The sequence below is a fragment of the Rhinatrema bivittatum genome, chromosome 6 (genome assembly GCF_901001135.1).
Source record: "Rhinatrema bivittatum chromosome 6, aRhiBiv1.1, whole genome shotgun sequence".
Lineage (NCBI taxonomy): Eukaryota > Metazoa > Chordata > Amphibia > Gymnophiona > Rhinatrematidae > Rhinatrema > Rhinatrema bivittatum.
The window spans coordinates 144,388,557-144,965,272 of NC_042620.1; the positions used below are offsets into that span (position 1 = coordinate 144,388,557).

The following is a 576,716-nucleotide window of genomic DNA, read 5'->3' on the forward strand; positions in this document are numbered from 1 at the left end:
GACACTGCCACACAGGCCTGATGTGCTGTGCTAGCAACGCCACTCAGCTGAACAGGGCATCCCTAGGTACGCACGCATGACTCTGGCACTTTTAAAGGGCCCATGGCGAGAAATCCTTCACGATGCCCCTGGATGATGTCACAGACTTCTCCCTATATAAAGCCTGTTCTGCTCTGCTTCAGATGCCTCAGCAATGGGTTGAACTCCTTGGAGTAGTTGTTTGCCACAGCTTTCCTGGTTCTTGATCCTGCTTCTGTTCCAGTGCCTTGTCTTCATGTTCCTGGTCCCTTCCTGATTCTTTGGAGTTCCTGTGTTCTCATCTGGTGGTCCCACATCTGTCTTTGGTGTCTACCTGTTGTTCTGCCTTGCCTTCCTTCCCTTGGATTGACTCCTTGGCTTGACCTCGGCTTGGACCTCCAGCTTCATCTTCATTTGGAGCTTAACTTCAGACCTCTTCTCGACCACATTGGATTTCTGCCTGCTTTGTGACCTCTGCTTGCTTCTCGTCCTGCTGAATGCTGCCCGCCCTGACCTCTGCTTGGACTGACTTTGTTCTCTTCCCGCTGGCCAACTGTCTATTTTGTAATTCATCTCTGCTCAGAGGCACGTACCTAAGTCCAGCTGGCCCCGCACCCAAGGGCTCAACCTAAGGGGAACAAGGGCTGGTATTGGTAAAGTTCCTGTTGAGTCTCTGCTCCAGTCAGCTCCACCTGCTGATGATGAGGACCTGCACAGGGCTCCTCCCTGTGGATAGCACCAACCTCATCTCAGTCCAAGGGTCCATTTCCGCAACAAATCCCAAATACTTATTACTACTAAGAGGACCACACAGCAAAAGACTTTACTGAATTCTTCATGGATATAATCCTAATTATATGCTCCTCCTTTGGTGTTTCCCCGTCCATCTCACTTCACATAGTTAACCCACCTCCAACCTTAGTTAGACTACTGTAACTTCCTTCTGACAGTATCCCACTGTTGGACTTCAGGACCATCACTCACCGAGAAGTGGAGAAGATCCTTTAGTCAATCCATGAGCCCTTTAGACCCAATTCCTCCAGATTCATCTGCAACCTAAAACAGGACAAAAGAAAAATAGATATTTGGAATAGAAATTTGTTTCAGCTAATTCCCTCCCCCCCCCCCCCCCCCCCCGTCCTTGATGGTAATCTCTTGTTAAAATTGGAATACTGAAAGTAAAATCATGTCTTTAAAAGGTTTTGTGCTGTAGCACCACATTTTGCTTAAATAAATTGCGATTGACTTTGAAATTCTCCTATGAATATAAATGTATTCTTCATACTTATCTACATTTGAATTATATGCATGGTGTGAGGTTTGGAATTTCCACTCTAACTTTTTGAGCTAGATAAGAGTCTGCCTTATTTAGGAGGTCAGCTGATTTATTAGCCAGTGGAAAGAGGATGTGCTGCTTTGCGAATGGGTGCATTCTCCCACAAAAAACAACAAACTTTAGGGTCATTCATCAAAATGCGTTAGGGTGTTATTATGGGCATTAGGGTCCTAACACACACGATATTGCCATAATGCATGCATTATTTTTCGCATCTTGTGATGCAAATGCAAATTTTGAAAATTTAGTCAAAGGAGAGGAGTTTGGGCGAAGTTTATGAAAATGAGGGTGTTGAACATTGCGTGCAATAGCATAATGCACATTTTAATGCCAGAAATAACAGAGAGAGAGAGCATCTCTGGGGTGGCATACATATTTGTCATCTATCTATACCACTATAGAAGGATCATCTAGTAACTTGAGGTGAAGTTTTAGTGATGGACTAGGGTTTGGGGGCCAGTTTTACATGCACAGTCAGACATACGAACAGCACAGTATGCATCAGTGAAGATTTGATGTGATTTGGAATGGGGAAAGATACACAAAGATGAGATTTCTACAATGTACTCTCGCCCTAGCTTGATGCACTCTGATGCGTACTGTGCTGTTTGTATGTCTGACTGTGCATGTGAAACTGGCCTCAAACCCTAGACCACTACCAAAACCTCACTTCGAGTTACTAGATGACCCTCCTATAGTGGTATAAATAGTTGACTAATATGAGAGACTTATGAAGATTCACCCTCTCATATGCACTCTCTCTTTCTCTCTCTCATGCCCCTTTTGTTTCCCACAGGCTCTATTCTTGCAAAATGATGAATCTAGGCCTTTGGTTGGGAGGCCCAACACTGGTGCTTTTTCCTGTAAAAGGACTTAAGTCTTGGTCTTTGACTCTTGTTGAATTTATTTGGTATAATTTATTTTATTACAGTTTTAAGTTTTTACCATATTTTTAATATTCATGCATTTACATTTTATCTTTGCAATAAACCTATTTACTTTTTGATTCTACATTCTATGAGCCATCATCTGGAATCGAATTACAACTTTATTTTGTTTTGTAATAAGCCCTCTGTGACCATTTCTGACTTAAGCATGAAAAACAATTCTTTTGAAATGAAGTCCTAAAATGAGTAATCCCCTTTCCTATCCATGGCTTCTGCTAGTTTCAAGTCATGCAGGCTCCTCAAACCCAGCCAGACAAGGAAGCTCAGGTTGCAACCAAACAACTGGGAGCATGGAGGAACATCTCCAATCTTAAAATTGAACACTGAGAGAGTAATTTTTTAACGGAAAACATAAATGTAACATACTATTGTAGCAATTTTCAAGCCCATTCCCTGTATTAAGTTTATATATTTATTTATTTATTTATTTATTTATTTAAAGGTTTTTTTATATACCGATTGCCGTTTGCACATCGTATCGGTTTAAAAGAAAACAGAGCAAATAGAATGGAGCATAAAAGATACAAGCATCGTTTCAGTTTACAACTAACATAGCAATTATAGTATGAGGCATAACAGTTGCCTGGAGCAGATTGACATAAAGTCAGTATAGTATAAGATTAACATAAAGTACATGTAGTATAAGATTGACATAAAATAAGTATAGTATAAGAAAGAAGTATTTAAGTCAGTCAACTTATGAAAATGTACAAATCAACGGGTTTACCAGGAGCATTGAGCTTATTATAATGAGGTATAAACGTACCATGGTGTGGTGGAATCATATGGAGATATCGTCAGAGAATGCGTATGGAGGTGGCATCAGGAAAGGTAAAAGAGAATAGAGATTGCATCAGAGATAGCATATAGAGGTTGCATCGGAAAAGGTGCATGAATCAGACATATAAATTAAAACAGATAAGAATAAATCAGACAGATAAATTAAAACAGGGGAGTATGGACAAGACGTGAGAGGGGGGCCAGAGATGTAAGCTAGTTAAATTAAATTCTTGACGGTCGGGAGGTGGCCGAGTATGAATAACATGTAGGCGAGTAACAACGAGGCGGAAAATCAAGGAAGGAGGTGGTAAAAAGAGTAGAGATGAATTTGCAGGGGGGAAAAGGGTGGGTGGTGTTAGTCGAAGGCTTGTTTGAAGAGCCATGTTTTTGATTTTTTTTTTTAATTTCTGTGTGCAAAGCTCTATGTGGAGGTCATGGGGCATTTTGTTCCACAATGGGGGACCAGCTATGGAGAATGCTCAGGCCCTTGTGGAGGAGAGATGTGTGAGTTTGGGAGAGGGTATGTATAGGATTCCTTGGTAAGCTGATCTAGTGGGCCTGTCAGATTTGAGAAAGCGGATAGAGTCATGTAGCCATTGTATATTTTCATTGAATAGAGTCTTGGGTATGAGAGTCAGGCTTTTGTATTGTATTCCCGAGGTGAAAGGGAGCCAGTGGAGGTCTTTCAGAATGGGAGTAATATGGTCTTTTTTGCGTGTATTAGTGAGAATTCTAGCTGTGGCATTCTGAAGAAGTTGGAGGGGTTTGATGGATGAGGTAGGTAGACCAAGGAGGAGGGAGTTACAATAGTCAATTTTGGAGAATATGATGATTTGTAGAACAGTTCGAAAATTGGAGAGATGAAGGAGCAGTCTCATTTTCTTTAGTACCTGAAGTTTGAAATAGCAATCTTTTAAGATGGTTTTAATGAATGGTTTTAAGCTCAATTAATTGTCAATCGTAGTGCCTTGGTTGCGTGCGTGTAGGGAGAAGGGTTTGGGGGGGGGGGGGGGGGGGGGAGGGAAGATGGAATATGTGTGGTTGTTCAGGGAAATGATGAGTTCTGTTTTACCCGGATTAAGTGCCAGATTCATGCTGGTGAGGAGATGGTTGTTGGCAGTGAGGCAAGTGTCCCATGTGTTTAGGGCCGAATGTAAAGAGTCAGAAAAGGGGATGAGGATTTGGACATCGTCCGCGTAGATGTAGTGGGTGATGCCTAGATTAGTTAGTAGTTTGCAGAGGGGTAACATGTAGATGTTAAAGAGGGTAGAGGATAGTGAGGAGCCTTGGGAAACACCGCAGGTAATGTTGATGGGATCAGATTTGTTGTTACCAAGCTTGACTTTGTAGTCTCTGTTTTCAAGGTAGGATTTAAGCCAAAGAAGGGCTATGTCAGTTATGCCGATATCCCCGAGTAATTTTAAGAGAGTTTTGTGGCTGATGGTGTCGAACGCAGATGAAATGTCGAGCATTGCCAGGAGATAAGAGTGACCTTTGTCCATACCTTTAAGAATGTTGTCGGTAAGTGATATTAGGAGAGTTTCTGTGCTTAGGTGTACTAAGTGCACTTAAGTACTTAGGTGCTTTAAGTGCACTTAAAAAGCTTTAGCATATATTGTAGCAATTTTCAATTTAATTGTCAATAGATTTTACCCACCGTAAGTGCACTTAGGGCCGGATTTTCAAAACTTACGCGAGTAAAAGCCCAGGGTTTATGCACGTGGCTGGGCCTTACATGCACCGGGCCAATTTTCAAAGGGCCTGGCCATGCGTGTAAAGCCTCGGGATGTGTGTAAGTCTCGGGGCTAGACAAAGGGGCAGTCCGGGGGGCAGGGCGGGGCTAGAGCCCCCGGCGCAGCAGCCATTTGCCACTGTGCCGGGGGAGCGCACGCTGGCAGGGTGCCTGCACTTGCAAGTTTCTCCTGCTGGGATGCAGGAGCAAAAGTTAAAATAATAAAATTGGGGGTATTTAGGATAGGGGGAGGGCAGGATAGGGAAAGGGGAAGGGAGGTTAGGCTAGGGGGTTGGGAAGTTCCTTCCCAGGCCTTAATTGGAGGGGACTGGGAGGGAACTGGGGAAAGCCCCGATGCGTCGCAGTGCGTACTTGCATTTCTCTACCTCCCTTGCGTGCGCTGACCTGAAATTTTATAATATGTGCGCGCTGGCGCACGCATGTTATAAAATCACACATCCATGTGCGCATGCCAGGTAGAGTGTGCACATGGACGCACGCGCGTACCTTTTGAAAATCTACCCCATAATGTGGGTAAATGGGCTTTTGAACATTGCTACAATAGTATGTTACATTTACATGTTCCCTTGAAAATTACCGTTGGGGTGTAATTTGGTAACATCGTGCATAAAAAATGTTGGCAAATATGCACATAAGTTACACCAATTTTGAAAAGGGGCTTAGCTGCAGGTCCATTTTGAAAATTATCCCACCAAATCTAGCTGCACAAGTTCCACTTCTTAAAACTATTTTTTTTGTGAAAATGGAAGCACATGTATGTAAATCCAACCCCCTCCCCAAGTCCATCTCCAGAAATGTCTCCACTCAGTCCAAGTAAACTAACATGCAAATATGATATTTGCATGTAAGCTTACCCCATATCAGGCAGGCAATTTTGTAAAAGGCCATTTCTGCCCATAAAATAGTTAATACTGCATTATGCCCAGAGGTCCATTAGAAAATTACCTTCTGAAAACAGTAACGAAAAAACTGCAACAGTGATTGGAAAAAAATAATTAACATGGTGAGAAATTGTTCAAACAACCGGACTAGACTGGTAGTCGTCAACAAAGTCCATGAAAAGAAAGGGCCCAACAGGTTGCCACAATAATTAGTGCTAGGCCTCCTCCTTTTCAATGTCTTTATAAGTGACATTGGGTAAGTTTTACAAGGAAAGGTGTACTTGTTTGCAGATGATATGAAAATTTGCCACAGAGCTGACATGCCAGAAAGGGATAAATACCATGAAATCTTACTTTAAAAATTTGGAAGAATGTTCAAAGGTATGGCATTGGCAACTACTATTTAATTTAAAGAAAAAGCTAAATGATGCGGAAAACCAAGGCCCAAATATCATTGAGGAGGTGAATAACCAGCATTTCTAAGCCTCTGCCCCTTTGGGGTATAATCGTAGTGACCCTCCTGCTGCAGTGGCTGAGGCAGTATTGAACAGCTAAGGGGTTTCAGGGGGTATCAGAGGAGTCAGAAGTTGTAAATACCCAGTGGGTGGAGGATAGAAAAGGAATCCTCCTTCCTGCGGGGTCTCCCAATATTAAGAATAGGGGTCTGGAACCCACCCAGCAAGTCTCCCAGGGGAAGAGAGGGAAGGCAGAACCCAAATAAAGAAAACAAAACAACAAACGCAAGCAGATGAATATAAGAACATAAGAAATTGCCATGCTGGGTCAGACCAAGGGTCCATCAAGCCCAGCATCCTGTTTCCAGCAGAGGCCAAAACCAGGCCACAAGAACCTGGCAATTACCCAAACACTAAGAAAATCCCATGCTACTGATGCAATTAATAGCAGTGGCTATTCCCTAAGTAAAATTGATTAATAGCCATTAATGGACTTCTCCTCCAAGAACTTATCCAAACCTTTTTTGAACCCAGCTACACTAACTGCACTAACCACATCCTCTGGCAACAAATTCCAGAGCTTTATTGTGCGTTGAGTGAAAAAGAATTTTCTCCGATTAGTCTTAAATGTGCTACTTGCTAACTTCATGGAATGCCCCCTAGTTCTATTAATCGAAAGTGAAAAGAACCGAGTCACATCTACTCGTTCAAGACCTCTCATGATCTTAAAGACCTCTATCATATCCCCCCTCAGCCGTCTCTTCTCCAAGCTGAACAGCCCTAATCTAATCTCTTCAGCCTTTCCTCATAGGGAAGCTGTTCCATCCCCTTTATCATTTTGGTTGCCCTTCTCTGTACCTTCTCCATCGCAACTATATCTTTTTTGAGATGCGGCGACCAGAATTGTACACAGTATTCCAGGTGCGGTCTCACCATGGAGCGATACAGAGGCATTATGACATTTTCCGTTCTATTAACCATTCCCTTCCTAATAATTCCTAACATTCTATTTGCTTTTTTGACTGCTGCAGTACACTGAGCTGACGATTTTAAAGTATTATCCACTATGATGCCTAGATCTTTTTCCTGGGTGGTAGCTCCTAATATGGAACCTAACATCGTGTAACTACAGCAAGGGTTATTTTTCCCTATATGCAATACCTTGCACTTGTCCACATTAAATTTCATCTGCCATTTGGATGCCCAATCTTCAATATTTTTACAGATTTATTAGAACAAGTTTAACTAGTGAAAAGCAAGCAATGAAAACTTTATAAATGCACTGTGAATTTTTCCCAATTAACACAATTTGTTTTTCTTTTGTTACAGCTAACAATTACTTTAGAAGAGAAGTGGTTCTCCTAACTTTACCAAAAAACAATCAGATAAGTATGGTTTGAACTGCTATACTTTCTATATCAAGGATTTAGTAATCAATGTTACTATGAAGAAAGTGAGCCTTTGTGTCACAATTCTGTCTTGCAGGTGCAGCAGTACAAAATCAACACTCTACTTATAGATAAGTAGATAACAAGTGTTTTGTGTTGTTTTTTTTCTGTATTGTTTGACTATGTAAGACTATTTAACCCTTTTTCTTTCTCTCTGCCTCTTTCCAGTGAGCTCTCCAGTCCCTGTGAATTCTGAGGCTTTTGTACCATGTGCTCCTCACTTATGTCTCTGGCACAATTACTTATGATAGCTTCTGCAGTGATTCTGTACTTTATTTCTTTGTGGTGCTGAAAAGTTTCAGTCTAACTACACTTTGTGAGAATCTTTGTACTCTCTGCCGCTGTTAGGGGGTGTGGCTTGCTGCAACATTGCTTGTGAACTTGGCTTGAGTGACAGAGGGTCCCGGATTTCGCTCCCCGACTGTGAATCCTCATGTTGTATTGGGTATGTTGTTTTTGGAGCAATCAGAAACCTATCTATACTCTTTAAATAACAAAATAGCGTGTTCCTCCACTACAGTAACCACATTTATCTTCCGGAGTGAACTAGGCGTGTCCCCTAAGTGTTTATTCGTGGAAACTAATAGGAACTGGCCTAGCTGATTGTGAAAAATAAAAGATATTTAAATATCCTTATTCTAGCTAGCACAGAGGAATTAAATTCAGATGCTCGCTTGTGTATGGTGAGGATTATTTTCACACTTTCTTTCACTCACCTCTTGTGTTCCGCGACCGTGGACGGCCACGACCGCAGTCCCCTACCTTACCCGCGGCGGCAACCTGCCACGGCAGCTTCTAATGAAACCTCTGAGCCTGTGCCCGTTGCTCCAGCGCGGGTCCCCAGGATGGCCGCTGGGTGGGGAGCCGTTCCTGCTCCTCCCTCGCGGCGTCCGGCAGTCTTTCCTCCGCAGAGGAAATCCAAGATGGCCACCGCCATCTTTAGGCGTGAGGCCGCGCCTCCTCTCTAGATTTAAAGGGGCCAGGCCCCTTTAACTACTTACAGCGGTTTTCAATCAGTTTGAGTAGAGGGAGTATAAAGGGAGGTTTCCTCTGCTCATTCCTTGATTTGGCAACATCTCTTGTAGCGCTGTTTAAGTCTGCTTGCTTCGGTGAGTCTTCTTGCGCTTTGGATCCTTGTTCCTAGTTCTGTCTCGTCTTGGTGTTCCTGGTTCCTGACTTTGGATTGGTTAGCAGTGATTCCTGGTGTGTGACTTCGGACTGGCAAGCGGTGATTCCTGGTGTGTGACTTCGGACTGGCAAGTGGAGATCCCTTGATGTAAGACCTCGGACTGATAAGCGACGACCCTCTGGCACTTGACCTTGGACTTCCTCTGGACCATTGTCTCCAAGGGCCCACCTAAGTCCCAGAGGCCCAGGTCCCTACGGGCTCCTCCCGGGGGGACCACGGGCCTCCAGAGGTGAAGCTCCAGTTAGCCCTTGCACCGACCTCGACTCCTTGACCTCTCAAAGGTCTACCTAAGTCCCAGCGGCCCGGGTCCCTACGGGCTCCTCCCGGGGGGACTGCGGGCTTCCAGTGGCAAAGACTCCATGCCTCTCCTTGACATCATGACTCTTCGCATGCTTCCATTGTCGCCTCAGTCTCCAGTGCCAAGGGTCAGCTGGTCGCATCTTCTGCTCCGCCTCACCACCCGACAGGAGAACCTACAGATTCACCTCCTCAGGTATACCATCCTCCCGTCGGTCCAAGGGTTCACAAGCCTGAGCATAACAACCTCTCACACTATTACTACAGTGCACTGAGTGCAGGTTCAGGTGCTCATCAATATGGAGTTAAGACCAGTGGCTGTATATTTATATACGCAATCTGAGAAGGTGCCACCAAGTAATTTCTCTCTGGGGATGTTACAAGTATTAAAGCACTATTATCTGTACTGTGCCTATATTCTCAACCTGGTGCAGAGTGATGACACACAGTGCCAGACTGTTTCCACTTAGGGTAAATAACAAAATGGTTCCTCTCACTTTAGCGGCAGCTCTGTTGTTTGTGACCCTTTTCTTTTCTTTTAGCTTTCTCAGTGGGTTATGTTATCAGCTTTGCTAAAAGCAAGCTTACACTTTCATATAACCAGGTTGTCTCTCACTGTAGCACACCACTTCAGTAAACTAAACCTTCTCCTGAGTTAGACTCTGGTTCTTCTAGATCAGTTCAATTGGATAGAACACACTTCTTTAGAAGATATGTGTATCCTCCTAGATTATGAGAGCTGCATCTCTCTCCTTGTTAGAGAAAGCCAAGATCATTATATATTCTTAAAAGCAAGCCATAACAACAAATATCACACTAACTTACAGCCCGATCCAGTAAAGTCCGTGGGAGAGCGGACTAACGCCCGCTCTCCCGGCGCGCGCGCCGGCCCCTCGCCGGTGCATGCGATCCAGTATTTAAATTAGGCGACGCGGTGCAAACGAGGAAAAGGAGGCGCTAGGGACACTACCGCGTCCCTAGCGCCTCCTTTTGGCCTGGAGCGGCGGCTGTCAGCGGGTTTGACAGCCGACGCTCAATTTTGCCGGCGTCGGTTCTCGAGCCCGCTGACAGCCACGGGCTCGGAAACCGGACGCCGGCAAAATTGAGCGTCCGGTTTTCGGCCCGACAGCCGCAGGCCGAATTCAAAATTTTTTTTTTTTTTTTTTACTTTTTTTTACTTTTGGGGACCTCCAACTTAATATCGCTATGATATTAAGTCGGAGGGTGCACAGAAAAGCAGTTTTTACTGCTTTTCTGTGCACTTCCCTGGCGCCGGAAGAAATTAGCGCCGACCTTTGGGCGGCGCTAATTTCTTAGAGTAAAATGTGCGGCTTGGCTGCACATTTTACTTACTGGATCGCTCGGGAATACCTAATAGGGCCATCAACATGCATTTGCATGTTGAGGGCGCTATTAGGTGCCGCGGGTGGGCCGCGTGTTTTCCTCCCCTTACTGAATAAGGGGTAAGGGAAAACATGCGTCCAGAGCAGGGTGACAGTGCGCTCCGACGGAGCACACTTTACTGGATCGACCTGATAGTCACATAAACTTCAAACAACCATACTGGAGATGTTTGTCATCCTCTCTGTGCTCCACTGTTGTGTATTTCTGGGATTTTAGAGCAGTCTCTGAAGAGAACTGGCAGGTGCCTTCTGCTCTCCCACTTAGTCAACCCAGACTAACTGAAATCTCCAACTGAAACACCCAGGAAGATCAATGCTCCTGTGATGACCTCAGCAAAACATAAGTCTAAGAGGCATTTAGGACCATTTAATATAATTTTGACCTTTGGACAACCCCCATCTTTGTATGAAGTTGTAGAAAATAAAATTTGGGAATTTTGAGACATATTTTGCAGCTGAGATAGAATCTGAATTTCTATATCAGTGAGAAACTTATATGTATCAGTCCACTAGCCCCTTCACATAATTTCCCTCCATCACTGGCTCACAAAATGGTATCACTGGCTCATTTGCATGGACAGACACTTTCCTCAGGATTCCAGTGACAAAATGGAGTTTGCTGGCATTTTAGTCCCAGACTTTTCACCCTTTTACACTGTTTTGGCTCCCTTTTCTCCATTTCTCTTCCTCTCCAGAGCATAGCCTCTGAAAACTCACAAAACTCCTCCAAAAACACATGATGTATTTAGTTAGGCATCTCTGAACTGGGCAATATGGATCTTCAGGTCCACTTTAGGCACTCTGGGGTATTTTTGACACATTCTGTGTTATGGTTATTGATGTTTAGATGGATCCTTGGACACTGTGGCAGCTGACCAAGCCCACGGGGGTCATTCCCATGAGGGACCACGGTGTCAGGCTAGACTCTGAACACACAAACACAGATTGAATCTTTATTTAAACAGTTTTGGAAACCACCAGATGTGGCAGTAGTGAGCAGCAGATGTTGAGCCCGGCTGGGCGAGTATCCCACAGGACGCTGGAACAGTGAATCCTCTGCTTGGCTGGGCTGTAGTGGAAAGAGTTATGAGTACACAGTGAGAAACATACAGAGTCCCAGGTAGAATAGGAGAAGCTCTGAGACAGGGAGAGCAGGCCCTCGAGGAGCGAGTACCTGATCCCTTAGAGTAGAGAGACTCAGTGGTATTGTACTCACACAGCGATTCCACTAGATGAGAGGTCTGGCTCTGGAACTTAGGGCAGGCCCTCGAAGAGCGAGTACCTGGTTCCAGGGAAGCGGTACTGTGGAATAGATGGTAGTTGTACTCACATATGGAAACTGTCAGTGAAGTCTTCCAAGTAGAAAGAGTTGTAGATGCAGGCAGCGACTCAGGGAACATGGGCACTCGGGGAGCGAGTACCGGTTTCCTGATAGCACCTGAAAGAAGCAGAAGAGGCCCCCGATGAGCGGGTACCCCGTTAGCAATAAGAGTTCCAGGAAACGCTGGAGTGGCAGAGTAGCTTCGGTACGGAGAGCAAATCCCATCCATAGTATTCTGGGGAGAGTTGCTAACTCAATTAGCTAGCAAAAGTAGTAGGCTTAAATTTCCGGGCAGCGTGACGTCATCTCAGGGGGATACCCCTGAGGTTCGCGCCAACAAGGAAATAAAGATGAGGGTGGCGTGCGTGCATGCGCCCTATGGTACCTTGGAGGAACGTGGTGGGAAGCAGCACCAAAGCCGGTCCAGGGACACCGGAGAGGTCGGCAAATAGAAGCCATGGCAGCCAGTAGTCCGAGGTGAGCGGGAGGAGCCGCAAGAAGAGTGAGGTAGGCGGGGCGAAGCCGTCACAGACAGACAGTCGCAACATTCTGAGACCCCAGACCACCTTTGGCTGCCAGGAGAAGCCCCGCCAACTTGGCCCCAATGCTTATTTTCTCACAATTTTAACTTTAAAGAGCTCTGGGACCCCCCTAAAATCGATTTTGGCAAAATTCAATTGAGACTATAAATCCAAGGTGGGAGCTCAGGCAGGCTTTCCTGAACTAGAATCTGCTTTTTAAAATTTTTCGTTGTTCAGATCCATTTTTATAAACTTTTAAAAGTTCTTCTGACCTCTATAAAACCAAGCAGTACCTCTTCCAGGTCACTTCCTGGTTGATGACTAACGTCAATTCTCCTGCAGCTTACACACTGCTTCACTGAATATAGAGATTTCATAGCATTTAGATAGAACCATAACAGCTCTCATTGACAGATTTCTAGCAGCTCTCTCTCCTTGCAGGAACTCAGGAAACAGTCATGTGTGCCATAACAACACTCCTAGCCATCAGACCTTTAGCAGCACAGGGACGGGGAGCAGGAGCTCTTACAGCTGCCTGCACATCTTCCCCATGCAGCAACATACCCAGTGAGAGAACTGTGGAAAAAACATGCCACATCCCAGCATCTCAGAGCCCAGGTTTCAGGTCACTAAAAAAAAATCTTTACCCCCTTATTTCTATATTTTAACCTCTGGTTTCAATAGGTTCAGGGGATTGTGTTAATTGTCATAGTTTTGATTGCCAGAGGGAGCAGGGCTTTTTTTTGGCAGTGGAACGGGAATTGGGACAGAGTGGAAGACTGACAGTTTCTATTGTACGCTGAATAACAGGAATCGGATAGCACCTTATAAACTAACCAACTTATTAAAGCATGAGCTTTTGAGGATAGTTCACTTCATCAGATGCACTGTGTGTGGGTTATTTGGAAAAACAAAAAATTTGTGTTAAAAAAAAGACCGGGGGTGGGGGGCAGCATAGCAATTTTTTGTACAGGGCAGCAAAAATGCTAGCACCAGCCCTGCTAGCTCAATTATATAAACAGATACACTTTCCTCAGAATTCCAGTCACAAAATGGAGTCTGTGTTGCAGTTGGGTGCTGCAGTCAGGGAGTGGACCCTTGGGCCGGTCTACCCAGGGAGGCAGGGTAGGCCAGGAGGCGGAGCCACAGGCTAGCGATGTTCACCCGGGAACCAGAAACCCCCCAGGAGGAGCCCGTAGGGTCCTGGAACCTTGGGACTTAGGAGAACGCTCAGAGTCTATATACAGAGGAAGCCTGGGCAGAGGGTGTAGCAATGCAAGTCCAAAGAGAACACAAAGTCAGTAGGCCAGCAATGCAGGATGCGGACCAGCTGATGCTAGGACTGCGGGCAGCAACAACACCAGCGGCAAGCTGGACCGTGAGGCAATGGTTGAAGACAGGCTGTGAACTGGAGCAGGCTGTAGACTGGAATGGAGTCTGTAGCTGGCTTGTGAACCGGAGCAGGCTGAAGACTGGGATGGAGTCTGTAGCTGGCTGTGAACCGGAGCAGGCTGAAGACTGGAATGGAGTCTGCAGCTGTGAACCGGAGCAGGCTGAGGCGGAGCCAGGAACGGACCAGGGTCTGAGGCAGGCGGCAAGCTGAAGCGAAGTCAGGAACGGACCAGGGTCTGAGGCAGGCGGCAAGCTGAAGCGAAGTCAGGAACGGACCAAGGGCAAGAGTTCGGACCAATTGTCCTGTCTCTCATTGATGAAAGCCCGAATGTAAGCCTTCAGTGTGCGTCCTCACGCGCGCGCGAGGCAGCGGGGAGACGGACAAGCAATGGCGGATGCCACGAGGAACCGGCAGAGCTGCAGGGGTCCCGGGCATACGGAACGCGGCATTTCCAGTAGTGGAGGTGAGCCCTGTTCAGATAAAGAGAAGGGGAAGCGGTGGAGACCGCAACAGTCTGGGGGGTTTTTCTGAGAAAATAGGCTTGGGAATCCACATTTTTTTCTCTTCCAGTTTGGAAAGGATTTGGAAATGGTTTACATTTTTTTTCTATGTCATACATTTTCATTTTAAAGTTAAATACTTCATATGCCCACTCAGTACAGTTCATGTCCTTTTCTTCCAAATTTTCTTAAAAATGAAATATTTAGAGGGTCCCCGTAAGCCTCCTGTTAAGGTCTATGTACCTTTGATCTCAGAGGTTCATTGCTTTTATCCCATTTTGAGACATCTTCCTCACTTTCCTAATCATCTCATTAGAGTTCTCAAAATTCCTTTAACAGCTTTTAAAACATAGGGTGAATGTACTGAGGCTCCTCTCCCCTCTCCTTTCTTACCAATCAAGTCCATCTTGGGCACATTGGGAAGCTGTGGGCGCCTGTTTGAAATGGGGTATTTTTGAAAAATTCTGAGACCCCAAACCACCTTTGGCTGCCAGGAGAGGTCCCCCCACCATGGACCCAATGATTATTTTGTCATAATTTTAACTTTAAAAAGAGTTCTGGGACCCCCCCCCCCCCCCCCCCCCCGAATCACTATTTTATTTATTTATTTTTGCCATTTAGTTCTTATTTTATAAGCTCTTGAATTTTGCCTCATTTCTGCCAAAACAGGAATTGCACTAGAGGGTCACTTCCAGTTCACAGCCTAGTCCCATTGCAACAGCAAGGACCTTGCTCAGAGTCCCTAGCACTTAAAAATCACTCTTACAGCATTAGGAGCCTCTCATATGCTGCTACTGCTGCACTGATAACTTTGGAGGGGGGGGGGTTCTCTTTTTTTTTTCTTTATCTGCAACAATGTGGCCAAAGACTCACCCCCTCCCCCGTCACTCATTCCTCCAGACCGGGACACACAGGCTGCTTGCTCTTCTTACCATGAAGCTTAGATCAGCTGATAGCTGCTTTTGATTTCCTCTCTCTCTCTTCCTTTTATCTACGGTATCCTGCTGCTAGATAATGTTGCTCTTTTTCTGATGCTGCCTCAGACCAAACAGTACAGCATGAGCCCCATAGCCAGGTAAATTTATTTTAAATTTGCTTTCCCAGCCTCTAACTTCTTCCTGCTACTTTTTCATGAGCCTGGCATTTCTCAGCATAACCTCTCTTCACTGAGTGAGCTATAATAACTCTCACTCTAGGCAGATAAATAAACTTTGTCTCTCTTTTTCCTTCCTGTTTTTACTGCAGTAAACTAGCTGCTTTTGATTTCTTAAATTTCCCCAGAGCTATGAAAGTCTCCCAGGGCACTGCAGTCCTCTAGAACCCTGCAGCTCCCCAGAGCCCAGGTCAGTCTTATTATTAAAAAGAAATATATGTATATCTCCCTGTTTTTATTTTTTTAACCTTGGAGTTACACAGTCATCAATCAAGAAAGAGGTTTGAGGAGCATCATTTCTAATAACCTCAAGATAATGTGTGTGCAAAGCAATTAGAAGATAAGAGTGCCATGTTGAGTCAGATCGAAAATGGATCAAGCCCAGAATCCTGCTTTCAGCAATGGCCAATCCAGATAACAAGTACCCGACAGATCCCAAAGAGTAGATCCATTCTTTGTTGCTCACTCCCAGAAATAAGTGGTGACTTTCTCCAAGTTTACCTAGCTAATAATGGTTTATGAACTTTTCTTCCAAGGACTTGCCCAAACCCTGTTTAAACCTAGCTGTACTAGATGTCTTGACAATATCTTCTGGCAACAGGCTAATAATTTATTTATTTATTTATTTAGCAGTTTTTTATACCGACCTTCATAGTAGATAACCATATCGGATCGGTTTACATTTTAACAAAGGGTAAAACTGAGGTAACAATTCTGGTAAATAATAGATAACAAAGGAAAAGGAATAAGTCAAAGTTACAATCAACAAGGTATGGAAAACTTGGAGGCTTAAAGACAAGCTGGAAGGAAGATAGAGGCAGGTAGAATAAATATAACATGATACGAATAATTTAACGGGTTAGAGCATATGCTTTAACCAGGAAATGCCAGTGTCCATTGTTCAGGAGGAAGTGTGTCAAAGTCCTTGTAAGAAGTGAGGCTCAAACTAGTGATTATCCGGTGGATCTGGGAAGGCTTGGTGAAAGAGCCACGTCTTTAGTCTTTTTCTGAAGGTTAAGAGGCAGGGTTCCAATCTGAGATTTGCTGGGATATTGTTCCAGATAGCTGGGCCTGCAATTGAAAAAGCTCTGTCTTTGGTCGTAGAGAGGCGAGTGGCTTTAGTAGGGGGAAATTTCAGAGTGCCTTTGTGGATATCTCTCGTTGGTCTGTTAGAGGAGTGGAGTTTGAAAGGGATATCCAGGTCGAGTTGGAGTTGCTGATGGATGGTTTTGTGTATTAGGGTAATAGATTTGTACAGGATTCTGAAATTTACTGGTAACCAATGTAGGTTTCTGAGGACGGGGGAGATGTGTTCACCGCGGCTGGTGTTGGTCAGCAGTCTCGCTGCCACATTTTGTAACATCTGCAGTGGTTTGGTGGTAGATTTAGGGAGGCCTAGAAAGAGGGCACTGCAGTAATCTATTTTGGCGAACAGAAGAGCCTGGAGGACTGTCCTGAAGTCTTGGAAAAATAAGAGTGGTCTCAGTCGTTTCAAAACCTGTAGTCTGAAGAAACTGTCTTTGGTAGTTGTGTTGACCATTTTTTTAAGGTTTAGACGATTGTCTATTATTACCCCAAGGTCTCTAACGTGCGTACAGGTGATGTGAGCATTGTGCGGTGAAGGTGGAGGAAGATTGTTTTCATTTGAAGAGATGAAGAGAAGTTCCGTCTTTGAGGCATTGAGGACCAAGTTTAAGCTGTTGAGTAGATTTAGTAATGGATAGAAGACAGTTATTCCAGTAGGTGAGAGCTTTTGAGATGGATTCTGTTATTGGGATTAGAATCTGTACATCATCTGCGTACAGATAGTGAATTAGGTTGAGGTCTGTCAGTAGTTGGCAGAGGGGGAGGAGATATATATTAAAGAGGGTTGGAGATAAGGAGGATCCTTGTGGTACGCCAAGGGAAGATTTTGTTAGAGGTGACTCCTTGTTATTGATTTTGACTTTAAAAGTCCTATTGCTGAGAAAGGACCTGAACCAGTTGTGGGCCGATCCGGAGATGCCGATATCCTCAAGGCGATCCAGGAGGATGGTGTGGTTGACTGTGTCAAATGCCGCCGAAATGTCTAACAGAACTAATAAGAAGGAATGTCCTTTGTCTAATCCCATTATAATATGGTCTGTAAGCGAAATGAGGAGGGTCTCCGTGTTGCGTGATTTCCGGAAGCCATATTGCGAGGGGTATAGGATCTTATGGTCCTCTAGATATTCTGAAAGCTGGGTGTTTACCAGTTTCTCTGTAAGTTTGGCAACGAATGGTAGATTGGAGATGGGTCTAAAGTTGGCTAGTACATTAGGGTCTAGATTGTGTTTCTTGAGGAGGGGCTTAAGAGAAGCAGTTTTTAGGCTGTCTGGGTAGCTTCCTTGAGTTAGAAGGCTGTTAATAATATTTGTTAGAGGTCCTGAGATCGTGTCTGGAATAAGCAGCAGGAGTCTTGATGGGATATTATCAGCCGGATGACTAGATGGTTTCTGTCTTTTTAGAATGGATTCAATCTCTTTGGTGGAGATTAATTCAAAGCTGTCCAACTTAGGTTTAGCGAACAAATTGAAATTCTCATCTGATTTGAGAGGTGTTGTATTAGGAGGAAGGAGGGCGAGAGTATTTAGGATCTTCAGTTGAAAAAATGAGGCGAGTTCATTAGCCTTGGATAGAGCTTGTTCGTCTGGAATAGGTGGCGGGGTTGATTTAGTTATTTGTGTTACGTAAGCAAATAGGGCCTGGGCGTCATACTGGTAGTGGTGTATTTTGTTGGCGTAATATTCCTTTTTTTTTTGTAGTATGCAGGTCCTATAGCGATGTAAGAAACCCTTGTATGCTGAAAGGGTAGTTGAGTTGGGGGTTTTTCGCCATCTATTTTCTTTATGGCGTAAGTCCTGTTTCATCTGTTTTAGTTCGGTGCTGAACCAAGGTTGATTCCCCCTTTTTTTTGGATTGATTGTTTTGGAGGTTATTGGGCACCATTTGTTTGCGACTGCTTCAGTAATTGTTTGCCAGGAAGATAGGGCTGAGTCGGGATTAGACAGGTCCAGGTTGGAGAGTTCCTTGGAGAGCTGCTCGCTGAGTATATCAGATGGACATGATTTCCTGAATTGAATGGTGGAAAGGTGCGGAGAGGTGTGAGTCTGTTTGTATGTGGAGAAGGATGATTCTATCAAGAAATGATCTGACCAAGGGATTGGGGTACATGTGGGATCAACCGTGCATGTGAATTTAGAGTTAATGAATATTAAATCCAGGATGTGACCAGCTTTGTGTGTGGGGCTGTTGATAGTCTGAGAGAATCCCATAGCAGTGAGGGTGGTGAGGAAGGCTTCGCAGTTCGCAGATCGCGGTATAGCGTCTGTATGGAGGTTGAAATCACCCATAATCATAGTTGGTAGGTCTAAGTTAATATGTTTTGCTATGGATTCTATGAGGGGTGAAGGGTCGGTTTCTAAAACTCCAGGAGGAGCGTAGACTAACAAAATTTGTAGAAGTTTTGACTTGACTAATCCTAGTTCCAATTTGGATTCAGTCTTGATGGTGTGAGCGGTCAGTCTGAGTTCTTTCTTGGAGGCTAGAAGAAGTCCGCCTCCTCTTTTTTTGTGTCTATGGAAGGTGAAGATGTCATATAACTGGATAGGTAGTTGGTTGGTTAAGGCAATGTCCGAGTTTTTTAACCAGGTTTCTGTGATGGCACAGATGTCTGGGTTGGAGTCCAGGAGGTAATCATTGAGGATGTGTGTCTTTTTAGTTAAAGATTGTGCATTGAGGAGTGTTACTGAGGGTAGCGTGAGGCCTAGAAGTTGGTTCAAAGGAGACGTCATGATTGGAATAATTCTTTTTTGTAAGACGTTTGTGGAGTTAGGTAAGGAGATTCTCCTCTGGTTGTAGATGATTGGGATGTTGTGTGTGAACATGATGAATGAGGTTCCGGAAGAGGTTTAGTCTGAGCAATATTTTGATTGTGACTGGATACAACTGGTGAGAGTCTGTATGAAGAAAAGATGTCTGTGGACGGATGAAAGAAGGTGTTTGTCTGAATGAAGGGCGGTTTGGATGATTGTTGAAAGGAAGTCTATAAGCTTGTTGGATTGATTGGAGGAGTGCTCAGTCCTCCTTAGGTGTGGGTGGTTGTTTGATCAAGTGGTGGTAGAGCTCCACTTCTGGAGGTCACTAAGTTTGAGTGCTGAAGTTGAGTGCTGGGGTGAAATGCTGGGGCGAATCTTGGTTGAGAGCTGATGTTGAGTGCTGAGATTTGTATGAATGTTTAAAGCTTGCTGGAGAGGCTGGATGAATGCTGGACGCTTGTTGAAGAGGCTGGATGAATGCTGGACGCTTGTTGGAGAGCTTGATGGAGAGGTGGACTTTTATTCTATACGTCTGAAACGGTTAATCTGAATCTTTGCTGGCTGTTGCCTTTGTTGAAGATATCGGTTGTTCCATGGGTAAGGCTCTGGGCCTCCTGGGGGCTCTACGAAGGGGCGAGACAAAGGGGCAGGCCCCTTTGTCGCGCTCCTTGACCACAATTTAGAATGACCACAATTCTAAAAACAAAACATCAGAAAGGACTATATTAAACAATGGGGCCAATGCCGTACATAACTTTTTTATACTGAACAATTTTCAACATACCTTCATCAAGCTTACAAGATGTGTGGCAGGGAGCGCGTACAAGAATCTCACCGAAATTTTTTTAAAGCTGTCAAAAAAGGCACCAAACAAGCGGACCAATCAGCTGTGTGAGAGAACTGACCAATGAGCGTTGAGATAATGTCTCCAATCAAAATTAAATAAAGTAATGCCATTCAATCTCTTTGTTAAGACCGAGTGGGGCAACTGTGTTTAAAATATGTATCCATCTTTGTTCTTTGCGGATTAAATATTCTGCATAGTTGCCTCTTCTACTCAGGGAAGTGACAACCTCCAAAACAAAGAAAAATAAATCTGAAATTGTGTGTGAACACTGGGTCCAATGTTCAACAAGGGGAGCATTTTCACGAGCATGTTTTATATTGGATCTGTGTTCAATTATTCTGGTTTTAATCTGCCTACTCGTTTTCCCTACATATAGTTTGGTACAAGGGCATCGGATAACATAAATAACTCCTTGGGAGTTACAGTCCAAGTGACAAAGTAAATTATATTGTTTCCCAGAACAGGGATGTGTAAATTGAGATAAAGTGGTCGTATGTGGGCAGACAGAGCAGTGCCCACAGGGTTTATGTATTCCAATGGCCAAATCGTTCATCTGTCTTATACTAGTTTCTGAATGTGTAAGCAAATCACGCAGATTTCTTCCTCTACGATATATGAACCGTAGCCCGCATTGAAACATCTGTTGAAGAGACAATGCCTGCCAATGTTTGCGTATAGACCGGGTAATGGGGGTACTTAATGGAGAAAAGGGTAAGATACAGTTTACAGTGTTATCAGAACTACTACATGCAGGTAAAAATAACAAATCTCAATTAATAAATAAAGCCCGTTTAAAAGCAGACTTTAGAACGTTACTAGGGTACCCTCTCAACCTAAACCGGGATGTCATCTCCTTAGCTTTAACAATAAAGTTGGTCTTAGATGAGGAGAGCTTACGTAGCCCAGGAACTGTCCAGTGGGTATATTCTCTTTCAGAGCTCTAGGGTGACAGCTGTCAAATCTTAATAGAGTGTTACGATCAGTGGCCTTTCTGAAAATAGTTGTCGAAAAAGTGAGATAGTCAAAAGATATAAGAAGGTCCAAAAATGTTATCTGGGAAGGGTATATGTTACAGCTAAACTGAAAATTAGGGTCACATTGGTTAAGCCAGTCAAAGAACATATAGAACTGTATCAAACTATATGTAGGGAAAATGAATAGACAGATTAAAATCAGAATAATTGAACACAGATCCAATATAAAACATGCTCGTGAAAATGCTCCGCTTGTTGAACACTAGACCCAGTGTTCACACACAATTTCAGATTTATTTTTCTTTGTTTTGGAGGTTGTCATTTCCCTGAGTAGAGGAGGCAACTATGCAGAATATTTAATCCGCAAAGAACAAAGATGGATACATATTTTAAACCCGGTTGCCCCACTCAGTCTTAACAAAGAGATTGAATGGCATTACTTTATTTAATTTTGATTGGACACATTATCTCAACGCTCATTGGTCAGTTCTCCCTCACAGCTAATTGGTCCGCTTGTTTGGCGCCTTTTTTGACAGCTTTAAAAATATTTCTGCGAGATTCTTGTACGCGCTCCCTGCCACACATCTTGTAAGCTTGATGAAGGTATGTTGAAACTTGTTCAGTATAAAATAATTATGTATGGCATTGGCCCCATTGTTTAATATATGTGATATTATATATATATGTGATATATATTGTTTAATGCATGATGTGATACCCTCACAAATGCCGGTATAGAAAAAATTAAAATAAATAAAATAAAATAAATAAATATAGTCCTTTCTGATGTTTTGTTTTTAGAATTGTGGTCATTATTAGCCTGTCCCTCCCAATGCAGCCTCGGCAAAACATGGGTCCATGTTGTGGGACCCAATGAATGTTACCATAACTACAGTTACAGTGGAGTTGCCATGTGAATAAAAATAAAGAAGAAATTTTGAAAATTATAACGGACTATATAAATGTTTTTCTGCATTCTTCGTGCTGTTACACTGAGAATAAATATGCCATTTTTCTTAGCTTGCTTGTAACAAGAAACAAGTCATGAGATCAGATATATTAACAAGCAATTACTCATGAGGCTAACTGAGAAGATATCAGGGAAAATAGGACATCAGCAATTTAACCACACCTAACTGTTACTGATATAATTAGCACAGATGGTTGAGGCCTCAAGAGATGACAAGAACATATGGGAGTAGCCCAGAGAAGAAACAGGGACAATAAAATTAGAATAGAAGACCTAAGTCAAGACAGTCTAGTTGGATCAAAAGAAAGAACAGCTCAGAGGAAAAGCTTGTTGGATATTCCAGTTACCAATGACCTGTTACTGTTCTCCAGTACTGTGTTTCCAATTTTCCAAGTTATATAAGACTCACACTGGAAACTTTGAGGGGAAGAATCTTTGTATATATTCTTAATGCAAAATCTAATCTTCTATACTTATTAAAAGTAAAACTTCTATACGTATAAATAAGTGTGCTGTGTATTCTATGACATAATAACCACCATTCAGCCTATCCACTACACTGGGTTGCTTTTGCCACATCAGGATAGATATCACCCCAATAGTTTAAAAAGGAATTTTGTCTGTTGCCGAAAAAATGTCTCAACACCAAATCTTGATTTGAATCCACCACTAATGTGGCAACTAAAGTTGAAGCACTTATTCCTTCAGTAGCAGAGCTTGATGGAATATCTGTGACTTTAAGGACATCCAAGGAAGTTTGCTAGTCAGGATCAGGATGAGGAATTTTCTTTTTTAAAGGGAAATGAGGGCTGATTGGGTGAAGTCAATAGCTCCAGAACATGGGGGAACTGCAGCATGGCATAGAAACTCTTCTTCAGGGCCAGCAATCCCTGCCTTTCAGTAAAGAATCTAATATAAGTACGAATTCAGCTGCAATCAGCTCGCATTACCAGATGCAAGGACCTGGAAAATGTTGACTGTGACATGCCCCCTACAGCCCCAACAGTTGTTTAAAATGAGCCCAAAGCCATGAAATGTAGGGAGCTCAAAACTTTCACAAGACCTGGTATGGCATGGGACCTCTCAGTGACAGGACTGAGGTCTGCTTTCAGGTCTTCATATAATTCTAATATGGCCTGAGAGCTTAAACAGTGCCTCAAGAAGACCTCTGCTCAGGAAAACCCAATAATGTGTGTGGGTTCAAAAGATGTGCTTCCTGCAGGCCCTGCTTGGTGATCCTGGACGTTGGCCCTGCTGCCCCACCTGTTCCTATTGCTGCTTTGCTCCCAGTGCTAGGACTTCCCTATGTGGCATCTCTGCCTCCCTTCCCTCTTGGCGCTGCTGAATAAGTGCCTGAACCATCTAGTATTCCAATACCTCTCTACAGCCGCTTAACATTGTGGCTCCTAGTATCCTGGCTTTGTAGTTTTGGGTTTTTTTTTCCATCGGGGCAAGTCTCTATAGGCATGTCTGGGAGAGACTGAATAAATAACAGGATATTGCCTGTTTTTGTGCACGATATTACCTGTTCTTTCAAAAAATTGACAACACAAAATGAAAAATTGTGTTATAATGCGAGAAGATAAAGAGGATCTTCATTTGCATGAAAATTATTTGCATGCTCACTTGCGATAGTTTATTTTTTATGTGTAATATTTATCATGAGAATTTCAATTATAGCATGTTAAAGGCCAAATATCATGCGATAAGGTCTTATTACATAGAAAAATAGAAACTTAGAAATGACTGCAGAAAAGGACCAATGTTCCATCTGGTCTGCCCAGCAAGCTTCCCATGGTAGTATCTGCCATGCCATGTATCGGTCATTTTTGCTTGATGTGCTTTGCTTATGGACTTGGCTGTAGAGGCAGTCCTCTGATTTTTCCCTTATGTCCGCATGGAAGTTGAGACCCTCGGTTGTCATCTGAATTCAGTCCCTCTTATCCCCCTGCTGTTTAAGCAGGGAGCAATGTTGCAGTTGCATTAAAAGCATCAATGTATATTGGTTAAGGGTAGTAATCTCCATGCCTTCTGCTAAGGGTAGTAACAGCCACACCAGCAAGTTAGCCCCCTGCACACTTATCTCGTTTCCATCCTCTAGCCTTTACAGATCCAGTGTTTATCCCATGCCTCTGAATTTTTTGACTGTTTTCTTCTTCACCACTTCCTCGGTAAGGACATTTGAAGCCTCCACCACCCTCTCTATGAATAAATATTTCCTGCACCATAGTAAATAACCCCCTAAGTTAGCTGGATTTCAGCCCACCCATAATTGCCCCCGAAACACCCCCTTTTTTTGTCTGGATACATTTTACTCAGGTAAGGACTTACCTACCTAGGTGAAATTTATCCAGTTAAAGAGGCAGAGTTTGTCCAGGGCTTGTCTGGGTGTCGAATGTTACCCAGACAAGCCCTTTTGAATATGAACCTCAAATGACGTTAATGGCAGAGGGAAAAAAAGATCACAGATCAAGTAAGACTGTGACAGCATAGTAGGTAGGCACCAGTGATCATTCAGGTGGATCAAATTGTTCTTTTCTGTCGACATCTTCTATGTTTCTATGTTACTTATCATAAGAACATAATTTTGTTCCTTTACCTTCCTGGATCTTCCTTTGCCAAACATTATTGAATATAATGTTCTATTTTAACAAGATAAATTCCAGATACACATTCTACAACATAAGCTGGATATGATTTTCAATATTGACAAAAGTCTGCTTCCATAAGAGAAGCGATTTTCATTGCTGTCGTTGATGTACAAGAGGAGGTGAATCCCCTTCTAAGGAAATGATTGAGACTGAAAAAGCAGAACTGTACCCTCTAGAAGAGAAAGGAGAAAATAGTTTCAAAATGTATAAGCTAAGCAAAGAAGTATTGGATTGTGGCATACCTTCAAGCAGAGTGTTACGACTTCAGCTGCTATGTACCTCATCGTACCCTGATCACAACACTTCCCCACCAGCAAAGGTCTCCTTGGAGCTCTGTTCCAAGCTATCCATGTCAAATCCTCACTACTCAGCCTGTGGTGCAGGCTCCTTGCTACCAGGAGTCCTCTCAGTATGCCTGCTCTCCAGCCTTGCAAAGCTCCTCCTCCTTGCCTGCACCACACCCAAGCCTTAAGAACATAAGAACATGCCATACTGGGTCAGACCAAGGGTCCATCAAGCCCAGCATCCTGTTTCCAACAGTGGCCAATCCAGGCCATAAGAACCTGGCAAGTACCCAAAAACTAAGTCTATTCCATGTTACCATTGCTAACGGCAGTGGCTATTCTCTAAGTGAACTTAATAGCAGGTAATGGACTTCTCCAAGAACTTATCCAATCCTTTTTTAAACACCGCTATACTAACTGCACTAACCACATCCTCTGGCAACAAATTCCAGAGTTTAATTGTGCGTTGAGTAAAAAAGAACTTTCTCCGATTAGTTTTAAATGTGCCCCATGCTAACTTCATGGAGTGCCCCCTAGTCTTTCTACTATCCAAAAGAGTAAATAACCGATTCACATCTACCCGTTCTAGACCTCTCATGATTTTAAACATCTCTATCATATCCTCCCTCAGCCGTCTCTTCTCCAAGCTGAAAAGTCCTAACCTCTTTAGTCTTTCCTCATAGGGGAGCTGTTCCATTCCCCTTATCATTTTGGTCGCCCTTCTCTGTACCTTCTCCATCGCAATTATATCTTTTTTGAGATGCGGCAACCAGAATTGTACACAGTATTCAAGGTGCGGTCTCACCATGGAGCGATACAGAGGCATTATGACATTTTCCGTTTTATTCACCATTCCCTTTCTAATAATTCCCAACATTCTGTTTGCTTTTTTGACTGCCGTAGCTCACTGAACCCTGTCTGTTCCCAGCTTTGATGTCTTCGCATCAAGTCTGCCTTGGTTCCTTGCCCTGACCCTTTGCTTTGCCTTGTGGCCATCCAGCCTTGCCTTGCCCTGTGGCCTCCCTAGGCCTTTTCTAGTTCTGTGGCTTATCTAGGCCTTCCCTGCTCTAGGGCCAGGGGCAGATTCCTGCTGTCGACCGGCCCAGGGATTCGCCGCCCAGGCTGGCCCAGGAGATACCACGTGGTCTGCCGAGCGCGGCACTGTCACAGCCGCGCTCAGCAGACCATGTGACTAGAGCGACCGGCCTACCGGGGGATGCCCGATCCCCCGATAGGGCAAACCGCCCCTGTCTATGGCCTATCTAGGCCTCCTTAGCCCAGTGTGCCTTTGGGACTTTATGTTCTATGTTCCTTGTTCTGTTTGTTCTGTCCTTGTCAGTGCTAACCTTGTTGTATCCTTCCTGCGTGCCAGCCCTTTCCTGCACTCCAGCCCCAGTTCCAATCTTTGCCTGCACTCAAGCTCCTGTTCCAGTCCTTACCAGCACTCTGCACCAGTATAACTCCTGCCCTTGCCAGCACTCCCCAAGATGCACCAATGCTGCCACAAAGCCGCACTGGCTCCTAGATCCCAAGGGCTCAAGCTGCGGGGGAGAGGGCTGGCTAGGTAGAAGACCAGCCCTAGTCCTGACCTGCTATCTCATCTCACTCCCTGGATGGTGTTCCCGCTGTCCAGGCCAGCAAACTGCAACACAAAGATATGAATTCCATTGGAAGATCAGAAAAGTGAAATCTATAAGAACTTGGAGTCACTAAATCCAGAAATATGTGAAACAATAGATTTAAATCAACATTTCTGTCTCTGGGAAATGGGTAACCAAATACTACTGATAACTACTACATACTACATAGCATTTTATAGCATTCCTAGACTTATGCAGCGCTGTATCAGTGGTATGACCAGGAAAAACCAGAGAATGGCCTAGAATATGAAATTATGACCAAATAAAGACCTAAGGAGGGTCAGTTAGAGGGTTAAGGATTCATTATTTTACTGATTGTTTCAGATTAGCTCCCAGGAAGTCCATTGATTTAAAATCAGAATAAAACAGCTTTCCTCTGGTTTGTAATGAGATTGCTTTTCCCCCCAATCCCTCCCCCCAGAACTGTCATTTCAGAAGGAGAATTAGAGATTTTACAGAAATGCATGATCTCTGCATGCAGTCACACTTAAAATAAATTGTCTTCAAAGCTCATACAGATATGGAGATTAACCCCCAAATCGCTGAAAAACTATCAAGAAGTAGCAGCAAAATAATATGTAAGAGGAGGAAGAAGAAGGCTATATTTCCCAACTGGGTAATCATCCTGAAATCCATCCTTTCCATGTTGTCTTTTGAATAGCTGTTCTCTAGGTGCTGTTCTAACCCCATGATGGAAAATATCTTTTATCTAAAGTCTATAATTACCCTCTGCCACTCTTACATCTCCTATGGTTTCTCAGTTACTTTAATAAGGGTGAACAGATAAATGGGAGTTAAAAATAAAGGCCTCACAGCAATTTAGCAAACCCGCACATAATGCACATGTAACAAGAGTTTGATTGCCGATGCCCATTATTTCCCGTTTCTTGCTATTTTCTGCTGCTGTGGCAGAGCCCCTGGTTTTAGAAGGCCTGTGCCGCCCTGTTCGGAAACAGTCAAATTATTCAAATGAATCATAGCCTGAAACTACCAGCACACACACACCCACACACGCAAAAACAACAAAGAAAGTAACTTTCAATCTGCAAATGTAGTTTTACTTTGCAAAATTGCATTTTTATCTCTCTATCTATCTTAGAGCTTGTGGCCTTAATAGATTCTCTTTTTACATTGTTTTAATGTGTGCAGTCAGCTTCTCAGCTAAACCTCCGCCCCTGCTATGCACCTCCACCCAGCGTCATATTTTCACCCTCTCCATGACATTCAGGACATTATTTTGCTGCATTTCTCAAGAATGTTTGGCATATTGTTCTGCCCATCACCCCCTTCACTATCTTTGCACAATGGACTGCTATGGCCAACCTACTCCACTGTCTCCACCAAATGTCCAGTGCTCTTGTTTGTTTGTTTATTTATTTATTGTCTCAGCAGGCTCTTCCTACTCCTTTGTCTTTCCAGCTCAGTCGGGACCAGGGCTGATATCTGGCACCTTAAGCCCTCATTCGCAACTACCCAGGGATTTTTCCCCTATTTCATAACCCTCCCCACCCCAACATGCCTACCCTGCTCATTGCAGCGATGGTTCTGGACCATGAGCCATGCACCAAACCTTCTTCCAGAACTCTGCAATCATGGACCCTGATCTAGACAACTAGTGTCACTCTTAGGCAATGATCATGAGCCTGTGAACACTGCTCCAGCAGCATCCTTGCCCCAGCGATGTGAGGAGTGGCGAAAACTGGCTTGGGGATCAAACCGAGGAGCTCCTACATGGCAGTGTGTGTATAGCACTTGCCATCTCAGCTACTGGGCCAGTCCATCCAGTGCTCTTGTGTGCCATCTTAAAAATTCAGATCCAGAAACTCAATCAGCGGTTTTCCTAAACTGCATGAGGGAAGACCACCAAACATGAAGTAGGGAGTTAAATTATTGTTTAAGAGGTGTCACTGTAACATCTTATATATATATACATCATAACATTCCCTCTGATTGGCAAATGTACAAAGAAAATACCACCAGACTACACTAGTCACTTACATCTTGCCGAGCTTAAAATAGACAGGAAAATGAGGTCTCATGTTCATTTCTATTTTTATCCTGAAAAAAATTAAAACGTGATGTGTTTCTCAAGACAGTTCTGGAGTACCCTGGAGTCCATCTGGTTTTCATACTACCCACAATGACTATGTAGGAGATATATTTGCATGCAGTTGAGGCAGTGCAGACCAGCACCAGTCTGAGAAACACTGATGTAGAAGAGTGTGGCTGAAAGGCAGAGTGGTGCTAGGTTTTTTGATGCCCTGTGCGAACAATTATGGTGCTGCCCTCCCCCCCCCCCCCCCCCCCCATTCATTTATTCTCTGTCTGGGGCCCACCCAAAAAAAGCCCAGCTCCCTTCAGTGATACAATCTTTAAAAACTGACACATACACCCCTCGTACCAATGGCTGGTGCAAGGGTATTAGGTGCCCCAGGCGATCCTTATAGCCTTATACAACACCCCCCACCGCATTCCACACACACAGTTAAGAGTTATGCATTTATATTTTACATAAAAAGTATCAAAGTACAGTATTCTGGGGTAAAAATATCATTTACATTATATTTACATGCACTGCTGTGATGCCAAAAAACCCTGCAAAAAAGACACTTGGAACCCATATGGTATTATTAAGCCTATTGTGATGTATGTTGGGTGTGGGCTTGACCCTTTGAAACCCTGAATACACTATTATACTTCCTATTAGGAGAATGCCTCACCTCAGTCACACTTCCAGAACATAAACAGATCCTCACCAAATACAGAATAGGGCAACCATAAAGTAGAAATACAAATGTGCAGACAAAAACTGAACTGGAAACCGCAAAAAGCCAAACAGTCTATGCAGTGCAACAATGAAAAAACAGAACCATTACAATTTCTCAAACATCAAACAATAAAATCAAGAAATAAAATCTACCTTATAAATGGGCTCTGACTGATGGCCCCCAAATGCGCATTAGAGAGCAGCTCTACTGGGCATGCGCGGGCGGGAGAGCACGTCGGTCAGAGCGGAACTAAGATGGCGCTGGGAGGAGCAACAGCGGCGGATCGGCGGCAACGATATCGGGCGGAGCAGCGGCGGTATGCGAGTGTCAGGCGGGCCGAGCTACAATAGGTGGGAGGAGCGGCGGCAGCGATATCAGCAGGAAATGTGGCGGCGGTGGCATGGAGCAGCTGAGGTGCGGGCTGGGGAGGGATCCCCAGAGACCTCCCGTCTCCATGAGCAGGCCACGCTGAAGAGCATAAGAGGGAGAGGGAAGGGAGTGGGGATTGAGAGTGAGGGAGGGGATTGAGAGTGGGTGGGGAATGACTGAGGGAGTGGGAGGGAGAATGAGGGGGAGGGGAGGGAGAGAGAATGAGGGGGGAGGGGGAGAGTGGGGGGAGGGAGAATGAGGGGGGAGAGTGAGGGGAGGGAGGAGGAGGGAGAATGAGGGGGGAGGAGAGAGTGAGGGGAGGGGAGGGAGTGGGAGGGAGAATGAGGGGGGAGGTGAGAATGAGGGGGGGAGGTGAGGGAAGGGGAGGGAGTGGGAGAGAGAATGATGGGGGAGGTGAGAATGAGGGAAGGGGGGAGGTGAGAGTGAGGGAAGGGAGTTTGAGTGGGGGCAGGGGAGGGAATGACTGAGGTGAATGAGCGAGGGGAAGGGGGAGTGAGGGATAAGAAGTGTAGACAGGTGCAGTGTCTGAAAACTGACCAAAATTTTTTTTTAATGTAGCCCATTTTAACGGGCTTAAAGGCCTGTAAATATATAATCATAATACTAAAACATACTAATAATATTATTTCAAAAAAAGCTGATGAATAAAAGATCAAATAATTAAAAACTCATATACAAGTTTTTTTAAATGTCCCAAACACCAATAAAATATTTCAAAACAGCAGACACAGCAAATAACACCTGAAAAATAAAACTAAAATGTATTTTAAAAATGTATATTCTCTAAGAATGGGAACTTTTGATTTCCAGTCACCCTGGGATTGTCATGGATTAGTGGGAGTGGGATGCATAAACTTTCTCCTCCCTTTCTTATTCACACGCAAACACACAAGCTCACACACACATATGTTCCCTCTCAGACAAACCCGCAGGTGTCTCCAGCTCTTCTTTGGTTGGGATATTTATTTATTTATTTATTTATTTTTATATACCGGTGTTCGATTTTACATATCACATCGGTTTACATTCCAACAAAAAATGCAGGAAATCAAGCTTTTCCTTTGTCAATACATTGAACAATAATAAACATGGAAATTGTTAACAAGGGAGATAAAAAACAAGGGAATGCTTAATACTAAGGGTTGCACGAAGGGGTGCGCAAAGGGCACTCATGTTCATTTCAGCTACTAGCAGGTTGGAATCCACCTGCAGCCCCCATTTTCTCTCTCTCTCTCTCACACATACAGCCACCCCACACAAAATCCTCTTTTATACGCACAAACCCCAGGCAGGCTCCCATTCACATTCACACAAATCCCAAGAAGGCTCCCATTCTCACACACACACACACACATACACACACACACACACATACACATACACACATACACACACCCTGCTCAACCCAGGAAGGCCCCCATACACACGTGCACCACACGGCAGGCTCCCATCACACGCACACCCATCCCAGGCAGCCTCACATTCACACACACATACACCCATCCCAGGCAACCTCCCATTCACACACATCCATCCCAGGCAGCCTCCCATACACACACAGACCCCCATCCCAGGCAGCCTCCCATACACACACACTCACACCCATCACAGACAGTCTCCCATTCACACACCCACTCATTCCAGGCAACCTCTCATTCTCACACACACACACACACACACACACACATACACATACACACACCCTGCTCATCCCAGGAAGGCCCCCATACACACATGTGCACCACACGGCAGGCTCCCATTCACACGCACACCCATCCCAGGCAGCCTCACATTCACACACACTCACACCCATCACAGGCAGCCTCCCATTCACACACCCACTCATTCCAGGCAGCCCCCCAGGCACACACACACACACACACACACACACATACGGACCAGGCAGTCAGGGTCCATGGGTCATTCCTCCTCTGCTGCTGCTGCCAGCCTGTTCCTTCTTTGCAGAGAAAAGCTGTTCTGCAGCTCCTCTTCCTGTGCTGACACCACGCTAATTCAGCATTCGGGGTGCTAGCACTTCCTATATTCTCATCTCGCAAGAATACAGGAAGTTCTAGCACTGTGAGAATTCGATAACATGGGGCCAGCACCAGAGGAGGCTCTGCCAGATGGGCTTCCTCTGCTGTGGCCTCCTGCTTCTTGTGCTGGACCTCTTCTGCCGCCGGTGGGATCGTGTCCACCAGCAGCAGCACGGGATTCTTCCTGCTCCTGATGCCTCCCTATCGAGTGTGTTGCCCTGTGCAATTGCACGGTTTGCACACCCGGTGGCTCCAGGATAGTAACTGCCAATCTGTGCAGGTTACTCCCATGCAGAAATGTTACACCATCCTTTCTTTATGGCTTTAGGGATCTGCAGTGTTTGTCCCATGCTCTTTTACTGTTCTCATCTTCACCACCTCTTCTGGGAGAGCATTCCAGGCATCCACCATCCTCTCCATGAAGAAATATTTCCTGATATTGGTTCTGAGTCTTCCTCCCGGGAGTTTCATATTATGATCCCTAGTTCTACTGTCTCCTTTCCAGCAGAAAAGGTTTGAAGTTTGTGCATCATTAATACCTATCAAGTATCTGAAGGTCTGTATCTTATTTCCCCTGCACCTACTCTCCTCCAGGAATACATATTTAGATCCTTTAGCCTCTCCTCATAAGTCTTCTAAAACAGACCCCCTCCCCCCAACCACCATTTTGGTTGCCTTCCTCTGGACTGTTTCCCATCATGTCTGTATTCTTTTTGAGATAAGGGCTCCAGAACTGAACACAGTACTCCAGGTGAGCCCTCACCAAGGATCTGTACAAAGACATTATCACGTCCCTTTTTCTGCTAGTTATTTATCTCTCTATGCAGCCCAGCATCTTTCTGGCTTTATCTGCCATCTTGTCATATTACTTTGCCACCTTCAGATCACCAGATACAAGCACCCCAAGGTCCATCTCCTGCTCCATGCACAATAGTCTTTCGCCTCCATCACATAAGGTTCTTTTGGATTTCTGTACTCCAAGTGCATGACTCTACACTTCTTGACATTGAATCATAGCTGCCAAATCTTAAACCACCCAAAAAAGAGATCTAAGCATCATAGTGGATAAGACATTGAAATCGTCGGTACAGTGTGCTGCGGCAGTCAAAAAAGCAAACAGAATGTTGGGAATTATTAGGAAGGGAATGGTGAATAAAACAGAAAATGTCATAATGCCTCTGTATCGCTCCATGGTGAGACCTCACCTTGAATACTGTGTACAATTCTGGTCGTCGCATCTCAAAAAAGATATAATTGCGATGGAGAATGTACAGAGAAGGGCGACCAAAATGATAAGGGGAATGGAACAGCTCCCCTATGAGGAAAGACTAAAGAGGTTAGGACTTTTCAGCTTGGAGAAGAGACGGTTGAGGGGAGATATGATAGAGGTGTTTAAAATCATGAGAGGTCTAGAACAGGTAGATGTGAATCAGTTATTTAGTCTTTCAGATAATAGAAAAACTAGGGGGCACTCCATGAAGTTAGCATGTGGCACATTTAAAACTAATCAGAGAAAGTTCTTTTTTACTCAACGCACAATTAAACTCTGGGATTTGTTGCCAGAGGATGTGGTTAGTGCAGTTAGTGTAGCTGTGTTTAAAAAAGAATTGGATAAGTTCTTGGAGGAGAAGTCCATTACCTGCTATTAATTAAGTTGACTTAAAAAATAGCCACTGCTAATACTAGCAACAGTAGCGTGGAATAGACTTATTTTGGGTACTCGCCAGGTTCTTATGGCCTGGATTGGCCACTGTTGGAAACAGGATGCTGGGCTTGATGGACCCTTGGTCTGACCCAGTATGGCATGTTCTTATGTTCTTAAGTTTACTTAAATCACTTTTCATTCTCTCTACTCCTTCAGGCATGTCCACTCTGTTGCAGATCTTAGTATCATCTGCAAAAAGGCAAACTTTTTTTTCTAACCCCTCCTCAATGTCGCTCACGAAGATATTGAACAGAACCAATCCGAAAACTGATCCTTGATACGCTACTTATATACAGGATGACCATATAGCTCCAGGTCTGTAGGGAGCAGGTGAGTCAATCCCAGTTTTCTACTTATTGCATGCATGGACTTGTGTTTTCTTTTTCTTAAAACACTGGAACCACAAGTCCATGCATGGAATAACAGAAAATCCAGAAATGACTCAGGATCTCTCCACAGACATAAAGCTACATGGTCTCACTTCCAGTGCTGGATTACTTTCTAGGCACAGTAGGCACATGCCTGGGGCCTTCCCAAGGTTAGCCAGCCTCCTGCCCCTGTAGGTTGACTTTTATATATGAAATTAAATAGAATAAATCCAATGTGGGACCTCTAAACCCAAGGGCACTCACAGCTCCTGTCTCGGCCCTGACCCTTCCTCCTCCAGTCCTGTTATCTAGGAAACACATGCAAGGAGCAAGGTCGCAGACGGGCCTGTCAGGGGGCTAGAGGTCAGAGGCCCCCATGCTGAATGTATGTGTTTCTTTTTATATCATTACAAATTATGAGGAAAGGTGCTGGGGAGTCCCAGAAGATTTTAATCTGCCGCTGCATCCTACTTATATGGAAAAGCAGTTAAAGCAACCCTATCATGCCAACAGAAAGGGTTTGGGACTTAGCTACATAGTGATGGAAGGCTTGTGCAGACGTTAGTGAGAATGATCTGTTACACAGCAAACACTGTAAAAACACTTAAGGAAAATAAAGTAAGAAAAGTTACTGTCCCATAATGGAAGCACTTGCTGTTGTGAATAGCCTTACCCAAAGAATCAAGGAAAAGAATAATTAAATGAAGCGCAATTCTTGAGTCATATTATTTAAGAAAACCAATGTGCAAGAAATGCATAAATGTATATCAAAAAATGAATGCAAAAACCATTCAGATGGGAAAGCATAAAGCATGCATACTCTTAAGCCAAGTAGCCTGTTTATAAGATATGGATTTACAATACTTCAAACATATAGGCATTTCACAGTTCTTCTGCATAAAGTAGGTGAAATATGGACTCAGTGTACATTTATTTTATCAAATATTTGTTGCCCACCTATTGAACTGGGGCTCGAAGCAGTAACTGATTCATTAAACCCATCACATAGAACAATAACTAGCAAAAAAACATAAAACAGCCAAAGTCAGGTACTAATTAACATAAAACAAACATAGTTCAGTACTCAATTGACATAAACCAGATGATGCTACAAGTAACACAGAAGGCAGCACAACAGTAGCATACTAAGTTGATATGTCACTGTCAAAACCTACAGCAAAAAGGCAGAATTTGTGGAGCTGCTACCAAAATATATGCAAAGTAAAAAAAAATCACACTTTGGTTCTCTGCATCCCCTTGCCCCTTCTTCCCTGTTGCATGACTATGCAAATGCAACAAAGGCTTTCTCCGTAGCCATTTCATGCAGTTCTCTAGCTTGGAATTTTCAGGCTGAGTGATCCGAGAGACAGATGGTTAGACTTTGCCAATACTGTACAATTTCAGCACCGCAATTTCACAAATATAACAAAATAAGCTTCCTCTCCTGTTATTATTGGCTGGTTCTACCATAAAACCGGGGCTTTTAAATGTGTTTCCGATAAGTTAGCACTGACAGAGGCTGCCAGAGATTCATTTGTTAAAAACAATAAAGTCTTTCAACGTATGGAAAACTCCTAAGGTCAGGGAGCTCTCTGTCTTAGAAACTGATGGCTGATAAGGATCTTCAGGCCCACTTATTTATTTATTTATTTTTAAATATTTCTTGCATGCCTTATTGTGAAAAGCACTCAGGGCGTGGTGCAGCCATTCTCCAGTTCTGATTATAAAACATATGTCACAGACATCAGTAACACCCTTCCACCACCTCCACAATATCTCATATTACAATACAATGAAGCCAATTCCACCCTGACCCCTCTCTAATCCAGCCACCTGCCCATCCCTCGCCACCACCATCACTAGCCTGCCCATTCCTGATGCCTACCTAATCTTAAGCTTTATCCGCACATCTAAGGATCCTCGACGCCAGGAGAGGATAGCTCTGGTGCTTGAGAACCACAAACAGGCCAGGTTTTCAAGATATCCACAAAGGGTAGTGATAAATGGAGTTTTCTCTGAGAAGGGGGTTCTTTCTAGCAGTGTGCCTCAGGGATTCCCCTTGGACTGGTTCTTTTCAACATTTTTGCGAGCAAAATATCGGAAGGTTTGTTGGGAAAGGTTTGTCTTTTTGCCAATTATACCAAAATCTGTAACAGGGTGAACAGCCAGGAAGGAATTGACAACATGAGGAGAGATCTAGCAAAGCTTAAGGAATGGTTTAAGGTCTGGCAGCTAAGATTTAATGCTGAAAAATGCAGGGTGATGCATTTAGGATGCAAAAACCCAAGGGAAAGGTACAGTATTGGAGATGAAATTCTTCTAAGCAAAAGGAAGGGTGGGATCTGGAGGTAATTGTATCTGATGACCTTAAGGTAGCCAAACAGATGGATAAAGCAATGGTAAAATCAAAAAAGATGTTTGGCTGTATAGGGAGAGGAATGAAATACAGTTCTAGAGACCGCACTTTCAAAAGGTTATAAACAGGATAGAGTCGGTCCAGAGGGTGGCTACTTAAATGGACAGTGGTCTTCTTTTTAAAACATATGGGGATAGACTTAAAGATCTAAACATGTATACCCTAGAGGAAAGATGAGATAGAGGAGATATGATAGAAACATTCAAATATCTCAAAGGTTTCCAAGCACAGGAGGTGAGCCTTTTATAATGGAAAGGGGGCTTGAGAACGAAGGGTCATGAGATAAGATTGAAAGAGGCAGATTTAGGCGTAATCTTAGGAAATATTTCTTTACAGAGAGGGTGGTGGATATGTGGAACAACCTTCCAATGGAAGTGGTGGAGACAAAACAGTATCTGAATTCAAGAAAGCATGGGATAAATACAGGGGATCTCTAAGGAATTGATGAGAATTATAATGCTAAATTAATTGGAAGGATGGGCCATATGGTCTTTTTCTGCCATCATGTTTTTATGTTTCTATGTTTCTATGAATATGCATGAGATAGATTTGCATGCACTGCCTCCATTGTATGCAAATTTATCTCATTCATATTTATTGTGAACATCCTGAAAACCTGGTCTGTTTGTGGCTCTTGAGGACTGGAGTTGGCCACCCTTGCTCTATGATTTCTTGTAATTTGGTAATGTTTTAGCCTTCACTGGTGGTTGTCCCATGTATCCACCCTAGAAACATTTGTAATAAATGTTCATTGTTTCCCTCTTGGGCTGATCTCTCCAAATGAGTTTGTTTTATTCATACTATAATAAGAATAAACCTCAGTCTTAAACCAGGGTATGCTAGGCATAATCTCGGTCTCTCAGATTTACTGCTAGTGCTCTTTTTAATACTTGCATTGTGCGAAAAGAACCTCCCTCTGGAACTCACAAGGTACAATATGTACAGGTAAAATAGCGGTAGTTAGAAGTTCCTTTTAATGAGGTAGTAACCTAAGGCAGCAGTTCCTAAAACTGTCTACAGACCCTACATCCAATTGGGTTTTCAGGATGGCCACAATAAATATGTATGAATACAGTGGCATATACTGGATGTCCAATGTATACAAATATATCTCATGCTTATTCTGTTACGGCTGTGGCTGCTGTGCTACCGCCTCACCACCAGGGGTCCCTCTAGTGCTGGCTTTCCTGACAGGCCCAGTCCATCTCCTATGTCCACTCTATGCTCTGGGTGTGCCCTCTTAACCCTGCCTGACAGTTGCCTCGGTGCTTCGGCATCGAGCTCACCTGGGCTCCCTGCTCTAGCCTGCCTTGCGTGGCCTTCGGGCCTATCCTTGCCTTGCCTTGCCTTGCGCGGCCTTCGGGCCCATCCTTGCCTTGCCTTGCCTTGCGTGGCCTTCGGGCCTATCCTTGCCTTGCCTTGCCTTGCGTGGCCTTCGGGCCTATCCTTGCCTTGCCTTGCCTTGCGTGGCCTTCGGGCCTATCCTATCCTTGCCTTGTGCGGCCTTCGGGCCTATCCTTGCCTTGCGTGGCCTTTGGGCCTTCTTCCTTGATTTCCATACCTGGCCTACGGGCCTTCCGTGTGTGTGTGTGTGGCCTACGGGCCTTCTGACCTGCCTTGCCCCGCTATTGGTGTGTGGCCTACGGGCCTTCCATGTGTGTGTGTGTGGCCTACGGGCCCTCTGACCTGCCTTGCCCCGCTATTGGTGTGTGGCCTACGGGCCTTCCGTGTGTGTGTGTGTGGCCTACGGGCCTTCTGACCTGCCTTGCCCCGCTATTGGTGTGTGGCCTACGGGCCTTCCGTGTGTGTGTGTGTGGCCTACGGGCCTTCTGACCTGCCTTGCCCCGCTATTGGTGTGTGGCCTACGGGCCTTCCGTGTGTGTGTGTGTGGCCTACGGGCCTTCTGACCTGCCTTGCCCCGCTATTGGTGTGTGGCCTACGGGCCTTCCGTGTGTGTGTGTGTGTGGCCTACGGGCCTTCTGACCTGCCCTGCCCTGCTTACTGTGCCCTGACCCAGCCTGGACCCAGACACTGCTGACTGCCGCCTGCCCTGACCCAGCCTGTACTTGACACTGCCACTTGCCGCCTGCCCTGACCCAGCCTGTACTTAGACACTGCCACTTGCCGCCTGCCCTGACCCAGCCTGAACCCAGACTCTGATTCTTGCTGCCTGCCCTGACCCAGCCTGGTACCTGACTCTGTTCGAGCTTCCTGTCTCTCTCCACCTGGAGCCACCCTGCTGGGTGGTGTGCACGACTCCTGTCCGGAGCCCAAGCGTAACAGTATGCCGAAGCCATCACATTTTCCAGGGGAAGAGATAGGTCTGTGTCCTGCCGGTGAGTCAACTTTTCACTAATTCAAGATGCCTCCTTCTTTAAAGTTTTATACCTGCCATTCCTGTCAGACTTTGAATTATCCAAGCTATCAGAACTGTCTAGCCTGTGAACTTGTTGGTCAGGAACACTGGTCATGCAATAACTGCAACAAGAAAAATGTCTCTGTCTATCAGGAGTGTTTGAACTGTCTGGCTCCTAAACCAGGGTGGTGGAAATGCTCCTGTCTCCCGTGTTTGTTACCTCCAGGCAAACCCTGCCCCTGTTGTTCTGCTCTAGGACCAGCTGTGCAATTAGAAAAAGCTATCAGCTCTCCTAACCAGTATTCTGTTTCTGGCTCAATTAAAACAGACATTTTTGCTGGCAGTTTGTGGGTAGAAAAACCCAGGACTTACCTGGCCAAGAAGGCTTCTGTGAGACCAGTGCTAGAGCCTCGGGAACAGGTTTCTCTACAACGGAGAGAGCTGATTAACTCTAGCAGGGCTCAGCTTCCCACAGCTGCCAAGTGGACACTAACGAGCACCTTCCCTAGACGTCCTAGAACTGCCTGTGCTTTCTCTAAACTGCTCCTCCAGAAACAAAATCAGGAGCATCAGACTTTGGCTCGAGGTATCAAGCCCACGGCAGTACAATCTGTGTCTTCCATGCACACTACCTTTAACCATGCTACTCTGCCATCTGAACCTGCTGCACTACCCCGAGAAGAGCCTGAGTCTGCTGAACCGGCCCTGCTGCCGTCCTCGGAGGGGTCCGCACCAGCCCTGCTGACAGACTTTCTAACTCTGCCATCTGAGCCTGCCGAACCGGCCCTGCTGCCGTCTTCAGAGGGGTCCGAACCAGTCCTACTGACAGACTTCCTGAGTCAGCCATCGGAGTCTGCTGACCTGGTCCTGCTGCCACCCCGGGAGGGGTCCATACCGGTCCTGCTGCCACCCCTGGAGGGGTCCATACCGGTCCTGCTGACGCCCCGAGAGGGGTCCGAGCCTGCTACAATGCCCCGAGAGGGGTCCGAGCCTGCTTCATCGCCCCGAGAGGGGTCCGAGCCTGCTACAACGCCCCGAGAGGGGTCCGAGTCTGCTACAATGCCCCGAGAGGGGTCCGAGCCTGCTTCATCGCCCCGAGAGGGGTTCCGAGCCTGTTACAAACGCCCCGAGAGGGGTCCGAGCCTGCTTCATCGCCCCGAGAGGGGTCCGAGCCTGCTTCATCGCCCCGAGAGGGGTCCGAGCCTGCTACAATGCCCCGAGAGGGGTCCGAGCCTGCTTCATCGCCCCGAGAGGGGTCCGAGCCTGCTTCATCGCCCCGAGAGGGGTCCGAGCCTGCTACAACGCCCCGAGAGGGGTCCGAGCCTGCTACAATGCCCCGAGAGGGGTCCGAGCCTGCTACAATGCCCCGAGAGGGGTCCGAGCCTGCTTCATCGCCCCGAGAGGGGTCCGAGCCTGCTACAATGCCCCGAGAGGGGTCCGAGCCTGCTTCATCGCCCCGAGAGGGGTCCGAGCCTGCTACAACGCCCCGAGAGGGGTCCGAGCCTGCTACAATGCCCCGAGAGGGGTCCGAGCCTGCTTCATCGCCCCGAGAGGGGTCCGAGCCTGCTTCATCGCCCCGAGAGGGGTCCGAGCCTGCTACAACGCCCCGAGAGGGGTCCGAGCCTGCCAACAATGCCCCGAGAGGGGTCCGAGCCTGCTACAATGCCCCGAGAGGGGTCCGAGCCTGCTTCATCGCCCCGAGAGGGGTCCGAGCCTGCTACAATGCCCCGAGAGGGGTCCGAGCCTGCTTCATCGCCCCGAGAGGGGTCCGAGCCTGCTACAACGCCCCGAGAGGGGTCCGAGCCTGCTACAATGCCCCGAGAGGGGTCCGAGCCTGCTTTCATCGCCCCGAGAGGGGTCCGAGCCTGCTACAACGCCCCGAGAGGGGTCCGAGCCTGCTACAATTGCCCCGAGTAGGATCCGAGCCTGCTGTACTGGCCCAGCTGCCGCCCCTGGAGGGGCCTGTACCGGTCTTAATGCCGACCTTGGAAGGGTCCGGACCGGTCCTACTATCGCCTCAAGAAGGGTTACGGACTATTTCTCTGCCCCAGGTGGGGTTTGTGTTCCCCTTGTCACCCCAGGAGGGGTTATGGAAATCTGCACCGCCTCTGCTACCCCAGGAGGGGTCTAACCCTGCCGCCTTGTCCCAGGAGGGGTTATGGACTGCCTTATTGCCTCGGAAAGGAGTTGAACCTGCCGCATCACCCCCGGAGTGGTCTCCCGTTATTCTTGATTACCTCCTGCACAGATGGGATCCAGGAGGAGGGGGAGGCCTTGAGGGGGGGGGTACTGTTACGGCTGTGGCTGCTGTGCTACCGCCTCACCACCAGGGGTCCCTCTAGTGCTGGCTTTCCTGACAGGCCCAGTCCATCTCCTATGTCCACTCTATGCTCTGGGTGTGCCCTCTTAACCCTGCCTGACAGTTGCCTCGGTGCTTCGGCATCGAGCCTCACCTGGGCTCCCTGCTCTAGCCTGCCTTGCGTGGCCTTCGGGCCTATCCTTGCCTTGCCTTGCCTTGCGCGGCCTTCGGGCCCATCCTTGCCTTGCCTTGCCTTGCGTGGCCTTCGGGCCCATCCTTGCCTTGCCTTGCCTTGCGTGGCCTTCGGGCCTATCCTTGCCTTGCCTTGCGTGGCCTTCGGGCCTATCCTATCCTTGCCTTGCCTTGTGCGGCCTTCGGGCCTATCCTTGCCTTGCGTGGCCTTTGGGCCTTCTTCCTTGATTTCCATACCTGGCCTACGGGCCTTCCGTGTGTGTGTGTGTGGCCTACGGGCCTTCTGACCTGCCTTGCCCCGCTATTGGTGTGTGGCCTACGGGCCTTCCATGTGTGTGTGTGTGGCCTACGGGCCCTCTGACCTGCCTTGCCCCGCTATTGGTGTGTGGCCCTACGGGCCTTCCGTGTGTGTGTGTGTGGCCTACGGGCCTTCTGACCTGCCTTGCCCCGCTATTGGTGTGTGGCCTACGGGCCTTCCGTGTGTGTGTGTGTGTGGCCTACGGGCCTTCTGACCTGCCTTGCCCCGCTATTGGTGTGTGGCCTACGGGCCTTCCGTGTGTGTGTGTGTGGCCTACGGGCCTTCTGACCTGCCTTGCCCCGCTATTGGTGTGTGGCCTACGGGCCTTCCGTGTGTGTGTGTGTGTGGCCTACGGGCCTTCTGACCTGCCCTGCCCTGCTTACTGTGCCCTGACCCAGCCTGGACCCAGACACTGCTGACTGCCGCCTGCCCTGACCCAGCCTGTACTTGACACTGCCACTTGCCGCCTGCCCTGACCCAGCCTGTACTTAGACACTGCCACTTGCCGCCTGCCCTGACCCAGCCTGAACCCAGACTCTGATTCTTGCTGCCTGCCCTGACCCAGCCTGGTACCTGACTCTGTTCGAGCTTCCTGTCTCTCTCCACCTGGAGCCACCCTGCTGGGTGGTGTGCACGACTCCTGTCCGGAGCCCAAGCGTAACATATTCTTTGTGAATGCTCTGAAAACCTGAATGACTGTGGGGGTCACACAGACAGGATTGGGAACCACTAGCCTAAGACAATTAGGACTATTTCTGTACCTTTCTGTCACATTTTCCTTGTCTCCAGTTGCATCTCTTGCTACTAGATACTTTTCTATCCTTCCATACATAGTACAGAAGTAGCCACTTAGTATTGGCACATCTATGAATGCTGTCTGCTGAGTTGTAGCTGTGCCTGATTCTATTATTGTTTTTGTATTTTTGTATATTTTGTTTGGTTTAATTATCTTTGTTATTGAATGCTGCATTTGTTTCAATAGTATTGTTCAGGTATATTTGTTGTTTGATATTTTATGGATGTACTCATGTTGTAATCCACTTTGTGCATAATTTTATGAAGAGGCTGGCTAGAAACATAACTAAATAAAAATTAGGAAACCTGTTTGTTTGGGGAGTTATCTCCTTTACCATTCTTTCTGGCATCAAACCTTTTATCTATTGTTATGGGATTGTCTCATGGATTCCCATGCTCATTCTCTCCAACCTGTTAGGATCCTGATCTCAGAGTTTCTCTGGCACTGTGATGTTTATTTATTTATTTTTAGCATTTATATTCCACCTACCACAAAGTTCTAAGTGACTTACATCCAATATATACATAGTTAGAACATAAAATTCATAAACTGCACTAAAAATTGGGCTATTAAATAAAAAGTTATGACATTTAAAATGTAAAGAGATAACATATTAGAACATACATTCAGACTTTTAAAAAATGTATTTATTTATTTATTTAAAATCTCTTCTATATAAGATTGTTAAATAAAAACAGAAGTTATAAAATAGATACTGCTGTTAGGATTTGTAAGTATGTGGGCCCTTTGGCCGAGGTAAGAGGTGGTACCGCCCAGTGGATGAGCCCCGCTGAGCCTCACCGTCGGGAGACAGAGTCTCGGCTGTGGGATGATATACAGCAGATGTATAGATGGAGAAAGAGAGGGTGACTCCAGGAGGCGGGCCACGGAGCGACAGCACCGATGCTGACATCAGACTCAGCTCGGAAGACTGGAGTCAGGCAATAGCTGCGGCACTACCCGAGGAGCGGGGGTGCTGGGAGGTAGTTACAGTCACTGTAGTTACACTGGGTCTGTAGAGATGGTACACAAGAGGGTTCCTTGGCGGGAGATCACGGTAGTGGTCCATAGAGCTGGGTACACCGGTGAGGGTTCCTCTAGTAATATCACGGCACAGGTCCGCAGAGCAGGGTAGACCCGGAGGTGGCCCTCTGATGAATCACGGCAATGGTCCGCAGAGCGGGATACACTGGAGAGGGTTCCCACGTAGAAATCACAACAAGTAGGTAGATACAGCAAGTGAACTCGTTGCCAAGTCACCAGCTGTCTGGGCTGGCGAGCTTAAATATCGGAATTGAGTGACGTCATCTGATAGGGATGCCCCTGCGGTTCCCGCCATGACGTGCTTAAAGGAGGTCAGGGAGCGCGCACGCACGCCTAGGAAACCCCGAGAGTAAGATGGCGGTCGGCAGCTTCCATGCTGCTCAGGTAGGCCCGGGAACGGAGGCTGGAAGGCCGGTGGTAGCTGGCAGAGGCCGCGAGTTCGCCCAACAGAGCCAAAGCAGGAAAAAGAGAGGTGAGCAGCAGCAGTCGCAGCCATCTGCGGCTACGGAGAGTAACAACTGCAAAAATAAAGCCTAGATTAATAAACTTCAAACTCAATCTGCATCAGAAAAAGCCAACAGAAATAGGTGTGTGTTTAAAAGCTTCTTTAAACTTTTTGTGCAGGTAGTGAGCCAGATCATTTCAGGCAGAGGATTTCAAATTATAGGACCTGTAACAGAAAAGGCTTTTTCTCTAGTTCAAAAAGATGAAAGTGACAATCCAATGGGATCTCTAGAAGACTTCTCTGTGAGGATCTAAGTGAATGAGTGGTAGTTACACAGCTTTCAGAGGATGAGCCCTGCTACTTTATTGAGCCTTTCTATATGCAAGCCTTCAGACATAAGCAAATCATAGTCAGCTTGGTCCTACAAAATCTGCATTTATCTGAATAACCCCTGGGCTGAGGTCCTCACTGAGAAGTCCACAGGTCACAGATGTAAGAGATTCAGAGTTTCGTGGACAATTGTTAAAGCTCCTCTCTCAGAGTTCCAAAATTCCCTGTCGAGGGGTGAAGGAGATTTCTCTCCAAGCGTCGAGCATTATTAAGACAGTCTATGCATGCAGTCAGTAAAGTAATAATCACACCGAAAGTTGATTGTAGTTTCCAGCTTAACTTTGCTGACAATTGATAGTGGAATAGTAAAAATGACTATTTACAAATACTCATATAAGCCAATCCATATACATGTTTGACTCTTCAATAAATCTGTGACTTTGTGATGCTTAATGCATCTTTTCTTTCCTTTCTGATCCTTGCTCATTATAAAGGTAATTTAGACGTTCCCTACTAAATTTCAGAATGCAGGCATAAGAACATAAGAACATGCCATACTGGGTCAGACCAAGGGTCCATCAAGCCCAGCATCCTGTTTCCAACAGTGGCCAATCCAGGCCATAAGAACCTGGCAAGTACCCAAAAGCTAAGTCTATTCCATGTTACTGTTGCTAGTAATAGCAGTGGTTATTATCCAAGTCAACCTAATTAATAGCAGGTAATGGACATCTTCTCCAAGAACTTATCCAATCCTTTTTTAAACATAGCTATACTAACTGCACTAACCACATCTTCTGGCAACAAATTCCAGAGTTTAATCGTGCGTTGAGTGAAAAAGAACTTTCTCCGATTAGTTTTAAATGTGCCACATGCTAACTTCATGGAGTGCCCCCTAGTCTTTCTATTATCCAAAAGAGTAAATAACCTATTCACATCTACCCGTTCTAGACCTCTCATGATTTTAAACACCTCTATCATGTCCCCCCTCAACCATCTCTTCTCCAAGCTGAAAAGTCCTAACCTCTTTAGTCTTTCCTCATAGGGGATCTGTTCCATTCCCCTTATCATTTTGGTAGCCCTTCTCTGTACCTTCTCCATCGCAATTATATCTTTTTTGAGATGCGGCAACCAGAATTGTACATAGTTTTCAAGGTGCAGTTTCACCATGGAGCGATACAGAAGCATTATGACATTTTCCGTTTTATTCACCATTCCTTTTCTAATAATTCCCAACATTCTGTTTGCTTTTTTGACTGCCGCAGCACACTGAATCGACGATTTCAATGTGTTATCCACTATGACGCCTAGATCTCTTTCTTGGGTAGTAGCACCTAATATGGAACCTAACATTGTGTAACTATAGCATGGGTTATTTTTCCCTATATGCATCACCTTGCACTTATCCACATTAAATTTCATCTGCCATTTGGATGCCCAATTTTCCAGTCTCACAAGGTCTTCCTGCAATTTATCACAATCTGCTTGTGATTTAACTACTCTGAACAGTTTGATTACCTCACTTGTCATATTTCTTTCCAGGTCATTTATAAATATATTGAAAAGTAAGGGTCCCAATACAGATTCCTGAGGCACTCCACTGCCCACTCCCTTCCACTGAGAAAATTGTCCATTTAATCCTACTCTCTGTTTCCTGTCTTTTAGCCAGTTTGTAATCCACGAAAAGACATCGCCACCTATCTCATGACTTTTTAGTTTTCTTAGAAGCCTCTGATGAGGGACTTTGTCAAATGCCTTCTGAAAATCCAAGTACACTACATCTACCGGTTCACCTTTATCCACATGTTTATTAACTCCTTCATAACTCCTTCAAAAAGGCAGATGTTACTCAGTTAATATGATACATCATATAGTCGCATATTGCATACCTTTTTCCAGATGAATAGAATATACTTCATACTTTCCAGTTCAATCTCCTCTCTTCACTACCATAGTGGTCCACCCCCCAAAAGGTGCCTCTGTTCTTCTTCTAAAGTCCACATCTCTTTCCCTGAAATGAATGAGAATTGAAGAGTTATCAAGTCTCTTTGGATAAGAAACTCCTACACTCTTTTAAGACGACATTCCCTGAGTTCCTGGATCCAAAAGGAACTCAGAACAGAGATAAAAATAAAACCAGTTTCAAAAGATAACCCTAAAATGAGGAAAAGAAGGGTAGATACACTTCTTCCCCATAAACAAGAGCCTCAACTGGATGAGAGACAGGCACCTCCTCTTCACGTGCATGCCCCAGGTCTCTTTCCAGGGAACCCAAAGGTCCTTCTCCTAAAAACTAAACAAATGCCAGGAGCAAGCAAAATGGCATGCTGCCTCTGAAAAGGGCAACTCCAAATCCACACCTGCAAAATGGTGCTTTCTCTTTTTATAGGCCAGGACTTCACAATTAAATTCTCCAACTACACCTAATTCTTTTCTCTATCCACTTAATGCCTCGGTATGCTCCATCAGTAGGAACCCAGTGGATCCTTCTGCATCTGTTTTTCCAGTCTTGTAATACTTGCTGTAAACCATCTTGTGTAGGCCCCTGTCATCTCCACCTCTCTACAGCCATTCTTATTTCAGATTTTGATCTATATGTAGTTGCTGAAGTCGTTTTGTTTTTTTGTATTTCCTGCTATATTTGTGCATTCAGCATATGTTTTTTTCTTGTTTGCAGTCCACATCTTTGAAGATTTGTTTTCTGTTGTCTTGCAAGTTAGTTGTTTGTTTGTAATAGCTTAGCTATGCTGACTTTCTGCAGTGCTGTGTAAACTAGTGGCACTATAAAATATCAACACTAATAGTAATAGTTGCTCCCCATGTCATTTGTTTTCCAAACCTGCCCATTAGAGCTATGTTGTCATTTTAAAATGACACAGAAACAACAATAAAAACTGTTGTCTTGCTTTGTCATTTTCAATCTGAAATGAGACAAAATTAAAAAATGTTTTGTTTCTGCTTCTTATAATTTACAATGTACCAAATGTTTTTATGTGTGCTGAAACCACTGTGTGTGTGTGTGATAAACAAACAAAAAAACAAAAAATCCTAAATAAATAGAAAATAAAACAAAAAAAGGAAATAAAACATTTTTTCCAGGCACATCCCTGGACCCCACAGCCAGTTGGGTTTTCAGGATATCCACAATGACTATGCATGAGATAAAATTTGCATACATTGGGAACCCAGCATATGCAAATGTATCTCATGCATATTCATTGTGGATATTCTAACAACTCAACTGGCTGGGGTCACCAGGATAGGTTTGGGAAGCCCTGTCCTGCAAGCTTATGATTCTTGATATGCCTGTTGCATGGAATGGAAGGATTATAATTTATGTGTACTATGGCAATATGATAGCAACCAGAAAATAACAGAAGCTTTCTTTTCAAACATACTTCCACTCACTGCAGCTGGATTTGAGCCCAGATAGTAACATAGTAATGACGACAGAAAAAGACCAAAATGGTCCATATAGTCTACCCAGCAAGCTTCCCAAGGTAGTAACTGCCACTCTGTGCAGGTTACCCCCATGTTTCTCTTAAGGGTAGTAATCATAGATCCATTCTGTTCCCATGAATTCTATGCACTGGAAAGCTAGAGCTGCCACATTATTCTATCCCAATGACTAGGCAGATACTGCCAGTCAGTTATGTGTCACTGTGATACAGTTGTGCTCATAGGTTTACATCCCCCTAGCAGAATTTGCAAGCTGTGTAGCATTTTAAGAAAACATGAGTGATCAGACAAAACCCATCTATTATTTTAGCACAATCATTAAATAAACTATAGCAATAAAGAGAATATTAAAATGGTCCTGTTCAAAAGTTTGCATACCCTTAGTTCTTAATACCATGTCATGTATTGCCCTCTTATGCATCAATGAAGGCTTGCAGTCTTTTGTGATAGTTGAGAATGAGGCCCTTTATTTTCTCATGGTAAAGCTGCCCATTCATCTTGACAAAATGCCTCCAGATCCTGTAAATTCTTTGGTGGCTCAATAATGTTGAGAGCAGGAGACTGTGATGGCCACTCCAGAACCTTCACTTTCTTCTGCTGCAGCTAGGGATGTGAATCGTTTTTTGACGATTTAAAATATCGTCCGATATATTTTAAATCGTCAAAAATCGTTAGGGCCACGATACAATACCAATTCCCCCGATTTATCGTCAAAAAATCGTAAATCGGGGGAAGGGGGAGGGCAGGAAAACCGGCACACTAAAACCCCCTAAAACCCACCCCCGACCCTTTAAATTAAATCCCCCACCCTCCCGAACCCCCCCAAATGCCTTAAATTACCTGGGGGTCCAGCGGCGGTCCGGAACGGCCTCCTGCAATTGAATCGTGTTGTCTTCAGCCGGCGCCATTCTGCGCCGCCATTTTGCAAAATGGCGGCGCAAAATGGCGGCGGCCATAGACCAGTTCCGGACCCCGGCTGAACGACCTCCTGCAGTCGATCTCCTGCCGGCGCCATTTTCCGTACGGAAAACGATTCGCGGCAGGAGATCGCTCCCGGACCCCCGCTGGACCCCCAGGGACTTTTGGCCAGCTTGGGGGGGCCTCCTGACCCCCACAAGACTTGCCAAAAGTCCAGCGGGGGTCCGGAACGACCTCCTGCAGTCGAATCGTGTTGGTCTATGGCCGCCGCCATTTTGCGCCGCCATTTTGCAAAATGGCGGCGCAGAATGGCGCCGGCTGAAGACAACACGATTCAATTGCAGGAGACCGTTCCGGACCGCCGCTGGACCCCCAGGTAATTTAAGGCATTTGGGGGGGGGGGTGTTCGGGGGGGGGGGGATTTAATTTAAAGGGTCGGGGGTGGGTTTTAGGGTGTTTTAGTGTGCCGGTTTTCCTGCCCTCCCCCTTCCCCCGATTTAGCTACGGACCGCCGCTGGACCCCCAGGTAATTTAAGGCATTTGGGGGGGGTTCGGGAGGGTGGGGGATTTAATTTAAAGGGTCGGGGGTGGGTTTTAGGGTGTTTTAGTGTGCCGGTTTTCCTGCCCTCCCCCTTCCCCCGATTTAGCTACGGACCGCCGCTGGACCCCCCAGGTAATTTAAGGCATTTGAGGGGGGTTCGGGAGGGTGGGGGATTTAATTTAAAGGGTCGGGGGTGGGTTTTAGGGGGTTTTAGTGTGCCGGTTCACGATTTTAACGATTTTCACGATACTCTAAACGCCCAAACGGCGACGATACGATTCCCTCCCCCTCCCAGCCGAAATCGATTGTTAAGACGATCGAGGACACGATTCACATCTCTAGCTGCAGCCACTGAACGGTCAACTTGGCCTTATGTTTTGGATCATTATCATGTTGGAAATTCCAAGTGCACCCCATGCACAGCTTCCTGACTACAGAATGCAAATTCTCCTCCAATATTTTCTGATAGAATGCTGCATTCATCCTGCCTTCAGTTTTGTCTAAATTTCCTGTGCCGCTGTAACTCACACACCTCTAAAACAGCAGAGATCCACCCCATGCTTCATGGTAAGGATGGTATGCTTCTCTTCATAGGCCTTGTTGACTCCTTTCTAAACACAGCGATTATGGATGTGACTGTAAAGTTAAATTTTGGTCTCATCACTATATTATTTTATTCCAGAAGTTTTGAGGCTTTTCTAAGTGCTGTTTGGCATATTGTAAGCGGGTTGTTTTGTGGTGTTAGTGCAGCAATGGCTTTTTTTCTGCAACTCTACCATGCAGCCCATTTTTGTTCAAGTATCTTCTTATTGTGCATGCTGAATCACCCATACCACTTTGTTTCAGAGAAGCCTGTATTTCAGTAGAAGCTGCTTGTAGGATTTTCTTTGCATCCCAACAAATTTTCCTGGCAGTTGTGTCTGAAATCCTTCTTGATCAAACTGACCATGGCTTGGTATTAACAGAACCCATAGTTCTCCACTTCTTGATCAGAGTTTGAACAGTACTGATTGGCATTTTCAAATCTTTGGATATCTTTTTATATCCTTTTCCTGATTTATTAAGTTGAACTACTTTTGCTCGCAGATCCTTTGACCATTCTTTTGTTTTCCCCATGTTTCAGTAGCCTTCAAAGTCAATGTAGCCCTGGATGAAATGAACAAGGGTTTCTCGAGAGCTAAGAAATTCATTGACTATTTATACATAAACACTAATTACAATCAAATAAGGCACAGGTGTGGATACCTATCCTTTATTGCCATCTCAACCTGTGTGTGTCAACTTGAGTGTATATTATCAGCTCAAATATTCAAAGGTATGCAAACTTTTGAACAGGACCATTTTATTATTTCCTTTATTGCTATGGCTTGATTGTGCCATTCTGTGATGCATTCTAGTTTAAACTGAAATACATTAAAAATAACAGACGTGTTTTGTCTGATCACTCATGTTTTCTTAAAATGCTACACATCTTACAAATTCTGCCAAGGGTTTGTAAACTTATGATCACAACTGTATATGTGTTGCGTCAGAGGTGGACCCATGGGCCGAGGTGGGGTTGACCAACCCGTAGGTAGGGACCTACAGGTCCCCACCGTTGGCAGGTGGAGTGGGCTGAAGATAGAGGCCGCTGGAGCTTCACCTATACCAGCCCTCGTTCCCTGCGGATTGAACCTTTGGGTGCCGGGGCCGGCAGGACTTAGGTGGGCCTCGAGGTTGGTTTGTGATGTAAGGCAGTTCAGCCCAGAGACAACAGTCAATAGGTGGCGTAGTCCTACCCTGGACAGGGTTCGGTACAGGAATTCAGGCACCAATGGAAGAGGAGGCAATTGGAGGCGTCTAAGCAAAGAAAGGCCGAAGCCTTGTAAGTCCACGTCCAGGAGGAGGCATCACTGACAGGCTGGAATCAGGGCTGGTGGCAAACGAAGGTCGTGGCAAGCAATGTAGAACTCTGGACATGGAGTAATCTGTAGTGTAGTCAATCAAGGCAACAGTCAGGGCACGGAGAAGGCAGGCGTAGTCGATCAAGGCAATGGTCAGGGCACAGAGAAGGCAGGCGTGGTCAAACGTAGCAAAGGTCCGGGGTTGGAGATAGGCTGAAGAGTAGTCCAACAAAGCCGAGTCGAATCCAGAAAGTCAGTCCAACACATAGTCAGGGCAGGAACAAGGAAGGCAGGAACCGAGAACCACAGGAGACAGGAACACAACGTAGAGATTATTCTCTATCAGCAACGAGTACGAGGAGACTTGTTGCAAAGGCAATGCTATGGAGCGAGACCTGAGCTTATATATGCTGAAGAGTCTGACGTCAGCATCTGGGGCCGCAGCCAGGTTCCTGTCATGGGCTCTTTAAAAGAATCAGTGATGCGCTCGCGCACGCCTAGGAAGGTGCACGGCGCCAATGGCGGCGACTGTCTGCAGGCCACGCGGAGAGGCCCGATGAGCAGGGATATCTTGGCTGGTAACACTGGGGACCATGGCAGAGCTGAAGGCACTGGAGGTGACCCGAGGTCGGAGCTGGCGGCCCACCACCGCCAGTGAAGAGGAACTAGGAGCTGGAGTCTGTACAAGAAGGTGAGAGGGCCGGGCCGCGAGTCTGCTGCGGATGGCATGCGTAACAATATTGTTGTTTTACCACACATTGATACAATCATTTAAGGAGATGTGATCATCTGACTCTGGAAAAGCGATTTGGATTAGCAATTCTTTGAAAGTATTGGTAGCTGTAATTTCAAATAAAAATAAGCAATTTGGTTTCATTTATGGCAATCTTCTAGCTAACCTTCAGAGGAACAAAAAGTAATTGGCTTTGCAATTCTAAATATTCAAAAATAATGACCTTTTTTTTTTGTGTGGTCTGTCATTTTTTGGTGTACGTTCCATAGCTTATAAGTGAGTCCACTGGGTAGCAGGCTATATATGAGACAACTGCCATCATCTTATCTGTAAACCGATCTGATATGAATTTTCTTTCATGAAGGTCGGTATATAAAAATGTTAAATAAATAAAATAAATCTTCAACTTCGAAACACCTTTTTTGGGCAAAGGCTCTCATCCCGTTCCTATGGGTCCCCCAACAGACTGATTGTCAGGATAACCACAAGATATATTTGTATATACTAGCCCCACTCTTATGTTCTATGTATGCAATTATATCTCATGCATATTCATTGTGGATATTCTGCAAACTAGACTGGTTGGGGTAGAGAGGGAGTTCCTGTAGGACTAGATTGAGAACCACTGATACTGAGGTCATGGGTAAGAGCAGAACCATCATTAAACACTTAAAATGTATTTGTTTGCTACAGTTTGATATTTCACATAACTACACTAGCGTGCCCTGAAGAGGATTACTATGTTATAAAAGCATTACACAAATAAATAGTACAAATATAATTCCTGTACTCAAGAGCCACAAACAAGCCTATTTTCCAGGATTTCAATAATGAATATACATGTGATATATATGCATACAATGGAGACAGTGCATGTAACTCTTTCTCATGCATGTTCATTGTGAATATTCTGAAAAAAAAGACCTGTTTATGGCTCTTGCGGACTGGAATTGGCCATCTTTGACAAACACCATATAACATAAAATTTAACAAAACAATAAAAACACCAGTGAGGGGTTAAGATGTTTCCTGTCCATGAGCACTGCCTTGTTAAAGCATGATTACTTCTCAATACCAGCCTTCCTGGCTCTCTGGCTTACCCTTTTGGCCTTGTTCCAAATACAGTTTATTACTTCTATTGGCGTGCGGTCTCTGGAATCAAAAATATGGCCTCCCGCACTGTTTTCCAAACCTCCTTCCCCAAGTCTGCCTGTCAGCTCTGTGCTGTCTTCTGGCTTTCCCCAGTACCCGGGTGATGCCTGCACGAGGTGATGAGAGGAGGGAGGGGTCGGCAGCAGAAGCAGCTCTGCTTTCAACTGGTAACAGAAACCCGCACAACAAAGTTGGGTGCTTTCACCAGACCACACATACAGTGCAGTCTGGAAGGATTGAAAAGATATTTTTACAAAAGGCTGAAAAGCTCTGGATCTGGTCTAGAGAATAGTAATGGTGTGTGTGTGTATACATATAGATAGATAGATAGATAGATAGATAGATAGACTGTATATAAATCTGGAATTTACTTTAAGAAAGATGAAGTAACTAAGAACAAGGAGACCATTCAACTACTTTTATTAGTTATGAAGAAAAAATATTTTTGAGTCCTGGGCCTATTAGTCTGAATCGCCTCCGTCGGCAGGAAAGCGAGTTTACAAGTGATTACTTAGCACTTAGACTCTGGCACTTCGCTAGGAACCATTTACTATGAAGCAATGGGGCTCTCCTGGTGGCTCATAGTATTAAGCTGCCCGTTTCTTGGCTCTTGCTTCCTTACTTGTCTCAAGCTAAGGGCTCCACTCTTTTCCTGTGTGGATTGCTGGAGGTTTCACCCTTTCTTGGAGTAAATGGTGCTCAGCTTGTATTACAGGATGCTCAAGCTCCCTCTTTGCCAGTCTTGCCTTCCTGGAACCCGTTCTCCAGCTGCCTATGCACTGTCCCTACTTTTTCTGGGCTGCATTCCATGCCCCAGGTCGCTCTTGAACATCCCAGTGCAGTACAAGTCCTTCTTTTTCCTGCAGACTGGGAGTTAGAAAATAAGGACAAGCCTAATATCTCACACTCATTTTCAGGCAGGTTGGCAGCTTTGTGGTGACAGAGAGCGTCACAACAGCACTCGGGCAGCTGCAGTCAAAAGAAGACAACCTAAAACAACACAGCTGTTATGCTCCTGCCCACAAGAAGCGTGTGCAGGTTCTTACCTCTCACAGCCACAGCCAGCCGGGCTGCTGACGCTGCTTCTTTCTCCTTGAATCAGCTGGGGCCGTTCCCACAGCTCTTGCCATGCGGTCTGCTCCTCGGCTGCTGTCTCTGCCTTTCCCCGACGCGCTGCTGCGATCCCGGGACCTTCAGCGAGCAGGCCGTCTCTCCCAGTGCCTGCCTTAGCCCGGGTCCTTGCCCAGCAGGGAAGCCGTCCCTGCTGGTGCCTGCAGTCTCTCACAGTTCCCTGCAGCCAGCACTTCTCTCTGCCGGTGCCTACAGCTCTCTACTCTCCCTGCAGTCTTACCTCTCCTCCTGGGGCTGTCCTCACGGCATGGAGCCGTTCCTGCAGTCAGCCCTTCCCCCGCAGCCAGCCTTGCCTCTCTCTGCTTCTGTCCGTGCAGCTGGGAGCTGCTCCAGTGACCTGCCTTCACCCAGCTCCAGTCCAGGGCTGCTCCGCGGCTTCCTTGGGCCCTCCACGTGGCTGAGGACGCCACCAGCTTCCAGCTCTTCTCTCCAGCCTCCTAGGGCGCGAGCGCGCGCTTCTCTACTGCTCTTCAAGGGCCAGCCAGGTGTGGCCCCCTGCTGACCCCTCCCTGGGCGTTGTCCACTTCAGCCCTACTAAAGGGCTCAGCTTTCAGTGTATCTTTGCCTTCGCAAGGAGTTGGTCACTCCTGAGATCCTCGTTCCAGGAGATGCCTTGTATTCCAGCCTTCTGCAAGGTCCAGTGTTCCATGTTGAAGCTTCTTGTCAAGTTGTTCCAGTCCTGATGTCTGCCTGCCATTCCAGTCCTGATGTCTTCAGTGTTCCAGTCCTGATGTTTGCCTGCCGTTCCAGTCTCAAGGTCTGTCTCTTGTTCCAGTCCTGATGTTCCTGATGTCCATGTTCCAGCCCAGAGGTGTGTCTCCTATTCCAGTATATGTGTTCCAGTCCTGATGTTCCTGCTGTTCCTGATGTCCATGTTCCAGCCCTGAGGTGTGTCTCCTATTCCAGTATATGTGTTCCAGTCCTGATGTTCCTGCTGGTCCAGATATCCTTGTTCCTAATCCTGAAGCCTAACCTGCCTTGTGCTGCCAGGAGAGCAGCGTATATCCTTGCCTTGTGCTGCCAGGAGAGCAGCGTATATCCTTGCCTCGTGCTGCCAGGAGAGCAGCGAACCTGCTTCCTCTTTCCTGTGCTCTCCCGCTCTCTGCGTGGTCCGCGACCAGCCTTCCAGGGCTGAGTAGGGCGCGCATGGGACAGGGTGGTCCGCGACTCAGTCCCGTGGGTGGCCTGAGTAGGGCGCCCTGAGGGTCAGTGCCCATGTCTCCTTCAGCCCTCGTTCCTGCATCCATGTCTATGCATCCTGCACCTCGTCCTGAGTCCACGTATTTGCCTAAGTCCACGTCTAAGGATCCTGCATCTATGCCTGAGTCCACGTCTATGGATCCTGCACCTCGTCCTGAGTCCACGTCTATGCCTGAGTCTACGTCGTTCCTGAGTCTCGTCTGAATCCATGTTCCAGTCTTCACTGTCCTGGCCTCCATCTGGCCTGCCGCTTCGTGCCGTACCCTGCGGCAGGTCCGAAAGGGCTGGGAACGGTCGGAGGACTGTTCACAAGACCAACATTGCGTTGTTGGGTCTTCCGAAGCGCGCAGGTCCAGAGGAGGGCCTGTCAGCCAGTCTTCACTCCAGCCCTGCTCCCGTCCAGCCCATGCTCGGGCATGCCACGCCTCCCACGGCACTTCTTCAGAGTCCTCTGGGGTCGAGCCGTGGCCCAAGGACACACATCACCCAGGAGTGGGATCGCTCTCCTAGCGCTCCACAACAACAGCATTCAGAAATAATTTATCACCTTTTTAAAATTTATCACCTGTAGAATTGCTCTTTAGATAAAAAATGTAATTCTTATTGTTGGCTCATAAGTGCAACAAGCAACAGTGAGATTAAATTCTAAAAATCATGTACAACTGTTATGTATTTAGTATTTTCCATATATATATATATTTATTTTTTTTATTTATTATTTTTTTTTTAAATAATAGTTAAAGTAACTAAAGGATGTTTTTTTCTTTTTTTTTTTTCATCTCAGTGCAACTGCCAACATGATGTCATTGACCCCTATGAAAATTTCTTTCTTGAGCTCCTGCCTTTCTGATGTCAGACACCTCTGATCCATCAGGGCCGTGCTGAGTGGTTCCAGGCATAAAGCTCTAAACTGAATATTTAAGATTTCCTGCTAGTTTATTATTTTGGGCCCGATATTCAGTGTCATTTGGCCAACTATGTTTAGACTTAGCCAGCCAGATGGCGAGATTTAGAAATCCTGCCACAATCAGCGGCTGCCATTTCGCCGGCTACAAGTGAGCCAGCTAAGGAAGGGGGAGTCAGGAAAGGGGCATGGCCATTTGTCTGGCTGACACAGCTGGATGAATGCAGATGTTCACCATTATCTGGCTTACTTGGTTGGATAAGTCTAAGATAGCTATTCGGCTTTCCTAAAGTTAGCTAAATAAACTTATCCAGCTAACTTTAAGCTAGACAGTGTGGCCACACCGCTGAATATCTCAGCCAAGTTAACCAGATAAGTTTATCCAGCTGACATAGGCAGCCAGATAACGGCTGAATATGGGCCCCACTATTATTCTTATTGTTATTAATATACCACTACCAGGTGTACCAACAATTTACAGACAAAGAGCAATACTATACTCTGATATCCTAAACTAACACAAGTTATGTTACGCTTGCTGGTGTGGCCCTCTCACCCCTCTATGCAAGTTTCAGGCTCCAGCTCCTCGGCACTGGCAGTGGTGGGCCGCCAGACTCGACCTCGGACTTCCACCAGCTCTTCCGGTCCTGCTCCGCTTCCCGGGACCTCCAGCCAGGATGCCTCCATCCGTCAGGCCTCTCCGCGGGGTTCGTGGAGAAATGCCGCTGTCAGCGCCGCGGCCCTCCCTAGGCGCGCGCGCACCAGTGAAACCTTTAAAGGGCCCGCGGCGGGAACCTGGCCGCAGACCCAGATGTTGACGTCAGTTCCCTCAACATATAAAAGCACAGGCAGTGCTCCTCAGCGTTCCTTTGCACAAGATTGCCTTGGTCTTCTGTTCTGGTTTCTGAGTTCTAGTTGCTTTGCGCTTGTCTTGTTCTTGTGATTCCTGGTTCCTGTTCCTTGTGTTCGTCTCATCTGTCTACTGGATCAACTACCTGGTTCTGACCTCCGCTACGCCTGCCTTCTCCAAGCCTGACCTCTTCTACGCCTGACTCCGCCTGCCTTCTCCAAGCCTGACCTCTGCTACGCCTGACTTCGCCTGCCTTCTCCAAGCCTGACCTTTGCTACAACTGACAATGCCTGCCTTCTCCGTGCCTTGACCATTGCTACGTCTGACCATGCCTGCCTTCTCTGTGCCTTGACCATTGCTACATCTGACCATGCCTAGCCTTCTACGTGCCTTGACCATTGCTATGAATGACTTTGCCTCAGACTTTCTTGAGTACAGAGTTCCACGTTGCTTGCTACACCTTCCAAGTGCTGCCAGCTTCCATTCAACCTTGACAGTGACGCCTCTGTCCCTATCCTTTGGATGCGGACTATTAAGGCTTTGGCCTTCCTTTACTTAGGCACCTTCAGTTACTTCTTGTCCCTTGGTGCTTGAGTTCCTGTTCCACATCTCGTCCAGGATAGGACCACGCCACCTGCTGGCTGCTGTCTCTGAGCTGAACCATCTCCTACCTATACTCAACCTTGAGGCCTGCCTAAGTCCTTCCGGCCCCGGCACCCGAAGCCTCAACCCGAGGGGAATGTGGACTGGTATAGATGAATCTCCAGTGGCCTCCAGCTTCAGCCCACTCTGCCTGCTGACAGTGGGGATCCGTAGGCCCTCGCCTATGGGTTGCATCAACCCCACCTCAGACCAAGAATCCACCTCCTACGCAACAGGTTGCAAAGGCCATGTATTCGGTGGAGCTGCATGCCCTCCAGGCCATCCCAGGCCTGGCTTCCAAGGTGCAAGAACAGCAGCAGTTTCTTGAGGCATTGGCCTCTTCCATGGATCATGCCCAGGTCGACGCCTTCGTCCATGACTTGGCCTCTCCTCCTCCACAGCCACCTCCATCTTCACCAGGTGCCTTGTTGGCACTTCCAGCGCCTCCACATTTCAACGGTGACTCCAAGCTCTGCAGAGGGTTCATAAACCAGTGCTATATGCAATTTGCTCTGCTGCCTTCTGTCTTCCAGGATAACTTGACCAATGTCACGTTTATCCTGTCTCGCCTCGAAGGGAAGGCTCTGACCTGGGCTTCCCCTCTGTGGGAACATTCAGACTTCTTGCTAAGAGAACTGGTTCAATTTGTGGCTGTATTCAAACGGACCTTTGATGATCCAGGGAGGCATGCTGTAGCAAGTACCAGTCTACTACATCTTCATCAAGGACAACAAAGTCTTTTTGATTATACAATAGAGTTTTGGACTTTGGCTACTGAGCTCGCTTTGCAAGAGGACTGCCTTCGTGCTATTTACTTGGATGATCTCTCCTCGCAGCTAAAAGATGAGCTGGCTGCTTGGGAGCTCCCTACTTCCATGGAGGACCTTATAGATTTGACAGGTCAAACTGACCATGATCTTCAAGAGCGTCACTGGGAGAGTTGAATACTCAAGAGGCCCTTGCAGGTTTGCTCCCGCTCACCACCCGTTATTAACTCCGCATCTAGTGACAGCAGAGTGGTGAAGGCGGAAGAACCCATGCAATTGGGGTCCTATACTTGGGTGCAACTTCTCCGGTCCCCAACTCTCAGTTCTAGTCACACTAATTTGGGACTCCTGGTCCTTTCCAGTTCTTGCTCTGGTAGGCTCCGGAGCAGGAGGTAATTTTAACCTCAAAGATCTTGTGCAACTCCTGGGTATTAAAACCCGTTCACTTAACTCTTCCTTGTATTTCGCCTCCATCTATGGAGAGCCACTTCATGGGTGTATCTCTTTGACCACTGAACCTCTCCAGTTACATACAGGGGCCTTACATCTTGAGGAACTCGAGTTACTGGTGTTGGATAAGTCAATCCATCCCATTGTGCTTGGACTTCCTTGGTTACAGAAGCATTCCCCCCAATTTAATTGGACTTCACTACAGCTGGTAGAGTGGGGCCCAACCTGTCACCAATCCTGTCTTCAGAAAATAACTCCATCTTCAACGATTCTTCTGGTAACCACCTCTTCTAGCATTCCTCCTCCATGCGCCGCCTATGAGGATGTATTTTCTAAACAAAGGGTCGATCTCCTCCCTCCTCTTCGTCAGTTCGACTGTCCATTCAACCTTCTTCCTGGAACCTTCTTCCTGGAACCAAGCTTCCTCGTGGATGCACCTATCCTCTGTCATTACCTGAGACAAAGGCCATGACCGAATATATTTGGGAGAATCTGGCAAAAGGGTTTATCCGTCCATCCATGTCACCCGCCGGAGCGGGATTCTTCTTTGTGACCAAGAAAGACGGATCACTCAGAATGTGCATCAGATTACCGCGGTCTAAATGCTATCACCCATAAGGACAAATATCTCTTGCCATTGATTTCTGAACTATTTGATCGTCTCCAAGGTGCTACCATCTTCACGAAGTTGGATTTACGTGGGGCGTATAACTTGGTGAGAATCCGCCCTGATGACATCTGGAAAACCACCTTTAATACAAGAGATGGCCACCATTCTTTTTATTTTTATTTAGTTTTTATATACCAATCACTGTTTTCACATCATATCAGTTTACAGGGAACAAGGAAACGGCCTAAATATATGGCAAAACAATTACACTGAATGCATATGAAACAACTATGAATACTTGGTGATGCCTTTTGGCCTTTCCAACGCACCAGCTGTATTCCAGCGGATGATGAATGAAATTTTCAGGGATCTGCTATATATCAAGGTCATGATCTATCTGGACGATATCCTCATATTCTCGAAGGACCTTGACACCCACCGAGCAAATGTACGAATGGTACTACAACGCCTACGAGAAAATCACTTGTTTGCAAAACTGGACAAGTGTTTGTTTGACAGGTCCAGTTTACCGTTCCTTGGCTACATAATCTCTCCTCAAGGCTTTTCCATGGACCCAGATAAATTGAGGGCAATCTGGGATTGGCCTCAACCAGTGGAACTTAAAGTGCTCCAGCGTTTCTTGGGATTCCTTAATTATTATCGCCACTTTATCCCGCATTAATCCACACTGGCTGCTCCTCTGATGGCCCTGACCCGGAAGGGCCAAAATACATGGAATTGGCCACCAGAGGCCGTTACCGCTTTTCATCATTTGAAAGAAGCCTTTGAAAAGGGATCCTGCTTACGTCGCCCTGACCCGACTCATCCATTTTTAGTCGAGGTGGATGTTTCCGCCATTGGGGCTGGAGCTGTTCTAAGTCAGCGCAGTGCTTCTGGTACCACAGCTCCATGCTCATTATTTTCTAGAAAATTTTCATTGGCAGAGCAGAACTACAGTATTGGGGACCGTGAACTGCTCGCCATTAAATTGGCTCTTGAAGAGTGGCGCCCGTGGCTTGAGGGCACACAGCATAAATTCATGGTGTTCACAGACCACCAAAACTTAGAACATCTAAGTCACGTCCAGCGCCTCAATGCCCGTCAAGCTCGATGGGCCTTATTTTTCTCAAGGTTCAATTCGAGCTCTGCTACCGCCCTGTGGATAAGAATCTCCAGGCAGACGCCTTATCCCGGTCTTTTGAACCTGAAGACATCCCCGAAGAGCCAACTCACATCATTGACCCAGCTTGTATTTCCTTGTCTGCTACCCATCCAGTTCCTACCGGAAAAACCATGGTGCCCTGACGACTCTGGGAAAGAGTTCTTCGCTGGGCACACGATTCCAAATTTGCCGGCCACCCAGGATGTGCGCGAACCGTGGCACTGCTCCAGAGGTTTTTCTGGTGGCCTACCTTGGTCTCCGATGCTAAGGTATTTATCGAATCCTGTAATGTGTGTGCACAACAAAAACCCCAGTCGGGCGACCTTGGGGATTTTACAACCACTTCCAGCACCTGAGGAACCTTGGTCTCACTTATCTACGGATTTCGTCGTGGATCTGCCCCCTTCTAAGGGTAATACCGTGATATGGGTCACCATAGACCTTTTTTCAAAAATGGCCCATTTTATACCTCTTCCGGGCCTACCATCTGCACCAGAGCTAGCACGTCTCATTTTTCATCATATTTTCAGATTGCATGGTCTACCAGTGGATATTGTTTCCGATTGAGGTCCAGATATTGGTGTTTCCTTTGCCGAAAGTTCGGTATTAACATCAGCCTCATGACTGCCTATCACCCCCAAGCCAATGGGCAAGCTGAATGGATGAACCACTCCCTTAAGGCATTCCTGTGGGCCTATATCAATGACCAACAAGACAACTGGTTGGGCCTCTTATCCTGGGCAGAGTTTTCCCACAACTCTCACATTGCCATAGCTACAGGAACATCACCATTCTCTATAGTCTATGGGAAACAACCTCAACCACCACTACCCATACCTCTCTCCGTGCCTTCTCCTGCAGCACGGGCTACTGCGGATACCCTTAAAACATTGTGGGAACAGACGAACCTTCGCCTGCGCCAGATCACTTCCCGGGCCAAGAAAAATGCTGACAGTCATCACCGCACAGCTCCTGAATTCCTTCCTGGCCAGAAAGTCTGGTTGAGTACCAAGTATATTAGACTCCGAATTCCTTCACAGAGATTTGCTCCAAGATTCATTGGACCGTTCCCGATTACCCGATGCATCGGACCTGTGACTTACCAGCTCCAGTTGCCTTGGGTATACATAATACCTTTCACATGTCATTGCTTAAGCCGGTAGTGTTGTCCTGGCCTACCCAGAAGGTCCCTGAGCCACCTGCATTGGTAGCAGAGACTGATACCACATATAAGGTCCATAAAGTGCTGGATGTCCCACAGTAGAGGCCACTGATGGGAGTACTTCCTTTCATGGGAGGGTTATAGACCAGAGGAAAATTTGTGGGAGCCTGCTCACAACATCTTGGACAAGACCCTCCTCTCAAGTTTCCATCATGCCCATCCGGGCAAACTCCGACCTCCAGGAGGGGGGCGTAAAGGGGGGGTACTGTTATGCTTGCTGCCCACGGCAGCCCCGCAGTGCGGCCCTCTCACCTTTCTATGCAAGCTCCAGCTCCTAGTCCCTGGTGGCAGTGGGCCACCAGTCTCGACCTCGGACTTCCACCAGCTCTTCCGGTCCTGCTCCGCTTCCCGGGACCTCCAGCCAGACTGCCTCCATCTGTCAGGCCTCTCCGCGGGGTTTGCAGAGAGACGTCGCCGGCAGCTCTGTGCCCGTCCCTAGGCATGCGTGCGCGCACCAGTGAAACCTTTAAAGGGCCCGCGGCGGGAACCTGGCTGCAGACCCAAATGTTGATGTCAGTTCCCTCAACATATAAAAGCTCAGGCAGTGCTCCTCAGCATTGCCTTTGCACCAGGTCGCCTTGGTCTCCTGTTCCGGTTTCCAAGTTCTAGTTGCCTTGCCCTTGTCTTGTTTCTGTGATTCCTGGTTCCTGTTCCTTGTGTTCGTCTCATCTGTCTACTGGATCGACTACCTTGTTCTGATCTCTGCTATGCCTGACTTCGCCTGACTTCTCCAAGCCTGACCTCTGCTACACCTGACTCCGCCTGACCTCTGTTACGCCTGACTCCGTCTGCCTTCTCCAAGCCTGATCTTTGCTACGTCTGTCCACTCCTGCCTTCTCCATGCCTTGACCATTGCTATGAATGACTTCGCCTCAGACTTTCTTGAGTCCAGAGTTCCACCTTGCTTGCTACACCTTCCAAGTGCCACCAGCATCCATTCAACCTTGACAGTGATGCCTCTGTCCCTATCCTCTGGACGCAGACTATTAAGGCTTCGGCATTCCTTTGCTCAGGCACCTTCAGTTCCTTCTTGTCCTTTGATGCATGAGTTCCTGTTCCACATCCCATCCAGGATAGAACCATGCCACCATCTGTCTCTGGGCTGAACCATCTCCTACCTATACTCAACCTTGAGGCCTGCCTAAGTCCTGCTGGCCTTGGCACCCGAAGGTTTAACCCAAGGGGAATGTGGGCTGGTATAGGTGAAGCTCCAGTGGCCTCCAGCTTCAGCCCATTCTGCCTGCTGACGGTGGGGACCCGTAGGCCCTCGCCTACAGGTTGCGTCAACCCCACCTCAGCCCAAGGATCCACCTCCTACGCAACGAGTTGTCTAAGGATTACATCATTAAATGTTAAAAACAGTTCTGTTTCTTGTGTTTGGCACATCTTCATTTTGGCTTATTCTTATTTCTGTTTTGCCTTAATATTTGGAGGCTCATTTACAAACTTGGCTGCAAAAATGACCAAGTGCTACTTTATTTAGTGCTGTTCTGGATCTAGGCGCTAAATTAGTGCCAGGACAATTTACTATTGAGGTGGTAATTAATGTGCAGCATTATTGAGGTGCTAATTATAGGGCTGTAAAAGAGTATTTGGCGCCTTAAGCGGATCTTGGGTCATGCACCCCCCATCCCCAACTTACTTATTGGTGGCAGCGCCAGCACAACACTCCCTTCTTTGGCAGTATTGGCTTTCCCCTCTGAGCTTCATGCTGGTGGGATTTTGCTGCCCCTACAATTTTGCCTCTTTAGGTGATCACCTAGTTTGCCTAATGGAAGCACCTGCCCTGGCTAATTACAATGAACAGGGCCAAGTGTCTGTCTATTAGTATCAGCCATACACATTCAAGAGCACTGGGAAAACACCTGGCTCTGATTTCTAACCAGGTGGAAAGTTTATCAAACTCTACCAAGGGCAGTTTTTAATCTTTCGGACTAAATTTTCCCCTTCTTTTTGGTAGCAGCAAATTTGGAAAGAGCTAGGCAGGCACAATTTATTTTGTAAATGCGTTTGTGCAGTCTTCCTGCTTGGTCCACCTTGATTTTGATAGTAAGATCAGGGTACAGTGAGGCCTTTTTAAATAGACTTTTATTCCTGGTGTTAGGTTGATCTGTTTTTGTGACAACTGAGTTTTGCATTTGCATAGGGGATCTTTCGATTATACACCTGGTTGGTGGTGATTTCTTATTTATTGTTAGGTTGATCATGCCATATATCTGCATGGGCCTGTGATAAAATAAGAAAACAGCTTGCCATCTCTCCAGTGCACTTAGTTTCAGAATAGAGGGCAGTGGTTTTCAGAAACTTTAACTGTTGCTACTGCCTCAGACAGGAAATAAACAGCAGAATGTAGAAAGGAGGGATCTTGATGATTTTTTTAACTGTCAACGTATTTACCTAATTAAAAAATGTTGGGTTTTTTGTTAGTATTGTTGCTTTAATCTGATAGTTATAAAGGTCTTTTGATCATGTTATCAAGGATCGTCATCATCGCTATCGTCAGAATGATATGCTGGTGGCATACGTTTCTCCAAAGAGGTTGCATAATGCCAGATTAATACAATATGATCCAAGTAAAAGGACGCTAGATCTGTGAATGAAATGCGTGTGCATGCGTGTGGGGTGACAGGTGTTTTCATGTCTGTAAACTATATCTGCTGTTCTCTTTCTCCTCACTGCTTCTCTGTTTTTTCTGTTTGGAACCCAGGCTAATTAGGAGAGTTCAAGCTCTCACATTAACAATTCCTTTCAAGGGTGCAAAAGAAGTTAATGAGAGCTTTTTCAGTAGGTAGAATAACTGCATTTAATTGTGGTGGACAGAGCCAGCACTGCATCACCAAACCGTGGATGGGAACCCACTTCTCGCTTCTTCATCTCCTCCTACCCTCAACCCTCCAAATACACATGCTCTTAAGGAACAGCCTAATTCGATAAAGATGCCGGGGGGGGGGGGGGGGAGTTGCCACCCTGTATGGAGGCCACAGACTCTAGGATAGGAATAAATTAGATTTTCTGACTGCAGTCAGAAAATCTGAAGCATGACCTGTATCCATCGAATACAGCACAGATAAAAGTTTGTTAGCGTACCGCAGACTCACACAAACACTGTGACACTGAAGCATGCTACTTCTGGATATTTGTATAAATGGATCACTTTACACCTCCAGGCTTTTTTTTTTCCCCCCATACATTTCTGGGTTTTGCCTCTCTGTTAAGTTTCTGTTGGTGCTGCAAATGTGGCAAAATATTAGAAAAACCACAGAGCTTACTCTCCTGCTATTTACTTTAGTCAGATTTGAAGTTAGTGAGAATACAGACTTCATGTTCCTTTTCTTTCCAATTGAAGGATGAAGATTTAGTGGAAAGCTACAATGCAGCAAATGGAGGTGGACAGGACAGGAGCTCACTCCAATGGAATTGAAGCAGCAGTGTTAGTTGGCTCAAAATATTAACATGCTTTTTGCTTGGTTCTGTTGCATCCTCTCTGGATCTAATTATTAGGTCATCTTTCTTTTTATCATGCTTTTTTAAAATCATATTTATTATGGCCAAACCCCCTGTTTTTATAAATCTGCTTGCTTGGGACCACCCTTCTGTGGTCTTATAGCAAAGGAGGGGTAGTTTGAAGAAAAAAAAAATAAAGATTAAATATTAATATCTCTCAGTCCTGAAATAATAAATCAGTGATAAATGGGAATCTTAATGATTTTTGTTTAACTGATTTTCTTTTTCCTAGCATTGCTGCTTTGTAGCTTCTTTTCACTGTCAAAGACCACACTATTTTCAGCCCAAGATTTCTGATTTTATGCGTATTTGTTAATGTGATTTAAATATCTGACACAACAAATAGTATATGATGCAACTGTGCTGTGTTTGTTTGACTTTCTGGGAGGGAGCCTACTCCAGCTATAAAGCTGGTTTGCATGTCAGTGGCTGACCCTTGAGCGGTGATCTAAAGTGACTCCTTTACAGCAGGTGAGCATCAGCGTCACAGCCAGAGCGCCGGCGCAAAAGGAGTGACTCTATTTACAGGTCTCGGCTTGGAACCAAGTAAGGAAAGAATTGCAGAGCGAATGATGTGAACATTTTATTATCTAGATCCGTAAATGTAATGCGAAAAAGTCTTTTTTTTTTTTTCATTTTTGGATTAGATTTATTTCTGGGAAAATCTAGTTGCTGGAAATTGAATAATTCAGGAGATAGTGTGTACACAGACAGCCAAAGCAAATATATATTAGTGATTTTCTTTTAGAAAAAAAAAGTCACCAATGGTAACTTTGCAGCATGTCTTACTAGTGTGCCTTGATTTTAATATTAACATCTTATATAATTTATATATTCTAATTATGTTTTTCTAATTTAATATACAAATCAGGGTGCAGTGAGCAGGCAGGCTGCATAAACATATTTACAAAAAATAATTGTGCGTGTCTGCTTCTTCTTTTGCCCACCATTGCAGATAAACAGGGGCAAAAGGGTTTGCAAAAGTTTTCAAAAAAGTCCTCCACTTTGAAAGAATTTTTAATCCCCATAAATGTGAGGTTTAATACACAAAACTATCCACTTGGGACAATTTTGTAGGATTTCTATCATTCTAGAAACTGTGGGGAGTGGGACACACGACCCCCTCTCTGTTTCCCCAACCCTCTCTAATCTGAAAGACCCAAGCCGATGCTACACTGCTGTTTATAAAACCAACATGCACCTAGCTCCCTTGCCACCCTTAGCTTTTAGCGCCTCCTTAGCGAATTGCCAGCTCTAAATTTAGCGGCTAAATACAAACCAGCACTAAATAGCTCTGCAATCCGCTACTTTTGCAGCTGTGTTTGAAAATGAGCCCCCGGTATACCTGGAAAAACGTACGAACTGGATAAAGTTAAGATAATACATAACAGCAGTGGAATGGAAATACGATGCTGTGCTGTAGCTGTGCCTAGCAGTTTTCTTCGCCCCTGGACACTGTGTTCCCTCCGCAATTGCCCGCTATTTTATTACAGGCATTGCAGCAAAATGCTGTAAATGATTCTGAAAGATTGGCTCGTATGATCCGTGCCAGACATAATCTCCGGTCCTCATGGGTCACAAAGCGATCTGGATTTCAGAGTAACCAAATTATGCAAATCCGTCTGGGTCCTCCACTCCAGTATCTGCAAATACAGCTCCTGACTTTTGGTTGCAGAAATCTTGAAACCCAGATCGGTTTGTGGGGGCTTTGAGAATAAGAGTTCACCACTGCCAAACATATGCCGTAAAATAAGAAATAATCATCTTTATTTAGGCAGAGGCAGAGCTGGTGCTTCCATTAGGCAAAGTGAGCAATCGCCTAGAGCACCAACATTTTGGGGGACAGCAAAATGGCACAGCACAAGACCCTGAAGGGTGCTGTGCCAGAGCCAGTACTGGCAGAGAAGGGGCGCACTGTACTGGAGCTGCTGCCAGTAGGTAAGTTGGGGGTGGGAAGCGCCTGACTGAAGGTTTGTCTAGGACAGCAAAGACTCTTGCACCGGCCCTGGGCGGAAGGGCAGTTTTTGTTCAGATTTTACATTGCTTTGGTTTGTTTTCAGTAGGAGACACCTTGCTATAGCGAGAAGGAGGAAGAAAGCATGAAGCAGTTGAGGGAGGAGAGAATAATATTAGGGCTAAGATTGGTCTGCTAAATTGTCAGCTGCAGCCTCAAATTGGGGTTTGGACAAAACTGTTCAATTGAAGACTTGCTAAGTCTTGGCTTATGAAATTGAAAATGGCGCGCACACGTCCATGCAGAGACGCACATCTACGCAGGAGAGATCGGGGGCGGGGGGGGGCAGCTATTTGGGTCCATTTTTCTGCTCCTTTCATACAGTTCCAGTCTACCGTTTTGGAATGAACCGCCTTCCTTGCAACCCCTGAGCTCTTTCCTTTCCGAGATGGACTGAGTAGTAGCGGAAGGTAAATAAATACCAGGGAGCAGGGACGCGCATCTCGTCGCGCTATGGAAAGAAGTAGTTCTTCTGATAACATCACCTCCCCTGTGACTAAGGCCAGCATGCACCACCTAGCCCTGGCAATAAACTCCTACGTGACCTCCAGGGTGGGTCCCTGCTCACTAAGGATTATTAGTGACCACAACGTTGGAAGAGGCAAAGACCAGAACTGTAAAAAGTCGAGGCCAGCAGTCCGCGTCTGCCTTCCTCTTGCATCTCTCTCTCTCTCGTGCACGATGGGGGCTCCTGCGAGAAAAGCCCTGCTCGAGGTGCAGACCCGCCCGGCCCCCCCTGCACGTCCGCTGAAAGGGGAGCCTGGCGAAAACGAGTCTGTGGGGGTCAAGCCTCCTGACAGCTGGCCAAAAACGGAAAGGGAGCCTCTAATTGACCCCAGATTTCGGTAACCTGCGCTTCCCATTTTACTGATTTGGCAGCAAAACGCAGCTCTGGCTGATGAAATAAAAGCTGGCATTTCAAGCTGGAGCTAGATCCCCCCCCCCCCCCCCTCCCCTCGCCAAGGACTCCGGAGGTGCAGAAATCAAGCTGACCTTTGTCAGACGTAGAAAGAAACCCTGCTCTGGCTGAAGGGCTCGGAGGCCAGGATTTCACCGATCCCGGGGGCTGGGGGCTGGCTCATCCTTCTTTCTCGGTTTCCTCCTGCGCCTTTATCCCTTTGCAGCTGAATATACCCTTCAATACCTTTACCAAAAAAAAAAAAGAAGAAATAAGAAGAATGCAGCGGAATTTGTTTTCGCATCTCGTAAACAAATTCCCAGTTTGATCTCATTTAAAACAAACAAACAAAATCCGGTATTGCCCATAGTTTAATTGTAGCCTTAGGTTGCATCATCCCCTCCCCCCATGGCACAATCCCATCCCAATGACTATTTTATTTCAGCAAAGAGTCCGTTAAAGAAATCGAGCCCGGGCAGTGCCCGACCTCAGAAGTCACCTCACTGTCACAGAGAGCTCCAGAGATCGTTGTGGAGCAAAAAAGAAAGGTCTCTTTACACCCGAAATTGCCTTTCTCTGGCTGGCTTAGAACAATTATGCCTCTTTGGGGAAAGTAATTCCAACAGCCAAAGGAAAAAAAAAAACAGAAGAGAGAGAGAGGGAGAGAAAGCTGATATTTCAAATGCCTCACAGTCAACACACACAAAAAAAATCATTCCCTGGGAGAAGAATTCCCTCGTGCAAAAAAAAAAAAGCAAAAAATGAAAATGCAAAAGCATGTACGAGAGAGGAGCTGATGCTATGGATTCAGATACCTATCGGCATGACAATTTCGCCAAAGTCATATAGAGGGTTATCCCCCTCATGCTTATTATTATCAATATCCTACTGTCTGCCAGGCAGAGCGCGACACAGATTCAAGGCTCTTAACGCCTTTCTCCTTTCCCCAGCCTGCATATGATCAACTCAGCCGAGGAAAGCGCCATCCTGGTGTCAGTTTTCTACCCACCAGGAGGTGTTTGTTGGTAGCAAACCTCTAGATCAGATTCCTGGGGCCTGGTTTAGTCATTCTCCATCCCCTCTCTAATGTTCTGTGCATTAAAAAACAAAAAAAAAGGTGTTGGCAAAAACCAGAGCTTTGCTTTATGTGTTGGGCGATGCAGAAGTTGTGTTGGGCGTGTAATGTGTTGCTTTTTTTTTTTTTTGAAGCGGTCACCGAAGGCGCAGGAGTGGTAAATAAATGAATATACTGCCTGCCTCTGCTACTGGTGCCTGGGTGGAAAGGCAGAGAGCCCCCGACGGCTGCCCTCAGCTCACCGCAGAGGGCCGAGATGTGGCGAGTGAGAGACGCGCCTCACGTCGCCAGCCCCGGGGCTACTGAGCTACCAGGAGATCCTTCCATTTCGTGGCTCTGCCTCGGACCACGCGGGCCTTTCGTGCTTCCTAGCTAAATCGATCCGTGTCATCATGAATGCGCTGCAATCAGAGCCCAGCCGTCAGGAGTCACAAAAATCTCTCACTATAAGGTTTCAGTGTTTACAGTCCCTCCCGATCCCCTCTTACCCCCACCGTGAAACTTGCCAGATTCTAACCTCAAGGCAAAAAAAAAAAAGTGTTTCATATACAAATCCACGGTGCGGTATTTACAGCTCATTGTGAATGTCAAATAGTTGAGCGTGATGACGAAGTGCAGATACCCCCCTCCCCCACCCCAGAATCGATAGCCGGGTGGGTTCGGGCTCCTTTGCTCCTGGGGGAGGCGCTGTGGACACAGGGCCTGAAAAAAAGAAAAAAAAGGGGGATTGCCTCAAACGAACCAGCCCCCCCCCCCTCCCCCCTTAGGAGAGCGCTGTCCTTCCTGCGCGCCGGATTAACGCACTCCAGCCGCACGCTTTACGGAGAAGTGCGCGACAGGGGACAGACTGGCGGGGGGGGGGGGGGGAGGAATGCAACTCGTCGGAAGGAAAAGAAAAGCAATTTGTTAACACGATGGCTTCCCCCTTGCTTGCTGCCCTGCTCCAGGATGATCACGTAGCTCCTTCCAAGCACAGTGCCACAAGGCGGGATGGTGCCCCCGGCTCTGCCAGGGCAAGTTCCCAGCTGGGCGTTAAGAGCTGGCAAGGTGAAGTAGCACGACTGCCAGTCCCATTCGCTGAGACAGTTTATCAGTGCTCGACAGTGAAAGTAGCCCCTACAAATGTATGCACCAAATAAAATAACGCAGGCTTCCGGTGAGCGATCAATACAAGCGGGTGACTGGGTGGTGGGGGCTGACCACGATGATTCCCTCTACTTTGAATCTTTCCTGAAGCCGCTGAAAGAAGAAGGCCTAGGAAAAAATGCCTGGAAAGTCCTGATGCCAAATCTAGGGAAAGGATAAAATGCGGATTTTTAGTACTTTCTTTTTGTAAGCCCCTAAGCGTGCACGCTTTCGGATGGTCAATGCTAAAGGTATACCGTATAAGACGTATGTACATTTATGTAATGTCCAATTAAAGTCACTTTTCTAAAAATAAGAAATTAAAAAAAAAAAGAAAGAAAAAGTCCTTAAGGAATCGAGCCGATCGTTTCTCGAAAAGAAAACACGCCCTGGAAGTATTTTTAATATGTCTAGTTGGACACTTCCCACTTAATAAAAGTCACGGTTATTAATGGTTGATTTTCTATGCATCTGAATCTATAGATAGATAGAAAGCACTTCATTGGTGCATGTAGTGTTATAATAGTGCACTCGGGAACTGAAAGCAAGCCGGCTCTTGGAAGTGCATCAGCAGGCCAAGCCTTCCGAATAAACTGGCATCTTTGCGTACTAGGCATACTTGAAAAGGGCTCAAAGCAAAGTTTATTAGTTAAACAGCCAGGATAATTATTACCTGCCTGGGCTCAATGACGCACTAATCAAGGTCCAAACGCTCTCAAAGCTCCCCGGCACATTTGTTATAAATTGCAGTGCCTCTCTGTGATTGTAGCAAAGCATGTGAAGTCTGATTCTGTTTGACTTTCCAAATCGAAGTGCACTGATTGGGGGCCCATCGTGTTTCTGGTGAATAGAGGCTTTAATTGAACCTCGTGTAAACAGACAAATCACCTTCCCCAGCCCCAAAGACAAAGGCTTGGCTAGGACTGTCTTATCGTTTGCTAAGAACCTGGATGCGGTCAAAATCAAACCAGGGAAAAAAAAAAAAAAAGACATTTAACTTTGGGGTAAAAATAAAAAGTCACCAGAGGCATAAATAGGTGATATTCAAGAAAAAAAAATCAATTACTGATCTTTTTTCTTTTTTTTTGTGTATGTATTAGTTGTAAATGTTACTCATAAAATAATATAATTACCGATTTGTTGTTAATATTGAGGCTTTTGTTTTGCAGCCCCATTCCCTTTGGAGTTTTATATATTCTGATCATTGTTTCCGATCCATGGTCTAATGCCGGCAAGAGCACCCTCTCCGCTTAGTGATTTCTGCTCTGCAAATATATTCATGAACCGGAGAACATTTTTTTTTTGTCTTGAACTTAAGTTTATTGTTAGTTCATCTTTTTATACATTTTCATACGGTTAGGATTCGACTCCCTGGCATCGCCCTGTATTTAAAGATGAATCCGGTTGCTTGATCTGTGGGCACCCCTGACGTTTTAAAGATGCGGTTTTCTTGCCTGTTGTTAGTAAATGCAGAGTAGCGAGGGACTGGATGAGAAAAAAAAATAAAAAATAATCTTTTCAGGCTCAAAATGAAAAAAAAAAAACCAAAACATGTTCTGTAGCTGTATTATGCAAAGTATCATGTAAGATTTTTCCGATCACCGGGCGCAGTAAAATATTAAAATCTTGGCATTGGGAAGAGGAGTGAGGCCGGGAGGGGAGAAGTATGATATGAGAGGAAAGGTAGGTTTTCAGATTTTACATCCTCAGGCGTTCTGATCGAGATTCGGCCAATAAGTACAAATATCGTATTTGTCTTTTCTGAAAATAATTTCACCGATTTCTTACGCAAACATTTACACAAGAAATGGGTTAATTTTTCTTTTTTTTAAGAAAAGTGTTGTTTTTTTTAAATAGACGAATGCTATCTTACAACACACTACATAAAAACGGATAGACTTGGGAGAGGAGGAAAGAGAACAATTAACTAAGTGTAGTTGCAAGCCCAAACAATTTCAGAAAAGTCTGGGTATTTTTTCTTCTTTTAATTGAGCAGTTCCCGTTTGCCCCATCCATCTTGCCCCCCAACACACACACACACACACACACACACACACACACACACACAACCACACTATTCATATTGGTCCATGACCTAAACAGATTTGGTATTTGGTGATCTTCAATCATTTTTTCATCGTGAATTAGATTTAACGCTTGAAAACGTTGTATATTAAAACTTTGAATGGAAAACTGGAAATTAAAAATGATTTCTTTCTAGACATTTTGGGGTGCGTGTATGTCCTGTGCATGACGGGGTGCATATGTCTACTATTTCGTGTCTATAGGCACCTAATGTGTGTTTATAATCTGTCTGTTCATGCCTCCTCTGTGCTTCCCTACAACTGATATCAGGATAGATCAGATTTAAAATGTCTTTAAATGCATCGCAATTCCGTTCCGCCAGCTTGACTTGAATTCCTGGCTGATTTCTGCAACAAAGGATTCAATGAAATGGTTGGTATTTATTTTGTAACACCGCCGATCAGGTAATCCACGTGGCATTTTTTTTTTTGTCCACCCAACATGAAGACAATGTTTTAACTCTATGAGGTGCATCCTTTTACAGGGAAACAGAGAGCGAGAGAGAGCACTGCTTAGATAAAAAATGACACATTTCTTAATGCTTCCTTATTTGAAAAGAAAACCTAGGCGTTTACAGTGTAAATTAAGGTAGGAGTCGAAATAAACAAAACCAGACATAATTGATCGTTTATAGGAAGCGTGAAAAGATCTACACGATTTTTAAATTTCAAATAGATAAACGTATGTGTGATATAATTCCTTTTAAACATAAAATCCATGCCATGTTCTTCCTATTATGACGGATTTGGTTTGCTTGCACGTTGATTTTACAAAAGCAATGAATGAACCACACAAAGCATTATGCGATGCAATATAATCAACTATAAATAGAATAATTCCTCTAACAATGCAATCTTCATTTTTAATGATAGAACCTAAAGGACAGAAATGGTGTTCATTTTCGAATATTCAGATTTAGATAATAGATGATGCTATCCATACTGCCTTTTTGTTGCCTTTTCGTTGTGTAACTCTTACTTTTTCGGTAGAGTTAAAGGAAACAAGGCTCACCGGCCCACATGCCTTAAAACGTCACTTTCAGTTTTAGTGTCTGATTAGATACTGACTTTAGAAATTAATTTTTTCCAGAAAAAGAAATGTGTTTTCATTAGTTTAAAATTGCATAACACCGATATATAATTGTATGATTTAGTTATGCTAGTAAGAGGCTCTGAGTCTTTTTGGGGAGCAGCGGGTTGTTATATACATTTATATAGAAAGGAAGAAAAGTGGTATACAACTTTTCTATGGAAATTATATATATATATATAGATAGATAGATAGATAGATAGATAGATAGATAGATATCAATATAGCTATAGCTATATCCTTCGATCTAGCTATATCTCTCTTTTATTATAAATAATTTCCGTAGAAAGTTGTTTACTCTTTCTCCCTTTTTTTTAAATCAGGGACTATGAAATCAAGCAGAACTGAAAGTGAAGGGGAAAGCAGAAAAACTCATTTACTGTTGAGAGAAAAGAATTTTAGCCGGAAATAAATAAATTGCTAGCTTACATTAAACGAAAAATAAATAGTGCAAACCCCAAATTACATCTGTGGCTGCGTAGCGCAGGAATGGCACGTTTTCTGATGCTAGAAAATACTTGTAAATCGTTTGTGGCCTTTCGGAGCTTGTAAACCTTATAGGCCGAATCTGTCGAAAATCGTTCACACTCAGTGCCTCAGGACGCGAAGAAACCTCTCTCTCTTTCCTCCATGTTTAATCTTATGGCTTAAGGTACTTTGGGTAGGAAAGACGTGAACGTTGTAATAAAAGGGATCTCGGGCAAGGCAAATCCCGTTTCATCTGATTGACGCTTGCTGGGTTCTGTTCCCAATTCGGCAACAGAATTTGGCAGGAGAGTAAAGAATATTTGAATTCCCTTCTTTTTGGGGCAAAGAACATTTGAATTCCTTTGTTAGGTCTATTGCAAATTGTCTCACCCACCGCCGCATTCTTAATTTCGGGCAAATTCCACTTCCCGTCCTTGAATTCAGCTAAATGATCATACAGGTAAGGAAGCTGTAGAAATCAAGTAGCTCCTAAACTCTGGCTGAAGACCAATGATGAACACTGAACGTGTGCTTGGACCTGCTCAAGGTGATTTCAAGGACAAGTTACCTTGGATGAACGTGAATGAACACGCAGCTTGCCATCCACTTGCACCAATTAATTTATCAGTTATAAATAATAACAATAAAAATACATTCAGATCAGAGGAGTGAGCGTAGGTGACCGCCTAGGACTGGATTTTACACACAGTCCATTTAATGAAGGCGGCGTGCTCGGCGCATTTTGTGTCCGCTTTGCATCGGACAGTGGCGAGTAAAAAGCTTCTTTCTGGCGACCCTCTGGGAGATCGTGCCCGAGGACCTGTCACGTGGGCTTCGTGGGGAGCCTGACACGGAAATGCCGTGGCACGAGTGGGTCTGGTTCTGGCCCCACGGTGGCATCTAGTCCTCTTTCCGTGCCTTCGCCCTTGAACGCTCTGTGTTTTTTTTTTCAGCTCAGCAAATGTTCCAGGTGCAGCCACATTATAAAATCATTTCATAATTCGAGTCAACATGCAGCTGTATCTATCTTACAACTTTGGTCCAATTAAGATGCAGTATGTTTTAAGGGTTCACACTGTTTTTTGTTTGTTTGTTTCTTTAACCTAGTTGGGTGATTGCAATGGGGCTTTTATCGTCTGATCCACTTGCAGAACCCTGGGATCCTCTAGGAGTGGTGGTGGTGGTGAGTGGGGGTTGTCCAGAGCTGTTATTTTGGGGGCAGCGGAGATCTAAGAGACGGTAACTGGCACTGTTCTGCACTATGTCGTTCGTTGCTGGTTTTTCTTTGATATTTTAGAAGTGTAACAAAATCTGGGTGTCAGAAAGGTGCGGGCAAGGGATCTCGTCGCCCATCTAGTCCAGTGTCAGTAACCAACAACTAATATTGCAAAACGTACCAAGAAATGATGGCCAGTCCCTAATAGGTTCTTCATGTAACAACTAATCCGTAACTATTTTCTAACTTAATGTTGAAATTAGATTATTTAAAAATGTGAGAAGATTGTCTGTTTTTTCGTGTCTTGGATCTGTTGTTGGAACGTGTAAGATTCAATTGTGGCTGGTGGTGATTTCTACTAAGGAAGTTGCTACGGGGATTTCAACCGCTTTCTTACAGAGAACTAGTCCTTCAAAAATGAAGGTTTTGTGGTTCTTTTGAGAAATATCACACAAGGGAACGGTAATATTTTTTGATGCAAAGTCGGGGAAAACTTGAGCCGTGGAAAGAAAGGTACACAGTACATGTAAGGTTACGGAGGAAGTAGGGAAATGTACCCACTGAAAACTATGTCTGTTACGGATAACGATCTGTCAAATAGTGAGGCAGCGGATGAGGTCCGAGCACCACACACAGATGCAGGACACCCCCCCCCCCCGCCCCCGCCTTTATAGACAGATGTTCAGATATCCAGTGCGCAAGGAAACACTGCAAGGAACCCGGTTTAACCGCAGTGCAGTTACATCCTACTCCACAAGATGGCGCTGCGACAGCCGCTGTCGCCGGTCAAGGAACGGTGGCGGATGATAGCCGGCAGTTTTCGCTTGCTTGCCACTGTCATCACCTTGTGCTGAGGCGAAAGCTGGCACTCTGTCCAGCTAGCTAAGTGTCACAAGCTGGACATTAGACCAGGGGATATTCAAAATTACCCTCAGCCAGATTATTTTATTTTATTTTTTAGACTACAAAGGCACTATAAATAATGTAGTTTTTTTCGCTTCATACAACGCCAGCTGTTGATAGACTATTAATCTTTCTTTCATAAATAAAGAATGAAATATAGCAGTCATAATCTTTTCCCATATTTCCTGTCCTTGTTCATACAGTATTTATGCGTGTGTGTGAGGTGGGGAGAGGAGAATACACTCAAGAGTTGACAGTACTTTTTTTTTTTTTTTAAATCTAATTAATATTCCCTTAATTTCAAACAGGCAATAGTCACCCACCAAGTCTGAACTTCTGGGATCCTCCTGCACCCTCCGCGAAGACTGCAGGTCGCACAATTGTCCAGAGATCTGTAACAACTATGAACTCAACGAAAAGTGGACGTTTAGGTCCTTGAAGGAATTGCAGCGTCTTAATTTGTGTAGTTTTCCATTTTGCATTAACCATTGCCAAACGTGTATTCGTACCTGTTTGCCTGCATGCCTGTATGTATGCGTAGATAAATAAATACCTTTCTTCCTCGATGTTTGAAAGTTTTGATTTCTAAGTAGACGTCAGAAACTGTTCAGAACTGTTGGCAGCCTTCACACCCAGCAATCGGTGTCTAAAGACGTGCTTCTTTGCTAATCACTCTCAGTAGCCACTTGGATGCACGGAAATAAAAGTCAGCAGCAACAACAAAAACTATTAGGTCATCCCCCTTTTTTTTTTAAACTAATTTCATATATTTCAGGACAGCTCCAAGAAAGGTATCTCACCAGTTTAATCTAAAGGGATCACCCTGTAGTTTTGTGTTCACCTTTATTAAATCGTGACTTGCCAGAACATAGGAGAAAGGAAACAGTAAAACATGGATTTGAGAAATCTCTCACGCCTCCCAACCCCACTCATTTGAATTTATCTCGTGAGCCATTTGTTGCTATTCAGATTTCATTTAATTATCAGATGAACGTCAACTCGTTTTGTTTGACTCTTGGGATAAAAAGAAAAGGAAAAATTACTCATATAATATTAACAATGTATAAAAACAGCAACAACAACAACAACAACAACAAAAAAAAAGAGAATAGAAAACCCTCCAGCTTTTAAAGGCAGAGTCCTGCGCTGCCCCGACCTGCAGGGTCAGCTTAAGGCCTAGCTCGGCGGGGGCTCCCTCCCCTAAGGGTACCCTGCTTCCCTGCGGGCCGGGGCTGGCTCAGAGGCTCGCTCTTCTCCCCTCTCTCGGCGAGACCCCGGCCGCAGACAGGCTCGGAGGCGCGAGTAGTGGGCCAGGCTGCCCAGCCAAGACAACAGGTGGGAAAGAAGACAGGACAATAGGGAGAGTGCCGGGGGGCAGAAAAATAGGTACAGGATCACTTGGGGGGGGGGGGGGGGGAGAAACAGCTGTTTTTAAAATCAGAAATAGCAGTGAAGCGCCTGCATTTAGAAGAAATAGCAATCCCTACCCTCTACCCCCCTGAACCAGAGAAAAAAAGAAGAGATTTTCATGTTAAGAATCAACGTGCAAAACTGTCTCCAAACCCCAAGAGAGAGAGAGAGAGAGACGTGTAACAAATGTCGCAGTGCCCAGCTGCTTACAAGCCGGCGCCACTTAATTATTAATACCTGCGAGATGTGAAATATTTATAATAACTGAACGTGCACGGCTCACACGAGTTTTGGTTGAAACACGAAGAAGGAAAAGTAAGCAATTTAGAATTCACCAAAAGAGAAACCGAAATCGAGTTTTTATTTACAGAGAAGTTATAAAGTTGTAGTTCAGTCGATCATATAAAAAAGAAAAGCACGGCTTTTACAATACAATAAGACAAAATGAAATTAGTTGAACAAAAATTTATATTTACTGATATTTAACTCTGGAAATTCTGCACTGAAATAAGTAGTTTCAAAAAGCAGATCTTAACTGATATTTCTACTGATAGATTAAATTAAAATTAATAATAATAATTTGGTTTTAGCAGAATCGAATCGCGCTTTATAATTTAAAGATTAAATATATTTACTAACCGCATGATATATCTACTTCCAAAGAGATGGATAAATATTACTATTTCTATGAATATTATCTAATTAGGATTGTAGACTTGATAGTATAAAGAATAAATATCTGACAAAAAACTTTCTAAATATCAGTTTGTTCAAATGCAATATTTAAAAAAAGACAGTCAGTTTTTAACAAAACTATTGTACCTGTGTTTGGTTCTTCCATGAAAAAAAACACCCCTATCAGCCTAAGCTTACTTGAATTATACATTTTTTCTCTCTCAGCAATTCGAAATTTTAAACTTTTATACATCCTAAAGTTTCCTGATCCTAAATATTTGAAGTAGGAACAGAAACATTTAACTCCCTTCCCAGATTAAAAGGGAATAAGTAGGCAGATACTAAGAATAAAACTGATTACTAATCATATTTCAATATATTAAATTGCAACCATTATTCAAATAATTACTTAACCGGTTTAATAATTTATAATCAAAAGTTTCCTCCTAAAAATAAACATTATTTATTCATTTTAAAGAAGCAACCAATTAACAAATCGGGTTATGTTCATTAGAGGGACGATACTAGAAGTGGTGCAGGAACCAGCCTCATGATCTGTGTTTGCATTTCTGATGTCAATGGAAGGATCAGCATTCAGCATCATTCATCAAAAATGTGAAAATTTCGAGATATTTGGTGTTTACAAATCACTTATACTTAGGTTTGACTCTATCTGTATATCCATCAACTTCTCTCTACCAATCTGTCTATCCATTTATCCATCATCCAATCAGACATAATAATAGTGACGAATCAGGCAGGAAAGATCCAGTCTGAGCCACAGACATTTATTTATTTATTCACATGCTCGGAAGACCAATATTATTACCAATTCTTCTCAACTCCCTGGACATTGATCCGGAAGGATGCAGACTTCTGCATAAGGTAAGAAAATATATATATATATATATTTGTAAATTCTGAAGCACAAAACCGCTTTAGAATATCGCTTTCTTTTCGTGGATTTTCTAGTAGCTTTGCAGGTTTTATTTCCTGGATTAAGTAGCCTAACTTTAGCACACTCTTCCTAGTTATCAAAGTGCCTCAGACTGTGCTGGGGCATCTGCATCTGAAGGTGAAGCAATTGTAAGTGACAATGTCTCCCCCCTCCTCCCCCCGGGCATTAGAGCATGGTCTTCTTCCTCCTCCTTCCGTGTCCGTGTCGCTTCATTTTCAGTCAATAAGGAACAGAGTACACTGAAGCTGAAACAGGATTTTTATGTCCTGATGGCCGCAGAGAGGCGAGTACAGCAGTTTGTACCTGGGTGGCGGCAGATCCAGATGCGCAGGAAGTCTGAAACCTGGCGAAAGATAAAAGAACCGCAGCCCGCGCACTGGCGACTCTCTGGGTCCAATCTCCCCCGAATCGGCCCAGTCAAGCCGCTGCTATCCGCCTTTCTAGCGCAACTCCCGCCCGCATTTCTTTTCCTTCCACCCTCCAACGGGACCTGCATGCCAGAGAGCATAAACCGTTTAGGAACGATTTCCCCCCCCGCTTCCTTTTAACAGAAATCCGTTTCTTGTTTACTGCTCACTTCTCCCACTCCCTGGGGCTGATTTATAACTAAAGCTTTAGCAATGCCTCCAGGCTGGAAAATCTCCCCACCCTCGAGTGCTTTTTTTTTTTTTTTCGGGCTAAGGCTTCGCATGTCCGCCCGGCGCCACCGTACCAACGGCTCATCTTAAGGAGTACCGGCCCCGACCCCCTTGCGAAGGAGGCGAGAGAGCGACGGGCTCGTCGCGGGCTTTTGCTACCCTGCTGCAAACTGTCACGGGGGCTCTACCATAATCTGCAGGCCCTTCCCTCTCCCCTCCCGCAGGTTTAGCTCAGGGCGATCCTCCCCGATCTCTCCTTAGAGCAACCCGGACATGGGGCAGAAGGGGCTGCGGGAGATGCTGGGAGCGGATCTGGACCAGAGCCCGAGGGGCCCTTTTCGTAACCTTCACCTGCGCGGGACTGGGTGGTACGGAGCAGGTAGCAGGGGGAGGGTTCGGTGCTTCCTCATGGTTTCGGAGCATTTAGGGCGAGGGAGCCCAGGAAAGCTGGGACTGAGGCAGCAGCAGCAGCAGCAGCGGACCCATCCCGTCCAGTCCACCTTAAGCAGCGCAGTCGATCCCCGCTGGGGATTCTCCCATTGGTGACGCAAGCAACCAGGGCTCCGCGGTGAAAGTTGCGTGTCGCGCGCTGGAAGGAGGGGTTCGCACGTGCACCTAGGCTAGGGCTGGCTCCGGGCACAGGGCGGAAAAGGGAGAAAGTTGAGCCCCGCGCACCATCTCTTTCCGCCAGCCGCGCTTCATTTGAAGGGAGGGCGCTTTCTGCGCATCCTACCCTGGACCCTCGCAAAAACGCTCAAAATAATCGTGCCCCCCCCCTCCCTTCAAGTCCCTAAGCAACGCGGCCTGATGCGTTGGCATCGAGCAAATGATGTGAAATCCGTTTTTTTTTTCCCAGCCAATCCCCAGCCCCGAGTCCAGGAAGAGCGAGCTAGCAGAACCTTGTACACGCTCGTGGGAAACTACAATAAACAATCCAATAAAACCTGCGTGCCACCAAATAATAACCGGGTGCGGCTCTCCGTCAGGCCCCAGAATAAGTTGGGGAAAGTTGGCCCCCGCTCTCAGGAGCAGATCGCACCACCACCGCCCCCCGCCAAGAACAGCGGGCCCCGGAGAGCGGGACTGCCCCCCCCGGCCCGGCCCAACCTGCCAGGATGGGAAGACCGGCGACGGCAGCTTGCAGTTACTGCCTTTCTCTCCACCTGACGGTGCGAAAAGCACGACCAGAAAACAAAAAGGGAAAGAGAAGCCGGGAAGTAACGAGTTCCCACCGCGATCCTTCATTAACGATGAGGCTGAATGAAAGCAACGCGGTATCCAGCCTTCCCTCTCCCAGCCCCCCCAAACAACATTTCCTCTTTCCGAAGGGGCGAAGTTTGCTGTCCGTCTGCCGCAGCTGCCAGCGTGCATTCTCCAGTGCCGGGACTTATTAGCGGATCATGTGGTGTTATTAGCTGCGATAAATGCCAAAGCGTCTTCCAGGCACCAGCGGCCCGATTAACGGCTCTAGCGCCCGGAGAGGGAGAGCCCCGTCTCCTGCTGCCGCCGCCTCCGTCCTCTCTTCTCCTTCATCCCAGTCCTGCTGCCGCTTTCGACGCCCGAAGATCTTCTTCCCGCGATCCGGCGCACGTTTTCCTTCCCGTCTCACTCCGTTTTGGGCCTTTCTTTCTTTCTCCCATTCTCGGTTTGCCTTCACCTGATGCAAGAAATCCCAGGACTTAAAAAAAAAAATATTCAAATGAGATCTGGTCGGGAAAAGGCAGAAATCAGGAATCCAAGGACAACCCAAAAGGACTTGTTTGATGACTCAACGCAACTAATAATCATCTCTCTCTCTCTCTCTCCCCCCCCACCCCTTCCCTTCTCTCTCTCTCTCTCTCTCTCTCTCTGTCGTGTCAGTTACTGCCGCTGGCAGGGAGAGAGATTGGGAGTGACACATCTGTAAGTCTCTTCCCGCTTTCAGAGGGGCACTAAATCAGCTTCTTCCTCCCAGCGCTTCTCCTTATCAGCCCTCCTTCCTGATTTCTTCTTTTTTTTTCTTCTGGTCAAGGTGTAAAGAAGAGTCTCGGCTCCCCCCCCCTCCCCCTCTCCCCGGCCACCAGCTTCTCTCCCTCCCTCGGACTTGGGATCGCAGCTGACCTCCCACCCACCCTGCGGCTCCCGTCTGGAGAGCAACTCGTCAGCACCCGGCTTCCCAGGACAAAAGAGGCTGGCAGTCTTGGACGATCGCGATAAGCCTGACCGTAAGCCTCCTACGCCGGACTCGACCGGGAGAGAGTGAGAGAGCTAGTGAGCAAACTTACGAGAGGAGAGCAGAAAACTTCTAACCCTGGATTCTTTACTTTTGATCCATGGACAGAGCCTTATCCCAGCTCAGCCAACTTACAGACAGATTTTAAGCAGTAAGTAGATAACACACGAGCCGTCGTTTATTGAGGAGCTAATAAAACGCTCGCTGGCTGCAAAATGCTCATTTTTAAAAAATTACATCTGTATTAATTGATAATAAAACAACCATGTCAGCAGTAGTCATTCCCCCCCCCACCTTTTTGCTAACATAATGCTACCAGAAAAATTGTTTTGCAGTACTGAAACATTTTTTTAAAGCACCGTGCAATAAACTTGTAGGCTCCAGGACTTTTAAATAGTACTTTGGTATGATTAGAGGTAATCTTTCCAGTGCACTGCTAAAAACATAACATGGAAAGATTTGCCGTGAATTGGAACTTTTTTAAAGCCCATTTACATTTTTTCTGTACAGTTAATGTCTAGTAGACCCACAGTGAAAAGTATATAATATGCAATAGAAGAAATTTAAAAAGAAAAATATTGATACAATTATTTTATCTGCATGCTTGTTTGTGGTCTGCATTTTATTAAATTCTTAAAAGCCTCGGGTGGCTATTGACATACAATTTATGGGCATTATAGGATGTATAGATCATTTTGGAATGACCTTCAAAGATGAAGGCAGATAAGTGGTGCATAGTTTATTCCTTCACATATTAATATGTGCCCTCAGAAGACTGTTGGTAATGCTGTTTTATAGATCAGCACTTTACTGAAACTTCTCAAACTGGCTCTTCTCTGCCAGTAGAAATGCAAGGTGTTAAGTGCAGGGAATAAGGAGGAATTTAGGGATCAGATTGGTTCAAGACACAAAAAGCAGGATTTCTCCTCTGGGTCCCACATTTACCTTGTGATGCAAATTGAAATTCCGAGACTCTCTTTTGAGCCTAGTTTTGGAAATTTTCATAACTATGGCTATAATGATTTTTGCTCAGTATTTGCATAGTAGTAGCTGTGATTTACTGTCTTTTGAACATTTGTTAAATATATATATATATTTTATTCCCTATCTATTTCTGTAGGTCCTTACCCGTTTTATTGTGAACTGCCAGGGGGGACTTTGTCTCCAAATCGGAGCAGCATGGAGAGGAAAAGTGAGAGCCCTTGTCTGAGGGATAGTCCAGACAGAAGGAGCAGCAGCCCTGATGTCAAAGGCCCTCCCTCAATGAAGGTGGCCAGGCTTGAGCAGAATGGTAGTCCTGCGGGAGCTAGAGGGAGGTCCAATGGCTCCATGACCAGATCAATGGGAGGTAACCATCCAGTCACATTAGTGTATACATAACAGACTGGCAGCAGAGGCAGAATGGCATAGAGTGGCAGGGTTCCTGTTGATTGATTTTTTTTTTTTACTTTTGCTTTTTGGTATAGAATTACAGGAAGTCTATTCCTGGTTGTTAACCCCCACTTGCTCTCCTCCTCCCACCGAGAGCTATCAGCCGCCTTTGCTGCTGCGCTGTATGGCGGTTTAACCAGACAGTGGCATTTCTTGGGCAACCTGCCACCTTGAGCTGAGGTGTTGGCAGCTTTATGTCACAGCTTGCTAACTGGTTTTAGCTTTTTCCTAGAGAGCCAGGCACTGGTTTTTAGCAGGTGTGTGTCAGGCTTGTGTTTTACTGTCTGTTGGAAAGTATTCACCCTGTAAAGATTGAACTGCCGGACACTGGTGGTCCCTTGCCTAGAGATGTATATGAAGACACAAGTTGCATGAAAAAACGCAGCAGCATAGAAATTAGTAAACTTAAAATTATAATTGTCGGTACCCTTTTATGAAATGAAGATATAGTAGACACCCTACGTATCACATGTTAAATGCAGTGCAGTGCACACAGAGGTATGTTTTTTTTTTCTCTTTATGGCCTTTTTAATAAACCTATCAAAAGTTCTGTTGGTAGATACATTTTTTTTTAAATTTGGCTTGAATAGTCGTGAATATATTTTTAACTACCCTTTCCTTCTGTTAAGAGAGGAGATTCTTTTCAGAAAAGGGCTTTGAGTTAAGTAGCTGAGATTTATAGTGTCATTAAAAATCTATTATTTTTGCTGCATTTCTAGAACTGTTCTCAAGATATTCCAAGCTCCTTTATTTCCCTCTTCCATTGTACATCTGTATTTGTACTCTTTTCAGTACTTGTTCTTTAAAAAAAAAAAAAAAAGTTTGCGAAATGTTATACTGTTTAAGATTATGGAAATGTTTTGCCTTTTTTACCTTTTTAGCACAAAGTAACATTAGACTGTATTCCATGGGGGAAAACATATTCATGATGTTATGCGCTGTAACATTTAACTAAAAAAAAAAAAACCCAAACAAACCCAAAAACATGTGTGTGTTCCAGAGTAGATTTTTCCCCCTCCCCTAATTTCTTTTGCTTTCAGTAATTAAATATTATGCATTGGTCTTTTTTTTTGTTTGTTTCTTTAAATGAAAAAATGAATTATAGTGAAGTACTCTGATTTTAAGGGGTCCGAGCCTTTAACACACTTTCCTGTTGTAGTGTGCTTGTTTTGTCAGCAGACTCCATTAAAAAGTTCCTTGGAATAGCTCTTTTTATTTATTTGTTTTTTTTAAAAAGATTTGTAATTACTGCCATGAATGGACAAGTTAGCCCAGTGCCTTTTGTGCTTCTGAGGTTTAGCGATCTGTACATTTATTTAACGAAGGACGAGTGCTTTGGAAAAGCTTTTTTTTTTTTTTTTTCTGTACAAACTTCGGAAGGCTGGGTGCGTGGGACTTGCGAGCTGGGAAAAATGGGAGATCTCCGAAAGGCGGCTTCTTCTTGCAAACGGTGGGCAATGTGTGAGTTCAGGTACCTGCAGTGCCCCTTTGAAGCCGGTCTTGCCTAAAAGAAAATTTTGGGGATAGTCGATCACAGCAGCGAAGTTTGGTCAGAAAATTCTTTTTGTTTTCCAGAAAGAATTGAAACTTGAAACTGAAGACTCTTGCCTGAAAGGGCTGCCCTGTTTTATTTGTGGAAAAGTTAGCTTAAAACATTTTAACTTCATCTCTTGCTTTCTGGTTGCAGTTATGCTCTGAAAAAGTACATTTCTAGGGGCTAGGAGATCTATTTTTGGCTATTTTTTTCTGTTTTTTTGCTCTGGCCTGCAAGGTACTAAGACTTATTTTCTGTTTTGAGAAAGCTACAATTTTTTTTGGGGGGGAATATAATTTATAGAATGAGTTGTAAGAAAGAAACATCCTTTACCAGAAAAATTAACAAGGGTTTGTACAGGCTGTTTTTGTTTTTATTGTGTCGGCTTTGTGATCTGTGAAGTTCTCTGAGCATTTTCAGTTTGCAAGTGAGTTGCAAAGTCAGCTTCCCTTTTTCCTGGATGCTAGTTCATTTTTCAGTTCCAAAGAGATTTAAAACAGAATGCAAAAGTAGTTATGGCAGACTTCCTGCCATGCCATTATGATGATGTTCACAATTTCTTTTCTTTCATTTTTTAAATAAAAAGATCAAGAAATTGTATTTATTATACAAACCTGTTGCATCCTTTTTTCAAAGATAAAGATTCCATGTTTTACTCATGTTAATCCCAGTGGGATACTCTGTCGGTAGCCTGAAGGACTTTGTGGAGACATAAGACATGTTAAAATTGATTTGTATTTTTTTTTTTTTTTAATTTTCAAGGAAGTAGCTTTCAGTGTTACTTTTAAGTCTGATTACTTAACAAGAGATTAACTCCCTATTCAGACTTTCATTTCTAATGCTGTAGAGCAAATAGTCTTGATTTATTGTAGTTGAATGTATAACAGTGTAATTCTTTTTAAATGGAAATAGTTTGTTTTGTGTGTTTGATTGGCTAGCAGTTTCACAGCATATGTAGCAAGCTGCAGCCATGGCTCAGGTAGGACTGGACAGGAGAGAGATTTGGATGGTATCAGGTCCATTTCTCCGCACAGCGTCTGTGAGCGCAGTCTGAAACGGCCACAGTAAGCGCACAAAGCATGAGAACTTTGTGCCGTGACCAGAGTTTGCTGCCTACCGTTTGATGCGCCATTTAGGAAAGCTCAGAGGAGATCTGGATTTTTTTTTAAATTTTGGAGAAATATATAGCACCAGGCACGAAAAATGTGGTTGCATGTGTGTGTGTGTGTGTATCTCCTTTATTAAAGGTTTGTTCTAGTGGGGTAAAAAAAAAAGTTGTATTGGATTGCTTGAAAAAAACATCCCTTTGTGGGAAAACATGAGCACAACATTTTTTAATAAATGAGTCCTAAGGTTTCCATCAGGTACTTTTTTTTTTGGATCTAATATGAATGTTAATGTTATAAAGAATTATTTTCAAATGGGATTTCTTTTGTGACAGAGCAGTTTATGCTGATATTATATTTGGGTCTGTGTATATAATATGAAAGTTATTTTGCGACATTATATTTGAGTATGTGCTAGGAATGTTTCCTCTGAATTCAGAACAGCCAGTGTCAGACACCTCCCTGACGAATGACCAGGTCAAAGAAAATGAACTGCAGTGACGGATGGCCTCGGCGAGTTACCAGAATGTACTGAATAGATTTTGCCTGTTCTGAATATCAGTTCCACGAGAGGCAGATAATGTTAAGCCTGGTAGCTGCTGCTATTTCTCGGAGCCTGGTAGAATGTGACACACGGAGATGAAGAATTTTGCAGGAAGTTTCATTCATTGATGCAACAAGAGCTTGAGTCTTGAGGGTTGAACTTTTTTTTTTTTCCCTGTCTTTTCTCACTCTGGAGTGAATGCACTCAAGTGGAGGGGGATCAACACTACATAGGTATCTTCTGGCAAAGCTGTGCACACCCACAGAAACCCAGGCTTCTATTTGGAAGTTTTGTGATTGTATGATAGAAAATATTGGGGAATTATTTCTCAGGGTCCTTTTGTTTTTGGAGAAGGGAGGAAAGCGAGCCTAGAGTGCATTCTTTTTTGTCTGGCACAGCACACTCTGAGATGTTTAGATGGTTACCTTTAGCAGACTTTCTGCAAGGATGTATGTAATAAAGCGTATCTGCTCCCAGGTTCACATGCAGCAGATTTGAGAGAGGTGCCTGGTGTGGGGTTGTGTGTGTGTGTGTGTGTGTGTGGGGGGGGGAGGGTGTCAAAAAAAGACAAATGTCTCTTTAAAAAGCCTGGGGAGACAGGCAGGGATGTTGGTGCAAGCACGAGTGCTATGCTGCTGACAGCTTTATATGCCTGCTGGGTAACATTCACTTACCAGAATTGGCATATCCTTGCATTTAGTAATTCACTCCATAAGAATTTAAAAAATAAAAGATGATTAACAGCCAGGAAATTCCTGTCGATGAAATTGTTGATTAGATTGTGCAAATCGGTCTGAGGATAGGTTTCAGGATATTGGAAAGAACAGTTCATTGTTGACTCGGAGCAATTTTTTTTTTTTTTTCTGTTTGTTCACAAAACGCGCCTTTGAGTGGGGTCTGAGAGAAGGGAGCTGGAGAGTTTGATTTCCGGACTGTGGCATAAAGGAGTGGAGTGTTTGTGTGGGGAGAGGTGCTGCCGCAGGCTGCTTACCGCTCCGAGCAGTGCCAATGGCCCGTCAGGACTCTGAAGGCAAACTGACTTTTTTAAGAATATGAAGAGATTTCTACCGCAGAAGCACGCTGTTGGTTAAAGCCGACTTTCCATGTTAAATGTTTAAAAGAAAAGGCAGCTGTTGCTCAGCTAACTAAACCCGCATTTTACCGTTCCAAAGGTGTTGGAAACCTTCGCTTGTTCCGGATCTTTTCGATACGCAGCGTTGCTGTTTGAGTTGGCTGACGGGTCTCACAACACATATTTCTGTCAGCTTGACCGAAAATAAAATGTAAGGCTTATGTAAAACAAAGCCAAATAACATTTGTTAATAAGGTACAAATTCAGATCCTCCTCACTCCGAAAATGGCTTCCTTTTTTTTTATTTATTTATTTATTTATTTATTTATTTATTTATTTATTTATTTATTTGCGCCTCATTGTAAAATATAGTCTGAATACAACTGGCCAAAATCTTTGCTTTGCAAAGGCTATAAGTTGACTCTTTGCCGACTCTGTTACCCTTTTTGGACCAACATGAGAATTACCCAAAGACTTATTATGTGCTTTTTCCTTTGGGTGGTCTGCTTGCTGGCATGCAGCCTTTCCAAACGAAGACCCTCTTCCTTGAAATAGAAAAAACTGCTTAGGAACGCCAGGGGCATGGGTGCCGGAATAGATTGATGAGGATGGTGGGACTGGTTTTCCAGTTGACCATTTTGTTTTTTTCATGGGCAGAAGTTGCACAGTACTTGTTCAAGTGTTTGCATGCCACAGACCCCCCTGGTAGGAGCAGACAAGAGCCCAGGTTTGACAATGACTGATTCGCTATTAGAAAGGGGTCCTTGGCATTCTGCTGTGTTAAAAGGCCGGAGCTCGTGTAATTATGGTTACTGATCTAGTTGAAAGCGTGCGGCTGTTGTAGAGGTAGAGCAGAGAGCCCTGTGCTGCCATTGTGCTGTGCCTTGCTTTGTGGTGTAGACCTTAACTATACAGAGCATAAACCGTGGCTTTGTATTAGTTGTTTATATACTTTGATTTTTTTTTCCCTCCATAACTGTAATGTAATGTTAAGCTAGCAGAACCTTTAAATTCTGAACATTCATGGATTACTGGGGAATCCCACTTAAACAGGTACACATTTAAAGGACAGATTTTCTGTGTGCCAAATCCAAATTGCAAGGCTGCTCTTGGCTGTAAGCATCACCTTAATAAAAGAAAAAAAAAAAAAGTAAAAAGCAACCTTCCAGAGTGAAACATGAAACAAAAAATACTTGATATGCTAAAAAAAATAACTCATCTATAATCCAAACTGGAACACGTTTTGTGTCTGTGAAATTGGATTGTGGAAGTCTTTTTTTTTTTTTTTTGCCTTTGGTAGATAGGGATTTTCTTGCAGAAGATGTCAGGGTTAATAAGGGATGAGTATTTTTTTTTTCTTTTTGGGCATAGAAAATGCATTAATAATGCATGTGCGGGACAGCTAGTCCCAAACCATTAATAGACCAATTTAGAATGCCGGGATCTCCCAAACACAGGATTTATGCGTCCCACAAAGTTCAGATTAGCCAATCCAGTGGGTCCTCTCAGCCACATCTGGTTGCATGAAGTTTCCTTTGGGCAGGAGAGGTGCAGGAGAGCTTTGCAGGAAACATAAGGTAAGCCAGTAAGGTTTCTCGTGAAATGCCAGGTTCTGATTGTCCCTGTTGATGGGATGCTATCTAGGGAGAAGTCTTTTCTTCGTTGCTTCCGCAGTGGACTGTTTTCTCTTTGCTCTGATTTGTACATTTTTTTTTTTTTTTTTAAAGCAGGATAAGAAAAGCAGTTCCATTCACTGGAGGTGGCTATCTCAGTTGGAGATTTTTGCTGAGGTGGAAGAGTAGCCCTTCTATGTGTTTTTAGCTACTGGGGTCTGTTATTAAAATAAAGACATCCTTGGTTAACACAAATATATACAATTGAAGCTCTGCCTTAAACAGAATACAGCGTATCCACCCATTCAGTGACCCAGGCATAATTTAATGGTAGTGTAATTTGGGAATGTTGGCTTCCGTTTAGAGAAACCCACTGACCAGTGTCTATTTCAGACCATAAAAGCACACTTTTTATTTTTCAAATTGTGAGTTTTTCTTCCCCTCTCCCCGCAAATGGTATAGTAGCTGAAATTAATACCAGCAGACCATTCATTGCCAATTATTTAGGCAATTTTTTTTTTTTTTAAAGGCCATACGGTGAAGGGTTGCCTCATTTCCGTGTCTGGACGGACTCTCTCCTAGACTTATTTTCACGTGACATGCAAGAGTGGCAGGTCCACAGCAGAAGTGCAGTGAGCAAGCTGGCCAGCGGTGTGGTGCAAGGTGTGTGAGCGGATCTGAATAGCCCCCGTGGCTCAAAAAAAGAAGACTTCAGAATTTCGATAGCCGTTAAGGAAGGAAAATTTGGTTTCAGTTTGTCTTGTTGTCGTTTTTCCAAACGAACTGAAAAAAAAAAATTTCTGTGCGTTGTGGCGCAAAGGCGTTCTGTTCTGCTCGCAAGTAATAATGCACAAGCTGGCTTGCGTTTGATCCTGTCCATTTGTTTGCTCTCTGCCGAAAAGCCGAGAGAGAGAGAGAGAGAGCGGCAGAGACAGAAAACACAGGTAGGATCTGTCTGAGCTTTCACTTATAGAACGGACTTGGATGATTTTGCTGTAGATACCTGAGGTCACCCAACAGCTATTCAGTCAGTAAAGGAGCTTACCAAATCTATGTTCTAGTTTTCTGAAAATAAAAAATCCAACATGAAGTTCCACCCAGACCTAATGCAGCCTACTTCCTGGGTTATGCATATGCTTCAAGCCGAAAGGAAAAAAAACACCCCGATTAGATTCCTCATGTCCCCTTTGACATAACCTCTAAATTTCGTGTTGATGGAGCCCCAAATAGGAAAGTTATTAGGACACACACAATTTCCCATCAGAAAGAAAGCTAAAAAATAAAGAAACAGAGTTTGATGTATTTTCATGCTTTGCAGTACCCCGATATGCTTTCAGCTTTCCTAACGGGATTCTGGATTTTAATGTGCTTTGGAGGCAGTTATTAATTGATTGGGTCCCTGGATTCCTTCGGTGTCTTTTTTTTTTTTTTTGCGCTCTCCCAGCACTGGGAGATTTGGGCTTTGCTCTGGCATCAGGCACTCGGTGGCTTCTGCCACGTAGCCATCTAGGAAGGGCAATCGGCTGCGGGGCAGGCGGTGTGAGAGGGGAGTGCAAAACACTGTGGCAAGTGGCAGGAACAGGGATGCTGGAAACCAAGGGGATTTTACGAAACCCTTCCCCAAAAGAAAACCAAGGTGACCATGAGACCACAAGATAGCTGTTTCATATTTTCTAGCATCGCTTCCCTTTTTTTTTGTTCACCCGGCAGGTTTCCTCCTGCTCAGTTGGCACCAGGGCTGGCGTCTGGCACCACGAGCGGCTGCGTAGGGATCTTTCTTCCTATTTTATGTCCCCTCCTGCCTTAACGTTTATTCTCAGTCATGGCAGTGACAGTCCTGGGCCAGGGGCCATGCTCCAGGGCCTCCTTCCATAAACCGTGCAATCTTGGGCCCTGAGTCTGGCCACTAGATGTCACCCTTGAGCAATAACCACGGTGGGGGGGGGGGGGGGGGGCTGTGAAAGCGGCCTCCTCAGCATTTTCAGACCCAGCCGAATCACAGAGCGAAAGACCCGAACTGGGGACCTTCTGCACGGCAGTGCACCATGCTAACCGCCTGAGCCACTGGGCTGGCTTTTATAGCTCCCCTTTTTGAAGGGAAAATAATAGGGCAGTTGGTAAAATCAGATTTGAGATACAGTGTGGCCTAAGAAGAGCTGCTGGAGTAGATTTTGTTGGAATTTTATAGCAGAATAGTCACGGCTCTTATGACAATATAGTATATGTGGCGGTGGTAAGTACCTTTTGTCTGATGCAGACTTGGCAGTCACAGTCCCAGCATGGCGACTGACCTTCCCGGTGGTGGTTTGTCATTGCCTTCTGCAGACCACTGCCCTCCGATCTTCCTCAGTAGTCTCCCGTTCATGTACTAGCTAGGCTCTGACCCTGCGATGCTTTCAAGGTCTGATGGGTTTGAGCTCTCCCAGAGCCGGGTTGCTGGGGATAGCATAGGTACATTTATTAAAAAAATAAAATAAAATAAAGTGGGCTGGTAGTGTATGCAATTCTGTGCAGATTGGCATGCATAATGCTGCAAACGTAACAGTAGTGTACTTCATTAACTCTGTTTGTTAAAATATTACCAAACTGATTCTAATGCTCTGTGTACATTTTTGAATTGAAAGGCAAGAGAAGGCAAGTTGATTCCGCGTTTTACACTGCAGTTTTTGCAGTTTTTGCTATTTCCGTTCCTTGTTGCACACCGCAGAGCACTTTTTTTTTGTAACGGGAGTGACCCCGTACGCTAGTTTCTTCTGATCTGGAGCCTGGGGGAGGGATCACTTGCTAGCTGGACACTTAATTTGTTCACATGAAGTGACAGAAATCAAGACGGCTCATCGGTATCTTAGTGAGGGTCTGATAGCTTTTGTTCTCCGTCGTACCTGTTTTGGGAGGCAGTGTAGGACCAGTCCCAGACAGGAAGCCTATTTATTCATTTGTACGTTTTTTATATACCGAAGTTTAGCTAGATGCCTTCACTCCGGTTTACATTTGAAGCTTGGTCTGCGTTGAGAACATTATAAGTGTGCAGGCCCTGACCAGGCCAGTCTGACCAAGTCAGGGTAAGCATCTGCGCAGATGTCCCTGGTGCGCCCCGTGTTTCCTCCCTGGAGTGAATTGGGGTCCTTGATTTTAATGCCTTCTGTATCCCAAAACAGGGATTTAAAACACATGCAGTTTGTCATACTTAGAGAGGTCGGCAGAGATTTAGCCTGTACCTGCAGTGACAGAATGTTGCAGAAGAACTAAATGACTTATTTAAAGAGAAGTTATTGAGTTGGAAATAATGGAAGTTTTTGTTTTCTTTTCGCCAATACTCACTGGAAAGAAACAGGAAAGGTGGATTATATAGGGACTCTCTGATCTCCATTTTATATACACTTGGACTAGATTTTATTCCAGTTTTTAGGAGCGTTTACCAAAGAATAACCCACCTAATTGAATGGGGCTGAGCAACTGGTTATAGTCCTGTAAAATCCAGAGATGTGCATAGGAGTAAATCCACTCCTCTGCTAAGTGTCCCCCACGCTGGCCTGAATAACAGCATGCATTTATTTTTTTCTCCGAAAGGGTTAAAAAAAACCTACGTGATTCAGGATTTTTTTTTATTTTTAGAATTTATTTATTTATTTATTTATTTAAGGCTTTTATATACCGACTTTCTTGATACAAATCAAATCAACTCGGTATTATTCACAACAGAATTGATATTATTGATATCGGTATTATTCACAACAGAATTGATATTATAACAGAATTGAGGCTGTTGTGAATAATATCTGGGAGGCACCTGTTTGTTTTATGTGGCTGCGTCGTGGTGCGCCATTCACTATTTCCAAACAACCAAATTCACCATTGCAGAATAATGTGAGCAGGGAGAACGTGGAGTGCCTGGACCTGTTCTTTGTTCTATGGTCCTTAATGTGTCATAACATTATTTTCATGCATTGGGCAGAAATTTGTGCCAAAAACCATTTAGATTCAAGGTCTCGGGGCTGGAAGTATATTTAGAAATTCCAGAAGCCAAGTTTAAAAATGTTTGCCTTACTTTTTTCTTGCATCTTCGCTCTTTGTTGCTGTTTTTCTTCTTTGTCTTTGTTTTCTTCTTTTACTCTTTTTTTTTTCCCCTCCCCCATTTGCTCCTCTCCCTTTATTTTTTTGCTTTCAAACTTTTAGGCCTTCTGGCAGGGACTGTTGGAAATAGAATTACGTTTGGACAGCTTTCTGCTGTCCAGACGTCCCCAGATTATTGGAACATGCCCGAGATACGGAACAGCGCAAGGTGTGCGTTTGACACATCCCGGCACTCGTTTAGAAATCTCCTTTGCTGATGCTGGCAGGCCAAACGGCCCTTTCTCTCTGCATTTGAATGTGCATTTGCTTGGAGAAAAACCTACTGCGGATGCAGCAAAGAGTTTTGCACCCAGAAAATGTGCGTTCCTAAACGGGAGGCACTGCTTAGCGCCCTGGCATGGAAATCCCACGCAAATGAGGGCCTTAAGCAGTACCCTCCGATGCAGAGCGGTGGCATCTGGCCAGCGCACTTTATTTTAGCGCTGGGAACTTAACCCCCTGGGTCAGGGCTGGAGTTAAGTTTCCAGCACTAGGAAGAAAATAGAAAAAAAAAAAGTCAGCCGGCAGCTGCTGCCACCACTTATCCGGATAAATACTGATTTATCTGTCTACACGGCAGCGGGAAGCAGCTGCCAGATCGCCGCATATGTCAGTACCTATCTGGCGCAGTTCCCACCAACCTCTGATCTGAAAGGCTATTTGCAACGCTGGCATCAGATCCAGCTCTGTGTAATTAGCGCCTTAGCACTGCGCATTTTCATTTACCTTCTCCCCTCTGAATACCTCAGGTGCTAAATTGAAGTGTTTTGACTCCGGTGCTAAATTGCGCTGCTTTTAGGGACAAGTTTGGTATGGAAGCCATCCCTCCTCCCCACCATTCACTCCATTTTCCTGTGTTGCTGGCATTATCTTAACACAGTGTAAGCACAATCTTAGCAGAATAATTAAATATTTGTCATAAAACGAGCACGGTGCCAAAATGATTCAGCGATTGCAGCTATAGAGTATGGTTGCATCTGATTTTTGGTAGTTGATAAGCCAGTGCAGGTGGTTACAATGCAGTTTTGTGCAAACAATCCAAAACTGAACTGTTGACAGAGTTTTCAGCTTAGCAAGGTCCTTGTCTATGTTAAAAATGTACTTTTTTAGGTGTATATATACCCATGGAAGCAAAAACACAATTTTAAACCAAAAGCAAAAGGGGTTATTGATGCTGTAATGATTTGTGTATTTAGCTCACAGCTTTTCATTGGTAGCTCAAGGTGAATTACATTCATTTTGATCATGTTCCAGGAGCTCTCTTCTCTGCTGGCCTTTGATCGCTCTCTGAGGCCAATCATGGAGGTGGGTGGGAGTGGAGATGGGGTCAGGCCTCTTAGTTAGGCCCAGAAGTGGCTGGGATAAAACCCTTTTTCTGCTTTGTAGGGCTTTTTTATGGCACTAATATTAAAGACCTGCATCTTTAGCCTGTGTCCTGTCTGCTGACGGCACACCGCCATGACAGCTCGTTCCAACGCTGCCTTGGGAGCACTCCTTTGACGTGCTCCTTGTATTCGAAGGGCTTATTGCTACAAGGAAGGTTTATTTTTTTATTTTCATGCAATTAACAATCATAAGGTTTTCAGTTTAGGTAAGAGCCCTTGGTGGATACAGTCTGGGCTCTGTTCCACAGGAATTCTTGCCTTGTTCACAAACTGGGAGCAAACGAGGTTGAAAGTTGCACGTTCTTGGCTGTAAGAGCCAGGCGTGGTTATAGTGAAGTGCTCCCAAACCGTGAGGAAGTCTCTGCTTTCTGCTAGGCCAATGAGTGATGCAGACATCCCCATTGCAGCGGCGAGCTGGTGCAGCAAACAAGTGGAGAAAATTCAGCCCAATTTTAGGCTTTCAAAGTTACAGAGAGCTTCCAGTTTTCAGCCATGACATCAAACAAAAGAACATTTCTACGTATTTTTGTTTCTGTTTCTTTTTTTTTTTCTTTTCATGTCTTGCATGGTCTCCTTAACACTAATCAATTAAAAATGTTTTACTAATTAGTGGGAAATGAGTTAAAATTGACTAGAAGATCAGAAATACAGTAACTGCATTAGCTAATCTATCTTTTTATCATTTGACTGCATTACATTTAAAAGATTTGCTCTGACAGGGGATGATGGGCCTTTGGAGGAAAGGACTGCCTCTGTCAGCAAAAAATATTCCTTCTGGTCCTGTATAAGAACATAAGTTGCCATACTGAGTCAGACCGAGGGTCCATCAAGCCGAGGATCCTGTTTCCAACCGTGGCCGATCCAGGATACAAGTATTTGGCAAGTACCCAAACATTAAATAAATCCCATGCTACTAATGCCAGTAATAGCAGTGGCTATTCCCTAAGTCAACTTGATTAATAGCAGTTTATGGACTTCTCCTCCAGGAACTTGTCTAAACCTTTTTTAAACCCAGCATTGAATTCCAGAGCTTAACTGTGCATTGAGTGAAATAATTTTTCCCCAATTTGTTTTAAATGTGCTACTTGCTAACTTCATGGCATACCCCTTAGTCCTTGTATTATCTGAATAACTGATTCACATTCACCCATTCTAGTCTCTTTATGATTTTTATAGACCTCTATCATATCCCCTCTCAGCTGTCTCGTGTCCAAGCTGAACAGCCCTAACCTCTCTAGCCTTTATTCATAAGGGAGCCGTTCCATCTCCTTTATCATTTTGGTCTCCTTTCTCTGTACATTTTCCATTGCAAGTACAGCTTTTTTGAGATGTGGCAGCCAGAACTGCACATAGTGCTCAAGGTACGGTCTCACCATAGAGTGATATGCAGCTGTTATCATCAGAAGGCTTGGGTCGGCTGTGGGTGATTTCTACCTGTGCAGTGTTTGTCTGCTTGAATATGTTAAAATAAAGGTCAGTTGAAAAATGTAAAGTGGTATGCTTTTGTTTTGTCTTTTTTTTTTTGTATTAAATTGGACAAATGCCACATATTTCTTGACTAGCGTTCAGAAGCAGATGTTCCCATTCTCATTTTGATCTGGTGATGGGAGCGTTCATTCTCGAAAAATGGTCAAGAAATGCAGAATTTCAGACAGGTTGAATTTATTGCAAGCGAACCTCTTACTGTATAAGAGTGCTGCCACATGCATGTTTTGGCAGGAAGAGCACTGCCTGAGTGGGTTGTTTTGAGCGCTAGCGCTCTTCTAGAGCACTTTTGGCAGAGGACCATCTTCAGTTTGGGCACTGTATGAAAACTTGGCTTTTTAAATGGGCTTTTATTAACTGGGCTTCGTATGCTTCTTTGTTTATACATTTTCACCTTTTGTGTTGCTAGTTTTAGCCTTGACTTTTGACTTTTTAATTATTCCTGTTTCTTATTAGTATAGTTTGATCATAGTAGAAGTCCTTTGGGAGGCGTTATCTCCCAGTGTTCATTCATATGGCATTCTTTTGGTTTTTAGAGTAGTCCTTTTTATGTGCAGATGCGGTGTTTTATTTGTGTGGGTCCAAGTATGTTATATTTTGGCATTATATTATGCCATATTCTATATGTTATTGTATTATGTGTCAGGGGTTTGTGTCACTGGTCACTTTCTCACCCAGTCGCAATCTGTCTGAAATCCTCCGAGTACGAAAGAAACTAAACCTCTGGTTAATTCTCTTGCTTGTTCTCGCCCTGTGCCTTCACAGCTATGGGTTCCAGTCCTCTCACCTCAGTTGGCCGGCGGGGCTTAAACAAACATAGTCCCAGATTATCCCGGTAGTTTAAAATATCTGTAGCTTTGCTTTTATCAAAACACAACAGTCTCCAAGTCATACAGTAGGAAAGCAACTCTAGCTTTAATCCTCCTGCGCGCTGCTCACAGTTGCTTCCTGGGCAGCTTGCGCTCTAGGGATCTGGCTCTTAGGGAACCAGGCCCTGCTGCCACCTCCCACCGTAGTCTGCAGCCAGAGGGGGCGGGGGGCAGGGGGAGAGTCATGGGCATTACTAAAGGGCCATTGGCAGATGGGGCAAGCCTGCCGTTGTGCAAACGTTTTCTTCTGCAAAGTGTAGCCGTTCCCTGCCTTGAACAGGCTGAGTTTCTTGAGCCTATCCACCGTATTAAAAAAAATGCTGCCCTCACTGCGGCACACGTGCCTTGAACAGGCGTATCTCCCTAAGCCCATTTGCTGCTCCTCTTGCCGTGGCGCGCACCGTGCTGGCCGACCTCTGGCGGTTTTGCCGTTTTAGGACCTTTTTGGTTGTCTACTAAAGATTCTGTTTGTGGGTCCCTGCTGACGCAGCCCCCACCGGCGAAACCCGGCTGTATGGGCTAAAGTTTCTGAGCAATTAGTTTGAAATCTGTTACTCTCTTTACTGAACGCTTAAGTTGTGAACAGGTTTTACTTAATTTCCCCACATCCATTTCCTGTTTCATTGCTTAAGGGTGACAGCTGTTGGCCCATGGTCCAGAGCTATCCTTGCAATGAGCAGAGTAGGTATGTTTTTCAAGGGGGGGGGGAGAGGAAGGGATATAAATGAAGGGAGAAATCCTGGAGAGTTGTGGATGCAGGCTCAGGGTGCTAGATCCCAGCCCTGGTTCCGATTTGAGCTGGAAGGCCACGCAGCAGAAGGAAACTGCCAGGTCAACCCCCATCCTCCCCCAAAAACAAAGACAAGGGCTGCACCTGTACGCTGGTTTCCTGTGGGCAGACGCTCTGAAAAGAATCACAGAGCAGCTTGGGAGGGCAGCTGGGGGTTAGAGAGAGGCTGAGGGGAGGCGCGATTCAGCCTCTTGTTTAATGCGGGATCGTTTCTGTAGCTTTGCTGAACTTCCGCTTTAATTGCATTCCGAAAATACATCTTTGCTCGTGCTCCTAAGGCGGTGTTGCTAGAGGTTTTTAAACAGCCATGAGGAATATGAGCATGACTCCCCCTGACCCCCCCCCCCCCATCTGGAAACCCTGAAATGTTACAGAACATTTGCATTGTCTCTGAGCCTTGCTGGAAGGCAGCTGCTCCAAATAGAGGTGCCAGCGCTGTCCATCTTAGCACTGATAGGATTGGAGCTCACTGTGCATAGGAGAATCATCAAAGCAATAACAAGATTCTAGTGTACAGAAGCAATCTGGCAAACTATTGCTCTTTAACCAGAGGCATCCCGTCTTCGAAGTTCACAAGTCCTGCATGTTCTAAGCAGTGCTAGAAAGGAATGATAGGAGTGCCTTAAAAAGTTAAGGCTGGACACTGCTTTGTTTTGGGAGGAGCCATGTTCCGTTAAACATTTTTGCAGGCAATATTGTGGGAAAGGTGTTGGGAAAGGTTTCGCTCCTTTGTGTGTGATTTTCAAATCTGCAACAGGGTAGACACGCTAGAAGGTGTGGAAAATAGGAGGAGGGATCTCATGCAGCTTGAGGAATGGCCTAGAGTTTAGAAGCTGAAACGTAATGCTAAAACAGTGCAAAGTCATGCATTTGGGCAGTAAAAACTGAAGGGAGTGATACAGGATAGGGGTGAGATTCTTTTGTGCACAAGAGTGGGATCTGAGATGATCATATCTGGTGATTGTAAGTGACCAAAAAGGTAGCTAAGCATTCTTCTGGTTTTTGCCCTTGTCTTAGGTGCATAGGAAGAGTTATAGCCAGCAGGAAGGAGGAGATGATATTGTGTTTGTGCACGTCTCTGGTGGGACCTCATTTGAAACACTCTGGACAATTCTGGAGGCTCCTCAGGGTGGCTACTAAAATAGTCAGCAGTCTTCATCATGAAGTATATGGGGACAGACTTAATGATCTAAACTTGTATATCCTAGAGGAAAGAAGAGATGCGATAGCGAGGGTTAAATGATTAGATGCCCAGGAGGCGGGATCCTTCGATGGAAAGAAGGCTTGAGAATGAGGAGGTCATGGGATGAAAGTGTAATCCAAGGAACAGGGAGGGTGGTGGGTGCAGGGAAGAGCCTCCCAGTGGAGGTGGTGGAGACGGGGACAGCGTCTGAGCTCAGGACGTCATGGGACAAGCCCAGAGGATTTCTGAGGGAGTGGAAAGAGCTATAAAACTTAGTAGGAACAGGGATGGGCAACATGGTCTTTATCTGCTGTCATATTCTGTGTTTGTCTTCCCAGCTGCTGCATTGTTGCCAGAGATGAGGTCAGATCAAGACCCCCCTTTTTGTGACTGAAAGGCAAACATGGGTATCTGTGAGGGTGGAGGCGGCATTTGTCTCCTCCCCCCACAAGACTTTAATGACTGATTGTTTTTGTTACTATTTTTCTTATTTATTATTATTATTATTTTTATTTATTTATTTATTTATTTATTTATTTATTTATTTGCATTGTGTTTACCTTGCCCGCTCCTGAAAAATTCTCTGAGGGCACCCCTGGAAGCACAAGCTCGCATTGGACGTCGGATAAGCCAAAACAGTGCAGTAGGTACCTGCCTCACGAAGGGTAGAGAATGCCACCCGGTGCCATGTTGAGTGAAGCTCGCGCCTGTTTCCTCCTGCCGCTGCCCGTCGGGTCTGTTCCTTTGTCCTGCTGACAACTAGCAAAGAGGTGTGAACTAAAATAAACGAGCAAAAGTCATCGAGACAGCCTTGGTGGCAACTGAGGCAGGCTTGTGAATGGTGTGCGCGCGCCCAGCTGTGCTCTGTACCGCTGCCCAGTTGTTTTTCCTTCCACTGTAGTAGCAGTTACACTGAAATAGTTGGGGGTTTGGGGCACTATCAGGCGTTATACCCATCCTTCTCAAGGGCTGTCCTCCTAGACTTTGCAGGGAGCGTGGACTCTGCAACGCTGCATAATATTCCCTTCGCAGCCACTTTTTACCTGCTGCTAATAACGAGTAATAATTCCATTTCTGTGGAGCTGGGCTGGTTTGTCAGATTGTGTTCTGCCATGCCGGGGCCCCTTGTGTGGAGACGAGGGTTTGGCTTTTGTAAATACCAACGCCCAGTTCTGATATGGTGGCCTCTTTGGTGCTTCCGTGTGGATACAGAAGACGAGCGTTACAATTGATGCCAGGCTGAGATCTGGACCTGTAAGCCACAGGGGTTATGTAGGAATTACAGCAGCACTCTCTCTCTCTCTCTTCCACAAACTGCTATTTTTATTTTAACTCTGTGGGATGCTGGGCAGGTGTTATCTCCTGTTGTCTCTCCCACTGACTCTGTGTGACCCTGGGCAAGTCATCATGGTGGTTTCTTTACCACTTCTTAAACCGTTTTCCTGACTCAAGAGTCATCCAAAGTGGTCAAACATTCATGATTATCACGTAACAAAATACAAACACACAAAAAACGCTGCTTACACATTCAGCACAGAAATCCTTAAAAAAATATAAATAGTAAGTAGTATTAGAGCCACTGGACTTACACAGCACTGTGCAATGGTGGTAAGTCTTCAGGTGTGGTAAGTCTCTTCTGCACAGGGCTACAATCTAAACATGTGGATGAAAGCTCTATTAGGTCTTGAACGGTAGTCTGCTGGGTAAGGGGCCAAAATACCTGCCTCCTGAGCCACGGGATGCTGCTGGCTTGTGTGTTCGTCTCTGACTCTGTGTGACCCTGGGTAGGTTATCCTGGGGTCTGTTTTCAGCTGCTGGGCAACTGGCAAAGTTAGCCGGATCAACTGATATGGTTGTGTTAGCTGGGCTGTTCAGCAGGCGTGCCACTAAATATAGCTGGTTATCTAAAAGGTAGCCAGATAAGTTTATCTGGCTAATGTAGCCAGATAATGCCACTCTGACCCAACTTTTCTGCCTGATCAGAGGCGGTCATACCAGTGGGATTTTTAAATCCTGCAGTTTATCTGACTAAGTCTGAACTGATGCTTTTTATCTCTGTATCTCTTCCGCTGATTCTCTTTGTGACCCTGGGCAGTTCACGTTACCATTTTGTGACTCCCTAGGCATGTCATGTTTTCTCTGTGAGTCTCTTCCATTGACTCCCTGTGTAATTGGCATATTATCTTCTGGTACTCTAATTTGCCCAATGGTAATGACGTGAGAATAACAGTAGCTGTGATCCATCTCCACTTATCTCCTTGGGAGCTTCCAAAGGTGGCTGCATTGTGTGAGTGACAGGCTGAAAGAGAGATATAGGGCATTATATGTGTTGGAATTTAGTTTTTAGCCTCCTTCTTTCCTCTGCTGATCTTATTCCTACTTTTCCTTTCTTTTTGTCTGAAAGGTTTATTTTCGTTCCAGCTGTTTACATGTGCTGATAATTGCCGGGCTGCGCTTCCAGTTACCGTGGCTTGACGCCCAGCTGCTCCAGTCTTTGATCAGGACAGTGTTCTTTGCTTTGCTGAGATCCACACCAGCAGACATGGCTAAGTATGCGGTGCCGTCTTGGAAATGGAAAACAGGAAAGAATAATTTCTGCTTGTCTTAAAGCTGACTGAATTATTAAACTATTTTGGTGGCACTGATGCCTGGAGTAACTGGGCTAGCTCCAGGCTGTGTGCATGCAGTACTGTGGCTACCCTTATCCGCTCCACCCATGCTTTTGGCTCCTGTGGCTGACTGTTCCACAAATTCACCTGCTCCAGTCATGGACTCTTCTGGCATGCTGAAACTGTACTTTGCAGCTCATTTTACCAGTTAGACTCTGACTTGTAGTGGATGATTGGCTCTGTTGGGAGAACCGTGGAGGCAGGCTCTCCTTGGAGTATCAATGACTGGATGCCATTTGTATAAGTTTTTCTTTTTTTTTAATAAAAAAAAAAGATAAAGAAAGCAAACATATTAGCTGAAGAACAGAGAAACCCAAGGGTCGTGCAGAGTCTGGAGCCGGGAGCATTGTTGTATCCTTCTGCCTCCACAGCTCAGTGTGGTGTCTTCCTGAACCCTGTCATGAGTTTTCACAATTGTCCTTTTTAGCTACCTGCAATTTAATTCATTCAAAAAAGTAGTTACTCAAACAGGACCCTTTCATTTAGTTATCTGACCTAAGGGCTTGAGAGGGCATGGTCCGTGTGCTGCTGTGCAGGGGATACGCTTAGTTTGGAGGGCCCAAGAAGCCCAGGACACTGGGCTCGACTTGATACAACTTAGCAGGAATGTCGCCGCAAGCCCACTCTTGCACCATGCAGTTCAATGCAAAAAACACCTGCGTATCACTGGGATCCCAAATCATCCCAGGATCCAGCCCCAGCAGGAGAATCACAAGGGGCCATCCTCCCTGACTTGGATCTGGTCTTTTCGGACAAGGAACAGATGTCAGTCTTGGGGTCCACAACTCCTCTCGCTCCTCGGACCAGGTCTACTCAGACCTATCTTTGGTCTCCCGGCACAAAAGATCGGCGCCACATCTGCAGGAGCCCCTCCGGAAGCACCATAGGTGAGCTGCTTCATCGAGAAGAGACGGCTGAGGGGGGATATGATAGAGGTCTTTAAGATCATGAGAGGTCTTGAACGAGTAGATGTGACTCGGTTATTTTCACTTTCGAATAATAGAAGGACTAGGGGGCATTCCATGAAGTTAGTAAGTAGCACATTTAAGACTAATCTGAGAAAATTCTTTTTCACTCAACGCACAATAAAGCTCTGGAATTTGTTGCCAGAAGATGTGGTTAGTGCAGTTAGTGTAGCTGGGTTCAAAAAAGGTTTGAATAAGTTCTTGGAGGAGAAGTCCATTAATGGCTATTAATCAATTTTACTTAGGGAATAGCCACTGCTATTAATTGCATCAGTAGCATGGGATCTTCTTAGTGTTTGGGTAATTGCCAGGTTCTTGTGGCCTGGTTTTGGCCTCTGTTGGAAACAGGATGCTGGGCTTGATGGACCCTTGGTCTGACCCAGCATGGCAATTTCTTATGTTATTATGAAATGGGTAAAGGTCCAGCCCTGAGGTTCCGATTTGGACATCCTTCTGGCAGTGCCACCAAGGAACCCACCAGCAGAGGACTTGTCACCGGTTTGGGGTAAAGGGACTTTGGCATCTCAAGCAATGTCTCAGATTTCTAAGATCTTAACCCAGTTCCTCGCCTCAGTAGAAGATCAAGGGAGCGTCAAGTCTTGTCCTTTTCCACAAGAGGACTCTCTCCCCCCCCCCCCCCCCCCCCAGGGTAGAACACCTTCACCTCCGCCAGAGGACATCAGTCCTGACTGCCAATCCAGCAGTCTAGCTCTGGGGTACTCCTTCCCCCCCACTTCTCTGGGTTCCTTGACAGGGTACCCTTCAGACCCTCCGGAAGGGCAGCCTGAGCCGGTTTCCCCACCAGAGGACTTTTCCTATTCAAAGTTTGTGGAGAAGGTGGGCTCAAAACTGAACATCAAAACACGAAAAGTGCCAGACCCCCGTGCAGAGATCTTGGGAATACTAAAGATCTTTGAAACACCAGCTGAGTCAACTGCCTTGCCTTAACCCAATGTTCTAGTTGTGATCATGAGAAAGGCTTGTGCTGCCGACCTCTCGCAAGACGGACCTTAAGTTCAGGATGTGGTAATCTCCATTCTACAGCACAGTCCAGTTACCACATGTATCTATGGTGGTCGAATCGACCATGAAGAAGGTAAAAAAAATCACACCTCCACTCAAATACTCCTCCAGGCCGCAACTGGAAATAATTGGATGACTTTGGCAGAAGGGCGTTCCAGGCGAGGATGCTGAATGCCAAGATCCAACAGCATCAGTTTTATATCACCCAGTACCTCTATCAGTTTCTTTAGTTGCTCAAGCCTTTCTTTACTGCCGCTTTGCAGGACGAGGCCCTGCCGCAACAATTCCATGACCTAGAGGAAGGTCTAAGGCATTTACTACACACAATCTACGAGGCTTTTGAAACATCGGCTCATACCACAGCAGGAGGCATAGCTGCTTGTCGAATGGCATGGCTTAGGGCCAGCGCCATTCGGGAAGAGATTCATGAAAAATTAGCAGACCTTCCTTGTCTCCCGGACAACCTCTTTGGGTACAAGCTCCATGAGACGGTGTCACAGTTAAAGGAGCAACACATTGCGGTGTTGTCACTGGCATTCCCGGCGGAGCAATCAGCGATGAAGAAGTACTACCCCGACGTACAGAAAGGCCTACTTCCAGAGACAGCCGTTTAGGCCATATTTCATGTACCACCCTCCTGCTTTACCCTCCGGCCCGGCCTCAACTGCCATAGCCGCAGCAGACCTGAGGCAGTCAAAGGAACCAAAGACAACAACATCTGCTGCCAACTACAACACAAAATCCCAGCAGGGTTTTTAGGGACACCAGGGTCGCTTTTATCACATTTATTTATTTATTTTTTATATACCGATATTCAAATAGAGTCATCACATCGGTGTACATATAACAAAAAGTTAGAAATGTTACATTGTAATAATCATTAACAGTGAGAAGACTAAATGTAAAAAGAGAAGAAAAAATAAAAAATGTAGGGGGGTGGATTTTCCACTTCTATCATTCTTGGGAAGCTATCACCTACGGCCATTGGGTTCTCTCTATTGTCAGGGAAGGCTATTCCCTCTATTTCAAGACCACACCGACTCTCCCTCACTGAGGGTAGATTTTCAAATAGCGCGAATTGGCCTACTTTTGCTGGCGCATCAGGCGCAAGCAAAAGTAAGCTGGATTTTAGTAGATACGTGCGGAGCCGCGCGTATCTGCTAAAAACCTGGATCGGCGCGCGCAAGGCTATTGATTTTGTATAGCCGGCGCGCGCCGAGCCGTGCAGCCTACCCCCATTCCCTCCGAGGCCGCTCCGAAATCGGAGCGGCCTCGGAGGGAACTTCCTTTTGCCCTCCCCTCACCTTCCCCTCCCTTCCCCTACCTAACCCACCCACCCGGCCCTGTCTAAGCCCCCCCTTACCTTTGTCGGGGGATTTACGCCTCCCTCTGGGAGGCGAGGGCGCGGCCACGCCCCCAGACCGCCCCGGGCCATAGCCACGCCCCCATACCCGCCCCCAAAACGCTGCCGACACGCCCCCTAAACGCCGCGACGACCGGGCCCGCCCACGGACACGCCCCCGACACGCCCCCCTCGGAGAACCCCGGGACTTACGCGAGTCCCGGGGCTCTGCGCGCGCCGGTAGGCCTATGTAAAATAGGCTCACCGGTGCGCAGGGCCCTGCTCGCCTAAATCCGCCCGGTTTTGGGCAGATTTAGGCGAGCAGGGCTCTGAAAATCCGCCCCTGAGTGAACCCATATTGGTCCACCTCGGGGAACCTTCACTGGCTGCAAGAAGATGTCTGTATCATGCTTCAGCAACATTCAATCCGACGGGTCCCCAGCTCACAGCTGAATCAGGGATACTACTCCCAATACTTCCTCATTCCCAAAAAATCGGGAGGACTCCGCCAAATATTGGAACTAAGAGCTCTCAACAATTTCCTTGAGAGAGAGAGAAATTCAAGATGACATCTCTCAAGTCCATCCTTCCTTTCTTTCATCCCAACAATTGGATGCACTCGTTGGACCTCAAGGATGCTTACTTCCATATTCCTTTACACCGTTCCTCCTGGCGATACTTGTGCTTTCAGGTCAACAGTCGCCACTATCAGTACAATTTACTCCCCTTTTGGTCTCTCGTCTACCCTGAGAGTCTTCACCAAATGTCTAGCAGTAGCAGTGGCCCACCTCAAGAAGCAGGGAATCCAATTGTTCCCATACCTTGATGACTGGTTGCTAGTGGCATCGATGTCAACCACCCGTCAGGTCAACCTACAGACTACGATCCAATGCCTGGAAGGGCTTGGATTAATAATCAACTACGAGAAGTCCAGCCTCCAACCAATGCAGAACCTGCAATTTATCGGTGCCTGCATAAGTACAGCTCAAGGAAGAGCCTTCCTTCTGGTGGACAGGGCCCACGTGCTGTGCACCCTGGCCATACAGCTGAAAGACTCTACTCATTCTTTGGCCCGCCAGCTCTTGACCCTCCTGGGTCACATGGCAGCAACCATCTATGTAGTGCCCCGTAAGCGATTGCACATATGAAACCTGCAATGGGGACTCAAGTCTCAATGGACACGGTTCTCACACCTGCTGTGTCAGTGAGTATGTCTGACCCCAAACATGACAACAGACCTGAACTGGTGGCTATACCCTGCTCTCTTCGTTGCCTCCCTGCTTCGCCCACCAATTCATCAGATGATCCTCACTATGGACGTGTCAAGCAAAGGCTGGGGAGCCCATCTGCATCACATGCGTACGCAAGGACTCTGGTCCTGCTGGGAGAGTTTCCAGCAGATAAACCTCCTAGAACTCTGAGCGATTGGAAATGCAGTGCGCACGTTCGAGAGGTTCATACGAGGAAAAACCGTAATGGTCCACACGGACAATCAGGTTGTGATGTTCTACATAAACAAAGAAGGCGGGTTTGATTCCTGGATGTTGTGCAGGGAAGCGGTGCGCATCCTGGAATGGGTGGAGTGGAGAACTCCAGAGTGGACAGGTTGAGCAGGATTTTCCATCCGCACGAGTGGAAACTTCGCCAAGACATAGTGAAGTCTCTCTTCTGAACCTGGGGCCTTCCATGCATAGATCTTTTCGCTATGAAGGAGAACAGGAAGGTGCAGATGTTCTATTTAATATAGCCCAGCCAGAAACATCTAGTGCCAGATGCGTTTCTCATATCATTTACCAGAAGCACTTCTCTATGCTTATCCTCCGATTCCACTCATCTCTAGAACCATTTAGTAGTGTATAGCGGACATCACTGACCTCATTCTAGTCGCGTTGGCATGACACATACACCTGCAGTACGCTTATCTTGTGCGTCTCTCTGTTGAGCCGCTCATTCCCCTGGGTCACAGTGCAGATCTACTGTCACAGGATGGGGGCTCCCTGCTTTATCTGATGCACTCCTCACTGCATCTCACAGCGTGGAGGTTGAAAGGACAGTATTAAATCACTTGTGCTTGTTTTTGGAAATCCAAGACATGCGGTTATCTTCCCGAAACTTCTCCCCCAGGCGTAACTATCAGGGCAAATGACTGAGATATGCGGCGTGGTGTGACAAATGCATAGACCCCTTCTCCTTATCACCAGAATGCCTTTTGGAGTACCTCCACTCCCTTTATCAGGTGGGTCTGGCTACAGCTTCGGTAAGGGTTCATGTCAGCGTGATTTCTGTCTATCATCATCCCCACAATGACCTACCGGTATCCAGTCATCCCCTGGTCTCCTGCTTCATGAAGGGCATTCTACAGCTTCGACCACTGGTGCACAAACCCCTGGTCCCGGTGGATCTCAACCTACTTCTGGAACAGCTAACACTTACACCCTTTGAGCCTCTGGAGACTACTCACATGAGATATTTCTCTTTAGTTGCCCTGACCTCTGCAAGAAGAGTCAACGAGTTACAGGTTCTGGTTTACTATTCACCATTCCTAGAATTTCATCACGACAAGGTAACCTTATGGACTCACCCTTCATTCTTGCCCAAGGTTGTCTTCATTTTCCACATAAGCCAAGCTATTACCCTGCCGACCTTCTTCCAGAAGCCACACACAAACGAGGGGGAGAGGCGGCTCCACATGCTGGGCTGCAAACGAGCCTTGGCCTACTATAAACATAGAATGCACTCCCAGACTAGACCCTCACAGCTCTTCGTTTCATTCAACCCGAATGCTCCAGTTCTACTGGTCTCTAAAAAGCTCTTTCAACTTGGATTTCACAATGCATTCAGTATTGCTACAGTAAAAGGCACTTCAAGTAAGAGCAATGGCAGCATCAGTAGCCCACCTACACGAGGTTCCAGTCATGGACATATCCAAGCTGCCGCATGGTCCTCACTCCACACTTTCACTTCCCATTACTGTCTCGACCAGCAAGCAGCTGCTGTTGCGGTGCTGGGCAGGTCCATCCTCCAGTCATGAACACAGTAAAGGAGACTGTCTGCAGCTCTGAACCAGGTTGAAGCTGAGATCTCGCTCATCCCTGGGAACTATGCCATGTTCTAGCAAGGACCCATCTTATTGCGCTTACAACATTCAGTTGGGGACTCCCAGATAGCATGGCTAATTCAGTCTGCTTATCTGCTGGGGGGGAGGGAAAGCAAGTTTGCTTACTGTAAACGTCTTTGGATAGGCTGAGCAGAAGATGGCGCCACGCAGGAAAGGATGCGCAGCCGTTCAGAGAGCAAAGTTCTGTCGGTTTGGTCAAGCTCCACCCAGCCATTCAGGAAGGACGTCTCCAGACAGCATGGCTAATTCAGTCTGCTATCTATGGAAAACATCGTTTACAGTAAGCAAACTTGCTTATCCTGGTTTTTTTTCTTCTTTATATCTATTTCAATTTCAGCCACTTCAAAGCAGATTACAGACACTGTAAGTATTTCCCCATCCCTCACAATCTAAGCCCTAGATTTATCATTTCGCTTTAATTTGCGAAAAAGTGCCCGTGATTAAAAAAAAAACAAAAAAAAAAAACCTCACAATATTTTCACATTGGGGGGGGAAGTAAGAGAGAGAGAAACTCTTTCTAAGGAGCACATCTAAGTAAACTATTTATACCACTGTAAGAGGGGCAACTAGTAACTCGGGGTGAGGTTTTGGTGGTGGGCTTGGTTTTGAGGGGCAATCAGAGGTACGATCAGCACAGTATGCATCTGTGAAGATTTTAAGTGATTTGGAGTGAGGAAAGGTACACAAAGCTGAGATTTTTTTTACCTAGCTTGATAGCAACTAGGTAGAGAGTGCATCAAGCTAGGTCAAGAATACATTGTACAAATCTTATCTTTTTATACCTTTAATCACTCCAAATTACATAATATTCATTGATGTCTACGGTGCTGTTTGTACTTCTGACTGTGCATGTAAAACTGCCCCCCAAAACCAAGCCCACCACCAAAACCTCACCCCGAGTTCAGAATAGATCCTCTTACAGTGGTACAAAAAGATGCCTAATATGTGTACTTCTCCAGAGGTGCTCTCTCTCAAAACGGGATTTGTGATAAATATCTCAAATCCTGTTTCAGGCATAATGGCCAGAAAAAAGGTGCAGTTATTTCCAGGGTTAAATCCTGTGATAGCATGCTTTACACTGTCACACACAATATTAAGCACCACTTGTTTTCATAAACTCCTCCCATTTGACTCCATTTTTCAAATTTGCATATGCATATCACAATGCATTATTTATTGCATGCGTTATGGTGTTATCGCGGGCAAAAGGCCCTAACACTCGCGATAACACCCTAATGTGATTTGAAAAATGACCCTCTAAGGTGGCCGATGCAATATTTTTGCGCAGAACGCGGGCGCTGAACAGTCAGCACCTGCTTTCTTAACATGCCCCCAGGCACCCCCCCTGGGGGTGCCATGCAATATTTAAATTAGGGGGTCGTGTTAGCAAGGAGAGCCCGAGTGCATTAGCTTTCCGCTGGCGTTTTCCGAAACGCTGCACAGCCAGGGGTTCAGGAAACGGATGCTTCTCAATTGAGCGTCCATTTCCTGCACCCAACTGCCGGCACTTTTTTTTAACTTTTTTTTTTTTGATTAAATTACTTTACTTTTTCCTCCTACTTAATATTACAACGATATTAAGTAGGAGGCAGTACAGAAAAGCATTTTTTTCTGCTTTTCTGTACTGGTTTACGGCGTGCTCAACTATTAATGCCTGCTCTAAGCAGGGGTTAATTTCTGATTGCTAAATGTGCTTCCTAGACGCACATTTTTTTTTTGCATAGGGAGTGAATAGCTAATGATTCACTCCACAATAAGGAGATTAGTGCCTCTACAATCTGCATCCAACTGCGGGTTAACAGTACACTCGGCTGAGCACACTGTATTGCTTCAACCCCTAAGTTTGTACTGAAAGTGTGTTTTCTTGGGACTTGTCTGCCATAGTCTTCGTGAGGTGTTCATGGCCCGGTATCTGGAGATTCCTTGTGCAGGGTGTGTGTTTTTTTTAATTTTTTCTCAGTTTCGAGCACATTTGGCTACATCCCTTGGAGATACTCCTGCATGTTTGGTTTTCATTTCTCTAAGATCTGGAGATTAGAGGAGGTGACCCTTGAGCACACGGAGCTGACATCTTGGAACAGCAATAGCAGGCGGTTGGGAGTTATCCCTCATCTCCCATTGGAAACTGCAGTTTTGGCTTTGTTCGTTTACAGACCACTTAAGGGATTTGACTTGTGAAATAATTTTTTGGTGCCCCAGGTTTGCTAGTTTGGGCTCCTTTTCAAGCTGTTCTGTGCGGTTGCAGATGTTAGTTCCAACTTGGTGAAACACTATAATTGCCTTTGCATTAGGTGTCTCCCCATAGGTTGACTTGCTGTCTTAGAAAACCCTTTGCTCTCTTGCCCAGCATATAGACGCTGTACGGATTTTAAGAGTTTTTCACAGCACTAATTAGAAATCTATTTGACTAGAAATAGTCTCTCTTTCTTTTTTTTTTTTCCCTTTAAAGTTTCTTTCCGTCTGCCTGATGGTCTGTAATGTAGGTACTTTGAAAAGGGGGTTGCAGTTGATGTGCTGACGCCTTCTTTCCACCAAGGTAATAGGCAGACTGACTTGTGAATAATATTTCTGTTACCCGAAGTACGTTAGAAACAGATTGCACAATTATCACCCAATTACAATGTGTGCTCATTTTATCCACCTCAGAAGGATGGAAAACTGAATTGACCATGCCAGGAACACAGATGTTAGACAGATGCCTTTGACTGCAGAATTATCCATCCAGCGTCATCCATCCGTCTGTCTATTTATCTATCTGTCTATTTATGTATTTGTCTGTCTCTTTCCTTCCTTTCCCTGCTCCCTTTTTCTGCCTGAGTTGTTTTTTTTTTTCCTCCCATCCCCACCTCTCTTCTGAATGTTTGTCCTCTCTCTTCCCTCACTATCTGTCTCGCACCATTGAAAATGTCGTCTTAGGTGGCACACATTGGAAAACAGATGGAGAGGCACGTGTCCCCCTTGTCTTTTGCTGAAGCTTTTTCCTCAGAAGCTGTGTGTGTATTTTGGGGAAGGCTCGTAGGTGGGTGTCCTAATCGGCCGTAGAGCTTCCAACCTGATATACAGCGTTCCAGGGAGCCTCCGGGTGCTCTGTTCACACGCTTCCAAATTGTGAGTAAAATACAAGCTGTGAAATCATTCCCCAGGCCCCTTGTAAAAAAAAAAAATTCCCGGCATAGAATCCTGTGCCTGGTAAAAGGACTGTTGTAGGCATGTGTTTTTTTTTTATACCTAGACTCCTGAAATCCAGCCTGGATACTTAAACCAGGCATTTATTGTAAGTGATGGGAATTATAAAGCTAAACTAATTGGGCAGATGGGCAATGCAGTCTTTTTCTGCCGTCATATTTCTATATAAAGTTATGTGCCTTCTTTCAGGCATAGGCATGCTGGAGGGATGTGGTGGGAAAGTGAGTCAGCTTTTGCTACATGCAACAGTGCACAGCCGCTGCAGCTTTTGAACTGTGAATACAGTCTCCTAATCCCTCTCTTCTTGGCGTGGTGATTGAGCCTGAACAAAGTGTCTCGCGCATGGCAGAGCTCGTGTGCACAGCACTAGGTGCTCTCTATACAGTGATTAGTGGACTCCTGCTTTAAAGTGGCTGTGACTTGATTGTGATCCACCTACTGCAGCTTCCTATTGTTATCCTTTTCGGAGCAGCTGACCAATCATGGAAGGCGGAATAGAAACCAAAAAACCTTAAATGACTGCCCGATGGCTCGGGAACGCTGGCTAATGGGCGACCTTGGTTCGGGTCCTAGGTCAGGCTTCTTCTGCTTGTCGGACCGGGGGGGATGCTGCAAAGACAGCATTCATGTACCCTGAGAAATGGAGAGGAAGGAGTAAGAGGAGGACTTCTAGCCGCTACACAACCGTGACAGGCATGGGTGGCATTCCGGGTGCCTTCAGACCAATCTATGTGCACAGTATGGGTGGTGGCGTCTGTCGGAGGCCGTGCGCTTTGTGCTGACGTCTCAGTGGCTGCTCTCTGCAGTCCCAATGCTCAGAGTTGGCAAAGAGCGGCCCCGGCAAGCACAGCCCGATGGAAGCAGGGGGCAAGAACCAAGGCGATGGGGTTGGCTGGGGGCAGTGGGGGAAAACTTCCTCTGGGGGATTTCACCGGGTGTCTAAGCCCCCTATTGAGGACTGCTGCTGTGATAGCTGAGTTGTGGATTCTAATTAGGGAAGAAGACTCTCAGAACCTATAGATTTGATTGAGATCCAGTTTTCCCTCCATCGAAAGCTGCATGGAACTTGTCTTTCTCACAGGAGCAGGTTTTCTGGCACCGATAAATATCCACTTTATAGTGTTTCATAATGCACTGTGTCGGAGCTCTTAAAGGCAGTGCAGCTGTACTCTCGATTTTGCTTTTAACTTCCAATATCACGCCGACTCTCCTGCTTTGTTATTTCTGATCTTTTATTTAATTTCCTGGTGTGGATTAAGTATCTGACCATTCTTTCTGCCTGGACCACATCCATCGCTGGTGGAGCAGGGAGCTCGGCTGCCGCTGGGCTGATCACCAGCAGACTCTTCTGTTAGCCTGAAGTGGAAGTACAGCCGGAGCAGCTGAAGAGTTGGTGTGGGGCGAAAGGTAAATTATTAAACACAATGGGTGTGTAGCCATAATAATAATAAAAAAAAAATCAGACACTGAACTTGCTGTGCACCAGCGAGGCTAGGAACCGAGACATGGAGGTTGGTGCTTCTTCAGTAAAATGTTATTTTTTTCTCTCTTTATTTATGGCATTTCAAGAAATATAATTACAAGCAGTAATGCTTGAACAGAAATAAGATATTACAAGATGCACAGAAATTAAAAGGAAACATATACAATACAAAGAAACAATTTAAATTGCAATGTCAGAATACATAACCACAAAATTGGTGAGGTGGAGGACCCAGTGGAACATTTCTTTTCAAAGGAAATATAACAGTCAGAAATGCCTGCCTATAAATTGCAAATTCCATGTTCCAGCAGTCATGGAGTTAAGGAGTAAGATGTAGGGTTTGCAGAGATCTTTCTATCCAATAAAGACTTTAACTGGTTAGGTTCATAAAAGAAAAAAACGCTTTCCATCTAACTTAATTAGACACTTTGAGGGATAGCGCAAAAAGAATTTACCCCCTAGACCAAGAACAGTTTTCTCTCGACTGGAGAAAAGCCTTTCGCCGGTTCTGAGTCTGTCTTGAGACATCAGGGAAAATCCCAATTTTTGTGACCCATGAAAAGGGCAGTCCTGTTGGAAAAAAAAAAAATCTCAAAATTAAATCTTTCTCTAATAATGAGGAACAAGAAATCAACAAGGTTGCACGTTCATGAATCACTTCCTCAGATTGTTCTAAGAAATTAGTCAAATTTAAAGAGCCTGAGGAAATTTGTAACACATCAGAATTACTGTTAACTACATGCTTCACCCCCTTTTAACAGAAACATAATACATCTTAGTAAAAACAGATAAATTATCTTCAGACACGCCAAGAATTTCCTTTAGATATATTTTAATTAACTCTTTAGGACCAATCAGGGGGATCTAAGAAAATTCAATAGACTGAGATGAAAAGACATCCAACTGTCCTCAAACAGCTCAAGTCGTCGATTAAGAGAAGAACAATCACTAATTAAAGTTCACCTAATTTCCTGATTATTCAGATCATGAACTTCTAGGTTCTTCAACCTTTTATCATGATCTACTGATACTTGGGAAGTTATAAACTGTGCCTTCAGAGAGTCAAATGAAGATGAAAAAGAATCCATTTTCTTAGTCACAGCACTTTCCAAATGTACTAAGGCCTGCCATACATCTTCAAGCCCAATGACTGCTGGCCTCTGCAAAATGGGCCCTGAGGGGGTATTCACAGTCTGAACGGGCAATGGAATACTTGGGATAAAATCCCTCTCAGTCTCATCGATAACAGGCCCACTAAGAGGCTAAGAACCCCCATCAAAACCCGGAGCAGGAGGAGGAATGTGGAACTCAGGGCTTAGAGATGTCTCGGTCTCTGGCTGGTCCTGCATAGTCCCACTAATGCTGCCAGCAACGAGAAGCTCACCTGAGTTAAGAGATTCCTGATGCCCAGCGAACATCTGGGGAATAGTGGATTACTGAGCAAGAAAAAGAGGGATACAAATTTGTCCTCTTCTTCTCCCCATCAGAAAAAAGGAAATCTCGAAGTAGAAAAGGAGCAGTCACTCAAAGTGGCCTCCACAAAAGTAAACCCAGGGGGATGCCCCTTCGGCGCGCGGATTTGGCTGTACGCGCCGGCAGTGGCACGCCACAGGGCACCTCTGCCAAGAGGCGCCTCCCAATGACGTCAAGCTGCGACCGGAGGGCGGATGGACGGCAATGTTCCAGGTTATGAGGCAGAGACCACAAGTAGGTGGAGGTCCTGCACCCCAAAAATGTTGGTTTTTTTAATCCTTATACTACTGGATTTAGCCAGTATCTTCCTCACAAATTTGCTACTTTTTGGAGGGTGTAAACAAACGTGGATAAAGTTGAGCCAGCTGATATAGGGCCTGATTTTAAAAAGCATTTACTCGAGTAAAAACCAGGTTTACTGGAGTAAATTCACTTTACTTGAGTAAGTGGGTTTTTGAAAATTGCTACAATATATGCCATTGACTTGTCTATAGGATTTACTCACATAAGTGCACTTTACTTGAGTAAATGGCTTTTGAAAATTGCTACAATAGTAGCTACATTTACGCATGTAACTCCTTTTGAAAATTACCCCCATAGTGCATCTGGAGTTCCAGAAAGCATTTGACAAAGTCTCTCATGAGAGACTTCTTAGGAAATTAAAATGTCATGGAATAGATGGCAATGTCCTATTGTGGATTTCCAACTGGTTAAAAGATAGAAAATAGAGAGTAGGGCTAAATGGTAAATTTTCCCAGTGGAAAAAGATGTGCCCCAGGGATCTGTTCTGGGGCCACTGCTTTTTAATACATTTATAATCGACCTGGAAATGGGAACAAGTGAGGTGATCAAATGTGCCGAAGACAGAAAATTATTCAAAGTTGTTACATCACAAGAGGATTGTGAGAAATTGCAAGAGAACTTTGCAAAACTGGGAGACTGGGCATGCAAATGGCAAATGAAATTTAATGTGGACATGTGCAAAGTGATACATTTAGGGAAGAGGACCCAAAGTTTAGCTACACAATGTAAGCTTCCACATTAGGAGTCACCACTCAGGAAAAAAGGATGTAGGTGTGATCATTGAAAATACATTGAAATCTTCTGCTCAGTGTGCAGCAGCAGCCAAGAAATAAATAGAATGCTAGGGATTATTAGGAAAGGATTGGAGAGTAAAACAGATAATATTATAATGCCTCTGTATCGCTCCATGGTGCGACCTCATCTTGAGTATTGTGTGCAGTTCTGGTGACCACATCTCAAACAAGATATAGCAGACTTAGAAAAGGTACAAAGAAGGGCAACCAAAATGATAAAGGGGATGGAGCAATTCCCTTATGAAGAAAGACTAAAGAAGTTAGGACTCCAACTTGGAAAAGAGACTGCTGAAAGGAGATATGATAGAGGTATATAAAATGAGTGGAATGGAAAAAGTAAACGTTAATCAGTTGTTTACTCTTTTGAAAAGTACAAAGACCAGGGGACACACAATGAAGTTACTGGGTAATACATTTAAAACTAATAAAATATTTTTTATTCAACGCATAATGAAGCTCTGGAATTCATTGCCAGAGGATGTAGTGAAAGCTATTACTGTATCTGCGTTTAAGAAAGGTTCGGCAAGTTCCTGGAGGAAAAGTCCATTAACCATTATTAAGGTAGAGTTGCAGATATCCACTGCTTATTCTTGGGATAAGCAGCTTGGAATCTATTCCTTGGGATCCTGCCAGGTGCTCATGACCTGGATTGATTATTGTTGGAAACAGGATACTGGGCTTGATGAATCTTTGGTCTGTCCCAGTATGGCAAGTCTTATGTGATGTTCTTATGAGTATCTGGCTGGTTATGGGTATGGTTTTTTTTTTGGTCATTTTGGTTGTTACTTTGGACTCTGCACTTTTCTGTCTGGTATACCAGTTCTGTACTTTTGTAACAAATGCCATTGATCATTTGTCAGAATGTAATCATGTATAGTCACATTTTATTTAAATGAAAAATGGAACCCTGGCCTCGAGGCTGTGACTGCATGTTGCGAGTGCGGCCTTCAGCTGATGTTAAGAGCATAGAGGCGCGGTCACTAGCTCATGGGAGAGCACGAGCCCCTGAACCACAGCATGACTCAGGGAGGAGCCTCAAGGCACACCGTGGGAGGTGAGAGCATGCAAGCACGGGCGGAGCAAGAACAAGCAGGACTGGAACCAAGGCAAGGAACTTCAGAGCAGGAACAAGGCAGGATCAGCCCTCCGCTGGACCAACACGCACCAGTGTGACCCAACAACGCAATGCTGGTCAGAAGAGTAGCACTCCGGCCACTCTATAGCCTTTTCGGACCCGCCACTTGGGAACGTCGAGTGCGTGAGGCCAGACGGAGGCTGAGGGCAGGAACAAGACAAGACAGGAACTGAGGAACTAGGAAGACTCAGACGAAGACTCAGGTTACTCGGAAGACTCAGACGAAGACTTGGATACTCAGGAGACTCAGACAAAGACTTGAATACTCAGGAGACTCTGACAAGGATTCAAGTTACTCAGAAGACTCGGACAATGATTCAGGTTTCTCAGGAGGTATCAGGCAAAGCTTCAGGATTCAGACGAACGTACTAGGTGAGAACTACATCGCAGCACGCCCTACACAGCGCCCATGGCTGGTTGCGGACCACGCTGAATGTGAAGCAGACTCCAGGCGAGGAAATGGAACTTGAGACTGGAACATGACGAAGATTCAGTGGAGACCTGCACCGGGGCGTGCCCTATACAGCCGCCTGTGGCTGGTCGCGGACACACTGAAGTGGAGCAAGTTCTGGCAGAGTCTTAGGCATGGACGGAAGCAGACACAAGCAACTCCAAAGACCGGGACAGGATTCAAGACTCAGGATTCTCAGAAGCAAGGCATTAAAAACAGAAATCTCTTGGAGGCTTGCGCTGCAGAGAGAAGAAGGCTGGTCGCGGACACACTGAAGTGGAGCAAGTTCTGGCAGAGTCTTAGGCATGGACGGAAGCAGACACAAGCAACTCCAAAGACCGGGACAGGATTCAAGACTCAGGATTCTCAGAAGCAAGGCATTAAAAACAGAAATCTCTTGGAGGCTTGCGCTGCAGAGAGAAGAAGGCCTTGTACCACGAAGCGCCCTACACAGCCCCCCCATGGGCTGGTCATGGACCACGACAGTGACACATCAGGAAAGGTGGACGCAAGGAATCTGGGAACTGGTTGCAGAGGCGAACATGAAGACATCAGGACCAAGACATCAGGGACACGGAACATCTGAAACATCAGGACTTTCAGGAACGGAACCACGGAACATCAGGACATGGAACAGGCAGTGAAGGAGTTCAAACGGAGAACAAGACCAGGAACATCAGGACAAGGAGACCAGGAACACGAAACAAAGAGCCAACTAAACAAGTGAAGACCACGGAGGACCTTGACCCAAAGAGGAACACAGACACCTGTGGATTCTGGATCCGAAGGCCCCGAGGAACAGGAACTGTTATAGGGCTGAAGCAGGAAATTGAACTGACAAGGACTTCCGGTGGGGCCGTGAGCTTTTCCCGCCGCTGGCCCTTTAAATATCTTGAAGAGGCGCGCGCCAGCACCTAGAGAGGGGCAGGACCAAGGACAGCGTCGGCGGCGTCCAGGCCAAGAAGAGGAGCAGGCAGCGGTGACTCTAGGCCGTGAAACAAGGGTCTGATGTCGGCGGCTTCCTGCCGCAAGGGAGAGCAGGCTAGCAGCGGCTCCTTGTCGCGAGGAGACTCAGCGGCAGAGACTCTGCCTGCTGCGAAGATGGAGCATTGGCAGAAGCCTCCAGGCTGCGCCGGAAAAAGGCAGTGGCAGCGACGGCCTCGAAGCGGCAGTGGCCTTCCCTGCCGCGAAGGAACGGCGTCGGCAGCCTGGATGGCAGCGCTGAAGGTGAGAGGCCTGCTTGCGGGATGCGCTCCGCGAGCAGGATCGTAACACTGCAGTGGTGTGAGGGACATGGATTTGGATCCCTCCTGTGTTGGGGCGGCCAGTTTGGCCTCGATGTGCCATGGAGGTGGTATGTTCAGGTTTGGGAGAAGATGGGAGGACAGCTCCCCTACTAACCAACAAGCATTGCTGAGGGTTCCCCTCCGGCCCCTGGACCAGTGAGGGTTCCTGTGTCAGAGCAGGAATCAAAGATGGCGGGTGATAAAAGTGTAAAGCAGCCACCCCCCCATTGCTGTAAAATTATAGAAAAATATTGTTGAATAGGAAAGTGAGGCAAACAAGGTATAAGATCAATAGAGGAAGTAGGCATACAAATGTTTTGCAAAACTAGGGTGGAACTGTGCCTTTAAATGTGGAGCCAGTACTTAAATCTAGTGCTTGCTAATGTTAATAACAATTACAGGAAATCCAGAAAGCTGACAGAGTTGTCTGTTTTTTGTTTGTCTGTTTGTTTTATGTGAAGCTTTTAATTGTTAGGGCGTTGAAGATTCTGGTGAGTTAGTTTGTTAGCCTAGGGATCTGCCACTCATGGAACACCGTTGTGGTCATTGATAATGCATAACATATTAAGACAAACAATATTTTTGTTTTGTGGCTGTTATTATTTACTTTGCATTTTTAAATTGTATTATCTGCCTTGGGAGGTATTTTGAAAGGTGGAATATAAACATTTGTAATACATAAATACAGTACATTTCTGGTGCTTGGACTGCGTGGGGACTCAGAGGGGAGATGAAAGGATTGATGATTGATGTCTGCAGTAAACAGGTGGCGGAACTTGGAGAGGTGGCACGGTTGAAAGGGCATCCGGGAGGATGAGGACTTCATCGATTGAAATACTTATTGAGGCATTTAGGATGGAGAACTCAAGCCGAGGGGAAGGTGAAATTGGACCTCAAGAGGACAGCTGGACTCAGATTACTATAGCTACAAGGACCTCACCATGACTCTGATTTCCCTTGAGTTGAAGAACTGGTATGCAGCCCTCGGAAGCTGAGGAGGAGAAACAGTCCCAGGATGAGGAACAACCACAACGTGCAAATCCCAAAGCTGCAGGCTCAACAACCACTGCACCTAGGAGGCAGAGGGTAGTGGTGGTTGGTGAACCTCTTCTGAGGGGCATCCATCTGCTGACCAGACATGTTGTCCTGGGAGGTGTGCTGCCTGCTGGGTAACAAAATTCAAGATTATGAAGAGTGTCAAAAATCCTCAAGCCTTCTGATTACTAGCTACTACTTCTCATCCAAGTCTGCATGAATGATACTGCCGGGTACCATGCAGATTAATATCAAAAGTGATTTCATGGCTCTGTGGGAGAGAGAGAGTAAAGTAGATAGGAAGATGGATGTACCTGGTCAAGGATAAAGGCCCAGGCAGGGAAGCTCACATTCTGGAGAGGGCTGAATGGCTGTGTAGATGGTGTTGACGAGAGCGTTTCGGTTTCCTGGCCCATGGGATGATGTTTCAAGGGCTGCTAAGCAGAGATGGAGCCCACCTGTCGAAGGAGAGGTGCAGCACCTTCCAACACAGACTGGCAAACCACCTGAAGAGGGCTTTAAACTAGAATCATTGGGATGGGTGAACAAAACACTAATATATTAAATATGTGTATAAAAATGGAGATAAAAGGAGAACATCTGGAAAGCTAATGCTCGTACTATGGGAAATAAAGTCCTGGATCTAGAGGCAGTCATAGAAGAAGTTGAATAAATGTAAAGGAAAAAAACACAGAATAATGCATTTAGGATGCAAAAACCCAAGGGAGAGGTACAGTATTGGGGATGAAATTCTTATTAGCACGACAGAAGAGCGGGATCTGATTCGTATCTGTTGATCTTAAGGTGGCCAAACAGGTGGATAAAGCGACAGCAAAAGGCAGAAAGATGCTTGGCTGCAAAGGGAGAGGAATGGTCAGCAGAAAAAGGGAGGTGATATTGCCCCTGTATAGGTCTCTGGTGAGATTTCATTGAAATACTGTGTGCAATTCTGGGGACCACGCCTTGAAAAGGATATAAACAGGATGGAGGTGGTCCAGAGGGTGGCTACTGAAATGGTCACTGGCCTTTGTTCTAAAGCTTATGGGGATAGACTTAAAGATCTAAACATGTATACCCTAGAGGAAAGGCGAGATAGAGAAGATATGATAGAGACATATAAATATCTTCAAGGTTTTCATGCACAGGAAGTGAGCCTCTTTCAACAGAAAGGAGGCTGTAGAGTGAGGGGTAATGGGATGAGGGTGAAAAGGGATAGATTCAGGAATAATCTTAAGAAATATTTCTTTACAGAGAAGGTAGTGGATGTATGGAACAGCCTCCCAGTGGAGGTGGTGGAGAGAAAAATATCTGAATTCAAGAAAGCATGGGATAAAATACTGGGGATCTCTGAGGAAGTGATTGGAATTATGAAGTTGAATTAGTTGGGTGGATGGGCAAACTAGAGAGGCCATACGGTGTTTTTCTGCCTTCGTGTTTCTGTGTTAAGAAATAGTTCTTGCAGGGAGGGCAGCTTCTGGCACTCAGTGCTGGGAAGAGTTTCAGTATTAATGGTGAGCTATGCCAGACCCTGCAAGATACTGGGGTGCATTGTGGATTTTAGGTTTATGCCTCCTGTTTGGACAGTGTTGGTGCCCCTGCTTTTTTCTCCTTCCTATCAAGTCTGTGATGGTGCCTTTGTGTTGCAATGAGGGTCTGAGGCAGTGGGAGGACCGATACTGTCGAGAGTCTCCAGTGTTACCACCTCCATCATCTCAAAACCCAAGAAACAAACTTTTTAGAAAGATGGATATAAATCACGAGTTTTTTGTTTTTTTTTAACGTTATCAGTATAGATCTTCCATTTTAGAAAAGGAAAAAGTATTGTAGAGTGGCAACCTGCAGGTGTAAGCTACAAAACGAGGCAGTCCAAACCTGCAGCACTGACTCTTGGGGTGGGGGTTATGGGGGGGGGAAGCAAGGAGCGAGCCACAGCTGCCGCTCCACTGTGCCCTGATTTGCTCCACACCCGTGCTCAGCAAAACCCAAAAGTCTGTAGAGCAGTGAGCCCCAGTTCCCCCCCTCCCCCCACCGTGAGCCATTTTTTTTTCCAAATGTTACGAAGTGGAAGACCGGTCCATCGTTTCCTGACTGTTTCCTAACCAGTGTGCCTGATGCTCAGATCCAGGCCAGCACCTGCGCTCTGCACTTAGCACCTCACAGCAACAAGAGACAGCGGTAGTGCAGCTCCTTTCTGAGAACATGTGTAATCAGGCGTGCTGCTTCTTCCTAGCTACAGCGTGAGCCTGGCAGTGTGGGAATTAATGGGCTGCATACAGGGCATGGTTAGCCAGGCTCACTGTGCACAGCACCTCCTCCTTCTCCTCTTCCCGAGTCTCTCCGGTCGAGTCCTTCCAGAACCTTGTCTCCAGGCTGAGTGAGATGGGGAGAGAGCGCGCACCGAGCACTGGTTGTAACTCACTTTGAGCGTCGGGAGCAGCAACAGTGCAGGAAGCAGCCGTGGTAACTAACTTACAGACCGATACATTAAAAATCGCGGCAGAACGGGCGAGCTTTCCCGGCGCGCGCACTGGCCACTCTCCTGTGCGCGCGATTCAGTAAATTAATTTATTTAAATTAGGGCAGTAAAAAGAGGCGCTAGGGACACTAGCACATCCCTAGCGCCTCTTTTTGGACAGGAGCGGCGGCTGTCAGCGGGTTTGACAGCCGATGCTCAATTTTGCCGGCGTCGGTTCTCAAACCCGCTGACTGCCACGGGTTCGGAAACCAGACGCCGGCAAAATTGAGCGTCCGGTTTTCAACACGCGAGCTGCGGGCCCATTTTAATTTTTTTTTAATTTTTAACTATTTGTAACTTTTGGGACCTCTGACTTAATATCGCCATGATATTAAGTCGGAGAGTATACAGAAAAGCAGTTTTTACTGCTTTTCTGTGCTTTTTCCCGGTGCCGACAGAAATTAGCGCCTACCTTTGGGTAGGCGCTAATTTCTGAAAGTAAAATGTGCGGCTTGGCTGCACATTTTACTTTCTGAATCGCGCGGGGCATAACTAATAGTGCCCGCAACATGCATTTGCATGTTGCGGGCGCTATTATTTTCGGGGGGGGTTGGACACGCGTTTTCGGCGCGCTATTACCCCTTACTGAATAAGGGGTTAAACTAGCGTGTCGAAAACGTGCGTCCAAATGCGGGTTAACAGTGCGCACTGTATTGTATCGGCCTGTTAGCTGGCCCGTCAGCTGGCTGCCTGCACCACACCGAATTCTTCCTTATCCCGCTCTCGTATATAGAAGGATCCCGTCCAATGTGATGGGTTCATTTGTATCTCCGCCCCCCCCCCCCCCCCCCGTTTTAAAATTTAAAAGAGATTGGTGGGGCTTTCAGTGCCTCCCTAGCAATTTTTGTTGGCCATATGAGTCCTCTCCATGCCCACACTCCCAGCTCCGTGGAGGCTGTTTTTGTTAATGTAAGTGAGGTCTGATCCGTCACCTCCCTTAGTCCATCACCTCTGCACTCTGCCCACCTCTCCTCGGGTCTGTTACCCCTCTCCCAAAAGCCGACACATGCTCACTCCTCAGCACAGCATTCACTGCTCCTGCGGGTCTCCTTCCTTTCAGCTTCTCAGAGTCCTGCCACGATCCTCTTCCTATGCACTCCTCCTGCTGCAAACGTTTTCTGAGCTTCCACTCTCCTCCTCCTCTCATCTGCTCTGCACAGCTTCATTACGTCCCTCGATTTTTCTGCTCTCTCGTCCTCCTCTCTTCACTCCTCTCTACTGCTCTTCCTCTCTTCCATGCCCCCTTTTCTCCTTTCTGTTGCTCTTCCTCCCCTCTTTTTTCTCTTCCCTTCCTTCTACCTCACTGCTGTGTTTGCTCTTCCCCTTCTTTCCCTTCTTCCCCTTCTCTCCTGAACCCCCTCCATTCCTCTCTGCTGCTCTCCTTCCTCCTTTTGCTGCTGCTGTTCTTCCACCCTTTTCTCCCCTTTCCTTCTCTCTTCTGCCCTCTCTCCTGGCTTTGCCCCTTCTTTCTGTGTGGCAGCAGGGTTGTTCTTCCTGAGACTGATTTGTTCTTTAGAGCAGTGAGCCAGTCAGCTGCAGGGGGCGGTAGGCAGGCAAGCAGTATGCTTTGATTTCCTTCCACTGCCTGCTGCAGCTCCTCCTCTCCTCCTTTTACAGGTATGACCTAGATCTCTTCTAGCTCTGTGATTTGGATTTCAGATTTAAGTTCTCGCCTTTCCAGATCTGAGCTTGACCAGTTACAAATTCAGGTACTGTTGGTAGGTCCCTTCCCCAGAGAGCTTACATTCTAAATTGAGGCAATTGGTGGGAGAAGTGGGATTTGGCTTCCCTGGTTCTCAGCTGAAGGGAGGCTGAAAATCATTTCTCTCGATGTGAAAGGACTGAACCTCCCCAGGGCTCTGAAATTCTGCTTCCCTCAGTGAGATGTAGAACTGTACTGTCTAATGGGGTTCTGTGGCCCAGATCCTCTGCATCGTTGCCGACCCTGAGAACTTTACCACCCGCAAAATTTTGATGTGCTAGCTCAGGCTTAGTGTGGACATCTAGGCCTGCCAGTACTTCTAGAAACCTGCCATCAGTTTCAAAACATGTTGACTATTCCATGTGTTTGAGAGGTTCTTGCTTATACATTGTGTGTTTGCTGTTGGCCAATCACAATGGGTGGCACACAACATAATGACCTTCGATGTCAGACATGGGGGCCTCCTTCTAGGCTGTCATCCCAGTGACGTTCTCCACCACTCCACTGCAGCACACTGCTGCTACAGAACTGATATCATGGGTTGTTTTTATCCTTAGTTCCTTAAGCAACCAGGGGCCTTTCAGATGGCCAAATATGTCTCTGTGTGGGCTCCTCCTTTCAGTTTCTAAACTTTGGCTGAACCTTAATTTGTGTGGCGGTTAGGTCCTTGGGAGGACATTGACTTTTCTACCCTTTAAAGTTGGTGAGTGATTTGGGGAGGGCCAGGAAGGGAGCAAAGTTGACAATTTCCCAGAGGAAATGCATGTCTGGTCTCTCTTACTAAATTTAGGATAAGTAGGTACTTCTTTACATTACAGCACGGCAGAGAGTGATGTAAGGTAGAGTATTTGGCATCTCTGCCTATTTAAATGGGAGCCTTGAGCTATTTGATCGTACCAGCTTGGACAGTTATCACCTTCTGTTGGTCACGGGCGTTTCTTATATTTTCTCCCGATTTCTCACTTGCTTTTTTTCCAAATATTCTATCTTCCTTCATATGTTCCTCATATGACTTGGAAATGCTGCTTTGGTTTTGAAAATAATGAGGCGCCATCCCTCAATCCAAGCCTCTCAAAATGAAATACATCAAAACAAAGATGTCAGCTTTTGAAAATCGATCAAAGTCTCAACGTATCGACCAGCAGAATGTGTGACGTTTTACCAGCCTTGGGTTCATTTGCATGCAGTGTTACCAAGGGATGCAAAACTAGAGATAGCTATCGAGATGATTTCGAAGGAAGTCAGGTTTCCCTCCTCACCACTCTAGGCTTGTGAGGTTTAGACCAGAAATTAAACCTTGTGCTTTTAGGGTCATCTTTGACAGCTGTCTTCCAGGCTGCGGAACTTATTGCAACACTGCATAACGAAATGCAAGTATATGTGTGAATGAAGCGGCTGCATGCTGCTAACCTGGGGTGACACTTTCAGCAAGTGTGCAGCCCCATTCCTGTCTGGGAGCAGCTTGCCACGGGGAGGAGGGGGCTTTCTGGACAGTTGAAACCCTAGGGGGCATTTGTAGCTCAGGGCGCTTTGTTGAACCATTGCTGGTGATTTCTTCCTGTAGGTTCTTTTAGTGGATTTTTTGTGGGGTAAAGATAGCAAGGGAGTCTGGCTTATTTCATGAAGCACTGATTTAGGAAGTCTCTGCCTGCTGTTTAGATTTCTTTGATATGCAGGTGCGATTATCTGAAGCTCTCCTGGATGGTAACATTCCCTGAGTGTTGCATTTCAAATGAAGAATGACAGCTCTCTCCCGAGGGAGCTAGGAAGTCTGGCCTTTAAACGTCTTAACGGCTTTTGAGGACTAGATCATCCCTTTCAGTTCTGTTTTTTTCATACAACACACTCAGTGTGCAGAGCCTGGAGGAGCAGATGTGGAGTCTTCTTGTTTTTAAGAGACTTGCTAAGTATTTTAGGATGGATTATTTCAGGTGTTTTTTTTGTGTAAGTCTGCTGCCATGGGGGTCAGGCTGCTGCCTCTCTACTTTTCTGGTTTCAGAGCAGAGAACTGTGGATGCCAGTCCTGTCCATCTATGAGCAACAATGCTTTGTGCTGTCAAAAACTTCCCTTTTCCAATTCTATTTTCATTTTTATTAAAAAAAAAAAAAATCTGTTCAACAGGTTGATTTCCTTTGGGGGTTTAGCCCAGCATTTGATCCTAACTTTTTTTTTTTAATCACTGTGGTGGGTTCATCTCCCAGAAAAAAAAACAAAAAACCCAGTCTTGTACTCTAAAGTATTTCCCACTAGAAATCTGGGAGGTCTTTAAGGCTGGTGTTACTTGGAGCTGAGAACCTGGCGCTTTTATTAATTCTGAGTGGGGAAGATCTCGCGCAGGTAAGTCCCTCCTGGGCACCAGGCTGCTGCAAGCGATCATCGCACTCCTGTTCAGAAGAAACTCAGTAAACATCTACAGTAGACAGGCCCAGCTGAGAGAGGTACATTTTACCTTGCTAGACGTGCCTCGGATACTGCACGCTACTGGATCTTTTCCTTTCTTGCCTGGTCTCTTTACCAAACTTAAGGCAAAGGGGTACTTCTTCACATTAGAGAGTGTCCGAGCATGGCATAAGGTGGAGCATGTGGCATCTCTTCCTGCTTAAATATCTGATCGCACACGCCACCGGGGATGTGATGTTTTGGCCATGGGTGGTGCTTTTACTTTTCCAAGAAGATTTTCACTTGATTTTCTTCCTCCATTCTTTGCTCATACGGCTTTGAATTGCTACTTCAGTTTTGAAAATGATGATGATAAAAGGGCGCCCTCCAACCCAAGTCTCTGAAAATGAAATAGATTTTCAAAGGTGGCACATTTTGATTTGATGTATCATAGGCAATGTGATGACATTCTTGGCTCCATTTGAGTGCAGTATTACCAAGTGATGTAAAGCTCGCTGTATCTGAATATCAGAGTTAGCTAGCTAGAATTTAGTCGGATGAGTGCCCAGATACTCATTTAGCTGGCTAACTTCTGAGTTAGTCGGGCTAAATGCTTTTGAATAAGGACCTCGGTAAAAAAAAAAAAGTAAATAACACAAGATAAATGAAAAACCGCATTGCTATATTAGGGGACAAACTAACCAATCAAACGTCTGACGATATTATCATCATGTCTAATACTGAGCAGCCCTTGAATTTTCCTAACAGCAACAGGCGGAGTCGAAGGCTGAACTGTATCTCCATCCTGCTACCCCAAAAAAAACCCAGTGAGAAAGGAGCACTTTCAGTTGTTTTCAGTTATCCGTCTGCACAGTTATTTCAGATTTAGCTGTATAAATTCATATTTAGCAGTGTGACCGTGCTGCTGGATATCTGAGCAAAGTTAGCTGGATAAAGTATATCCGGCTAACTTGGCAATCCAGCCAGTGGCTGAATATTTTGTGCGCCCAATGCATTGTGTTCCCAAAATCTATCCACTCTGTGGTCAGAGATATTCAGATCTTTTGTTTGGCTACCTCCAAACAAAACCTTTGAATAGCAATCTCACTGTGTCTGAAATAATGTTTTCACATCTGTATTTGCATTTGGAACAGAGGTAGTATGCACTTTTTTAATGCACATGTTCCTCCAGCTTTCAAAACCCTCTTGATCTGAGTTCACCGTAGCATTTCCTTAAGTATTTTAGAATTTAAGAGGATAATTTTTCAAAATGGCTCGCAAGGGCCAAAGCCTGCCAGGACCTTTTTGCCCTCAGACTTGAGCCGGGATTTTCAACTCGGACTGAGTGTGCAGAAATCCCCTCTGAAAATCTGTAGGCGCGCCTGGAACCTCATGTGGCATGGCCGCGCGAGGTTCTGCTTGCTCGAGAGCGGGTGTTTTGTGCGTGCGTACATTTTGGAAATCCCCAACCCATCCCAACTCAGCTACCGGAACTCCTGGTAATTGGGCATGAAATCGGGTTTCGTGCATGTCTGCCGGGGCCGCTTTCCGAAAGCCACGTGCATGCGTAGAACCAGGCGTTATGTGCTCAAGGGCCCACTAAATGCTGGGGTGTTGTTGAGGCAGACCGGTGATCGGCGATCAGCGTAGCTGCAGCATCCCGAGTTACTGTGCTGCATTCTGCCTGAGAAAAGAGCTTTCAGGCACTGCAAATATTGATTGCAGCAAAGAATGGAAAAAAGTACAAGAACAGATAGTGATTCCCCCCCTCCCCAATCCCCCTGGTGAATGGGAAAATTATTGAGAGGCAAGTGGCCAGTGCTGAATATTGGCTCTACCTGGCCAAGGTTGCGTGGACAAAGCCTTTGAAAATCAACCTGCTTAACGCACTTCCGCTACTTTAATGCAGGTGCCCTTTCTCCTTCCTGGAGCATTGAAAAGAGGCCTATTTTAAGTATCTTAGTGTGTCTCCTACGCAGGCTGCTTGTGTTTGTTTGGCAACCTTGCATGGCCGCCTCCTTTCTTCCCCTCCCCCTCCTCGCGCCACAGACACTAGCAGGCTGATACAGTAAAGTGCGCTCCGGTGAAGCGCACTGTTAGCCCACGTTTGGCCGTGCGTTTTTGACGTGCTATTTTTACCCCTTATACAGTAAGGGGTAATAGCGCGTGGAAAACGCGCGGCCAACCCCCCGAAACTAATAGCGCCTGCAGCATGCAAATGCATGTTGATGGGCCTATTAGTTATTCCTGCGCCATACAGTAATAAAAGGTGCAGCCAAGCCACACATTTTACTTTCATAAATTAGCGCCTACCCAAAGATAGGCATTAATTTCTCTCGGCACCGGGAAAGTGTACAGAAAAGCAGAAAAAACTGCTGTTCTGTACACCCTCCGACTTAATATCATAGCGATATTAAGTCGGAGGCCCCAAAATTAAAAAATAAAAATTTAAAATCGGCCCGCGGGTTGGAAGACGACGCTCAATTTAGCCGGCATCTGTTTTCCGAACCCGTGGCTGTCAGCAGATTTGAGAACCAACGCCGGTAAAATTGAGCGTCGGCTGTCAAACCCGCTGACAGCCGCCGCTTCTGTCAAAAAGGAGGCACTAGGGACGCACTAGTGTCCCTGGCGCCTCCTTTTACCGCGGGCCCTAATTTACATACCTGGGCTTTCTGAATCGTGCGCCCAGAAGAGTGGCCTGTGCGCGCGTCAGGAGAGTGGGTGCTCGCCGGCTCTCCCGCGTGTTTTTCTGTCTCGGCCTGACAGTTTGTCTGTCTTGACCTGTAGGTTCACTCTTCCAGATTCTTGTACTCTTATTTTACAGAAGGGGGTTTCTCCCCGGTTCTGACAAAGCTGTGCTTGTGCCAAAACACTTGACAATAAGGGCTCCTGAAAATGCAGGTATGTGGTGACAGAACACGAAGAGGGCAGGTTTTTTTTTTTCAAAGGCATTTCTGCGAGCAAACAGCGGTTTAACCTCCCAAATGGGGAAACTGCACCTCCCCCAGTGTGGTTAAAATGTGGAAGGCCTCACGCAATCACATTTACAGGAGGCATTCTCGGGGGGAGAGGGGGCTTGTTTAGGTTGGGGGAGGAAGCGTAAGCGTGCGGACTGGGATTTTCAAACCCATGCACAGACGTTTGGGTGACTGTCTTCCTGTGCAAAAAGCCGGCCCAGGTGTCCATGCTTCCTTTGTGCACGCTGTAAGTTTCAAAGGTTTGGAACTTGGGGCAGAGTCCGCAGGGTTTAAAGTGCATGCGGGCTTGGTCCCCAAGCAATTTGAAAAAATGCCCCCTCCCCCCCCCCCCAAGAAATCTTCCGAGGGTTGGTCTGTCTGAAGTGCAGCAGTTCTGAGAGAGCGAGGCATTGTCAGGGGCTAGTTCAGTGCCCTAGAATTCAAACGCTCTTGTTCATAAGAAAACACAGCCACATATTGAGGGAGCTACATATTGAGGGAGCTCAGAGATGTTCTGGCGGGTCCGCTGTGTGACCTGTTCAATAGATCCCTTGAAACGGGAGTGGTGCCGAGTGATTGGAGAAGAGCGGTGGTGGTCCCGCTTCACAAGAGTGGGAACAGGGAGGAGGCTGGCAACTACAGACCGGTTAGCCTCACTTCGGTGGTGGGAAAAGTAATGGAGTCACTGCTGAAAGAGAGAATAGTGAACTATCTACAGTCCGGAGAATTGATGGACCAGAGGCAACATGGATTCACCAGGGGAAGATCCTGTCAAACAAATCTGATTGACTTTTTTGACTGGGTAACCAAGGAATTGGATCAAGGAAGAGCACTCGATATCATATACTTGGATTTCAGCAAAGCCTTTGATACGGTTCCGCACAGGAGACTGGTGAATAAAACGAGAAGCTTAGGAGTGAGTGCCGAGGTGGTGACCTGGATTGCAAATTGGTTGACGGACAGAAGACAATGTGTGATGGTAAATGGAACCTTCTCTGAAGAGAGAGCGGTTTTAAGTGGTGTACCGCAAGGATCGGTGTTGGGACCGGTCCTGTTCAATATCTTTGTGAGCGACATTGCGGACGGGATAGAAGGTAAGGTTTGTCTTTTTGCGGATGACACTAAGATCTGCAACAGAGTGGACACGCCGGAAGGAGTGGAGAGAATGAGACGGGATCTAAGGAAACTGGAAGAGTGGTCGAAGATATGGCAGCTGAGATTCAATGCCAAGAAGTGCAAAGTCATGCATATGGGGAGTGGAAATCCGAATGAACTGTATTCGATGGGGGGGGAAAGGCTGATGTGCACGGAGCAGGAGAGGGACCTTGGGGTGATAGTGTCTAATGATATGAAGTCTGCGAAACAATGCGACAAGGCGATAGCAAAAGCCAGAAGAATGCTGGGCTGCATAGAGAGAGGAATATCGAGTAAGAAAAGGGAAGTGATTATTCCCTTGTACAGGTCCTTGGTGAGGCCTCACCTGGAGTACTGTGTTCAGTTCTGGAGACCGTATCTACAAAAAGACAAAGACAAGATGGAAGCGGTACAGAGAAGGGCGACCAGGAAGGTGGAGGATCTTCATCGGATGACGTACGAGGAGAGATTGAAGAATCTAAATATGTACACCCTGGAGGAAAGGAGGAGCAGAGGAGATATGATACAGACTTTCAGATACTTGAAAGGTTTTAATGATCCAAAGGCAACGACAAACCTTTACCATAAGAAAAAAATCAGCAGAACCAGGGGTCACGATTTGAAGCTCCAGGGAGGAAGATTCAGAACCAATGTCAGGAAGTATTTCTTCACGGAGAGGGTGGTGGATGCCTGGAATGCCCTTCCGGAGGAAGTGGTGAAGACCAGAACTGTGAAGGACTTCAAAGGGGCGTGGGATAAACACTGTGGATCCATAAAGTCAAGAGGCCGCCAATGAAGAGTGGGTAACTCGCCAGAATGATGGCTACTGCCTGGACACAATACCCTTATTCAATAAACATACACATGGTTACTGTGACTCCAACATCAATCTAAGCTTCAACAGCAAGAGGAAATGTGGAAAAAAGGATTTGCACTCACAAAGCCGGGAGTAGCTGGCTTGTTACGGCGGTTACTACCCCAAACCAAATGTGCCTGATACTTCACTTTCGATGCACATCCAGCATAGCTCTCTGCTCCAACGGCAGGAGAGAAGAAAAACTGATACTTCACGCATATCCAGCATAGCTCTCTGCTTCAACGGCAGGGGAAAAGAAAAACTGATACTTCACGCATATCCAGCATAGGTTCAACGGCAGGGGAGAAGAAAAAAGGATTCACACTCACAAAGCGGGGAGTAGCTGGCTTGTTACGGCGGTTACTACCCCAAACCAAATGTGCCTGATACTTCACTTTCGATGCATATCCAGCATAGCTCTCTGCTTCAATGGCAGGGGAGAAGAAAAACAACCAATAAGGGCTGTATAACATAGTCTGGGTTAAAACAAATAAGCATGGGTGTAGCTTGCTTATTGCGGCGGTTACTACCCCTATTACCCCTAACTAATCAAGCTAGATATTTCACTTGGATGCAGCTCCATCACTGCTCTCTACATTAATGGTGGGGGAGGAAGGGAAATAGAACCAAGAGCTAAAAGAAACAGATAAGTATGAGAGAAAAAATGTGTGAAGCTTGCTGGGCAGACTGGATGGGCCGTTTGGTCTTCTTCTGCCGTCATTTCTATGTTTCTATGTTTCTATGTTTCTATATTCACACTTTCATGGTCCTGCTTTACTTGGGTGTGGCCCGTTCGAGTAGACAGAGGTTCAGTGCTCTTACCCGCTGCTGAATGGTGCTCAGCTTATTGCCTGGATGTCCAAATGCACAGAACTGGTGCTGGGCAATCTAAGTGGTGTCAGGTGAAAGATGCTGCGGAGGACTGAGCTGTAGCTCATGGTGACCTGTTGTCGGACACAGATGCCTGAAAAGGCACGATTCTGTGGATTTGAAGCCATTTCTTTCCTCTGCTGCTGTTCTGCCGAGGCCGGATTCCCAGCAATTATTGGCCTGTGATGAAGAAAAAGTGGTTGTGATTTTCCTTCTTGCAATGTGGGTTGAAGGTCTGCTGAAAGGTTTAACAAATCCAAAAACACCTGTACCACGCATATTTCCAACTTGTGAGACTATTGAGTTGTGTAAGTGAAATGAGATCTACTTTAAGCCAGAAATATGTTGTCTGGGAGAATTCAGGTCGTCATTTTTTTTTTTTTTGGGGGAGGGGGGATTTTGGACGATTCCGAATTCAGCCTGTACTATATAGATGGAGGGTCATTTTCAAACAGCCTGCATGCGTGCATTGTTCACACAGACTTCACAGGGTATTTTGAAAGCAAAACTTGCATGTATAAGTTCATTTTGAAAATACTCGGGAGCAATTGGCCAAGTATGCCCCACACATTCACTCCCGTAAAATGACACCTCCGAACCTCTACCAATCAAAAACTATGGAGGTAATTTTTAACGGGATTTACGCGCAAAAATAGACTACACTTGTAAATGGGCTTCTGAGAATTGCTGCTTTTACACGCGTAGCCCCTTTTGAAAATTCAGTCCTGTGTGCGTAAGTGTGAACTCCGCCCCCAGAACGCTCCTCCTCGGCACACACGAAACCAGGTTACACACGTGCATGCAGCCCAGGTCAGTAATAAAATAGTTATTTACTGGGCTTTGTGCACCTAACTAGCTTAGAAGATTACCCCCTTAAAGCTCCTAGGTGCAGATTCCTGTGCAGTGCTGCAGTTACTCTGTATTGTGCCTGGAAAATACTTACAGGGCCAAAGTAGCAAGACAACAAGGAGAAAGCACCAGCTAACCAAACATCCAAGGAGAGGAGCAAACCAGGAATTAGTGACATCAGAAGCTTTTCTCAGACTGCCTGAGGCTTCGTATTAAACAGTGGATTGGATTCTATTTGCTTGCCCTAAAGGAATGGAAAACTAATTTTTCTCCTCTCCTATTCACCATTATATACCAGATCCCAGTAATTCTAGATTCTGCACAAAAGAAGAGTATATGTTGGAATGTAGAAGAAAAGAAAGGATAGGAGAAGAAAGGGAGAGTGAAAGGAAATAAAACACGCATGTTGCAGATTACTTTTTTTTATGTTTTTCTTTTCATGTGTGTGGCCCAACCAGTCTCTTCTCCAAGCTGAAAAGTCCTAACCTCTTTAGTCTTTCCTCATAGGGAGCTGTTCCATTCCCCTTATCATTTTGGTCGCCCTTCTCTGTATCTTCTCAGGGCTCGGTTTGCTGGTAAAGAGGTAACCCCTAGGACAGGAGTGACTGGCAGGCTGGATTCAGGGTTAGGACAGGCTGGAGAAAGGACAGGACAAGGAGTCTTCACCTGTATTGACCACCTCCCCCTTGGGTCTTGCTGGTTGACAGGACTTTGATGGTCCAAGGGCACTCTCACAAGGCCAGGGCTAACTGCAGGAATGCGCGCACACACGCGCAAAACAAGTCGCCAAGAAGAGACTGAAAAACAATACAATCAAACAAGCCAAGACAGAGAGACACAGGACAAAAAAACCACAGGTTAACCTGTGCGCTAGCCTAAGCACACAGAATTGCATCGGCCTGCTATTAAGTTCACTTAGGGGTAGATTTTATAAATTTGCGTGTAGCCGCACGTATCTTATAAAATCCGGGGTCAGCGCACGTAAGGGGGTGCACATTTGTGCAAGTTGCACATTTGTGCAACTTGCGCGCGCCGAGCACGGCGCGCGTAGCCTGTTCCCTCCAAGGCCGCTCCGAAATCGGAGCGGCCTCGGAGGGAACATTCTTTCCACCCCCCGCACCTTCCCCTCCCTTCCCCTACCCCACCCCCCCCGGCCCTATCTAAACCCCCCCCCTACCTTTGTTGGCAGATTTACGCCTGCTGAAAGCAGGTGTAAATCTGCGCGCGCCAGCGGGCTGCTGGCGCGCCATCACCCGACCCGGGGCTGGTCCGGAGGCCTCGACCTTGCCCCCAGGCCGGCGCCATGCCCCGGTCCCGCCCCAAACCGCCCCCTGACCCCAGACACGCCCCCTCCCTGCCCCTTTTTGCGAAGCCCCGGGACTTACGCGTGTCCTGGGGCTTTGCGCGCGCCGGCGCGTGTAAATCCGGCTGGATTTACGCGCGCAAGGCTTTTAAAATCCGGCCCTTAGAGAATAGCCACTGCCATTAGCAATGGTAACATGGAATAGACTTAGTTTTTGGGTACTTGCCAGGTTCTTATGGCCTGGATTGGCCACTGTTGGAAACAGGATGCTGGGCTTGATGGACCCTTGGTCTGACCCAGTATGGCATTTTCTTGTTCTTATGATGAGCTGAAAAATTGGAATTAGGGATTGCAAACAATCAGCATTGTCAATCACATTGTGATCACTGATTGTATTAACAGATTTAGGACTTAGGACAAGAGTCACAGATAAGATTTATTTTTATTTTTATTTGTATTTTTCTATACCGGCATTCACGGAGTTCGTATCATGTCGGTTTACATAAAACAAGGGGTGAGAAATACATTATAACGTAAATAACTAATAACATAAGAGTATACATTAAAAAGTAAAACAAGTGCATGGAAGAAAAAAGTTACAATAAAACGGGGATCATTCTAACTGGGATTAGAGTTAGAGGAAAGATAAAAAGTTTAACGAGAAGTAAAACATTGTAATGATTGGTAGATAGAGATCCTAAACCTGACTATGTTGAGCCTGACTATCCTAAACCTGACTATGTTGACATAAGATCCTAAACCTGACTATGTTGAGCCACATTTCCTGTGTTTGAAATGATTATAATTGGTGCTTGTGGTGGATAAAGCCCACTCATGGCATTACATACTGTTTGGGAGGCTGATTCCTTTTTCTGTCTGTGCTTAACCGTCCATAAATGCACCATTCCAGGGCTTCCCAAACCAATCACGGGGACCCCACAGCCAGTCAGGGTTTCAGGATATTCACAATGAATGTGCATGAGATCAATTTGCATACCATGGAGACTCGGTATATGCAAATTGATCTCATGCATATTCATTTTGGATATCCTGAAAACCCAACTGGCTGTGGGATGCCCCAGGACAGGTTTGGGAAGCCCTGTACTATTCAGATCAAAACAAGCGAGCAGCCAAGTGGCTTAAATAGGTGAAAGTAGTGTTTTATGATGGTATCCACCGTCTCCTTTTCTTGCTTTACAGTTCTTGCCAAGCAAGAAAAAGAGAGGAATAATGACTTGGTTTTTAGAAGGGTAACAGAATCCAGTTTTGATTTGTTTTTTTATATTCTGTCTTTCTAACATTAATGCGTTTTTTTTATATTGAATGACATTATGGAGGTTGTTGTTGGTATTTTTAGATGTCATTTGTGGATTTTGTAGGGCAGGGATGTCTCGATTTGGCCCTGACTGTAAATACTGCATCACAATGGATTTATTTTTAAATGTTGTCTTTTGGATCATATTGTTTTGAGTATTTTGGTGTCCGTTATTTTATCGTGATATTGTATTTTCAACTCTTTAATTTGTGCTAGGATCTGTTGTTCCCCACTTTGATTTTAGCTCTGGAAACGTGGGGTACAGAATGAATGTCCAGCTGTGGTACGCTCTCAAGCGAAGGAGACCATTGTTTCATTCACAGTCCCCAGATGAGCTTGGGGCCTTGCGTAGGCTGTTGGCATCCACTGGATGATTGAAAAAACAGTCCTTAAACAAACCACAGCGAAAAGGTTGCGGTAGGCTGCAGTAAATCAGTGCACACTAGTATATATTGTAAGGTGTAGACATAACACACTCATTTGGGAGTAGAGCGGCTACTGTGATAAGCTGCCTTGCTTTGGAAGTAGCTGTTACAGGGCCGGGGCTAAGTGTCTGTAACTGAGCAGTTGCAGCCCTTTAAAATGTAATGGTGGAGCAGCAGCCTGTTTAGAGCAGCCCTCGCTGAGTTTGAACTCATGTGACAGGTGTCTGCTTCAGAACTATGGATTTGGTGTAGGGAGGCCACAAGGCAGTCAGTAGTGATGAGCCTGTCATTTCTAGCGTCCGCATACACCACTTTTTTATTCTGACGTGAGCACCCCTGGAGCAAAGCAGTAAGGTCCGCTTGGAGCTGACCCCATCCTATCTTCTGTCACTGCACCCCCTCTTTCTTATCTTTGAATAATGCTTAATTATCGTAACACCCTGAGTGGAGGGAAGGGTGAACAATTCAAAATCCATTGTTGGGATTTTGGTCTGGTTTAAATGTGTCAGGAAAATCAGATTTTCCCCAGATTTGCTGCAGAAAGCTTTTTTTGTTTTTTTTTTCTCCTGGCAGATCTGGGGAAAATCCAAAGTGGATCCTCTAGCGAATCTGCTAGTTCCATAAAATTCGTTTCAGATTTTTTTTTTTTTTTTTTACATTTCTGCAGAGGACTTGAAACCAGATCTAAATTTGCCCACCCCTCCCCCAGCACTTCCCTACTCCTCCCCGCCAGCATATTCAAAATCCGTTTGTTTACATAGCTAATTAAAAAATCTGAATACTGAAAAGTATTTGCATGTTTTATGGGAAATCCACAAATGTTTCTTTTGAAGCTGTTTTTGAAACCTGGAGTACACATTTCCGTAAAGGTCTGTTGTTTAAAAATATGACTGCAGTTTAAGCGAGGCATTAATTTCAGCATAGGAAGAGTAGATTATAGGATTTAATAACCACAGCACCTGGTGTTTTATATCAGTCTGATGCATCTTAGTACCTGCAGTGCTGATGTCATGTGGCAGGAACAGGGCTGGAAATGCTTATAGTCCACTGGGATGCGAGCTGAAAAATCAGGAATGGCCAAGGTGTTCCCCCTCTGCGCTTGGGCCCTGGAGGCTCTGCGTGGGAACTGCACCGCAGGGAGCCCGTTCCTTCCCTACAGAAGGCAGGTCGAGCAGAACCAGCTGGGGAGTGGACCACTGTTCCCCCCTTCCTCTTTCATCCTGGCCAGCTTTTCAGTGAATCCCTCTAAACACACTGGGTTTTGGGGTCTGAAATGGGACCTTAGTGTCTTCAGGAAGACAATTGCGCTCTCTGCTGTTTTTCGTCTGCAGCAGCGTAGCTTAAAACTTTACTAGTATCTTTTTTTTTTTTTTTAATTCTGCATTCAGTGCATTTTTATTAATGATGGAAAGGGGCAGAGTAGGAAGTGATGTTAAGTGGTTGATCTGTTGGCATGTGGGCACATGATGAAGCATTCTCCCTCCCGTATGAACAGTAGAGCTGTCATCATTGTTTTTAAATCTCCAGGCCCTTGCTCCTAAGTCTGAGATTAATGCAGCCTTCTCTCTCTCTCGCTGTCTTTCTCACGGTGTGCGTTTTGTTTTGGATGCAGGGCTGATGATTCCTGTCTTCTGTGTGGTGGAGCAGCTGGAGGGCTCTCTGGACTATGACAGCCGGGAAGAACACGCTGAGTTTGTGCTGGTGCGTCGGGATGTGCTCTTCAGTCAGCTGGTGGAGACGGCGCTGTTGGCCCTTGGCTACTCGCATAGCTCGGCAGCTCAGGCCCAAGGTACGGCAAGCTGCTCTCTTGACACGAGGGGGGGGAGTGGTCAGGTTCGAGGCACCTAGGAAGGGTATTTTCCTTCTCCTAGATTTCAGCCCCTCTTCCTCCTGCATTAACCAGGCACGGTGAGATGGGCCATATGGCACAGAGTGTGCGGCGGCCGGATAACACCACGTGTTAGGTGTTAAGAAAATAAATAGCCGTCTCTGCCTTCCTGGAACCCAAGTCAGGGATTATTGCCCAGCAGAGCATGGCTGTTTCTTTGGGGGGGGGGGGGGGGGAAGAGCCCATTCAGCATTGATTAGTGCTGGCCCGTGGGAGACCTGGTTAACTTCCTGAGCCCATCTCTGGTTCCTGTGGCAGCTTCGGATGTGCAAAAATGTTCTCATCAACAAGCAAAAATGACAAAAACTGGAGTTCTTGCCTCTTGCCTTATTCACCAGATGAAATTGTTACTTTTCACGTATCCGCAGAACCAATTTAGCATTACCCCATTGATTTCTCATTTGTCTTTCCCATTACCTTTTGCCGTCAGTCTCATGACAGTTTGCCAGTGGTCCATGCCAAAGATGTGCACTTGATCCCTGGAATGACAAAGCATGTCTTTCTGAGAGCACACATGTCCTGTTTACACAGTCACGCTTAGGGCCCGGTGGACAGGAGGAGCCTGGTCTTGAGAGGCAGAGTGCAGCTGCCATGCTTTGGGGGAGAAGGAAGAGAGGGGGGACAAGGGCAGAGAGCAATGCCTGTAACACTAAAGAGAAGGGGGGGAGTGAAATGGGCAGAGGATTTGTACTTAAAAGCTGAAGAGGGGTTGGGGGGGAGAGATGGGACAGAGAAATGCCACTGCAGGAAAAAAAGGCTGAGCGGGTACTTCTTGGTAGCTGTAAACTGTGTATCTACGGCATCTTGCATCTGGGCCTCAGCCCCTCACTACTCCTCATCGTGCACAGAGAGCAGGAAGGGGACTGCCATCAGGCCGATACAGAACGTTTAGCCCCCGTTTGGCCGTGCGTGTTAGATGCGCTATTATTACCCTTGATACTGTAAGGGGTAAGAGCGCGTGGAAAACGCACGGCCAAACCCCCCGAAACTAATAATGCTCATCACATGCAAATGCATGTTGATGAGTCTATTAGTTATTCGCTCGGAATACCGAAAGTAAAATGTGCGGCCAAGGGCAGGCGTGAACTTTGAAGGCACCAGGAAAAGCGTACAGAAAAGCAGAAAAAAACTGCTTTTCTGTACGCCCTTCGACTTCATATCCTAGCGATATTAAGTCGGAGGCACCAAAAAAAAAAATTAAAAAATCTGCCTGCCTGTCAGCGGGTTTGAAAACAGACACCGGCAAAATTAAGCGTCGGTTGTCGGACCGCTGACAGCCACCTCCTTATTACCGCCCGGCCTCATTTAAATACAGAATCGCGCACCCAGGACAGATGCCTGGGCGCGTGTCGGGAGAGCAGGCACTCAACTCGGAGCGCCGGCTCTCCCGCACTTTTTATTAAATCGGCCTGATAGTTTGCATCAAGACTGGAGTTTAAGGTATCTAAAGCAGAGAGATGCAGGCCAAGTTCAAGAGAACAGTCTATCTGGGGAGAGCTTAGATCATGAAAAAGAGGTCTGATAAAGTCCTCATGCTCTGAAAATATTAGTCACAGACAGGACACCACTTAGCACCTCTAAAATGCAAAATTCCTGGGTGTTACAATTTTAACTTTAAAGTTTCCAGGCTAAGGCAATTTTGGGATTACAGAAAAATGTATATTTATACAGTTTATCTGTTCACATTTACACATGTATTTTTTTATTATTTTTTTAAATCCATTCCCTCTTGTTTTCTTTGTTGTATGCAAAATATTTGCACTCCTCCTAAGTTGTGCCGTGGTGCAGTGTAATGAACATAGGGTTCATTACACTGCTCACATGGTATCTGGGTACTCTCAGGGGCCTTGCACTAGATGCTGATGTAATCAGTGACTGGCAGGCACACTGGAGCTGGACTTGGGCAGTGACATTACCACCTGGTATTGATGCTACAGACGCTGCTTCTGATCCTGCAAGGTCCAAGGGTTTCACAGCTTAATAGAGTCCTTTTTGTCACATTTTGCTCGTGGTGCACACCCCATACCTCAGTTCAGCTGTTCCCAGGGACTGGCTGTATTCTGAAACCAGGGAAGTTCCCAGCTGCCCATCTGTGAGGCTGCCGTTGTCTGCTACTGAAGCCAGTGGATTTATTTGGGTTTTTCAGTGGGATAAGGGTGAGTAAAGGATTGACCGCCACAAAAGAGATATGAAATGATAGTGGTCAGTTGGTCACTCCTACATCTTGCCATGCCAGAATACCATAGCAGGCTACTCTGTGGCGTTCTGTCCTTTAGAACAGCCATGCAGGTTTCTGCTGGCAGAGAATCTTCTTCTGCCCAGTCCCTGGGTATCTACTGAGAGATGGCTGAGGCTTGTGTTGTGGGACTTGTTGCTCTTGTGCTCAATTTATTTATTTTTTTTGTCTCATTAAGCCTCCAGAGCTGACACAGTGTACAATGGATCCCAAGTACACTGAGTCAGTTTTTTAAAAACTTTTTTTGTATATTTATGATAAAGTTTTTGTGTTCAGTTTTGAGTTTGGTTTTTTTTTTTTTAAGAAAGACGGATTATAATTTGAATAAATAAATAAATACCTTACTTTTGTGGCTTACTTTGCTCTGTTCTGGGAGCAGAGTGGGATTAAAAGAATTATCATCTGGGATCACCGTTATAAAACCTGCTTATACTCTTGTGAGATCAAAGAGACACAATCCTGGTAAAAAAAAAAAAAGCAAAATCCTTAATTATATCCAAGATATTGTTGGGTTTTTCCCCAACCCTTATTTATAGGGATCTTCTTCTTAACCAATAATCCCCATGGGCAGGAAGACCCTAGATTGTGAGGCAGGTTTGTGATGGGATTTTGTTTTCTGATCTCATTTCTAGCTCTGGGGGGGTCTCTTTATCAAACGGCACTGTGCATTATTAGTGAGTAGGCTCGCTGCAAATGATGGGAGTGGGGGGTAAATAACGGGCATTAAGGTGCTTCGTGGCTTGATAAGTAGATCCCTGTGTGTTCAAGAGTCTGCTATTTCCAAGGAACCCTACGCCTTGCCATCCTCTGGGAATCGAGGCTGGCTGATACTGACCCCAGAGCTCTCCTTTTCAGCTCTACAGCCTTATCCGGAAACGGGCATGATCCTTCACCTTGCGCTATCATATGAAGATGGTTAACGGTTTGTAATCTGAGACACAGGTTTCAGATGGCTCCTTTGTGCTATTGAATTGCACACGAGCATACATCTAATTGGCCTGTATTCATGGTTGAGCCTTCTTTCATTCTTCCTATCTAAATTTAATATATTATAAACAACATTTTTATGTTGCAGCCTAATCAGCAAATCACTTTATGATTTACAGAGCATTGTGGAGCAATTTCACTGTGCTAGTTAGAAACAGGAGAAAGTTACTGACAGAATGTATGTGGTTCTGGTTGGAGTTTACCATTTTCCCCCTGTCAGAATATTGTAGGTGATGACAGCACTTTCATGAACCTTTTGTAGTCCAGCGGACTGCCGGGTGGGGGCCTGCTTAGAGTAGTTCACTGATGGCAATGGCTGGTGCACCAAGCAGTTCAGATAAACAAAGTACAAAAACGCCAATAAAAATATTTTGGTCTCTCACAGTATCTCAGTGAAGCACAGCCGTGCCAGGTAAGCTCTACGGGGCAGTGACCCGCCTATCCTGGCACTCCCCCAGTACCTGTTTTGGGATGCAGCTCTCTTCTCTTCTGTTCTTCTGCTTCTCAGACTCGGATGAGCCCCTGGCTGAATGCTGTGGTCGGTGAACGACTCTGTAGCACCTTCCTCTGGCATTGCCGTTTCTCTCTGTACTCCCCAAAGGACATTGCTCTGATTCTCCATCCAAACCTTATTTGATGAAAATCCCTCTTCCTTGGATGTTTAGAGCTTAGGCTTGCACAGAAATACTCAAGAATTCATTCTTAAACCACCAAGGCTTCTTACTTCTTCGAAGACCCGGGACCGCCCCCCTGACCATGAGCTCTAGGACAGGAGCACTTCTCCAGTTACCACTGAGAAGAGGGTAACTCCTCTGGACCCCCCTCCCTATGGAGGCAAAGACCCCTTCCAGCGCCCTCTGCACGGAGGGGACAATCACAGCCTCAGCCCTGTGCTAAGGCTGCCTCCAGTCAACCTTCGCACGCGCTCAGAGTAGACAACCCTAAGTTTAATCAAACTACAGCACCTCCCACTAGGAAGGGCAAAGACTGGGACACACCTGCCGGCAGCCAGACCTGTGAAAGCCACTGCTGCCATGCTGGTAAGGGGCAAATCTGGGGAATCGCTTACTTGTCCATTTCACTGTATTGCATAACTGTAGCCAAAGAGGTTCATTTTGGAAGGAATTAACCTGGTGGTTTGAAACACATTGGGCCAGATCTATGCAGACATTTTTTTTCCTCCCCCCCCCCCCCCCATAGACACAGAATGGGAGAAAAGTCTTAGTAAATCAGGCCCGTTCGTGCGAAACGAAGTAACTTAAAGGGCAGTGGTTCGAGTCCTTGGCAACGTTTACCTTTCAGAAGAGTAACTTTTTGGTAGCTCTTTACGGCTGGGCTTCAGCATGGCCGTCTCCAGAATTAGAATTCTGGATGGGGAAAACGCAGTGGGCACACGTGTTTAATCTATTTACCGAGGGGATAATTTCCGAAGCGGCTGCGCCTGAGCAAAGCCCCTGAGTGTACTTTTAACCCGTGGACTTTGCACCAGTTTTCAAAAGGGGGAGCAGCCATGTACTTTCCCTCGGAAACTTGAGGCATGGCACAAGGTATCTCTCGGTGGGTGTTTGCCCCTGCTTTATCTGCAGGCGCTTTTTGTTTTTATTTATTTTTTTTTTACTGATGGAAAATGACACCCGTCCTTTTGGAAATGCAATCTACACACGTTACTTTTCTCCTCTGGCCTAAACCCTCCTCCCCCCCCCCCCCAATCCCCCATTCCCAGGAGTGCCTGCTTCTAATGCGTGATGGGGAGCACGAGTGCAAGTCTGGCCCCATTGAGCAAGGGTAAGTTTCAGGCAGACAATTTGCCCATAAATCGCTGTTCACTTGTCGAGACGACTTTGAAAATTGCCCTCCAACTTATCCAAAAAATGTGCCATGCTGCAGCGGTCAGTTATGTGGGAATTGTGCCCTCTCTTAACAAGGGCGTGTGATCCCAGGAGGCAGAGGGCTATAGCCTGCTGAAGCCCAGTTTCTTGGAAGACATTGTAGCAAGCCGCCAAGATGTGATTCTTGGCCTCCTCCTCCCCCCCCAGCGATATCTTGTACCAAAGAGACTGTGATTTGGGTTAATTGAAGGGAAGCCTGCAGACTCTACTCTCACAGTACACTTCGTTTATTGCATTTGTGTGCATACACTGGGTCTCTGAAGACGAGAGGAGGAGATTGACGCACCTCAGCAATGGACAATACATCTTTGATCTCTGGTCCTGGAAGACAGTAGGTGATGCTGAGGGATCCATTGTCAGCTTAGGTGATAATGTTTATTCTGAAACCTATCTGTGCTCCTGAGGATATATAGCAACAGATTGCAGATTAACTCTTCCACTGCTGGATGGAACCAATTGGTAGAATCCTTTTAAACTGGACTGATTTCAAGGCTTTGAATTTTATGGGCCATTTCTATCCAGCGATAACGCCATTGTAAATAGTTACATTGTTTTTTTTGGTGGCAAGTCATTTAAAATGGGGAAAAAAGCCTTGAAGCCATAGATTTGAGGCAAAGATCAAAGCAGTGCGGTGAACCAATACCTGCTCTGATTAGAGCCTGCATCTTCTCTGCCAGTCCCTGCATGCCGAATAATAACTGTGCCCCACAGGAAGGGCCAGACTGAAGGACTGGGCAAAAGACATGTAAAGGGCCTGCAATCAGTTTGTTCAATTTTAAAATAACACTTCTTTATCCCATGACTTTGGAAGACGGAAAAACAATTCCACAGAGCGGCACTGGAAGTGCCAGGAGTGAGTAAGTGAAGCACCTTGCTCCCGGCTGGGGATTTTGGGGTTTGGGGGTGGGAGTGGGATTCCAGGAGGGGGCAGCCCAGGGTTACAGAGACTGCGAGCGGGGAGGGGGGTACAGAAGGGAGCTTAAATGAATAAAACAATAGGGAAGGGGGTGAGGTTGGGCTCGCCCCCTATGGACTGCATCTGGTTGTAAACATCGGAGGAGTTTTGGGGGTGGGGCTGGGGTGCATGGTGTAGCAGGGCCGTAGATGACATGTTGGGGAGGGGGGCTGGGAATCTGCTTACGTGGAAAGTTCACTGGCCAAACAAGACCGGATAACTTTCAAACTTAACCATTGCCAGTTAGGCTTTAAAGTTGTCTGGTTATATGGAGCCAGATAATTTAGGGCGAGGATATTCAGCTGGATGTGCAGCTTCAAAGTTGAATTTACAAACTCGCTTGCACTTTTGACCCTCTTTTGTGGCCCTAATGTTGCTCATCCTTCAATCTAGCCCTGAGAACCCTTTCTCCTGCAGTGAGAGGCAGATAAAATGTTCTATCTCTCGTCTGAGAATTTGTTCTTCAACCAAACAGTTTCATCTCGAGGGCTATGGCTATTAAATACATGAAGTTCCTGTTATTTTGACTTATCCTGATTTTAAGGCAAAACATAAACCGTTTGAACTTTTGAGTGGCCCATTCCAATATTGCTTCCTTGGCTTTGGGATTCTGTGTGCAGTGGGAAAAGCCAGCAGGGACGGCCCCGCGCCCCGCTGACGTGCCCTTGTATGGCGCATTTCTGGATTTGTGGGAACCAAATTCCAGCGGGCTGCCTCGAGGTGCCCTCTGAAGGGCATTGAAGCCTTTACACGGGATAAAAATGTAAGACAGATTCCCATTCATGCTGAACAGTAGAGAGGAAATAAAAGGAGGGATGGAGAAAGGTTTGGAGGGAGGAGGATTTTAGAAGGGGCGAGGAGCAACGTCCCTTTAATGTTCTATCTACATACTCAGCTGTTAGTCTCGTTAAAAATACGGTACAGTTTACGTGGCCAGGAATATCAGCTGACAAACAATTCTAAAGTGTTTAAATGACTTTTTTTTTTCTTCTAAGTCTAAGAAAGCCTTGAATAATTCACTCAAAATTACATGGGATTCACATACATAAAATTAGCATATAGGTAAGGAGCGCTTATGGGGGTATATGCTATTCTATAAACCTCGAGGGTATGCACGTGCTTGCTGTGGCATGTATAAATGTTAACCGCCAAAAAAAAGGGGGCAGTCTAGAGGTGATCCGGGATGGGCTTGAGAGGTGCACGTGCAAGTTGCTGTTTTGTGAGCAGGATGCATACACACATTTCCGACCTTATCTGTTTTTTTACACCTGCTAGGTGACTCGCGTAATTGAAATCGGACTGGTCGTTTTGTCTGTGGTGTTTAGGTGGGAGGTCTGGGTGAACTGGTGGGGTTTCAGGATGTCGTGCTGGAGGGCGTGGGTGAACTGGTGGTAGTATTGGTGAACTGGTGCTTTCAAGTATGCATGCAGATAAGTATTTTTACAAGCAGAGTGCGCACGTATTTTATACACTAGCTGCCTCCGTGTTTAAGTTGAATTTTATAATATTTATTAGGCATGTAAAATATACACTGGTATTTTTTTTTTAAAAGGCTAGAGAAAGTATGCACGTACTGAAATATATGAGTGTATTCCAGACGCTGGCATTAATCTCCATGCGCCCACTTGTGCCAACCCTGGATTGACCATTAAGCAAAATAAGCATGTGCATAGGGCACCAAGGTTAGGGGGCACCACAGAGTATTCAAAATTTGCATTTTTTCTGTTGCTATCTAGTTATTGTTGCGCGTCCGGGCACCCCTCCGTGAGGCCTGGTCCGTCCTCCCTCGCAGCTGCAGCCAGCCTCTAGCGCCCGTGGCGTTCCACGGCATCTCCAGGCCCTTCGGGGCCTTCGACCTCTCACTGCTCCTCACGTTGGGGCTCAGCATCCTCATCGGCGTTGGGTCTACCCCTAGGCGTGCGCGAGCAGATCACCCGGCCCTTTAAAGGACCAAGGGCGGGAAACTCCTCCGCGGCGCGCAGCGATGACATCACCTGAGCCCTGCATAAAAGGCAGGGCTCAGTCTCCAGTTCCTTGCCTTGGCAAACAGGTCGTCACATTTATGTGACGTTAGTTGCCGTCCTGTGTTCCTGCTTCCTTGATCCTGTGCTTGTCTCAGTGTTCCTGCGTTCCTGTGTTCCTGTCCTTGTCCCAGTGTTCCTGTGTTCCCATGGTCCTTCCTGTGTGCCAGCGTCTGTTCCTGATTTCTGTTCCACGTTCCGCTACCCAGGTTGTACCTTCTCGGACTGATTCACGGTACTGACCTCGGCTTGCCACTGACCACGTTTGGACTGATACCCGGTATTCACTTCTGCTTGCCTCTGACCACATTTGGACCGCTGCCTGGAACTGACCTCTGCTCACCACTGACCACGTTTGGACCGCTGCCTGGAACTGACTTCTGCTTGCCACTGACCACGCTCGGACTGATACTTGGAACTGACCCTTGCTTTGGCTGACCACGCTCTGACGGATACCTTGGCTTTGACCCTTGTGCTCTACTCGGACACTCTCTTCGCTTCTCCTGTGACCACCAGGCCTGCCTACTCTGACGCTGCCCGCGGCCTTCTACAAGCTAGACCACTAGGCGCTACCTATCCTGCCCGGAGGACCTTCAGTTCCTGTTCATTTCCAGTGGTCTCCGGTACACTCTGTTCCGGTACACTGTCTCCGGTACACTCTGTTCCGGTCTGTTCCAGTAAAAAGTCATGGGATAGGTGGCGATGTCCTTTCGTGGATTGCAAACTGGCTAAAAGACAGGAAACAGAGAGTAGGATTAAATGGACAATTTTCTCAGTGGAAGAGAGTGGACAGTGGAGTGCCTCAGGGATCTGTATTGGGACTCTTACTTTTCAATATATTTATAAATGATCTGGAAAGAAATACGACGAGTGAGATAATCAAATTTGCAGATGACACAAAATTGTTCAGAGTAGTTAAATCACAAGCAGATTGTGATAAATTGCAGGAAGACCTTGTGAGACTGGAAAATTGGGCATCAAAATGGCAGATGAAATTTAATGTAGATAAGTGCAAGGTGATGCATATAGGGAAAAATAACCCATGCTATAATTACACAATGTTGGGTTCCATATTAGGTGCTACAGCCCAAGAAAGAGATCTAGGTGTCATAGTGGATAACTCATTGAAATCGTCGGTTCAGTGTGCTGCGCGGTAGTCAAAAAAGCAAACAGAATGTTGGGAATTATTAGAAAGGGAATGGTGAATAAAACGGAAAATGTCATAATGCCTCTGTATCGCTCCATGGTGAGACTGCACCTTGAATACTGTGTACAATTCTGGTTGCCACATCTCAAAAAAGATATAATTGCGATGGAGAAGGTACAGAGAAGGGCTACCAAAATGATAAGGGGAATGGAACAGATCCCCTATGAGGAAAGACTAAAGAGGTTAGGACTTTTCAGCTTGGAGAAGAGACGACTGAGGGGGGATATGATAGAGGTGTTTAAAATCATGAGAGGTCTAGAACGGGTAGATGTGAATCGGTTATTTACTCTTTCGGATAATAGAAAGACTAGGGGGCACTCCATGAAGTTAGCATATGCACATTTAAAACTAATCGGAGAAAGTTCTTTTTTACTCAACGCACAATTAAACTCTGGAATTTGTTGCCAGAGGATGTGGTTAGTGCAGTTAGTATAGCTGTGTTTAAAAAAGGATTGGATAAGTTCTTGGAGGAGAAGTCTATTACCTGCTATTAAGTTCACCTAGAGAATAGCCACTGCCATTAGCAATGGTAACATGGAATAGACTTAGTTTTTGGGTACTTGTCAGGTTCTTGTGGCCTGGATTGGCCACTGTTGGAAGCAGGATGCTGGGCTTGATGGACCCTAGGTCTGACCCAGTATGGCATTTTCTTATGTTCTTATGTTCTTATGGTCTAGCTCTTCTGTTCTCCACTAGCCACGCACCTTTGCTCTTGGTGGGCACACGTCTCCGCTTCCTCTCCGGGAGACCCTCAGAAGGCCACCTAAGCCCAGGTGGTCCGGGTATCCAAAGGCTCAACCTACGGAACCCCCGGACTGTTATTGGTGAAGCTCCAGCTTGCCTCTGTCTCCTCGTGTGCTCCGCCTCCTGGCAGCAGGCACCCTCTGGGACCCCTCTGAGGGCCATACCAATCCTGCGCCAGGCCAAGGGTCCACCTCCAGCGCAACAGTTATAAGTAAGGGGTAGATTTTATAACGTGCGTGCACATCCATGTGCGTGTGGTTCCTGGTGCGTGCATATGGACACGCAAATTTTTTAACATCAATCAGCGTGCGCATGTGCAGACAGCACGTGCAAGGGGGTGTGAACGTTTGCAATTTCCGCGACGCAATTGAGCCTTCCCCAGTCCACTCCAATTAAGGAACGGACTGAGAGGAAACTACCCTACCCCCCTACCTAAACTTCCTCCCTCTTCCCCTCTCCTTCCCACCCCGTAAACCCTACCGATCTGTCTTTTTTTTTTTTGTTACGCAATTTACTTCAGGTGTGGAGCTGCCCCTTGCCCCTTTGAAGAGACCCAGCACTTCTGCGCGTACTGGGCTTTACGCGTGTGGCCGAGCCCCTTTGAAAATTCGCGCAGCACGCTCAAGGCCCGGCCACGCACATAAACTCCGGGAATCGACATGTGCAGGCCTTAAATTTTCTTATATTGTTTACTGCTATTTAGTGTTAAATGACGTTTTAAAAAAAGATTATATTAAATATAGTTGTGGGGTCTGGCCCGGAATATGGCCTGGAAGAAAATTGAATTTTTAATCTATTTCACCTTCTGCACTTACTGAGTTTTAATTTCTTGTCAGTTAAGCAATGGAAGGGCCGAGGAGGCACCATTGTAGGTCTGTGCTGAGGGCATCAGTTGGCCTTAATCTGGCCCATCTTGCACACATAAATGGTATAGCATGGACAGTTTTTTGAAAGCTGGGCTCATTATCTTCACCCGAAAATAAGTGGATAGCCAAACCCACCATTCCATTTTGGGTAGGTGGATTTTTGACCAGTGAAAGCTGCATTAGGGAAATAATTGGCCCGTGCTGCGCTCTGGAGCGTGTTTCAGTGATGTGCTACCGATTTCTGTTAGGAAGGCATGCTCACTGTTACCCAATTCCCTGTCGAGGAGAGACTCATGTCAACTCTGCTGAACTCTGTGAGATGCCCTCTTTTTCTTAAAATAATTTAACAAGGGGTTCCTGAGAACTCCCCCCCCCCCCCCCAAGCACATCTCAATCAGTCGTGGGGGTGCAGGAAGCAAAGCTGCCACTTGATGCCTGGATGGAGGCTAAAAGTTTTATTTTCCTATAAAAGAAATCGCTGCATTAGAGGTTTGGAGACTGTTTACGGTGCTGGGGGTGAAAGAAAGCGAGGACCAATAATGCATGAACGTGTGTTGCAGGTTTCAGTGATTGAGGGCTCTCTGCCTGGGCAGTAGGTCTTACTAAATCTGTTTCAGCAGAAGAGATCCTAATTTGTTTATACAAAGCATGCAGAACCTGTAAGCAATTACTCTCTGAGCTTACAGTGGCAGCAGCACCTACAGAGACGTGGCTCTGATGCATCTGCTGATTGTATTCCTGTCACAAATGTGCTGAATATATTCCTCTTGCAAACTGTATCCTGAAAGGGGGAGGTGGGGGGACGGGACCTTTTTCTGCCTAATTTTGTCTAATAAAATCTTAGTGCTGGGGCAAGCCTGTAAAGCATACCCAGATAAAGGCTTGTAGAGTATTTTAAATGCTCTGTAGAGGAGGCATGACGAATCAGGAGAGTTCTTGGGATATGGAGGGGTTTTTTTTGTTTTGTTTTGCTCTTTTTGGCTGGTGCTGTGTGACAGTAGGCCTCTGCTTATCCAGCTTTACTTAACAAGGAATGTGATCATCCTTCCTCTCTCTCTTCCTCTGGAAGGTGTCTTAGCTTTTTAGTGATCCTGGTGTCAAGCTTTGCAGCCACCCCAGGGGCTGTTGGGGCCTTTCTTCATTTCATCAGACCTTTCATCCACAGATTTCTCTGAAGCTTTGCGTTCTGTGAGGCCTTCTTTCCTCTCCTTGGCCTGAAATTAGTAGAGTGAGGAGCTGGTTCTCATCCTGGATGGGATTTAAAAGCAGTAAGTTGCACCGAGTACCTCAAATGAATATATTGGTCTGTGGAAATTTTAATTTTTAGGAAGATTTCTCTGGCAATTGGTGGTCGGGTGGCAGAAACTCAATGACTATTGGACACCGTGGCAACTGATTTTATATTTGATGGCATCTGCTTGCAACTAAGGTCTCAGCAGGGTTTTTGTTCCCAGTACTGTGGTAGTGGTAAATGTTAATATAACATTTAGACTTATATACGACTTTTCTTCATTAAATATGAGCCTAAATTGGTTTGTAGAAAAACAATATAAAATAGAAGTACAGTAATTAATATAACTCCCTCGAATGCCGTCTCAACCCCCACATCCACTCTTACCAGGAATAGGCAGCCTCATATTCTAACAATATAATATCATCTTAATACATCTAATACACTCCTTAATTACTATAGTATCACCCATAGTCGAAACTGTCTCCAGGATACTCCTACAGGACATTGAAAGGGGCACTATAAGGGGGGTGAACACCCTTCAGAGGCGAACAGCCATCCTCGTTTGGCTGCCTCTTCTGATGCGTGGTCGCCGACGTCACTCCGGGGAGCGGGGCCATGGATGGGAGAAGGGAGACCGGGACAGCAAGAGCAGGCTCCATAGCAGAGGAGCCACAAAGGCTGGCGGCCAATCACTTCTTCCTTGGCCCTGCTGCAGACACAGATGAACACCAGATTTCAGAGCAAGTCTTCTACCCCGTTTGGAGGTTGGGATCATAGTATTTGGTAAAATAAAAGAAATAATGAATGCCTGGGGGTTTGTTTTTTTTTGTGTGTGGTTTTTTTTTTTTTTTGCATCAAGGTAAAATTCCTGAAATGGCATGTAACACGTGTCATGTGTCTTATTTATTTATTTATTTATAATTTTTATATACCGACCTTCTTGCATAAAATGCAAATCAGGCCGGTTTACATTGCAAACTGAACAAGCAGGAAATATAATTCCTTAGTCGGATACATAGAACATCTAGAATTAACAATGTAAAAGCAAACCTTTTAGATAGCTTAATAGAGGTTAATTAAATAACAAACATAACTAAACTTATTTTACACAAAGCACGAAAGTTAGCATGAAGGGGAGCACAAAGGGGAAAGCCCCTTTGTCGCGTCCCTTCAGCGCGCGACGCCCGATGGAACGGCGTCTTTTACCGGCTCTGCCGTTAGCATGATGATGTCATTTTGTGGGCGGGTCTCATTCTCTCTGAGGACTCCCTCCGTTGTCAGTTTCAGTTTCATGGCGATTCTTTTTCATTTTTTTTTTATGTTTGTTTCAGCCCGGGATTGTCTCTCAGGGCACCCGATGCTAGTGGGCTGCCCCTCACCCTCGCTGCCCGATGGAACGGCGTCTTTTACCGGCTCTGCCGTTAGCATGATGATGTCATTTTGTGGGTGGGTCTTCTTGGTAATGCCACTGCATCTCTGATTTTGGGAGTCAAAGGCTCTGCTTGTTGCAGTGAAGTGTGTAAAATTATGCTCTGAGAAGTCACCAGCGAACCTGAGAACTTTGTGCCCTGGGTCCCAGCAGAGCGAAGAGGTTGTCGGGACATGAGGGGGTGATGGGCACAGGCAGGGAGTCACTTTTTATACACAGAAGAGTTGGTAATTTAGGGCTGGATGTCCTAAGCTTTTCTTTTTTCCCCCCATAGATACAGAATGAGAGAGAAGCCTTAGTAAATGAATCCCTTAATCTTTACAACTTTTTATGCCTTGGGGGGGCAGAAGGGCTTTCGTTTTGGATTTATACTTTTACACTGTGAGCAGTTTATCATAGTAGAGTGCTATATTTCAATCCACAATCTTTATTGTATTGAATCAGTTTCCCAGTGAGTCCCACAAAGATGTACACAGTAGCATTAAGGGGATATTTTCAAAGCCACTCACATTGCAATAAACCCAGAGAGCTAGGGTACTTATCACCAAGGTTGTCAGCACTGCATCCAAAACTGAATGGTTCCAGCTAAAGAAAAGAAGAGAAAAGAAAAGCAAAGATGGAGGAAAGAAGTCAGAAAGTGATGGGAGACGTGAGGGAGAGACCTCGTGCACTTTTGCTTGGTGCATTCTGTGCATTTGGGTTGCACTGGGCTCATTTAGAGATGTCATAAAGTCCTAGGTTGAACTGCTCGGTTATATTGGGTAGAGAATTAATTTTCATAGCCTCAGAATGATTTGCTTGCACTTGGTAAAACGCTTGCGATTTATCTCGTAGTGCGTTTGTCCAGATTTCATACATCTGAAGAATCCTGCAGAATGCTAGTGCATGGGTATTGAGGGATGCTACTACCTCCGCTTGTTCTGTATATTAGAAATGTCGAAATAGGATGGCAGGAAGAGACCATACAGCTTATCTAACCTGCCCAACCACACATCTGCTCAACTCTTCAAGTCCTACCACTTCCTCAGAGATCCCCATACTTGTCCCATGCTTTTTTGAATTCAGATACTCTCCATGTCTCCACCATCTCCACTGAGAGGCTGCTCCATGCATCTACCACCCTTTAGTAAATAAATATTTTTTTAGATTACTCCCGAGTCTTCTGCCTTTCATCCTTATCCCCTGACCCCTCATTTATAAGTCTCCTGTGCATTGATACCTCTGATGTATTTAAATGTTCCTATCATATCTGTGATGGGCCCTTGAAATTTTAGTGTGCCCTGGAAGAGGCCTTACTTAAAGGTCTTACTGAAAATCAAGAAGGCTGCATCTAAAGCTTTCCCTTGATCCAACTCTCAAGTCACCCAGACAAAGAAATTGAACAAATTTGTCTGACAAGATCTACCTCTGGTTTAAAAAAAAATATTGCTTGGATCTTGTAATCCATTAGATTCCAGAAACTGTACTGTCCTCTGTTTTAGCAGCGATCTGATTCATTTACTCACCACAGACTAACCAGCCTGTAGTTTTCAGCTTCCTCCTTGCTTCCACTTTTGTGAAGAGGAACAATATCCTCCTGTCTCCTGTCCTCCGGATCTACCCTTGACTCTAAATATTGAAAATGTAATAGCAAAGCTGCTGGAACTTCTCTAAGTTCCCTTAAAGCCCTCGGATGTTTCCCATCCGCCCCCCTCGCTTTATCTACTTTTAGGTTTAGCTAGTTCCTCACAGACACACTTTTCTGAAAATGGTTTGAAGTTTACCTCCTTTCCACGTATCTGTATCTGTTTTCTGTGGTCCTGCTCCCAGCCCTTCTCAGTGAACACCAGACAGACAAGTGTGCTAAGCAGTTCTGCCTGTTCCTGACCAGCTTCTCCATATTCCTCCCCTTCCCCCCCCCCCCCCCCCCCTGAGGCTCACAGTGCCACTTTTGCACTTTCTTCTGTCACTTCCATATCTAAAACACTCAAACTTTTATTCCAGAAGAGCTTTCGGTGTTTGTATCCTTACAGAGCCTGTAACGAGTGCTCTTCTTCCGCTTGGCATTTCCAGCAGGCTCTGGGTATGAGTTGTCAGGCCTTGTTTAGCTTCGGGTAGTAAACATGTAAGAAGTCCGCTCGTGTTTGCTGTCGTAATTCCTGCTCTTTCGCTAAGCAAGATGCCCATCTTGTTCTACTTAATGTCTGTAGCACACCAATATGAGACGACATATCACTTTGTAGCCTTCTTAGACCTTTTTTTTTTTTTTTCTTTCTTAGTGGAAGCAATAACGCCTGAGTGTTTGCACTGTAATAAGGGGAAGGTTGAGAGCACATTATTTGTCTCGCTCCCTGAAGCCTCCAGGAACAATGGTGATTATCTGTCTGAACGCAAAGCCTGGAGCTGTCTTGTTGCAGCATTGATGAAACAATCCTCCCCTCCTTTCCAGCTGCGTTGCCCCCCCCCTCCCCGTCCCCAAAAGACAGGAGAGCTCCGACTCTGGTGTTCACGCCGCCGTAGGGTTTGCACAAATTGGAATGCTGGTTTGCAAAGGCATCCTCGCTCTCCAAACCATCCCTTTTAGCTGAATTGCCTAGGCATCCATGCTATCAGATCATCGTTTTAGCTGTACAACATGAGGATATTGGCATCAAAACAAACTCTGCTGCTGCCAAGGAATCACTTTGAATGCTTTCTAATTGACTGCGCTTTCTGGCTGATCAAGAACATGCAGGCTTAAAGCCACTCGCTGACTTTATTTGTTTATTTTTAGCTAGCAACATATGGGAGCAGGGAATAACTTCCTTGCTTCAGGACGGCCTGAAAAGACGGGCAGAGCCGTGCAACTGGTGCTGTGGCTTGTGAAATTATGAAGGAGGGTTTCTTTTTTTTTTCCTTGCATTTGCGCGCCCGTTTGACGGGAAGGTGTGCCACTCACGCTTAATGAAATGGCCTTTCACCGATGGAACCAGCCTGCGGCCGAGAACGTTTCACAGCGAGAACGCACTCCTTAACGGCCACGGCGGCTGCAGCCCGCAGGGCAGCCGGGGTTGATTTCCTTTGCTAAGGATTTGTAAAATATCCCAGGCCGCTGCACATATTGAGGCAGCTGAGCGCTGTGAAAGTCTGATAATTTAATAATAATGGCAGATGGCGAGCACGTTGCCTTCCATTTTTCACCTCTACCCTTTAGCCAGTGGGAAATGCCCCTCCCTGAATTTTGTAACTGATATATGTGTTGTAAAATTTTTGGTGTTTTTCAGTCTTGCAAATCGAATCAGTTTCTGCTACTGTAGGCTGTGAAAATGAGTGATTTCTGTCCCACTAGTTCTGTGTCCCATGCATAGCATACAGTAGACTGTTTATTCAGTATATTTAAAAATTCTGATTTGCATTATGGTCTTGTCTATCTTGCTTTGTATGACCAGATGGAGATAGAAATAAACAATCTGTCATCTCCTTCCTCTCCTAGTATAGTGTTAATGAAGGGTGTTAGATTTATATGACCCTTTGCCGTGTGCCTGCTTCGGAAGGCCAGAGTTCTACTGTCCTGGAAAATATTTTATTTTATCTAATTATTTATTTATTTTTTCAAAACTGTTGACCTGAAAAGCCAGATTAAGCCAAACACCCTATTTTAAGCTGGGGTGTAGAGGCGCAGGGTCACCCAGAGTCAGAAGAGGGGAATTTTGAATTTGCGTGCCAGGGTTTGACCTGAAATCATGGTCCAGGGCCAGAATCACCAGACCGTTCCTTCTGCATTTGTAAAAATAAATCCGATACCATATTGTACTATCTGATGCTTTTTATTTAGTTTGTTTTATAATCTTAATATACAGAGACCAGAGCAAAACTCTGATGAACAGGATAGATATGCATATTTAAAAATGCTGTGTTTTATGTAGATTTTCTTTTGGGAGCAGGAGACCTGTGGGACTGTTTCCCCTCCCGTTAAGGTGAATCACATACATACATCTACAAACAGGAGACATGCCTGTGAGATTTGTCCTATGCTGACATATAAGCCAATGTACTAACCAAAGAGATTTACCACGGGTTTGAGGGTGTTTCCGTAGTTTTGCTACAGATGCAAATTACCATCTGTGGTAAAAGTTTTGTGTGACATGTTCCATATGTTGCCAGTGTCATGAATGTCGCGCGTTCCTGGCTCTGCCAATGCATGGAACACTTAGCTAGCAGGTTGCCCTGACTGGGGCTGCCATGGATTAAAGCAGCCTCACAGTTCATGTGAAGGATCCCCTCCCTCAAGTCAAAGACCCTCTCCAGTGGGCTAGTGGTGTCCCTTCCACCCTGAACCCATATGTCTCTGAGGCCCTCATGTAGGGAGGTTGGGGGAGGGCAAAAAAAGTGTGATAGCAGCAGGACTTATAAAAGCCCTGCCCCTGTACGGCTGTTTAAGAAAAAATAGTAACCAAAACATCTGCTCCCCCGCCGGTGTCCTCCCTGGTCCCATCTCAAGCTTTTCTAATAGCTGGGGGGGGGAGGGATGTGTCTTTCTGAGGAAGGATCAATACTCAACTGGTTCTGCTCCTCCTGCCATCATTTTGAAAATGGCATCAGCTGACTGGCACACCCCATTCCCTCCCATGTGCAAGGAAATGAATGGGGTGAGTTGTCAAGGGGGCATTGCTCCTGCCCCAGAAAGACCACGATGTCTTTTAGGTAATGTTGGAAGGAGGCTGTGGATGGGACACATGCGAGGGGGACCAGATTTTTTGGTTACTATTTATTTTAATGTTCACGAGGGGGATGGGTCTTTGGGGCGGGGATCCTTCAAGCCCCATCACTACCACACTTTTTTAAGAACATAAGAAGTAACCATACTGGCTCAGACCAAGGGTCCATCAAGTCTAGCATCCTGTTTCCAACAGTGGCCAATCCAGGCTACAAGCACTTGGCAAGTACCCAAACATTAAGTAGATCCCATGCTACTAATGTCAATAATAGCAGTGGCTATTCCCTAACTCAACTTGATTAATAGCCGTTAAAGGACTTTTCCTCCAGGAACTTATCCAAACCTTTTTTAAACCCAGCTAACTAACTGCCCTAACCACATCCTCTGACAACAAATTCCAGTTTAATTGTGTGTTGAGTGAAAATGAATTTTTTTGCGATTTGTTTTAAGTGTGCTACAAGCTAACTTCATGGAGTGCCCCCTAGTTCTTCTATCATCCAAAAACGTAAATAAGCCATTTACATTTACCTTTTCTAAACCTCTCATGATTTTATAGACCTCTATCATATCTCCTCTCAGCCATCTCTTCTCCAAGCTGAACAGCCCTAACCTCTTTAGCCTTTCCTCATAGGGGAGCCATTGCATCCTCTTTATCATTTTGGTCGCCCTTCTCTGTAACTTCTCCAGTGCAATTATATCTTTTTTGAAATGTGGCGACCAGAATAGTATACAGTACTCAAGGTGCAGCCTCACCATGGAGTGATACAGAGCCATTATGACATCCATTGTTTTATTGGCCATTCCCTTCCTAATAATTCTTAACATTCTATTTGCTTTTTTGACTGCTGCAGCACTCTGAGCTGAATATTTCAATGCATTATCCACTATGATGCCTAGATCTTTTTCCTGGGTGGTATCTCCTAATACGGAACCTAACATCGTGTAACTGCAGCAAGGGTTATTTTTCCTCAGTGCATCACCTTGCGCTTGTCCACATTAAATTTCATCTGCCATTTGGATGCCCAATCTTCCAGCCTCGCAAGATCCTCCTGCAATTTATCACAATCCGCGTGTGATTTAACTCCTCTGAATAATTTTGTATCATCTGCAAATTTGATCACCTTGTTCCCCAAAGGTCTTGTGATTTCGGGATGTGGGGACCACTATCTCACCAGGGAGATTATTCAACTTTGGGGCGAGAGTGGGGGGGGGGGGACACCTTATGCAGGACGTACCCCAGTTTGCGTGAAGCCTCATTCTCCCTTGGCTCACCAGCAGCTTTCCAGACAGACATGGCTACATGGTTGCCTGCATTTCCGCTAGGACTTCATGCAATTCATATTACCCGTGTTACTAACTGTTCAACCCCGACACTTGTTGAATTCTTCCAGTGGGGCACTTTGATCCTGAAGCACATACTGCTAGGTTGTACTTCTGTCTTCACTTTTTGCAGTTGGGGAACCTTGTTGCTTATTCCATACCTTCTTAGAAGTCTGCTTCGTTACTGTTTTAGTCTTTACCATCTTCTTTAGGTGGATGTTCTACCAATCTACCATTCATTTCCTAAAATATTTCCTAATGTTGCTCCTGAGTCATTCCCCTTGGAGACTCGTATTGTGACCCTTTGTTCTAGAACTTCCTTTCTGCTGGCAAAGGTTTCCTCCTGCAGTTTTAATGCCTTCAGGAATTTTAATGTTTCTGTCATATCTCCCCATCTCTCCTCTAGTCTACGGTATATGTGTTTAGATCAGGGCTTCCCAAAACTTTTATCCAGTTTGACCTCATTTTAGTATTTGAGAGCTCCTGTGAGCCCCAGAAGATAACAAAGACATACTAGCAGGGATGCGGACCCTCTCTAACAGTCGCCCCACATTCATGGAGTGCCTCAGGGATCTGTACTTGGACCTGTGCTTTTTAATAATATATTTATAAATGATCTAGAAAGGGATATGATGAGTGAGGTGATCAAATTTGCAGAATGCACACAATCATTCAGAGTAATTAAATCACAAGCGGATTGTGATAAAATGCAGGATGACCTTGCGAGACTGGAAGATTGGGCATCCATATGGCAGATGAAATTTAATGTGGACAACTGCAAGGTGATGCACATAGGGAAAAATAACCCTTGCTGTAGTTACACGATGTTAGGATCCATATTAGGAGTTATCACCCAGGAAAAAGATCTAGGCATCATAGTTGATATTACATTGAAATGGTCGGCTCAGTATGCTGCAGCAGTTAAACACAGAATGTTGGGAATTATTAGAAAGGGAATGGGAATAAAATGGAAAATGTCATAATGCCTCTCTATCGCTCCGTGGTGAGACTGCACCTTGAGTACTGTGTGGCAACCAGAATTGTACATCTTAAGAAAGATATAATTGCACTGGAGAAGGTATAGAGAAGGGTGACCAAAATGATAAAGGACATGAAACGGCTCCCCTATAAGGAAAGGCTAAAGAGGCTGTTTAGTTTGGATAAGAGATGGCTGAGGGGGGGATATGATAGAGGTCTACAAAATCATGAAAGGACTTGAATGGGTAAATGTTTCACAGTTATTTACTCTTTTGGATAATACAAGGTCTAGGGGGCACTCCATGAAGTTAGCGAGTAGCACATTTAAAACAAGTTGGAGAAAATTCTTTTTGACTCAACTCACAGTTAACCTCTGTAATTCATTGCCAGAGGATGTGGTTAGTGCAGTTAGTGTAGCTGGGTTTAAAAAAGGTTTGGATAAGTTCCTGGAGGAGAAGTCCATAAACTGCTATTAATCAAGAGGGAATAGCCACTGCTTGTTGCCACTATTAGTACATGGGATCTATTTAATGTTTGGGTACTTGTGAGTTGAATTGGCCGCTAGGATACTAGGCTTGATGGATCCTTGGTCTGACCTAGTATGGCATATTTTATGTTCTTATGCTCCCTGCATTCAAGCAGATCCTCCCTCTTTCAACCTCTACTACCTCCAGTGGACCCCCTCTCTTCAACTCCAGCTGACCCCTCTTATATCGCTCAGCTCTTGTTAATTCTCCAGTCCATCTCCTCAGCCCTTTTTTCATTTCCCTAGCTTATCCTTTCACCCCCAAGCATTCTTATAACCCCCAACTGATCCTTTTGTCATTCTCACCCTCCTCACTTTCATTCTGTATCCTCTCTCTCTAACCTTCTCTCCTCCAACCCTTCTCTCACCCCCCAGCTGATCCCTTTTTGTTGCGCTGGAAGTGGACCCTTGGCCTGGTGCAGGATTGGTATGGTCCTCTGGTCGGACCCAGAGAGTGCCTGCCACCTGGAGGCGGAGCACACGAGGAGACAGAGGCTAACTGGAGCTTTACCAATAACAGTCCGGGGTTTCCCCAGGTTGAGCCCTTGAGTACCCGGACCGCCTGGACTTAGGTGGGTCTCAGAGTGTCTCCCGGAGAGGTAGCGGAGAGGTGTTCCCACCACGAGTAAGGGTGCGCGGCTGATGCAGAGAGGATGGACCAGACCTGAACTGGAGACGACGGAGACCTCAGGGAGGTAGCAGTTCAGGAAGGCTCTCCGGGCGGAACAGGCAGTGCCTGTGGGTCTGGTCAGATGAAGGCCGTGGACAGAGTCCAAGCAGGTCGGTCTGGTGGTCACAGAAGGCAAGAAGAGAGTGTCCGAGTGAAGCACAAGGGTCAAAGTCAGGGTATCCGCCCAGAAGTGGTCAGCCAAAGCAAGGGTCAGTTCCAAGGTTAGTCCGAACGTAGTCAAGGCAAGCGAGGGTCAGTTCCAGGCGGCGGTCAACGTGGTCAGGCAGGCAGTGGTTGGTTCCAGGCAGCGGTCAACGTGGTCAGTAGGCAGGCAAAGGTCGGGTCCAGGCAGCTGTCAGTCGTAGTCAGGCAAGCAGAGGTCAGTATCAAGAATCAGTCTGAAGGGTACTACCAGGGAACGAGGAGCAGGAACAAGACAGACGCTGGAGACACAGAGGACTACGGGAACACAGGAATACGGAGACGCTAGGACACTGGAACAAGCAGGATCAAGCACAGGAACAAGGAACAGGCAAACTAGTACACCGAGGTGTCGACCTGATTGGCAAGGTGAGGCTCTGGGGGGGAAAAGCCTCGCCTTATATACCAGGGTTATGTGATGTCATCTTCTGGCGCCGTGGACTGGGTCCCCGCGCTGGGCCCTTTAAAGGGAACAGCGGTCCGCGCACATCTAGGGGTGGGGCCGATGCCATGGAGGACGCCGAGCCCCGGCGTGAGGAGTGCTGAGACCCGGAAGGCTCTGACGGGCCTGGGGACACCTGGGAGCGCCGCGAGCGATGGGAACTGGCCGCGGCAGCTAGAGACGGGGAGCCGGAGCTGGTGGACGGGAGCGCGAGGTGAGCAGGCCCGGTTGCGGCACCAACGCAGCTACTCTGACATCCTCCAATTGACCTTCTGTTCTTCCTGTCTCACCCTCTATGCCAATCCCTGTCCACCTGATCTAATGTTCAAATCCCTCCTGCATCTGATCCCTCTCTTCAAACATTCCCCTGACCTGGGTTAATTTTCCTTTGGTCCCTGGACCAAATTTGGATGACAGCTGGTGGGAAAAGAGAGCAGGCTGATGACAAGGGCAACATGTTTCTCATGGGAAGGTTCGGTGGTGGATGAGGAGAGTGAATCGGTGGCAATATCCACCAGCCCATGCACGCTTGGCTCTCCCCTTTCCTCATGGCTGGTCCCAAACCATTTGCAGGCGGCAGCAGCAGCAGCAGCATTAGTAATGAAAGTCAGCACAGAGCCTGTGAGTCAGTGCAAGCTACAGTCCCTGCAAGTGGCCCCGATCTCTTATCGTGCAAGGCCTCCTGCTACCAAGGAAACTCATACAAGGGCGGGGCCACTGCTTATAGGCCTCGCGCTGACTTCTGCTACTAATGCTGCTGGTGTCTAAAGAATGCAGTCGTTTGAGGCACTTTTGACCCCAGCTGAAGGTTTTGTGCCCCCATTTGGGATCCCAGCCCACGGTTTGGGAAGCCCTGGTTTAGATCCTTCAGTCTCATAGGGCTTATGGCGCAGACTTTGGAACCATCTGAGTACGTAGGCCCTTCACCTTGTCTATGTCTTTCTCTCAGTATGGACTACAGAACTGGACACAGTAGCCCCGGGGAGGTCTCACCAATGACCTGTGCAATGGCATAATCACTAAGGGCCCGATATTCAGTGCCACTTAGCTGATTAATTTTGGATTTAGCTAAGAGCCACGGTTTGAATATCTGGGCATGGTCAGTGGCTGCCACTCAGCCGGTTAACTTTTTAACAGGTTAAAATGTTAGCCAGCTAAGTTATGAACGAGATGGGGGTATTCCCGGACAGAGACACTTATCCGGCTAAGTGCTGATACTCAGTGTTATCTGGCTTAAAAAAAATCCCTTGTCGCATGCAATACCAAGATCGGAGCAAAGTCGGGGCGGCGTCAGCCCCGGAAGAGGAAGAGTCGGGGCGGCACCGGGGCTGATGCCGCGAAGACTTCGCCGACAACGAAAGGTACGCTGTCTTTTCGCTGCCAGTTTTGCGCCGAATAACTACACCTGTTATGGTGTAGTTATTTGGTGCGACGCCGGCAGTGATCGCACCGTGGAGGTGTGATCGCTGCCGGCTATCGCAGGACCGCCCCCCCCCCCCACCCCCCCGTTACAGTGGGATTCAAAGAGCCCGGTGGTATTAGTAAATCCAGCCCTTAGTTAGCTAGATAAGTCTAGGATTGCTATTCGGTTATCCTAAAGCTAGCTGGATAAACCGTTCCAGTTAACTATAAGATAGCCTTGAATATTCAGTGGCATGGCCTCACCGCTGGATATCTCAGCCAAGTTAGCCAGCTAGGTATATCTGGCTCACTTGTGAAGCCGGATAGTGGCTGAATATCACCCCTTACTTTATTTCTACTAGTTATGCTTCTCCCTTTGCACCCTAGCATAGTTTCCAGCTCTAACCACTACCTTGCCACACTATTCCACTACTTTGAAATTATCTGAAAAACAGTCATCCCCCAGGGTCCCCTTTCTTGCTTCTAACACCAGTATCTCATGCCCCATTGTGCCCCTAGTATATAACCTTGGATGCTTTTTTTTTAGTATTGAGCCTTAGCTGCCAAGCAGTCACGTACTCTTTCAGCTTTCTTAGATCGCTTCTCATTCCGTGTGCTCCCTCAGGTATGTCCTCTCTATTGCATGCACAAAAGACAAACTATCCCCTCCACAATATCGATCACAAACATATGGAACGGAACTGGCCCAGGACCGATCCTCCACTAATCACCTTTCTCGTCTCTGAGTGAGCTCCTTTTTCTACCACGCTTGTCAATTCCTCAACCAGGAATACGGCAGGACTACTACCAGGTTACGGCAGTTAGTGCAACCGGGTGTTAAAAAGGTTTGGATAAGATCCTAGAGGAAAAATCCATAAACTGCTATTAATTAATAAGCAATAGTAGCTTGTGATTTATCTAATGTTTGGGTACTTGCCGGGTACTTGTGGCCTGGATTGGCCACTGTTGGAAACAGGATGCTGGGCTTGATGGACTCTTGGTCTGTCCCAGTATGGCAACTTCTTATATTCTTATGTTCTAATCCAGTCCATCACTGTAGTTTCCACCCCTGGTCTGTTCAGTGTATTTATGAGCCTCCTATGCAGGAAAAAGCTTTACTGAATTCACGGAGATGTGTTCTGGTTTTGTATTTATTTATTCTGTGATTAATGTTCACTTATTTGACTTTATGGTCTGTTTTCTAACACATTTTCTGTCCAAGTTTGAAGGAAAAGAAAGTAAAAACAAAAAACAAAAAAAACGTGACTGAAATCCAAGTAAACCACATCCAGCGCCTGTCCGTGATCTAATTCTCTGGTCACCTAACAGAAGACATTGATCACATTTATGTGATGCAGCCTCCCGGTGCCATAGTCACATCCTCAGGGAGGGTAATTTTGAAAGCCATGTCCCTGGGTAAAACAGTGCTTCACTGCAAAACGGGCGCTTACCAATTGCCCGCTGATGCACGCACAGGTAAAACACGTATGGAGGCCCTGTATGTGTGGTGTGAGCTGACATTCTTGTGGGCAGGGCAGGGAGAAACTATGCTTACACATTAGCAGGTGTAAATGCCCAGGGGTACTTTTGGCGGGATACGTTTTCAAGGAAAAAGGACACGCACACTCCTCCTCCCTTTGGAAGCCAGTGTAAAGTCTGCGGGTAAAAGGTCCCCGCAGATTTCACACCAACGTGGGCAGTTATGAAATTACCACCCTAAGAGGGTCATTTGGAAAGGGACTTTAATGGGTCAAGTAGTGCTTTACCTGCAGAAATGCCTTTAATTAAAAAAAAAAATGCACAATTTGATATGAGGGTCGGGACTTGCCCGTGTGCTTTTTAAAAATGCACGCGCGCACATTCTCTTGGCAGAACTCCACGCACCAGGTAGCAGCTGTAATTGTAGTTCTGGAGGGATACTTTTCCAAGTGGACTTGGGCGTGTAAGGCTGGAAATGGATGTGACTTGTGCACATATTTGCTGGCCAAGTGGGTTACAAAATGGTGCCCCTTGAGGTATAGAAAATCATCATTTGGAAGTGTGAAGCGAAGGACGCTTCCAGTTAGGCTAAATGACTCTGGATTGCGGGAGTTTCTCAAGTTGTACATGCCAAACATTGATTTAAGCAGGCAGTATAATCCAAGTTGAGCCAGAGAGGGATTTGGATGTTTTTACATAGGCAAATCAAAGCAAAATGACTTGCATACAACTTTGAGTCTGTAGGGTTTTAGATTCTTTATCTCTTCAGCCTTTGAAAAAAATGTCAAGATTAGACACTGCATCTGCCTGCCTGTCATTGCCTCTCCTGCACCACTTATTCAGCTATGGCAAGACAGAGTAACACTATGAATTTCCACTCTGTCACCCTCATATTGAAAACGTCTTTTCATCTACACAACCACTTACAGTTGTAGGAAATGATGAAAAGGTCCCTGGGACAGGGCCAGCGAGATGTATACATAGCTCCCCTGATTGCCAAATACATCTTTTTGTTGATTTTTCTCCAGGGTTGGCAAGGGTCGGATTTTAAATTTTCAAACTTGATGTGCATTTTTTTTGTTTGACGGTGACAGCTGGTCGTGCAGTATTTCAAATCCTATTGAGTAAAAATTGATTAAAACTTGGTGAAAAAGTGTTTAACAAATTGCTTTTATAATCAAGGTAATTCAGACTGTGTGCTGGGAATAAGTCAGGTTTTCAGTTGGCAGGAATGACTGGTCAGGGCACCGGTTTGCAGAGTGATTGAGTGGCCGGCGATCCTTTGGCGCAAGCAGCTCAGCGTGATCATGGAAATGGGACTGAGCTTGGGCCACATGGTCTTGTTGTGGGAGCGCAGAGCTGTGAAGCCTGGAGACCCAGGTTCAGATCTCACTGTTTTCCTTGTCAGTATCCACTGTGCAACTGGGAATCTTCCTGTGGCCTTAATCCCTTCACCGCCTCCTCTCACTGTTACCTAGTTCGCTCTGTGTCCTACTGTAGTGGTGCTAGCAGATAAATAATTACAGCTTTCTTTCCACCCCAAAGGTGATTGTACTTTCTTTCACTCTGTGTCGTTATTTGTAAAGTGTGCAAAATCCAGGCTTTGCCTATTGTATAAGCAAACTGTATTTCTTCCATTTTTGTTACTAATTGAAGGTATACCATAAGAAGTGGTAGGTTGGTTCTGGTTTGTTATGTTAGGTAGCACTGATAAAATTCTAATTATCAGGCCGATACAGTAAAAGTCGCGGGAGAGCGAGCGCGCGCACAGGCCACTCTCCTGTGCTCGTGATTTAGTATTCAAATGCGGGCCCGCGGTAAAAAGAGGCGCTAGAGACACTAGCGCGTCCCTAGCGCCTCTTTTTTGACAGGAGCGGTAGCTGTCAGCGAGTTTGACAGCTGACGCTCAATTTTGCCGGCGTCCGTTCACAAACCCGCTGACAGCCACGGGTTCGGAAACCGGACGCTGGCAAAATTGAGTGTCCTGTTTTCAATCCGCGAGCCGCGGGCTGATTTTAAATTTTTATTTTTTTTTATTTTTAATTATTTTTTACTTTTGGGACCTCCGACTTAATATCGCCATGATATTAAGTCGGAGGATGCACAGAAAAGCAGTTTTTACTGCTTTTCTGTGCACTTTCCCGGTGCCGGGAGAAATTAACGCCTACCTTTGGGTAGGCGCTAATTTCTGAATGTAAAATATGCGGCTTGGCTGCACATTTTACTTACTGAATCGTGCGGGAATAACTAATAGTGCCCGCAACATGCATTTGCATGTTGCGGGCACTATTGGTTTCGGGGGGGTTGGCCGTGCATTGTACCCGTATCGGCCCGTATGTATGGGTTAACGATGTTTAAGCCTTTGGTGCCTGACAACTGATTTATCTGTCCCAATTTATACTTCTATAGAATTTTCCAGAGTGACTGGTCTTCAAACATTTAAAGTTAATATGTGATTTTGTTTTTCTGTTGAACTCATAATGTGCTGCAGTTCATTAGAGTTTGCTGTGCTGTGCTTTTGCTTTAATTCAAAGTTAGTAGTTTCCTAGATGGTATAAAAAATGAAGGGCCAGATTTTAAAAGCCCTATGCGCGCGGGCCTATTTTAAAAAGGCCCAGTGATGCGCGGAAAGCCCGGGGACGTGTATTAGTCCCAGGGCTTGCAAAAAGGGGCAGGGCGGGGCCAGAGGCCTCTGACACAGCGGCCATTTCCACTGTATCAGAGGATTGTGTGCTGGCAGGCTGCCAGCAGGCGCAAAAGGTAAGATAAAAGTCAGGGGGGGGGGGGGTTAGAGTAGTCTGGGGAGGAAAGGTTAGGGGAAGGGCTGGGAAGGTCAGGCTAAGGGGAAGGGAACGGGAGAAGGCAGCGTGGCTCGGCGCCTGCAAGGTGCACAATTGTGCACCCCCTTGCGCGCGTCGACCCCCGATTTTATAACATGCGCGCGCATGTTATAAAATCGCGTATCTTAAAATCTACCCCTAAATGCATACCTGTTTCTTATGAAAGAGTCCTTCCAAAGCAAGCATGGATTCAATTTGAGTTGTACATTTAGGGTATTCCTATTATACAACTTAGGACTGTTTATCGGGCCCAAATGAACATCAATAGTGTCCTCCTGCTTCTTATGGGCTTCCAGTTCAGTCAGAACTGGGGCTGGGATCTGGTGCCCTGAACCTCCCCCAGTCATCATGACAGTCCATGGCCAGGGGTCAAGAGCCAGGGCTCCTTCCAGAACTCTGCAGTCACGGGCCCTATATCTGACCACTAGGTGTCGTGTGAGGACCAGTTCTTCCTCTCCCAAGGGTTTCTGAAGGCAACACCATTTCCATCTCTTTCTATCCTCATTCTGATGGGGAATATAGTCATGGGGTGCTGCCCGTCAGAAATGGGGGAAAATAACCCAAAAGCAGCAACACTACCCTGAAATCTGGTTCTGAGTCGTCCTCCCTGGAGTTTCATTTCATGACTCCTAGTTCTATTGATTTCTTAGGGAGGAGGCTGGTAACTATTGGTTAGTTACTTTACCTCAGTGGTGGGTACTTTAAGTTATTTATGTATATTCATATCCTGCCAGCTCTGAAGAAACAGCTCACAGCTGCTGATAGAAGGAAGCACAGATGACAGTAATAATGGAGCCACTACCAAATGAAAGGATAGTGGAATATTTTAAATCCATCATTTTGTAGGATGCAGGGTAACCTGGTTTTACCAAAGGGAGATCATATCAAACAAACCTGATCAATTACTTTGTCCGGATAACCAGAGTTAGATCAGAGCAAAGTAGTGGATGTGAAGTATTTAGATTTCAGGACATAAATTCCTGGCACTTCATTTTTTTTCTGTGGGTGAACCTGATGCTTCGTATCCATAACCCAAAACGTTCCCCTTCGCGCCTCTCGATGTGGTTAGACAGGCATTCTGTCAGTACGACAAGCATGCCTTGCAGACATACGAGAAAAAGTCTTTTTCGTAGCTGCTCCGGAACTCATTGCTTGAAAGCTTTCGCCTGTCAACGTGTATGAAGATGTTCAGAGTCATGCTTTCAACAGGCATTTGGATAATGCAGTCATATACTTATGGCATGTCTCTTTGGCAGGTATCTGGATGCTGTAGTGATATGCTCATGTTATTTTTTTTGCCATTTTAGCCAGGGCTTGAGCGAAGCATGGAGGATTGTTCATTGTTCTATGCTCTGAGGATTGTTATGTTATCTTTACCAAGCATATCTTTTTAACATTTTTATTGACATTGTTACTTTTAGTCTTTTATTATTGTATGTGTTTATTGGTTCTGGTTCTGGTTTGTTTGTCGCCCAAGAGTGATATATATAAATGCTCAATATACATAAACATAAAACTACCCCGTACAGGAAGATTAGAGTCAGGGTGGGTCCTAAGGTGGTAAACAGATTGAGTGATAAGTAACAGAGGGTAGTGTGAATGGAGTTTATGCAAGAGAAAAGGGGTGAGGGTTATCAGTGGAGTGCCTCAGGGAGCTGTCCTGGGTTTATTTATTTAGATTTTTATATTCCACTTTTCAGCACTTCAGAGTGTACATCAAAGTGGATTACATTCAGATACTATAGGTATTTCCCTATCCCTATAGGGCTTACAATCTAATTTTGTACCTGAGGCAACGGAGGGTAAAGTGACTTGCCCAAGGTCACAAGGAGCAACAGTTGTAGTCTACTGCTCTAACCACTAGTCTACTCCTCCACTCCATTATTCATTATTTTTCTAAGTGAAATTGTGGAGGGTTTAGAAGAATAGTGCGGAGATCTGCAACAGTATGGAGACTCCAGATAGAGCAGAAAAAATGAGGTGCAATCAAAGGAAGACTGAGGATTGGTGAAGAGTGTGGCAACTAAAATGCAATGCAGTAGAGTGTAGTTATGCATTTGGGGCACAGATGTGCAGCAGACAGGAGAGCGATTTCATGGTTTTCATAACCGATGAGCTCAAGGTTGCAAAAGAGTGTGACAAATAGCCAGAGGAATGCTAAATAAAACACAAGAGATGAACATTTTTCAGTGGAAAAGAAGTTGTAGAACAAGAAGTCATGATATGAAGCTCAAAAGGGGTAGACTTTGGAATAATATATAAGGAAGAATATCTTTGTAGGAAGGGTGGTGGATGCATGAAAAAGCAATGGTGGTGGTGGAGGCAAAAATAACACAGTTCAAGAAAGCATGAGATAAAAACAGAGAAATCCTATATTCAACAGGGTTTGTCCAAGTACATTTTCAAAATAGCCAGACAAACCCTAAATTTCCCACCCTGCCAAGCGGATACATTTTTACCTGGATAAAAAGAGGCAGGGTGGGATCATTCAGAAAGGTAGCTGAAACTATCAGGGTAGTTTTGATTATTTAGCACTACCCAGATAAATTTATCCGGGTAAGTCTGGTTGAGGAGATGAAGGTAAAACCAGTGATTAACGTAACAGCTGATGGTAGATAAGAATCAGTTGGCCCGTTGAGTCTACCCAGTCATCATTCTCATTAGCTTTCTACCACTATGGAAAGACGAGCATATAAATTCTCATAACTCCCTCCATGTGCTTTACTTACTCTCAACCCTGCTCTACCACTGCCCTCTAGATCTGACCCAATCATGTTTAAAACCTGTTAGGGTTGGCCGCCTCTATTTCCAGGTAGGCTATTCCAGACCTTTTTGTGTTCCTCTTTGATTCTCAAATCTCATACTTTATTCAACACCCAGACCCCTCCCCCACCCCCGCTCCCAGTGTCTTTACCACCAAATTTTGTAATAATCCAAATAGCCACCAAAACCAGTGAGGCTGTTGCCCGAAACAGCCATCTATCCTGTGCTCTCTGATGGTAGGCTGCTCTGTGCAGGTCACCAGAGTTGTCTTGAAAGTCTGATGCAGGTACAGCATTGCCATTAGGGTTGTAACTATGGCTATGCCATGCAGGTTACACCTGCTTTCTTGGAAATCTGATGCAGCTATACCACACTGACTTGTATTCTTTCCTCTGTGCCCTTCTAAAATTCTCTATGACTATGACTGAGCAAGCACTCCAGCCTTCTTCCTCATTTGCTCTACCTGTTACCCCTTACCACTTGGCTCTGTGTGTCTCAGGCATGTTTATATTCTATCACTGATTTGGTTGCCACAGTGGCGTTAACAAAGAGACATGTGAGCTGAAAAAAATGAAATTAAACTTTATTCTTCTCCTCCACATCTATTTCCAGTGCCACTTAGTAGCCCTGATGTTTATACAACTAATACCACATTTTCCTTTCTAAATGAGGGATGATGATTCTTTGAACAAAACACAATACCATCTTTAAGCAGATGTAAATGCTATCAGAGTCTGTAAAGGCTAACTGGACCCATGGCTTCTATCGGGCATTATGGAAGAAAAAAATAGCAAATACGGTAAAACTGGGGGACAATTTCTTTTTCAGATATGTTAGTGATAGAAAGAAGTGCAAAAAAGGTATCATGAGACTCAGAGGTGAAGGGGAGGAATATGTCGAGGCTGATGAGGAAAAAGCAAAATTGCTTATCACATTTTTCTGTTCAGTGTTTACTGTGGAAGGGCCTGGAGCAGGACCACATAAAATGAACACAAATAAGATTGGAAGTGAGATAAACCTCAATCAATGCTTCTTTAGAGCCAGGAGTAGTTCCAGAGGACTGGAAATGAATGGATGCGATTCTTCTCAAAAGGGGAAGTAAGGTCAAAGCTCGAAACTACAAACTGGTTAGTCAGATATCTGTGGTGAGCAAATTAATGGAATTGCTGTTAAAACAGAGGATAGTGCAGCTTCTGGAATTCAATGGATTGCAAGATCTGAGGCAATCTGGTTTTAACAGAGGTAAGATCTTGTCAGATGAACCTGATCAATTTCTTTGATTGAATAAGCAGAGAATTGAATGGGGTGAGAACTCTAGATTTGGTGTAATTGGATTTTAGGAAGGTTCCACATAGGTGATTTATAAATAAATTGAATGCCCTTGGTATGGATCTTAAAGTGACTGGCAGAGTTAGAAACTGGTTGAGTGGAAGGCAACAAAAGGTAGTGGTAAATGGAGTTCACTCCGAGGAGAAGGATACTGCTAGCAGTCCAGTTCTTGGACTGGTTCTTTTCAACATTTTCATGACAACATTGTGGAAGGTTTGTTGGGAAAGGTTTTTCTTTTTGCTGGTAACCAAAATCTGCAACAGGGTAGATAGTCAGGAAGGTATGTATGGAAAACATAAGGAGGGATTTAGTGAAGCTCAAGGAATGGCAGTGAATATTTAATGCTAAAAATATATTTAGGATGCAAAACCCCAAAGAAGTGGTACAATATAGGGGGTGAAATTCTTCTAAGCGTGAAAGAAGAGTGGGATCTGGGGGTGATTGTATCTGTTCATCTTAAGGTGGCCCAACAAGTGGCTAAGGGGATGGCAAAAGCCGTAAAGATGTTTGGGTGCATTGAGAGAGGAATGGTCAGCAGAAAAAGGGGGGCGATATTGCCCCTATATAGGTCCCTTGGCCATTTGGAATACTGTATACAGTTCTGGAGACCACACCTTCAAAAGGATGTAAACTGGTTGCAGTCTTTCCAGAAGGTGGCTACTAAAATGATCAGTAATCTCTGTTCTAAAGCATAAGGGCACAGATTTATAGATATAACCATGTATCCCCTAAAGGAAAAGCAAGATTGGGAGGATATGATAGAGATGTTTTAATATCTCCAAGGTTTCCATGCACAGGAGGCAAACCTCTTTCAACTAAAAGGAGGATCCAGAATGAGGGATCTTGAGATGAGGATGAAAAGGAGTCTCAGTAGCATTGTTTTTTGATGGCAGGAGTGTTGCCCCTTTTAAAACAAGGTTTGTCCAATTGTGACAAATACTGCCAACTGTGTCTGTAACCAAATAAGATCATGCGGTCCCAGCAACCACTTGTACCTTCAATAATTTGGCCCAGAAACGTAATCTCCCTTTTTGAAAATTCACACTTATCATTGAGCACGATGCCTGATTTCTCCAGTCATTTCAGTATCGCAAGGAGATGCTGATCATGTTTCATTTGAGACAAATGAACATCTCTAAGTCTTACTAGCAGCCAATCCCTACTGAGTTCTTCTGTCAACACATTGTATTCACAACGTTGGATCAGAACATACTGAGCTATGATAAAATCAGGCGCAGATTCCCTGGCTCCTGTTTCTGTGAGTAAAAATGGGGCCATTCAAAGATGATATTGCAAAGAGATAAGTGGTTATTTAGTGCCAGTCGTACTAGATCAAATTGCTGCTTTTGGGAAGATGTGAGTCTTTTGGAGAGGATTATAGTCTCTGCCACTGCATCCATAGTATACAAAAGTGTGTATTTGTTTCGGGCAAACCACAAAAGTCTGTTTATCCAGAGAGTCCAGGCTTCTGGGTACTGGAAATTTAATTCTGCCAGGGTACAGCTTGGAAGTAGGGCGTGGGCAGGGTGGCCATAGCTGCCAATCTGAGTAGTGAAAGAAGGTTCACCCATAAGGTTCAGAGTGTGCTAAACCATCTCAACCTCCATTTTGGCTGAGAGCTGGAGCTGTTTTACGCAGGAACAAGAGTAGCAGCAAGGGCTCCAAGAGCCACCCTCCTGTCCTTGGTATTTTGCCGAAGCAGATGGTACATCTGCTTTCCACTTTTGATACCATGTGGTGTTAACAGAGAGACATGGACACTACATTAAACTGGAAAATGAAGGTAAGCTTCATTCTCCTTCCCAGTTCTTACCACTGCCACTTAGTGACCCTGCTCCGATGTTTATACAACCAATACCAGAGCCACTACTTCTGTCGGTAAGCTTTTACCATTCTCTCAGTAAAGACGTATTTTCTCATGTGTCCTTTAACTCTTCCTCCCTGCAATTTCGTATTGTGCCTCCTTGTCCTTGAATTTCCTTTTTTATGGAAAATGCCACCTTTCTGTGGTTTATTGAAGCCTGTCAAATATTGGAATGTTTCTATTCTATCTCTCCATTCTTTCCTCCAGCTAGTACATTTTGAGTGTCTTAAACTGCTTTTTGTAGGGAACAGATACCTAGGGAGTGGCTATTGTTCTCTTTCATAGAGTAGATACAAGGGGACAGTCCATGAAACTAACAACCAAAAACTTAAAACAAATCATAGAAAGTCCTTTTTAACACAGCATACAGTTAAGTTGTAGAATGTTTTTGCCAGAGAACGTGGTCAAGGTGAGTAGCATAGCAGGCTTTACAAGAGGTTTGAACTGTTTCCTGGAGGAAAGCCATTAAACCATTGGTCAGGTAGACTAGGAAAACCCATTGCTATCCTTGAGCATGAGTAGCAAGGAACAGAGGTTCTTTTTGGGATCTGCCAGCTACTTGCAACCCAAACTGGCCACTGTTGGAGACACAATACCAGGCTTAATGGACCTTGGTCTGGCCCAGTATATTTCTTATGTTCTTGTTTTGCAGGCCTTGCATGATTGTGCTAGTCTGAGCCACTCTCCAAAGCAAGCAGATTCTGCGGTATTGTGGCAAGAAAAGATAATGGCCAGGTTAGGTGGGCCTGGTCTTTATCTTCCAGAATATTCCATCATAGTGCACATGTGCAGTGAAGATGGACTAGAGTGCAGGAACTTTTATCTGTATTCAGGTAGATGTAAATTAATAAGCAGGTCACAAATAATCAATTATTTGTGAGTTTGTACTTTCACTTCCTTACTTTTTAAAATGGCATAAAGCTTGTTGCAGCATTAGTGATGTCATAGACGACGTCTTTACTGTAAAATTTCAAAGCCACTTCTGCTGAATGAGCAGCCAGATATGAATAATGCAACATTTACACAGCGCTATGGGTTCCAATATTGCATGGGCTCTTAAAATGCGTGAGCTGCTGCAGATGAACTACTAATAGAAAAAGGCATGCTGAAAGCCGCAGTATTAAAGTTTAAATTCCAGTATGCTTTGCATGGTTCAGAATGTGGCAGACAGCAGCAAAACTTTCCAAGGGGGAGTTTATGTGAGTCTGAAGCATAAAACTGTTTAAAATGAGTGCATGAGAATCTCAGCTTTTGACTGCAGGAAGCTGGTCGTAGGTCTGTTTCCTCATTTGCAGGAATCCTGTTTTGTGAGGCTGGATGGGCAATGACTTGACTTTTGTAAACCACATATATATGACATGTCTCCACTAATCTTGGATGGGAGAACAAAGATTTATTCTACAATTTGCCTGCACAGCTCAGTAGAGTAGGTAATGATTACTTCCAACACATCATGAAATGGTGAACAAAGAAACTGGTTTATGCCTAGACCCACAAAGTATCTCTTCGGGTCAAAGTTCAAGGAGTATTTGCAAAATATTTAGGGAGGAAGAGTGTATGTGGGATGGAAAGTAGGAAGAGAATTTCTTGAGCTGTGGTTAAACAACGATTTTGTTGTAACTCTTTTACTGAACTTCTAAACTGAAAGTATGGCATTAAGGAAATGTTCACAGTCCATTGCATAGATTCCCTGCAAAGGAAATCATTGTGTTAGTAGCGAGAATGGAAGTAAGGAAGAGGAAGCACTGGAAAAGGGGTGAAAGTAAGGGTGAGGAAGGAAACAAGGTGAGACTAGGGGCTGAAAACATAATGTGAATGAAAGCGAGAGAGAATATACGAAAGGAAGCGAAAGAGAGAACACGAATGGGAAAAGAGAAACAATTTAAATGAGATGTGTGCATGTATAAGGCAAAGTGCAAAGTATGAGAGTATTACTGAATAATTATCCAGTTAATACTTACTCTACATTATCCACAGCGTTTGACTTTTGATAATGTGAGATGTTGGATAATGTTCACTTTACCCATAATATAATGCATAAGCATGTATGTTTGTGTGTGTGTGTGTAAATATATATATATATATATATATATATATCTAGACACAGAAAAGATGCTAGGCAGTTACAAAATTAAGTAGTCACATGTAAAAAACATATTAGTACAAAATAAGAACAGTAATGAAACATTTTAGAAAACATATACTACAAACATTTTTTATTTAAACATATATTAAGTGATATTTGTAAACATCTTTTTATATATTGTTAATACTTAATGCTCTATAAAAAAAAACTATTTTACATCAGTCTTTTAGGTCTGTTTATAAAGATCACCCAGAAAGATCACATATAGTATAGTCCATGTACCCAAAAAAGTCCATATACCATATGAAGCAAGTTTTGAATAGTATATCACAATCAATCAAAACAGCGAAAAACTGCTTCACAGTGTGCACAATGGGGTTAACAATGATGCAGCCTAGTGAAAAGATGGGACCATGAGCCAATGTAGTTCATGTGCCAAATGTAAGTTTATTTGCATGATTAATGTACTTAGCATACTTTGGGGTAGATCTTAAAAACATACGCGAGCGCGTACTTTTGTTCGGGCACCAGGCGCGAACAAAAGTACGCTGGATTTTATAAGATACGCGCATAGCCGCGCGTATCTTATAAAATCCGGGGTCGGCGCGCGCAAGGGGGTGCACATTTGTGCAACCTGCGCGCGCCAAGCCCAGCGCGCGCTGCCTGTTCCCTCCAAGGCCGCCCCTCCAAGGCCGCCCCTCCAAGGCCGCCCCTTCGCCCTCCCCTCACCTTTCCCTCCCTTCCTCTACCTAACCCACCCCCCCCCGGCCCTATCTAAACCCCACCTTACCTTTGTTGGCAGATTTACGCCTGCTGAAAGCAGACGTAAATCTGCGCGTGCCAGTGGACTGCTGGCGCGCCATCACCCGACCCGGGGGCTGGTCCGGAGGCCTCGACCATGCCCCCAGGCCGGCGCCATGCCCCCAGGCCCGCCCCCGAAACACCGTGTCACGCCTCCGAAATGCCGCATCATTCCGCAACGCCCCCGACACGCCCCTTTTACAAAGCCCCGGGACTTATGCGTGTCCCGGGGCTCTGCGCGCGCCGGCGGCCTATGCAAAATAGGCGCGCCGGCACGCGAGGGCCCTGCGCGCATAAATCCGGCCGGATTTACGCGCGCAGAGCATTTAAAATCCGCCCCTTTGTGTATACATGCAAATATACACATTTTTCTGTTTCCATTTTCTGCATTGCGGGTCTGCAATATAGCATAGTTTCCCCTCGAAGGAGCCATCGTGATGAAACGAAGGCCTTTATTAGGGAGTGGGGAGAACCTTCCATATTGTTTAAGTAAACGACCTTTCGATGTGATTCTGCTATCTAGCACATTCACCATTCTGGAAATTGTCCGGACACTGTGAAGATGTTTTTCTTGTGTATGTGTGTGTGTATATATATATATATATATATATATATATAAAATTTATTTATTTATTTATTTATATAAATATAAAATAATATACCATACAATATATACAATATATATGTATACACATGCACGCAGCTAAGAAGAGAAAGCTGGAAGGAAATCAAACTGGTCACATTTTGCCAGTGATTATTTGAAGAGATGTGACTTGGATCTAGATTTAATTACATTTGCACTGTAGAGATGAACTTTGTGCTCTTTTAAAGTTACATTTCTGAGTGGCCCTGCTCTCCCCCAAACCCCACCGATCCCGGCAGAAGGAGAGCAGGTTCGCACTGTGACCAGTCCTGAAAGCCAAACAGTGCTGCACATGGGTCACAGTACAACGTCTTCATGCAGACTGGGAAATGGCTTGCAGGGGCCTTTCTTTTCCTCCTCTGTAAGGAAGCACACACACACACTTCAGTTTAAAGCAGCAGTATCGGCAAACCTGGGTTTTTTCTTTTGATGGTAAAACAGAATAGTTGAAGGTGCCCATTTTCCATTCTAATTCCTGTTATAGTCCTGAGGAGATGTCATTGGAGTAAGCTTTTTGATTGCTCCTCCTGCCCTCACCAATTTGAATCTTAAGAACCTGAGCAGCTGCTGTTCTGACTGTCTTTCATCAGAGCCCCGTGCAGGCATCCTACTGATGTAGGAATACAGCACAAACAGCCAAAAGGGTGGACTCCAAAGGAAAATAGGGAGTGAAGTCAAAATAATTCCCCCTACCTCCCCAAAACAAATATAAGCATAAATTAAATAAGACAAGAATATAGAGCTCTTGGAATAAGACCAAAAAAGGAAACAATTTGAACAACCTGATCAGTATTTTAGCTCTCATGTTGGATTGAGAGCCTTGGAGTGTATTTATTCATTTTCCTGAATAAACTCCCTCTTAGAATTTTTTTCTATGTTGTAGAGAATTAGGGAGTCAGACCTTCAGAGTCTGAACTGGGGCAGATTTTCTCTTTAAAAGACATTGACCAAAGGCATGCTTCTACTACTTTTCTGATGTTCTACCAAGGGACCTAATTTTACGAACTGGTTCTCAACTCCAGTCCTTGAGGCCCCAAACAAGTCAGATTTTCAGGTGACTAAACTATGCAGCTTTATCAGGCATAACAGCAATTATATGAAAATATGCACATTCATGTCCTGAAAAAGCAGGCTCTATTGGACTGGAGTTCAGAGCCACTGTTTTACTATCTCTTTCAGACACTTCTGAATATAAAATCCGATTAGGCCATGCAGCAAAACAGAAGAATCCAATTCAGGAGTCATTTCTGCTTATCGCAGGTTAAAATGATTTGCTAATGAAATTCAATAATACCTGACAAGGGCAGGTTACACACATCAAATCAGTATGTAACTAGGAATCACATGTCTGTCACATTCCCATAAAAGGAGTCTGACATCATAAAGTCTCTCATGACCAATGGGCTTTTGAGCTGGTATCCAAGCAACCATGTAACCATTTTGTATTTCCAGTTGTTCAAAGGAGTTTCCTGTATGGACACACAGACACCTGAGGCTGAGGGGAGGAATGAGACTGGAGGAGGAGAGCTGTTCAGTTTGAGGAAAATTGGGGGGGGGGGTGGAAATCGATGTGTGGGGCAGGAGATTATTGACCCATTCTGCTGAGATAAGGGAATGATTGCTGAGGAGGTATTGAGGCTGGAGGGATGATTATGGCCAGGGGAGAGGGTGAGTGGAGTTATGTGAGGCACTGAGGGAAAATTGAAGCTTGGTGGGGGAGTACTGAGCATGGGAGGGGAGAAAAGACTGAGTATGGGGAAAGGGGAGCGAAAGGAATGCATTTGAGCAGATGCACAATGTAAAGATGAACACAATGTAAAGAACGCCTTTGCAAATTTAGTGTGCTCCCTGGAGTATACCTTTCCAATCTCGAGAGAGAATGGACCACATGTGTACCATACTGTGAAATTTGTGAACTCCCAAACCCTGTCATTTCTGACTGGCATTCTAGTAAGATGAAAATAAATAGCTTAAACTGGAATTTTGTGCCTGTCTTACCTGGACTCTAAACCTTAAGTGAAATTGAATGTCTGATTCACTGGGGCTAGATGTGTGTCAAAGGCTTGGATAGAAGTGGCTATAAGATAGAAAGACAATCATAGTGCCATGCAAAAAACAAGAAGATAAGAGATTTAACAGTTATCCCATAATATAGAACTGCCAAAGAACCTAGCAAGTACATTTTCAAAGGGGACACGAACGGAAAATAAGCATTTACACATGTAAGTAGCCTGTATTTGCATACGTGCTGTTTTCTAAACAAAAATATGTGCGCATTTTCAGTTTCACATTCACATTTAGCAGCACAAAAGGGGTGGTTTAAACGCGGTCTGGGGCAGGATCAAGAGGTATGCACGGAAGTTGCTGTTTTTATAAGAGATGTTCGCATATAGATTATATAACTTATTTACACATTTACACCTGCTGACTAGTGCAGTTGATATTGGAATTGTCACTTGTCTGCAGTTTTTGGGTGGGAAGTCTGGGTGAACTGGTAGTTCAGGTTGAAATGCTACAGCATCTAGGAGAACTGGAGATGGACTGGGTGAACTGGCGGAGGTATTGGCAAACTTGTGATTTCAATTCTGTGCGCATAAGATATAGCTGCCTCTGTATATGTCAGGCTTTTACGCTTACATGTTCTCTTTTATTTCTCACATGAAATATACCTGTGTGTGTTTATTAAATAGGTAGAGAAACTAAGGGCATATTGAAACATGCGTGCGGGCTTTTGGAGCAGAACTGTGTCGTATTTTATAAACTTAGCTGCAACCCGCTGCACAGTTTATAAAATATTAGGCTGAATCCTGCGCATCCACTTACATGACTAAATGCAGTACTAAAAATAGGTTTGAAAGTTATCCTCCCTGGGAGGACTACTGTTTGTAAGACAGTTGACTCTGGGGAGGGTCATTTTCAGTTGCCCTCCGAGGCCTAAAGTCTGGAGGGACCCAAGTCCATGTAGATCTTAACCTGAATTTTCAACGTGGGCCGACGCATATGTTTGCTTTTAAAATTCCCAGGTGTTCCTGTACTGCTGGTACACATGGCGACACACATGTCCAAAGTTACTCTGCTCTGGAAGTTTACATTTACACACATACTTGGGAAAAATTGCAAATAGGCACAAAAATGTGTTCTGTGCCTGATGCTGCCCTCGGAACGCCCCTGACTAGTCCAGGGCAAAATATGTGTAAAATTTGTGTTTCAAGTGTACATTTCCCCAGACATCTGCCTCCCCCGAATAATTTTCAAAAGCAGATTTACGTGCACAAACCTGGGTTTATGTACCTAAATTCTTTTGAAAATTGCTTCTCATAAAAGCAGTAGGCTCGGTAATATAGTGAATGCTTCTGATATGTTCAGATTAATTCCTATAGTCCAAAACATATAAGTGAGCACTCTGGTTTTGAATTTTCATCATTTTGTTAGCTGAACACGCAGAAGCATGCGTCTACTCAAGGTAAATTCTGGCTAAACTCTATGCACAGTATATATACGTGTACTCATGTGTAGCTGTTAATGTTTACACAAGGCAAACCATCGTCTATTTGTAAACCAGCGGCTCAGAAACTAATCTTTCCGTGATCATTGCCTTGGACTAGAATCAAAAATTGGAACAGAAAAGCCTCTGTGTTAGATCTACCTTAAAAATGACATCAGATACCCTAAGACCCTTATCTTCTGGTTTTGCAGTGAATCAGTTTGAGTTGTTCACTAGTATTGTGCAACCACTTACCAAACTGGACTGCGTTCCATGATCATTTCCATTGTGTAGGACAATACAGCATGCATCACTCCTCTACTTTTTGCCATTCAATGCCTAATAGAAATAAAAGAGACATTTCGAAACAAGGACTGTTATATTTGGGCTTGGCACTGAATTTTGGAAGCCAACCGAAGATCATATTTCAATAAATGTTTCCATAGAGCCAGAATAGTGGGAGCTCTTTAAAAACCAGGGCCTTGAATGACTAAAACTGCACTGAAAGCATGACGGCTCATCTGGGACATCAGTTCCTCCAAAATCTCGATGATAAAAAAGCTTTGAGTAAATTGCTGCAGCCATTCTTTTGGGTAAACAGAACACATAAAATGCTGTAACTACACCCACAGCATTCATTCTTATTAAATGAATACCTTTTTTTCACTAACTGTGCATGGTAAATGAATAATTTCTGGCTTAAATTATACATTTTTCCTTTGTGGTTGCAACCAAAATTATACAGCGTCCCTTTTTGGAATTATATCCTTCATTGCCCTTCCCAATGGTATTTTTAAACTTCCCTTTAAATAGTATGCACTGTTTTAATTAAAGCAAGTAACAATTAACTTGGAGTTATTGGTTATGTCAATTAGAAGTGCCACTTAAGGGCCCTCTTCTCACCGTTGACATTATAATAATAATAAACAAAGCAGTGAGCAGTGTGACCACCATGTTGTATTATGGCAGACGAGCCATTCTCATGGCTGGCCGAGGCTGCATTTTAATGTGACCTCTTCTTGGATGAAAGAATAAAATACTGTCTCAGTAGATTGTCTGGGGGTAAACTGGGTCTAGAGTAGTCACATAGGTCCAGGCCACTGAAAATCTTCGATCCAGTACTGTCACTTTGGAACTCCTGTCTCAGAGCATTTCTCTGGTTTGTAGGCCTGTTTTCCACTAGAAAGTGGCCCTGTACTAATCCTAGAATATATTGCTATATATTTCTTGAAAGGCATGAATTAGTGACATGGAGCTCCATGACCACCATAATTGGAATGTAGGTCAACCAAAACTGAGCGCTTTGGCTGAACTTGAGACAATACAACTGCTAGAAATGCTAATTTTTAGGTGTGTTTGACAGCCCCTCTAGGTTTTGGTAGTTTGTCCATAGTTATAGTTGTGCTATTCTCTGCTTCAGTGAATTTATAAGATAAAATATTAGGGAAGTGGAAAACTAAAATGATCTAAAAAGATTGATTATGTTTGTGTATAGGGAGTAGAGCATATTAGTCCTTGTGACTCACTGCTGATCAAGGCTGTTTATACTCTGCTGACGTCACATGCTAGCCCTCCCACTCAGCCCAGGGCCCTGCCCAATTGCCCATAGAGTACTGTCTTGAGTTTACTGCAGGATCCTTAAAAACTTGGAAACAGCAAATGTATAAAATGCACCTACTTTGTGTGTGCCAGAAGCATACCCTTCTCTGACTTGTTTAATAGTACTTGTGTAATGCTTCAACTGGAATTTCACAATGGTGCCATATATCTTTCTGAGTCTACCGTTTGCCTCTTATTGACTGACTCCCTCTGTATCTGTGCTCCATATTAAAGGAAATCCTAGATAGCAGATGTATTATACGGATGCTAATGTTAGTCCTGAATTATAATTAGGATTTCCAATTTTAGGTTTCAACTAATAAACCCCAATAAAATGCCACCGATTCAAAAAATAAAGGGGTTTATTAGATAAACACCAGAAAAATACCATTTCCCCTAGTACTTTTTCACATCTCCTTTGCCTATCCTGGATCTTTTGCTTTTTGTTTTTGAGGAGTGGCATGGTCACAGCATATTTGAAGGAAGATGGGATAGTTGCAATGGGGAGCAGTTTGACAGAGGATGTGACTGAAGGAGGGGGACAATTGCAGAGGATATACAGTTGAGGAGCTGAGTGGAAATGGGGTCCATCCCGGTACACTGCTGTGTCAGGGTCTAAGATGCATATAAGAAGATAACGTTTTGGGAATACAGGTCCTGTTCCCTGTAAGGCCTTGTTTACGGGCGTTCTCTTTTGAAGTGTGTGCCAGTGTGAGGGGGACGCCTGCTTACAACAGAATTTGTTCCTAACTCTGACGTATTTCACTCAAGGCCTCAATAATAATTGTGACTCCTTTGAGGCCCTCCACTATTTTTTTTTATCAAGTTTGCATCCTTGTGTAAACCGGAGGGTAATTCATTCCTTAGGACTGTTTTTTTTTTCTTTTGAATTTCAGCCAGTTTCATTTTGCTTAGTGCTTAACGTGACAAGATGGCCTTGAGATATGCGTTAGCAGGCTGGTGCCCCACATTTCACAGAGTTTGGACCATTAAGTGGTAGAGACTGACCACCTTTAGTAGGCGGAGGTGGAGAAGGTGTCCTAGTCTAAACCTCCAGTCAGTAGAAGCCTCTGTGAGCTCAGATAAGAAGGGCCTTCCTCTTCTGACTGACACTTACATTTAATGCATGCATATCTGATGTGGCCTGCTTTCTCAGGGGCTGGCAAACTGTTTCTGTCCCTCTTTCCCTTTCTTACGTAAACGTAATTTTTCATGCTTTCTCTGTGCTTTATGCTATACAATGATAATAATGATAACCTTTTTATTGATTAAAATTGAGTGTATGATTAGTAAAACAGAAACGTTTCATATGAGAGGAACATAAGAACAAAAGTGCCATGCTGGATCAGACCAAGGTCCATTGAGCTCAGGATTCTGCCTCCAATAGCCTGGGTCACAAATATCCATCAGATCCCCAATAGTTGATCTCTTTCTTGTATCTCACTCCCAAGGATAAGCACTGGCTTTCACAAGTCTACCTGGCTAGTAATGTTTATGGTCTCTTCCTTCAGGAACTTGTCCAACCCTCTTTTGAACCCCACTATGCTAAGTGCCTTGACTACATCCTCTGGCAACATAGCTTGATTGGGAAAAAGTACTTCCTACAATTTGTTTTAAATCTTATGGATTCTAGTTTCATGAAGTGTCCCCTAGTCCACATGACAAACTTTTTCTTTTCCTCCTGTACCTTTTGGGCTGCTAGTTCAATCAGAACCAGCCTCTGATGGGCTTTGTGCCACAGGTCTCCGTTTGCAGGAATCCAGTGAATTGGCGCTATAGCTTGGTAGAGAGATCAGTTCTCACGGAACTGGAGGTCCAGTGGAGCGGGAGAAAACTGCTGGGCCAAAAGCCCCCCCAAAACAAAACAAAGACCTCGTTGCCATCCACGGTTAGAAAAGTACCATGTGTGTGGCATGTTGTCCTTCCAGAGTGAAACACACATTCATGGCAGAGTTGATATTCCAGGATTCCATGTAAATAGCCCGTGTGAAATGGATGGCTTGTAAGTGGATTAATCATCAAGATCTCTCCCCTTCCTCCAAAACAAGTCTGGTTTTCAGGATCTCTGCAGTGATGGTGCATGAGATACATTTACCTGTTTTTGGTATATCAGATTCTTCTTTACATATTTATGCTTGCCCTGAGGATTGAATTTGAGAACCATAACCTTAGGAGAAGAATGGCAGTGAAACTGAAGAGGGGGACCAGGAAAGGTTATGCCAGTATTATTGCTCTTTAATTTAATTTAAAAATTGCTATTCCACCTTTTCCAGCTACTGCTAGTACTAAGTGACATTCCTAATGACTATAGTTGCCCATTCCAGAGAGCTTACCCTTTGATTTCACTTGGCATGCCTTTCCCTAATGGCCTTGCATGCGAGATTGTGCCCAGATTGGGATGCCTAGTGCCAGTCTTGCTTGCAAGGTAATTTTGGTCACACTCCTTCCAACTTCAAGCACTTACCTCCTGTTTTGTTAACCCCTTGTTAACTCGCATTTCTAGTGGCTTTGACGTTATGTTGCTGTGCCCATGTGGTAGTGTCTGGCTGTTTCTACCACCCTGGGCACAGCAATGGAATGACTTTGGCTACCAGAAATGTGAGTTTATTCACCTCAGACCAAAGGAGGCATTGCATTTCCAGTTTAAGCTCTCTGGGGCATGCACTGACAGCTGAAGAAAACATAAGCTGTTAGGGGAAAGCACCTTCAGTTGAATAGTATGCACTTTAGTGTTATGTATCCCTACTTTGGCGTACTGAAAAGAAGTTAGCCTTAGAGGCAAAAACTCACAGTAAAAACTTTTTTAAATATATCCGAAGCAGAAAGCCTGTGAGGGAGTCAGTTGGACCGTTAGATGATCGAGGGGGTTAAAGGGGCACTTAGAGAAGATAAGGCCATCGTGGAAAGATTAAATGATTTCTTTGCTTCAGTGTTTACTGAAGAGGATGTTGGGGAGGTACCCGTACTGGAGAAGGTTTTCATGGGTAATGATTCAGATGGACTGAACCAAATCACGGTGAACCTAGAAGATGTGTTAGACTTGATTGACAAGAGTAGTAAATCACCTGGACCGGGTGGTATACACCCCAGAGTTCTGAAGGAACTAAAAAATGAAATTTCAGACCTATTAGTAAACATTTGTAATCTATCATTAAAATCATCCATTGTACCTGAAGACTGGATGATAGCTAATGTAATCCCATATTTAAAAAGGGCTCCAGGGGCGATCCGGGAAACTACAGACCGGTTAGCCTGACTTCAGTACCAGGAAAAATAATGGAAAGTATTCTAAACATCAAAATCACAGAACATATAGAAAGACATGGTTTAATGGAACAAAGTCAGCATGGCTTTACCCAAGGCAAGTCTTGCCTCACAAATCTGCTTCACTTTTCTGAAGGAGTTAATAAACATGTGGATAAAGGTGAACCGGTAGATGTAGTGTACTTGGATTTTCAGAAGGCATTTGATAAAGTTCCTCATGAGAGGCTTCTAGGAAAAATAAAAAGTCATGGGATAGGTGGCGATGTCCTTTCGTGGATTACAAACTGGCTAAAAGACAGGAAATAGAGAGTGGGATTAAATGGACAATTTTCTCAGTGGAAGGGAGTGGGCAGTGGAGTGCCTCAGGGATCTGTATTGGGACCCTTACTTTTCAATATATTTATAAATGATCTGGAAAGAAATACAACAAGTGAGGTAATCAAATTTGCGGATGATACAAAATTGTTTAGAGTAGTTAAATCAAGAGCAAATTGTGATAAATTGCAGGAAGACCTTGTGAGACTGGAAAATTGGGCATCAAAATGGCAGATGAAATTTAATGTGGATAAGTGCAAGGTGATGCATATAGGGAAAAATAACCCATGCCATAGTTACACAATGTTAGGTTCCATATTAGGTGCTACTACCCAAGAAAGAGATCTAGGCGTCATAGTGGATAACACATTGAAATTGTTGGTTCAGTATGCTGGGGCAGTCAAAAAACAAACAGAATGTTGGGAATTATTAGAAAGGGAATGGTGAATAAAACGGAAAATGTCATAATGCCGCTCTATCGCTCCATAGTGAGACTGCACCTTGAATATTGTGTACAATTCTGGTTGCTGCATCTCAAAAAAGATATAATTGCAATGGAGAAGGTACAGAGAAGGGCTACCAAAATGATAAGGGGAATGGAACAGCTCCCCTATGAGGAAAGACTAAAGAGGTTAGGACTTTTCAGCTTGGAGAAGAGACGGCTGAAGGAGGATATGATAGAGGTGTTTAAAATCAAGAGAGGTCTAGAACGGGTAGATGTGAATCGTTTTTTTACTCTTTCGGATAATAGAAAGACTAGGGGGCACTCCATGAAGTTAGCATGTGGCACATTTAAAACTAATTGGAGAAAGTTCCTTTTCACTCAACGCACAATTAAACTCTGGAATTTGTTGCCAGAAGATGTGGTTAGAGCAGTTAGTATAGCTGTGTTTAAAAAAGGATTGGATAAGTTCTTGGAGGAGAAGTCCATTACCTGCTATTAAGTTGACTTAGATAATAACCACCGCTATTACTAGCAACGGTAACAAGGAATAGACTTAATTTTTGGGTACTTGCCAGGTTTTTATGGCCTGGATTGGCCACTGTTGGAAACAGGATGCTGGGCTTGATGGACCCTTGGTCTGACCCAGTATGGCATGTTCTTACTGTTTAGCTGTAGGTGCCCGCCTCAAGAGCTTACACTTGAAATTAAACTCCTGCGTCTGAGGTGGGGTAAACTCGCATTTCTGGTGGCCAAAGTTATTCTATTGCTGTGCCCAGTCTGAAAGAAGCAACTGGACACTACCACACTGGGCAAAGCAATAGCATAACATGGCCACCAGAGATGTGAGTTAAGTGTTACTCCTGCTCTGACCCAGGAGTTAACACCTCCCTGCGTTGCTGGTGAATAGCTAATGCCTTCTTTTGCATGGGCTTTGCATGCACCTGTGCTAATTTTAACACTGGTTTTTACTCCTGGTTTAATGTGCATTTTTTTTAGGAGTTAAAACCTCTGTTAAATACCAGAGTTAACTTAGTGCAGGACAATGTGTGCTAAAAGAGGAGTAAAAACCTCTGCTAATAATTTGCCCGCCTTATTATATCAGCCCCTGGAAAGGAGGCTGTGGGAAATAGCTATTTGGGAGGGTTGTTTAGAAGTGCACTCTTTTTCATACTCTGCCCAATATTTTGGCTTGTTTTCCAAAAAGAATATGAGATTTGAAAACTAAATAGAGGCTTCTAAAACATACAGGACGCAAAGATTTATTTAATTTGCAGAATATTTTCCCGCCCTTATTTTTTGTTTCCTTGGCTTCTTTGTTAATTTAAAGTCGTCGTGTGGTGTAATCTAATAAAGCTCCCAGATAAGCATAACTTTTTCCAAATGTGCAGCAGCATCTATTGTAATGCAGGGAACATTTTTATTTGGCAATAGATGGCTGTTAGGGAATTATGTTGTATCAAACAGTACGTATTCTTTCGGTAAAGTATTTAATTAGCTGGTGTAATAGGAATCCGGGAATATTTAGCACTCAAAAAATTAAAAAAAAAAAAAAAAAGTCAGAGCTTGCAGCAATATATCACACTTGTTTTCATCCCCGAAAGTGCTCTAAAAGTCTGCGATTTAGCTTTATTTATAACGGGAACGACCTTTCTTTTGACCAGCCCTCGCACAGATCTATAACTTAAGCATTCCTGCTATCAATTAGGAAAACAAACATACGCAGAGAATGCTCCGCGTTATCAATTAGAAAAATGAACACCCAGATTCACTTAAAGCAAACCGTTCTGAAGGCCAAAATGAAGAGGTGCGAGCCGCGAAGGTCTCCCCTTGTATAATAGTTTACATTGTCTGTGTGTATTGAAGAGGACATTTGTCACTTCACCGCAGACATGGGTTACCTTTTGATGATGGGTGATATATATCATTATTCAGCACACAATGTATTCTCTTTCTCTGCCCCCCCTCCCCACGAATTATTTATTATTTTGTAGGTGCATTTTTTATTGGCATAAATAGAGTATTAGTTTTATAGCACTTCCGAAAATTAAACCAGCAATCTGTAGCGTATTCCATTAATTTATATCTGGATACTGTATATCATTCGTAGTGCAAACAAAATAATGACGGTCCTTGTTTGTCATTAATGTACATCAACAAATGGATTAATGTACAACTGTAAATCATGAAGGAGGCAGCAGTCGACCAGATGCCCTTAATACCAAGTAGACCAAGAGCGCCTATTTCTAAAAATTGGTCTCCTAGTGTGGTACAGTTTTATTTTTTTGTGACATCTTTCATGTTTTCTTTTGAGGTAAAGTTTAAGAGTTGCTTGCGTAAAAAGGCCCATATATGTAAGTATATGGGCCAAGCACGAACAGCTCTTTTTGCAAGCGGCAAAGTGCATGAGTATATGTGTGTACGTGAGCAATAGAAAGCCTGTTTAAAAAAAAAAAAAAGGGTGTTAGAGGTAGGTGAGGGGCGACCCGGAGCAAGGCCAACATTTATGCGCATTAATCCCAATTTTAAAACCGGTGAACACACTGCGCGTCAGGCTGTTACCTACATATATTTACCTCTGCTGTCTTTCAGGTGTAAAAATAAACTCATTGTAGCCAAAAATTGACTGGATGAGGGGTCTGGGTAAACCGTGGGGAGTGCAGGCTGAAGAACTAGATGTTGCGCTGGCAGTGGACCCTTGGCCTGGTGCAGGATTGGTACAGCCCTCCGGTCAGACCCAGAGAGTGCCTGCCACCAAGAGGTGGAGCACAGGAGGAGACAGAGGCTAGCTGGAGCTTCGCCAATAGCAACCCGGGGGTTCCCTCAGGTTGAGCCCTTGATTACCCAGGCCGCCTGGTCTTAGGTGGGCCTCGCCGGGTCTCCTAGACAGACAGTTCAAGGGAGTGCCCACCACGAGCAAGGGTGCGCGGTCGGTGTGCAAACAGGAAAGTCCAGAGGTCGCAGGAGGCCAAAAGAGAGTGTCTGAGAGTATGGCGAGGATCAAGTCCAGAGATGTCAGCCAAAGCAGGGTTGGTAACAGAGGTCAGTCCGGGCGTAGTCAGGTCAGGCAAAGGTCAAGTTCCAGGTAGCAAAGAAGAGTAGTCAGAGTTCCAGGCAGAGGTCAGGTCAGGCAGCGATCAGAGTAGTCGGAATTCCAGGCAGAGGTCAGGTCAGGCAGCGATCAGAGTAGTCGGAGTTCCAGGCAGAGGTCAGGTCAGGCAGCGATCAGAGTAGTCGGAGTTCCAGGCAGAGGTCAGGTCAGGCAGCGATCAGAGTAGTCGGAGTTCCAGGCAGAGGTCAGGTCAGGCAGCGATCAGAGTAGTCGGAGTTCCAGGCAGAGGTCAGGTCAGGCAGCGATCAGAGTAGTCGGAGTTCCAGGCAGAGGTCAGGTCAGGCAGCGATCAGAGTAGTCGGAGTTCCAGGCAGAGGTCAGGTCAGGCAGCGATCAGAGTAGTCGGAGTTCCAGGCAGAGGTCAGGTCAGGCAGCGATCAGAGTAGTCGGAGTTCCAGGCAGAGGTCAGGTCAGGCAGCGATCAGAGTAGTCGGAGTTCCAGGCAGAGGTCAGGTCAGGCAGCGATCAGAGTAGTCGGAGTTCCAGGCAGAGGTCAGGTCAGGCAGCGATCAGAGTAGTTGGAGTTCCAGGCAGAGGTCAGGTCAGGCAGCGATCAGAGTAGTCGGAATTCCAGGCAGAGGTCAGGTCAGGCAGCGATCAGAGTAGTTGGAGTTCCAGGCAGAGGTCAGGTCAGGCGGCGATCAGCGTGGTCAGACAGTGAAAGGTCAGGTCTCAAAGGCACAAATGAACTAGAAGTGGAACTCGAAGAGGACCTGAGACAACTAGGAAGGGACCTGCTGCAAAGGCAAGTTCTGACTGTCAGAGCTTGCCTTAAGTAGGGCTGGTCGAGTGACATCATCTGGGCGGGCCCGGAAGCCCTAGCGCACCGCGGCCCCTTTAAGTCTCGCGGAGGGGCGCGCGCTAGGGGGAACCCAGAAGAGAAGAGAACTCGGCGTCGGCGCATCTGCCGTAGGACGGGCCCAGGAGGACGGCGGCGGCGTTTCCAGCGGGCTGCGAGGCCGCGTGAAGCCGGCAGGGGTGAGGAGAGGAGGTGAGCAGGGCCAGCCATGGAGTCCATGGCCGGCCGTCGCAACACTAGAGAGGTCTTGATGACCTAGAGATAGACTGGGCAAACTGGTGGACTAAGTGATTAAACTGGTTATTTCCTTCACGCGCACATGTTATAAAATGTGCTCAACTGCGCGTATAAAAGCCGACAAGTCCTAAGGAAAGACACGCAAAAAACATTTCCAGTTAAAATTAGGAGCACACAAACGCGCGCAAAGCATATTTTATATTATACATGTGAACACGTATGGACGATTTAAAATTTCAACATGTGGGCATGTGCATGCTAGTTTTTAAGTTATCATCCCTATGTGGAGTGGACATTATAGTTCATGATAGTTTCTGATGACAGAAAAGAATTTAAGGCCCAGTTCAGGAGCTCATACTCTTTTTATATAAAAAAAAAATAGACCTAGTAAAGTGCTGATACTCTTTTGAGCAAAGTGTCTGAATTAAGGGCCTTAACGGGGAGTAATATATGGAGGACCAAATGAGTCTTCAGTCATAAGGGCAGCATAGGTGGAAAGGAGGTCAGAAACAGAAGTGTGATAACAACATTGAGAAGGTGAACAATGTTTAAGATTGTTTCCTAAGCACCTCATTTTAGATTGTGTTTCACAGAATGGGCTGCAAAATCAAATATTTTGCATCCCAGAAAGAAACTGAGGAGGCTACCTCAAAAGCAGCTGTAGGAGCTGGAAGTGGCTGAGCATCATCATGCAGTATGAAGGGGCCGAGAGGATCTGTGTCTGAAAGAGAGAAAATCCAAGGTGGTACCCAAAAAGCAAACAGACAAGGGGGCAACCAACAAGATGTAAGGGACTCCTTTTTATTGGACTAACTTGTCACATTTGTTAACAGTTTTTGAGGGTTGAGTGGCGTGCCAGACCTTTCAGATATTATTGGCCCAGTGATGACAGTTTTTTATGAGTTGGAGTAAGGGAGAAGAGAATCTGAAACAATTTTATAATCTTCTCAAAGCAATCGAGTTAAAACAGATTAACACGCCCAGATTACTTTGCCTGAAAATTTGCCCCCTCCTCTAGGCAAAGTATTAGTTGGGTTGTGAAAAGGCATTCCTGGGGGGCGGGGGCATGTTTAACTTGGGGGGAGAAAAATAGTGTGCGCACATGACATTTTCAACAGCGCGCTATTTTATCCCTCTCAGGTGCAAAACACCCGGGCACTTTTGCCACACCTGCTTTATGATTATTTTCAAAATTAGTGCAAAAAGCGTGCACGTGAAAACTCCCGCATGCTTTACGACTGTGCCAGCTATTTGAAAAATGCTTCAGAGATTTTTTTTTTAGTTTTTTTTTTAATGCTTTCTGCCCTTCAGTCAAATTCAAAATGGACTACTCAGCGGAAAGAGTTAATTTTTTTTTTAGACAGTTCAGTCTCAGTCAGCAATGGACATTTTGAAGCATGTAGATGCAAAAAGCCAGCAGACGGCTGCATTTACCTTCACTGCTCCACATTCAGAAAAAGTCCAGTCTGCACCGCCAGGTTGGATGCTGTGACGGGATTTGCTCAGACCGAGAGGATTAAATGTCTCTCAAAGTTCTAACTGAATTCTTCAGAGAAAAAAAGCTGTGACCCCCAAAATCCTTGCCAATTGAGCACCACTTTTCACTTTAAACCCCTTGAGAAAATCTACCGCAATACAAAGAGGGGAAAACCACAGCGTGGGCACCCTTGTAATAACATGCAGAAGTCATAAAAGACCTACAGCCACTTGGATGCAGATACAGAGCTGCTCTCTAAATTGGGTGGAAGGGAATTAGGGCTGGAGGGTACTGGAAGCCAATAGTAACAGGTGGGAGAGAGAAAAAGGGAAAAAAAATGGATAAAGAGCGTAGCTTGCTGGGCAGACTTGATGGGCCGTTTGGTCTTCTTCTGCCGTCATTTCTATGTTTCTATGTTCCAACCACTACTACTTGGGGTTGAATCAATGAAAAAAATATTCCCTTTTGTTTTAGTTTCTGGCAGCCACTAAATCTGAAACAAGAATTAGGAAGAAACAAGCTTCAGACTCCAAAAGAAGAAGCTTGCATGAAACCCTGTGAGGACGCATTGCAAAATGTGCCAGCACATGTCGCAGTAATCTGCACTTACCCACATGGGAAAGACATTCAGCATTAGGGAATCACATTCATGCCAATTAAAGTAGTCTGCATTATCTAGTGTAGAAAAGATGAAGCAAGATGCTACAACTGTGCAAGGGGTCAGATATTAAACCTTCACAGACACTAGATAACATCATATAGAACAGCAAAGTGACACATTTTTACAAGCCAGATCATCAGTGGCTTCATGATGAGGATATTAAAAGCGAATTTCAAAGCTTCCCAAGGATGTAGGACGTTCAAAATTAAGAGCAAACATGTTAAAACTACAATGTACAATGCAATAAGGCATGCAAAGCTTAGCGCATTCTTAAAATTACTTCCAGTGTAGGAAGAGGTTTTGGCACTACAAAAAACAAGTAAAAAAAAAAATATATATAGCCCCCAACAACCTCATTTCCTAAGTTGGGGGAGGGGGGGGGGGGCATTGAGCTGGTACTCAGAGCTTTGATTCCAGGACTCTGGGACCTGGGAAACCTGAGTCTGGAAACTGTGTGTGTGTGTGGGGGGGGGGGGGAGCATGTTGGTGGATGGTGGTTTGGAGCCCTTTTTTTTTTTTTAATCTGGGGCAGAGGGTCTCTGGCTATGGTTTCCTGGACTGGACCAGAAATCCTCCAGTTGTTTTAATCAATGTTTAGCAAGGTATGAGTTAAACTTCCACCTCCAACCACTGAATTTAAAAATCTTAATAAAGTTATCTTAAAAAAAAAAATACTGACCAATTTGCATACAATTGTAATTCACATACTGCATTGATAGTAAAAGTTTAATTTTAGTGCAGCAGCAAAGAAAATGAGGGCTAAATGTTAGCACCCCACGTTTAACTACCTTTTTAGTAATCTTTTCACAAATGGACTTACCTATTACCGGGCTATAAATTCAGCTATCCGTCTCTTTGATTTCACTTTGCAATGCTGTATAGCTTTGATTCCAAGCACTGCCAGTGTTATCCGGTGTGTAATTGTACTTGTGCATTCAGGTAGCACCGTATGGAGTTCATTCGGATGAAAGCAGCATGGCTCTCAAAAAGGAGGCAGAAGTGTATCAGGTTAGTCCAGCAGAGAGGTATCACCTTTCAACCTGTTTGTTCACCTTTCATGTCTGCATATCCAAGTGGACTAACACGGTAAATAGCAAAGAGTGCCTCTCTGATAACGTTTCTTCCATTCTGCGGAAAAGCCTGAATGAATGGAGCACATGGAGGTGCACTGCCAAAGATTAAACCGTAGACTGTATATGTGCCACAGGACGCCATACCATAGCCATGGTTGCTTGTGGGCTTCAGTCATATATTTCCACATTTTCTTAGCTCTTTAGTACAGTAATTCTCGATCAGGGGTATCCTCAGAGTTCTTGGGAAAACTGTCGGGGGGGTTATGCCACCAGTCTGCCATCGCAAAGGAGACGGGAGCCTGAACTGTGGAAAGGAACCACCCGCTCTGGTTGCACAAAATGGTAAACTCAAGCAGGAGTGTGCCTAGTCAGAACTCTAGAAACTTTGACATGGGTTTTCCACATCAGGGCTCCATCTGATGATGCCACCCATGTGTGAGGACTAACATCCTGCTGTCCTCGGAGAATACCTGTTACAGGTAAGCAGCTGCTTATAACACCAGTGAATATTACAAGAGAGGTAAGGGAACAGTGACCAGAGGAATGCCCTTAACCCAGGACCAAGACGATATGAATAAAGTTAGGTAAAATAAACAAAGAAGCTAAAGTGTCCAGAAGAAGGGCCAGTGAGAGAGAGAGAGAGAGAGGAGTCCCTGGGTGGTGCTCTGGGAGAGGGGAAGGACCCAAGCTTCAGTTCCATCCCTTACTAGGAATAGAAAGAGCGATGGACCAGAGAGGCAAGGGAAGGGGGTTTGGAAACAGAGGCACATAGCCAAAAGGACCAGAACAGTAGGAAATGGAGAGCTGTCCCCTCCCCCATGGGGAAAGGAAACGGATGAGGACAGCCTTGGGAAATGCCTGTCCAGCAGACACTTGGATAGGAAAAGCGGGATTAGAAGTGGACTAACAGGCTCAGCCTGGCTTTTGTTAGCCAGGGCCAAATAAGAGAGTATAACTAGCATTCCAATAGGAAATATGTTTTTTTTTAGTTTTATTTGTGAGAAATCGCTGTGATCATGTGTATCATATTTTGGGAATAAAACCTGAAAAACAATGAACTCGTGTAATGTGATTTCGTGGGACACCAAGGCCTGCAGATGGTGCCAGAACCTTGATGCTGAACTACCACAAAGGTGTATAGATTTTTTATTCTAAGATAATTAAAATATCAGAAATATAATTTCTTTGGAGAAAATTAGAATCTGTACAGTAAATGCTCTATTATCCAGCAGTTAGTTATCTCCAGTGCTCAACTAACTGGCATCTCATCTCACCTAGGAATTCGTCCAGAGGGGTACAGCAATGACAGGAGGAGAGGGGTTGTTTTAGAGAGCAGAGTAGCTTTTCTCTGCTATGCTGTGGTCTGGACAGTCGAGGATCACCCCTTGCTCTCCTGTTCCCTGTAGCCTGCTGCATGGAGCCGGAAGCAGAAGACTCTCAGATAACCGGCATATTCGATTGACAGATTAACCGGCACCACCTGTTCTTCATGTATGCCGGATATTGGGCCTTCTTCTGTAGTGATAATTATGGAAGAACAGAGCCAAGAAATATCCTACTTGATACTAGGAGCATGAGAGAGTTTGCTGTTGCCCTTGTTCTTGTACCAGCGCTATTCACAATTTTGTATTCCAGTAGTGCATCTGTTTCTCACTGTCACATAGAATTTAGAGCACAGATTATTCGTTTCGAGGTCTGTGAGACTGTAGTAGTTTCCACATGTGATCTGTTGCCCTTATTACATGAAACTGGAATTTTCATCTTGAAAACTAAAAACTTTTGGTAGAATTGCAGAAAGACAGAAGCACAGATCTTTTCATTAATGTAAGTACAAGTGTCTGTCCCGATGCTTATTAAAAAAAACATGGCACTTTAGGTATATATGGAAAGATGAAATTCCTTTAGATAAAAGATGGAGACAAAATGGTGAGCATACCCATTGTATTCTTGAAGTTATCAAAGTGGTCTTCATGCAAATATGGAGTTCAACACTCCTCTGCATGAGCAATGCAGGGGAAAAATGTCATGCACCCTAGCATTAGTACTGCAGAAGCAGATCTCAACTGCAAAATCTTCTATGGATTGGCTTAAGGATCTTAGGCTTGTTATACAAGTGATTGGACAAGAGAGAGATACCGTAGTGGGGTGCAAGCAACCTGGCCACTTTCTTAAGAACTAATAAATTGCCATACTGGGTCATACCAAGGGTCCATAAAGCCCAGTATCCTGTTTCCAACAATAACCAATCCAGGCTACAAGTACCTGGCAAGTACCCACAAACTAAGTAGGTCCCCTGATGCTAGTAATAACAGTGGCTATTCCCTAAGTCAACTTGATTAATAGCATTTAATGGACTTCTCTTCCAAGAACTTATCCAAAACTTTTTTTAAACCCATCTACACTAACTGCACTAACCACATCCTCTGGCAGCAAATTCCAGAGCTTAATTGTGCGTTGAGTGAAAAAGAATTCTCTCAGATTAGTTTTAAATGTGTTACTTGCTAACTTCATTATACGAAGTCCTATTATACGAAAGAGTAAATAATTGATTCACATTTACCAATCCTAGACCTCTCATGATTTTAAAGACCTCTATCATATCCCCCCTCAGTTGTTTCTTCTCCAACCTGAACAGCCCTACCTCTTTAGCCTTTGCTCATAGGGGAGCTGTTCTATATATCCCCTTTATCATTTTGGTCGCCATTCTCCGTACCTTCTCCACTGCAACTATATCTTTGAGATGCGGTAACCAGAATTGTACACAGTACTCAAGGTGCGGACTCACCATGGAGCGATACAGAAGCATTATGACTTTCCATTTTATTCACCATTCTCTTCCTAATAATTCCTAACATTCTGTTTGCTTTTTGACTGCTGCAGCACACTGAGCCAAATATTTCAATGTATTATCCACTATGATGCCTAGATCTTTTTCCTAGGTGGTAGCTCCTAATAAGAAACCTAACATTGTGTAACTGCAGCATGGGTTATTTTTCCTTATATGCATCACCTTGCACTTGTCCACATTAAATTTCATCTGCCATTTGGGTGCCCAGTCTTTCAGTCTCACAAGGTCCTCCTACAATTTATCACAATCTGCTTGTGATTTAACTATTCTGAATAATTTTGTATCGTCTGCAAATTTGATTACCTTATTTGTCGTATTCCTTTATAGATCATTTATAAATATATTGAAAAGCACCGGTCCAAGTACAGATCCCTGAGCCATGCCACTGTTTACCCTTTTCCACTGAGAAAATTGACCATTGAATCCTGCTGTCTGTTTCCTGTCTTTTAACCAGTTCGTAATCCAAGAAAGGATATCACCGCCTTCTGAAAATCCAAATATGCTATATCTCCTGGTTCACCTTTATCTACATATTAATTAACCCCTTCAAAAAAATGAAGCAGATTTGTGAGGCAAGACTTCCCTTGGGTAAATCTATGCTGGCTGTGTTCCATTAAACCATGTCTTTCTATATGCTCTGTGATTTTGGTCTTTAGAATAGTTTCCACTATTTTTCCCAACACTGAAGGCAGGTTCATTGGTCTATAGTTTCCTGGATTGCCCCTGGAACCCTTTTTAAATATTGGGGTTACATTGGCTACCCTCCAATCGTCAGGTACAATGGATGATTTTAATGATAGGTTAGAAATTTTAACAAATAGATCTGAAATTTCATTTTTGAGTTCCTTCAGAACCCTGGGGCATACCATCTGGTCCAGGTGATTTGCTACTCTTTAGCTTGTCAATCTGGCCTACTACATCTTCCAGGTTCACAGTGGTTTGGTTCAGTTAATCAGTCTCCTCACCCTTGAAAACCATCTCTGGAACTGGTATCTCCCCATCATCCTCATTAGTAAACACAGAAACAAATAATTAATTTAGTCTTTCTGCAATGGCCTTATCTTCCCTAAGAGCCCCTATAACTCCTCGGTCAGCTAACGGTCCAACTGACTCCCTCACAGATTTCTTGCTTTGGATACATTTAAAAAAGTTTTTATTATGAGTTTTTTGCCTTTAGACCAACTTAATTTCAAATTCCCTCTTTGCTGTCTTATCAGTGTTTTACACTTAACTTGACATTGCTTATGCTTTTTCCTGTTTTCTTCAGATGAATCCTTCATCTAATTTTTGAAGGATTTTTTTTTTTTGGCTAAAATAGCTTCTTTCACCTCACCTTTTAACCATACCGGTAATCATTTTGCCTTCTTTCCACCTTTCGTAATTGGTGGAATGTGTCTGGACTGCACTTCTAAAATTGTATTTTTAAACAATGTCCACGCCTGTTGTACACTTTTAACCCTGCACCTTTCAGTTTTTCTATTTTACTCATTATATCAAAGTTTCCCTTTTGAAAATTTAGTGTTAGAGCTGTAGATTTACATATTGTCCCCCTTCCAGTCATTAGTTTAGATTTGATCATGTTATGATCACTGTTGCCAAGTGGCCCCACCACCGTTACCTCTCTCACCAAATCCTGCGTTCCACTAAATTATACAATATTATAAATCATGTAGATCACGGGCTGGCAACCTTTTTGGTGTGAGTGCTCAAAGAGGTGTTGTGTGCTATAGGGGTGTACTTGCCGAGAACCAGCTGCCATGGGACGGGGCATTTCCCCCTCTCCCAAAGAGAGCCAACTGCGCTGATCCTCAAACTTGCTGCCTTCCAGCAAGCCACTCTCTCCTGAATGCTGGCACGCTGAGCCCCTGACACAGATTAAGAGTGGAAGTCTGCAGTCTGTTTGATTGATTAGCATACCTTATCCCTAATATTACTTTTATACTATGGGTACCTTAAGTAATCTTAGGACCAATTCCAAATGTATAAATAAAAGGTCTGCTTATGTGCTTGTTTGATCATCTAGTCCTTATTTTACTAAAATAATGTTCTGCTTTTGTTACTTAAATATTTCATGCACAACATTCATGATGCATAAAGTTCTTATAATAAAAATTCGGGTGTTTAAATCTATAATGTTTGTGGTGTGGGTGATTGCGGAGGAGGAGGAGGGGAGATAATGCTTCCAGAAGTAAACAATGAAATGTGAACAAGTCTCGTTGTGTTCTTCTGGAAATGTCTGTCCATGTTGCTAAACCATTTGCGGCAGACAGTAGTGATGGGCTTGGCAGGGCTTTCTCTTTATGTGATCAGATTTGGATGAACCAAGGCACCAAGGGGGGCGATTTTTCCCCACTGCCTGCACAGTTGCAAAGCCTGTGGGTTCTCTTTATCTGCGGTCAGTTACTCGTACCTTACTTTTTCTTTAGGTACTTTTTTTTTTTTCTAACTAAAACAGGCTCCATTTTGAAAATCCCAAACTACTTGCCTTGTTTTGTCCTCCAACCCAACCCAACCCCACCCCGCCGCAGGAACCCCTCCACTACAATACAGGTAAACGTAGATGTGCTGTAGGACCTATTCATGTACTTCTACCCACAATCAAGGTGTGCAATTTTCCAGGAGTCCATGTCTGTGGGGATGAACTGTGAGATATTTTGACCTCTGCCTTACCTACATTTTCTCCAGTTCTAGGCCAGTGTCAGCTCAAGATTTTTCACTAACCTAGGCAAAGGCATATTTGCTGCTCTTGAGGGCAGAAGAGGGGTTGGGGGTGTGACAGAGGCTGGAGCGACAGCAGTAGAAGTGACTGACTGATGAACGCAATGGAAGAGACCAGAGCAGCCACAACAGTGGCAAGTGGTGGTGGCCAAGGAGCAGGGAAGCACAGGAGCCTGGAGCAGCAGGAGAGGAAGAAGAGGAGATTAGAACCAGAAAGTGGTGGCAGGATGAGGTGGGGGGGAAGAGCATAGAGATGAGTGGAGTTTAGAGCATGGACGTGGAGCAAGGGCATGGTGAAGCCCACTGAATGAGCACAGTCCTCACCCGCAGACTCTGCTGCTGCTGGCTTCTGTCTCTTCCTTTGCTGTTGAGGTCTTTGTTGTCAGCAGAACATTTTCCTTGAATAATTCAAAATTTAGGGGTAGATATTTAAAAGCCATTTAGATGGATAACTCACAGACGTGCCACCCCCGGATATTGAGCCTCTTATCCGGCTAAATTATAGCCGGGTATGTTGTTCAGCTATAATTTAGTTGGATATAAAAGGGGCATTTTGAGGGTTTTCCAGGGAGGGGGGGGGGGGGTGTCCCATTATCTGGCTAACGGCACTTCTAATGACGCCTCTGCCGGTGTTTGGCAACTACGCTGGAGATCCTGGACAGGAACTTTAAATAAAGGTATGAGTGGGGGGGGAGGGTTAGGGTGGGAAGGTGGGAATTGTGCCTGCGATGTGGCAGTTTTTACATCTAAGGGGAAGTTGGAGCAAGGAGTGGGAGAGGAGAAGGGGGTTCGCCCGGCACACAAAAATGTATTTAACAATAAATGGCCTGTTTTGGGGGTGGCATGTTTGGACCCATAGGACTTTTGCAACTCGGGTGGGAGGGAGGTAGGGGACAGACCTCAATGTGGGATTATTTGTTTTTTAAAGGGAACCCAACTTAACCAGATAGATTCTTTTTTTGAATCTGTCCGGTTAAGTGTAAATTTATATGGCTAACCATAGCCGAATAACTTTATACATAACCCGATATTCAAAAAGCTTTAAAGTTAACCGGCTGTGGGTTATCCGGTGTGTCTGAATTCCACAGAGATGGTGCTGCACCAGAGAGAGCGCCCTCACGAATGTGTTTGGCGAGGTTTGGCGATGGAACATCCAGTAAGCCTCTTTGTGAAGAAGGAAGTAGTCGGCTTGGTGGGTAGAATTTGAGGATCGCATGTGCCCGGTGACATTTTTGCTCATTGAGAAGTTTTGTGTACAAGCATTGTGATTTTGTATTTAATGCGTTCATTGAGAGATAGTTCATCAAACAGGTACTGGGAGGGCTACCTTTCCAGAAGAGCTGGCCTATGTGAGGGGGAGTTGGAATGAGATTGTCTTTTGGTTTGTTTGTTTTTTTGTATTCTGGATTGAGCTGCAGCTGTAGTGCCCTAACCCGTGTACTGTTTTTTTTGGACATGTGTTTGGCCACCAGTTTATTTCAGTAAGACTTTATTTTGAACAGAGCTGAAGTGAAGAGTGATTTTTGGTGTGGCTGACTGTTGGAGAGCCCCAGAGAGACAAAACCCTAAGGGCCTTGAAAACTTGTTCCCTCCCCACTCCACGCCTAGTGCGGGAACCCTGGGATGTTCATGGGGCCTTTTATGGTCCGCGGTCCTCCCTGTGTGCCCAGGACTAGAATAGGAAGGGGGTCTACAATATTATTTGTATTTGTTTATTTTAAGACTGTGTATGTTGCATTGTAACCCACCTAGGACTATGGATAGGCAGAATATAAATATGTTAAATAAAATAAAAGGTGTGAATTTTCAAAGGTGGCCAGCGATTGAGAGAGAGAGAGAGAGAGTGTGTGTGTGTGTGTGTGTGTGGGGGGGGGGGGGGGGGGGCGGGGCGGGGAGAGGTGCTGCGATGGCGGCTCACAGTACAAGGTAAAAAGTAACATTTTTGCCCTCCCTTCTACTGTGCTGCCATTTCTAACTTAAGCTTTCAGCATCTCTCTTCCATGAACTTTATAATGCAGCCATAAAATATCCAAGGCACTGTTACACTTTAGAGATTTGCAGAACCTTCAAAAATTGATTCCATGGGAAAGCCACAGATTTGCCATAAAAAAAAAAAAGAAAAATCCCCCAAATTATCTGATGTGTGAACAGATTTCGAACTTGCTAGAGAGTTTGGGCAGATTTTTCAGATTCTGTGTTTAATCTTTGGACGTTTGCTTTGGATCTTTGCACATTTCAAAGCAGATTTCCTTGGACTTTTGTGGATCGGTTTCAGATTTTCCCCAGATCTCCCTGGAAACTTCAGATGGATGTTTCTCAATGGATCTAGGGAAATTCTTATTTTCCTGAGAAACTCGAAACTGGGCTGAAGTCCACCTGGTTCAATTAGGACCTCATATTTGCAGATCTCGTGGAGGTCAATATTAAAAGCCTCTGGGTGGGTTACTGTTCGAGTTATGTGCACAAAAAGACTTTTCATTAATTCCCCCTGTTGCCTGCATACATGTTTTGCATGCAGTTTTTATCCAGACAAAAAAAAAAAAGTAACCTTGCTCTGTGGCAAGGCCAGACAGACTTTAGCTGGGAGAGAGCACATGTTGGGTGCTCTCTGGCAGCAGTTACAAGCACAAGTCGGGTCTGAAAAATCGCAGTCATAACTTTATCCGAGTACATTCAGCGGGAGGCTTGGGCACGCAAGTCTTGCTGAATATCTGGGAACAGTTACGTGCATAGCCTTTTTTTTTTTCCCCCTCCTTGGATGTTTTTGCCGCTCACCGGCTCTCTGAATGTTGACCTCGTGGTTGAATTTAGGATTTGATGTGCATCAGCTTATGAGAGAGTTTATTTCCATTGCATCTCAGAATAGCTGTAGAAAGACCACCACTAATTCAAGGAGAAGTCATGATACAAACTGCCATGGGGGATGTCTGTAGGAACCTGGCAAACAGACATTGAAACATTCAGGGTGATTAAACTTTACAGTGCTAAAGCATTGCTTCCATGTAGGCCGGCTTCCCGTAAAGCAATTTGCATAGCAATTTCCTTTCTACTTTGACTTGTGGTTTTTGTTCTAAGCATGTTTTAATTTTGTTGCTTAGCTTTAATTATAGCACTCGTTTTTTTGGGAAGGGTAGGGGCTCTTGCAAACTCATTTTTAAATTGAATTCCACTAGTAAGATCTATCCTTACAGCAGTCCAATTTAAGGATGCACACACCCAAATAATTTGGAGTCCAAAATCAAAGCTTCAGTTGTATTTTTCTTTTGTATCTGATAGTCCGCAATTTCACTTGTACCACAAAGCATGTTACATCATTATGAAAAAAGAATATACATAGTAAGCACCATAAAAACACATAAAATAAATGAACCGCTGCAGGACAGTCCTGTTTTGTCTTAAATACCATCATCCGTGCATCCTTCCTCAAAAGAGTTTGCAGTTTCCAATGCAGCATGTTTAATCCAGTGAGCAAGCAGAAGTATGAAATGCTGGAAAAAAGTGACAGCAATTAATCTCCATTATGCACAGAGTGGGTCAGCAAGGGATGGGGCCTTGTCTTGCCAGGGAAGGGAGGCCTGCGGTTCGAGGTATGCAGATGAAGAGGTGGGGGGTCAGTGGAACAGAGTGGAGGATTCACAGGCAAGAGAAAGCTTAATTGCTTGGATTTTCACCTTTCCAGACATAGACAAAAGGCAACATTAGAAATTAACCTATCTGTTTCTTTATTTACCTTTTCTGGGTGAGGAAATTGCATTTGTCAAGATTATTCTTACACTTGCTTGCTTAAAGTTGTTGGGATTTAGAAAGCTTTTGCAACTTTGCACCAAACTCTGTCCTCAGCTTCCGAATGTAAAATGCTTGATGAGACTGCGGGGGTGGGCGAGTAGGTGGTGGCTATTGATTCAGAAGGGTCGCTGTGAACAAAAACGAGACAAAGCCGGAACATGCTGGACCATTTCAAATTGACTTGCCTTTTGGTATTGCTTGGGACTAGTTCTGCATAGAGCAAGTGCGGTGTTTAACCACAAGGATAACAAATATATTAATAACATACAGCAATGTTGCAGTAACGTTTCTAGGCATGGTAAATAACTTTGCATCGCTTTTAGACCACCCTTCTATGGCAGGACCCTTGTATGTGATAACCTGCCCTGCACAGGTAGCTTTAAATGTGTGTGGTGGAGAAATGAGAATTGAAGCGATGTGGTTTTGGCTCTGGTCAGCTATGCTTGGTGGCACACCGCTTAAAAGAAAATTAGGTGCCACGCAGTCCATGTTATTATTTAACAGCTTCTGTTTGCTATATGAAAGCAAAATGTAACATTGGAAGAAAAACTGTATGATTTTTAAATGACAGAGAAACATCCCTGTGACAGAACGCAGTCGATTTTATTTGTTTGCATGTCACTCAGTTAGAAGGTCGTATTAAAAAAAACCCCCAAAAACCTTTCTTCCATTCTGTGCCTAGGGCAGAAATCCTTATTGAATAGGTCCCTGGACGTTCACCCCGAAGCTTTCCTTGCTAACTGTTCCATGCGAGAGCTCTGCCATTGCGGCTGGTGCAGAGGCCAATGCGCTATCTAAGATGCTATCCTCAAGACAGAGGCTGATTTACAAAGCACGTGAGACTGGTACTCTTGTAGTACATGTACTACAAGAGTACCTTCATTTTTGGGTTTTTTTCTGTTCTTTATTTTTTCCTGGGCTTATTAAGGCAAGAACAAAAACAGAAGAAAAAAACTCTCATTATTTTTCTGGGTAAATATCAGAGTTTATTTTTTATGGACAGAAGCCAGGACATTAAAACATTATTAAGCAGATTCTCCCACTCACCCAACTCACCATGATCCCTCTCTCTACTCCCATCCCCAGCAGGTGTCTCTCTCTCTCCCCCCCCCCCCCCCACCACAACCCTGCCAAGAATCTCCCTCTTCCCTTCCCCACTCCCCACACTGCCACAGCATTTATCCTTCCTGGTGGTGGCTCCAGGCTTCTCTCTCATTCAGCAGCAGGCTTACTGACAATCCCGTGGTCTGCAGCACTGCACATCTGCTTTTGTGCAGCGCCAGGGATCCTACTAGGAAGTGCTTCTGGTGGATAAGGGCTGCTTCAAATGCATTCGTGGTACCGGACAGCAAGCACTTTGGCTGCTTAAGTGGGTGAGAAGGATGGGTCTTGAATCACAGCATGTGCTTTGGCCCACCGTGGCTTCCAGTAGTGGCTGGGGGCCTTGAAACTCTGCATCTGTAGCTCTGGAGCTGCATTTAATCATCCTAAAATTAAGGTGAATATCGATTTAAACTGAAAATGAAGGACCCCATGTATATGGGATAAATGATCACTTTTACAGCATAAACCTCATCAGCCTCTTCCCTGACCCATTCCCTTCCACACTGGCCAGGTGCAAGATTTGCAGTGTTTTGTTTTTTTTTAAATTACCTTTTAGGGGAGAACAATTTAGATAACATTTATTGGAAAGGGCAATGTATTTCTAAGTTCTTTTATACTACGAATGACGAATGCGTTGAAAGTCATGTCCTTGTTATAGACATTATATTAATTTATTTGACTCTGTGAGGTCGCTATTCAAAAACTTTAGCCACCCATGGAATTTTAAAAGCCACCCAGATGAGCGCATCTCCCTCGCTGCATGCACATCGCAAAAGTTTTCAAAAAGGGGTGGAGTGTGGATGATGTCAAGGAAGGGCATGGGAGTTTCTGGGTGTGGCCAAGAGATGTGCATGTAAATACTTACGTGCCTGGGCACATGCCCAGATCCCCAAGTTTACTTCTGCTGTGGAGGAGGTGTATGTTAAAAAATAAAAAGACATACACCAAAAAAGAGCACCAAACCTCGATCCCAAGTATCAAATCTACATAAAAAAAAAAGAACCGACAACAAAAAACAAACTTCACAATCGCTCTTCCATCAAAACAACAGATATCTGTAAGCCATATAGAGATGAAATAATAAAATATTCAAATTTTTGTGAGGCGCCGCATCAGCAAGCCTGACGGCGTATTCTGCAATGACTTGCTAGAACCGCCCGGACTGTTAATCATTTGAGGCTAGATGACAACTCCTTGTTGAATATTTAAATAACAATATTAATTGGCAAATGTTTGCATACTGTGTCCCATATTTATGTTGTGTCCCGTCAGAATAAATACAATTTAATCCGCCCGACAGCGGCCGGTGTGTCACTGCAAGGATGCAGCTTCTTCAGGGGAAAATCAAATCACAGTTCTTTGTGTGCAGGACGCCAAGTCTCGAATTTTCCTGGTTCCCGCGAATTTTCGGTTCCAGCAAGTCATTGCAGAATACGCCGTCAGGCTTGCTGATGCGGCGCCTCACAAAAATTTGAATATTTTATTATTTCATCTCTATATGGCTTACAGATATCTGTTGTTTTGATGGAAGAGCGATTGTGAAGTTTGTTTTTTTGTTGCCGGTTCCTTTTTTTGATGTAAAAAATAAAAAGAACCATTTCTGATGGGTTTAAAGGGTCTGGGGTACTGGGGGCAATGCAGACTATCCAATGTTGAAAACAAAAATTATCCGCAAGACCTTTTGTATCTGGTTTCCGTGTGTGTATATCTTTATTTATTTATTTATTCCATGGAAAATATCACGCGCAGATGTGAAAATGTCATCCGTGCAATCCTTTTCCTCCTCCTCCTCCTCCGACTTAAACGCAGCCTCGAGAACTCCTCCTCGCAGAGCGGCTAAAAGCCTGCGTGTCGTGGAACCACCACATGTGCATTTAGCCCTGTGTAATACGGCTTTGAAAAGTGTCCTCCCCCATAAGATGGACTCGGTTGGGAGTTCAGATTTAAATGCTTGCTCACCTTTCCAAATCTGAGCTCAGGTAATTACCTTCAGTTATTTGGCTATCGAGGGGAAAAAAAAACCTTGGTGCACAAAGTGCTGTGTGTGGCAGCAGAGAGAAAGACAAGCATTGTACAACTTAGTTATCCAAAATCATTTATCCTTTGTAGGAGAAATCTCTTATGGATTGAGGCTTAATTTTGCTAACTAGTGAAGAGATTATTCTGTGAGCTTGGTGTTCTGTTTCGGCAGAAGATCTGCCCTTGTACATTAGTTCCTGCTTTCAAGTAAACTTCTGTGATACCTTTTAATTACACCAATACGCCACTGCTGGTTTTCGTCTATGAGCCTTTGAGACCATTTAAAGTGACCTTCATCAAACATGGCGATATCTAGGGATGCACATCTGTTACTTTCGTTTTCGGGGGTTTCTGCGTGTACATTTTTTTGCATGCATAAAATTTGATTTTATGCACATAAGTACAACTTATGGAGGGAATTTTTCAAAGAATTATGCGAGGGTTGCATGCATAAAAGTAGCATATATGCGCGCAAATAGCATGCCCACATATCTGATATTTTATAAAGCTCTGGAGCCTGTGTGTACTTGTAGTAGTGCATGTAAATGCGAAGAGGGGGGAAAAAGGGGGCTGTTTAGGTGGGCTCTGGGGTGGGATTCAGAAGCACGGACACAAGTTGCTATTTTGTAAGTGTTATATGTGCATTCGTTATAGAATTTGTTCATACGCTTTCACACCTGCTAATTGACTTGCACAACTGAAATTGCATGTGTCTTTTACTGTTGGAGTGGGAGGTCTGGGGGAACTGGTAGGAGTTCAAGGTGACGAGCCGGAGAGTCTAGGTGATCTGATGAAGGTCTGAGTAAACTAGGGAAGGTATTGGCAAACTGCTGATTCCCAAGTACATGTGCAAGTAAGTTAATTTCAGAAGCAGAGTATGTAGATTCTTTATAAAGTACCTGCTTCTGCATTTAATTCTGGATTATTGTGCAAACATTTTTACAATTACACACACAAAATATATTCATGCATTTTAAAAAAAAATGGTTAGATTATATATGTTCCTGCATTGCAAATATGCGCACATATTGAAACATATGTGCATACTTTTCAGACAAAAATACGCTCCCACCACACAATTTATAAAATGCTAACATAAATATCCGGGTGCTTACTTGAGCATGCAACTGGTGTATAGCGTACAGTTCTGAAAGTTGGGCTATATGTGCATAAAATAGATTTTACACGAGTAAAACACCACTTACACACATAAACTTCCAAAATTGAATGGAACAAATGGGTATTTTGGAACAAATATGAGAAATTTTTGCTTTAATCAAAAACAAATCAAACAAAAATGTCTCCTATACACATCCCTAGCAAATTTTAAGAAGGACCAGACTTAAATATAGCATGACTGGTTTTCAAAATGTGGTCATACTCTACATGAAGAAACTCCCTAGATTCAGTGGAAATGGATACAAATTACCAGAGAGAAGCAAAAGTGGGACTGACCCTGGGAAAACACACACCCATATTGGGGCTAAGTCACAGTCCACGCTCTCCAAGCCCCATTCAGTGCATTCTTTGTTGGAGGGGGGAGAGGTTATTCTTCAGGGCCCAAGGCGTTAAATGTGTCGAGTCACTAAAATGGATTTAAAAGAACCAGAGGGACACTTGATTGGTTTTTCCAGCATATCATCTTTATTGAAGGACTTGTGCAGTAAAATGAGTTTGACAAAGAATATACTTTGCCTTTGATAAATCCACAATACAGAAATAAATATCTAAATCGGCAAGTGTATGGTCCCTCCTCTCTGCTACTGAGATGCCCCTAGTTCCTTATTGAAATTTAGGGCCTCTGTCAGTTCTTCCAATTGGAATTTAGGGAGTATCAGGACTTTGTACAATGGGCACTCCCATCAATTTAGAGTTTCTTGTAAACGGATCCTTTTCTTTACTTTCCACTCTGTTTTCTCTCTTGTGCCGTTTAAGTGCCTCCCTGATGCTGTGGTATGTACCGTATGGGTTTTTGCTGCGAGTAAGCACCTTGCGGATGCCACTGGATACGGGTTAAGTATCCTCACCTTCTCCAAGAATTTTTTGTTGTGTGGGCACGGACGTCCTCAGGGCCCGAGTGAATGAGATGGGAAATGAATTCCCAAACAAAAAAAGGTGAAAAGAAAGGTGAAAAGAAAGGGCGAAAAACTTCCTCTCAAAATAAATCTTTAAAATGAAGAGTCTTCTCAAACCTCAAAGGATAAAATTAATAAGAAAATCTCGTAAATCTCCACAATTCCAAGTCCCACTGAATGAATTGAGCCTAGGATTTCTCCTGGAAAAAGGGAACTGAAAAAGCGCTCCTCTCCCTTAAGACTTGCAACCCCAAAATCTACAACACTCTAGGAGTCTCTGTCTCATATAGACACAGGAATCAACCATTGTAGCGGCCTTAAATGGGGGTGCGGTGGCATAGATGGTATGTTCCTCACGTTCCCCGAATGCGTAGTCTTTCTACAATGCTACACCTCCGTAGGGATCCCACTGGGGCCTGCAGGGACATGCTCAGTCAGTAGAGAACCGGAAGGAAATTTTAGAGCTCTGAAAAAGTTGTCAGGAAGAGAAACTTTGTTGGAGCTCCTAAGGTTGTGGAATGGTCAAGGAGTCAAAACTGTTAAAAGCCATGACTGGTGCCCGAAAGCTTATGCCTCAATACATTGGCTAGTGACAGTCTATAAGGTGGCATCCGCCTCTGTTATTTTAGCTACACCCCTCCGAAGATTTACATTAAAGTCTTTGGTTTGGTTTCAGTTCATGTTCAGCTGTGACTGAAGTTGCTCCTGTTCAGTTACAGTTCAGGCCAATGAAGGGTCAGTAATTGGTTTAAGACACGAGCCAACCGGTTCTCTCCTGGTTGGTTTGAGAAAATTTAAATAGAAGGTACATGGTAATGATTTTTTTGCAAAATGGGGAAGAACAGGCTAATGAGTCTAAAACTGTTAAAATTGGGGCCTGATTAAAAAAAAAAAAACATTTACACACTTAAAATTGGGCTTTACATGTGTAAATGCACTTTACCCGTGTAAGTGGGCTTTTGAAAATTGCTACAATGTACGCAATTGAATTGTCCATAGGATGTTCACGTGTAAGTGCACTTTACGCTTTTGAAAATTCTACATTTGAATATGTAAATCCTTTTGAATTTATCCCCATTGTATACTATTTATAAACAACATTTCAAAGTGATTGGGGGTGCTAAACAGTACAGATTATCCCACGTTCCAGTCAGAAAAGAATAAAAAAGGACGGGGGTGGGGAGCGTGGGAGTGGTCAGCCTGTGTTTAAATTTCCAGAGCAGAGCAGACTACACGGACATGGGGAGGACTCATGTCTATAACACACAAAGTCCCTGTCACAGCTAATCTGTACGACACTTCCTCTCCCACCCATCTGGGTCAAGCAGCCCATCCACATCCCAACACACTCTTTCCTTCCCGCTCCCCACCCCCACCAGTCAGTCCTCCCAGTCTCTCGCACCCTACTCTGCCCTCCCATTTTGTCCCCAAAGCTCTCTAGCTGCCACCTCCTCTCACTTTTTCCTAATCATTTTCTGCTTCTTCTTCTTTTTCCTTTCCCCTTCTTCCTCCCTCTACTCTATTTTAATGCTCTCTCTCTCCTGCAAAGTTATAGTTTGACTTTTATATTTTGGGGCAAGGGGCTTAATATCCCTCTGCTTGCTCCATTCCCCCATCTTATTTATTTATTTATTTAACTTCTTTTACTATACCGACACTCAAGACCAGGTCTTATCGTACCGGTTTACATTAGAACAAGGGGAAAAATCAATTAACGTATAAGTGGAAAAGAGAAGTTACATTAAAACAGGGAGAGTAAAAACATGGATGTCGGAAGATAGGACAGAATTAAGTAATTGAACAATAAGTTAACAAAATTACAAACTATAAATTAACATAAAACAATAAATTAATAATACAGAAAACATGGATTATAATCAGCGGAAATATACATGGAAATATATATATATGGAATATATACAGCTGGAATATACATGTTATGTCAGATGGGAGGAGTGGCGGGGGTGAGGGAGAAGGGTGGGTTGAGGTTGCGAGTGGAAAAGGGAAAAAAGAGAAAAAAGTTTGGGAGTGCGGGGAGGGAGAAGGGTGGGTTGGAGGGTGAGAGAGAGTTGGTTAATATGGAATCCTTCAACGATAGGCTTGTGTGAACAGCCAGGTTTTAAGTTTTTTTCTGAAGGTTAAATGGCATTGTTCCTGGCGTAAGTCTTGAGGAAGCGAATTCCAATGTAGGGGACCTGCTGTTGAAAAAGCTCGCTTGTGGATGGAGTTGTGAACTGATGATTTGTTGGGAGGGGCCTTGAGCTTACTTTTGTAGGCAGTTCTTATTGGTCTTGAAGATGTAAGTAGTTCCAGAGGGAAGGTGAGTTGGAGAGAGGATTGTTGGTAGACCGATTTGTGGATGATAGTGAGAGCTTTGAACAGTATTCTATGTTGAATAGGAAGCCAATGTAAGATTTTTAGGATAGGTGTGATGTGGTCCTTGCGCCGTGTGTTTGTAAGGATCCTGGCTGCTGCGTTTTGCAGCATCTGTAGAGGTTTGGTCGAAGAGGCGGGGAGACCGAGTAGAAGAGCGTTGCAATAGTCAATCTTTGAAAACAGTATTGCTTGAAGCACAGAACGGAAATCCTGGAAGTGTAAGAGCGGTCTTAGATGCTTCAGGACCTGTAGCTTGAAGAAACATTCTTTAGTTGTAGCCTGCTCCCCCTGGACCCAGCCTGCTCTGCTCCTTTCCCAGTTCCTCTTCCCAGCTGATTACCCCCTCACCTTTTCTTGGTTCGCGCTCCCCCCCCCCTTGCCTGTAGTTTTTGCTCACCCATCCATCCTCCCCATCCTGACCCCTTGTTCCCTCCTTCCTCCTCAGCAGACAAGGCTCCCCTTTCTGGCAGGCTGAGCTCACCTTTCGGTTTCCGATTCTTTCATCCACACAGGCTTGGATCACCTTCATGTTCTACTCTTCAAGAGCCCAGGCACGTCTCCCCTCTCTGAGCCACTCCAGCCCTCCCCCAGTCTCTTCGCTGCTTTTCCCCAGTACTCACGGATTCCAGGCCTGCAGCAGGTTCCATGCGAGCCGCTCCACCGTCTCCGTGCCCTCAGCCCTAGCAGCTTGGCAGTTCTGTGGCATAAATTGCCTGCTGCTTCCTGCCTGCAGCCTGGATATCCCCGTTGATCGCATGCTGAACAGGAAAGCCATTCAGGTGCCAGCTGAGGCAGATTCAAGAGCCAGGCCCTCATGCCGCTCTACTCCGTGCCGACCTGCCTGCCTGATATGGCTCCAGTGGTCGAGGAATAGGTGGCCAGGCGAGGAGTTGGTTTGGGCAGTCAGGAGCCACAGAGTGCACCAGGGGTGAGAAGGGGGGAGCCCTGATTTGGTAGCTGAGCTGGGGAGTCAGCAAAGGAAATGCGTATAGATTGGGGGAAGAGGCCCCCCAAATGTTGCCATGCTTTTCCATCTTCTTGCTGTTTCTACTCTACTTCTTTGTGTCTGTGCATCCTGATGCTCCTGCCAGGCCCAACCTTCTGGGGAGATTCAACAGGATGACCAATTTTTTTTTTTTTTTTTTAATTTTTTAGTCCGCGCTATCCATGGTTGTAGACGGATGGCAATAAAAGCAACCATAGCCAACAAATGTTACACAATACAAACTACATTAAACCCATAGTCTGAAATATTTCCATTCAAATGCCACTCAAATTCCCCCTTACGTAGCCACCACCAAAGATGCAATGAAGCCAGCCAGATTGAACCGCCCACAAGATATTACCCCTCACCCAAGTGATTCAAAAGCCTGTGTAAAAATAACACTTTAACTTGTTTTCTAAAGCAACAAACCCAGAGTTTCATAAATCTGGGCCAGCACTTGTGAATTCCCTTTCTCTTGTTTCTGCCAGCTGTAATAGTTGCAGTGAAGCATACGCAAGGAGCAATGTAACATTGGCGTACATTGGCATTCGGAGCCCAGTGTATCAAACTCAAAATTTTAAACTTGATACGAAAATGTATCTGTAATCAATGCAGGTTCCTCAAAATAGGTGTCATCATGTCAGAAAGCAATACACGAGCTGCTGTGCTTTTTGGACAATTTTTGTGAACAAGGGGAATGGTGTTCCCCTCTGTGCCTCCTCAGCTTGAGCCCTGACCACAGCCCCCCTCAGTATCAGAGCTGCCTAAGGGCTACACCAATTCCCTCCTCCCCGCCATTCTAGTAAAATACTTTATTAATCCTGATTACAGGGTTGGCGTAGTAGGGCAGATACCAACTGCTTCTCCCCTTACATACCCTTGACACAGCTCAGCTAACAAGTATAGAAATTGTCACCAAAGTAAACCATCTTCCAGCCTTTGTTTGTCATTTATTTCTCTCCCCGTTTGTTGTTTGCTATTGGCGTCCTCTTAGTTTCATCTCTGCCTCATTATTCTTTCTGTTATAACTCTTCTTCCTCTCCTTTCTTTAGCATTTCTGTTCTCTTCCTTTCATGTACGAATTTTTCTTTAGCAGTAGCCTCTCTCTTCATAGCTTATTACCTTCTCTCATCTCCTTCTAGTCTCACATATTCTTGTCATTTCCTTCCGTTACCTCTTCCTTCCTTGCTTCTTCCTTCCATCATGAATCCCTCCTCTCAGCTTACCTGCCCCAGCATATCCCCTCTTCTCCCAGCCTTCTTCACCTTTCTTAGATCCTTTGCCTCTTAAGCCCCCCCTTTCACAGATCCTAAATCCAGCCCTTGTCCCCCATACCCCAACTCCCAGTTCTTCTTCTCCTCCCAGCCCATATCCTCTCTTTCAGCTGCTCTCCATCACTACAAACTGTGTCCCCTTTCCCAGGCCTTTTGCCTTCTTTTTTCTTGTCACAGCCCATGTCTTATGCCTCTTCCCAGATCCTTTCCATGCTCCACCTTGCACCCCATGCCCACTCTTCCAGCCCTCTAAGCTCTTCACCCATTACTTCTTGTCCTGATAGCTGGTGTCCACGCTACTAAATGCTTAGTAGAATCTATATGGGTAGAAATCCCATGTGTGTTGGGTAAGAGTATAGTGATAGGAGTATACTACCGTCCACCTGGACAAAATGGTCAGACAGATGACGAAATGCTAAGAGAAATCAGGGAAGCTAACCAATTTAGCAGTGCAGTAATAATTGGAGATTTCAATTACCCCAATATTGAGTAGGTAAATGTAACATCAGGACTTGCTAGAGACATAAAGTTCCTGGATGGAATAAACGACTGTTTCATGTAGCAATTGGTTCAGGAACCAATGAGAGAGGGAGCTATTTTAGATTTAATTCTTAGTGGAACGCAGGGTTTGGTGAGAGAGGTAACAGTTGGGGGGGGGGGGGGGGCACTTGGCAATAGTGATCATAACATGATCAAATTTGAACTAATGACTGGAAGGGGGACAATATGTAAATCTACAGCTCTAACACTAATTTTTCAAAAGGGAAACTTTGATAAAATGAGGAAAATAGAAAAAAACTGAAAAGTGCAGCTGCAAAGGTTAAAAGTGTACAACAGGCGTGGACATTGTTTAAAAATACAATCTTAGAAGTGCAGTCCAGATGTATTCCATGCATTAAGAAAGATGGAAGGAAGGCAAAACGATTACCGTCATGGTTTAAAGGTGAGGTGAAAGAGGCTATTTTATCCAAAAAAATCCTTCAAAAATTTGAAGACGGCTCCATCTGAAGAAAATAGGAAAAAGCATAAGCATTGTCAAATGTAAAACATTGATAAGGTCAAGTGTAAAACATTGATAAGGCAGGCTAAGTGAGAATTTGAAATGAAGTTGGCTGTAGAGGCAAAAACTCATAATAAAAACTTTTTAAAATATATCCGAAGCAAGAAACCTGTGAGGGAGTCGGTTGGACCATTAGATGACCGAGGGGTTAAAGTGGCTCTTAGAGAAGATAAATTGCAGAAAGACTATATTAATTCTTTGCTTTTGTGTTTACTAATGCGGATGTTGGAGGGATACCAGTTCTGGAGATGGTTTTCAAGGGTGATGAGTCAGATGAACTGAATCAAATCACTGTGAACCTAAAAGATGTAGTTGGCCAGATTGACAAACTAAAGAGTAGCAAATCACCTTGACCAGATGATATGCACCCCAGGGTCCTGAAGGAACTCAGAAATGAAATGTCAGATATATTAGTTAAAATTTGTAACCTATCATTAAAATCAGCCATTATACCTGAAGACTGGAGGATAGCTAATGTAACCCCAATATTTAAAAAGGGCTCCGGGGCGATCCGGAAACCTATAGACCAGTGAGCCTGACTTCAGTGCGTGGAAAAATAGTGGAAACTATTCTAAAGCTCCAAATCAGAGAGCATATAGAAAGACATAGTTTAATGGAACACAGTCAGCATGGATTTACCCAAGGGAAGCCTTTCCTCACAAATCTGCTTCATTTTTTTGAAGGAGTTAATAAACTTGTGGAAAAAGGTGAACTGGTAGATGTAGTGTATTTGGATATTCAGTAGGCGTTTGACAAAGTCCCTCATGAGAGTCTTCTAAGAAAACTAAAAAGTCATGGGATAGGAGGCGATGTCCTTTCGTGGATTACAAACTAGTTAAAAGGCGGAAAATAGAGAGTAGGATTAAATGGTCAATTTTCTCAATGGAAAAGGGTAAACAGTAGAGTGCCTCAGGGATCTGTACTTGGACCGGTGCTTTTCAATATATTTATAAATGATCTGGAAAGGAATACGACAAGTGATGTAATGAAATTTGCAGATGATACAAAATTATTCAGAGGAGTTAAATCACACGCGGATTGTGATAAATTGCAGGAGGACCTTGCGAGACTGGAAGATTGGGCATCCAAATGGCAGATGAAATTTAATGTGGACAAATGCAAGGTGTTGCATATAGGGAAAAATAACCCATGCTGTAGTTACATGATGTTAGGTTCCATATTAGGAGTTACCACCCAGGAAAAAGATCTAGACATCATAGTGGATAATACATTGTGCTGTGGCAGTCAAAAAAGCAAACAGAATGTTAGAAATTATTAGGAAGGGAATGGTGAATAAAACAGAAAATGTCATAATGCCTCTGTATCGCTCCATGGTGAGACCGCACGTTGAGTACTGTGTAGAATTCTGGTCGCCACATCTCAAAAGAAAGTACAGAGAAGGGTGACCAAAATGACAAAAGGGATGGAACAGCTCCCCTTTGAGGAAAGGCTAAAGAGGTTAGGACTTTTCAGCTTGGAGAAGAGACGGCTGAGGGGAGATATGATAGAGATGTTTAAAATCATGAGAGGTCTAGAATGGGTAGATGTGAATCGGTTATTTACTCTTTTATATAATAGAAGGACTAGGGGGCACTCCATGAAGTTAGCAAGTAGCACATTTAAATCTAATTGGAAAAAAATATTTTTCACTCAACGCACAATTAAGCTCTGGAATTTGTTGCCAGATGATGTGGTTAGTGCAGTTAGTGTAGCTGGGTTTAAAAAAGGTTTGGATAATTTCTTGGAGGAGAAGTTCATTAACTGCTATTAATCAAGTTGACTTAGGGAATGGCCTCTGCTATTACTAGCATCAGTAGCATGGGATCTATTTAGTGTTTGGGTAATTGCCAGGTTTTTGTGGCCTGGTTTGGCCTCTGTTGGAAACAGGATGCTGGGCTTGATGGACCCTTGGTCTGACCCAGTATGGCTATTTCTTATGTTCTTATGTTCTCCTAACCCTGCCATCACCTCCACTTGAAGCCATCTCTTCTACCACAGCTCCTCTTCCAGCCAGTGTTGCTTTTCATAGTCCCTCTATCAGCTCCTCTCTCTATGCCTTTCCCAGCACCTCCCTCCCCTCTTCGCAGTCCCTTACCCCCACTCTCAGCCCTTCTTTTCCGTTCTCATCCCCTTCCCCAGTCCCTCTGTTAGGAGCCGGGATGAGGGCTGAGAGAGGAGCTTTATTTTACCCCGGTCTTCCATCCCCCCCCTCTATATCTTTTATTTCCCTCAGCTCCTCTCTTGTCTCTCTCCCAGCACATTTCATAGCCACTCTCTCAGCCCCTGTCTGTCCCTCTATGCCCTCTTTATGACCCCTCTCCTCTTTCTGCCATAGCCACTCTAGCAGATCCTCTTTCCCAGTCCTTCTATGAGCACCTCTTCATTGGCACTAGCGGGCAGACCGAAGGCAGGAAGCCTGTCAGACCTGCACTGAAGCAGTTCCTTTCTCCTCCCTGCAGCCCATTGGACAAGCATTCCTCAGTCAGCCAATGGACTGCGCTGTTTCAAAGCATGTTCAGGGGGTGTGGCGGCTGAAGGAGGAGGCAGGAGCCGTAGCAGAGGAGAGCTAAATGTTTCCTGTCTGTCCTCCCCCACAGCCGTGTAGCATGGAGCTCTGCCTGGGGGAGACTTGTGCACTTCTGTAACATGGGCACCCCCAGATCTGGCACATATAAGTACTATGAAGCATGCATGAAACAAAAAACGAAATTCTAACAATGTATACATTTGACAGGCCTGTTTTACTTGTACTATCAACCCCAAAATATAAGTCAAACACTTTTTCTGAACTGGTAACCTGAATTGTTTTGGGGGTTTTTTTTTGCGTTTTTGTTCCAGTTCAGAGCCAATAAATGCTTTCAAACAGAGGGTCCGGTTCTGTTCTGGTTTAAGAAACAATAAATGTTCAGTTCAATTTTTGCTTTAAGTTCAGATTCAGTCTGACTTCCTGTTAATGACGCAGTCACAGAGGTAGAGACTGCTTTTTTTGATTTTTTTTTTTTTTAAATGTAATATGGCTGCAGAGCTTGTTGTCTGAAACAAGTGTCTTGTCTTGCTTCTTGTTATATTGATCTTCAACCATGCCCTTCATCTTAGAGACCAATTAGAGATCATCAGGAATTTATGAGCATGCAATCAGAAGGTTTAGTCAACAGCAAATAAATCTCTCCTGTTGTGTCTTCTCCTTCTCAGGAATAATCAGAGTAGGGAAGTGGAATCCCTTCCCCCTCAGTTACGTGACAGATGCTCCAGATGCGACAGTGGCCGACATGCTGCAAGATGTCTACCATGTTGTGACATTGAAAATCCAATTACAAAGGTGAGTGTCTCTGAACAGCTGGCCTTCCCTATTCTCTGAGCTGCTCTGTCGAACACAGCATTACCACCGAGACTAGCACATCCTGTCTTCATTAATTTCCCTGCTTTTGATGGAAGGAAAAGGAGAATTAAGGGAAAAGGGGGAGCTAATACAGTGCGGCCACCATCAGTCTTCTATCCATTATATGCTTTGTTTGCTTGCAGAGTAGTGACGTGGCGACATGGCGAAACTCTTATCAGTCATTAAAGACCCACAGCCTTCTTAGAGGCAGCTTTTTACAACCCCCTAATTTAGCGAACCCTGCAGAATCAATTCAACTTATAGGCACATTGTAGTTAGAAAATAAACACCTCTGTTCTGTCCAGTAATTATCTTTAGCTCTGTCTGGGCCAGAGAGAACATAGCCCTTTCTCCCATTTCCTCTCTGGGTCCCATTCTCCCACGTGCTGGACCCAGAGAGGAAATATATCCTTTCTTGGTACATCTGGTGAAAGATGTATAAAGGAGTATCAGCAAGGCAGAAGTTCTTCTTCCACTTTTTCTCCTGAATACTTCTGGGGTGGTTGTTTCAGGGTTTGGGTTTTTTTTTTTTTCTTTTCTATCTACTGCAGCCATATTTGTGTCACCATGCCTGTTTCCCCTCACTATTCAGCATGCTTTTTCTTTGCTAATAATGTCGTATGACATAAAAGAGCTGAAACCAGGACTGGAGCTCGTACAGTTCAAGCAGATTGCTGCAAGTTTCCAGAAGCTAATCCATAACCCATAGGTTGCCTTTTTATTTGCACCCCTTTAGAAATCAGAGTTCTCTGTTTAGGTGCAGATACACTACACTGGGAAAGGGAATAGGTCATACGCTTTACCTGTTTCATGGAATTAATGAAAAATAGCCTACTATCAGGAAGTATATTTTGTGTATGCGGTTTGATCTGCTTTTCCAGTGGGAGCATCTTTTTTTTTTTTTTTCTTTCTGCCTCTCTCTCGGAAGACTGCTGTCTTTAGTCATCTGAATAGCCTGATTTACAGAGTGCTTAGTGGTCCGCCAGGTCCCAGAGGGAAAGGACTTGGGCGCACATGTTCCATCACTTATGTAGGATTAACCACCGTTCCTGGCATAGGCCGGTTTCAGAATGTCTCAGTCCAAAAAATAAAACGTAAAAAAAACGGTATGCCTTGAAAGAAAGCCCGGACCCTGGGAGTGAGCGGGAGCTGGCGGCAGATAGATTGCTAGCCATGGAATGTGGAGGGCAGGTATCCAGGCAGGTGAAGTTTCCTCATCTTGATTCGTCTGCTTTGTGTTTACACAGTTGCTCAAAGTTGGAGGACCTGCCAGCAGAGCAGTGGAACCACGCCACAGTCCGCAATGCCTTAAGGGAACTGCTCAAAGAGATGAATCAGAGTACCCTAGCCAAAGAATGCCCTCTTTCTCAGGTCAGTCTTCCCATGCTTGGCAAAGGCTTCCAAGCGCGCACAGAAAGCTTCCACGCCGCCCCCATCTCTGACAGCTTTTTTTTTTTGCAGTCATGTAAAAGCTTCCTTAAGACAACTGGTCTGGCTGAGAAGAAAGGGAGAGTGGAAATACTTTAATTCACACTTTCATCCTGCTTGGCAGTGCGTCTTCTCCAGCCCTCTTATTATAGCTGTTGCAATACATTGCGGTCAGAACAATTTACAGTATAAGGTTGTGCATTTATTGAATCCATAGGACCTGGCAGAAACAGCTGAACTCCTGGGATACAAAGGTGACATTTTGAGCATATGACCATTGAACATCTTTACCACTGTGCCTCGCTAGTTGTCATTCCAAATTCCCTTTTGTTAAGACTTTTCTAATAATATACATGCTTTATGTCTGGCTACCTTTAAAAAAAAAAATCTATAATCTAAGACACCAGGTTTGAAAAACCATAGAAGAGGATTAGTGGTTTTTATGTCACGTGCCGTGAAGTCTTACTGGAGGGGAACGCTTTAGAGTATAGGAGCCCAGGCTTGTTGGGCTCGGCGTAAACCTCCTGAGGTCCCCTGCAGCTTCCACTGTTTCTTCCACGGAGGCATTCAAAAATGTAACAAGGACTGGCAGCAGTAACTCACATTAGTTTATTACTTTGTGCTCTTGGGTTAATGCAAAAAATGATGACGGAAACTCGAGAAATCTGAGAGGTTCTGTATTTTAAGGTATTTGTGATTTTCTTAGTTAAGAAAATTATTTACATATTTGCTGGCAGTTATAATTTAACAAAGAAAAAAAAACCAAGTGTTGCTGTTTAAAAAAAACCAAAACTTGCTCCTGCAGTTTTGGTGACAGTACAGGTATCCAGCCTGTTGAGTCTTATTCTCAAGAATTTTGGTGCAATATAGGCACTGACTGAGCAGATCCCCCTTTGCAACGGAGTACATGGAATTTAGAATATATGTTAATATGTACATGCAGAGGGCAACATTCAAAGCCATATCTGCGGATAGAACCTTGCTTTACCAGCGGAAATGACCTTGTTGACACTGCCCACCCTATTTTATTTATTTATTTATTTATTTATTTATTTAATTTACAGGTTTTATATACTGTCATTCGGCTTCATTATTAAGCCATCAAAACTTGGTAAAGGTTACAGACATGTTAATATTAAGAGAAAGATAACCATTCGCACAGATTAATTTTTAAGTGTTTAAATATATCCAGAACTACGGATTGCACGAAGGGGTGCACAAAGGGGAGTGCCCCTTTGTTGCGCCCCTTCGGCGCGCGACGCATGGCGTGCGACGCCTGGTGGTATGGCGCCGTTAACGAATCATCGGCATCATCAGCGACGTCAGGGGGGCATGTCTAGCGATCGGGACTCTCTCCTTGCGCTTCCCTCTCATTTCAGAAGAATTCTCATCCCTTCTCAGTTTTTTTGGCTAAGCTTTCGTACAGTAGGGTGAGGTGTTCCTGGGGGCCGAGCTTGCAAATATGCACGCATGTTTTGCAATTTAAGACAGACTCGCGAGGTTTTAGCTGGAAAAATTAACTACCGTGAAGAACCAGGTGCATTTTACTGCAGGTACTTTTTCCTTAGGCAATTTGCATCAGTTTTAAAAAGGAAAAGTTTCCTTTTGCAAAAGTCTGGGGGTAAAAAGTATCCACAAACTTTGAACTTGTGTGGGCAGTTTTAATAGCCACCTCATTATAACTTTTCATATTCCTGTAGGGAGGAAAGTCATCCAGGCTTAGTCAAATGAGAACCTTTGTGCAGTAAGATGGTAACTTTAAAGTGAGTGAACGGGTGCCTGTACATGTGTGTTTGAGCGTGCGAGCAGACATACACACTGGCATTTTAAATCACACGTGCATTTATGCATGCATGATTTAGCGCCCTTGCGTGTCCCTAATTTTTAAGTCGTTACTCGAGCAAACATACTTTACTTCCTTAAGAAATTGTTGGCTTTAACACGCGCAGGGAAGCGGATTTTAAAACATGCTCGTGTGAAGGACATATCTGGTTTTCCCAAGTGATGCACCAGTTTTCCCAGTCATCCTCGAGGTCATGCAGACCCCTCTGGTTCTTCAGCCTGCACCCCTTCCCCCCTCCCCCACAGTTGACACAGTCCCCTCACTCGGGTGTGTTAGGCCTAAACTGAGATTTCTGCAGACTTACACCTCGTCAACAACAGCAGTAAATATATGCAGCTGACGGCCTGCCGTACACTGCGGCCCCTGGATTTCAAATATGGAGTTTCCACGCCCGGAATTCCCATGTCCCTTCCCTAACTCTGCCCCCTTTCCGCCCCCCCTTTATTTTTTCTCGCACACGCGTATATACGCACGTAACTTCCATCTTTTAAAATAGGTGTTGCTTGCGCATGGCCCAGATACTCTCGTGTATGGGCCTTTTAGCGCGAGCAATGCTTTTAAAATTTTCCCCAAGTGAATTTGTCCTCCTTATTTTATTCAAAGTTGAATAGAGAGTTTCTGTTTTAGTTAATGTGGGGAGGGGAATTCTCAGAATAGTTTTATTGTGATTTTTTAAAAATTTTTATTTTATGCATTTTATGTTTTTAAATGTTGTACTGGGCCCATGAGCAAGTTTTGTTGCCTGGTAGGGCGCTATAAAAGTAAGAAATGGAATGGAAATTTTACTCATTTTGGACCTGATTCATCAAGATCTTTTACCCCATAATGGGAAAACAGCCTTATTGAATCAGGCCCTTAGTGTGAAAAAGGATTTTTATTTATTTTTTAATATGGCTTTATCTATTATAATAATACTTACTTGTTTGCCTGGGAAAAGCAAGAGGCTGTAGTACCGGCAGTGGCCACAAAGTCTCAGTATATTGGAGTAATGAGAGGCTGCAATACCAGCAATGACCATTCAGTCATTTCATAGAGTGGGGAAAAGGACAGAGCGAGAGAGATGGAGGCACAAAGAAGAAAGGGAGAAGGTCACAGGCGGACAGAGGCACGGGGGAAAAGGATAGAGGAGAACAGAGGCAGGAACGGAGGAGGAGCCACAGGAAGCAAGGGGGCAAAGGATAAAGGGGCATAGAGCAGAGGAAGGCAGAGGCCTAGGGGAAGGGAGGGGAACATGACAGAAGGATCCGCCATGTGTGACAGCATCCGTGTGGATCTAGAATCTAAATATTATTGGCTGCAGCTTGGGAGCTACAGCAGTACCGGAAGGCACGCTCCTTCTCCTCCCTAGAAAAGAACCTCAGAGGGAGCGGCCTGGGAGACTGCAGGGGGTAGCAGTGTGGGAGCTGGGAATTAAAATAGATACAAAACAAACCTTTCACGAGAACCTGATTTAAACAGTGCGGTAGAGTGGCACTCTATACCCAGAGGCGGTAGATGCATGGGGTGGTTAATCAAACTATCCATGGTCTGTCAAAAGCCCACGAGTAGTTTTTACCCTGTGGAGTTTGCCACAATAAACTACGCAGGTAGTTTTGCTTTATCGCCACCCTCAACGGTACCCGCATGAATTTGCGTCTGCTTCTCGTGTGGGTCTATTTTTTTAGCCAAAACATGCGTGCTTGCCGCCCCTAACCCTAACCCCCCTACCAAGGGAATATCTACAAAACTGTGCGGGGGGAAAGTCTGCACGGTGTTACCGAATGCATGGACTTTTAATCACGGAGAGAGTAGGCAATAAACAAACAGCCTGTTTCCACGGGTAAAGCAGCATTTTATCCACGGAAATGGCTTTCATTATTGCCTTCCCCGTAGAGATCAGTTGTAGTTGACCGAAAAAAAAAAAAAATGGAAACCATCCTAGAATTCCGATGTAAGGCATCTACCACGTAGACGACTTCTCATGTCCTTGCCAGCAGTCAGGAAAGGTAGCACCACAGGCAGCGACGAGGTCTGCAGCGGAATGCGCACATTTATAGAGATCTGTCAGGGGCTGCGACGGGAACGCTTCGATTATGGCTCCCTGCCACACGTGTAATTGTGTGTGAGTAGTTTTGGTGGAATAAATTAATTTTCCCTGTACGTACCCGGATCAGTCCAGACTGTGGGTTGAGCCTCCTTTCCAGCAGGTGGAGACAGACCAAAACTGAAAGGGTGTCCTAGGGAGAATTTCCATGTAATAGAACATGGGAAACCTTGCGCATACTTTCCCTTTGAAAATTGGTGTAAGCTATGTGTGTATTTGATTCTAAATGTATACGGACGGTTACAAAATTACCCCCCCCCCTCCACACACACCAACGTTTTAAATAAATTTTATATAAATGTGACAGGCTCCTAAACTGGGTCTCATATCACTAGAGTATTGCCCTTGCAGAATTTTTGGGGGGGGCTGGATGATGAAGTTTCTTTGTGGGGATTTCCTGTAAAGAATGACATTTCTGAGAATCTGATTGAAGAGGTTTGGCTGTAATAGAGGTCCAGATTGTGGGGGTTCCACTCTTAATGGGGAGTGGTGGTCTCCAGAGGCTAAAGCTGAAGCAGGAGGTGCCTTGGGCCCTGTGATCTCTGGAGTGGTAAGACAAGTTAGTCTGTACCTCAGAGAGAACTACGGATGTTGATATTCCTGCAAAGAATTGGGAGAGGGATGTGATAGACGAGAGGAGAGAGAGGGAGTACCTTTGGTATTTATTTCCTAGTAACTTCTTGATGCACATATTGGGAGGGAGGAGAGGACTGAATGAGGTTTTCCTTTTGCTGATACTGCTACAGACATGCCTTGAGATCCTATGAGCCCCAATCAAACTGGCTCCTTTTTAACATTTTAGCACATACTCTGGAACCCCAGAAATAAAAGGTGGGGGGGGGGGTTTAAGATAACTTTGGGGTGAGACCCTTCCTTTATCTTAGACGGCCCGGGTGCACATACGCGCATGTTTGGCCCTCGCCCAGGGATGCGGCCATTTTATAAGATACGTGCGTATAGGGGTGCATGTTATGAAGTTGCCTGCACCTGTGCTCAATTCTAGGTGGCTACGCACCTGTGTGCACAAATCCTGCTTCTCCCGTGTAAGTGGGAGGGATTTTAATAGGTACAAGCGCCGCTGCCATGGCCGGTCTTCCAAACCCTCCTAATATAATAGCCTTCCTTTCCTCCTGTTATTTCCAACTCTTACAACCCCGCTGACCTGCGTAGATATTTTTGTTTTATTATTTACGGGCTGTCCCTAGTAGAAGTAAAGTTCCGCGGATGGGGATCCCGGCGCGCGCCGGCTCGCCCAAGTATTTATGCGCACATTTGCGGTTAAAATCCAGGACCGCCCATGTCCCACCCAAACCACGCCCGTGCCCTGTCCAGTTTTGAGACGTTCTGATAGGTGCGCGCAGCGGCATTTACGCGCAGACCTGGGCAACTTTTAAAATCCGCTCAGCGTGCACAAACCCGACGTATTTGCATATCCCCTAATTTTGGTGCGTCTCGGGCTTTTAAAATTCACCTTTAGAAGTGTGTGACCACCAGCGCCTGGTATATCTGCGCAGAAGAGAGGAGGAAGCAATGGGAGGGAGTTACAGAGGGCAAAAAGCTGTTAAAGCATTCCCTGACCAGTGTAGTAAATACTGCCCTTGCCTATGAGACAGTCCCCACTGCACCATCTGCTTAACCATTTTATTTTATTTTGGGAACCCTACAGCAAGGCTGCTGCTCGGCTCCAAAACAAGCATCAAACAGCTCTCACATTTTCTGGGGCCAATGCAATACAGTGCGCTCAGCCGAGCGCACTGTTTAACCCACTGTCGAACGCGGGTTAAATAGGCGCTAATCCACCCCCTAATGCAATAGGGGGTTAGCGTCTATTTAACGCGCATCTGGCACGGAGTGAATGAGTTAGCGCTCGTCACATGCAAACGCATGTGAATGAGGCTATTACTCTTTCACTCCAATGCAAAAAAATAAATGTGCGTCTCAGGCGCACATTTATCGCTCAGATATTAACGCCTGCCTGGAACAGGCGTTAGTAGCTGAGCGCACTGAAAAAAAGTACAGAAAAGCAGAAAAAAAAAATGCTTTTCTGTACTTTTTTTAAAGTTAAAAAAGAAAGAGAAAAAAAAAACTCCGCCGGCCGCTTTGAAGACCGACGCCGATGTGCTCGGCGTTGGTCTTTATAACCGGCAGACCGCCGGTAATGGTCGCGTTAGCAAGGAGGCGCTAAGGCCGTGCAAGTGACCCTAGCGCTCCTTGCTAGCGCGACCCCCTAATTTGTTTATTGCATGGCGCCCCCCCCCTTGCGGGCGCCATGCGTGCGCTAAGAAAGCGGGCGCTGAAAAGTCAGCGCCCGCTTTCCGCACATTTTATTGCATCGGCCCCTATGTGAGGTGTGACGACCTTAGCTACAAAACCTTAACCCAGGTCCTCTAGTATGGAAAGGACCTCATTTTTAAAGGGGGCTGGGGTGTCTGAGAAAAAAAAGGACTGAAAATGCTTAAAATGAAGGGGTGAGAATATACCACTGTCCGCCCTGGGCTTTCTGCTATGCCGAGCTGTGCTTTTCTCCCCAATATCAAGGTTACGGCACCTCGTTCCCTGTTATAGCGGGTCACCCTGCGCTGTAATTGCTGTGGCTTGCAAGGCTTCTGCTGTTAAACGTTTTCATTTGTAGTTATATCTTCAGCCTGCTTCCAGACCTTCCCTTGTGGCATGCTGGAGGTGGTTTACCCACTTTCTTTTAGTTCCCAAGCTTCACAGTACGGGCTCTCGGTGTCCTGTCTGTTGAAGAAATAACACTCGATGCTAGTCCAACGGCAGGCCGAGTTAAAAACAAACAAACAAACATGGGTCCTGCACTTCACAAGGAATGCAAAGCCAGCATTTGTATCTTGCACTAAAGTCTTAACCTTTGTTAGGCTACACAAAAGAGACAATGGAAATGTGTTTTTTTTTTTTTTTCCTTGAGAGTTGCCTATTAAACAGCCTCTGAATCTAATACAATTCCTCCCGCAAATCTGTTTTAAAAATATCATGCCATATGTGAAATGTCATTACGATCCCCAAGTGGTTAATATATTATTGACAGCAGCAAATTACAAAGCTGTCTCGCAGGAGTCAAACTGCCGAGTAAATGCTTCTGTTTATTAATGCGCTCACGGTGCAGCAAGTTCTTGGCGGTGCCGGGGAGGAAAAGGTGCAGTCCTGGGAGCTGCTTGTTCCACCGGTGACAGGGCCTTCATCATTTCTGCTTGGGGCGGGAGGCTCCTCTCAGCCCAGATGGGGTTTCTGATTGCCACTAATGGGGAAAAAATGCAATCATTCTGTTAGCAGTAAAACTGCTCTGTTGTCTCTGGTAGGTGTAACATGTATCTGCAGCTTAATATCCCAGAGCATAAGGCTTCTCTTCAAATAAATAAATCCCAGAGAGCCAGAGCCAAACTGACATTATATATCGTTATTTTGGTCCTGGTCCTGGGACTTCAGACTTCCACCTTGATTGTTCAGAGGAAAGTGTGCCTGTGCCTTACCTAATTATTTAAATGGGAGCATTTAAAAAAAAAAAAAGAAAAGGTTAGCTTCATCCAAGTGTTCTTTTCCTTCATTCTGTGCTTTGTGTCATGCTTCCTTTACCCAACCACGCCTTTGTGTGTTAATGCAGCACCAGCTAGCTTGAAACATAGCTTTCCTGAGCTCTGCATTTGGTAATAGTATGATTCACTGTAGGTTATCCCCACTGTCCGCTATTTGACAAAACATTCTGAAAGACTATGTAGAAAAGAGAGCGCATTGAGACTCCTGTTCAGATGGAAGCCCGCTGTCCGCTTTCCTTGGGCAGGGAGGCTGGTTGGTGACTGTTGGCCACTCATCCAGTCTAGCTTAAGGGTTCTTCCAGTCCTCTCCTCTCTAAATATTTTTTCCCAGGGCAAATGTGCTCTGTGGACTGGCTCCCAGGCATTGTCCAGAAACTCGCTGCTACTGTAACTCTTTGCTAGCTGACTTTCCTCTCCTGTCTTGTTTTCTAGAGTGGTGTTTCCCGGTCCTGGCCCAGCGGCATCCCTAACCTACCTGGTTTTGCCGGATAGCCACAATGAATGTGCATGAGAGAGGTTTTTGTATACTCTGGGTCTGCAACGCATGCAAATCTATGACATGCAGACATATTGCTGGTATCTTGAAAACCAGACCACGTTAGATGGGTGTCTCCGGGACAGGCTTGAGAACCACCGTTCTATCAGGCTTAGCTTTGGTCCCCTGTTTATTGCACTGCATTGGCTGGATAATTTTCTCTCAGAAAATGGAGCTGCTTTCACCAAACAATTAACTGTGAGATCCAGGGTGGGCATGATCTAAGAGACCATGCTTGCTGGAACTCTCAGGTAATGCACCAAATTAAAAACAAAACAAAACATTTGAAGGATGTATTATATTACTTTCTTTTAAACTAACCATTATATAAAAGCAAAAGGTCTCAGGGTAATGGGCCATAGAAAGGTATTTGCCTTTACCTTGTGTGGCATGCCTTCACGTTTGTTCTAGGCATGCATTTGGTGGTACAAACAGTTATTTCAGGGACTGTGATTGAAATAATGAGCAATTAGTTATGCATCTAAGAGAATAGCATAACAAGCCATGCTCTCTGTTAAGCTGATGAAACAGACAGTACTCAGGATGCTGGTCCCTTCTCTTCCTAGCAAAGGACAGCTTGCTTTTTCTAATGCTATGTCCATGGCTAGTGAAATGTTGTTCTTCTTTGGGTTTAAAAAGGTCAGTTTGAAAAGTGCTTGTAAGTGCTAGAGTATTAAAGTTATTATGTGTTTGTATGAGCTCCAGGCCAGCTGTATTAAATTAACACTTGAGGCACCTTTTTGATTTTCTTATGATCTTGTATTAAAAAAACAATGTCCAGAATCCGACGTTGCACCCCAGCTCGAGGCAGTAAAGGTGCATTTTTGGATTTAGCGATCCCTTTCTGGCTGTGCATCTGCAGGTGCTCAAGCTCTTGGCACAGGGACCTGCTGGGGGAGTCTCTACTCTTCTAGTCACCCTTCTGGGTCTCAGCGCTGTGGCTGGGAATGAGCCTGTCTGAATGCTGAGCAGGAAGCGTTCCCACTGTCGGATCGTCCATGAGGAGAAAGAAAAAAGGCTGGCATTGTAAGAACCTTATTACAGCAGGATGGAGCAGACTCACAAGTGATCCCTTTTCATTGGATACACGCTTATAAGATTAGGAAACTAAACACCTGTTAGCGTCTGCTACTAAATTTATTTATGCGTTTATTATCAAAAACATATGATTATCTTATATCCCCGCTATTTACCCCTTCTTCATTTATCCACCCTCCCCAGGTGGCATGAGCTGGCAGCTGGCCTGAGAGCTGCAGGCTGGTCTCCTCCGAGACCAACGCTCAGGTCCACTCCTTGGCCAATAGGGGCAGCGCAGATGCTGGCTGTTGCTTTTCCCTCCCTCCCTGGAGCCGGAGCACGTTGCATCTGCGCCATGCTCAAACTCTATCCCTGTTGGCTATGAGACCTGATGTGAGGGCTGCCCTGAGCTAGCCATGGAACTGCGGAGATAATGTATGGTTAAAGGAGAGGAAGGAATAACTTTTGAAGAGATAGCTACTTTTAGGCAGCAGTGACAGAGAAAGAGGATGCTCTGGGAAGCAGGCCGATTTTGTGTGAGGTCACGCAAAGGCTAATTGGCTGTGGTAAGACTTGCAGCAGGGTCTGTAGCTTTCACACTTTATTGTGGTAGCTGCTGGGCTTTGTTGCCATCTCTTAACCTTTGCAAACAGATTCGCTTTCCTATCGATTGGATTTCATGACTGCAAAATGCAATACCTCGTTACTCGCTCGCTCTTTTTTTTTTTTTAATTCTATCTCTGTGGTGGGGAAACAAAGTTTTAGAAGTAGGCGTATCACGTAAATGACCAAAACTGGCATGTACTATACTTTAATGTATGTTTTGTGCTTTTGCATGGCACTCTTGATTGGAAAAAATGTGTAAACTTCCTTACATTCAAGACATGAGAGCAGAAATTTTGCGTTATTACTGCTTGTAACAGGTTTGCTGTCATAATTTGCAAGGGGCGGTTGCTGAAAAGACCAGGGCAGGGTGGGGGGAGGTGCTGAGGATTTAAAAGGGGCTTGAGAAGAGAAAACACACAATGGTTCTTTCTGTCTTCATCTCTACTACATTGCACAGTTGACTTTTTTTTTTTTTTAATGAATTTTAGCCCAGGTGCTAAGCACCCATTTCTGTAAATTATATTAATTCTCCTTATTTGCTTAACTGTTGTACTGCAGAGGGTAGCACGGATGTTCCCAGATTCTTGGCGGTGTGGTCTTGCTGCAGTTGGAAGCAGGACAGAAACATCTGAAAAGCGTTACTTGGATTATGCATGCTGGAGCATCTAATCGTACCTTTACGATCTGGTTGCGAAATCAGAATTGTTCTCACTCCTTGTTTCTAATGTGTGTATCCTCCAAAGGACAGCTATGATTCTGCCTAGACATTCTCCAGTAAGAATGCCATGAGATGGTGACTATAAACTAATGTGGTGGTCTGCCTCCACCTGGAGATGCAAGAAATCTTTCTTCGGGGAGCCTATTTTTTTTGCAGCTCTGTTTACTTCACCTGCTTACTTACCACCCTGTAGTGTCTAGGTTTGGAACCGCAGTGGGCTATGAGTAGGTATTTATGGTCTGTGCTCACCCAAATGCAGGATTTAGAAACATTTCTGGCAAATAATGCAAATAAAAATGATCATTTTATGTCTGGTGAAAGCCTCTACAAATCAGAGATTCTGTGTATCTTAAAAAAAAAGAACAATCATGACACGCCCTGATACTTTGATTTTTAAATTAAACCTGAGTCTGACTTATGTACTATATTATCAGCTTCATTGCAGCATTCATCCCCCTCTTTATCCCTTTTCTGAGATGTAGAGTTGCTGTAATGACATCAGCAACTTCTGGAATTGGGCGGAGGAAACAGGCTGAGTATGCTGTCGACATGCTAGTTTTGAACTACAGCCAATAAATAAAAAATGCTTGCCCACCCTTAGAATTTACCACGGTGCTTCAGTTAAATATGCATTTATATGCACCAGCTCCGTGACATTTATTAAGGAATAGGGAAATTAGAGAGAGACCCTTGAAATTGAGACAATATGATAGGAAAAACACTTTAATGTTGATAACGATGTGACAGAGGCTGTTCTATACAGCTCCTCAAAATGTCTTGTTTTGAGCAAGTAAACTGCAGCTCCATGACTCCTATAATGTTAGAACTGGAGGATTGCATGCAGACCCATACAAATAATCATGAAACACAGCACCAGCTTACAGATTCATATTCCACTCTCCTCACCATTTCCTTACTGCATCAGAAAGTGCCAAAGGATGCACATATTTGTTTACATTTTATTCTTCTGTAAATAAGTTATAACCGCACAGACTGTGAAATAGTGTCTGCAGTTGAAAGCCAGCAACATTTATTATTTGGGCTGCAGAGACTTTAAAAGATTGTATGCTATCTTTTTATGATGTGTTTGATGATTTATTGTATGTTATTAGGCTTATTGTAATATTCATTGGTAAGGGCTTTGCTTGCAGAAAGACATGAGTAAACATAAGCTGTTCAGGCTGATGTTCAGCCAGCCATGGCCAGATAAAGTTAACTGAATAACTTTGGTTAACTTAATCTGGATATACATCCTGAATCTATGCCGGCTGAATATCCCGGCTGGAGTTATCCAAACAGTCATCTGGGTAGCTTTAGACCTGTTTGTCTGGACAAAGTTACTCAAGGTAACTTTTTATCCAGTCAGTGTTGAATATCGCATGACATAAAAACACACCCTGGTAACTCTCCCAGTGTGTGTCTGGGTAAATTTTGTCTGGGTAATGATTTGCCTGTCAAAATTTATCCGATGAGCAGGGAGGATTTAAGCATTGAGGAATGTCCACCTAACTGGAAAGGTTGGCTTGTCAAACCTTTTGAATATGGAACTCTCTGAATTCATGTGAGCTGATTATTCCTTTGTGAAATTCAGTGGGAGCACTGAGAGGAGAGGATCACCTTGCTGGTGGCTGAAAGGAATCAGTTAGCTTTTGCGTGGGAAATTTCCATTTTTAAAAGTATTGGGGTGAAGTTAACTATTTGGGAATATTGTTTAGTGTGTTTGTGTGTTTGTGCTTTTAATAGTCAGTAAGGCAGCGAATAAACAGAAGTTAGACTGATTTTTAAATAGTCAGTCAGTAAAGCAACTAGTAAGCAGAAGTTAGAGTGTTTGTATATTAAAAACAAAAAATAAAAAAAAGTTGCCAGAATCTAGAAATAAGCTAGGAGCAGTGTATACCTAAGTAAAAAGTTTGAAAAGTTCAGTTCAGTAACTCAACTTGTAAAGGTGTTAAGGTAGTGCGATTTGGTTTGATTAGGTACCAACATTTGTTAATCAAGAGAGCAGTGAGTCACTCTGACTGACTAACTGAAGTTAGACTGTTTGTATTTCCCAACCTTCTCACCCCTCACCCACCCACTCCTAGGTCATCCTTTAATTTATAGGCAGGTGCCCCTTTCACAACAAAAACCCAAAAAACAAAAACCTTACTGAGAGTTTGATCATTCCCCTGTAGGCCATTACCAGACATATAGGGGCCGATTTTAAATTTTACGCGCGTGGGGTACCTTTGTGTGTGCTACCCGGCGTGCACAAATGTACACCCGATTTTATAACATGCACGCACTGCTGCGTGCATGTTATAAAATCCAGGGTCAGTGCGCGCAAGGGGGTGCATACTTGTGCACCTTACACGCGCCGAGCCCAAGGGGAGCTCCGATGGCTTTCCCTGTTCCCTCCAAGGCCGCTCCGAAATCGGAGCGGCCTTGGAGGGAACTTTTCTACTGCTCCTCCCCACCTTCCCCTCCCTTCCCCTATCTAACCCACTCCCCAGCCCTAACTAAATCCCCCCCCCCCACTTTTTTTGCAGAAGGGGCAGGCATAACATGCACGTGCCGGCTGGCTGCCAGCGCGCCATTCCCCGGCACAGCGCTGTGCCAGAGGACTCGAGACCGCCCCGGGACCACCCCTGGACCACCGCCACGCCCCCGGCCCCGCCCCCTGACTGCCTATTTTTGAAAGCCCCGGGACATACGCGCATCCCGGGGCTTGCACGTGCAGGGGTAGGTTTTTGGGGGTTATGCGCGTATCTTACGCGCGTAACCCTTTGAAAATCTACCCCATAGTGAATTCACTAATACATTTAAAGGACATTAGACACTTTCCTACTCCCATAGCAACCTAAAACTTAAGTAGGAACTGAACAAATTTGAGATGAAGGCAGCAGTCCAGCAGCAAGAGGGGGGCTTCCCAGTCTTTTGCATCGAGTGTCACATGTATGATTTTTTACCCGCCGGTGAGAAATTTGTACATGTGCATGTGATGCAAAGAGCTCCTGGCTCTCAGAGAACGAGTCCGATCTCTGGAGGCTCGAGTGGCAGACCTGGAGGAGCTGAGGCAGATAGAGAGGTATATAGATGAGACCTTCAGGGACATAGTAGCCAAGTCCCAACTTCAGACTGGCAGCCCTGGTGCTGCCTTGGAGGAAGAAGGTCTTATGATTGGAGAGCATCAATCTGGTGCAGCAGGAAAGGATCTTGTAGCAAGGACCTGCTCTCCAGGTGGTGCATTGTCCTTTCGCACTGAGGATATCTCCCCAAGGCCTACTGCCCAGGAGGGAAGGTTTAGGTCGGCCGTCATAGTTGGTGATTCGATTATTAGGAATGTAGACAACTGGGTGGCTGGTGGGCGTGAGGACCGCCTGGTAACATGCCTACCTGGTGTGAAGGTGGCGGACCTCACCTAGATATGATGCTCACCTAGATAGGATTTTAGACAGTGCTGGGGAGGAGCCGACTGTCGTGGTACAAGTGGGCACCAATGAAATAGGAAAATGTGGGAGGGAGGTTCTGGAAGCCAAATTTAGGCTCTTAGGTAGAAAGCTTAAATCCAGAACCTCCAGGGTACCATTCTCTGAAATGCTTCCTGTTCTACACGCAGGTCACCGGAGGCTGGCAGAGCTCCGGAGTCTCAATGCGTGGATGAGACAATGGTTCAAGGAAGAGGGATTCAGTTTTATTTATTTATTTATTTGTTTGTTTTTATATACCGATATTCGATTTGGGATATCACATCGGTTTACAGAGAACAAAGTGATGCTGGAAACCTCAATGTTTCCTTTTGTATTTTACAGATAAACAGTAGTACATAATCTTAACTATAGAGCATAGAATATAGAGTTAAACTCAAGGTTTCATTTTGTTTTTTACAGATAAACAGTTGTACATAATCATAACTATGGAACATTGAATATAGAATTAGCTAATGTTGTTTTTGGAACATAGGGTATAGATTTGCTATAGTAAGCTGAAGGAGTTGACAGGACATGACAGGGGGAGGCAGGGACTAACTGGGATTAACAAGGGATATTATCATATGTCATTATAGGTAGAATAATGGGTCTGAGGGGCGTACTTGATGCATTTATGTGGGAAAAGCCATATGATCTTTCTCTAAGATTCTGAGATTTTGTAAGGAACTGGGGAACCTTTTGGGGAAGGGGGAGTCTCTTCCAAAGGGCTGGGCTCCATCTTAACCAGGGTGGAACCAGACTGCTGGCGCTAACCTTTAAAAAGGAGATAGAGCAGCTTTTAAACTAGAACAAAGGGGAAAGCCGACAGTCGCTCAGCAGCGCATGGTTCGGAGAGAGGTATCTTCAAAGGATACTAATGATGCATTAGAATTAGGGCATCCCGACAGTGAAGTTCCAATAATAAGAAAAGTAGTCCAAGTGCCTGTAACTAAAAACTCACCTGAGCTAAAATATTCTAACTTATCCCTATCAATTAAAAAGCAGAATGAAAATACAAACAAAACAAACTTTGAAATGTTTGTATGCTAATGCCAGAAGTCTAAGAAGTAAGATGGGAGAATTAGAATGTATAGCAGTAAATGATGACATAGATGAATTAGCATTCCAGAGACATGGTGGAAGGAGGACAACCAATGGGACAGTGCTATACTGGGGTTCATATTATATCACAATGACAGAGAGGAGCACCCGGGAGGCAGTGTAGCGCTTTATGTCCGGGATGGCATAGAGTCCAACAGGATAAACATCCTACATGAGACTAAATGCACAATCGAATCTTTATGGGTAGAAATCCCTTGTGTGTTGCGGAAGACTATAGTGATAGGAATATACTACCGTCCACCTGGTCAAGATGGTGAGACAGACAATGAAATGCTAAGAGAAATTAGGGAAGCTAACCTAATTGGTAGTGTGGTAATAATGGGAGACTTCAATTACCCCAATATTGATTGGGTAAATGTATCGTTGGTACATGCTAGAGATATAAATTTCCTGGATGGAATAAATGACAGTTCTATGGAGCAATTTGTTCAGGAACCGACAAGAGAGGGAGCAATTTTAGATCTAATTCTCAGTGGAGCACAGGATTTGGTGAGAGAGGTAACGGTGGTGGGGCTGTTTGGCAGTAGTGATCATAATATGATCAAATTTGAATTAATAACTGTGAGGGGGACAGTAAGCAAATCCACGGCTCTCTTGCTAAACTTTCAAAAGGGAAACTTTGATAAAATGAGAAAAATAGTTAGAAAAAAAGCTGAAAGGAGCAGCTACAAAGGTAAAAAGTGTGCAAGAGGCGAATTCATTGTTAAAAAATACCATCCTAGAAGCACAGTCCAGATGTATTCCACACATTAAGAAAGGTGGAAAGAAGGCAAAACGATTACCGGCATGGTTAAAAGGGGAGGTGAAAGAAGCTATTTTAGCCAAAAGATCTTCATTCAAAAATTGGAAGAAGGATCCAACAAAAGAAAATAGGATAATGCATAAGCGTTGGCAAGTTAAGACAGGCTAAGAGAGAATTTGAAAAGAAGTTGGCCGTAGAGGCAAAAACTCACAGTAAAACCTTTTTTAAATATATCCGAAGCAGAAAGCCTGTGAGGGAGTCAGTTAGACCATTAGATGATCGAGGGGTTAAAGGGGCACTTAGAGAAGATAAGGCCATCGCAGAAAGATTAAATGATTTCTTTGCTTCAGTGTTTACTGAAGAGGATGTTGAGGAGGTACCCATACCAGAGAAGGTTTTCATGGGTAATGATTCAGATGGACGAACCAAATCACGGTGAACCTAGAAGATGTGGTAGGCCTGTTTGACAAACTGAACAGTAGGGTTCTGAAGGAGCTCAAAAATGAAATTTCAGACCTATTGGTAAAATTTTGTAGCCTATCATTAAAATCATCCATTGTACCTGAAGACTGGAGGGTAGCTAATGTAACCCCAATATTTAAAAAGGGCTGCAGGGTCGATCCGGGAAACTACAGACCAGATAGCCTGACTTCAGTGCCAGGAAAAATAGTGGAAAATGTTCTAAATATCAAAATCACAGAACATATAGAAAGACATGGTTTAATGGAACAAAGTCAGCATGGCTTTACCCAAGGCAAGTCTTGCCTCACAAATCTGCTTCACTTTTTTGAAGGAGTTAATAAACAAAAAGATAAAGGTGAACTGGTAGATGTAATGTATTTGGATTTTCAGAAGGCATTTGACAAAGTTCCTCATGGGAGGCTTCTAGGCAAAGTAAAAAGTCATGGGATAGGTGGCGATGTCCTTTCGTGGATTACAAACTGGCTAAAAGACAGGAAACAGAGAGTAGGGTTAAATGGACAATTTTTTCAGTGGAAGGGAGTGGGCAGTGGAGTGCCTCAGGGATCTGTATTGGGACCCATACTTTTCAATATATTTATAAATGATCTGGAAAGAAATACGACGAGTGAGGTAATCAAATTTGCAGATGATACAAAATTGTTCAGAGTAGTTAAATCACAAGCAGATTGTGATAAATTGCAGGAAGAACTTGTGAGACTGGAAAATTGGGCATTGAAATGGCAGATGAAATTTAATGTGGATAAGTGCAAGGTGATGCATATAAGGAAAAATAACCCATGCTATAGTTACACAATGTTAGGATCCATATTAGGAGCTAGCCCCCAAGAAAGAGATCTAGGCGTCATAGTGGATAACACATTGAAATTGTCGGCTCAGTGTGCTGTGGTAGTCAAAAAAGCAAACAGAATGTTGGGAATTTTTAGAAAGAGAATGGTGAATAAAACGGAAAATGTCATAATGTCTCTGTTTCGCTCCATGGTGAGACCGCACCTTGAACACTATGTACAATTCTGGTCACCACATCTTAAAAAAGATATAGTTGCGATGGAGAAGGTACAGAGAAGGGCGACCAAAATGATAAAGGGAATGGAACAGCTCCCCTATGAGGAAAGACTAAAGAGGTTAGGACTTTTCAGCTTGGAGAAGAGATGGCTGAGGGGGGATATGATAGAGGTGTTTAAAATCATGAGAGGTCTAGAACAAGTAAATATGAATCGGTTATTTACTCTTTCGGATAGTAGAAAGACTATGGGGCATTCCATGAAGTTAGCATGTGGCACATTTAAAACTAATTGGAGAAAGTTCTTTTTCACGCAATGCACAATTAAACTCTGGAATTTGTTGCAGAGGATGTGGTTAGTGCAGTTAGTGTAGCTGTGTTTAAAAAAGGATTGGATAAGTTCTTGGAGGAGAAGTCCATTATGTGCTATTAATTAAGTTGACTTAGAAAATAGCTAATGCTATTATTAGCAACAGTAGCATGGGATAGACTTAGTTTTTGAGTACTTGCCAGGTTCTTATGGCCTAGATTGGCCACTGTTGGAAACAGGATGCTGGGCTTGATGGATCCTTGGTCTGACCCAGTATGGCATGTTCTTATGTTATGTTCTTAAATGTTGTGTTGTGGTACTGGAAGATATGTAAAGAAGTATATATGGTGTGAGATGGAATGTGTATTAATTGTGTGCAGTAAGTTTTAAGCTACATATGTAACTACATGTAGTTGTGCTACTTAGCTTTATGAGTAGTGAGTATGATTGAATCTTGCTTGTTCATGTGAATGAGGATTATTTAATCTCCCTTCACCTAAAGGAAAACACACTCACGTATATTTGTGACTTTAGAAAATGTGTTTAGTGCAGTTGTGAGTTTTGAAGTATGAATGAATGTGTTTGAGAGAGAGAGAGAGAGAGTGAATGTATGGATAACAAAATTAGGTTTTAAATGGAATTGTATGCATGTTGTAGATGACATGCAGCAGACAAGCATTGAAAGCAGGCATTTCTGAGACACCGAAACACAGCTGTATCAGAAATTGGAGAGAGGTTTTGCATTAACCACGTTTTTGGTCAACCCAAGATAAGTGTTTTTCAGTGCCTTTGAAAGTTCTAATGTTTTGAATTATAAAGTCTTTAGGATGAAGGATTTTTTTTTTTTTGTACGGCACAATCTTGGGTTATGATTATATACTAGTGGAATGTTAAAGTTTGTTCCTTTCTGCAGCATTTTGAAAAGCATGCAAAGCGCATAGGTTGCTTTGAGTTTTTAAAAATAAAAGTTTCATATTTTGCATGAAGCTGGACTTGATAACAAAAAAATTCCCCAGGGCTATGATTATATAAGTAATGGTAACAAAGAACAGGACAATTGCATCCTTAGGTGCTAATTCACTCAGGTTTTTCCCCCATTATGTGTCTGTGGGAAAAGACCTTGATGAATCAGGCCCTTAATGTGCAGGATCGAATATATGAATGCCCTTGAAGGAATAAAAAAGAAAATAGAAAAAAAGAACCAACAGATAAACATTGAATACACATATAAAGGGTTTTGTAACTTTTTTGTAATATTTGTTCCCATAATCTGTGGTATTTTTGTAGATGAAATTCTAGTCATTAAGGTGTGCCAAAGCAGTATTAAAAAGCAACCATCATGACCCCTGGTTGGAAAAGTGGCACAGGATCTTTAACAGTGAATGTTGCAATGAAACTTTCGCCCTCCGCTCACACGCCAGGGTTTTTGGGGTGGAGAGGGAGGATGTCCCCCACCTGCTTCCCAGTGTCTATGGGCACACATTTTAACATCTGGACCTAGGGAAAATCACTTTCATAGTAAGTAATAGACGTTCTGTGGGTATGGCTGGACTTAAAAGATCTTGGAGCAAGAGTAGATATATTTGCGTGTGAGGAATCTAGGAGAGGTCTAAAAGGCTCTTGTAGATTTGAATGAATGGGTGTAGGCATCAGGTCCTCTGCAAGCTTGAACCCACCTGTTTGGCATTTTCACTCACAGACCTTCAGAGATCAACATGAATTGGGTTAATCGAGCCCTGTTTTCTGAAAAAAATGTGTGACATAATCTCTTCTTGTGTTTTTCTCTCTTCTGACTCTAGAGTATGATTTCATCCATTGTAAACAGCACATACTATGCCAACGTGTCAGCAACCAAGTGCCAGGAGTTTGGAAGATGGTTTAAGAAGTACAAGAAGACAAAAGGTAAATGTGCTTCCAATATTCCAGATTTTGAGTGAATAGCCTTGATGCTGCCTTTTCCCCAGAAATGTCTGCCCACGTTTCTTAACTTCTCTGCCTACTGGGATTGCCTGTTACTTTCTCAGCATCTTTTCCTGTATGACAGAGCTTCCCAAACCTGAACTGACGATCCCACAGCTGGTCAGGTTTTCAGGATATCCATATTGAATATGCAAGATGGAAAATATGCATATATTGGCTCTCCAGTGCATGCCGCTATATCTCATGCATATTCATTGTGGATATCCTGGAAACCTGACTAGCTGTAGAGTCATCAGGACAAGTTTTTGTTGAGTTTTAGTTTTAGTATGGCATGGTAAGACCCGATAGACTTTTAAGCCACTGAAGTCATTCCCAGGGTCTGCACCATAGTAAAATGGTAATTCCTGTGTAGTAAGGTTGGTCTGCATTTACTGACCTTATATCTAAACAGTGGTAATAGCTAAGAGGCTGGTATTTCTCCCCTTTACAGGAAATAACTTCTAGAGAGCAGCTGGCAAAGGATTTTATGTGAAAGAATGATCACTCAATGCAGGCAAAGTTTAATCTCGATTTCTGAGTTACATCTGGAGTCCACTGATCAGTAAACTAAAAAAGTGGTCTGTTGGTGGGAAGAAAGAATTTTGGCCAAGCGGCATGGTCAGTTATATGAACAGAGGTCGATAAGCCATGTCAGTAGTATGAGGTACCTCATTCAGCTTGCTGTTGGCTTTTGTGAAATCCTAGCAGCTTATGTGCAATCACAGTTTGATGGCAGTGTAAAACTGCTGTCTTCCTAGCTCTGCTTAACGATTAGTGACAGGAGCACGGAAGTTTGAAATCTATGAAGTGGGCACATTATCCATAAAACAAGAAATTCATTAAAAAGATTTTTTACATTAAAATGTAACTGGTGTGTGGGGGCGGGGGGAAACACATCATGAATAAAAAGGGAATCCCACCTAAAGGATCTGCCTTACTGCACACTTCTGTGGCCAGTTAACAAAATCCCAGTTCGGCATTTCTGAAATGTATTTTTATTTAACAGTTTCTATCCCACTCTACCGACCCTTCTAGGTGCGTAATAATTGTAATGGAAGGTACATCCCATTCTTTCACCGGTTCAAGGATATTAGGCACCCTAGTGAACGTCTTGCCTTCTGCCCGCTCCCTCCCCCACCCCCTGATCCAGGCCCCGGCTTCGACCTCTTTCACTCAGACAGGCCCCCTCTCTTACGCACACTTAAGTTCCTTGTCTCATTCACACATGCACCCTCACACAGATTCCCTCTATCTCTCTCACTAACACCATCGCTCTCTTGTACACACACATTCCCTCTCACTCATACACAAATAGAGGTGCCGCTAGTGACCCGCCGAGACTCTGCTTCTCTCGGCCGTGAGTGGGATGGACTCCGCTCCTGGCCCCACATGGCTGCTCTTTGCTGCCCCCTAATGGCTAGCACCCTAGGTGACCGCCTGGTTCGCCTATTGGGAGGCGCCGGCCCTGCTTCCACCTGTAGAGTGGCAAAGATCTGTCTAAATCCAGTGAGGGACCCTCCAGAGCAAGATTAGGGATTGTGGAATGGAGAAAACTACATCTCCCAGGGGGTCTGGAGGGGTTAGTCCTGAGAGTGGGGAGGGAAGGGATCTCTTAAGCCCCAAAGCCAGATGGGAAACAGGCAAGGGGCGGAAATACAGGGAGAAAAGCAGATGGAGTCAGACAGACTGGGGTGAGACATCGTGGGCCAGCAGATAAGCAGCTGGCAGGTAAGCACTTGGCTTGGGAATTTATAACTGTCAAAAGAAGAAGGAACTGTCATGGAAGGTTGTAGGATAAGGCTGGGATTTTTAAACCAGGGGTGAAACCCAGTCCTTTTCTCTACAAGAGGGAGGTGCAGTCTACTCTAAACATGGATCTGTATTTGGAAGAGCAGTTGTGCTGGGAAAAACAAGGTCTTGTTAAACTGTGTGTTAGAGACTTGCTGTTACAAGCTGCTGTGCTGGGGCTGGCACAGCCTGACCGAACTGCCTTAGGAGAAGCAACTGTGCTGGGAAAAGCAGGGCCTTCTTGGACAGTGTTTTAGAGCTTTGCTATTTGGTGTGCTAAGGAGAGCAGGACTTGAAGGAACTGTGGCGGAAGCTTCACTGTTTGAAGGGAACTACCCTAGAACTTGGATGCATTGAACTTTATTTTTGATTGGAATATGGGTAGTATTGTTTACCGTCCCAGGGATCCTACAGAGGCAACTTGACGGGATATGTTCAAGCAGTGGAGCCAAGCAGAGGCCACAGCTGTGTTTCTCCTGGGGGAATCCTGCGCTACTGCAGAGTGCAGAATTTGCGCAGAATTCCCCCCTGCGCAGAATTGCCATTTTCTGCGCAGAATTGCCAAATTCTGCACAGAAAATAGCAGAGGAGACGCCGGCATGCCGCGAACGGAGCACTTCCCACGGCACAAGGGACGCGCTCCGTTCGCGGTGAAGATGAAGGCCTGGTGCGCCCGTCACAGCGAAAAGGGAAGGCCCCCGTGTGCCGTGAACGGACCGTGCTCCGCTCAAGATGAAAATGGAAGGCCCTCATGTGCCGCGAACGACGCACCGGGCCTTCATCTTCGCTGCGAACGGAGCGCGTCCCGCGGCATGCCGGTGAAAGAGAATGTGTGTCAGAGAGGGGAGGAGAGGGTGAGAGAGAGCAGGAGGGTGTGAGAGAGAGAGCATGGGGGGGGGGGATGCCGGTGAGAGAGAATGTGTGTGTGAGAGAGGGGAGGATGACTGAGAGCATGGTTGGTAAGAGGGGGGATGGGGAGTGTGAGAGAGAGCAGGAGGGTGTGAGAGAGAGCATGGGAGGTAAGAGAGGGTAGGTGGGGGGATGCTTTAGTGTGGGTTTCAGAGAGAGGGAGCCTATATGAGGGAAGGGGGATGCTGGTGAGAGAGAATGTGTGTGTGAGAGAGGAGAGGGGGTGTGGGGGAGGGTGAGAGACAGCTTGGTTGGTAAGAGGGGGAGTGGGGGGGATGCTTGGGTGTGGGTTTCAGAGAGGGAGTCTATATTAGGGGAGGTGACAGAGCAGAAGGTTGTGAGAGAGAGCATGGGAGGTAAGAGAGGAGGGCTGGGGGAATGATTGAGTGTGGGTTTCAGAGAGAGGGAGGCCTATATGAGGAGATTGTAAAGGAGTGTGTATGTGTGTGCGAGATTGGGAGCGCGTTTGTATGAAAAAGGGATTGTGTGTATGTGAGGGTGCTAGCCTGTGTGAAGGGATTGTGTATGTGTGAGACAGAGCCTGTGTGAAGGGGTGCATGAGAGAGAGACATAGGTAGCCTGTGTGAGGATGTATGTGTGAAAGAGAAAAGGAGCTTGTGTGGGTGTGTATGCAAGAGAGAGGGCCCTGTTTGAGGGTGTGTGTATGTGGAAGGGACACTCTTACAGTGAATTACTAGGGAAATTCTGCTCAAAATATTTAAAATTCTGCAACTTTAAGTAATAACTTTTTTCTGTAATAATTTAAAATGTAATTACTTAAAGACTATCATGTAAACTGTGTTATTTTGACCAGTAAAAAGTTTGCAGAATTTTGCAGAATTTTCAGTTTTTGTGCGCAGAATTTTAAATTGTTTTGTGCAGAATTCCCCCAGGAGTATTGTGTGTTACACAATCTATGCATAATATTAAAACAAATTAGTACAACACAAATAAAACATAAAAATAAACACAACATTAATATCAAAGATTAAGCAGGACAGAGTCTTAAAAAACGCCCCCCCCATAATAATCGACATGAGCTAAAAATTTGAAATTTGTAACCTACAGCCTAACCAGCTGCATCTAACTATATAGCCTAGCAGCTCTGGCCAAATGCTTGCGAAAAGAATAAAGACATCCCTTTCTTCCTAAAACTGCAAATGGATGATTCTGCTTTTAAATCTTCAGCCAAAACACAGGTCTGGCTACAGTGAGCATCCTTGAGCAGGATTCACCCAGCCTGATCGATCTTAAAAAAGGAACCTCTAGCACACAACAGTTGGAGGATCTCCGTACTCTCTTGATCCATAGCACTGTAAGAGTGTGTTAAAACACATAGGGGCATTACCATTAAGAACTTTAAAAATGTAAAATAAGGGTTTTACATTTAATCCCCAACATGACTGAAAGCCAATGTAAGTCAAACAATACAGGAGAGAGGTGGCCTCTGATATGAGTACCAGCTGCTACTGTTTGAACGGTTTGAAGGGCCTTAATTGTTGCCATAGGCAACCCCAAATAAAGGGCATTACAGTAATCAATAGTGGAGATGTCTAGAGCTTACATCACAGTTCGGAGATCTTGTCCAGTTTTACGTAAATTTCTAAGTTTAAGAAATGACTTCTTCACCACAGATTTGACCTGAGGGGGGTCAAGAAAAGATCTGATCACTCAAATTGCGAACTTAGGAGGATATCACAATTGATTTATTACCAAATTGAATATAGGCAGGCAAATATGAAGGCAGAGATCTTGCTAAAAAAAAGTCTCCTTTTGTTTTAAATTTAAAACCATCTGATTCTCAGACTTCCAATTTTTTTAACTTCATATCACAACATATGCAAGGGTATCCTTGATTGTTCCGGCTACTACAAAAGCTGTATGTCAGCATACAGACGATGGCCAACATCCAGATTTGCAAGTAGTCCACAAAAGAACTTTCTCCTGCAAACATGTCCAACCAGCATCCTCTGTGACTTGCTCTGAGACTTTAGGCACGTCCTGTGACTTTCCCCCAAGATGAGATTCCCTGCCTCAGACAGGCTGAGTGGCAATGCTATGCACTGGCATACGGAGCACCTGGGTTCAAATCCTGGCTCAGCTGGAACTGAGGATGTGTTCATAGCCCCTAGTGGGAAGAGACTCATCGTCATTGTGTAATGGTGAACGCTAAGGTCCAAATTTAGGGCCTATGATTGCAGGTTTCTAGAAGGAGCCTCAGTGCATGGCTTCTGGCTCAGGATCTTCCCTGCAGTGACTGGACTAAAGTTGATTGGGAGGAAATACAGCAATAGATCCCGGCCCTGGTTCCAACTGAGATAAAAGCACAAAAAGAGCAGGAGGAAAATGCTGGATCAAAAAATAAAGTATTCTTCATATGGGTAGATGACCCAGTGGGTATCCATAATATGCATGGAACAGATTTGCATGCACTCTGCTTCAAATATAGGCAAGTTTGGCATTCATCTTTATTAGGGATATCCTGAAAGCCTGAGCAGATTGGTGTCTGAGGACTGGAGATTTCCTGTCCCTGATTCTTCATAGACATAAAATGGGAAAAATCCTTTTTAAATAAGGCTCAGCGTCTTTGTGATTTCCCACAGAATGAAGCCTTCCAGAATCATATACTGCTATTCTAGAGTTTGTTTGATTTACTCTTAAAGTGAGGTCTTCCCATTGTGTGAGTTTTGGAATATATATTTTTTTCATTCCGTCTCTCCTTATTGTATCCTTAGCAATGGACTAAATAATTGTAGCGCAAACACTGTTTTATTGACATCTAATACAAGCTCTTCTCAAACTAGCCTCCTTTCAGTAGTGATCCCACAGTTCTAAAGTCCCTGTTTCCAGTTCCTGCTGTCCTTGTTAAATAAGTCCCCTTACTCATATGGTTGTCTCGCTCTTTAGTTCCTGCCACCATGGTACACTCACTCCTTTTGATGCTATGAACTTTCTCTTAGTATTACTCTTTTTCATTGTGATTTTTTTGAATTAATATTGAATTTCAAAGCCTGAAATTGAGAGGTCCCTATTCAAAAGCTTAGAAGTTATCCAGATAAATGAATGTTCAGGCACTTATCTCGCTAAATTCTAGACTGGTAAATTAGGAGCGATCCAGGGGCAGAACTGGGAGGAGTTGAGTTAGCCGGCTAAGTTAAATAGAGTTGGCCAGTTAACCTAGTCTGGTCGGGCCAAAGAACTGTCCTAAAGTTAATCAGATAAAGTTAGCTGGCTAACTTTGAAATAGCCAACTATCTTCAGAAGTACGACTGCACTATTGAATATTCCACCAAAGTTAGCCGGATCAGTTTATCTGGCTAACTTAGCTATCCAGACAGTGACTGAATATAGACCTCATCATTTTTTTCTTAGTTTGAGTGGTTGCTTACATTTGTAGAACATTGTTTAATCTATTCCTTTCTCTGTGCCACCTTCTGGGTTCTGAGATACACCTAGAGTCAGACCATGGGTCTGTGCTGACCCCTCTGTCTTCCTCTGCAGCATCCCCAGCCAGCTTGGGGAGTGGAAGACCCTGAGCACAAGTCAAGCCCACAAGTGATACTTTTTTTTTTTTTTTTAATTGGATTAAATTAATATTTGTGACTTGCTTTTGAGAGCCATAACCTATGTATTTATTTGCAGTATTTATAACCTGCATATCCAAAATTCTATGCTTCATCAAGTTAATGAAAAACTGAAGGTGGGGGTATGGTTTTTGAAAACTGATTGCACATGTATTAAATTAGGTCAGTAAAGAGGGATCACGTACAACTTGTTTGATTTCTATTTCTGCGTCTCCCAGTGTACTAAAACGGCAAGCACAGTACTTTGTTCGAGGTACTGCATGAAACTGTAATGCAGAGCCTGGGTGACACACTGCTGTCCTCGATGGGGTGCAAGGGGGATTTATTTCAGAGTAAGTTCCTTAAGAGGCTGATATAATAAGGCTGAGTGCATCTGTTTACTCCGGTTTCTACATGCATTTTTGCGCTCCTAATTTTACTCACAATTAAATAAGGATTTTAGTGCTCAAAAAAAGTGTACACAAATGGGGGGGGGGGGGGGGAAATCAAACACACAAATCAGAGCTCCTCTACGAGTGTTAAAAAAGACATTAATGCAACTTTCAGGGCTCTAATGCATCTCCCTGCCTTCATTTACATGGGATTTGTTTGCATACTATTAGCTTATTGCATCAGGAGTTAACACAATTTTTACTATGCGAGCAAAGAAAATGTGGCTAAAATTTCGCTCACATTTGTGATTCCTCGGGCCCTGTAAAAGTAGCAGTTTTACCTGCACCTCTGCCCCGGGGCACATGAGGGGTGCTGCAAGAAAGTAAGGACAAGGACGATGGTCCTCCGAGAATTTCAATATATACTCGTACATTTATATGTGCATTATTGAGTCTAGCAATCTCAACTGAAGGCTAGAAACTAGGAATTGACTTATTATATACTGGAGTCTGTATGCATGTTTGCGGGTATATAACTCTCTATTTGTTTTGTCTGATCAAAAATTTTATGCAAATTGTACTTCATGGTGAACAGATGGTCAGCTTGTATTAGTGGTATATAAAAAAAGTTACGCAACTAATAATAGCTTACAAGACATGTTACAGTGTATTTTTTTGAGGGAGGATTAACAAGGTAAACAGTAAATACTGTAGTAGACTATTAACAGCATCATCGCATTACAGGCATAAGGTAAGAGTTCGTTCTCTTTATAGGTCCCAGTGGTGACTTTGCAGTATTTCTCCCGCAGTATTTCTTCTGGGTTACGGGATTATTTTTGTTAACTACTCTAAGGTATCCCGTCGGCTACAAATCAAAGCAATCTTGCAGTGCCAAGGTCATTTGGTAGATTGTGTTTGTTCACTATAACCGAACAGATATGGGCTCCGTAGTTCCCACTGGCAGCGGGCTGAGTGCAGTGCTAGTTAACAAAGACACTGCAAGGCCTCTTGTGCAAATACTGTCAGCATCCACACTTTTCCACGTAGGAAGGATTTCGTTTCGTACTTGGAGCAATCCGGTTTTTTTTTTTTTGGTAGGCTTCTTTTTCTTTGAGTGCGCTGTTAAATTGTCGAGTGCAATAAAAGCAGAGAGACCTTGAATTCAAAGATGAGGTCAAGGATTCAAACCTGAGTTTGCCAGTTTACTGTGGTCACAGGCTATTCAAAGAGATGCAGTCACTGCTGGTTAGACACGTGTGTGTGTATATGTGTGTTTGTAGGTGAGGGAGAGGAAGTTTATGGTATATGGGAAGTAAATAGAAGCTGCTATAAAATGGATTGCGTGGTGTTGATCTGTTGAGCAGATGGTTGGGAGGGAAAACCAGTAAGTGGCAGGTTTAGCAGCAAATGTGTAAAATGAACGCTCCTGAAATTTCTTCCGACGGACATCATGCTAGGTTTCATTTCAAATTTTTGTTTTTTTGTTTTGCTTTTCTTTGTGTACTTTGCTGAGTTGTAATTCCACATATCTGCCTGACAACTACATACATTGTCGAGATGGAACAGTGCATGCCAGTTAATTCCAAATGTGATGGAAGATGAACACCTCTCTATTGGCAACCAGATCAAAAGTATCAACTCATTTCCTGTCAGCTAGCAAACAGTTTTCTGATAATATGGCTTTTAGTTGTTCCTGACCTGAGTCGGATTTGATCTAAGCGTTTAGAGGTGAAAGCTTCTGTGTCTTATATGGCAGACCACTGAGCCATCCTGTCTTTCAGAATCATAACATTTTCAACAGGCACTGACCTGTGGGCAGAGAGAATATTCACAGGGGTCTCTATTCTGCAAAATTCCTTAGCTCCATAAATAACCAAATAGCTGGACATAGTCAGGCTGCAGCATTTTTTTCTCATGCCACAAAAAGATGTTCTTGTTAACTTGGGGGATATTCAGCTCTGTCCTGTGGCGATTTACTCCTCTGTATCTTTTTTTTTTTTTTTCAATATACCTTTCGGTTTCATAGGCCTGAAGCCAGTTGGCTACTGCACACATACTGGATGCAGGCCATAAGTAGCATAAATACTTACAGCAGTATTTGAGTTGGATATTTTTATTATTTTCAGGGTAATTTTTAAAGTCATGTATGCACATAAAACCCGGATTTCTGTGCATAAATAGCTGTTCTAAAATTGACTCAGGCTCATTGCACGCATAGCCCGGTTTGGTGTGTACTTGCATGCACACTGAGGAGAGGTGTGCCAGAGGGGTGGAATTGGGGGCAGACTCAGAATTTCTTTGCATACTTTTTAATTTTTAAAATTAGCGGGAGAATTTTTAATCCGTCGTGTGCATAAAATCCGGGGGTTATGCATGTGGTTGGGCCTTGTGCGCGCTGCGCGCATTTTAGAAGGTGTCCAGCCTCTGCTACGCGCAGAAGTGCCTGGCCGAAGAAAAGGGGAGGTCCGGGGGGGGGTGGGGGGGGGGGGTGGGGAGGGGCAGGACTTGAGGCTCCGGTACAGTGGCCATTTGCTGCTGTGCAGGGCCGCCATCAGGAATTTTGAGGCCCCATACAGCCAAAATGTCTGGGCCACAAGCATTCAGTGGATAAAGTATATGCAACAATGTTTATACCTATGTGTAAACTCCACCATAGGTGTAAAAAAATAAAAACAAGTCAACAAACTCAAATCACTTAGATAAATGCACAGTATCTGAGAAATCCAGTGGGTTCTATCCAATAAAGCAGTTCAGTGTGAGTACTGAATTGTGTCCATCTCGACTCATAGTGGAAATAACAGCAAATTCAGGTTTATGAAGCAATCAGTCTTCTTACTTTCTGATTTGCAAAATCTTTAATTAAGTCTTTGTAACTGAGTTGCCGAAAATTCAATGTAAACCCTCCCTCATGTGGCCATTCATTCAGCGGTTGACTTGTTAGGCCTAGTTCACACTAATAAATAGATAATGCACCAGCCCCCCAGTAATAAATAGATAATACACCAGACGTCCCCCCAGTAATAAATAGATAATGCACCAGCTCCCCCCAGTAATAAATAGATAATGCACCAGACGTCCCCCCAGTAATAAATAGATAATGCACCGGCAAAACAAACTTGTTACTTACCCTTTGCGCTCCGGGGACTCCTCGGCCTCCAGCTAGCAAGCAGACAGCGACGGCCTGCGCGCTTTGCCGGCGCATACTGTCTGACGCGGCGGTGACGTCACAGCCGCGTCAGACAGTGAACGCTGGCAGGACAGAGCGCGCGGACGAGTCTCTGTCTGCGGTGCTCTGTAAATCAATGCTATGTGTGTCTAAAAGACACGCATAGCATTGATTCTCTCCCTTCTCTGGGGCCCGCACCCAGGGCCGGCTCCAGGTTTCAGTAGGCCCCTGGGCGACAGACTGTCGGAGAGAGCCTCAGTGGGCCTCTTTGCCATGAACTAATACATCCCCCAAGCGCACCTGCCGCCTGGCGGCTGCGGGCCCCCATATGTGGCAGTAGATCCTGGGGCCCCATACTGCAGGCCCAAGAATACTGCCCTGATGGCGGCCCTGCTGCTGTGCCGGTGCACGCAACTTGCTACTGCTCCTGTTGAGGAGCAAAAGGTAAAACAAAGAAATTGGGGGTGGCTAGGATAGGGATGGGGGCAGGGAGGAGAGGGGAAGGGGAAGGGAGGTTAGGGTAGGGGGTAGGGAACTGGGGAAGGCCTCGATGCATCGCCTCGTGAATTTTGCATAATTGTACCCCCCCCCCTTGCACACGCCGGGCGCACATGCTCATGCAGTTACAAAGTCTGGTGCATGTAAGCGTGGCGCGTCCATATGTGTGCTCCGGGAAACGCGCGCCCATGGATGCGCACGTGCGTGTATTAAAATCTACCCCTTTGCGCGCAGAAGTTCCACCCTGTAACTTTCAGCGAGCAGTTGCCAATTGCCTGAGCATTTTCAAAGTGAACTTAGGAATGCAAGTTCCTACTGACTTTACTGCTATGCAGATTGTTTGCTTGAAAAAGATTCTCCTTATGTTAAGCATTTGGACTACAGCAGCAATCATATAAAACTCCCTAAATGGTTGCTAATTGCCTTTTCAAGGTGCGTTAAACTGATTGATTTGATGCCGTTTAGAACTTCAGGCATTGCTCTGGAAGTGGAATACAGTGAGAGCAAGACCAACTTGAGCAGAAAGTCAGTGGACAAGAAAAGCTGAGAGGAAGGGATTGTAAAGCTGAGAAGGCGATGTGGACGGGCAGGCTGGATGGGCCGAATGGTCTTTATCTGCCATCATGTTCTGTTTTTTCTATGGTGGCTAATGACATCGCAGAACCACTGTGACAATCTCAGCCAAATCAAACCATTCGGGACTCTTAAAGTAGGAAGTAGTCATTGCTAACCCCAGAGTTAAAATAGTACAATTCCATGCGGATGCTAAAAGTTCCAGGCTTTTGTGGGCATCCACCGGAAATTATACAGTTTTGCATGGTTCCTCCAGTAGACTTTCCTCTGATTCCTAGGGAACGCAACCTTTTTTCGCTGGATTGTGCAGTCCGTCCATCATGCTGATTGTATTTCACATCTTCCTGACAGTGTATTTGTCATAGATATGTGGAAGAGTCTATGAAATTTTCAAGGACAACACCGTATTTATTTATTCATTCCAATCCCCGCCTCACCAGTAGCCCAAAGTGGGTACAAAACATTCAACAGAAATTTCAAGGTTTTAGATGACATAAACAATATTCATAACAAAGCATGTTACCAACTAAACAACTGCACAAGCCATAACACCATAAAAAATAAACTAATTGGCTACAATAATGTTATAGTCAACCCCAAAATAAAAGCAGTGGCATAAACTGCAGCAATCAGAAAAAAATACAATTGAATTAAATAAAACCCCCCCCCCAAACTTTCCCACAAAGCAGCTTGATTCTTACCAAACACTGCACTATAATGAATCCCCCTAAACATCACGTAGTGTCTGGGTTACTAAGTCAACCCACCCCGTGTACCCACCATAGACACAAAATGGGTGGAAAGCCTTATGAATCCGGCTTTGTTTTTTTTCCCTCTCCAGGCTCTTGGGACTCATAAGGTTTGCCAGGGTGGAACTGGGGCTCCTTCCGTCACTTCATGGATAACCATTTTGCATTCTGCATTAAGTATCCACGTAGGGGCGGGTCACCGGTAACATTTAGATTTTCTTCTGTTCTGCAAGTAGGACTGCATTGCATGACCATATGAAAATTCAGTTCTTATTTCACCTTCACATGGTGTTCCCTAACCCATTAGTTAAAAAAAAAAAAATTAGCTTTATTTGTAATGCAAACTTTTAAGGCAATTTTCAAAAGCAGGTAAAGGAATGTTTTCCTGGGTAGAAGGACTTTCTGAAAGCCGCCCGCTGTGACTGGAGGAATTCCCGGTGGCAGGGAGAGGGCGGGGAATGTCGCAGCAGGGTTCATTTTGCATTTTGAAAGCTGTGCACGTTGTTTGACAGGGGGAAAAGTTCCTAAATGAAAAGCAGGACCGTGTCCCTGCGGATGCTTCTTCTCTTGGCAGGCCCCAAGGGGAAAATAACGCGTTTGCTTACTTTTATTTATTTTTTTTTTTTGTGAATCATTGCAAAGTCTGTAGGGAAAAGTAGCCATGGATCTTGCAACGACCTGCAGAGTTTTGAAAACTGTTCCCCCCTTCTGCACAAAAGTGTGAGAGAGATTTTGAAGCGATACTGGCCATTTAAAAACCCACCTGAATAACAAGTTGGCACCTAGTTAGATGCTTACATCAAGTTTACTTAGGGAATAGCCACTGCTATTAATTGCATCGGTAGCATGGGATCTTCTTGGTATTTTGGTAATTGCCAGGTTCTTGTGGCCTGGTTTGGCCTCTGTTGGAAACAAGATGCTGGGCTTGATGGACCCTTGGTCTGACCCAGCATGGCAATTTCTTATGTTCTTATTCATGTGTAGTGTATGTACCTAAACTCATCTAGCATGCTGAAAACTAGCAGAATGTGTCCAGGGTAAGGCCTTGTCCCTATTCTTGGATCACTTTAAGCATCCCAGGATAGGGGTACCAGGGGCCATATCTTAAATAAAGTTTAAGATGGTAAATTTCCCTTCTTGTTAATGTGTCACAGTCTTCATGGGTTCCTGGGAGGTGGGGGGATGGAAAATAACTTTCATGGCCCTTTGCATTGGAAGAACTTAATTCTCAGTGTACAGTTCTTGTATACAGCAAGGAAGAGTGTTCAAGTCACTTTGCAGTACAAAGCACACTAGGCACACTAGTAGCTGACTTTGGTTTCCAGCAGTACGTTTACTGAGATGTTGTGAAATGAAGAAAATATCTTTTACAGTAGTTCTGGTTCAATAGCAATGTTACAAGTACTTCTTATAGTCTTGTTTAAGGTTTAGATGGTAAAACCATTTGAGCCAGCCTTTAATCTGATGTTTCTCCCATTTTGTTGGAATAGCGCAAGTTAATGCTTCACCCCCCATCCCCCCTCCAATGTTGGTGAAGTATTAAAGGCGAATCCATTTTACACAGTCATTTATCGCCTACCTCTCCATGTAGTTTTCTCCTCTGGACACCTTAGTTTCCTCATAGTACCTGAATGGCACCAAGTATCCTCCTTTTCTTTCTTCCAGTATCAGAATGATACTCCTATTACTCCTCCAAATCTTCAGTAGATATTCATGGGTCCTATACGGGCTCCAACCCCTCTCTCCTTCTCCGTTGGATGGCTGTAAGTCATCCCTCCTCTGGATACTGAAGATCTGCAGGTTCCTTCTCAGGGAAACTATTTCTACCCTTTAAGGTTCAGGAACTTAAAAGTTGAATAGATAGGGTGGGTGGAAAAAAACTCCCATATCTAAAAGTAACTGAAAATCTCCATGGATGTTCAACAACTTCAATCAATTAGAAAAACAGGGGACAGTCCTGAACATGCTGCTCCAAGGAAGAAAACAGAAAATTCCACACCTTAAGATGGTGGTCAGAGCTTATACAGTAGAGGAATACACCATTTACGCTCATCCTCATGGGGGAGCTATTCACCCAAACTATTGTTGATATTGGTTTACTCTCAGAACATAAAAGTGGTTTGCTCCTACACATGTTCCTTGTAGGGATCCAAGGACTCACCACATTTAAAATTTCTGTTGCCTAACTGATTCCTTTACCCACCCATCTTTTTCTTTTAGACATTGCCTACTCTCTAGAAATTTAGCTCTGGGTGTTTAAAAGTTGATGAACTGATTGATCCAAAAGTCCAGCCAGTCTGTGGGGCTTTTCCTAGGACAGTGTTTTCCAACCTGTGTGCCATGGCCTTCAGACCTAAATCAGGTGTGCCACAGAAAAATCACCACTCCCTTCTGCTCAGATTCAGGCCAACTCCCATACTCTGCTCCCAGCACCTCTTAGCAAAAAGAGACACCGGTGGTGGCTCTTAAATATGTAGTAGCTCCTTTCTGAGAACTCGTGTGATCACATATGCTGCTGCTTGCTAGCTACTGCATGAGTCCCGGAGTGTGATAATTAATGGCAGCATACAGAGCTCAGTTGCTGGGTCCTACTTTGGGTGGGCAAATGGGCTTTTGAAAATTGCTACGTTTACATTTTCCTTTGAAAATTACCCTGACATTGCATACAGCACCTTCTCCTCCTCCTCTGAATCCTTCCAACCTCTGCCTTATCCCTGGGCTGAGTGAGACGAGGACATTGTGCACCGAGCCCTGGATGTGACTCACTCTGAGCCTTGGGAGCAGCAGCAGCGGAGGAGCTCTGGCAGTCGCATGTGGCAGCCAAAGTAACAAACTGAGCCAGCTGTCCCTCCACACCACACTGACGTCTCCCTTCTGCACTTGTATAGAGAGGGAGCTGCTCCATTGTAATGAGTTTGTGTGTCTCCTCTGCTTGTCTCCCTTTGTTTTAAGATTTGGAAGAGAAACCGGTGGGACTTTCAGTGCTTCACTAGCACTTCTTTTGGCCATACGAGTCCTCTCCATGCCCACACTCCCTGCTCCATGGAGGTCGTTTTCTTAGTTTATTTATTTGATTTCTGTGCCACCTATTCACAGCTCAAAGTGGCTTTTCGGAAAATTTATATACACAATATGTCAACAGTGTATAAAAAAGATAAATCAAAATGTAACCGCTCAACAGACCAGATAAAAGGTTCTTCGTGGTAGGAACCAGAGGTACCATCGGTTCTTCATACTTTTCGTGGTAACCTGCATTGCAGTAATTATTCTGTGTGACAAATGCAGCGCGGAATAAAAATGCATCTTGAGCAGCTTCTTAAAAGTAGCAGTGGATTCAGTCATGCGAAGGTCCAGGGTAGAGAGGTTGGTGGTGCTACACAACATTTTTGTTAATGTGTGTACGCCTCGGGCTTGAAAAGGCTGGGAAATAATAAATAGAAGGTGCAGGGGTAACCTGCACAGTTATATCCCTAAAAGTGCTGGGAGGAAATTCACCCCTTCAAGGTTTGCAACAAAAAGTACTAAATTCTCTTCTCCACTTGTCTATACCCATTGACAATGAGGAATGCTCTTTATCACAAAAATCCAAGCTATCTAGCTATATAAACACTTGAGGCAAATATTTACAGCTTTGTAAACCTGGATAGCAGCAGATAGCAGGTATAAAGCCGGAAATGAAGTGATGTTCATGCACAAAGAAAAGTAGAAGGCATTTTAAAATAACTTTATTGATGCTGCAGTGTGAAATATGGTTCCTATTATATGCTAATGTCTGTTTTAATAAAACAGTGGGAACTAAATGGTTGCTTCTTAATCAAAACCATGATTTCCTAAACATAAGCTATGGGATTCTGTTACAGATTGCCACATATAGATCTCCTAGGTCAAGCTTTTTCCTTTCTCATAGAAATAAATAAACAGTAAAATAATTATACACTCTGCTAGATCAAAGGAAATGTGACTTAAAAACCATCAGAAATAAAAGTTCACTTGAAGAAAAAGCATCAGGTTGCGGAACATATAGTTAAATGTTTAAATAGTATGAGGCTTAACAAATAATAATTTGATATCATTAGCAACAGATGTAAGAACTGTACACAAAATGAGGTTGGATGAAATTTGAAATAAACATTCTCAGCCTCTCTTCTCTTGAACTTCCAGCTAAAATGTTTACCCTTACAATTTTTTTAAGGATTTCTGTTATTGTAGGTTATGTTGAGCTTGTTTGATAATTAGTGAGAGAGAGAGAGAGAGTGTCTTGAGACCCTAAGAAATCAGGATCCTCTGCCCTGCCCTTGGATTAGTGATGGTATAGAGGACGTCAGATGAAATGCAACACTACTAGAGCGAATCTTCTGATACACGCCAGTATCCGGGTACTGATATGCAGACATGGGGAAAAAGCACAGGATTGCTTCTTCGGCCAAGTCCAAAAGCAAAGCACGTCAAGCTGCTTTGTCTGAAATTTCAAGAAGGCTCCTTACCCCGAAAAAATGTGGCTAGCAGTAATTTTGTTATGGGTTTGACAGTTGCTTGGTTTTGATTGTAAATATTACTACCCTTTTCCTAAGGTTTGGGGATAACTGTATGGTGTGGCAGTTACATCCCTTAAGAAAAAATGTGGGTAACCTGCAGGGTGCAGCAGATACTACCAGAGGAAGTTTGCTTGTCAGACTGGATGAACCATTTGGTCCTTTCTCCCGTCATTACTCAACCACGAAACATGTATCTAAAGGACAAATATACGTAACTCATCAGTTAGTCATTATATTTGAAGTCTTTGTAACCGAATCATTATTGGCACTTTTAAGTTTTAACTATTTATTTTACTATTTGTGACTGTTTTGTAAACCGTTGTGATGGTAAATAACTTAACGACGGCATAGAAAAGACTTTAAATAAATAAATAATTAAAATGTTAGTAAACTTTTCCTTAGTTCTGTTTCAGAGAAGTGAGGTCTCTGTGCTTGTACACTTGCATTTGTGGACATAATAGTCAAGTGTATTTTTTTTGTATTGGACTATCACATATAATTTATATTTGTTGACTTTTATTTCTACAGAATGAGGGATAAGAAAAAAATCTTTGTTATGACTAATAATCTCTAGACAACATGTGGCAGATAATATGCCTCTATGGTGATTTAACTATTAAAGTACCTGATTCACTAAGGGTTTGTCCCCATAGACACAAAAGGGGAGAAGAGCCTTAATGAATCTGGCCTAAAATGATCTGTTCTGCCCTCTGGTTATCACAGTACAAAGAGCCTAATTGGAGCATGCATCATAAAACAGTCAAGTACTTGGAGGGCGATATTCAAAGGCATTGTCCAAGTAACTTTTGGAGTTACCGGGCCAAATACCAAGATTTGAAAAGTCCCACCCCCTTGCTCAGTTTTGTCTAACTCGTTACCCGCACAAAATGAAGCCAGATAAAAAGAGGCGTTCTGGGGAAGTAGTTAAATTTTAGCTGGTGAGGGTCAGTTTTCAACTCTCAAACTAGCCCAGCTTGTCTCAAATTTATCCGGGTAACTTTATCTGGATAACTTTTGTCCAGCAGTATTCAGCAGAACAGTTGTCTGGGTATGTTCTGCTGAATATCTGGGTAATGTTATTTGGGTGACTTTCCCATTCACCAACCTCATGGATTTCTTTCTAAAGATCCAAAATGGAAGAAAGTGATATAAAGGGGTAGATTTTCAAACCGCGCGATTTGGCCTACTTTTGCTGGCGCATCAGGCGCAAGCAAAAGTACGCTGGATTTTAGCGGATACGCGCGGAGCCGCGCGTATCTGCTAAAATCCGGGATCGGCGCACAAGGCTATGGATTCTGTATAGCCGGCGCGCGCCGAGCCGCGCAGCCTACCTCCGTTCCCTCCGAGGCCGCTCCAAAATTGGAGCGGCCTCGGAGGGAACTTTCTTTTGCCCTCCCCTCACCTTCCCCTCCCTTCCCCTACCTAACCCACCCGCCCGGCCCTGTCTAAACCCCATCCTTACCTTTGTCGGGGGATTTATGCCTCCCGGAGGTGTAAATCCCCGCGCGCCAGCGGGCCGCTAGCGCGCCGGGACGTGACCTGGGGGCGGGTCCGGAGGGCGCGGCCACGCCCCCGGACCGCCCCGGGCCGTAGCCATGCCCCCGTGCCCGCCCCCGGAACGCTCCCGACACGCCCCGAAAACGCTGCGCGCTTCGGCCCCGCCCCCCGACACGCCCCCCTCCGAAAACCCCGGGACTTACGCGAGTCCCGGGGCTCTGCTTGCGCCGGTAGGCCTATGTAAAATAGGCTCACCAGCGCGCAGGGCCCTGCTCGCCTAAATCCGCCCGGAGTTGGGCAGATTTAGGTGAGCAGGGCTCTTAAAATCCGCCCCAAAATGTACTGTCACTGTATGAAGGGAAACTTCTCTCCCCCAAGGCAGTGAAATCACTGATATTGTGAACAGTTTTTCTTGAAAACAGAGAACGCACTTCAGTATTTGCATTGGATGGCATGGTTATTGGAGTTGCTTTGGTGAATGACTTTGGGATTTCAACTTTATGCCTGTTCTAAGTGGGGAAGTAGTGTATTGTCCTACTTAACTTGTGTACCTGAAGACAGCAAGTGAAATACTGCCTGCTAATTTACTGCCATGTCATTCGTCATAGTCTGAAAAATATGTAGACAAGATTAGCTCCAGTTCACTTTGATTCTCAATGACCTTGAATAGATCTTGTGCACCTGTCAGAAAGAGAAACAAAAGAAAAAAATAAAAAGAGAAGTGGCTTGTACTCATTAAATGTCCTATGAAAAGAATCTCTCCCTGCAAACTTTCTTCTGCCCGATAACCTGAACTTGTATTCTTGCTGCCAGCTGCACTAGGACTAATAAATAGTCCAGCTGTGGCTTGCCTGTGTAGGAAGGAGCACCCTTTCAGAGAAAGGTTTATATGTTTGAATGAAATGGAGCAAAGCAAAGTTAGTATTGCTGCATGTCAGACAGACATAACTTTCTCTGTATTTACTTCAGGGTGCCGTATGGTTTGCAGGCCCAGGCAGCGGCTCTGTGGCAGTCCTGGAGTCTCTCGGAGCAGCTGCAAGCTCAGTTTTGCAGTAAAGATCTCCTTTTTCAAAGAGCTGTTTCCTCATTTTTGGCTGCTAGCCGTTAAGTAGGCGCAGTAGCGACAAAGTTAGAGTGCGTTCTACTCTACCCAACCCCTCCCCGTGCCTTAATTTTCAAATGCCATGAGCCCCTCTTAAGACGGATCCCACCATATGGTGGATGTGGACGTTTCCTTGCCTGTCAGAACCTCAAGAGGGAGAAACCCCTTTCGAGTCAAGGCCCTTGCTCTCCTCTGGTTGCTTAGGCCTAGGTTCTGCCTTTGGAAATTCTGTGGCAGAAGTTTTTAAAAAAATATTTATGGCAGTTTTGCAGCATATATGCATAAATATGTTTAATATACAAAATAATTTTCCATCAAGAAAATGTTTTTCAACCTTTCTTGTTTGATCATTTCTTTTCTTCTTTTTCATTCTTTCCTATTACAGTTTTTCCTCCTTTTTCATTACTTTCCAATTTTTTCTCTCATTTCCTTTCTTCTGTCTCTTTCTTCTTCTTCTTCTCTCTTCTCACTATGTCTCTCACTGCAACCTGTCTCTTTCCCGTCCAAGTTCTTATCCGTCCCTCCTTTCCCTTCCAGTTTCATTCCACCCGTTTCCCTCCTTTTTCTCATTCATCCCTCCCCCACTCTTTCCTCTTTTCTCTCCCACGGTCTCTCAACCCTTCCACCACTCTTCTCCCTCCCTCCCTCCTGTTCCTCAGCTTCACTTTGTCTGAGATCCTCCACTTATTTTATTTATTTAATTATTAACAATTTCTATTCTGCCTATACAGGAACCCTAAGCAGATTACAAGCAAAAATTAAACTTGCAGCCTCCCTGATAGTATATGTTGTAAGTCCTCCTCTATCCAGTTGCTTTTCTCCTACTGATGATGTTGAGAAGCTTTGCTTCCTGGGAGCAGGAGTTACTGGGGCCTGGACTTAATAGTGGCAGATACAGCGACAGTTGCTTCGGGTTGGTCACAGCAGCATTAGCGAGACTGGCACAAGCCATTGGGGCTGACCTTGGAGGGAATCGGCTCAGTCCACCAGGGGTGACCTCAGTGGGGCAGGAAAAGCAGCAGGAGCACTGGGGCCAGCGTTGGTGGTGTGTGAGAAGCAGCAGGTGCCTCCAAAGCCAGCCTCCTCTGCAGCAGAAAAGGCGCCAGAAGCCACCGGGCCTACCTGAGCTGGGGCAGTGGAACAAGAGCAACAGCATTAGTCAGACCAACCCCAACACTGGAAGAGGAAAGCAATGGCATCCACTGGGCAGGTGCTGTGGGGGAGAGTGCGCTCAGACAGGAGGGCAGTTTACCTTGATTCTATGGCCAGTGGCAAATTCCACCGCAGTGGCTGCAGAATGACAGTAAACTGGCAGGGGCATAATTATAGTCAAGAGTTCCCCCGCTTTTGTGGGCCAAAGAAGATTTTTCAAAGGAAATAGAACTGTAAGCTGAATTTCCACATTTCATTCAGCCCATACATACATGAAAATGTCTAAAATCAAAATTCACAACCACCTCTTACAAATTAAGGGGGTAGTTAAATAATATTGTGCATATTAGCCAGCAGACTTGTGCATGAGTTACACCAAATTTCAAAGTGGACTTGGTGCACATAAGTCCGCTTTGAAAATTCTCCTAGCAAATCTATCCCGCACAAGTAACACCTGCTAAACTATCTGCACATATTTTATGTGAAAATTACACGCAGGGGAGGTAATTTTTGAAAGAGTTACATGTGTAAATATAACATATATTGTAGAAATTTAAAAAAGCCATTTATGTGCATTAAGTGCCCTTACATGCGTAAATCCTATGGACAATTCAATGGCATGTATTGTAGCAAATTTTCAAAAGCCCGCTTAGATGGGCAAAGTGCATTTACACATGTAAATCCCAGTTTAAGCGGGTAAATGCTTTTAAAATCAGGCCCATACTTTATAAAATCCAAACGTAAGTGTGTAAGTTCAAATCCCTTCCCAACTATGTCCCCAGGAACTCCTCTGCTCAGTCCAGCTAAACCTACACACAAACAGGATTTGCGCATAAATTTGCACACTTACAGGTGAATTTTTAAAGGAGTTAGATGTGTAAATGTAACTATACAATTGTAGAAAATTTCAAAAGCCATTGACCCGTGTTAAGTGCACTTAATGCGGGTAAAACCTATTGACAATTCAATAAGAACATAAGAACATGCCATACTGGGTCAGACCAAGGGTCCATCAAGCCCAGCATCCTGTTTCCAACAGTGGCCAATCCAGGCCATAAGAACCTGACAAGTACCCAAAAACTAAGTCTATTCCATGTTACCGTTGCTAGTAATAGCAGTGGCTATTTTCTAAGTCAACTTAATTAATAGCAAGTAATGGACTTCTCCTCCAAGAACTTATCCAATCCTTTTTTAAACACAGCTACACTAACTGCACTAACCACATCCTCTGGCAACAAATTCCAGAGTTTAATTGTGCATTGCATGAAAAAGAACTTTCTCCAATTAGTTTTAAATGTGCCACATGCTAACTTCATGGAGTGCTCCCTAGTCTTTCTATTATCCGAAAGAGTAAATAACCGATTCACATCTACTCATTCTAGACCTCTCATGATTTTAAACACCTCTATCATGTCCCCCCTCAGTCGTCTCTTCTCCAAGCTGAAAAGTCCTAACCTCTTTAGTCTCTCCTCATAGGGAAGCTGTTCCATTCCTCTTATCATTTTGGTCGCCCTTCTCTGTACCTTCTCCATCGCAATTATATCTTTTTTGAGATGCGGAGACCAGAATTGTACACAGTATTCAAGGTGCGGTCTCACCATGGAGCGATACAGAGGCATTATGACATTTTCCGTTTTATTCACCATTCCCTTTCTAATAATTCCCAACATTCTCTTTTCTTTTTTGACTGCCGCAGCACACTGAACCGAAGATTTGAATGTGTTATCCACTATGATGCCTAGATCTCTTTCTTGGGTTGTAGCACCTAATATGGAACCTAACATTGTCTAACTATAGCATGGGTTATTTTTCCCTATATGCATCACCTTGCACTTATCCACATTAAATTTCATCTGCCATTTTGATGCCCAATTTTCCAGTCTCACAAGGTCTTCCTTCAATTTATCACAATCTGCTTGTGATTTAACTACTCTGAACAATTTTGTATCATCTGCAAATTTGATTATCTCACTCGTCGTATTTCTTTCCATATCATTTATAAATATATTGAAAAGTAAGGGTCCCAATACAGATCCCTGAGGCACTCCACTGCCCACTCCCTTCCACTGAGAAAATTGTCCATTTAATCCTACTCTCTGTTTCGCATGTAAAACAGAGCTTTAAACGTGTATATGCTTTTTGAAAATCAGGCCCATAGGTTGGGCAGTTTTACAAAAGTCCATTTTATACCTCCTAAATGGACAATTTCCAAAGCAATTTACATGAGTAACATAGTAAATGACGGCAGGTAAAGACCGAGATGGGCCAGCCAGTCTGTCCAGTGCTGTTTAGGGTTGTAACCAATACGCATGTATTTCTGGAAACACAGAGAAGTCCTAATCTGAACTGCTGCTTCCTGCAGGTTACCCAATGCTTCGTTGTCATCTTCTGTGTTTATCACACTGTTCTTTGAATTCTGTTACTGTTTTTGCCAACTTCTCGTCATCTGGAAGTACATTCCAAGCATCCACCATTCTTTACATGAAAAAATACTCACTGATGTTCTTTCTTTAGAGCGTCACATCACGATCCTTAGTTTTACAATTTCCTTTCCATTGAAAAATGTTTTTAGTTTATTGTACATTAATACCTTTTAATGGGTGGATTTTCAAAGCCCTGCTCGTGTAAATCCGCCCGGATTTACGCGAGCAGGGCCTTGCACGCCGGCGCGCGCAGAACCCCGGGACGCGCATAGGTCCCGGGGTTTTCGGAAGGGGGCGTGTCGGGGGCGGCGCGGCATTTTGGGGGCGGGCCCGGGGGCGTGGTTTCGGGCCGGGGCGTTCCGGGGGCGTGGCCGCGCCCTCCGGGTCCGGTCTCGGCGCGCCAGCAGCCCGCTGGTGCGCGTGGATTTACGTCTCCCTCCGGGAGGCGTAAATCCATGGATAAAGGTGGGGGGGGTTTAGATAGGGCCGGGGGGGGTGGGTTAGGTAGCGGAAGGGAGGGGAAGGTGAGGGGAGGGCGAAAGAGCGTTCCCTCCGAGGCCATTCCGATTTCGGAGCGGCCTCGGAGGGAACGGAGGCAGGCTGCGCGGCTCGGCGCGCACCGGCTGCCCAAAATCGGCAGCCTTGCGCGCGCCGATCCAGGATTTTAGAAGATATGCGCGGCTCCGTGCCGGCCTCTATTCCTTCCCTACCCACCCTCGGGTCAAGCCAAATTCTTAATTAAATGTTAAAGCCTCCAGGGCCCTTCCATCCCAACCCTAATCCTTCAACCCTCCTGGTACCTTCAGTCATAAAGTTCTTCAGCCCGGTTTGTGAAAGCAGGGGAAATACACTTCCAGAGTAGCTCCCCTCGCATACACTAGAAGTGTACACTTCCAGCATATTTCCCCTAACAGAAAAATGCTGGGCCCGGGTCACGGGAGGCTGCCATCACGATCCAGGCCGAAGAACCTTATGACTGAAGGTACCAGGAGGGTTGGAAGGTTAGAGTTGGGGTGCGGAGGGGGACCCTGGAGGCTACCATCTATTAAGAATATAGCTTGACCCAGGAGCGGGCAGGGGGAAGGGGAGAGGTTAGAGGCCGGCATTGACCCTCTAATATTTTTTTTTGGAGATGGAGAGGGTTTGAGGAGGAGACTTGTAGGCTCAGCCCAGCAGGGCCAAGCATTTGGAGATAAGGATGAGGCAATGATAGGGCCCAAGGCCTGCAGTCTTTTATATTTAAAAAAACATTTGTTTAAACCCTGTAGCTTGGCACTTAACCAGTTATGTTCTTTTGAATATAGTGGTTTAAGGCTAAAATTACCCAGCTAGCTGTAGCTGGTTAACTTTACATCCAGCTGGCAATATTTAAAAATATCCAATTAGGTTTAAAGTTATCTGGCTACAGTTAACTGGATAACTTTAATCAGTGATATTCAGTGGGATATTTATCCCACAGAATATCCCAGATAACTTATCCGACTGACTTTAGCAAGATAGGTTATCCTTTTTCAGAGTATTAAATATTTGCCTCTAAATGCATGACTCTACCATTTTTGGCACTGAATCTGAATTGCCAAGGATTCAACCACTCCTCAAGCTTCCTCAGATCATTTCTTATTCTATACTATACTCTGTTGTAGATATTTGTGCCATCTGCAAAAAGGCAAATTTTTCCTCTATTTCCTTTGCAGTATTGTTATGCTTCAGCTCCTGAGGAAGGGAGGAGTTAGCAATCTGTTATGCTTCAGCTCCTGTGGAAGGAGGAGTTAGCAAACTGTTATGATCTACTCCTCAAGAAGGGAGGAGTTAGCAATCTGTAATAAATCTGCTCCTGTGGAAGGAGGAGTTAACAATCTGATATGCTCAGCTCCTGTAGAGGGAGTAGTAAACAATCTGTTAGGGTTTAGACTGCGGAGTAGCAATGTTATGAATCTGTTGCTGAAGACTCCTGATGGAGAAGGAGTAGCAATCTGTTACCAGTGGAGTGCTTGAAGAGGCACTGAACTGTAGAGGAATGTAGATAGGTGGATCCTTGGGCAGATGGCAGATGACTGCGCCCCCAGGAGGATATCCTGAGAGGGACCACCGGCTAGGCTTGAGTACGGAGACAGACACAGATAATTCTTTTATAGACAGGTTAGTAGAACCACCAGAGATGGCAGTAGTGAGCTGACATGCCCGGCAGGGCTGAAGTCCCTCAGGTACTGGAACAGCGATCCCAGGGTTGCTGAGCTGTAGAGAAACTATAGATAGTGAGTAGACAGGGTATGCTGTGTTCATAGCCAGAACTGGATGACAAAACTCACATAAGGCCTTTAGGAAGCTCAGTAGCTGGAAAGGGTTAGGCCCTCGAGGAGCGAGTACCTGGTTCCAGGGAAAGCTCTGAGAGAGCGATGGTAACTCACAAATGTCTGTATCTGCGATAGCTTCCAGGTAGTAGAGAATCTTCAGAGTATTCAGGAACATGGGCCCTCGAGGAGTGAGTACCGGTTCCTATCTGCAATCTGAAATAAAGAAAAGAGAGTGAAGCCTCCGAGGAGTGGGTACCCCTGGTAAGTCCGAGGAGGCAGAGTAGCTTGGGAGTAAAGCCGAAGCAATCCCCCTTGCTAACTCAATTCGATAGCGAATACTGAGACCTTTTATATTGGAAGCGGATGACGTCATCTCAGGGGATGCCCCCGAGGTTCGCGCCCTTGCTGGTACATCAATCGGAGTGCGCGCGCGCCCTACGTCATCAGGAACATGGCAGATCCGCAGCGTCGTGCCGGTCCGGGGACGCTGGAGTGAGACGGCAAGAAGACGCCGCGGCTGCTAACCGTCCATCAGACCAGTCGCCACAGAGGTAAAGAGGGCGGAGTGAGAGCGTCAAGCAGCGACGGACGCAACAAATATCACTCACAAAGATATTGAACAGGACCGATCCCTGAGACAGTCCACTAATTACCTCTCCTCAGAGTGAATTCCACTCAACCAGTTTCTAATCCAGCCCCCTATCTTGGGACCCACCCTCAGACTGCTCAGTTTATTAATGAGCCTACTATGCAAGACAGTATCAAAAGTTTTGCCGAAACCCATGTAAACCACAACCAATGTATGTCCTTGATCTAATTAGCTAGTCACCCAATCAAAGAAATCAGATTTGTTTGATACGATTTGCCTCTGAAAAATCCATTCTGCTTCAGATACTGTAATCCACCGGTTTGATGATAGTTTACTATTCTTTCCTTCAGTAGAGTCTCCATCAATTTTCCTATCACCAAGGTAAGGCTAACTGGCCTGTAGATTCCAGCCTCCTCCTTGCTATCACTTTTATGAAGAGGGAACACATCTGCCCTTCTCCAGTCCTGCAGGATCAAGCCCATCTCCAATCTTGCAGAACCAAGTCCATCTCCAAAGATCTATTGAACAAGTCCTTTAGCAGAGCTGCCAGAACCTCTTTGAGCTTCCTTACTATCCTGACTGCATCCCATCCAGCATCATGACTGTGTCCACTTTGTTTTGCTAGTTGCACACAAACACTCTCTTCCTTAAATGGTGTGTGTGCTAACTACTCTACTCCCTTGGCAACTATCAGCAGTCCTTCTTCAATCACTTATTCAGTGAAAATTGAAGTATTTATTTAGCATTTCTACTTTTTCCTCATCTTTCCACACATTAATTATTTTCTCCTCTCAGTCTTACAATCCTACCTTTGGTATTCTTTCTGTCATTGACATTCCTGAAAAAAATCTTCTCATCTTGCTTTACCTCTTTAGCTGCTTTTTCTTCCATTTGTGCTTTTGCCATCCTGACTTCTTTTCCTGATTCTTTCAGTCTTATCCGATATTATTTCTGGTGTTCTTCTTGAGATCCTTTGTGCTTCTTGAATGGTGACTGTTCTGTCCCCAGCAGTGGGTACATGTTGGTACCTGTACATACATTGCAGTTTGACTGTGTCTGGTGCAGTCCTTATTTGTAACCCATGATAAAAGACTGTGAGCCCTGCCTTTAAGGGGAGCTTTGCCTTTAAGAGAAACTCCCTCCCCCTTGCTTCTCTCATTGGGAAGGGTCTGCATGCTCTCTCAATCTAACTTGAGTCTTTAAGTGCCTTATTGGCTCAAGGAACTGCCCTTCATGCTCCCCCCTGCATCCCATGGATCCTAGGCTTGCTGCCATTGGATCTCGTCCTCAAGTCCCAGCTTGTGGGGACATTTCCTGTAATCACTGTCCAAGACTGTTAGTCAGTCTAAGCCAGGCGGCTTCAAAGGCCAGAAGTGCCTGCGACCTCTGTAATCAATTAGCTTTTTTACATTTCTGTTTACCACTTTAATTCTAAAGACTAATCAGCTTCAGAACCCCTTGCCTTCTCACCCTGAATCCCAAGAAACTCCATCTTCCATCTCCTGCCTATCTCCAGCTACAAAGATCTTCTAGAAGCATATGCATTTGGAATGCGAATAATTGTAAGTAATGGAAAATTATCTGTACAATAAATAATTTCAAACTTAAAAGATCTTTGTCCTGAGGACTGATTAAGAAGAGAAGTTAGCTGTCTGGAGGAGGGAAATTCGTATATTTCTTATTGAGCCAGCACACTGACCTTTTCGCCCGTACTTGTGTAGCCACCTTTCAGCAGCACTAACCAACTTTCTGAAATATGTCGTTCCTCAGTGCTGCTAAAAAGCCATATGATGTTCCACAGCATATGGACTTTCAGTCGCACTGAGTGGAGGTGTTCCCTAGGGGTGCGTTTAAATCAGGGGAGGAAAGATACACGCCTAGACGACGCTTACAAATCGTCGTATATATCAAAATTCTAGAGGAAAAATTCAAGCGTCAGCGTAAAGGGCGTTGCAAAAAGCAAGCGTGAGTGACTATGCATCCCTTGTGCACAGGGCAAGTTTCGAAGCAGCAAAAGTATGTGTGTACTTTTGCTTTGAGAATTGGTGGAACGCCCACAAGGATAAAAGTTCGTGCAGCCTAGCCTTTGTCCCGAAGATTGGCCAGCTAAGGTTGATGTGATATTGTATATGCCTTACTCACCAGAGCATAGATGTGATGCTATAATTTTTCCTCCTGTATAGACTCTGCTGTCCCCCTCAATCCAGTACAATATCACTTACCTAATGACATATTTCATGGCAAACAGGAGATCGCCACAAGATGGTGTCACCGCATTGGCAACCATGAAGGGCTATTAGGACTCTATTTTCAACAGCGTTTCTCCTGCAGAGATGGAAGGAACATGAGAATTTCTTTTTGAAAATCAAATCCTTGGAGTTTCCTTCACAGTGCTTGGATATTTACAAAAAGAGAGCAGACTTAGCTGGTATGAAGAAAGCACCGCAGTGATCACCCACATGATCTTTTTGTAATCACTCTCTTTCTCTCCCCTCATTCTGACAATTGTAGCAATTATATCACCACCATATTTTCACTTAAGAATATATGAGATGAAAGTGAGGTTCTCAGAAGTAAGAATTGCTTACTGTGGTTGACCTTTTCCAGTAATCACAGATTTTTTTTTTTTTTTTAAATCTAACCTTTCTTGCCTTGCAAGATCAAACGTCTTGTCCAGCGCAGCAGTGAGCATATGAAGCCCAAGAAGGGTTTTTGGTAAACATGAAGATTAGACACTGAAGTAAACGTTAAGAGTCTTTGAACCGGCCTTTTGCACTGAAGTGGTTAAGTGGCTTGTGATTAAAAGAAATAAGTAATTATTCTGATTGTAGCTCAGATGATAAAGTTACCACATTTAATGAACCTCCTGCACCCTAGCCTGGTTCTGTTACTGATACGATGGTGAATAGGATTAGTAGAAGTCTTCTCAGGGTCATTCGTTCCATAGGATTGTAAAGCGTGTTTTGATCTTTCTTTTAGACAAGGCAAAACTAAATATATAGAATTGTTTTGTTTTTTTTCCAAGAGGAAACAATAACAGTATGATTGCATTTTAATTTTGTACATATACTTTCATTGAAAAGCAGAGCTTTTCACCCTAAGTGTACACCTTGTTTAAATACTAGAGACCCTACAAGACAAAGTGTAGATGATAAGTTGTATCCTACCCTGCATCTCAATTTTTCATAATAAAAGGTCATTGCCTTTTGTAATTGTAAACTCCTTTCATGCTTTTTGCCTTGTTAGGGGGACCATGTAGCTCCATATTAAAAGGGACAGGCGGAATCAGACCTGGTTTTATTCCACTTTGGGTAGGGACTTGTAGTTCTGCTTTTCTTTAGATACCAATCCAAAAATGCAATGAGGATAATACCGGTCCTAGTTCAGTCTGCCTGTTTTGCCCTGAAGCTCTTCGGCTGCCTTCTACCCGATTAAAACTTCTGTGCACTAGAACACATGTGAATACCAACACCCAATGGGCTTCACCATCATCAGCTTACTTTCTTAGATGTTTACTTCATATCTCTTTACATTGTGCATTTTATAGCTTTAACGATGCCAGTTACCTTTCACTCCATTAATTAGTTAATAGTGCCTGAAAATACACAGAGTGCATGTTAACCTTGAAAAGGTGATCAGTCCTTTGATCATAAATTTAGTACACTATTTGATTTGAAACATGTCTTAACTCCCATAGCAAAAACATTACTCATTAGGCAAGACATTTCATAATTTTAATCGACACAAACCTCTTTATACATTTTATATTGTACAAATACTTCAGATTCCATATAGCTAGAGCTCGGGATGAAAGAGGAGTGAACATTCATTGTACTGAATGGTTCACAGTGTCAGTATATTTGTTTTTTTATATAAAAACATAAATTGCTGATTTCCTTGAACTTCCATACAATAATAATAATAATAATAATAATTAATGTACCGTCTGTATGTTGTGCATGGTTTGATTTGTGTTTGTAGTATAGGGCACTCTTCACAAAGCCCACAAATGTGCTTTCTGCTAATCATACCATTTTATTGAAATGCAACTTCATGTGTATGTGATTTAGAAGTTTGAGACTACTCTGAACAAATGCTACTAAACCCTAATGAATGCAGTAAGTGAAAGCACCATCCAGGTGCCTAGTGTCTAGGCTTGACTTCAGACAATTCCAGCTGCTCTAGATGCACAATTTAAGTATGAATCACTTTTGGGCAGTGTTACATTTGGCTGCTGCAAGAAGACACATATACCAGTTTTGTAAGAAAAATGCTTTAAAATGTTAGAAAATATGCCGTCCCAAAATGTGACTGTTCTAGGGCTCTTTGCTGCTATATCGCCCTCCCCCTCACACACACCTTCCTCTCTATTCAAAGGTATCATCGGCTTTCCAAGTGACTCTTTCATAAAAGAGTGGGGTGGCTGATGGAAAAGTGAAAGAATTGCTTTGGAGGGAGAAATATGAATCTAATCTTCCCATTCAAGATTGTCTGAGGCACTCTTTCCAAAATACTTTTTTTCCTGCTCTCCACAATGTTTTTGGCCCTACTGAACTGCCGTTTTAATTGCACAGGAAGGTTATTTAAGATGGGCTGTTGTTTTTCCTTCATTCGTTTTGCAATTGTATTAATAGTAATGAAATTAATTTTATCTTTTAATAGTGGAAAGAGAAAACCTTACCGACTATTGTGTTCTGGGTCAACGTCCATCACACTTACCAAATATCAATCAACTGGCAGCCCTTGGAAAAACTAATGAACAGTCTGCTCATGGCCAGCTGCACCACAGTCCTCCAATCAGAAGCCAAGTGCCAGCATTGCAGCCAATCATGAACCCTGGTCTCTTATCTCCTCAACTCAATCCTCAGCTGGTAAGGCAACAGATAGCCATGGCCCATCTGATCAATCAGCAGATTGCTGTAAGCCGACTCTTGGCTCACCAGCACCCTCAGGCTATCAATCAACAGTTCTTGAACCATCCACCCATCCCCAGAGCCGTCAAGCCAGTGGAGCCGACAAATTCATCAGTGGAAGTCTCCCCAGATATCTACCAGCAAGTCAGGGATGAACTGAAAAGAGCCAGTGTATCCCAAGCTGTCTTTGCAAGAGTAGCATTCAACCGCACCCAGGTAAAACCATTCTATTTTTTCTATATCTGTAAGAATCAGGGGAGAAATTCTAAGGGTGGTTCAGGTCCTTACATTTCAGATTAAGAGAAGATGTTTGAGGATAAGGACATTCCTGGGCTACTGTCATTCTTTGTCAGTGATACAACTCTTGCGAGTCAGCTAGGTCAGGTGCTAAGAGCTGCTGCCATAAACATTCCTAATGTAGTCAAAATTGCGCCCTCCCCCATATCGTATATGATATTGTTAGATTGTAATACTTCATTCATTCAGAGTTATTTAAACTTTGGGGAAACATGACTGTAAGAACGTATGACTTACCATGCTGGGTCAGACCAATAGTCCATCGATCCCAGCACCCTATCTCCGACGGTAGCCACATGAGTTACTTGGAAGTACCTGGCAGATTTATTAGGTAGGCATCTGTTCTATGTTGATCCCTCCCAGAAGCAAGAAGTGGCAATCCCCATGTTTATCACATTAATAATTGTGAAAGTACCTGTCCACCAGAAACTTGTTCAAGCCAACTAGTACACTAGTCTTGACCACATCCTTTTTTAAAAAAATTTCACAGCTTAATTATGCATGGAGTGAAAAAAATATTTTCTGACATTTTGTTTTTTAAATCTGCTACCAGTTAATTTTATAGTTCTGGTAATATTTGGAAGGACAAATAATCATTCCCTATTAACCTGTTCCACATCGCTGATGATTTTAAAAACCTCTGTCATAATCCCCTCTTCTCCACGATGAAGATTCCTAACCTGTTTAGCCTTTCTTCGTAAGGGAACTGCTGCATCCCCTTTGTCATTTTTGTTTCCCTTCTTTGTACCTTTTTAAATTCTGCTGTATCTTTTCTGATTTGGGGAGTCTAGAGCTGAGCACAATGCTCAAGTTATGATTACACCGTGATTCCCTACAGATGCATTACTGGGGCAGTAATCCAAGCTTTTTATGTAGGTAAACCCCTGTAACTGAGTAAAAATTCATTTTGATTAATTAATTCATTTTGATTACCGGTAATTAAAAAAAAAAGAGTGGGGACAGATCTGGGGAGTCAAAGTATGCATGGAGATTGAATTTTCAAATCGCTGCAGCTGTTTTCCAACATGTACTTTACACCTTCTCCCATGCAGGTGCAAAATACGCGGTTACCTTTCTACCTGTGTCGTGCGCGCCAGCTGAATTTTCAAAGGGAACCTCCACAAGGAGCTTTCCTTGGAAAATGAGCTTGCAGTCCGGGACTGCCAGCCCCGCGGGGAACTTGAGAATTGGTTTTGTTTTCTATTCCTTTCCATATAATTCCAGGCATCCTGTTTGCTGTGCACTGAGCTGAGGATTTCTTTGTATTGTCCACAGTGACTCTAACATCCTTTTCTGAGCAGTAACCTCTATCGTGGAACCCAGCATTCTCTGCCTATGCTCGGGATCATTTTTCTCCACGTGTTTCTCTTTGCAATTGCCCACATTACATTTCTTCCACTGTTTGTAAATACTTTTTATTATACAAGGGAGAGGCGAAAAAGCAAAGTGGGAATAGATACGTTAAGGGGAGAAAGTGGGATTTGTGAAGTGGACAGACCAAAGGGAGAAATCTTAAATATGTTCTTTTTGTCTATATTTACAAAAAAAAAAGTGGAAGGCAATGAATCTAAGGAGGGAAATGGCATTGATAAATATGAAATGATTAGAAACAAAATTACAGAGGAGGAGTAGGTACCTGAGGTACTGAAATGAAGGTGGATACTGAATATTCTCAAGAATGTGTAGTTGGCACTTCCCTTGTGGCTGTATTCAATGCCCTGGAAAACAGAGGAGGTTTTGAAGGACTGGATGAGAATGGATGTTATCCCAATACATAACAGGGAGAAAGTGGGCAATTACAGACTAGTTAATCCAGGGATGGTCAAACTATGGCTCACAGACCAATTTGGTCTGCAGGTATCCTTTTTCTGGTATATGGTAGCACAAATGTCCTGAAAGACATTTGTGGGCTGGTGACATTGATATTACAGCTGCTTTTTGCTTGGGTATTTAGTTTCCCTTCCCACATTTGATGCTCTGAGGAGACATCTACCCCCCCCCCCCCACACACACACACAGAGACTTTTCAACCATAGTTCTGACGGTGATGGGTGATCTGCTGTAATTTCATAGTTTATTTACTTCCTCTAGGGTGAACACCATCAGGTCTGGTGATTTCCTACTATTTAGTTTGTCAATTTGTTCTAGCAGTTCTTTCAGGTTCACAGTGATTTGTTTGAGTTCCTTTGAATTATATCACCTTAAGGAATAGTTCCACAGTGGGTATCTCGCCAACATCCTCTGTAGTGAAGACTGAAGGAAAGAATTAATTTAGTTTTTCTGTTTTAGTCTTATCCTTCCTGAGTGCCCTTTTTATCTCCTGATCATCTAATGGTACAGCTGTCTCCATCACAGGCTTCTTGCTTTTGATATAGTTGAAAAAGAGTTTCCTATTAGTTTTTGCCTCCTTGGAAAGTTTCTTCTCAAATTCTCTTTTAGTCAGCCTTATTAATATTGTAAATCTAATTTGCTGGTGTTTATGCTCTCTTATTTTTCTCATTGGGATCTGCTTTTTATTTTTTTAAAGAATGCCCTTTTGGCTTTAATAGCTCTTTATAGCACCATTTAGTCATGCTGGTTATTTGGTCTTCTTTTGTTAAATTGAATTCTACAAATTAAAAATTATCTTCCAAGATGGTATTTTTAAACAATTTATATGCCTAATGCAATCTAAACTCTCACAATTGCTCCTTTGTTTCCCTCTAATTTCTTATTTCTTCTTAGTCTTTCTTTTTTAAAGTTAAATACCAATGGAATACTTTTATTATTCTCCCTTCAGTGACTATGTCAAATTTGATTACATTATGATCACTGTTGCCAAGCATCCCTATCGCTCTTACTCCTTGCACTAGGTCCTTCATTTCATTGAGGACTAAATTTAAAATAGTTCCACCTCTTGTTGGTTCCAGGACTAGTTGCTTTGTGAAACAGTTATTTATGGCATATAGAAACTTTACTTCCCTGATACATTCTGAGACATTTACTGAATCAGTATTGCATTAATTGAAATCTCCTATTATTTGTGTTCCCTAATTTGTTAGTTTTTCACAGACTATTTCAGCATCCTGATCAGGTGGACAATAGTATACCCCTACTGCTATACTGTTTCTAGCCAAGCATTTCTGTCCATAGAGATTTTAGAATGTAGTTTGTTTCCTGCAGAGCTTTTATTCTCCTTGACTTTGTGCCATCCTTAATATATAGTGCTACCCACCACCAGTTCAATATGCTTTGTCATTTTGATATATTTTCAACCCTCACATCAGTTTCCCATTGGCTGTTCTTTTCCTACCGGGTCTCTGAGATGCCTGTTATATCTGTAGAGGCAATTTTGAGGGGAGGAAGGGAAGTTTGGATGCTGCAGTCACATTTATTTATTTGTTTGTTTGTTTAATAATTTATATTCCGCTGCTTCTAGTTTGCAAATCTGTCCAGCACGGAATACAAATAATGTATGTTAGAAGCCTATGTATGTTAACATAAAATAAAATTTTCCATTCAGTGTAAAACATATTCATCTTTTTCAACTGTTATCCATAGGCTTCTCTAAACAGTAAGGTCTTTAACTGTTTACTAAATGCACATCTATCTGTCTTGCACCACATCTGCTCTGGAATATAATTCCATAATGATGGAGCTGCCATCAAAAAAGCTCTGCCCTAAGTTTGCATGCGTTTCTAACCCTTTATTGAAGGAATCTTCAATAAATTTGATCCTGCAGAATGTAAAGCTCTTACGGGGCATACCAATTAAGTTTAAATTTTAATGAACATGATTCCTTGGAGAAAATCAAATTATGAATTACAACTACCAACCTAAATTTGATACAAAATTTTTATAGGAAGCCAACATAGCCATTGGAGAGAAGGACTTATATGTTCAAAATGACTCACCCCCACATAAAATGCGGGCAGCAGCATTTTGCAACAATTGTAAGACCTTTATCAATGTATCTGGTAAACCTAATAACAAACTAGAACAATAGTCTTTATGACCCAAAACGAGAGATTGCAGCACAGTTCTAAACAATGTAATAGGTAATGATTGCCAAGGTTTCAACATTTTCAGTTTAGAAAAACATATTTTAGATGACGGACATGAGGGATCAGGGTTAATGTTGAATCTATAATAACTCTAAGACTATGAACCTCAGACTGCAATGGCAGAATTTCACTCTCACAGGGAATAGAGTTAACAACTCAGTTAGGCCTCCCTTGACTAATACACAACACTTTGGTCTTATGAACTTTAAGAACAAGACCATTCTTCCATAGCCTTGATTTAATATGTGCCAAACATTCTTGAAAAGGCAATATGGGTACTATCCTTGGTCTATCACTAGGTAAATATATCTGAATAGATAACAAAAAATATCCCAAGAGTTTTCAAAAAATGCACCTAATGGGCCAGATACAGATTAAATAGCAAAATGAAAGAAACAAGCCTTGAGGCACCCCCACTTCAAAGTTCGCCAAGAGGACCAATTATTTCCCATTTGTACCTGTTGTTCTTCTCGTCCCAAAAGAAAAGACTTAAGCCAGTTGAGTACCTGCCCCTCTATTCTAGCCTCTTGAAGCCGAGAAACCAGAATATCATGACACACTATCAAATGCTGCAGAGATGTTGACTTGTACAAGTATACCAGTGTCTCCTAACATCCACATTTGCATTGTAATGTAAGGCCCGGCTTTCTTAAGTACAGCATGCGTTTAAAAATCCCCTTTGAAACCCAAATTGTTACCTCCCTACCCTACTCTCATCTACCCATTATATTCTGCATTTCTTCTATAGATGATAGTGGGGCAAAGTTTGCATTTTTGTCTAATTCACTAGTTACGTCAACTGTTGATTCCTTATTGTATTACTCAATTACTTTCTCTCCCTCAGTCCCACCTGCAGTCCATTTGGTTTAGTTATGTCCTACTGTTTGGCAAATGTTTCTCTCAATTGGAGGAGTAATTAAAAACCCCATTTGTAATCCAGTTCTGTCCTAGGTGTCAGTTCTTCAATGTACTTGGAGCAAGAGCTTAGAATTTACATATTTTGTAAGCAGACTGGGGCAGATAGTCTATACTTATTTACAATAAATAAGAATAAGCTGATCAGTAATAACACACATAACCAGTATTCTCTTTTAAATATTTACAGCCTCAGCATCACATTTGGTAAGCCTCAGTTTAACCCCCACCTTGGACCACCTTCTTTAAACTTTCTCAGTCATAGCCTTGCTCTCGTAACTCAAAGTTTCTGTTATGTGTCTTGTCTGTTTATCTAGATTGAATGCTCCAAGGAGTAGGGACTGTACATTATAAGGGTAATTTTAAAAGGAGTTACAATTGTAAATGTAACATACTCGTGTAGTAATTTAAAAAAGCCATTTACCTGAGTTAAGTGCACTTAGATGTGAATATCCTATGCAAATTCAATGGCATATATTGTAGCAATTTTCAAAAGCCCACTCACATGGGTAAAGTGCATTTACACATGTAAAACCCAATTTTAAGTGTGTAAATGCTTTTTAAAATCAGGGCCTCAGTGTGACTGAATAGTGTTTTGTACATCTGCTATGTGCTATACAAATGATGACGATAATGCTAGAGGTTTTATTTTCAAAAGATTTGGGAGTTAGGAAGATAAAATCTTTGGGATTTAAATTATCTACCCACTGACGGGGTAAATTTTATCCAGGGACATTTACCCACATAAAAAGAGGCGGGGCTAGAGGCGTTTCCGTAAAACTTTAGCTGGGACCAGCACTAATATTCAGTGCTGTTCGGCTGAAGTTATGTGGGTAAATCTGATCAAGGAGAAAGGCAGTCCTAAAGTTATCTGGATATCTTTATAACCAGATATCTGATTTAAGTTATCCGGGTAACTTCCCCACTTGCTGACTCTGAATATGGAGCCCAGTAATTTTCAGACTGTCTGTTTTGAGGCAAAGTCTGATGGTACTTTTTTTTTTTAACCCTCTGGCTTTGTTGCAGTTTTCCAAGAGAAATGGAGTCTGTGCATTGTGGATCACCAAGTGTCCATTTACCCAGATTGAGGGAAGCAACTTTAAGACACTCGTTTTGCGCAGATAAATCGCTAGTTCCCTGCATAAATGGCTTTGAAAATTGTCGTGTAAACCTTCATTTGGGGCAATATGTTCCAACTTTGTAAATAAAATAAAAAAATAAATGAAGCGTTGAATATTTCTTGACTGGCTTTATCAGCATCTCCTATAGGAATAGAACCTAGATATGGTGGACCTCTGTGGTGACTGAGATGAAAACTGCATATGTATAGAATGGCTCATCTTAAAGAGGCAAATAGTTTCCCAACCAAATCTCATGAAGCTAAGGGGCCTTCTGTACAAACAAGCAACTTCTTCCACCCATAAAAATGCAAAAGAGACTGTATAATGTCTTATTCCTATTACCCCTGGATATCCGAGGGTTTATTTCCCACTCCATCTTTTTCTTTTGTGAGAGTGCTCAGTAGTGATGTTTTTCTTTGGCGTCGCCATCTTGTCAGTTACAATTTATGGATGAGCTAAGTAAAATTTGGAGCATGTTTTTATTACTCCATGTCTACCATAAAAAGCAACCTTTCTATGTTTCTATGTTCAGTCTTAGCAAACCCAGCTTGGAGCTCATGAGGAAATTGTAAGGGTAGGATTTGAAATGTGTGAGGCTTTTCTTTCTAAAAACGTGTTTAAATCCGTGTAGCACCTCTGCCTGTCTTCGCAATCATAATCTGTTCCACGGAAACCCAGTCTAAACAAAGCCAATTCCCATGATTTTGTAATTGAGATGTCAGCTCTCCTATAAACAGGCCTGTCCCGGTGTCCCGACAGCCAGGTCGGATTTTCAGAATATCCACAATACATTCGCATGAGATTAAATTTTCAGACATTGAAGACCCACTATATGCAAACTTGTCTTATGTGTATTCATTGTAGACATTTTATTTATTTATTTTTTATATACCGACATTCAATCTGACATATCACATCGGTTTTATGTATTTAAAATGTTATATATCACCTCCCTGGTCTAAAAAGAGCATCCAAAATCCCTGACTGGCTGTGGGATCATTAGGACAGGTTTTGGAAACTTTCTGCAGTACTGAGAAGACTTTATTTCAAGAGGTAAAGCATTTATATCTAAAATTATGCGAGAGATGCTCACCAAACCATAAACATGCATTCCAAAAATGCACAGTATTTCTCACTTATGTGTGAGGCATTTTAAGAGGCAAAAACTTGGGGGCCTATATACTAAAATGTGTTACAACACCCATGGTAATGGGCTTGTTTAACATTCGTTCTTGCAACATAATTAATACATTGTTCACTAAAGGCTTTTCACTCTTTACTAAATATTGTATTAAAGCACTGCAATACCTCACTAATGGGCATTATCTCTCACATTTAGCATCTGCACACGTTTAAATCTTTTAACACAAAGGAGTTAGTATTCCAAACATTTATGAAGTTAGAATTGACTGTTAATCACATACTGTAAATCTAAATTGTTAAAAATTCTTTTCTGGTTCTGTTCCCCATCTGGCTAAAATCTCTGCACAAAATCCCTCTCCGCACAATTTTAGTCAGAGAAAAATAGAGTCAGGTGAGGGTAGATTTTTATATTTATATTTTTTTATATACCTACATTCGATCTGAGATATCAAATCTGTTTACACTCAGGTACTGTAGGTATTTCCCTATCCCCAGAGGGCTTACAATCCTCTGGGGATTGTAAGCCCTCTGGCTTAAAAAAAACAAACCCTTTGTCGCTCCTGCTCCATCCCCCACTCCCTGTTTTTTGTAATTTCCTCCTTTCTCAAGTTTATTGTAAACCGGCGTGATGTGCTTGCACGAACACCGGTATATTAAAAGCTGTTAAATAAAATAAATAAATAAATAAACCTAAGAAGTTAGCTCAATATTCAGCATTAACTGGTTAAATTTGTGTGTAACTCTGCCCCAGGCTATCCCTTGTCTTTTTCTCAGTTCATCCTTATGCAGGTTCTCCATTTGGAGGAAGGATAAATCTCCAAGACCCAAGGAGTTAGGTGTTCTTTTATCTTCTAAGTGCCAATACTCAGGACTCCTGGATGGTGTTCCAGCATAAACTGTACTGCTTGGCTTGTTCAATGATAATTATTTATTTGGCATTGTGTACAATTTCTTCTTGTCGCAACCACTTTACAGAAATAAAATAATCTCAAATTTGTGTTTATGGCCCCTTAAATATTTCCCTAGGGTCCCCTCTGATCCCTCCTGGACCTATAGGCCAGGCCTTGGATGCCATTTATTGAATGTTTATTTAAACAGTCTTATATACCACAATTCTGGTATCATAATATACACATAAAATCATATCAAAACAGACAACATAAAATAAAACCATCAAAGTAAAAGAACAAAATTAAGCAATAGTCTTCTAAACCTGTAAGGATTCCTTTTCCATATTTGGGATCCATTGCTTGAATTTTTTTTTTTTCTTCTCCTCTCCCCTTTCTGTACCAAGTTGGCCTCTCCTCTGTCTCTGCTGGATAAGCACAAGATTTGAAGCTCTTCTCATTCAGTTGTCTACCTCAGTATGGTACTGGATGGATATCCACTCCTCCTTTCAAGATATGCTAAATGGGCAGTTGAGTCTTTCTGGCTGAGGGATACAAGTGTGACTGTAAAGGTTCCAGAAAACTCTAAGAAACCTTCAGTCACTAAAATAAAACTCCTTAAGATCAATATTCAGACATAGGGCCTCATTTTCCAATATCACATTGGTAACGCAGTAGGGGGCATTACCAATGCAAATGAGGCTTCTTTCATGCAGTGGGGAAACATCGCTGCACACAATGTTTTCACCATTTGCAATGTTTTCCCAGTGTGCGATGATTCTTTGGGTGTTTCATCACAGTGCACAATATTTGCCAGTTGTTCATCACGGGCCATGATAGTTCCAGACAGCCTGTTTCAGAGAGAGAGAGAGAGAGAGAGAGAGAGAGAGAGAGAGAGAGAGAGAGAGAGAGAGAGAGAGAGAGAGAGAGAGAGAGAGAGAGAGAGAGAGAGAGAGAGAGAGAGAGAGAGAGAGAGAGAGAGAGAGAGAGAGAGACTTACCATAGTGCCTATGCCCTAGACAGGTATTTTAACCCCTATGGGAGGGCCACCTACTAACTCGGGGTGGGGATTAGGTATGAGCGTCGGGGGTTGGGGGCCACTTTCGCATTCCACATGAGACCTACGGAAAGAACAGTGGTCTCTAGTGAAGATTTGCTGGCCGTCAGAGTGAGGAAACTCACTCCAAGAAGAGATTTAGGCAATGTTCTCTCCACCTAGCTTGATGGACACTCTACCTGGGCAACAACAAGCTAGGTGGAGAGAATGTAGCCCAAATCTCTTCTTGGAGTGAGTTTCCTCACTCCGACGGCCAGCAAATCTTCACTAGAGACCACTGTTCTTTCCGTAGGTCTCATGTGGAATACGAAAGTGGCCCCCAACCCCCGACGCTCATACCTAATCCCCACCCCGAGTTAGTAGGTGGCCCTCCCATAGGGGTTAAAATACCTGTCTAGGGCATAGGCACTATAGTAAGTCTCTCTCTCTCTCTCTCTCTCTCTCTCTCTCTCTCTCTCTCTCTCTCTCTCTCTCTCTCTCTCTCTCTCTCTCTCTCTCCCTCCAACAGGCTGTCTGGAACTATCATGGACCGCAATAACCCTTTACTTGGAAAATGAGGCCCATAGTCGGCTACGTAAGGCCTAGATTAATCATTTTCTCTAAAGTTCGAATGAATAGTACTCGCGACAAAAAAATAAATAAATAAAGGAGGGGGGGGGCGTCATGAGGATAATTTTTGAGTTACCGCAGCGCATGCTGTTTTAGCCCTTTGCAGAAGTATTTTACCGCAACGCGCATAAACTTTATCGTGTTTTGAGAGGGAGAGATGCTATCAAACTAGGGTGAGAGTACGCTGTAGATATCTCATCTTTGGGTACCTTTCCTCACTCCAAAGCACATTAAATCTTCACTGATGTGTACTGTGCTGTTCGTACATCTGACTCTGCATGTAAAACTGGCCCCCCAAATCCTAGACCACCACCAAAACCTTACCTCGAGTTACTAGATGACCATCTTTTAGTGATATAAATAGATAACTAATATGGGTGCTACCCCATAGGCTCTCTCCCTCTCCCTCCACTCTCTCTCCCCTTGAAATGGGATTTGCAATAATTATCACCTTCTCTCCTGAAAGGAAGGATGCAACATCATTTCTCTCCAAAAAAACAAAAGTTACAAGAAGAGAGAAATAACTTGCCAGCCATTAAAAGTGAAACTGTTAGCAAGTCTTTCTCCCAAGGCCTAGGCTCTTTGCCAAAGCTTTGGGCCTGCAGCTTGTATGCAGTGGAACAGAAGGTAAAAGCCTTCTACTCTCTCAGCCTCTAATTAAAATGTCCACACTAACCACTAGGGATCGCTCACTGATCTGAATCTGGAGTGGGCCACTGCAACAACCTCCATTGGGGAGCACCGTGGAAAGCTGGTACATTCCTCTATAACCCTACTGCAGGGATACACTCCTTGTTAGGGATCACAAAGGGGCGTACATGCGGACGGCACCATCCAAACAAATGGCTATCCTAAATCTAACTGTACAAGTTTTGTATGTTAGATGTAACCGGATATTTACCCTTAACTGGTTAGCTGTATCTGAATATCAGGACATGGTTAATTGATTAAGGGGTCTATTTACTATACGTTTTCTCCCATTTTGTGCCTATGGGAAAAATGCTTACGGGCGGATTTTAAAAGCCCTGCTCACATAAATCCGCCCGGATATACGCGAGCAGGGCCTTGCGTGCCGGCACGCCAATTTTCCATAGGCCGCCGGCGCGCGCAGAGCCCCGGGATGCGCGTAGGTCCCGGGGTTTTTCGAAGGGGGCGTGTCGGGGGCAGGGCCGAACGACGCGACGTTTTGGGGGCAGGATGCGGTGTTTCGGGGGCGGGCCCGGGGGGGGTGTGGTTTTGGGCCGGGGCGTTCCGGGAGCGTGGCCGCGCCCTCCGGAACCGCCCCCGGGTCGAGGTTCGGTGCGCCAGCAGCCCGCTGGCGCACGTGGATTTACATCTCCCTCCGGGAGGCATAAATCCGTGGATAAAGGTAGGGGGGGGGGTTTAGATAGGGCCGGGGGGGTGGGTTAGGTAGGGGAAGGGAGGGGATGGTGAGGGGAGGGTGAAAGAGAGTTCCCTCCGAGGCCGCTCCGATTTTGGAGTGGCCTCGGAGGGAACGGAGACAGGCTGCGCGGCTCAGTGCGCGCCGGCTGCCCAAAATCGGCAGCCTTGCACGCGCCGATCCAGGATTTTAGAAGATACGCTCAGCTACTTATAAAATCCAGCGTACTTTTGTTTGCGCCTGGTGCGCCTGGTGCGCGAACAAAAGTACGTGAACGCGCTTTTTAAAAAAATCTACCCCTTAGTAATTAGGGCCCTAAGTTTGCTTTGAATATCTACCTCTGTACCTATAACTACACCTCCTGAGTTGTAGTTAAAGGTTTTATGTTAATGACCACATTAACACAGTTGTGTGGGTTAATGCGTTCCACATTACATTTAAACAAGTCACTGAGCATATTTTTGCACTGTACATTAACATTTTTGTATGTGTTAATGGCACAATCTCCATGTTAATGCAAACGTCTTAGCACGTGTAAACCCTCCTTTGCCGGGAGTCACCTTCGGTGATTGCAGGAGTGGAAAAAGCATGTCTGCAGCCCCGGGACAGGATTCCTTTTATTGGGGAGTTTATTTACTGCTCTTGTATTCCAGAGATTCCAAAATATATTTGTTCATTGCAGCTTACAAAATAAATATATATAATCATTATAAACTAGTTACAGGATACTGGGCTTGATGGACTTTTGATCTGACCCAGTATGGCAAGTCTTACGTTCTTATGTACATGATATCAAATACTTATAACAAAAATTAAAACACCAAACATTATGATATTCTTGAAAAAAATCATGATGCTATGGGGCCCAAGGGGAGTCTCGCTCACAAACAACTGTCCACACTCAGATTGTGTTCCAAAACAGAGAAAACAATTTATTTTAAAGTCCAGAAATACAAATGCATAGGAGAGAGGAAAAATTAGCAAATAGTCCAACTCACAAAAACAGGAGCTAGACAGACAGGGAAACCTCTCCCCTCTTCCCTTTCTATTTCCTCCAACTGGCAGCAGACTTCTCCAGAACAAGGCTTATTGTCTCCCGTACTAAGGGACAGATTCATCCAGATGATCTATACAACGTGCCAGAGAGATTTAACAGATCTCTGAAGCAGACCAGCGCAGCCCCAAGGACGGGCAGGACAGTGGGGATTCTCTCTGGGAGTGCCACACCAGACATCTTACTCTCGCAAGAATCTTCTTACAATTCACAAATCCTTCCCCCTTTGGAGGAAGAAACATCCCTCCTGTAGCTCACATCTCCTGAACATTCCCTGAAACTCCCCTGTACAGTAAGATTTCACATTTTACTGACTGGCACCTTTCTAGTGAACCCAGACAGGGGTTACACACCTGTGTTAGATAATAGACCCCTATTTTTTATATGTTAACTTTGCCCAAATTTAAGATTGAAACATTTTGATTTGAATTTACCTTAAAACTGCGTTTTCTAGTATATTTTGATAACATTCAAAACTGTTTTCTGGACTTATTGAGGTTGATTTCCAAATAGCCCAAATAGCAGCAAAGTCTGTATGTGTATTGTTGTACACACAAGAGTTCACGGAATATTTTCACAGCGAACCTATGCGTGTTAGTTTGCTTTGAAAATATTCATGTAATTGGCTGAGTACCCGCACACACTGATTCACATAAAGTTACTTCCTCTTTGGATGGAATAACGTCCGCATGTACTTTTCCAAATTTAAAAAATAAATGCATGCTGACTCCACCCCAACTCCACCTCCCTCACTCCCCCAGAACTCGTCTGTGTGCATAAATGTACACGTGATACCAGGTTATGCTACTACTTTTATGTGTGCTGAGCCTGAGTCAGTTTTAGAACCTGAGTTTTATGCACCTAAGTGGCTTTGAAAGTCCCCCTGTATCTCTCAAATATTAGTTTCCTGCTTTGTAGCATTGAAATGCTTGCATAGTAGTTAAATTGAATTGCCCTCTATTACAAGCTAATATTCAGGATGAGTGCAGTCAATGTCACCAGTTGAACTGTTTCTATAGGAACTTCTTGCAATATTATATCATATCAGGATCTCTCTTAGCTTCAGCAAGCTACAAAATTGGAGATCTATTGATGCCATGATGGAAGCAGATTAGGTTGAAATGTCAGCTACTTTTATTCTTTGCCTGCCTAAATCAGGAAAACTGGAAATGTACTTTTATGTAGTAGTGATGCCATGCCTAGGTAATCTGAACTATGAGCAAAGGTCGAATGAGTTGGCTTTATTTAACCTAGAGAAGAAAAGAAGACTAATGGGTGATGATGATGATGATATGATACACACTTGTAATAATATTTTCTCAAAATCTATAAATCCTACCACTGACTGTTATTTAAAGGTCATGATGTGTAAATTCTCTGAAATATATTGAATTTTTAAATGAAGTTTGAACAAATGTGAGAAATAGATAAAATTATTTTCGTTTCAAATAGCATTATGGTTATTGGTGATGGATAGCAGGGTTAAGAGGACTGATGGCACTAGCAGCCCAGAGATTAGGAGGAGAGAAAGGCGATGGCTTAGGGATGAGAGGGGAGAAAAGGGAGTGATGGCTCTATTCCGGAGTTGTGGAAGGAAGAGTGATGCTGGTAGACTAAAAAGGGGAGAGGAGAAATGATGGTGACAGCAGCCTAGAGGAAAGGCAGATGGAATGGAGTAATGGCAAATGACCCAAGGGGGGGAGTGGAAGAGTGATGGCAGCAGCCTTTGGGGAGAGGAGAAGGAACGGTAGCGAGAAAAAGTGATAACAGTGGCATGGGGAGCAGTGTGATGGAGTGGGGGAGTGGAAAAGTGGTGATAGTAGTTGGTTAGGGTGGGGGAAAGAGGGAAGAGGAGGAGTGATAGTGATGGTTCGGGGAGAAAGAATGATGGTGGTAGGATGGGGGAAGGTAAGAATAGACATATAGGTCATGTGAGCCAGGTTTGCCTGTAATTCACATGGGTTGCCTTTAAACATAACGAAGAGATCTTAAGTTACAAAGTCAGTTATATTAGGTGTAATAATCATTTTCTTAAACTAACTACCCTTAGCACCTGTGAAGGAACTGGCTTAGTCTACTTGTGAAAATACATAAAGGGGGTTATAAAGAGCATAATAATCAATTGTCCTTCATCTGCACTGGTGATAGGATAAGAAGTAATGACCTTAAATTGCAGTAGAGGAAGTTTAGGTTAGACATTGGGAAGAATGTTCTTGGAAGGGTAAATAAGAGAAAGTTATCTAGGGAGGTGGTGGAATCTCCTTCCTTTGAGTTTTTAAAGAGTAGATTAAATAGCTGTCTGGGAAGATTTAGTTACAGTGCATGGATTAAGTGACCTCTTGCCATCCCTTCCTATCTTGCTATGACTCTTGAATTTGTGTGGCACTGGATTAGATAATAGTTATCCCTATGAGATTCCTACATACAGTTGTGCTCATAAGTTTACATACTCCTGGCAGAATTTGAAAGATGTGTAGCATTTTAAGAAAACATGAGTGATCAGGCAAAACACATCTGTTGTTTTTAATGTTTCAAATTAAACTATTATGCATCACAGAATAGCACAATCATTAAACAAACCTTAGCAATAAAAGAAATAATAAAATGGCCCTTTTCAAAAGTTTGCACACCCTTAGTTCTTAATATCGTATTTTGCCCTCTTTTGCATCAATGATGGCTTGCAGTCTTTTGTGATGGTTGAGAATTAGGCCCTTTATTTTCTTATGTGGTAAAGCTGCCCATTCCTCTTGGCAAAAAGCCTCCAGATCCTGTAAATTCTTTGGTCGTCTAGCATGAACTGCATGTTTGAGTTCTTCCAAAAGTGGCTCAATGATGTTGAGATCAGGAGACTGTGATTGCCACTCCAGAACCTTCACTTTCTTCTGCTGCAGCCACTGAAGGGTGGTCTTGGTCTTATGTTTCAGATCATTGTCCTGTTGGAAAATGCAAGTGCGCCCCATGCACAGCTTCCTGGCTGATGAATGCAAATTCTCCTCCAATCCTTTCTGATAAGATGCTGCATTCATCCTGCCATCAATTTTGACTAAATTTCCTGTGCCACTGAAGCTCACACTCCCCTAAAACAGCAGAGATCCACCTCCATGCTTGACTGTAGGGATAGTGTGCTTCTTGTCATAAGTCTTGTTGATTCCTTTCCAAACATAGCGTTTATGGATGTGACCATGAAGTTCAATTTTGGTCTCATCACTCCAAATTATTTTGTTACAGAAGTTTTTGAGGCTTCTCGAGGTGCTGTTTGACGTATTATAAGTAGGGTGTTTTGTGGCATTGATGCAGCAGTGATTTTTTTCTGGCAGCTCTACTTTGCAGCCAGTTTTTGTTCAAGTATCTTCTTATTGTGCATGCTGAAACACCCACACCACTTTGTTTCAGAGAAGCCTGTATTTCGTAGAAGTTGCTTGGGGGCTTTTCCTTGCATCCTGACAAATTTTCCTTGCAGTTGTATCTGAAATCTTTCTTGGTCTACCTGACCATGGCTTGGTTTTAACAGAACCCATAATTTTCCACTTCTTGATCAGAGATTGAACGGTACTGATTGACATTTTCAAATCTTTGGATATCTTTTTATATCCTTTTCCTGATTTATAAAATTGAACTACTTTTGCTTGCAGATCCTTTGACAATTCTTTTGCTTTTCCCGTGCATCAGTAACCACCAAAGTCAGTGCAGCTCTGGATAAAATGTACAAGGGTTTCTCAAGAGCTAAGAAACTCATTGATTATTTATACACAGACACTAATTACAACCAAACAAGGCATAGATGTGGATATCTACCTACCCTTCATTGCCATCTCAACCTGTATGTGTATATAATCAGCCCAAACATTCAAGGGTTTGGGCTGATATACACTATGATGCATAATAGTTAAATTTGAAATACATTAAAAATAACAGATGTGTTTTCTTAAAATGCTACACATTTTACAAATTCTGCCAAACCTGTACGTTTAGAGGAAGACCAAATGGGAGCATTTATTTGCATTCTAGTTTGCTGCAAGTAACTAATCTACCATTTGTGGGCCAATAGAGGATTAGATTTGGGACACACAGTAAATCACCCTAGTTCTCAAGGACTCTTTCAACTGGTAGCAAGAATATTTATCAAGCAGTTCTTTTGAACGTGTACTGCCAAATGACATAGGGCTGGGGTTATCAGCTATGGTCCTTGAGGGCCACAAACCAGTTTGGTGGGCTGGGTAACCATACTGTAACCATACAGCCTTGTTCCTAGATCATAATGTGTGCAGGTAAACATTTGAATATTCATTGCGGACATTTTGAAAACCAAACCTCTTTGCAGCCTTTGCTGAGAACCCTTAGAATAGGATATTATAAGGTGTGTTGTAAAACTGTACAAATTTACAGTATTTGGCAATACTTACAGTATTTGGCCCTTACTCCCAATACTTACAGTATTTGGCCCTTACTCCCAGGGCTTACCATAAAAAATATATAAAACCGAGCACTTAGTTGTTTTATCACAGCGGCAGTCCTGTTATTGTGGCCCAAGCTGCCTTCAGAGGATCTGGCAGCACAAGTGAAGCCACTTTCAGGCTATAGTTAAGTGCCTGATCCTTGTGGAGATACATCTCCAAATGAAGACCACACCTATCAGCTAGCAGATGTTAGTGTGGACTCCATTAGACAACAGATATTTTTCCTAAGCTAAATATCTACTCCAGAAAATATTCTGTAAACGATAATGAGGCCCCAGTTATCCTTTTCTTCTCCTCCGTCTATTATTCTTTTATTATTTTTGAAGAATTTTCTAAAGATGTTCACTTTTTTGTTTTTCTTATTTATTCTTAAAATCCCTTCTCCCCGGCTGCTTTACCGACCGAAGGGATTTAAGAATAAATAAGAAAAACAAAAAAGTGGACATCTTTAGAAAATTCTTCGAAAATAATAAAAGAATAATAAACGGAGGAGAAGAAAAGGATAACTGCAAATCGGTTACCCTTATTAGAAACCTCCGTACAAAAAACCACCAGACATGGTTTCCCTTGAACACGTTCAAGTTGGTGAATTGATTAAAAAGGGAAAGAGGTTGGTTAGTGATTATTGGCATTAGTAGCATGGGATCTACTTAATGTTTGTATAGTTGCTAGATACTTGTAACCTGGATTGGCCTCTGTTGGAAACAGGACCCTGGGCTTGATGGACCCAGTATGGCAACTTCTTATGTTCTTACATTGGTTGAGTAAGAAAGTTCTTCCTTTCTCTCCAACATAATCTCCACCAGTCTGTTACTTCAAGTAGGATATCTTCCTCTACCCACCACTGAAATATTTTTGGATCTGTTCTCCCTTCCCAAGCCAGTATGATTACTGGGTTCCCAGGGATTTTGCTCTCTCAGATGGTTTAATTATAGATCCTCAGCTTGATAGATTAAGAGCTTTGATGAGTACACTTAAAAGGCCTATATGACAACAGCTGAAGGACTGTTATCCTCTCTTCTACAGGTCTAGGAAAGATTTTCTGTGCTACTTTTAAGGGTGAGACCAGGACCAAGATCCAGCCCCAAAATTCAGTCTTTTTCTTATAAGCAGGGACTTGGCTAAAACACTCTTCCTACTGGCAGAAACCTCAAGTCTGTCCTAGGGAGTTGAGGGCTATGAACCAGGGTGACTGCTCCAGGCCCTGCATCACCCTCTTCTTACACTGCTCACTGCCCAAACTGGAGAGCGCTGGAGTTGTGCATTAGAGACAGCCTCAAGGCAGGAGGTAGAGTGCAGATGGTTAGAACAGGCCTCCCCTCCCCTTCTCCTTAATCTTGGACAGGAACCCCCCTCTACTCTTCACTGTCATGGAGTGGGCCCGCCACCAGCCGATTTGCCTCGAATCCCACACCCCACTAGGGTCAGTCTTGCTGTTAAAGAGCATGTTTACCGTTTAGTTGTACATCTTTTCAGTATGGAGATCCATATTTGATTTCGCTCTTTCACGAGGTGCCCTGATGTTTCATGGATTGATTTGCTTTCTCAAGGAGGGCCTTGTGATGGGAATGAGTTGAACCATATGGCCCTAAAATTTTACTGTCCTGGTTTACAAGTTTGAAAATTCAACTTGACTGCCATGTGCAGAAACGACTTCATCCGTGAACAATAAAAGGTGGGTTGTGCTTTATAAAAAATGAAAAATTTCACTTAAAATGCTCTTCAGCCAGGGCATGAATGATAAAATGGTCAACCCATCCTCAATCCTTCTGGTCAATGTTGATGCTAGATGGACACAACTTTTCTGTAAATACATTTTGGCCACAAAAGGATCATTAGGAGAAGAGGGAAATTCTTTGTCTTTCCTCTGAAAGTTAGCAATTCCACAGTCTCTTTCCATCTAACGATGGATTTTCCCTAACCCAGTCAGATCTGCATACATGCATATATTAATATTAAGTGCTTATAGAAAGGGTCCTCGGAAACCTAAAAGAAAGTAGCCTTGAGTCCGTATTGGTCTCAGGGACTTTGGCATGGCATAGGCCGCCGGCGCGCGCAGAGCCCCGGGACGCACGTAAGTCCCGGGGCTTCGTAAAAGGGGGGTATCGGGGGCGTGGTGCCGGCCCGGGGGCATGGTCGAGGCCTCCGGACCAGCGCCCGGGTCGGGTGATGGCGCGCCAGCAGCTGCTGGCGCGCGCAGATTTACGTCTGCTTTCAGCAGGCGTAAATCTGCTAACAAATGTAAGGGGGGGGGGAGGGTTAGGTAGAGGAAGGGAGGGGAAGGTGCGGGGAGGGCGAAGGAAAGTTCCCTCCGAGGCCTCTCCGAAATCGGAGCAGCCTCAAAGGGAACAAGCAGCGCGCGCAGGTTGAACAAATGTGCACCCCCTTGTGCGCGCCGACCCCGGATTTTATAAGATACGCGCGGCTACGCGCGTATCTTATAAAATCCAGCGTACTTTTGTTCGCGTCTGGTGCGTGAACAAAAGTACGTGCTCGCGCAATTTTATAAAATCCGGCCTTAAGTATATTTTCTTTTCATTCCAATTCATTTCCTTTCTAATGTCAGAAATAGTAAAAACTATAATGCATCTAGATGAAAGGCATATTTTGGAAAGCAGCATGTTAAGTAAATGATTTATTTATTTTATTTAAGCATTTTATATACTGTCGTTCCAAAAGAAGATCACAACGGCTTACAAAAAACAATATTCATATTCTAGGTTAATATTCATAATGTAGGTCTCTACCACAACAAATACATGTTCTAGGTCAGCATAACATCAGATACAAGTTAATTAGAGGTCAGGACAGTAGTTTGTAATATGTACGTTCCACTTCAGTGATCTTAACGGATTAGTCTGTAATTTGTCATCATCTACTTTACATTGCTCATTACTTTTCCTCATTCTGCTGATAATGTCTATGATTTTTGATGTTGAATGATAGTAAATAAAGACCAAAAAGGCCCATGTAGCCTGCCCAGCAGCAATTTTATGGGCATCTTCCCTAAGGAGATCGATTTCCCACATGGAACCCAACCCCCAATCTCATTGGCCCCCTTTAGGATTGCAGCTGCTGCTTGGTGCTGGTCACCGCCATGCCATCCAGGAAGCACAATGCACCCGTATCACTGCCTGCCTCAGGCTGCAACTGTCGTTCCGTGAAAGTGGCTCAGTTCTTCGTTACCATTCTCTTGCCACTAGGGATCTTCTGTGTTTATCCCATGCTTTTTTTTTTTTGTTTGTCATTGTCCTTGTCATCGCCACCTCCTCCGAGAGGGCATTCTAGGCATCCATCACCCTGACATTTTTCCTGAATCTTCTCCCTTGGAGCATCATATTGTGACTCCCTAGTTCTACAGCTTCCTTTCCATTGAAAAAGCTTGGCTTCCTTTGTATTAATACCTTTCAGGTATTTTAAAATGTCTGTATGAAATCCCTGCGGTCTCACCTCTCTTCCAGGGTCCTTCAGCATTATTTCCTAGGGTATCGGGTACAAACCGTGCGCCATTTTGGTTGCCTTTCTCCGGACTGTCCAGCCTCTCTCTATCCTTTCTGAGCTACATTCTCCAGACCGGAACATATGAGTCCAGGTGAGACCTCACCAGTGACATATAAAGAGGCATCATTTCTACTGGTTATGCCTCTCCCTATGCATCTCAGCATCCTTCCGGCTCTGGCCACTACTTTATCACACTGTTTAGCTATCACAAGATCATCTGACACTATCACACAAAGATCCCTTTCTTGTTCAATGTATAGCAACGCTTTGCTATCTACTGCATACCATGCCCATTGATTTCTGCACCTCAAGTGCGAGACTCTGCGAGACCCGTGGGCATTGAATTGTAACTGCAAAATATTAGGCCACTCCTCAAGCTTTCCTAGATCACTTTTCATTCTGTCTACTCTGTCAGGGGTGTCCACTCTGTTGCAGATCTTAGTATCATCTGCAAGCAAACTTTTCATTCTAACTTCTCAGTAATCTTGCTAACAAAGATGCTGAACACAACCAGCCTTAGGACCGATTCCAGAGGCATGCCACGTCAGATTTCAGTTTTTAAACCAGATGATGTTCTGATGTGGCCAAGCATTCCTGGTTTTCAGGTCATGATTATCTATTATTGTGACTGTTAAAGTCCATGGTTGGCAGCTTCCTTCAAATCTCGGAGGCCTTGAATATCTGTGCTTGAATTACTATCCATGACAGCTCCTGGTCTGGCAAAAACACTTCCCATGAAAAAAAAGATTGCTTTTGCCATACCTGTTTTTACCTGTTCAGTATTTTATTTATTTATTTATTTATTTATTTTTATTTGTATTTCTATTCCGCCAGTACAAACAAATGCTCCTGGTGGGTTTTAGCAAGAAACCGTTTGTGATGTAATCGCTAACCCTGGTCCTAACCTGAGTATTTAGCCATTGTCAGTGTTTTCTCCAATATGATCCGGGATTTTGTTGTCTCTTTCCCAGTTTCCTGAGTTCTTATCATCAAAAATTATCGCGTTCCAGTAAACCCCCAATCCATGGCTGAAAACCCAGCAAGTGGGCAGGGTTTGCAGTTGTGACTTCGAATGGTCATTTTTTTGGGCCCCTGTGTGCTTTTAACACATAGACATTCAAATACTTTAGTGGTACAAATATTGCCCAAGAGTCAAGTATTTTTTTCAGTGACCTGAGGAAAGGAATATTTACTTCCGAAAGCTAGTCAATAAATGGAGTGAGTTAGTCCAATAAAAAAGATACCAGCTCATATACATGTATATATATATTTTATTTTTATGCGTTAACCTTTATTTCTTAGAACAGGGTATCATGATGTGTGTTTACAGGGAGAGGGCAGACTGAGGAGTAATGGAACAGCCTTTCATTGGAGGTGGTGGGGGCTAAAAAAAAATCCCCCAAAGAATTTAAGAAAACATGGGCCAAACACAGAAGATCTTTAGTGATGTGAATTGAGCTGAAATCCAGCAATCAGGTAGGGTCTGTGGTATTGCAGTAAGGAGGAAGTGGGCAGATGAGATGGGCCTTGCGGTTGTTACCTACTGTCTTGTCCTATGTTTCTGTTGACTGTGTGAGTTCACTTGTGTTAATGCAACGGACTGTGCTGTACATTACCCCAGAATTAAGTATAGCTTTATGAAAAAGCCACTAAGAAGCAAGATACTCTCATCATTTCTTTTTTGGTCAAATGACTTTTCAAATGCTGCAGACTTAATCTTGCTCACATTATTTCCCCCTAGAGGCTGTTCATTTTCACAGATCTGTTACATGAAACAGAAATATTTTGGTCCAAACTAAGCTTAGGCCAGTGGAATCAATGTTTGGCATGTGCAAGAAAACATTCCATAAAAATCAGATGTACAGCAAAGTCATACAATGCCAAAATCTAAATAAAGCCCAAACATTCATAGTAACATGGCTGGCAGATTAGGACTAGTTGGGCTCATCCAGTCAGCCCAGTGGATTCTGCTTCAGTCAGCCTTCCTCTCTGGTGGTTCGCCACCACTTTGGGTTGATGAGCATATAAATCCCCATGCTTAATCCAATATCAGCTTCCCCATGATTTCTACCCAACCTTTTAACCCATTTCCTATCGATGCCCTCTATATCTGTCCTATGCATGTGTAAAATGTTACAGTGCTGCTGGAAGGCTCTTCCAGGCCTTGTCATATACCTCTATGGTTCTTATAAATCTGATATATAATCCAGTACTCCAGCCCACCAGGGCTGGAGTACTTGGATTATTACAAGACCACCAGGTCTTGTAATAATCCAAACAGCCATGAACAATAGTGAGGCTGTTGTCTGAACCATCCAGTCGCACGATGCTTGTTGACGTTAGGGTTGCAATCCTGGACATTGTGGTTGCTGTGGCCTTCCTGGACTCCTGATGCAGCTGTGCCACCATTCTGCCTGTTGCTTTGTATTCTCCCCTCATTGGCCTTCAAGGAGGGTAATTTTAAATGGCATTCATGCAGGTAAAGCACCCTGCATAAGCGCCCTTTTGTAAAATTGGCCGCCCAATATGTAGGAGAAAAATATATGCAGATACAGAAATTTTTCCCTTCATACTTGAGAAATGTTTGAGGTGAAGAGGTGGGGAATCTGGACAGGGATGGAATTTACGCACAAAGAGGTCAATTTTAAAAGCGTTGCTCGTGCTAAAAAAGATGATATATGTAAGTATGTGGGCCATGCACGAGAAACACGTATTTTAAAAGCCGGAAATATACGTATACGCAAGTAACAAAAAAAAAAAAAAAAAAAGGGGGCGGAGCTAAGGCATATAGGGGGCATTTCAGAGCAGGCCCAACATTTTCATGCGTAAATCCATATTTTAAATCTGCTGCCCGCAGTGCACAGCAGCCTGTTAGTCGTACTGCTGCTCCTGATGAAGTGTAAGACTGCAGAAATCAGTTTCGGCTTAACACGGCAGGGTGAGGGATCTGAGTCAACTCGGGGGAGTGCAGGCTGAAGAACCAGAGGAGTCTGGATGGCCTTGAGATAGACTGGGCAAACTGGTGGACCAACTGTTAAAGTTTTCACACGAGCATGTTTTAGATTCCGCTTCCTTGTGCACATTAAAGCCGATAAAGTCCTAAGGAAGAGATGCGACGCATGTTTGCTTGAGTAATGGCTTAAAATCTGGAGCATGCATACGCGTGCTAGGCATGTTTTAAATCGTAGGCATGTAAATGCGCCCATGATTTAAAATATATTCGCTCGTGCGCCCATATGCGCTTGTTTAAAAGTTACTGTCATACTTTTTAATTTTAAAATGATGGACAGAAGTTCCACTGGGGAAACTACCTGCATGAATTAGCAGGTGCAAATGTGTGCAGGTAGTTTTCAGAGAGTAAAGTATGTATGTACTTTCACTTTGGGAGCTGGTGCAAAACTTGCAGGTAAAAAGTATCTGCGGACTTCGCACCCCCTGAAAGCTGCCCCTAAATCTGACTGAGTAAACACTGAAGTTCTGCCCCTCATTTCTTATACTCTGTTACCCCCGCCTGCACTTATTGTCCCAACCATGCGAAAATTCTATCACTGTTTTCACTGTTGCTGCCTCTGCCAGTAGGCTATTCCAGACATCTCCCACATCCTCAATAAAGAGGTATTTTATTTTTAATGTTAAAGGGGTTCACTTGGCAGTGCTGCAGGTACCTCGCAGGGGGGTTCCCTGGCTTGGTTTCCCAGATCGGGCCTTCTGCACCCTGGCTTGGTCAGGGTTGGGGATGCTGCAGAGGCAGCAGTCACACACCCTCTCAGAGGATGGGGAAGAGTTGTGATCATCAGTAAGGGTGACCTCTAGTAACTGGCATTAGAGACAATGCTGCAAAGTTCTGAAGGCGCCCTTAGTTTACAGATCCTGCTCTCTTCTGCTTGTTCCACTGACCGGGAATAGTGGGAAGGAGAGTCTGTCTATTATTATTTATTTTCCGCTATTTGGTACTTCAGAGTGGATTATATTCAGGTACTGTAGGTATTTCCATGTCCCCTGAGAGCTCACAATCTAAGCTTGTCCCTGAGGCAATAGGAGGGTAAAGTGACTTGCCCGAGGTCACGAGGAGTGGGAGTGGGATTTGAACCTTGGCTTCCCTGGTTCACAGCCTGCTGCAGTAACCATTAGGCTACTAGCAGGGGCAGTTCTACCATTAGGCAGGGTGAGGCAGTCACTTCAGGCGGCAAAACTTTGGGGCAGCAAAATGTGCCTCCCCCCCCCCCCCAAAAAAAAAACAGCCCTCTTGTGACCTCCTCATTTCCCTGTCAAAAAGAAACTAAAATTCTGCTCAGTGGCACAAGGCAGAGCAAGAGGAGAGCGGCACCGTTTGAGGAAATGCCAGTGAGGGTCCCATCCCCGCCGGCGGGAAGACAGCGCAGTTTAAGGAAATGCCGATGACGTTCCCACCTCTCACCGGCAGGAAGATGGCGGCATGGTTTGAGAAGTGCCGGTGTTGGTTCCTACTCTCACCAGCAGGAAGACGGCAGTGCAGTTTGCTCACATATCGGCAGCAGAGAGTTCTGCACGAGTATGGCAGCGGTTTTTCATGACATACAGGTGGAGGTTCTCATGCCCCATTGGCAAAAAGAAGAATGCACGCTAGTGAAGTCTCCCCTCCCCCCACAGAGAATAAAATAACATGACTGCTAAAGCTCAAAGGAAAGTAGTTGAGGGGGCCTGAGAGGCGAGTGTATAAGAGGGAGAGGCTGCCTTTGCATGAAATCCTGCATGTACGTGTAAGAGCCTGTGCATGCGTATGAGAGCCTGCATTTGTATATGAGACAGCTTGCCTGTGTTTGAGAGAGAGCACCTCCGTATATGTATGAGAGAGAGCCTGCATGTGTGTATGAAAGAGAATGCCTGTGTGTGAGAACCTGCATGTGTTGGAGAGAGCGCCTGTGTGTGGTAAGAGAGACAGCCTGCATATGTATGCGAGAGAGGAGAGAGAGCACCTGCGTACATATGAGAACCTGTATGTGCATGAGAGCGAAAGAACCTGCATTTGTGCATAAGAGAGAGCCGGATGTGAAACAGAGAGAACAACCCTGTGTGTGAAGGGGAGGAAAAAAAGATGATAAAGTTTATGCAGCCCCCTTCCCCCAAGTCTGTGACAATTTCTAGGTGACTGGAGATCAAAAGATCTCAAGTATTTATTTATTTATTTTATGGTCTGGAGAGCTAGAGATATTTTTAATCCCATTTTAAATTTTGGGGTGTTTTCATGTGTCTGCTATTTTGAAATATCTTATTGGTGTTTGGGAAATAGAACAAATTTACTTGACTTTTTAAATTATTCGATGTTTGTCAGCTGTTTTGACATTTAGTCTTTCTGTTAGTAAGGTTTTAATATTATGAATGATGATTTATATCTTTTGATTTTATTGTTTGATGTTTTGCGAGGAATGATGATATTTCTGTTTTTCCATTTTTGCACTGCATAATACAGTCAGGTTTGTAGTTTCTAGAGCATGCTGTGAGCGAGAGTGAGTAAGCCAGTGAGCACGAGTGTGAGCAAGACAGTGAGCATGTATGTGAGTTAGAGAGAATGAGTGAGCCAATGAGCATATGTGTGAGCAGAAGGACTATTTAAGCTGGTGGGCCTGTGTGAGAGCCAGAGAGCAGGTGTAGGAGAGACAGTCAGTGAGCATGTGTGTGTGTGATCGAGAGCGTGAGAGAGTTTGTGACATAGTTCTTGGAGGAGAAGTCCATTAACGGCTATTAATCAAGTTTACGTAGGGAATAGCCACTGCTATTAATTGCATCAGTAGCATGGGATCTTCTTAGTATTTGGGTAATTGCCTGGTTCTTGTGGTCTGGTTTGGCCTCTGTTGGAAACAGGATACTGGGCTTGATGGACCCTTGGTCTGACCCAGCATGGCAATTTCTTATGTACTTATGTTCTTATGTTCTTATGTGCATGTCTTGGAGAAGCGAGCAGGTGAATCAATGAGCATGTACGTGAGAGAGAATATAAGGAAGTTAGTGTGAGAATGAACATGTGGTTAAAGAACGTGTAAATATGAAAGAGAGGAGAAAGTTTGTGCATATCTCCCACGCCTGACTATTCCACGACAATCTCAAGGTGACTGGAATCTAATGTTCCCAGGTACAGAGAGCAGGGGATATTTTTAGCTTAGTTTTAATTATTGGGTGTTTGATGTGTCTGTTTTGAAATATTTTATTGATGTTTAGGAAATAAAAAAATAATATATATTTGTAATCACTGGATGTTCTACTCATCAGCTGTTTTGAAATATTTATTTTTTTATGAGTTTGGTTTTACTATTATGATTGATGTTTTATATTTCTTGATTTTATTGTTTAATGAGGAATGGTGAGGTTTGTTTTTCCATTGTTATACTGCATAGAGAGTCTGGCTTGTTGCGGTTTCCAGTTCAGTTTTTGTCTACATGTTACTATTTATACTTTATCATCTCTTTATTCTGTGTGTAGTGAGGGTCTGTCTGTGTTCTATATGTGTGACTGAGGTGAGGTATTCTGTTGGCATGTAGATTTTGTGTAGGGATCCATAACAACTTGTCTTGTTCTGTTTTCCTAATAGTAAGTGATTTGGTGTCTTAGGGCCTGTTGGATTTATTTGTAGTGTTGTTACTGTGAGTATCGACAGTTAGTGCTGTTTTAATATGGGAGGTTTACTATATTGTAATTGTATTTCAGTTTACTCGTGGTTTTTTGATGGCAAGCTGAATACCATATGGGTTCTAAGTGTCTTTTTTTTGCAGGGTTTTGTGTTTGGCATCACAGTAGTAAATATAAATATATACATGTTGTATGTGATGTTTTTACCTCATAAGACTGAACACTGAGGGTTCTTTTTCCTGTGAACTATTAATGCATAATTTTTAATTGTATGTGGGAAGGGGTGGAGGGACAAAGCTGCAAGGTTTGTCTAGGGCACCTAATACCCTTGCACTGACCCTGAGGGAGTTCGCCATGCATAGACCCTCACCATTCACCCATTTCCTATTTCCCCAGAGTGTAAATGTTGGGGGTTTTTTTTTGTTTTTTTTCTTTTCATGGACCCAGCAATTTCCTGGGAGTGTGACAGGATTTCCAGCTTCCTAGAAATATTAGAACTGACACTCTCTTTGCCGCACCTGTAGGAATCCTGCCCCTACCTGCCCCTTCCCCCAGCATTTCAAGTCCCCAAAAAGACAGAACTGTAAGGGGAACCCCCCTCCTCTTTTGCAGATTTGACCTGTGCCACACCTTGGGGGGGGTGGGGGGAGAGGCGCGATCTCATCCCTCGCCTCGGGCAGCAGATTGCCTTCAGCCACCCCCCGGCCCCTAGGCAAAATCCCCGGCTAATTGCAAATAAAGGCTTATGGTGCCAGGATCCCAGCACTGCTTCCAATTGAGCAGGAAAGCCCAATGGAGCAGGAAGAAATTGCTGGGTCCATGAAAAAATCCCAAAGAAGAAAATCTATTTGAAACAGTGTAATAATGGCCAAAATCACCCACTTTCAGGTAAACTTTAAAGGAAGCGCGTGCGGGGTTCCCGTTGCGTTCACATGGATGCGCCAGGTTTATAACTTACGCGTGCCGATGCGCGCATGTTATAAAATCTGATACCCGCCTGCACATGCGCGTCTGGTTTTGTACTGGTGCGCGCATGTGCGTGCGGGTGGCGAGTAAGGAAGGATTTTCTTAAAAAGCTCACGGCGACGCAATGGAGACATCTTTTCACAAACAGCCAAATTATTGGGTTTTTTTTAAAATGATGATTTAGTTAGTTATATTCTGCCTTTCGACACTTCAAAGCAGATTACATTCAGGTACCGAATTATAAATTGTGTCAATTTCACGTGAACGATTTGTGCTCCCTTCTCAGAAGTTTTGTAGACCCTGCTGCCCAGTACAAGCAACTTTTCAGTGAAGGGGAAGAAAACGCATACTGTGTTTTGGAAAGTCTATTTAAAAAAATAACTAAAGCTAAGTCAGGTGTCTTAAATGAAATGCATATTATTTGACACACAGACAACAAAGGTGAGGTTTGTTTGACTCTTTTTTTTTTTTTTTGGAACGATATGGAATGGAGCGTTAACTATTCAGCTAATGAATAAAATCTGAACAGGTTTAATGCTTGATTCAGGGGATGCAGGAGAAGAGGAAGATATGCCGCCTATGTTTTGGGCAGCCGTGAATTACACAGCCTCATGCTAGCTGCTTAGTGATCCTAATGCACACAATTTGTGTCTGTCTCCTGCTATTAGATGACATGAACATTTCCCAAATGTCACCGCAGCCATATTTGTTGATATTTGGTTTCTTTTGATGTACCAGTCAGATGTACTGAATAGAAGATCTCTGCACTGCAATTTGGCCAGCTTGCTGGCCATGGTGGGATATTCCACAATACTTCAGTTTGGGCTTGAAAGTGCCATGGGTCGAGAGCCCTCTTCCACGCTCACTTTCCCACTGTGTTCTCTAGCATTTGCACGCAGGCTCGTGGAGAACGTTGCTTGACGCAGCCCATCTAATGTTTATGGCCTCCCTAAGCAGCTGATGTGCCTAGTGGAACACTGCATTGGTTGTGGGTATGTAGATCTCGGAAAGGAGATGGGTTAAAGAAAAAAAAAAAGGCTGGTGGGACTTGCTGAAGAAGTTTTACATTGTGACCTCTTCTACAGTGCACAAGAGAAAAGTATAATATGTGTTGTCTTGCAGCGCAGTTCGGACCCCGCCTCAGCTCAGGGTGGTAAAGGGGGTTAGCATCATGATATTATACGCAGGGTAAACAACAACTGTTGAGAGCTTTGCTGAAAGGAAATGCTTTCAGCCCTGATTTGACAGTCGGGAGTTGTGTGTGAACCGTATATGACAAATCCTTAACCCTCAGTTTTACCCAGGTCTTTCCCTCTTTAGCAGCATTATAGGGGCCACATTTTCATACAGATGAATTTTATTAGGTACAAGCAGGCTTTTGTTCTGCATCCCTCATGCATGCCTTTTTCCATCTGTTTTCTTTCACAAATCTAAAGAGATATAAACATTACAAAGAAAGAACTGTACATGCTTTCCAACTGGGCATTTTGAGATGAAACTGCCCTTCACCATTTCAGAGAGGGTCCCACTGCTTGTTCCTCTTGGAGGAGAGCCTAGTCTGTGTATGGTGGTCCATGGCTCTGTCCCATAGGTTTATCAAAGGTTCCATGCCAGTTTTGATTTTATCCTGTTATGTGGATGGAGGCACAGTGCTGCTTTTTATAGGGAAATCAGTGCTGTAAATCCATGCATGTAGTGGGAACCAGAACCAAATTGGCCTGCTTGTTATGGCACAGAATTGTTGGATTGTTGGCAGCTGTACGGATAGAATCCAGGTTTGGTCGTCTGCCTTGAAACATTCATTTACTGGTGCACATTAAAATGATACCGTACTATGTACACACTATGTACTATGGGGTCCAGGGGGAATAAGGCCTAATGAACTAGTTGGTACTGCTGTAATTTTACAACTGCATCCCGCCCCTACTCTCCCAGTTGACCTTTGTGTATTTAGACTACACTGCTGACATGCTGGTTCAATGCATATCAGTAGCACTGAGACATAAATTGTAGAAGCAGAAAGTGGAGAATGTTATGCCGATGCATATCCAACGTCAATGGCCATCTGACCGATCAGCCTGAGGGGACTTTGTCCCAGTGATCCTTACTGCTCTTCTTTAGATCTAACCTTTTTTTTTTTTTTTTAGCATTCTTAAATCCCTGTTCACTAAGTAACTGCATTACATTATTCAGCCTTCTACATTTTCAGTGGATGAAAAATAACCTTTTTGAAAAGTGTTAATGTGCCAGTTTTTGACATACTAGTCAAAGCTGGTAAACCCAGTGGTTGTTGCACTAAATACCCACAAAAACTGGACGTTCCCCTAAACGTAGACTCTTTACGGTATTAGACACAAGGAGAGCTAGTCATTTTACTATGAAATGTATTAGAAAGACAATATGACACTTTCACTTTTTGTAGAAAATTGGGTTGAATTATGAACCAAGTGCCATTCTGATGACTGGATTTTAACAGAAATTTTGCCCTCCGTTGCTGTTAAAAGTTCAAAGTATAGCTGTGGGAAGACCTGATATGTCCGGCTAGTAGGAATTTTGTTCCTGTTAACGTTGCACTGATATTTAAATATTTCTGTTAGGAAAGGTAGAAAGTCTTGTGGGTTGTTTTTTTTTTTTTTTTTTTTAAAGAAACCCCTTTTTGACATGAAACCCTTTTAATGTTGCATGCTTGTTTCTTTCTTATGTATAATGCTGCACAAGTGAAGGTTTGTAGGCACAGGAAAGGAGGTCTTTGCGGGAAGTGCTTAATTTAATAAATTGCAGATTTTCTGCACATGGAAGATTTGTTCCAACAGAGGGGTATGCACTACTCAGATTTTCAGTTTCAATTAACTTAATGGTATTCAACAGACTGAAGGAAAAGACCTTAAGTAGTACTGTATGTGACTCAGGCTTTGAGTATGTTTTCATGCTGCCTTCTGTTGGCCGCGTAGTGTTACAGTGTTATGTCGTTGCGCTTCCTATTTTTGTTGTTCATTTCGTTTCATTTTCTGTGTATATCGTTTGTTTTCGTTTTTGCACGTGCTAGGTTTACAGCGCGTGTAGTTTTGCAGGTAGCACACACTAAGATGACAAAAACAAAATGTTAGTTTTTTGGTGACTTTTCATAGGGGAAAAAACACAAAATAATATAAGAAATATCGTTGATGTTTTCGGGTGTAATTTTGTAACAGCCTGCATAAATTTGATGGCAGATATATGCATAAGTTACACCAATTTTCAAAGTTGTTTTGAAAATTATGTTGGCAAAACTTCCTGCTTACACTTACACCTGCTGTTTTCCATAGATACGTAGACTGCATTAGCCATTACTTGTGGGTGACATAACCCGGCACCGAACAGACTTGTCTCTCTAAGCTGTAGGGTTTAGCTCTATTGAGCATGTGTGAGAGTTCCTGTATGGGCATTACCTTGTGAGCCTCCTCACTCATTTTTTGTCTGAGCTAAAGCACAGACATATGTAGTTCATCACTACTTCTGTTTTTTAGTTCAGATACTGTTGTCTTTAGAAAGTTTCCCTATTGTCTCCTGCTGCTTCTGCAGCCATACCATCAGCACTTTTCAATGCTATCCCCCCCCCCCCCCCCAAAAAAAGGTAAAAGAATCAACCGTGAGAGGATCCCTTCCCTCAATCAAAATGATGGCCCACAAGAAAAGTTGACAACAGTGAGTGGATTTAAGAGCTGCCCATGTGACAAATTCATGTCCTTCACCGGGCACAAGCTCTGCTACCGTTGTCTGGACCACATCATGACCAGAAGAACTGTAAAGCCTGCCCTTGTTGTCCCCTTGTTCACAGTGTGTCAGAGTCATATGCATGGAAGAATTGTGTAAATTTCTCAGGAGTAGCAATTGATCTGACTCCTGCAGTGCAGCATGGTCTGCCTCCTCAGGAAAGCATAGGAATTGGCACTTGATGCCATCGATGCACAGTGCACCGACACAACCAAACCATGGTACATTGACACACCCAATGCATGATACTCCGATATATTTGATGTCTACTGCACCAGCACAACTTAAACTGGTGTACCACCCATCTATGGTTGATGCATTGCTACAGATTGGCCAACGTATTTGATGCACATTGATTCTTCCAATGCAGCAATGTTCTCTCCTCATTGTGTACCGATGTGGGCTACAATACATTTGATGCACATTTCACTCCATGAGGCACCCCATCTGTCCTTGAGCATGCATGCTGCAAATAGCTTATCTGTGTCACCCAGAGATTTTTTCTCCATCCTGGGATCCAAAGATTCAAACTCAGAAATACTCCAGCCATACATGAACTGCCAGTGAAGGAGTCCAATTGCCTTCAACTCCTCCTTTAGTTAGGAGACTAACCCTCCCAAGATTGGTGACGGAATGACTTCACTTACAGACAGGGGTTCTTATTCCTTCTATCATACCACTGTCCTCAAATAAACAGCCAGTTACCAAGAATCATTTCTGGTTTTGGAAGAAGATGTCCCTTCACCTACCTCAAGCCAGAAGACACAACAGTCAGGGTTAGTGAGAAGCTTGGTTACCTCACTTGCACAAGAGATAGATAGAAATCTCAAGCCTCTCTTGCCTCTCTTCTCCACCATAGCATCGGCAGTTTCTGAGACGAGTCTCAAACTCACCTCTTGGTATTTTTTCTTCATCTGAACCCCCACGTCAGGAGTTCTTCATTGACACATTCACTTGCAGTTAAGGCTACTCAGTCAGAGGTCATGAGCAAGGCTGCCCCTCAGATATCTCAGCTGAAGCAAAACACTTTGTCCCCTTCTTCTTCACTGGTGTCTTGGCTCAGTGAACCAGAACCCCTGTGATTAGAAGATGACTCCTCTGAAATATCGTCAGATACTCCACCCAACCTTCTGGAGCATTCTTCAACTCCAGAGGACATCATCTACTCAAAATTTGTAGAGATGTTAGTGACAGCCCTGGATATTCTTGCTCTTTTGTATACTCAGGATTCTGGATATACCTGCGGAACTTGCTGCCTTACCAGTTCATAACATTTTGAAGATCCTACTCTTAAAGTTATGGGAGACACTTATATCATGTCCACCCACATCTAGGAAGCTGGATCTCAAATTCCAAGTCTAACAGTCTCCTGGTTTTGGAGTGGTCCACCTACCACTCCAGTTGGTCTTAGTAGAATCTGCTGTGAAAAAAGTGAATAAGAAATGTATTTATTACAATTTTCGACCAGGTAAACATCATAAACTACATGACATTTGGAGCAAAAGGACATTCTAGATTGCAATGCTGTCTGTCCATATTGCCATCCACCAGTTTTACATAGTGCAATACATCCATGATTGTTTATAAAAGCTGAAACTGTACTTATATTCACCTGAGCAAAATATGTTCCCACAGCCATTATTGGATGCAAAGGAAGTGGTGCTATATCTTCTCCATTCAGTGTACATATCCTTCAGTTCTACTTCAGGAACATCCACAGCACATTTAAGACTAATCGGAGAAAATTCTTTTTCACTCAATGCACAATTAAGCTCTGGAATTTGTTGCCAGAGGATGTGGTTAGTGCAGATAGTGTAGCTGGGTTCAAAAATGGTTTGGATAAGTTCTTGGAGGAGAAGTCCATTAACTGCTATTAATCAAGTTTACTTAGGGAATAGCCACTGCTATTACTGGCATCAGTAGCATGGGATCTTCTTGGTGTTTGGGTAATTGCCAGGTTCTTTTGGCCTGGTTTGGCCTCTGTTGGAAACAGGATGCTGGGCTTGATGGACCCTTGGTCTGATGCAGCATGGCAGTTTCTTATGTTCCTTTGGAGCCAGACATATGGCATAGCTATGAACCAGTTCCATCTGAAAGGATGCCCATGAAACACCAGCAGACCATGTATGCTTGGGTGACAACCTCTTCAGAGAAAAGCTCCAGGAAACGATCTCACAGATAAAAGACCAAAACGTAACAGTTCAGTCTTTATCTTTGGCCCCAGAACAACCTGCTTAGTCGAGGTGTCCCTACCACCCCTATAAAAGGCAATACTTTCACAGAAGGCCTTTTCAGTCTTTTCAATGGTATCGACTCCTGCCTCTTCCACAACAGTGGCAATAGTAACGTCTGGCCTGGCCTAGAAAATGGGAACAACGTCAATGACAAATGTTCATTAGGACATGTCACTGATTCCCTATTCAGTTTAAATTTGTTCTCTTAAACTCCAGAGATTCATGGATCACAACCACTGTTCTCTCTAAGCTGTACATGTGTGTATGCACATACAGTTTGTGAACCTATCGCACACAGCAAAACATAGCATGCATAAAAAGTCTGATATTTGCATTATACTAGTTTATAAAGCGCAAATTTGAACTCAGTTTATAAAAAGGTGTACAAAACAATTTTTTGTGCACAAATAATGTAATTTTAAAACGAGTGCACATGCACCATATAGTTGCATATCGGCGCACAAGTGAAGATACACTGGAATTTTTAATCGTGCATAGACTTGTGCACGTATTTTGTAAAATACATCCAACTGCATGTAAGTATGCTTCTAATTTTGTGCACGAGGTCTTCCTTAAGACTTTGTTGGTGTGTATGTGCGTATGTCAGTGGATTTTAAAACATGCTTGCGCGAGGCATATTCCCAGTTAAACAATTAGTCCACCAGTTTGTCCAGTTAATAGTGAAGTTTTTCAGACCTTTCTGGTTCTTCATCCTGCTTGCCGCCCAGTTGACCCATACCCATCACTCTGCTCTGTAAGTCCTAAAACTCGAAATCTACAGACCTGATCCTCATCAGGAGCAGCAGTAGAGTTACACGGATATCTAGCATATGTGCACTGTTTTAAAATATGGAGGTACACGCATAAGTCATGGCCCTGCCGTGGATCGCACATGCTCTTCCCATACTCCGCCTCTTTCTCGCCCTGTGGGTGCAAAAGCATCTATTATGCAGCTTTTTAAAACCCCGTGTCGTTCGAGTGGGCCACATACACGCCTATGTGGGCATTTTTGCACAAACAGCACTTTTAAAATTGACCTGGCAGTCTGTCAAAAATTAGAGGGAACATCGATCACAACTCAAATGACAGTTGCAGCTAAAATAACTGTTTTGTACTAAAATGTTTGGTAAAATTACAAGGTCTTGTCCTCTCGAAGGGTGATAATCAAATACTTTGGCCGGGTACCATTTGTATTTGCCTGGACAAAACTGAGATTTGAAAATTCACACACACACACACACACACACACACACACACACAAACACACACACACACACCTCCTCTCCCCGGCTATATTTTGTCTGGTTAACTCATCTGCACAACATTTAGCCACATAAAGAGGCAGGGATGGTGGCATTCCAGGGGCATGGTTAAATTGGAGTTATCCGGATAACTTTACCTGGGCACATTCATCAGAACAGTTACCTGGGTGTGCTTTGCTGAATAACTTTACCCTGGTACCTTTCCTGCTCGTCAGCCCACTGAATATTGGCCTTATTGTGTATATCCCTCCCACCTTCACAAGTATCCTATAGTTGTAAGGACTGCTTTTCCCTTACCTTTTAGACTAGTATACATATAAAAAGAGCTGTATAATCTTCACGTCTCACTTCTGCCTTTCCCCTCCATTCCATACGCACATGCACAAGGTCTTCTTTCCTGGGAAAGAGAGGGGTTGCCAATTAAAAATAAAACATGCTCTTCTTTTTTAGTGCCTATCACCCCTTTCTACAAGCTGTTTTGTTTCTCATCTCAGTTAGTGTAATAATTCACTGGTCTTCCCAGTTCATCACTCTAGCTTCCTCGAAAAGCCACTGCCCACTTTGCATCATCGGCCTTGCTTATACATGCATTATACCTCTTGCACCCTCCCTCCGCTTGCTTCATTTGAAATATCATATTCAGTTCAAACTCTTGGTTTTCACATCCAAGCATATTCCTGCTCTGATTCTGCATTTGCTCTTTCATTCGACGCTCTTCTGCTTCCGATTCCCTGTTCTTTTCTGCACCCCTTGCACTGTGCAGTCTCCTCCTTGCTTTCAGACTTTCTCTCTTCTCGTACCGCCTAATTTTTTAGATGGTTCATCTCTGTCTGTGTTCCAGTCCAGAGTAAAGAGTAACCTCTTCAAGCTGGCAAATCCTGAAACTGAAGTCCTTCTGTGACATTTTTGTCCTTGTTTATTAGTCTATTAGATTTCACATTCGTTTGATTTGTGTTGCAACAAAGTCCTGGTGACTCCTGAGTAATTTAAAATATGGAAGTTCCAATTATCCTGGCCCATCTGATAAGGTGAATGAGCACACATACAAAAAAGGTCTCTATAAATGCACTAACTCATGAATTTATAATACAACAGCTGTCCTTAATCCAAGCACAGATTATCTAGCAAAGGCTGAAGGACCTAGATGGTGCTTTTAATCATACATTTATTGAGCATTGGACCCTTATTCCAAAGGGAATAAAATAATGTGGACATCAAAGATCCACTGGTCCATGATGAGCTGGGTCCACCTCTGGTAAAACTGCAGTAAGCAACCTCCCACTGCAAGTACCAGAGAGTGTACTGCTGCCATGCTTCATTGGGAGGCAGTTCCTGATCCAGAGGAACTTAGGGGGTCCGACCGTGACTTATGGAAGGCACGGGGGGGGGGGGGGGGGTAACTGCACAGTGTGATGGTTATTACCCTTAACAGAAGGAACGGGGGATAATGTGTGGAGCGGCAGTTACTAACCCCAAAAAAGCTTGCTGGGCAGACTGGATGGACCATTTGGGTCTTTTTCTGCTGCCATTTACTGTGTTACTATGTACTGTACTTCCACCAAAGTAAATCAGTCTAGAGAGATACAGAAAAAAAAATCAAACAAACATCTATTGACAAACCCACCCCATCACAATGCTTGAGTGTTATGTTTAGGACCACCCGGCCATGCCCTCCAGCCCTTTTGGGATACTGTGTAGTAAGACTAATCTAAGTATAGCTGCCGTTTCATCAGTCCAGAATCTTTTTGTTCAGATTTCCAGGACAATGCCAGTAAAGAAACCAAAGAGGGAGATTATAAAAACTGATGCAATGATATTTTGTGTGTGGTTGCATCATTCCTTGACTAATAATGAAAATCAGATTGCTCTTATTTCCACGGCATCTGCTTTATTCAGATTAGACCGAACAGCTAGGGAGACATCTCTGAAGCTGAGAGCATTCAATATTAGACTGATAGAATTTCTAACAAAGCTTTCCTGGGCTTGTAGGTACTAAGTTATATAACCACGTGAAAGAAGAATACTATGCTCACCTACTTTGCAGGAGTTGACATAATTTCATTGTGAAAATGTTGCTGAAGCTTACGCTGCATTATGAATGATACAACTGCACTAAAATAATGATTACGAACATAAAATCAGTGGTGCCATTTCTTTGGTCTGTATGCCAGTGGGTCTGTGTTAATGTTTTACGTGAGATTGCAGCTTTTATCTGGGAAGCTTTCATAAGATGCATCATGAAAATAATTTGTCACCTCTGGCAGGCAGTCTTTTACTACAGCTGGACATTGTAGTCTGTGGTAGTGTCTCATATATATATGTGTGCTTGTTTGTGGTTGGGAGGGGTAGGTAGGGGATGGAGTAGGAAGGACATGAAAGGAGCAGAGAAGGGATCATGTTTGTAGACTACTGTTTTAAGAAGCAGAGTACATGGACAGTATGAAGGAAAGTGTCACAAACTTCCTTAAATTCTGAATATGTGTATGATACTTTGGACAAGTTGTTAAAGAATTAAGCTATTGGTGGGTATGGTAGAGCAACACTAGGAAAAAGTGCTAAGCCATTGATTCTGGGCCTGTTGCCATATTTTGGTTATGGAAGAAATTGTTTTCATTGCAGCAGAATTGGCTTCAAATTAACAGAGGTTTTTTTTTCTTTTTGCCTTCCTCTGGATTATTACATTGAGAGAACTGATAGACAGTCAGAAGAAGGTTGAACTTTGCTCTCGTTTCAGTCTTACCAGCTATGTAACTTTATATGGTAAGGTACGAGATTTGATTGAATTTTTCTAGATACTTGGTTACTATGAGCCTGATATTCAGTACCATTTGACTGGCTAAGTTTGGTCTTGAAAATATCTCCACCACCTAACAGGGATCTATAATTATAAACTAATCAAAATGTGGAACAATACTGTTCAATCACTGTGAATTTGTAATTTTAAAATGTTGTTATCTCTTTCATATGAACTTTATTTATATGTTCTACTATGAATTTTTAAGCCTACACGTTATTTTTTTGGAGAAGGCTTTTATCACACTTCTGAAAATATATGAAAACATTTTTAAGAACATTTTTAGGAGTAGGTCGAAAGTTTCATATTCTCGTGTAGGCGTCCCTGCACCTCAATGCAAATGTAATCATTAAATTCCCACCACCTCTGTTAATGATTTTTTTGAAAAATGGTTTTTCTTTTTTACAAATTAAAGTCCTGATAATCCATTAGGCAACACTCCTGATATGGAATTTTTCGTGTAAAGTTTTATAGATGTTACCTTCTTTTATCAAATCTGACGCTGTTCAAAGGGTTTTTATAAATGTTACCTTCTCTTTTCAAAACTGACATTGTTCTAGTTGTTTCAAGTATGGATACCTTAAACCCTTCTATTGATCCCAAATCTTTTGTGAGAATCCCAACACGTACATGTTTCAGACTGTCCGTCTTTCTTCAGGGGAATTAATCTCTGTAAAACAAAACTGCAACAGACGGGTTGGTCCCACACTTGTTGTTATTCAGAAACGTGTCCCGATTTTAATCTCTCCAATATTCAAACCAATGCCATGAATGTAAGGGCTGGATTTTCTAACTTCGCTGAGCTCCCTGAATTTGGTGGGAATAGGGGGTGGGGGGCCTGTGAAAGCCGGCAGCGATCGCACCACCACGGCGTTATCGCTGCCAGCTTTCGCACCCAATAGCGCCATCGTAAAAGGTGGTGCTATTGAGTGCGCTGTTGGCAGCGGTAAGGGTTCTTTACCCTTTCGCAGCCAGCGATGTTTCCGCAGCGTCTGCCCCGGTGCCGCACCAACTCTTCCGATGCCGCCGCCACCCCGACTCCGCCCCTTTTTAGCTATCGCAAGTGAAAAGTCCCTTTTCGCGTGCGATACAGTAGGAAAATGACCCCCTTAGCTTGTAAGTTTATAAGTTTGGACTTGTCCAGACAAGTGGCACCATTCAAACATCTGGCCATGTTCTGCAGTCAGCAGTTACCTGGCTAATTTTTTATCCAGATAAAAATGTAAGCCAGATTAGTTGGAGGTGGAAAGAGTCAGCTATCCTGATAACTTAGCTGGATAAATGCCAGTATTCAGCATTATCCAGCTAAGTTATCTAGATCAGTGGTTCTCAACCTTTTTTCGGTCGCGACACACCTGATAGATGGTTCTCACATGCGTGACACATTGAACATGTGACCGTCACCAGGCTAAATGAAAACAAACACTCTGCATTCCACAGGAACTCCCTCGACCCCCAACAATGGGTGCAGAGCAGAACTAGGACATTCCCCATTCAATTTACCATACAAAAAAAGATATTTCTGGTGACATCTCAATAACAGCAACATAAACACTCTCTCCTACCAGGTGCAATAGACCTCCTTATGAAAAAATAGTAATTTACCACCAATGCATGTTCTATTGGAAAACACAACAAATAATATTGATACAAATGCCTAAATGCTAATAAAATATTTCACCTCGGTCACACACATAGAATCAACCTTCACCAAGTACAGAAAGACTACAAATTACAAATATGGAAACAGAAACTGGATTGGAAACCCAAAAAAAGCCACTCTGCATTCTGGGCAAAACAAAAATATAGCACCTATCAGACTTCCAGGATCTGAAATAATGTACACAAACTAATGTGCACAAAGTTACACCTGCATTATGGAACTCAAACTGTAACAACCCTACCTATGAAAAGGCAGCACTGCAAAAATTACACCAGGCCCTAAACACCAATACACCTCCTATTAGGAAAACAGAACAAGCCAAGCTGCTATAGATCTCTACCAAGAAACTACAAGCTCGCAGAACACTCTTAGCTGGGTCATACACGCAGAACACAGACAGACCCTCACCAAATACAGAATAAAGTGACCATAAAGCTAATGTTTTTGTTTTTGCATTGTTTTTCTGCATACAGAGTTTGGCTTCTTGCTGTTTCCAGTTCAGTTTTTGTCTCCACATTTCTATTTATACATTCCCCGAGAAATATAAAATAATTCTAAAACTAGAATATAATAAATGTTTCAAAACAACTAATAAATGGAACAACCAATCATTAAAATTTTCAAAATGATTAAACATTCTCCAAACACCAATAAAATATTTCTAACAGCAGACACATCACATAATACCTAATAATTAAAATGGCAGTCAATCAAGAAAGATAAACTTAAAAAGCCACCTTTACTTACCCTCTCCAGTAACTCTCCTACTCCTTTCCCTTGTAGGCCAGTAGCACATACCAGAAGCTGCAAGGGCTGCTTAAGCTCTGTGCTCACACTCTTCTTCCTTAGGGCCCATGGCTAGTATATCTCACTCACACACACACACGCACACACACACCAGTCACCTGCCTGACCAATCTCTCTTTCTCTCTCTCTCTCACACACACACACACACACCAGAAACCTGCCTGACCAATCACTATCTCTCACACACACACCAGTCACTTGCCTGACCAATCTCTCTCTCACACATACCAGTCACCTGCCTGACCAATCTTTTTCTCTCACACATACCAGTGACTTTCCTGAGCAGTCTCTTGCTCTCACACATTTCTCTTACTTACACACACATTCTCTCATACACTTACACACATGCTGACTCACTCTCTGTCTCACTCATCCCCACCCACAGCACACATAGCAGCTACAGACCAAGGTAGCCGGTATGCTGCTATTAAAAGCAGTGTTCTGACAGGCTGGAAACCAGCAGGAGTGACCTCCCCAGCCTCCCAGCGCTAAGAAGGCAGCACTCAGCTGTTTGCTTGTGCTGCGATCGATCGCGGCACAGAGCAATCAGCTGAGAATGCAATGTTATGCTTTTCTCCCCACCCCAGCCTTTTTTTTTGCAGTTTGATTATTAATTTTATATTTTCTTGCTGGTGTCGCGCTGGCGACAGAAGAAGAGGTTGGATCCGGGGGAGGGGGGGGGGGGGGGCAGCGGCGCCATGCTCCTTCTGCAGCAGTAGCAGGCATGGCTTGTTCTTCTTCCCGTGTGCCCAGTAAACATCACTTCCTCTTCCGGGCCGCAGGGGCGGGAAGAAGAAAAGGTCACGCACCTGTTGCCGGCTTCCACAAAACACTGCTGCCGTTCCCCTCGGGACTTGAATGTGCTGATAGCCCGGGCAGGACCGGCAGCAGTGTTCATCTCGCTGAGGTGAAAGGGGAGGGGGAAGAGCAGCGGGTGCGCAACACACCTGCCGGTGCTTCGCGACACACTCGTGTCCTGCGACACACCGGTTGAGAACCGCTGCTCTAGATAACTTTAAAACTGCATGAAAGCAGGCCATGTATTTTTTTCAACCAGGTCACTTTGACTTTTGACTATAATGCAGATCTTTATATGTGTCCTCAGTACAATATATATAGCATCAACAATATCCTAATGATGATGATGCGAAGAGCTACCTTTAAACAGGAACACATGGGTCTCAGTTCTGTGAGATTTCTGAGACATATAAATGGACTGACTCACTGGACAATTTCAACCCAATGTGAATTTTTTCTCATACTACAAAAAAGATATCTGAGCCAGTTTGAGGGATATTTTTCTCTGTCCTGTGGAGATTTACTCACGTGCATTTCTGAATTTAACGGAAAAGCAACTATACAATGATAGTATAAAATGTCCCTCTGATGAACAAATTAACAAACAGGAATGTACAGCTCAAAGTGAGTCTTTCAAGCTCTGATAACCGCTGGTAAAAGGACAAAGTGTAGTGATGCCAGCTCTTGAATGAATTGTCCCACGTCCTAATACATTTGTACACTGTAGTAATTGAACATATAAAAAAATGGAATGGATTTAAGCTTGCATAATATAGCTCATTTTAAAACAAGTGTGCTTGTGTCCATACACACGCGTCTCGCCGCATAAGCGGATTTATGTTGGAATTTTAAATCTTGTGCGCACTTGCGAGTGTTGTGATTTAAAATATGCCAACTGCGCATAAGTATGCTTCTATTTTAAGGGGTTACGCAAGCGATACTACTCCACATGACTCCCATAGGACTTTGTTGGCTTTAACGCACATATGTAAGTGGATTTTAAAACAGACTCGCACGAGGGACCTTCCCAGCTTTTCCATTTAGTCCACTAGTTTGCCCAGTCACTATTGAGGTCTTTCGGGCCCCCCAGTTGACCCGGACTCCTCAGCCTGTCCTGTGAGCTCTAAAATGCGAGATCTCCAGACTTGCTCCTCATCAGGAGCAGCAGTAAAGTTACGTGGATAACAAGCTGCCACGTGCTGCGGCCTCTGGTTTTAAAATATGGAATTACACACATAAGAGTTGGCCCCGCCCATGCCCCACCCCTTTTCCATCCCCTTATTTTTGGCGCGCACATGGGTATATATATGTGTGTGTGTAAATCCACAGTGTGTAAAATCCACAGTGCTCGCATGTGGCCCACATACAGGTGTACGAGGGCATTTTTGCACAAGCAACGCTTTTAAAATTTACCTCAAATTTCACACACTTTCTCTCATACCCTTATTCTCTCTCACTCTCTCGCTCTCTCGCACTGATGTCTACTGCTGGAGCTCCAGTTGACTGTGTTCATGGAGCCTTCTTTGATGCCCCCAGCCAGAAAGAGGCAGGCGGCAGCCAGCTAAGGACAGCTCCTTCTCTCATATGATCCCATAAAAGGATCATGGAATTATTTTACTATACAAGGCCAGAGGCAAAACAAAATTACCTCCTATCCTGAAGAACTGGTGTGATTCCCAATTAAAATACAATTCTACTTTATGCATGTCATTTGAAATCCTTATTCAAAACAAAACAGGAAATCTATGTTTTAAATCATTCCAGCTGATAAAAGCTTTTGATCAAGTCCCGTCTCTATATTTTGTATGTAATAATTGCATTCACTACTGTAGGTTTTTGATTGAGCTAGATAATTATAAAATGTCTTGTGGGATACCTCAGGTCTGACAGAAGGCTGAATATTCAGATTTACTGATGCAGGGTCTGTGTACATACCGCCTCATTTACAGGATTGCATTGTGGAAGGTGCTTAAAACCCTTAATAGAATTTAAGAAAGAAATCATTAGTACAAGTCTGTGGGTTGTTTTCTTTTTCCCCCTTTCACCTCCCATCTCAAGACTGAATGCCTGGATGGCTCAGGAGATGCTTACCATCCTGTGGGCTGAAGGGTTGCTTCCCCCAAGGCGTACCTTCAGCACCATTTGGTCAGCAGGAGGCAGCCACACTAGCTCCAGCTGTCTTCCCTTCATCTCTCAGACTGAGCATGCCACTTTCATGGCATGCTCATGTGCAGTACTAAGCTAGAAGCCTGGTCCACCTTAAAACCCATAGAGGGAGAGAGCTCTGTGGGCAGAATTCTGCTGGGCAGGATAAGAGGTGGAGCCCAGCTGGGATCAGGAGGCGCTGCATCTCCAGGAGAAGGCAGATCCTGAATCCACTCTTTATAAGGTACTGGTGTGAGTACACTGCTGGAGGTAAGCAGTGTACTTATATGCTGATTTATGCTTTAATAAAGTTGAAGTCTTTAATAATAAGGCTGGAGTCCATATGATACATGTTTCCAGTCTAGAAAGTTTGCTCTGCTAACCCACAGTTGTACTTTTAAGACCTTTTGGCATATTATTTACAACTGTTGCCACATGGCAACATTTTGAGTGCAGTGCCTGTTGATGTGAAGTTTGTATGGCTTTTATAATTATACATGGTATACTTCCTAGAATAAATTATTTTGCCAATGAAATCAAGCAACTGTGAGCTTGTGAATGGTACCATAAAGTAAGATTTTATTTGGAAGTGCTCTGTTTATTTCAGTTTGGTACCTATGGCAACAAAACAGGCCTGCTGAGTAACTCCAAGCCGCCAGAATAACTCTGAGCCAGTCCTGGCTTTTGAAATGCCACATGTGAGTGATCTCGAGTTTGGAATCTTGCTCTCATTGCTACAAAATACAAAACTGCTCATTTCAGAAAGCACATAAATGGGGAGTTAAAAACCAAAACAAAAATCAACACTGGCTCCAATTGTCTCTGATAGCTTAGAGATAGTCGGCAGGTCTGCGGAAAGCCTTCCGATTCAGTTAACTTCTGCAGAGTACTTTAAACATGTGTAAGCTTCAAATCAGCAGTTGGGGGGAGGTGCATTTATAGCTTATCCTAGCAATATGCAGGTGTGCATGTGTGAAGCTCTACACTCCTGCAAGGCACCCTGCACGGCCTATTTTTTTATTATTATTTTATAAGCCCAGTATATACATAATTTGCTAAAAATGAAACCAGCTTCCCACTCCCTCTGGGTTCTCTCAGAAGCAGAAGCACTGGAGGATGTCTGACTCGGCCAGTTTCAACATCACACACCTGCTGAATATCACTTTAAAATATAAATTATGCCTCATTAAATTACAATTAAATGGAATCATGATCATTTGTTTTTCTGGGAGGAAAATGTTTTGCATATTGAAAGTTTAATTGGCTGCAGGTGATAAAAAGGCTAAATAGATTAGCATCTCTTCATTTTATAAATACAACATTGGACATTTGAACAAGTTCAGAATGCTCAAGATAGTAATCTACCTGATTCTTTTGTAATACACAGTGAGGGCAATTTTCCTGCCGTGCTTGTAAAAAAATTCAGCTTGCGGGCTGGTTTTGAAAGGGAACCCCTCCTCCGCGTCACCCTTTGAAAACCCCACAGTGGGCCGGTGCTGCAGCAGTTTTTTACTCCACGTACTTTGCAGATGCAAAACAGAGCAAAGAATGCACGGGGATTTTAAATTGAATCCTCCTAGTACTGTGCAGGGCCCACCCTAACTCTACCCCTACCACTGCTACCCCTTGTCCTTTCATAGATGTGTGTATGTGGATGGGGCTGGACAATATTCAAAGGAGTTTTTTTTTCCATGGGTAAACACAAGTTTACCCACGAAAATCCCTTTGAAAATTGCTCTCAGGGACGGTAACTTTAAAACGAGCGTGCAGATGCCTGTATATGCGTGTATGAGCGCACAAACGTGTGTACACAGGAATTTTAAATCGTGTGTGTAATTGCGCGCACTAGATTAAAAATAAGCCCATTGCATGTAGGAGTGCTCCTAATTTTAAATGGTTACACAAGCAAATGTAGTTTGTGTATCTTCCTTAAGACTTTGTCGGCTTTAATGCAGGCAGGTAAGCGGATTTTAAAACATTCTCGTGTAAAGTACATTCCCAGTTTTACTAATTAGTCCACCAGCTTGCCCAGTCTATCTCTAGGTCATTCATACTCCACTGACACTTCAGCCTGAACTCCCCCCAGTTGACCCAGACCCCTCACCCAGTCATTTTAGGCTTAAAAAGATATTTCTACACACTTGTACCTCATCAAGAGCAGAAATAAATAAGTGCAGCTAACAGCCCACCGCGCACTGCAGCCACTGGATTGAAGCGCGTAAATGTTGACCCCGCCCCAGAACGCCCCTGACACACCCTGCCTCTGCCCCTTTTTTTCGCACATTGGGCTGCTCATGCACACGCATATACACATAATTGAGCCGTTTTAAAATATGAGTTGCTCTGACCATACTCACGTATATGGATCTTTTAATGCAAATAACTCTTTTAAAATTCATCCCATTATGGACTAGATATCAAACTGTTGTTTTTTTTGGTATTCCCTATTTTGGCTCAGCTCATATTTTTCCCCTATTTGTCTTTAATTTTCCATTAGGTGGAATTGCATCCTATGAGGCCTATGTACTGAAGCTTAGCATGCACAAACTACATAGCGTGTTGGCATGAGGTCATATAAAAAAATGTATGCAGGTAAAATTGGCTTTAAATATGTCTCTCCCTTTGCCCAAGTAACTTTATCTGTACAAAAACTTGGTGTGGGGAATTTTACCTGGACCAAAGGGAGATGGGCTGGAGGTATGACGAGGGTGGGCTAACGTTTTTAGCAGGAAAACACCATATTGAGCAGTATCTGGCTAAATTTATGCACCCAAGTCGATCTGCACAAATAACAGACCCGTTAACCAGAGAACTTTGTCCGCACAATATTACCTGGATATCCAGCAGATCACTTATCTGCATAAGCACAGCAAGATTTTGAATATGGATCTCTGAGTCCTTAGCAAGCATACTAAAATAGGGGTTCCCAATTATTAGTGGTTACATGCTAATTAACTCATACCTGCATGCAAATGAGAGAGCATCAGATGTGAATTAATCTTTAGCAAATGCTCTAAACTGTAGTGAGTGAATGTGGATGAAATAGCACAGGGAGTAAACACCTACCTCACCTTGGGGTGAGTATTAAATATTTGCTTGTCTCAGGACTAGCAATCTATTTAACAGTGAGAGGAGTAACTGCCTTTGGGATCTCCCCCAATACACAACCCACCACAAATCACCATCATCAAGGTCAAGGGGACCTTAATTCCCAATCACCCCTCCACTGCCTTCCCTGTCTCCCACCAAGGGGTTTTCATACCCTGATGACATCATCCACCCCACCTCACATGACAACTCAAAGATAAAAGGGTTGCATTGCTCTATTGTTCTCTCCCACGCCACCAACACCCATATCAAGGACCGTGGTGCCTTGGACATTCTCCAAGCATCAGATATGTCCCACCCCTGCAACATCAAGTTATCAAGAGGTTTTGCTCAGGGGTAGGGGAGGAACTGGGCCATGGGAAGCTTTGACTTTGGTGTTGGGGTGAAAGTTGGATCACCGTGGGCCTTGACTTTGGGGTTGGGAAGGGGATGGGTGGAAGATTGGGGCATAGAGACCCTTTTTATATCTGGTAGCTTCTTCCTGCTCCTTTGGGCTTCCAGCTGTAGTTTGAACCAGGGTTAGGATCTAGTGCCATGACTCTTCATTGGCAACCACCCAGGGATTTTTTTCCCCTAAATCAAATCCCTCCTAACTCACTTAGTCCAGTCATTGAAGTGACAGTTCCTGGCTGAGATACATGCACCAGGACTCTCTAGAGACCTGCAGCCATGGGACCTAAATCCAGCCACTAGATGCCACCATTGTGCATTGACTATGATTCCTCCCTCTCCCTCTCCAGTGGACTGTGGACTCTGCCTCCACAGCATCCTCAATCCTGACCAAGGTGGAGAGTAGACTTGAGCTGGGAAGCAAACCCAGTTTTCGGCGTCCCCTTCTACTTTGTGGAGGTGGAAGTGGGGGTCGGGTGAAATCCCCCTTGCTAACTTCCCTTTCGGCTTGGCTTGTTAGAATGGGAGATTTTTAGATGTAGTTAGTGTGCCCACTACACTGTTTAGCTTCTTTGGTTAGCGTTCATGCTATTTTTGCATGCTTGCTATAACAGCAGCATTTTAGTGGGTGCATGAACATCTTTAGTGCATTTCCCATTAAGAACTTAAGAAGTGCCATGTTGGATCAGACCAAAGGTCCCTCGAGCCCTTCATCTTGTCTCTGAAAGTGGGCAGTCCCTAAAAGCAGATTCAGCTTTTTGCTGCTCACTTCCTCTGTCAAAGGTTGGGTCTCCCTGAATCACCTGGTTAATAATTATTTATGGACTTTTCTTCCATGAGATTGTCCAAACCCTTTTTAAACCCAGCTATGCTAGTTGCCTTGACCACATCCTCTGGCAACAAATTTCACAGTTTGATTGTTTGTTTTATCATGCACACTAAAACATTTATAGCATGGACTTTAGTGCATATCACCTATATAGGTTATTTTAGACAAATTATTTTAAGGCAGGAATCCTCACTGATCTCTCTCTCTTTTTCTGTGGCTTGCGTGTGCTAAAAGAATTGGTCACTGTAGGCCAGATCTTAAAATCTATGCCCAATTTTATAACATGCGCGTGCTGCCGCGCACATGTTATAAAATCCAGGCTCGGCGCACGCAAAGTGCACACATGTGCACCTTGCGTGCGCCGAGCCCGAGGGGAACCCCGATGGCTTTCCCCGTTCCCTCCAAGGCCGCTCCGAAATCGGAGCGGCCTTGGAGGGCACTTTTTTTCTGCCCCCCCCCCCCCACTTCCCCTCCCTTCCCTTATCTAACCCATCCCTAACTGAATCCCCACCCTACCTTTGCTTCAAACGTTATGCCTGCCTGAGGCAGGCATAACTTGCACGCGCCGGCCAGCTGCCAGTGCGCCATGCCCCGGCACAGGCCGCTGTGCCGGAGCACTCGACCCGGCCCCCGGACCACTGCCACCCCCAGCCATGCCCCCGGACCGTCCCCCGAACCGCCGCCACGCCCCAGACCGCCCCCGAACCACCGCCACGCCCCTGGCCATGCCCCCTGACCACCCCTTTTTCGAAGCCCCAGGACATACCCGTGTCCCGGGGCTTGCACGCGCCACCGAGCCTATGTAAAATAGGCTTGGCACGCACAGGGGCAGGTTTTCGGAGGTTACGCACGTAACCCTTTGAAAATCTACCCCATGTGCATTAGATGTTTGTCTTTCATGCTTGTTAAGGGATCTTTTTCCAATGAGAATAATGGAATCTCTAATGACTGTATGTAGAGACATTACAGACATTTGTGACTTTGCTCCAGGGAGTCCAACCAAACCTGAGCTTGAGCCAATTCTAGTTTGAACATTTATTTTTTCATAAACTGGGACACAACTTGAATCATTATTTGAAAGTCTTCGTTGAGCCTGAACCGGAACAGAGTCAAAAAAAGCAATTCAGGTTACTGGTTCATTGAGTTTGACTACAAAAATGATGTAGTACACTCTGTGGGGCTTCATAATCAGAATAAGAACATGAAACCAATATTTAGGAGAATATACATTTTGGATTTGTGTGGGGCAGGTTTCTGTACTCTGCCCTCTCAAAGTCTGTGAACCATCAATGCCAGGAACTGAACTGGAGACTGGCTTCCTCATTACTGCATAATGCACTGTAACAAATTATAAAGATAAATAGCCTAATGGAGGAGGAAAGGAGGAGAGGACCCCATGATGTGCAGTGTAGAGTGCCTCCCCCATGGTGCACTTCTTAGCTAGCCTTCGTAGACAATGGATCAAATATATAAGGCTGTCCCTAGATAGTCGATCGAATTGAGGCAACTGCCTGAGGATTTGTGCTTTGCATCAGCAGCTTCCAGAAAAATGGCAAGAAAGTCACAGTGCTTGTTAAAAGAGTTACCACAGCACTTGTTAAAGCAACCAATGTGCTGTCCGCCCAAGGCCCAGTCCTTCTTGCTGTGCTATGGTTGCACGGTAGCAGCAGCCTCTTCTGTCTTCCTCCCCTTCCTACTGGCATAATCTTGCCCCCTAACCCTTCCTGGTAGGAGGTGAGCACTGCTCAACTGCCTCCCCTTCTCTCCCATGGGTAAAAGGTGAGCACTCCTTCTTACCTGCATCTTCCCCCCCCCTTCACCTTCGACTAACTTCAATATGAAATCTGAACTTGTGGTGCTGATGTATCCTGTAAGACTATAGGGCCCTCCATTGTTCAGATTTCAGATTGAAAGTGGCAAAGGAGGTGGCAGGTAAGATGTATTCTCTGCTCCTGCCAGTGGGATGGAGGGGGGGAGAGAGAAAGGCACAAGTATGTGGTGGTGGGGAGGAGAAAAAAGGATGGAATGAAATATAGGAAGAAGATGGATGCAAAGGAGAGGAAGACAGCATCATGAATGAGCTTGAAGATGTTGGAAGGCCTTTTTTTAAAACAGGTTCATTTCTTAAATGTGATCACTGTTGGGCACACTAGCAGTTGATGTATTGAAAGAGAAGTCAGCTGCTTGACTTGTTGCAGAAGCAAGCAATGCATGCAAGAAGCTAAGAAACCAAGCAAATAATGGTAGTTATGAAATAGTTAAAACTGAAAAAAAAACCATATTGGATTGCCTTACAAGATAGCTCTCAGCTTGTAATATGGTGGAGCAATTGTTGGAACTGCAGGAATTATGTCAAGGCAAGGCATTATCAAATCATGATCTTCACATCAACAACAGTGAATGAATATCAGTTCAGGAACTGACAGTTGCTCTGCAACTTGCCAACATAGTAACTAAAAACACTGTAATCCGAATAGTTTACCATAGAGCATGTCTGTGCTATGAGACATGGTTGAAGTGTCAAGCAGAAATATCAAATACAGCAACATGGATTTTCTAGCAGATTACTAGAAAGGTGGATTGTCCAGGTCAGAAGTAACCAGCAAATCCCAAAACGCAGATCTATTTCTTGTTACTCCCAGGGATTGCAATGGCTTTAGCTGGTCTACCTGGCTAATAAAGTAATATGGACTTAGGAACTTGTCCAGATTTCTTTTAAACTCATCTATGCTAGTCACTTTGACCATGTGTCTTAGCAAGAGATTTCATAGCTTGGTTATGCACTGCCTGGCTAATTTAAAAAGAATGCTTGTCGCCCATAAACATGTGTATTGGCACATGAGCGGAGATATCGTGTGCGCACATATGCACGTATCATTTAAAATACTTCTTCCGCGTGTGTGTGATCTTAAAAGGTGCCTCGAGCAAATGTCCCATGCATATGTCACCAGAGCTTTAGCGGCTTTTATGTGCGTATGCTTGCACATGGGGAAACCCAGTTTTTTCATGCCCTTACAAGAAAGAAAGTGAGAGAGCACTGTAAGAGGGGCACTTTCAACTCAGGCTTGATTTGGGGGGAGGCGGTGTTACCTTACTGCGCTACAGACCCTTGCCCCCTGGCCATGGGGGAGGGAATGAAGGACTTGAACAGGTAAATGTAAATCAGTTATTTACTTTCTCAGATAATAGGACTAGGGGGCACACCATGAAGTTAGCAAGTGGCTCATTTAAAAAAGAAACAAAAATCGGAGAAAATTCTTTTTCACTCCATGCGTAATTAAGCTGTGGAATTCATTGCCAGAGGATGTGGTTACGGAAGTTAGTGTAACTGGGTTTAAAAAAGGTTTGGATAATGTTCTTATGATTCAAACCCACCCTGAGCTGAAAGTGCCCCTCTTACAGTGATAGATAGATATAGTATTATATTGTCTCCCCCCCCCCCCCCCCCCGAGTGTATATGGTGGCTCAGCAGTCTTGAAGTCCCCTCTGGCTCTTCATCCTGTAAGCTACCCACTTGACACTGAACCCTCCTGCTGTGCTGACATCACTAAAACTCGAGATCTCCAGACTTGCTGCTCATCAGAACTATTAGTAAAGTTACGCAGATAACATGCTGATGCGCGCCATGGTCAGCTCTTCTAAAATTTGGAGTTGCACACGTAATTCTTGGGAATGCCCAGGCCCTGCCCCTTTGTTCTTGATGCACGCATGCACTTTGCAGCTTCTTAAAATTTGCGTTCCTCTTGTGCAGCCCACATACACGTGTATAGGGATGTTTTTGCACGAACAATGCTTTTAAAATCCACCTGTGAGTGAACAAATACTAATTATGATTTGTTTTAAATCTGCTGTTTGTTAGTTTCATAGTGTCTCCTTTTTTAGTATTATTTGAAAATGTAAATAACCATCCTTTATTAACCCTTCCACTCCACTCATGATTTTATAAACTTTGAACATGATCCCTCTCAGCAATCTCCTTTTTCAAGCTGAAGAGCCCCAACCTGTATTGCTTCTTATCATAGAGGGAGCCTATTTTTATTACCTTTCTCTTCACCCTTTCTAGTTCCTCTTTCTTTTTTGAGATGATATGACCACAACTTCACACAGTATTCAAGGTGCAGTCACACCATTCCTTTTTTTTGGATCATTTCTAATACACTATTTGCTTTCTGACCGCCACTGCACACTTTGCTGAGGATTTCAAAGTATTGTCCACAAGGACTCCAACATCCTTTTCCTGGATGGTGACTTCTAATACAGAATCTAGCATTATGTACCTTATTTGGAATTATTTTTCCCTACATGGATCACTTTTCATTTTTCCACATTAAATTTCATCTGCAATTCAGATGCTTAAGTCTCTTAGGGCCTCATTTTCCAAGCACTTTACCGCGTGCGATAAATTCGCAAATCGCGTTAACAGCTGTTAACGCAATTTGTGAATGCAAATTAGTAATTTGATATTCAGGGGGCGGAGTTGGGGCGGAGCATATGTAAAGCAGGAACCTGTTTATCGTGTGCGGCGAAACAGCCGCAGTGTTAGCGCGGCTAATAACTACAACCCTCAAATTTGCGTTATGGACTGCGCTACGGGCCAGAAAAGGATTATCGCCATCCACAATAGTTCCGGACAGCCCGTTTCAGGCTCCCGGGGGGGGGGGGGGGAGAGAGAGAGAGAGAGAGAGAGAGAGAGAGAGAGAGAGAGAGAGAGAGAGAGAGAGAGAGAGAGAGAGAGAGAGAGAGAGAGAGAGAGAGAGAGAGCCTTAGCCTTACTATAGTGCCTATGCCCTAGACAGCTATTTTAATCCCTATGGGAGGGCCACCTACTAACTCGGGGTGGGGATTAGGTATCAGCGTCGGGGGTTGGGGGCCACTTTCGCATTCCACATGAGACCTACGGAAAGAACAGTGGTCTCTAGTGAAGATTTGCTGGCCGTCGGAGTGAGGAAACTCACTCCAAGAGGAGATTTGGGCAACGTTCTCTCCACCTAGCTTGATGGACACTCTACCTGGGCAACAACAAGCTAGGTGGAGAGAACGTTGCCCAAATCTCCTCTTGGAGTGAGTTTCCTCACTCCGACGGCCAGCAAATCTTCACTAGAGACCACTGTTCTTTCCGTAGGTCTCATGTGGAATGCGAAAGTGGCCCCCAACCCCCGACGCTGATACCTAATCCCCACCCCGAGTTAGTTGGTGGCCCTCCCATAGGGATTAAAATACCTGTGTAGGGCATAGGCACTATAGTAAGTCTCTCTCTCTCTCTCTCTCTCTCTCTCTCTCTCTCTCTCTCCTCTCTCTCTCTCTCTCCTCTCTCTCTCTTCTCTCTCCTCTCTCTCTCTCTCTCTCTCTCTCTCTCTCTTGTTATTGGAAAATGAGGCCCTTAGTCTTGCAAGATCTTCCTGCAGTTCTTCACATCCTGCTACTGCTTTAACAGCATTGGATAATTTCATATCTTATGTAAATTTGATTGCCTCACTCATTCCCTTTGAGAGATCATTTCTGAATATGTTAACCAGCATAGGTTCTAGTACAAGTCCTTGGGCACTCACTAATGACCTTTCTCATTTGGAAAACTGACCATTTGGTTCTACTGTCTGTTTCCTGTTTTGTAACCAGTTATCATTTAGAATAAGACATTGTCTCTTATCCAATGACTTTGTCTGAATGACATCGTCAGATGTCTTCTGAGAATCCAGATACACTATATCAATATGCTAACCTTTATCTACATGTTTGTTTACACCTTCAAAATAATCTAATATATTGATAAGGCAAGATTTCCCTTTGTTAAAACCCTGTTAACTCTTCCCCATTAAAGCTATGTCTACCTATATGGCCAGTAATTTTGTTTTTAAGAATAGCTCCTACCATTTTGCCCAGCACTGATGTCAGGCTTACTGGTCACAGTTTCCTGTATCACCCAGGAACCCTTCTTAAAAAGTAGGTGTTACTTTGGTCACTCTCAAGTCTACAGGAACTGTAGTTGTTTTAAATGATAGCTTACAGATTACTATTAAGAGGTCAGCAATTTCATGTTTGTGTTCTTTCAGAACACTGGGGTGAATACTATCTAGTCCTGGTGATTTGCTATGCTTGATTTTTGCCAGTTTGATCCATTATATTTTCCATATCTTGAAGGCCGAGACAAAAATTGTTTTTCTGCTATTTTCCTGTTCTTCCTGAGCACCACTTTTACCTCTTGGTCATTTTGATCCCAGCTGACACCCTCACAGGCTTTTTGCTTCAAATGTACTTGAAAAAAATAATTATTAGTCTTTGCATCTCTGGCAAGCTTTTTCTCAAATTCTTTCTTGGCCTGTCTCACTACAGTTTTATATATAACTTGCCAGTACTTGTTCTTTTGCCTATTTACCTCTTTTAGGGTCTCTTTCCATTTTTGAAAGATAGCTTTTTGACTCTAACTGGTGGTAGTCATTTGGTCTTCCTTCGACCTATTTTTCATGCATGGAATACATTTTATCTGGACTTCCAAAATTGCATTTTTAAACAATGCCCATGCCTCATGCAATTTTTAACTTTGTCAACTGCTGCTTTTAGTTTCCTTCTGACTAATTTCCTCATTCTGTTGTAGTCTCCCTTTTTAAAATTATTTGCTATAGCAGTAGTTTTATTTAATATCCTCCCTTCAGTGATTATGTGAAATTTGAATGTATTAGGATCATTAATTTGTCATTTACCTTCAGTAGGACTAAAAGTATCAGTTACTAAAATCAGGATTAGTTGAACATTATTGTAAATCCCTAAATGACTCTTAATTAGAACATCTTCCTCCTGTTAAGGGTAGCAATCTCTATAATAAAACAAATGTGACTAGGAGATGGGGGGATCCAGACACCAGTGATCACTTGTCCACTTTCTTAGAGCAAGCAAGTGACTTTGCAAGCTAGAAAAATGACTTTCCCAGCACTCAAGTATGCATTCAGAATTAAATTGAAACCTTAAACTACATATAAGATTGTTGCTTACAATATTTTCCCAACACTCAAATATACATGCAGATTATACAAAGATTAATTGAAGCTCTCAGACTGCTTCCTACTGCATAAATATATAAATACAGTAATAGTTCAACCTTTAAACAAATTCCTTTGCGAAATTTAAGCACACTTTCCCAGCAAACCAATATTCATGTCCTGCTTATCTACCAACAGACACAGCTTCTGCTTACAGCACTCCCTCAGGACCTTGAATGTGAGCTGTGCCAGTTGTTTCAGTTTGACTTAGTGGTGCCTTCAACTCAAGTAAGCATTGAATGGGCATCTTCGAGTTTAAAATGTATATTGTCACCACAGAAATTCAATGTGAAGGAGGAAATCTTGCTGGATGTTTTGTTAGCGAGGCTAAACAGAAATGTCAGAATACTGAGTATAAAACAATACAAATCAACCATATTGGAAATATGCCATAGAACTGTTCATTTTAAAAAGATCTATTCATTGTTGGTAATTATTAGTTTCTCTAGTTTTATGAAAACAGGTGAAATATATAAATCTTGAGAAGTTAACTCAACTAATCTCTGATAGTTTTGTGATTTACTAATGCCTTGTCTTTTTCTTTAAAATTGATTTGGTTGCTTCTTCACTTAACTTGCCTTTGATTGTACAATTTCACAGAGCAAATAAAATATGCAGTGTACATTTATTATTAAATGCTTAAAATATTTTTTTTTGTTTTATTATTTATTTATTTACATTTTGCCTTTCTCAACAGAAATTGGCCATGTTTCATAGTACAATTTAGGCCTTTTGGTTTATTCTCTCCCACTCTGCAAATAGTCATTATAATGTGCCTTTATAGATAAATTTTCTTATGCAAACTAGAATTGATTTTCACATATGCAGTACTTGTCAAAAGTATATGTGTGTATTTTTTATTTATTTAAAAACATATATTCTGCAGCAGCTTTCAGGCAAGCAGCGTTTAGGGTGGATTACAAGCTATACATCCATAAAGCATTAAACATCATAAAACTATAACACAAACTTGTGTGTATGTACAAAGGGCATATTAGTGACAGATGAAGTATATGTAGGAAGAACACAACAGGATATATGTTAAAGGATTTTGACATTTTTTGGATGCACTGTGCGGCATGAGGCCATGTACATCTTTGAGTATGTTATTACACTTAAAGGGGTACATTTTTCCGAAAGGTGCTGGCAGGGAACACAGTTACTTTTAGATCCATATCAACCAACCTGATGTTCAAACAAAAAGTACCTAGTGTACGTTCACGAATTGCTTATATTTTTGAAAATTAAAATTATGTGTGTAGTTTTCAGCCACATCTCTGAAACATCTCCCTCCTTCCCAGAATGTTTTTTAAAATGCGGTTGAGCGTGTCCATATTGTGCAGATCCATGTGCCCTTTTAGGCAACTGAATATCCACGTAACAGATTCAGCCATTTTACCTTATTGGATGCCAACCAAACCTGTGAAAATGGACCCTAAGAAATAACTTCTGATAAAAACAAAAACGATGCCTTTTTTTTTAAGCTGAAAACATATTGACTTTGTATTTTTTATTGCATGCTCAGCTGTTTTAGTTCAAATTTTGTGAAAATATAGCCTGTTGTGATGTCTTCAGGTACTGTAAAAGCTGGTTTTGCCATTGCTTGGGGCCCTCCATGTGTTGTATGTGCAAAAAAAGAACAGGTGTACATTAAACGTTTGAGTGTGTATGTACATAATCTCTCTTTCTTCCAAACACTATCCGAACATACTTTTCAGAATTGGGCATGCAGCAGGCACTGAGTTACATAGCTTGGGAGGGGCCTAGTTTTGGGGCCTACCTTAGGCTATATGACATCTTGAGGGTAATTTTATAACTGTGGGTAGCAGTATAGTCTATGTGTGACTTTTACACACAGCCTTTATATCACATTTTCAAAGTACACCTATGTGTATGTGTTTGCTTTGAAAATTACCAGGTAAGTGGCCTGCTGAACGTACACACTTGCCTGCACAAAGTTCAGCCTGCTTTATCAAGGGCGTAGCTTGTGCTGGTTAGTTTGCGTGTATGTGCATAAGTCTCAGCTCCATGCCCCAGAGCACCTCTCCTCAGTGCACGTAAAACGTGTGCGCAAAATCAGTTTATGCGCATCCTTTCACGCGCACTGAACCCCAGGCTATTGCGTAATGGCCATTTATGTGTGGGAAACCAGGTATCAGTGCATGTAAATGACTTTAAAAATTCATCCTGTTATGAATAGGGGGAAGCAAAAGAACAGTCTTGTCATCACTGCCAGTGAAAGCTGCAGTGCCTCAGATTGGGATGACATAGGGGACTGACAGTAGATGAAAGATCGAAAGAAGGAATGATCTCCCAAGAGCTCTCCTGACTGGTCTCCTTCTGCTCAGAGTCCTTCGCCACACCGCCCCTCTCGAGCAGCTTACTGATGTTTTTCTTTAAAAGCTAGCACCCGATTATAGGTACAATATAGACTTTAAAAGATAAAGGCCACCTTCAGTCTTTGAAATTAAAATAAAGGATGTTTTGTAATTCATCAAAAAGAGAGAAGAACATAAATTACATTTACCGGAAATCCATGATCTCATTATGTAAATCTGTGCCTGGAAAGCAATTATGTAAAGTACAAACAGTCCCCCCCCCCTTCCCTTAATTTCGGTAGACGTCACACCTCAAGCTTCACCCAATTGCAGCCCAGCTGGTTCTACCAAACAAATTAAAAAAAAACCATGACTTGGCTTTTTTTTAATTTTTTGAACCAGGGATTGCTGTCAGAGATCCTCCGTAAAGAAGAAGACCCTCGAACGGCCTCTCAGTCCCTCCTCGTAAACCTGAGGGCAATGCAGAATTTCCTCAATTTGCCTGAGGTGGAGCGGGACCGCATATATCAGGACGAGAGAGAAAGGAGCATGAACCCCAATGTCAGCATGGTGTCGTCTGCGGCCAGCAGCCCCGGCTCCTCTAGAGTCCCCCAGGTAGGTGCCTGCCCTTTTCATTGTTGTAAATATACATCGAGCGCCCTTTTGAATTTGAGATCCGGGTCTTCTGTGATAAAGCGGTAGCAACCTTTCTCTCTGCTTTCTGAGATTCAGTATTATAGGTCACATGGTAGTGGGATGTTCTTTCTTAGATTTGGAATGGTGGGGAGAAGTGCTGGGGGTGGAGAGGGAAACCTTTTGAGCTCAAATGCCATAAAGGGGTACGGTTAGGTGGAGTGGAGAGGGCTTAAGAGATGGACAGTGCACACAAGGGGAGGTCACACGTTTCCTAAACGCTTCCCTAAAGAAGAGGTGTTGCTTACAAACTGGGAAGCAGCGGACGTGCCCAGCGTGAGAGGAAACTCCCATCTCTCCACATTGCCGCCTCCCTGTGATAATTCCCAGTCCTGTGCTGGCCGTGCAATTGGAAAGGCGGGAGGGAGTAGCAGTGTGACAGAGGACTCTCTTCCTGCTGCTTACGGTTACAGTACGACTCCACATTATCTAGGCTGGCTGAGCCATACCTGGGTTTGCCCCATTGCATCCAGGGAGATGTAGTTCTAATTTCCTGGACTATATATCTCCAGGCCTGCAGTGGAATAAAAACCAGGATTCACTCGTCCTGTCCTAGGCGATGTGGAGTCGTCGGGCTGTGGTGCTTTCACTGCCTCCTGCTCTGCACACGCTAGCTACTGTCCAGCTAGTACATGAGGAAGGTTGGGGCATGGGACAGAGAGGAAAGGAAAACGGCCAAGAATGGATTGGAGAGGGAGCTGAGAATTAGTAGGAGATAGGGGGGGATGGAAAGAGCATTGTGAGAACGAAAGAGGGAAGAGAGTTGAGAATGGTTAGGGGAGGGAGATGGAAATGGAATGGAGAGGGGAGCAGAGAATTGAGTGAGAAAGAGGGGGGGAGAGAAGCTAAGCTAAGACAAATAAACCAGGAAGAAAGCAGGACAAAAATAAAGAACAAGAGAAGAAAGGAAGTAGAGAGGAGGAGCTAAAATGAGAGATACCAGGGAAAAGTGAGCTAAGGGAACAGGAAATGATAGCTTAATTCTTGTGAGTAGCATAGTAACCTTTACAACTTTATTCTAACCTGGTCATTATGTACGTATGTTAATTATGTACCACCTACATTGTAACTTTAATATGACTTAAAGCATCATTTTGGTTTAATAGGGTCTCTTTCTGCCTTTAAAAGGAGGCCCTAGGAAGCACAGACCAGGGATGTCCATTTTTGAAAATTTTAGTATAAAAACTTTTCAAAGACTACCTAAGGCTTCCTTCTCTAGCCATGGTCACTTTACAAATTAAAGAAAAAGGTTGATTTACAAAAGATTCAATCCCATTATTTTATGGAGTGGTTTTCCTGTAGGCTTGTGATCCCGGTATGCACTTTAAAGGGTTGATTTTCAAAGTATTTTATGCACATAGGGCTGGATTTTCAAAAGCATTTCTGCGCCTAGAACCTGGTTTTACGTGTGTCCAAGGACTTTTGAAAATCTCCTGGGGGCTTGCAGGCTTAAAAATATGCGCATAACTCTTGCACGTATTGCTACGCGCACAAAAAAAGAGACATTCCGGAGGGCACAGCTGGGGATGGGGAAATCGTTTACGCGTATACTTTGGATTTTAAGAAGTGTGTGTATAAATGTATGAACGCACATTTAACCCCTGCACTGGAGGAGGGTTTCCGAGCACAGCCCTGATTTTCAAAGCTGATTTAGGTGCGTACATCCTCTTTGAAAATTTGGGCAAAAGTCTGCAAGTACTTTTACTCGCAAACTTTTGCCCTCCGCACGCGGTTAGAAAATTAGGCTCACAAAACCTCATCTTACGTATGAAAATTATGCTCTGCGAATCAGTACGTGGGTTCTGCGGGTAGAAGAACATGTGAAACCTGTGTTTACGTGTACATTTGCCCACAGTAGGAAGAAGCTTTCCGGAGGGTTGAGTTGGGGTGGAGAAAGGATTTACACACACTCTTTCAGTTTTGTTTTGTTTTTTTAAGTATGCGCGTAAATCTCCATACACAAAGTTACACCAGCTCCCAAAAGGTGTGACTTTGTGTGTGTGCGCATGACCGCCCGGTTGGAATTTTCAAAGTGGATTTATGCGCATAAGTCTGCTCTGAAAATTGGGGCTGAAGTCCTACTTACAGACTTAACTCTGTGCGGGCTGTTATAAAATTGCCCTCTGATCCAGAAGTTCCAAACCTGTCCTGGGGGGGGGGGGGGGGGGGAACGACGACCCCCAGCCAGTCAGTCAGTTTTTCAGGATATCTGCAATGAATATGAATGAGATAAAATTTGCATGCTGTGCAGACAGTGCATGTACCTTTTATCTCATGCATATTCATTGCAGATATTCTGAAAACCTGACTGGCTGGGGTCCACCAGGACAGGTTTGGGAAGCACTTCTCTAAACTATTGTACGACTTGTGTACTTTTTTGTGGCTGCATGTTGTGTCCATGCAGTCGTGCTTTTTCTGGTAATTAAGACCATTCTCAGTGCTGTATTCACTTTTCAGCAGCAGCTGCATGCCCACTTAAGAAAAATGTTTTATTTATTTTGTTCTTAATGTAACAAACAGAGGAGCCAATCATTCACCCATTTTTGATTTGATATATTTAGTATTCGTTCTATTTAGTAACGGTAAGGATGTAGTAGGATGTAAAAAAGATATAGCTTCCTATAGCTGTGCATTACAGTAGGAGATTTTTTTAAAAGGAAACTGTTAATTTGTCAAAGGTAGTTTTCCCTTAGAGAGTTGGCAGACCTGTCACGTAGTGCTCTGGTCACATCTTAATGTGATCTCGAAAGCTCATATATATCATTTTTTTTTCTTTTATTGGGCCGATGAAAGCTTATCACTGCACATGAACCGTCCCGATCTGAGATATAATTACATGTTCTGGGTTCAGAGTGAGTAGACATCTGCCATGGAATCAGAAAATACAAAGCTGTCCTCGTTCAGTTTTCTTATCCACTGAGATTATTATTAGGGACCTTCATTTTCAGTTCTTAGTTTTTTTCCTGGGAATTTTAATGTTATAATGCAAAAAATATCAGTGGAAAAATGACTTTCACTGATTTTTTCCCTGTGTGTTATAACTGTCATTTTTCCACCAGTTTTTGTGTGTGTGTGTGTGTTTTGTGTGTTATAACATTGAAAATCCCAGGAAAAATAATATAAAAATTGAAAATGAGGGTTCCTAGTTATACACTCATAGGCCAACTGAGCACCCAATCTAGGCCAAATTTTGGCCACCTACATTTGGAAGAATTTTCAGGTGCATCTAGGCACCTAGATTTTTGACTGAAAATGTCCTAACTTTTAGATGGGCAAAATTTGGCCCTCTAGATTTAGGCTGCTCAGCCTGGACTGAAAATGAATGCCCAAACTCTCCCCTTTCCCCAATCCAGAATGCCCTCCCTGCTCAGTCCTCATACTTTATTCTCTCCCCCTCCCGAGCAGCGACCTCTTTCCTCCCTCCACTCGATATAATGAAAATCTGTGGTCGGCCTCTCATCCTGGGCTCCCATCCCTCTGAAATTTCCACTTACAATTCCAGAGGGTCTTCCGTCTTTGCCACCAGGAAGGATGCAGTCTCCCTCCCGCTGGCACTGTTGGCTTAGGCCAGATGATTTTACTTGAGATCCATTCATGCATCAAATAATACACCTTGGGTAGATTTTGTTTTCCTAGAGACATATTTGGATAACTTTTTGCATCAATACATTGTACTCTATGGAGTAGATTTTCAAAGGGGTACGTGCGTAAGATACGCACATAACCCCTGAAAACCTACCCCTGCACGCGCCAAGCCTATTTTGCATAGGTTCAGAGGCGCGCGCAAGCCCCGGGACGTGCTTATGTCCCGGGGCTTCTAAAAATAGGCGTGCCGGGGGCGGGCCGGTGGTTCGGGGGCGGGGTGGTGCTGGGGGCGGGCCGGCAGTTTGGGGGCTGTCCGGGGGCGGGCCAGAATCCTCCTGCACAGCGGCCTGTGCTAGGGGGATGGCGAGCCAGCGCACGCAAGTTACGCCTGCCAGAGGCAGGCATAACTCAACGAAATAAGGTAGGGGGGATTTAGGTAGGGCTGCGGGGTGGGTTAGATAGGGCAAGGGAGGGAAAGGTGGGGGGACCAAAAAAAAAGGGAATGGGGAAAGCCATCGGGCCTCCCCTAGGGCTCGGCGCACACAAGGTGCACAAGTGTGCACCCCCTTGCGTGCGCCGACCCCGGATTCTATAACATGTGCGCGGTAGCGCGCACATAATATAAAATCGGGTGTACATTTGTGTGCGCCGGGTAGGGCGCACAAATGTACCCCACACACGTAATATTAAAAATCTGCCCCTATGTATTGTTGAATTCTGGAAAGACAATTTTCTTTTATAAGTGCAATTTCATTTGTGTGAGACAGTTAGCAGGTGTAAAAAGGGTACAAGTTCTGTAATGTATGTGAAAGTATTGCTTATAGAATAGCAACTAGTGTGTGTACCTGCCTAAACGTCCCCAAACGCATCCCTGTTTCCCTGTTCATTTTTACACGCGACACCGTCAAGATTTATAAAATAGCATGCAAGCACACATGTGCCAATTTCACATGCGTAAACCCTGCGGTATTCCTTGAAAATTACCTCCTGTGTGTTCAGTGCTTGGATATTTTCTGAAATCATTTTGCACTTTACAGCTTTAATGAGGTATGAGGACCATGCACTGCTGGTAGGCCTGGTGGTGCCATGATAAAGGTTCAGATCGACTTTTTTGTTTATGAAATTAAAAAATTCCTTTTATCCAGTGTAGAAATACTGTCATGTTTTTTGGAAGTTATAATCAATTCTCCGATATTTAAAGAAAGCAAACATATTTTAAAAAGTCAACGATTTCTAGTAAAATGCTTCAGCTTGACGGTGATTGAAGGCTTCTACCCTGTTAAGGTGGGTATTTTGCCGCCCTTTTCTGTATTTACCCGTGCCGTTCACAACGTGATGCATTCTAACACCCATCCCGGTCTGTGCCATCTTCTCAAATTCTGGATTTCCATCAATTTTTGTATGTATGCAGGATCTGCAGTGTGGTAATTTGATCCCTTTACCTAAAAAAAAGGATTCCCCTGGTTTTCAATTACTTGTTCCCATTTCTGTGAATAGCCCTTAATTCATCCCGAGTTAGCAAGTGGTGAAGCTGTCATGTTAGTCCATGTGATTGCACGAAACTGAAGAACAAACAAAAAAATATGATACCTTTTCATTGGACTTAATACATTATTTGGCTAGCTTTCTTTGATTAATACCACCCCCCACCTCCCATCTTCAGGTCCAAAAGGACTGAGCAGGTCAGAGCAAAAGATGCACTGCCATAAAATACAAGTGAATCATAGATTATATTGCAATGTGAAGTGGAAGGGATGATTTGTAGTAAATTGGTAAGAAGGTACTAGAGGTTGTGGAGTTATTTCTGGTAGTGAGTTTTAAAAAACTCAAGTCTCTGCTAAATTTTATGGTCAGTTTTGAAGTATGATCATTTTAACTTCAAATGTTTTATGTTCCCGGATTCTTCTGAATTTCCCTTTTAGTATGCTGGTCATTAGATCACTGGTGAAGTGGTCTGAGCCTGAAAAATGTTCCCCCATGGAGGTATTACTTTGCTCCTCTTTGCGATGTGTAATTTTGTGTCTTGTAGTCTCTGGTCGAGTCAAGGGTCTCTACTTCAAATTCTTACCTTCGAAGAGGTGTGGGTTATACAGATTAGTTTAAGGGCCTTTTGTATATTAGCCACTACACTGTGGAATTAATTTTCTCTTGAGATTAGGCAGGGCTTGAATTATCTGTCATTCTGCAAGAAGATTAAAGCTCTTTACCATTGCCGAGAAGAGGTAATACTGAGAAGATTAAAAGGGGGGGGGGGGTGTCTTAGGCTCCTGTGCATGGGTATCCCTGCATTATGTAGGCATGGAGTAATTTTATTTGGTGGGTGATAGACGACTTGCCTGGGATTTCTCGTTGGCGCTTGTGCTGCTTTTGCTAGCTCAGTAGTAGAAAACCTGGTTTGGAGTCATGGGATAGGAGGCGATGTCCTTTCGTGGATTACAAACTGGTTAAAAGACAGGAAACAGAGAGTAGGACTAAATGGTCAATTTTCTCAGTGGAAAAGGGTAAACAGTGGAGTGCCTCAGGGATCTGTACTTGGACCAGTGCTTTTCAATATATATATCAATGATCTGGAAAGGAATACGATGAGTGACGTTATCAAATTTGCGGATGATACAAAATTATTCAGAGTAGTTAAATCACAAGCAGACTGTGATACATTACAGGAGGACCTTGCAAGACTGGAAGATTGGGCATCCAAATGGCAGATGAAATTTAATGTGGACAAGTGCAAGGTGTTGCATATAGGGAAAAATAACCCTAGCTGTAGTTACACGATGTTAGGTTCCATATTAGGAGCTACCACCCAAGAAAGAGATCTAGGCGTCATAGTAGATAATATATTGAAATCGTCAGCTCAGTGTGCTGCAGCAGTCAAAAAAGCAAATAAAATGTTAGGAATTATTAGGAAGGGAATGGTTAATAAAACGGAAAATGTCATAATGCCTCTATATCGCTCCATGGTGAGACCACACCTTGAATACTGTGTACAATTCTGGTCGCCGTATCTCAAAAAAGATATAGTTGCAATGGAGAAGGTACAGAGAAGGGCAACCAAAATGATAAAGGGGATGGAACAGCTCCCCTATGAGGAAAGGCTGAAGAGGTTAGGGCTGTTCAGCTTGGAGAAGAGACGGCTGAGGGGGGATATCATAGAGGTCTTTAAGATCATGAGAGGTCTTGAACGAGTAGATGTGACTCGGTTATTTACACTTTCGAATAATAGAAGGACTAGGGGGCATTCCATGAAGTTAGCAAGTAGCACATTTAAGACTAATCGGAGAAAATTCTTTTTCACTCAACGCACAATAAATCTCTGGAATTTGTTGCCAGAGGATGTGGTTAGTGCAGTTAGTGTAGCTGGGTTCAAAAAAGGTTTGGATAAGTTCTTGGAAGAGAAGTCCATTAACTGCTATTAATCAAGTTTACTTAGGGAATAGTCACTGCTATTAATTGCATCAGTAGCATGGGAACTTCTAGGTGTTTGGGTAATTGCCAGGTTCTTGTGGCCTGGTTTGGCCTCTGTTGGAAACAGGATGCTGGGCTTGATGGACCCTTGGTCTGACCCAGCATGGCAATTTCTTATGTTCTTATGTTCTTATGAAAAATTAGAAACAAGTATCCTGAGAACCCGGGTTGGAAAAATAGACTAGACCACCATGAGGTGCAGCAGGGCATTGCAGGGGTAGAATCCCAAATCCAACTCAGGATAGAAGAGGGCAAGAGTAAAACAGGAAAGCTGCTCCCTTCTCAAGCAAGAGGGTATTTGACAGCATCCCCTTGAGCAAGAGAGTAGAGGGTCAGGGTAAAGTAATAAGGAGAAGGAAAGGAAAGGAACAAGTAAAAATGGATCTCCTACAAGTTCCACTAGTTTAGACCAAATCTAAAACTGATATTATTTGCACACAGTTAGAAAAAACAATTACCGTATTTTTTGCTCCATAAGACTCACCTGACCAAAAGACGCACCTAGGTTTCAGAGGGGGAAAATTTAAAAAAAAAAAAAGGTGTGCTAAACCCGCTCTGTTCCCGGGCATCTTATGGAGCAAATTAGGGGTGTGCATACAATTTTATTTGTCCCTGTTTCTTTTTCAGGTCTGGGGAGGGCCATTTCGGTTCACTCCCCGGATCAGAAAACTTTTACCGTTCTCTTTTGTGGGAAAAAACCAAACAAAACCCCACCCCAACCCTTCAAATTTAATTAACTTCAACCCCCCACCCTCCTGATCCCCCCAAGACTTGCCAAAAGTCCCTGGTGGTCCAGCGGGGTACTGGCTGCCAGTAATCAAAATGGCGCCGGTGGCCCTTTACCCTTACTATGTGACAGGGGCTACCGGTGCCATTGGTCGGCCCCTGTCACATGGTAGGAGCAATGGACGGCCCACGCCAAGATGGCGCCAGCTGTCCATTGCTCCTACCATGTGATAGGGGCCGAACAATGGCACCGGTAGCCCCTGGGGCAAAGGGCCACCGGCGCCATTTTGATTACTGGCAGCCGACGGCCTAAGAGCAGGAGATTGTTCCCGCCACCAGGGACTTTTGGCAAGTCTTGGGGGGTCAGGAGGGTGGGGGGTTGTAGTTATCATTTTTTTTTTTTTTTTTTTAAATATTCGTTCCATAAGACGCACAGACATTTCCCCCCCACTTTTGGGGAAAAAAGGTGCATCTTATGGAGCGAAAAATACAGTAAATCTGTCATCAGGTTGCATCGTGGCACAGGGAATGTTCACGGTTTGACAGAATCTCTCATCTCTACGCCCTGGGTTCAGGTCTCTCAGCTAAGGTGGCTTGATGAAATGAAATGGTGGTCTCACTCCAATTTAGAGATGTGAAGGCCTGAAGAATTTCCAGTTTTTCAACTGTTAGCTTTGGAGGGGTGGGGGAGGAAATAAATGGGTTTTTTTTTCCAAATTTTCTGGGGTCTTCACATCTCTAGGCCAGTAGCAGAAGTGTTCACACTATGGCTCCTGTCAGATTCCCATGGATCTTTGAATTCTGTTGCATACCTCATCACTAACTTGTGACCAGATGGAGAGAGAGAGCGAGGGAGAGAGAATCATTGCATGGTTTGATTGAAAGAAGCCTTCATTCCATCCAGTCCAACCCTTTTCAAATCACTTCTGTGTAAGAAATTACATGGTTGTTATGCTCCATAGGAAGGCCAAAAAAAACCAAAACTTCTCAACAAAACTTGCTGAGCTTTAGCTAATGAACTGATTGATTTATTAAGCTTTTTTTTCCCCCCATAGACACAAAATGAGAGGCTAAGCCTTAATAAGACAGGCCCAAAATTCTCTGAGTAAAACAGAGTTCCTTTTTGACCCGATAAAGACAGTTGGGGCATACAGAAGACCTGTTGTATTCAGACTGTTTACATTTTACTTCCTGTTTTCTGTTCCTCATGTTAAGTTTTAGTGCCAGCCGGTGAGGGAAAAAAAAGCCCATCATTTTACAGGCCTGTGAATCAAATCCTTACAAAGCTTGTAGGGCTAGCCAGCAGTGATTGACGGCATCCTTGCTATTGTCCTTCAGCTTGCCACAGAAGCTGATGGGGAAATCATTCAATTAAAAGGAAGGCGACGGAATACATAAAATAACAATTTGAGTTTAAGAGCATTAAAGCACTAAATCACAGGCATTTGGAAGCCGGTTTTATGAAATTACATTTTTTTTTCATTTTCACTGATTTCCTAGGTGAAATTAGGAGGCTGTCTGGTTAGCATAATGATGATAATGAGGAGAGGCCATACATACTCAAATGACATACGTTATAACTTTAATAAAGGATGAGAGAGACTTCAGGGAGTGCATTAAATTCAGTAATAATTTATTATTTAGAGACCTCTACCCATTTACTCCTTTTTTCTGGGTGAATTGGCTCTTCCTCAGAGGTATGCCATTTTTAGAACAAAATAAAAATGCATCTCTGCTTTGCAGTTGTGTACTTGTTCCCTAGCAGAATCCCGGGGACTGCTTGCTGTTGTATGTCCTGGCTACCTTTTGTGCAATTTCAGTAAACGCACTGGAAAGGAAAGAAAAGGTTGACAGGGCCCCTGCCTGTCCTATAGGAATGCAGTGTTCCCGAACAGCAATTATTTCCAATCACAATTAACCTGATTAGAATAATGGACAGGAAGTGTCCCTCTGTAGCTAATGCAGTTTGGCATCAGCTGACTGAAGTCCTTTGATAATTTCTGCACAGATGGCTGGGCTGAAAGCAGCACTTTTTTAATTATTATTTTCATGGTCTCTCGGTAGGCCAAAACCTCGACACCGACAGCAGACCTCCCCATTAAGGCGGAAGGCGCCAACGTCAACATCACAGCTGCCATTTATGATGAGATCCAACAGGAGATGAAAAGGGCCAAGGTGTCTCAAGCCCTTTTTGCCAAAGTGGCTGCCAACAAAAGTCAGGTGAGTGGTTTAAAAGAGTAATTCCATGACTGAGTTTAAACCCTTCTCCTCCCACCAATAAAAATACATCTGTGCCTGTAATAATAATCTCTGGGAAATGTCACATTAGGCATGGATTGTACAGGGTTTTCCTTTTACTTTCAACATAGGATGAAAAATCTCATTTATAAACTTTTTTTTTTTAACATAAAAAATTACATGTGCTTTTGCGGAGCCTCTTGTTAAATAAACGGGCAGAGCTGATGTAAGCCACTTGATAAGACATTGGCAGCGCATCACTGGGCGTATGTTACATTTCGCACTTTATTGTGCGTACGAGTCTGTGTGTATGTGCAGTATATTTCTCTGCATTTATGCTTCAAGTAAATACAGTGTTGATGGCACACAAATTGGCAATGACACCGTCCTTCGTGAATCGGCATCCGTCCACCGAGTTGGGGGATGCCTAGAAGTGCTGAAAGGTTTCCTTGTTGATGGCTGGTTCTAGCATTGCACATTTCAGTTTAGTTTTTCCCAGGCAGGAGTCATCAAAGACAATTTAAATTTTTATTTGACTGAAAATATAGCAAGCTATGTGTTAAGGGATGAGATTTAATGAGAATTGCAGTCTTCTCTGTCTGATGGTGAAAGGTCTCTCTTACCTTGCCTCATCAAACATTTTCTTCCTGTCCCTTATAGGATGTCTAGAACAGTGTTTCCCAACCTTTTCAAACTCATGGCACACTTACACTAACAAATTTTGTGAGCGTGCCAGACTCTTCCAAATAGGCATTGCGGATATGAAGATGACGTTTGTGGCCAAAAGAAGAGCAAGAGATGCAATGGAAGCTCCACCAGTCTCTCTTCTAAATTTTAGAACAAAGGGAAAGAGGGGACAGAAACATACATGAACCCACCACAATGGACCTTTTTCCTTCATATGCAAATGCAAGCGAAGGGAGAAGTTGGTGTGGTGCGGGCATCCAGCTCACAGGCCAATTCAGTAAAAATCGCAGGAGAGCGTCCTGTGCGCACGATTCAGTAAATAAAATTATTCAAATTAGGGCCCGCGGTAAAAAGAGGCGCTAGGGACACTAGCGCATCCCTAGCGCCTCTTTTTTTGACAGGAGCGGCGGCTGTCAGCGGGTTTGTCAGCCGATGCTCAATTTTGCCGGCATCAGTTTTCAAACCCACTGACAGCCACGGGTTTGGAAACCGGACGCCAGCAGTTTTCAACCTGCGAGCCGCGGGCCGATTTTAAATTTTTTTTTTAAATTATTTTTAACTTTTGGGACCTCCGATTTAATATCGCCATGATATTAAGTCGGAGGGTGCACAGAAAAGCAATTTTTACGGCTTTTCTGTGCACTTTCCCAGTGCCGGCAGAAATTAATGCCTACCTTTGGGTAGGCGCTAATTTCTGAAAGTAAAATGTGCGGCTTGGTGAATCACGTGGGAATAACTAATAGGGCCATCAACATGCCAGCGCTATTAATTTCGGGGAGATTGGACGCACTTTTTCGACGCGTGAATAAGGGGTATCGGCCTGACAGTTACCTTGGTTGCCACACCTCCTTCACTGCTGCTTCCAATACTCAAGAGTGAGTCAAATCCAGTGCTCCGTCTCTCTCAGCCTGGGTGTAAGACATACTGGAAAGACTGAAAAGGAGGTGGCTGAGGAAGGGGGGAATAAAAGGAGGTGCTGTGTGAAGCATATGTGCTGCACAAAGCGAGGCCCAGCTAACCATGCCCTGCATGTTGCCCATTAATTACCACAGTGGGGATCATGCTGACTAGCTAGGAAGAGGAAGCACGCATGGCTATATAGGTTCTCAGAAAGGAGTACCTACACATTTAAGAGCCACCGCTCCTGTCTCTTGTTGCCGTGAGGTTCTGAGAACAGAGCCCAGGTGCTGGTCTGATCAGAGCATCAGGCAGTGGTGATTTTTCCGTGGCACATCTGATGAGGTCTGAAGGCACAGCAGTGTGCCCTGGAACCCTGGTTGGGAAATACTGGTCTAGAAACCTTCTATCTCCTGTTGAGTGGTCACAAAATGAAGATGAAGTAAATACTGCCCTATAACCACATTCAGCAATTTTGTTATGTAAATGTTTGTGTCTCCATTTAGACTATGTATGCTGGGTTTTTTTTTTTGCTAGGTTGTTACACTTTTGTGGTTTAAGTGTTTATGCGGGTGTGTTAAAATGCCAAATTGAAACTTAACACCATTATATCCTGTTTGGCCAAACAGAACTCCATCTTCAAAAGATTTGTTCAGGTAACTATGGGAGTTACCTGGATAAATCTTTGGTTTCAAAAATTTCACCCCTGTTTAAATTTTGTCCAGATAACCAATTACCTGCACAAAATTTAGCTGGATAAAAAAGAGGCAGTGATAGGGCATTGAGTGTGGGGTTTAATTTTATTCAGTTAGCGCCAAAATTCAGTGCTAACTGGGTAAGTCAGGACGTACCAGAGGGCTGTCCTAAAGTTATCCAGATAACTTTATCCAAGTAACTTTGACTTTAGCTGGGTATATTCAACTGAATTTGTATCCAGTTATGTTACATAAGAATATAGATTTCCATACTGGGTTGGTCTGAGGATTCATCAAGCCCAATGTCCTGTTTCCAACAGTGGCCAATCCAACGCAGGATCCCAAACAGTAGATAGATCTCATGCTGCTATTGCAGCATGGTGTTTCCCAAAGTTACCTAATTAATAACAGTTTATGGACTTCTCCTCCAGGTGTTGCGTTGGAGGTGGACCCTTGGGCTGAGTTGGGGTTGATGCAACCTCTAGGCAAGGACCTACAGGTCCCCACAGTCAGCAGGTGGAGTAGCCTGAAGCTAGAGGCCGCTGGAGCTTCACTTATACCAGCCTTCATTCCCCACTGGTTGAGCCTTTGGGTGCCGGGGCCGGCAGGACTTAGGTGGGCCTCGAGGTTAGCTAAAGTTGGAAGGTGATTCAGCCCAGAGACAGCAGCCGGTAGATGGCATAGTCTTATCCTGGACAGGATTCGGTACTAGAACTCAGGCACCAAAGGAACAATAAGTAACTGGAGGCTCTCAAGAAAAAGAAGGCTTAAGCCTTGCAAGTCATACGTCCAGAGGATAGGCCAGGGGATGCTTCACTGACAAGCGAGGATCAGAGCCGGCAGCAAATGGAATTTGTGGCAAGCAACGAAGAACTCTGGACACAGGAAAGTCTGTAGCGTAGTTGTTCAAATCAAGGGTCAGGGCATGGAGAAGGCAGGCGTAGTCAATCAAGGCAATGGTCAGGACACGGAGAAGGCAGGAGTAGTAAGGCGTAGTGAAGGTCCAGGGCTGGAGAGAAGCTGAAGAGTAGTCGGGCGTAGTGGAGGTCCGGGGCTGGAGAGAAGCTGAAGAGTAGTCAGGTATAGTGGAGGTCCAGGGCTGGAGAGAAGTTGAAGAGTAGTCAGGCGTAGCGAAGGTCCGGGGCTGGAGAGAGGCTGAAGAGTAGTCAGGCATAGCGGTGGTCAAATCTAAAGAGTCAGTCCAACACATAGATGAAACATGAACAAGGAGAACAGGAACCGGGAACCATAGGAAACAGGAACACAACGAAGAGACAATTCTCGGATCAGCAATGAGTACAAGGAGTACGAAGAGACCAGTTGCAAAGAGAATGCTATGGGGCGAGGCCTGAGCTTTTATATGCTGAGGAGTCTGACGTCAGCATCCGGGTCCATGGCCAGGTTCCTGCCGCGGGCCCTTTAAAAGAACTAGTAAGAACATAAGAACATAAGAAAATGCCATACTGGGTCAGACCAAGGGTCCATCAAGCCCAGCATCCTGTTTCCAACAGTGGCCAATCCAGGCCATAAGAACCTGGCAAGTACCCAAAAACTAAGTCTATTTCAGTTACCATTGCTAATGGCAATGGCTATTCTCTAAGTGAACTTAATAGCAGGTAATGGACTTCTCCTCCAAGAACTTATCCAATCCTTTTTTAAACACCGCTATACTAACTGCACTAACCACATCCTCTGGCAACAAATTCCAGAGTTTAATTGTGCGGTGAGTAAAAAAGAACTTTTTCCGATTAGTTTTAAATGTGCCCCATGCTAACTTCATGGAGTGCCCCCTAGTCTTTCTACTATCCGAAAGAGTAAATAACCGATTCACATCTACCCGTTCTAGACCTCTCATAATTTTAAACATCTCTATCATATCCCCCCTCAGCCATCTCTTCTCCAAGCTGAAAAGTCCTAACCTCTTTAGTCTTTACTCATAGGGGAGCTGTTCCATTCCGCTTATCATTTTGGTAGCCCTTCTCTGTACCTTCTCCATCGCAATTATATCTTTTTTGAGATGCGGCGACCAGAATTGTACACAGTATTCAAGGTGCGGTCTCACCATGGAGCGATACAGAGGCATTATGACATTTTCCGTTTTATTCACCATTCCCTTTCTAATAATTCCCAAAATTCTGTTTGCTTTTTTGACTGCCGCAGCACACTGAACCGACAATTTCAATGTGTTATCCACTATGACACCTAGATCTCTTTCTTGGGTTGTAGCGCCTAATATGGAACCCTACACTGTAATTATAGCATGGGTTATTTTTCCTTATATGCATCACCTTGCACTTATCCACATTAAATTTCATCTGCCATTTGGATGCCCAATTTTCCAGTCTCACAAGGTCTTCCTGCAATTTATCACAATCTGCCTGTGATTTAACTACTCTGAACAATTTTGTGTCATCTGCAAATTTGATTATCTCACTCGTCGTATTTCTTTCCAGATCATTTATAAATATATTGAAAAGTAAGGGTCCCAATACAGATCCCTGAGGCACTCCACTGTCCACTCCCTTCCACTGAGAAAATTGTCCATTTAATCCTACTCTGTTTCCTGTCTTTTAGCCAGTTTGCAATCCACGAAAGGACATTGCCACCTATCCCATGACTTTTTACTTTTCCTAGAAGCCTCTCATGAGGAACTTTGTCAAATGCCTTCTGAAAATCCAAGTATACTACATCTACCGGTTCTCCTTTATCCACGTGTTTATTAACTCCATCGCGGAGAGACGCCGCCATCAGCGCCACGCCTACGAAGGGACGCGGCGCTGATGGCAGCGTCTCTCCGCAGGCCACGCGAAGAGGCCCGACGAGCAGGGACATCTTGGCTAGCAACACTGGGTAGCGTGGCAGGGCTGGAGGCACTGGAGGGAACCCGAGGTCGGAGCTGGCGGCCCACTGCTGCCAGTGAAGAGAAGTCAGGAGCTGGAGTCCGTCTGAAAAGGTGAGAGGGCTGTGCTGTGGGGCTGCCGCAGGCGGCACGCGTAACACCAGGAGCTTCTTCAAACATTTTTTAAACCCAGCTAACTGCCGTTACCATATTCTTCAGCAATGAATTCCAGAGCTTAATTGAGCATTGAGTGAAAAATAATTTTCTCCAATTTGTTTTAGAAGTGCTATTTACTAACTCCATGAAGTGTGCCCTAGCTTTGTATTTTTTGAAAGAATAAATAACTGGTTCACATTTACCCATTCTATTCCACTCTTGATTTTATAGACCTTTATCATATCCCCCCTCAGCGGTCTCTTCTCCAAACTGAACAGCCCTAACCTCTTTAGCCTTTCCTCATAGGGGAGTCATTCCATTCCCTTTATCATTTTTGTTGCCCTTCTGTATATCTTTTTCAATTCAACTATTTCTCTTTTTAGTATATAACAACCAGAATTGCACACTGTACTCTAGGTGCAGTCTCACCATGGAGCAATATAGAGTTATTAGGACATTCTCTGTTTTATTCTCCATTCTTTTGCTAATAATTTCTAACATTCTGCTTGCTTTTTTGACTGCCACCACACACTGAGCCAAGGATTTCAAAGTATTGTCCATGACGATGCCCAGATCCTTTTCCTGAGTGGTAACTTCTAATATGGAACTTATCATATAACTACAGTGTGGGTTAATTGTATCTATTGTGCATCACTTTGCACATGTCCACATTAAATTTCATCTGCCATTTAGATGCCCAATCTCTTAAGATCCTCCTGCAATTTCTTACAATCTGCTTGTGCTTAAAAAATTCGTAATCATTTTGTCTTGTCCTGCAAAATTTGATCACCTCGCTCGTCATTCCCTTTTCCAGATCATTTATAAATATTTAAAAAACACACCAGTTCCAGTTCAGATCCCTGAGGAATCCCCCTGTTTACCTTTCTCCACTAAAAAAACTGACCATTTATTCCTACTCTGTTTCCTATCTTTTAACCAGTTTGCAATTCACAATAAGACATTGCCTTCAGTCCTGTCTCAGGTGTCTCTCATGGGGGACATTGACAAATGCCTTCTGAAAAATCCAAATACACTATACCCTCCAGCTCAACATTATCCACATGTTTATTGCACCCTTCAAAAATGTAGCAGATTGGTGAGGTAAGACTTCCCATGTGTAAATTCATGCTGGCTGTGGCCCATTAAACCATATCTTTCTATATGTTCTGTGATTTTATTCTTTAGAATAGTTTCTTCAATTTTTCCCTGCACTGAAGTCAGACTAACCAGTCTGTAGTTTCCCAGATCACCCTTGAGCCCTTTTTAAAGATCAGCCTTACATTGGCCACTCTCCAATCTTCTGGTACAATAGATGATTTTAGAGATAGCTTGCAAATTTCTATTAATAGATTTGCAATTTCATTTTTTAGTTATTTCAGAACTCTGGGGTGTTAACCATCTGGTCCAGGCAATCTAATACTCTTTAATTTGTCAGTTTGCCCTATTACATCTTCTAAATTCACTATAATTTGTTTCCGTTCCGAATTATCGCCAGCTGACTCCCTCACATACTTCCTGCTTCATATATATTTTAAAAAGCTTTTCTTATGAGTTTGCATCTTTGGTCAAATCCTTTTCAAATTCTCTTTTTGTCTGCCTTATCAGTGTTTAACATCTAATTTGCCAATGCTCATTCTTTTTCCAATTTTCTTCATATGGATCATTTTTCCAGTTTTCATCTCACCTTTTAACCATGCCAGCTATTACTTGGCCTTATTTAATGCATGGAATACATCTGGTCTGGGTTTCCAAGATGGTATTTTTAAACAATGGCCATATCTGATATAAATTCTTAACATTTGTAGCTGCACCTTTTAATGTTTTTCTTATTATTTTTTCATTTTCTCAAAGTCTCTCTTTTTGAAAGTTAAATGCTAGAACAGTAGATTTAATTAATGTGCCACCTCAGGTCATTAAATCAAATTTGTTCGCATTATGCTGTCTGTTGCCAAGTGACTTCACTACCCATTACCTCTTGCACCAAATCCTGTGTTCCACTGAGAGTCAGGTTTAAAATGGCTCCCCTTCTCATCAGTTCCCAGAGCAACTGCTCCATGAAGCAGTCATTTATTTCATCTAGAAACTCTACCTCCCTAGTATGTCCTGATGTAATATTTACCCAGTCAATATTGGGGTAATTTAAATCTAATATTGAGCAGAAGCAAACCTTGCACATAAGCAAGTACATAGGAACACTGGTGCAAGTAGAGAGATACAGTTCCATTCGATCAGTAAACCATATTTTTATTATTGTGAACATTCATAATACATTCACTGTGGCAACTCCGTTAGTGTAACAGCAAGAAGCTTAAAGTCCCCCGACACGGTCCCGTGTTTCGCGGTGGCTGCATCGGGAGGGACCAGATGATATTCAAAATCTGAAATAAAATGTGAGTAATCAAGAACGGAACAAACGGCTGCCATATGTATATCATAGTAGTAGTTCACATACCTTATACAAGACCATCAGGAGCGCGAGCGCCCGCTGATTTCAACTCATATTTAAAGCACTCAAAATGGCGCGAAAGAACAAACTCTCGCGAGATGCTGGGAATGACAGAAGAACACCTGTGATCATATTAACATATTAGACAGAATTGCTAATAAAACAGATACCACTCAATGTCCTTATTAAGACCGTGGGGGGAAACTGAGTTGAGGATAAAGATCCATCGCTGCTCCCTCCGGCCTAGCATACAGGCGAAATCTCCTCCCCGCGGGGACGGCGAGACCACCTCCAATACCTGGAAGGAGAGGTCAGCGATGGAGTGTCCGGCATGTATCCAATGAGCCACTAAAGGTTCATCAATCCTAGATAATCTGATATTAGAACAGTGTTCTATAATTCGTGTCTTAATCATGCGTGAGGTTTTCCCCACATAGACCAATGAGCAAGGGCATGTAATCACGTAAATTACTCCTTTTGTGCAACAATCTGACTGGGAATGTAGATTGAACACACGTCCTGACCCAGGGTGTTTGAAAACTGTAAATGTCTCAGTGTGGCTGCACATCGTGCATCGGCCACAGGGGCTGTGTTGGCCCCTAGTCCGAAGTAAGTTTTGTACAGGCGCCAGCGATGTGTGCACAAGCCGGTCTCTCAAATTTGTAGCTCTTTTAAAGGTGAAACGTAGGGGACCATGCATTAAATCAGTGAGGGACAGGGCTGACCAATGGCGTTTAATCATGTTCACAATAGACCTTCCTATGGTAGAGAAAGGGAGAATACAGTTAAAGCATACATCATCACACTGTGTGGAAGAGCTGAACAACCAGTCCCGGTGCGTGTATAACGCACGTTTAAAAGCTCTTTTCACAATTCGTGTTGGGTAGCCCCTTTCAACAAACCTGGTGAACATGCATCGGGACTGAGAGAGAAATTCCTCCCGTGTGGAGCAAAGGCGACCTTTAAAAGAGCTACAAATTTGAGAGACCGGCTTGTGCACACATCGCTGGCGCCTGTACAAAACTTACTTCGGACTAGGGGCCAACACAGCCCCTGTGGCCGATGCACGATGTGCAGCCACACTGAGACATTTACAGTTTTCAAACACCCTGGGTCAGGACGTGTGTTCAATCTACATTCCCAGTCAGATTGTTGCACAAAAGGAGTAATTTACGTGATTACATGCCCTTGCTCATTGGTCTATGTGGGGAAAACCTCACGCATGATTAAGACACGAATTATAGAACACTGTTCTAATATCAGATTATCTAGGATTGATGAACCTTTAGTGGCTCATTGGATACATGCCGGACACTCCATCGCTGACCTCTCCTTCCAGGTATTGGAGGTGGTCTCGCCGTCCCCGCGGGGAGGAGATTTCACCTGTATGCTAGGCCGGAGGGAGCAGCGATGGATCTTTATCCTCAACTCAGTTTCCCCCCACGGTCTTAATAAGGACATTGAGTGGTATCTGTTTTATTAGCAATTCTGTCTAATATGTTAATATGATCACAGGTGTTCTTCTGTCATTCCCAGCATCTCGCGAGAGTTTGTTCTTTCGCGCCATTTTGAGTGCTTTAAATATGAGTTGAAATCAGCGGGCGCTCGCGCTCCTGATGGTCTTGTATAAGGTATGTGAACTACTACTATGATATACATATGGCAGCCGTTTGTTCCGTTCTTGATTACTCACATTTTATTTCAGATTTTGAATATCATCTGGTCCCTCCCGATGCAGCCACCGCGAAACACGGGACCGTGTCGGGGGACTTTAAGCTTCTTGCTGTTACACTAACGGAGTTGCCACAGTGAATGTATTATGAATGTTCACAATAATAAAAATATGGTTTACTGATCGAATGGAACTGTATCTCTCTACTTGCACCAGTGTTCCTAGGTAATTTAAATCTCCCATTAATACTGTGCTGCCAAATTTGTTAGCTTCCCTAATATCTGTTAGCATTTCATCATCCATCTATTAATTTTGTCCAAGAACATAAGAAATTGCCATACTGGGTCAGACCAAGGGTCCATCAAGCCCAGCATCCTGTTTCCAACAGTAGCCAATCCAGGCTACAATTACCTGGCAAGTACCCAAACACTAAGTAGATCCCATGCTACTGATGCCAGTAATAGCAGTGGCTATTCCCTAAGTCAACTTGATTAATAGCAGCTAATGGACTTCTCCAAGAATTTCTCCAAATCTTTTTTAAACCCAGCTACACTAACTGCATTAACCACATCCTCTGGAAACAAATTCCAGAGCTTAATTGTGCGTTGAGTGGAAAAGAAATTATCCGATTATTTTTAAATGTGCTACTTGCTAACTTCATGGAGTTGAAAATTTGTGCTCAGTTTAAAGAACACCTTTGGAAATGCTGTACACTCCAAGTTGAACACCTTTCCAATTCTGTTTTGGGGTTTGTTTGTTTTTTTTAGTAATTATTGCACTTTGGCCCCACAGTTTCCTTCTGCTGTTTTGGTCTCTCAGCTCAATCAGGTTGTGGTGACTTGAGCTTTTAGACCTAATTACTTAACTTTCTCCCTACCCTCTGATTTCTTTTCCATAAACTTCTATCTAGCACAAGATCGCAGCGATAAGTTTTTGACTGGGGCCATAGACTGCATCACCCTCCAAAACCCAGTACATGTGTATCATGCGTTCAGTTGTTAGGTGTCACACTTAGATTAACCACCATGTTCAATCACCACAGCCAAAGGGGTAGACCTTGGCATGGGATATTCAGATTGAGGCCTGTGTTTTGCATTGTATTGCACTGGCTAATGCAGTGGCTGCAAAGTGGCAGTTCTGTGTGCATCTACATCTTTGTCTGTAGTGGTTAAATGCATCTGCTCAATCCAGACTTGGAAAACTGGTTGACTGAAATGTTGGTCTGAAAGAATTTTTATTAGAAAGTAAAGTGTGGTGTTAAATGTTCTACAAGTTATAGGAATCAGTGTACAGAATGATGTGGACTTGTTCAGAGGAAGATCTTCCTTTTCCACTCCTGCATCTCCCACCCCTGCCCTGGTTTCTGCATTCTTTTAGGTGGATTGAGGTGGATTTCAGACAACCAGTTTTTGCTGCTTTATTGCTATTTATGTATGTAAATGGCTTTCAGAAATGTATCTCCCCCATATGTTGTTAAATGTTACGCCAAAGATTAATGGAACCTACTCTGAAGAAAGAAGAGTGATAAGTGAAGTACCTCGAGGATCTGGGACCGGTTCTGTTCAATATCTTTATAAACGATATTGCGGAGGGGTTAGAAGGTAAATTTTCTTTTTGCAAATGACACTAAAATCTGCAACACCCCTGAAGGAGTAGAGGGAATGAGAAGTGATCTAAGAAAACTTGAGGAGTGCTTAAATGTTTGGCAGCTAGCATTCAGGGCTAAGAAGTGCAAAGTCATGCATTTGGGGGGCAGTAATCCAAAGAGGGAGAGATTCAGAGACTGATGTGCACAGATCAGGAGAAAGACCTTGGGGTGATAGTATCTGAGGATCTAAAGGTAGCGAAGCAATGTGACAACGCAATGGCTAAAGGCAGAGGGATGCTGGCTGGGCTGCACAGAGAGAGAGAGGCATACCCAACAGTAAAAAAAGAAGTGACGATGCCCATGATGTCACCTAGAGTACTATGTTCAGTTCTGGGGACCGTATCTCAAAAAAGATAGAGACGGGATAGAAGCAGTCTAGAGAAAGCAGCCAGCATGGTGTAGGGTCTGCACCAAAAGACATAAGAGATGAAACTGGAGAATCTAAATGTTTACCCTGGAGGAGAGGAGAGACAGGAGAGATGTGATACAAACTTTTAGATACCTGAATGGTATAAATGATGCACAAGAATCAAACCTCTTCCAGTAGAAAGGAAGGGTCATGATGTGAAACTCCAACTGGGTAGACTCAGGAACAATGTCAGGAAATCTTTCTTCACAGAACGAGTAGCAGATGCATAGAAAGCCCAGCCAGAAGAGGTGGTGAAGACAAGAATGGTAATGGAATTCAAAAGGGCATGGGATAAACGCAGTGCTTCCCTAGTGGCTCGAAGATGGACGTGAAGAAGCATGATAACCTGTGATAACTTTAGGAGTAATGCATCAAAAGAAGGAGACGCAGCAAAAAACACATTGCTCAAACACAACAGGGGTTTGAGCACAGCTGATGGAACTGTTGGATTGCTGTGGACAGATTTTTTGAGATAAGAGTTTCAGATAGGATTACAGTTATTTAAGGAATTGGTGACATTTTCTGAACCAGCAAATGAATGAATATATAGTGCTGGTGTCTGACACTGCAGCCTGTTTCTTGGCAAGAGACGGTAGATTGTGCTATAAAAGTACTATTAGAATTGTCTGATGCTGGGTTGACAAATTGAGTTCATTTTGAAACCTGTGTATTTAATGAACATGTATTAGTGGAACCTTTGTTTGATATTAACAGTTTAACTTTAGGTGTATTATTTCTGCATAGGAATAACTGCACAGAATGGTAGTTACTACCCTTAACAACTTGCTAGGCAAACTGGATGAACCGTTTGGTTCTTTGTCTGGCATTATATACTATATTACTATATAAACTATTTACAAATTAGAGCATGGGAACAAATTTAAATATCTTTCCAAAGCAGAGTAAAGAGAAGAGTCCATATTGCTGTGGTACCAAATTATTTTTTTCTTATCTGCAAAAATGTAAGTATCTGTTGATATTATCTTTCTCATTCTGTATGGGTCTCCCTCCTACTTTGCCTCTTTATCAGTGAGATCCATGGTTACGAGAGTACCTCAGAAAAGTTAAATGCAAGATACATAACAGTGAAATGTCATGCAGCCTTCTTAAACTGTTTTACACACGCACGCAAAAAATCTCATGTAGCATAGGGCAAAATATAATGAGAACTGGAACTATGAAATGACTGAAGCTGTTATAAAAGCCTAATGCCACTTGGCAGAACCAGTGTGCATTTAATAGTTTTCCACTGTGTAATAAATGGCATATGTGCTTGACATGCAGCAGACAGAGAAACTGTACAATTGATTTTGCAAATCTGCCCTGACTACTTCTTCTCACATAAATATCAGGGTCTGTCATTGTCAAGTGGTTGGTGTTAGTGGAATTTTAGCAAAATGTATAGGTCAAAAGTCTGGCACAGAATTGCTTGGGAGTTCTTGTCATTCAATCAATAGACCGAAGAGCAAGCAAATTGCACATTTAGAGGGCTAGGTACTAAAGTGTGTATTAAATTTTGCAAAATCTGGCTTGCGAAGCCAATTTTGCGCACAGTTTTGTATCATGCACTCAACCACCTCAGGAGCAACCGCTTCCTCTCGCCCATTTTAGTCATCCCCACCAACCACCCCACTTGACCTACTCTATCCCCTCATTCTTGTTGCTTTTGTCATATTCCACTCTGCCACATGGTTATTGGCAAACAAGAATCTTTTATTGGATGGATGTGGCCACAGCATAGGTTAGCTGTACACAATAATTAGAATACCAACATCACTTACTAAACATATTCCTAAATACCCAGGGGTGACCATGCCCTCACCTGCTGAATTTTGATTCATAAATGCTCAATAGTGTCATGCTACTACGATGAACCGTGGGCTGGCCACCCTTTAAATTGCACTCACTGGCCTTCTCCCTTCTGCTTTGGCCACCCCCCTTATCTGGAGGGATCGACTCCTTAGTTAATGAGCTCTTGGCATGAATTTGTATCACAGCAGCTCATTAACTATGTGCTTGAATAAAATGTCATATGCACCAAATTCAGTGCAAAAACTTTACTCTTTGCCAAGAGAGAAACTCAGCAGAGATAGCTGTGCGCAGTATCGCAATCACATACACTAACCTCCAATTTAGCGCACACAGCCATCAGTGAGGTTTATTTCTCTTTAGTCCATCAGCTTCTTAATGTGGGTAGCTAGCAAATCACCATTTCTGTTGACCACAATAATGTCCAAAGTCTCTCAAAAGGATGAGAAGGAAGGAGGAAGATAGTTGCTTGATCGTGGATATGATATGCATGCTCTGCTTCCACCTGCTTCAGTAATAGTGCTGCATTAATGCACCAGTGGCCCCTGTAGTGTGTTGTTTTGCAACAGTACATTTGTTGCAGCCTCATTAGCAGAGGGGCAGACTTAGCAGGGTATTGCTCCTGTGCACAACAGACTGCAAGTTTACCTCAGCAGTTTTCTTCTGAAAATACCAGGATATTTGCAGTGATAAACCTGGAGCAAACCTGTGATCAATCTGGGCACTTTTGTCTCTCACAATGAATGTCATGCTTTATGCAGTGACAGTTGTGCATGCATCTGTTATTACCACCTCCCATTTAAAATAACATGGGCAGGTACGATTCACTTGATATGACCGGAATTGTACCATTCTTGACTTCATAATCACATCAAACAAGTTTTGACAGACTGGTTACCATGATGGCTCTTTGTCTTATTAGGTGACAGTGCATCATATGGCTAAAAAAATTGTTTTGGGTAATTATCTACTTTGTAGTTAAATTGTAAAATCATGTCTTTTAAATAAACCCTCCCAAGAAGATTATTTTTGATAACTGTTGGCTGATTCCAAGTTTCTCAATGTGTTTTATAAGCCTCTATTCAATACTTTTTTTTTTTTTTTTTTGCAGTTAATGTTATGTTATGCAAAGTTCTGTCAGATGACATAGTAATTGAGCATAAGGATTTATGGTCTTTTTTTTTTTTTATTAAATGGAAATGCTCATGCTCAAAATTCAAGGAAAAGCCCCACTCAGTTGGACAAACACTGTCATACACGAGAGGATTCTTAGTTTATCTTAAGTAGGATTTCCTTGCTGCTGCCTAGATTGAGCAGGGATGTCATCATGACCATACTTTTTTGGGGACTGGAGAAAGGGAGAGGCATGCTGAAATCGGTGACTACAATTTATTTCTTCTTCAGTAAAAAATAACAGATGATTGCAGCTCTTTTGGGGCATTAGTTTAGTAAATGTCCTTGGAGCAAAAATCTGCTTAGAATTTCAGCACCAACATACAAGCAGTGAATGCCAGAGGATCTGGTGATACAAACCAAATGGCAAAAGTGGTTTGCTTGAATAATATAGTTTCTTCATCAGGGTACAAATTTGGATTTAATTACTTGTCTTTCCAAACCTGAGCACAGGACGAGTCACATTAAGGTACAGTAGGGCCCTCAATCTAAGGATCTGATTTAGTAAAGCTTTTTTTCCCCCATTCTGTATCTCTGGTTAAAAAAAAGCCTAGTAAATCAGGCACTAGGTTTGTACATGAAGTAACAGAGGGCGAAGGGACTTGTCCAAGGTTACAAGGAGCATTAATTAGAGATGTAGGGTTAGACCCCTGGCTTTCCTGATTCTCGGCCTGTTTTTATAACCACCAGGCCATTTATCCATGTCAAATAAAATAAAAATGTAACCAGTATGGAGAAATCAGGTGTATGGCATGAAATGATTGACCAGCGGCTCGGTGGCAAAGTGTTCAGCATCGAGCTTCTACAGTCTAGTTGACTTCATCTAGACATTTTTTTTCTGAGCCCTTTTCAAGAAGCTTCCAAAGCAGTTAGCCTTCTGTCCAGTTCAGCTTCCTTGATCAGGTTATGATGCATTCTTGGAGAGTTTATTATTAGATACTGCTTGGAATAAATGTTAGGCACCACAAAGAAACAAGAGAAGAGCATTAGCTGGCTAAATCCACACTTCCACAAAGGGGCATGCAGCGGCAGAAGAACCTCCAGGCTTTGGTGTGGTTTTCGGAGATTTGTATGCTTCTCTAAGAAAGTTGGGGTAAGGTTCCCCTCCGGTTTGTGAATGGGAATGAGAGAGTGTCACCTCTCTTAAACCAGCAACAGTCTACCTGTTACTGACCCCATTTTCCCCCATGGGTGAAAATAACGGTAGTAAATGTGTTATTCATGAAAGCCCTCCTTTCCCGGTTGGGCTGACTGGAGCATTCCTAATTAGCTGTTTAAAGGCAAGTGTGTGAAATCTGCTCAGGGACCTTGTGAGGGCCTTGGAAACTTTTCAAAAGTATCCCTGATTGTCTGAGACAGATTCATTTATAATTCTTTTAAAAACATAGACTTTGGTATTCTTCGTTATATTTGTTCAGCTTTGCTGCTTGTGGGGAGGTAGTTTGGAAAGGGGTAGCAGACTGGAAGGAAATGGCCTTGATGCTACTGTGATGCAAAGGTTGTGGCTTTTAAGGACTCATTTACTTGGAGTCCCTAAAGCTTTCTTCCCCATAGACACAGAATGAGAGGAAAGCTTTGGTGAATCAGGCACTAAGCATTGGTTTAGAAGCTTTAAAACGGAAGTGGTTTTAATTGAAAATTTAAGTGAAAGGTAAGAGTTCAGTAAGCTCAAAAGTCCTACATTGTGGGTGCTAAAAACACATAGAGCAAACCAGCATATGCACGGCAGTGAAAATTGGCAGTCGGTGTTAATCCAGATCAGATTTGGCTCCCCCCAGTTCACATTTTCAGGCCTGGTGAAATAACACTGGATTCGTAGTCCCTCACACATGAGAAAGCAGAGTGTATCCCTGAAGAGAGAGTGGCGTTTGAATTTGTCGACTGTGTTAGAAAAGTATTATGTCAGTGTCGTTTCAGGGTTATTTCAGGATATCCCGAATATGTAGATTTGAAATGGCACATCTATATGCAATTGCCGGTTGTGCTAATCTGAAGAATGTCATCCCTGATTTCATTCTGAGTATGTTATTGGCTGCTGTTTCACGCCACCGTGGTTGATAAATCATGTTAAACTGCTGGAAGTGCCACAGTGCGCTACTGGGTGATGTGTTAGCAGTGCCGTAAATCGCATTACTGCAGCCAATAAGACGTGACCTTTTGCGTCACGCCCCCTATAAACTTTACTGAGGGCTCTGCAGTCTCTTTCTATAGGAAAGCATAGAAGTCAGGTTATGAAAGCAGTAGATGTACCTGAAGTGAACTTCGTCTCAGCCTTCTTGACTCCTGCAGTGAATACTTTGTAATCACACAGCCACACTTACAGAAGGCAGAATAAAATGTAATTGTAACACCTGTGATGGAAGAACCCGGATAACAATTCCAGAGGCCATATCTCAAATTTCTGTTTTATTTGGAACACGATTATTCTGCCATGCGATGTATTTTCTAGGCTTTCCTGCGTGAGGGGAAAGATTTCTTTCAGGCCCTTTGCATTGTTTGGTTCAAGTCCCAATATTAAGTATTGTATACAGCAGTGATAATTTCAGCATAGATAATTATTAAAGTCGTAACTCAATGAGACACTTGAGATTTTTAGTGGTTTCCGACTTTCCTCTTTACAGATAAGTTGTAGTTATTTATTTATTTATTTATTTATTTAACATTTTTCTATACCCACCTTCATGAAAAAGATTCACATCAAATCGGTTTACAAGGAACTTAGGGGCTAACTAAATAACCATTAACAAGATGGCAAAAAGCAAAGTTACATATAACAGGGAAATCGAACTTGGAGACTAGAGTAGCCGGGAAGTAGTAGGATAGCAAAACTAGAGGATAAATATATGTGCAATGAGACTAGGCAGGGCGTCTAGTCAGTTGGGCAAAGCCTAGTTGATAAAATAAAGTTCTTCATAGCTGATGCGTTCTCTTATAAGGTAGTACAAGTGCTTTTTAGTAAGTTTGTGACTTCTTTCAGTCTTTCTCAATTCTGATGTTAAAGCCAATTGATTTAATTCTTTAAATTAGTGACTTCTCATAATCTTTCTCATGTTCAAGATGTTAAATCAAGTTAATTTACTTCTTAAGTTGATATAATTCTTCCCTCCCATTGGATAAGAAAACATAAGAACATAAGAAAATGCCATACTGGGTCAGACCAAGGGTCCATCAAGCCCAGCATCCTGTTTCCAACAGTGGCCAATCCAGGCCATAAGAACCTGGCAAGTACCCAAAAACTAAGTCTATTCCATATAACTATTGCTAATGGCAGTGGCTATTCTCTAAGTGAACTTAATAGCAGGTAATGGACTTCTCCTCCAAGAACTTATCCAATCCTTTTTTAAACACAGCTATACTAACTGCACGAACCACATTCTCTGGCAACAAATTCCAGAGTTTAATTGTGCGTTGAGTAAAAAAGAACTTTCTCCGATTAGTTTTAAATGTGCCCCATGCTAACTTCATGGAGTGTCCCCTAGTCTTTCTACTATCCGAAGAGTAAATAACCGATTCACATCTACCCGTTCTAGACCTCTCATGATTTTAAACACCTCTATCATAGGGCAAGTTGATGGCGTCTCTCCCAAGGTTGGTGAAATATCAATTGGAATTTTCTCTCCTACCTCCTTCTTGAAGTTTTTCCTCTGAACTCCTCAGTCTCTTCACTGTACGTGATAGGCACAAGTCCTTCTCCTTCTTTCCCCTTCATAGCATCAGGATGATACTCTTGTAGCTCCTTTTCTCCTTTTCTCCAGTAGATGTACCTTGGGCCTGGGATGGTGTCCAACTCCTCTCTCTCCCCCTTCTTTTTCTTCTCTCCTTAGGGTGGCTGGAAGTTATCCTCTCCTTGGTTCTAGATGATCACAGGTCCATCTTGTATGAAGTGAACCGCTCCCAGTTTATAGCAGAGCACAAATCAAATTAGCTTAAATGAGTTCCAAATACATTTAATTAAATACTTTAAGGTGGATTGGGAGGGTGGAAAGGAGCTCCTTTCCAAACAAAGGGATCTCTATGGAGCCAGAGTTAATACATAGAAAAATTAGAGAACAGTAAGGACATGCTGCCTCTACAAAAGTAAAAGGGGAATCCACAAGGTAAAATGGTGGCAAGAGGAGCCTACCATTCACAAGCTTCCACATGGGGGAGCTGCAAACCCACAATGCTATCACTTTGTCTAACCCCCCCCCCCCCCCACACACACACATCATCTGGTCCATGCTTCTACCTAAGCTCTAGCAGGGGACTAACAGGATCCCTGCATAATATTTTAGCATAGTCAGATTGGAATATCCCCCCCCACCTTTCATATTTTCTTTTACAACATCTGAAAACCAGATAGTTTTCAGTTTAATAAAATTGCCCTCTTTCTTGGTCTCTGTCACCCTAACAACTTTCTTTAGCAACCCCCTAATCCTGTGTCTGTGATGTCACCCTAAGGCAGAGAATTGTGACAGCATGGGCGGGCCACAGTGACATCACAAGCTGAGGTGTAGAAAGAATACATCATAGCTCAGTGGGGTTTCAAGAAATAACATTTTTTTTGAGCATGGCAATAACCATAAGCAAAGTCCCAGGCTCCGTTTCTTTTATCTAGCAGGACATGGATTGTTTTACAAATTAACCTCATATGCAGTATGGTATCTGTGACATATTGAGTTAAATGGAGACCATTTTTCTTGGAGAACAATGATCTTTCTCTGTGCTAAATTGAATTTTACCATCACAACATGCATAGCCTGACAGATTTGCAATTAGCACGCATTGCTTCTGAAGTGATGGTACACATGTCAGCAGGCTTTATTGTGAAATAATTTCCCACACTGATAGGGAGATGTTCCAGGCAAAAAGGTGAGAACATTTAACAAGACAGCAAGGACTAGTATTATTATTATTGTGGTCACTGCCAAGGGTACTAGAAAATTACATTTACAAACCCCCCCCCCCCCCAAACTTAAACACATTAGTTGAATTTTTTTCATTTGTTTCCAACCACTTTACTAGCGAGAGGAGTCTGCAGGCAATTACACTGATTCATTTAGGAATTTATTCAGTTGTTTTTCTGCATAGAATCAAAGCAATGTACATTCTAAACATACATAATATCAATTTATGACACCACAAAATACAAAACAATACATAAAAATAGATATCTCCTATTTATAATAAAATCTAATTAAAATATAGAACTGGATAGAGTAGCTAAAATCAAGAACATTCTAAAATATTAGGCACTACTAAAAACCTGAGACTTTTCTGTTTAATACAAATTATCATTTTTTTTAAATCTCTGTCCTCCTCACTACTTTCTTTCTGTTAATGCTCACTGAATCTGGCTGCTGATTGGCAAGTCCTTTAAGAACCTCGGTGGCAGCCCTGTGTGCCACCGTGCGGGAGATCCGAGAGACGATGTCTGAGCTTGGCGTCTGTTCAGGCCGGCTAGGGCTGAAGATGCTGTTGAGGCAGGGTAAACTTCCTTGGAATAGGGAGAAGAAGGGGGCTGAGAGAGTTCCAGCCCAATGGGCAATGGTGATGCCTAATTGCCCAACTCGGGGTTCATGCATATTGGGTTCGAGAGGGATCGCTGATCTGTGGGGGCCATGGCCAAGGACTGCTGCTTCAATGGTTGAACTGGGCAGGAGGGGATGGGACAAAAAACTGGTAGTGGGGCCGGTGGGAGGTGAGTGAAGACTCCTGGTTCCATAGCACCAGTAGGGGCTGGTTGTGAATGAACAGGAGTAAACTGCTAGACCAAAACACAAGAACTATAAATAAATATCAGTGGGTTTGTGCTAAATAATAAGATTGCACAAGCTGCATTTCTGTCATCGCTGACAGGATGACGTAATAAGATGCGCTTGGTTGTGTGCACACATTATTGCATGGTTGTATGCACATTTTTGCAGGTACAAATATGAGGACAACTATGCGCATAATTTAGTGAGCCTTTGTGCAAATCCCATGGTACTCAAGGCATTAGCTATTACTCCCCTTTGCAGAGAGGCAGGAAGGCTTAACTCATGTTTTCTTAAGACTGGAAATTTAACTCCTGATAAGAGTTAAAGTTTCCAGGGCTAGTGGTAGTCTATGGGCCTGAACCTGGAGTTCATGGTGTGGACGTCCTGTACTCAAGATTTATGCGCATAGGTCACAATTTGTGTACACAGTATATGTTCTGTGAGAAAACATGTTTTGTGGACAAAAATTGTGTTTTATGTGTGCTAAGCATGTCTGTAGTGTGCTTTAATTTTTTTTAAGACTCAGTGCATTAGCATATCATTAACTTATTGCATTGAGAATTAACCTTTTGTTTAGAGCCCAACTTTCAGCACTGTCTGTGGTACATCAGTTTGCGTGCGTAAGTGGAGATTTGTGCCAGTACTTTATAAACTGTATGGTGGGAGTATATTTCTGCCCTGAAAGTACATGTGTATGTTTGTAATGCAGGAACATGCATTTGCTTTCTACCCATTTTATAAAATGATGTGCATATACTTTACACGTGTAATAACCCAGAATTAAACACAGAGGAAGGTAAAATATGACTGTATTCCACTTCTGAAAGGACTTATTTGCATTCGTACATGGAACTGCAGGTTCGCCAGTACCTCCCCCAGTTCACAGAGACCCTCCAGCACTTCACCCTGAACACCCACCAGTTCACCCAGACCTCCCACCCAAACATTACAGATAAAAGACAAGAACAATTTAAATTGTGCAAGTCAATTAGTAAGTTAGGTAATGTAATGAATGTGCATATACCGTTTAGAAAATAGCAACGTATGTGCATAATTCTGAACCCTGCCTCAGAACACACCTAAGCCGCCCCTTAATTTTCCCTGTCTCCATTTCTACGCAGCACTACAAGTACGCGCATACTCTTGAGGTGTATAAAATAGCGTATATGCATGAATATGCAAATTTTATGTATGCAACCTCTATGTAATCCTTTGAAAATTACCTCCGTACAGGATAACTTTCAAACACCTGCACATGGCGGCATATATGTGCATATATGGCTGCGCGTACATTTACAGTAGTATTTTATGACCTGCAAATATCACAAAATACACATATCTCTACTCCCGCAACTTACAGCCAAATACATAAATTGCATTGAAAGAGAGTATTTAAGTCCATTGAACATGTATACTCTTTCTCGGAATCTATTTAAAAAATATATGCATGTCTATTTTAAACACAAAAATAAAGTAGGACTTACATAACTGCTGATTTATGTGCGCAAGTTGGTATATTTTAAGACATGCATGCATAATTGTCATTACCAGTTTTACCATTTTTTTCACCAGTTCGCCTAGTCCTTCTCCAGGTCATCGAGCCACCCCCCCCAGCCCAAGTTCATCCAGATCTGCCATGCATCCAGTAATACACAATAAACACATTTAATATCATTGATGCAAGATAAGCAGGTGTAAAATTACACAATAACAGGTGAATTTTCAAAGGAGTTATGCATTTAAATGTAACATGCTATTGTAGCAATTTTCAAAAGCCATTTTTACACATAAAATACACTTAGGAGGGTGAATCCTATGGACAATTCAATGGCATATAGTGTTGCAATTTTCAAAAACCCATTTACACGTGTAAAATCCACTTTAAGTGTGTAAATGCTTTTGAAAATCAGGCCCTAAATTGGCAAATCTATGTGCATGCGTGTCTTTTAAAATAGCAGGTTATGAGTGTAAATGTTGGCCCCCACCCCAGAATACTTCTACACTGCTCCCTTTTTAAACATCTATATCTGTGTACGAAAGCAAAAACATGCACATACGTTTGAGGTTTATAAAGAAAAATAGTGAGTGCTACTTACACACATATATGCTAATATTTGCGCGCTTAACTCTTTGAAAATTCACCCCCTAGTGTGTGAGTAAAGAAAAGGTGTGCTGAAGTTCATTACATCGAAGCAGGATTCCCAGTGCACATGCTAGCATGAGTGACATTACTCTGCGATGGTAGGCAGTGCTGTAATTCAGATTGTTTTTAACTAGCAGATATGTGCAGTGGAAATGTTGCATCTTATGCTTCTCTTTGCTTTTTTAGAGGATGGAGGCTGGGAGTGGAAATATATTTATTTCAGCGAACAAGATGTTCAAAATAAGTTAATGCATTCAATTGCTTGCTTTTTCAAACCCATACTTAAAGTGAGTTGCAATTCAGGTGCAATAGGTAGGTTGGTACCTGAGGCAGTAGATGCTGAAGTGACTTGCCCAAGGTCACCGAGAGTGTTAGGGGGGGAGAAGCAGGGTGTGAAGTCTTTTCATTATGGAAATTGTTAAGCATTGTAAAAACTTTTCTTCAATTGATCAACAGTAGATAGATGAAACCATATCACTGCTAAAATTTGCTTATAAGAAAGGAGCAGTTTAATTGTCATGTTAATTCACTTGCATGCATAGAAATGTCAGCAAACAAGTTGAAGTGATGCCTTAATATTGGTTTACCAGCTTAATAATTTTGTAACAAACTCTAACCTGATGAAGGGAGCATAGCTTTCAAAAACTTAATTGCAAATGCATTAAGTTAGTCCAGTAAAAAAAAACTATTGCCTACAAATGTGTCTGATCTTTTTTATCTGATTTTAAGAAAAGAAATAAAAACAGTTCTGCGGGTGGCAGAAGGAAATTAGAAGGGGCATCGTTTGTCTGTCATCTATGTCATTTTCTTTGCTTGTAATGTTTCCCTCTGCTTCAGGAGGTAGTGAAAGGCTTTTTCCCCTTCTTCATATCTTCTGGAATCAGATGACAATTAGTATACAACTTTTAATCTTTTATAAGGCTAACTGGATCACTCTTTAAGTGACCTTAAGCCCCAAAGAAAAAGTGAAAGCGACAGCAGCTTGTTAAGTTTTCCCAGACGCGAAGCATGTTCGTGTGGAAGGACTGACTTTGGCTGAGAAGACTGTTGTGAATTATGCAATAAACAGATTATATTGTGCTTACTCCATTCCAGCTTGCGGCGTTTCATCCTTTTTGAACTGGTCCATGCCTCACTCACTCAGTGTTTGCACCATTTGATGTGAGGTTATTTTGCTTTCATCAACTTCCTTTTGGTGAAAGTAAAAATTTGCTCAGAGCCCAGACAATCAAAACTGGGCACTTCCTTCCCCACCCCAGTACCTACACACTCGTACCTACCCAACCACATGCACTGCCATGCAAATGTCCTGGGTTCAATTCCCAGACCCAAGGTTTGCGCCTTCAGCTGGGGGCCTCAGCCATCGCTCTGAGCTGACATTGAAAGGCCATTCTTTGGGTGCACTTTAGCCACCTAGTGGAGAGAGCTGTGGTACGTGGCCCTTTGCTGTGCCCTATCTGGGCATAGTTGGAAGAAGATACAAAAATAAGGAACCGTGCCTCCCCCCGACCTCCGCCGGGAGAAGTTGCAAGTGAAGGATCAAGGTACCTTTCTGATTGTGACAGAAGCCCAAAGGATCAGGAGGAACCTACCAAGTCAAAAAAAATAAAATAAACAGAGGCGAGCTAGTAGGGTCAGGAATCAAGGCAGCACACGTTTCTCTGTAGGATTTTAATTTGGGAAGTTGCGAAGTACCGACGGGCGCTCAAAGTTGCCGAGAACATGACTTTCTACTGCTGTCAATAGCAGCAGTGGCACAGTGGTCCCAAATGAAAATCATCCAGAAAACAGCAGGAACCACAGTGCTGCGACCATCACCACCTTCAGTGGCAGCCTCTCTGAGTACTCCAACGCTTACCTAATTGAAGTCCACTCAAAAGGTAAGCCCTGCATGTAACAGGGAAGGAATTCAAAAGAAAACTGCCCAGAGCCTTTTTTTTTTTTTTTAACCAAACCGGAGGGGTAGGGGGGTCTGTTAATTATCCGTGGGCTGCCGTTGAAGTGGTATTTAGTCAGGAGAGGGTACTCTCAGCCGTCTCTGCTTTATGTGGCATTTGGGTTTCCTGCATTTCCTGGTACTGCCGAACTTCATTGGCTGGCCCACAAAGACCACTGAATTTGATCAGCAGCTCGTAGACTTCCCTTGAACCCCTGATAGTGTCACGTGCATCTGCACGATTTCAGTTTCTTCTGGCCTTTTCTCCCAGGCTGTGTTAGCATGGAGGTGCACGTATCAAGGAATGTCAGGCCGAAAAGTGACCTGAGGAGCAGGATAAGACAGGCAGTGGGAGAGGGGCTGCCTGATCGAGCAGCTGTAAGAGAGGCAGATGAAATGACCCTTCTGAAGAAAGCCGTGAGCAATAAATGAGAAAAAAATGTACAAACAAATTTTGATCCAACAATCCAGCACTTTGTTTCCAAAAAAGAAATCGAAGGGCAATCAGGAAATTTATCACCATCTCCAATTACCTTGCAAATTCTTGCTAATATTAGACTCTCAAAAATGTTTCAGCTCTGTAGGGTTGGTTATTATTTATAAAAATCACAGACCCAGCTGATCCATTCATAAGCTAATTATTGTAGCAGCTGGGTACACAAGGTGCAATATGGCTGAGGCTGTGAAGTATCACAGATTTCTTGGGGCCTGCTGTGGTGGAGGGGGTGTACTGCTGAAGTCTAGAGCCCATAATCTGATCAGCCAAGCAAACTCTGTACAGAGAGGCTGGATTAATAGTCTTCTGAACGCCGTGAAAGGGTTTCTCCTTGAAAGCTGGAGCTCCCGGCTGCCTTCCTTTGCTTGAAATTTATTGAAATTAACTTGGTGCGCTCAGCAGTGCCCACACGGTCACACATGTGCTTAATCCATTCGCTCATGGTTCCTGAATCTGGACCTCTTACACCTCGGTGGACAAATTGAATACCTCACTTCTGAAAGATTTAATGGCCAAGTACAGTCAGACCTCACTGAAGTCGATAGCATTGCTCTTAGTGATTGCAATAATCAGGGCTGGAGGCAGTGTCCCTATACTCAAGCCCAGGGGCAATGGAATACCTTTAGGGTCAGGGTGGGCCAAAAAAAAAAAAAACCCCAACCTTTGCCATTGTCGTCCCTCCCCGAAGCTCCCAGTACTGCTCTGTTACCATTCCAAGTTTTTGGAAACACAGATACCACTCAGCTGTCACCTGCCTCCTTTGAAGCCAGAGATTCCCATAAAGCAGTGCAGCCCTCAATCAGAACAGCAGGTGCCGGCTTCTGAAAGGTTTGGATCAAGTCAGAACTTCATCTCTCACCAGATGCAAATTCTTGTGTTTATTTTCTGTTCAAATGATTGGCCTCCGCGCAGCAGCCTCCCTCGGGAGATGTTCAACATACCTGCTTGAAACGTTTGAAAGCGTTCAGTCGGAGACTTATTCAGGTCCTTGAAAAGATATAAATCAGAGCTTATTTTCCTCCACAGATGGTTTATTTTCCATTTCAGAAATGATTCCTTTTGTGCGCGGGAACCCTTGAGAAAACACCTTGGGGGCCTGGAGAATATTTTAGAAGTTTTTTTTTGAGAAAAGCGCAATAAAACACTTTTTAAAAGCCATCCCTCATCTTGCGATGAGGCTAGTTCAGTAATGTATCAAGTAAAAACAAATATGTATTCATACTATCAAGATACCTTTTTTTTTTTTTGAAACGTCTAAGAAAACAATTAGGTTCCTTGTATTTATATGTTTTTCCTCCCAGTTTATTGCAAGAAAAGAGCAGGTCTGTGCAAATGTGGCCTCTCACTTGTAAAAACAAGACAGTGTTGTGTTACAGATTAGTTTATAAATCCCCAGTGGCTTCACAGTTCAGTGCCTACAGCTGCTGCAGATGGGCCCTGGGTTTTTGTCTCTTTGCTGTGCTGCAGCCCGCAGTTGAAGGAGAAAATGGAACGATCAGGTTATTAACATGTAGGCCGTGAGGAAGAGGCCGTACAATGAGAACAGCTGGTGTTGCTGTCTTGGCTGGTGCAGCGGAGATAATCAAATCTTGCCTATTTTTTTTTGGGTGGGGGGAGCAGGAAGCAAAGGCAGAAGACACGGTACACAGTTACACAAACAGTGGCTTATGATATTATATGGGGCTTTATCACAGTACATTGGGAGACCTTTTTAGTCTCCCAAGTTATGTGGAATTTTTTTTTTTTTTAATTTACTGGAGCTTCTTTTCAGGTGTCTTGTAGCTGGATATTGTGTCTACTGTAATAAGATTTAAAAAAAAACAAACAAAAAAAACCATTTAGAAAGAAGACCGTCAATTTTATTTATTCACTAGAGAGTCTGTTTCACAACGATGTGTCAGGTTAACTGACAAAAGGGTATGGCGTTACAAGCTGAACGGATTGTAGGTTCCACACAGTGTGAGTGGCTGGCCCACAGGGCGTTAGTCCGATGGAGATGCCCGCTTTCTCTGACTTCTGTCTGTGGAATGTCGGTCTTACCTGCATCTTTCTATTTAAGAATGAAAGAACCCTTTGAAGATCCTTAAAGCAAACTCATTTTAGTTTCGGCTGATAGTAATCCCCATTGCACAAGGTATTAAATCAATTCCTTGTGTGCATTAAAGGCCATTTTGCGTGTCTTTGGGTCCTCCAGACAAGTCATCAACTACCAGAAAATGCCCTGTGCTCTGGGGATTAATGCCTGGGTACACGAAAATAACATGTTTGTGATGTCAGCACTAAGACCTCCATAGACACAGTTTGTTCTGCTGAAGTTGTCCGTGCATCAGTGGGATGAGGGTGCGGGGGAGGGGGGAGGAATCAGGGTTTTGTTTTTTTTAATTTTTAGTATTTGCTTATTTAACTCCCTGACCCTTTGGTTGCAGGGTTGGCTATGTGAGCTGCTGCGCTGGAAGGAGAACCCAAGCCCAGAAAACCGCACCCTTTGGGAAAACCTGTGCACCATCCGCCGTTTCCTGAACCTTCCCCAGCACGAGCGGGATGTTATCTACGAGGAGGAATCCAGGCACCATCACAGCGAGCGCATGCAACACGTCGTGCAGTTGACGCCCGAGCCTGTGCAGGTCAGAACCCCTTAATGGCTACGTTCGGAGGCAGGCCTGGGAAAGGGCAACCGATGTTGGCTTTCCTGTGCCTCCCAGGTGGAGCAGTGCCGACTGCTCTGTGAGCATATCTGTGTGTATGTGTGTGTGTGTGTATGTGTTTCGCTTCTACTGTAAAGGTGTCTGCAGATACAGGGACAGAGGAAAGCGGACTACTGTAGTGCAGACTGGCATTCTGGGGTAAAACTCTAATTTTCTGGGATTTGATACCAAAGCTGTGTGTTGCATCCAAGTAAAATTCTGAAGCCTTAAATATTTAGAGGACGCTCACTAACAGCATGCACATTCATCAGATGCCAAGCGGGGCTTGGTAAACTTCTAAATTCTTCCTTTTTTATTTTAAATAACAAAGAACTAGAGTTAAGTAGTACTAATCTTATAGCGGAGTAAGAAAAACTGGACATGACTTATAACACCCACCAAATAATATTTATTGTAAAATTATGTTACAGTATTTTGATGGCACCTGTTTAAGAGTTAGAATTCTAGACACTTTATACAACATATAGTTTTTGTGCCCTATTGTGAACCGTTGTGATGGCACCCGCTTAACGACGGTATAGAAAAGATTTTAAATAAATAAATAAATAAAATAAGGTTGTCAGGAGCCTTCTGCACTGGGTTTTATTGTATTCAGACCTGAAACTAATAGTCTGGTGCTCCCAAAATAAGAAAATGCAACCTGATACTCAGAACCAAAACGTCGACTTTAATAATGTAGGCACTATTTATTGCATTTGAATATTTATGGATAGCTTATTTTTTCTTTTTTGCTTGTATTTGTTCTGATTATGGTGGATTTCTGGATCACCATGGGCTTACTTGTGCTTCCATTAAGATATTTCCTGATCCTCACAGACTGCTTTTTCTGAAATTAGTTATTTATTCATCATGTTTTATAGAATGTACATTGATGGACTTAGCAGTCATAAGCCAGATCAGCAGCCCAAGTGATTCAAGCAATGATTTGAGAGAGACCCAGTGTATAGTTGATTGTAATACTGCTGGGGTTTCGTTAAGAGTAGATCCACAAGACAAGACATACGTTCGGGAGCCATTATAGATCTGTATGAGATGCCCAGGAACAATAACAGAAATACAAGCTTGTCAAATCTGGCCCTCGGGTCTCCCAAACATACCTGGCTTTCAGGATAAGCACACGGGCGGATTTTAAATGCCCTGCTCGCGTAAATCCGGCTGGATTTACGCGAGCAGGGCCCTCGCGCGCCGGCGCGCTTATTTTGCATAGGCCGCCGGTGTGCGCAGAGCCCCGGGATGCGTGTAAGTCCCGGGGCTTTTTTAAGGGGGTGTGTCGGGGGCGTGTCGGGGGCGTTGCCAAATAACGCGGCATTTCAGGGGCGTGACGCGGCGTGACCGCGCCCTCCGGAACAGCCCCTGGGTCGGAGCACGGCGCGCCAGCAGCCTGCTGGCGCGCGCGGATTTACATCTGCCTCCAGCAGGCATAAATCCATGGATAAAGGTAGGGGGGGTGGGTTAGGTAGGGGAAGGGAGGGGAAGGTGAGGGGAGGGTGAAAGAAAGTTCCCTCCGAGGCCGCTCCGATTTCGGAGCGGCCTCGGAGGGAACGGAGGCAGGCTGCACGGCTCGGCGCGCGCAGGCTGCCCAAAATTGGCAGCCTTGCGCGCGCCGATCCCGGATTTTATAAGATACGCGTGGCTACGCGCGTATCTTATAAAATCCAGTGTACTTTTGTTGGCGCCTGGTGCGCCAACAAAAGTACGCGATCGCGCTACTTTTTAAAATCTACCCCACAATGTATATTCGCGAGATATACTTGTGCCCATTTGGTCTGAGAACCCCGCTCAGAGTTTTGGTAGCCCTAAAATCCAGGAGCCTTCCAAGACCGAACCTAAGAACCACGGATGTAAAGCCTCGCAAAATGGTTCCCTAGTGGTACTGTTCATGCAGTGTGCACTTCTTTACCACTCCATGCATTGCTTCTACAGGATCAGGGAAGTGCAGCAGCGCAGTCTGGCAATGCAGAAGCCAACGCGCATGGAGTTAGCATAAAATGAGTGTAACCAGCTCTTCCACCTGGAATATTTTTATTTATTTATTTGCTTAAAATTCTTGATATTTTCCGCATATATATGTAGAACTGTGAGAGACGTAAGGTTAATTAGAAAGTCCAGGCTGTGATTATAGTGCACCCTATAGAATGATTATCTGGTTCCTCTTTCAGTAAGAACACTTCCCCAGGCTTCGCCTTTGTTTCTCATGCCCTTTTGCAGTATTTTGTGTGGATGCCCGTCCGCTTAAATAGAGTGAGCCTGTAGCTCTAAGCATGGGTGGGATGGGGGAGGTGGTAACAAGGTGAGATAAACCTGGTTTTATCCCATGGCATGGAGGGAGATGGAGACCTGCTTTTCTTAGGGAAATGAGAACCTGGCATGCAATGAGTTAAAACCAGGACTGGTTCAACCTGTCCTCCTGTCCATGGAGCTATGTGGCCAACCTATGCTTGGTCATGTCTTAAAAATATATATATATATTTATGTATATTAGTAAATAATTAACACCATATTAGGCATCCCATGCAAACTGTTGGATTTCAAGGAAACTTCAAAGGATTTCCAAAGCCAAGTTGTTTTTTGTGTGTATGTGTGTGTATGTGTATGTATTCTTTCCATAAGCTGCTCAGGCTTTTCTGGGTTTATTGGTAAGTGGACGAAGAACAAGTTGCCTGAAAAATGGAGCTCCTACCACAGTCAGCAGATGGGAGCATCCAGCTTACTGAGTGAAAACATCGCCCGCGATGCTTAAATAACCAGAAAAGAAAACGTGGCAAGATTTTGGAGAGGAAAAGAGATATAGTACATGAGTAGGATGATGTAGTTAGGTTCTAAAGAAAAATACTGATCCAGGAACATCGGTTGATTGCCATATTTGCAGCCAGGGAAGACATTTTTTTCCCCACTGTCCTGCACAATTGGCTGTTTAGTGTTTTGTTGCCTTTCCCTTGTGTCCCAGTTGTTGTCATGTGGTACACAGCCTGAGCTTCAGCCATCAGTTCCTCTTTGCAGTAATGGGCTGGGAGGTTCCTCTTATGGGACCTTTCAGCACATTCCAGTGACCTGGTAGCGTCCCAGTGTCTCCTACTGCTCTGAAACGCACAGTGCATGTGGTATAAAATTCTCAATGACTGGGTTTGGTTCTCCTTCCTCCTCTACCTGCATTTCCTCCCAGATATCTGTGGGTGTATCATCTGGAAGATGGGAGTTCCTATCCTACCTACCCTGAAGAATTCCTTCCCCAAAGCCCCATTGGTCAGTGCTTGTCTTTGCCTTGGGGATTCTTTGCCTGCTTCTTTTCCTGCCCATAGCAGGCTGCTTTTTGCTCTTGTGAAGAGGTCACCATACCTGTTGATCACATGAAGCTATCTGTAATGGCTCAATAGACCTCTGATCTTTCTCTTTACCTAACTGATACTATGGTTTTTTTAGAGGGATTTACACTTCCATTTCTTTAGGAAAAACAGAATGATGAATGTATACAGGTAAAGTAACAGGATTGGATCTGGACCAGCTTATGACAGAGCGTGCCAGAGAATCCCTCAGAACACCTTAAAGGACCGGTCTCAGAGTTCTGGTCCTGGTCTTACTTAAGGCAAAGCATTCTGCATGCAGGGCAGCTCCTCGGAGCAGGAATATAGCTAAGACTCAGAAGAGAACAAAGGAGGGCCCTGGGAAGATGAGGAGAAGGCAGCTCTGGTTAAATACTACTTAATTGATATTATTTTGTGAAGTACAGCAAGTTAAGCAGTCTCAGATTTATGTTAAATGCCATGAAGAATAGAGATTTCTGCAAAGAAGAGCCAGAGTCCTGCATGTAATTGGCTTCTGGCAGGCTGTAAACCGCTCGTGCTACACCACACAGCTGTTGGCAGTCTTTGCCTTGCTAACCTTCCTCCGCTGTCCCAGATCACACTAATTGGAGGAAAATGACCATCCTTTAATGTCGCCACCAATCTGCTGAATCCCTATAGGTTTGTACCACTTTGTGTAGGGACTTGTAACTCCATTGGAGTGATCCACAAAGGAAAGGAAAATAAAACAGAAAATATCATATTGACCCTGTATTGATCCATGGTGTGACCATACCTTGAGTATTGTGTGCAGTTCTGGTCTCCCCATCTCAAGAAAGACATTCGTAACTAAAATAAAAAGGTGCAGAGGAGGGCAACAAAAATAATAAAGAGAATGGATCGGCTCTCCTGTGATGAGAAGCTACACAGGTTAGGGCTCTTTAGCTTGGAAAAGAGATGGCCGAGGGGGGCATGATAGAAGTTTATAAAATCATGAGTGGGGTGGAATAGGAATATGACCGTTATTTACCCTTTCAAATAATACTAAATCAAGGGGACATTCCATGAAACTAACAATTCTCAGATTTAAAACAAATCATACAGCGTACGTTTTCACTCGGCACATAATCAAACTGTGGAATCTGTTGCTAGAGGACATAGTCAAAGCGACCAGCATAGTGGAGTTTAAAAGGGATTTGGACAAGTTCCTAGAGGAAAAGTCCATAAAAGATTATTGTCCAAATAGGCTTGAAAAAGTTATTGCTATCCCTGGAAGTGAATAACAGGAAATAGATCTGCTTTTTTGGGATGTATTGGATACTTGAGACACAGCCTGGCCACTGTCGGAGATAGGCTGCTGGGCTTTGGTCTGACCCAGCATGGCATTTCTTATGTTCTTATTTCTTTAGGAAAAGCAGAACTGAAAATGCATGTATTTGAAGTATTTGGATTAGCACTTTTCGAATGGGACTTCTTCAGCTTGTCATCAGAAACCTGGTTCCACCTGATAACCCTGATCAGTGACTAATTCTGCTGGTAATTTTTCAAACTCTTCAATACCTCACTTTTTTTTTACAGGTCGTGACTCATATGCATGTCTTTGTGTTTGTCAGCAGTTTAGGAGACTGCGGATTAATTATTCTACTCACAATACAAAACGGGGAGAACAGTAGGCAGGACCAGCCTATCATTAGGGATAGTCCAGGAACGATATTTGTAATGGATGTGTATTTTGAGAGTACCGCATCTTCCAACAGATTTGACCATCAGGAACCTTTTATGATAATTCTGGGGTTCTAGCCCTATTGCTCGATATTCTGGGATCCATAGTGTGGATTGCAACATTTTGTCAGTCATGCCAAGCTCTTCTTGGTTTGTTTCTTAAACTAATGAGGAAATAGCTGAGGCAAAGTGGGAGAAAGCGCTAATGCAGGGAACCTCATATTAAGTAAAACTGCCAGAGCTGAACTGCTTGTAATTAACTGGCTCAAGAGTGGCAAGATTTATCTAACGCAAAGTTTTCCTTACTTATGTTTTTTCCTAATAATGAATCCTACACAAACAGGTGAATTTTCAAAGGAGTTACTCGCGTAAATATAACAGACTATTGTAGCAATTTTCAAAAGCCATTTATGCTCTTAAAGTGCACTTACGCAAGTAACTTCAAAGGACAATTCAATGGCATATGGTGTAGAAATTTTGAAAAGCCCACTTATATGGGCAGAGTGCTTTTACACATGTAAAACCAATTTTAAGTGCGTGCATGCTTTGGAAAATTAGACCCAGAGGGAATATTATTACCATGGTCAGAAAGATATTTGTAGAACATCTCCTTCAACATGTGCTGCCCTCTACCATGGAGAGAAGGAAGGCACAGAGTAGACTTATGTAAAACTCCTCCTTTTCCCTGCCTCTCATGCTCTCTTCCAGCGAGTCTCCCATCAGCTGCCTCCTATGTTCTGTTCAACTGTTGTCATTCTTTCCCTCACAAATCTTCCTCCACTCTCCCAGATAATGGTAATTGGAAGAAAATGACCATCCTTTAATGACACCAGTGATCTGCTGATGCCCCCAAACTTTGATTTCCTGTAACTGCTGTAATGATAAAGTTCTGAAATGAAGAATGTAGATAAGCTTGGTTGGGAGGGAGGGGGCCTCCCTTCAAAAGGTCAAGTCAATATGATATACAGGGAGATTCACTCGAAAGAGGCCCCAAATATTCTGTTCTGGAGGTGCTGATTAAAGAGCACCTCCAGAGCTCCAGATGCAGCGTTTCAAGGCCTCCTGCCCCTGCTGGAAGCCAGTGTGGGCCAAAGCAGGTGCTGAGTTTCAAGCACACCCACCCCCCACCCCCGCCATCTGTGAAAGCGCTGACTAATGCAACATTTCAAGACCTCAGTCTCCAAAGAGCCAAAATGCCTGCAGTCTGATGCCACTGAGGCGGTGTTTGAAGTGATTCCCCCATACTGGTACCAATTGCCAGCAGGCTCCCTGGCCCCGCACAAAAGCAGAAGTGCAGTGCTGCAGAGTGCAGTAGCTGCAGCAAGCAAGTTACCAAAGAAAGAGGGAGGAAGAGTCTAGAGCCACCACTCGTAAGGATGAATGCTTTTGCAATGGGGTGGGGGTGGGAAGAGGGAGATTCTCATTGGGCTTGTGGGGAGAGAAAGAGACAGACTAGGCAGGGGATTGGGGGGGGGGGGTGTGGTAGAGATAGAGATGCTGTTGAGTGAGTGGGAGAATCTGCTTAATATTGTTTTATTGTCCTGGCTTCTGTCCACCAAAATAAACTCTGATATTTACCAAGAAAAATGAGTCACATTTTTCCACTGATTTTCTCCTGTTTATGTTCTTGTCATAATAAACCCTGATAAATTCCTGGAAAAAATAAAGAATAATAAAAACCAAATGTATGTAATGTATAGATCCACATAGGTATGGATATAGAGGACTTTTTTAAAACTTTAGTCTTGTAATAATGTTATAAAATAATAAAAATAAAGTTGTAACAATAAGAAATACAATAATACAGAAAAACAGGAAAAAAGCTAATACACATTAAAGGAAAAAAAAGAAACAAAAATGTCCTTTATAACATATTAATAAAAAAATGAAACATATTAAACAGAAAAATAAAGATGGGGGAGGAAAGAAAAAGGAAGAAATCATAAAGAAAGCATACACAATAAAGAAAAAAGCATGATTCTAGCCAGCAACTCAAATGATCAGTCGGGAACTCGACTCCATCTTTATGAAACAGGAGAAATCTTCCTGTCTTCTAGGAAAATCCTCAGTTGCTCCAGGTCAAAAAAAATATAATCCACATCATATAATCTAACCAAACATTTGAAGGGATACTTAAGAAAAAAAGTAATTCTTATTGAAACAGTATCTTAGCGTACAGCAAGAAAAAGTTTCCTACATTATTGAGTCATACGTGAAAAGTCAGGATGTATCCAGATTATTTTGTCCCAAAAATAACTCCTCTGCTTTACGAAAAGAAGAGCACAATACTAAATTCACATCTTGTTCGAAATCAAAGCAATCTAACAAATAGAGAATTGCTCTGCACAGGAACATCCATAGCAGTGGAATCAGCAGTCCCTTGTGTCTCCATTGAAGCAGTAGGTGTTTTACTCCAAGTAGGGGAATAATATAATTTATTAATAAAGGGAAAAGTATCCTTTGAAATTAATAATACTTGAGAAAAATATTGTTTGAGCAAATCTCAATAGAAATCTCATTAGAAGGGAGGAAAATTAACAATCCTTAAATTTAAATGCCAAGAGCAATTCTCCAAAGCTTCAGTATTGCTGTGTATCAAAAGATTTTCTTTAATAAGTGTATCATTGGTCTCTTTTAATGAACCCAGACATCATTAGCAAAGGAAGCTATGGCAGTGTTCATGCTTACCAAAGCAATCCCAATAGAGTTCAGTGTTACCACTAGGGCAGGGGTGGCCAACTCCGGTACTTGCTAGCCAAAAACCAGCCAGGTTTTCAGGATATCCACAATGAATATGCATGAGATAGATCTGCATGCATTGCCTCCATTGTATGCAAATCTATCTCATGCATATTCATTGTGGATATCCTAAAAACCTACATAGAAATGATGGCAGAAAAGACCAAATGGCCCATCCAGTCTGCCCAGCAAGCTCCCACACTTATTTTCCCATACTTAATCTGTTTCACCGACCATCAAGTTCAGGGCCCTTGTTGGTAACTGTTTGATTCGAATTTCCTGCCATCCCCTGCCATTGATGCAGAGAGTAATGTTGGAGTTGCATCAAACGTGAAGCATAAGGCTTAATGGTTAAGGGTAGTAACCACCGCATCAAGCAAGTTACCCGATTGCTTGTTTACCCAGCCTGCACAGATCAATGCCTTGTTGGATGTTGTCTGAATGTAAATCCTCTTTTCCACATTTCCTCCTGCCGTTGAAGCAGAGAGCAATGCTGGATATGCATTCAGAGTGAAGTAACAGGTCTAATTGATTTAGGGTAGTAACCACTGCAACAAGCAAGTTACCCCCACGCTTATTTGTTTACCCATATTGTGCAGTTCAGTCTTTCTTGGTTGTTATCTGACTGCAAATCCTCTTTTCCACATTTCCCCTTGCCGTTGAAGCAGAGAACAATTTTGGAGTTGCATTAACCATGTGAAGGCTTATTGAGTAAAGGTAGTAATCTCCAGGTAGTAGCCACCATTCCAGCAAGCCACCCCCAAGCCTCTTCTCTTCATTCCCATCCTTTAGCCTTTATGGATCCACAGTGTTTATCCTATGCCCCTTTGAAATCCTTCACAGTTTTAGTCTTCACCACTTCCTCCGGAAGGGCATTCCAGGCATCCACCACCCTCTCCGTGAAGAAATACTTCCTGACATTGGTTCTGAGTCTTCCTCCCTTGAGTTTCAAATTGTGACCCCTAGTTCTACTGATTTTTTTCCAACAGAAAAGGTTTGTTGTTGACCAATGTTCATTAAAACCTTTCAAGATTCTAAAAGTCTGTATCATATCACCCTTGCTCCTCCTCTCCTCTAGGGTATACATATTTAGGTTCTTCAATTTCTCCTCATAAGTCATTTTATGAAGACCATCCACCTTTTTGGTCGCCCTTCTCTGGACCGCCTCCATCCTGTCTCTGTTCCTTTGGAGATACGGTCTCCAGAATTGAACACGGTACTCCAGGTGAGGCCTTACCAAGGACCTGTACAAAGGGACTATCACTTCTTTTCTCTTACTAGATATTCCTCTCTCTATGCACCCAAGCATTATTCTGGCTTTAGCTATCTCCTTGTCACATTGTTTCGCCAACTTCAGATCGTTAGACACTATCACCCCAAGGTCTTTGTCCTGCTCCGTGCACATCAGCCCTACACTCCCCATCAAATACAGTTCTTTCGGATTTCCACACCCCATATGCATGACGCTGCACTTCTTGGCATTGAATCTCAGCTGCCATATCTTTGACCACTCTTCCAGCTTCCTTAAATCCGTCTCATTCTCTCCACTCCTTCCAGCGTGTCCACTCTGTTGCAGGTGTTAGTATCATCTGCAAAAAGGCAAACCTTACCTTCTATCCTGACCTGACTTGTTTGTGGCTCTTGAGGACTGGAGTAGGCCAACCCTGCACTAGGGATTTCTCCAAACTTGATGGAAGACTAAGGGAGGGAAGCACCACATCCTTAGAAGCACCAACAGCTTGCTCCTGGGAAATGGCAGCTGAATCTCCTCCTGAGCTCTCCCTGCAGATCTTCCATCCAACACTTCCATTGCTCAGAGAACATGGACTTCTCATCATCCTGTATTGGGACTGATAGTAGGCTGGATTGCTCCTCTGTAATAAGTGGACCACTGCAATCTGGGGGAGAAAGTGAAAGTTGAGTCCAGACTGTCCTGACTCTTCCCTGACAGGGGCAGCCAATGCAGTCTCCTTCCCTACCTGCTGGACTGGGTCACAAAAAAAGAAGAATGCATCTTCTGAGCCACGGAGGATGGGGTAGTAAAGACCTTTTACTCTCCACTTCTTTCTAAAAACAAAATCAAAGGCTCAGGAATACCACCGGGACCTCATGCTGCCATCTTGCTCTCATGGAGACATTTTTAATTAATTTGAGATTTGTAAAGGTAATTTTGCTAAACCATATATATGTTGGAGCTGGAGAATCAGCAATGGTTGGAAGACAATATCTAGCATGGAAACTTCCTTAATTGAGTGCATTAATCAGTTAGTGAGATAACGGAAACTTTCTCCAAGTTCCTTTCACAGGATGTTGCCATTAGCAAATTTAATGAACATTTGCTAAACTGTTTGGGAAATATCTTATTCTTGCTGGCAACTAATACTGCCCTTATAAAAAATAATATAGCCCTTCAGAACAAGACTGAGGTCTTGAAGTACCCTACAAGGGAAAAAATAGCATTTTATTAATTTCCCAAATCTGCCATTGTGCTACCACTGGATATGTTGAAATAAAAAACATGTTTTAGATTCTTTTCCACCAATTTCTAAGCATCACCATCTCACTCCATATAAAAGGAGTATTTATTTTGGAATAGGATATGATCTGGGTCATGGATGTGAGCCCTTTGGCAATGGCAAGGTTGACACAGCCTAGCAGGTGAACCCATTAGTCTCATGCCGACTGCAGGTGGATATGCTCTTATAAGGCCTATGTCTAGAGTTTCACCTATACCAGCACTGTTCCCACAGGTTGAGCCCTTGGATTCCAGGGGTCAGCAAAGGTCTTGTAAGGAGCAATCAAATGAAGTCGAGTAGCAGGCCAAGGTTAGGGCGGGCAGCAAGTAAATGACATTGAGGTCCAGGCAGCGGTTGGGGCAGGTGGAGATCAAGCAGTGTTGAGGTCCAGGCAGGCAGAGATCAGGCAGTGTCCAGGTCCAGGCAGAGGTAAGGGCAAGTGGAGATCCAGAAGCATTAATGCACAGCACAGTGTTGGCACTAACGCTGATTTTCATTTGCAGATACATGCCTGCGGCAATCATCTGGTCAATCCCCCAGTTCATGGGCAGTTTAGCCATTTCCCTGACGAGGAGAGTGCAAGTGGTCTTGGGCTTATGATTGCATTTAGCATGAATTGCAGCCTGCTTCTTACTCTTAGCGCTGGAATGTTGAGGAAAATGCTTTTCTATTGCTCTTATTTGGAGAATGCTTTAGAATGCTAATGTAAGCAGTAACTCCTGGGAGGTAGGTTATTTGGTGCCCTAGCTGGAAGAGTTGAAACCAAGAGCTGCTGCCCCTTCTGGGTGGTAAATGATAAAACTATACCCAGTGCAGGGAAGATTACTGCCATGTGGAGGACCGTTTTTCAAAACCATTTTCACCAGGAAATGATGAATGCATAAATTGGCTGTCTGCAGGTTGGCCTCCCCAGGCATCCCCAAGGGGACACTTTTTGGGCCAGATTGGAAAATAACGTGCATAGATCACATTTTCAAGCCTAGGAAAGTTTATTTTCTGCAGAAAATCTACCTGTACAAAAGTCGGCCTGGTTCTATGCAGGGGGTCTCCAGCTTGATTCCTGGATTAGGTCCTCTGCACCCTAGTTCAGCTGGGGCTGGGGATGCTGCAGAGGCAGCATTCGAAAGCCCCTGGGAAGGTGGAGAGGGCGACATCGACACTGGCTAGATTTAGAGCTCCTGCTTACTGGGTTCCAGGAGGAGTCCCGGTGCATGGTTGCTCTTGGGACCGTTGCTGCCATGACCAGCTTAAGAACAGTGAGGAGGGTGGGTCTATTAAAAAAAATGGGGAAACAGTCCTTGGGTAGTTGCAAATGAAGGCTCCTGGTGCCAGAATCTCAGCACACGTTCTGACTGAGTGGGAAGGAAAAGGAGAGAGGAGGAACTACTGGGCCAAAGAAAGAGAATCTACCAGTCCGAGTACTTTCTCTTTGAAACTTGGTGAGAAGACAATGGGTAAAAAAACCAGAGAGTCTGCAACTTAAAAGTCTGCAACTTAAAAGTAGTGTGGTAACCATCTTAATCCACTGGAACAGATAGAACTGGAAATCAGCAAAGAGTTTATAGAGGGATACCTTTTTAATTGGACTGACTTAATATATTTGTGACTAGCTTTTGAGGGCTATATCCCCTTCATCAGATCGGCACTGGGAATTATCTACCATCTAATCAGACTGCTTGTAATCAAACAGACCATTATATTTATCGTATAATATATTGCAGACTTCCCCATGTGAACAAGTAGCCACAGTAAGATCAAAGAGTGTGCACGGTCATGTGGAAACAGCCTTTTCTGTTTTTATTTTTTGGTTGTTGGGAGATAATCCTAAAGGAAATAATTTCCAGTTTTCTAATGTGAACACCGTTCCGATACATTAGACTGGGTTATTTTCATTAAAACAGGGTCTTAAAATACTATACTTTAAGTCAATGGCTGGGGAGGAAGGGCTTCACCTAAAGAGATGGCTGCTTAAACCAGTAGCTAAGTTCAACCCCCACGGTTTTTTGAAAGCTTTTCTCCTCCCTTGTGAACAAAAGCAGTAACTCTGTACTACCTCCTCCAGCCTTCAGCACAATGGTCATGAAAAAAGAGGTCCTCAGACCTGTAAAGTTGGCAAACAGATCTAAGACCGTGAACTCCTGCTCTTGTCCTCCCCCGCCATGTTTTGATGTGGCGGACCGCAGTGAATTTAAGGCTGTGGAACGTGACCGCTCACCCTCGACCACTGCAGACCTAAGAGTGCTGTTCATGAACTTACACCACAATGTGGTACACGTCATTGAGATAGGCAGGGTGGAGCAGAGGCTGAAAGTTTAGCAATCCATGTGTAATGGTAGTTCGCTATCTTTCAAGACTGTCAGATAAAGCAGCTCAGTGTTTGTCAAACTTATGGTTTGTGGTATGCTAGTGACTGGGTCCCATTCGTGTTCCTGCACCCGTTCTGGATGTTCTGTGGGCTTTGGAGACAGCGACGGGTGTGCCATGGACGTCTGCTGCCAACTCAAGGCTCTGTGTGGCTCTCAGGAAGTTTGAACCATGTGGTACCCATGCTTCCATGCTATTCTAGTGATGATAGCCGAGAAGCACGGAAGAGTATGCATTTGCCTGGATCGAAGTTACCGAGAGCCCCACAGAAACAGAAATCTGCAGGTGCACTGGACAGAGCGAGCAACTGGAGGGAGGGAATTGTGTGAAAGAGTGAGCAGAGGGGAACGGGAGTGAGAGTGAGCAATGGAGATTGGGGAGGTGAGCTAGAAAACACAGTGGCTGAGGGAGGAGGTAAGAAAGTGAGCACTGGGAACAAGAAAAGAGAGGAAAAATGTAACAGTAGAACCGTCCTGCTGTGTGGGCAGCATTTTCATCTTTAGATCCAGATTGGAAGGTCAGGAATAGGGAGACCCACCTGTGACATTAAATGAATGTGAAACAACCTAACCTTTTTTTTTAACCAGTTATTTTATACTGTGTTTAAAATGGTTTACAGCTAACATCAATATTTAATTTTTACTTGACGTGAAGTGGTTATAGCTAGCAATTATTGCCCTTCATCTTTATGTCATGAAAATTCCCGTCAGACGGTATTATTGTTTGGGTCTTAGGGATTAAGTGGTTTTTCTTCCAGTGGGTCTCAAGAAGAAAATGTTTTTTCTTCTACTGGGTCCTGAGGAAAAAAAAATTGAAAACAGCTGAGCTAGTCAATGCTTGCGTATCAGGTTAACTATCATTTAGGTGATACGGATCTAGAAGTAAAGATAAAGGAGGTCATTTTTCAATAGAGTCAGACAGGAGTTGTGGGCATAAAATGAGCACACATTTATTTATTTTAAAAGATTTCTTACCCGCCTTTCCGTAGTTCAGGCTGGGGTACAATTAAAACGTTCACAATAAGTTAAAACGAAATACATATGCAGATACGCAGCATGCCCATGCGAATATCCTATTTTGTAAATCTTGAGAGATCATGCGTACTTGTTGTATTGCGTGCATGTGTTAACAGAGGGGGGAAAAGGAGCAGCTTAGTGGGGTTCCGGGATGGAGCTCAGACGTTTGTGCACAAGTTGCTGTTTTGTAAGTTGTAGACGCACATACATTGCTGAACTTAGCTGTGTACATTTTCACCTGCTAATTGACTCGCGCGATTGAAATCACATTTGTCTATTGTCCATAGGTTTTGGGTGAATTGGTGATGGTATTGGCAAACTGGTGATTCCAAGTACGCATGCAAGTATTTTCAAACGTGCAGTACATGTGCATTTTATTAAATGCCTGCCTCTGAGTTTAATTCTGGGTTGTTAGGTGCACATTTTACAGTTATTGCACACACAAAATATACATGCGTATTTTTATAATATGGGTAAAGCATACGCGTTCCTGCATTGGAAATATACATGAGTACTGAAACAAACACGTGCTTTTGGGGCAGACGTGTAAGATATTTTATAAACTGTTGGGCTCCCGCCGCCCGGTTTATAAAATAATGGCATAAATGTCCGTTGGCCCTCCTACGTATGCAAATGGTGTACTACGGACAGTTTTGAAAGTTGGGCTCGACCTTGTTATAAATTGCTCTTGCAATGAATAATTAAAACCAGTACTGGAAACAATTAGCAGCAGATGAACGTCTAATTCACTTGTTATAGACAATGATGTATAATCTTGTTTTGTCCTACCCATTCGTTCCACTTTCCCATTGGTTACGTTCTGTGTTCCATTTAAAAAGAAACATCCGTGCTTGAGCACTCAGTATCCAATGCCGTTAATATTGTACCGTGTAGTTATTAAATACAAGGCATTGTGTGAACAGCGGACAGTGATTCTAAAAGGTCCTCTTTCCTCCAGTGCCTTCCTCTGCCTCATCCAGCATCCCAACTCCCAGAGCAGTCTTTTAGCCTGGCATGTTAATACGGAGATAATTCACTCATAAGTATGGGGGCGGAGAATCCGGACTCCGGTGGGAACAGAGTGAATGAAAGTGTCATCTCTGGGAGTATCAGGATGTACAAATCGGTCCCCTCCAGGGATGAGCCACTGCTGCAGTAAAGCACCTGCTATGCAATGAACAAACGAGCCAAAAAAAAAAAAAAAAGGCTCTGCATTTCACTCCTTACCCCATCTGTCAAACAGATCTTGTCTGACGCATGGGTATACAGCATACTGAGCTGATTTCACCCATCAGGACTTTAAAAGATGAGAAACATGCATACTTTGTTAACAGCACTACTTTTACATCATCAGACCTTAATTTTATTAAATAAGATGCAAACAGTCATTTGAAATGATGCATAAAAACTGAAGGTTTTGCTAACCCACCTTGCACGCTGATCTCCCTTCTGTTGGATTCTTGTGGTTTATGGCCTTTACTTCGTATCTGTTTTATCTACATTGGATATAATTGTGAACGCTTAACACGCTTATCAAAATGTATTTTGTTTCATTCCATTAGCATATCATTAATGTTTGATTTTCACATATATTGTATACAATAAATGATATAAAGTTTCCATAATTAACAAAAGTCTTTAATCTATACCGAGAATGAGGTAGGCAGTCTTCTGCTTTGCCGAAAGCTGTTCTCCATTGGTTGCCTATTTTACAGCGATCTCAGTTTGTTGCTTTCACTAGTGCATAAGGCATTTTATGATGAGTATAGCTGTTTATCTTCTAAGATTTGTTTATAAGTCCCAAATCGTGCCTTTAGCTCTAATTTACAACATTTTTTTGAATGTCCCTTCTAGTCAAGATTTTAGATTGCAGTGTACCAGATCTAAAGCATTTTCAATTGTAGGCCCCTGTGAATGGAATAAGGTTGCCACTACAGTTAAGTTCAGAAACAGATTATAAAATTTTTCGTAAAACATTAAAGGCTTATCTATTAAAATAGGCATACTTAGATTAACTTCTGTGGATTTAATGCAATTCCATCTGTTTTGAAATAGTGCTGTATATTGCAGTTTAATGTTTTAATTTATTGTCGTGATGTGATTTTTTATCGTGTGTTTATTATGTATGCGATGCTTGTAATCTGCACTGGACTGTTTGGATTGTTATGGAATATAAGAAATTTTAAATAAATAAAATAGGCAGGTGGGTGCTGATTGATTTTGATATATAGTTCATGACTTTAGCAGTGCCATTGTTAGATCCAATTCTAGAGCTAGTAAAGTGAGAACTACCAGCAAGCTCTGCATTATGGATGATCTCCCCCCCCCCCCCCCCTTGATTTTATAGTGATGGGAATATTTTTCTATTCAGTAAAATGAAAGCTAAAATCAAGTCACAAAATTAGAACAGATAACTGGGTATGATGCATAAAGGAATGTCATGTGCAGCCTATTTTACGACTACTTGTAGTTTTGGTGAAATGCTTTGGAAGATCGTTAAGGGTAGTAAAGATTCCTTCATAGAAAACTATGTTTAATGAGCAGAAACTTTTAAATATTTTAACCTTAATGTGAATGTGATTTGTAATACTCTGTGCAGGGTATTTATTAAAATGTAATAATGTATTGCATGTTCTCGCTTTTAGAGCACCAGCTGCACGAACGGGGTGTAATATAGTGAAAAGATTGAATCGAAATGATTGGCATCTGTTTAAATTGCATCCCCCAGCAGTATTATCATTTGTGCAATGTATGATTGGAAAGCTCTGATTTCAAGTAATACCACGAAGGGAAATTAAGTAGAAACAGTTAGTGGTTCAAAGTTTTGAGTACTATATAATTCTCCACATTATTTAAGGGTTTGGAAGGGGAAGGAGGGATTTAACAGAAAATCAGATGATTCCTGAAGATCAGGATCATTTGATAAGTATGCTTGCCAGAGCTTTAACATGTGCCTCTCTTTACATGAAGCCTAAGTACCTGCAAGTGAAGGGGCAGAACTCTTCTGTATATTAAACTGGTGATATTTCCTGTCCACAAAAAATTAAAATTTGCCTCCAGTAGGAAGAGGAACCAGCAGAGTCATTTTTCTGAATTTGATCTCATTGCATATGAAAAGCTGAGCAAAACAGCCTGTGGTTCTGGGTGTCCCACATTTTTCTCTGAAGCTCATCACGCCCACAACCACCAATTGGTAGTTGGGGGAATGATAAGCTTCAGAGGAGGAGGGAGACAAAGGCACTGTGTGCTGTTCTCCTGGTTCCTTTTACAGTAATTCACCTAAAACCATATTAGGGAAAAAATAGCCATAGTGTACCTTTCCCTCCCTAGGGTAAGCTTTGGCCTCCTTCCAACAGCAAATTTGCAAGTCTGCTGCAATTGAAACTGACTTCTGTATTAATTCAGTTTTTTATACTGCACTCTTCAACTTTAAAGGAGTGCCTTTCTTGAAAAATTAGCTTTATTGTGTGACCAGTTCACTTTTCTCCATTTTTTATGATATTCTCCAGTAGCACAAAATCATTATCCTGCAAATACTTCTACTGGCTCTGACAAGGCCAACAAGTAACCCATCACAGACAATGGGCTGCTTATACTAGACTCAAAGATATGAGATTGAATTTCTTTTGATTGATAGTTACTACAATTGCAGTGGAAAGCCACTGAGTCTTTATGGTTTTAGTCAACTCTACCTACTGTGCCTTCTCAGCTGTTTTTGTTTAGTGTAGTGAAGCTAACATAGCTGAAAACTACTGCTCTGTCCTAATGAGCTGAAAGCTGGATCATCCTTTATGAAGATAATAAAATGCACTTATAAGAGAAATTGCCTGCCCGATGAAACCAATACGTTTTATTGTTAATTTAACCGTATAATTATAAAATTAGGTCAACTTATTTGTCAATACCAAGCTATTCGTTTCAGCAGTTTCCAAAGGGGCTTGAGATGTTACATCCAAGACCTTTTGTTGAATGAAAATTCTGTGGCCTTATTGCCGTCTGTATCCAGCTGTTTCTAAAATGATATTCCACGTAGGATAATGTTACCAGATGGCTGCAGGTCATCGGAGATTGTATTCACTAAATGTTTTCTCTTTACAACCTTGGCTGGCTAACTCAGTCTTTGCTTTCTTAAGCTCCATGCCTTTGCATTCTGGGACTTGTTGTCCAGTTGTTTTAACAGGAAAAGGCCCAGAATGCAGTAAAATGAATTGGAGGATCAGATTAGGTTAGCCTGATAATGCTGAACAGGGTCAGGTGGCAGTGTTAGTTTTTTTTGTAGACTCTGGAAGTAGATCTCTTCGCCTCCCCCTACAATTTCAAGGTGAGCAACTACTGCTTGCTCTTCAGGACAAACGGACGCTCAGCCTTCGACGCCTTTGCCCTCCATTGGGGCACAGGTCTCCTCTATGCATATCCTCCTTATCTGCTTTTCATGAGGACTCTCCTGAAACTCGAATGGGACCAGGGGACCATGATTCTACTGGCGCAGTACGGGCCCAAGCAAGTCTGGTTCCCTCTCCTCCAAGATCTGTCGATTAGGATTCCCATCAGCCTGGGGACTGTGCCTGACCTGATAACTCTAGACTGGGGCACACTGCGCCATCCAAACTTCCAGGTATTAGACTTGACAGCTTGGATGTTGAGCGCCTAGTCCTTCAGCCCCTGAACCTGTTTGATAATGTGCCCAAGGAGCTGATAGCATCCAGGAAGCCTTTCACAAAGAAGTCTTATAAGTTAAAGTGAAAGAGGTTCTCAGCCTGGTGTGGGGAACAAGACTTAGATCCCTTCACTTGCCCAGTGTCGAGATTTCTGGATTACCTGTGGCATCTTTCTGAGACTGGTCTCAAAACCACCTCGGTTAGGGTCCATTTGAGTACGGTCAGTGTTTACCATAGTGGGGTAGCTGGTGTACCCATCTTGGTTCAGCCCATAGTAGGTCGCTTTATGCAGGGCCTGATTCAGCTAAAGCCCCCTCTGCAGCCCCCTGTCGTCTCCTGGGATCTCAACATCATCTTAGCATGGCTCATGCATCCTCCTTTTGAGCCTATGCACTCCTGTGAGCTGAAATTCCTCACCTGGAGAGTCCTTTTCCTGGTGGCGGTTACTTCAGCTCGTAGGGTAAGCGAGCTTCAGGCCTTGGTTACGTACCCACCCTACACAAAATTCTTTCATGATCGTGTGTCCTGCATACGCATCCTAAGTTCCTGCTGAAGTTGTGACTAATTTTCACATCAATCAGTCCATTGTGTTGCCCACCTTTTTTCCGAGGCCTCATTCTCACAATGGTGAATGGGCTCTACAAATGTTAGATTGCAAAAGGGCTCTGGCCTTCTATTTAGAATGCTCATCAGGCCATAGACAGTCCACCCAACTGTTCATTTCTTTTTTTTTTTTTAATTATCTCTTTATTAAATTTTTAACTTTTACAAAGTAAAGACACTTTGCTCATGAAATACATTAGCATGTCTTAACACTTTGATAATTCTCTATCCAACACATAAGAAAACAATTCAAAAGAAAATAATATCATATCTCAGCATATGCCATTTGCTAAAACATCATAGAGGCAATACTTGCAAGAGATTTCTGTGTAGATTATTTAGGGGAGATTCAAAGAAAATTAAGAAAATAAATTGAAATCTAATAATGAAATTGGTTATATGAGAGTCGACCTTTTTATTTAATTATCTCCATTAACATTTTCAATATTCAGAACCTGTTTTTTTGCATTCAAGAGTTCTTTTAACTGATTTATTTCAAAAAAGATATATGTTATCCCACGAAGTTTTAACACACATTTACATGGATATTTTATTATCATTATTGCTCCTATTGCCTCAGCTTCAGGTTTTAAAGATAGAAAAGCCTTACGAAATATCTGAGTATTTTTTGCTAGGTCTGGAAATATCCTGACCTTACTACCCAGAAAGTTATTATCCATATTTTTAAAATAAGCTTTCATCACTAAATTTTTATCCTGTTCGGATTGAAAAGTTATCAGCAATATTATATGTGCGAGTATCTCCACTTGGGATTCTTCTAAGAACTTAGATTTTGAAAATCTATAGGGTTTCCCACTATGTTCTCATTGTTAGAGGCTTGTTTACTTGATAATTGAGCTATCTTTTTTATTACTGGTAAAATATCCGGTGAAATTTTTAGATTTTCCACCAAATATTTCCTAAAAGTAATGAGCAATTGCTCTTCTTTCATTTTTGAGAAATTAAGCACCCAGATATTTATTTATTTATTTATTTATTTATTCGTTTTTATATACCGTCATTCGGTTTAGCCATCACAAAGGTTTACAGAATCAAAACAACAATCAGATAAATTATACATAGTTGCAAAAGAAGAAAACAATAACAATAGTGAAATGATCAGTAGAGGAGGATGGTGGGGTGATATAGGGGGAGAAGGGAAAGATGTAAAAAGGAAAGTAACAAAAATAGTATTAATTCATCTTAAAGGAGGGCTTCATATTAAATTTCTGAAATTGTAATACTTAAGGTTAATGCCAGTTGTAGTTACTATTTTTTTCTTGTTTGGGTTTGAATGGTTGAATTGTTTGTAGATGGATTGTTGTTAAGGATGATCATTGATGTAAACTGTATGGAAGAGGAAAGTTTTTAGGTCCTTCTTGAACTTTTTGATGTTAGATTGAGTTCTTAAATAATTCGGTAGAGAGTTCCATTTTTTGGGGGAAGCAATGGAGAATGCTCTGTTTCTAGTAGTTGATAGTCGAGCATCTTTAATGGGAGGAATTTTTAGACAAGAAGTGTTGTTAGATCGAAGATTTGTTCTGGTAATTTGTGGAGTGATTTTTAAACCAGTATGTTTATGATGATCAGCATGTATTAATTTGTGAGTGATGATCAGGATCTTATAATCTATTCGAGATTTAATAGGAAGCCAATGAAGCGACATTAGTATTGGGGTGATGTGAACATATTTTTTTGTTCCTGTTAAAATTCTAGCTGCTGAATTCTGAAGAATCTGCAGAGGTTTGATGCTTGTTGATGGAAGGCCAATCAGAAGAGAATTACAATAGTCTATTGTTGAGGAAATTATAATTTGCAAGACGGTTCTGAAGTCCATTGAATTTAAAAAAGGTTTTAAACGTCTGAGAACTAGGAGCTTATGATATCCTTCTTTGATTTTAGTTGTTATGTGTATATTGTAGTATAGGTTCCTATCCATGATAATTCCAAGATTTCTGGTGTGATTGACAGGGGAAATAAAGTTGATTTGATTGTTAGTGGTGAATTGAGGTGCTGGAATTAAGTTGGGTTTTTTGTTCATGATAATTAATTCAGTTTTATCAATATTGATTGTTAGTTTTAAATTTGAAAGGAGTTGTTTTAGTGCATCAAGAATCATGGAAGTATCTTTGTATGTTTCATCAATGGATTTTTTTTATAGGAATAAGAAGTTGTATATCATCTGCATAGAGGTAGTATGTTATTTGAAGATCATCTAGTAGTTGGCAGATTGGTAAAAGGTAAATATTAAAGAGAGTGGCAGATAATGCAGATCCTTGTGGTACTCCAGTTTTTAGGTTAATTTTCTTTGATACGTTATTATTGAATGAGACTTGGTAGCTCCTGTTGTTAAGAAATGATGTGAACCATTGTAGAGTATTGCCAGCTAGACCAATTTCTGATAATCAATCTAGAAGTATTTGATGATTTATAGTATTGAATGCTGCAGAGAGGTCAAGTAATACAAGTAAGTATTATTTTTCATTGTCAAAACCTCTTAATATGGTATCATTTAATGAAAGAAGGAGCGTCTCGGTATTGAGGTTTTTTCTAAAACCATATTGGTTTGGAGATAATATATTGTTTGATTCAAGGTATTCATCAAGTTGTGAGTGAACTACTTTTTCTATTATTTTGGCAATGAAGGGAAGGTTTGAATTTGGGTCAAGGTTGGTCTTTTTTAGGATAGGTTTTATTATAGCTGACTTAAGAGAATTTGGGTATGAACCTTCAGTAAGAGATAGGTTGATGATCTTTGTGATTGTATTTGTAATAGTAGATTCAATATTCTTTAGGCTTGTAATATGGATGCTATCTAAAGGATAGGTGTTTTATGGAGTTTTCCAGAAACTCCATTTTTCTAGATATTGCCAATTTGTCTCGGGTGATAGTTGATGATAAATCTTTCAATCCCTTTACTTCTTCTCCTAGTGATTGTATCTGCGCACACTGCTCTGTAAGAATTTTTTGATGATCTTGAGATACAAAGTCTAACTACTGGGAAACATTTTTAAGAATTAAAGACTGCTCCTGAATGCTAACAGACCTTATCCAATTGGCTAGCAGACTGCATCTCATTCTGCTATACACAATCAGGTCTGCATCTAGACGGCAGAGTTAAAGCTCACTCTGTGAGGGCTATGGTGGCATCAGTGGCCCACTTAAGGGCAGTCCCCGTTGTCAAATTCTGCAGGGCTGCGATGTGGAGCTCCTTACACACGTTTGCCACCCATTACTGCTTGGACAAGAATGATCGATAGGAGGGTAGATTCGGTCAGTGTCCTATGCAGTCTCTTCCAGACTTATACCCAACTCTTCCTACCAGAACCTCCTGGAAGATTGAAACCAAGCTGTTTCCCCACCATTCAACAGTATCTCAGTTGTGTTTGTGCCCGTTGGCACCTTATTCAGTACCTGTTGGTCTTAGTTGTTGCTGGGAACAGCCTGAAGCTTGGTATTCACCCATCTGTGAGGACTACCATCCTGCTTGTCCTAGAGCAAATGCAATTGCTTACCTGTAACAGATGATCTCCTAGGACAGCAGGATGTTAATCCTTAGGAAACCCTCCCACCACCCCACAGAGTTGGTTTCTCCTTCATTTTATTTTATTTTTTGCTCGGAATTTTCTATGTTACGAGTCTGAAGGGGGATCTCTCATGGATGCACGGATAGTGTCATGCTGGGCATGCTCAGTGTGCCAGTCAAAGCTTCTAGAAACTTTGACAAAAGGTTTGCATGCCGGGCTCCATCTGAAAATGTCACCCATCTTGAGGACTAACATTCTGCTGTCCTAGGACAATGACAATCAACCAACTACGTGATCATCTTAACATCCTTTATCACATGCTAATGTATCAGTAAATTACTGTTATTATTATTATTGTTCCCAACATGTTTTGCTAATTCATGTTTATGTAGCTCCCCTGAATATTCTGTATATATTTGTTATAATTATAATTCTGTTAAAGTTGTTCCGCTGAATTCAATGTATAGCGTTGTTAAAAATGTGAACCGGAGTGAAGGCCTCCGCCAATACTTCGGTATATAAAAGCTTATAAATAAATAAAAATAAATAAATAAATAAATAAATATGAATAAATAAATGCTTGTTACAGGTAAGCAACTGTGCTATCCTTACTGGACATGTCCTTCTCAAACTAGCGGAGATCTCCTCAGTCATCCTCATCATCATTTGGGTTTTGGCTCAATGTTTTCCCATAGTCATGAAAGGAAGAAGATTTCATGAGAGTTCTCTTTCTGGACTTGCCACATCATAACTCTCCTCCAGAGGATCTCTGCTTCTCCAGGTTCTTGGATAATCTGGTGATACACTATACACTGTCATTAGAATGGAAAAGGATTTGAAGACAGACATCTTTAGGCTTCTTCAGTTCCTTCAACCTCCAGCGGACTCCACGACTATCCTAGTTCACAAACTCCTCAAGGTATTGCAGATAAGAATGTAGCAGATATCAACATCATGCCTTCGGGTGGCCTGGAAGCTTTGGGATGGTCAAATTTCCACATCACTCCATGGCGGTGGAGTCAGCATTGAAACATGCTATGCGCACTCATGATTACTCCAGCATGCTACCTGAGGAAAAAGATCTTCTAGGGATCCATGCTGAGTGCTCAGATTGTGGCTCACCATATTTTTATGGTTCAGTATTTGCACGAATATGTTCAAAAGCTGAAGACTTTGATGGAGTCACCATATACAGATCAGGCTGCCTTCCATCAAGCAGTGGAGCTTGAGGAGGAATGCGAGAAATATCTCATCCATTCCATTTACAAAACTTTTGACACCACAGCCAATATTTTGCTTGCTTCCATTGGAGCTCAAAGACTGACATGGTTACTAGCGAGTGGTCTCTCAGAGGACTGGATGATCTTACAGATGTTCCCTACACAGGTGACAACTTACTCAGCAACAAATGTGATTCTGATTAAGGAGAATCAATCTACTCTACAATCATTATCAGCTGCAGCAGGGGTCCAGCCAGCATCTGCCCAACATCTGTCTTTTTCCTACAAGTTTTCATTCTACCAAAGTCACCCCTTGCACTCTTTTCAGGATCATTGAGCTGTTTTAAGAAAGGCTAGAATCAGACTAGTTTGTCTCCAGGCCTGTGGGAATCACTGCTTGTTCCCACAGTCATTTTCTTAATTCAGCTCCTTTACCTTTCCCATAAAAATAGAAGAAAGTGTAAGCATTCTCACAATTTCTCAAATTTATATCAGATTCTTCCCATTTTGAAATGGTCAGATTAGTAGTCCCAATTATTCAACTGAATAAAGAATTCCAATTATCTCATATCTCGTCTTCAATATTCTCTTTCCCTCCACTCAACTCCAAGTTTGGTACTGATCTTGCTTCTCCTTTTCACAATATCTCTCACCTTGGACCTAATTGGAAAATCTTAGAATATATGATCTTTACTCCTTTTCTCTAGCTATGGATGGAAATCCATTCCTCCTTGATGATACAGCTACTCCTTAGGATCTTTGTGGACGAAAGGCTGTACATATCTGGATCCAATATAATATTGAAACACTGGGCCCTAAGGTTTTCAGTCAGTGAAGACTCAGTCAGAAATCTTACAAAAAAGGGGAACCAAATGAGAGAAAAGAAGGGCAGAAAAATCTTCCTTCTCCAGAAGCAAAAAGGGCTCATAAAAGCTTTGGACCAAAAATAAGGTCAAGGTACTCTGTTCCCATTCTCTTTTCACAGGTCTCTGTGAAAAAGACCATCAGAATCCTTTTCCCTAGAAAATAATAAAAAGTAGGGCCACAAAAACAGGGCTGCCCCACAGCAGGTCAATTCAAGAAAGTGAAACTAAGGAACCAAAAGAAATTCAACTAAAATCCACAACCTAAGATGGTGGCAAGGGTTTATATACTGCTAGAACACATCATCTGCTGCTCCCACATGGGGGAGTCAAAACCCGAACATCTATTCACTAATCTCTCTGAACCCCCCCAGCAAGTTAGTACACTCCTTCTGGTAAGGAAAACCAAGGATTCCTTACATAAATGTTTACTTACATTCTTAAAAAATTTCTAAAAGATTGGTAAGGGCAGACTTGCTTTTGCTAAAACCCTGTTTACTCTTCCCCATTAAGACATGTCTGTGAATATAGCCAGTGAGTTTGTTTTTAAAAATGGCATCTACTATTTTGACCTATAACAATGTCAGACTCACTGGTCTGTAGTTTCCCGGATTAACCCAGAGTCCTTTGGGACTTTGGCCATCTTCCAGTCTTCAGGTATCATGGGTGTTTGAAATGATAGTTTACAAATTACTAGTAACAGGTTTGCAATTTCATGTTTTAGTTCTTTCAGAAATGTAGGGTTGATGCCATCCGGTCCTGGTGATTTGTTGCTTTTTAGTTTGTCAATCTGATCTATTACATCCTCCATTATCACAGATATTTCTTTCAGTTGCTCAGATTCTTCACTATTAAATAATACGTCAGGTATAGGTATATTCCCAACATCTTCGTAAGTAAAGACTGAGACAAAGAATTCATTCAGTTTTTCTGCTTTCTCTTCTCTGAGCCATCCTTTTTGCATCTTAGTCATCTAGTGGCCCAACTGACTACCTCACAGACATTTTGCTTCAAATGTACTTGAAAAGGTTTTATTATGAGTTTTTGCCTCACTAGCGAGCTTCTCAAATTGTCTTTTGGCCTGTCTTGCTACTGTTTTACATCTAATTTGCCATTGCTTATGTACTTGCCTATTTTAATCATTTGGGTCCGCATTCCATTTTTGAACGATACCCTTTTAACTTTAACTGCCTCCTTTACTTCACCATTAAACCATGCTGCCAAGTTTTTTGGTCTTCCTTTAGCCTTTTTTTTAATATGTGGAATACACTCTCTGGGCTTCAAAAATGGTATTTTTAAATAATGCCCACACCTCATCAAAACTGGTAACCTTTGCCCCACCACATACATACCACTGAGGACTTGATCTAAAAGTCCTTTGGGACAAGGTGAAAATAATCCTCATAACACTAGCCTGGCCATGGGAAAATGGATCCATTTTTCAGCCATCTATCAATTTATTCTCTGGTTGCATTAGGGATGTCTCTGATGCTCATAATGCAGGAGGAGGGCAGGCTCTGCCATCTGAATCTCCCACTGCTGGACCTCACAGCGTGGATGATGAATGCACAGTAATCTCCTCTATTGGGGTATTGTCCCAAAGAAATGGCTGATTTCCACCAGAAAACCTTTAACCAGAAGATCCTATAGTTTCAAATGGTTCTTGACTTAGTGAAGGTTCAGCCAGTACCTCTTCAGTCAGAGTTCATCTCAGCTCCCTTTTATATCAAAATCCATGAAAGAACAGTGGCATTTAAAATCTGTGGTCAGTAAACTTCCAGTGTCTTAGGACTTCAATGTAATCCTAGCTCAACTCCTGAAACCTTCTTTCAGACCTCTTGAATCAGTGAACTTGGTTTCTTACTTGGAAAGTGTTGTTTCTCATTGCTATCACTTCGTCATGAAGAGTAAGTGAACTTCAAGTCCTGGTTTTTTTTCATAATGAGATTGTTTTACAAACTCACCTTAAGCATTTTCCAAAACTGATATCTGTGTTCCACATTAATCAAGCTATTGTGCAACCTGCATTCTTTCCAAGACCACATGCGTAGAAAAGAGAACTGGCTCTGCACTCCTTGGACTGGAAGAGGGCCCTAGTATATTACCGAAAGAGGACTCAATCTATTTGTAAGCCTTCTCAGCTGTTCGTGTCCTTTGATCTCAATAAATTGGGAAAAGCAGGTGCCAAATGAACTTTGTTCAGTTGTCTAGCAGACTTCATAATGTGCTGCTACACACTGGATGGTTTACAGATTACAGACTCTGTTAAAGCTCATTATTGGGCCAATACAGTAAAAACGTGGGAGAGCGGGCGCTGCTCTCCCAGCGCGCGCACAGGCCACTCTCCTGTGCACGCGATACAGTATTTTAATTTATTTAAATTAGGCCCGGTGGTAAAAAGAGGCGCTAGGGACACCAGCGCGTCCCTAGCGCCTCTTTTTTGATGGAAGCGGCAGCTGTCAGCGGGTTTGATAGCCGACGCTCAATTTTGCCGGCGTCGGTTCTTGAGCCTGCTGACAGCCACGGGCTTGGAAACCGTATGCCGGCAAAATTGAGCATTCGGTTTTCGACCCGACAGCTGCGGGCCCATTTAAAAATTTTTTTTTATTTTTTACTTTTTTAAACTTTCGGGACCTCCGACTTAATATCGCCATGATATTAAGTCGGAGGGTGCACAGAAAAGCAGTTTTTACTGCTTTTCTGTGCACTTTCCCAGTGCCCGGAGAAATTAGCGCCTACCTTTGGGTAGGCGCTAATTTCTGAAACAAAATGTGCGGCTTGGCTGCACATTTTGCTTTCTGAATCGCACGGGAATACCTAATAGGGCCATCAACATCATTTGCATGTTGCGGGCGCTATTAGGTTCGGGGGGGTTGGACGCGCGTTTTGGACGCACTATTACCCCTTACTGAATAAGGGGTAAAGCTAACGCGTCCAAAACGCGTGTCCAAATGCCGGCTAACAGTGCGCTCCGTTGGAGCGCACTGTACTGTATCAGCCCGTAAGTGAGAGCCATGATGACTTTGGTGCCTTATCTCAGGGTCATTACTATTGAAGACATTTGCAAAGCTGCCACTTGGGCATCTGTTCACACCTTCATATACCACTACTATCTGGACAGCATGACCAAAAGAGGTAGTCATTTTGGACAAGTAGCTCTGTGCAGATTGTTCAACTAGTGATCTACTCTGTACTTGGTGGGGCCGGGTTGTCCTTAAGAAAGTGCTCTCATCACACTCCATTCAGCTTGGGACGCCCTACATGTTATGGCTAATTCATGCCTACTTATCAACAGAGAAAGCAAGTTTGCTTACCTATGAATAAGGTTCTCTGTAGACATCAGGGAGAGCAATATTCAGTGCTACGTAGCCAGATAATTTGGGACTTATCTGGCTAAGTAGCGGCAGCTGAATATCCGGCCCTGCTGAATGGCCACCACCTAGCCGGATAGCTAGTTATCCGGATAAATAGCTGGCTAAATGGCAAATGGGTCAAGAGCATTCCAGGCAGAAGCCAACTTTGCCTGATAAGTTATCCAGCTAACTTGGATATTCCTAAAGTTAACTGGATATACCTATCCAGCTGACTTTAAGATAGCTGGATATATATTCTCCGTGGCTGTGCTGCTAAATATATGAGCTAAGTTAACCAGATAAGTTTATCTGGCTAATTAGCTGAGCCACACAGCAGCTCAATATCTACCTCCAGGATGAATTAGCCATACTTAATACCCACCTGCCTCCCTGGAGAGTTGACTTCCTCTCTAAACCTTAAGCTCTATTTCAGTGTTGACTACTGATGAACACCAGAGATCCCAGAGGATGCCCAGGTTGGTAGCAGCAATTGCATGGCAGCTCAGTCTAAAGTAATGGCGCTGGCAGTCTCCCTCAGCTGACCTTGACCTTTTCTTGCTCAGCATTGGATCTTTCTGGTTTCACATTTGAGAGCTAGTAGAATACAAATTTTTTGTTCACCCACTACTTCAGCAACATCTTCTGCTTCCCTTTAGTCCATAGTATGCTCATTTCTTATGAGCTACTCCAACAGTAGGCCACATTTAAACAACAAACATGTCTTCTTCCTGTGTGAAGATCTGAAATTTACAAACACAGGTAAACCTACCTGATTTGTCCCAGGTCATTCAGAGACTCAGCGGTACAGTCAGGGCTAGAACCAGACCTATTTTTTCACTATTAAACTACCAATGGTATATCATTTTTTAAAATGTATACAGTAGTCAGACAAATTTGTATTCCACAAAACCTCTTAACGACCACACGAAGAAGAAGATCGGTAAACACCAAGGAATCAATATTTCATAGTAAAAACCCCGACTCAGGCCGAGTTTCTCTCTATCGAGCTGCTTCAGGGGCTGTTGAATAATGAAAGCGGTATTTGCCTGTATACAGCCCCTCATGCGGATGTATGAATACATATTTGGTTGGCTTGCAGTGATTGCAGGACGTTTCTTTGCAGGAATCTAAGTCTCATAGCAAGAAATTCGTACAGACATCTAATGGACTACCAGCTTTTTCAAAAACTTGCTTAAACAGAGTTATTTAGTACAATATATGGAATATAAGGACCTTACATCCGCATGAGGTGCTGTATACAGGCAAACACCGCTTTCATTATTCAACAGCCCCTGAAGCAGCTCGATAGAGCGAAACTCGGCCTGAGTCGGGCTTTTTACTACAAAATATTAATAAATTCCTTGGTGTTTACCGATCTTCTTCTTCGTGTGGTCACTACTTGCAGTATTGGATCGGTTTCCAGTTTGTTTCTTTGCACAAAACCTCTTAGCCACAGAAGTGGTTAAATATTTATGTTACGCCCGTCGGTCGCAGACGGCTGCGACCGCTGTTGCTCACCTTTTGCCTCACAGCATTGACTCCACTAGGTAAACTCGCGGCTTCCGCCATCTATCGCCGGCCTGTTCGCCCCTGTTCCCGGGCCCTCCTGGATGGCGTGGATGCTGCCGACTGCCATCTTGCCCTCGGAGTTCCTTAGGCGTGCACACCCGCTCTTGGGCCAGTCTTAAGCATGTCATGGTGGGAGCCTCAGGGGCATCCCCCCGGATGATGTCATCCATCGCGGACTCTTAAGCCGGCTGGCCCTGTCTGCCTATGACGTGGCTGAATCTGCTTTGCTCACAAAGGACTCTCCATTCCAGCTCCTGCTTCCTCGGCGTGAGGGGGCCCTTTCCTCGTCTCTGGCTATCTGCTCCTCGGAGAGCCTAGCGCCTAGGACTGCTAACTTGGCCAAGATATTCAGCAGTACGGTCACACTGCTGAATATACTTTGTTATCTTATTGTTAGCCAGATAATTTTATCCGGTTAACTATAGAACAGTCAAATAGGTGTACTAGACTTACCTGGCTAACTAAGGGGTAGTTTTTCTATCTTCGCGCGGCTCTGTGAATTGGGCGGTACCAGGGGCGGGAGGGGGGGCGGGCCTGCGAAAGCCGGCAGCAATCGCACCACCGCGGTGCTATTGCGAAAGCTGGCAGCAATCGCACCACCGCGGTGCTATCGCTGCCGGCTTTCGCAAACCAATAGCACCACCGTGAAAGGTGGTGCTATTGGGGGCGTTACTGACAGCGATAAGGCTCCTTACCTTTTCGCCGTCAACGATGTCTACGCGGCATCCACCCCAGTGCCGCCCCCAACTCCTCCCCTTCCGGTGCGGACCCCGCCCAGAACCCGCCCCGATCTAGGTATCGCACGCAAAACCTGCGTGCGATCCTTTTAGAAAATGACCCCCTAAGCCGGGTAAGGTTGAATATTGGATATAATTCCTCCCCGGTACGCTGCTGTCCCGCCCCCTCACTTATCCGGCTAACTGCTTAGCCAGATAAACAGCCAGCTAAGTGATGGTAGCAGAGCGCAGCCGAATATTCAAACAGCTCCACTTAGCCCGCTAAGTCAGTATATAACTAGCTAAGAGGCTCTGAATATCGACCTCAGAGTAACCAATGCACTATTGTTATCCAAAGCCAAAGGCTGAGTCTCTGGAAGTCATTTTGCTGTGAGTGGGAGTGGATCTGCATTTCTTTGCTTATAAAAGAAAAGTATTTCATTAAATTGACCTTAAAATTAAAAGTGGGGGGGGGGGAGTAACTGATGAGTTTATCACTTACTGAACGATTATTAATGGGACTGTTGTTTCAAAGCTCCTACAGTGAGTCTGGTGAGGTTTTAAAATGGACTTGAGCCTACTGACAAAAGAAACGAAAGGTGGATATGCTTAAGCTGGAAAAGAGTGTGGCCTCGGTCCATCCTCTCCCCTAAAAACTGAAGGTTATCTGTGCTACATAATTCTCTTACGGTGAACAAGCGCAATATTTGTTGTATTGGGAAGTGACCTCCCTCTCCCCCTAACGCACAGGCACTTTTACCTAAGGCATTGGAAATGTTAATAATCCTCAATAAATAAAATCACATCTAATAAAGTAACTGCTTCTCTTGGCACCCTGATCTTTTAGATGCATTGCATCTGAGGAAACATAAATAGTTACAGCCTTCGAAAGCTCGGCTGGCTATTTGCTAAATAAACTTGGCTTGCTTTAAATTCCTTTGTGTGCAGCCATTAATACAATCCTCCCTGACAGCATTTAATTAAAGAGCCTTTTTCTATTAAGTTCATTAAAAGTTGGTTTTTTTTTTTTGTCCAACTGTAGACTCGGGGAGACAGGTCCTCCCTAGCTGTCTTTCCGTGGCTGGTCTCTTCCTGCTGCAAACCGCACAATAGACTGTCTTGTGAGGAAATGCCTTATTTCAGGATCCTTTCCTCATCAGTGCTGTTTTTCCGTGATTTTTTAATGGAATGTTCCATGCCGCTGACCTCAGCCAGATGAAAGAGCCTTTGCATGTTTAAGCCCCGATCGAAGAAAAAAAACAAACTACAGATCCGATTTCCATTTCAGCATTAGAATTTGCATTTTTGTTTTGTTTTGTTCAGATCCTTCTTAACCTGAGTGTATCTGTGTTGGTGAAGGGGGAGGAGGGGAATCTGTATTAATAGATTATTGACAGTTTAATGTCTTGGCACCTCTTCAGGCCATGAAGTATAATAAACAGGAAGCTGTCTGATGTGAGAGCACTCAATAACATTTTCAATCAGACCCTTTCAGTTAATTGCTGGTTGACCTCAGAGATTTCCTCTAGGAAGTAAAGTCCTTAGTTCAGACCCAAAGAGCCAAAATGGTCTTTGCAGTTCAGTCTGAGAAACATAGTCTGCAACTAGAAAAACATGGATTTCAAAAAAAAAAAAATTGCTGTTTGTTTGTTTGTTCTTTGCCCTCCTTGATATGATTATTTTGCTAATTTCCACAGAGCTAATTATAATGGTGATATTAAGAACAAAAGGATAACTTTCAAACAACTGTGCATAGTGGCACATACGCGTTATATGTGGCTGCATATAAATTTAATATAGTATTTTATAACACATGTGTATTATTATATGTGTGTGTTATAAAATATGTTTATCTCTACCTGTCAATATATGCACATATGCAGGCTTAGGCGCAAATACATGCACTGCATTAAAACCACATATATCAATGAATTTAACAGACATACTTTACCCAACTATTTAAAAAATATCCGAGTGTGTATTTTACACGTGAAAGTAAAGTTGGGCTTACCCATGCAAGTCCTGATTTACACACATAAGCTGGTATATTTTATAATTCATGCATTGATAAAATTACCAGTTTTATCAATTAATCCAGTTTGCCCAGTCCTTCTCCAGATCATAGAGACCCTCCTGGTGTTATGTTTGCCGGCTCATGAGCTGCCACCATAAGCCAGCTTACTTACCCCTAACCGGCCGGCCCCAAAGTTTTGCCACTTCAAACAGCCCAAGAGCACCGCCAACCCATGTGGCCTCTACCGTGAGCACTGGGAAGCCCTCTATGTGTGTGCAAACACTTAAGGGTCCAGCAGTGGGAACCGCACAGCTCGGCGCCTTCTGATGACATCAGTCGGGTGGGTATTTAAATCCCAGCCGTGTTATACTCCAGCGTCTCGGCAATGGGTGGACTAGCTCTGTGATAGTGGTTGTTGCTGCTTTGCGTTTTCAGCTTCTCAGCCTTGTGTTCATCCCGTCCTTGTCCTCAGCCTCGTCCTTGCCCTCCGTTTGCCTTGTCTCCAGCCTTAACCCATCTTCCCCTTGTCCTTCTCTTCTGCTTGCCTACCCTCGGATTGATCCTCTGAACCGACCTTTGCCTGTGACCTCTGACCATCCTCGTCTGCCGCATGCCTCGATCATAGCCTGTGATCCCCGACCATCCTTGCTTGCCGCCTTCCTCGACCATAGCCTGTGACCACTGATCATCCTTGCTTGCTGCCAGCCCCGACCTCGGCCTGATATCGGAGTCTCTCTTTAGCATACTTCCCAGACACTATCACCTAAGATCTGCCGGCCCCTGGACCCCAAAGGCTCAGCCGGAGGGAAAAGGGGTTGGTAAAGGCCAAGCTCTAGCTCAGTCTCTGCACTGTCTACTCCGCCAGTTGACAGTGAGGAACTACTGGGCCTTCCTAGTAGGTAGATGTAATCTCACTCCAACAGAAGGCTCCACAATCCTCACACCTGGTACTTTAGCCTGAACTCCCCCCAGTTCACCCAGACCTCCCACCCATTTTATGGTACTCAATAAAAACATTTAATATGACTTACACCAGATAATTAGCAGGTGTAAAAATACTAGAGATGTGAATCGGAACCAGAATCGGATCCGATATCAGTTCCGATTCACATCTCTATAGATGTGAATCGAAACCAGAATTGGATCCGATATCAGTTCCGATTCACATCTCTAAAAAATACATGAGTAAGTTGGAAAATGTACATGTATAAGTGTCTTTTAAAATAGCATCTTGCGCCTGTAACAGTTGGCCCCACCTAAGAATGCTCTGGACCACCCCTTTTTTACACGAGTGTATGTGCTCGTGAAAATGAAAATGCATGCGTATTTTGGACTTTTTTAAGATACGGAATACACAAGTAGAGGCTACTCCACTCATATAGGCTAACGTTCCTTTAAGAATTTAATTCATGTATGCATATGTGACTCAGCAGGCTCAAGATACAGTCCAAATGCAAAACCATCTCATGACGAAAAATAAGAATAAATACAGCAGACAAATAAAGAAAATGGAAACATTTCAACTTTGCTCAGAAGAATGTTAAACATATTTTAAATGTGAAAATGAAATATGCTCTTCTTTAAAGTGACATTAAAGTCAGTTATGTGATGTGATGTTGTTCCTGGGTCTTGTTCTCACAGGTATTTGAGATTTGATCTACGTACAGATAATGTAATCTGCACATAGATCAAACAGGAAGAAACATGTTCCTTTCCATATTCCTGGCTGCTCTTAATGCTGGAGGCAAATTATTTGTTCCATATTTTTAAAACTCTTGCCAAGTTGCTATTCCTACAGTTGTAGGAAAGGTTTGAATGATGCACAATTATCAACAAACCTTTTCCGTTGGAAATAAATCAGTAGAACTAGGGGGTCACGACATGAAACTCCAGGGAGAACGACTCAGAACCAATGTCAGGAAATATTTCTTCTTGGAAAGAGTGGTGGATGCCTGGAATGCCCTTCCGGAGGAAGTGGTGAAGACAAAAATGGTAAAAGATTTCAAAGGGGCATGGGATAAACACTGTGGATATCTTAATGCTAGAAGATGGGAATGAAGAAAAGAGTGCATGGGGGTAACTTGCTGGTGTGGTGGTTACTACCTTTAACAAATAAGCCTTTATGCTGTTGATGCAACTCCATTATTTCTCTCTGCTTCAACAGCAAGGGGAAAAGAGGAAAAGGGGAATTAGATTCAGACAGCAACCAACAAGGACATTGAATTGCACAGTCTGGAAAAGCAAATAAACATGGGAGTAACTTGCTGATACACGGTTACTACCCTTAACCAATAAGCCTTAATGCTATCGATGCAACTCCAACATTACTCTCTGCTTCAGTGGCAAGAGGTAACGGGGAATTGGACTCAAGCAGCAAACAACAAGGGCCCAGACTTTGACAGTCTGGGAAACTGATAATTATAAAGGTTGCTTTTATGGCCAGTAGTTACTACCGTAAGCTTGCTGGCCAGACTGGATGGATAATTTGGTCCTTTTCTGCCGTCATTTCTCTGTTTCTGTGTTACTGTGCCATTCTTCGTTCCCATGCAGGGATGTGGCAGTACTCAAAGGTGCATACTTTTATTTCGACAACAAAGAAAATTCCCCTATGCATGTTACCACCACTTTTCCACTGGCCTCAAAGGATAACCCTATGCAGAATAGTCCATAGTATGTCCAGCTGTTAATGCTGGATTTAAAGGACTCTTTGCAAGAACCTGCAGTTCGCAACTTAATAGCCTGACAAGCAGGCAGCCTGGCTTATACTATTTATAAAATGAAACAGCATCTAACAAGCCCCCTTTAAAGCTACAAATTTTCCACTGCTGAAAAGCAGCGGCAAGTTTAATCTCAAAGATTTTAGAAGGTTTCCTGCAACTTGAAAGAATTTTGTTTTGACTACCAACCAATGGCAGGGCACCTTTCAAAATGCTCAATGACATCAGAAGGTGATGTGACTTCTCTGAGATTTTAAATTCTCTTTCCTCTTTGTTCATGACCATCATATTGCACGGGTCAGCCATGAAAGATTTTGAGTTTCTGATAATCCTTTTTGCTAAGCTGTAATCATTGGTCAACGGTGAGTACCTTCATAAGAACATAAGAACATGCCATACTGGGTCAGACCAAGGGTCCATCAAGCCCAGCATCCTGTTTCCAACAGTGGCCAGTCCAAGTCACAAGTACCTGGCGAGTATCCAAACATTACCGTAATAGCAGTTTATGGATTAAACCTCTGTTGTCCATATTGTGAGCTGATCATTCATTTTTTAAAGCATATATTCTTTGCATATAAAACTCATAAAATAGAACTCAAGCTGAACTTACCTTAAGCTTGTTGACCAATCCGGGAACAAACAGGGCTTCTCGGAGCGCTGGTGCTCAGGACAACTAATGTCTTCCTTTGTGCAAATCTCAACAACGTCCGCATAAATACTTATGTACACAGGCACGTGCCAGGGTCCCCTGCCGCATAACTCTACTTCTGCTAGGGAGAAGGTGTAAGTAATAAAATAAAGATAAATAGATCAGTGGGAGTTTAAGGGTCAGGGATAACAGGGGAGAAGGGAGGTTTTAAACTGGGGGGAGGTTGGAAGTCCTATCCATTAGCTGGGCAAACTGGGAAAACTAGTAATGGTGGCGCATGTCTCTATTAAAATCCTCACACTTACACAGTAGAAGTGACATTTGCACGCCTAGGTGTGTGTCCACTTCTATTGCGCTCACATGTGCACGTGCTCAGGCTATTTGATAACATGCGGACACAAACGCATGTACAGTATGTTATAAAATGGCTGTATCTCTGGGTGCAGGCTGATAGATGGGTGCACGCCTGCTTAAAAGTTGCTGTCTGAATTTGTAGGTGAGGCAATGGAGAGTGAAGTGAGTTGCTCAAGGACAACAGGAGTGTTAGTGAGATTTGAGCCATAGCTTTTCTGGTTTGCAGCCTGCTGCTTTAACCACTAGACTACTACTCTGCTTTGTTGCTCAGTGGCATTCTCAGTATAGACCTCAGGATGCATAGCTTTTTCACTTAATTCTTTCCCATGATATCAAGCCTGATAGTTTGAATTTGTTGTGTCATATCTTTCAAATAGTGCTGAAGATAAAATAATTCCCTTTTATCTCTATCTCTTTTTTTGCTATTTAATGTAAGAATAAATATGAGATTGTAAAACAAACCAAGACCCTATTGTGCATTACTCTGTGGACATTCACAGTGAATTAAAAAAAAAAAAAAGGTGATTCTGTATATGAACTTTTCATGGTGCTTTCCTTCCATGACATAGAAATTTGCAAATTGTTATGACTACCAACTTATAGTAGGGCAACTCTCAAAATGCTTGATGACATCAAAATGCGCTGTGTCCTCACTGAGATTTCAAATACTGTTTCTTATTTGGTCAGAATGGACTCAAGAGGCGCATTGCTAAGGACCTATAGGCAATAACCAAATGGCAGGGGAGCTTTGAAAATGCTTGCTGACATCACATTTTGCGCTGAGTAACCTGACATTACAACTGAACTGAGCTAATCTGACTTTTCCCTACAGGATGCCAAAGTAAAATATAAACTGTGATGGGCACGTGTATGGCCGCAATTAGATCTGCGCTAGTTTTTTATAACCTGCTCATATGATATAGGCATGTTTTATAAAATATGCTTTTCTGTAACTTGCAATATGCGCGTATACGTAGGCTTACATGCAAATAGTTGCAGTGTATTGATAGGACATATATCGATGCATAGTATGTGTATGTATATTTTACACTTGAAAATAAAATAGTACTTACGTAAAACGGTGTATTTTAAGACATTTGCATGCTGAGGAAATTATCAGTTTTAACAATTTAGTCCACCAGTTCGCCCCGTTCTTCTCCAGGTCATCGAGACCCTCCGGGTTATTCATCCTGACCTTCCACTGAGTCAGTACTACACAATAAATACATTTAATATCACTTACACAGGATAATTAGCAAGTTGGTAAGTTGGTCAGTCCATGTACGTGTCTTTTTTAAAAAAAGAACTTGCTTGTAAATGTTGGTCACCACTCCAGAATGTCCCTAAACAACCCCTTATTTATGCCCGCAAATGTAAAAATACATGCATATTTTCAACTTTTATAAAATATGGAATGCGTGAGTAGAGGATAATTATGCCCCTATATGCTAATTTTTACGCATGCAACATTATGAAGATTCACCCTTATGGTCGGGGCATACAAAAAAGGAGTGCCAGGTTGGTCTACTGTCTGTGTTAGAAATGTGAATGGAATTGGATGAGTGGTTCAGTAGTTATTGGGTGGGTGCCCTTACCAGAGAGGGGGAGGGGGGAGGTTGACAATGAGGTGCACGCATACCCCCCACATCCTCATTACAAATAGGCAGGCATGATTTTATAAGACCAATTTCCGTGTAGGAATTTACAACATGAAAAGAAAAGAAGAATCACGAGTTCAAAGGGGGAGGGAGGGACAGAACCGAGAAACAGAGCTGAGGAAACCTTGAAGCCTTGTGGCATTAAAAGGGGGATTAATTCAGGAGTTCGTACAATGCTGATGTACCCAAATGTTAGCAGGTGCTAATACAAAAAAAAACAAAAACCCACTTTGCAATATATTTTTATTTTGAAAAACTTTCTTGCTTTTTTTTTTTTTTTTGGTGTGTGTTTATTTGCTGCTTGGGCCTTAGCAAATAAAAACAAGGTTTGGTTTGTATTTAGTTTCTCTAATTTCTGCATTTAGTTTCTCTAATTTCTGAACAGTGCACCTTGATAAGATCTAGAAAAGCTACAAGAGCAGCCAGGAAGCCACGAGGGCAGTTTCTAAAAGCAGACTAACTTTAAAACATATGCTTCGTTGGTGAAGGCGGCATAGAATAATTGCTTCAAAAATCTGCAATGACTTTTTAACTGGAGTCCAGGATATTTTTTTTCCATGTCAGACTGCAGATAGGTCAACCACAGGTCTGCTATGACTCAGGTTTACATTTCCTGGAGTCCTGTTCACTTAAGGATGTATCTCGTTGTGAGTTCTTGTAGAAATTTTGTTAGCAAACATTATTGCTCTTTGAGTTGTGCTTGCAAGGTTGAAACTTTTATTTATAGCTGTGAGAACATTTCAGTCTCTAAACCTTTGCTGCAGTCACGACTTGAGTATCTGTTAATTCATTGGTTGTTCAACTTTTACTATAAGAATCACTAACATGGACACGCGTAACTATTCCCATTACCCCTTGAGTTCCTGCTTGGACACTTAAATGTACTGTTTGCTGAGAAATAGCCACAGCTTCAGTGTAAACATTGTTGGAATTATTAATGCATTCAAGCCAGAATCTTATTGTCCAGTTGGACTGCCTGCCTCCAAACTACCAGCACTTGATGATATTCAGCCCAAAGTTCTGAAGATATTCAAATATGAAATTGCAGCCCTGTCCCTGATTATCTGTAAATCTGCCTCTATATTTGTGGACTGGGGATGAGCTAATCTAATGCCAGTTTTTAAAAAGGACTTCACTGGTGATCCAGAAAACTGCAGACCAGTGAGTTTGACTTTGGTGCCAGGTAAAATGGTAGAATAGAATTACTGGGCATAGGGGTAGACATGGCTTAATGGGGAAGAGTCAGCATGGATATAGCAAAGGGAAGTCATGCCTTACTAATCGATATTCCTGAAGGGTGTAAATAAACATGTGGATAAGGGTGAGTCTGTCAATAGAGTATATCTGAATCGTGATTAGGCATTTGATAAAGCCCTTCATGAAACACTCCTGAGCACATGAGACAATGTCCTGTTGAGGACTGGTTAAAGGATAAGAAACAATGAGTAGGACAAAATGGTCCGTTTTCCCAAGGGAATGAGCCAAATAGTGGAATGCCCCAAGGATCTCTGTTGTTTAACTTATCCATAGGGAAGGTAGTTTTCAGCAGCCCACGTAAGGCAAAAGTTTGTGTGTACAAAATATATGCAGACTTTATCCCACATTTTCAAAACAAACATACACATAAGCCCGCTTTGAAAATTAATGAGTGTGTGCAGAGTGCAGCACAGCGTAGGTGCACATATTTATACCTGCTTATTAGCAAGTATAAATGTATACATAGGGGCAGATTTTCAAAGGGTTACGCGCGTAAGATACCCCTGCCTGCCCCTGCGCGTGCCGAGCCTATCGGAGCGGCCTTGGAGGGAACGGGGAAAGCCATTGGGGCTCCCCCTGGGCTCGGCGCGCGCAAGGCGCACAAGCGTGCACCCCCTTGTGTGCGCCAACCCCGCATGCGTAGATTTGTTCACGCCGGGTTGCGCGAACAAATCTACGCCCGCTCATAAGTTTAAAAATCTGGCCCGTATAGATTTACATGCATACATTTGAAAATTGAAAGTGTGTGCATAGTTTCCCCAACTCTGCCCCTGCAACGCCTCTTCCTTGTGTGTGTAAAAGTACACAAGGCATCGCCATTGCTTGGACGTTTGTGCACACTACTCCCCAGGCAATCTTCAAAAGCCCATTTATGCATGTAAACCAGATTTAAAGTGTGTAGATCCTTTTGAAAATCAAGCCCTAATGCCTGGAAAAGGGAGCAATGAGTGAAATGATCAAATTTACAGATGACACAAAATTAATCAAAGTAGTTAAAATCAAGCAGAATGTGAGAAATTGCAGGAGGACATTTTGAGACTGGGAAACTGGACAACGAGGAATGGCGCTGTCCCGGCCCGCCCCGCCCCGGACCACCCCTTTTTAAGCCCCAGCACTTACACGCGTCCCGTTACGCGCGTGGCCAGGCCTATTTGAAAATGGGCCCGGCACGCGTAAGGCCCGGCCACGCGCGTAAACCCCGGGATTTATGTGCGCCGGGGCTTTAAAATGCAACCTTAAATGTGTCACTCACCAAGTGCATTTAAAAGAGCCAGAGGGACACTTGATTGGCTTTGCAACATAAAGTCTTGTACTGAAGAACGTGCGCAATAAATGAATCAGACACACTTTGCCTTTGGTAAATCTATAATTCACACATAAACAATCAAATTGAATTGTGGTTCCTCCTTTCTGTTACCGGGGCTCCCCTTATTCCTTCCTGAAATTTAGCACCTCCATCAGCTTTTCCAGCTGGAATTTAGGAGCTATAAGGAATTTGTTCAGTGGACACTGTCTCCAATTTAGAGTTCCCTGTCAATGGGATCTGATTAATGCTATAGCTCTAGTTGGATCCTTTTCTTACTTCCACTTTGCTGTTTCTCTTTTATAGCGGTTAAGGTTACCTACTTGACTCTGGTGTGTACCGGATTTGTAGTTTCTGTGAGGAAAGCAGCTTGTGGGTGCCATTTCTTCTTCTCTCTCCTACTTCCGCTGGATACTGACTGCATATCCTCACCAGCTCCAAGAGTTTTGTCCCAAGGACACTGACTCACTCAGACTGAGTGAATCGGGTGGGGAAATAAAGAAGTTCCCAAACGGGAAAAGGAAGGCTGAAAAAACTGCCTTTCAGACTGAAGCTTTCAATCTCCTCCCACTGCAAAAGGTAAAATCAAACAGAAAGCCTCTTCAATCTCCTCAAATCCACATCCAACTTAAATCGGGCCTAGGATTTCTCCAGAAAAAAAGGGAACTGAAAAGAAACACAAAAATCCACAACTCCTTTAGGAGTCTCAGTCTCACAGAGACCCAGAAACCCACCATTGCAGCAGCCTCACTAACCTGGCTAAGAAGCATTGCCCCAATCCGCCCACTGCCCATCCAATCTTATCCGGCTATCTAGAGTTAAATGTGCTTTAAATATCAGCCTCATCATAGCCACACAGGTTATAAAATGCAGTAGCAACTTTGTGTCTGCCCATGATCACGAGTAACTGGGCAGTTTTGAAAGCTTTGAGCAGTTTTGAAAGTTATTCTCTATGGGGCGGAATTTAAAAGGGTTACGCGCGTAACATACGCACATAACCCTTTTAAACCCCTCCTGCGCGCGCCGAGCCTATTTCGCATAGGCTCGGCGATGCACGCAAGTCCCAGGTCGCGCGTATGGCCTGGGGCTTGAAAAAAGGGGCGGTCCGGGGCACTCCGATTTCGGAGCGGCCTCGGAGGGAATGGGGAAAGCCATCGGGGCTCCCCTAGGGATTGGCGCATGCAAGGTGCACAAGTGTGCACCCCCTTGTGTGCGCCGACCCCGGATTTTATAACATGCGCGCGTAGGTTCGAAAATCTGGCCCTATGTGTTTAAAAATGTTCTCCCCCCTCAGTGGGTACAATTTTTGTTCAGGAAAATGGTTGCCTGGATAAAATATACCTGCATAAGAGGCATTCTGGGGGTACGGCTAAACTTTAGGGAGACAGTGCTGATGTTCAGTGCTGTCCAGCTAAATATACCTAGACAAATTTGCTTGGAGAGAAGAGCAGGCCTAAGGTTTACCTGCTAAGTGCATCCGGTTAACTTTATCCAGGGATATTCAGCGGCACTTATCCCCAGACACAATAAGTGCCGCTGAATATCTAGGTGAAGTTAACCAAATAAAAGTTATCCATTTAACTTTGGCATTCAACATGCTGCTGAATATCTACCTCCCAGTTTGCAATTTTGGTTGCCTCACCCCCAGAAAAAGGTATTAGCAGGACTAGAAAAAGCAGAGAGAAAGGTAACAAAATGAGATAGGGTTTGAAGTAGCTTCCTTATGAAGAAAGTCTAAACGTGTTAGGACTTTTCAGCTTGAAAAAAAGACATCTGAGAGGGGATAGGATAGAGGTTTATGAAATCATGTGTGATGTGGAACACGTTAACAGGGAAAGATTATTTACCCCTTCAAATATCATTAGGTCTAGGGTGCACTACATGGAACTATCTGGTAGAAGAAGTACAACAAATTTGAGAAATTATTTTTTCAGTTAACTAATAATTACGATGTGGGATTTGTTGCCAGAGGATGTTATCAAGGCTAATAGTTTAGATGGGGTTTAAAATACATTTGGACAAATTTCTGGTGGACAGGAACATTAACAATTATTAACCAGGTAAACATGGGAATCATCACTTCTCGTGTCAGGAGTAAGCAGAGGAAATGGATCTCCCCATTGGGTTCTGCTGGGTACTTCCAAATAATCCGGATTGGTCACTGTCAGAGGCAGGCTGCTGGGCTTGATGGACTATTGGCTTGACCAGCATGGCACTTTCTTATGAAACCAAGGTAGGCTGTCATGTCTTCTTCCCCTCAAGTCCCGGATTGGACTGGACCTGTTGAGAGCTGAGTTAGGCCGAACCCACAGAGGTGGGGCAAATTTGTTTTGTGCCCTATACCACATTACCAAACTAGAATGCCATGAGTACTGGAGGGGCTGCACCTAGTTCCCTGCTTGCTCAAAGTGTACTCCTTACTGAGCCACAGGATGGCCTGAAGAGGTTATTGCCTGTCCCCTACTAGGAGTCTGCCTACAGAAGATAAGAACTGTAATATTTTCTTTCTCTAAAAACCCACCCATTTGGCTCAGGTTCCCCAGCACAGACCCAGAGTAGTCGTTGACTTGTCTTCACGAGTACAAGAACTTCTCTTACAAGTCATTATTAATCTTATATGATGGCAGAAAGGTGAATAAGCTCAGTTCTATAGAAATCCAAGTGAGTTGACCCATGCCTTCGTATGCCTAATAATTCGATTTGCTTGCTTGTTGACATTTAAAGGCACTGTTCCGAGACACTGTTTTTTTCTATTGCTCTTAGGATAGAATATTTGCTCAGCATATAATTTTGCTGAATATTTACACTGCCCAGTCTGCATTGTCCTTAATAACTATTTCACGGCAGTATACTTAGGTCATCTGTACTCAAATAGACTATTTAAGAATCCAGGTACGCAATCATAATAATTACTGTTTGATGTAAGGAATCAAATGCTGTGGCTACCAATCCATTGAATTTGATAAGTTTGCTGGTAAAGTCCAGATGACAGCTGAACAGCTGTGAACCTGCCCTTTTGACTGCCAAAGAAGATGGATGCTCTTATGATCCGGCCTGTCCTCCACCATCAGGGGGAACCTAGAACAAAATTAACCCGGCACCTACCTTGGTTCGTTCATATATGTCTCTTGTCCCTGTCTTCCCAGCCTTCAGACTTCTGGCCAGTGGAGACTAAACTGTGCAGTGCTAATTCCAAAAAGGTGCGTACCAGTTGTAAGCGGGAAAGGGAGATTAATGTTATGTACAAAGACGTGCCTATTTCGCTGGGGCCAAAATGTGAGCTAAAACTTGGCATTAGCAACTGAGTCATTAGCTACAGATGGGATGTAAAGAAGGGTCAGATATTGCCTTCTACAAGTTTGGTCATTTTGGGTTTGATACACTAAGGGGTAGAATTTCAAAGGGTTACACGCGTAAGATACGCGCGTAACCCCTGAAAACCTACCGCTGCACGCGCCGAGCCTATTTTGCATAGGCTTGGCGGCGCGCACAAGCCCTGGGACGCGCGTATGTCCCGGGGCTTCGAAAAAGGGGCGGTCTGGGGCGGGGGCAGGGCCGTGGGCGGGGCCGCAGTCCGGGGCGTGTCCAGGTTGTGGCGGCAATCCAGGGCGGTCCAGTTGCGGGGCCAAGTGCTCCGACACAGCGGTCTGTGTCGGGGCATGGCACCCCGGCAGGATGCCGGCGCGCGCAAGTTACGACTGCCAGAGGCAGGCGTAACTCATCAAGATAAGAGGGGGGGATTTAGGTAGGGCTGGGGGGTGGGTTAGATAGGGGAAGGGAGGGAAAGGTGGGGGGGAGTAAAGAAAAAGTTCCCTCCAAGGCCTCTCCGATTTCGGAGCGGCCTTGGAGGGAATGGGGAAAGCCATCGGGGCTCCCCTTGGGCTCTGCGCACGCAAGGTGCACATGTGTGCACCCCCTTGCGCGCGCCAACCCTGGATTTTATAACATGTGCGCGGCAGCGCGCGCATGTTATAAAATCGGGTGTACATTTGTGTGCGCCGGGTAGCGCGCACAATTGTACATCGCGCGCTTACATTTTAAAATCGGACCCTATATCATTAACAAGCTAACAGTATTAGAAAGTAAGCACATGCAAGCATCATGTGCCGAACTGTAGGGTGGGACAATCCCTCTCTATGGGTGCCCCAAATGCCAGCACTGCATATTCTCTCCCACAAAGGTGAGAACACGCTGATCTGCTCATAATGCTTGGCCCAAAGCCACTTATAGTCCCAACGGGCCCTGTCACGTCTCAGGGAAAATACCCTCAAATCTTTGAATGAAGGATTGATGAGCTGGCTTGGGCAGTTCCTATATAAAGAGGAGGGAAGGAGACTGTGTCCATGATGTGAGGTTGACTTCCTGACTGTACTACAGCCACTTCCCTGGGACTTAGGTGGCAAGGTCAGCTATAACTAGCACCACACCCTCCACAATATCATGAACAGATCTGTGGCTTGGCCTAACCCTGGAGCGGTAGATGACATCACCCCTTCTGTCTGTGATCACCCTGGTATTGCCTGCACATTCACTGTGCCAGAGAAAAACAAAACCTTCTACTATGTCCTAAGGACTCTATGCTTGCATGCCCCGTCCCCATCTTTGAGCCACTTGCAGGCTCATCTTGCGGCAACTGAAAGCCATGATTTCCCTTGGGAAGACTCTTCTATGGGTGACTGTGATCTGGGAGAAAAATGGGGCAAACGCTATATAGGAAAGAAGCCTGTTCTGCTGAAGATTGAGGCTATGTATTTGTTCTGCCATCACCCCCATACTGTCCAGCTGCCATCATTTTCCTACCCTACTTGGTACTCAACTTGTCCCCTCCCTCACCACCTTGTACTCAGTCAGGCCCTCTCTCCCCCACATCAAAACCCCGAGTCACTACCGGTTGCTTCTCCCGGCTCCTCCAAGGATGCTCCAACTGGGCTACTGTTCTATCAAAGGTCAGATATTGGCTGCAGTCCACAGGAGCTGTCCTACTGCCCCGGGATCAATGTGGTCAGATTCTGCAGTAGTCATCATCTGTTCAGATCCTCAAACTGCAGGAAACCAGGGGCAGTCGAACAACAGCAAAGGAAGCCAAGAAGCCCAGCCCAGCAAGACATGCAGCTATTGGTAATGACTTCAGCTGTGGCTGTCATGTCACCGAGACTGAGCGTGCCCACTGCTGGGGGAAGTGGCTGTAGGAGCCACTTGCAGTCCTCAGCAGTGAAGCATCCACATTGAACTTAAAAGTGGGGAGAGACATCACACCGGAGGTCTCTGGCAGTGGCAGGGCTGCACATTCTTGAGAGGCATAGCAAAGGTGAAAGAATGGAGCATTAAGATCACTGCGTACTATGCCAATTCCTAAATAACTCTCGCAGTAGCTCATTTTGAATTCTCAGCATCCTCCATGACCCTGTGATGCTTTTTTGATACAAAATAGAAAAAGCCCCACAATACATTGGGCTCATATGTGTAATGTGAGGTATGATGTCATCACCAAATCTGGCCCACTCAGGTGGCATTCCATCTGTTGTAGTTTGTGACCGCCTTCTGAACATGGATGTTCTCCCCGATCAGGAGAATTGCATGGAGCAACATCAGGAACCAAATATAATCAGTAAAACGCTTATTTGGTATGGGCAGTATTTTAGTAGTTGCTATATGGAGGTCCATGTTCAGAAACATTAGGCAGCTAAGAAAGGATTTATCTGGCTAAATAAAGATTTGGGCACTTGTCCGTCTAAATTCTAGATTTGGCCAGGTAAGTTGGGGGTGCTCTGGGAGAGGGAGTAACTGGGAGGAGCTGATTTAGCTGGATAAGATATACCCCCAGTACCTGAATGTAATTCACTTGGAAGTATCTGAAATGCAGAATGAATAAATGCATAAATAACTCCAATACTGAGAGTTAGCCAGATAACTTACCCAGCTAACTCTGGTTCTCCTATACACCTGTCCTAAAGTTAGCCAGATAAACTTATCTGGCTAACTTTAAGATAGCTGGATGTATTCAGTGGTGTGAATATATTGGCTAAATTAGCTGAATAAGTTTATCTGGCTACCTAGCAGATCCGCACAATGGCTGAATATGGACCTCATGGTGTTTTGAATCATTATGCAGTGCAGAGTTTTTCCTTGCATGCATATTTGGTCTTTTCACTTCCATGTTAGATTAAATTGCTTTATAAAGTGAGAGTTTGTGATGAAGTTCCTGGGGATGTATTCTAATTTGCTTGCACTTTTTCCATTTTCCGCCAAGTCAGGGCTATGGTTTAGTAGTAAAAATCATAGGGGATTCTGCCTCAGGGCCCCTGGGCTCTAGTGCACAGACTCCAGCAGGCTCTGTTGAAGTCAGCTTGGCTCCCTCAGCCTCATTTCACCTACCAGTAATTGAGCAATTATGGTAGTAAAAATAAGGCAGTCACATCTCCCCTGTCCTTTTCAGAATCGTGCTTTGGGCAAGTAAACATGACCATCCCTTGCCATGCATCCCGGGAGTGCCTGCTTATACATTTCTGAAGTTTTCTGATTGGTAAAACTGATTGGTGGCCTGTTCAGATGAAAGACACAATATCATTGTGAATGATGATTATTGTTGTTGTAACACCACATGGTGATTAATTAACTTCCAGCAAAAGCAGGAGCCTCTGTAAAAGGTGAGGAATTGTATTCCGCTGTTCCACCACCCTCTTCAAAAGCAGAGCGCAAAGACAAAGGCCCTTTGCCATAAGGATCACTATGGCCTGACTTATAAAATGCAGGGAGGGCCATTCCTTGATCATTTCACTATTTATCCAGTTTCAAGCTAAGGGTATAATAGAGCCCGTTATCCAAGTTGTGTGTATGGTAATGTTAGATATTTTGCCTTTTTACCATGGCAGTTAATTATAATGCTCTATTTTAGATTTTCTTTCTATAAAAGGAATATTTGTACTTTTATGTGTTCTGTTCACACAGCAGAGTCTCCCCAGTCCTATTATTAAGTGCAGTAGTGGTTAAGCCTTGAAAGCAGAAATCTTGCTGAGTACTGTTTTATCAGTGCAATGCTACTATTTTTTCCTACCCATAGCTGCAAGGTTCTTTTGATGTCTGTGACCCTATTGTAAGCCTGAACATAACAGCTGGGCTTCTCGCACTCCAGAACTTAAACTGTCCCAAAGGACAAATGGTTACCAGTGGAAGTAAAAAAAAAAAAAAAAAAGGGTTTCACCCTTTTAAATAATGCAAACCCTTGTGAAAAGAATCCAGTTCACTTACTTTCTCTGTGGAGGTATGTGGTTCACCAAGGTCTCTGGGGGTTAGGGAAAGCATGGTCGAGAATAACCATAACATTCTGGACAGGTGGCCGTACCGCTTACTGTATAAATGTGCCTGCAGTGGGCTTTTTTTTCCCCCTTGCATCCTGGTAAGAAGAAGAACTATACACAGAACAGTGTGTCTTGTTCACACTGCAATCCTGATTTGGACATGTATTTTGCTAGAGAGTTATTAAACTGTATTAAAACAATAAAGCAGATGTGCCCATAGCAATTGGGTTACAATATTAAAGGCTGCACCGACTAAAACTGTATGAAATTGAACATGTATTTCTGTGTTAGACTTCCTACCATTTTGCACACTTGTATCGATTTTTTTTTTTTTTTTTGACAAGGTCTTCTTTTATTGAGCAATGTTTTTCTCCTTACCCCTTAGCAATACCTGCTTGGAGAAATTGTAAAAAAAAAAAAGAATCCAAAGTATATTAAACCTGCCTAGAGTAAAAAAAAATATAATCTATGACCTGCAGTCTGCAATTTGTCATCACTTCGTATAGAAATGTCTTTTTTTTTTTTTTTTAATAAGAGTTGGCTTTTCCTGAGCTTTTGACCGCAGGATACTGTCTAATCCAAAAACGCAAGAGAGGAAAAGCAGACTCTTTTAAACATGGCCCGGGACATCAGGGTATGAAATCATAGCCCTGAGAAGGAAAATATTGTGTATTTTCTGCTAGAACCTGTCTTGCAGCGTCTCATGAAAGTAAAACCTTTATTGCGGAAAGTTTGGACCCCTAAGCAAGGTGGCCTTCTGAGCTGGGCCGTGCTAGGAAAGAGAAAAGAATAAATGTGTGGGAGATGCTCTGGGACTTGTCAAGTTCTCTTGAATTTTTCTGCATGGCTTAGAAAGCAGTTTTGTCAAACTGATGCAGTAATTTTCTTCATTATCCCCCAAACTGGACAAAACGTTTGTAGTTACAGATGGGGTGCTGGTGGTTTGCAATAAAGAAAATCTCTCTGGTGATAGGAAGCAAGCAAACATTTTATCTTCTAATGGATTTCATGAAAGTTTTGGAGCAGTGGGGGGTGTTGAGGGGGTGCTGTGTGCCACCTGGAAAAGTGATGATTAAGAAGAGAGGTGACAGAGGGATAGAAAACCAGGAAAGGAATGAAGAAAGGAAATAATGGACTATTATTGTATGCTCCTGATATCACGTAACACATGATGAGGATGGGTTTGCCGTAAAAAGGCTGACCCGGCTGAATTTAGATTAGATCATTTACAGTTTCTCAATGGAAGAGCTGGAAAGGTGCCTGATGAAACTGTCAAGCAGCAGGTATCAAGCACAGAAACAAGCACTTCTTCACAAAATTCATAATTAAGTGGCGTAAGTCATTGCAGCTGGATATTGTAGAGGCAAATTACATAACTGGATTTAAAAGAGAGACTAAACCAATTTAAGTAAGCTATTTCAATCATATCTTATTTAGCATAACAGGCAGGGATGTCACGCCCAGGCTCAGCATCTTCCCAAACCATGCCTACTAGAAAACGGAGGGGTCTGACAGCAGATGACCAGCTCCCTGCATGTCCGGTTTCTCAGATGGGCCATTTAGACACCAGTTGCTTGCCATTGGCAGAGACAAGATACTGGCCTAGATGGACCTTTGATCTGACCCAGTTTGGCAACTTGTGTGTTCTTATGTCTAAATGATATGAATTCTTGAGATGATAATTTGCCAAAGTACTTTTTCTGTGGTCTCAAGGAGAATAAATACAAGTGCTGCCTGTTAAAAATAGAAACTGCTGAGAAGAAAGGATGTGGTTATTGGCTGCACAGCCCTAGCAGAATCTTTGTTTCTAAAACGAGTCATATTTGACATTTTTAAACACTCAGCGCTCCCTCCTCTCCTACCCCCCTCCCTTCCCCCCCTCAATCTGTACACACATGTCTTTGCAAAATCAGTCAAATCTTGAATTGCATAGCAGCTAAATCTACAAAAAATAAATTATTAAAAAAGTATTTTATTTATCAGTGTGAACAAAGCAGAGAAGACACTCAAGGGTTGGCATCTTCTCTGCTGTAATGACTGCGTTGGTAAATAAAGGACTTTTAAATTAATTTTTGTATCTTTGTTGTCAATCTATTCAAGATGGGATTGATGTGCTGAAAAGGTGTGCAGGTGCACTTTCTTTCAACATTGGACCTCTAGGGCTGCCTGCAAAGTGAGTTCTTGGCACTGCAGACACAGAGATGGACTCCTGATAAAAGGGAGTTCTCGTGATCTTCTCCTGTCATTTTCTGGAAGGAAAACACTATTTGGAGGACCTGGATGACTCCGTGGATTAGCACAAGGTTTACAGAGCCTTTAGATGGCTGGTTCAGTTTTGGGCTCCAGTTGTTATTAATCAAAACTCGTTACCCTATGTGAAAAGAGCTGCTAGTCTCAGTTCAGTTCCCAGTGGTCCACATCACTGAACATGCACCCTCACAATTTGGCACTAATTGACACCCTTGTTGGCAGTTTCTGATTGAGCAGATATGGAGGCCAAATTACCTTCTGATCCCTAGAGGTAGCCCCTCAACAGTGAGATAGAGATGCATTGGCAGGGCAGTGCAGGAAAGCATGTAGCATTCTCTGGCAACTTTCACAAGCAATAGAGTCACAGGAAAAATATAGTATACTCAATAAATATTAAGAAACTGAAACATTTCCTAACATGTCAGCAGGAAAGACTGAAGATTAAACAGGTCCTTCTAATGGATTTTAGTATTCTACTTTTGGAATTGCTCTCTGTTATCTTTTTTCTGCTGATATCAAGAAATGCAAATGCACTAAATCCTCAGACCTAAAATATAATTAAAGCAGTATTTTTAGGGGAAAAACAATATCTGGGTGACTAAAATGGTGCTAAAGTAAGGGTAGAGCATTCCCTCTCCCCCTAACAGTAAAGAGAAGGCTAGGTCTGCTCTAATCTTTGTTTTGGTGAGGATTTTCATTTCATTTTGTTGTTGCTGTTTTTTTTTTTTTTTTCTTTTTCTGCAATTTGTGCGCTGTTCAGTGGCTTGCATGCATACCAGTATTTATGTGCACAATTTGGGTAGCATTTAAACAGCCACACGTGCGTACATTTACAGGTGTATGCTGGCTTGTGCAAACAGACACGGCCATTTTATAACATACATGCGTATATGCGCACATGTTATAAAATCGGCTATACGCATGTACATGTCTATGCAATTTTATATGGATGTGCGCATGTACGTGCAGATGCCACTTCTACCATGTAAGTGAGGGATTTTACTAAGCAGGCATGCCAACGCAAATACCCGTTTCCCCAGTTCATTCCCCATGGCAAAGAATAGGACTTCCTAACCCCCCTAACTAGATAGCCTCCCTTTTATCCTTTAGCCCTGACCTTCAACCCTGATGAATAGCCCTGATTTTTAAATTTGAAAGCTTACACACCATCCATAGCAGAAGTAAAGTTACCCTGTAGGCGACCCTGGTGCACGCTTATGCGCGCATATACTTACGCGCATACTTCATGTTACAGACCCGGAATGCCCATGTCCCACCCATGCCCTGCCCAGACTCTGCCCACGCCCTACCCCTTTTTTTTGACTTCCAGATTTGTGCACATACCAGGAGATAAGCGCGTACTTGGGCGCTTCTTAAAATCAGCTCGGCACATGCTAGCCCGAGATACTCATGTATCTCCTGGCTTTGGCACACATAGGGCTTTTAAAATCTGCCTGTGTGTTTTGCAGAGGTCCTAAACAGCAAGAAATAGTTAAATAAGTGATTCAAAGGGCCAAATGTGAAAGAAAAGGAAAACAGCTATGCCATGTTTTGTCACTTTTTAGTGACACAATCCGTGTAAAAATCGACTTCCAGTTTTCAGTCAGCAGAGACAGTTCCATGAGCAACATAATCTGTATCTTGACAAAACAATCCTTATCAGCTGGATTAGCAATTCTGGGGTCACTGTCAGAGACAGGATGCTGGGCTAGATGGACCATTGGCATGATCCATCTTGGCTGTTCTTATGTTCTTAATTTTTAGATAGTTGACAGGCACTTGGAATGCAATGCACTGTTCAGTGGCTTTTACTTGGGGAGGGAAGGTTAGCTTTAAGGACCAACAATTGTATCGTAGCTTTAAGGACCAACAATTGTATCGTGCTTTGTCATAGCAGGAGCAATTCAGTCTGGCCAAAAACTAAATTCAGTGCAGATCTGGAACTGTCGGAAGTGGACATTCATGAGGATTTGGTTTGTTCACGTCTTCATTCTTTCAAGCATGAAACTGCTCTTGTTTGTCTGCACCCAATTTACTGTGTTCACCCATAACCAGCCTACAGAAGTCTCAGAGCATCTACCTGTAATTCTTAGCTGTAAACCTTAATAATTTTTTGCAGTATATGAAAAAGACCACAGAATCTTGTTTATTACAAGCAATCCTGATCACTCCTATAATGATACACCACATTATATACTTTCCTAAACTTAATCATTCAATATCTTACTTCCTTCCCTGCAGGCTTGTACCATTATATTTTACACATGGCTTCCAGCTGGTTCTCATTGTGGCCTTCGAAACATATTTCAACACTGAGAGATTTAAGACGAGACATGTTATCTACTTTGGTCAACATCTATCATATTAACTTTTTATTCAACATGTTTTATTAATATATATTAATATCAGTAATGTCTGCATATATATATATGCCTGTACCACTCATCTAATTTTACCGTAAGATACATTTAACGATGGTATTCCTTTCACTTTTGTGTCTTTCACTTGCTTTCCCCAATATAAGCGTTTCTCCTGCTGAAGCTCGTAAATTATAACTTTTAACATTTTAATTGTTCCCACACACATATACATCTCTGAAGAAAGGATTAGTAAGATTTTTATTCTTTCTATGGTATAAAATATAAATTAACTAAACACAGATCTTAAATATCATAATCAGCACTTTAAAAACAGAGGCTGATGATATAATTATCCTATTTTTTTGCAAAATGAGACTGTTTATAAAGTACTTAATTACTTGGCAACTTTAAGAGTAGAAACCTTGATGTCTGGTCTGTTTTCTCTGGAGAAATGTTACTGTATTATCTACTAAGAATTTGATTTGCAGTGCTTTTTATATGGGTCCTTTCAATTTAAGGGATTTTGCATCTTATTTGCCTAAGATAATTGTTTAAGAATGTATTGCTTGGGGAGTTATTTATCTTAGTACGGGACTTGAGGAGACTATTTAGCTTAGAATGACACATAGTACGAGACTTCCTATGCAGCACATCCAAGTGGGTGCTCCAGTTCTGAATGGGTTAAGGAGACTTGCTCCATATTTTCCTCAGCCTTCTCTTTGGTTTTTCTTTGATTGCTTGAAGATGCTGTAGGCGTCCCTTTGTCTCCTTCAAATTAAACGTTTTACTGCTGGCTGATCCTGGTTTAAAAAAAAAAAATTATTATATTTGATTGGAATTCTTCCAACATTTTTCTGGATGGATCATTTCCACTGCTGTTTGTCAACTAAAAAAAGCCACTTACAGTCCCGACTAGAGTAAACCGAGTACCCTCTTTGAATCCTGTTTTATGTAACGTATCCAGTGCTTAGCAGTAAAGTAACTCTGTACAGCTCCTGCTGCTGCAGTCTTATTAGTTTGGGCTTCCTTCTAGGAGTAGATTATTTCTTAAGGTGAAGCACTGTATTTTAATACCATATTTATTTATTTTTTTTAAATCAGTGCTATACAGCACTGTAAACATTACCAAGGCAATTCACTGTACACATGCATGGAAGGAAATACATCTAGAGAAATAGCAGGCCTTATTTTCAAAAGCATTTACACAGTTAACACTGTTTTTTATATGTGTAAAGGCACTTTAACCCTATAAGTGGGCTTTTGAAAATTGCTACAATATATGCCATTGAATTGTCCATAGGTTTTACCCACGTCAAGTGCACCTATGCTATTTTTTGTGGGGGTGGGGGAGTGAAAGGTCTGAGCTAAGATATTATATCAAACTGCTAAACATAAGTTGATCTGTCAAGAGCAACATGCAGAATGACCTGCTTTTAAGACTGTGCTAACCTGTGATGTGCAGTAACGCATTATTTTCTGCAGCGCCCATTATTGGTAGTGGGGTCTATTCACTAACTATACGTGGGGGTGGGGGTTTAATGTTTTATTTATTGCAAATTTATACAATTACCAACAAACAAATACTTATTAGTTAAGAGCTTTACAGTGATCTTATAACATAACTTAAGTCATAAAGAGTACAATATTAATTTCATGATCGCTGTAACAAGTCCACAATAATATGTTTCCTAGATTTAATGAAGGCTTTAACAAAAGGAACATTTTTTTTTTAAAGCAAAACAGCTAGGGCTAACTTAATACAATTTAGAGAATATTACAGCATCACTGAGGTATAGCAGATTCCGGCCTATCTTCAGTGGGAGTAGAAGAAATTCTATTGGATATAAACTTAGATAGCTGTGTCGGACAAAAAAAATATATAATTGACCTCTTTATATCTAATATAGCATTTACAAGGGAATTTCAATTTAAACGAAACACCCATTTGTAGCACCTGAGGTCTCATTAACAAGAATTGATGTCTTCTTTTTTGAGTGTCCCTTGCCACATCATGGAAAATGTGTAATTTCATCTGTAGGAACAATTCTTTAGTGCGGAAGTACTTTTTCATTACTAGCTCTTTATCTGTGTCTAGCAATAATGATATGATTAAGGTTGATGGTTTAGCTGTTTCAGTATCCGATGATTCTAAAATTTCTGATACATTTAAAGGTGCTAATGATTGGCACTCCTGTTTCTCAATGTCTTTCAATCTCATAGATGGTAAAAAATAGACTTTGGTTAAAGGTGGGAGTGCATTTGAAGTAAATTTCAGTATCTCAATCTCATATGTGCTCCATATGTCTCTGGCCGAGACCAGTGGCACGCTAGGAAAATTTATTAATCTTAAATTTTTCCCTTGAAGTTGATTTTCTAAACTCTCCACCTTTCTTCCCAAAAACTGATTATCTTTAATTACAGATAAATATTGATCATTCATATTCCCAACAGATCTTTGTATTGCTTGTATTACATAATCTTCTTTATATTTCCTCTTGTAGTCTCTTAATATTTTGCTCATTTTTGACTACTTTATTAACCAATGGAGTTAATTGCAAGGAAATATTATCATTAAGCAAAACTAAAGTTTCCCAAATGGTTTCATGAGAAAAAATTGCTGGTCTCACCATTGGAGTTATCTTAAATGGTAAAAAATCTTTACTACTTCCCATATTTGATTCAGCCTTTATCTGCATTTTCCCTCCAGCTGCTATCACACTGGTATTACCAACCGCGTCTAAATCTAACATGGTCTCATCTGATATTTCCTCTCCTAGGCTACCATGGATGATAGGATCATCATCCCACCCCAAGGAGCTCCCCAGCTGACCACCTCTCAGCATCACGGGGTTTTCCGATGGCATTCTCATTACCGGGGATAAATATGTTATTGAATCTTGGAGTAAATCTGCTGTGCCCGTGCCTTCCTGGATTTCCTCCCACGATTGCCTTCCCAGTTGAGTGAGCCCGATAACCACATGGGCATCCATCGGGCCGATCACCGGTGCCACGGTTGGGGCTTCAAGTAGCCCTCTCTTCCATGCCCTTCTTTTTTCCTCTATCTAATGTGGCATTAGATAGAGGAAAAACAAATTTATACACAAAGAACTACTGGACAGTCCAGAGGTATAGCTATATCGATAACTTGGATCCATACTTCTGGAGGAGGAGAGTTTAAAAAGTATCAAGTAATGTCAGTTTAAGGTTTCAAAAAGAACATTTCCTACTTGAGATATAAGGAGGGTCTCTCTCTTTCTTTCCAGTTAAAGATAACACGGAAGAGTAATGCCAAAAAATCAAAACAAAGCCGCGTGGCTTAGGTAGCGCGCTGGCAGCAGCTACGCACCACACTGAGGCCGATTTTATAGTCCTCCTCCGTTACCGGTCTCAGGGCTTCACCCCCGGTAAGCAAATTTTTCAGTCTCTCTCAGTTGGGGCCAGGCTCAAAGCTTCACTCCTCACAATCTCTCCTCCTCCTCAGATAATTTCCGCTGGGGCCGATTTTATAGTCCTCCTCCGTTGCCACAGTGACGTCACTAGGCATGACAAAGCTCGGTCTGGGCCGAGCTCAGGGCTTCACCCCTGGTAAGGAAAGTTTTCATTCTCTCTCAGTTGTGGCCGAGCTCAAAGCTTCACCCCTCACGATCTCTCCTCCTCCTCCTCAGATAATTTCCGCTGGGGCCAATTTTATAGTCCTCCTCCGTCACCATAGTGACGTCACTAGGCGCGACAAAGCTCGATCAGGGCCGAGCTCAGGGCTTCACCCCTGGTAAGGAAATTTTTCATTCTCTCTCAGTTGTGGCCGAGCTCAAAGCTTCACCCCTCACGATCTCTCCTCCTCCTCAGATAATTTCCGCTGGGGCCGATTTTATAGTCCTCCTCTGTTGCCACAGTGACGTCACTAGGCACGACAAAGCTCGGTCGGGGCCGAGCTCAGGGCTTCACCCCCGGTAAGAAACTTTTTCAGTCTCTCTCAGTCGGGGCTGGGCTCAAAGCTCACAATCTCTCCTCCTCCTCCAACTATACGTGTTTAACACACATCACAAGTTAGTAAATAGACCCCATGTTTGAAATGAGCAGTTTTGCTGTCTGAAGATGCAGCATTAAAATACAGTTTGTGAAGATCACAAAATCCCAGTCCCAATGTCTCATCATCCCCCCCCCCCCCCCCCCAATGTCATTTCATTAGTTCTACCTCCTGTACAGGCTGGATGGTCTTATTCAAGCTGATAAGAGAGGATTGCTATATTTCCTTCTTTACTTGCAGTCTTTCAGGTGAATTTTCAAAGGAGTTCCATATTCAGATGTAACATACTATCGTAGCAATTTTCATAAGCCATTTACCCATGTCAAGTGCATGTAACGCGGATCAAATTCTTTTAATAATTCAGTGGCTTATATTATAGCAATTTTCAAAAGCCATCTAACAGGGGTAAAATATATTTATACATGTGAAACCCAGTTTTAAGCCTTTGCCGTTTTTACAATGTTTTATGAAGTTGAAAAATGGTGTTTGTGCAGCCCTGGATTAAACAAAATAAGCATGTGCATAGGGCACTACAGAGTGTTGAAAATTTGCATTTTTCTGTTGCCCCCTAGTTATAAGTAAATTATTTGCTTATATTGCTTACTACTATTTAGTGTTAAATAAATACAATTGAAAAAAAAACATTTAATATAGTTGTGGGGGTCTGGCCTGGGGGATGGCCTGGATGAAAACTGAATTTTTTAAATCTCTTTTTACACCTTCAGCATTTACTGAGTCTTAAATTTCTTTTTAGTTAAGCAATGGAAGAGCTGACGGGACACGATTGTTGGCCTGTGCCTAGGGCATCAGTTAGCCTTAATCTGGCCATGCTTTTATGGCTGAACTTTTACCATTTTAGATAATCTTCTCAGTAGGCAGTTAGATCATCACAATTGGCTGAAAAGGAAAAGCAAAAATATCTAATGGATATAAGGAATTGTTTCAATAAAATTTTCTGATGTGAAAAAAAAATCGCAGGGAATTAACAGAATTGTCATGTGGCCAAACTGAATGCAATACGTGATCTGATGTTTATGGTCCACTGCATATACAGTGCATATGATTTGTGGAGAGACCTCCAACAGATAAGTCTAATCATCTGAATTTTCATTGCTGGACATAATCATGGCATAATATTGGAAAAACTCATTAAAATGAACCTCAGTATTGTTAAGAAAAAAAAAAAAGCATTTTAGGTAGAGAAATATGTAAAGACAGCATCCTAACACATGCCTAAAATTCACAACTTGTTTAAGTCCTGTTGGCGAGCAGTCTTCAACGTGCAATATTGTAGCCTTCCTTTCTCTTTATAAGGGGGCGAGGGGAGGCTTTCATATGAACACCATTGCTCTGTCATTCATATCCTTGAAGCAAAAATACTGTTGTACACATCAAAACGTAACAGAAGCCAAAAGAAACACATTCAGATTCGTAGTTACATAAGAAATAAGTTTCAAAGAGTCACATGGGATTGTGTACATAAAATTAGAATATAAGTGCTTAAGTAGCATGCATGCATGTACATATTTTATTTTATAAACCTCGAGAGCAGGCACGTACTTGCAGTGCAGCGCGGAAATCTGAACAGGGGAAAAAGGCACAGTTTATGAGCGTTCCAGGGCAGAGTTCAGAAGCAGGTACACAGCTTGCTATTTTGTAAGCAGTATATCTGCCTTCAGTACTGAACTTGTCTGTATACTTTTACACCTGCTAATTGATTTGCCCAATTGAAATCACACTGGTCTTTTGTCTGTAACTTTTGGGTTGGAGGTCTGGGTGAACTAGAGGGGTTTCGGGGTAAAGTACTAGAGATGAACTGGTATGAGTATGAGTGAACTGGTGTTTGTAAATACCCACACATTAAGTATTTTCAGAAGCGGAGTATGCCCATGTTTTCTAAAATACCTGCCTCCGTATTTAATTCTGGGTTATTACGCCTATAACATATGTGCGTAATTTTATAAAATGGGTAGAGAAGGTAATCGTGTTTCTGCACTACAAATATACCCATGTACTGAAACACGTGTGTACTTTCAAGGCAAGAATGCATCGTATTTTGTAAACGGTGAGGCTCCTGCCTCACAGTTTATAAAATACTAACATAAATCTCAGCGGATCTGCTCATGCACGTAAAAGGTGTGCAGTGGACAGTTTTGAAAGTTGGGCTCCTAGAAGGTCATCTTTGAACATCCTGCATAACTTATGCCAATAAGGTATACAGATTTTTGAAGTAAACTTACACGTATGTCTGCAGTTTCAAAATTATCCCACTGAATCTGTTATTCGGTATGCGCAAACTTTTCCTGAAAATGTACACGCATATGGTCCAATTTTTACAAATTATGGGGGTCATTTTCCAAGTGGCTCGCACGCGATAAGGGACGTTTCGCATGCGAAAAGTCCCTTATCGCGTGCGATACAAGGATGGGGGATGGAGTCGGCCCCGGAAGAGGAGGAGTCGGGGCGTCACCGGAGCCGACTCTGCGAAGACGCCGCGGACGGCAAAAAGGTAAGGGCCTTTTCGCGTCCGAGTTCGCGCCCAATAGCTTCACCTTCTATGGTGGTGCTATTGGGTGCGAAACTGGCATCGATCGCACCGCGGCGGTGCGATCGCTGCCGGCTGGCGCAGGACCGCCCCCCCCCCCCCCCCCCCCCCCCGTTTCGGCCCCCCCCCCTCATTACCTAAAGTATCGCAGGCCTGCGATACTTTAGAAAATGAGGCCCTATGTGCCTAAAGCCAAACCCTTCAGGAACACCTGTGCTTAATCCAGGATGACTTATACAAGAAGGTGACATACATGCTTTAAGCTTTCCCACATATCCAGCAGACAGTTTTGTGAAAGGCCACTTAGGAGCATTAAAGACTGTTTTACCCACAGAAATCCCTTTGGAAATTTACCCCACAATGGAGCTGACTCCCAGAACCCTGAGAATTCTGAAGGCAGACAACCAGCTTAAATATTCAAGTTGCTATTATGTACAGTAGAAATGCATGCAATTAGAGTCAAGAGGGCTAGGAATAGTGGCACGTTCATTAATGTATGCTGGGAATGTGAATAGTGAAGCTTATTCTTGATTTGCCAAGAAATGTGGCCCTCAGTCATCCCGAATACAACTGAAAAGTCTGAATTTTGTGCTAAATTTGTTTCCATTCTTGTCAATAAGGGCAGACCAGTTGAAGCCATAGATACAGGATACAGCCCAGCACACTGTCACACTGATACATATAGCACTTATAGGTGGTTACCATACTTTTCTGTCCAACTGCATTAAGTCCTTCATAATTCCCCTTATTACTACACTGTTTCAAGGATTGATCGTACCCTTTCACCATTATCATGCCCCCCCCACCCCCCAGATCATGCATCATATAGTTGCCAATGTGTTTTTAAGCTTAATGTAATTAGAATATTGAGATAATACAGTTCTCATTCTTTGTTGAATGTCAGCATGTAACATTGGTCCCGTGTATTTGAATGTGGAGAAGCAGGAGTAATAAGAATATTTATGTTAACTAGGGTAATTTTCAAAAGGATTTTCTGCAGATAAACCAGTGTTTTACCCCTTTGGGTAAAAGTATGAGTGCTGCCAACAATGCCATACTTTTGCCTGCAGGGGAAAGAGATGGAACCGGGGTGGGCAAGAGAAAATAAGCATGGGGATTTCATTTTTAAAACCCTGTGCTTGTTTTCCACCATCTTATCCCGTATGCAAAGCATGTGGGTAAAGACTTCCGACTGGCACAGGCCTGCTAAAATTTTCAAAGGGAAACCCCATGGGGATCTTCCCTTTGAAAATCCACTTGCAGACCTGAGAGTACAAAGTACCTGCAGGCCTACATACGCCTTGGCCTTACTCAAAACTACCCTATAAGTGGTTTTGATACTTTGTGCTCGCTGCTTATCTTAAACTTTTAGGGCTCAAGCCATCCCAAATTCATTTTGACTCTGATGGGTCAGTATTTTGGAATATTTGGGTTTGTACGAAATAACGGTTTTAAAAGGAGATAGTTGCCAGAGATTGTACTATAAAAGATAGGCATCAGGGCCTGAAAAAATATATTCAAATGCACAAGATGAGCTACTGCAGGTACTGAATGAATGCAACCTCATCTATAGACATTTGCACAAATACATAGAAACATAGAAATAGGCAGAAAAGGACCAAATGATCCAACCAGTCTGCCCAGCAAGCTTATGCTTATGCCAGAATCTGCTGCACTGTGCAGGTTACTCCTATGCTTATCCGTAACCCAGATCGTAAAAGTCAGGGCTCTCAGATGCTGTTTGAATCCAATTTCCCTTAATCGTTGCCATGGAAGCAGAGAGTTGCATCAAAAGTATCAGTCTTAGTGATTAAGGGTAGAAAGTGCTGCATCAGCAAGATACCTCATATGTGTTTGTTCCCCAAACCATAAAAGTCAGGGCCCTCGTTGTTTGCTGTCTGAATCCAATTCCCCTTTTCTCACTGCTGTTGAAGCAGAGAACAATAGTAGAGTCGCATTAACAGTATTAAGGCTTATTTGTTAAGAGCAGCAACTGCCACACTAGCAAGTTACCCCCAGTTACCCCCATGCACTCTTTTCTTTATTTCCATCCTCTAACCTTTAGGGATCCACAGTGTTTATCCCATTCCTCTTTGAATTCCTTGACTGTTTTCGACTTCATCACCTCTTCCAGAAAGGTATTCCAGGCATTCACCACCCTCTCCGTGAAGAAATATTTCCTGACATTGGTTTTGAATCGAAAAGGTTTGACGATTGTGCATCATTAAAAGCTTTCAGGTATCTGAAGGTCTGTATTGTATCTCCCCTGCACCTCCTTTCTTCCAGGGTATACATATTCAGATCCTTCAGCCTCTCCCCCATAAGTCTTCCAGTGCTGACCCCTCACCATTTTGGTCGATCTTGTTTGTCTTTATCCTTTTTGAGATATGGGCACCAGTAACGAATGCAGTACTCCAGGTGAGGCCTCCCCTAGGACCTGTACAAGGGGATTATCGCCTCCTCTCTCTATGCAGCCCAGCATTCTACTGACTTTAGCTATCGCCTTGTCACACTGCTTCGCCGTCTTCAGATCGCTAGATACTATCAACCCAAGGCCCCGCTCTTGGTCCGTGCACAACAACCTTTCACCCCCATCACATACAGCCCTTTCGGATTGCCGCACCCCAGTCGCATGACTCTGTACTTCTTGACATTGACTCCCAGCTGCCAAATCCTCGACCACTCTTCAAGCTTTCTTAAATCACTTTTAATTTCCTCTACTCCTTCAGGCGTGTCCACTCTGTTACAGATCTTAGTATCATATGCATATAGACAAACTTTACCTTCTATCCCTTCCGCCAGGTTGCTCACAAAGATATTGAACAAAACCGGTCCCAAAACCACTCCCTCTGGCACTCCACTTAACACCGTTCTTTCTTCTGAGTAGGTTCCATTTACCATTACATGCTGACTCCTATCATTCAATCAGTTTGCAATCCACACTACTATCTTGGCCTCACTCCCAAGCTTCTCATTTTGTTCATATTTTTCACTCCAAAACATATGCACCTTTTAATTGCCTTCTGGATCTCTTAGACTTGCCTGGAACACTGCTGCTGCCATGGAGCTTCCATTTTTGTTTTTCGTATATTTGCAGAAATATAGATCGAATATCGGCAACAAACCCACTTTGTATAAGTTACTGTTCATTTTAAAGGAGCCATCATCACCCCCTTTATCAAGAAACCCTTGATGCATACTCCTTAGTCAACTGCCTGCCAATCTTAGTACTACTGTATTTGACTAAAATGGCTCGTTCAACAATTACAGTTCAAATTTTGTTAGGAAAATTCTAGGCTCCGTTTTGTTTTTTCATTATACTCTTAGTAACACCTTGTATTTTCTGAACTCCCTTGACTCTCACTGGCCATGTATAATTTAGAATTTTGGTTTGTTCTTTCAAAACTATTCACTATTTCTCTCAATATCTCAGTACTTCTATCACCCACAGCATTGGCTCGTACCTTCACGTTCTTAGAACAATTCTTGTCCTTTTCAAAGCACCCTTGCTTGTGTGGTGATTCACCTCAGATCACAAATTGAATGACATATATTCTATTTTATTTATTTGGGATTTTAGCTGTATACTTTCCTTGACCAACTTCTATTTTGCACATATTAGAAAATATCTGAGCAAACAATAGTGCTTGGTCTTTAAGAATTATACCAGTATTTTTACTTTTAATGCTTTCTGAGACTAGTAGTCAGATTGGCTCTAAGAAAATTGTTTTTTTGTAGATAGTGATATACTGGTAAATTTTAAAAGAAAAGCGTGTGTGCCCATAAACTCGCATATTGCAGCATGAGCAAACATACGCCTCACTTTATAAGGCACATGTGTAGCAATTAAAATACTTATGGTGTGCGTTTGCAAACAGCCTTTACATATTATCTTATGCACTCACCAAAGGAGGGAAAGAAAGAGAGAGAACCTCTGTATAGAATCAGTCTGCCCCTCTATATTTAGGTACCACTGTAGAGGGGCACTTTGAATTGGGGTGGGTTTTCGGGAGTTGGGTTGGGATTAGGGTGGGTGGCGTTACAGACACATTCAGAGGTATTCATTGTAAAATTGACATCACTAAAGAATTTAAGTTCTTATAAGCGATGAAAAGGAGTTGATTTGTACAATGCAGCTAGCAGAGACTGCAGTGTACAAATCTATTCCTCTTGTTAGACTTTTCATTGCTTACAAGGACTAAAATTCTTTAGTAGTGTTAGTTTTACAAAGAATGCCTCTGAATGTGTCTGTAACACCACCCACCCTAAGGGTGCTAAGTTTGGCCCACCCAGAAACACCCTTCCCTCCCCCAATTTATCCGGGTGAGTTTTATCAGCTAAAAACTTAGCCAAATAAGTTGGAGGTGCTCACTGAGGCAGCAAATTTAAAAACCTTGATTTGTCCAGCTAAGTCCCTAACTTAACTGGGCAAACTGTCTCAGTGTTGACCTCTGTATTTGAAATAAATTTAATTAAAAAGTATGGTATTTCTAGTAATGTACCTCAAAGTATTTTGACATATGGATGTGTGTATAAATATACATTAGTAACAGATGTGTTACATGATCTGATGCCCTGTATTTTGAGATTGCATTAAATAGCATTAACTGCTACAGTGAAATTATTTCTGGTACTGGTAAACCACATTAATCATGTCACAAAATATTACCAGATATAAATCAATAGATATATATCTATGCCATACAGAAAATAGCTCTTTACATTCTATCTGAAACAGAGAAGTACAATAAATTAGACATACATCCACCCCAATGCTTATAAATGTGGTAACATAATTTTCTGTGCATTATTCTGAAACTTTTGTTTAATAACTTTAACCTTGTTTTTTTGGTTTGGTTTTTTTTTTTTAATAACTTTTAATAGTTTTAAGCTGTATTTGTTCAGGAACAATTACTGTTTGTAACATGTTAGAAATATTTTTGATTGTGTAGTCAATAAAACTATATTTTTATTTATTTATTTTTTAATAGGTTCTTCACAGACAACAGTCGCAGCCTGCAAAAGAGAGCTCACCTCCAAGAGAAGAGGTCCCGCCTCCACCTGTACCCTCTGAAGATAGCTGTGCCAAAAAGCCAAGGTCTCGCACTAAGATATCTTTGGAAGCCTTGGGCATTCTTCAAAGCTTTATTCATGATGTAGGCCTCTATCCTGACCAGGAGGCCATTCATACTCTCTCTGCCCAGTTAGATCTTCCAAAGCACACCATCATCAAGTTCTTCCAGAACCAACGCTATCATGTTAAGCATCACGGAAAACTCAAAGAGCACTTAGGTACAGTGGTGGACGTGGCAGAATACAAAGATGACGAGCTATTGACTGAATCAGAGGAAAATGACAGTGAGGAGGGATCAGAAGAAATGTACTCGGTGGATCCTGGAGAAGAAAATTCCGAGAAAAGCAAGGCAAAGCCTTCGGAAATTGACCAGAGATAATGTGAAATCCTGATAAAAGCAATGCGTTGGTCTATGGACATTTTTGAAAAAAGTTTATTAGTCTTCTATTTTTGGGGGGGGAGGGGATAGTTTTCCATTGCACGTGAAACACGTGTAGCTGAATTAGTTCAGTATTGCTGAATCAAATATCACCTTGACATGGACGTTTAAGTGTTACACTTGCATTTGACAGGAATAATTATTAGTATAATAATATAGGATTACGACATCATTCATCTTGCACTTATAGAAGGGACATCAAGCAAGTTACAGGACATATGAAGAACTATGGAATTAATGAAGGGAACTATACAGTGTCGCTGTATATATGTGCATATATATGTATATATATATATATGCACATACTGTATATATATATATATATATACATATCAAAACTGCATGGGACAGAGAACTTTACAATCTTAAAAGTATAGACTGTGAAATGAGTTCTTTAAAAATAAGACTTGTTTATGTATTAAAACCACTTCACAATGAGTGGCGTTGGCTTTTGATAAACTGCCTTGCTCTCAGGGTGTGGTGACTATTTTTGAATTCCTATTTATTTTCTATGTTTATCCCTGATTTTTTTTTTTTAACTATATGGCTTCCTGTCTGGCAGCTTGATGGATAATTTTTCTGAGGTATGTATTTAAAGATATAAATCAACACTGCCAAAAAAAGAGATGAAACAAAAGCAAAAAAAATCAGGGCACCTTAAAAAAAAAAAAAAAAAGTAAAAAATGTTTTAAGACACAATACACGCAAGCAAATATAGCATGTTTTATTCTATGGACTGTCATTACTGTAGTGAACGGAAACATTCCCATGGAAATGAAATGAAATTCAGTGCATAGAAGATTCACATTTGCTTGTGAGATCTTCAGCCAGAGAGCACTGCAAGATTTGATGTGTCAAACTTACCCGACGCACCGTGGTTTTATTATGGAATTATTTCCTTGTTCTTGCTTTCAAATCATACAGTTTATTAGCTTGCTTTTTTCAGCTTGTTCTGCTTTTAGTTAAATATTTTAAAGGCTGTGTGAAGCTACAATAGGAAGGTAAAATGCAGAAGTCTGCAGGGAGGGGGGAGGGAGTAATGCCTGATTAGTAGAGCGAGCTGCTGCTGCTGCTTTCTGCTGACTGTTCTCTAGTTCTCCGTCTGAACCTGGGTTGCCACTGTGTCGTCTGCTGAAGGGTGGCAGGGCCTTTGCTGTCATCTCTGTTACCCAGCGGGCAGTCCCTTGTTTGGCAAGAACGAGGGGCCCCATCGGTGCTGCCGTGTAACTTTAGGCAGCTCTGGAAATCCTGAAGCCTTGCCCGCCTCCCCTTCGCTTTTTCTAGCAAGGGAAACTTTTCCCTGCAGCACATTTTGTAGAAGACAAAAAAAAAAAAAGATTTGTAGGAACTTTGATAAACTAGTATTTTCTGGGCAGAATGCCCCTCAACTGGGTAAGGGTGTTTCTCCTGCGTATTTGATACCCGCGATCACTCTTCTGCCTTTACTCTTTAGGTCCTCTAGATGAACATGCAAATGCTTTTACATAGTTAGGGGTACCCTGCACCGGACGTATTAATGCATGGATTAAATACGTCCATGCATTAGTCACGTGCTTGCGATACACAGAAACATTTTTTTTATTTTTCCTCCTCCGGGGATCTAGCATAACAAGCATGGACCCTAAATCTGACTGGTACCGGGAACAGGAAGGCCGCAGTGTTCTACATGCACCCAAAGGTTCCGGAAGCCATCAGCACAGGAGGCACATTTGCTAGCATTATTCTCCACTGCCCCTCTTCTTTTAAAGCAGTTTTCCAAAGGAAACCTCATGCCCAGTAATCCAGCAGTCGTATTTAAAGTCCATTTCAGTACTTTGAAAAAAACAAAACAAAAAAAAAAACATCGAAAAATGTTATCTGCAGTTTTTCTTTAAGTTGTGCTCATACTTAATCTATTCAAAGACCTCATGCAATATCACTTTGATAGTTATTGTCTGTTCATTACACGGACACTGTAATATAACTGTTAATACTATTTATATATTGAAAGGTATAAAAGAGGAGTAAAAAGACACACTGTGGATATGTTTGTTCTCAGAATTTAAAACATACAGGGAGGAGACGTGTTGCAATAGAAGCTGCTCATAGCTGTTCGGTAACCTCTGGAGTTTGTAAAGGGACCTGTTCTTGTACATTTTCAAATGCTAATTGAGATTTATTTCAGTACAAGCTTTGCAGGGATATGGTCATTTGGTTTTACAACCGTATGGCATGCATTTTTACTGCAGTATATTGCAACCTGACTCAAATATTGAACGGTTGCTGCTTATAAACCAAGACTCAGAAGAGGACTGCTATGATTGGGTAGATGGGATCACATGGCTGAGTGGTAACATGCTACCTAGTGCAGTACCATCCAGGGCTGTCAACCTGATCACTTATAAAACAGGTGGCTTAAGAGCCCCTCCCCCAAACTGGCAGTTTTGTGACAGGCCACTCCTGGATGGTTCGGTTGCAGTGCATGTCCTTCATACTTGGTTTGTGAGGTGGACTCCGTCTTATAGTGCAACCAATCATGGCTCTTTGTTTTTCCTTGCCAAAAGTTGCCCTGAGAATTTCTCCTTGAAAAAGTGTTTTTATGACGGTACACATGTAAAAGAAACTTATTTGCCTGCCCAACTCTTGCAAGCCACTCTGCTGTCTCATGGCAAAGCACTTGGTATCTTTTACACTTCAACCAAAAATTTACTAGGTATTTTTTCAATGCAAAGTCTTGCCTTTTATTTTTTAATTTCACTGCCAAGTCTGCAGTGGCCCTGTGTGAATCTGTGGGCATTTTAGCCTGTGGTCTTGCCAGAACTTTGCGAAATACAATGCATATATGTCTATTTATTCTGTATCCATCATTGTTATATCTATTTGGAAAATTTTAAAAAACCCCTTTCTCTTGTAGTGCCTCTTGACAAAGCACAATTTTTCGCCTTTTCTTTTTTTTTTTTTTTTTTTTGTGAAATAAAAAAAAAATGTGTTTTATTCCAGTATCAACAATGTGAATAACGATTAACATATTGTAAATGTTTTTTCCATGTAAATCAACTATATATCTTTGTTATCACTGAGTGATAATTAATTTTTAACTTATGTGCATTGTTAGGATGTTAGGAATTTTTTTTTTTTTGGGTTGTTGAAATAAAACACATTCAATAAGTACTGTATGACTTTAATTTATCAGGTTAATTGCTTGCAGAATACTAGTAGCTGAATCTGTCCTGGAGAAAATTGAAGTACTAGTAGGTTATGATACCTTATAAAGCATGAGTATCAAACAATAATCCTGCAGGGCTACAAACCAGTTTTGGTTTTCAGGCTAGCCTTAATTAATATACATGAGGTATATTTGCATACAGTGGAGGCAGTGCATGCAAATTAATTCTCATGCATATTTATTAGGGGTAGCCTGAAAAGCCTGACTGGTTTATGGCCCTGCAGAATTGCAGTTTGACACATGTGCTTTAAAGGACCAAGAGACACAATGGTGTACTGAAATTTGAGACCTCACAGGCCTCCTATTCAGATAACATACGTGAAGTCACAAGAGCTCACATACTACAACATCATGTTTGTTGGTCCTTTAAAAGATATCATAACCTCCCAAGACTTCAGGTAGTTAAAGGAATTTTGTTTTATATTCCAATGTTCAATAAACTGCTAGTAGACTGCCTGATATGAGTGGAATGTCAGTTTAGCTGAGCTGCAGGGTCTGGTTAGTGGAATACTATTAGCAGCAACAGAAGAGTTTACAACTAATCAGTATTTTGTTCTTGACATATGAGGGTTTGGTACACACTTTCATAATCATATGAAAAAGAAAATGTCTTTATGAGCTTGCACATTAAAAACAGCTATCACATGCATTGTATTATTATTATTGTTATTTGTATAGCACTATCAGGTGTATGTAGCACTTTTCAGAGACATATAAGAGATGGTCAAGACAGACAGACAAAAAACAAATAAGAAGTTTTGAGTTGAAATAGTGATGCCATGATTGAGATGGGGGCAATGCTGGTCCATGGATGCTACTTGTGCTTGTCATTCATTCTTGTTACTGGACGAAAGTAAGGGCTTGGGGTTTGGAGGCCTCTTGTGCGTAGGTCCCACATCGGTAAACCCCCATAGTAACTGGCCCCTTCAATTTTGCACAAGTTAGCACGGGGTAATAGCACACAGCCTTTTTTTGGTTTTTTTGTTTCCTTGCTTGCTACTACTGTGGCCTTGCATGTGGTACAGAAATTTAATATGCAGTGTTAAGGGGTCTTTTACTGTGCTCATTACATTTACCCACTAGCATGGTGCATTTTTTTTCCTGCTAGTTTTATTACATGGACAGCTTAGATGGAACCTGCTACATCTTCAGACTGCATAATCCATTTGCCATTCTTTTTTGACATCTCCAAAGGGAATTTGTAGTTCATGGTATGTCAGAATCCAAGAATGTACTCTAACTAATATGGTCAGTCATCAAAATGCGTTATGGCGTTAACCCACGTGATAATCATGTTACTGCACAGTGCGAATGCAAATTTTTTGAAGGGGTGGGATTGGGGAGGGGTTTGGGCGGGATTAATTAAGATGAGGGACAATATCGCAGTGTGTGATAGCATAACACACGCTATTGCACATTTTTAACACCGGAAATAACTGCACCTTTTTTCCTGGCGTTAAGCTGGGCAATATACCCGAAACAGTCATAACGCAGTTTGCAATAATATTGCAAATTGCATTTCGGCCATTTCTGGGCTTGGGGAGGGAAAGGGAGCGTGGAGTGGAGAGAGAGTGAGAGATCCTCTGGGGAGGCCTTCACGGTATTCAACTATTTATAACACTATAGGAGGACCAGCTAATAGCTCGAGGTGATGTTTTGGTGGTGGTTTAGGGTTTTGGGGCCAGTTTGGCATGCAGAGTGAGACATACACTGTTATAGAGTCCATCAAGCTAGGGCGAGAGAACATAGTAGAAATCTCAACTTTGTGAGACTTTCCTCACACCAAATGATGTCAAATCTTTACTGAGGTGTACTGTGCTGTTCCTTTGTTTCGAAAGAAAAAACTGACTTCTTCAGGGGTCAAAAAATGAAATCCTAAAAAGAAGATAAAAAAAAATTATCCACTAACACACACAATCTATAATAAAATTTCTCACAAAATGCATAAATAACTCCTCCAATTCACATGGACATATACAGCGTTAGCTTGAAAATGGCAGCACCATCACAGAAAACAAATCATTTTATTTATTTATTTTAACATTTTTATATACCGATAACCATAAGCACATCGTACCGGTTTACAAAGAACGGTGGGAAGGCCAGAAACAAAGGCACAACCGTTACATGGAACGCATAAGAATAACATTTAAACGCATATAGAGGGTACATAGAACGCTTAAGGAACAAATGAACGCATTTAAAAGGTACATAGGAAGATTAATTAACAACAAGTGAGTAAAACAAATTAAAAATAAGCTGTAGTTAACTTGGTATCGTAGTACTATGAAATAATAGATAAGATTTCAGTTAAGGGCGGCAGATTCTATAAGAATCATGTAGGCCTAAAGGATGGGACGGGTGTTTAGGGGGTATTACAAGAAGTAAGGGGGGGGGGGGGGGGAAGGGTGAGGGAAAATAAAACTTCTGTACAGGTTTAAGTAGACTACTGGGCTAATTTCAGTCTTAGGGAGGAGTGGAGTAGAGCGGCAGGGGGGCATAGTAAATATAGCGAGTGGATTGTATGGGGGGGGGGGGGGGGGGGTTCTGACTAGGTAAATACCTGTTGAAACAACCAAGTTTATAGTTTCTTTTTTTATTTGGGTGTGAAAGTTTCAGTACGGAGGTTGTGGGGCATGGAGTTCCATAAGGTTGGACCAGCCAGGGAAAAGGCCCTTTTCATTGTGGATGCAAGTTTAGTGAGTTTATGGGAGTGGAGGTGTAAGGTACCTTGGTGGATGGTGCGTGTCGGTCTGTTTGAGGTGTGGATTAGGAGAGGCGGTGTAAGCCAGTGTGTGTTTTCATTTATTATGGATTTGTGTAAGATGGATAGGGATTTGTATTGAATTCTTGAGTTTATGGGTAACCAGTGTAAGTCTTTCAGTATGGGTGTGATGTGGTCTCTTTTTTTTTTTGGGTATTGGTTAAAACTCAGGCTGTGGCGTTCTGGAGGAGTTGTAAGGGCTTGATGGTAGCGGATGGGAAGCCGAGGAGCAGTGAATTACAGTAATCTATTTTGGAGAAGATAATGGACTGGAGCACTGTCCAGAAATCAGAGAAGTGTAGTAAAAGTCTTAGTTTCTTAATCATGTGTAGTTTATAGTAGCATTCTTTTAGGATAGCTTTAATGAATGGTTTTAGAGAGAGTTGGTCATCTATGGTGATTCCGAGGCTTCTAGTGTGTGTGGAGAGTGGGGTGGGGGGTGAAGTGGGGTTAGCGAGGAGGGAGGGGTTTGTTGAAATAATGAGTAGTTCAGTTTTGTGAGGGTTGAGGGTGAGGTTCATATTAGTGAGGAGAAGATTGATGGAGGAAAGGCAGGAATCCCAAGATTGAAGAGCTTTCGGTATGGAGTCTGTGATGGGGATGAGAATTGAACATTATCCGCTTAAATATAGTGGGGTAGATTTTATAATTTTGCGCAAGCGCGTACTTTTGTTCGCGAACCAGGCGCGAACAAAAGTACGCTGGATTTTATAAGATACACACGTAGCCGCGCGTATCTTATAAAATCTGGGGTCGGCGCGCGCAAGGGGGTGCACATTTGTGCAACCTCGCGCCGAGCCCAGCGCGCGCTGCCTGTTCCCTCCGAGGCTGCTCCGATTTCGGAGCGGCCTCGGAGGGAACTTTCCTTCGCCCTCCCCCCACCTTCCCCTCCCCTCCCCTACCTAACCCACCCCCCCCCCCCCGGCCCTATCTAAACACCCCCTTACCTTTGTTGCACGATTTACGCCTGCTAAAAGCAGACGTAAATCTACGCGTGCCAGCAGGCTGCTGGCGCACCATCACCCGACCTGGGGGCTGGTCCGGAGGCCTCGACCATGCCCCCGGGCCCGCCCCCACAACGCCGCATCACGCCCCCGAAACGCAGCGTCATTTAGGACACGCCCCGACACGCCCCTTTTACAAAGCCCCGGGACTTACGCGCGTCCCGGGGCTCTGCGCGCGCCGGCGGCCTATGCAAAATAGGCGTGCCGGCGCAGGGCATTTAAAGTCCGGCCCACTGAGTGATTCCAAGGTTTGTGAGGAGTTTGGCTAGGGGGAGCATATAGATGTTGAACAGGGTGGAGGATAAATAGCCTTGGGGGACACCATGGTTGAGGCTGATGGGGTCAGATTCGTGATTACCTAGGGTGACAGTAAAGTGTCTGTTTTGTAGATAAGATTGTATCCAAAGTAGTGCAGTTCCAGTGATACCAATGTTTCTGAGGAGATTGAGTAAGATGTCATGGTTGACAGTATCGAAAGCAGCTGAAATATCTAGCATGGCTACAAGATAGAAACTGCCGCTGTCGATCCCTTTGAGCAGGTTGTCAGTGAGTGATAAGAGGAGGGTTTCTGTGCTAAGGTGTTTGCGGAAACCAAATTGGGAAGGGGAGAGGATTTTCTGTTGGTCAAGGTATTCAGTAAGGTGGGTGTTGACTATTCGTTCTAGGACTTTAGAGAGGAACGGAAGGTTTGAGATGGGTCTGAAGTTGGATAGTATTGAGGGGTTGAGGTTAGGTTTTTTTGAGAATAGGTTTGACTATTGCCTGTTTTAGAATAATTGGGACGGTGCCTTGTTCTAGGGAGCAGTTGACTATATTTGATAGTGGTTTGGCGATTACATTGGGGATGGAGAGGAAGAGTTTGGGTGGAATAGTTTCATATGGGTGCGAGGAGGGTTTCATCTTCTTTAGGATGTTTTCAATTTCCAAGGAGGAGGTAGCTTCGAGTGATGAGAGTGATGTGGTCGGTTTTGAGAGATGAAAGTTGATGTTGTTAGTGTCATGGGGAAAGTGGGCAGTAAGGGCAGCGATTTTATTTTGGAAGAAGAGGGCAAGGTCATTGCATTGATTCGTGGATCCGGAGTTCAGAGTGTGAGTAGAGGGGGATTTGGTGAGGTTGGTGACAATGGTGAATAACGCCTTGGCGTTATATTGAAGGTTGTGTATTTTTTGGACATAGTAGTCTCGTTTCATTTTTTTTTTTGGTGTTCCTATAGTTGTGCATAGAGAGGTAGTAGGATGTTTTCGTGGCTGGTGTGGGGTGCTTTCGCCATTGTCTTTCTAAGTTTCTGAGAAGATTTTTCTGTGCCTTGAGTTCCGGGGAGTAGTACCAAGGTTTTTTGTTGGAGTGGGCGGGATTGATGGTTTTTGAGGCAGTGGGGCAGAGCTGGTCGGCAATATTGAGGGTGATGTTGAACCATGAGGCGATAGCTTTATCGGCAGTGGTAAGATCAATGTCGTTGCTGATGTTGGAGCAAGCGGGAATGAGGTCATCTCTTGAGCAAGTTTTCCGGTATTTGAAGGTGTGTGGTTGTGTGGGGGGACTGTGTGATGTTTGGGTAGTTTTTATGATGGTGTGGTCAGACCAGGGCATGGGGGAACATGATGGGGATTCTATGTGATGGATATTAGAGCTGGTAAAAATGAGGTCTAGCGTGTGGCCTGCTTTGTGGGTGGGAGAGTGTATGATTTGAGTAAAACCCATTGCTTCAAGGGAAGAGATGAATGCTTCACAAGCTGAAGATTGTGGGGGTGTGTCCACATGGAGGTTGAAATCCCCGAGAAGAATAGTGGGGAGGTCAGGGGCTAGGGCATCTGCAAAAAATTTGATTAGAGGAGAGGAATCACTTTCTAAGAGGCCTGGGGGAGTGTAGATAAGGCAGATTTGGAGGGAAGTGGATTTGAAAAGGCCAACTTCATATTTAGGAGGGGGTGTTAACTTTTTGGGAGATGAGTTTAAGCTCTTTCTTGGCGGTGAGGAGAATGGCGCCGCCTCATGTCTCTTATATACAATCACGGTAACATTCAAAGGCATATTTACACATCCAATCATAATGCAGCTTGATGTGAAAGCTAAAAAAATAACCAATAAGAGAACCTTATTTATGACTAACCAATAAGAAGTCCTCTGATTGTCAGGCGAATAGGCAAACACGACATCACAACTTTAAAGGGCAAAAACAAAACAGACAGAATGAAAAATACATAAATCCACCAATACAAATAAGTAAAAATCACTAAACATTGCCCCATTCAATTTCTTTGTGATGTCTATAAATCCAATATTGTTCATGTTGATGCAAAAAATAGATTGAAATCATTCTCGCACAATCTTTTGATTTTGATCATTTTTTTGATCAGAGCTTCTTCTTTTAGAGTGGTTTAAAAGGCTTTTCCTATGACAGGGCACATTCTGTGGAACAAGTTATTTGCTGATATCAGACATGAATTAAATTATTTTATGTTCATAAAAAAGTCGAAAACATGGTTGTTGCTGGATATCTTGGGGACCTAACTGTCCTGGCTCTGAATGTTATGGTCAGGCTGCTGATGTTTAGGCTGTTGAGTTTTATTATTTTTAGTAAGGTTTATTTAGCTGGAATGATTAACGTTATGGTTTTTTTTTTTAAGATGGACTGATGAGGGTAACTACTAAGGATTATTTGACTAATTAGGCTGTATTTACTACTTAAGTTTGTATTATTTAGTTTGTGCTTTGGCCAGTTATATTTTTGTAAAATAAAATAAAAATAAACATACAGCCAGATAAGTCAGAGACATTCAGAGCAGTGAGAAGTTTAAAACTCATGGATTGTCTGGCTAAGTTCTGAACATAGCCAGACAAACAGTCTGAATATTGACCTCAGAATGGAAAAGAGGTAACAGTTTAGTCTCTAGAATGTTAATAAAAGGGCAGTCTTCAGGTAGGAAAAAAAGGAATAGCAGTGAAGTGCAATTACTGAGATGTACTCTGTAATGACAGAGGGCTGGCTTCTCACAATTTCAGGCCAGAAAGAAGGCCATGGCAAAAAGCAATTAAGGAAGACTGGCAAATAAGAAAAATCATTATTCAAAGCTGGAGAAGAAACGATGTGGGAGGCCAAATAGTGTGGAATGGAGTAATAATGAGCATATAATGAAGTATTTTGGGCCTGTCTGGCACCAAGTCACAGAGTGTATTAGCTGTCTCATCACATTATAAATTGCTCTTTTTCAAACAAGTAAAGTCGCTTGGGTAACCTCTGTCTCCTCCGGAATAAGGGCAGGGAAAGCGCACAGAACATGCAGGGGCCATGATGTCAGTGCAAAGTAACTTTATTCTTAGTTCCATGGGATTCAGTGGAGAAAATCTCAGTACTCACAAACATGTGGAATATTCCTCACCATCAACCCCCCCCCCCCACCACCACCACCAATTACAGTCATAAAGCAAACTACCAATGCCTTAGCAAGCTGCAGTGTATGAGGAACAGCTGTCATGAAAGCCCAGCATGTGTCCAAATGCTTTTGCACATCTACTTAAATCTGTATTCTCCATTTTGGTTTGCTATTCTTCTTCCATTTTCTTTGGTTCATAGAGCATGAACTTCTTTTAAGATATACTCAGAAAATGTTGGTCTGAATTATCTCTACAATAGGCAGGAAGGGAACCAAGAGTAGTTCCAGCAAAGTAGCTGCAAGTGCATTCATGGCATCAAAATAAGCCCACGTGGGTTGAAGGAGGTGGTCCTAGAACACCAGAAGCAGTGGGACCTTTGAAACGGCCATGTTTCTGCTCTCCCCTACCTACTCCTGCCACCTCCTTTGTTACTGCACTCTGCAGGCCCTCTAACCAGGCCCCAGCTGCTCCTCCTGCTACCTGGCCCAGGCCTCTGTCACCCACTGCCCTAGCGGTTGTTTGAACTGGGAAGGCAGTGGGCAGATGAGAGAAAAGAGGTGCAGACCCCGCAGCAGTCTGCTGCGGGGTCTGCACCTCTTTTTCCCTCTTGTCTGCACCCTTGGTTCCCGGGCCCTGCAGGACCCGGGAACCAAGGGGTAGGGAGACAACATCAGAAAACAGATTTAAAACTCTTTGAGGAGAGGGAGAGGAAATTACGAGAGTTGGGGGGGAGAGAGAGAGAGAGAGAGTCAAGGACTCAGGGATTTGAGACATAGGCATCAGCTCTGCGGGTAATTTTTTTTTTTTTATTCCCAAAATTTTGAAAGTTGGCTCTGTGATTGTGGATTTGGTGGTGGGTGGAGAATGGGATTTAATATTGGGTAGGAAAGCAGGGATTCACAGCGATGGGATATGCTGGAATAGGGAGGGGTTGAGGTTGGGGAGACTAGGTATTCGGAGAGATTTGGGACGAGAGCTGGAATTTCAAGATTGGGGGATAGCAGGGCCTCTATGATGGGTGGGAGAACGGGAAGTTAGAAAAAGAGTGGGAAACAGGGACTGAGACTGAGCAGGGATTTGCAGAGGACTGTGAGAACTCAGCAGTTGGATGGTATGAGTGTAAAAGCATGAGATGTGGGGTAAGAAGGGGCTGAAGGGTAGGGAGGAATCAAGAGGTGGTGTGAATGACTTAGGAGGCCTGGGGAGGGGGGCAGGCAGTGGAAAATGGATGGGAGTGAGAGAGGAAAAGAATGGATCTGAAAGCTTTGAGAGAGGATGGGAATGGGTCTGGAGAGACATATTTAGAGAGGTAACAGGCTAGGAGAGGATAAAAGTCAAAGGGGCTGGGAGCAGGAGAGGGGATAAATGAAAGGAGAAGAGCAAGGGCTAGTGAGAGGATTGGAGACAGGAAAGCAGTTGAGGACTGGCAATGAGTTGAGTACAGAGTGGAAATGAGACTTAAGGGCTGGAAAGAGGCTGAAAGTAAGATGGAAAGGAAGTAGGAAGGTAAGAGGTGCAAAAAGGTAGTGAGGATTTTAAGGTGAGAGAGGGAGAAAGAGGGGTGAAATCTATGAGTGGATAGAAAGGCAGGAAAAGAAATGAAGAGATGAAAGTGAAAGATCAATGACAAAGACATGATTAGGAGGAAGTGAAAAAAACAAACCAGGAGACGAGACAAAATGTAAAATGAAAAGAGACCCTGGAAAAGGAAGTAGGAAAAGACAGAAGAGGAAAGCAGATGAGAAAGATGGGGGCAATTTCAATTAGAAAAATTAGATGGCCAGAGAAAAGTAGAAAAAAATGTTTTTAGTTTAGTGACTGGCGTATGTCCCTTTGGAAACATGTATATCTTATATTTTTGTATTTTACTCAATACATAAAGAAATACATTTGTTTCAATTTTTCAGTGTTGCCCTGAATGTGAAGTCTGGTTTCTCAGTGTTTCTAGTTAATTTTTTGTCTGCCCATTTTTAATTTGTGTTCCCTAATTCTGTATTTGGTGAAGATCTTTCTGTGTGTGTGACTGAAATGATGCATTCTGCTAGTGTGTAGTTTCTAGATAGGGATATGTAGGCAATCCAGCTTGTTCTTTTTTCCCAAAATGTGTATTGGTGTTGTGTGGCCTGGTATAATTTTAAGGCATTGCCTTTTCATAAGAAGGGTTTTGCTGTTTGATTCCCTAGGAGTTGGTGCCGTTATGTTCTGGCAGATAATTTTCAGAGCGTCTTTTTGACAGGGTTTTGTATTGCATCACAGTGTGCCTGTTAGTGGAGGGAGTTTGTGATTCTGTTAATGAAATGACATGAGAATTTGAACATTTTTTTGCATGGTGTCACCGTATATGTTCTTTCATGTTTTCTTATTTACTTTTTGTTCTAAGGTATGTTGCATCAGTCATGCACACCTATTGCATTCATTCTGTCTGTCTGTATGCTTGTGAAAGGGGTGCACCCAGTGGATGGATTGGGATGGCAGTTGGTAGATCCTTCCTGAGATTCCATTTCTCGTACTAAATCCTATCCAAATCCATGCATAAAGCATGCTGCCAGAAGAGCAGGGTAGGGGCAGGCAGGAAGCTATGACAGTGGTGTTACTTTGCAGTCAAACCCTGGCACAGCCCATGAATAACCAGAAAACAATGTTAGCTGGCTAAACCCAAGGGTTGTGAGCCTTACAGGCACCACTGTCACTAGTGTGACTGGACTGAGAGTAGGAAAGATTCCTGAAGCACGCGAGGGGTGAACCTCCCTCCCTGCTCTTCAGCCACAGAGGACCCCACACACACACACTATTCAGCCAATTGGTCCAGGTCTGTTTAGGAGGGCAGCCAACCAGTTCCTGGTATCAAAATGGTTGAGAAACACTGCTCTAATCATCTTCACCTGTAAGTAGTGTTCAGACACTCATAAAGTGGAGACAGTGCAGAGAAGGGTGACTAAAATAAGGGGCATGGAACGGCTGCCCTATGAGGAAAGGCTGAGGAAGTTAGGGCTGTTCAGTGTGGAGAAGAAACAACTGAGGGGGGATATGACAGAGGTCTACCGAATCATGAAAGGACTTGAACAAGTTAATGTAAATCGGTTATTTCCTCTCTCAGATAATAGAAGAACCAGGGGGCACTCCATGAAGTTAGCAAGGAGCTCATTTAAAATAAATCAAAGAAAATTCTTTTTCAATCAGTGCGTAGTTAAGCTCGGGAATTCATTGCCAGAGGATGTGGTTACAGCAGTTAGTGTAACTGGGTTTAAAAAAGGTTTGGATAAGTTCCTAGAGGAAAAATCCATAAACTGCTATTAATTAATAAGCAACAGTAGCTTGAGATTTATTTGATGTTTGGGTACTTGCCAGGTACTTGTGACTTGGATTGGCCACTGTTGGAGACAGGATGCTGTGCTTGATGGACCCTTGGTCTGACCCAGTACGTAATATCTTATGTTCTTATGTAAGTTATTGTTAGGAGGGAAAAAGAGAAGCCTTTGAAAGGCTCCACTGGAAAAGGTGGAATGGGCAGTGGGAGCAAGGGGGGGGAGGAGGGGCAGCATAGTAATCTTTTGCAAAAATGCCCTTATAATACTAGTCTTTATCTTTCTTTAATGCATTTGTCTTTTCTTCTGTGCTTCCTGTATTTGCATTCTTTTTTCATGCTTCTTAGTGTAACCATTACCCTGTTATATCTCAGTATCTTGCCACTTCTATTTTTTCCTGACTACTCAGAGCAGGCAATAGCTTCTCCAAAGAACTGGTGACCTGTAGTCCATGCAGGTAAGATGCACGCATTCCCTGGGATTCTGTTTAGAGGGAACGAGATGATGGTGCCATTGTATAGGCTTCCTTTTTTTCTTGCTATATACTAGCTGCTTGCTGATGTGTCCGGGAGTCACTTTTTTCACATTTCCAGTCTTCCCAGATATGCCCATGCTCTACTTCTGAGGGCAGTGGTAAGTGGAGAGGGAGGTTCCCTTCCCCTTCCTGGAGGCAGGGGCGGGATCCACACCGTACCCCAAAAGGCACCAGGATAAGACCACATTCCATACACACACTCCTCCCCCAAATAAAGGGAGAGGGGAGGAACATTTTGAGTGATATTCAGCCCCATTTATCCAGCTAAGTTCAGACTAAGTTCAGATTTGAAAATCCTGCCGTGTTGACCAAGAGCAGGGGTATTCTGGGGCAGAATCTGATATCTGGATAAACACCAATCTGCAGCATTATCTGGCTTATACAGGCCTAGATTCATCTATATTGCTGTATTTATTTATTTATTTATATTTTATTATTATTAATATCTATATTGCTATATTTATTTATAGGAGGATGATGGCTTGTGAACAAAAAAAGGGACGGGGGGACGATAGTGTGCAGCCAGCCACATCGCGGCAGTGCAGCAGCACCGCATACTATCGCCCCCATAGAGCCACGGGAAAAGGTGCAGTTATTTCCCACGGTGTTGTCAGCGATAAAGTGAAAACCATTATCACCCACAGCACTGCCGGGACATAACTTCACCCAAACCCCACCTACACTCCTCCCCTTTCCTTAATTTGAGTAGTACAACCGCAATGCGGCCGGTATCGCGTGTGGTAGGGAGTTATTGCATGCAATAAGGCCACATTGCAGCTTGATGAACGACCCGGATAGATGGGTAACTCAGACAGCCGATGAGCTGTTCTAAAGTTACCTGGGGATATTCAGCAGCATGCCCGTGCTGCTTCATATGCCGACAAAGATAGCGGAATAGTTTACCTGCCTACCTTTTCCAGTCAGCCAGTGGCTAAATATAGATTTCTTTGTGAAGTTTTATTTTTAATAAAAGTTTTTTTATTTTATATAACTTCTGTGACATGTATAGTTGAATAGGTTTAGTGATGTGTAAATATGAATGACGTGTCTGCATGTTGCATGAGTACATGGGTGCAGCTTAGGTCCCATTAGGGTAGATATATGAGAGTAAAGGTGAAGATTATATATATATATATATATATATATATATACAGTATGAACATTGGGCCAGGGGAGCATGTAAGAACAGCTACAAACCCTACTTAATAAGGGTTTTGAGGCAGGCAAATATGAGATCAGAACATCTTATGACATCTTTGACACTGCAACCAGGATATCTGCAGCTGCTATTTCAGCAAGACAATGGGCCTGGCTCAAATCTTCAGACCTTCGACCTAAAGTCCAGGACAGATTGTCCGACCTCCCCTGTGTCGGAGACAATTTATTTGGAGAGCAGATTCAAAAGACAGTGGCTGAATTAAAGGACCATCATGAGACCCTAAGACAGCTCTCTCTGATACCTTCGGATTACTCTTCCAAACAGCCCTTCCGGAAGGACTCTAAAAAGTCTTTCTTCCATCCGAAGAAGTCCTACCCGCCATCAACCAGATCCCGTTCTACGAGACCATTTCTAAAAACACAGTCTCGTCAGACCCGGAAACAAAAGCCACAAACAGCCCCCCAGCCGGGCCCTGCTTCTGGCTTTTGACTCTTGCATAGAGAGCAGCAGCCAGCTTCCATTACCCCACATACCAGTGGGAGGTCGATTGTGCCATTTCAACAACAGGTGGCACTCAATCACCTCAGACCAGTGGGTCCTAGCGATAATTGCTCAAGGATATCATCTCAATTTTCTCTCTATCCCACTGGATTCCCCACCTCTAAGGACCTGGAAAACAACCATTCATTGTTCCTGGAACAGGAAGTTTCCCTCCTTCTCCAGGCCAGAGCAATAGAACCAGTACCATCCTCTCAGCAAGGCCTCGGGTTCTATTCCCGGTACTTTCTAATCCCCAAAAGATCGGGAGGTGTTCGTCCAATTCTGGATCTACGAGCCCTAAACAAGTACCTCCAGAGAGAAAAGTTCATGATGGTAACCTTGGGCTCACTTCTTCCTCTTCTACAAAGAAGAGACTGGCTCTGCTCTCTAGACCTCCAGGATGCATACATTCATATTGCGATATCTCATCGCAAATACCTGAGGTTTCTCGTAGGCCCCAAGCACTATCAGTACCGAGTGCTTCCATTCTGCCTCACATCTGCACCACGTGTCTTCACAAAATGCCTCGTCATGGTTGCAGCCTTCCTCAGGACTCAAGGTGTTCACGTCTACCCCTGTCTGGACGATTGGTTAGTCAGGGCTCCGACTCAGCAAGCCGCTCTGTCGTCCCCTACATCTCACCTTAAACACTCTAATTTCACTTGGATTTCTCGTCAATTATGACAAATCCTGCTTAGTCCCATCTCAAACCTTATCGTTCATTGGGGCAGACTTGGATACCTTGCAGGCAAAGGCTTTCCTGCCTTGACAACGAGCTCTCACTCTCGTGTCTCTGGCGCATCAGCTGTGGTCTCCACATTCAACGACTGCACATTGTTTTCTCGTCCTCCTGGGACACATGGCATCCTCAGTTCAGGTCACCCCAATGGCCCACTTGGCCATGAGAGTCATGCAGTGGAATCTAAGGTCGCAATGGACTCTATCCCTTCAGCCCCTGTCGACCATTGTCCATGTAACCAACTCACTCTGTCTCTCTCTCTTGCCTGGTGGACAAATCAGACCAATCTTCTACAGGGCTTGCCCTTTCAGGCACCAGACCCTCAAATAATTCTCACCACCGACGCTTCCAACTTCGGATTAGGAGCCCACGTGGCCGATCTGCAGACACAAGGTTCTTGGTCTCCAGAGGAAGCCAAACACCAGATAAATTTCCTGGAGCTGCGAGCAATCCGATACACTCTCAGAGTATTTCAGGATCGCCTATCCAATCAAGTCATCCTGATCCAAACATTCAACCAGGTGGCCATGTGGTACATCAACAAGCAGGGAGGAACAGGCTCCTACCTTCTGTGTCAGGAAGCTGCACAGATATGGGCGGAGGCCTCTCCCACTCGATGTACCTCAGGGCCACCTACTTGCCGGGAGTGGACAACATGTTGGCAGACAAGTTGAGTCGCGCCTTCCAACCACACGAGTGGTCTCTAAACCCCTCAGTAGCGAACACCATCTTCCAAAAATGGGGTTATCCCCAGAATTGCAAAGTAGGCAATTTCTGCTCTCTCTCTCGCAGCCAACATTATCCACCAAGAGACGCGTTCTCCCTATCATGGGTAACCGGTCTCCTATATGCATTCCCTCCACTTCCACTTCTCTCGAAGACTCTCATGAAGTTACACCAGGACAAGGGAATTATGATCCTGATAGCTCCCCACTGGCCCTGCCAGGTGTGGTTTCCAATACTTCAGGATCTCTCCATTTGCAGGCACATTCCTTTCGGAACAGACCCGCTTCTAATCACTCAAAACAACGGGTGCCTTCGCCACCCCAATCTTCAAGCCTTGTCCCTGACGGCATGGATGTTGAAAGGTTAATCCTTCAACCTCTTAACCTTTCTGATCCAGTTTCCCGTGTCTTGATTGCTTCACGGAAGCCTTCCACGAGAAAATCTTACTCTTACAAATAGAACAGGTTTGCGTCATGGTGCTCTTCTCAGGCCCTTGATCCCTTTACCTGTCCAATCCCGAAGTTTCTAGACTATCTCTGGCAGTTGTCAGAGTCAGGTCTAAAAACTTCCTCAATCAGAATGCATGTCAGTGCGGTAGCCGCCTTCCATAAAGGTGTCAGGGATGTCCCTATATCAGTACAACCCCTTGTCACACGATTTCTGAAGGGCTTGCTTCATCTCAAGCCTCCACTGCGTCCTCCGGCCCCTTCTTGGGACCTCAACCTAGTTTTGGGTCGGCTCATGAAACCACCATTTAAGCCTCTTCATTCCTGCAATCTTCGCTATCTAACATGGAAAGTGATTTTCCTCTTGGCTATCACTTCCACTCGCAGAGTTAGTGAGTTACAGGCACTATTTACCTATCCGCCTTACACTAAACTTCTGCAGGACCGGGCAGTACTCCACACGCACCCTAAATTCCTACCTAAGGTAGTTTTGGAGTTTCATCTCAATCAATGCATCATACTACCTACCTTTTTTCCCAGACCCCATTCCAATCCAGGAGAGCAGGCTCTGCATACCCTTGACTGTAAACGGGCTCTAGCTTTCTACCTAGACCGTACAGCTGCCCACAGAAAGAGCACTCAGTTGTTTGTCTCTTTCCATTCTAACAAATTGGGACAGCCTGTGGGTAAGCAGACTCTCTCCTCCTGGCTAGCGGACTGCATATCCTTTTGCTATCAGCAAGCGGGCATTCCATTTCAAGACCGTGTTAAAGCACACTCTATAAGGGCCATGGCGACTTCAGTAGCACACCTATGATCGGTGCCGCTTCCTGACATTTGCAGGACTGCCACCTGGAGTTCTCTCCATACTTTTACAGCCCACTATTTCTTAGACAAAGCCGGAAGACAAGATTCCATCTTCGGCCAGTCTGTATTGCATAACCTATTTACAACGTGACGTACCAACACCCTTCCACCTGCCCGGTGGGGTTCAGGATGCCCTCTGCCAAATTCCACCCCAGTCCTAGTGCCTTTGCACAACTGGGTACATTTGGTGCATATTCGGACATCCTCAGCTCGGTACTCACCCATATTTGAGGACTACCATCCTGCTTGTCCTGTGATAAAGCAAATGTTGCTTACCTGTAACAGGTGTTCTCACAGGACAGCAGGATATTAGTCCTCATGAAACCCACCCGCCACCCAGTGGTGTTTGGTTCGTTTTCTTATTATATTTTTTGGCTCTGCCTGTAGCTTTGTAACAAGACTGAAGGGGGACCCCTGCTGACTGCAGGTTAGTGCCATGCTGGGCATGCCCAGTAGGGGCCAGTCAAAGTTCTGGAAACTTTGACAAAAGTGTTCTGTGATTGGGCTCCATCCTGTGATGTCACCCATATGTGAGGACTAACATCCTGCTGTCCTGTGAGAACACCTGTTACAGGTAAGCAACATTTGCTATATATACAGTATGAACTATATATATATATATATATATATATATATATATATATATATATATATATATATATACAGTATGAACCTGAGTTGGACTTTACAACACCATCCCTTCCTGAACAATTTAATTTTATCCCACTTCGCTTAATAATACTAGAATTAATTGCAAGTCTCTCTTGCCAATTTTCAACTACTTGATTCATGATTGATTCATTCTAATTGCTAGTATATAAGATTGCTGTTATTTAAACTGATGTTTTTATAATGTGTTATTTATTTCATTTTTCTCCAAGTTCCTCTTTTTCCTTGTTCTCTGTAAGACTCGCTTGTTAAGTCATTTCCATGTTATATGTAAACCGAAGTGATTAGTAACATTGTTACCAGAACCTCGGTATATAAAAAAATGCTAAATAAATAAATAACATTGGGCCAGGGGAGCATGTATGATTAGTGAATATGTTGGCATACTTGCCAGGTAGGTAGGGATTGTTAAAGCCACTTTTGTACAGACACGAGCCACAATGTGCTGTGGCAATTGCAGTACTATCCCTTTAAAAGTAGTATGAAAAGGCTCTAAAATGGAAATTTTTCCAGAACTCTTCTTGAAACCTTTTCTGATTCCATTCCCATGGGAATGCAGTTAATACTTTAACAGAAGGCATGTGTGTAACCTCCAAAGAGTGGCAGCTACTACCCTTACTAGAAGACATGGGAGTAACCTGCACAGAGTGGCAGTTACTACCATGAGCAACTTGCTGGTCAGACTGGATGGACCATTTGATCTTTACCTGCAGTCATTACTGTTACTATGTAACTAAAAGTCAAAAGGGTGGCTTGAGCTGGCTTCCTTGGTTTTTCCATGGAAGAAAATATAATAAAAATGACATTCTTCCTCCCATAGGAAAGAATGGAAGGTACCCTTGCAAAAGGGAGGCTGCCTGGACTTCCTCCAATCTATGTCAGCTAGAAGCCTCAGTCATATGAATAATAGGGTAATCTGACAAACCAAAGAGTAGCAAATCACCTGGGCAAGATGGTATACATTCCCGAGTGCTGAAAGAACTGAAAAATTAAATTGTAGACCTACTATTAGTAGTCTGTAAATTATCATTAAAATCAGCTATGGTGCATGAAGAGTGGAGAGCGACCAATGCAATGCCAGTTTTTAAAAACGGGTTCAGGGTTGATCCAGAAACTACAGACCAGACTGAGCCTGATGATTCCAGAAAAGAAATTGTAGAAATTATCATAAAGAACAAAATTACTGAACATCTAATTAACGTTTAATGGGACAAAGCCAACATGGATTTAACCAAGGGAAGTCTTGCCTCACCAATCTGCTACATTTTTTGAAGGTGTGAATAAACATGCAGATCAAGGTAAGCCAATTAATATAGTGTATCTGGATTTTCAGAAAGCGCTTGACAAAGCTATTACTGTAATTAATAAGCAATAGTGGCTTGTGATTTATCTAATGTTTGGGTAATTACAAGGTACTTGTGACTTGGATTGGCCTCTGTTGGAAACAGGATACTGGGCTTGATGGACTCTTGGTCTGACCCAGTATGGCATATCTTATGTTCTTATAAAGTACTTCATGAGAGATTCTTGTGGAAATTATAAAGTAATGGAATAGGAGGCAATGTTCTATTGTGGATTGAGAACTGGTTAAAAGAAATCAGAGTAGGGTTAAATGGTCATTTTTCTCAATGGAGAAAAGTGATCTATACTAGAACCACTACTTTATACATATTTATAAATGATGTAGCAATGGGAACAATGAATAAGATGATCAAATTTATTGTTAATACAAAATTATTCAAAGTTATTAAACCATAAGAGGATTGAGAAAAACTGCAATAGGACCTTGCAAGACTGGGCATCCAAATGACAGATGACATTTATTGTAGATAAGTATAAAATGATGCACCTAGGGAAAAGCAACCCAAATGCAAAGTTCCATTTTTTTAATCACCACCCAGGAAAAAGATCTAGGTGTCATCATAGATAATATATTGAAATCCTCTGCTCAGTGTGCAGCAGCAGCCAAGATAGAAAATAGTATGCTAGGAATTATTAGAAAAGGACTGGAAAATAAAACAGAGAATATCATGTCTCTGTATCACTTCATAGTAAGACCACACCTTGAGTATTTGGGTAATTCTGGTCACTGTATCTCAAAAAAGATATAGCAGAATTAGAAAAGGTTCAGAGAAAGGCAACCAACATGATAAAGGGGATGGAACAATTCCCCTATGTGGAAAAGATATAAAAGGGCTTTTCAGTTTAGAGAAGAGATGGCTGAGGGGAGATATGATACAGTTCTATAAAATAATGAGGGGAATGGAACAGTTGAGTTTGAAAGAATGGAACAGTTTAGTTTGAAAGACTAAACAAATTGGTTGTTTAGTCTTTCAAAAAGTAAAAAATACTAGGACATGCAGTGAAGTTACTTGCTAATACATATAAGACTAATAGGAGAAAATATGTTTTACTCAATGCATAATTAAACTGTGGAATTTGTTGTCAGAGGATGTAGTAAAAGATTTTAATGTAACTGGGTTTAAAAATGGTTTGGACAAGTTCCTGGAAGAAAAGTCCATAAATCATTGTTAAGATGGACTTAGGGAAATCCACTGCTTATCCCTGCAATAAGCACTGCAGCATGGAATCTATCGTCCTCTTGGGATCCTGCTAATGCCAAGTACTTGTGACCTGACTTCGTCACTGTTGGAAACAGGGTATTGGGCTTAATGGTCCTTTTGGTCTGACCCAGTATAGCAAATCTTATGTTAATATGTAAAGTTGCATACCTGGGTGGATGAATAACCTGTGGATGGATCGGTGTAAAACAGGATTTTATTGAAGCTTGCCCGACTCTGGCCAAGTTTCGCAATTTTATATGCATGTGTGTCATTTTATTTGTTTATATTAGCCCCTGAGGCAGCTCTTTGAGCGAAACTTGGCCAGAGTCGGGCAAGCTTCAATAAAATCCTGTTTTACACCGATCCATCCACTTGTTTTCATTGCTGATAGCCACCTTGGATCGGCTACCGGTTTGCTTTCTTGGATGAATAACCTTGCAGGTGCAGACTCAGCAGAAAAGTGGAACCTGATAATGGAGAGTATAATTGGGCTTCATCTCCTATATGCTGTGAATAGAGGCTGAATGATCCCTTCTATAATAAGTGATGTTCATAAAAACCTAATATTCTTCCATTATTCACCTAATGGGATTCAAACGTTTGGGGATGAGATAAGCCCATAGGTTTTAGAGAACAAAGACCTGCACATTTACTTTGTAAGAAGTTGATATTGAACATCTAGTATCCGTGGGGTCCAAGAGAGAATTTAATACCAGGGCACTCCATTCTTTTATCAATCCCTGAACTTCAGATTTTTATTAGCATATGTAAATAGATTTATTCTTGTGTGAGAAAACCTTCAGAAATTATAAACTAAGTGGTCAATATCCCAAAGAGATTTTGATGTACAATTCAAAAGTTATCTGTCTAAATGGCAAATATATATGATACACAACCAAACCAAACACTGGCAAGCTACTCACGTATATATAATAAAAAAAAACAACCAATGAGGAAAAAGTATCTTGACACCCTGATTAATGGGAGATTAGTATCAGAAAAAGCTGTGCTCTGTAAAATAATCCTCAGGCTGTTGCCCGCAATGGGCTTCAACCAGTATCATCTACTGGAGCACTCTGTTTACTTCATCTACTACATACTAGTAGTAGATGACGTTTACGTAGTAGTATGATGTTAGACAGTACTGGGGAGAAGCTGGCTGTCATGGTACATGTGGGCACCAACAACATAAGATGCAGAAGGGAAGTTCTGGAAGCCAAATGAAGTTGAAATCAACCTCCAGGGCAATATTCTCTGAAATTATGCTTATTCTACATACAGGGCCTCAGAAGCAGGAGTACTCTGGATTCATAATGCATGGATGAGGCGGTTGTGCAGGGAAGATGCCTCTATATTTGTTAGAAACCAGGGAACATTTTGGAGAAGTAAGGGGATTATTCTGAAAAGACAGGCTCCACTTCAACCAGGGTGGAACCAAACTGCTGGCATTTATATTTAAAAAAGAGATGGAACTGCTTTCAAGCTAGAACATGGGAAAAAGCTGACAGTCACTCAGAAGCACATGGTTCAAAGTGAGGTATCTTCAAAGGATACTAGCATAATAAGGAAGTTAGAATGTCCTGACAGTGAGGGTGTGATAGAGGCAAAAGTAGCCCAGTTGAATTTAATTAAAGAATAGACATAGAGAAACTCTGATACCAAGGTACAAATTATATCAAAATGATAGGCCAGGTCAAATTGGTGAAGTGGTGACATTATCTGTTAAGGATGACATAGAATAAAGCAAGATAAAAATTCTGTGTGATGGGGAAGAGTATAGTGGTGGGGGTTTACTACCATCTGCCTGGCCTGGAAGAAGAGACAGAAAAATACTAACAAAAATTATGAAACTTAACAAATTAGGCAACAGAATAATACTAGGAGATATAAATTACCTCAATATTGATTGGGTAAAAGTCTCATTGGGACATGCTAGATAAGTAAAGTTTATAGATGCCATAAATGCAATGGAGGATCTGGTGTAAGAAGAAACAATAGTGGGGCCATAATTATCATAATGTAGTGATCATAATGTAATAAAATTTAACATAATCGCTGAAGGGAACACATTAAGGAAAACTTTAAAAGGGAGACTGATAAAAATAGAATTTTTTATTTTTATTTTTATTTTATTATTTATTTATAGTTATTTTACATAATATACAAATAGAACATTTGTATAGGCAATACAGAGATATTACAGAAAATATAATTTAAGGCAAAAAACCTTAATATACAACAAAAAAGAAAGGTAAACATTTCTCGTTCTCTAGTTACATAGGAAACAGGGAGAGAGTAGAGACATAAATTTATAAGGCGTATATACTATAAGCATATTACTAAGTTAGATGTTTTAACCACAGATATATATATCTATTCCCGTTGTCCTTCATCAGGAAGCCTCCTCTCAGAAAAATAGAAAAAAAATTTAAGGAGCAGTTACAAAGGTTAAAATTTTCATATAATATGAACACTTTAAAAACACCATATTGGAAGCCCAGACTAGATGAATTCCATGTGTTAAAAAGAGTATAAAGAAGAAAATATGAATTCTAGCATAGTTAGATGGTGAGGTGAAAGAGGCTATTAAGGCCAAAAGGACATCTTTCAAAAACTGAAAAGTGGATCCAATTAGGAAAGTTTTAAAGCCTTAATAAGACACGCTAAAAAAGAATTTGAAAAAAAAATCTCCAGAAAGGCAAAAACAATATAAAATTTTTTCCAAGTACATTCAAAGTAAGAAGCCTGTGAGGAAGTCAGTTGGACCATTAGAAGATGGAAGGCTAAAAGGGGCACTGAGAGAATACAAGGCCATGGCATAAAATCAAAATTAATTCTTTGCTTTGGTCTTTACTGAAGAGGGTGTTGGGGAGATAACCAGACCAGAAACGTTCTTTGACAGTGAGTATTCACAGGAACTGAATCAAATTATGGTGAATCTGGAAGATATAATAAACTGTCAAACTAAAAAGTAATAAATCACTGGAACCGTATGGTATACACCCCAGATTTCTGAAAGAACTAAAAAATGAAATTGCAGACTTATTACCGGAAATCTCTAACTTCCTATTCAAATCATCTATGGGACCTGAGGAATGGAGGGTAGCTAACATAATGCCCATTTTTAAAAAGGGCTCCAGGTTGAACTGGAAAACTACAGACCAGGGGGTTCAATGTCAATGCTGGGCAAAATGGTAGAAGCAATTATAAAGAACAAAATTACTGACCATCTAGATAGTCACAGACTAATGGGGCAGGGCCAACATGGATTTAGCAAAGGGAACTCTTGCCTTACAAATCTGTTGGATTTCTTTGAAAGGGTTAACAAATGTGGACACGTGAGAGTCAGTTGATATAATATATCTGGATTTCCAGAAGGTGATTGACAAAGTACCTCATGGGAGACTCATCAAGAAATTAAAAAGTCATGGGATAGGAGGAAATGTCCTATTATAGACTGGTAACTGGCTAAAACAGAGAATAGGCCTGAATGGTCATTTCTCTCAAAGAAGAAAGGTAAACACTGGAGTGCTCCAGGGATCTGTAGTGGGACTGATGCTTTTTAATATATTTATAAATGATAAAAGAGAGTGAAGAGTGAGGCGATCAAATTCACAGAGGACACAAAATTATTCAAAGATGTTATATCGCAAGCCAATCAAGAGAAATGGGAAAAGGACCTTGCAAGACCGGGGTACTGGGTGTTCAAACAGCGGGTGAAATTTACATGGACAAGTGCAAAGTGATGCATATAGGGAAGAATAATGGAAACCATAGGTGCATAATGATGGGTTCCATGTCAGGCAGCACCACCCAGAAAAAGGATCTTGGAATCATTGATGAAATCCTCAGCTCAATGCGCAGCAGTGGTTATAAAAGCAAATCGAATGTTAGGAATTATTAGGAATGGAATGGAAAATAAAACAAGATATTATAATGCCTCTGTATCAATCCATGGTGCAACCGTATCATGATTATCGCATGCAGTTCTGGTCGTCTTAGCTCAATAAAGATATTGCAGAACTAGGATAGGTGCAGAGGAGTTTGATAAAAATGATAAGGGGGATGGAATTGCTCCCTTATGAGAATAGGATAAACAGGTTAGGGATCTTCAGCCTGGAAAAGAGGTGGCTAAGAGGAGATATATAGAGCCATAAAATCTTGAGTGAGGTGGAACGGATAAACAGGGAACGGTTATTCACTCATTTCAAATAGTAGGAGTAGCAGATACTCTATGAAGCTAAAAAGATAGCATTCAAAACAAATCAGAGAGAACATTTTTTCACTCAGTGAACAATTAAACTGTGGGCCCTGTTGCCAGTGGAGCCAGGCAACCTGCTTTTACCTGCAAGGTAAAAGCAGGTTGCCTGGCTGGGTTTAAAACAAATTTAAACAAGTACCAGGTAAAAATCCATAAACCATTATTAGCTATGTAGACTTGGAAATGCCACTGCTTATTCCTGGTTATGAGCAAGAAGCATTGGATTCCACCGAGTACTTGTGACCTGGATTGGCCACTGTCAGAGACAAGATGCTGAGCTTGATGAACCTTTGGTCTGACCCAATATGGCATTTCTTATGTTCTTTCTCTCCTTTCTATACCCCTTCCCCCCACACCGTGCCCCCAAAATACCCTTCTAACTTACATTTTCATCATTTTGAAAAGATACACTTGAAAGCAAATTTCTGACTGGATGAACTGGCTCCATCCTATAGAATAGAAAATCTCATCTAGAGATGTCCGCAGAAACTTGGGCTGCTTTTTATCTAGTCAAATCTTCTTTGGCAAAATGAACTAAATTGCAATCAAGATATATTGTGCATGGAAATATTTTCTGTTTATAATTAAAAACCACAAATGACTGTGTGTCAAGAAACTTTGGGAGCACATATGTCCATAGTTAATGGACATGATAAAAGGCTTTTTTTTTTAATTTTTTTTTTTTACAGTGAATGTATCCAAATGCGTGCATAGCGGACTGACAGATTAGCATAGCTTGGGCTTACGAAGCCTCGAAAGCTCCTGTTCTTCAAAATCTCTTCTGTTGGTCTGTTGAAGAAAGGTATCACAACCTAGACAGACTTCCAATGAAAATTATTTCTCGAGAAGATGCATAAAAAGGAAAAAGTTACTCAAGTCTCTAAAGCCATGCATAGAATGTCAGTAAAACTTTAAGGCTAATTTTAAAAGCCCTGAGCGCAGGAAATCCAGGAAATATGCACATGACTGGGACACACGTGGGCTGCACAGATTTTCAGAGGCCTGTAGCCATGCCCGTATCTCCACTCCAGGTACATGAATAAAGGAAGGATGAAAAGGGGCGGGGCAGGCAGGGGGAGGGGTCTGTGTGGGCGTGGGTGGGGCCAGAACAGCGGCAGCAAGTCGATGTCACCAAGAAGCACGCGCCGGGACCCGATGACTGTGTAACCTGCTGCTGCTCTGGACTGCGGGTACGTATTAAAACAAAATATTCTAGGGGAATCAGCGGGGTTTTAGGGGTTGGGGCTGTCTGGGTATAAGGGAGGCAGATTAGGGAGAGGGTTAGGAAGTTTGCTCCTTTACAGAGGCGAACTGGGAGGGAAGAGGGAATTGGGCCTATAGCATCGCTGCACGTACCTACTAATATCCCGCCTTACGCGACTGAGACAGGATTTGCGTGCAAATGCGTGCCTCGATGTAAAATCATGCACGCAATTGTGCGTGGGTAGCCAATTTTATAACGTTTACGAGTACATGTTGTAAAATCGGCGCATCCATGTGTGTGCGCCCGTGCATGGTTCTTAAAATCTAACTTTTAATATTTATTTCTTTTTTCTTTTGCTGGCTGAATAGGACACAAAGGTTGGTTTGTTTTTTTTCACTTTCATAGCCATGGCCCTAAGACATGGTGGATCTTTCTTAACGCCTCATTTACACTTCACAGCTGCATTCCTCTATAATAAAGGACAAATAGTATAACCTGTGGTTCATGTTTTTTCAGCCACCTGCTTATCAAGTGAATTTTTGACATTTCACCAGCAAAAAGCTTATTATAAATCAAGCCAAACTTTCTAAGGGAGCCAGTCTTTTTGTGATGCTATTTTCATCAAAGATATATTCCATAACAGATATAATCATTTATTACATCGAATGCTTTAGTCTTGAAAATATCTGTCTTCTTAATTCCTAGATTTACTTCTTTTCTCTCTGATGCGATTCATCTGTGTAGAATAATATTTACAAATTATTAGAAACCTTAGCAGGCTAGCATTGCTTTGTGATAGAGACAGATTAGAAAATCGTACATAATGAAGGTGATCCTGTCAAGCAGGAACAGATGACTACGTCCTCAATATGATCAGAAACTTTAGATATTTGTACTCAGCTTTCATTGCAATGTTTCTGTCTGATCTCTGATCCACTTATCTCCATCTGATGGCAACAACCTTGTGTAATAGGCGGAGTTTTGGTTCACAATCTCAAACTGCAAATTTTTGGATCATCTCTACTTTGCAATGATTATTGCCAGGCCCCATCTCATAGCTAGATAGATTGCCTCTTTTTGCATGAGTATGTATTTGTAAGAAAGAGAGAGAGGAATAGCATTTTGTTGCTAGGTCACTGTACAGACACACTATCTATAAAAGAAAAAAAGCATAAGTTGCTTTGTGAAATTGAATAATTTGATCTGGCAAATGCATTCTTTGCATTATTAAGACTACTTTATAAGAACTTGATGAACTGATTTTATATGGAGACAATTTTATCTGAATCAAAAAATTGGGTTTAATAGAAAATCACAGAAAAGCATTTTTAAAATCGATTAATTAGCCTCCTTATTTTGACAGATATTAATCATGGGAGTTTTGACATAGTATGCATGTTTTAGTGTGAATATTGATTGCTGAATGTGTTTTTTTGTTTTTTTACTGACGTATTCAACAATGCTTCTAGAGTGACTGATATGCATATTATTATTATTATTATTGGTATTCTTAAATAATATTACCCACAAAAAAGACATCTTCTGCATATTATACGAGGGGTTAAAAGTAGGAGGCAAAGCCCAGGCTTTTAACTTGCCCAATCAATCAAGAGAAAGAATGTCTGATACCTAAGTTCATATCACACTGTGCCAGCTTCTCTGGCGTTCTTAGTTTTCTGCCATTGAACAACCCATGATCAATGGTGTCACATGCCCTGGGCACCTGCAAGGTAAACCAGAGAACAACTTGGGATTGTCCGAACTCTAGCAAGGTTGGCATCGTATATGCATTCTATTTTGGATACACTGTCTTTGCACTTAGAAGGCTGGAGGCCGATATTCAACACTAATTTGCCAGATAAACAGCAAGTTAATCAGATAAGTTAGGCCTGCCATACAGCAGGCCTAACTTATCCAGATAGAACTTTTGGGGGGCCAGTTTTTGCCGCTTCCAAAGTTTTCCAACTAAGCAGCCTCCTCATCCTGCCTCATTATAGAATTGCCCCTGAGTAAAATACTAGGAGAAATCTTACATGTGGTCCTTCACCAGTCTATCTGGTACATCATCCTGAATTCCCCCCAGTTCATCCACACCACACATCCAAAAATAGCAGCCAAATCTGATTTCACTTGCCCGTATCAATTAGCAGGTGTAAAATTGCATGAAAAAGTTGACTAATTTATTTGCATTTCTCCTACACTTCCAGCCCTTGTTGACTAATTTATTTGCATACATTTCTTATAAAAAAGATGCTTTTGCGTATACTTCTTGATCCTAACCTGGAATGCTCCTAAGACCACCCCTGTTTTGTGCTGGTAAATGTGCAGATGAAACTGAAAATGCTCCTGTACTTTTGATATTTATAAAATAGCATATATGTGAATACAGGCTACTTATGTACTTATATGCTAATTTTCCATGCGTAAACCTTTTGAAAATTTACTCATTAGTGTTTCTTTCTGAGTTATTTTAGAGACCAGTATTAAACACCTGTGATACTGAACCCAAGCATTTGCCATGAATTAACACTGCTGTTAGCAAGTGCAAAATAGTTAGCATTAGCATTAGTGCAAAATCTATGCTAATAGTATTATGAGATGCAAAAGTATTCAAAGTAGCTCATTAATTATTTACTCAGAGGAAAATAACATGTTAAAATATAATACAAATGCGTTAACGCAAAAAACTTAACTACAGCTATGGGAGGTGTAGTAAACTTTTTGTGAGTTGCAGATCTTTGCTTCTGCCACTAAGTTTATCCCTGTTTTTCCATCTATAGAAGGCTTTTTGCATTTTTTGGGTCCTCCCACCGTTTTTTGCCCTTACATTTTTGGGGGAATGAGTATTAGGGGTATAAATTGCCCTTTGAACATGTGGAAAAGGTCTTTCTTCTGCTGCAGAGGATTGATTGAGAGGTCTTTCTGCTCACTGGGGGACTGATCTGGAGGTGGTTGAGATGTATGAGTATTGGGGAGGAGGTTTTGAAGATCTTTGGAGATATTTTTCTCCAGGTTCTCCTAGGAGGGCTAGTTAGAAGAACTGAATGTGATCTGGGGTGGTTTTCCTGCACCTAGCAAACAGCAAGGCCTAGATTCTGGGAGTGAAGATAATGACTTGTAGGTTTTTGAGACCAGTTTTGCAGTGAGGCCAGTATTCCCTTGCTGTAGCAGTTGGAAGTTGGTGCTTTTATCCCAAAACCAGTAAACAGTGCTGATTTTCTTTTTTTTAGGACTTTTGAGGAATACTGGGATACTTCTAATTTTTGGAACAAGGGGAATTTTTTCCATCCTATCCCTTGCTTTATGCTGGTTGCTGAAGAGAATTATCTCACCCTCCATGGGGAAGGGATTTTGGAACCTAGTTTGGTGAGAGAGCGGAGAGAGAATAGAGGAGGCATATGGACAAGGAAACCGCAGCTTTTGTTATGCTTTCTATTTTGCTATTCATGATTTATTTTCAATTTTATCCTGGATCATCCTTTTTAAATTAAAATAAATTTCAGTTGAACACCATCCTTGGACTTGGTGTTTTATTCAAGAGTGCCTTTCCTCCAAGATGACTCTTTTATTCTCAGTATTGGCTGACCGGTGATGGAGAGAATGAGAGTTGGGGTGTGAATTCATGGCTGCTAGAGTGGAAACAGCAGCATGGAACGCTGATGCCCCTTACCTTGCCAAGGAATTTTGGTACCCTAAGCAGTAGCCCTTCTCAACCACCCTATCTGAAAGCCCTGTCTCTAGTTCTATATTCTCCTCCTAACTGCGCCCAGCCATTGCAGCAACAGACCTCAATCACAATCACAAATTACAGCTCCTCTCAGTACTCAGCTAATGAGGACCTTAGGTTTGACCATTAGTGTCACCGGAATTGATTGCCAAGACTCCCCTCACCCAGGGACTACCTCTGCAGAATTCCCAGCCTTGGCCTACCTGGGAAGCCAAAGCCTGACCTAAGACTCAAATCCAGGTCCTTCACATGGTAGCACGCAGCTTTGCAAAAAAGCCACCAAGTTAATTCTTATATGTATTTAATTTTTTAATTCTGCTTCATTCTCTCCTTCCAAACGATGACTACCAAAATTGCTTACACATTAGTGGAGTTGTGCAGAGAAGGTATGTGTGTATGTGTGTGTGACGGGGGGAATTTTTAACAGCCATCTTAAATTAGTGGGCTGTTATAAGCTTAATTTATACCAATTTTCAAAGCGAAGTTTGCTTTGAAAATTTTCCCATGAAAACTACCTGTACAAAGTTACATCTGCTACTTTATTTGGTTAAAACTTTAGAGGAAATATATGCACATAATTTTCAAAATGGAAGAAGTATGCACATAAATGAAAACCCTTAATTGGAGCAGTCTGGGAGGGAACTGGGGAAGTCTGAACTGTGTCACCGCGCATTGGTTTTTAAAATTCCCCCATGTGCATGCGAGTCCCGACCCACCTGCTCATGCGCAAATGGATATTAAAATCCAACGTGCATGTGCACGCGGGAACTGTATTTTCTAACATGTGCATGCTGACACACATAAAATCATCGTGTCCATGATCGCGCGTCGGGAACCAGGCGCACATGGACGCACACGTGCTTGTTTGAAAATCAACCCCATTATATATCTACATAATATTCTAAGGAGCCAATGTATTAAACTGCATTAACATTGGCCATTAACATGTATTGCACGTATTAATGTCTGAAGTCCATGAGATGCAAAGGAAGCCTGCATTAACATAGACAGTAAAAGATTCTTTATGAAATATGTACGTTAAGGCGGTCATGCATATAACTCCCCTATCGTGGGGTGCACTGGATTAAGGGGGGTATCACACAGTTCTCAGGACAGCTCCTCCATATCCCAGAGACTCTTCCTCTCACACACTGTCCATACCAGCCTCTGGGAAAGCCAGGATTCATCCAGCGGGGGGAGGTTCAACCTTCTGGCCCCTGCTGCAGTAGTAATTAACACAATCTTAGTCATGAATTCACACCTCAACTCTCATTCTCTCCGTCACCGGTCAGCCAATACTGAGAATAAGAGAGTCATCTTGGAGGAAAGGCACTCTTGAATAAAACACTAAGTCCAAGGATGGTGTTCAACTGAAATTTATTTTAATTTAAAAAGTTTTTTTTTAAATTTATATTCTGCTTTTCAGTTGACAGAGATAAGTTGGAATCTTTTAACTCAGGTGAGTTTTTAATTATAGGCCCTCGGACTACTTTTTTTATTATTGGAACCTCTCTTTTGGGATGCCCTAATTCTAATGCTTTATTAGCATTTTTTGAAGGCACCTTCCTCCAAACCATGCGCTGCTGAGTGACTGTTGGCTTTCCCCTTTGTTCTAGTTTAAAAGCTGCTCTATCTCCTTTTTAAAGGTTAGCGCCAGCAGCCTGGTTCCAACCACTTAAGGTGGAGCCCATCCCTTTGGAAAAAACTCCTCCTTCCCCAAAAGGTTCCCCAGTTCTTTACAAAACTGAATCCCTCTTCCTTGCACCATTGTCTCATCCACTTATTCAGACTCCAGAGCTCTGCCTGCCTCTGGGGACCTGCATGTGGAATAGGGAGCATTTCAGAGAATGCTACCCCGTGGAGGTTCTGGATTTCAGCTTTCTACCCAAGAGCCTAAATTTGGCTTCCAGAGCCTCCCTCCCACATTTTCCTGTCATTGTTGCCCACATGTACCATGACAGCCGGCTCCTCCCCAGCACTATCTAAAATCCTATTTGGGTAACACGTGAGATCCGCCTACTTCGCACCAGGTAGGCATCTTACCAAGCGATCCTCACACACACTTCTGTTGGTTGCCTGCCTTTCTGACTACCTATTTAAAACAAAACACACAAACACACTAAATAATATACCCCAATAGTTTACTTTTCTCCAGTACTTTTAAATTTTAAAAATTTGTCCAAGCAGTACTTACTGATTCTTTCCAACCACCAACAAGGTGATCCTCTCCTCTCAGTCCTCTCACTGGAGCAATGAGATGAGAGGGAAGGGGTTGCCTTGAGAAAAGTTCTGACCTTAATGAGATGGGCCTTAATGTTCAAGTTCAAACATGTATTGGAGGTGCTATGTTGGTGCTGCCAAGCTCCCATCAGGATGGTTATCAGAGTGGGAGGGGGAGGGGGAAGAAGGAAGAGGAGAGAGCTAGGATGTGTGATTATGGGTGACACCAAGTCTCTTGATATTTGTGTGGAAAGTAGGGGAAATGCCATCCCCTGCACGTACCATTCTTTTCACTGTGGGCTGGTTGGCACATGGTGACTTCAACGCACAGCATGCATGCTAAAAAGTTAATTCCTGGTGCATGCAAAATAAAGCATTCATGAGAGCATACCATGCTATTTCATGCATGCTGGCTAAAGCATAATTTGCATATGATATTTCCTAATTTACATGCAGGTACATGCTAATTTGGCATGTATCCACTATTGTTGGTTGGGCCAGATTAATTTCTTTGCACTAAACTGCCTTAATATGCATACTAGCCTTTCATGCATTGGCCCCTAAATGTCAATAGTGAGGAAACAGATAAAAGAGAAGAAGAAAGCCCCAGTAAATGCAATTCAATATTTTGCAAACAAAATTTGAGGAAAAGAAAATGGAGAAATCAAGGAGGATGAAGATGCTCTCTTGGAGCAAATTTTTTTCTCCATTTCTTGCACAAAAATGTTATGTGAAGAAATAAATCTGTGAGAAAAATGAGAAAGAATGTTAAATAGGAGAATGAGAGCTTCACTCTGAGAAGATTTTCTATAGCAATGAAAAATAAATTCATATGAAACGTAGCACAGCGCTGTACTAATCTTGATCACTGATGACACTGATTCATGCTGAAACTCATCCACTGCATCTCATCTTCCAAACATAATCCTTTGTTCATGACATCATCATCAAGCGATGCAAGGCCGAGTATACTGTAAGCCAATTTGTGATTGGCTCTATTGTTTAGTAAGTCTGTAAAGTAACCAATCAGCTTTATAACCAGGGAGTTACATGCATAACTTATTTTGTTAGAAATCAGAATTTCTACTTATTTTCTAACATAGCAAAATGTCCTTAGTGTGCACCAAAAATACTAACATCTTCGGTATATAAAAGCCTTTAAATAAATAAATAAATAAATAAATAAATAAATAAACAAACAAACAAACAAACAAACAAACATGGTATTTAAGTAGTGCATATTTATTTTAAAGACTTTAAATTCCCAGAAACCCAGTTTCAATTTTTGACAGCTTCTGTTCATTATTCTATTTTTGGGCCTACCTCTTGCCTTCTCCCCCTACCCCCACATTCTACCCCTTAGTTGAAAGAATAGATCTATCCTGGATCTGTTCCTGTAGTTTTGAGATTGGAACTAGACACTGTACTTGATTTCTTAAACTCTGATTAAACCCTTTTTCATGAAATCATGAGGAGGAGCAAGATAGCACATGCTTCATTGGCCGCCTTTACCTAAAGCCCAAAAAATGCAAAAGAATTCCCAAACCCTCAGTGTTAGTATAAAAATACAATGCTACCTCTACCTCCACACCCTCTATAAACAATGCAAAATGTGAGATGTCATGGATTTTTACCAAAGCTCTCAGACTCTACAAACCCAATTAACTGAAAACTTGTAAAAGATTAAATAAAGCTAGCAGAGAAGGAAATATAGCCTAAAACAATGGAAACAGTTTTTAACAGGGTATTGCAATTCATTCATTGGATTAAATCACATATAGATTTTCAGCAGTAGGAAGAAAGATCATATTTGGCTCTACCGTACAGAAAGGGTTCCGTCAATTGATATCTTCTTGACCGTCTCACAAGATGTACATAAACACAAAATAAAAGTAGATGTCCTCTGATAGTCCTAGGAAGCACAATCAAAAACTGGAGAGCAAAAATTGCAGAGCCCTCCACCTTTTCGGCCGGCAAAGCTCCGCCTCCTCTTCGGCCAGCAGAGCCCTGCAGCCCATCCGGGCCAGGGCGCGCCGGTGACGGCATCTTACAGCGACTCCCTGGGTTTAAAGTCCAGGCGCCTTCCCAGAGAGATCCTCTTCATCTTCTTCGACCGACGGACGGCAGGAGAGGGGGTGTAGGCCTGCGCAGTCGGCGCTGAGAGCCCATCGGGGTAAGGCCTTTTAAAATACACTTACCCCGACGTCTCCCCCCACCGACCACGAGGCGCCCGGCACCACGAGGCTGGGCAGGAAGCCCGCTCATCCTCTTCTTTGACTGGCAGAGCCCTCCACCTTTTTGGCCGGCAAAGCTCCACCTCCTCTTCAGCTGGCAGAGCCCTGCAGCCAATCCGGGCCAAGGCGCACTGGTGATGGCACCATAAACGACTCCCTGGGTTTAAAGCCCAGGTGCCTTCCCGGCGTCGCGCGGACAAAGGGGCCTGCCCCTTTGTGCCGCCCCTTCGTGCCAACCCGTAGCGAAGCTTTAAGGGAGATATACTAAGCACCCCAGAACTCTCTCTTTTCTTCCAAAGCAAAATCTCCAAACTCCTAACGCGACTGCCCACCAGCACTTCCTCTCCCACAAGTACATATCATCTACCAAACAAAGGCATCGCTCTCGAATCGTTTGATCCCATCACCGTTTCAGAGATCCAATCGGTACTAAGAAAATGAAACCCTCCCACCCATCCATTCGACCAAATCCCTACTAAACTTCTCCTGCTAATTCCTGACACCATCTCCAAAACACTGGCTGACATCATAAACTGTTCACTATCTCAGGGAATCTTTAAACTGGCCTCTCTCAAACCCCTCCTAAAAAAAAAAATCTGGATCCTAAAAATCCCAACAACTTCCGCCGATCTCCAACCTTCCCGTTTATAGCAAAGATTATGGAAAAATTAGTCAATACGCAGCTATCAGACGATATCAAAGATCACAAAATTCTTTACCCCACTCAATTCGGGTTCCACAAAGCTTTAAGCACCGAAACCTTACTCATATCCCTGACAGACCACATCATCATGGGACTTGATAAAGGCCAATCCTTCTTACTGATTCTCCGCGACCTCTCAGCCGTATTTGACACAGTTAACCATACCATCCTCCTCAACCAGTTGTCGGTCATTGGAATAACTGGAACCGCATTTGCTTGGTTCAAATCATTCCTCAGTAACAAAGGCTTCAAGGTCAGAATTCACAATAAAGAATCCCCCCACTACAACTCCTTCCTAGGAGTTCCTCAGGGTTCCTTTCTATCCCCCACTCTCTTTAACATATACCTCCTTCCACTATGCCAGTTGTTAACCAATCTGAAACTAACACATTTCTTATACGCCGACGATGTCCAAATTCTGGTCCCCATTAAAGAATCTATAACAAAAACACTTGAACATTGGGAAAATTGCCTTCAAGAAATCAACTGCCTCCTCACTAGCCTAAACCTGATTCTAAATCATTCTAAGACTGAACTCCTTCTCATCTCCACGGAAAATAGTAATTTCACTTTGAACACACCAACCAACTCACTCATCACCCAAGCAAGAGACTTAGGAGTAATCATAGATAATCGCCTAAATTTAAAATCTTTCATCAACCAAACTACTAAGGACTGCTTTTATAAACTACAGGTACTGAAAAGAATCAAACCGCTCCTTCACTTTCAAGATTTCAGGACGGTCCTTCAAGCAATAATTTTCTCAAAGATAGACTATTGTAATTCTATCTTACTAGGTCTTCCTGCCTCCTCCACCAAACCCCTACAGATGCTCCAAAATGCGGCAGCCAGAATACTGACCAACACCAGGAGAAGAGACCACATCACTCCCATTCTCAGAAACTTACACTGGCTGCCAATACATTTCAGAATTATTCATGTCCATCACCATTATCTATAAAGCCATTCATCATCATGCTCCTCTTAACCTACAAATCCCGCTCAGACAACTTACCTCCTCTAGACCCATTAGAGAAGCCTACAGAGGATCACTACATGTACCACAAAACAAATCCACACATTATCAAGCATTTAGAGACAGGGCTTTCTCTACAGCGGGACCTTCGATATGGAACTCCATTCCCCCCGATCTGAGACAAGAACCATGCCTTCTAACATTTAGAAAAAGGCTTAAGACTTGGTTGTTTAAACAAGTCTTTCCAGACCCGAACTGACTCTTAGCATCAACTATAGAAAGACACTTCAGAAATACTGTAAATAATTATACCTCTGTCTGTTAACTTACCATAGCTTTGTTTCTTCTTCCCCCAGTTGAACAGCCTTGTTTTATTGTAACTGCATTGATTCTCTGCACTTGTTCAAGGTTCTAAGTTATTACACCCCCTGTTATTTGTAAACCAGCATAATGTGATTGTATCATGAATGCCGGTACAGAAAAACCCTAAATACATAAATAAAATAAATAAATAATGAATAATTTCATGTTTGACAAATAGAAATAAAGGTCAACAGCTAAGTTGTAAGTGATTCTTTTTTTTATCAGACTAATTTAATACATTTGTGAATTGCCTTTGGGAAGTGTGATTCTTTCATCAGGTCAAGGCAAAATTAATTAGGCATGAAGATACCCAAATATACAAGCAAATTACAGGTTGCAAAGAAAATAGATAAAGCTATATACAATACTGAGAATTCTGTCATAATACTAATGAAGTCTTCATACTAATCTATTGTTTGTTAATAAACCCTTGTTGCATTGAACCTGGTACACTACATGAAGTGAACCAGTTTTCACAATGGCTTAGATGAGGAGCATTGGTCCTTATATTGTAAATATTTCAAAGCCCGGAACTAGAATTTTCCTGTATAATTTTCTTTAACATTTTTTTTGTTCCCGAAGTTTCTTGGGCTCCCCCGACTGGAGTATGGCCTGAAAAAGAGTCTAGCAGGGGGAGGTCTTTGACTTGTTTTAGGGATATTGTAAATGGTTGCTAAAGTTTTGAATGCTTTGGTAAAAATTACTGAGGCTTGCAATTACCTTGAGCAGCCACAAGATGGCACAGTGAATAGTAATGGAATAATTTATTTGTAAACCAATGAAAGTTTTCAAAGGGAATGTCTAGGGTTCTATAGAGAGTATCTCATTTAAGGGATGAGGGGAGAAGGATTCTCTAGTGGGAGTAAATTGAGGACTAAATAATGCTGGTTCAGTGTTTGGCAGGAGGAGATTGGAGAGAGCTGCCAGTAAGGCTGGTGAACCCAGGGCCCCCTCCTTATTGAAGAAGGCCCTGCAGGGACTTGCCTCCTCAAAACAAAAGACCTGAGGCTGAAGTGTTGCTTTCCATGATGAAACAACCAAGGTACCCCACCTGGGTCTAATAGGAGGAGCTGGAGATATATTTGGCCCCACAATCAGCGGAGGACCAAGAGAAAGAAAGGAAGCTGAAACAAGGAGTATGCCAAGGAAGTCCTTGGATACTGCCTGGGATACAGAGTTACTGGACCTAAGGCCTGTTGCCCATGAGCGAGTACATAATATAACTGATGCTGAAGGAACCGGATGCAACGCCGGAGTTATGTGCACCCTGGACCCAACATCTCCAGAGCCCTGACGGGGGCAGGAAGACTAGCCAGAAGGGAATCAGCGAGGGGTCGCCCCCTCAGGTTTGAGCCTGAGGAAGCCAGCGCCGACCGGTCAGTTCCTCCCCACAGCCCAGCCCTCTGCCCGCCTACCACCACCACCACTGAGGGCAGAAGGAGCTGGCTGCAAAACTGGAAGCACTTGTGCCAGCAGGTACACACTTTTGGCATCCTCACAAAGGAGCACAACAAAGGAGCTTGCCCCTTCGTTCATGCCTGAAGTGACGCCTGAGGAAATTCAATCACAAATTGTATTCATATCAATAACATAGTACACCACAAAATGGAGGTGATTCACCACATAGAAACAATCACAGGATGAGGAAACCACCGAAATCAACAGAGAATGCAGAAAAACAATGGAAGAGAAGAAACAAATCTGATCTACCCCAAGTTAAGTAACTATTCTTCTGAAATCTTCTCCAACCTAATGTTCACATTACTACTAATACTAAATGGTCAATCACTATAAAAAAAATTCCCCTTATAAATGACCTACTAGAGGAACTAAATCCCACTATTTTTACATCACTGAAACATGGCTGAAAGACTGTGATAATGTCCTCTTAAACCAAATTGATCATCCTTACTATGATATATTTCACTTCCTTAGACCCAAACGAAAAGGTGGAGGCATCTTAATAATCTGCAAAAAAGATCTTAAACTTAAACCATACAAACTGGAGACAAACCCACCCAATGAAGTTGCAATACTTAAAAATTCAATACTATATATTGGTCTGGTCTATAGCCCACCTGGAATACTCCAAAAAGACTGTTCACCTTTAATCGAAATCTTCACTAAAGTGTTCCCAGCACTTGAATCAACCCTAATCATAGGCGACTTTAACATTCATGTAGACAGCATGCCAAAATCTACTTCATGCGAAATCTTCCTAGATACTATGGAGGCCATGGGGTGGGTACAATTTGTAACCAATCCCACCCACAAAGCTGGACATATCCTTGACCTAATATTCGCCAATCACAATAACTGCAAAATCAATCTTTCCCACAAAATACTGGCTAATAAAGGCAGAAATATCTCTCATCACCACACAACAAAAAACACCCACAATAATCAATCTGTTAAGTACCAAAAAAAGATAGAAGATAGAACCCGAAACATCGAAGAAACCATTAAAAATAAAATATCTGAGTTTGAACATAATAATGCTTCCTCAACTTTTGAATCCAGGGATAAAATCATCAATGACATAGCCAATACCCAATGCCCAATCCAGGAAAAAACATTCCAAAACGATGGCTATACAACTAAACAAAAGAAACCTTGGTATAGCAAAGACCTAAGACATGCCAAACAAATCCTGAGAAAATCTGAAAAGCAATGGAGAAAAAAACCACTCGATAGAAGACATAGAAAAATATGGATTGCTTTTATTATGCAAAACAGATTCATGGTGTATTTTTCAATTCAAAACTACTCTTTGAAACAGTCAAAAATCTAATCAAGGATCCATCTTCCTCCATCTCATACAACCATGATTTCACAAAGACATCATGCAATGATTATGCTAATTCATTGGTAAACAAAATCAATACACTCAAATCATAATTCTCCCCTGACCGACCATCAAAAAGAACCAGAAAATCAATCTATCCAAACAAAATGGAATTCTTTTAACACAGTATCAAAACTTGAAGTAAACCAAATAATCACTAAAATTAAACCCGTGACCAACCCACTGCACCCTATCCCAGCAAGTACCCTGAAAAAAGTAAACAGCGTAATAACCCCAATAGTCACAACCATAATAAACCATTCACTAGCAGAAGGACTGGTCCCTAACAAGGCAAAACAAGCTGTGATTAAACCAATTCTAAAAAACAAAACTGTCAGAATCGATGACTGGGACAATTACCAACCAATATCAAACCTGCTTTCATCGTGAAAGTCCTAAAAAAAGAAGCTTTATCATAATTAGAAAACCACCTTGAAGACAACAAAATACTATACCCAAAGCAGTTCGGATTTAGAAAAAATCGCTCAACAGAAACCCTACTCATCTCATTAATTGATCCTATGTTACAAGGCTTTGACAACAATAAATCATTTATCATGGTACTAATAGACTTAAAATCAGCATTTGACACTGTTGACCACACCCTGCTATGCCACCAGCTGAATGAAATTGGAAGAGGCGGAAATGTCATTAAATGGTTCTCTTCCTTCTTAAAAGATAGGACTTTCCAAGTCAAATTAGGTAATCAAATCTCAGACTCCTTTCGATCGATACAGGCATCCCCTAAGGTTCAGCACTCTCAGCGACCCTGTTCAACATCTATTTCCTGCCTATATGCGCTCTACTAACAAACCTGGGAACTAACTTCTTCCTATATGCTGACGATATACAATTCTACATTCCTTTCAACAAAACATTTGAAAAAACTGAGACTACTCTGTCAACATACATTAAGGTCATACAGCAAAAGCTTTCCCAACTGAAACTAACTCTTAACACAAATAAAACAGAAATTATATGGCTAAGTAGAGACAACTCGATACTCAAACCGCCAACCATAAATCTAGGAATTACCAATATTACTTTATCAGATGAGGTTCAAGACCTTGGAATTCAAATCAATGAAAACTTCACTATGAAAAACATATAAGCAAATTAATCAAATCAGGATACTCCAAGTTGAGAATTCTACATTGACTAAAATCTCTGTTAACAAGACAAAACCTCCGCACTGTCTTACAAACACTTATATTCTCAAACCTACACTACTGCAACTCACTGTTATTAGGCCTCCCCACAAGTCTACTAAAACCACTATAGTTACTTCAAAATGCATCATCAAGACTCCTTCTAGGGATAAGGAAATTCGAATATATCACCCCTGCACTGGCTTCCTGTTCAATCTAGAATCCATTATAAAGTTTTGTCACTAATATTCAACATCATCAACAATATCGATGTATGCCTATTAGGAGTGACAATACAACTCTATACACCATAGAGTGACCTAAGATCACAAAACAAAGGTCAACTAATGGTACCCTCCACTCGGAACACACACCTAACGCTAATAAAAGACCGAATGTTTGCAATAGCAGACCTCAAGCTGTGGAACTCATTTCCAGAGCCATTACATCAGATAACAGAAAAAAATAACTTCAAGCGTGAACTGAAAACATGACTGTTTAGAAAGGCTTACGATTTAATGTAAACAACTATAATGCTGATAATTGCATTAACAGTACAAGAGACAATGCTAGCTGAACAATCAATATATAATAAATGATTAAAGGTAGCACTAGTATGATTAGAATCTATTTTCATTGTTATGTAGATCTAGAATGAACTAAATTAGATAGGAACTACTGTGATATCCATGATGTATTCTCTATGGTGTTGAATTCGAAGAGTGAACATTAGATCAAAGCATATGACTGTTGACCATGAATTTGAATGCTAATACTGTAAACCGTTGTGATCTTCTTTTGGAACGACGGTATATAAAATCCCAAAATAAATAAATAAATAAATATATATATATTGAGAGGAGGTTGATGTATCCTAGTCAATAGTGGGGCATGATATTGCCAATCTAGGACTGAGAATAGAGGAAGGAATGTGAGCAACACATTTCTAAAGGAGCAGAAGTGAGGAATATTGTAGTGCATTTTTGAGAAATTGGAATAATTCGCATGGTGTTTTGTATAATTTGCTGATAACTGTTTCTGTAATATCTATAAAGCTATATTTTGGATGTGAAAGCCTCAGTAACTTTTACTATCCTCTATTACAATGGTTCCCAAACCTGTCCAGGGGGACATCCAGCCAGTTGAGTTTTTAGAATATCCACAATGAATATGCAAGAGATAAATTTGCATATAATGGAGGCATAGAATAGTTTATTAGCTTTGCCTGTCCTGGAGTGATTAATGCTCCCAATGTTTTATATTTGATCTACAGATATATTTCTAGGAGCTGTGTGACTCCTGGGTTATGAGGGGTCCTAGTTTCCCTAGAAATCACCAGAGAACTTATCCAGTTGACGGGTGGTAGGTTGCCAGCATATGAGAATGTGCACAGGTGCAAGCAGGCCTGGACAATTCTCAACCAGACCCTTCAAGTGGCCACAGGGTTAACCCTGAGTGGGTGTTAGGGGTGGTGCTGAGGCATTATGTGACAGCAGTTCTTTATTGTTGCTTGGATTTGTGGAAGCATAGTTAACTGTGAATCTAGCAAGGTTCCAAGGCTTTTTACCTACATTGAAACATAGAAATGACAGCAGAAGAAGACCAAATGGCCCATCCAGTCTGCCCAGCAAGCTTTCACTCTTGTTTTTTTCTCATACTTATCTGTTACTCTTGGCCCTTAGTAACCTTTTGGTTCTATTTCCCTTCCACCCCTGCCATTAATGTAGAGCGCAGTGTTGGAACAGCATCTAAGTGAAATATCTAGCTTAATTGGTTAGGGGTAGTAACTGCCGCAATAAGCAAGCTACTCCCACGCTTATTTGTTTACCCAGCCTGTGCAATTCATTCCTTGTTGGTTGTCTGAATGTAAATCCACTTTTCTTCATTCCCCCTGCTGTTGAAGCAGTGAACTGTGCTGCATATGTATTTCAAGTGAAGTATCAGGCTTAATTGATTTGGGGTAGTAACCGCCGTAACAAGCAAGCAAGCTACATCCATGCTTATTTGTTTACCCAGACTATGTAATTCAGTCCTTCTTGTTGTCTGAATATAAATCATCTTTTCTTCATTCCCCCCTGCCGTTGAAGCAGTGAACTGCACTGCATATGTATTTCAAGTGAAGTATCAGGCTTAATTGATTCGGGGTAGTAACCGCCGTAACATGCAAGCTACACCCATGCTTATTTGTTTACCCAGACTATGTAATTCAGTCCTTGTTGATTGTTGTCTGAATATAAATCATCTATTCTTCATTCCTCCTGCCATTGAAGCAGAGAGCTATGCTGGATATGCATTGAAAGTGAAGTATCAGGCTTAATTGATTTGGGGTAGTAACCGCCGTAACAAGCAAGCTACTCCCCACTTTTTTGTGAATGCAAATCCTTTTTTCCACATTTCCTCTTGCCGTTGATGCATAGAGCAATGTTGGAATCATATTAACCGTGTGTATGTTTATTGAATAAGGGTATTATCTCCAGGTAGTAGCCGTCATTCCTGTAAGCCACCCTCTCTTCATTCACATCCTCTAGACTTTATGGATCCACAGGGTTTATCCCACGCCCCTTTGAAGTCCTTCACAGTTTCGGTCTTCACTACTTCCTTCAGAAGGGCATTCCAGGCATCCACCACCCTCTCCGTGAAGAAATACTTCCTGACATTGGCTCTGAGTCTTCCTCCCTGGAGCTTCAAATCATAACCCCTGGTTCTGCTGATTTTTTTCCAACGGAAAAGGTTTGTCATTGTCTTTGGATCATTAAAACCTTTCAAGTATCTGAAAGTCTGTATCATATCACTTCTGCTCCTCCTTTCCTCCAGGGTGTACATATTTAGATTCTTCAATCTCTCCTCATACGTCATTCGATGAAGACCATCCACCTTTTTGGTCGCCCTTCTCTGAACTGCCTCCATCCTGTCTCTGTCCCTTTGGAGATGCGGTCTCCAGAACTGAGCACAGTACTCCAGGTGAGGCCTCACCAAGGACCTGTACAAGGGGATAATCACTTCCCTTTTCTTACTCGATATTCCTCTCTCTATGCAGCCCAGCATTCTTCAGGCTTTAATTCATGAAAAATATCTCGTACATATAGTCCGATAGAGTCCCAGATGTTCCCAACTTGTGTCCTCAGGGTAGAGATCTGGTTGAGGTCTCCAATTGATCTTGAACTCTTCTCTTCTGGACTCCTCCTCTGCTTGACCTCTTAGGGGAAAAGGTCCTTTTCTGGATCCCATCAGGGCTCTTTACAGCCCAGCCAGACAGTGAGGAGGGGTGGTACAAAAAAACCTCCTCACTAAAATGCAACTCTCAAAATTCCAAAACTTCACCACTGGATGAGGAGTCACTGTAGCCCTCTCACTGTCTGCAAATTAATAACCAGGCCTTCTCCCTTTTGCCCTGTGGTTACAGGGGTTGCCTCGCCAGCAAGAACAGGATTTATCCAGGCATAAACAAAATCCTGAAAAATAGCCCCTACCAGGCAAGGAGTGCACTGGAAAAAGAGCAATCTTCCAATCCAAACACAGAGCAGGAGCAAAAACCAGCTACTATCTCAAGAAAACCCAAACCAAACTGACTACACTCACTAAAACTCTGAACCCCACCCACTTCTGGATAAGGACTGAACCATTGCAGGCATCCTCAGGGGAAGGTGCACCCCTCCTAGCTGTTACCTACCAGGCAGGGATCTAAGGCCAACTAGTGGGAATCCAAGGGTCCCCCACATTTATATTAAAGGTTTGGATCAGCTATGGAGTGGTATGAAGAATATATTGAAAAGTACTCTTGATATAATTGAGCCGTGGGAGATCCCACAATTCAAGGTCTAGGTGCTGATGAGGTGTTAGTGAAATTTACAGATTGTTGTCTATCAGAGAAAAAGGAGTTGAATCAGGCTTTGACCTTGCCTCTGCTAATCGTGATAGCATGATATTGCAATCTACAGAAATCTAGTAGTACTAGAACTGCTTCTTAGCTTCTGTCTCGGTAGCTGAGGAGATCATCCATCAAGAGCAACGAGGACTTTGTTCCATGGCCTTGTCTGAATCTGGATTGGTAACGGTCCAACCAGTTTCTTTCTGCCAGTCATCCATTTATTTGAGTTGCACTGTTTGTTCTACTAGATGTTCTGTTTCTTGAACAAGTTGCTTTGGTTATTAATTGGTATTCTTTTTTCAGCATATTGATTTACCTGCTGCCAATAGAAATTTTGAATTCATTTCCATCCAAATGGAAAACTCTGATTAGTGAAGTACATACTCTGTCATTGAACAATTAGTGTGCTTATCTCATCTGTAGCAAAGGGAGCAATGCTCATCTCAGTTCAAGCCTTGTCCACAGCCCCTCCCAATACTGGAGCTGTCAATTTTTAAAAGAGATTTTGAACCTTTGATATCACAGGCCACCACATCCTCCTCCCCCTTCCCATTTCTTCCAGTAAAATACCTTATTTAACCTGGTGACTGCAGGGCTGAAATCGAGGGCAGATACCATCTGCACCCCACCTTTGACCTTGCCCAGCTAGCACAGATATTTTCACCAAACTTAAAATAAACAATTTTCCAACCTTTGTGTCTGTAGTTTGAATCTATCCTCTGTCCCTGCTGGCTCTTGGCTTTTTCTCAGTTTCCTTGCTGTCTTAGACCTTCTTTTTATTTTAAAGCTCATTTTCTAGTCTTCCTGTTAATTCTTTTCATTTTTATTTGCCCTCCATGTGTATAAATTTTTCTATCCAACAGCTTTTTCTTTACAGCTCATTATCTTCCCTAATCTCTTTCTGGTCTCACCTCCTCTTGCCACTTCCATCTCCCTCTTCACCTCTTCCTTCTCTTCCAATAACCCTTCTCTTGGTTTACCTCCTGTATCAGACCCTCATCCCAATCCACATAGCTCCTTTCCGAGACCTCTTCACCTCTCTTTTCCTTTTAAAGTTCCCTTCACTAGCCACTCACCCCTGCTCCTCTTCTTATCATAGCCCATGTCCTCTCTCTTAGATCTCAGCTACTGTTCCCTTCTCACAGCCTATGTCCCCTCTCTGTCAGCCTTTTCTGCAATTCTCCCTGCCCCTCTCACCCTTACAGCCTGTGTCTATTACCCTCCCTCTCTCACAACTCTTCTCCCAGTCCCTCTTCCCCTCACAGCAACTCCTCTCCCAGCCAGAATTCCTTCTTTCATTTCCCCTCCCAGCCAGTCTCCCATTTACAACCAACTCCCAGCAGTTTTTTCAGGCCCTTTCTCACCCTGCTTATAGCTCTTCTGTCCCGTTTTTCCTTTCTAGCCCATCTATCAGCAGCCTAACCCATCTCCACTTCACTTCAGTCTATTTTTGTTGGTAGACACTAGGGCGGGGCGCCTTTGGCTCCCTGCTCTCGCCAGGAAAATAACTAAGAGATGTGTGCTTCCACATTCTGTGGGCATTGACACAAAAACATGTACAGTCCACCAATAAAGCCAAATGCCTAGTATTGTTCTCAGACAACCAGCTTCTGGTGCTGTGAATGCTGCTTATGCTGCTTTTCAGGAAAATTAAAAAAGGGTAAAAGGAAAGGAAGGAACCAGGAGAATCAGTCTGCTCAACAACATATACTGTACAAGGGCAGAAAGTAATCACTGATTTTCAGGAAGTCTGACTGGCCTAGACTGCTGCTGTTCTGTGGTTCTCCATTGGTCAGACATTCCATAGTCAGCCAATAGGCTGCAGGGGAAGGTCAGAACAGTAGCTAGGAGACAGAAATGCAGTGCCTGCCCTCCCAAAGCCCATTGGTCAGACATGCTACAGCCAATGGACCGCAGGGGAAGGTGGGAGCTGTAATTAGGAGATAGAAACATTTCCTTCCTGTCTTCCCTGGCAGCCCTGCAGCATGGAGCTCTTAGCTCCCAATATGCAGGCATACAGGAGATAATATTGGGGATGCTCATGCACCCACAGAGCTGGCTCCTATGCTTGGATCTATTATTGTCAATGCTGCCTCAGCAATATGCAGGGTCTTGGCCACAGTGCCCACCTTAGGCCCCTCTCCCAAAAAATACTAATTTATGGCTATGTCCCTGAGTCAGTGTGGAATCAATAGCTATACATATTTCTGGAGTCTAGACTATTGGATCTGTCTCATTTGGAGTTTCTTATGTCATGAAATCCTGAAGAGTGGAGATGGTAGATGCAAAACACTGATGGATTTCAAGAAAGCCTGGAGTAAGCACAAGAGATCCCTAGCTGTGAAGATGTGAAGTGAAAACCAGAAATCAACAGTCATATATGGCATTGTAAAAGGAAGTAAATTAAGCAGACTAACGGGTTCATGCACTCATCCACTATCTTTATGTTCTTTTTATTCTTCTATGACTACCTTGCTGTTTCAGACAAGTTTATATATGATCTCGCCTTTCCTGCTGGATTTTCCACAGAAGCTCACTGACAGAATATGAAAGACATTTATCTTGATAAAAAGACACATGGTGATAATGCAGCTTCCAAGTTCTGCACTTTATGTAACCCCCAAATCTGGAGTCAGCATTTCCAAGGCAGAGTTTAGATGATGCAAAAGTAAGACTGCTGCAGAAATAATGCTTGAGCATACCTATCTTGGAAATTCAATCAAGCCAACTAAGACATTCTCTACATCCCTATCAGAAATATGTACCTCTATTTTTGGAGTTTAACCTCAGATTTACTGTATCATCTATTATGTTCTGTTTTTAGCCCATGTGTGTGGTCGGATAGTTAACCACTAATAAGTTAGTTTCCTTGCCTTCCATTATATTATCTACTATAATCTTGGAAACCCATTTCTTTTTTTGGCATCATATGTCTTCAAACCTTTTTTTTTTTTGTGAGGAGGCACCCAAAAATCTTTAATATTTATGAAGGAAGTCTGTTTTTCGTTTACTGTGGTTTAAGGAGGAGAGAGAACTTGGCCTTGGAAGTAGTAGAAGAGGAAATTATATTAAAAGACAAAAAAAGGCTTTTACTTGTTTTTCTAAAACATGTTTCATGTTCAGTACCTTAATCGCTCAGTGAGTATGGCCATAGCTGTAAATGGCTTATGTAGTTTTTATAGTTTGGTATGTTGTTAACACAGCCATATTGGCAGCACCAACAGCAAACATCTATGGAAGAAAAGTTAAGGAAATGCTTAGTAAATACAAATAAAGTTATATTTTATACATATTGCAAGGGATGGGGGGGGGGGGGGGTGGTTGGGATTACATGCCTTGGAGATATTTTCATAGGTCACAGATCTAGGCTGCTTTCATTTTATCCTGAGGCAGACGAGAAGCGAACTGTAACGAGGCAGTAAACAGCTCTGCATAGCTATCTGCAACTTGTGCAGGCAGGGCTTTTAAACAGTGTCCAACTTTATTTACGAGTTCAGAAATATTAAGAAATACAGAAAAAAAAATCAATTATTTAAAAACTTAAATCAAAAGCAGACAGGATCTTTTTATAATAATGCTTTGAAAAATTCAAACTAGCACTGATCCTTTAACTAAGAATGTGTGAAAAGTAACATTGTCATTTGCAAATATCTTGCAAACTTTACATATAGATACAGCTTCATATTCTCATTGTGGCTGAGTCCAAAGTGTAACTGACCACTCAGTGAGAAAGATCCAGACGATCTCCTCTGAGATAAGCAGAGAGATTTAGATATATTTATTTTTAGGATTTCAAGTGCAGGAGGTACTTCCCTGTTAAAAGAGGGTGTACAGTCTAAGGTAGGGGTGGCCAACTCCGATCCTCAGGATCCACAAACAGATCTGGTTTTCAGGATATCCTTAAAGAAAATGCATGAGATAGATTTGCATGCACTGCTTTCATTACATGCATATCTGTCTCATGCATATTCATTGTGGATATCCTGAAAGCCAGAACTGTTTGTGGCTCTCAAGCACATAAGAGGCAAGCTCATTGCCCTTATCATGAGACAGTGGCTGCCCAATGGCATCGATAGCCCCTGTCACAAGGTAAGGGCAAAGAGCAGCTGGTACCATTTTGATTGAGGATAGCCGCCAACTTGGGAGCGGGAGAATACTCCTGGGCTCCCTGCTAGACCACCAGGGGGGTGGGAGACTACGAGTCCTGGGTGGGTCGGGAGGTGAGAAAGGGTGTTACGCTGGTGGGGGGAGGGTCAGAATTTAACTAAAAGGGAAGGGCTGGGGTGGGTTTGTTTGCTTTTTTTTATTACAAGATTTTGTATTTTTGTACCCTAGCAAATAAAAGTGATAGAAACCCCACACACAAAAATTCATTGTTTTTTCCTATTGTTTTTTAACCCCACGAAATGAAACAAAATAGGAAATATCAGGGTAGATATTCAAGAGACATTTAGATCCATCTAAATGGCTTAAAAAGCATATTGAGCCTCTCATCTGGCTAAATTATAGTCGGATATGTTGTTATCTGGCTATAATTTAGCTGGATATAATAGGGGCATTTTGGGGGGCATTCTGGGGAGGGGTCCGGTGATCCAGCCAACTTAGCCAAATATCGATTATATCCAGCTAATTAGCTGCAAACTTTAGACCTGCTTGGAAGCAGGTCTCAAGTTATCTTATGGGGACCAAATAACTTTAGACTTGGCCGGATATATTCAAAAAAGAATGTATATCTTGTTAAGTTGGTTTCCTTAAAGAAAAAAAACAACCATCATGGCTTGTCCCCCGCCTCCCTCCATCGTAGTAGCCTAGCTACGGCAGAAGCGTCCCCAGAAGTGCTGCTCCTGGATCGCGGTAGCAGGCGGCTGCGATCCTAGAGACTGAACTGGAAATAAAGGTGTGGGGCATGGAGGGAAGGGGAGAAGTGTTAAAGCTTACTCTGTGCTTATGGCCAGGAGGCACAACTGAAGGGGAGAAGGGGAGAAGGGAAAAGGTTGGGGTGGACCATGGGGGAAGGGGGGGAACGACTGTGAATTTTACCATTTCAACATTTAAGAGGAGGTCGGAGCAGGGGGGGGGTGGGGAAGGCGAGGAGGGACTCCTGGTGCATTACATTTTAATTTACATTACATGGGACATGTTTCTTTTTTTGGGGGGTGGTGGCTAGTTCAGCCCTGTACGACCTTTGCAACTGGGATGGGGGGGGGGCAGGCCGTGATTTTTATATTATTATTATTTTTTATTTTTTTTAAGGAAATTAACTTAACCAGATATATATTCTACTTTGTATATATCTGGTCAAGTCTAAAGTTATATGGCTATCCATAGCCGAATACTTTAGATATAACCGAAGATATCCAAAAGAATATCCAGTTATGTTTAAAGTTATCCGACTATGGTTTGTTGGATAATTTTTAATCGGGGATATTCACTGAGACCTTTATGCCACTGAATATCCGGGACAAGTTATCCAGCTAACGCTAGCCGGATAACTTGTTCACTTAAACGTCCAACTGAATATGGACCCCCATAGTTGATATTTCCTATTTTGTTTCTAACGAATGCACACCCCTATTAGGTAGACATGTTATATATTATTTCGTGCCTAAAATTGATGCAAACTTTTATAAAATACGTAGAGAAAGTAAGCGTTTTCTGGTATTAGAAATATACGTGTTTACTAATAACATGTGCGTATAATTTAGGGGCAGAAATACACTGTACTTGATCGACTTGTCAGTGTTTGGCCCCTGCCACAGCCTTTACAAAATGCTTGCATAAATCCCCAGGCATCCACTCACACGCGCAGTTGTTGCACTGCGGACGGTTTTGAAAGTCGGGCTCTAACTTTGCCCCTGAGGCAGTGAGGGAGCCCGGAGCACGCAGGGAGGAGAAGTTAGCTTGGAGAGTATCAGTGCCAACCGGCTCCCTGGCAGGACTGCCAGTGCACAAGCAGAGGAGTGTGAACTCCAGGCAAGGTAGCCCAAGGAATGGTGAGAGGTTCAAGAGCCTGTTCGTAAAAGAGAGAGAGAGAGAGTCCTGTAAATGCCAAGGAGGGAATACTTGGCGAGGATTAGGATTCAGAGAAAAAGAGTTCCTTTCTAAAGCAAAGACATTATGGATGTGAGCAAGCAGCTCAGTGGTCTCAGACTTCCTGAATACAATGTGTGGTGGGAAGGGGGGAGGGGCAACAGTGGAAGCAGCGCCCCTGAAGCTGTGGGAAAGACGAGCATTGTGCAAGTATTGGAGGCAGACCCGCTTACAAGTAAACAGTTCCTTGTGCTGCTCTCTGGAAGGAGCATAAAAAGCACTGTATAAAGGAATCCTGTTTGAACTTTTTATAAAGCAGCCAAGCTGGGAACACCACTTCTGTGTGATATTTCCCTCTTGGAAAAGCATAGCACTGGTCTTGGACAGAGTTTGAGTTCAGTATTCAGAGGGGTTTACCCGGCTACGTTCAGGACTTAGCCAGACAAATTCTGTGAATTTTGAATTTTCCACCCTGTTGAAAGGGTAAGATTTAGCCAGGTAAGCCATTAGCCTGATAAAAAAAGAGGTAGGGCTGAGACATTCTATGGTGTAGCCAAAATCTATCTGGCTAGTGCTGATATTCAGCGCTAGGAAGATAAACATATCTGGCTAAGTCGGGTGGGAAAAATCAAAGGACCCGTTGCTCCCATCCGCTTGTAAATAAGAACATAAGAACATAAGAATATGCCATACTTGGTCAGACCAAGGGTCCATCAAGCCCAGCATCCTGTTTCCAACAGTGGCCAAGCACCCAAAAACTAAGTCTATTCCATGTTACCGTTGCTAGTAATAGCAGTGGCTAATCTCTAAGTGAACTTAATAGCAGGTAATGGACTTCTCCAAGAACTTATCCAATTCTTTTTTAAACACAGCTATACTAACTGCACTAACCACATTCTCTGGCAACAAATTCCAGAGTTTAATTGTACGTTGAGTGAAAAAGAACTTTCTCTGATTAGTTTTAAATGTGCCACAAACTAACTTCATGGAGTGCTCCCTAGTTTTTCTATTATCTGAAAGACTAAATAACCGATTCACATCTACCCATTCTAGACCTCTCATGATTTTAAACACCTCTATCATATTTCCCCTCAGCCGTCTCTTCTCCTTTCCTCATAGGGGAGCTGTTCCATCCCCTTTATCATTTTGGTAGCCCTTCTCTGTACCTTCTCCATCACAATTATATCTTTTTTGAGATGCGGCGACCAGAATTGTACACAGTATTCAAGGTGGGGTCTCACCATGGAGCGATACAAAGGCATTATGACATTTTCCGTTTTATTCACCATTCCCTTCCTAATAATTCCCAACATTCTGTTTGCTTTTTTGACTGCCGCAGCACACTGAACCGACGATTTCAATGTGTTATCCACTATGACGCCTAGATCTCTTTCTTGGGTGGTAGCATCTAATATGGAACCTAATATTGTGCATGGGTTATCATTCACCCTCACATTCATTCCTCTAACAATACACACTAAAACTTCCCATTAACCTCATATAAATAATGGGGTAGATTTTCAGACGAGCGCGAACAGCCTACTTTTGTTTGCGCTCCAGGCGCAAACAAAAGTAAGCTGGATTTTAGTAGATACTCGCGTAGTCGCGCATATCGGCTAAAATCCTGGATCGGCGCGCGCAAGGCTATCGATTTCGTATAGCCTGCGCGCGCCGAGCCGCGCAGCCTACCCCCGTTCCCTCCTAGGCCGCTCCGAAATCGGAGCGGCCTAGAAGGGAACTTTCCTTTGCCCTCCCCTCACCTTCCCCTCCCTTCCCCTACCTAACCCACCCGCCCGGCCCTGTCTAAACCCCCATCCTACCTTTGTCGGGGGATTTACGCCTCCCGGAGGGAGGCGTAAATCCCCGCGCGCCAGCGGGCCTCCTGCGCGCCGGGCCGCGACCTGGGGGCGGGTACGGAGGGCGCGGCCACGCCCCCGGGCCGTAGCCACGCCCCCGTACCCGCCCCCAAAACGCTGCCGACACGCCCCTACAACGCCGCACGCTCCGGCCCCGCCTCCCGACACGCCCCCCGACACACCCACTCCGAAAACCCCGGGACTTACGCGAGTCCCGGGGTTCTGCGCGCGCCGGTGAGCCTATGTAGGGGTAGATTTTCAGACGAGCGCGAACAGCCTACTTTTGTTTGCGCTCCAGGCGCAAACAAAAGTACGCTGGATTTTAGTAGATACGCGCGTAGTCGCGCGTATCGGCTAAAATCCTGGATTGGCGCGCGCAAGGCTATCGATTTCGTATAGCCTGCGCGCGCCGAGCCGCGCAGCCTACCCCCGTTCCCTCCTAGGCCGCTCCGAAATCGGAGCGGCCTAGAAGGGAACTTTCCTTTGCCCTCCCCTCACCTTCCCCTCCCTTCCCCTACCTAACCCACCCGCCCGGCCCTGTCTAAACCCCCATCCTACCTTTGTCGGGGGATTTACGCCTCCCGGAGGGAGGCATAAATCCCCGCGCGCCAGCGGGCCTCCTGCGCGCCGGGCCGCGACCTGGGGGCGGGTACGGAGGGCGCGGCCACGCCCCCGGGCCGTAGCCACGCCCCCGTACCCGCCCCCAAAACGCTGCCGACACGCCCCCGCAACGCCGCGCGCTCCGGCCCCGCCCCCCGACACGCCTCCCGACACGCCCACTCCGAAAACCCCGGGACTTACGCGAGTCCCGGGGTTCTGCGCGCGCCGGTGAGCCTATGTAAAATAGGCTCACCGGCGCGCAGGGCCCTGCTCGCGTAAATCCGCCCGGTTTTGGGCGGATTTACGCGAGCAGGGCTCTGAAAATCCGCCCCAATGTGCATTAAATACTGTTGTTATTAATACAATTTAAACATTCCCACCCTATTACATATTTTCAGTTCCACTCAATTATTTGTGTTGGCTTATTTATCACAAAATCTTTCTCAATGTTGAATTATTTCAATACAATTTTCAACTTGTTATTCACAAAATATTCTCCCTTTATTTATTGCAATTGCTGGTTTGGGCTGTTGATTGGGGGGGGGGGGGGAGAGAGAGAGAGAGAACACACCTCTGTATAGGCTCACAAAAACCATAATTATTTATACCACTGTAAGAGGGGCCACTAGTAACTCGGGTTGAAGTTTTTGGGGCCTCTGGACTTTTTATACCACTGTAAGAAGGGCTATTATGAACTCAGGGTGAGGTTCGTGGGGGTGGAGTGGATTCTCGGGGGCAGTTTTACATACACAGTCATATGTACTTCAGTGCCAGGAAAAATAGTGGAAAGTGTTCTCCAATCACGATAAATCTTCACTGGTGGTAACTACTCTGTTTGTATGTATTTTGTGCATGTAAAATTGCTCCCCAGAACCCACCCCACCCCCACAAACCTTACCCTGAGTTCATAATAGCCCCTCTTACAGTGGTATAAAAAGTCCAGAGGCCCCTCCCCTCTACCAAACCAGGATTTGCGATAAATCCCATAACGCACAGCTATTGTAAGCATAATGCACAGAAAAAAGGTGTAGTTTTTTCCAGCATTAAATCCCATGATAGTATGCATTATGTTATCACATGCAATGTTAACCAACCCTCATTTCCATTTACTCCTCCCACTCGACTACTAATTTTAAATTTATATACACATTTTGTGATCTGTATACAAATGATGCCATTATCGTGGGCTTTAGAATCCTAATGCATGCGATAACGCCCTAACGCCTTATGATAAATGAGCCTCTAAGGCAGAACTGAGTTGGAAACTGAAAGGGAGGTTGCAGGATCCTGTCATAGAAGCTTAGACTAAGTGAAAGAGCACCCAAAAACCTTAGGGGTAGATTTTCAAAGGGTTATGCGCGTAACCCCTGAAAACCTACCCCTGCACGTGCTGAGCCTATTTTGCATAGGCTCGGCGGCGAGCACAAGCCCCGGGATGAGCGTATGTCCCGGGGCTTTAAAAAAGTGGGCGGTCCAGGGAAGGGCTGTGGGCGTGGTGGCAGTATGGGGGCGGGCCCGAGTCCTCCGGCACAGCGGCTGTGCCAGGGGATGGCACGCCAGCGCGCACAAGTTATGCCTGCCAGAGGCAGGTGTAACTCCATCAAATAAGGTAGGGGGGATTTAGGTAGGGCCGGGGGATGGGTTAGATAGGGGAAGGGAGGGAAAGGTGGGGGGATCGAAAAAAAAGTTCCCTCCAAGGCCGGTCCAATTTTGGAACGGCCTTGGAAGGTTCGGGGAAAGCCATCGGCTCTCCCCTTGGGCTCGGCGCGCGCAAGGTGCACAAGTGTGCACCCCCTTGCGTGCTGACCCCGGATTTTAAAACATGCGCACGATTATAAAATCGGGTGCACATTTGTGCGCGCCAGGTAGCTCACACAAATGTACCCCGCGCGCACTCCTTTAAAAATCGGGCCCTTAGGAAACACTAGTTTCTGAATGACAGTATGTGTAAGGGGTGTTGATTGTAACTCTATTGCTGACAGAGGTAAGAATTATTTAAGGTAAATTTAATTTCATCGCTGACCCATGGTATTTGTTATCATTGATAGCCAGTTGGATATGAGAAAAGTGGATGATTGACGATCTGATCATGAGTTGATTTAACTGAAGTACATTTTACCTCAGAGAAAAAATATTTCATAAAGTCCCACAGAGTTTAAATGGTAAATACTCCACCTGTAGATAAAAGTGCTGCAGTGTTGATCACAGGACCTGTATATAATATTATTTCTGTGTTGTTTCCTCAGAGGAAAAAATCTTTGGATTTTGGAATGTAAAAATGTCATAACTTGGTCCTGTCTTTACTGGAAAATCTATAAAAGTGGCATGTGAGAGAGAGAGAGTCATTATTATTTTTCTTACGCTATAAGTTCTCACAAAGCCTGCCTAGTTAGACAGGGCTGATATAATTATCTTTTGATTTATGTTAGCAAGAACTCCAGTGTCAATTAGATATCAAGACACCCACTAGAAGCATTGTAGACTGTGAAAGATTGGTGGGATTAGGAAGTCAGTCTTTGTTACTGATTTGATTTGAGTTAGTGTAGTAGGTAAACCTGTTAGGACCCGTGGGTTAGTGGGGCCTTGGCCCGAGGTGAGAGTTGGTACCGCCCATGGGGAGGAGCCCCACTGGGCCTCACCCTCGGTAGCCCAGAGAGTACAGGGAGAGAGGCTGGGATGTGGGTGCAAGTGCCAGAGTAGGATCTCACTGTGGTGGAGTGCAGAGCAGGCCCCGAGGAGCAGGGAATGCGAGGCAGAGTATGGAGGAGTGCCGAGGGGACAACTCCGAGGGGCGCAGCCACGCGGTGAGCCGGCACAGGAGAGATGATGTAGACTTACCCGAGGAGCGGGAAAGCCCAATGGAGTCGCTGGCAATGCAGATGAGCACTACCCCGAGGAGCAGGGAAGTGTGAGCACAGTCTCTGAAGTGAATGAGGACGCTGCCCCGAAGAGCGGGGAGCGTGGCGCAGTCACTGAAGAACACAAGGCGCTACCCCGAGGAGCGGGGGAGCGCGGCACAGTCACTGAAGTAGAAAGGCAATGACCCGCGGAGCGGGGTGCACCAATGCTGAGTCTCCAAGAAGAAATGTAGTTCCAGGAGCAACCCTGACGAGCGGGGAAGCCGGCAGGCAGGGTTTCAGAGGCGCAGGGCCTTCCCGAGGAACAGGAAGCCAGAGACAGGAGCAAGCCCCCGAGGGGCGGGTACCCGGAGAGTGTTTCACGCCAGGAAGTACAGGATACGAGAACCACAGATCCGAGGAGACTGCAGCAGGAATCAGCAATGAGGGAACTCGTTGCCAAGTCGATTAGAGCCAGGCCTTGTTGGTGCTTAAGAGTCCAGGGCTAGTGATGTCATCAGGAGGAGACGCCCCTGAGGTTCCCACCCTAGCGTCCTTAAAGGTGGGTTGAGTAGCACGCACGCGTGCCTAGGAAGGCCCGGAGGAGACATAGAGGTCGGCGGCGGCCCTGCCGCCATGAGGAGTCCTGGGAATGGGCGTCATGCGTCGGAAGCGGCTAGCCACAGCCGCGAGTTCACCCAAAGAAGAGAGGGAGGCAGCACATGATGAAAGTATGAGCGGTCGCAGCCATCTGCGACCGACGGTCATAACAAAACCACTTTATCCTGAGACTTTGTGATCAAGAGTAGTAGTCCAGGTCCAGTCTACACTATCAAGCAGCATACTCTATTCCTCAATAGCAAGCCACCATAACTCCACTTTATTCCTAGGTCAGCACTCTCTATCCAGTGTTCAAAAGCTGCGGCTCAAAATTTATTACCAAGAAATAAAATAAAGATAAGTGTGCACCAACGAACTGTGCCAAATTTGGTAAATTGCACTAGTGCAAGACACATGGACAGATGAGATCATAGTTAGACATTGAAGAGTTAAACAAGGTTAAAGAGAAAAACTGTTCATAGTTACCCGAAGGAAAACCTGGAGGAGTCCAGAATAGCCTGAAGATCTTGTAATGATAAAAAGTTAAGAATTCAACATTTGTTTTCATTAAGAAGAACTAAATAAGGAAAATACTTATCTGAAAGTATCTTGGTGAGAAGTGATACTTATAAAGGAACTGGTTTCTATTCAAACATAGTGTTTAAGAATTAGAGTGGGAGTTAAATATATAAAATTGTTTTGCATCTCAGAAGCAAAATATTCTCATTGAAACTATTGAAGCAATTGAAATGTTTTATTTGTTCAATAATTACACTTGCTTCTAGAACTGAAGAACCGGCCAGCAAAATAAAAATATTAATTTGATTATAGAAGTGCCTTTGAGATCAGTTTTTTTCATTTTGATTTATTTCATGGCGAAATAATCTGGGTGTGTAAACTATTTCCGTAACATCTTTTAAAGCGGAAACCCCAAATGCTTTACCAGCTGGCTATCCATGTGACAGTACCCGAAATAGTTTTGTGCCCAAGGGTGTTCATATATGTAACCCTTGGTGGGGTGTTTTAAGTCCCATGGGCACACAATCTTATTTATATTTTCTGGGGCTGAGCCAGCTAACCATTCACTCCCATGCTGACTCTTAATCCTTGGGGGGGGATTCTTATTATGGGGGGAAGCTCTTGCTTATGGCCAGACGATGAAGAGAGATTGCCAGTGTGTGTCCTGTACTTTAAGTGCTTCTCATGGGGTGAGAGGCTGCAAGAACTCAGACAGGCCCAGGTCTGGGTGTTAAAATAAAGTTTACTGATTCTTAAAGTCAAATTAAAGTCCATTTGTCCAAACTGATGAGTGTATATCTGGCTATAGTTACAGGGGTTTTTTTTTTCTGTGTAGGTTGGTGTCCTTATTACAGATCTCTGGGAAAAGTCCATGGTGATTTTAAATGTGCTTTATCCCTTCTAATGGCTGTCCCATGGAATCCTAGTGAGAGGGGTCCCTTTTAACTGCAAAAATCCTACCTTTACAGATCTTCTTTCCCATGGACACCCAGCCTGTCCTGATTCCTTAAGTGGAAATCTGGATGGGATCTCCTTCTCTTTCTCTTAAATAAATAAATAAATAAATAAATAAAAATGTAAATACTTTCTTCTTTTGGTTATGCAGTTCTTTATTCCTTAGTTGTTACTTCAGGTGATTTCTCGTGTGGAAAAATCTGGGGACCAGACTATTAATCCTGCGCTGAAATCCCAGTAGGGAAGGGGGATCCAAAAACCTCCCCACTATTCTTTAGTTCCAAAAAATACATTAAATTTTAATCTGGATAACTTCTCTACCTTCACTATCTCTCACAGCAGGATCCATCACTGGTGCTTGCCTCCCTGGTGAGTAGAGTAGGCTCACAGGTCTTTGATCTCCTGAAGGGAGTCCCTTGCCCCAAAGGGGATATCAGGCTTAAAAGTCTATCTCACTGTAAATTATAAGAAGGACCCTCTGGCAGGGGCTGCATGGTGAGGTGTCTCTTCTAAAAGAAACCTCTTTTGGAAAAGGCTGGGAGGCCCTACCAGAGTGTGGAGAAAATTCATGTTCACTCTGCAGCTGCTCCCTCTAACTGAACCCCTGAGTGTTAAAATGGCCGGGCTAAATAGCACTGAGTCATCCAATCAGAATCGCCAGGTGGGAGGGCCTGAAGGGATGGATGGCTCCTACTAAGTGTATTCTAAGGACAGGGATAGTGGCATCTAATGGCCAGACCTGGTAGGGGTGCCAAACTCTCCCTGCCAAAAAAAGGAAATGGTCTGAGGAAGGAGACTTACTCTCAAACATTTCTCAAGTAACAGGATACAATTACAAATAATAAACAGGTGGTATATAAATATTCCCACCACTAGAGGGTGGACCTTCCCTAGAAAGCTATGACCAGCATAGCAGGGTGGAACATGTGACTTACATGAAACCCAAAATACACACATTCAATACATAACATTGAATACACATCCTTCGGCTGATTATTCCTGTAGAATGAAGAGTGGTTCATAGGATTTAGAAGCCAGTACTGCCATTGCTAGAGCAGTATAACTGCTGCCTTCACCCAGATGAGGTAGACTCTTACCATCAAGAGGTAGACTCTCACCATCAATTGTAATGAAAGAATTTTACACAAATGAGGTAGATATCAATCCATTAGCAGCATTTTATTTCACTATCCCTATAATAGAAAGCCATTAAACTTATTTTCTTCATTAAATTGCCCAGTATTACTAGTGCATCTTCAGGCAGGGTTACTAATTAAATTGAAATACATTGGAATACTTTATTACTCATTCTCATTCTCTATCTGAAAAATATTTTGTAGTTTCAATCCATGCATCTTGGTTTTCTTCAACGTGGCATATACCGGGACGTATGGGTATTGAAGTCCAAATATTCCTTGTACTCGGTGATGCACAATGAGAAAACTGGTAGATGTTGGGTCTCTCACCTAGCATGCTGGGCACCACCCACGCTTGATCGCATACTGCCAAAGGCAGAGTCTGGTCCAGAAGGTCTCCCTCAGTGGGTACTTCAAGTGGCATCCAAGGGCATAGGGCCTCCAGAACTGTTGGTCTCCTCCTTGCTGAAAACTGCAATTCGCTACTGGAAGCAGACTCAGTCCTGCTTGAGATACCAGAACTAGGAAGCCTGGATGGCACCTCCATGACCATCCAGCAAAGCTCTCTGAAAGTTTTGGGACTTCACGCCTTGAGGTTATATTTAGGCATTACCTCTCCATATATTTCCTTGGCTTCCTCAGAGGTAATTGCTTTGGCCCCCTCATGGCGCTCCAACTGGTGTGAAAGCGATCCAGCCCAAAACTCACTGGATGAGGCTCCTCAGTTTGTTGAAGCCATATTTGCTGCTGCAGCAGCATCACAGGCAAATTGCAGGGGTGGTGCCGATTTGAGATGGTATGGGTATACTTTCGATGGGGTCGACAGCCGCATGGGTTCAGACTCCATGGATCTGGGAATCCATCAACCTCACCCAATCACAGATAGTATCATCTCTGTTGCTAAGTTGAGTTGCTTCTAGGCCTCCATCTGTTTGGCCCAGGTGAGCTCTTCGGTATTACCATCAGCCCCGCCCATAGGAGGGTCTTCCATGTTGGTTTCCACCATCATTTCTAGGGTGTTGCCACTTTCTATCACCTGGCTGTACTCTGCCCCTGCCTTTACCCCAGGGGCTGCCTTGGGTGTTGATGATGCTGCCAATGAAGGAGGTTTTTCCAATGATGAAGTCTTCTGCTGGATCGTGATGCTCCCGCTGGTTTCAGACCCTTCAGGCGATACGGAACTGTTATGCTGCAGCAATGCTAAGCAGCAAAATGCTTAAGGCTCGATGATTATCCCCCAGGTCTACTCTGATGTTCTGGAAAAGGGGTTCTTTCCAGCAGTAGCAATGTGTGAAAACATGCTCCAGATGCTGAGCGGCACTACAGTCAATGCACTAGACAGCGAGAGTGGCTTCGGTACCAGCAAATGATATGCGCAATCTGGCATGGTTCTGAACAGATCTCGCAGCTTGCATTAACCAAAAATATTGGTCAGGCTCTCCAATGAAGATGTTCACCTTGCTTACCCATTGACATCCGATCGTCTGCATGGCGTAAGCCTCTTCCAGTGGTGATTTAGGAGGGCTACTGTCACTTGATTTTAAGCAGGGAAGCCTTACACATGTAAACCCGAATTTTTGGCTGGTCCTGATAAGGCGCAAGACTAGAGATTTTGAGCCAGAGGGGTCCTGAACATGAGAGAGAGAGAGAGAGAGAATATGACACTCTATATATCTCCGACAGTAAGAAGGGCACTTTCAACTCAGGGTGAGTTTGGGGGGAGAGAGTTGGGCAGTGTTACATTGGTCTGCCTAGGGCACAAGGGTCTGTACTGAAGCAGGATTTAGCAATTTGGTCTCCATATTCAATTTCCTGACTGGGGAGGGTAAGCATCCACAATAATGACTGTTCTGCTGAGAATCCTTTTTTCTATTATACATGCTGCCCATTAAAATTCCTGGGACCTTTCTTGCTAATTTACAATCTCTAAATTTATTTGGAAGGGGAAACAGCCGAGAATATCTTGGAAAGTGTTGTAAACTTCCAAGGACTCTCTCAGACTTTCAGCTTATTCAAAGAGCAATTAATCTAAAAAGTATCTTTCTCTGGCATATATAACCAGTAGACAAATAGCAGGTTAAGCTTGAGATGGAATGGGCTAAAAGCAGGGTTGGCTTCTCTTGCCAAAATTGGCAATCAAACATTGGGGTGCAAGGGAAGGCTACACTCTTTTATTCATCCTATTCTGGTCTCCTTGCACAAAAAAAATTGAAAATAAGTTATATATCGTCAGTTCCTTTCCCTATGTCATCTTTTTTGGGAAAACTGGATTTCCCGAGTCAATTTAAATTGCAACACTTTTCCAAATGGAAGACTCTGAGTCTCAGTAGAGATAACCAAATGTTTAGGTAAGGAAAGATGCTATCTGTTCCTCAGTTGGTACAATTAGTAGGCGACATTCAATACCAATTTTCCAGTACCTGCAGATTAAAAATTTCAAACCTTCAATCAGGGAGTCTTGTAATAGAAAACTTACTGTTCTTGAACAATTGGCGGTTAACCCTTACCAAGGCAAAAGTCTCACTTCTAAATTGTATCACCTCTTTTTGTCAAAGAAAACCGACACACTTCAACAAGGTGAAGGGAGGATATAGGTCAACACATTACAGATTCTTGCTGGGGATATATATAATATCCAGGAGTTGGATTATAAATCATTTTAGCACTGGCACTACACTCCAGATATTTGAAATGAATGGATCTCATGAACCAGGATCTATGTTGGCAGGAGTGTGAGGGGACAGAAGCCTTCTTCCATATGAAACCCTTAAGCTACATTCCAGCCCTGAGGAGCACTGGGAAAAACTCCTCCAGGGTGGGGTATGATCTCTCCTGGGTCGTGAGCTGCAGGCAGACTAACCTGCAGGGATAAACTGGGCCAAGCACACAACCATACTCACAAAAAACTGTCCATTCTTGAAGTTGTGCTCCAAACCAAAAAGGCATTTTATTACAAAAAAATGTCTTCAGTCCAAAAAAAATAACAGTAGCATAAGAGAAACAACATAAGCTTCCTTCAATATCACAGTTCACTCTGCGGCCCACTCAGTCTCTAAACATTCTATTGTAGTACTCACATTTTTCCAGATCAGCTCAAGGAAGATTCACCCTTTATACTATCAGAAATGTAGTCCTCCGAGCCTTATGCCAAGTTACAGCTAGGCACAGTTGGTCTCCTGGCCCTGCTGGATCCCACCACAGTTAGCTATTCTTCTCAAGCTTCTCAATTTACACACACACTGCTTTTCCCTCAGGTTTCCTTGAAGAGTATCCCCACCTGACTCCTGCCTCTCCCATACTGTGACACCCTGGAGAGGGGGAAACATCTACATCCTCCTTGCTGCTCTGTTACTCTGGAGAAGCCCTAGTCCTAATGTGAACAGGGGTTATATACTCCTTTGCAGCTCATGCCCAAAGGGGCTGTACTACATGCCTTACCAGCTCTAACACCCTTTATCCCCTGGTTGAACTTCCTCTCTCTGGAACCTTTCCATCATATGGCATACCACAATACACAGTGACCTTCCAAAGAGAAACACAGGTTTTGTTAACATAGAAGTCCTCCATATTTTAATACCTTACACCCTCTTAATGGCCTAGGGGACCACACATATTTGATGGACTTGTCCCAAAATACAAATATATTGGGCTGGGATTTTATCATGTGTGCCTGTCTAGCATAGGTGAGGCCATAAAGTTATTTATACTCTTTGGGGCAGGAGCCCTAACTAGCTCTTGTACCTCCTTTACTTCCCAAGGTGTGGATTCTCTGGACTGGGGGAAGAAAGGAGTCCTGTCAGGTCCCGATGTGACAGGGGTGGTTTTCTTGCACATTCCCTTGTGTTTCCCTGGGGAGGATGCTGGTCTCTGTTGTGAGTGCAGAAATACTCTGGAGCCACTTGGTTAGTGTTCAAATAAAAGGCTTTACTGTTAAGCGCTGATGGTGAATGTCACAAAACTCAAACTGCAGCACCACAGAGATCTCTCTTCAGTTCCTTTCCAGCCTCTTCCCTCTATCTGTGCAGGTCTCACTTATATCAGGGCAAGGCAGACACCCACTCTTCTTGGATTAAGGTAACGTGGAGCTCCCCGATGGGCAGGGACTTTAAGATGGTCAAAACCCCTTCCAGGCTGATAAAAATGCAACATCCATGGCACAGGGAGTAAATCCTCTCTTTCTCTCCCCAGGGTGGTGAACACCGGATGGGTGTCCCCAGGGATGTTTTTTTTCCTTTACTCACAGTTTGCAGATCTTCAGGATCTCCTTGATCTTACACACTCTTTAGTGCTCTCTCTGGATCCTTGATGCATGGGACCCTCTTTGAAACAAGCAGTTATCTTGCCTCTAGCAGGAAGGAAGGGGCAGCTAAAAACCTTCCTCCTGGATCTTGTAACAAAAGTATTCTTTCCAAAACAAGAAGAGAAACTAACAGCGGAGTTCCCTCCTCACAGCAGGTCACCACTACTTCAGGGGTGTATCTTCCCTATCCCTGTGCAGTTCACGCACAGGGTTCCCCAATCCCTACGTGCAAGACAGGCCTGGGTGTCCATTGAGGCTCCTAAATAAAAGTATCAAAAATCCTTAAACTTAGACCCAGAGAGAACTCAACCAGACAGGTTGTGTACTGGAAGAGGAAATCCCTCCCAGCCCTGGTCAGGACAAATAGCCTGGGTTAGCCTGCCTTTACTGACTGGGCCTGTAAAACCACAAAAATTAACTCCTGACACCTCTGCACTCTGTGCTAACCTAAATGGACTGCCTGCCAAGCTGTAGCAAGGGCGCAGTTATATGTTGTTTCAAGTGGGCTGGCCCTTCCAGATCCCGCAGAAGGAGCGGCTGAATTTGAATGGATCTTCCCTTCACTCTAACTTATTCTCACTATCTCTCTCTCTCTCTCTAGTTGAACAAAGGGATCAACCAGGTCCTACTGGTTACACGACCAGAGGGTCCATAACACATGAATTCAGCATTTCATGGGTATTAAAATTCCTATGGATCCTTTAGTTATTCTCTTAGGAAAACCTCTTAGGTGCTTTTGTCCTGTGAGAAAGGGGGATATTAGTTTGGTCAATCATATGTTAGTGGTTGCAGATGCAATCTGGTATGTCACTGGAGGTCATCTTCCCTCCTTCACTGATTTCCTGATAAAATTAGTTTGGCAGGTTTACACTATGGCATCAATTACTTACCGACTTGTGGGAATATTATCAGCATGTTCCCAAGATTTGGGAAACTTTCTTGACCAATGTAAGTTCGGTTATAGAAACACTGGCATAATCGAATCTATTATGATATTGTTTTGAACTTATATATTTTAAAGTATAGATTTTGTGAATCATTTGTGAGCTGCTATGATTGTATTGAATTGTTTCAACCTGATTAGAAAAACAGTGATCTTTTTCCTTTCTGGTCCCTCAAATCCTGTCTATTTAATAAGCGTTATTTCTCCTATTAGGATCTGAATGACGGTAAGTCTTGGCAAGCAGCTCTATCTCCTTCTCTCTTGCTTCTCCTATTTGTAATCTACTACATTATGTTATGCTCAGGCTGTGAACCCTTGGGCTGATGGGAGGATGGAATACCTTAAAAGGAAGATCCGTAGGTTCTCCCGTCGGGTGGCGAGGCAGAAACAGAAGACGTGACCAGCTGACCCTCAGCACTGGAGACTGAGGTGACTGTGGAGGCAGTCGAAGAGTCATGATGTTGAAGGAGGAAGTGTGTCTTTGCCACTGGAAGTCCGCGGTCTCCCCAGGAGGAGCCCGTAGGGACCCGGACCGCTGGGACTTAGGCGGACCTTTGAGAGGTCAAGAAGTTCGGTGCAAGGGCTGACTGGAACTTCACCCCTGGAAGCCCATGGTCCCCCCAGGAGGAGCTCGTAGGGATCCGGGCCACTGGGACTTAGGCGGGCCCTTGGAGACGATGGTCAAGGTGAAGTCCGATGTCAAGTGCCAGAGGGTCATCGCTTACCAGTCCGAGGTCACACACCGAGGGATCACCACTTGCCAGTCCAAAAGTCATACACCAGAAAATCACTGCTTGCCAATCCGAAGTTAATACCAGGAATCACCACTAACCGATCCGAAGTCAGGAACCAGGAACACCAAGACGAAAGAGGAACAAGGATCCAAAGCAAGTGGACCTGACTAACCACAGAAGTTGCCAAGTCAAGGAATGAGCAGAGGAAGTCTCCTTTTATACTTACTCTGCTCTGGCTCATAGGAAACAGGTGAGTCTAGTTAAAGGGATCAGGTCTCTTTAAATCTGAGAAGGGGGCGCGGCCTCGCGCCTAAGGATGGCGACGGCCATCTTGGATTTTCTCTGCGGAGGAAACGCCGCTGGACGCCGCGAGGGAGGAGAAGGGATGGCTCCCTACCTGGCGACCAGCACCGGGGTCCATGTCGGAACAAGGGATGTTGGATCCGGGGCTTCTCCCGGAACTCCCGCGGCTGGTCGCTGCCGCGGACATGGTAGGGGGCTGCGCCCATGGCCGTCCATGGGCATGGAACACAACACATTATATTATAAAGTGACATGTCATAATTTATTGCTGATGTGTGATATTGTTCTGTGCATTTTTCCAATAAAAAGTTTTGAGAAAGAAAAAAAAAAAGAATAATGGCCCTGGCTTCCATCTGCCAGTGCCATTTGCAATTGCAGCACAGGAAGGGCAGGAGCAACCAGGAATCATCCCTGCCCAGCGAAGGTTTTTCAATAGGGTAAGAGCTGCTGGAAGGGGACTGCGGGGAGGATCTGGCAGTGGTTTTTTTCTATAAAGGGGGGGTCAACATTTTTTTTGTTTTTGTTTTTAAAGTTTTGTTTGTTGTTTTGGCATTTTTTTAAAAATAAATAAAAAGAAACACACACAAAAAAAAAAAAAGCAAAAGAAACAAAAAAGAAAACAAAATGAAAAAATTATCTGTGCTGACCCCTAACTGCAACCAAGATCATTGTCAGAGAGTGTAAAACCGTGACCAGATAGTGAAAGAGAACCTACTGCGCTTTCTTTTACCTAGTAATTGCTGTTCATGCCAAAGCATCACTCAAGACTTCCAAGGAAATAGGAGAACTTTCTTAGAACATACAACTTGGTTCTTGTTCTCTTAACCAGTCATAGTTAAACAAATGCATCCCTTACATCCTAAAGAACTGCAAGGGCACCTCTGCCTGTTGTTTTTCTGCAGACCAGCAGCAAACAACTTTAGTTCCAATTTGCATCTCATACATTTATTTAAACAGCCCTCTGTGATGGATCAACTTACATTCAGAGATCAGTGCTCAAGTATTGCGATTCTTATTATAGTTTCATGCTCACACAATTTTTGCATAGCTGCATTGAGATCAACAGAACAACATGACTGTCTGCCAATATTAGGCCGCGCCTGCCGAAAGTATAGGAAATAATAATCCCTTCCTCTGAGAAAAATGATAATTACAGACTTTTGGTTACTCCTTAAAGATCCCCCGTGCAATGTTTTACTTTCTCTGCGGACTGGCAGAAACACTTTCTACTTAAGGACATATGAAGGAAATAAACAAAATCATAATGTCTCTGATGTGGACGGATCTTTTCTAGCCCTTCTCAGAGCTGTGTTGTCCTTTCACCAGAAGCATAGCTGATAAACAAATACAGAGACAGATGAAAAACACTATACATATTTCTCCATTTACTTTTTTATGGTTGATTTTGTAATTGTGGTGTAGACCACATTTAAGTATTTCTTTGTACATGCTGCATTTTCTTAATGTCCTATTTGTAAAATGTTCAAAGAAAAGAGACCAGTGAGAGGGAAACTTACAAAGAAAAAGGAAATGAGTTGTGTTAGTCCACTCGAATGTCCAGAAATAAAGGTCAATGAACAAACCTATCTAGGGGTCCATTTTCAGTCCCTGGCTGGCTTGCAAAGTTAACTGGATAAACTGAACCGGCAAACTTTAGGATGACTCTACAACCCAACCAGAGTTAGCCGGATATGTTATCTAGCTAACTCTGAATATTGGGAGGCAGCCGGCTAAGTTAATTTCTCCCAGAAACATCCCCAGAACACCCTACGCTGACCAGTAAAATTAGAGTGGGATAACGAGATATCTGGCTAAAATTTAGCTGGATAAGCACCCAACATTTTCAAAAGCCGGCATTTGCAATTACAATTTTCAAAAGCCGGCATTTACATTAGGCACCGTACCTTTTAATTATGTTATTAACCCCATATATCTTAATCCAAGTTAATTCGACCTGTTCATTGTAAGACATTTACTTGTCATTGTTAATGTTTAGAATGTAAACCGAATTGATCAATAATTCTGTTATTGGAGAGTCGGTATAGAAAAATGCTAAATAAATAAATAAATAAATAAATTTGCCAAATAACTGACAAGGTGGTACCTTTTTATTGGTCTAACATGATACATCTTGACTTGATTTTTCCATGAACCTCAGATCACAGCATAATGATCAGATCAAAAGCAAAAGGCGGTGTTTCCTGAACATATAAGTAAATCATAGATCACCATATGTTTTCTGGCTTATTAGCCTTTATTTCCACAGTAATAAAAGACACTAATTTTTTCCTTTCTTTGCAAGGCTATGGAAAAATAAATTTAATTTAGGAAACACTTGTACACAATGGAATGAAGAAAAAACAACAGAAATATTATTATGGCAAAATACAGTAATTGCTCAGATTTAAATACATTTTTTATTTTAAAACATTTTTTCATCATTCCAAAGGAATGGTATGGCCATGCAATTTCAATGCCCATTCTATCATTGTTTTCTATTGGTCTGCCAGGGATACCAATTGTGAAGTAAAAAAAAAAATAGTAGGACAAGATTCCTGGTTTCATAAGATGACTTCCTCGACCCTGTCATTTATCATCTTGAAGCCTGCACCCATGAAGTCCAGGACTCTTGTCCTAGTATTGTTTCATTCAGATCTGAGGGGTGGATTTATCAAAATGCGGTACGTACCGCATGCGATAGCAAAAGGGGCGTGGTGTATGCTAACGGACCCCATCGCAAATGGCGAAGGTACTCACTGCATGGTCCCGGCTGCTATCGCAGAGCCTAACGCATCTGAAAGAGGTGTTGTTAAAATTGGCGTTATGGCTCTACGATACCTCTTCGCAGGCAGGCTAACCCAGCCCACTCTCCGCCCAGGTTTTGATATGGTGCGATCGCATGCGGTAAACACGTTTTCGCATGCGTTAAAGGCCTATCGCATGCGAAAACGGGGCTTTTTCGCATGCGATAAGCCCTTAACGCATGCGAAAACGCCTTACCGCATTTTGATAAATGACCCCCTGAGTTTGTAATAGAACCACACTACATGGTGATCTAGACCCTAAATTTTCTACTGCTTTGAGATAAGTGACACCATCTCCATTTGGTGGCATCAGATCCAGTTTAATCTCCCCACAGGCGGGCTCTTCGTTATCTCTTAGTTCAATTAGTTACCTAAGGAATTCCCATTGCAGGGCATCCAGGACTTCTCCATTCCTAGATGAAGCTTCAGTAGGTTGGTTCCAATCCAATCTGCTAGACTTAAGTCACCTTTAAGAGCTACCTTCCCTTTATGCATCATCCTTACATAGCTCCCTGAACTTCAGTGGTCACTGGTGTGTCCCTTATGTAAAGAGCCATTCTTTCTCCCTTTCTCCCCTATTCTATGTCTTCTGATAGGATTATTCCTAGGATGGTCGCATTCCAATCCTGATTTCTATTACAAGACTCAGCAATTGCAACTGCATCCAGATCTGTCTCTGCCATGGTGATGATTTACAGGTCAATGATTTTTTTTAACTGGACTTTGAGCCTTCATGTATTTGACTATACAAGATTGTACACTTCACCTTTCTCTTGATTTACATTTGTTTCTTACTTCTTTTCCATTAATCATTTCATTACCTAACCTTTCTTTGCTTTTGACTTTTTTTCTGCTAAATATTATTGCATAATTGGTTTTTATCCCTTCAGAGATAAAGACATAAGACATGCCATACTGGGTCAGACCAAGGGTCCATCAAACCCAGCATCCTGTTTCTAACAGTGGCCAATCCAAGTCACAAGTATCTGGCAAGTACCCAAATATTAAATAGCTACTGTTCATTATTGATTAATATTAGTTTATGGATTTCTCCTCTAGGAACTTATCCAAACCTTTTTTTTTATCTCAGTTACACTAACTGCCATAACCACACTCTCTGGCAATGAATTCCAGAGCTTAATTATGCATTGAGTGAAACACCTTTTTTCTCTGATTTGTTTTATATGAGCTAATGGCTAACTTCATGGATTCCTCCCTTTTCCTTTGATTGAGTAAATAACCAATTTACATTTACCTGTTTATGTCCTTTCTTGATTTTGTAGACTTCTATCATATTCCCCCTCAGCCATCTCTTCTCCTAGCTGAACAGCCCTAACTTACTTAGCCTTTCCTCATAGCGGAGCTGTTCCATCCCCTTTAGCATTTTGGTTGCCCTTCTCAGTACCTTCTCCAGTGGAACTATATCTTTTTTGAGATGCGGCAACCAGAATTGCACACTGTATTCAAGGTGAGGTCTCACCATGGAGCGGCACAGAGGCATTATGACATCCACCATTTTATTCACCATTCCCTTTGCTTTTTTGACTGCCATAGCCCATTGAACTGACAATTTCAATGTTTTACCCACTATGATGCCTAGATCTCTTTCCTGGGTGGTAGCTCCTAATATGGAGCCTAACATCATGTAACTATAGCAAGGGTTATTTTTCCCTATGTGCATCACCTTGCACTTGTCCACATTAAATTGAATCTACCATTTGGATGATCAATCTTCCAGCCTCACAAGGTCCTCCTGCAGTTTATCACAATCTGCTTGAGATTTAACTACTCTGCACAATTTTGTGTCATCTGCAAATTTGATCATTTCACTTGTTATACCCCTTTCCAGATCATTTATAAATATATTAATAAACACCGGTTCAAGTACAGATCCCTGAGGCACGCCACTATTTACCTTTTTCCTCTGTGAAAACAGACCATTTAATCCTACTCTCTGTTTCTTATCTTTTAACTTTTTTGTAATCCAGAAAAGGACATCATCTCCTATCCCATGACTTTTTAGTTTTCTTAGAAACCTCTCATGAGGGACTTTGTCAAACGCCTTCTGAAAATCTAAACACACCACATCTACTGGTCCACCTTTGTCCACATGTTTATTCACCCCTTCAGAAAATGTAGGAGATTTGTGAGGCAAGACTTCTCTTGGGTAAATCCATGCTGACTGTGTCTCATTAAACTATGTCTATCTAAATGTTCTGTGATTTTATTCTTTATAGCAATTTCCTCAATTTTTCTTGGATGCCCTTAGCTAGAATTGTGCAGAAAGAATTTCAATAGGGATGTGCATTCATTTGAAACAAATGTATGAATGAGGCCATTTTTGTTTTGTTTTGTTTTTGCACACAAAAAATGTAAAAAGCCTCAAAATTTTTATTTCATTTGTTTTTAGCAAATAGTGCACACTATTTGCCGAAAACAAATTTACATAAAAAAAGAGATTAAAAATGCCTGAAAAAAAAACTAAATAAAAAAAGCCCTGAAAACAAATTAATGAAATGACCAAAATGTTTTTTGCATACATCCCTAAAATTCAAGCATGACCAGCTAAGATGGTAGAAAAAACTGAAATGATTTAAACAGCTAGGTAATGGGAATCTTAAAATATTCTCAACTAAAAAAATAAATAAAAACAAGATGGAGATTCAATTGCTGACATAGGGAGTCTAAAAAAAAAGAAATGACTAAAATGGTCAGTTTGACTAAATCTAACACAATTAAACCATTAGAGGCAACTTTTTAGATGCAGAATCCATAGATCTTATTGATCACCCAAATCAGCTTTTCCTGCTCCAGCCCTATAAAGGGCTGGAGCAGGAAAGACTCCTGCTCCAGGAGTCTTTATAGGGCTGGAGACTTCCTGCTCCAGCCCTATAAAGGGCTGGAGTCATAGGTTCTGGAAATTTCTAGGCATTTTTAGACCTAGAAAAATATATATATATCACTTTGGGGATTTTATTATTTGAATTGCTGCATTTTCATATCATCAGTCAGTTCCATATATTACTCAGTGTAAACTCAAATTTACAATGAAAGTATGTAATGGCAGACTTATCTCGGAAATTTTAACTTTTGCTTTTCAGCCGGGCAGTTTCCTCCTACTCCTTAGGAATTCTAGTTCACTCAGAATTGGGTCACACTGAGGCTGTGGTATCATTTGTTTTCATTCACAGCTGCCCAGGTGTTTCTCCATTTTTAACCACCTTTCCTCTAGCACAGCTGCTGCAGTGACACTCTATACCTGGGGCTGCAGAGCACAGCTCCCTCTGAACTCCACATGTGTGAACCCTGAACCTGATCAACTAGATGCCCATTGCATGACCACTGGGATTTCCTTCTCCTGGGGGCCTGTGAACATTGATTTTGCAAAATGCCCAGTTTTTTCCCCCACTCCCTGCTCTGATCCTGGCCAGCACTAACAGCAGAGAGACCAGGACTGGGAATCAAATTCAGATTTTCTATGTGGCAACGTGCAGCATCACCACTGACTTACTGGGCCAGCTCCAAACTTTATCTTATGCTTCAAATAAATGAGAAAAACACCATAGCACTACTTTCGATTCAACAAGCCACAGGAAGATACTGTCATAAGTCTATGTTACATAGACTTATGACAGTTAGAAACAGGGGTGTTTTAGTGTGCCCTTGGGCCTCAGCCTGACCCCAGACTGATCCAGGGCCGAACTGAGGGTTGATGGCATAACCCAGCATGGCAGAACACAGTCTTACCCTCCGCCAGGCTGGCAAGCTCCCAAGGCCAACAACAGGATGATGTTGGAATGTGAATGGTCCTCCGACCATTCCGAGCACTTTCAGACCTGCCGCTTGGAATCGCATGGAGCAGCAGGCCTGGCCTGAGGATGAGGGCAGACAGGCCTTGACACGAAGACATGACACCAAGATCAATGCTACGGTATTGCAGACGAAGACATGACACCAAGGCTGATGCGGACGGCATCAGAGACGAGGGCTGGAAGAAGACATGACACCAAGGTAGTTGAGGACATGACACCAAGGCTGATGTGAAGACATCACGGGCCAATGGTCGATGCGACGGCATTCCGGACCAGGGTCGATGCGATGACATCAGGAGCAAGACGTTGACATGACACCAAGACTGATGCAACTGCCTCCAGGACAAGATGAGGAACTTGACGAAGTCCAAACGAGACGAGAGATTGGGCGGAAGGACATTGGTACTGTCTCTCAGGGCGCCCTACTCAGCCCACCTTCACAGGCAGACCCAATGAGCTGGTCGCAGACCACCCTGTCCCACTGCGCGCCCTTCACAGCCCAAGGAGGCTGGTCACGGACCACGCTGAGAACAGGATGAGTGCAGGGAAGAATCCAGCCAAGCAGAACTTCGACGACAGAGCCATGAGTTGTCCGAGGCACCACGATGGCTGGCAGGACATAACGGCTCAGGAGCACAGGACACCAGTCCACCTGCAGGCCACTCCAACCCAGGAAAGACGTCATCCGAGGGAGCCCGGCCAAACAGGACCAGAAGGCTCAGGAGCACTGAAACAAACACCAAAAAGGGCAGGAGACCAAGGAACCTGGGACATCAGGAAGTGGAGGATCAAGACGAGACACCAGGACACCTGGACAAGGACCTCAGGCATGAAGACTTGACTTGAAATGACATGAAGACGAAACGAAGAGGAGTTCCACGAAGAAGACCTGACAGAGCTCTGGCAGGCAGGAGCCTCCAGAGTGAAGTAACTCCAATGCAAGGCCAAGACTGAAGTGACAGAGCAGCCCTTTATAGGGCTGGAGCAGGAAGTCCAATCTTAGGTGGGGCCAGCACACTTCCTGTGTCTGGCCCTTTAAATCCTTTAGAGAGGCGCGGCTGCGCGCCTAGGAGCAGCAGGAAGCTGGCTGTGCAGGACCGTGGACAGCGGCCTGCACAGCGTCGACGTCGGGAGGAAGCAGGCTGGCCTGAGAAGCAGGCCCAAAGACGGCAGCAGCTCCAGCCACTGCAGGAGGCCCAGGGGGCAGCTCTAGCCGCTACTCGAGCCCGGGGCTTGCGGCCTCCATGCTGCGAAGATGACATGGTGTTGACAGCGGCGCCCAGCCGTGAAGAAGGCAAGGCAAAGTCCGCGGCTCCTGCCATGGAGAAGGCAAGACACCAGGGCGGCCTCCGGGCCACGGGAGGAACAACAAGTCCGCGGCTCCGGCCGCATGGGAGGCCCGACTCCGGCGGCACATGCTGCGCCGGGCAGAAGCAGCAAAAAGGTGAGCAGGGCCTGCTCGCAGGGGAGCCCGTGGGTGGGGTTTCATAACAGTCTATGTGTAGGGAGGTTTTATTTTCTAACCACCTGCCCATCAGATGCCTTGTCATAAGACATGAACTATACCAGTTTTCAAAGGTAGTTTATGCACATAAGTTTGCTTTGAAAATGATCTGAAACAACTCTCACAAACTCACCCGCCCAGGGTTACATCTGCACTGCACAGTGTGTAACTTGTGTGGGTTTATCTTTGCCCATGCTTCTTTCAAATCAAGAATAAATCCCAGCTGGGCCTCTTTTGAGTAAATGCATGTACAAAATTGGGAGACTTGCATTACATGTACGCACACAAACCCTGTATAACTTTATAAGTCGCCAGTTTCATGCACACTCCCATGTTTTATGCACATAAATGGCTTTGGAAATCAGCCCCTATGGATCTACACTCCAAACCCCCTCCCCCCTAATAAAATGTAACTTGAAGTGCTCCTGTAGGACATCCCTACATGTCGACTCTCACTGCTTATGCAACCAAACCATGTCAAGTAGTCGTACAAATCTACAAAACCAAAAAGATCTTAACAGCTTTTAGTCCATCAAGAGTGTGGGTTTCGGCTCTTTTCCGACAATTATATGTTATCAGTCTTTTTTTTTTTTGAGATGCAGGGCTTCTTGTGTACAAGAATGCTACATTATGCTTGGCTTGTTCTATCAAGGTCACGGCTCCTCTATGTTATCTTGCTGCACGTAGCAGTCCATCGCTCGTTTGTAACAGCAGGAGGAATTCATTTCACATATTTTCTTCCGAAATGAAAAGCAGCAATTAATAGGTTTCAAAGAAATATGCTGCATAAATCAGAGGGCGCACAGTTTGCCTGCAAATGTATGTATTATTTTCACTTTGACAGCATAAGTTTGTTGAAGAGCACTCATGGCAAAAAAAAAAAAGCCACGCCCAGTGAAGGCCAGCGATAAGTTTGTCATCAGAAATCTTATATATTTTGATTCTGGCTGAAGTATATCATTTTAACAATGCATTACTTCTACAGCCTTACAACGTTAGGGGGTAATTATGTAACTTCCTGCCTTGGGGTAAAGTCTTGGGGCATCTTTTACCCGCAGGCTTTACGTCAATTTTCAAAGAGTAAAGATGCGTGTATTTTCCCTTTGAAAATTATCCCACCATAACTTCTTGCATGCATTTAACCTGCTAATCTATGTGCAGAGGCTTTTTCGAGGAAAAATAGGTGCAGTCTTTATAAAATGCAAAAGTATGCATGTAATCCCAAACCATATGGGAAGGCCTCTGCAAGTGAAAGTACACATGCATGGCACGCTTCGTGTTCTTTCGTCTGCATAGTAGGTGGGCAATTTTGAACCCTCACCCCCATGTCCATGGGTAAAGCACTGTGTTAATGGCTTCAAAAAGCATCCTCTTGTTTTGCTGTTACTGGAACTCATTTAAGTACAAACCGTGATTTCTAATTAAAGTGTGTGACATTAACCAGTTCAAGAGGTCATTGCTTTAAACACCCAGACTTTTCCTGTTGCTGGAGAGCAGCTGTCAGGGCAGCAGAACTTGTGCAGGCAGTGAGAATGAGAACCACCGAAGGAGGCCGCTGCACTACACATGAGAGGAAAAATGTGTGCTGAATTTCAGCGCACATTTTCTTTACACACGAGCTAAAAATAAGCCCAATAAGCTAATTATATGTTAATGCATTGGTAGTTAAAAAAAAAGGTGTGAAAACCTGATATTGTGTGCACACAAAGGCTTTTGTGTGCATAAATACAATATTTATCGGCAATAACCATGTTTTCTACACAGAAAACGTGTTCTGTGCACAAATCCTGTTTTCTGTACAGAAAACCCAACTTGTGTACAAAGCATAATTTCTGTGCACGAATCCTGTTTTCTGTGTATAAAACACAATGTGGGCCAGATTTTAGTACCTATGCGCGGGCGTAGATTTGTGTGCGCAACCCGGCGCGCACAGATCTACGCCCGATTTTATAACATGCGCGCACAGCCGCGCATGTTATAAAATCCTGGGTCAGCGCGCGCAAGGGGGTGCATACTTGTGCACCTTGCGCTCGCCGAGCCCAAGGGGAGCCCCGATGGCTTTCCCTGTTCCCTCCAAGTCTGCTCCGAAATCGGAGCGGCCTCGGAGGGAACTTTCCTTCTGCCCCCCCCCCACCTTCCCCTCCCTTCCCCTTCCTAACGCGCTCCCCAGCCCTACCTAAAACCCCCCCGGCCTTTATTTTTCAAGTTGCACCTGCCTCTGGGCAGGCATAGGTTGTGCGCGCCGGCCGAGTGCCAGCACACGATCCCCCGGCCTAGAGGCCCTATGGAGGCCTCTGGCCATGCCCCCGCCCCAGACCACCCATGCCCCGCCCCTTTTTCAAGCCCCGGGACATATGCAAAATAGGCTCGGCACGCATGACCTCCCTATGCGTGTAAATCCAGCTGGGCTTTTAAAATCTGCCCCTATATGTGCAGAAAACACGCTTTCTGATCGATTTTAAAAACCCTACGTAAGCCGAACTCAAGGGATATGCGCATGACTCAGCCTGGCGCAACATGTAGATTTTTAAAAGTGCGCAAGTACGTGCTTATCTCCCGGTATGTGCACAAATCATAAAGTTAAAAAAGGGGCGGGGCATGGGCGACCGATCTGTTACATGAAGTCTGCACGAAAGTATTTACGTACACAAGCACGCGCTGGGGTCCCCTACCATGTAACTTTACTTCTGCTATGGATGGCGTGCAAGTATTAAAATAAAAAAAACTAGGCTAGTCAGTGGGGTTTTAATGGTCTGGGCTAATAGGGTTAATAGGGAGACAAATTAGCTAGGGGTTTAGGAAGTCCTCTCCTTTACTGGGATGAACTCGGGATGAACTGAGGTAAATGAGTCAGCGCATGTATCTCCTAAAATCCTACCCCACTTATGTGATCGAGGCGGCATTTGTGCACACATGCACATGTCAATATAAATCATGCTCACATGTATGCACGTATAGCCGATTTTATAACAGGCGCATGTATATGCGTATATACGCATGTATGTTATAAAGCCGCTGTGTCCATGTGAGCGAGCTGGCAAACGCTCGCACATGTGCCTGTGCGCTGGTCTTAAAATTTACTTCTTTGTGTACAGACTGGATGTACGGATTCCCTGCATTACAAACTCCAGGTTCAGCCCCATAGACTAATGCTAGCCCCAGAAACGTTACTCCTTTTCTGACCATGAGTTAGATTTTGAGCATTAAAAAATATGGGCTAAGCCAGCACACCTCTCTGCATTGTGTATGTGTGTGCTTGGGTGGGGGAGAATAGCTAATGCTATCATTAGCATGGGATTCGCATGGCGGGGCACTAATTTGTGCACACACGCTACTGTATGGTTGAGCTTTTGGGCACAAAACTCTTTCTTAAATCAGGATTAAAGTTCTAAGAACAAAACATTGTTAGCATTACTACTTTCTAGCAGAGGCACCCAGTCCAGCAAACCCAGGGTCCCTTATTTTCAGTTTAAACCAATTTTTACCCATAAATTCCTGGATTTTTTCAACGGTGACAATTGTTTTAAACTAATATTCACACTAATTTTAGCCACTGTTGATAGCCAGTGTGAACCAAAACGCTTTCAAGTTCCAACCCCCACAGAAATAAACTCTGATATTTACCTGGAAAAAGAATGCGTCTTTTTTTCAAACTGATTTTCTCCTGTTTTTCTTGTTGTCGTCAGAATAAACCCTGATAAATTCCCGGGAAAAATAACGAACAATAAAAACATGAAAATGAAGATCCCTAAGCATACCTTATTACACTTGGCACAAAGAAAATTGATAACGTTTAGAATACAAACTATAGGATCCAAATTAAAATTCAAGTTAACTGCTCACTGTTTCAAGTAAGGTCCTTCTTTTCTTATTTCCAATGAACTTTAATTGACTTTGAATTCCAACAAATCCATTGCCAAACTCTACATCTTGGTGGTAATTTTGTTACATCTTGCATAAATTAGGTGGCAAATATGCACCCAAGTTCCACCAGTTTTCAGACTGGCCTTAGGCATACAAGTCTGCTTGGAAAATTATCCCACCAAATCTACCTGCACACACATCTGCTCAAATGTGCACAGAAGTTATTTATTTATTTTTTTTTAGAAAATTTACACACTTAAGAGGTAGATTTTAAAAGCCTGGCGCGTGCATCAATGAAGGGATGTACGCATACGTTGGGATTGCGTGCGCCGAACGAATTTTAAAAGCCGCCCGGATGTACACGTACCTCCCGCTGCACGCACATCTCACTTGATTTTAAAAAAGGACATGGTCTGGGTGAGGCGTAGGCGTTTCGGGGCATAGCCAAGAGATGTGTGCGTAAATACTTACATGCCCTGGCGTGAACCCAGGTCCTCTGCCAAGTAACTTTACATCTGCTATGGAGGGGGTATAACTGTAAAAAACAAAACAAAAAAAAAAAACCCCAGCCATTTCGGAAGGTTTTAAAGGGCCTGGGGTAACTGGGGGTGTGCAGGCTATTAAATCAGGGGGGTTTGGAGGACTGGCTCAACACTGGGCGAACTGGTGAACGAATTGGTGAAACTGGTCATGGCGAGGATGCGGCCGGTTTTAAAATACCGTGACTTAAGTGGTAGAAATCTGATTTGCGCGTGCAAGTTTTAAAATGGCCACATGTCTAGGCGCATGCCGGCATTCACGCGCCAAAATGCGTCTATGCGCCATTTTGAAAGTTACCATCCCTGAAGGTAGTTTTCAAAGGAGTTACGCGTGTAAACGTAATATACTTTTGCAGCAACTTTCAAAAGCCCATGGTAACTTTAAAATAAGCATGTGCGTACCCATATACATGCATAGTGGGTGTGAGCACACATGCACTAGAATATCGTTCACCTAAGTGTGCATGCATTATATAAAATATGCCTAGCATATGTATGTCTGCTCCTAATTTTAAGCAGTTAACACGAGGAAATGTTATTCACGTATTTTCCTTAAGGATTTGTTGGCTTTACATGTTCAAGTGAGCACATTTTATAACATGCGCATGAAGGGAATTCCCAGTTTTACCAATTAATCCACCAATCTGCCCAGTCTATCTCTAGGTCATCAAGACCCCCCTGGTTCTTCAGCCTGCACTCCCCCCAGTTTATGCAGGTTTTGGCTGTACAGAGCTTTATTCTGACTTACATGTGATAAGGAGCAGAAGCAAACATGCACTGGTAACAGGTGGATTTAGGGTAGGTCAGGGGAGTTCCAGGATGGGTCCAACAGCATAAATGTTGGACCCGCCCCGGACTGCCCCTGACCTGCCCCAAATCCGATAAGTTATTCATACCCTGGTACTTACACGCATATATGCGAGGTTTATAAAATAGCAGAAGCGGGAATAAGCACTACTTGCGCGTGCATCTGCTATTTTATGCGTGCGTATCTCTTTTAAAATGCACCTTAAAAAGTGCACTCTCACGTGTAAAACCTATTGAGAATTCAATGGCATATATTGTAGCAATTTTCAAAATCCAGTTTTAAGTGCATTAACTCTTTTGAAAATGACCTCCGTGCTTTTTAAAATCCAAGAATATATGCATCCAAACCTGGCTCCAACCCAGCCCCTGGGAATGCCTCCTATCAATTTGGGTACATTTGCATGTGCATAAGTTTGCCAGCATATTGCATGGGCAGTTTTATAAAAGGCAATTTCAGCATGTCAAACACTGTTTTAGCTGCAGAATTCCCTTTGAAAATTACCCTTTTTGAGGGTAATTTTAAAACAGCCTGGTTTTCACCTTGTTGCTCTAACCACTAGGCTACCCCTCCACTGTGGTTCTAGTGGAAGTTCTATTGGATCCTGTTGAAACAATTAATTAAACCACGGTAAAAATAAATCACTCTATCTGCCATCTTCTGGTTAATAAAGTTACAGTAAACCCCTCAAAAGATTTAGTAAATGAGGGCAGAAAAGACCCACCCGGTAAGGCACTGAGGGTTATCCTTGAAACAGACTTCTCTCCAGATCTTATAGCCAGCAGGAATACTGGTGCTACCCAGGCATACTATTTGGGGAGGGGAGTTATGTAAACTGGGAGAATGGGAGCTAAATTAAAAGACAGCAATGGCTGACCCAAGTGACAAAATTCATGTCTGCCATGAGTAGGCCAGTCCTTGTTATAATAAGGATATAAAGCCTGCAGTGTTTTGTTTCTTTACAACATTCCCACTCTAGAAAAAAAAAAAAAATGTGGTTGTTGTGGAATTCCCTGGGAGCCAAGAAAGTGAACTGCGGGCCTGTTTCTCTCGGCTGTGCCCATCACCACTAATTGGGTGCCACTTCAAAGCCGGACGAGAGTAGAAAGCAGGGGAAGAAGACAAGGAAGAGCAAAGCCCCACCCAGCCATTTTATTGGCTCTTGGATAATTCCACAGCAATTCTTTTCCTAAAATGGAACTGGGTTAGGCTCCCTGCTCTTACTCTAGGGAGGGTTCTCCTCCTACTTATGGCAAATTTGAATTGTTCTAGGATTAGGAAGCCTGGCAGCTTCCAGACCTTTTGTGTGAGACAAACAATTCAAACAAGTTGCCACATAATAAATGTGAAGTTTCTTTTCCCCCTTGCTTCTCCTGACATACAGCTTTTTTTTTTTTTTTAGCTTGCATGATGTGCTGTGAGACCTGGCCTTCAAAAAATCAGTTTTGTGAGTTTTATATGAATGCCTATGATGATGAATGTGTGACTACTCTTTTCTAAGCAAAATGTCTAATAAAATTAGCTCATATTTGCGTTTCCCAGGACTGCCTTGAGACTAAGGCAAATGTGTCAGATGTGTATTTCTGGGCTACATGTTAGCAATTAACTAACTTAAAAAAAAACCTCTTCCACATGCATCATTTTTCAGGCTTTTGCTTATGGAAGAGAAAAGATTGAATAGTTCATGTATTTTTACTAATTTTTTAAATATGTTTCTAAACTAAAGCTGGAAGGTAGAAGTAGTTGATGACACACAAGTTTTTTTCTTAACAGAAAATGACTTGCACAGTTAGGTTTTTATTATCCTAGTGACTGCCATGAATATTAAACTTCCAATCTGTGGTCACTGAATTGTCTGTGTTTTAGAAAGTTATTGCTGAAGGCTAACAAATCCCTTGCCCTTCTGATATGAAAACTGCTAACTCTAACATTGTTAAACATTCTGTGGCCTCAATTCTTCAATAATGCCTTGGCACTTTGGTCTGCAGCACTTTTGCTACAAAGACTTTGTACTTGCTGTGAATTGGACTCCAGGTTCCTCGGCACTCCCTCCGATGGAACGACTCACGTTCGCTGTTTCACCTCCGCTCTCCACCAATATCGCAGAAGCACTCCTGGGTTGCTGTACCTCCCAGTGTTCCAAGTCTTGCAGCGTCTCCCCCGCTGTTCCTCCTTCTGCTCCGTGTCTAGGAGTGGAAGTGAAATCACTTCCTAGTCCTTCCTCAAAGCTTTCCCCGCTCTCTCTCTCTGCGCTGGTAGCCTCCTTAGCTCGGGGCCCAGCGATACCTCCTCTGCCGGGTCAAGTGGTTTTCTCACTCCACTTGGCACATCAGGATCCTCGGATGCCAGAGTTTTACCAGCCAGGGACCCAAATTTCATGATTTCTAATTGCGTCGGTATGGGCAAAGTCTCAGAGGGATATACCCTCACTTTGCCCTTCCTTTTGGCAGGCATAACAATTAAATTTGAGGAAAATTTTGCAGAAATGTTCACGAAGATCTTACAAGCATCCTGCTTATGCCGCCATCTTGGTCACGCCTCGCTGCCTGATTCTACCAAATTTCTAACTTCCCTCAGGGGGTGCTTTTGAACTAAACCATAACTATGGCTAGAAATTCCCTTCAACAATATTCTCCTTTTTAGTACAACATTAATGTTCATTAGAATAATATTTTCTAATTACATTTATAACTCTTAAACAGCTATCATATTCTTATTGTATTTTATTATTTTATTGCTATATTACTATTATGCTGGGGCTACCTTACAAGTTATTGAGTGTAATGAGGGCCGAAGGGTGGGGTGGGGAGCAGTAGGGCAGGTGCAGCTGGTCTTCAACAGAGCAATCAAATCTCCACCACTTGCTGCAGGCATTTCAGTATCCAGCAGGCTTAAGCGCCATCATTTTTAGCGCCCAAGGATCCCCTTCAATCATGGATCCTTCAACCCAACAGGTACAGGGCATTTTCCCAGCTAGCAGACTACCTCAGTCACAAATGCAGGCCATAAAGTATAAATAGTGAGGTGCAGACAAAAAACTGGACTGGAAACCACTAAAACCCAAGCTCATATGCAGCGCAATAAATCAGAAACAGAAATATCACCATTCCTCATAAAACAAAGTCAAGAAATATAAATCAATCATAACAGTGAGGAAACCATATTAATAAAAAGCAAATTTCAAAACAGATGACAAATAGAACACCCACCTAATAATTAAGAAGAATATGGATTTAAAAAAACCCTATAAACTTTAAACATTTCCCCACAATCAATCAAATATTTCAAAACAGCAGACATATCAAACACCCAATAATTAAAATTAATAAGGATAAAAAAAATTCTCCCCCTCTCCATACCTGGAAACTTTCCCTTTCCAGTCACCCTGAGATTGTAGACTTGGATTAGTATGGGGAACGAGAGGAAGGTACACACAAACATCCTCCTTTCTCTCTCATATACACACACTCATGTGCCCTTCTACCCTCTCTTCTTCTCACTCCCCTCTTCTACTTCATCCCTCCCTTTTCCCTTCACTCTCACTCACCATCAGTCATTCACCCTCCTTCCCTCATTCACTCAACCTGCTCACTCTCTTCCCTTCCATCTGTCACTCACCCCCTCACTTCCTCTCACCCTTTCCCCTTACTTCATTACTTTCCCTCTTAGTCACTCAAACCTTATTCCCACTCACCCGTCAGTCACTCCCTCCCATTCACTCCCTTCATTTCCCTCCCCTCCTTTCCCATTCTTCCCCTTCAATCTCAGTCATTCACTCTTACTCCCATTCACTCTTACTCCCATTCACTCCCCTCTGACACTCACCCTCCCACTCAATCCCTTTCCTTCTCAGTCACTCACTCCCTAACTCCCACTCACCCTCTTGTTTCTCATTCTTACCCCATCTCACTCAGTCACTAGCCCCTCTCTCCCACCCATCCACTCAATCATTCCCTTCCCTGACACTTACCACCTCCCTCTCAGTCACGTACTCTCTCCTTCCCACTCATTTATGCCCCTTTCATTTCACTCACTCCCTATCCCCACCATCTTTCCTTCCTTCCCTATCTATGCCTACCCACACCTCCCTGTCTCTTCCCTTACTCCCCTCTCCTCATTGGCAGAGGATAGGAAACCTACCAGCACGTTGACATCAAGACCTTTCCTCGCTAGTAGGGATGGGAAACCCGCCAACATGATGACAATGGGGCCTCTCCTTGCTGGCGGGGAGTGGAAACCCTGCCAGTGATGATGCACCGGGTCTCTCCTTACTGGTGGGGAGTGATAACTCCTCCAGCACTGACACACTGGGTCTGTCCTCATACACCAACAACTGGCCTCTCATTGCTGGCAGGGAGTGGAAACCCCACCAGCGCTGAGGCAGCAGGTCTCTCCTTGCTGGCAGGGGGTGGAAACCCTGCCAGCACGCTGACAAGCTTTCCGACAAGTCGGCCTCTCCTTGCTGGCGGGGAGTGGAAACTCCGCCTGTGCTCATGCACCAGGCCACTCCTCACTGGCAGGGGTGGGGAACCCCACCAGCACTGACGAACACGGCCTCTCCTTGCATTAAAATGCACCGATGTTTCGACCTCCCTGTTCAAGCGTCGAGAGTAATCAAGAGCGATAACTTGGCTTTTGATGCTGTCGGGCAGGCAGGTTGGCGTATTGGTGGGCCGCACATAATGGAGAGTGTCCAAATGATAGGCGGGGTGGATTAAAAACCTTTAAGGGCTGGATTTTGCTCGCAGGCCGTAGTTTGCTCATCACTGTCATACTGTCTTCTTTCATTAAAGCTATAGGACCACTATGCCACTAATAAGTTACAGCACTCCCACATGGACATTTTGCCACATTTACAGTCTATCACATCACATTTACACACAGCAGCTTTGGGAAAACTGTCAACTTTCTCTTACACACACACACACACACACACACTTACTTTCACATTTAGTACTCTTTAGTAAGCTGCTGGGTTATACATAGAATTGAGTCCTATAGTACTAAAAAAACCAGAACAATTGAAGCTTGCCAGTTTACCTTAAAAGCTGTCTATGTAAAACATATATTACAATAATCAAAAATCAAAGAAGCAGAACACCTCTCTATTATAATCAAAACTGACAAAGAGAGGGAAAAGGACCAGAGTCCAATATCTAAATCTCAAACCCACTCAATGGCAAATGACAATATCATAAAAAATTTTTGCTTTGAAATTTACATCTGCAGCCTCTCGCCTCGCAATGGGCCGCAAGCTTTAATCAGCTTGTAAAGCAGAATGTATTATCTTTAATCATTTATTGTCATATTGCACATCTCAATTCAAAACTTTATTCAAACAAATTACTTTGCCACTAATCTAACCTCATTTAAACCACCCTAAAAAAGGTATACCCATGTGAAAAATTTGTACTTATCACTTCTCACTGTAGGTTAAAAAATTTAACCGTAAATCTTATAGAGAGGAATACTTAGCCAATTCATCGTGAAATATAAATCAAATTGTTCCCGACATGAATCACGTTTCGATTGTAAAAACAATCTTCCTCAGGGGATTATTTCGCGATGTTTATTACTTGAAGCGGCCAATATTCTTCAGTATCCCGGACAAACAATGTCTCACCAAGGCGCCTTGGCGCCATTTTTGAAAGTGCTTGGTGAGACATTATTTGTCCGGGATACTGAAGAATATTGGCCGCTTCAAGTAATAAACATCGCGAAATAATCCCCTGAGGAAGATTGTTTTTACAATCGAAACGTGATTCATGTCGGGAACAATTTAATTTATATTTCACGATGAATTGGCTAAGTATTCCTCTCTATAAGATTTACGGTTAAATTTTTTAACCTACAGTGAGAAGTGATAAGTACAAATTTTTCACATGGGTATACCTTTTTTAGGGTGGTTTAAATGAGGTTAGATTAGTGGCAAAGTAATTTGTTTGAATAAAGTTTTGAATTGAGATGTGCAATATGACAATAAATGATTAAAGATAATACATTCTGCTTTACAAGCTGATTAAAGCTTGCGGCCCATTGCGAGGCAAGAGGCTGCAGATGTAAATTTCAAAGCAAAAATTTTTTATGATATTGTCATTTGCCATTGAGTGGGTTTGAGATTTAGATATTGGACTCTGATCCTTTTCCCTCTCTTTGTCAGTTTTGAAACATATATTACAGCCAGAAGAATTATGCTTTGATCAGTTTCTCAATTACGCTAAGTTAAAGAAATAACCTTGCATGTTTCAGGTTTTTTATTTTTGCTGTGACTAGATGTGTTTTCCATGCATGCCAACATGACATTTATCAAGTGCAATTTATAGGACATGGGAATAAAACATGGTTACAATCAGGATGCATAAGCAGAGTGTGAAATTTCCTGGTTGATTTGAAATGAAACAGTGATATTTATTAACACAAAGACACTTTGAGCCTAATCTTCAAAAGCCCTAGGCTCTATCTAGATGTTTGAATTTAAAAATGTACCTGGGCTCAGCACCTATTTTTAGGAACCTTAAATCACAAGGTACCTACATTCAGGTGCCTTGGAAAGGAGGCGTGGTCAGGGGCAAGGGCACAAATGTTGGCGCTCAGTACTGATTTCTAGTGCTGAACATCTTAATAAGGTGCCTAAACTTATTCAATAGCTCACCTAAGTTTAGATGCCTCAAAGTCCATTTAGGTACCTATATTCATTACACTGTGTAAGGTGACTTAAACAGTTGAATATAGGTTCTTAAATAAGGCTTTTTATTAAGGTGCCTTAAATCAGCCATGCTGAGCCCTCTTTGTAAAGCGAGTGAGATGGAGATGGATTAGAGTTCAGGAATTATTGATTGAATCATATTTATGAGTCACTTTATTTCTATAAGATCTCTAAGCAATGTGCAACAAACATAGATAAATATAAAATAAAGACAAAAACACATAACATACTACTGAATGTAATAAAACCCACATAAAAATTAAACAACACAGCAAGACATAAAACATAAAAAATACAAAAAGATACATAAAAGAGAACCACAGCTTAGGGCAGCTTAAAACTCTACTTTAGCCCTAATTCCCAAGGCCCTTTGCCAATACTATGGTCTTAACCTAACCATTCTCTACCAGCCATGTATCATAGTTCGATATATATATACCCTGGTTTGTTTCAACAGTTTCATGATCCTAGTTCTGTATTCCTCTGTTTTATGTAATTGCACTATTTGAGGCACTGTTATTGTTATTATGTAAACCGTTTTGATTTGTAACCTGTTACAAGAAATTCGGTATATAAAACTGTTAAATAAAATAATAAATAAATAAAACAATGCACAATGGAGAATGTCATAATGCCTCTGTATTGCTCCATGGTGAGATCACTTGGAGCAATACAGTTCTGGTCACCACATCTCAAAAAAGATATAGTTGCAGGGGCAGTTCTATAATGAGGCAGGGTGAGGCGGCTGCTTCAGGTGGCAGAATTTTGAGACGGCAAAAGATTCCCCTCTCAGAACACCACTGTGGCATCCGCCTCACTCTGCCTGCCCCTGCCGCGGCTACCGAGTCAGGCCAGCGGCAGCAGAAAAGAGGAGGGTCACTGCCAGGGGCCGCTGCTGCTGGAGGCCAGGCCGGTGGCGGCTGCTGAAGGGAGCGGGACACCACTGCTGCTGGAGGCCAGGCTGGTGGCGTGGAGAAGGGATACTGACACTGCTGGAGGCCAGGCCAGTGCGCTGGTGGCAGCTGAAGGGAGGAGGGGCAGGGGTGGAGCGAGAGTGGGTGGGGAAAGGGGGGGCGCCTTCTCATCTTATCACCTCAGGCGGCAGATTGCCTTGAGCCACTCCTGTATAGTTACATTGGAAAAGGTACAGAGAAGGGCGACCAAAATGATAAAGGGGATGGAATGACTCCCCTTTGAGGAAAGGCTAAAGAGGATAGGGCTGAGAGGGGATATAAATAGAGGTCTATAATTTCATGAGAGGACTAGAATGGGTAAATGTGAATAGGTTATTTACTCTTTCAGATAATAGGACTAGAAGGCACTCCATGAAGTTAGCAAGTAGCTTATTTAAAACAAATTGAAGAAAATTCTTTTTCGCTCAATGCACAATTAAGCTTTGGAATTCATTGTTGGAGGATGTGGTTAGGGCAGTTAGTGTAGCTGAGTTTAAAAAAGGTTTGGATAAGTTTCTGGAGGAGAAGTCCATAAACTGCTATTAATCAAACTGATATAGGGAATAACCACTGCTATTACTGGCACTAGTAGCTTGGAATCTAATTAATGTTTGGGTACTTGCCAGGTACTTGTAATCTGGTTGGAAACAAGATGCTGGACTTGATGGACCCTTGTTCTGACCCAGTAGGGCAACTTCTTATGTTCTTATGCACATCACAGATATTTGATCAATTACTAAGACTGTTCAATTGCCTACCATTAAATGAAATGCAGCTTGTATGTCCCTAAAATAGAGGTATTCTATCCCAGACATCTTCCTTTTAAGTATTAAGTGCTGCATCTGTTTAAAACCCCAAATAATACCTTCTGATTGGACATGTTTCAGTAACATTAATTGTGTATCTGATTCAAACAGAGGTTACAATTATTAGCGTCACCAGGAATTTTAGACATTTAAACACAGTCTTCATTTCTGCAGAGCAAACCACATCAGTATGAATTATTTCCCTTTATCGAAATGCCTCCAAACCCAGATTGAAAACCAAATCTGTCATTCTGTTGTTGGTGGTCCCTCCAAGAAGTAGCTCTCCAAAAGCCACATCCTTGATCCTTATATATTCTGGTTACAGGCTGTGTAGACCCCCAGGAATTTCACTGCTGCCTCTGAGAAAGGTCAAAAATAAGCCTGCCTTTAACAGCAAAGTCCAGAGCTGCTCATTCGATTCAGCAGGAATCAATGAATGAAAAGGTACAGCGCTGTGTCCTTTCTGCAAACATATTGGTTATGAAAGTTTCACCTTGTGGGGGACCAGCCAGGTTTCCAGTGATTGTTAGCCGAGTGTGTTTTTAAAAGTTCGGTAGATGTCAGCTTACTATCCCTTAAAGAAAACAATTCAAAGTTATTAAGATCAGATTAAGCTAGGTCCTGTCTTGATAGTATACAGTGTTGCCCTAGGGCTATAGTAGGGATGTGAATCGGGTGCCCGATCGTTCCCACTTTTGGGATCGTCTGGCCGCGGGAAAAAATCGTTTTCCCGCATTTCCCCGGTTTTTTTTAAGTGAAAAATTGTTTTTTGGGTTAGTGCGCGCACTAACAAAAATAGCAAAAAATAACAAAAAGTAACAAAAATAAATGGTTTTTTATTAGTGTGCCCTAACATGAGTTAGCGTGCACTAACCCGAAAAAACGATTTTTACGAAAAATCGGGAGTAAAATTGATCGTTTCTTTCTTTTAACAGATTTCTAACGAATTTAGAAATATCGTACGATATTTCAATTCGTTAGAAAAACGATTCACATCCCTAGGCTTCAGTGCTGTGAGCTGAAGGTGAGGCACAAGCTGCTCAACCTGGAGCACAGCCTATAGTTATGCTGTCAATTTCCTTTCGGGCCTAATGCTTATTGACAAGTGTCTACCTGTAATGTGATAATGGGCTGAAATCTTCTGTAAAATTAATAGGCTTCAGAAAATCCACTGATCTCATGAATGAAAATACTCTGTGTTTGTTTCCCAGATGGATCTGATGGTTATATACAGGACACGCACACATTCAGTAAGCTGGCGAGCAGATAAGTTATCTGGCTAAAACTAGCCGGATATAACTTATCCCAAATATTCAGTGGGAAAAATGTCCCACGGAATATCCACAATAAAAATTATATGGCTAACTTTAGCCAGATAACTTTTAAACCTAACTGGCTAGATTTTAATACAGTCAATTAAATTAAAAGTTATCCAGCCACATGTGGCCGGATAACGTTAAGCTTAACTGGCTATATTCAAAAGAATATAGCTGGTAAAGTGGCTGTACAGCCTAAAAAAGAAAAAAGTCATGATTGGGTTTGCGGCTTGATTCCTCGATCCCTAACTGAAATGTAAAAAAATCTTCCCTGCCGGACTGAGCCCTCCCCCCCCCCCAGCCCCCAAACCCCTCCAGGTCTATTTTAAAAATAAATGCCTGCCCAGTCAGCTCTGGTCTCACCTCCTCACTCTTCCCCCCGACGTTCTCCCTCATTAGACAAATTGTAATATCACTGTCCCCCTCCTTCCCTCCCCTTCTTCCCCCCAACCCTATCCTTCGGTAGAGATGTGAATCGTGTCCTCGATCGTCTTAACGATCGATTTCGGCTGGGAGGGGGAGGGAATCGTATTGTTGCCATTTGGGGGGGTAAAATATCGTGATATATCGTTAAAATCGTTAAAACCCGCTAAAACCCACCCCCGACCCTTTAAATTAAATCCCCCACCCTCCCGAACCCCCCCCCCAAATGACTTAAATTACCTGGTGGTCCAGCGGCGGTCCGGAACGGCAGCGGTCCGGAACGGGCTCCTGCTACTGAATCTTGTTGTCTTCGGCCGGCGCCATTTTCCAAAATGGCGCCGAAAAATGGCGGCGGCCATAGACCAACAGGATTCGACGGCAGGAGGTCCTTCCGGACCCCCGCTGGACTTTTGGCAAGTCTTGTGGGGGTCAGGAGGCCCCCCCCCAAGCTGGCCAAAAGTTCCTGGAGGTCCAGCGGGGGTCAGGGAGCGATTTCCCGCCGCGAATCGTTTTCCGTACGGAAAATGGCGCCGGCAGGAGATCGACTGCAGGAGGTCGTTCAGCGAGGGTTCCGGCGCCTCGCTGAACGACCTCCTGCAGTCGATCTCCTGCCGGCGCCATTTTCCGTACGGAAAACGATTCGCGGCGGGAAATCGCTCCCTGACCCCCGCTGGACCTCCAGGAACTTTTGGCCAGCTTGGGGGGGGGCCTCCTGACCCCCACAAGACTTGCCAAAAGTCCAGCGGGGGTCCGGAAGGACCTCCTGCCGTCGAATCCTGTTGGTCTATGGCTGCCGCCATTTTTCGGCGCCATTTTGGAAAATGGCGCCGGCCGAAGACAACAAGATTCAGTAGCAGGAGCCCGTTCCGGACCGCTGCCGTTCCGGACCCCCAGGTAATTTAAGTCATTTGGGGGGGGGGGGGGGGGTTCGGGAGGGTGGGGGATTGAAGGAGGTAGGATTTGGCAAGGAAATGTTTAAGTTATTTGGGGGGGGGTTTGGGAGGGTGGGGGATTTAATTTAAAGGGTCGGGGGTGGGTTTTAGCGGGTTTTAGTGTGCCGGCTCGCGATTCTAACGATTTATAACGATAAATCGTTAGAATCTCTATTGTATTGTGTTCCATAACGGTTTAAGACGATATTAAAATTATCGGACGATAATTTTAATCGTCCTAAAACGATTCACATCCCTATCCTTTGGACCCATTCAGTACCTTAGCATAGGCTGACCTGGCTCCGAGATCAAAGTATGAGATACTGCAGTCCCTGCATCATCCAACACTGCTCTGGCAGAAACATTGGAATTGTAACTTAAGCAGATACAGATGAAAATTTGCTAACTCAGCCCCGTGACACAAAGTTCCCGGAGCACCTCTTTTTAATTTGGTTGTATTTTATCTGGAGAATGACTTATCTGGCTAAAATCTAGTCAGATAAGTGTCCCAGTTTTCAAACAGTTGGTGTTTAGCCGGATAACTTGTGAGTTTCCAGCTAAATACCTTTGAATATTGAGCCCACCGTGCTTGTCAAGAAGGCCTCCTCAGTGCAAGTCCAGATCTCTCCATGAAGCTTGGTGAACTTAGGCGAATTGCTTTACCTTCCCGAGTTTCAGTTTTTCCATGTGTAATTGGGAATTAACAAGGACAGCATCATTCCTCCTTTTCTCTATTCTTGGCAAGTCTTCAGGGAGATCAGAAACCAAAGCTGGCAGCCGAACTTTCAACACCAGGGGTGGCTATATGCCTGTTTCTGGAGCATGGGAATTGTCTCAGGATGGTGATGTCTTCTTTGGATGAAATTTTGTTATAAGGAAATATTATAATGATTTTCATAATCGTCATTGGACTCTTAACTCACTAAAAAACCCTTAGCCCCGTTTTCTTAACCTTGAAGTATTTCCTTTCAGACAAATTGAGATGGAAACTGAAACAGCTGCTACAAACGAGGAATCTTGTCCAAGTTTGTCTTTTAGGAAACAGAAGGGAAGTGCAAGCCTTTGAGAGACAGGTCAATTGCTGTGAGGGGTTGTAAAGAAAATCAGGCAACAAACCCAAGTGTTTTGGCACCTCAGTTTAAATTCTGAAAAGATGTTCTGCAGAACCAGTAAATAATGTATAATTAGAGACCTTTGTTTTCAGGTTTTATTTTATTTCTCCTGGAAAAATGACTTTGTTATAACACAGAGGAGAAAAATTAGTCATTTTTCCCACTGACATTTTTTTAGTTCTTATAACATTGAAATTTCCAGGAAAAATAAAATAAAAACTGAAAATGAAGGTCCCTATGTACTATCTGCCCTGTAATGGGCAGGGTATTAACTCATAATGTGGAATAGCTGGAGGCTAGTGAGGAGTCTGAACCTTTAACCCAGATGCCAGTAAATTCCTCATGAAAACATTTTTTCATCATCCTGTTAAAATTAGAACAGCAGCCTTAATTAAACATGTTAAATAATTGAGTTACCAAAACACAGAGCTTTGAGGGAATTAACAAACCCTCTGTGTTCCAATCAATCAGATTACTTGGAATCAAATAGAATATTGTTTTTTGAAAGGATAACTTCAAATATTTTGTGGGTTCAGGCTCTGATAGTATAGTAGCACAATAGATGATAAAGACCAATTAACCCATGCATTTTGTCTATTTTCTTTTGGTCTGTACTGCTATAGATTTATCCAAGCTGTCAGCTGTATAAAGCTTGACTACTTGTAGGATATTGTTCCTGATCTAAGTCCATTTTTTGTTGTATTTGTTCTCTGTCATCCTGAATAGATAATCATAATAAGATCTCATAATCTAACATCCAAACATCTATGCCCACCCACCTCCATGACTTACCACCAAGCTTTGGGATAATCTAAAACAGCTACCAAAACTAATGAGGCAGTAGCCCTAACAGTCGGCTGCCTCTATCCTCAAGGCCTTACTTGACCGTATCTGGTCGCTATCAACCTGCCAACATTGACTCGGTTGGTTTCTAGAGATTGTAGCCTGCTGGTTCCCACCCTGTTACCCTATCTCCTGCAGTGCTGCTAACTCATGCTTCTGTTATCCATGGCTTGTTTCTCTTTCTTTATCACATCTCCTCTTGTTTCTTCCCATGAGGGAGTGGAGGGTGAGCTGATTGCAATGCTGCATCCTCCTACTTGTTCCTACAAGGTCCTCTATATCTGTCCCAAGTATGCCAGAATTCTCTCAAGATTTTGGATGTCACCACCTCTGCTGATGGGCTACATCTGGAATCTTATACCCTGTGATTAGAGAAAGGCTTTCTCTGGTTCTCCTTGAACCTCCTGCCTGCAATTCAGAGTATGACCTTTTCACCTGGAATTTTCTATCGAATGGAAAATTTCACCTTCATAAGAACATAAGAACATGCCATACTGGGTCAGACCAAGGGTCCATCAAGCCCAGCATCCTGTTTCCAATAGTGGCCAATCCAGGCAATAAGAACCTGGCAAGTACCCAAAAACTAAGTGTATTCCATGTTACTGTTGCTAGTAATAGCGGTGGTTATTATCTAAGTCAACTTAATTAATAGCAGATAATGGACTTCTCATCCAAGAACTTATCCAATCATTTTTTAAACACAGCTATACTAACTGCACTAACCACATCCTCTGGCAACAAATTCCAGAGTTTAATTGTGCATTGAGTGAAAAAGAACTTTCTCCGATTAGTTTTAAATGTGCCACATGCTAACTTCATGGAGTGCCCCCTAGTCTTTCTATTATACGAAAGAGTAAAAAAATGATTCACATCTACCCGTTCTAGACATCTCATGATTTTAAACACCTCTATCATATCCCCCCTCAGCTGTCTCTTCTCCAAGCTGAAAAGTCCTAACCTCTTTAGTCTTTTCTCATAGGGGAGCTGTTCCATTCCCTTTATCATTTTGGTAGCCCTTCTCTGTTCCTTCTCCATTGCAATTATATCTTTTTTGAGATGCGGCGAGCAGAATTGTACACAATATTCAAGGTGCGGTCTCAACATGGAGCGATACAGAGGCATTATGACATTTTCCGTTTTATTCAACATTCCCTTCCTAATAATTCCCAACATTCTGTTTGCTTTTTGGACTGCCGCAGCACATTGAACCGACGATTTCAATGTGTTATCCACTATGACGACAAGATCTCTTTCTTGGGTAGTAGCACCTAATATGGAACCTAACATTGTGTAACTATAGCATGGGTTATTTTTCCCTATATGCATCACCTTGCACTTGTCCACATTAAATTTCATCTGCCATTTAGATGCTCAATTTTCCAGCCTCACAAGGTCTTCCTGCAATTTATCACAATCTGCTTGTGATTTAACTACTCTGAACAATTTTGTATCATCTGCAAATTTGATTACCTCACTCGTCGTATTTCTTTCCAGATCATTTATAAATATATTGAAAAGTAAGGGTCCCAGTTCAGATCCCTGAGGCACTCCACTGCCCACTCCCTTCCACTGAGAAAATTGTCCATGGAATCCTACTCTCTGTTTCCTGTCTTTTAGCCAGTTTGCAATCCACGAAAGGACATCGCCACCTATCCCATGACTTTTTACTTTTCCTAGAAGCCTCTCATGAGGAACTTTGTCAAATGTCTTCTGAAAATCCAAGTACACTACATCTACCGGTTCACCTTTATCCACATGTTTATTAACTCCTTCAAAAAAGTGAAGCAGATTTGTGAGGCAAGACTTGCCTTGGGTAAAGCCATGCTGACTTTGTTCCATTAAACCATGCCTTTCTATATGTTCTGTGATTTTGATGTTTAGAACACTTTCCACTATTTTTCCTGGCACTGATGTCAGGCTAACCGGTCTGTAATTTCCCGGATCTCCCCTGGAGCCCTTTTTAAATATGGGGGTTACATTAGCTATCCTCCAGTCTTCAGGTACAATGGATGATTTTAATGATAGGTTACAAATTTTTACTAATAGGTCTGAAATTTCATTTTTTAGTTCCTTCAGAACTCTGGGGTGTATACCATCCGGTCCAGGTGATTTACTACTCTTCAGTTTATCAATCAATTTACTACTCTTCAGTTTACCACATCTTCTAGGTTCACTGTGATTTGGTTCAGTCCATCTGAATCATTACCTGTGAAAACCTTCTCCAGTACGGATACCTCCCCAACATCTTCTTCAGTAAACACCGAAGAAAAGAAATAATTTAATCTTTCCACGATGGCCTTATCTTCTCTAAGTGCCCCTTTAACCCCTCGATCATCTAACGGTCCAAATGACTCCCTCATAGGCTTTCTGCTTCGGATATATTTTAAAAAGTTTTTACTGTGAGTTTTTGCCTCTAAGGCCAACTTCTTTTCAAATTCTCTCTTAGCTTGTCTTATCAATGTCTTACATTTAACTTGCCAATGTTTATGCATTTTCCTATTTTCCTCTGTTGGATCCTTCTTCCAATTTTTGAATGAAGATCTTTTGGCTAAAATAGCTTCTTTCACCTCTCCTTTTAACCATGCTGGTAATCATTTTGCCTGCTTTCCACCTTTCTTAATGTGTGGAATACATATGGATTGTGCTTCAAGGATGGTATTTTTTAACAATTACCACGCCTCTTGCACACTTTTTACTTTTGTAGCTGCTCCTTTCAGTTTTTTCTAACTATTTTTCTCATTTTATCAAAGTTTCCCTTTTGAAAGTTTAGCAAGAGAGCTGTGGATTTGCTTACTGTCCCCCTTCCAGTCGTTAATTCAAATTTGATCATATTATGATCACTATTGCAAAGCGGCACCACCACCATTACCTCTCTCACCAAACCCTGTGCTCCACTGAGAATTAGATCTAAAATTGCTCCCTCTTTCATCGGTTCCTGAACCAATTGCTCCATAAAGCTATCATTTATTCCATCCAGGAACTTTATCTCTGTAGCGTGTCCCGATGATACATTTACCCAGTCAATATTGGGATAATCAAAGTCTCCCATTATTACCGCACTACCAATTTGGTTAGCTTCCTTAATTTCTCTTAGCATTTCACTGTCAGTCTCACCATCTTGACCAGGTTGTAACCGTTAGATATGAGGCAGTAAAGAGGTCCAGACAACTGATCCGCAAAGAAAAACCTTTTATTGCCAGCAAGATGCAGCTAAGACAAAGGCTTAGAACAACTGCATGCCACTCCCCTAAAGGAGCAGAATTTTATACATTCTTTCTAGTAGGCGTAACTTACAATCAGACCATTGCATATGTCATTTGACAGACATAATATTGGACATTTTATAGCAGCATTAATTATTACAGTACAAAAATGTAATTATAAAATGGCAGTGCGTTCCACTGTATGTAGAAAATTTTGGGTCTTCCTAAAGACCCAAAATCCTGTAATACACCAGCTGGTGAAGGAATATTATATTATATTAATTCTACACAAGTCATCATAGGAGGAGCTTCCATCGCCACACTTACCTTTGATTCTTGTGAAGCAATTGATAAACATCCCAAGGCTGTTAAGTGCGGATCTTCTTCTTGGAAGGCAGAATATGCATTCAACCATAAATATCTTTGCCCATATGATCGAGGACAAAACCCTACTAGTTGGTTACCATGTGCAGGGAATACTCTACTAACTGGATGGAAACTAGTGTGTGATTACACCGGAGGAGGATATATGGGTTGCTCAGGATTGGGCAAATTCTCTCATGGCTTCATCTGGGTTCCGTACTAATTATTGTTTGTCTTTTCAGCTACCTCATAAGATGATACTTACGCCTTCTAAAGAAGTTGAAGTATCAAAGGGGGGAATGTAGGAGCTCAGATTCCTATGAACAACAGCAACTGTTGAATGTGAGAAAAACTGAAAACTTCTGATTAACAACGCCAGCATTGAAACGCACCATATTGAATGCACTAATATCTGACACGCACTGGAATGCACTACGTACTGACGTATTGACACGCAGTGGAATGCACTACCATTTTATAATTACATTTTTGTACTGTAATAATTAACGCTGCTATAAAATGTCCAATATTATGTCTGTCAAATGACATATGCAATGGTCTGATTGTAAGTTACGCCTACTAGAAAGAATGTATAAAATTCTGCTCCTTTAGGGGAGTTGCATGCAGTTGTTCTAAGCCTTTGTCTTAGCTGCATCTTCCTGGCAATAAAAGGTTTTTCTTTGCGGATCAGTTGTCTGGACCTCTTTACTGCCTCATATCTAACGGTTACATTGTGGACGGTAGTATACTCCTATCACTATAGTCTTCCCCGACACACAAGGGATTTCTACCCATAAAGATTCAATTGTGCATTTAGTCTCATGCAGGATGTTTATCTTGTTGGACTCTATGCTGTACTTTATTTTTATTTAATACATTTTATGACATACCATATTGAAAACAGCATGGCATGGATCTTTAAAGTAAGGCATTACTGTCAAATACATACCAACCAAAGGAATCGGTAAGTTACAGAGAAGGATGAACCATTCCATTATGCAGGCACATAAGATCTACTATACCAACCACCAACCTAACCTATCCACCCACATAGTCATGAATGTACCCTCGGCCCTCAGGTGCACCCAGAAAATGTAAGATAAGGGCCCCAAATTAAATTATATTTATAGATTTCATTTATTAAAGCCACGTTTTTTAAAATCTGCTATGTCATGTATCTGAGCTTGCTAATATTCCAGACCAGGATCTGGTTTCCAAAAAGTGGCAATAGTGAACTGCCAGGAGGAAGTGATTGACCAATGGTCAGTATTTGACAGAAATAGCCAAACCCTGCCAGTGACCAAGAAGTGCTAGTGTTGGTCCAATAAAAATAGGAAGATTAGGTATATCTGCGATCTGTGGTACCCGAGACCAGAGCTGACACCTGAAGGCATTCCCAGCACATGTGAAGATAGGTACCTTTCCACACACTCCTTTAGCAAACATAACTAACTCTAGGGAATACTTAAACATAAAAAATAGGGTCCAATATGTCCTGTGTAATAGCTTTACCATCAATTCAGTCTACTTTGTACAAATAGAAATATGCTGAGCAAATATTCACATATATTTCCAGTCTTTAACATCTAAGACAATGTTTAGGTCTGTATTCCAAGCATTAATAATGGAATGTGGGGTAGCATTACCATATTTGTCAGTAAATATGCCCCAACATATAGCTGCAATACCCTTGGCGGAAGTTTCCACATCACTTAGAAAGTCTTCCATATCATTCAAAGACCTGGGAGGCTTGATCAGGTCAAACCGAGTCCCTAGAGCTGCTCTCAATGGTAAATAAAGACCATATGAGTTAGGTGAGAGCTCAAACTCTTGACAGAAAAAGTGAAAAGATAGAAATTGGGATTCATTCCTGGTCTCCCATGGCAATTTGGCCAGGTTTGGCCAAATCTGTGGCAAAGGCTGAATTTTGAAGCCCTTGCCGTGGTTGCAGAATTGTGGGAGACCAGGGGCCCTGATTATGCATCTCCTTTTCTAGACTAGCCTACCCAAATTTCAGATCTAATTTATATGATAAAGTAATTATGATTATAAATAATTTATGATTTGCAGAACCTTATTGTTATACTAGAACTGCCTAGAGAGTACTTTTTGGCAGTCCTAGTTAGATTGTGAACAATCCATTTTAGCCATATTTATTGTTTTATAATAACTTTTATCCTTATTTTTTTGTTTTAACAGTTTTTAATTCTATTGATTGTTATTTATTTGTTTTAAATATGTATGTTTATTTGTTACCCACCTAAAGCTGTGGATGGATGAATTATAAATATTCAAAATAAATGAATAAATAAATAACTGACTTATAAAAATCAAACACTTCTCTCTCCATTCTTTATAGGCAGGGGCAAAAATACATCCTGATAGAGAGGGGTTTGCATAAATTGGAGCAATAGGTGACACGTCCTCCCTATCTTTAAGAAATGTTGCCTAGATTTATCAAAATGCTATATTTATAACAGAAATAGTGCCGAAAAAGTTGAGAGAGAGAAAGAGAGAGAGAGACCAATATGTCATTTTACTATTTATACCACTGTAAGAGGGGGCACTTTTCTTTGTGTGTGTGTGTGTGTGGGGGGGGGGGGGGGGTAGGGGGTGGTTTTACATACACAATAGGTAGAGTGTGCATTGTAAAAATCAATGACTCTTGTACCTTTCATCCATTCAAACAGCAAAAAATCTTCAGTGATGTCAACTTTGCTGTTCATCCCTCCTACTGTGTATTAAAACAAAACTACCCCAACCCCCACACCAAGTTAAAAATGCCCTCTCTTACAGTCGTATAAATAGTAAAGTGACATATTGGTTTTTCTCTCTCGCCTCATGTGTGACAAAAACCTTTTCACATAGCCACAACCCGTGCTGGGCTATTTAACACGTGCGATAGGGCCTTAACGACAGGGCTATTGTCGTGTTTCTATTATATTCCCTCTTTCCCTGTTATCCTCCAGTGAATACATAAGAACATAAGAAGTGCCAGACCAAGGTCCATCAAGCCCAGCATCCTGTCTCCATCTGTAGCCAGTCTGGGTCACAAGTACCCTGCAGTTCCCCAATAGTTGAACTATTTCTGGTATCTCACTCACAGGGATTAGTGCTGCTTTTCCCCAGTTTACCTATGTGAACTTTTCCTTCAGGAACTTGTACAACCCCTGTTTTAAACCCTATTAAATGAGTTGCCTTGACCACATTCTCTGGCAACAGATTCCATAACTTGATTATGTGCTGAGTGAAAAAAGTCCTACGATTTATTTTAAATCTGCCAGTCACTAGTTTCATGTAGTGTCCCTAGTCCTAGTGTGTTTGAAAGAGCAAATAACCGTTCCCTATTTACCCATTCTACCCACTCATGGTTTTATAAATCTCAATCATATCCCCTCTAAGTCATCTCTTTTCCAAGCTAAAGAGCCCTAATCTGTTTATCCTTTCTCCATAAGGGAACTTTTCACCCCTTTATTATTTTTTACTTCCTTCTCTGTACCTTTTCTATGTCCACTATGTCTTTTTTGAGATGGGGTGACCAGAACGGCACACAATACTCAAGCTGCAGTTGCACCATGGATCTATGCAAAGGCATTATAAAATTCTCAGTTTTGTTCTCTGCTCTTTTCCAAAAAGTTCTTAACATTCCATTTTAGCTGTTGCTGCAGACTGAGCTGAAGATTTCAAGGTATTATCAAAGAGAACTCTGTTTCCTGAGTGGTGACTTCTAACACAGAAGCCAGCATTATGTACCTGTCTGTGAGATTATTTTTCCCTACCTGAATTACTTTGCACTTGACCACATTAAATTGCATCTGCCATTCAGATGCTCAGGCTCCTAGTCTCATAAGGTCTTTCTACAGGTCCTCACAATCCACTGCTGTTTTAACAACTTGAAACAATTTTGTCTGAAAATGTGGTCACCTCACTCATTAATCCTTTCTACAGATCATTTATGAATATACTAAATAGCACAGGTACCTGTCCCCAGGGCACTCCATTAATAACCTTTTCCATTTGGAAAACTGCCCATTTAGTCTACCTTCTGTTTCTTGTCTTTTATCCAGTTAGCAATCCACAATAAGATACTGCCTCTGATCACATGACTTCCCATTTTCCTGAGGAGTCTTTTAAAAGGGACTATGTCAAATGCCTTCTGAAAATCCAAATATACTATATCAACCTGCTCACCTTTATCCACATGTTTATTTACACCTTCAAAAAATCAAGTAAATTCATAAGGCAACGCTTCCTTTGCAAAACCATGCTGACTCTCCTGCATTAAACCATGTCTATCTATATGGTCAGTAATTCTACCAATTTGTCCAGCACCGACATCAGGCTCATCAGTCTGTAGTTTACTGGATCACTCTGGAGCCCTTTCAAAAAATTGGTATCACATTGACCATCCTCCAGTCTTCTGGTATCATGGCTGTTATAAATGATTGTTTGAGTTCCTTCAGAACTCTGGGATAAATACCATCTGGTCCCTGTGATTTCTTATTACATCCTCCAGCTTAACAGTGTTATTGTTTAGTTGCTCAAAGTCATCACCATTAAAAGCTATTTCTGGTGTGGGTATGAGCCTGATATATTCTTAAGTAAAGACAGAGGAAAAGAATACATTTAGTTTTTCTACTAATTCCTTATCCTCCCTTTTACCCCTCATCATCTAGCAGCCCAACTGACTCCCTGATAGGCCTTTTACTTGGAATGTACTTAAAAATGTTTTTATTGTTTTTACTTCTGTGGCAAGCTTCTTTTCAATATCTCTCTTAGCTTGCTTAATTAATGTTTACATCTAACTTGTCAGATGCTTTCCATTTTTTCCCTGCTTTCCATTTTTTGAATGTTGCCCTTTTGGCTTTATTTTCTTCTTTTAGTTCTATTTTATTGAACCACACTGGCAGTCATCTGGTTTTCCTTTAGTTTTTTTTAAATACATGGAATACATTTTGTCTGGGCCTCCAGGATGATAATTTTATACAATGTCCACAACTCCTGCAAGTTTTTAACCTTGTAAATTGATTCTTTTAGCATTTTTTTCTAAAAAATGCCCTCATTTTATCAGTCTCCCTTTTTACAGCTAAATGCTATTGCAGTAGTTTTCTTCAGTATTCTCCCTCTAGTGATTACATCAAATTTAATTACATTATGATCATTATTAAAGCAACTCCACCACCTTTATCTCTTGCTCCTGTGTTCCATCAAAACCTAGATCTAATATAGGGGCTGATGCAATACAGTGCACTCAGCCAAGCACACTGTATAACCCGCAGTCGGACGTGGGTTAAATAGGTGCTAATCCACCCCTAATGCAAAAGGGGGATTAGCGCCTATTTAATGCGCGTCCGACACGGAGTGAATGAGATAGCGCTCTTCACATGCAAATGCATGTGAATGAGGCTATTACTCACTCACTCCAATGCAAAAAAATAAATGTGCGTCTCAGACGCACATTTATCGCTCAGCTATTAGCGCCTGCCTGGAGCAGGCGTTAATAGCTGAGCACATTGAAAAAAAGTACAGAAAAGCAGAAAAAACTGCTTTACTGTACTTCTTTAAAAGTTAAAAAAAAAAAAAAAAAATCCTCAGCATTGAAGACCGACGCTTGGTGTTGGTTTTCATAACCGGCGGACTGCAGTTATGAAAATCAATGCCGAGTTTATCGGTGTCAGTGTTCCTAACCGGCAGACCACCGGTAACTGCGGGGTTGGGTTAGCAAGGAGGCACTAAGGTCGCACAAGCGACCCTAGCGCCTCCTTGGTAGCGCGACCCCCTAATTTGTTTATAGCATGGTGCCCCCCTTGCGGGCGCCATGCACACGTTAAGAAAGTGGGCACTAAAAAGTCAGCGCCCGCTTTTCGAGATTATTATAGCATCGGCCCCATAGTTTGCCTCTCGTTGCTTCCATAGGCAACTGCTATATGAAGCAATCATTAATGGCAACTAGGAGCTTTGCTTCCTTTGCATGTCTTGATGTGACATTTACCCCATCAATATTCAGATAATTGAAGTCTCTCATCATTATTGCATTGCCAATTTTACTAGCCAGTCTAATCTCAGCTAGCATTCTACAGTCTATTTCCTCATCCTGGCCAAGCAGACAGTAATATATCTCCACTACTACACTCTTTCCTTTTACCCTTGGAATTTCTATCCATAAGGATTTCAGTGCAGTTTGTTACCTGCAAAAGCTTTAGCTTTCTTAACTCTATTCAGTCCTTAACATATAGTGCCACATTTCTACCAATTTTATCTGCCCTGTCATGTCAGTATAATTTGTACCCTGGTATCACAGTATCCCATTGGTTATCCCCCTTCTAATGCTTAATATGTCTATATCTTCATTTAGCACCATACATTCTAATTCTCCAGTCTTATTCTTCAGACTTCTGGCATTCTCATACAGATATTTTAAAGTAGGTTTATTTGTATTTCTATTTTTATATGTAACCACAACCTGTTTATGATCAGATGATACAGGCAGTTTGGAGTCATTTTTATCTGCATGCTCTGTTTTTAAATACACCTGGGCTTTTTCAGCATTTAAAACCACCTCTCTAGTGGGACATTCTAACTTTCTTATGGCCTCAATTAGTAAGCATTTTTCCCATAGACACAGAATGGGAGAAAAGCCCTAGTAAATCAGGATTAGATTGCCAGTATCCTTTGAGGATACTTCCCTCTGAGCCATGTGCTGCTGATTGACTCCCAGCTTTCCTCCATGTTCTAGCTTAAAAGCTGCTTTACTTCCTTTTAAAAAGATAGTGGCAGCAGCTTAGTTCGACTGATTAAGGTGGAGCCCATCACATTAAAATAGGCTCCCCCTTCTGCAGAATGTTCCCCAGTTTCTAACAAATCTAACACCATCCTACTTGCACCATTGTTCCATATATGCATTGAGATTCTGGAGCTCAGCTCGCCTCTGAGGTCCTGCACATGGAACGAGGAACATTTCTGAGAATGCATTTGCAACCCTGGATGTTCTGCATTTCAATTTCCTGCCTAAGTTCCTAAATTTATCCTGCAGAACCTCCCATCTTCACTTTCGTATGTCATTGGTACCCACATGTACCATGACAGCCAGTCCTTTCTAAAATCTTACCTAGATGGCGCATGAAGTCTGCTACCTTTGCATCAGATAGGCAAATTACCAAGCGATCCTCACGCCCACCAGCCACCCAGCAATCTATTTTCCTAATGATGGAATCACCCATTACAATGGCTGTCCTAAGTCTTTCCTCCAGGACACGGATCCCTGGAGCCATATCCTCAATGCGAGAAGATAACATAATATCAATGGCTGATTCTAGGTACAGGATCCCTTCCTCTCACATCAAGTTGAAAGTCTCCTGCCATATTGAGCATCCTAAGCTTCTCTTTATAGGATTTGTGTTTCAGGCCTTGTATCACTTTAGCACCCCTTTTCTGAAATGCTTCCATTACCTCAATGTCCTTTTGAAGGTATGTGCCAGGTTACTGCCCTTAAAGTACTTATGGGGCTCAAATGGGCCTTCTGACATATCTACTTTGTTATAGATTTTTGTCTAAAACTAGTTACAGCCTTAAACTACATCAGAGTTTACATGTAATGTGAGATATTACTCAACAAATCATTATGTAATTGTAAACCTCTCATATATAAGCAAATGAAGGCATCTAATTAACTGGTGTCTTTTCCTGGTTTAGAATAAAAATAAGAAGTATGATACTTTATCTGTATAAACTTCTATAATGTAATTAGTTTTTGTTTCTTTATAGCTCTTTTCCTGCCTTTCCTGCTTTAATTTGAATTGCTTTCAATAACACTTAAATGTCTGTTTCAAGCTATAACAGGTTGTATTTGAGAAGGAAAAATTGGTTATTCATTACTGATATAAAGAACCCTGTGTGTTCCAACTAAGAGGAATGTCTCATGAGCATAGGGGGAACTGGAGTAGTATTATTGTTGGGTTTTAGCTCCCCCATGTGGGAGATTACATGGTAGAGTCCCCAGAATATATAAACCCATGCTACCATTTTAGGGTGAGGACTCTTTATTTATCCCTGGTAGAGGTAGCATGTCTTTATGCTGGCTCCTGTTTTGTTTGATTTTCTTAAGAAAGGACCCCTTGGCCTCTAAGAATGAGGCTTTTGGTTTTAGAGAAGGAAGTTCTTCCACCCTGCCTCTCTCTATTTTTGGTTACCCATTCTAAGTGCTATCGGACTGGCCTGCGAGCCGCCACATTCACCCCAGCCACTGCCTGACACTGCTGGAGGCCTCCTGTTGCAGTAGGATGCTGCCATTGCTGCACACTGCTGATGCTCGATCCAGGCTAGGCCGCTGCCTCTCCTTAGGCATTCGTGCATGTGCGCACATAATATATGCCTCATGGTGGGAAACTCAGAACAGTACCTCCTGATGATGTCAGTCCTATGGTGCTATTTAAACATAGGACCCACAGCATTGCCTCACCTCAGCAATGGGTCTCCTGCCAAGAGCAGTGTGTGTTGCTCCTGCATTTCCTATTGTTCCTGCATTCCCGGCTGCTGTTTGGTCCTGCATTCCTGGTTCCTTGTTCCTGCATTACTATCCTCCAACCTAGCCTAGCCTGCCTTGTTCAGCTTTGCCTAGCTCAGCCTGCCTCATCCGGCTTGCCTAACCCAGTCTGTCTCATTCAGCATCTCTTGTGTATCCTTGGCCTGATTTCCTGATACTGACTTCTTGCTTTGGACATGACCACAATTGCCTGCCACCTGGATCTGATCTCTTGCTTTGGACCTGACCACAGTTGCCTGCTGCCTGGACTTCATCTCTTATCTTGCATCTCACTACGCTTGCTTGCCACCTGCCCCGACCCTTGGCCTGTCCCAGTATCTCCAGCCTGCTGCCTCTCCTGACCCCAGCATGCCTTTGGATTCTTGCTCTCTCTCTGTACACCCTTGGGACCCACCTAAGTCCTGTTGACCACCAGAACCCAAAGACTCAGTCTGCGGGGGAGGCAACTGGTATAGGTGAAGCTCCAGCCTGACCCATTTCAGGGCACATTTGCCAGCTGTCAGCTTAGGCATCATAGATTCACTTACGAAGCTGCATCAAATACACTACAGCAGTGGTCCCCAAACCTGTCCTGAGGGCCACCAGCCAGTCGGGTTTTTGGGATATCCTCAATGAATATGCATGAGAGAAAATTTACATGTTATGGAGGCAGTGCATGCAAATTTTCTCTCATGCATATTCATTGAGGATATCCCAAAAACCCGACTGGCTGGTGGCCCTCCAGGACAGGTTTGGGGACCCCTGCACTACAGCATACAGGACTCACACTCATACCATGTATCACAGTTTGCTGAGGCCTTAAGCTCAGCAGACTTGTCCCAGGACTCTGCCATTGCCAGGCTAGCTCACCAGCTACAACAGCAGCAAGACCAACTGAATAAGATGGCCAGTTATCTTCAGTTTGTGGCCACCCTGGAGGGAATGGAAGGTGACAACCAAGTGAAATTTATGGATGCGCTTCTTCAAAAACTACTGGGAATTCAGTAGGGACTCAATGAGTGCCTTCCCCCGAGACTAGCAACAAAACATATCTAAGTTTCAATAGTGATTTGTATCTGGAGATATCATTAATTATCGGGTATATTAAGAAAAATTCAAGGTACAGGCAACTGTATTTTGGGAAAGAAAAAAAATTTGATTGTTCTGGATCTAAATTAAGTCACAGATAAAGAAGAAGTTTCTGGTAATGAGAGAGTAACAAAGGAAAAAGAAATCAAGATTAGGATTGTTCTCACTAGCAAGGATAAAAGTCACTGTGAATAATCACAGCATATTATCTGCCTTGGTGCAAAGCCCCATGGACCTTGGACCATGTACCATTGAAAATTGCCCTGGGCACATGCTACCCATATATTTTGCACCTGCATTTTCTCTGGCTGAAATCTCTAAAGAAAGAATGCCTGTAGGTTTGAAAATACAATCTATGTGAATTATTTTCTGATCCTGCTTGAAAAATGCCCCCTGGAACAATTCCCCCTAATCTGGTTAAAAGTTTGATTGCTATGGAGCTGTTATTATTTGTGATAATTGTGGGTGGATCCTTGGGCCAGTGGCAGATGACCACGCCCAAGGGGGAAGATCCTGAGAGGGGCCACCGGTCAGGCTCAGAGTTGGGAAACAGACACACACTAGTTCTTTTATTAAACTGTATAGTGAACCACCAGAGGTGGTGGTAGTGAGCTGGAAGAGCCCGGCTGGGCTGTAGTCCCTCAGACACTGGAACAGCGATCCCAGGATGGCTGAGCTGTAGAGAAACTGAATATAGTGAGTAGGCAGAGTATGCAGAGTTCAGGAACAGAACCTTGATGGTAACACTCACACAAAAGTCTCTTGAAGCAGCCCAGAGGCTGGAATGAAGTAGGCCCTCGAGGAGCGAGTACCTGGTTCCAGGGAAAGCTCTGAGAGAGAGGTGGTAACTCACTGGTGTTGTAGGCAGCGGTGACTTCCTGGCAGAAGTAGTATTCGGTAGCAGGTCCGGGAACGTGGGCCCTCGAGGAGCGAATACCGGTTCCAGACTGCGACCTGAAAACCAAGAGAGAGAGTGAGGCCCCCGAGGAGCAGGTACCCCTGGTAAAGTCCGAGGAGGCAGAGTAGCAAGGTATGCGGAGAGCAAATCCCATCTGCAGCGATACCTGGAGGAAGCTAGGTAAACGTATGAACCCTTAACCTTTGCTTACTCGAATAGCTAGCAAAATGAAAGACCTTAAGTATCCGGTGAGGATGACGTCATCTCAGGGGGATGCCCCTGAGGTTCGCGCCACAGCTGGTACTTGAGTCATGGCCGCGCTGCACGCGCGCCCTTAGGCTTCAGGAGAACATGGCGGAAGGCAGCGTCTAGCCGGTCTGGGGATGCTGGAGGAGAACGGCAAGATGACGCCGCGGCAGCCAAACCTCCATCAACCAAAGAGGGAGTCGTAAAAGAGGTAAGTGGGCGGAGTGGAGACATCGGGCAGTGACGGTCGCAACAGTATCCCCCTTCAAAGGACGATCTCCTCTTCGGGTACCAGGCTTGGGTTTGGAAGGATGCGCGATGTGGAACTGATGAAGCATCTCTTTGTCAAGGATATTGGTCTGAGGCTCCCAAGAGTTTTCTTTGGGGCCGAAACCTTCTCAGGAGAGAAGATATTCAAAAGAATTGCCTCTTTTTCGAACATCCAGAATCTCTTCGACTTTGAACTCTAAGTCGTCTTCTGCATTGATGACAGGTGGGTCCTGAGATTTGGAAGAAAATTTGCTGAGTATGAGCGTTTTCAGAAGTGAAACGTGGAAAGCATTATGGATGTTGAGACCAGATGGTAGCTTCAGACGGTAGGTGACTTTGCCAATACGTTGAAGGACTGGGAATGGTCCCATGTAGCGAGGAGCAAACCGAGAGTAGGGTAGTTTAAGTCTGAGGTGCTTGGTTGTCTCCTAGCTTGAAGACTGGAGCTTGGTTGTCTCCTAGCTTGAAGACTGGAGCTTGTGAATGGTGCGCATCATAGTACTTCTTAGCACAGTCACTCGCTTTGATTAGCATGTCCTTTGTCTGAACTCACAGATTATGGATATCATCAGCAGTGGATTGAGCTGCCTGGGACGTCACTGAGAGCTTCAGTGGAAGTGGCGGTGTTGGGGAACATCCAAAAACCACTTCAAAAAGTAACAATCCAGTAGATGTAGCTGGATAAGAGTTGATGGCGAATTCAGCCCATGGAAGCAATTCAGCCCAGTTATTCTGTCAGGACATGACATAAGCTCGAATAAACTGCTTCATTGTTCAATTCATCTGTTCCATCTGGCCATTCGACTGTGGATGATTGGCTGAGGTGTAGTCTAGAGAGATGTCAAACAACTTGCACAAGGCCCTCCAGAATCGTGCCATGAATTGGGACCCACGGTTGGATACGATGTGAGAAGGTAGTCTGTGGAGGCGGAATATGTGCGTTATGAAGAGCTTTGCAAGCTCCAAGGCTGAAGGTATGCCAGGGAGGGCCACGGAGTGTGCCATCTTGCTAAATCGATCCACTGTCACCCAGATGGTATTCATTCCTCTGGAAGTGGGTAAATCGACTACAAATTCAGTAGCGATGTGCGATCAGGGCCGTTCCGGAACTGGCAGTGGTTGCATCTGACCCCATGGTTGTCTAGAAGCAGGTTTATTCTTGGCACAATTGGTGCAGGATGCCATATAGGAATAGGTATCCTTTTTGATAGTAGGCCACCAATACAGCTTCTGTATCTTGAGCAGGGTATGGCGTTGGCCAGGATGACCAGCCAGCTTGGAATTGTGTGCCCAAAAGAGCACTTTCTTCCTGAGTCTTTTAGGAATGATTGTTTTACCAGCAGGTACAGACTGGGTGGATGCCAAGAAGATCTTCTTCGGGTCAATTATGTGCTGTGGCTCATCAGGCACATCCTCTGAATGAAAAGAGCATGACAGAGCATCTGCTCAGGTTTTTCTATCTCCAGGGCGGAACTTCAGCACAAAATCGAAATGATTAAAAAATAAGGACCATTTGGCCTGTCTGTAATTCAGACATTGTGTGTGGCAGAGATACTCTAGATTTTTATGATCCGTGAATACGGTTATTTGATGTTGAGCATCTTTGAGCCAAGGCCTCCATTCCTCGAATGTAAGCTTTATTGCCAAGAGCTCTTTATCGCCGATCCCATAGTTTTTTTCGGCTGGAGAAAATCTTCGTGAGAAGAAGGAACAGGGACGTAAGGTTTTCGCGTCTCTTGTTTGGCTCAACACAGCCCCTTCACCCACATCTGAAGCATCAACTTCGACGATAAAGGGCTTGTTGGGGTCTGGATGCCGCAAGCACGGGTCTGTGGAGAAGGCAGTCTTCAATTTCTCGAACGCGGAAATGGCCTCCGCTGACCATTTTGAAGCGTTGGCACCCTTGCGAGTCATCGCAATCAAGGGTATGGTTAAAGAAGAATAGTTCTTTATAAAGCTTCGATAATAGTTGGTGAACCCCATGAATCTCCTTAAAGCCGTCAGGCATGATTAGCACCTGCGATAAGGAAAAGGGGTGTGGCTACGATAATTTTAGATGTGTGTTAGTTATTGCACCCTGAGAGAGAGAGAGAGAAAGAGAACCTCTTTATAAGGGTTTCATAGCAATCAACTTTTATATCACTATAGGAGGGCCAGCTATTTATTTATTTATTTATTTGTTCATCTATTTATTTATTTAAGAATTCTTATATACCGCCTATACAAATAGATTATAGATCTAAGTGGTTTTCAAAAGTGTACATACATAAAAGTTGAAACACTGCATACAATTAAAATCAAACATTAAAAGATGATATAATAAATTAGCAGGTAAAATTAAATACAGAGAGTTGAAAGAATTGGATATATCATAAAAGAAAGGAAAATTTTAGGGTTCTTTGGATTTATCAAAAGCAAAGGTGCAAAAATATGTCTTGAGAGTTTTTTTTAATATTCTTTTGAGTTTGGGATGAGGCGGATATAGTCTGGAAGTGAGTTCCATAAAGTTGGACCAGCGATTGAAAACATGCGCCTACAGGTCAAATCTAGTCTGACCATTTTTACTGTAGGAACTTCAAGCATGCATTTGTTCATTGATCTTAATTGATGAGAGGGCCGGTAAAGTCTTAGAATAGAACAAAGCCAAACAGTTGAGGTGTTGAAAATTAAGTTATGAATGATGTAAAGAACCTTGTATTGAATACGGTAGTGCAAAGGGAGCCAGTGAAGTGATTGGAAAATTGGTGTAATATGTTCTGTGCGAGGGGTATTGAGATTATGCAAGCTGCTAAGTTTTGGATAAGTTGGAAAAGACAGATGGTGGATGCAGGAAGACCTAGGTATAGATTGTAATAGTCTAAATCTGACGATATCAATGCTTGTACAACTGAACAAAAATCAGAGGGGAAAATAAGTGGTTTTAATTTTCTGAGTAATTGTAATTTAAAAAAGGATTTTTTTTACTAATGCAGAAACATTAGTAGTCATTATTGGACTAGAGTCAATCAATACGCCTAAATTTCAGGTGCGGTTTGTTATTGGAATCGAAAAAATTTCAAAGGCAAAATTTGCTGGAAGACAACGTGAAGATTCAGGAATGGTAGATAGGAAAATCAACTCTGTTTTTGCAGTGTTTAATTTTAAGTGTTTGTGTGATAACTAAGTATTTATTGTTTTTAAGTATAACTGTATTAAGGATAAGGTCTTCAACTGATAAGGCTGGGCAGGGTCTGCCAACAAGGTAATCCCCAAGTAACGGAAAGTGCAATCTGCCCACTGCAGAGGGAAGCCATCCCGCCATCACTCACGAAGCGAGTCAGGAAAGGCTAGTGCAGAGGACTTTCCCCTATTCAACCGAAGGCCGGAAAAAACACTGAACGCTCCAACCAGCTCTAAGAACACTGGCAGTGAAGACAGCGGATCCATAAGAAAAACTAACAAGTCATCCGCAAATGCAGCACATTTGAATATCTTGTCATTGAAACGCACCCCTCGAACTTGGGGAGTGGTTTGTATTGCCAGTAATAAAGGTTCCATTTGAAGGAGGAAAAGCAGAGGGGACAGGGGACAACCCTGGCGAGTTCCGCGCAGAACAGAAAAGGGCTCAGACCACTTCCCATTCACAATTAAAGATGCCTGTGGTGAATTATATAATAACTTAATTGCATCATAGAAGAGCCCCTCAAAGCCCATACGGCGTAGAATAGAAAACAGATAAGGCCATTCCACCCAATCAAAGGCTTTTTCGGCATCACAACTTATGGCAAGGTATGGAATATGTGTAGCTTGGCACATTTCCATTGCCACCAGCAGGCATCTAATATTAGAAAGGGCATACCGTTTACACACAAAACCCGCTTGATGAAGGCCCACAAGAGACTGCAAAAGAGGTGCCAAGCGATCTGCCAGAATTTTTGCCAACAGCTTATGATCAAAATTAAGTAATTAAATCGGGCGGTAAGAGTCCGGAGAGAGAGGGTCCTTCCCTGGCTTGGAAATAAGGGTTATATGGGCAAGGTTCATCTGTTTGGGAAAGCTCCCAGTAACAACCAAATCAGTAAATAAGAATTGAAGAGGTTGGGATACCCTATCAATTAAACATTTATAAAATTCAGCGGGGTACCCATCTGGCCCTGGAGCCTTCAAACGTTGGGATTTATGAATTGCCAATTTAATCTCATCCAACATTATAGGAGAATTCAACATTTGCTGTTGTTCCTCAGTAAGATGGGGCAGGGGTAAAGGATCACAAAACCTATAACCGGTGTCTCCCATGCCACCTTCTGTGCGATATAGTTTGCTATAATAATCGCGGAATATACGCAGAATGGATTTAGTGTGCGTCTCAAAGTGTCCGGTGTCATTGCGGAGCCCCGCTATAAAGCGGGACGCACGCAAAGATCTGATCAACTGTGACATTAACTTGCCCGCCTTGTTACTATATTGATAGAGTCGATGTTGATAATACAGGAGACTCTTTTGCGCCCGCTGGTGTAACAGCGTATTCAGAGCGCATTGAATGGAGAGATAGGCATCCCGCGCCGGACCCGTGTTTGCCCGAAGGAGCTGCCTCTTAGCTGCCTGCATCTGTTTAGTAAGCTGAAGGATCCGTTTGTTGAGCATAGCACGTCGATGAGCAGTAAAAGAGATGATATTCCCCCACAAAACCGCTTTGGCCGTATACCAAAACAATGTAGGTTGGGCTGTATGTTCCTTATTTAATTTCTTGTAATATCCCCAGTGTTCATCTAAATACTGCTGAAACCTCCTATCCTCATTTAAATAAAAGGGAAAACGCCAAAATTTAGTGGACTGAGATGGGGATTGAAATGCCAAGTCCAGCCACACCATCATGCTGGAATACAATGTAACATAGATATACACAAACAAAACCAATATGAACATCTGTCAATTATCACATGCACTATAAGTGCAGGTATGTACAACCCCACATTGCATGGAGAAAGGTCAAATAAACCAGGTAACATTTCAATAGATTTAAAGTTGGGGCGCTTCCCAAGGGGGAAACTAAACCCCAGCTGCTGGCTGCTTAGTAAGCCATATCCCTTGTAAACAGTAAAATGGGCGAGCTTTAGGGTTCTAAGCAGGATAAGAATAATACGGTATCCAATTAAAAAAACCTGATGATGAAGAACCCGCTCCTAATTAAGAAAAGTCCCATCACTACCTACTCGTGTAGTAACCCACCAATGTGGCCCTGAACCTCTCAAAAATGATGAAGGGGAGCCCAAATCTACAATTGGGGGTTTGGGCTCCAAAGGGATATCAAAAAAATCAAAAAAATCCCCCAGAAATCCCATGCGGGATAACACCGAATTCCCCAGCATCCTCCTCCCCCAGGAGAGCTAATAAGCATCCCAGGATCAAAAGGAAAACCATGCTAACATCACCAAAAACATGGGATGAGCTCGCCCCTCTGATGAAAGGCAAGATACCTGCCATTTAGGGAGCACCCAGGATAGGAGAAGGGGGGAGAGAGAGAAAAAAAAGCTCTCAGTAAAAAAAAAAACAAAAGAAGAAAGGAAAGAAGAAGCAGAGAGAGAAAAAAGGAAAAAAAACAAAACACCTATACTCGGTCCTGGAACTACTAGACCCATACCTAATTGGAGGAAAAAACAGCGATGGAGAGAGAGAGAAGAAAAGGAACGGCAGTAGCGCAACAAGGATAAATAACAATTAAAAGATTGTGAAGATAGGGAAAAAAAAGGCGCTGGTATCAGACAGGAGCGAGAAAACAACCAGCAGGAGTCACGCTGGATTCACTGGCTGGGGAAAGACAATAGTAAGTCAACTCCAGTCCTGTCCGAAGAGATTTAATAACAATGATAAAAAAGAATAGAATAAAAAGGGAAAAGAAAAGAGCAAAAAAAAAAAAAATCAGGCCCAACTTACGCCGAAGCGTAAATTATCAGAGCTCACATGCCGATCTTCTTCACTGAGTGGGAAGGCTCGTAATGGCCGCAGTCTGCACAGCATCAATAGCAAATACCACCCTCCCCTTCATGTGGGGGCAGCTGATTCCTGGTCCCGATTCTCCCTCACAAAGGTTTGAGCTGCTTCAGGACTTTCTAGCCACTTTATTCCTGAGGAGGTGACCAATCGGAGACGCGCCGGGTATATTAATGTTGCTCGCAGGCCCATGTTAATGAGATGAGAGCAGTGAGGCGCCATAGCGCGCCGTTGCACCGCAATACCCGCTGAGAAATCCTGAAAGAGAAGGATTTTTTTCCCATCATACATAAGGGATCGACCCCCTCTCATCGCCCGCAGTATGTCCATTTTATGGGCATAATTATGAAGCTTGGTGATCACCGGCCGGGGTCTCGTATCGTTAAGCTTCTTGGGGCCCAGCCAATGTGATCGTTGCACCCGGAGGTGCCCGTGGTCATGTGGGAGCTCCAGCTGTTGCTGCAGCCAAGTTTCTAAAAATGACGAGAGCTCCTGGTCTTTAATCATCTCCTGAACACAAAGGAATAGATGCCTGAATCTTTTTTCAACGCTTTATTGGTGCAGAGACGTGTCAAATAAAATTCGCCCGACTCAGGCCGAGTTTCGCAGCTTTACAGCCGCTGCCTCAGGGGCTCCACTACTTCAATCAATGATGTGTTTCCTCCAATCAATTGTGCCAGTATGCCAGCAGTGCAAAAACAACTTATGTACGAAGATTCAAACCGCATTCCAGCATGGTAAACTGCAGTCTCTGCTCACTTCACATAGATCGCCTACTTCTTTGTTTTCTTGGACTTTAATTGTCTCCGGCAATCCTATAAGTCGTTGGAGCGACGAGAGCGATTCTCCAGATCCTCGGCGTGTTGTATTTGCTGCGCCAACAAGGCCTGAAGCGCTGTTATGTCTCGCTGTGCAGTAGCCAGGCCATCTTGCAAATCAGAGACCCTTCCCTCTACCTCCTCAAAGCGGGCTTCATAGCCGTTGAGGGTTTAGGTCAGTTTAGAGAGTTTGTCAGCGATAGTCTTTAATTCCGGTCCAAGTACCACGGATACCGCATTCTTGATCATCTCCAGGTCCGATAGGGATTTGGTGGACACAGATGGCGCGATCTCAGGGGAAGATGGCGGGTCTGGGCCATGGGCTTTATCTTTCTCCCTCTCCTTTTCCTTACGAATCACTCGGGTGGTCATTGCAAAGCCCGATGTGCTGCCGCCGTGCAGATTATGCGAAGAAAGATATTTTTATGGGGTCCAAAGCAGAATTAAGGCATTAGATGGGGCTGGATGGAGGGGCGAGGCACGGAGCTGGATGGAGGGGCAAAGCACGGAGCAGGGGAAACCTACATCCGTCTCCCACGCTACCTCACGTGATCGCCGCCTGATTCTGATTTTAAAAAAAAATCTCTGATTCAACCCCCTGCTGATCCATGGCACAAACCCTCACTTTCCCTCCCAAAGTTGAATTTTATAAAGTCGGTGACATATTCCCTCATGTATCCTGCTCAAAGTTAAAAAGTCTGTGATGTTCTGAAAGAGTAGACCTCTATCAGCCTACCAGCTTCCCCTCTGAACCACCAGAAACCCCCAAAGCTCTTTGTCAAACTAGCAGGAGGACACAGGTTTTCCTCCTACTGGCCTGGCATCCTGTGTTGCTCTGACCATGACATTAGGCAAGAAGTAAAGTCTTTCATTGGAAATGCAAGGTGTGGGAAGAAAAGGATCAATAGGATATTTCTCCTACAGGACTTCTAAATGTGAATCATGGGGCAAAATGTTCATTCCAGAGTAATTTTACAACTTATAGCTTTTTCTAAGGGGACTCAACTGCAAAAATTCGCTAAAGGTTTGGTGAACATCGGTTGCTCATACGCCCACAATCTATCTCATGCCAGACTGGCTAAGAGGTACTCCAGGAGCGGCTTGAGAAACACTGGTCTAGTAGTCCTCAATTCTGGTCTTCAAGGGCCACAAACAAGTCTGGTTGTCCGGTTAATCAAGTTATGCTAATTAACTTTTTTCTTACCTTAGCCCATATGTCTGCAAAAACAAAGGATGAATATTTTTTTGAGATAGTCTGAAAACCAGAACAGTTTACAGCCCTCATTGTGAGTGTCTGACCTAAATTGATTCTTATTACCCTGAGTGCAACAGAATATTTTCCTTCATTCTGTGTCTTTTTAGGCGCTGGGGATCATTTTGTAGCATCTGTACCAGTGAGGAACTAATTTACTTTGAATCAGCCAGAAATATTGTGGTCAGTCCTTGAGCCCACGCAGCTTCACAATTGTGCCCTGGTCTTCCTGACCTGCTATTTCTGTCCCAAACCTCTTCAAGTAGAAACAGACTATAGTGCCAATTATAACATAATGATGTCCAATTTAGGCATGCATATAATTGTAAAAATGCATGCGTATGTAAAGATGAAAGAAAAATATGTCTCAGATGAATGGGCAAGAAGGGGATTTTGAAAGTTGGGCAACCATCCTCATTCTGTGGATACTGGTAATATTTCTCCAACATTCCTTAAAATTGGGAGATCAAATGAAATTTCTTACCAACACCAACAAAGTGAAATGCTACCAGGATCCTTGACTAGCAGGAATACAAACTAGATTCTTAGTATTATAGAGGCAGAAAGAAGGGATTCTGTTGTCAAAGTCCAGTTGAAGATCAAGAAACAGGATTTTATTTTCTGAGGTATTATTGCTTCCTAGTAAGGGGGAGGACAGGCAATATTGTATGATCAGTTTCAAGACATGGCTCAAACTTGGTATAAAGAAGAGGGTTTAGATATATTAGGGGTTGGGTATATATATTTTATATATATATATATATATATATATATATTGGGGTTGGTTGACCCACCCCCTCTGACATCACCGAGGACTGTGACTGATGTTAAACGGTGCCAGAACACCGGGTGCCTGTGCACAGGGATGCCACACAATATCACCATCGGGCTCCCTGAAATAACTAACAGTGATGAGAAAGAAAGAAAGAAAGAAAAAAAAGGTGAAAGAATCCATCTGGAACTGAGAGGGGAAGGGCGGTGAGTGATCCTCGATTGGGAGACCCGCCCCCTCTGATGTCACTGAGGACTGTGACAGACGTTAAACGGCACCAGAATACTGGGTACCTGTGCACAGGGATGCCACACACCATCATTACCGGGCTCCCTGAAATAACTAATAGTGATGAGAAAGACAGAAAGAAAGAAAAAAAAGGTGAAAGAATCTATCTGGAACTGAGAGGGGAGGGGTGGTGGGTGATCCTCGATCGGGAGGCCCGCCCCCTCTGATGTCACTGAGGACTGTGACGGACGTTAATGCACCAGAACACCGGGTGCTTGCGCATGGGGATGCCACACACCATCACCACCGGGCTCCCTGAAATAACTAACAGTGATGAGAAAGACAGAAAGAGAAAAAAAGGTGAAAGAATCTATCTGGAACTGAGAGGGGAGGGGTGGTGGGTGATCCTCGATCGGGAGGCCCGCCCCCTCTGATGTCACTGAGGACTGTGACGGACGTTAATGCGCCAGAACACCGGGTGCTTGCGCATGGGGATGCCACACACCATCACCACCGGGCTCCCTGAAATAACTAACAGTGATGAGAAAGACAGAAAGAGAAAAAAAGGTGAAAGAATCTATCTGGAACTGAGAAGGGAGGGGTGGTGAGTGATCCTCGATCGGGAGACCCCCCCCTCTGACGTCACTGAGGACTGTGATGGACGTTAAATGGCACCAGAACACCGGGTGCCTGCGCACAGGGATGCCACACAATATCACCACCGGGCTCCCTGAAATAACTAACAGTGATTAGAAAGACAAAGAAAGAAAAAAAAGGTGAAAGAATCCATCTGCAACTGAGAGTGGAGGGGCGGTGAGTGATCCTCGATCGGGAGACCCGCCCCCTCTGACGTCACTGAGGATTGTGACAGATGTTAAAGCACCAGAACACCAGGCGTCGTGCGCCGTGCGTCGCGCGCAGAAGGGGCGCGACAAAGGGGCACTCCCCTTTGTGCACCCCTTCGTGCATCCCGTAGTGTTAGCCATTCCCCATGTTCTTTTATATCCCTTGTTAACAATCCCCATATTTAAATGTTTAATGTATTTGACAAAGGTAACGCATGAGTTCTTGCAAATTTTGTTTAAATGTAAACCGATGTAATATGTAAAATCGAACACCGGTATATAAAAATAAATAAATAAATAAATAAATATAGAACAATAAAAGATTATATTGTAGTGATGGACTACATTTATCTATAAATGGAAAAAGAAATATTCAGATCATACATTGATGGTGATGGGTGAGGAGGGTAATGGTGAATGGAAGCTGATTGATTTTTGACTTTCACCCTCAAGGAACACATGATGATAGTGGAGAAAAACACAAAAGTGAGGATCTCACAAGGCCTAACTTGTGCAGTAGGGTAGACAATGGGAACAGGTATGGGGCTACATAGAGCTTAGACATGGCCAGAAGCAAAAGAGGTCTATGAGCACAGATATGAAAGCCCTAATGGCAGATGCAGACCTAAATATTGTTGCTATCACAGAGATTTAGCCAATAGGCCTATGAATGAAATATGGCCATTCTGGGCTATAATCTCTTCAGGAAGGACAGGGATGGTAGAAAAGAGGAGGAGTAGTTCTTTATGTAAAAAAAATAATATCAAAACAACAGAAATGCAGGGGTCCAGGGGAAAGGAAGAGGCACAGTGGGTTATCTTGGAAAGGAAACAAGGCACTTCCATCTACATCAGTGCGGTTCACAGACCTCCGACAAAGGCGAAAGAACTAAAAAGAGATCTGGTAGAGATCCAAATGATTGAAATTAATAGGAAGGTGTTACTGGAAGATTTTAGCCTGATAGATATAGATTGGACTATCTCATCTGAAAAATCACTTAGAAGTAGAGAGATTCTGGTCTCCCTTCAAGGGTGTCTCATCAGAGAAATGGTGATAGAAGCATGAAAGAAAGGCATTATCCTGGGCCTGGGACTTATGAATGGAGAAGGTTTTTCTAATGTCCAGGCAGGCAGCCTAGTGGCTGTCAGAGCACCAGTGATCATCAAATTGTATGGCTAGATATAACAGCCAAAAAACAGAGGAGTCTCACAAATATCAATGTCCTGAATGTAAAAAATAAATGGGGTAAAATGGGGAAGTAACTTAAGGAGTTATTGGTGGGATGGGAAGATGTAGGTGAAGGGAAGGACAGTAGGCTAAACTAAAATAAGCTATAGAAAGAGTAACCATTACCAATAGTTTTGTTAAAAAAGTAAATAAAAGCAAGAGGAAAAAGAGACTGATATTCTTTTCAAAAGATGTGACTGAAAAAGTAAGGGAAAAATATCAGTATTCACAACTATACATGTCAAGGGGTGCCCGTTTAGCTGATAGGAAAATGTCCCTGCCTTTTACAAGCATGCAGGATGTGGCTCCAGCTGGTCTGGGTGCCCTCAGCGTGACCATGCATGTCGGTGATGTCAGATTAGTGTCAGTGTGATGAGGAAGAGCACCACACCCCACTGAGAGGGGTAAAGTAGTGCTATAAACCCCCCCTGCTCCCATGTGAGTGGGGGGAGAAGACTAAAGATTCTGAGGATTGTGAGCCCTGGAGTCCTAAAAGTATTTAGAATCGTCTCCTACAGAGGAGCTCCTTGGGACCTGTCTCCCACAGAAAAGGGTCCTGAGAAGGATCCAGTGAAGGTGAAGAATCCCAGGTGGGAAATGCCTGGGAATGCAGAAGAGAGAGTAGAATGTCCTGCAGAGTTTGGTGGACCAGTGTATTGGGGGAGGGGGGTTGCCAGGAGAAAGGGGGCATCCTATCTAGGAAAGTTCACCAGAGTCAGCACCTAAATCAGCTAAAAATCAGCTCAAGACTCACAAGAGAGGGAGAAGAAGAGATAAGGACATTGGAGATAAAGATCTCATCTGCAATACAGGTACTGGGAGGGGCCCAAGAGTAAAAGAGGGTACCTGTCCCAAAGAGCTGAGCTGTTTGAGGGAGAGTTGGCTAGAGACTGTGCTTTTTATTTTGTTTGCTGTGGATTTTGTCACAGTATCGGTGCACTATCCTATGCGTATTTTTTTTGGACTTGTGTTTTGGTACCAGTTTTTTTTATTTTTTTGTAGTAAAGACTTTATTTTAAAGAAGCTGAGAGTACAGAGTAACCTTTTGTGTGACTGGCTGGTGTGCAGAAGTGCCCCCAAGAGACATAACCGTATAGGCCTTCAAAACTTGTTTTCCCCCTGTGTGGGAATCACAGGACAGTCATGGAGCCTTGTGAGGTCCGTGATGTGTGGCCCCCATCCCAGTGCCCAGGACCAAAACGGAAGGGGGAGGGGGGGGGGGCTACACACAGGATGTCTGAAAGAGGAGCACAGGGAATAATATCTGGAAAAACTGGGAAAAGTATAGAAAATAGAATGGCAAAGGCATGAGTGGAAGAAAAGTTTACTAAAGAGGAAGGCAAGGTTGACACAACTTTTTCCAGGTATTTCAGTGAGAGGAGGAAGGACAGAGGTAAGATTGTAATATTTTTAGGAGAAAAGGTGAAATGTATGGAGAGGACAAGGTAAAAACAGAAATGCTAAACAAATGCTTCTGAATTCACTGAAGAGACTGGAGAAGGACCACTGATTGTATAAATGATGATTGTTTGTTCGTACAGAACGGATGGGAGTAACCTGCACAGAACAGTCATTATTACCCTAAGTAACTTGCTGGGCAGACTGGATGGACCATTTTGGTCTTTATCTGCCAACATAAACCATGTTACTACGTTCGTTACTAGCTTTACTTTTTTCCCCTCAAGCATAAAGGGGGTAATTTTCTAAGGCCCTTATGCGCATAAATCCCTGTTTTATGCACAAAAGTGGCTATTTGAAAACAGCCCTGGCGGATATGCACGTAAAAGTATGCATAGGACACGAATGTGCATATACTTTTCAGTGCATACTAAATGGGCATTCTGGGGGCGGAGTCAGGGTAGGATCGGGATTTATGTATATACTTTCAATTTTCAAAAGCATTCTTGTCAATCCACATACATAAAGTTACCCCTGCTCTTCAGCCAGTGTATGCTGCAGGGGGTCCCACACTTACATGCACATTTTCTAAGTGGGTTTCTGTACATAAAATCCGCTTTGAAAATTCTGGCTAATCTGCAGGTAAAAAGCATCCGCAGACTTTAGCCTATGTGGGCTGTGTGAACATTACCTCAAAATGTATTTATTGTCATTTTTGCATACCACGTTCTGAACATTTGAGGGTGGATTTTAAAAGGGCCATGCGTGCAAATATCGGCACGTATGCGTGTGGCTGGGCCCTGTGCGCGGTGCTCGCATTTTCAAAAGGGCCTGGCCATGTGTGTAAGTGCTGATACACGCAAAACTGCCAGGCCCTAAAAAAGGGACAGGCTGGGGGCGAGGTCTGGGGGTGGAGAAGAGGGGCGGGAGGGAGGCCGGCCGGGACAGCGGCCATTAACCGCTGTCCCTGGGAAACACACGCCAGCATTGGCTGGCGCGCACAAACTACTTTTGCTCCAGGGGAGCAGTAAGTAATAAAACACAAAAATCCCGTAAGTTGCTGGGATGGGTTTAGGGGTAGGGAGGGAGTTTGGTAGGGAAGTAGGGCAGTTCCCTTCCAGTCCGCTTCTTAATTGGAGTGTTAATAATTGCCTAGGACAAATCTCTGATTAAGTCTCGCTACTCTATGGTTTTTAGTTGATTATTTTATCTCTCTCCAGTTGTTACCATTTTTAAAATCTCTCCTGTTTTCCATCGCCCATGTTTTTGCTCCCTGTTTAATGTAACTTTACCTTCTACTTAGTTGTTAATTGGTTTCCCCTGTTCTAATGTAAACCGGTACGATAAGACCTCATCTTGAGTATCGGTATTTATTTATTTAGGGTTTTTATATACCGACTTTCTTGATATATATATATCAAATCAAGTCGGTTTCCATTTAACACAACTGTCGCCGGGGGGGGGGCGTTACATTAAACAATAAACATAGTATTGAACGGAGAACGTGTAGCATTACATTTAACAATCAATAAGGTCGTTACATTAAACAGTAAACATAGTATTGAACAGAGAAAGTGTAGAGTTACTTTAAAACAAGCAATAAGGTCCTGATGTTCCTGGGGGTATTAAGTTAGCGGTGGACTTTATATTGCGCTATTTTGTTCTTTGTCCTGTGTCGAAGTGACCCTGCAATTCCGGGAATGCTTGCCGGAAGAGCCATGTTTTAAGGTTTTTCTTGAATGTTAGATGGCAAGTTTCGAGTCGAAGATCTGGCGGAAGTGAGTTCCAAAGGGTGGGCCCGGCTGTGGAGAGTGCTCGTTTGGCTAGCGAGGTTTTAATCGGGGGAGTGTGTAGAGAACCTTTGTAGTTATATCTGATAGGTCTTTTTGATGTGTGAAGGCGGAGTTGCGAGGTAAGATTTAGGTGGGAGCTTCCCATAATATCCTTGTGGATCATTGATAATGTCTTGAAGGTGATTCTAGCTTTTATGGGAAGCCAGTGGAGGTAGTGCAGAATTGGAGTGATGTGGTCTCTTCTGTTGGAGTTGGTGAGTAGCCTCGCCGCGGCGTTTTGAACCATCTGTAAAGGTTTTATGGATGATAGTGGAAGACCTAACAGGAGAGAATTGCAGTATTTATTTTATTTATTTATTTATTTAAGGTCTCTTTTATACCGACATCCGTTGACACATCGCATCGGTTTACAAAAAACAAAAACATTTGGGCAGAGCCCTTACATATAACAGCGGAACAAGATTAACTTTTGGGCGGGGCCCTTACATATAACCAATAGAGTACATTAAACAGGGGGGTGAAAACTAGCTATAAAATATAACTCAATATGAGTAAACCAACTATATACACAGATAGGAGAGTTCAAAGTACAAAAAACAGCAGGCAAATTCTTAGTCTTAAATCGGAGGCATTCATAGTCATAGCTCGAAGAGTATATATTATAGAGGAATTCACTAATGGGGGAAATTCTAAGTGGTAGGGGGGGATATGGAGTAGGCTTGCTGGAAAAGCCAGGTTTTCAGTTTTTTTTTGAATTTGGGTGTATGTGTCTCTAGGCGTATATCATGGGGTAGGGAGTTCCATAAGGTGGGGCCGGCGAGGGAGAAAGCTCTGCTAATAGTAGAGGATAGTTTGAAAGTTTTGATGGGTTGGGCACGAAGGGTTCCTTGAAGGGCTGTGCGGGTGGGTCTAGTTTGGACAATATTAAAGACTGGACTACTAAGCGGAAGTCATAGAAGTGAAGGAGTGGTTTGAGATTTTTTAATACCTGTAGTTTAAAGTAACATTCCTTAGTTGTGTTGTGGATGAAAGATTTAAGGTATAGTTAAAGAATTTAAATAAATAAATAAATAAATAAATACATGTGTGTGGCCCATGGACTTTATAACATACGTGCGTCGGCACGTATAAAATCCACATGTCCATGTGCGTGCGCTGGGAACTGTGCGCACATGGACGCGCTCACACACCTTTTAAAATCTACCCCATAGGGAGTAATTTCCATTGTACCTGAAGAGCTGCAAAGACTGGGGATAAGTTTTACTCGTGGTATGTGCACCAATTTTCAAAGTAAGAATACACTTATACTTTTACTTTGAAAATTACAAAGAGAAAAGTAAGTGAAGAGATTTATACCTGCTTTTTCTGGGACTAGTTTTCTGAGCAAAACCAGATGCATAGTTTTCTTTCATGGCCTAACCCCACCCTAGGAAGGACTTCATTACAATCTGAGTAAAAGTGAATATCTATTTTCTATTTTGATAAAAATGTCCTTCTCCTCTTGTGAAAGTTACTGATCAGCGTTTTACGCTACTTATTTTACAAAGATCAAAAAGAATGTAGGTGACTTAAACTCTTCACAAATCAATGGAAGCATGAACTCAATTTCAAATATACGTTATGTATAGAAATACATACGAGAGTGATTTTCAAATAGCCTGAATTTTCAAAGCAAAAGTCTTCTTTGAGAATTCATGGGATGTCCCGGTTTGCATGTACATAATCGTGCAGAGATTTACACCTGCTCTTGAGCAGCGATAACTCTCTGTGTATACATTTGTGTGCATACTTTTGAAAACTAAAAGCATGTATGCAAATGCTTTCCCCTTCTCAACTCCACCCCTGGAATGCCTACTGCGAGTACACACATAAACCAAGTTTTATGTGTGCAAATCCTTCTGAAAATTACTCCCTAAATAATTTGCAAATTATATTACACCAAAGTGTCATTGAATTTAGCTTTGTATAACTGTTATTACATTGATATGGAACATATTTATTGCTCAAACGTAATCTATATTTCTGTTCACAGCATTATAAACCAATATACTAATATATTCCTTTCTTGTGCTGTAGAACACTCACTATGAATATCTGGTCTTATTTTAATATTATGACATGAAGACCTAATGATTCTATTACTACAGTAGCCTTCTTCCACGTGCTGTATGCTGTCACATCACTGGACTTATTTCACGTCTTAAAGACTTCATAAACCTATTAAGTATGGTGAAATGATCCCTGGGCAGTCTTTAAAGTAATTAAAACCTAATGGAGAGTAGGTCTCCTGTACTATCAGCAGTAAATCAGCAAAACTTATGTCTAGAAATGTGTATTCAATTTCGAATATTAAAAAAAACCCCAACAATTGGAACCATATGTACAACATTATCACACATCTTTGTGACATTAGTAGAAGAGTTGTGTGATTGAGGATTACATATAGATCTGACTTGGGCCTTTTTTAATGCTTCATTAAAAGGGGATAGGGCAGAGGGAGTTAAGGATTCATCAACTGAAATGTGAGTGGATAAGGCCATGGAATCCCAGATGGGGTACATCCAAGAATACTGAAGGAGCTCAACTTGCCCTGGAAGAGAGTAAATGTAGTCCCACCGCAAAAGATATCAGGGAAGCTATTGGTCTACATGGCAGAGAACCAGAGAGGAAGATAACCGGGCAAACTGGATGGGCCAATTGGTCTTTATATACTGTTAGTTGCTATATTACTATTATACAAAGATTTAACGTGAATATGAAATGAAGAAACCATCAGTACTGCTTTGCCAAGAAAAAAATAGGTCACAGAGAGACTGCAGTATCCTTTTCCAAAAACAATTTGTCTTAAAACTCGTATAACTATTTCAGATTGCTTTGTACCAAGTTAGCACATTATAACAGTGATTGGCAAGTTTCTCATGGTGCCAGTATTATAAGTTAACAGAGCCAGGGGGAGATGTTTCTAATGGTATGAAAGATGTTATCTCACTCAATTTAGGGAAAACATTAAGGAAGGCTGAGCACCTTCACAGCTTGTACAAATGGATGCTTTACATTTAAAATAAGATATGTTAACAAAACAACCCTATACCTTATACCACATTAAGCGTGTGAGTAGCTTGCTTATTGCAGTGGTTACTATCCCTAATCAATTAGGCTTGATACTTCATTTTGATGCAGGAAATTAGAACCAAAAGGTTACCAATAAGGACCCTGACCTCAGCGGTCAGAGTAACAGATAAGTATTAGAAAAATAAGTGTGAAAGCTTGCTGGGCAGACTGGATGGGCCGTTTGTTCAGACAACAACTAACAAGGACTGGAATGGCACAGGCTGGGTAAACAAATAAGCGTGGAAGTAACTTGCTTATTGCAGCAGTTGCTACTAGAGATGTGAATCGGAACTGGAATTGGTTCGGATTCCGGTTCCGATTCACATCGTGTTTTTTTTTTCGTCCGGCCCGATCGTGCTTTTGTTTATTGGCTGCGCCCGAGCCGATAAACAAAAAACCCACCCCAACCCTTTAAAACGAATCCCTTAGCTTCCCCCACCCTCCCAACCCCCCCAAAAACATTTTACAGGTACCTGGTGGTCCAGTGGGGGTCCCAGGAGCGATCTCACACTCTCGGGCCGTCGGCTGCCACTAATAAAAATGGCGCCGATGGCCTTTGCCCTTACCATGTGACAGGGTATCCGTGCCATTGGCCAGCCCCTGTCACATGGAGGGAGCACTGGATGGCCGGCGCCATCTTTAAAAATGGCGCGGGCCATCCAGTGCTCCTACCATGTGACAGGGCTGGCCAATGGCACGGGGAATGGAACAGCTCCCCTATGAGGAAAGACTAAAGAGGTTAGGACTTTTCAGCTTGGAGAAGAGACGACTGAGGGGGGATATGATAGAGATGTTTAAAATTATGAGAGGTCTAGAATGGGTAGATGTGAATCGGTTATTTACTCTTTCGGATAGTAGAAAGATTAGGGGGCACTCCATGAAGTTAGCATGGGGCACATTTAAAACTAATCGGAGAAAGTTCTTTTTTACTCAGCGCACAATTAAACTCTGGAATTTGTTGCCAGAGGATGTGGTTAGTGCAGTTAGTATAGCTGTGTTTAAAAAAGGATTGGCTAAGTTCTTGGAGGAGAAGTCCATTACCTGCTATTAAGTTCACTTAGGGGTAGATTTTCAGAGCCCTGCTCGCCTAAATCCGCCCAAAACCGGGCGGATTTAGGCGAGCAGGGCCCTGCGCGCCGGGAAGCCTATTTTACATAGGCCTCCCGGCGCGCGCAGAGCCCCGGGACTCGCGTAAGTCCCGGGGTTCTCGGAGGGGGGCGTGTCGGGGGGCGGGCCCGGTCGTCGCGGCGTTCCGGGGGCGTGTCGGCAGCGTTTTGGGGGCGGGTACGGGGCGTGGCTACGGCCCGGGGGCGTGGCCGCGCCCTCCGTACCCGCCCCCAGGTCGCGGCCCGGCGCGCAGCAGGCCCGCTGGCGCGCGGGGATTTACGTCTCCCTCCGGGAGGCGTAAATCCCCCGACAAAGGTAAGGGGGGGGTGTAGACAGGGCCGGGCGGGTGGGTTAGGTAGGGGAAGGGAGGGGAAGGTGAGGGGAGGGCAAAGGAAAGTTCCCTCCAAGGCCGCTCCGATTTCGGAGCGGCCTTGGAGGGAACGGGGGGAGGCAGCGCGGCTCGGCGCGCGCAGGCTATACAAAATCGATAGCCTTGCGCGCGCCGATCCAGGATTTTAGTGGATACGCGCGGCTCCGCGCGTATCTACTAAAATCCAGCGTACTTTTGCTTGAGTCTGATGCGCAAGCAAAAGTAGGCTGATCGCGCTTCTTTTAAAATCTACCCCTTAGAGAATAGCCACTGCCATTAGCAATGGTAACATGGAATAGACTTAGTTTTTGGGTACTTGCTAGGTTCTTATGGCCTGGATTAGCCACTGTTGGAAACAGGATGCTGGGCTTGATGGACCCTTGGTCTGACCCAGTATGGCATTTTCTTATGTTCTTCTTATGTTCTTATGTCTGTCAGGATCTTCCCTTTCTGACATCATGTTATCTGGTGTCCTGATATCTACTTTTACAAAGTGCTGTACTATCATTCATTTTAAAATTGGTTTTTTTCCCATTGTTTTACCCAATACTGAACTTAGATTAACGGGTCTTTAATTGCCTGCCTCTTCTCTGTTCGCATGTTTGAGTAGTGGGACTGCCTTGCCTTTCTCCAGCTCCTTGGAGCTTCCCCATTTTCAAGAACTTGCCAGAGAGCTGCAGGGGATGCACATTCTTGAGCTTTTAAAATAACCTGGGGTGTATAACAACAGGTCCCTATGGGGATGATATATGAATAGAATGTTTGTGAATATAGCAATGCAGAAATATCTGAAACATTATTACAATTTACTGTTGATTCTTAATAATTAATCAAACCACTGTAATTTAATCTCTGTATCAAGAGTGGTCAACTCTGGCCATCAAAAGCCAAAAACATATGGTTTCTGCGATATCTGCAGTGAATTTTCATGCAATATATCTGCAAGCACTGCCTCCATTGTATGCAAATTGATTTCTTGCTTATTTAATGTGAATATCCTGAAAACCAGATCTATTTGTGACTCCTGAGAACTGGAGCCGGCGCCCCTGCTCTATCTCTCCAGAGAACTGGAGAGGTGCTAGCATATCTCTCCAAGGAAGCTCTTATTTCACTTTATTGCCAATACAAAATGAGCAAGGTGAACAAAACCTCAGACTGCTCGCCTGGAAAAGGAAGCATTTATTTTATTTAAATTTGAATTAACCGGGCAGCCTGAACTCCCATGGTTCTATCCCACCCCCACTCTTCCGGGCCAGACACCCAACATTATACACACAGAAGGAAAACATGAGTCATCACTGGGATGCAACTGGCCGCAGCTGTTTTTTTGTTTACCCTAATAAGGGAGTCTAATTTGGGTGCCGAGTCCTGCCACCACTGCCGATTCTCAACCACAGAACAGGTGCTGATATCTCCATTTCATTCCGCCCAAGCAGAAACATTAGAGGGAGGCCTTGCTCTCTGCGAGCCTCCGACAGGCATCAGACTGCCGTCACCGGAAGAGCAAGGCAGGCCGCCACGCAGCAGGCTCCGCCTGAGTCCCTCACAAACGTGCCTGGCTGTTGATTCTTCAAGGCCCAATCCCCGGGCCTGACATTTGTCATCTGTGGCCAAACGTTGAGTCATGGCCCCAAGGCCCCTCCCTGCTTCATTTTACAGCCTCCAGCATTACAATAGTCTTTCCAGGACTTGGTTGCTGCCGCCGTGACAGAATAGCAACGAACATCAATAATTTGCTAACTAACAATTTGTACTGGATAGAGTGGGTTGGGGGGGGGGGGGGGGGGGGGAGTCACACTGCGCCGCCCCAGGACCAAGGTTGAAAAGGTCGAAAAAAGGGAGCCGGTGGGTTTTAAGTTTTCTGCCAGTCCCTCCCCTCTGCCGGCATCATTGGTTCAATCCCCTGGCCAATCCTGTGGCCTGGCATTGGGGAGCATTCCGATGATGTTGCCATGCCCGATGCCGGACCAACCAGGGGGAGCGATGTCACTAGCAGTGCCCTGGCACGACTCAGAAGAAGTCCTGCTAGTGGCGCAGGCCAGACGCTGCCAGCACCATTAAGCCACTGTGGGGGGGGGGGGGAGGAAGGGATCCCCCTCCCTCCCGCACTTACAGGTATGGCCTGGCATGGCGGTGGTGGCGCCACATGGGTGCAGTGGGCGTCTGGGTATTCCCGGCGCCCTCATATCTATGCTGGGGCACCTTCCATGAACAGTGAAAGAGCCAGGAAGGAAGTTAACGGCAAGCAGTACATCCAGAACGCAGTGACTTTGATTGAACAAGCAAGCTGTTTAATGGTTTCCAGTAACTGAGTTTCTGACCCAGGCTACAGGACTCCTAAACAGGGCAAAAAGACTGGCAGGCAACCATTGATTTGTGTAGAGGGACCTGATCCAAAAACTGTTTTCCGATGAAGAACCTACACAAAAAATTGTTAGAAAAAAGAATAAGGAAAGTTCTTAAAACAAACTGAAAAGGTTTTCATACCAATTACTAATGAACACCGAGTAAGTCATGTATAATGTGGAGTTTGACTGAGATAAAATAAGGGCTAAACATGAAATTAGCAGATTACCTTCCAAATGCAGTGAAAGAACACCACCACCACCAACCAAAAAAATCCCCTTTATTGTCCGCGCTGAATCAGCAACTGTAGAAAACCAAAAAGCAGTGAGCCCTATATTTACATCCCACTTGAGGTTTTCACGCTGACAGACAAGTCACTAAGTATAAATGATCATCCCACGCATGGTTTGTAAAACTTTACATTTATCTTCGTTTTCAGAATATTTGCTGAGCTGTGTCTCTGCCTGTCTCAGTTGCTGTTTTAACCTTAGATTTCCAAACTTAAGGATTGGTAATCAGAAATATTCTATGATGGTGAATGATCACTACAGTGTTGGCACTTTCTTTCTAATATGGTTTCTGGTTAATACTCATTCCTGTTACCTTTCAGATGACTTATTGTAACTCTGTTCCATAAATAGGAAAACCTCAAGCTAGTTATAAGCAAACCTACTTTTGTTTGTTGTGTTACCCCCATGAGTTTTGTGTGTCTACATCATTTGTCCTGAATGATATTCTTGTTATTCAAAAGTGAATAAGAGCCTATACATTTTTTCATAAATATATGTGATCTATTCACAGTAAGATGTATCACGCTTCTTGCATGATTCCCATCCCCTAGCCAGTATGATTTTTATAATACCCTTAATGAATATACATGCATTGGGTCTAAGAACAAGGTTGACATATGCAAATATTAGGGGGATATGCTTAATTTTTCTCATTTTGTTTTGTTTTTGATTTTTTTTAAACCATTTTGCTTATGTTTTATTTCATTTCATTTATTTGAACTAAAATAAAAGAATAAAATCCAATCCAAGTTATAAGTACCTGACAAGTACCCAAACATTAAATAGATCCCCTAATACTAATGCCAATAATAGCAGAGGCTATTTCCTAAGTCAACTTGCTTAAAAGCAGTTTGTGAACTTCTCATCTAAGAACTTATCCAAACCTTTTTTAAATCCAGCTACACTAACTGCCCTAACCACATCCTCCGACAATGAATTCCAGAGCTTATTTGTGAGTTGAGTGAAAAAGAATTTTCTCTGATTTATTTTAAATGTTCTACTTGCTATCTTCATAAAGTGCCCCTAGTCATTCTATTATTTGAAAGAGTAAATAACCAATTTGCATTTATCCATTCTAGTCCTCTTATAATTTTATAGACCTCTATCATATCCCCCTTCAAGCATCTCTTATCCAAGTTGAACAGCCTCTTTAGCCTTTCTTCATAGGGGAACTGTTCCATGCCCTTTATCATTTTGGTCGCCCTTCTCTGTACCTTCCCCCGTACAACTATATCTTTCTTGAGATGCAGCAACCAGAATTGTACTCAGTATTCAAAGTGCAGTCTCAATATGGAGCGATACAGAGGCATTATGACATTCTCCATTTTATTCACCATTCCCTTCCTAATAATTCCTAATATTCTTTTTTTCTTTTTTGACTGTTGCAGCAAACTGAACCAATGATTTCAATGTATTATCCACTATGACATCTAGATGTTTTTCCTGGGTGGTAACTCCTAATATGGAACCTAACATTGTGTAACTAAAGCATGGGTTATTTTTCCGCTATATGCATCACCTTGCACTTGTCCACATTAAATTTTATCTACCATTTGGATGACCAGTCTTCCAGTCTTGCAAAATCCTCCTGCAATTTATCACAATCTGCATGTGATTTAATTTAACGACTCTAAATAATTTTGGGCGATCTGCAATTTTGATTGTCTCACTTGTAATATCCCTTTCTAGATCATTTATAGCACCCTTAGGCACCCCACTGTTTATCTTTTTCCACTGAGAAAACTGACCATCTAATCCTACTCTCTATTTACTGTCATTTAACCAGTTTGCCTCCTGCCTTACTCTGTGGCCTATCTTGGCCTTCTGCCATGCTCTGCAGCCTACCTTGGCTTTTTACCTTATGCAGTGGCCTATTTTGGCCTGCTGCCTTGCTTTGTAGCCTATTTGGCTTCCTGCCTTGCTCTGTGGCCTATCTTGGCCTGCTGCCTTGTTCTGTATCCTACCTTGGCTTCCTGCCTTGATCTGGGGCCTTCTAGGCTCTCTCGCATTACACAGTGACCTTCTGGGCCTACTTGTCCTGCTTTGTGGCCTGTGGGCCTACTAGGGTTACCTTACCCAGTCTCATTCCCCGTTGAGCTTTCTGGTTTCCTGTTGAGTGTCCTAGTCCTGTCCTTGTCTCCTCTTGTCTTGTCTTTGTCCAGTCCTATCCTTTTCCATCCCTAGTACTGCCCACTGATGTCCATGTCCCCAGTCCAGGCCTTGTCTTCTCTTCAAGCCCTTGTTTGCCTGTCTGTATTCCCTTGTCTGTTTCCCCGGCCTTGCACTTGTCCTTTCTTTCAAGCATTGCCCTTGGTTCCAGTCAGAGCCTGGATCTAGTGCCCAGACAGTACCTGAATCCAACTTGCAGTCTGTGCTTGAATCCAGCTCCCAGTCAGTGCCTGGATGCAGCTCCCAGCCTGTACCCAGCTCCAGCCAGAACCTGACTCTAGCTCCCATGCTGTCTCCAGTTCCTTGCCCATATCTATCTTTCAGCCTGTGCTTGAATCCAGCACCAGCTGTTATTCACTAGAGAGAAAATCCTATCGGCACCCAGAACCCAAGGGCTCAACCTGTGGGGTAGGGGCTGGTTAGGCAGAAGACAAGCTTTAGTCCTGCCTTGAAGTCCTGTGTCTCTTTTGTGTGGGTGATCCCTGATTCCAGTCTTCTAGACTGTGACAGAATGAAGAAGCCAAACAACTCCCAAAACAATGGATGCAGGACGCTCTGCCAGCCTGGTTTTGTAACAGGTGCTAATGTTGGAACCCACCACCATTCTTTGAATGTATCAAGGGTGGTACTTTTAATCCAGCCTGTTGGAGGTATGTGGGGAACAAAATGGTGAACCCTGTGGATACAGAGACCTGTCTGTCTTGCAATATACCCAAATTGAGTCTCAAGCTGCAAACTCCAGCCTCTGACAACAGTAGATCTCCCTCTCAAATAACACCCTGCACAGCCTCCCTGGAAACACCAGATAATACAGCCACAATTTGCCAAGGCAATTTAAACTTTGTACCTATAAAGGCAAAACACGATTCTGGATCCAACCAAAATAATCAGGAGTAAATAACTGTACAAGGACATTCTACTTCAGTGCCACTGTTTCATTCTGCAGGAGTTTTGAAGCAGATAGAAACTGTTAGTGCAGTCCTGAGAATTCAGCTTCAATCACCTTCCTGCACAAACCTTTAATGAGATCAATTCTGTGTCTGAGAAGAGTAGCAGGTATTTTTTTCACTCCTGTCCTCTCAGGATCCTGCCTGATCAAATCAGGTTCTGTAGCTAAGTCCAGTCTAGCTGTTCCCAAGACTCTGGTCACAGCTTTTTCTATACTGTCTCTGCAGCCAGATGATCCAGTTCCTGAAACAAATCCTCTCCAGGAGGATTCCAGTCCACTTGATCCACTCCAGGAAGGTTTTGGTCCACATGTTCCACTCTGGAAGGAGTCCTGTCCACTTAATATGCTTTAGGAGGAGCTCGGTCCATGTGTTCCACTCTGTGAGTAGTCCAGTCCACCTAATCTGCTCTGGGAGGTGCATGGTCCACCTTATGTGCTCCAGGAGGAGCATGGGCCACCTGATTCACTCCAGGAGGAGCCCATTCCATCTGATTTACTGTGAGAGGAGCCTGCTCAATCTGATCTACTCTGCAAGGAGCCTGGGCAATCTTGTCCACTCCAGGAAGAGCCTGGTCCAACCACTTCACTCTGGGAGAAGCCCGGATAATCTATGTCAGCCAGTCTGCTCTGGGAGGAGCCCACCCCAGCCATTCCACTCCAGGAGGATCCAGGGCCTTCTATTCTGTTGCAAGAGGAATCTGGTCCATCTGCCCACTCTGGGAGAAGCCCGGCCCGGCTATTCCAGCCAGTTCACTCTGGATAGACTGAGGCCCAACCATTCTAGCCAAGCTGGTCCAGAAAGAGTCCTGCCCGGCCATTCCTTCCAGTCCTCTCTGGGAGGAGCTCGGCCATTCCAGCCCAGCTCCAGAGAGAAGCTCTTCTAGCAACCTAGCACCAAATAGATGCTATTCCAGCAACCCAGTGCCAGAGAGATGCTGTTACAGCGATCTTGCACAAGAGAGATGATGCTCCAGCAACCCAGTGCCAGAGAGATACTATTACAGCCACCCAGCGTCTGAAAGATGCTGGCCCAGCCATCCAGCATCCAAGAAACTCTGGCCTAGCCATCCAATGCCCAAGAAACTCTGGCCCAGCCGCCTAGCGCTCAAGAGACTTTGTTTCAGTGTATTAGTGCCAGAAAGCCCCTGATTCAGTGCTTTGGCACCTGAGAGCCCCTGATTCAGTGCTTCTGTGCCTGAGAGACCCTGATCCAGCACTTCAGTGCCAACAAAGCTCTGGATCAAGACCTCTGCTCCAGAGAAACTCTGATTCCAAACCTCTTCCCCAGAGAAACTCTGTTTCAAGACCTTTGCCCCAGAGAGACTTTGGTTCAAGATCTCTGATCCAGAATCTGGTTCAACACTTCAGCTCTAGAGAGACACCAGTTCAGCACTTCTGCTCCAAGTGCCTTGTTTTCCTTCAGAAAATGGACTTTGCTGCTTGTGATTCAAGAAAACCTAGTATTTACTGACTACAATCCCCATGGCAAATGGGATCTAGGAGGAAGGGGTCTTAAAAGGGGAAGGGGGTCTGTCACAGTTCCACCTGCTATGCAGCCTTCCCACCAGCAGAGGCCTTTAGCAACCCCCACTCATAGCTACCCTAGCTACCTCCTTGTTGATCACCCAACTCAACAGTACCAGCCCTACTAAACTCAGCTTTTCCAGTTCCTTCTTGCCTCTTCATGGAGTCACCTTGGCTCCTTGAATTGGCCAGAATGTCTTGCTACTCTATTTTGCCTTGCGGCCTACCCAGGCCTTCTGCCTTGCCTTGTGGGCTATCTTGGCCTGCTGCCTTGCTCTGCAGCCTACCTAGGCTTCCTGCATTGTTTTGGGGCCTTCTAGGCTCTCCTGCATTGCACAGTGGCTTTCTGGGCCTACCTGTCCTGCCTTCAGGCCCTCAGGTCTACTAGGGTCACCTTGCCTGGTCTCATGCCCTGTTGAGCTTTCTGGTTTACTGTTGCCTGTCCTAATCCTTTCCTTGTCTCGTCTTGTCTTGTCCTTATCCAGTCCTGTCCTTATCCAGTCCGGTTTGGGTCCAGATCTAGTCCTGCCCAGTCCAGTCCATGTCCCCAGTCCAGGCCTTCTCCTGTCTTCAAGTCCTTGTTTGCCTGTCTTCAGTCCTTGTCTGTTTCCCTGGCCTTGCCCTTGTCCTTTGTTTCAAGCATTGCTCTTGGTTCCAGTCAATGCCTGGATTCAGCTGCCTGTCAGTACTTGGGGTCTAGCTCCTAGCTATTAATAAATATAGCTCCCAGCCTGCTCTTGAATCTAGCTCCCAGTTAGTGACTGAATCTGATTCCCAGTCCCTAGATCCAGCTTCCAGCCTGTGCCTGACTCCAACTCCCAGCCAGTACCTGACTCCAGCTCCCAGCCTATATCCAGCTTCCAGTCTGTGACTGACTCCAGCTCCCAACCTGTCTCCACCTCCCAAACTGTATCCAGCTTCCAGCCTGTGCTTGAATCCAGCACCAGCTATAATATTCACTAGAAGGAACGTCCTAGAGGCCCCCAGAACCCAAAGGCTCAACCTGAGGAGGAGGGGGTTGATTAGGCAAAAGACCAACTTTAGTCCTGCCTTGCAGTCCTGTGTCACTTCAGTGAGGGTGATCCTTGATTCCAGCCTTCCAGACTGTGACATGCAGGATTAATTCCTGTCGCTCCTGCCCCCATGGGTCCTTATTCAAAATTATAACAGCTAGCTATAAGGCCGTTATTGTTTTTTTGTATGGAGATACAGAAGTTTCTCTTTATAACAAAATGGCATTGGCCTCAGAGTCGGCCAGCGCCATTTTGAATAAGGACCTAATTGGACAGGAGAAAAGGGATTAGTGCTGCTGAATTTAGATTTCTGAAAACCCATGGTTCAAGTGAGGTGGATCTGGGAATGGGTAGGGGGGAGAAGGGTGAGGGCAGGGTCACATGGGAACTTTGTTTTTTACATGTTTTTCTTTATGGTGCAATTTTTTTCATCTGTGGGGAGGGTGGGAACTGGGTCTGGTGGCTCTTTTGGAAACAAAACAAAAGAAAAATGAATCAAATTTCATTCATTTTCATAATGAAATGAAACAAAACAGGAAATTTAATTGAAATTTCCTATTTTGCTTTAAAAAATGCATATTCCTAGCAAATATATATCATGCATATTCATTAGAGATATCTCTGAAAATTAGACTGGCTTGGAAATCCTGAGAGCTGGTTTGGGACGGTGAGGGAATGTACAGAAAACTCCCTCAAACCACCTTAAGGGCCCACCAACAGCTAGCTAGCTGGTCCTCCTTAAGTATCAGCCCTGCAAGGGATTCTGGGTGAAGGGGGGCTCCCCTCACCATACTATATGGAGTCAGGGCCCAGAAGGGTTGGAGAGGCCCCAGGGAACAGGCAGGAACACAGAGTACTGCCATATGATTTATGTCTGATGCTTTTGAACTGCTAGGAAGGACTGTTAAGGTAAGCAAGCAACCTTTGGAAGCTTTTTATTTTTGTTTTTGCCTCCTTTATCCCACTGGCTGTTTCCCAAGCCATGACGGCCCAAGTTGCCACAGGGATCCACTGATGGGATGTCTTTTCTGCAACTCTGTTTCCTTTGTAGTTTTAATGTTGGCTTTCAGGTTTTGCCAGTTGTGTTTAGCTGACCATAAGGCTCTATTTAGACAGCAGTTTCTCTCATTCTCTTTGTGTGAAAATAACATTTTTTTTTAAAACTCGTTATCAATTTTCAAGCTTATAACATAAAAATATAAATAGAATCAAATAACAATAATGCAGTGAGATGCACTTCACTGATTTTAGCTTTTACTTGTGTCCCTTGCATAGAGGGGATTATGTAATGTTCCTGTAACTGGGGTCATAAACAGCTCCTAGAAAGGTTTGAATTGGGACTTCAGGGACTGATTTGATTTATACAATTTGCACAGATGTATATTAGTCATGCATCTTGGTGATTTTCACCAGAAATAGTCAAATTAGCCAGTCAGGTTTGACTGATCCATTTTTCAAGAATATTTCTGACCTTGACAGTCAATTTATGGCTTCTTAGTGAGTAGGATCCTTAGTTACCAGTTGGCTGTGATGTGTTAGTTTGACCTTAGTCAGCTTTGCATTAATACATTATAGAAGAATCACGACATCTAATTACTGTTTAACAAGGTGGCGCAGCTTATTATACATTATTAAACAATTACTCCATATACAGTATACGTTCACCTGAGATATAACAGAAGAAGGTATATTGATTCTCTAGTCATGGCTGATGAATAAAACATTTGTTTCTTCTAGTAAAGTGGCCTTCAACCCTGTCTAGGAGTCAAACCTAACCAATCTGGTTTCCAGGATATCTAAAATAAACATGCAAGAGGGAGATTTACATATACTGGGTCCCTGTGAAATCTGTATAATACATATTTATTATGGATATCCTGAAACCAAACCAATTAGATGTGCCTTCAGGACAGGACTGACAACATTTAACTAGAAACCCTGACAAGCCCACCTGCTAGAGAAAGATATAAAAGTAGATTTTTATGATTTGAAAGACTGTGTATTCAGTAGGGATGTGCATTCGGATTGACCGCATATGGAAAACGCAACTCAAATTTTTTTTTTTACTTAAAAAAAAGATGGGGCGTATACGAGCAGATTTCCGACATAAATGAACATAGATATGTCGGATACGGCGAATCGCCATGCGCGCGCTTTCTCGCCGCCATTACCTGCGACTCGAGCTCGGAGCCCCGGATTACCTGAAAATGGCGGCGCCCCTGCGGTAACCATGCCAACCTGTCTGACCCTGTCCTGTGAGTCTCAGTGACTCACAGGAAAGGGTGGGACAGGTCGGCATGGATACCGGAACGCAGCGAATCTGCGTTCACCTTTTCAGAGAAGCACTGAATGCAGCGAATCGCGCTGTCATTCCGTGCTTCTCTGAGGATTTCCTGACGAGCCAGCAGCACTATAAAAGCAGCAGCAGCACGAGGACTGACGGACATTGTCAGCGATTCAGTGGGGAGGTGGGATCGGGATCGTGCAGGGTGGGCTTAGGCAGGCTGAGGCAGAGAAGATAGCAGAACCCGATTTGATAGACAACACAGAACAGAACCAGATTTGATAGACAACACAGAACAGATTCTTTGTTAGGGAAAAAAAAAAAAGAACATTCTTATTGAGTGAGTCTGTACATTTTATCCTGGGCAGTGCCAGGCAGGGCTGGCAGTACTCTGCCTCATATTTGCTATTTTTAAACAGACTTAAAAGCATTCTCCTTGAGTGGTTCAGTGCTGGCTGGGCAGCAGTTCCAGGGCTGGGAGTACTCTGCCTCATATCTACTTTAGTTCTATGTGCACTGCAGTGCACACAGACAGACACATTCCGTGCATTGCCAGGCAGACAGTGAGGCAGTGGGCATTGTAAACAGAGTGAACATTGCCCTTCAGCAAGTCTGTTACATTTGCTATTTTTAAACAGACTTAAAAGCATTCTCCTTGAGTGGTTCAGTGCTGGGTGGGCAGTGCCAGGGCTGGCACTGGCAGTACTCTGCCTCATATCTACTGAAAAGGAAGCTTGTTCTCTGTGCACTCACTGCACACACACAGACACATTCCGTGCATTGCCAGGCAGGCAGTGAGGCAGTGGGCATTGTAAACAGAGTGAACACATTCTCCTTCAGTGGTTCAGTGCTGGGTGGGCAGCAGTTCCAGTGCTGGGAGTACCCTGCCTCATATCTACTTTAGTTCTATGTGCACTGCAGTGCACACAGACAGACACATTCCGTGCATTGCCAGGCAGGCAGTGAGGCAGTGGGCATTGTAAACAGAGTGAAGATTGGCCTTCAGCGAGTCTGTTACATTTGCTATTTTTAAACAGACGTAACCGCATTGTCCTTGAGTGGTTCAGTGCTGGGTGGGCAGCAGTTCCAGGGCTGGGAGTACCCTGCCTCATATCTACTGAAAAGGAAGCTTGTTCTCTGTGCACTCACTGCACACACACAGACAGACACATTCCGTGCATTGCCAGGCAGGCAGTGGGCATAAACAGAGTGAAGATTGGCCTTAAGCGAGTCTGTTCAATTTGTTATTTTTAAAAAGACGTAAACGCATTGTCCTTGAGTGGTTCAGTGCTGGGTGGGCAGCAGTTCCAGGGCTGGGAGTACCCTGCCTCATATCTACTGAAAAGGAAGCTTGTTCTCTGTGCACTCACTGCACACACACAGACAGACACATTCCGTGCATTGCCAGGCAGGCAGTGAGGCAGTGGGCATTGTAAACAGAGTGAACATTGCCCTTCAGCGAGTCTGTTACATTTGCTATTTTTAAACAGACTTAAAAGCATTCTCCTTGAGTGGTTCAGTGCTGGGTGGGCAGCAGTTCCAGGGCTGGGAGTACCCTGCCTCATATCTACTGAAAAGGAAGCTTGTTCTCTGTGCACTCACTGCACACACACAGACAGACACATTCCGTGCATTGCCAGGCAGGCAGTGGGCATAAACAGAGTGAAGATTGGCCTTAAGCGAGTCTGTTCAATTTGTTATTTTTAAACAGACGTAACCGCATTGTCCTTGAGTGGTTCAGTGCTGGGTGGGCAGCAGTTCCAGGGCTGGGAGTACCCTGCCTCATATCTACTGAAAAGGAAGCTTGTTCTCTGTGCACTCACTGCACACACACAGACAGACACATTCCGTGCATTGCCAGGCAGGCAGTGAGGCAGTGGGCATTGTAAACAGAGTGAACATTGCCCTTCAGCGAGTCTGTTACATTTGCTATTTTTAAACAGACTTAAAAGCATTCTCCTTGAGTGGTTCAGTGCTGGGTGGGCACTGGGCAGCAGTTCCAGGGCTGGGAATACCCTGCCTCATATATACTTTAGTTCTATGTGCACTGCAGTGCACACAGACAGACACATTCCGTGCATTGCCAGGCAGGCAGTGAGGCAGTGGGCATTGTAAACAGAGTGAACATTGCCCTTCAGCGAGTCTGTTACATTTGCTATTTTTAAACAGACTTAAAAGCATTCTCCTTGAGTGGTTCAGTGCTGGGTGGGCAGTGCCAGGGCTGGCACTGGCAGTACTCTGCCTCATATCTACTGAAAAGGAAGCTTGTTCTCTGTGCACTCACTGCACACACACAGACACATTCCGTGCATTGCCAGGCAGGCAGTGAGGCAGTGGGCATTGTAAACAGAGTGAACACATTCTCCTTCAGTGGTTCAGTGCTGGGTGGGCAGCAGTTCCAGTGCTGGGAGTACTCTGCCTCATATCTACTTTAGTTCTATGTGCACTGCAGTGCACACAGACAGACACATTCCGTGCATTGCCAGGCAGGCAGTGAGGCAGTGGGCATTGTAAACAGAGTGAACATTGCCCTTCAGCGAGTCTGTTACATTTGCTATTTTTAAACAGACTTAACCGCATTGTCCTTGAGTGGTTCAGTGCTGGGTGGGCAGCAGTTCCAGGGCTGGGAGTACCCTGCCTCATATCTACTGAAAAGGAAGCTTGTTCTCTGTGCACTCACTGCACACACACAGACAGACACATTCCGTGCATTGCCAGGCAGGCAGTGGGCATTGTAAACAGAGTGAAGATTGGCCTTCAGCGAGTCTGTTACATTTGCTATTTTTAAACAGACTTAACCGCATTGTCCTTGAGTGGTTCAGTGCTGGGTGGGCAGCAGTTCCAGGGCTGGGAGTACCCTGCCTCATATCTACTGAAAAGGAAGCTTGTTCTCTGTGCACTCACTGCACACACACAGACAGACACATTCCGTGCATTGCCAGGCAGGCAGTGGGCATAAACAGAGTGAAGATTGGCCTTAAGCGAGTCTGTTCAATTTGTTATTTTTAAACAGACGTAACCGCATTGTCCTTGAGTGGTTCAGTGCTGGGTGGGCAGCAGTTCCAGGGCTGGGAGTACTCTGCCTCATATCTACTTTAGTTCTATGTGCACTGCAGTGCACACAGACAGACACATTCCGTGCATTGCCAGGCAGGCAGTGAGGCAGTGGGCATTGTAAACAGAGTGAACATTGCCCTTCAGCGAGTCTGTTACATTTGCTATTTTTAAACAGACTTAACCGCATTGTCCTTGAGTGGTTCAGTGCTGGGTGGGCAGCAGTTCCAGGGCTGGGAGTACCCTGCCTCATATCTACTGAAAAGGAAGCTTGTTCTCTGTGCACTCACTGCACACACACAGACAGACACATTCCGTGCATTGCCAGGCAGGCAGTGGGCATTGTAAACAGAGTGAAGATTGGCCTTAAGCGAGTCTGTTCAATTTGTTATTTTTAAACAGACGTAACCGCATTGTCCTTGAGTGGTTCAGTGCTGGGTGGGCAGCAGTTCCAGGGCTGGGAGTACCCTGCCTCATATCTACTGAAAAGGAAGCTTGTTCTCTGTGCACTCACTGCACACACACAGACAGACACATTCCGTGCATTGCCAGGCAGGCAGTGAGGCAGTGGGCATTGTAAACAGAGTGAAGATTGGCCTTCAGCGAGTCTGTTCAATCTGCTATTTTTAAACAGACTTAACCGCATTGTCCTTGACTTGGTCCGTTCATTTTGTTATTTTAAACAGACTGAGCATTCTTCTTGAGTGGGTCTGTTAATTTAGTTATTTTAAACTGACCGAACATTATTATTGTGGGACAGTGGGCAGTGTTACCACTAGTACTCATTGACATTAAATCCATAATGTCAGGGAAAGGGAGATGCAAGCGACTTAGTGGGAATGGCAGCGGAGGCACCGCAAAAGACACCAGCGCAACACCACCAGTACAGGTAAAAAGGCAACTGTCGCAATCAAACGTCTTTGTAGGGGATGGCAGTTCCATGGCAAAAAAAAAGAAATCAGACCATGAAACTTTGCAATCGCCAGCACCTGTTTCTGGCACTGTAGTTTTGGAGGAGAGTGAAGAGGAGGCAGAGTCTAGCCAGACAAAAGTTACACACCCAAGAGCAGCCAGGGGACAGAAGTGTCCTGCAAAACTTTGCGGTGACAAGGTAGCGCTGGCACTGTTAGCTTCTGATTCAGAAGAAGAATCTTCTTGGATGGGATTCTCATCAGAAACGGAAGATGTTATACCTGAGCAATCTTCGGTAGAATTGTCAGTTAGTCCTGTTTTAGCCTCCACCTCCAGAAATCTGCGGCAGGGGAGACATTCCACTGATATCGAGGAGGAGGAAGAGCTGTCAGAAGGGAGACAGAGGGTGACTGTTGCCCCCGCTGGCATTGCTTCGCCGGGTGCAGTGGGTGCACCACCCACACCCAGTAGTACCTCAACTCCAGTGCCACCATCCACCCCCAGGGCGGGAAAGAGAGGAGGATCACAAAAGAAATCTGCGATCTGGGCACATTTTAAAGTGACAGAAGACCCGCGTTATGCTCGGTGTAATTACTGTGCCAGGGATATTAGCAGAGGCAAGCAACTGGGACATCTGTCAAATTTTGGCATGGAGTATCATGTTAAGAGGCAACACCCAACAAGATTACTGCCATCTGGGGATGGTAGCATTTTCCGTCAGGGGACCCCTTCCCCTTCCAACCAGGGTGCAGTGGTAGGAAAGCAGCAGAGTCAGCCCACGCCCTCATACCCTTCTAGCAGTCAGGCGGCAGGCCAGAAACCCACTGACATGTGGGAGAAGCGACAATGCACCATGGAGGAAATGGGGTGGAGTGCGGTAACGCTATCCCGGGGTAGGAGGCAGGCAGCCGCAAAAGTAGTAACAGGAGCATTGGGGAAATGATTGCCCTTGATGACCAGCCCCTGCAGTTAGTTGAGAATGTGGGTTTCAAACGTTTCTTGAAGGTCGTACTTCCAAATTACAAAGTCCCCTCCAGAACCACATTTAGTAGAAAGGTCATCCCCAGCCTGTACAAGCACTGTGTCAGTCGCGTGCAAGCACTGCTAGGTAAGGCAGACGGAAGAGTGCATTTCACCTGCGATATCTGGACCGCCATGAATGCTGCACACTCTTACCTCTCTCTGACAGCACACTGGTGGGACATGGCAGAGGCAGGGGCAGCCAGCAGCTCTATTACTGAACAAGCATCAGGGTGGAGGTGGGCTTTACTGAACACCCACCTGACGGACCATGCCCATACCGCTGCCAATATTCTAGCATGCATCAGAAAGATGCTGGCGAGCTGGAAAGTACACCAGCGAGACAGTAAAACGCGGGCAGGCTTTTTTGTCACAGACAACGGTGCAAACATGGTTAAGGCAATAAGCGATGGGCGGTTTAAGAACATCCGATGTTTTGCACACACTCTGCATCTGGTAGTGAAGTCAGGTTTGGGCTTGGAGTCCAAGGACAAGGAGACTGAATACCTGCGTAGGTTAATACAGAAGTGCAGGAACATAGCAGCACACTTCCACAGAAGTGTCAGGGCGGGGCAGGTTCTCCGAGAAAATCAGACTGCTTTGGATATGCCCGAGAAGCGTCTCATTCAAGACGTTCCCACCCGGTGGAATTCCACCTTTATGATGCTGGAGAGGTTATTGGAGCTGCAGACACCCCTTCATGAACTTTCTGGTACAATAGACATAGGTGTACAGAATCCCCTAGGGCATCACGATTGGTTAGTCATGAGTCAGCTGGTAAAAATCCTGCAGCCCTTCAAGGACGTCACGGAGGAGCTGAGTTCCAGAAGTTCCACCTTGGCTGACATCATCCCTATAGTGAAATTCCTGGATGACCATTTGGAAGGCATTAAACGGCAAGAGGGAATGACTGCTGAGGTGCTGCAGTGTGTGGACGTTTTGCAGCAGCAGGTGAAAGACAGATTAAGGCCTTTAACAGAGGACAGCACATACATGCTCGCCTCTGTCTGTGATCCCCGTGTGAAAGGTAAAATCGCCCTACAGACCAATTGTCTGTCATTTGTGAAGGAGCTGTTGTTAGCACAGGTCCGTGAACAGGAGCACCATAGGCGGAGACAGATTAGGCTTGAAGCACAGGTGGAAACAGCAGGCACGTCACAGAGTTGTGCTGCTGCTATCCCTGGCAGGAGAAGGACTGTGTCAGTGACAGATACTATTACTAGTGCCTCCACCTCAACGTCAGAACGCCCAAGGCATGTTGGCCATAAAGATACATCAGTAGTGCAACAGGCGAGAGAGAAAGTAACTGGATTGAGTGACTCTCAGCCCTCCCAAGCACAGGAGGAGACAGCAGCAGAGCTGTCAGTGAAACGGTATCTCTCAGAGCCGATAGAGAATACGCAGACAGATCCGCTGGCATATTGGGCACACAAGTCCACTGTCTGGCCACACCTAGCCAAAGTGGCTGAAGGATATCTGTCATGTCCACCAACAAGTGTGCCCAGTGAACGTGTTTTTTCAATGACAGGGGATATCATGAGCCCTCACCGCTCAAGGCTTTCACCGGTCTTGATGGAAATGCTAGTGTTTTTGAAAGTAAACCTGCCAGTGCTTGGCTTTCCCGATTTTCCTTGTGAATGGCAAGATGAATAAAAGCTATTGAAAGGAGCCTTGCAGCAGTTCCAATTGCCTCCTATGCTCAAGATAATGTAAGCAGTAAGCACTGCAGCACATGTTCTTGACATGAATCGCTGTGTCTGACCGGCATCTACTGTGCAGCCCTAGTGTTCCCACAAGTGTTTTAACTCCGTTGCTGTTCCTGCCTGTACCTCCAGGCCTTGTGTCCCTAGCTGGGCAGTTCCATTTTGTTATTTTAAACAGACTGAGCATTGTCCTTCAGAGTGGGTCTGTTGATATTGCTATTTTAAACAGACTGAGCATTGACCTTCAGAGTGGGTCCGTTAATTTTCTTATTTTAAACAGACTGAGCTTTCTTCTTCAAGGCCGAAGTGGAGAAGGGTTCCATGTGAACAGCAGTTCAACATGGGTCAGCCGGTCCTAACAGATAGGCGAGCGCCGTTCGGAAGGGACGGGCGATGGCCTCCGTCGTCCTCGGCCGATCGAAAGGGAGTCGGGTTCAGATCCACGAACCCGGAGTGGTGGAGAATCGGCGCTGGGCTCTTCCCTCTTCACTCGCCGTTACTGAGGGAATCCTGGTCAGTTTCTTTTCCTATGCGACTTGTGTCCCTAGCTGGGATTGACCTCTGTCCTCCAATGATGTGCCTGTTCCTCCAGGCCTTGTGTTCCCACAAGTGTTTTAACTCCGTTGCTGTTCCTGCCTGTACCTCCAGCCATTGTGTTTCTACTGGTGTTTTAACTCCATTGCTGTGCCTGCCTGTCCCTCCAGGCCTTGTGTCCCTAGCCGGGATTGACCTCTGTCCACCAATGATGTGCCTGTTCCTCCAGGCCTTGTGTCCCTAGCTGGGCAGTTCCATTTTGTTATTTTAAACAGACTGAGCATTGTCCTTCAGAGTGGGTCTGTTGATATTGCTATTTTAAACAGACTGAGCATTGACCTTCAGAGTGGGTCCGTTAATTGTGTTCTTTTAAACAGACTGAGCATAGTCCTTGAGTGGGTCCGTTAATTTTGTTCTTTTAAACAGACTGAGCATTGACCTTCAGAGTGGGTCCGTTAATTTTCTTATTTTAAACAGACTGAGCATATTCCTTGAGTGGGTCCGTTAATTTTGTTCTTTTAAACAGACTGAGCATTCTTCTTCAAGGCCGAAGTGGAGAAGGGTTCCATGTGAACAGCAGTTCAACATGGGTCAGCCGGTCCTAACAGATAGGCGAGCGCCGTTCGGAAGGGACGGGCGATGGCCTCCGTCGTCCTCGGCCGATCGAAAGGGAGTCGGGTTCAGATCCCCGAACCCGGAGTGGCGGAGATTCGGCGCTGGGCTCTTCCCTCTTCACTCGCCGTTACTGAGGGAATCCTGGTTAGTTTCTTTTCCTACGCTGCTTGTGTCCCTAGCTGGGATTGACATCTGTCCTCAAATGATGTGCCTGTTCATCCAGACCTTGTGTTCCCACGCATATTCTTATTTCTGAGAGATTTTCCGATTCCTTTGTCATCAGCTAAAGTGCATAAGATGCGTTGATGAATAGTTTTGAAGATGACACATATGGCTTTATAGATGATACGGAAGTGGACGGGTAGCCAATGTAACTCTTTCAGAATGGGAGATATGTGGTCTCTCTTTCTTGCGCCTGTTAGTAATCGGGCTGCTGAATTTTGAACCATCTGTAGTGGTTTGGAATAGGATGAGGGCAGACCTAGCAATAGGGAACTGCAGTAGTCTAATTTCGCAAAAATGACTGCTTGGATGATCGTTCTGAAGTCTTGAGCATGGAAAAGAGGTCTTATCCTCTTCCGAACCTGGAGTTTATAGAAGCAGTCTTTGGCTGTTTTGTTGATATGTGCCTTGAAGTTTAGCCGGTTGTCTATTATCACTCCTAAGTCTGTAACTTGTGTGGTAGGTAGGTTGGTGGGAAGAGTAGTGTTGGAGATATTGTTTTCAGGAGAGATGAGTAGGATTTCTGTCTTGGATGAGTTTAAGATGAGGTGTAGGTTGTTTACTACTTGTTTGATTTTCTGGTGGCATGTTTCCCAGTAGTCAAGAGTTTTAGAGTATGTGTCTTTGATATGGATGATGATTTCAATATCATCTGCGTAAAGGAAGTACTTTAGATTGAGGTCGGTAAGAAGTTGGCAGAGAGGAAGAAGATAGATATTAAATAGGGTCGGAGATAATCAAGAACCTTGAGGGACTCCTATGACAGAGTCAAATCTTGAGGATTCCTTGTTTTGGAGTTTAACTTTGTAACCTCTGTTATCGAGAAACGTTTTGAACCAGGATCGGACGGTGCCGCTGATTCCTATGGACGAAAGCTGGTTTAGGAGGATGGCGTGGTTGACCGTGTCGAACGCTGCGGAAAGGTCTAACAAGATCAATAGGAAAGAGTTTCCTTTGTCGAGGCCCATTAAGATATAATATTATATCTTACAGTTGTGGTTTGGATCATATTCTTTAGGTCAAGACGGTTGTCTATAATTACTCCCAGGTCTCTCACATGGTTGTGGGTGAGAAGGTGTTTGTGATGGATCTGAGATGGGAGGTTTTCTTGCTTGTAGGAAATGAAGAGGAGTTTAGTTTTAGAGGCATTGAGGACCAGGTTTAGACTGTTGAGGAGATTAGTGGTGGCTTCGGCTTGTAAGCTGTTGTTCCAAAGTGCGATGGCTTTCTTAATAGATTCTGTTATGGGAATAAGAATCTGAACATCGTCTGCATAGATGTAGTGAATGAGGTTAAGACTACTTAACAGTTGGCAAAGGGGAAGGAGGAAACGGCGGGGGTAACGGCAAAGCTGCTGCCAGGGGGGGCTATAACACGCGCCGCCGGAGCGGCGGGCCACCTGCCCCCCCTGGGCCTTCCCAGCCGACACGGAGCCGGTTGCGGCGCTCCGCCGCGGAGGAAATGCGCCCTGCGGCCGTCCGGGAGGCGTTCCCCGCCCCCCCCGCGAAAGGGGTGGGGGATGCGCCGAAAGCCCCCCCGGTCCCACCGAACCCGCCGCCGGGTTGAATCCTCCAGGCGGACTGCACGCACCCCACCCGTTTACCTCTTAACGGTTTCCCGCCCTTTTGAACTCGCTCTTGAAAGTTGTTTTCAACTTTCCCTTACGTACTTATTGATTTTACTGCTTTACTTTATTTTTTTTATTCCTGGACGGGGCCGGGGCCGTCCGGGAGGCGTTCCCCGCCCCCCCGCGAAAGGGGTGGGGGATGCGCCGAAACCACCCCCGGTCCCACCGAACCCGCCGGGTTGAATCCTCCAGGCGGACTGCACGCACCCCACCCGTTTACCTCTTAACGGTTTCCCGCCCTTTTGAACTCGCTCTTGAAAGTTGTTTTCAACTTTCCCTTACGTACTTATTGATTTTACTGCTTTACTTTATTTTTTTATTCCTGGACGGGGCCGGGGCCGTCCGGGAGGCGTTCCCCGCCCCCCCGCGAAAGGGGTGGGGGATGCGCCGAAACCACCCCCGGTCCCACCGAACCCGCCGGGTTCAATCCTCCAGGTGGACTGCACGCACCTCACCCGTTTACCTCTTAACGGTTTCCCGCCCTTTTGAACTCGCTCTTGAAAGTTGTTTTCAACTTTCCCTTACGTACTTATTGATTTTATATATTTACTTTATTTTTTTATTCCTGGACGGGGCCGGGGCCGCGGACTGCACGCACCTCACCCGTTTAACTCTTAACGGTTTCCCGCCCTTTTGAACTCGCTCTTGAAAGTTGTTTTCAACTTTCCCTTACGTACTTATTGATTTTATATATTTACTTTATTTTTTTATTCCTGGACGGGGCCGGGGCCGTCCGGGAGGCGTTCCCCGCCCCCCCGCGAAAGGGGTGGGGGATGTGCCGAAACCACCCCCGGTCCCACCGAACCCGCCGCCGGGTTGAATCCTCCAGGCGGACTGCACGCACCCCACCCGTTTACCTCTTAACGGTTTCCCGCCCTTTTGAACTCGCTCTTGAAAGTTGTTTTCAACTTTCCCTTACGTACTTATTGATTTTACTGCTTTACTTTATTTTTTTTATTCCTGGACGGGGCCGGGGCCGTCCGGGAGGCGTTCCCCGCCCCCCCCGCGAAAGGGGTGGGGGATGCGCCGAAACCACCCCCGGTCCCACCGAACCCGCCGGGTTGAATCCTCCAGGCGGACTGCACGCACCCCACCCGTTTACCTCTTAACGGTTTCCCGCCCTTTTGAACTCGCTCTTGAAAGTTGTTTTCAACTTTCCCTTACGTACTTATTGATTTTATTGATTTACTTTATTTATTTATACCGGCATTGCATCCGCTGTAGGCTTCCCTGGTCGGTCTTGTGCATTTGAATAAACGGAGAGGAATTTGTAGGTCGATAATGGTGTGTTGGTGAATGATTTTTTATATCAAGGTGATGGATTTGTAAATGACTCTGAACTGAATTGGTAACCAGTGGAGGTCTTTTAGGACTGGGGAAATGTGGCCTCCTTTCCTAGTGTTTGTTAGTAGACGGGCTGCTGCGTTTTCAACCATTTGGAGTGGTTTCGTGTATGAGGAAGGGAGTCCAAGTAATGTAGAGTTGCAGTAGTAGAAAATGAGGGCTTGGAGGATGGTTCTGAAGTGTTTGGCGTGGAAGAGTGGTCTTATCCTTTTTTAAACTTGCAGTTTATAGAAGCAGTCTTTGGTGGTTTTATTGGGGGGCCACTACCGGCCTAACACCGTCCGCCGGCTGATCCTCCATCAGAAGGACTTGGGCCCCCGAGCGGCGCTGGGGAGCCGGTCTTCCGTATGCCACATTTCCCGCGCCCGCCGGACAGGCGGGGATTCGGCGCTGGGCTCTTCCCTCTTCACTCGCCGTTACTGAGGGAATCCTGGTTAGTTTCTTTTCCTCCACAGCTTGTGTCCCTAGGTGGACCCTGCGGGTCGGTACGGCAAGAGCGGTATTCAAACAGCAAGCAATGGGGTATGAAAATACAGACCCCTGTGTACTTACTTGGTATAGGTTTTGCTAGGAGTAAGAATTTGTTGAGGATAATGTCAGTTTCTTAATAAGATCTCATGCTTTGACTGTTGAGGAGATTAGTGATGGCTTGTAAGCTGTTGTTCCAAAGTGCGATGGCTTTGTTAATAGATTCTGTTATGGGAATAAGAATCTGAACATCGTCTGCATAGATGTAGTGAATGAGGTTGACTACTTAACAGTTGGCAAAGGGGAAGGAGGAAACGGCGGGGGAAACGGCGAAGCTGCTGCCGGGGGGGGGGGGGGGGCAATAACACGCGCCGGAAATGGTATTTAACCTTAGATGGAGTTTACCACCCACTTTGGCCTGCATTCCCAAACAAACAGACTACGAGAAAACCCGGTCCCGGAGCGCCGGGGGCCACTACCGGCCTAACACCGTCCGCGGGCTGAGGCTTGATGAGAAGGACTTGGGGCCCCGAGCGGCGCCAGAGAGGCGATCTTCCGAACGCCACATTTCCCGCGCCCGCCGGATGAGCAAGGATTCGGCGCTGGGCTCTTCCCTCTTCACTCGCCGTTACGGAGGGAATCCTGGTTAGTTTCTTTTCCTCCGCGGCTTGTGTCCATAGGTGGGATTGACCTCTGTCCTAGAATGATGTGCCTCTTCATCCAGGCCTAGTGTTCCTACTGGTGTTTTAAGTCCATTGCTGTGCCTGCCTGTTCATCCAGACCTTGTGTTCCCACACGTATTATTATTTCTGAGAGATCTTCCAATTCCTTTGTCATTTTCTGAAGTGCATAAGTAGGGTAGCTAAATGAGGAGAATATTGGAGGGGCGAAGTTCCATATTGAAAGCTGAGTAGCTTTACTTATCTAGTGAAAGTTTGAAGGATCAGGGAAGGCTTGTAAGAATAGCCAAGTTTGTTAATAGATTCTGTTATGGGAATAAGAATCTGAACATCGTCTGCATAGATGTAGTGAATGAGGTTAAGACAAGTTAACAGTTGCCAAAGGGGAAGGAGGAAACGCCGGGAGGGGGGGCTATAACACGCGCCGCTGGAGCAGCGGGCCACCTGCCCCCCCTGGGCCTTCCCAGCCGAACTGTAGCCGGTCGCGGCACACCGCCGCAGAGGAAATGCGCCCTGCGGGGGCCGGGGCCGTCCGGGAGGCGTTCCCCGCCCCTCCCCCACCCCCCGCGAAAGGGGTGGGGGTGGGGGATCCGCCAAAACCCCGGTCCGACCGAACCCGCCGGGTTGAATCCTGCGGGCGGACTGCACGGACCCCACCCATTTACCTCTTTACAATTTCACGCCCTCTTGAACTCCCTCTTCAAAGTTGTTTTCAACTTTCCCTTGCGGTACTTACTTATTTATTTTATTTATTTAAGGTTTTTTTATACCGGCATTCATGAAATCGTTCACATGATGTCGCTTTACAGAAAACAGGGGTGCAAAGAAAACAACCTATAACATAAATACACGTGGTGAAGAGATGCAGTTACAATTAACTGGGGCTATGAACTGGGAGTGTAAGAAATAAAGAGGGATAGAGGAGGTTAATTATATACATGTGTAGAATATAAAAATATACAAGAGTACATTACAAATATGGCGTCCAATATATACAGCTTCTGAGCTGAGAATTTATTGATGGTGTGTGTTAGGTGCAGTTCGGGAAGGCTTGCCTGAAAAGCCATGTCTTGAGTCTTTTCCGAAAGGTTAGGAGGCAAGGTTCATTTCTGAGATCTGGGGGGATGGAGTTCCATAACGGTGGACCTGCTGTGGAAAGGGCTCAATCTCTAAAGGTGCTGTGATAAGTGGTTTTGGAGGGTGGAACAAGGAGGCATCCTCTGTAGGCTTCCCTGGTCGGTCTTGTGCATTTGTATAAACGGAGAGGAATTTGTAGGTCGATTATGGTGTGTTGGTGAAAGATTTTGTATATCAAGGTGATGGATTTGTAAATGACTCTGAACTGAATTGGTAACCAGTGGAGGTCTTTTAGGACTGGGGAAATGTGGTCTCTTTTCCTAGTGTTTGTTAGTAGACGGGCTGCTGCGTTTTGAACCATTTGGAGTGGTTTTGTGTATGAGGAAGGGAGTCCAAGAAATGTAGAGTTGCAGTAGTCTAATTTGGAGAAAATGAGGGCTTGGAGGATCCTGGTTAGTGTCTTTTCCTCCGCGGCTTGTGTCCCTAGCTGTGATTGAACTCTGTCCTCGAATGATGTGCCTCTTCATCCAGGCCTTGTGTCCCTAGCTGGGATCGACCTCTGTGCTCGACTGCTGCGCCTCTTCATCCCGGCCTTGTGTTCCCACAGGTGTTTTAACTCAGTTGCTGTACCCATTCTTCCGGGCCTTGTGTTCCCACAGGTGTTTTAACTCAGTGGCGGTGCCTGTTCATCCAGGCCTTGTGTTCCCACAGGTGTTTTAACTCAGTGGCTGTGCCTGTTCATCCAGGCCTTGTGTTCCCACAGGTGTTTTAACTCAGTGGCTGTGCCTGTTCATCCAGGCCTTGTGTTCCCACAAGTGTTTTAACCTGGTTGCTGTGCCTGTTCATGCAGGCCTTGTGTCCCTAGCTGGAATTGACCTCTGTCCTCGAATGATGTACCTGTTCATCCAGGCCTTGTGTTCCCACACGTATTCTTATTTGTGAGAGATCCTAGGCTCCAATTCGTTTGTCATCAGCTGAAGTGCGTAAGTACAGTCTGAATTCACTAGACGCCAACGGAATTCACTAGACGCCAACGATATTCACTGGACGCCAATGTAAACACCGGGTACACACAACTCTAGGGGTGGACCCGTTCCAGGGAGTCCTTCCCTGAACAAGCATGAGGGTGGAGG

The 576,716-nt window shown here is 43.6% G+C and overlaps 1 protein-coding gene across 2 annotated transcripts; it reads left to right on the forward strand.

The window, feature by feature from the left end:
- The first annotated feature begins 81,530 nt into the window (after window positions 1-81,530).
- On the forward strand, window positions 81,531-427,488 carry SATB2 (SATB homeobox 2). Of its 2 annotated transcripts, XM_029606039.1 has the most exons (11): window positions 81,531-82,082; window positions 83,052-83,279; window positions 137,238-137,414; window positions 215,000-215,126; window positions 216,434-216,557; window positions 235,873-235,975; window positions 265,925-266,391; window positions 323,747-323,959; window positions 333,878-334,033; window positions 361,222-361,419; window positions 425,071-427,488. In XM_029606039.1, exons 2-11 carry the CDS (start codon window positions 83,111-83,113, stop codon window positions 425,530-425,532), a joined length of 2,196 nt encoding a protein of 731 aa, XP_029461899.1. In that variant the 5' UTR covers window positions 81,531-82,082; window positions 83,052-83,110; the 3' UTR covers window positions 425,533-427,488. The 2 variants fall into 2 exon arrangements, with proteins under 2 accessions (XP_029461899.1, XP_029461900.1); XM_029606040.1 differs by lacking the exon at window positions 323,747-323,959 and having other exon boundaries at window positions 81,533-82,082.
- The last annotated feature ends 149,228 nt before the right edge of the window (window positions 427,489-576,716 follow it).

Excerpts from the sequence above, each read along its gene's own strand:
- SATB2 (XM_029606039.1), top strand. The coding sequence starts at position 83,111 with ATGGAGAGGAAAAGTGAGAGCCCTTGTCTGAGGGATAGTCCAGACAGA. Across the intron at positions 137,415-214,999 it reads CTCGGCAGCTCAGGCCCAAG|GAATAATCAGAGTAGGGAAG; the intron begins GTACGGCAAGCT and ends TCTCCTTCTCAG. Across the intron at positions 361,420-425,070 it reads TGACGCCCGAGCCTGTGCAG|GTTCTTCACAGACAACAGTC; the intron begins GTCAGAACCCCT and ends ATTTTTTAATAG.